The sequence below is a fragment of the Equus caballus genome, chromosome 7 (genome assembly GCF_041296265.1).
Source record: "Equus caballus isolate H_3958 breed thoroughbred chromosome 7, TB-T2T, whole genome shotgun sequence".
NCBI lineage: Eukaryota > Metazoa > Chordata > Mammalia > Perissodactyla > Equidae > Equus > Equus caballus.
Genome location: NC_091690.1, coordinates 38,117,427 through 38,694,142, shown reverse-complemented (window position 1 = coordinate 38,694,142; position 576,716 = coordinate 38,117,427). Strand labels below are relative to the sequence as shown.

General features: G+C 39.1%; 2 protein-coding genes across 10 annotated transcripts; one reads left to right on the top strand and one right to left on the bottom strand.

The window, feature by feature from the left end:
* Nucleotides 1–45,836: 45,836 nt before the first annotated feature.
* Nucleotides 45,837–114,979, bottom strand: BARX2 (BARX homeobox 2). The gene is made up of 4 exons (XM_001502635.6): nt 114,311–114,979; nt 61,226–61,529; nt 56,496–56,580; nt 45,837–47,926 (listed from the first exon to the last, which is right to left on the bottom strand). Exons 1-4 carry the CDS (start codon nt 114,495–114,497, stop codon nt 47,663–47,665), a joined length of 840 nt encoding a protein of 279 aa, XP_001502685.2. The 5' UTR covers nt 114,498–114,979; the 3' UTR covers nt 45,837–47,662.
* Nucleotides 114,980–223,348: 108,369 nt separating this feature from the next.
* ARHGAP32 (Rho GTPase activating protein 32) lies at nt 223,349–543,472 on the top strand. Of its 9 annotated transcripts, none has more exons than XM_070272951.1 (23): nt 223,384–223,502; nt 337,791–337,899; nt 366,586–366,677; nt 367,222–367,263; nt 367,634–367,718; nt 422,754–422,840; nt 439,623–439,760; nt 442,052–442,144; nt 442,990–443,112; nt 444,725–444,802; nt 476,480–476,561; nt 506,265–506,414; nt 516,694–516,796; nt 518,156–518,300; nt 518,737–518,819; nt 525,840–525,947; nt 526,482–526,627; nt 527,108–527,303; nt 529,133–529,278; nt 531,741–531,812; nt 533,687–534,565; nt 535,249–536,228; nt 537,525–543,472. In XM_070272951.1, the coding sequence occupies exons 2-23, from the start codon at nt 337,795–337,797 to the stop codon at nt 539,781–539,783; spliced, it is 6,192 nt and encodes a 2,063-aa protein (XP_070129052.1). In that variant the 5' UTR covers nt 223,384–223,502; nt 337,791–337,794; the 3' UTR covers nt 539,784–543,472. The 9 variants fall into 9 exon arrangements, with proteins under 9 accessions (XP_070129054.1, XP_070129052.1, XP_023500894.1 ...); XM_023645126.2 differs by lacking the exon at nt 223,384–223,502 and adding an exon at nt 223,732–223,857; XM_023645124.2 differs by lacking the exon at nt 223,384–223,502 and adding an exon at nt 320,983–321,267.
* Nucleotides 543,473–576,716: the final 33,244 nt, after the last annotated feature.

Below are 576,716 nucleotides of genomic sequence, written 5' to 3'. Positions count from 1 at the left end.
TATCGTGTTAAATGGGATTGAATTTCTCTTCGATAAAGTTGAATTTGTTATCAAAAGCTTTCCCACAAGAAACACTCCAGGTCTAGATAGTTTCACAAGAGAATCTGATCAAACATTTAAGAAAGTTTAGTATTCAAAAGTCAATCAATGCAATTCACCACAATTACATGATAAAGGAGAAAAACCATTTGAAAATTTCCATTGTTGCAGAAAAAGTATTTGACAAAATTCAATACCCATTTTTCTTTTTCTTTTTTGAGGAAGATTAGCCTTGAGCCAACCTCCACCACCAATCTTCCTCTTTTTGCCAACAAAGATTGGCCCTGAGCTAACATCCGTGCCCATCTTCCTCTCCTCTATATGTGCAACGCCTGCCACAGCATGGCCTGATAAGTGTGCACAGGTCCGCATCTGAGATCCCAACCAGTGAACCCCCAGCTGCCAAAGCAGAGGGTGTGAACTTAACCGCTACACCACTGGGCCGGCCCCTCAATACCCATTCTGATAAAACCTCTCAGTAATTTAGGAATAGATGGTAACTTCCTCAATCTGACAAAAAGCACCTACGAAAAACCTACCACTCATATCGTCCTCTATGGTCAAATATTGAACACTTTGCCCTTAAGATCAAACAAGGTGAGGATGTCCACTCTCAGCACTTCTATTCAACATTGTACTGGAAATCCTGTCCAATGTAATCAGGCAAGAAAAGAAACAGGCAAAAAGAACAGAAAATAAGAAACAGAATGGTCTTCATTTGCAAATGATTATTGTTTACATAGAAAATCTTAAGGAATCTACCAAAAAAACCTACTAGAACTAAATAGCGAATTTCCTAAGTTCACAAGACACATGGGAAATATACAAAAAGCAGCTGTGTTTTTACATATTACTAGCCAAAAGTGGAAAATGATTTTTTTGAAATACCATTTATAATAATGTAAAAAATATAAATATTTAGGAATAAATTTAGCAAAGGGCATTCAAGACCTATACAATAAAAACTACATGACATTCTTAAGAGAAACTTTAAAAAATGACCTATATAAATGGAGAGGTACATGATCTTCACAAACTGGAGGACTCACTGTTGTTAAGGCAGCGATTCTCTCTAAGTTGATCTGTAGAGTCAATGCAATCTCATTCAAAACCTATGCAGAGCTTTTGTATAAACTGACAAGCTGCTTCTAAAATTAATGTGATAATGCAACAGACCCAGAATATCCAAACCAATCATACAAAAGAGTAACGCCAGCAAAAGGAAAATGTGTTTACCCTAAAAGCCTTACATGAATGTTCACAGCAGCTCTATTTGTAATTGCCAACAAAATGGAAACAACCCAAATGTTCTTCAGTGAGTGAACGGATATACAACTGCAGTACATCTGTAAGACGGAGTGTTTCCCAACAAACAAAGGAATGATATCTAGATGTGTAACAACCTGGGTGACTCTAAAAAAAAGATATTTTACTGACGGAAAGAAGCCAGGCTCAAGAGTTTACATACTGGATGATTCCATTTATATAATATTTTTGAAAAGACAAAGCTCTCATGACAAAGAACAGATGCATGGTTGCCAGGGTTAGGAGCAGGGAAAGGCTGCACGGTTCTGACTGCGGTGTTGGTTACATAAATCCGTATATGTGTTAAACTTGGTAGAACTGTATAATAAAAAAAAAGTTGCTTTTACTATATGTTAACTTAAAAAATCAAATTTAAGGAAGAGGAACAACATTGAAAGTCTAACTATGTGACTTGAGGACTTCTTATAAATCTATAATAATCAGGACTGTGTGCTATTGGCATAAGAATAAACAGAAGGATCAATAAAACAACACAGAAAGCCCTTGTATAGACTTACATTTATGTGATAACTTGGTTTTCAAAAAGATGCGAAACCAACATAATGCAAAAGGAAAGTCTTTTCAACAAATGCTGTTGGAACAAGAGTACATCTACATGGAAAACAGTGAACTCCTATGCATGTCATACACAATAATTAATTCAAAATGGATCGTAGACCTAAATGTAAATAGCTAAAACTATAAAGTTTGTAGGAGAATATCTTTGTGACCAAAAGATAGGTAAAGATTTCTTCACCAAGACTTAGAAACCAATAACCATAAAAGAAATATTTGATAAATTAGACTTCGTCAAAATTTAAAACTTCTAGGGGCTGGCCCCATGGCATAGTGGTGGAGTTTGCACGCTCTGCTCTGGAGGCCCAGGTCAGTAGGTTCAGATCCTGGGCACCGACCTACACTACTTGTCAAGCCATCTTGTGGCAGCATCCCACGTATAAAGTGGAGGAAGATTGGCAGCAGATGTTAGGTCAGGGCTAATCTTCCTCAGCAAAAAAAATATAAAAAATTTTAAAACTCCTATCTAACAAGAGACATCATTTAGAAAATGAATAAGTAAGCCACAGGCTAGGAAAAAAGGCTTGCAAGACATCTATATCTGACTAAAGAATTCTATCCAGGATCTCTCTTTGATGGTGGAGGGATTTGCAGAGCCTCGGTGGATGTCTGCTCTCCCTGTAAGCCCAATTTGTATAGATGGCTTGAAAAACTGTGTCTACGGAACCCAGAACATACTCTGGAAGCTCCTTATTGCCTAAACCCCACTGTGCATTTGTTTTCTGAGGGTTTTTCTCTTTTTTTCCCTTACTGCGGAAGCCATAAAACTAGTTCCTCTGAGAGGCCTGTTTAAAATGCATACTGGAGGGTTTGTTGTGTCAGTCAGGGTTTGTTTGCAAACAACAGGATCCACCCTGGCTAGTTTGTACAACAAAAGGAATGTTAGGAACTATTAAAAGATATTAGATAGGTCATTGAATTTCCAGGAGAGCCAAGAGGCAGAATCTGAGGCTGGGCAGCAACCACACGCAGGGGCTTCTCTAGTAAAAACATCTCTATAGATGCTGCTTGGCGCTTACAACGGCTGGAAGCAGAGGCCAGAAATTCTGCCAGTGCCCCCTGTGAAGAATCAGCTACCTTCAGCAAGCATGCTGTCAGACAGTCGTTCCCCCACGTGTGGCCGCCTCCTCATGTGTCTTACTTCTGAATTCAAGTCCTGGCAGAGTGGATCTCATTGGTAGAATCTAGATCACATTCCTGCACCTCAGTTGGCCTCTCCCTTAGAATAGTAGGTCTTAAAATATAGGAAATTAGCAAAATATTGGGAGGATATTAAAAAATCTTGGCTGCTAACATAATCTCTCCTCTACACAAACCAAACAGATGAGTTAAATGGGTACATGATAGGAGTCACTATGCCTGCATTTTTTGTCTCTTTTTTAAAGTCTAGTCACAAATCTCTGTGATTTCCTGGGGCTGTGGAATTGCTTCTGTTTCAAACTGTGAGAAGTGGGAATTTGGTAAGGGCCCATGATACTCTATTGTAGTTGCTAAAGACACACCTCTGTTCATCAGACCTAGGATTTTTCCCTCTTCTAGAGTTCACATAGGTCATTAATGGACTGATCATCTATTTTAGTCCTTGAGAATCTATGATCAATTAGCTGCTGCTAATGATCATTCTAGTTACCACCCTAAGCCTGCTAAATCATACGACTTATTATGGTGGCTATCCATTTCACTCTCCTTCTTGTACAACAGAGGCTGAAAAATTAAAAATAACATTTCTCAGACACCTTTGCAGGTACAACTCTGGATGTAATTTGGGTTTCACCAATCCAACACTCTTGCGTAAGGTGAGGAAAGCAACACTGAGGCAGAAGCCATGCTTTGCTGCTTCTGTTGATTCTCCTAGCAAGCATCATCGTGGTCATATGGGGTTTTTCTTTGTCAGGGTTGGAAGGATTCCCTGTATCCAATCCTTAACTTCAAGTCTGTAAAGAGGAAGGCTTGGGCGAGCATGTATGTTTTGCTAGTATGGGTCTAGCGGTCATCAGTTGATTCTGGAGTTAGCTGTTGCATATGGTAGCTCACTGTTCTGTGGATGGTGGATAAGGTGGTATATTTCTAGAGCTATCATTTATAGTGCTTGATTCCTGATTCCCTATCTTCCTGGTTCATGAAAAGGTAAAAGCTCAACTGACTGGCAAGTCTTGTTTTATTGTTCTAAAGGTCAATCCTTTAGGCCTTTCAAGGATTTTTGTAAACACCCAATCTCTGTATTTAAATCCCTTTCTGCTAGATTGGTTTCTATTATTTGCCATTGAACCTTTCCTTTTATGACTTTGGGGTTGTTTTTTGTTCTTTTAGATTCCACATACAAGTGAGATCATACAGTATTTGTCCTTCTCAGTCTGACCTATTTCACTTAGCCTAATGTCTTCCAGGTTCACCCATGTTTTCATAAATGGCAGGATTTCCTTCTTTTTATGGCTGAATAATATTCCATTTTGTATACATACACCACATTTTCTTTATCCATTCATCCATCGAGGGACATTTAGGTTGCTTCCATATCTTGGCTATTGTGAATAATACTGCAATGAACATGGGCTTAGTGTTTTCATTTTCTTCAAATAAATACCCAGTAAAACTGCCAAATTATATAGTAGTTCTATTTTTAACTTTTTGAGGAAGCTCCATACTGTATTCCATGGTGGCTGCACCAATTTACATTCCCATAAAAAATGTGTGTGTTCTCTTTTCTCCAAATCCTCACCAACACTTATTTCTCTTTTTGATAATAAATAAGTACTATAAATTTCCCTCTAAGTACTGCTTTAGCTGCATCCCACAAATTTTGATATATTTTTATTGAGTTCAAACTACTGTCTAACTTCTCTTGTAATTTCTTCTTTAATCCGTAAGTTGTTTAGATGTGTGTTATTTAGTTTCCAACTATTTGGAGATTTTCCTAGTATCTTTTTGTTAGTGATTTATAATTTAATTCCACTCTGTAGAGAGAGAACAAACTTTGATTTGAATCCTTTTAAATTTATTGAGACTTGTTTATGGCCTAAAATATGCTTTATCTTAGTAAATGTTCTGTATACCCTTGAAAATAATGTGTAATCTGTTGCTGTTGTTCTATAAATGCTAATATGTCAGGTTGCTAGATAATGTTCAAGTGTTCTATATTCTTATTGATTTTCTGTCTACTTGTTCTATCAATTATTGGAAGAGGCATGTTCAAATCCCCAACTATAATTGAGGATTTGTCTATTTATCCTTTCAATTCTATCAGTTTTTGCTTCATATATTTTACAGCTATGTTGCTAGCTGAATGAACATTGAGGATTGTCATGTCTTCTAATGAATTGACCCCTTTATCTATGAGTATACCCTCTTTTTTATCCCTGTTAATATTCTTTGCTCTGAAATCTACTTTGTCTGATATTAAACTAGCTTTCTTTTATTTGGTATTTGCATGGTATGCCTTTACCCATCCTTTTACTTTTAATCCAGTGTGTCATATTTGAAGTGAGTTTCTTATAGGCACCTTTTAGTTGCTTTTTTATCCAACCTTACAATCTCTGCCTTTTACTTGGAGTGTTGGAATCACTTACATATAATCGAATCTTTCATCTGCTATTTATTTTCTATTTGTTCCACCTATTCTTAGATTCATTTTTCCTCTTTTGATGCCTCTTTTAGATTGAGTATTTTTATGATTCCATTTGAGAGTCACCTTATAATGATAAAAGGTTCAATTCATCAGAGAACAAATTCCACACATTTATTTGCCTAGGGACATAGCTGATATTCTCTCTCTGTCTCTCTCCAGATAGATAGATATTTTATATATATATATATATATATATATAACATATATATGATTTACTTATTTATATGAAGTATTTACATAATTAAATATATGTTATATAATTAAATATATAATTTATTAACTATTTTAGAGGTTGCTTTAAGGTTCATCATATATATCTTTAATTTTTCACAGTCTAACTTCAAACAATATTATACTACTTCACAGATAGTATAAGAACCTTACTACAATATGCTTGCATTTCTCTCCTTTTGGCCTTCGTGCTATTTTGTCATACATTTTTCTTCTACATATGTGGTAAATTCCACAATGCATTGTTATTATTTCTGCTTGGATAGCCAGTTATTTTTAAAAGGCTTTAAAAATATGAAAATAATGTCTTTTATATTTGTCCACATAGTTACCATTTCCAGTTCTCTTTAATCACTTGTATAAATACAAATTTTTATCTGATATCCATACTTTTTTTTTTTTTGCTGAGGAAGATTAGCCCTGAGCTAACATCTGTGCCAATCTTCCTCTTTTTTCACTGAGGAAGATTTTCTCTGAGCTAACATCTGTGCCAATCTTCCTCCTTTATATGTGGGTCACCACAACAGCATGGCTGATGAGTGGTATAGGTGTATGCCTGGGATTTGAATCCATGAACCTGGTCTGCTGAAGTGCAATGCACCAGACCTAACCGCTACACCACAGGGTTGGCCCCTGATATCCATACTTTTATTTATACATGTTATAAACTCCATAATACATTGTTATTATTTTTGTTTGCACTGTCAATAATCTTTTAAAGAGATTCAAAAAATAACAAAAAATAATTTTGATATTGATCCATGTAGTTTCATTCTTTGGTGGAGATCCTGATTTCCATCAGGTTTCATTTTCCTTCCTAAAGGACTTTCTTTAAAATTTATCATAGGATAGGTCTACTGGTGATAAATTCCTTCAGCTTTTGGATGTCTGAAAAAGTCTATTTCACCTTTATTTTTGTAAGATACTTTGCCAGGGTCAAAATTCTAGGTTGAAAGTTTTTTGCTTTCTTTCAGTATTTCAATAGTGTTGCTCCACTGTCTTTGACTTGCAATGTTTACAATAAGAAATTTGCAGTCATTCTTACCTTTGTTCTTCTATACATAATGATTTACTTTTCCTAGTTACCTTTTGGATTTTTCTCTTTATCACATGTTTTAAGGAATTAAACTATAATATGCCTTGGTGTAATTTTTTTCATGTCTCTTGTGTTGCTGCTTTGTTGACCTGGCTGGATTTGTGGACTTAAAGTTTTCATCAAATTTGGAAAATTTCCAACCATTATTTCCTCAAATCTTTTATCTGCCGCTCACCCCTTCTTTCCATCTGGGGCTAATTCCATGCATTTTGTGTTGCTTGAAATTTTCCTACAGTTCACTGATTATTTGTGGAGTTTTTTTCAGTCTTTTCCTCTAAATGTTTCATTTTGGATAGTTTCTATTGCCATGTCTAAAATTGTACTAATCTTTTCTTCTGCAATATCTAATCTGCTGTTAATTTGATCCAATGAATTTTTCATCTTAGACATTACAACTGTTTTAATAACTTTATCTTCTAATTGCATCATCTGTATCATTTCTGCATCAATTTCATTTAATTAATTTCTGTCTTCCTCATTCCAGATCATATTTTCCTGCTTCTTTGTGTGTCTAGTAAGTTTTGATTTGATGCCATACATTATATATTTTTACTATGTTTGGTGCTGAATATTTTATATTCCTATAAATATTCTGTAGTTTTGTTTTGGAATGTAATTAAATTACTTGGAAATAGACTGATGCTCTCAAGTCTTGTTTTTATGTTTAGTTTGATGATAGAGCTGCATTTAGGACTAAATCTTCCCCACCACTCAAGAAAAACCTTTGTAAATACTCTGTGTGATGTCCCATGAATTATGAAGTTTTCCACTCTGATAGGTGAGAACAGGAACTATTCTCAGCCCTATGCGAACTCCAAATATTCTTCACTCTAACACTTTAATGTGATTCTTTCTCATCTTTCTTAAATGTGGTAACTTACTCACATACGTTCACTAATATTTACTCTGGTTTAGACTCAAGGGGGATCCTCTGTAGATCTGCAGAGTTCTTTCTTTCTACGCAAGTCTTTCCTTTTGGTACTTTGCTCTGCAAACTCTAAGCATCTTGTTCTTCTTACTCTCCCAGCTGTCTCCTCAACTCAAAGACATCACCAAATTCTGCCTGGGTTCTCCCTCCCTGCACCAGGTTCCCCAGCAACTCTCTCCAGGCTATAAATTGGCAGCATCATAGGGGTCCACTTATTTGTTTCTCATTTCTCAGGGACAACTTTCCTTTATTACCTGATTTTCACTTTTTTAAGGTATTATTTATTTTTTTTTCTCATTTTTTAACTATTTCAGGTGGGAAAGTAAATGTGGTCCCTATTCTTTCATCTTGACCCAGAGCCAAAGTCCTCGTTATCTGCCGTTGAACCTTGACTGACATGTATGCCAACATTCCTTGCCTCTTGTTGGTTAAATTCTGCTACTTGACCTCAGCTACTGTGGCACCCCCATCATCATCAGAGCTCAGTCAGAGAGATGATTTCAATGGTAACACCTTCCAGAAGTATCCCTAGCCCACAGAAAACAGTGGCTACAATGTAACATCAATCCATTGGTGCTCCTTTCAGTAATGTTATGTCTCAGGGCCTTAGAGAATGGAATGTCTTCTGAACTCTTTCAAGGATATAGTTAAGGGTTTGTGCATGGGTCACATATGACAAATCCACTCTGACATTCCTTTTCTTCCTGAAGTCTTGGGATTTCTTTCTCTCTACATTTTCCCTAACAATGCTTAGCATCTCAACTTCCATTTGGCATAGATACCTGCTGACACTAAATCTTAACCAGCCAAATGAGAAACCATTAAAATTACTCCCAACTATTTGAGCTGGCACATTCAATTGAAAATCTCCACTAAGTAATCCATATTAATGAATTTGGCCCAATCCAAAATTCTATTTCTACCCCCACCCTTTTTCAGTCACTTTCATCCATTATCATGCATATTTCCCAGTTTTTTACTACATAAACTAGCAAAATCTTATCATTATTTTTGTCATGTAAGACTTCACTTCTCCAGATTGACTTTGTAATTGATGCCCTGGCAAATCCTGGGCTCTGGCTTTAGTTACAGGTCTGAAGGCAATAAGAGGTGGTTAGCACAGTGCATGAGGACAAAGTTTTACCTTTATGGTAATATCTTTGAACAATGTCATTACAGGTATTTAGTCAAGGCTGGAACAGCCTCAATAAAGAAGAGGGAAAGGGCTTCTTTTGCTGAGGTTTTAGGAATTGAGATGTTCTCAAATATCCTCATATTGGTTCTCCATGTCTCACTTTCCCAGTCAGTGTCCTAATTTCCCCATAAGAATCCTCTTAAAACTATTACTTCAACATATTTGATAATTCAGCATCCCACTGTGAGCTTGACTTTTAGCTACAACAGCCCTGTGACTGCAAGAGATAGCATAGGAGTTACCTAATTGTAGGATAGTTTCATGAGCTAAAAATAACTTTTGATTTATCATTTTCTTTCTTTAAAACCTCCAACAGAGTTAGAAGCAGCAAGCTCATCCCGCAGTACTTGCATTTTTTCAGGCCCTCCATCATGTAAGCCACCAAAGCCTTGAGTAGGTGGGTCAGGTGATAATTCAAGTAATTGTTACATCGCTGTCCATCAGGGGCTGCCAGAGTCCCATCTTCTCATACTAACTGAATAATCGTTGCCTTGCCTTCAATCAAACTACTTCAGATAACCAACCACAAAGTCCCCGTTTCCTTGAGGCTCTATTGCTGGTAACCATTCCAAGTACCAATCACTGCACCTGTCAGGGTCTTTAGATGCAAACAGCAGAAGCTATTCTGGCACTTCAAGCTAAACAAATTGGCTTAAGAATATTAGGTAACTCACTGAATCTCCTGGAGGCCAAGTAAGCTGGACCATGAAGGTAAGCAGCCAGAAACAATGTCAAACTGCTTGTTCTTGTAATAGGTTATAGCCAGAAACTCCACCACTGCCACTCCCAAAGATCTGGAGACTTCTGCTACCACGCCTGTTTGAAGACTGATCACTCGTGTGGCTGTCCTCATATTTCTTACTTCTGAATTCAAGTCTCATGAGGATGTGTCTGATTGTGAAAACCCAGATTATATGACTGCAGTATAGCTGAGTGAGGTCTACAGTTGGGAATTTTCTGACTTCTACCTTGGTAAGAGAGGATTCATAATACAGTAAGTTACCAAAATGTAAGGAGGAGGTGAAAGTTATAGGATGACCACGAACAATTAATATCCACTATGCTATATCATTATTGACTTTATATATCCATTTATAACCACCATTACCCACAGTGCACACTTGGGAGTTAATAAACATGGACACACAATTTAACTTGCCCAAAGATCTCTGAGCTTTGGGGAGCAGTAAAGACCTCAGTTTAGATTTTATGTCCTTATAGTACTTTCCTCCACAAATGGAAGTGCAGGTGATATAGAAAGTAGCCAGATTAGCCCACAGTGCAGTCTTGTCTGAGACAGGAAGGCTAGATCTGGTGCCAAGAATGCCCCTCCCTGCTAGAAATTCTTTCTCTCCTTTACCATGCAATATACTTCAGTGATCCTTGCTGCAATCTTGCCTACTCGTTCCTCTATTTATAAAGCAGAATTTCTGGGTAGAAGAGCCTTTGGTGAATATCAGGCATAGCCTGCCTCTGTGCCAAGATAGGATTAGCATTCTCTGCATCCTAATCACGCCAATTGCTCCCAGAAGAGACAGAGGCAGGCTGTGGCTAAAATTACAGTGTCCAGCCCCACCTGACCCCCAGTAGCCAGCCCATCATGCCTACTTTTGGAATAGCTAATGTTCCCTGCCCCTTCTGAGGATCAGGTGGCTGGAGACCGCAGCCAGAGCTCTTCTGTATGGTGATGTGGACTCCAGGGTTTGAAACGGAAGCAATATCACCTGGGATTAAAGGATTGCCGCCTCTTTAAATCTGATCTCTCTCAGAGTGATTAATAAGCTGTTCTCTGGCCCATTTTTCTACCATCATTCATTGAAGACTAATTTGATCCAGGGAAATAGATCTCTGGGTTCAGGGGAATCTTTTAAAGCCAGAAAGGCTATATGGCAAGATCATCATCTGAAAGACACATTCATCAAATACCTTATTACTAGCTGCTCTGCCAGGACTCTGCACAAAGAGAAGCAGGAGGCACATCCCCTGTCTTGGGGGTATATAACTCAGTGTAGACATGAGGGCTTGGACAGGTCTGTAAAGAACAGACATGTGACGAAGAAGAGCAGAGAGCAGCTGACTCATAGCCAGACCACAAAATATGGTGCTGACATCAAACCCAGTGCTGTTCACCTCCGTGCAGGTCCACGTGATCTCATCCTGCAGCTAAGTGAGTAGCCCCTTCACTGGTGTCTCTGCCTTCAGCAGTTCCCTTCCTCGGTCCTCCCTGAGCGCCCATTACTCTTCTGCTCAAAACCGCCCAGAGTTGCCTTTTCATTTTTGATTGTTTCTTTGGCTGGGTAGAAGCTTTTAAGTTTGATGTAGTCCCATTTATTGACTTTTTCTTTTGTTGTTTGTGCTTTTGGTGTCATATCCAAAAATCATTGTCAAGACCAACGTCAAGGAGCTTCTTCCCTATGTTTTTTCCCAGAAGTTTTGTGGTACCAGGTCTTATGTTTAAGTCTTTGACCTATTTTGAGTTAATTTATTTTTTTTGAGGAAGATTAGCCCTGAGCACTCTGCTGCCAATCCTCCTCTTTTTGTTGGGGAAGACTGGCCCTGAGCTAACATCCATGCCTATCTTCCTGTACTTTTATATGTGGGACGCCTACCACAGCATGGCTTAACAAGCCGTACCATGTCCACACCCGGCATCCGAACCAGTGAACCACAGGCCGCCGAAGCGGAAGATGCAAACTTAACCTCTGCGACACTGGGCTGGCCCCTCGAGTTAATTTTTGTGAGGGCTGTAAGATAGGGGTCCAATTTCATTGTTCTGCTTGTGTTCATCCAGTTTTCCCAACACCGTTTATTGAAGAGAGTATCATTTCCCCATTGCGTGTCCTTGGCTCCCTTGTCAAATATTAAGTGATCGTATATGTGGGAGTTTAATTCTGGGCTCTCTATTTTGTTCCATTGGTCCATGTGTCTGTTTTATGCCAGTACCATACTGTCTTTTTTCCTGTAGCTTTGTAGTATAGTTTGAAATCAGAAAATATGATACCTCTAGGTTTGTTCTTTTTCCTCAGGATTTCTTTAGGTATTCGTAGAGATATCTGCATGCCCATATTCATAGCAGCATTATGCACAATAGCCAAGATATGGAAATAACCTAAGTGCCCATCAGCAAATGAATGGATAAGGAAGATGTGATGTGTATATATATACACACACACCATGGACTATAACTCAGCCCAAGAAAGAAGGACATTCTAACATTTGTGACAACACGGATGGGCCTTGAGCATATTATGCTAAGTGAGATGAGTCAGACAGAGAAAGACAAGTACTGTATGGTCTCACTTGTATGTGGCAATCTAAAAAAGCCAAACATAAAGCTGGAGAGTAAAATGGTGGTTACCAGGGGATGGGGGATGGGGGAACAGAACAGATGTTGTTTAAGGGTACAAACTTGCAATAAGTACTAAATAAGTCCTAGAGGTCTAACGCACAGTATAACGAATATAGACAACAATATTGTATTATAATCATCAAACTTGCTAAGAGACTAGTACTTAATTGTTCCAACCACCAAAAAGAAAGGATACTTATGTAATGCGGTAGAGGTGTTAATTGTCACTGCAGTGACAATCATATTACAATGTATAAATATATCAAACTAACATGTTGTACACCTTACATTTACACAATGTTATATGTCAAATATATTTCAATAAAAAAATAAATAAAAGAATGATACAGCCAAAAAACCCAAGCAAACCTGCAGGGGCTTCCTCTATTTCCACAAGCCCTTCTCAATCTTTTGGTTAAAACAATTCATAACCTCCCACATCATGGAAATTGTACTCTATGATCTGCTAAAAATAACCGAAAGCTACTTATAATTACAGTAAAATATATACCGTTATATTTTATTAATCTGGAAAATAGCTACATTCATTTGAAATAATATATATGTAAGTGGTACATTATTTGTTCTGCCAATCAAGACAATGATTGTTGCATATTAGGATTTCAGTAATTCTCCTTTTCTTGCCCCATCCTCCCTTGGAGGTTCTACGATTCTCAGTATAAGGTTCAAGTTTGTTACAATTTAACTACTACCTTCCTTTCCCACCAGAACCCCTGCTACTCCCCTTTATGGGCCACTTTTCTCATTTGGTCCACCTGCCATTCCAAAAGCTTCTTCTCTGCTTCCTCACGTTTACTCACACTTTTCTTGCCCTGATGGCCTCTTCGTGCCGCTACCTCCCTCCACTGTCATCTGCCCAAACTCTTCCAGTTGTTTGAGGCATAATTTAAGTGCCGCCCACTACCCAAATAATCTTCAGGTCTTCTTCAAAAACGCAGATTCCTGGGCCCTCATTTTTCCAGTTCCTTAGTTTTGGGAGAGGCCCAGGAATCTATTTTTTATTTTTCCAAATGATTCGCTTGTCCACAGATTTAGGAACCACCCACTAGAGCTATGGACCCTAGAATTTTGGATTTCACAGACAAACAAGATTTACACACATGCATGTGCATGTACACACACAGACTGAGGGACTCAATGTATACTGCCATATATTTTGCTCAGTCAGGATGTTATAAAACATAAGAAGAAAGGATGTTCTTTTTCTCTGCCCTTTATGTCTCCTGGATAAAACCATCACCCCATAAGCATTCCTTGGTGGAGCTCTGAGCTTGGCTCAGCCGTGGCCCAGGTGCTGGGGGGTTGGGGACACCGTAAGATGGTCCCTGTCTGAGAGGCCTACAGCCTGGGAGGGGTGGGAGAGATTCTTACCTGTAAGAAAATCAATTCAAGTCCATTTCAATCAGTGCTAGGGAAGGTCAGAGCAGGAGGTTGCTCTGCAAGGCCAGGACCACAGGGAAGGACTTCACAGACAAGGTGGAATCCTGGCTGAGTCCCACGAATAGGAGTCCAAGGGCGCAGAGGAGAGGGAGCTGATGTGATGGTGAGGAGGCAGCCTGGATAAGCATTATCAGCCCCAAAGAGCCTTGTCTCCTCAAGAGAGAACTTAACTAGGCTTGTCCCGAAAGAGAACTTAACCCAATGAGGAGGGAACTAAAGGCAGGAATCAGCATTATCAGCTGAGCTCTAAAATTAGGCTCTGTAACTCTGCTGTGTGTCATAATTCAGCAGCCCATGTAGTTTGTTTAAGTGTAGAAGAGCAGAAAGGGCAGGGGGCCTGGATTCAACTCCCAACTCTGCTTGTACAAGTCATGTGACTTTACTGAGCCTCAGTTTCTTCATCTGAACGATGAGAATAATATCTGCCTCCCAGGGATGTTGTCAGAATTAGATAAGATGAATGACTCAGCTCAACCATTGTCGTTTCTTTTTTATTTTTAAAATTTCTTATGTGGTAATTGGTTTATAACACTATATCAATTTCAAGTGCACAGCATTACATTTTGATTTCTCTGTAGATTACATCATGTTCACCACCCAAAGACTAATTGCCATCCATCCCCACACACATGTGCCTAATCACCCCTTTTGCCCTCCTCCCTCATCTTTTCGCCTCCAGAAACCACGAATCCAATATCTTCCTATGTGATTGTTTGTTGTTGTTTTTATCTTCTATTAATGGGTGATATCATAGGTTATTTGACTTTCTCCCTCTGACTTATTTCACTCAGCGTAACACCCTCAAGTTCCATCCATGTTGTCACAAATGGCTGGATTTCATCATCTCTTACGGCTGAGTAGTATTCCATTGTGTATAAATACCACATCTTCTTTATCCATTTGTCCCTTGATGGGCACCTAGTTTGCTTCCAAGTCTTGGCTATTGTGAATAATGCTGCAGTGAACATAGGGGTGCATGTATCTCTATGCATTCGTGTTTTCATGTTCTTTGGATAAATATCCAGCAGCAGAATAGCTGGATCACATGGTAGTTCTATTTTTAATTTTTTGAGGAATCTCCATACTGCTTTCCATAGAGGCTGCACCACTTTGCACTCCCACCAGCAGTGTATGAGAATTCCCTTCTCTCCACATCCTCTCCAACACTTGTTATTTCCTGTCTTGTTAATTATAGCCATTCTGATGGGAGTGACGTGATATCTCATTGTAGTTTTGATTTGCATTTCCCTGATAGCTGATGATGTTGAGCAACTTTTTATGTGCCTGTTGGCCATCTGTATATCTTCTTTGGAGAAATATCTGTTTAGATCTTTTGCCCATTTTTAAATTGGGTTGTTAGTTTTTTTGTTCTTGAGATGTATGAGTTCTTTATATATTTTGAATATTAACCCCTGATCAGAAATGTGGTTTGCAAATATCTTCTCCCAATTGTTAGGCTGCCTTTTTTTTTTCTTGATTGTTTCCTTTGCTGTGCAGAAGCTTTTTAGTTTGACGTAGTCCCATTTGTTTATTTTTTCTATTGTTTCCCTTACACAGTCAGACATGGTACTTGAAAATATGCTGAAAAGACCAATGTTGAAGAGTGCACTGCCTATGTTTTCTTCTAGAAGTTTCGTGGTTTCAGGTCTTACATTCAAGTCTTTAATCTATTTTGAGTAAATTTTTGTATGGTATAAGATAATGGTCTACTTTCATTCTTTTACATCTGGCTGTCCAGTTTTCGAAACACCATTTATGGAAGAGACTTTCCTTTCTCCATTGTATATTCTTGGTTCCCTTGTGGAAAATTAGCTGTCCATAGACGTGTGGGTTTATTTCTGGGCTCTCGATTCTGTTGCATTGATCTGTGTGTCTGTTTTTGTGCCAGTACCATGCTGTTTTGGTTACTGTGGCTTTGTAGTATATTTTGAAGTCAGGGAGTGTGGTATCTCCAGTTTTGCTCTTTTTTTCTCAGGAATACTTTGGCTATTTGGAGTCTTTTGTTGTTCCATATAAATTTTGGGATTCTTTCTTTTATTTCTGTGAAAAATGTTGTTGGAACTTTGATAGGGATTGCATTGAATCTGTAGATTGCTTTAGGAAGTTTGGACATTTTAACTATGTTAATTCTTCCATTTTTTTGTGTTGTCTTCAATCTCTTTCAACAATGTTTTATGGTTTTCAGTGTACAGATCTTTCACCTCTTTGGTTAAATTTATTCCTAGGTATTTTATTCTTTTTGCTCCAATTGTAAACGGGATTGTATTCTTAATATCTCCTTCTGCTACTTCATTGTCAGTGTATAGAAATGCAACTGATTTTCATATGTTGATTTTGTATCCCGCAACTTTACTGTATTCATTTATTATTTCTAAAATTTTTTGTTGGATTCTGTAAGATTTTCTCTATATAAAATCATGTCAACTGCAAATAGTGACCGTCTCACTTCTTCTTTTCCAATTTGGATCCCTTTTATTTCTTTTCCTTGACTACTCTAAGACTTCCAATACTATGTTAAATAAGAGTGATGACAGTGGGCATCCTTGTCTGGTTCCTGTTCTTAGAAGGATAGCTTTCAGTTTTTCTCCATTGAGAATGATATTAGCTGTGGGTTTGTCATGTATGGCCTTTATTATGTTAAGATACTTTCCTTCTTTTATTCAGAGTTTTTATCATAAATGGATACTGTATCCTGTCAAATGCTTTCTCTGCATCTATTGATATGATCAGATGACTTTTATTCTTCATTTTGTTAATGTAGTGTATCACGTTGATTGATTTGTGGATGTTGAATCATCACTGCATCCCTGGAATAAATCCCACTTGATCATGTTGAATAATCTTTTAAATTTGTTGTTGTATTCAACTTGCTAGTATTTTGTTGAGGACTTTTCATTGATGTTCGGCAGTGATATTGGCCTGTCTTTCTTTTTTTGTGTTGTCCTTGTCTGGTTTTGGTATCAGGGTAATGTTGGCTTTGTAGAATGAGTTAGGAAGCTTCCCCTCCTCTTCAATTTTTTGGAAGAATTTGTGAAGGAAAAGTATTAAGTCTTCTTAGAGTGTTTGGTATAATTCACCAGGGAAGCCGTCTGGTCCTGGACTTTTATTTTTTGGGAGGTTTTTGATTACTCTTTCAAACTCCTTACTGGTGATTGTTCTATTCCACTTCTCTATTTCCTCTTGATTCAGTTTTGGAAGATTGTTTGATTCTAAGAATTTATCCATTTCTTCTAGATTATCCAATTTGTTGGTGTATAGCTTTTCATAGTATTCTCTTATAATCTTTTGTATTTCAGAGGTGTCCCGTGTAATTTCTCCTCTTTCACTTTTTACTCATTTGTTTATTTGGGACATCTATTTTTCTTGGTGAGTCTAGCTAAAGGTTTGTCAATTTTGTTTATCTTTTCAATGACCCAGTTCTTAGTTTCACTGATTTTTTTCTAATGTTTTTTAAGTCTCTATTTCATTTATTTCTGCTCTGATTTGTATTATGTCCTTCCTTCTATTGATTTTGGCCTTTGTTTGCTCTTCTTTTTCCAGTTCCTTTAGGTGCACTGTTAGATTGTTTGGGATTTTTCTTGTTTGTTGAAGTAGGCCTGAATTGCTTTAAACTTCCCCCTAGAACCACTTTTCTGTATTGCACAAATTTTGGCATGTCATATTTTCATTTTCATTTGTCTCCAGGAATCTTTTATTCCTCCTTTGATTTCTTCATTGACCCAGTCATTGTTCAGTAGCATTTTGTTTAATCTCCATATATTTGTGGCTTTTCTGATTTTCTTCCTGTAGTTGATTTCTAGTTTCATACTTTTGTGGTCAGAAAAGATGCTTGGTATTATTTCAATCCCCTTAAATTTATAGAGACTTGTTTTGTGGTCTAATATGTGATCAATCCTGGAGAATGTTCCATGTGCATTTGAAAAGAATGAGTTTGCTACAGTTTTTGGATGGAATGTTCTGTGTATACCTACTAAGTCCTTCTGGTCTAATGTGTTGTTTAAGGCCAATGTTTCCTTATTGATCTTCTGTTTCAATGATCTATCAATCAGCATAGGTGGAGTGTTAAAGTCTCCTACTATTATTGTGTTGCTGTCTCTTTCTCCTTTTATGTCTGTTAATAATTGCTTTATATATTTAGGTGCTTTTATGTTGGGTGCATAGATATTTACAAGCATTATATCCTCTTGTTGGATTGTTCCCTTTATCATTATGTAGTGCCCTTCTTTGTCTCTTGTTGCAGTTTTTGTTTTAAAGTATATTTTGTCTGATATAAGTATTGCTATTCCAGCTTTCTTTTCCTCTCCATTTGCATAGAGTATCTTTTTCCATCCTTTCACTTTCAGTTTGTGAGTATCTTTAGGTCTGAAGTGTGTCTCTAGTATGCAGCATATATGTGCATCTTATATTTTTATCCAATTGGCCACCCTATGCCTTTTGATTGGAGCATTTAGCCCATTGACATTTAAAGTAGCTATTGATAAGTATGTAGTTATTGCCATTTTGTGACTTTTTTCTGGGTGTTTCAGTAGTTCTTCTCTGTTCCTTTCTTCTTCTCTTGCTCTCTTCCCTTGTGGTTTGATGGCTTTCTTTAGTATTATGTCTGGGTTCATTTCTCTTAATTATTTGTGTATTTATTATACATTTCCAGTTTGTGATCGGCATGAGGTGCATATATAATGACCTACATACAGAACAATCTATCTTAAGTTGATGGTCTCTTTAGTTTGATCTCTTTCTAAAGGCTCTAGTCTTTTACTTCCCTCCTCCCACATTTTATGTTTTTGATGTCATATCTCACCTCTTTTTTTCTGAGTCTGTGTATTTGTTGCCATCTGATCGTGGGTATAGATAATTTAGTACTTTTATCTTTTTCTTTAAAGATTGGCACCTGAACTAACATCTGTTGCCAATCATTTTTCTTCTTCTTCTCCCCAAAGCCCCCCAGTACGTAGTTGTGTATTTTAGTTGTAGGTCCTCTGTGTGGTATGTGGGACACTGCCTCAGCATGGCTTGATGAGCAGTGCCACGTCCACACCCAGGATCTGAACCAGCGAAACTCTGGGCCACCAAAGCAGAGCACACGAACCAGCCACTTGGCCATGGGGCTGACTCCAGTAGTACTTTTATCTTTTGAACTTCATCTTATCTTCGTAGGTGGTAGATCTGGTACCTTTACTGTCTTTTTGCCTTTATCAGTGATTTTATTGCTTTTTTTGATGATGATTTTCTTCTTCCTTTCTGTGGCCTTCTCTTTCCCACTTAAATAAGTCCCTTTAGCATTTCTTGCAAGACTGGTTTGTTGGTAATAAATTCCCTTAACTTTTGTTTCTCTGGGAAACTCTTTATCTCTCCTTCCATTCTGAATTATAACCTTTCCAGGTAGAGTATTCCTGGCTGTAGGTTTTTTCCTTTCAGCACTTTAAATATATCATGTCACTCCCTGCTAACCTGTAATGTTTTGCTGAGAAGTCAGCTGACAGCCTTATGGAGTTTCCTTTGTACTTAACTTGTTGCCTTTCTTTTGCGGCTTTTAGGATTCTCTCTTTATCTTTAATTCTTGACATTTTAATTGTAATGTGTGTTGGTGTGGCCCTCTTGGGGTTTATCTTGTTTGGTCCTTTCTGTGCTTCCTGTACCTGAATGTCTGTTTTCTTCCTTAGGTTAGAAAAGTTTTCAGCTATTATTCCTTCAAGTGGATTCTCTGCCCTTTGTCTCTCTCTTCTCCTTCTGGAACACCCATAATACAAATGTTAGTGTGCTTGATGTTGTCCCAGAGGTCCCTTACACTATCTTTGTTCTTTTTAGTTCTTTTTTCTTTTATCTTCTCAGCTTGGGTGATTTCCTCTAGTCTTTCATCCAGCTTACTGATTTGTTCTTCTGTATCATCTACTCTGCTATTGAGTCCCTATAGTGAATTTTTCATTTCCAGTATCATATTCTTCATTTCTGATTGGTTCTTTTTCATATTTCCCTCTTCTTTGTTGCAGTTCTCACTGAGTTCATCCCTTCTTCTCCCAAGATCAGTGAGCATCCTTATGACTTTTTGTTTGAACTCTTGTCAGGTAGATTATTTATCTCTGTTTAGTTTAGTTCTTTTTCTGAGGTTTTGTCCTGTTCCCTTACTTGGAACATATTCCTTTGCCTCCTCATTTTGCCTCTTTCTCTGTGCTTATATCTGTGTATTATGTGTATCAGCTATGTCTTCTGATCTTAGAGATGTGGCCTTATGTAAGAGATATCTTATGAGGCCCAGCAGTCTGCTTCCCTTTTGTCACCAGTTCCAAATATTCCAGGAGAGTCCCCTCTGTGGGCTACACGTGTCCTTCTGTTGTGGCAGGGTTGCTTTTGCTGCAGGTGCCCAGGGAGGTTAGGCCATCCCCCTAGGCAGCTGGTTGTAATGCTCAGCTGAGTGTAGTTGCTCTGGACCCTTCAGATTCTTTATTGGGTTTGAGAAGCCCCAGCACAGTTGGCTGTGAGGTCTAATAGCACATTCCTGTTGAAGCTTTTCTGTTAAGTGAATAGGCCTGCAGCATGGCTGGTTGCTAGGCCCAGGGGCTTACAATTGCTGTTGGCCTCTTGCCTGCAAGGCTGTCATCAGCTCTTTCAGGATTGCAGCTGAGTGGGGCTGGCCCCTGGCATGGAGGTACCCAATTGTTTCAGGCTTTGGAAGGTGGGGCCAAATCCCTATGTGGCTGTTTGTGAAGCACAAGTCTGCTGCAGCTGACAAACCCTACCACCCACAAGGCCACATACGCTGTCAACACAGTCCTGTTCCATGCATGTTCCCTGACCCACTGAAGAGGACTCAGTTGCCCCACTGCGGAGGCCCCACACACTCCACCATCAAAGTCCCATGCCTCACCCACACCCTGCCCTGCAGAGGCAGACCCATTGGCCCAGCTTCAGAAGTTCCAGACACCTCACCTATGTGGGTCCACAAGTTTCCTGAGGGCTTGCTGTTGCATGTCGTACTGTTCCTAGGCAGGCTGCCTGCCCTGGCTGAGCTGGAATAAATCAGTGCTCTAGTGGGTGGGGCAGACCCTGGGCTAACAGACCAGGTGAAGAAATCCAATGGAGTCTACCAGCATCTGTGTCAGCATGCCTGCACTAGGTCACAATAATGGCTGCCACCAATGTCTCAGCCCTGGGGAGGACTCACCTCTCACCAAGATGCACTCAGAGCCTATCAAGTGAGTCTCTTTTCACCAAAGGACTGTACACCTTTCTCTCTGGTGATATTAGGTTGCTTTCCAAAATGGGTGAATTTGTGCCTGGGGCATTTCAAAGCAGGCTTTTTTTCTCCTTATGTTCAATAGCTTTTCTGGGGGTATTTCTCATTGTCCCTTTTTTTCTTTTTGAGGAAGATTAGCCCTGAGCTAACATTTGCTGCCAATCTTCCTCTTTTTTGCTGAGGAAGACTGGCCCTGAGCTAACATCTGTGCCCATCTTACTCTACTTTATATGTGGGATGCCTGCCACAGCATGGCTTGCCAAGTGGCGCATAGGTCTGCACCTGGGATCCAAACCAGCAAACCCCAGGCTGCCAAAGTGGAACACGCGAGCTTCACCACTGAGGCACCAGGTCAGCCCTTCTCATTGTTCTTAATAGCCAGCAAAACCAGGTATTATGACACTTGTCTCAGTTGTGCTGAGTTCAAAAACTGCTTATTGTGGTAATGCTCCCCAACTCAGGTCCCCCACTGCTCCAGGGAAGGCTTCATACCTTAGGATTGCTCATGGCCAGCCGTGAAGTACCGCAGCTTGGGGGTGGCTTTTTTCTCTCCAGAAAGGAAATTCTGCCTCTTCCACCTCAGCCAGCCCCGTCCCTTGTTGTGAGGGCACTTTTTACCTGGTTTTCAGTTCTCTCTCAGGAGTAACTGTTCCAAGAGTAGTTGTAAATTTGTCGCGCCCATGGGAGGAGGTGAGTTCAGAGTCCACCTATGCTGCCATCTTGACACTGTCCACTATCATGACTTTAATACTGTATTACACAGAAATCCCACTCAAGAGACAGAGAGAGAGAGAGGGAGACAGAGGGAGAGAGGAAGGGGGAGGAAAGAGATTGGAAAGGATAAAACAGAACTGTCATTGCTCACCAAGGATACAGTCGTCTCTCTAAAATACCTGAGAGTGTCTACAACCCTGATATTAGTACTAATAAGAGAATTTTAGCAAAGTTGTATATAAAATCAATATATAAAAATCATCAGTGTTCTTATAAACCAATAATTAAAAAATGGGAAATATAATTTTTAAAAGAGATACCACTTGCATCATCAACAAAAACTATAAAGTACCTAGGAATAATTCTAACAACAATGTACAAGACATTTGTGGAGAAAATTATTTAAACAATTACTGAAAAGAATTTAGATAAATTTAAAGAACTTTTATATAAAGACTATATATCCCCCAAATTAATGTACAAAATCAATAAATTACCAATAGATTTTTTCTCACATGATTTTTCGTCTAATTCTAAATTTAATATTTAAAAATGTCTAAAACACTTTTGTAGATAAAGAGATTATAAAGAATTAATCTTACCAGATAGACTCACTAGAAAGTCAGATGATTAAATGAGCATGATATTGTCACAAGGATAGACAATAGACAAATGAAGAGACAGAGAGCCCAGCCACAGATCTACACATATAGAGAAGCTTGGTATATGATGGAGGCATCGTTACAATCAGTGAAAAACGGCTACTCAATGAATGATGCCTATCCAGAGGGGAGGAAAACTGTATCCCTGCCTTATATGAGGCACAAAAAAGTACCATCCAGAGATGTTAATGTTTTGAAAAGAAACATTTAAAACCTGTAGAAGAAAGTATAGAGAACATTAAAAACACAAAGTGAAAGGAAAAGCCAAAAAATGGGAAAAGATTTTTACAACACATTATAACTAAAAAAAGATTAATATCCATAACACATAAAGAACTATTTAAGTTGGTAAGAAAGACGAACAAAGGATATTTACAAACAATTCACAGAGAAATAAATCTGAACAATAAATATGTGAAAATATGCCCCACCTCACTAATAAACAAAAAAATGCAAATTAAAATGACAGTTAAATACCAGTTCACAGCAATTAGATTGCAAAACATTAAGGCTGATAAGACTCTCATTCATTGCTGTCAATTGGTACACTATGGAGAGCAGACTGGCAATGTCTATTAAGTGAAAGATATGGATACGAGCAGACACTAGCAGCTCTGGGTGTCTGCTCTAGAGATACTCGCAAACATGCTCCAGGAGACATATATACAAGCATCTTTTCTAGATTCTCAGTGTCTAAACTTTCATGACAATTGCCTTTATATGGGTCTTTTTTCATTCATGTGCTAGGTCTATAGTAGACTTTCTTAATCTAGAAATTAACGTCCTTAATTCTTGGAACTATTCTCATATTATCTCTTTGATAAATTCCTTTACTCCAAAGACTTACAAATATACATTCGTCAGTAACAAGGCCAGGTCCATGCCTGAAAACCCTACAATACATAAAGTCCACCAGCTGATAATCTTACCCACAGTTTCCAATCAACTACCTAGTGCATCATTTATATAGAAAGGCAAGGATTATGGATATTTGAGGAAAGTCTCCAACATGAAAAATAGAGACAAACCAAACAAAGAAAAGAAGGCAGAAGAAAAGAGACAATGCAGGAGGAAAAAATAAGCTCTTCCCCTGGCAGCCAGTGAACTGGGAGCTGTGCATGGGACTTGGGGTCTGTATTACTCAGGGTTCTCCAGAGAAATGGAACCAATAAGTTATATCTATACATCTCCCATATACATATATACTGGTTCATCCAAGTGTGGGGCTGGCAAGTCCTAAATCTGTAAGGTAGGCTGGCAGGCTGGAATTCCAGCAGGAGTTGATATTGCAGTCTTGAATCTGAAGGCAATCTGGAGGCAGAATTTCTTCCTTTGTGGGGACCTCAGCTTTTTTCTTAAAGCTTGCAACTGATTGGATGAGGTCTACCCAAATTATGGAGGATGATCTGTTTTCCTCAAAGTCTACTGATCGTAAATGCTAATCACATCTAAATGATACCTTCACAGCAACATCATGACTGGTGTTTGACCCAACAACAGGGCACCAGAGCTTAGCTAAGTAGACACATAAAATTAATCATCACGGGGTCTCACTGTTGTTTATGTTCCACATCTCAAACACTTATACAGCACTTAGTCTGCATTAGGCACTTTTCTAAGCACTTTATAAATCCTCCTAGCAAATCATGGAGATATTTACTATCATTAGCCCACTTTTTAGATGACAAAACTGAAGCACAGAGTGTTAAGATTATACAGCCGGAGTTGCCAAAGGTCCAGAGTGCATATTCTTAACTTTCAGACCATGATTTCTCTACTGGTGTCAGTCGGCAATTTTTTTTCTCTAAAGGGCCAGGTAATATATATTTTAGACTTTGTAGGCCATGTACAGTCCCTGTTGCATATTTTTCTCCTTCTTCTTCTTCTCCATCTTCTTTACAATCCCTTAAAAATTTGAAGCCACTCTAAGCTTGTGGTCTGTGCAAAAAACATGCCCAGGGCTCACCCTGTGAATATTTTAACCTAGAAGGTGTGGGTACCTGGCTGTTACCCGTGTTTTTAACGTGCTCTGCAGTGATTCTGGAGCATGCCAAAAGTTGCATGGCAGCAGGCAGTCCTTCTTTCCTTCAGTCATTCCACAAATATATTCTGAGCTTCTGTTTGGGACACACAAAAGTGAACAAGGCAGACGTGATCCCTGCCTTGCAGAGCTTTCAGCCTATCAGAGAGACAGATAAACCAGTGCTTTAAGTATTCAGCAAACTGGAGGGCCTTTGTTGGTGAATAGACCTGGAGCTTCAGGGAAACACCTTCAGAAAAGTAATCAGGCGAGAGGGAGGCTTAGCCCAAGCAAGTTGCATTTCTAAGGTGCGAGGGTCATCTCCAGGCTGAGGGGATTTCCCATCTCCCAGTTGTCTACACATGGACTCTTCCAGCTTTCTGCTGGTCTCCTGTGGGCTTCATATAGTGATTTAAAGCTATTATTTTAATACATGGGGTTCTCAATTTTTCCTTTCAGCTTTGCTGTTCAACTTGATCTCCATTTCAAATCTGCCTTAAGCCCAGAAGTATCATGGTATAATGTGAAAAGAATTCACTACGGGGGGAAGTAGTGAAATGGCTGTCTCAGTAAATTCATAGAAAATGTAGAATTTAAATTAGAAATACTTCATTTCTCCTCCTGTAACTTAACTTCCATGCCTCTTTGAAAGTCCTTATATTCTTATCCCTTTTCTTTTGGTTCTGAACAAACCAGGTAAAATGACCCATCACAAAGCTGCGTGAGGGTCTTGTGAAGTTGGTGTCTAAGCAGAGGAAAGCTGATCTGCTTTCCAAGTATCTGGTTACATGTTTCTAAACCCCCTGCTTTCCCCAAGCTACCCTGACACTGGGGTCTCTAGAGGCAAGCTTTGAAAGTGACCAGCTGCTCTTTTCTACTGTTACGTGTTAATTAGAGTCACCTCTTAGTCTCATCCAACAATAGAACAGAAAGCAGACATGGAAAATTATTTCATTTGACGTCATTTTAACAGATGTGGAAAGTGAGGCCCAGAGACAAAAGTGACCTCACTTTCCTGGATATATTTCCTAAAGAGCTGTGTGCAAATCAACTTTTTCTCAACTAAGTATTATTTTTCCCTTGACTTCAGAGTGTTGAGCTTACCTTATTCTTTTACATTACTGTAAAAACTATGAGTGGTAATGACATTTATCATGGCCCAGCTGCATCATAGAACCTGGCTCCATTTGGTTATCCCTGTGACCTGACCATTTATTCTTTCATCTGTAGTGTTCTCTTGGCCATTAGTCAGAAAGAACAACCCCAGGGAAGGTAGCCAGTGGCAAATGCAGGACACACTACATCTATTGCATGTTACTTACTTAACATACCAGCTATGAAGGAGCCTCCTTTTTGTTCTCCTCTTCAGCCTTGCTGCTTCCGTAGTAAACACCACCAAGGAAGTCTTTGTTCCATCTCACCAATTAGACTTTCAAGACTGTTGGCTTTTCTTCCATATGATCTCCTCATTCTCACCTTTTCTCCATCTTTTACTGTGACTACTATTGCCTGCTTTTCTCAAAATCTCAAAGTTCTTTACAGGTCTACTCTTAAAGCCATCTTTTCTCAGTTCAAACCATGCCTTTCTCTTGCCTCAACAGCCTTTGCTTTCTGCAAGAAAAAAAATAAACTTTATCAATGCGTGTATGTCTCCTCCCCTTCCTCTCCCTTCCAATTTCTTCACCTTTCTAAACTGTTCATACCGGAGCCTCATTTGTTCCTTTCATTTTTCTGATCCCCAGTTACAGAAAAACAGACAGACTCTTAGAGCTGGAAGGGAACTAAGAGATTAGCTGGTTCAATCCCCTTATTTTACAAATGAGGAATCTGAGGCCCCAAAATAGTTCATGACAAGCACAATTTTAGGAAGGTAATTGGTGGAAGCAGGACCGAAATTCCAGTGTGTGTCCTGACTGCTACTCTGTCCCATCAGTGACTGTATTTAGAAGGGTAGGATGCACTGGGTAAGTGTGGGATGCTCTCTCCAGATGCTCTTCCCACACCCCTGCTCAGAATCATTGACCATCTCTAATTTATGTCAATACTGCTTTTCTCTTTAGTAGAAGGGGTCACTGTCACCTTTTCCCATTCATTCATTCATTCAACAAACATTTCCAGGTACCAGGACAGGCTGTTGGTAAATAAAGATGAATGTGAAAAATGGCTCCTACTCATAAACAGTTTACAGTCTTGGTGAAGGTTAGGAGGAGGACATAGACATGTAAACAAATAATTAGGAAACACAGTGGAGCCCAGCAGGTATGTAAGGCAAGCCAAGTATCTTAAGAACCAGAAATTGAGAAACAACTTAGGCCTGAAACTACAGGGAGTGTTCCAGGAACTGCAAGTAGTTTTGTGTGGCTGCAGAATGGGCTTCCTGAGGAGTGGACGGGGTGGGAGCAGATGTAAACCTGGGAACGGGAAGAGGACAGATTACAAAGGCCTTGTGGATCATGCATAGGAATCTAGACATTATCTTGCAGGATATCAGGAGCCTTAAAGGTATTTAAGCTCTGGAATTACACGTCCAGATATGTATTTTACAAAGATTACTTTGGGGGCAGAGTAAAGAATGAAAGGGAAGGAAGTGAGACAGGAGGCCAGGAAATAGATTAACAGGCTACTGCAATAGTGAAAGATGATAAGGGCCTGGATCAGGGTGGATGTGACAACCAGCAACTGAAGATATATTTAAGAACAACTGAAGAACTTGGTACGAATTTGGATGTGGAAGCATAATAGGGAGAGAGGAGTTTGGATAGCTCCCAGGATTTTGATGGGTGGATGAGTGGATTTTGGTCTTAATCACCAGAAAGCACAGAAGGGAGGACAGATTCAGGAGTAGGAATGAGGAAGGAAAAAAATTGACCTCAAGCTTGAGACACCTGTGGGACATACAGGTGATGATATGCCATTGATATCAGAGAGTCTCTCAAGAGAGTGATCCTGACTGAAGACGCTGATTTGGGAACCTTGTAACAAAGACGATAACTTAAGCCATGGAGAATGAGACTATCCAGTAGAGAGAGGACTGAGGCTGAATCCTAGAGAATGTCAATATTTAATGTGCTGATAGCAGGAGAGAATTTAAGGAGGAGACTAAGAAGCTGTTGCTAGAGAGTGAAGAGAAGAACTAGGACAGAACGGGTCATGGAGGCCACAAAGAAGAAGTTTCAGGAAAGAGGAGGTAGTCATGATGTTGTGCACAGCTGAGAGGCCAAAGAAGAAGAATAAAGTCACTCAGAACCTCAGAGAGAACTCTGACACTGAGGTGTTGGGAGCAGAAGACCAAATGCAGTAGATTTTGGAGGGGTGAGAAATGAAGATAGAGAGTCTAGACAAGTCAAGGAACTCAGCCATTAAAAGGAGAAATAAGAACACTAGCCAGAGGAGTGTACAGGCTGCGTTAACAAGTATCTCTTAAAGCAAACCCATGCTCTGTCCCAGAAAAATTGCCCTAAGATCTGCATTTCCCCAAATCACAGACACTTAACTAATGATAAAGACAATTGTGGCTCCCATCATCAAATGTAATGGAACGTCACAGGTCTCTGAAAGGCTAGTAGTATCCCTTAAAAACTTCCCAACAGACAATGTTTGAAATTCCCATTTAAAATTTGATCTTTACCTTCTTTTAAAAAGAAATTACTCTAGTTTGATCTACGGATCCAAAGAACTCCCAGTCAAAATCCCAGCAAGTTATTTTGTAGATATCAACAAACTGATTCTAAAGTTTATATGGATAGTCAAAAGACCCAGAATGGCTAACACAATATTGAAAGAGAAGAACAAACTCAGAGGACTGATACCTAATGATTTGAAGACTTACTATAAAGCTACAGTAATCGAGACAATATGGTATTAGCAAAAGAATAGACAAATAGATCAATGGAACCAAATAGAGAGCCTAGAAATAGACCCACGCAAATATATTCAATCAATTTTTGACAAAGGAGTGAAGGCAATACAATGAAGAAAAGACAGTCCTTTTCAACAAGTGGTGCTGGAACAACTGGATACCCACATGCAAAAAAAAAATGAATCGAGACACAGACATTACTCTTCCAAAAATTTAGCTCAACATGGATGAGAAAACTAAAGTGCAAAACTATAAAACTCTTAGAAGATAACATAAGTGAAAATCTAGGTGACCTTGGGTTTGGCGATGCATTTTTAGATACAAAACCAAAGGCATGATTCATAAAAACAATAATTGATAAGCTGGACTTCATTACGTTTAAAAACTTCTGCTCTATGAAAGATATTGCCAAGAGAACGAGAAGACAAGCCACGGATCACGAGAAAATATTTGCAAAACATCTCTCACAAAAGACTGTTATTCAAAATATACAACGAACTCTTAAAATTCAACAAAAAAGAAAATAAACAACTCGATTAAAAATGGGCAAAAGATCTGAACAGACACCTCACCAAAGAAGACTTGCAGATGGCAAATAGACATATGAGAAGATGCTCAATATCATATGTCATTAAAGAATTGCAAATTAAAACAAGATTGAGATACCACTATCTCATTAGATATTACAATGGCCAAAATCCAAAATACTTATGACGTGATATGCTGGCAAGGATGTGGGGCAACAGAAACTCTCATTCATTACTGGTGGAAATGCAAAATGGTACAGCCACCTAGGAAGACAGTTTGGCAGTTTCCAACAAAACTAAATACACTCTTATCGTACTGTCAGCAATCACACTCCTTGATATTTACCCATAGGAGCTGAAAACTTGTCTACACAAAAACTTGCATGTGAATGTTTATAGCAGCTTTTTCATAATTGCCAAAACTTGGAAGCAACCAAGATGTCCTTCAGTAGGTGAATGGATAAATAAACTGTGGTACATCCATATAATGGAATATTATTCAGCAATAAAAAGAAATGAGCTATCAAGCCATGAAAAAACATGAAGGAGCCTTTAACGCATACTACTAAGTGGAAGAAGCCAATTTGAAAAAGCTACATACTGTATGATTCCAGCTATATGACGTTCTGGAAAAGGCAAAGCTATGGAGACAGTAAAAACATCAGTGGTTCCCAGGGGTTGGGGACGGGGGGAGGGATAAATAGGGTGGAGCAGAGAGGACCTTTATGACAGTGAAAATACTCTGTATGATACTGTAACGGTGGATGCATGTCATTAGACATTTGCCAAAACCATAGGCTGTGCAGCATCAAGAGTAGACGTGAACCTTAATGTAAACTATGGGCTTTGGGTGATAACGACGTGTCAACGTTGATTCACCAATTGTAACAAACGACGTGTCAACGTTGATTCACCAATTGTAACAAATATAGCACTCTGGCGAGAGTGGGGGAGGCTGTGTGTGTGTGAGGGGCAGGCAGTGCATGGGGACTCTCTGTAGTTTCCACTCAATTTTGCTGTGAACCTAAAACTGCTCTAAAAAATGAAGTCAATTTTTTACAAAGGTAAACAAAAATTTGAGAATAAGTCAATATTAAAAGCAATTACCTGAGCCAGCCCTGATGGCCTAGTGGTTAAAGTTCGGGGCTCACTGCTTCAACAGCCCGGGGTTCACTTTCTGGTCATGGAACCACACCACCTCTCTGTCAGTAGCCACGCTGCGGTGGCAGCTTACACAGAAGAACTAGAAGGACTTACAACTAGGATATACAACCATCACTGGGGCTTGGGGGAAGAAAGAACAAAAAAGCAGTTATCAAGGGAGTAGACAAAATGGTAGAGTTATTTTGTCCTAAGTGGTTGAGTTAATATTGATTTTCCAACTTCTCTATTTTCCTGTTTTTTTTTTATTGAGGTACAATTGACAAATAACATTATATTAGTTTCAGGTGTACAACACATGATTTGATATTTGTATATATTGCAAAGTGATCATCACAATAAGTCTAGTTAACATTCATCCCCATACATAGTTAAAAAAATTTTTTTCTTGTGAGGAGGACTTTTAAGATCTCCTGTCTTAGCAACTTTCACATTTATAAGACAATATTATTAACTATAGTTACCATGCTGTACCTTACATCCCCATGACTTATTTTATGGCTGGAAGCTTATGCCTTTTGACACCCTTGACTCATTATGCCCACTCCCCGTCCCACCAACCTGCTATTCTCTTTATCTATGAGCTTGTTTTTTGTTTTTTTTCTTTGATTCCATATATAAGTTAGATCATACGGTATTTGTCTTTCTCTGTCTGACTTATTTCATTTAGCATAGTGCCCCCAAGGTCCATCCATGTTGTTGCAAATGGCAAGACTTCATCCTTTTTTACACCTGAATAATATTCCATTGTGTGTGTGTATGGTATAAATATAAATATATATACACACACATATATAGACATATATATCTCTCTCTCACACACAGCTTCTTTATCCATTCAGCCATTGATGGACACTTAGGTTATTTCTTGTTATATTATATTCAAACCACATGAAAACAAACATCCTCTGGGAGAGATAGCAAAATTAGTCTCTTCAGTTATGCATCAATACAAATTAGCTAATGGGACCATTCCTGGGGAATCAGGTTTGCTTTGGAATAGGAGATCAATAGCAGAGTGACCTGCCAGAGATTACATGTTTTATTTGTTCCTCTTTTTTGGCCAGAAAAGCTCCCATGAAACATCTGGGACCCTCTGATGTTAGCTTTTCCTGGAGGAGGGTGGAGCACCTGAAATAACCAACATTCACTACACACAGAATAATGGATACACAGGAAATGGCCCCATTTTTCGGGGGGAAAAGGTGTGGTGGGACCTCCCTGTCCCCCTTAAAAAGGCAAAAGCCTCATGGAGTGGCTGAAGGGACCTCAGATGGGTGGGTGAAGGAAGACTGGTCTCATTATCCGAGGAAAGCAGAAGGAGACCCTTCTTATTTCAAGAGCTTAAAGAAAAAAGATGTCTTTGCTCAGAGGGAAGACTGGGGAAGTCCAGGTTTGAGTCTCTGAAGTAAGTGCTTTATGCTCCAGCACAGCATTTCAGAGCCCAAATCAATAGCTGGAATTGAGGACTCAGACCCATGGTCTCGCTCTGGGACTGCCTCTCCCGATGTCTTCTAGGCCACCAGTGTACTCCTACCCAGGCTACTCCTGAGACAAAACATCCTCACACCTTCCCTCTTGTGCAGGTCTGATGCCTGACCCATCTTGGGGCAGCAGACATGACTAGTCCTGGTTAGTCTCTGCTGCAGGAGACAACCTGCTCGAAACAACTAGAAACCCTGGTGAGCCCCACAGAAGCGTTCCTCAGATACATTTTCTGGAGAAACTGACTCTCGAATACTTTTTATCAACTTTATTGAGATATAATTTAGATATCATTTTTAAGTCAATCACACTGAGATGCAAGTTAGATACGATTATAGTAACATAGTTTTCATTCTGTGCTTTTGTTTAGATGATTTTCATTTTGATGATCGCCTGGGTGTAGCTTGTGAATGGATACCGCTGCATGATCCCAGTGGTCACGCTGTGTTTGTGTTCACTTTTGGAAATCTCCATGGTGCCTAATTAATTGCCTCTCATCGCCCATCAGTTAAAATCAATTTTGGAAACTAGACAAAGGGACCAGATTGGGATTCAAATACAATGCTTGCTTTAAGCAGAATGAATAAGTCTCAGAAGCCCTGTCTTGGGCCCGGTAATGGGGAGGAGGCTGGTTTCGTACTTCCTGGTATTACTGATAGATGGGTGGGAGGCCTGAGCACCCACGCTCTGAGAACAGATGTGGCACTTTATTTCTACTCTGAACTGTTGTTACACTTGGGGACACTCTTCGGGATCTTTTTAACTTGGGAAACTTTGTGCAATGCAAAACTTTTTTTCACCATCGTCATAGTAAACTCCATCTCTAAACTGGAACTAGGGCTATCATTACTATTTGGCTCTCATCATTAAAGATAGGCCCTAAACTCTTAGTCATTCATGCATTCATTCATTCGTTCATTCATTCAATAAAACATTATTAAGAGCCCAGTATGTGTCAGGGACCATTCTGGGTTTTGAGGATACAATGGTAAGCAAAACCAGGCAGGATTTCTTACAGTCTGATGGGAGACAGAGATTAAGCAAATACACAAATGAAAATATAATTGCAAACCACATTAAGCACTTTGAAGGCAAGAAAAAGAGCAGTTAAGAAGGGGACATGATCTTGTTCAGGGAGTCTGCGCTGGTTTCCCTGGACTAGTAAAGTCTGAGCTGAGATATGAAACAAGAGTAGAATTTAACAGGGAAGGCGAAGGAGGGAAACAGCATCCCTGGCAGAGGGAGCAGCACGCACAGGGCCCAGTGAGGGAGCCTGATGCTTTCAAGGTGCTGAGAGAAGGCCAGTATCGTGGGAGTTCAGGGCGAAAGGGGGAGCTGGGAGAAGTGGGAACTGGAAAGGGAGGCCAAGCCAATACCTCCAGACTTTGTAGTCCATGTTAAGGAATGTCCTCTCCTAAGAGCAACTGGAAACCACTGAAGGGTTTTAAGCAAGAGAGTAATGTGATCACCCGGGTTGCAGTTTGGAGAGTAGATTGCAAAAGGGAAAAAAAAAAAATAGGTATAATAAGCCCGGTTACAGAGCTACACAGAAATGCCGCAAAGAGAAATGGAGTTTGAAAGAACGTGTGAGACAGAGGTCATGTATGGGATAAGGAGCCGTAGGGTGTAGAAGGGTTGAGAATGCTTTCTGGGAGTCTGACCTGTGTAACTAGATGGACAATAATGCCATTCGCAGGTCAAAGCATAATCTACATTTATTATCTTTTTTTCAAGAAGGAAAGAAGACCAAGTTTGGGAGAAAATTGTGAGTTTAATTTTAATATGTTGATTTTATGATACTTTTTTTTTCAGTAACTAAGTGTAGATATTGAGTAGACAAGTGGATTATATTTGAAGTTATGGATTTTTATGAGATGGATCAGGGAGTCAATATAGATTATAGAGAAAATAGAGAGTGTATGTAGAACCTAGAGAGATGCAAGAATTTAATGGTCTTGGTAGATGAGGATAAGTCTGCAAAGGCACCCAGGAATAAGATGACACAGAGGGAGAGTGGGAGAGTGTGGTGTCATCAAATCCAAAGAGAGAGGACTCAGGAATGAGAGAATGGTCAAATACGTGGAAAGGTCAGGTAAGATGAGGACTGAGAGTTGTCCACAGGCTTTAGAGACATAAAAGTCATTGCCAGCCTTAATGAAAACTGCTTCAATCAAGTGGTGGAGTAGAAGCCAGATTGGAGTTAACTGAGCAATGAGTGGGAAGGAAGGTAATGGAAGCTGTGAATACAGACCACTCTTCCAGGAAATATGGCTGGGGAAGGAAAATGGTCAACAGCTGAAGATAAAGGTCTATTCAGAAAGGCTGCTGGTTTCTTAAAATGAGAGAATTGATATTTAAATACTTATGAGATAGGTTTCTGTCTCCGCCCAAGATGGAGTAACTGACCAAATTTACTCTCCCGCCTGAAACAACAACAAAATGTATGACAAAAATATAAGGGAAAATATATAACAACAAAATATAGGAAACAAGGACAGAGAGCCCTGAGAGATGGGAAACAAATGAGGTGAGCCATATGACTGCTCCAGTTTATGGCCTGGAGAGAGTTTCCAGGCCGTGGTTCAGGGATGGGGAATTCAGGCACCATCAGGTGGACTCCCTAAGTTGAAGAGACAAAGCAGAGATTCAGGAGAAACAAGGCAGCTAGAGCTGGCATGACAGAGTACTAAAAAAGAGAATGCTGTCTGGAGGGAGAACTTCAGGAAGCTGCAGTCTTCCCCCTTGGGTGTTCAGTAGAATACTGATTATTTACAACAGTATCAAAATTATGAACTATTTAGGGATAAATCTGACCAACAATATGAAAGACTTGGACGCTAAAAATTATAAAATATTGCTGAAATAAGTTAAAGAAGACCTAAATAAATGGCGAGATATACCTTACTCATGGGTGGGGAGACTCAATATTGTTAAGATGTCATTTCTACCTAAATTGCTCTATAGATTAAATGCATTTCCAATAAAATCTCAGCAGATTTTTCTTTTGAAATTAACAAAGTGATTTTAAGATTCATATGGAATTGCAAAGGACTCAAAATAGCAATAAGATTTTGCAAAAGAAGAAAAAAGTTGGGGAGCAAATGCTCTCTGATTTCAAGACTCATTATAAAGCTGCAGTAATTAAAACAGTTTGATATTGGCATAAAGATAGAAAATGGATCAATGAAACAGAGTAATGAGTGTAGATATTCATCTGGATATATATGGACAACTGATTTTTGACAAAAAATGTAAAGGCACTTCAGTGGAATAAGGAAAATGTTTTCAATAAATGGCTATAAAATAATTGGATATCCATATGTAAAAAAGAGAGAGAGAAAAAGAAAGATTAAAGAAACGACAAAGAACTTTGATCCATTCTTCACACTTTATACAAAAATTAACTCAAAAATGGCTCATAGACCTAAATGTAAAATCTTAAACTACAAAATTTCTAGAAGAAAACATAGGAGAAAATCTTTGTGACCTTAGATTGGGCAAAATTTTCTTAGATATGACACAAAAAGCACAATCTATAAAAGAACAAATTGATAAATTTGACACTGTCAAAATTAAAAGCTTCTGCTTATTAAAAGACACTGTTAGAGAATGAAAGGACAAGGCACAGAGTGGGTAAAAACATTTGCAAAGAATATATCCGATAATGGTCTTGTTTGTAGAATATGAAAAGAACTAAAAAAAAAAAAAAACCCCAATAATAAGAAAACAAACAACCCAATTCAAAATGGGCAAAAGGTTTGAACGGACATTCCACAAAAGAAGATATACAGATACCAAATAAGCACACGAAAAGATGCTCAGCATCATTAGTCACTAGGGAAATGCATATTAAAACCACAGTGAGAAACCACAACACACGTATTAGAATGACTAAAAGCGAAAAGAGTGACCATCGCAAGTGTTGGTGAGGATGTGGAGGAACTGGAACTCTCACACTGCTTGTGGAAATATAAAATGTTACAGCCACTTTGGAAAACAGTTTAGTGGTTTCCTGAAAAATTAAACATAAGCTTACCCTATGATCCAGCCTTTCCAAGCTATTCACTCATGAGAAAAGAAAGCAGAAGGCCACACAAAGATACATTAATATTCTTACCACCTTTATTTGTAATAGCCAAAAACTCAAAACAACCCAAATTGGTTGTCCACCAATTGGTGAATAGATAAACAAATTTTGGGTTTTACACACATTAGAATACTGCTCAGCAATAAAAGAGAATGTATACGCAACATGGATGAATCTCAAAATAATAATGCTGAGTGAAAGCCAGACAAAAGCAGAGTGCATACTGTATGGTACCATCTATATAATCTTTAGAAAACACAAACTAATCTCCAGGGACAGAAGGCAGGACAGCGGTTGCCTGGGGGAGAGGGGCAGGGGGGGCTGGAGGACAGGATTAGAAAGGGGTGTGAGGAAACCTTTTGGGGTGATGGACATGTTTACCATCTTGATTGTGGTAATGGTTTTATATGTATATACGCATGTCAAAACTTGTCAAATTATGCACTTTAAATATATGAAGTTTATTCTATGTCAATTATGCCTCAATGAAGCTATTTAAAATAATATGTGACAGATGCAGAGATTGCAGAGGAGGGAAAGAGAAGGTATAATCTATATGATAAGTATCTGAAAGCTGGAGGCGGGGTGTCCAAAACACAGGTCCAGGAAGCAATTTTGCACCGGGGTGGGGATCCTTCTTCAGTAACAGGAGGAAAAAACGAGGCTGGGGACATAGATGTGTACGTTTGGTAGCAGGGCGTTGGGGGTGTCCCATCTGATGGCTTCTTTTTTAATGGAAAGTTGGAGGCAAAATCATCTTCTGAGAGTGGGGTGGAGATGGTTCTAAATAGTCACTGTAGATGAAAACAATGTGTCTAGGAAAAGGAAGAGTGGTTTCCAGAAAGTGTTGGGGACATCGCTATGGTCACTCAGCATAAATGAATAGTGGTACCCCTCTGACCTTCCATGGGATTTTCTCCAGCAGCAATCTGATGCCCTCATGCAGAAATGGAGGAAGTAAATAGTTAATAAGTTCACACAGGGCTAGAGATTTTGCTAGACAGCAATGGCAGAAAGATAAATAGGGAGGAAGTTCAGGGTAATGGAGCATGAAATCTAAGGTGAATAAAGAGTGAAAGGAAGAAAGGAGAAAGCTAATATTTTCTGAGAAAATAAACCTATGGAATGGAGGTTCTGATGGCATCTGAGAATAGTTGTAGGGGACATAGTTGAATTAAGAGTGTGAAGAGTTTAAAGCTGTGATCAGAAGGCCAGAAAGTAAAATTCTTGAATTAGTCATTTTCAAGGTAGGTATGTTTTGGACAGTGACAAGGTTCATGGTGTGACTGTTGAGGCAGGACACTGAGGGTGACTTGGGGTGGAAGTTAAGAAAAGTCCACCTGGTGTGTTACTGGGAAGATTGTCTGGATTTTGCTGTTTGCATCGCTGGAGCATCATTTAACGTGTTCTCTGTCTCTTTATTTCCTGTACATTGATAACCTGATGTAGAACCTTGATTGGATTCTGGTTTGATTTCTTTTTTCTTTTGCAAGACTCTTTCATAGGTAGGGATGTGTATTTTATCAAGACATATATGATATCTGACTGTGTCTCTTTCTGTGATACTGGCATATATTGGTGATCTTCACCCAGATCCATTAATTCGATGATGTTCTGAATGGTGACATTCTAATCAATTGATTTGTTGTGTATTTACTATCTTCTACAAAGAGAAACATCCCTCATCAATTATTCAGTTACCTGGAGCACAGTTCATATAAGATAAATGTTTGATGTTTTCTCTTGATCAGTTTTTTAAATTGTGAGTTAGTTTTCCAGCAACTCTCCAAAGGTGATGGATTAGTTATATTTTTAAAATTCTGAACACACGGATTTATACATATTTGACGTGCTTTGATCCAGTGCAATTATTATTCTTCCTGTCATTCACATTGTCCCATTTTATTCAGTGGAAGCCCCTTCACGTCAGCTCCTATGTCCCCTACGTTCTTTGACACGATCTTGTGGTATTTGATAGTTTCACTGCCTTCTGGCTCGACAAGACAATCCAAGCCAAACTTAGGCAGCTCCTGCCCCAGACCAGGAACGAGCCATTTCCAAAGTGTCCTGGTTCCTTTTAGTGGGAAAGAGAATTTAGAGACCATCATCTAGGTGCCCACAGTTTTCTTTGCCGTAGGGTTAACCATTGTTTCTTGGTCTTTTCCAAACGCAAAGCTAGGAAACACGTTTTTTTTTTTTTTAAGGTAGAATACATCATGAATTCATACTGATGCCAATCGCTTTAACATTCAGGAAATAATATGTCAATTTACAAATAAATTGCAAGTGAGAAAAGAGATGGAAGGTAAACCTCTAGATAAAAAGAGACTTAGTGGTTTTACCAGTTTTTAAGCTCAGACTTAATGCCTTGGTTTCAGCCAAAAAACAGCAACACTTCCCTACCTGGTCTTCCAGAACCGAGATGGCTGCTTCTTAAAGTCGAGAAGGTCAATACAAGAAATTAAGAATCAAAATATACTTACCAAACCTACTAAATTTCACTCCTTAATTTTATTGACACAAATATGATACAGAAAATATTGAGAATCACAAGTGAGACTGGTTTGAAGAACACCGGAGAGATTTAACTGGATGAGGAAGGCCAACGCTGAACCTGGCAAGCGGAAGACCGAAGAGAGGTGTAAATTTATCAAGCATGGCTTCGGAGACATGGACACCCAAAACTCCACCTTGGAAATAAAAAGAAAAGATTTCACCCTGATCTAGAATTTAAAAAAATAGAATGTGGAATGGAGACTCAGTTTTCACTTTGGTTCATTAAATCTAAAAGGCTATGAAATTATTAGATAGTATGAAAAGCTTCCACGTTTCCATTTACGTGTACGGTGGAAGGAACTACTGCTCTACTGTCAATCCTCTGCCTACTGTTTCAGCAGCAGTAATTTAGTGTGATGTACTCGAAATCAAGTTTTCCATTGCTGAGCCTTCACTGTTCTCTTGAGAACTAAATTGTTTTCTCCATGGTTTTGCACTTGACTTGCTGAAAGTAACTGACACGTGCCGGGGTAATGATGGATTGGAAATTACCCAAATTCCAAGGATAATTATTAAATCTTGCTTAAACGCTAAAAAGGTTAAAAGCTGGGCATTTCTCTTCATGTGTTCCCATTCACCGAAAGAGAGTCAGATTCTTTTAGCTATGAGAATGTGACCGCAAATAACTTTAAATTGGTGCTGTTTATTTCAGCTTATGTAAAATAATATGTAAAAATTTGAAAGATCCATTTTGAGCACATATTTGCAAATCTTGAAAAAAGTCAAAAATAAGATAAATTGAACATTGGAAACTCACTTGAACTCACAAAAATTTTCTTATGCTATTTCTATAAATACATTTGTTTCACCTTTCTGAATAAAACTATCTGCCTTTGGAGCACACTTTGTATCAGCTGGTGTTTTAAACAGTTAGAACCCGACACTCAGTCTAAAATAGGCTGGATTCTGGAAAGTAAGTCTTGTATAGCTGTCTCTGTGCAGAAGCCTTTTCTAGAAATATGCACTCATTGCATTCTTTGATTGCCATGACCACACAAAGGTGTTCTGGAGTCCAGAAGGGCATAGCAGCCTTGATAACCAAAGTAAATGTTTGCCATCCTTAGAAAGCAATACAAAGCAACCAGCTTCAACACATCTCAAGCTTTGGTATGTGTGAATGAATACTCCTTGCTTCATAGCTGCATGCTGAACATCTGTTTTGATTGTACATTGTATCTGTGCTCTGATTCACAGTGACTTTCTCATATTATGGAATTTATTTGCATTGAACACAAACTGTAAATAAAAAGAAATAAATGGCTGGAAGAGAAACCAAGGGGAAGACGAGGAGGGAGAAGAGCGGGAAAAGGAAGACTAGCTCTGGGGTCTCTGAGGGGCGCCAGTAAGATGTTCTGGATGCCAAGCCAGCGCTCCAAGGCTGGCTTAGACTTCAGAGGTCACTCTGAGAACTGCTGAAAAACAGCAGCATCCATGTTCAGGGCTAGATCAGAGGACTCCGCCTTCCAGGCAGCTTCGACCAGGGGTCAACCAACTTTGCTTTGTGCCCCTCTCACTCTGGGGTGGAAGCCAGTGTCCCCTAGCACTGCTTGCCACTCCATAGTGAGGATGTTGTCCTGTAACTGTGCTTCAGACATGAGCCTCCCTCTGAGTCTCCTCCAGATGCTAGCACCCCTTTCCGAGGTCACTGCACATGATAATAGTCTCCCACACCGCCGACTATTCCCGAGCATCTGGACACACAATAGAAAAGGTGGGAGGGGGACTGGAACTTGTTGCTGGCATGAGTGGGTAGATGGAGGGCTTGAAAATTCACACTCGAGGGGTACACTGAGGTCTATCATCTGCACCCCACACTGTGAGGGCATGCTGTGAAAGATACCCCAGTTTCAGCTGTGTGGGAGCAGGGGCAAGGGCATCTGCACGGAATTTGAGGGACCCAGGGGCCTGCCTACCTTCAGATCAGGCTAAGTCAACTCAGCCTTCTTCTAAGTAAGCACAGGCCCAGTTTGGGGAGGAGATGTATTCCCAGCCATGTTAGTTAACTGAGTTACTTCACCACATTCTCTCAGCTTCCCCATCTCTGCAGTGGAGATGGTAATAGTGCCTACTTCCTAGAACTGCTGGGATGATTAAATATGGTGATGTAAATAGTCTTTATTACAAGGCCTGGTGTATGGTCAGAGTGCATAAAAAGACACCGAACTAGGTCTTGCTGCCTTCAGCAGAGCGATGTGTGTGTTTAAGGAGCCGGGTGCTTAGGAAGAAATGCCACCTGAAGAAGGGAAGCCCTGGCAGAACCAGGATGGTTCAGATCAAGGATGCTAAGCGAGGATCCCAAAGGGGCAAGGACTCAGCAGCCCGACATGCCTTGAAGTTCTTGGCAACCATTTTGAGCAGGTGCACGGCCGCCTCTCAGCCTGCCCCAAGCGGTATGCTGTCAGCAACTGAGACAAAGCAATGAACTCTAGACCCCACGGTCCTGCAGGAGAGATGACACAAGTCTTGACGAACACAGTGAATTCAAGGCAACTCTGAAGGCCCTTGTTACATTCTTGAGCTGTGGGAGAGGCCGCTGCTTGGGTTTCGGTTGTTCTTGGCCTCCTCACTGACCTGGGGCACTATTTCCTCCTCCTCTCCTCTCCCCAATTCCTCCTTACCTTCTTTTTAAAAAATGTTTAAAGGGTTTTGTCAGTGAATGATCTTATTCATAAAGCAGGCGTGATGACAGTTCGCAGAGCTAAACGGGCACTTAACTGTGTGTCTAATAAATCTGCAACAAAAATAAACAGAAGGGAAGAGGGTTCGGGAAAGAATGGAGGTCAGGTATGAAAGGAGCCTGTCACGGTGATTTACCACGGCCCCCTCAGCAGGCAGAGTCTGCCCCCTCTCCTTCTGGTCGCTGCCGACCTGGAGATACCAGAGGCAACAGCAGAGCAGCCAGGTAGCAGTGGCTCCGGGGCACAGCTGGATGGGCTTAGGCGGGTCGGGGGAGAGGAGGCAGGGAAGGCCACCACATCCACTGCCCATCCCTGAAGCACGGAGGTAGAAACAGGCTGGAGCCGCTGCCCTTCAGGATCCACACCCAGATTACGAATGGTATGACCAGGATCTTTCTGCCCTCCCCAAACCACCCTCCACCCAGGATTTGGGTGACAATCTGGGATTAGAGGCATATTCAGGTGAATCTAGCAAACACCTGTTGTCCCAGTGCTAATCTCCCTTCCAGGGGCACAAGGGGCCTACCTAAGACATTAACCCTGTCTTAGCAGCCGAGCCTGGTGGGGACAGGCTTAGGGATGTATCTGCCATGACTCACCTTCCTTGCCCTGAAAGAACGCCATCTCACAAGGCAAGGGCAAGCGTAAGGACTAGAGAAACCTAGCTCCCAAACTCGCTGAAGTGTCAGTTTCTTCAACAAGATTTTGTGAGGGTGGGGACATATTACTCCCCGCCACCCCTCCCCCAGCACTAGCACAGTGCTAGTCACAGACAGATGTTGGGGAAATAACGTGTTGACTTGAACTGTGGCTAACACTGCTCATGGTGGTAGAAGTCCCAAGGACTCTGCTTTCCAAGGGCAGAGGACTGCACTGGCTTCTGACCCTGCCTGGCTTGGGGCCCTCTCTCAAGTCACTGTCATCTTTCCCAGTGTGCCACTCTGCAAGTGGGAAGGATGTCTTTGGCTACTGCCCATCCCAAGGTTTTAGATTTGCCTTCCACCCACAAAGCTGAGCCCCCAGGTATGACTATGACCTTCCCACCATTGCCCTCCCAGCCATTCATCCCAGCCATGAAGGGATGAACTCATCTCCCTTCAGCCACCTCCTAACATCACCTCAGGAACCAGGCCAAACAGCCTCATCAGCACACCACTAGCCACCAAATAAGATTTTGGCTTGGATAGGATTTTAGTTTTTGTTTTAGACAAATGCCTCAGTAGGAATGGTCTTCCTCCCAGGCTGCCCATTGCAACATTGCCTGTGATGTCCTTGAGGGAAAATCTTCTGAGGACATCTTCTTCGGAGCCCTGTTAATACCTTTTCCCAAAAGGAATTAGCAAAATGGGGGAAAATTGACCCTTGGCCACCAGAGCCTTCAAGTATGGGCTCCCCATCACCCTTTGCTCTCCTTGTCCCTGGGGAAACGGGCCCAGCAGTGCTTCCCTCGGGTGTTGGGAACGTTTCCACAGATGACAAAGCTATTTTGCTCTGCCTTCCCTCTTGCCTCTGAAAAGTGCTGGCAACCCTAAGCCCAGTAGCCAAGGAGTGTGGTTCTAACAAAGGTCAACGACCAGGAGAGTTGCTTCATGATTTCGGGCCTCAAGGCTTCATGACAGTAAGCTGTACCCGCCACACTTCTGAGAACTCAAAACCTCTGGACGCCTAAGAAAGATGCCAGCAGGAGACCAGGAGCATCCCTCTAATTGCCCGTCTACAGACCTTTGGAGCTATGAGCACAGAAAAAGGAGCTCAGAACATATAAACTGAAAAACAGCCTCAAGAAATCTACACTCTAACAGGGAAACAAAATAAATCCACGTCCTCTCTGGAAACACAGCAGGACCACGGTGATCATGACAAAAGGTGCATGAAGAGGAGGAGGTGAGAGGAGTTAAGAGGCTGGCCCAGAGAAGAGGGGAGGTAATTGAGGAACGGGCACAGGTGGCGGCAAGCTCTTATGCCGAGAAGGGTAAAGGATGGGGAGCCAAGGCAGGTCGCAAAGGGACGTTGTCTCCTGGACACAGAGCAGGCTGGGTGCAGGCTCGCAGAGTGGGACTGGAAGAACCAAGAGAGGAGGGAGAAGCCTCTGCGGCTGCAACAGAGGTGACACTTGGCAAGGCAACCGTGCAGACAGTGGGGAGCAGTTCTGCAGGGGCTTAGTTACCCCGAGGAAGAGCAACAGGTGCTCCTCAGCCTTCAGGCAAACACAGGCAACTCAGCGCACAGAAATCCTGAGAAGCAAGTTGTGTGTGTGTACAGCACAGTGCAGCTCTCTAACCCCAACGCTCCCGCGCATCAAAGGCTCCTTCAGATTGGGTGAGGACAAGACCTAGGCGGCATCCACACAAAACTGCCAGAGGACTAGGCAGTCACCTAGCGGCTGACCCAGGCAGGAGACCCCAGGGAGAACCCCTGGGGACTGTCTGTAACCCAGTCCTGCGAAGTCCCTGCTCCTTTTCTGCTGAGCGACAACACGCGACCAGGCAGCAAAGCACACTCAGCGGAGGAAAGAGCTTCCTAGCTTCCAGCGCAGCTCCAGCCCAGCCCGGCCGGCCCTGGGTGTGAGGAAGCCTGGGTGGAACAAAGGTGAAAGGTCGTGAGAGGGGCAGGGGAACTCTAAACACCTGTGGAGGGGAAGGGGGGTCACAGACGTCCCCACACCCCCTCTCTGAGACAGTTCTAGAACTGACCAGTCTCTGAGAAAAACTTGCAACCAGCCTAACTCAGGCTGGTTCCCGATAGAGCTGCTCAGGCTCATTTGAGGGCTACGGGCTCGCAGCATGAGATCCATTAGGTGACCGAGTCAAGCTAGGTCTGAGTGTGTGTCTCAGGAAACATTTGGAGACTATGTAGAAGCAAGTCAGAGGGCACAGTGACCCAGAACACGAGCCCATTGTTAGGCAGGCACACCTGGACATTTCCTGAGTGAGCAGTCCAGGGCCTGCTCCAGAGATCCTTCACCTTCTAACACAAAGGACGCAAGTGGTAGGAGCAGACACAGCTGCTCCTGGCGGCCTCACTTTGTGTCCGCAGGGAAGCCCTCGCCCCCCCCGACATCCCTGCAGGAGGACAGAGCTGACGTGCAGGGAGCAGATTGCTGCTGAAAGATTTTCCACCACCAGTGACCACCCCCCTGAAAGACGCAGACTTGTTTCCAGGGCAGGAGAGAAGGCAAGCTAATGAGAAAGGCCCTCCGCAGGGCACCCAGCCCCTGGGCCTGGCTCTCAGTGTGGCTCCTGACCAGCTTCGTGATCCAGGGAAAGACACTTAACCTCTCTCTGATTAATGGGCTTCCTGTAAAACTGGAAGAAACAGCTCATTTCATAGCCTGAGGGGGCGGCATCAGCTAAAAGTGCTCCAATCCTCACAGAGGAGAGATGTTGCAAAAGAGAGGAGTGCCAGAGCCTCCGTGTGGTCAGCTTCATTATGTGGTCAGTCGGCCTCGGCCCTCTCCCTTCTTCTGGAAAACTTCAAGCAGCAGCAGGTGAGCAGATCCTAAAATAAGACCCTGACTGCTCAAGGGTCACCATCCTGAATGTCAGAGAATGCTTTTGTTTAGCAAGGCCCACAAAGGTGGATGGCCACAGGTGAAGGACAGTCCCAAGGCCTCCAAGAAAGAGGCTAAGTGAGTGAGGAAACAGCGCGCCATGGAGAGAAACCCTGGGCGTCGGATCACTGGGGAACAGAGCGACCTCCTAGTCACCACAATCCACAGAAAACGTGCAGAGGCGGTTTCTGGATGCCTGTCCTGAGTCTCCAGAACTAGAGGGAAAGGAAAAGATGGAGGTGGAGGGAGAGCAGGTCTTGGCTCTGATTAACGCCCACTGCATGCAAAAGGCCCAGCCCTGACCCTTCTGTAAGTCTCAGGGCAAAGCTACACAGAGCTGAGGCCGGAGGACAGGCCCAGGGCATGTAAGCGGAGGTGACCTTGGGCTTGGGGCTTTCAAAACCAGGGAAAAGATTATTCAAGGTCTTAAATCCTCCACTGAAATACCTTCAACTCCTAGAAACAATGCCAAAGATGACAGACCAAAACCTCAGGGCTGGTCAGGGCTGGGAGTCAGAGACGGCCTGGAACCCGGGCTCAGGAAATCCACACGTGCATGTGCATGTGTATGTGCGCACGCATGCGGGCACATGTATCTTCGAGATGATAGTCACCATCAGACACCTCAGAAAAAGACAATATTCTTGAGAGCCCAGGGCAAGAGATGGAAATCCATCACAGGAAAGCAGCATCCGAATGAAAGGCCTTTCTAGGGCAGATGAACAGGACAGAAGGGTTCCTCAGGAGTGAAACTAAATTGGCACAGAAACACCTGCTTACTTTGGCCACTTCGTACACTCTTTGGCTCATTGTGACGCCACCTGGCAGGCAGGTCATAAAACTGTACGTGGGGCGGGCTACAGGTGAAGGAGACAGCTTTCTACATTTGCTCAGGAAATCTCCACAGACGGCTGGGTGTGGTCTGCACAAACTGGTTCTTGGAGGCGAGTCCTTGCCTCCTTTGTTCACAAGGTTAACAAAAAGACTGCATTCTCAGTGCGGATCTCAAAGGCAAAAGGAACAAAGACACTGCCTTGGCAAAGTCAAAGCTGCAGTCACTTTGACTGTCTGTGTTAACGAAGGGGAAACAGGCAGCCGCATTATTAAAACCACGCAGGCCATTCCTGTTTAACTTTGAAAAGAATTGTATGATTTGTTTTTACAGACCTAGTAACAGGTTCTACTTCCTAGCTGAGGCCATTGTAAGAGTCAGTTTATATCACACTAGCCCACAACTGGGCAGAGTGACTGGACTTGATCATTGACAGTCCACAGGCACCAGAGGGGCCTCTGCCCTGGAGGACGCCTCAAGCAAACGTGCGAGGGAAATGTGACGAAGACTAGCCGTAGGAGGAGGCCTCGGGGCCAGTCCACAAGACCATCAGACAAGAAACCGGGGCCCAGTTCTCACTTTAGGAACTCGGGTGCCCACCTCTTTCCTGGTCTTATTAAAAGTGGGACAGCATTTTAAATTTAAAATCACAGAGCACATTTAGCCAAGTAGTTCTCAAATTTTCTTTTATTAAAAGTTACAGAGCCCATCATCCAAATGGCTACTTAATAAAAAACAAACAAAACCAGTAACAATGGTTACCTATAGGGATGGGAGTTTGGAGGGGGTCCCAGGGGTGGGGGCAAGACTTCTTTCTATATAGTTTGAGTTTTCAAACATATAAATTCATTCTCTCTTCAAAAAAGTGAAAAGATTTTTAAAGCTGGAAGCCCACAGTGTACAAAGGCTGACAGTGGAGCTGTGGGGGGAGAAGGCGGCGGGAGTGGTGATGGGCAGAACCCAGCTACGCCGCTCCTCCCTCACCCTAAACCTTCTCAGTGCTGCTTCCTTTGGCTCTCCGCATTTGGACACCAACGGCTTGGCCCCATCTTTCATTTTAACAAATAGAAATGGCCAGCAATAGGATATATTGGAGTATATGAGGAAGCCATTTGGTGTAAACCTAATTCGGCCTGATTTTGTTTTTCCCAAAAGGGCCTGACCCTGGCCATTGAGCACGCATTGCATATCTGCTTTAAACATTTCCTATGGTCAGAACAAAGGCCCTTAAGATAAAGGTGCAACTTTCCCCCACATTGGCATTTCCTTAAGGATAAGCATCTTTCCTTAGACTAAGAACTGACTGCTGTGCTCACCTGTGACCACCCAGCTCACCTGTGACCACCCAGCTCAAGAGAGCAGACCTGCCACCCTGCTGTGTTCACCATGAGAGCAGACCTACCTGCTGTTTCCATCAATCACTGTGCCGACAGAGCAGTCTTGTGATATTGTGAAAAGGACATTTCAATCATATGTGAAACACCCTCTTTGGGCGTATATAACCACTCTGTATACCCTACTTCTTTGGTGCCCTTCCTTCCTTCGGGAAGAAAGGCCCCGGGCCATGGTCCTCACATTTTAGCTCAGAATAAACTCACTCAAATTTTCATTTATAGATTAGTTATGGATTATTTTCGTTGACAATTTTCTAGCTGGGGAAATTAAAGTGCAGGGAGCCCGGCTCTCTCTCCATAGGACATATTCAGGAAGAGCTTAATACCCTCCCCAGATGAATTAATACACCAAATCCTTTTGAAAGATTTATTTTTAATTAAAAAATAAAAGTTATCTTAACATATCTGCATGGCAGCTTCAGGGATGGCAACTTAATGAAGCAAGAAAAACGAGGCTTATCAGTTCTTGGGTCACCTGACCATCTTATAATGGGGACAAAGGCACACGTCTTCAAACAAACCAACCTTATTCAGAAACAATTCTAATCACTCAGAACTCCCTTCTCCCAACTCCTTTTTGCCCACCCTCACCCCCCCCCCCAACAAAACAACAACCAAAAACATTAAATTCTCTTTTAAAACTATAGAAATAAGTGCTGAGTCAGCAAGGAACCTGGGCGTGCTGCCCAAGCTGCTCTGCCTCTCTCTGCTTTGAGGACTGGTGGCCCAGAGGCTGGCAGGGAGAGAGCCAGAGTGATCCTCCACCGCGCCACGGTGGGCCTTGTGACATGGACGGGCTTCTTGTACCCAGCCCCGCAGCCATCACCCCAGCTGGGGCAGGCAATTCCAAGGCACTGTCTCCCTTCCTCGAGGGCATCCCGTGGCTAAAGCAGCCTTTCAGGAAGAGAAAGGCCTAAGGCAGGCAAGTCTTCCTCAAATGCTTGTGAGGAAAAGGCCAGTGAGACCTGTGGGAGGCAGGGGAGCGGCGGATCTCTTCTCTCCCAGTTGAGCAGGCTTTGGGAAGCTTCTCTCTCCCTATTCTCCCTGCCTTCTCTCTTTCCCTCCTTCCCAGTCTCCCCCTTCCCCCAAAAGAGTTGTATTTTAGCTTGATGGCGGGGGTTCCGTAGAGGCTACTGGCAACTCCTGGGGCTGGCCTGGGGGCTCTGCTGCCTCTAAGGGGACGTGGCATGCTTTTGGTTCCTGTGTGTCACAGAGCTCCTCTCCCTGGAAGGGCTCCAGGTGCTCCTGCCTCTGGGCCTGGCTGTTCATCTTCTCTTCAGCTTCAATCTCTTCCGATGTGGGGATGGAGTTCTTCTTGGGACGACCTTTGGGTTTTGTGGGCGCTTCCTGTCCACCTTTAAGAACCTATGTGGGGAAAAAAACGGTCATTAAATCTAGGAAATAACTCCCTCCCTCCACTTTGCTGCTCACACAGCATATAAGCCATTCTTTCCCAACAGCGAAGTCACGAGTTTTGGCGAAAAGTATTCCCGACCAGTCAGCTCCAGTCGACCAAGACGCTCTCATTCTTTGAAGGCTCAAAGCACTTTTAGTCCATATCACACACACTGTCAATAAATAAAATGATCATAAACACATAGAAAATCCAACTTCAACAATAAGGAAAGAAATGAAAATTCAAATATGAATGCGATATCCAGTTGACAAGTTAAAAGAAAAAGACAGTATTTGTAGCAAGCTGGAAAATAAGCACTCAGACTCTAGTGAGAAAACATAATTGGCAAAACCTTTTCAAAAGACAATCTGAGAATTCAAATCAAAAAGTCTTAAAATGTACATACTCTTCGACACAGAAATTCTACATAATTTAGCCTAAGGAAGTCATCATAGACTGAGACCATGGCTGATCTGCAAATGTGTTCGTCACAAAACTGGTTAAAACAGCAAACACTGGGGAAAAACACCCTAAAGTTTCTGCCATATGATTGGGTAGATAATTATCACATATGCCAAAGAGAAAATACTTGATAACCATTGCAATTACTATAGAGGAGAATGTTTAATGACATAGGAACTATTATTAATGTGTTTTTGTGAAAAACAGGTTATAAACCAGCTTAATTCCATCTGGAGTCTAGACGACTAAACACAGCCCTGTTTGCAGTATCAGGATCTCGGATAAGTTCTAAGCATTTTTCCTTATGTTTTTTCTGTATTTTCTAATTTTTCAACAGTGATCATGTATGAGTATTTCTGTAATCAGAAAAAAAGATGTTACAAAACATATAGTCTTGTATTGTTCGAAGAAGCCGTAGAGCATAGGAGAAAGTGTTGCAGCTCGGAAAGCAGAGTAACTAGATTAAACCCTAACTCTGCTACCTATCAGCTTTGTCTTTGGGAGAGTCCTATAAAGACTCTGAGCCTCAGTTTCCTAATCTGTAAAATGGGGATAATAATACCTTAGCTCACCAACAGCTAATTTATATGAAAATTTATATGAAAGGGCCAGAACTGTTCCTGAATGGCAGATTTCTTCTACCCAGAACAAGCCTCCCAGCCCTCTCACCTGGTTACGTCAGCTTGGACAGTGCTTCTCCCGGGAGCCTCCCCTGGTCGCCCAAGTCTAAGTTAATTGCCCTCCACACGTGCCCTGTGAGCACACTATCCTCTCTCCATCAGAGCACTTTTCATGGAAGGTCGTCACTGCACGTTTACATGCCTGTCCCTCCCACTCAGTCCCTGCACAGACCAGGCATTCACCAACCGTGAGCAAGCGACGTAACCTTTCTCAACATGCCTTTCCACAGAATTGAAGAAAGATATACAGCAAGCAAAATAATAGGACCCCAAGTGGCCTTTGCTGATTTCAAGGGCATTGCACATTTATTGTCCCACTTTGTGACTTAGACAAGAATCCCATGAGGTAGGCAGGGATAATTTTTAAAATATTTACACGTTGCTTTGCAATATAACAGACACTCCTCCATTGGCTCTGAACCCTGGCTTGGTGTACTTGTTGGTTTTCTGGGCAGCTGGTGAGAAGGGCTTCAGGACGACTCAGATTAGCACAGATAATTAAGAGTGGGATATATTTTTGCTGCTTACATACCTAGCTTAATATTATTTTCCCCATTTGAACACAAGCTCCTTGAAGGTAAATCCTGCATCTATCCCTTGCTTTTTTGCTCCAGTCATTTAACTTCCAACTAACTTTATATGCAGTTGCTAAACATTTATTGACTCCATCTCTTTCCTTTAAGAGCAACAGAGAACCTCCAGGAGCTAAACTGTAAGAATGAATGAAATAATTCAATAAACCATAAGTTCTTTATTTAAACAACTTTATCAAGATAGAATTCACATACCATACATTTCATCCATTTATAGTGCACAATTTAGTGATTTTTAGTTATAGTCAGAGAATTGTGTAACTGTACCAGGATGCAATTTTTTTTTTAAAGATTTTATTTTTTCCTTTTTCTCCCCAAAATCCCCTGGTACATAGCTGTATATTTTCAGTTGTGGGTTCTTCTAGCTGTGGTATGTTGGAATGCAATTTTAGAAGATTTTCATCACCCCCAAAAAGAACCCTCATATCCATTAGCAGCTACTCCCCATTTCTCTCCTGCCCCCCAACTCTAGGCAGCCATTAATCTGCTTTCTGTCTCTACAGATTTGCCTATTCTGGACATGTCACATGAATGGAATCATACAATATGTCGTCTTTTGTGACTGGCTTCTTTCACTTAGCAGTGTTTTCAAGCTTCATCCATATTGTAGCATGTATCACTACTTCATTCCTTTTTATGGCCAAAATATCCATCATATGGATACGCCACATTCTTTTTATCCATTCATCACCTGATGGAGACTTAGGTTGCTTGTACCTTTTGGCTATTGTGAATAATGCTGCTATGAACATGGGTATGCAAATATTTGTTCAAGTCCCCGCTTCACTTCTTTAGGGTATATGCCCAGAAGTGGAATTGCTGGGTCATATGGTAACTCCATGTTCAACATTTTGAGGAACTTCCAGACTGTTTGTTTGGGTTTTTTTGCTTGAGGAGGATCAGCTCTAAGCTAACATCTGTGCCAATCTTCCTCCACTGTATACGTGGGTCATTCCCTCAGCATGGCTGACGAGTGGTGTAGGTCTACTCCCGGGATCTGAACCTGCAAACCTCGGCTGTTGAAGCAGAGGGCACCAGACCTAACCCATATGCCATGGGGCTGGCCCCTCAGACTGTTTTTCAAAGCAGCTGCACCACGTTACATTGCAATCAGCAGTATATGAAGGTTCCAGTTCTTCACATCCTCACCAACACTTCTTATTATATCTTTTTGATTACAGCCATCCTAGTGGGTGTGAAGTGGTATCCCAATGTGTCTTTGATTTGTCCTTCCTGATGACTAATGAAGTTGAGCATCTTTTCATGCGCTTAGTAACCAGTTGTATATCTTCTTGGGGATATGTCTATTCAAATCCTTTGTACATTTTTAAATGTGGTTGTCTTTTTATTATTGAGTTGTAAGAGTTCTTTATAAATTCTGGATACAAGTCCCTTATCAAATATAAGATTTGCAAATATGTTCTCCATTCTGTGTGTTCTCTGTTCACTTTCTTTCATTCTTTCTTTCAGTTTTTGCTGAGGAAGATTTGCCCTGAGCTAATGTCTGTACCAATCTTCTTCTATTTTGTATGTGGGTCACTGCCACAGCATGGCTGCCAATGAGTGGTGTAGGTCTGCACCCAGGAACTGAACCTAGGCCACCAAAGCAGGGCACACTGAACTTCACCACTAGGCTATGGAGCCAGGCCCTTCTTTTCACTTTCTTGATGGTGTCCTTCACAGCACAAAAGTTTTTAATTTTGAGGAAGTCTAATTTATTTTTCCTTTTGTTGCTTGTGCTTTTGGTGTCATATCTAATGTTTTTGCCTAATCCGAGATCATGAATATTACTCTTACATTTTCTTCTATGAGTTTTATACTTTTAGCTTTTACATTAAGGTCTATGATTCATATTAATTTTTGTGTATGGTGTGAGGAAACCCTAAGTTTTCAATAAACACCTCCTTTTAGCTGGGAATCTGCTCAGCCACTGTGGTTTCAATTCAAAAGCTGACAACAGACATGAAGGGGACCTCAAACAAGGTATGGATGCTGACAGAATCTAGCTCTGGGGAGAAGACGTCCCTGTATTCCTTTTCACATAAATCAGTATATCTGATTTTGATTTCAGTCAAATTTTGAAATTTTGATTTCACTCAGGCTGTTGAAAGCACCCAAATGTGCCAAGATGGAATTTATATGTTGAAAGCAGCTCCACTCGGTATGAAAGAGGTTATACAAACTGAGTTGCCCCATGTAGTAATCAAGTTAGAAAAGGGCAGGTATAAGGAAGCCGCCTAATTGGCAAAAGAAAGTCCAGCCCAGCAATTAGAGAACACCACCCACACAGCTTGGATAGACCCCACCTGGCTGTTTTCCTACAGCAGGAAAAAAACTCAAAACAATCAGACCATTTTCTAAATGGAATAAAACATTCCAGCCAAGCAATAATTAGGAGATAACTACACTCTTGGCTGCGTTCCGCACTCGACCCCTGGCCCCTGCCTTCCAGCACACCTGAGACATGCAATTATCTCACAGCTACCCCACACCAGGAGCTGCCCATTTGCATGCACCCTGTGGCCCTTCTCCCGGGACCCCTCCTCCTCAATTATTCCTAGGGCCAACTTAGTCCCCTTGGTCCTGGGAGGCCAGACAACCCATTGCATGCAAGGTCACATGCCTCTTGGAAAAACAGCCAGCACACCGTCGACTTTTATTAGCCATGCCTGCTGGCAGCCCTCTTCCAAACTCTCAAACTAGATACTCCAGTGTCCTACTGCTGAGGACGTCAGGACGAGGCCTCTGCTTCCTTCCCGAGCTGCTCAGGAGGACAGGCAGTTAGACTGGAGAGCCCGGCCCGTCAGCGCACAGAGGAACATTCTGCCTCCCCCATTTTTTCAGAGAGGAAAATGAGCAGGCAGAAGTGGTCCGTCCTGGTCATGAGCAAGCCAAGGGCAGAGCTGGGCTTTAACACAAAATCCCTGACCGTTCAAATCTAACACTTCCCAGCATGCCATTGTGCATCGTGTGCGAGGGGTTCGTAAAATGTGCTGCTTTATTTCTGATTCCAATATTTATCTGCAATTACCCAGTCTCCCAGCAAACCCTACGTCATAGACTCATTAACTGGAGTGTTTTTTACCCTTTTTCTCTATCTTTATCTGCCGCTCTGTGGAACAATGAGCGCCATGCCACTGACGGCCGCTTCCATGAAGCTGAGAAGCAAGTTTGGATTCGCCGGCATGAATCTCTTCCCAGCACACTGTTTGGCAGACTTTCTCCACCCGAAGATGGGATGTCCTTCTAGACCACAAGCCCAAATGCTAAGGCACTGACGGGGGAAGGCTGGCCAATGGGGAGCAAGGAGGGACAAACAGCCAGGACTGCTCTTAACCAGAGTCCCAAAAACCTGAAGAATTCATTTTCAGCTTCTCTCTCCTGGCCTCCGAAAGCCTGGATTCTCTAGAGACATGAATTTTGGGGATAGGTAAGTAATTAAAATAATAATAATAAGAAGAACAGCAGCTAGCATTGCTTGGCCCTATACCATGCGGCAGGCACTGTTCTAAGCTTTACAGGGATAAGCCCAGTTAATACCACAACCCTGTGAGGGATGTATCAGGCATGTATGATGTGGAAACAGGCACACTGAGGTTAAGTAACCTGCCCAAGGTTACACAGACTAGTAGCAATTTCACAGAATTGCTGATTATCTGGAGACTTTCAGTGTGAAAGACGATGGCGTGTGGTGTGTGACCCACCCAATTCTGTGACCTGGAGAGAAGGTGGTCTCCATGTGGACCCTCTCCCAGAACAGACCTGTATTTAGAGAGCTGAAAAAGACCTCTGGATAATGAGGCACTTTCAGCCCGCTGGACAATACTGTGGGTCCTACTGGAACGAAAGCCAAATAGAAATGGAATGGAGGGTGAGTGTCTCAACTAATGTGCAACATTAAATTTACCCAACCCGCTATAGGTTACAAATGCTGACAGGCAAAAACTAGTCAGAGATGCTATCTTGGTTTTGGCAGCGCTTTCCTTGGCAGCCGTGTGAATAACTCTGTGAATCAAGTGCTAATCTTTTTCCAGTTCCAATTAGGTTACTAGCCTTGAGACATCTTTATTACCCAATTATCTTTTTTTCTTCGTCCTCAGTACCTGAGGAGATAGCCTTCAAAGAGTAGTACCAGGGAAATACAGTGAAGCAATCAGGATCCCAGGAATGTCTTGCTGTGCTGGGGGAGGCAGAATTCAGATCCACAACTGAACAGCATGCTCACATTTTAGCTCCAGACATTCTGAAGCACTTCAAGCGCCCCAAGTACTTCTCTCCCTTCCTTCCACTGTGACATACTTCCCGTCTTCACTGGCACATTTCTACTCATCCACTGAAACCAGTTTAGACGGCACCTTTTCTGAGAATGGCTCCCTTCTCTATACTGATTCTGTGCCCTGTTGTTGCCCTGATCACTCTGTATAATGACTAGTTTAGAGGTCTGTCTCCCCCACTTGACTGAGTGCCTTTTTAAATTTTTATTTTTAATGGACAGGTTCATGTCTTGTCTTTGCATCTCCACCGCCCGGTGAAGGTAAGTGCCCAATCAATGACGGCTAACGTGAGCTGAAAGCCTGGCACTCTTGTTTCCTGAAGGGACCTGAATTTGGTTGGCTTGTGGAATGCTCTCTGAGGTTAAATCTGCTAAGTTACTTCTATTTTCTTTTATACGATGTTGATAACCATCAATAAGCAGTCCACCATTGTGCCAGCAGCACAGTGGCTGGTGAAAAACAAGTGACATCAGAGGCAAAGGCACACGCACCGCCCAGGCATTGGGCGGTGCTGACAGAGATGGCAGGCTGTCAATTCCTTAATCATCTGACTCACGAGAAGATTGCTGATAACCAATTTAAACAATGCCTCTGTCACTCAGGAGACATTGATCTCGATGATGATGACTGACGAGGAAGGAGGTGGGTGGTGGAACTTGCACAGAAAGCAATGAAGGGACTTGCCCAAAATCAGCCAGGGAGGGGCAAGCATGGGAATGTGGTCCAGCGTTTCTAACTCTCAAATCTGGTTCTTTTAGAGATCAACCCCCCAAAAGGTTTCCAGCGTAAGTTTCATGGGGGTCTTAGCATTCTAGAGGTTTTGGAGTGAGTATATGTGTAATTGAATCCCATCTACCCTTCAATTTCAACTACTCCCTGTAACCTTCCCTATTACGTCTCCCCTGAACTCTTATGGGGTTCCAAATCTATAAATCAATGATCAGGACTTAGTTATAATGTGCTCCCTACCTGCTTCCTGGGCCTTGATTCTCCAGCTAGATCATAAATTCCATGAAGGCAGGGTTCTATTTTATTTCATTACTTCCTACAGTGCCTAGGACAAGGCATAGCTCACAAGAGACACTAACTATATCCTGGTTGATTCATGCAGCATATGTGTGTTTGTATACGCAACTGGCATCTCCACCTCACTTCGAGGGCACTTCAGGAGCCAAGCCACCTCCACCTAAAAATCCTTCCATCTCAGGGTCAGATCACCCCAGAGGAAATGATGAGATTTGCCCACAAATTCCTTTCTGGGAATATAATAAATGCTGACTTGGGTTTTTTTCTAACTTTCCCACTAATATTCATCGGCAATTCACTTATTTATCTTTCTCACTGTTAGCAGGCAATAGCAAGAACTAAAGTTCTAAGAAAAAGATTATTGGACAAAAATACAAAATTGAGAAAATGTCTCAATATCTATTAAAAATTATCTACCAACTTTTTTTTTTTCTGAAAACTTAGTTCCATTTGGTAATTATGAAAAACTTCATATTCCAGCCCTTGAAATCACACCAAGAAATGTGGCTTGTGACCAGATGGGTTAGCAAATTAAAATGTCATCCAGGCAGGCCTGGCCCACCTGGTCCAAATGAGAGACGAGAGGATCAGGATGATTCAGTGGGGCTGTGCGAAGGGCCCACGTCAGAGGCTGTGGTGAGGCTGGTCTCTAAAGAACAGAGCAGGGCTCCCTCCCACCCTCATCCCGCCCCTCCTCTTTGTCTTTCTTGCCCCTTGTGGTTTACAAAACTGGAAATGAAACACTTAACTACTTTGGAAAATTTAGATTTAACAGTACTTTTTATAAAAAAGGGGGGTGAACTATTACGAAGCTGAGTTCCTCAAAATGTAGAGATGTTTATTCTGGTTCTTTTTTTTAGAGATATTTATTCTAATAAGTTCCTTTAAAAACCAAGGATGGAACGGTCATGAGCCAGGCCCTAGAGCAGCGTTAGGGAGACTGCAGTCATTATACTACGTGCCTCAGAGGGACCGGGGTGCTTGCTGACACACACGTTCCCAGCCCCGTCCTGTGACAGAGAATTGGAATCCCGGGAGGGGCCCAGAGTTCTGCATCTTACCTGCTAGCCAGATTACTCTGATGCGCACGCAGTTTGAGAATCACTGCATTAGCGGACACACAGCTACAAGAACAGATGCGCCCTACATGCCATTATAAACAGAGGACTGACTTCTATTCTTAGCTGTCGTGGGAGGGGGAAGGAAGTGCTTTGAAAAGGCTAGCAGGCGGGATTAAAGCTAGCAACTGAGAAGCTTGTGGGCTTTCTTTTTCTTTTATTTCTAAGGAAACTGAAAAAGAATATCCTTCTGGTCAGGAAATCCAGGTCAGGAGGAACGGCTTATCCTTCTGCTCAGCCTCCCTCCCAGCCAGCATCTTAAGAGGCCTTCCAGTCTCTGGAGCCCAAACCACCACACGGTCCTTCCTGCCTTCTTCCCAGCCCTGTAAGAATTCTTTTGCCATCATGATGGGCACGTGGATAGACTCACTCTCCTCTTTCTTACCATTTTCTTCCATTTCATCCTGCGGTTCTGATACCAAGTCTTCACCTGCAGTTGAGTGAGTCCCAGAGACTGGGCCAAGTCCAACCTAGAAGGCATGAGATACAGAGGAAGGATGAGGAGGAAGGGAAAGGGCAGGAGGGAGGGGTCCTGCTGACTAGCTCCAGGCACTGCTGCTACAGCTTGGGCCCCCCTCGTTAAACCAATTCTACCCCCAAGAGCTTTGCTTTCCTTCCAAGAATCCTATGGATGAAACTCTGGGAAGCTAAGAAACAGATGTGCACGCCCAAGGACTGTCTACATTGGACCTGTAAAGGATTTCTGAGCCTGCACTGCAAAATCCTTTTCCTGTCCTGACAGTCCTCACTCTGATCCTGTACAAAATGAAGACTCTGACCCAAAATCCAAGCTGAGAAGGACAAGCAAAGCCATATTTTGCTTACTGGAATCTCACTCATCACTCCAGATCCAGCTCAAGTCCCATTTCCTGCGGGTGAGCCTCTTGGGCTCCCCCAGCTCACAGAGATTGTCTCCTCACACCCTCCCACGGGTCAGCCATCACCCGGCTGGCTCCATGTTCTCAACTGGTCTCACTGCTTCACATGAGTTATTTATGCCTCCCTAACTCAAATGTAAGAGCAGAGTATGTCTTGTGCCTCTTTTATAATCACAAAAGTGCCTATCACGTTCTAAATCCAGAACGAGGACTAAAAAAACATTTTGATGGATTGACTCATTCACTGTCGCTGCCCTAAATTATTATAATGCTGGGTTCCAGAAGAAACATTAAATCTGGGGCCCCTCCTGCTTCCCATTCTACTGCTAACTATAGTTTTGCATTTCTCTGTAGCCTCTGAAAAGTCCTGAATGTCAAAGCCATTCCTGGCAAGTGTGCAGTTGGAGGTAATTCCAACAACACAGTAACCTTTTCCTGAGCAGCACAGCCTCCCAGGCTATGTGCTAGGTCCCTGATGGCTGCTCTCTTCTTTACGCCTTTCACAATGCTGTGAAGGAGGTGTAATTATTCCCATCTTACAGATGAGAGATCTGAAGGTCAGAGAAATTAGCTCTCTCAACAACCAAGGCCAAATCCTGTCTACTATGTGTTTTGGTAAATAAAGTTTTACCAAGACACACTCATTCGTTTACATACGTCCATGGTTGCTTTCATGCTACAACCTCAGAGTTGAGTAGTTGGGACCGAGAGCATACGGCCCACAAAGCATAAAAGGTTTACTGTCTGGCCCTGTGCAGAAAAACTTTGTTGACGCCTGGAGATGATCCTACAGTAAGAGGTGGAGCCAGGATTCAAATCCACTTACATCTGACTTGTTCGCCTCCCTCCTGTATAGGAGCTCACCTCCACCTACCACATTTTTGAACAAGTTAGATCTGTCCAAGGGAAGCTCCTGCTCAGGCTTTCATGGAGAAAATGCACGATGCTACACGACAAGGAGTAGCAAACAACCTGAGTGGAGCCTATGAAATGAGAAAGGGAACCAAGCTTCAACCTCAGTCTCAAGACTGTAAGTGTTAACCCATGTTGCCAAGAAGCCCAGGTCTACCTGAACACTAACTGAAGACCATCTCCTTGAGCCAACATCAGCTGCCTCCCTGTGGTTCCAACCCTGGGCACTGAAGCAGTGTGGACTTCTAAAGCAGCAACTTCGGACAAGCACCCTTGATACAGCTCGAGCAGTGACCACCACTGAAGGTCCCAGGTTTCCGAGGCTCGCAATCTGTGGATCTAAGGTCCAATATCTCACGCAAGCCTGCACAGTCACAAACCTGAGCCATGGGGACTCGCAGGTGCGAGTGCTCAGCTGCAACTTTCTCTACCTGACGAGAAACGAGCAACATCTCACCATCAGGAAGACCGATGGGTAGAGGCAATGAAGGTTCCAGGTGCAGCTGCCTAGCCCCCTGCTTTGATGAGAGTGCACAATTTAAATCTATAATCATAAAAATAGTCTTCCTTCAAGGGACTTCAGAACCTGTCTTAAATCTGCATTCACATATATCTGGTTGTCCAGTAAAAGGGCTACTGGGAGCTGACAGTTTTATTGAAAGTGATTCACAGACTGAAGCTAATAAATTCCCAGCGCCAATAGCACTTAGCTCTCCCCACTAACGAAGTACTTCTTCCCAAGCAGCCATTCATTAAGAACCAAGAACCCAGGGGGCTATCCCACAGACTTCTGGTCTCCCAGGTCTCCCTGGAGACAGGGCCTCCCCAGGGTCCCACTGTGCCTTCCAAGCCTGGTTCACCTGAGGCCATCAGGTGCATTAGTCAATGGAAGTTTCAGTTCACAGCTCTGCCACCGTGTTAGCAAACGGTGTGAGCTCACTTGGGAAAAATGCACCCTTGACTCACTCTGGCTACAGAAACACGCTTCACTGTCATCAGCTTTCTCTCATTACCTGCCACCGTTACAAATTCTCACTTCCCTGCATATTCGCTTAAATGGGGTCACCTAGGAAACTGGAGAAACAAACAAAGAGGAAAAGGGAGAGAGCTGTGGGAGGAGGGAGCGCTCATGGCCCTCGTCACGTACAGAGGTGAGGAACATCTGAGGAGGGCGGGTTAAGGTAGCAGCTTCATGCCAGCCAGATGGTGTCCTCCTCCCCAGCCAAGTGAATCAATCCTGTGTAGGTCACCTGAGAGGTGCCTGGGCAGGTAGCAGGAAGCACCAGGAGGTTTATTAGGAACTAGCATTTCTGTTAAAAAATTCTCTGACTTCTAGAAAATAAGCTTAAAATTTTGCCCATGCACGTTGAAGCTTTTTGATATATCACCACAAAATTCATAAATCATGCCCACTCCACCTGGTTGCCCAGGTACATGAGGTTCTCCATTACATGCTGAGGGCACCAAAATAGCCGTTTAATACCTAGAGATCTCATCTACTAATCCCCAATTCACAGACCTGTCTCCACTATCCACCCGAAGGCACCCCAAATGCTCAAAAAAGAACTCACTCTTTCCTCCCCAAACCCACTGCGTCCTCAGCCTTCCAACTTCAGTTAATGGCATCTTATTCACCTGGTGGCCCAATCCAGAACCACAGAATTCTCAGCTCTCTTCTCTCTTCCTCATGCCAATGTCAACTCTGTCCGTTCCATCTTCAAAACTGTTCTCCCATGAATTCTCTCCTCTCTATTCCCACTGTCACTATCTTAATTCAGGTCTTCAATGACTCCCGCTGGATTCTCTCCTAACTGGTTTTCCTGCTCCATTTCTTCCCTCTTTGATCAATCTTCTATGGTGCCACCAGGGCGAGGAAACTAAAATGTAAATTCTGGCCATGTTGCATCCAGCTCTTAATGGCTGCTGATGGGTGGCCTAAACAACAAAGTCCACATTCTTCAGCCAAGCATACAAGGCCCTTCCCACCTCTGCAGCCTCATCGCCCCCCACACTCCAATTCACGCCTGAAGCTGGAGGTGTCCTGACCACCTGCAGTTCCCTCCATATGCCCCGCGAGGATGCTTCTGTGCCTTTTGTATGCCATCCCCTCTGTGGAATGCCCTCTTCCTGCTGGAATCAAAGCTCTTCTTAAACACTTCCTCTTCTGAGAAACCTCCCCGTACCCCATCTGACACACTCAGCAATATCTTTGTGCTCCTACATCCCTCGGCAACACACCAGCCCAGTGCCCAGCTCCCTGCGCTGTCGCTATTGCAGTCGCCGCATTCCCCATGGTCTCCTGTAGAGCAGGACTCTTGTCTGTACTTTCCGGACCCATAATCCCTGCCACAGTGCCCGGCACGCAGAGCCCCTCAGCCAACAGCTGATGAGTGTTTAATTAATCAAATCAGCAAACAAATTCCCGTTTAGTCAGTGATTTGCAGGCTCCTCTCACTTAAATTTTTATCAAACAGCTAATAAAAAGTGGAAGAGATGTGTCTGAGTTTCCGTCCCTTCTTGTTTAATAGGGCCAGGGTCAAACCTGATGTAGACAAGGCAGTGAGCAAAAGAAGAGGAAAAGTACCTGCAAGACCCTCCTAATAAAGAGATCATACATTCCTCAGCCATCTCCAAAGCGAGTCTGAAGGAAGAAGGTAAGACACACGCTCTTGCATATTTTGCAGTTAAGATACTAAATTAAAGAAAGAGGGTCTTGAATTGAGGCCTGTGAGTAAAGCAGGGGTCACAGCCGCCCTCATCTGGATCTCAAAAGGGTTTAAAGAAGGGACTCTCATCCAGGTGCTCCTTGATCTCAGCCAAATGGTTCTGACTTGAGACCCATCAAATTCCCAGGACATCTGACAGCTCCTCAACCTGCTCAACCCAGCCCTTTCAGACTGAGCCGGCTGGGAGCTGGAGGGTGACGAGAAGACTGAGAAGATCGTGGGGCTCAACTCCAGACCTAGTCCCACTGCATCTGCTCCTAAGTGTAAGTGGCTTTAAAAACCAAACTCGTTTCCCAGCTGAGAGCCTGGGCAGCCATTTGCTGAACTTTACCTTGCTTGTTAGACTGGAGTAGTTAAATTAAATTAGGGAGAATCAGAGAGGAGTCTAAGCTCAGCAACAGGCAGGCTCCTGGAGCGCCATGCGATGAAGTGGTGAGGGCTGGGTTCTGTTACACCAAGGCTGAGATTACGTGGGCCAAGGGATAGATTCCTGCATCTCTCCCACTGTCCTGGTGGCTATACATCCCACAGCAAGAGCCAAAGGAATCTCTTCTGCCCAAGGGCCTCACCTGCGGACGGTTCCCTCCCCGTGTCCTCACCTGTCTGGGGTGGACAAGTACTTCTGCTTCTGGAACTTCTTCTCTAGGCCCATGAGCTGCAGCTCAGTGAAGATGGTGCGACTCCGGCGGGGTTTCTTCTGCCGGGGCGTGGGCTGCTCTGTCTCCGACTCGCTGCTGCCCGCAGCCTCGCCGCCCAGGGCCTCAGCAGAGGCAGCCTTGGTGGCCACTGGCTGACAGGACAATGCCTGGGCGATTCCCGGGGTGGCAGGGACCAGGTGGGAGATGACCGTGGGCTGTCGGGTGATCACTGAGAGGAGAGGATATGCCCGAAGGGAAGCGGGGCCTGGAAGACAAACAGGGAGGCGGGTCACACAAGGAGCAGGGGTGGAAGGAGGCTGGCGGCCCTCGGAGGACCTCTTTCTGAGACCTGTCTGACTGGCAGGGGCTCCTGATCTCAGGAGGTGCAACGCGAGGAAGGAGAATAAGAGGCAACTCAAGGCCTATAATGGCTGGGTGGGCAGGAAACAGGCAGACGTGCTCAGCCTGGTGTGGGAGAACATTCAAGTCCCCCACTGCCAAAGACAGGTTCCTGCAATTCCTCTGGCTGTAAGTGAATCTTTCCCCATCTCTCCCTTTTGAGCCCCTAAATTCTGGTTTCAGAGATATGGGTCAATGGGATTGATCAGATAAAAAAAGGTAGTCAGATAAAGCTAGTAACACATAAGAAATCCAAAATAGATTTGTAATATACAAAGTGCCTCAGAACCACCTATGATCTTCATAAAAATACATGGTTGCAACTATAAATTCTTCCTGAGAAGTCTATAGACCTTGAAATCATAACATTTTTCAGAACTGGAAGGATGCTTAAAGGTTATTTAATTCAGCACCCTCATGCCAGAGACAAGGAAACAGTCCCAGGACGGTTAAGGGACTTGCCTAAGATCACAGACTAGGAGCAAGCAGATTCAGGAGTCCGAGGAAGTTCTTCCGGCTTGAAGCCCAGGGCTCTTCTCACATCATGAGCCACATGAATACATCATGTAGAAGAGGGGGCAAAAAGATTTTAACCCACATGAAAACTCAGATCCAGTATGACTAGCTGCTCCAGCACTCTGTTAAAGAGGAATCTGAGGCTGGGCCAGAGCCTGGCTGAGGAAAGAGAGCTGTGGTAGATTAACAATGTCTGCCATGGCACGCAGAAGGGAAAGGGGTATGGTGGCATACACACTAGTTACGTGCCACTCCTGCTTGAAGAATTTCAAAGCAAGAGTACTTTTCTGTCTGAGAATCTGTTATGTCTTTAAAGTTCAAATAAAAGAGCTCTTCCCTTTCATTATTCAATAGTATCAGGTTTAAAATGTCATGATCATCATCTATGAAATCATTTTCTCTCTCTGGGCCTCAGTTTTGTCATTCATATAGTGAGTAAAATAGATAATTTTGAAGAATCCTTCAAACTCTAAAATACTGAGGCCACAAAAGTACCTCTCATCCCAAACCCATCTTGATATCGGATGGAAAGAGAGAAGACTCAAGGGCTGCCCTCTGGGACTCAGTCCAGCCCTGACAGCTCACTACAAGGGCGAGGCAACCAGCACTCACACCGGTTCTCGGTGAGAACCGACCAACATCAGAGAAGCCCCAGGTGCTACTTGTGTTCTAGCTCTCTCCTCTGGGTTGGCATTTCTCCTCTTATTCAGTCCCATACTTCTGTCATAGTTATTAATTAGAACAGGTAACTTCTCTCGTTCTTTGACTATACTTCTAGAAAAGCCCAGTAGAAACCACAAAGTTGCTAAATAATAAATCACCAAGTGCTATGACTTCCATGAACTCTCCAGCCAATGCTAATGCTTGAGGTTTTGTGTTGTGGATTCTTTTTATGAAAAAAAAAAAAAAAAAGATCTGGGAATGATATTTTATAGCAAGAAAACTTAGGACACCTGGGCCAGTGGTTCTGGCTCCCCCAGCAGACATTATGAAATGCTACTTCTTGAAAAAAAGTATCTGAAAGCTTCTCATACAGGCATAAGATATTTCTCATTTCACGTTGCTTTACTCCTTTAATTCTGCCATTTCTTTAAAAAAAAAAAGTCTTTCTTTAGTCAGCAGGCTAACTTATACTCTAGAAACCAAGACACTTATCAATATAGGAAGTGACCAGTTACCTACCCATAAGTAAGGCTTTTAATCACCAGAGTTTGAGCTTTCTCTTTTGAAAGAGAGTCAAATATTCTTTTGCCTAACATTGAATAATATTTTGGAAGTGTGGTAACATCTAGTGTTGGCAAGGAGATGAGGAAATGGGTACTCATATATCATTGGTGAGAGTGTAAGACAGCATAATCTTTTTGAAGGACAAACTAAGCAGTATCTATGAAATTATTGACCAGCAATTCCACAATTCGAGACCCATTTGCCTATGTGCACAAAGATATATGTATAAGCATATTCACTGCAGATTTGTTTATAATAATGAAAAACAGGAAATAATCCATATACCTATCATAGGAAAAGGGTTAAATAAACTGTGGTTCATCTATAGGATAGACTACAGTGTAACTGCTAGTGAGAACTCTCTACATAAACTAATAGACAAACGACATATAAATTAACATGAAAAATATCTAAAATGTATTACTGAGAGAAAATTAAGGTATAGAACAATTTGCACTATCATAAAAAAATATGTGTGTCTGCATTTATAAACGCATTTCAAAAAGAAGTCCAGGAAGTTAGTCACCAAGCTATTAAGTGATTACCTCTGGAGGAGTGGGCGTGAAAAGGAACCTACATGTATTAATCTAATCCTGTGTTCAACCTTGCTATAAATGTTTATTGAGCATCTACTATGGGCTGTACTCTGCTCCAGAAGCTGGGAATACAGGACTGAATAATATGAAGTCCCACCTTCATGGAGCTTACATTTCAGTCAGGGAGGCAGACAGCAAACAAATAAGCAAATAAATATATGATGTCAGGTAGCGCTAAATTCTATGAAGAGAAATATAGCAGATTGTGAAGACGGGGCAGGTAAGGAGGAGGGCAGGTATTCAGACAGGGGAGTCAAGGGAAGGCCTCTACAGAAAGGGCGATGCTTCAGCAGGGAAGTGACTCAATGGAGAGGAAAGCTTTGAGAGGAGAAAGGAAGAGCACCCCAGGCAGAGAACCAGCTCATGCAAAGCCCTAAAGTGGGAATGAGCTTGTGCTCAAAGAATAGCAAAGAGGCAGGGTGAGCAGGGGGGAGTCACACTCTGCTGCAGTCAGATCATAGGGGGTCTCGGAGGCCAAAGCAAATAACTTGGATTTTATTCAGAATGTGATAAAACCCCTGACCAGACTCGAGCTGGGGAAGGATATGATCTGACCTATGTCTTTAAAATCCCTATGGTGACTGTGTGGAGGGCAGACTGCAGGACGTGCATGGAAGCAGAGAAATAAGTCAGGAAGTAAGGCAATATTCTAGACCAGAGGCAACCATGGCACAGGGGCAGAGAGGCAGCAGCCGCAGGAGCGAGAGGTGGTCAGGGGTTGGGGCGGACTTTACACCTAGGGTTCAAAGAACTTGTAAAGGACTGGATGTCGGGTCTGAGAGAAAGAGAGCTGCCATGTGATGCCTGGATTTGGGGCCTTAGCAAGTAGAGGAATGACAATGTCATTTACTACAATGGGAAAGACTGGGCGCAGAGCAAGATTAGGTGGGAAAACCAAGATTTCTGTTCAGACATGGTGGATGTGTTGAAGAGGTATGGGATAGACCAGTCTGGAGTTCAAGATGAGGTTGGGTTGGAGACACAACCTTGACTCATGGAAGTACATGCGGCTTTAGACTACAGGATTGCAAGAGGTCACCCAGAGAGTGAGTGGAATAAAGAAAGAAACAGATCCAAGGACTGAGCCCTGGGGCACACTGACATCTACAGTCATAAAGAGGAGGGGAAGCCGAGAGGATGGGGAAGAGGGGATGGGATGGGGAAGGAGAGGAAACCACTCTCCCACGGCAGCCCAACACCTAGACAAAGCTTCCGTGGTACTTAACGTTTTACTACAAGCATGTATCATTTTTGTAATTTAAAAAGTAAGAGTTGGACTAAATAAGCTTTAAGTTTTGCTCTCATTCTAAAGTTTTAATATATGTTCAAATTTTCAGAAAAGAATTATGATTTATTGACCCTTGAACTCGTGAATAGTTAAAAATTCTTCTTAAAAAAACTGGGCAACCCAGAAATCCCAGCAATGCAATATCAAATATGTTTGGTTTTATGATGCTGCTAGTAAGACAAACACTGTGGGTGTTCTCCCGAGCAGAGGGGACTCTCTCTCAATCACCTCTGAACCAAAGGGTCTAAGGAATTTTCTCCCTTTGTGATAGAAGATGTTTGAGTGCTCATGCTAGATAGAATCATATTCTTTCTTTTAAAATAAAAACTGTTCAATGTGGAGAAAGGTAGCCTTTTTAATAAGTGGTGCTTGAACAACTGGCTGGCCATATGCCAAAAAAAAAAAGAGAGAAGAACCTGACCTATGCCTCATAAACTTATTTAAAAAATCAAGTCAAAATGGATCATAGATCCAAATGTAAACATAACCTATGAATTTTTAAAGAAAACACAGGAGAAAATCTTTGGGTTAGGCAGAGAATTCTTAGCTATGACACCAAAAGCATGACACATAAAAGAACGAGGTGAAAAACAGGTCTTCATCAAAATTAACAACTTTTGCTCTGCAAAAGATACTTTTAAGGGGCTGGCCCCATGGCCGAGTGGTAAAGGTCACGCACTCTGCTTCAGGGTTTCACCAGTTTGGATCCTGGGCGTGGACATGGCACCGCTCATTGTGCCATGCTGAGGCAGTGTCCCACATAGCACAGCCAGAGGGACCTACAACTAGACTATACAACTGTGTACTGGGGGGCTTTGGGGAGAAGAAGAAGGAGAAGAAGAAAGAAGACTGGCAACAGATGTTAGCTCAGGTGCCAATCTTTAAAAAAAAAGATACTTTTAAGAAAATGAAAAGATAAGCTACAGGATGGAAGAAAATATTTGCAAATTGCACACCAGACAAATGATTTGTATCCAGAATACATAAAGAACTCTCAATGTTCAACAATTAAAAAATAACAATAAAAAATGAGCAAGGGGGCTGGCCCCGTAGCTGAATGGTTAAGTTCGCGTGCTCTGCTTCAGCACGGACATGGCACCGCTCATCAAGCCATGCTGAGGAGGCATCCCACATGCCACAACTAGAAGGACCCACAACTAAAAATGCACAACTATGTACTGGGGGGCTTTCGGGAGAAAAAGGAAAAATAAAGTCTTTTAAAAAAAAAATTGAGCAAAAGTTCTGAACAGACACTTCACCAAAAAAGATATCACATGAAAAAGATGCTTAACATGATCAGTCATTAGAGAAATGTAAATTAAAACTACAATGAGATACACCACTACACATCCGTTAGAATGGTCTGAAATTTTTTATAAGCTGACAATACTGAGTGCTGACGAGGAGGCAGGGCAACTGGAACCCGCATACACTGCTGGTGGGCACGCGAAAGGGGACAGCCTCTGTGGAAAGCAGTTTGGCAGTTTCTGGTAAAGTTAAACATACAGATACCATATAACCCCACAATCTCCCTCCTCTAGGTATTAATCCAAGTGAAAAGAAAACATAGAAACCTATATGCAAATGTTTATAGTGGTACTATTAGTAATTACCAAAAACTGGAAACAATCCAAATATCCTTCAACTGGGGAAAGATAAGTAAACTGTGGTACATACACACAACGGAATACTATTCAGGAATAAAAAAGGAGCAAACTATTGATACATGCTACCTCATGGATGAGTCTTGAATGCATTATGGTAAGTCAAAGAAGCCAGACTCCAAAGGCCGTATAATTCCATTTATATGACATTCTGGAAAAGGCAAAACTAGGGATGGAGAGCAGATCAGTGGTGTCAGAGGTGAAGGGGAGGGGAAGAATTTGACTACAAAGGGCTGACACAAGGAAATCGGGGCAGTGATAATGGGACAGTTTTCTATCTTGACTGTGGTAGTGTTTTCACAACTTTATGCATTTGTCAAAACTCATAACCAAACACTACAATAGTGAATTTGTACTGAATATAAATTACAAATAAATTTTTTGTCAATAAAAATTTTAACTGCTATTTTGTTTTTATTACCAAAGTAACACAATTTCTTATAAAAGAAATTTAAAACAGTTCAGAAGTCCATAAAGTAGAGGTCTCCCCTCACAGCTTTCAACCCCAAATCTTAGAGACAAACTCCCACAATTATTCCTATGTCTATACAAACATACATATGTTCCAAATCTAGTAAGATGTGTGCTAATCTATTGATACATACACAGTTACAAAATGTTCATTTTGTAAAATATAAATATGTCTCTTTATTTTTTCTAAATGGATAGCCAAAAATCCCCAAACCATATATTGACTAGTCCAGTGACTTAAAATGCCAGCTTTAAGATACTTTAAGTTCCCAAAGAAGTGAAGTTGGGATTTGTTGTTCATTAGAATTCTGGGAGTTGGCTGGGCAATTTTGGTCACCAGTATTCTGAGAATCCCCTGCTCTCTAGAAAAGAAGCCAAGCAAAGAAGTGCCCCCCCGAGGGCCGCCCTCTGTGGAGGTGGTCACAAGTATGGAACAACAGTGCGCTGCTACGTGAAGGCAGTGGGTGTGCGGGGGGAGTAGGGGCTGAGAGTTGGGGAACCATGCCGATCAGGGAGAGGGCAGATTTTCAGAGGCTGCCATGAGCCTGCAACTTCGGGGAGAGTGAAGGCTCTTTAGAGAGGATTTCTGAAAAACATGTTAGGGGGTATACCATGTAAAATCCAAGAATAGACTTCTTTAAGAAAAACTAAAGATCTTCATGTTCAAGGTTTCTGTAGTCAGATTTTCTTTGTTGTCTTTGAATATAATTCTATACATACACTGAGCCATATGGAGCCCTAGAAATAGTTGGGTTATATTATGTATACCTGTGTCTGTTTCTGCACTCTGTTCTGTTCCACTGAACTAATATATGATCCTATTACAGGACCATTCCACTGTAATTATTGGGCTTTTTAGGGAGTTTATTATCTAGTAGAACAAATCTCTCTTTATTCTTTTTACAAAATTTTCTTGGCTAGTATCACTAATTTATTTTTCCAGTTGAATTTTAGAATCAACCTGTTAGTCTCTAAAAATCAAATCCCACTGAAAGTTTATTAGAATTATACGAACCTTATAGAGTAATTTAGGGAAAGATGAGATTTTTTTTTGATGATTCTGTCCTCTGGTAGGTTGAAAGCAATTGCTGTTATTTAAAAATGGCTGTTGGAGATTTATGCAACTTGGTTCCATAAAGCTTAAACCTAATGAAAACCTTCATTTAAAACAAAAACAAAAACAAAAAACTTCTGAAAAATGGTAGTGATTTAAGGCAGCATCCCAGTCACCGAAGTCTATAGTTCAGGAATCCTGCTCCAGTGTTCTGGTGACAAACTGCACTCTCCACTGCTGGCTGAGGGCACCTTCTTGTGTTGGAAGCTCACACGCAAGGCCACTGTGATGCTGATAAATGTTGGTGGGTGTCAGGAGGATCACCATGATAAATAAACATAATTTCAGCGAAGCACTGTGTTGAGTTTTTGGTATTTGATGCGTGTCTCTGGTTGGGAAGGAACAAGCACAGGTGGAATAGGAGCCAGGGCGGGTAATGTGTGTGCTGCAAAGGCAACACAACGGGGAGCAGAGAAGTGAGACAAAATATACTTTAGCCAGCTGCTTGCTGTCTTTTCTTGTTTTAATATATGACCTGATTTTCAACAAAATAACATTGGCCCAGAGCTTTAATTTCACAAAGCACTTGCACACAACCATTTCATAATTTCACAAAAGTAACGTGAGATAGTCTAGCCAAATATTTATATTTTGGCTAAAAATCAAATTAAGGTTTTAAAAATAGGGGAAAACATAAATTAGCACATACATTAGGGAGCACTTTGGTTACTGAGAAGGCAGATAATGTATAACACTATGTATTAAGTATGTCTTTCTCTTTTCCTGAGAATTATCACTATGTGAAAATGTTGACTGAAGACAGCTGGCCTGTACCCTGGATCATTTACATACACTTGTGAAATTCAAGCACATTATCTGCTACTGAGAGGGAGTAATGACTGCAATAAACCAAAGACATTGTTTAAACAAACAGACTTTAATTGATAAAAGAAGTATAAACATGACCATAATGAATGCATTTTCTAATAGTTGTTTCTCTTCAGCCTATCCCCCAAACCAATGTTTTGCTGTAGGATGGATATCACATAACTGTGCGTATTGTATACTTAGAAATAGTTCCCTGCCAAATGTTTGGCCACTTTGAGAATCTGTTTTTGAATTGGAAAATCTGAGTACATGAGGGGTAGGCTGATATGGAGGGACATCCCAGAGAGCTTGGGGAGATATGGAACATTTGCAGGCTAAACAGAGTATTTTTCCACCACACTGATTCTGAAAACTGTCTGTAGGCTCATGCATGTGAACATGCTTGGGCCAAGCACGGGCATGGTCCAGGGTTGCTGATTCCAGGCACATCTCTCAATGTAAGTCCTCCTTCATGGCAGAAGCCAGTCCCCTCCAGCTCCAGCTGTACCAGAAACTTAAGCGCAGAACCCTCAAAGGACAGTCTTTGCTCCTACACATCTGTGGGCTTCTCTTCCATTCCTCCAACATACCAGTCCCCAAATTGACTCTCCACAGCCACATTTCCGGTTGACACAAGCAAGGGCCAAAGGTCTGAGTGGATAAGAATCTCTAAGCTGCCTGCCTGACTGATTTACGTTCCAGGAATGTGTGACCCATATATCCGCAGAAAGCTTCAGAGGGACACGAGCACCACACACAAAGACATGAATACAGACGTGTCCAGCTAACCTGAAAGAGAGACTCAGTGGAACAACTGGGTAGCTCTGGCTGAATTTCCTGGGAAATATCATAAAACCACCCACACCGAATTATTCCCATAGGCTCACATTCCTACAAATTGGCTGGTAATTTTGGGTAGTGGAAAGAATAGGACCTTTACCGTTGACTTGTGGAGTGACCTTGAGCAGCTTACCACAACTTTCTTAATTTCAATTTCCTCTTCCATAAAGTCAGGCTAATAACAGTTCTCCCTTACAGATCATTGTGAGGATTAAATGTATTAACATACGTGAAGTGTCCAGTGGGCATTTAACTGCTATTAGTCCCCTTCCTTTCCTCCTTTCACTTTAGTTGCTTGATGCTCTTCTCTGTGAGTGAGCCAAATTAAAATGTGTGAATTTTCTTATCAAGAAAGCAGACCTACTTGTGAACTAGGCATGTATATCTTCTTACTATATGTGCGTTCATATGCAAAGCAAGGTTCAGTGAACCCAAAGTCTAACAGTTTCTGTGTGCCAAATGGAGGTTTTCAAATGCCTTCAGCTATGTACTGAGACTGACAGCAACAAGAGAGCTAAAGGAAATCAGTGAAACAGCTAAGCTGGCCAGACATCCCTCTAAAACTATCAAGACTCCAGAAATAACTACTTTGGATTTGCAGAACTGTATAAAAAATTCACAAAACAGCTTAAGAGTCCCGAAGCCTAGCCCTTTCCCAGGTCAGTCATAGGCAAAGAACAATGAAGCTGGCGAGACACAAGACAGGACCAAAGTCAACTTCTAAAACCGCAGGGAAAACAGACATGAGGTGGTTAAAATGACTTCACCCTGTGTTATGCTGAAAGTGGGCTAAGGAAGGACTGAGTTGAGGGCAGGTGGTAACCAGACATGAAAGTTCAGTAATCCTTTGTCTATATGGATAATCTGTAAGCATGCAAAAGAAGGGCACAGAGGGAGGAAAGGAACTAGAAAGAGGCTCTGAGCGGCCTTTTAACTTTGTGATACACTAAGTTTCTAGCCCAGCAAGAGTTAATGAAATAGATCCAACCTTTACAGCTTATTGCTCTGTATGGCTAAAGAAAAGAGAAAATGTTTTAAGAGGCCAACTCAAAGGCTGATACAATGTCTCAGCCATTAACTACCTTATTAAAAGGGGGAGGGGCATTTTGATGAGTTAAGTGTAAATGAATTAGAAACATATGGAATAAATTTATTCCAAAATCCATAAGAGCCTGCCATAATGTAGGCTCTGGAATAGGCATCTAGCTAAATAAAAAACTTAAGAAGTTTCATAGAGGTTGAAAAATAAAAATAAACAGATGGAGTGGGAAGAAAACAATTTGTGGATCTGGAAAAATGAAGAAAGTCTGGCAATAAGCAGGGGACATCAGAGCAAACCTAGTAGGCTGACTGCATCACACCATCTTTTCAGATTCTTGATTTTGCAAAGAGACAGGCTCAGTCTTATCACATTCATCCTGCAATGTCATCAGAACTGTAGACGCCCACAAAAGTGCTGGGCTATGCTGGGAGCTAAGTGAAATCAATTAAGCTATCCTGGCAGACAGGTTTATGGACCTTCCTATCCTGCCTAAAATGTCACACCACCCAGATGTGGTCACCATGCACCCTCCAGCCATCACCACTCCTTATCTCCTTCAGCCAAAGAACACACTGGAAATGGCAATGTCTTTCTCCTCCTGGCCATTCTATTTTCTACATACACCCACACCTGCTTTCATCCATACCTCATAATCACTCCCTGGTGGAAAGTTTCCCAGAGCAGCTGTTGTTTAGGACAAAGACCGAATTAATCACTCCTACCTTCATGCATCCCCAGCATTTTGTTTGTGTCCTTATTCATCTTACTTAATTCAAACCTTGCAGTAAGAGTTAATTTGTTTACCCATCTATTTCTCACTAGACTGCAAACTTCTTTAGGACAAAATCAAAAAGTGCATCTTCCTAGTGTTTAACTAACTACATGCCTTACCTTGAACTACTCTTAATCTAGAATCAGAAGATGAGGGCTGGAGAGGTGGTTCTGGCACCTTTGGGCTCTATGGCTTTGGTCAACCACACTTCTAAGCTTCCGTTTTCTCTTCTATAAAATAGCAATAATAATATTTCTCCGCAAACCTGTTGAAGGATAACATTGGATAATGAATATAAAAAATATTTTTAAACAATGAAGAACTATATCGAACATGGCAGTAATTTTTTCAAACAGCCAAAAAGCACTAATTTTCCATATTTTAGAGATGCCTCTCTTCACTAAGGAGTCATAATACTGCTTTCTTGTGCTAACCTAATCCATCCCTTTGCCTCGAAACCTTGTGTTTCACAGTATCTAGTTAAGGTCCTGGTGTCACAGGGACAGAGTCCACACAAGGCTGACCAGGAGGAATCCTCCAGTCCACTGTCACCATCAGCAGGGAACTCTACCAAACAGCTACTCAGCTCTGTGTGAACTGCTAGAGACACGAAGAGAAACTTCAATTCCTCATCTTTGGCCTCAAGAAGCTAATCATCTAATTGCAGAAATGAGACATTAAAATAAAAGGTAAGTAAGAAAACAAGGAAGCCTGTGGCAAACGCTGCGTGGCATAAGAATGGCAGGAATTCAGGACGTATTGCTGTCCTCTAGAGAATGCAGTGCCTTGTCGTGGAAAGAGGAGGGGCTGCGTTATGAGGTGACAGGAAGGAACAGATTCCAGATGCACCACCAAGGAAGAACCAACAGGATCTGGGAAACTACTGGATTGGGGCGAGAGAGGAAGGGCAGAAGGCGTAGGAAGACTCCAAGACTCTAGTGGTAACTGCTGGAATTGCAGCACCACCGGCAGAAATCTGATGTCTGCCATGTGAGAACGTTCTGGGAGAAAAGACAAGGCTATGTTATAGAGGCTTCCTTAGTCTGAGGTGGCAATCAGACACCCAAGTGATGACACCTTGATACCTAGTAGGCAGAGAGAGTCAAGAACTGGAGCTCCCCAGCAGGGTTCCGAGATGGATATGTAGATTTTACACAGAACTAGAGTTGAAGGATTGAAAGCAGAATTCGTCTCCCCAGAAAAAAAGACTTAAGAACAACAGAGGATGAAGCACCGGGCCTTGGAGTACATCCCTCTCAACAGGGCTGGAAAAGGACATGGAATCAACAAAGGAGATAGACGCTGCAGCCTAAGAAGCAGCAGCAAAGTGAAACAGTACGGGGTCAACGGAAATGCCCAAGAGAACGGCAACAGCGGTAAGCTTCAGCAAGCTTACTCACCGGCAAATCTTTTGACGTAAGCTTTGAAACATCCCCCCTTCTCTGACACTTCTGGACCTGTCTTCATGGTATAAGAATCTCTACCAGGCAGGCTGAGAAAATGTGCATAATGCCAGGGCGCTGGGCAAAATTTCTAGAAAAAGAAAGTGATTACCTTTCTGCAAGTGGCCCTGTGCGTCCACACACAAGCTCTTGATTGCCCAGGAGAGTCATCTGCCAAATTTAAAACATCTTATGCCAAGATATAATTTTCTAAATCCAATTTAATTTCCTTCTTCTCCCTAAGAATTCTAATCCTGGCTTAAATATCTTCTCTATAGCTTGCCATTAGTTGCAAAGAATTAGAAACAAAGTGGGATAAAAAGAGAATAAAATTCAATTCAATTTAACAAACTATGGAATACCTAATGTAGATACTTTCCAAGAACTGGGGATAAAACAGTACCTAAGACAGACTGGGTCCTCGCCCAGCTTACAGTCTGGCAAGGATGGCAGACAGGTAGGAAAGAAGCAGTTCACGGTGCAAGAGAGCATTCAGCAAACGCATGTAACCAGGTGGAGGTGGTCAGCCTCCCCCTTGAAAGAGTGTCAGTTAAACTGAGATTTGAAGGATGAGGTTAGCTGAGATTCCAATCGGAGACGAAGAGAGATTAAAAAGAACAGATAAAAGTATACAAATTTGCCAAATACTAACTGTAAAGAAAAAATTTTTCTTTCAGAGCAAAAGAAAAAACACAGGAGTAGAGAAAAACAGATGAAATGGCATTTGGGCCTTACTGAAGAATAAAGAACTTCTGATGTCGACACCGGTTCCGCTGAGTAGGGAAAGTGAGAACAGGAAGGCAAGTCATTAAACTGCAGCACTCTCAGACAAACCAGTGTCTGGTAAGGCCCCAAAATAAAGTCAGTGATCAGAATATTTCCCTTTGCTGTGACGACTGGCAGAATCAGGCATTTTCATCAGGATGTCTCAGCATCACACAGTTATAACATTTCTATGGTTAACTCTCCTCTTCCTGGTGTCCCCTTATTTTCTGGTAAAAGTGTACCCTTAAAGGTTATGCAGCTAATGCAGTCAGGGGACATAGAACTATGTTGCAAAAAGGACTCAAACTCTGGAGAAATCTGCCCCACTGAAGAGAGGAGGCAAGAGAAGCTCTGTACTTGGTGGAAGGATCTCGTTAGATGGAATGAAAGAGCTCCTCTGTCTTTCTCTTTTACTCAAGCTATTAGGACCCAACAGCAGCCAGTGTATCCCCAAACAGTAGTGAGGAAATTATATAGCAGACTTCAGTATTTACTCATGTTTGAGTCTTGCTCTTACAGGCAATAAAGGATAGCAGTAATAAGGGATAATAGTAGGAATCACAGCAATAAGATTCTGCAACACAATTAACGTGAACCACGTGGACCATGGATACCCACTTGGCCAACTAGAACCAAAGACAGTGGCTCCCAACAGCAAGAAGGCCTTCCCCTTCCCTGCACTGAGGCAAATGTGTCGCTCAAGATCCAGTTCTTCCCGCAACAATCCACTAAGCTTGCTTACCCTCCAGTCCACAGCGAGGTCTCTCTTTCTCTGAATTTTCCTCATCTGTAAATCAGGGAGTCAGATGGTTTGTAAGGTCCCTTTTTGGTACCAAGATGCAATAATTTTATGAGCAATATCACACTCAAAGACAGTGTGTCTCTGACATTTCTCAACTCGATTGTAGAGCCTTGGCCTCATACTTCTATCTCCCACAGTGCACTTCCCATACTTTGCACAGGACATCGACGGAACAAAGATTAGCTGAATTACACGAGTGTGCTAAGAACAAGAGTATTAATGCATGCACATAAACTTCTCCAGAACCACTAATCTTCTCGGCTCACAAGGAAGTAGAGTGATAAACGACTCATCTGAAATCCCCAGAAGTGATCCAGATCATAACTGCTAAAGGCAAAAGACTATCTTTGCATAAATCTCGCCATGCACAAGTAAGACTCTAGGTTATGTGATTTATAGTGAGTGGCACATGCAATAACAAAACACAGAGATTATTTTTTTTTTCTAACCCAGCCTTTGAGGGAGGAGGCAGATGATACTAAACAAAGTCACACAGGAAGTTGATGTCTGAACTAGGACCAGAGCTCAGATCTCCAGGGGTAAGGACAAATGTTCTGTTCAAGTCACTATATTGCCTTTCTAGGCAAGAGCCACCAAAATGGTGAGTACTGTCTGGCCTCAGACACTTATTTTCCTCCTTCATGTGTTTTTTTTTTTTTTTGGTTAACTCTTTTATTCTGCAATTGAGTTTTAAAAGTATCATGATTGTAATAATCTGAGAAGACATGGTAAATATGACCTTGAAAGCTTCTGAGCTTTTGCAATTTCTTTTTTTTTTCTCCAGCTTTATTGGAGCATGATTGACCAATAAAAATTGTATATACATAAGGTCTACAACATGATGATTTGATACACGTATACACTGTGAAATGATTATCACAATCAAGCTAATTAACATAACCATTACCTTAACATAATTGCCTTTGTGAGTGTGTGTGTGTGTGGTAAGAACATGTAAGATCTACTCTCTTAGCAAATTTCAAGTATACATGATATTGTTATTAACTATAGTCACCATCCTGACCACTAGGTCTCCAGAACATATTCATCCTATAACTGAAAGTTTGTGCCTTCGACCAACATCTCTCCATTTCCTCCACCCATCAGCACCCTGTCATCATTGTTCTACTCTCTGTTTGATGAGTTCAACTGTTTTAGACTGCACATATAAGTGAGTGCATGCAGTATTCCTCTTTCTGTGTTTGACTTATTTCACTTAACATATGTGAGTTCATCCATGTCATCACAAATGGCAGGATTTACTTCTTTTTTAAGGCTGAATAATATTCCATTGTATATGGAATATACAGTCATGTGTCACTTAACAACGGGGATATATTCTTAAAAATGTGTCACTAAGCGATTTTGTCATTGTGTGGACATGATAGAATGTACTTACACAAATCTAGATGGTATAGCCTACTACACACCTAGGCTATATGGTACTAATCTTACGGGACCATGATCATATATGGCATCCGTCAATGACCAAAATGTCATTATGTGATGCATGACTGTATATGTATATCCCATATACAAGGGAATATTGTATATACATATATATATATATATAATATCACGTTTTCGCTATCCATTCATCTGTGAATGGACACTTCTGTTGTTTCCATGTCTTGGCTATTGGCAATAATGTTGAAGTGAGCATGAGAGTGCAGCTCTCTCTTTGAGATGGTGATTTAATTCCTTTAGATAGGTACCCAGAAGTTGAGCTGCTGGATCATATGGTAGTTCTATTTTTAACTTTTTGAGGAACTTCCATACTGTTTTCTGTAACATCTATAGTCATGTGGTCCATTTTTTAGGAAACTTGAGTATATTAGAGATTAATGGCTAACAATCTCATATATTAGCAGACAATTTGAAAGACTTCTGCTTGGAAATTTCTCCTAATTCAGGCTAATACATGCTTAGGAAGAGAGGAGGAAAGTAAGGGTAGATCTCTGATTATATTATAACTCGATGGCCAGGAACATTGGCATTAATTTGTTCATTAAAAAAAATAATAACTCACCCTGTGGTAAGGGCCCTAGAAAGGGTCCCTCTCTCCAAAAGAAGAGAAGTTTGACAAGCCACTAAATCAATCTCATATCTCTTAAATTCCACCCATAATTTCAAGGCAATGGACAGACAGAGGGACAAAGGAAGGAAACTTATTGAGAATTACCACTGTCTAGACTTTGCACATACACATCTCTTTTACTCCTCACAAAAATTATCCAATGACTAGGGCAGGTATCTGGAATCTGAACAGCAATCTGTTTGATTCATGGCCATGCTCTTTAAATTATATCATGCTACCTTCCAAAATTCTAAAATACAATTTACCAGACACTTCCTTTCTGATATTCTAGTGTTCCAGATAGTCAGTGCACATTCATATGTAGATAAAACCTTCTGCTTCTTCCAGGTTATGCTCATGAGTTATGCACTGGGTTGGCTCATATTGCCTAAGAATAGTTAATACTTATCTCAAGGCCCCTTAATTTTCATGACACAGTGCCCAATTCTCAAAAGAAAAAGGCAGGCAAAGGATATATTTTTGTTTCTTCTTAAACGATCTTAATTTTTTCCCAGTAGAAAGCAATATGTTTCAATGTAGAAAATTTAAATCTACAGATATATAGAAAGCAAAAACAGTTGTGTATATTCCCACATACAGAAAAAAGAGCAAAGTTCAAAGATTTCTGAAAGATCAAGGAGGTCTTATTTGGAGAGGCTCTGCTCTGCCTGGAAGAAAGATGGCACCATGGTTTCAGTCTAGGCAAGAAAAAGAGGATAAATAGTTGTGTTTCCTGGGGAACAGCTTGAGTTGAAACAACATATAACATTCTGAAATCCATCTAACACAGAAATAATGACCCTATTACCAAGACCAAAGAGCTGAGCCAAGCCATACACACAAAAGCAAAGAACTCAGATTTGTAGCCAGATGCCCAGGTATTTTCTCATTTTCCATGAGCCATTTCCCCACTGACCATGTGAGAAGTAGAGAGGCATTTTTATAGAACTTGCAACCATTATTCCTAGAGATACATCAACATTGCTTTGGGTTTCCCTTAATTAGTGAAATTTATTTCCCCAGCTGGCAACAAGTTAGCAAATGCTGTAGAAAAGTAAGCACAGAAACAAATAAACACTGCCTCTCCTCACTTGATTCTGAGCTCAGGATTACAGCGTCAAAAACTGTCATTCTATCAAAAGAAAAAAATATAAGGTCAATAAATTGCAGTGTAGAATTTTACCAAGACTGCTTTCAAAGGACAGATTTTTAAAGTAAGTATATTTTTAAAATTTAGGATCTCTTCTGCCTACTTAATAAGATGGATATCAGAACAAGGTTTTGAAATTTAATCAGAAAATGGAAAATTAGGAAAATAATGTAATAATCAATATATTTCACTTTATATGTACTATTATAAACTGAAAAGGGCAACAACTGTAGGCTGTTATGATCATCTGACATGGGATCTCTGGGCTAGCCCAGTGCTTCCCAGAACCTCTTCCTTCTCGCTGTCCACCTTACAGAACCCAATTCCCACACCAAGTATAACAGAGACTCAATGTGATTCTGCAATAGGCCCACATCCCTCCAACAACTGTAATGTGTATTCATCTCTGCTGTTCAGACTAAGCACAGAAGAGAGTATTTTTGACAAAAGCAACTCAGGCCCCAAAAGAGAACAGCTTAAACATGCTGTTTGCCCTGTAGGCACATGCCCCTTTAATTGGGCCATGGCTCTCTTCTAGTGGCCCAATCCAGCAGGCTCTCCATCCACCTCCCCACTCTTGTCCTTTCAGGCCAGATCCTGCCTTCCCTTTCTCACCACACATCTAAGAGCATGAGACGAGAGCCACTCCAACAGAAGTGTCTTCCCTGTCCTGGAGAATGGAGCTGAGAGTAAGTCCGAGCACAGCAGTGTCCCTCTCTGATCTGGCTGTGTCCACATTATTACCCCACAACTCAGCCAAGGACTGGCAGAAGGCAGGAGTGTTGTAATGTCTTTTACAGTAAAATAAAGAAATTGGATAGATATACTTCTAAGATACTCCAAAATCCTCCAAAAGTAGCCTCAGACAGCAGCCATATTATACCATACCAAAATCTCAGTGGAAACCATCCATTCACAGAGGAGAGGAAGAACCATAGTTGGTCTTTTACATTTTTAGGCCTACAATGAAGTTACAAGAGTAAAGTTCAAGGTGTTACCTTTCTAAGGTGGCAATTAAATATAAACCAGTGGTGACAACTTGTTAACCTACTCACTTACTGATCAGGGCTTCTGCCTGGTCAGAGTTTGAGGGGGAAATAATCAACCCCAACATATCAACTCCAAGTACAGTTGATAGAGTCTACACTTTCCTATTATTCTTAGTTTCAAAATTCTTTGGGCACTATAGCCAAAGATAATCAATCAGCAGCACTGAGCCAACTTATTTCTCTTGAGTAATTTCTGAGAAAGTTTCTGTAGAAAGAGGCTGTCCTGCCAAATTTCTCCACATCCCAGCACTAGTCCTCCCACTTGTCGACACACTAACATTTGCTAGTCTTTCTTAAGCAACATTCCCACCTCCACCCCAACCACACCCTATTCTCCCCACAGCCACCACTGAGCGTCACCCATCTGTCAAGGCTGGGAAGACAACCCAGGACCCAGACACAGGCATGATTCCCAAACACTGAGAGGTGAAGTGGCAGAACTCACAGACTCACAGCATGAAGACTTAAATACTACATTCAGCCTTATCCTCCGTACCAGGCCCTGGCCCTGAAGCCACCTGCAGACCAAATGGGAGGCCTCACATTTCAAGCGCCCACATAGAGAACAGCCAATCCAATCCTTCCCTTAAAAGACAAAGATAAAACAAGGGAGGGCCAACCCCAGTGGCCTACATGTGAAGTTCGGCCTGCTCTGCTTTGGCAGCTCAGGTTTGGTTTCTGGGCATCGACCTACACCACTCGGTCTGTCAGTGGCCACACTGTGGCAGTGGCTCACATATAAAAAGAGGAAGATTGGCAGTGGATGTTAGCTCAGGGTGAATCTTCCTCAGCAAAAAAACCCCAAAAAACAAGAGATGGGGACTTCTGAAAAATCCGCATCTCTGACACTGAATTAGTCTTTTTGGGCATGGACCCTGAGAAGCCTATGACAGGTGCTTAAGACCAGATCCCATAATAAGAAGTCTCGAGGAACAGCATCACTGGAAGATTCAGGGAAATTAGTGGGTCTTAAGCCACCCATTTATTTCAAAAACATCTAGGGTCATCTATGGCTTCAGACAGGACTTAAGATGGTGTGTTGGCATCTTTTCTTCAGGGGGAAAGAGGAGAAGAATTTATTAAACCAAGTCTTGACAAATATCTCATCTAAATATATCTCGCACAATGAAGGATACGTTCATTCCTCAGCTTACGACTCTGAACAATTTAGTCATAAGGGGCCAAAAGGTTCCAGAACCCAATGCTCTGTGATCTGGGAAATGGTTTTCAAGCATCTGGTCTTTCTTGGGGAGAAGGAAGAGATGCTAATTGTGACAGGAGACGCATTTAATATACAGGTTTTAACAAATGGGCTCAGTAGAGCAACAATATGCTTCCCTGAAATCTCTGGACAGCTGTAGGAAGAAAAGCTTGCTGCCTGGAATAGTTCTGGGGGAGCATTTCCCATGACATCCTTCAGGCTTTGCTAATAAGACAAGGTGAAAGGCTTTTCTGATGCTTCTAGGTCTAAAAGGGGAAAAGGCCATGAGGAGAACAAGTGGCCAGGCTGGCCCCACGCAATGCAGTCACAGAAAGCATCCAAGAGTCTCACTTCTTAGGCAATGCTAGCACACCTAAAACTTGTCATTATCATCATTAACACCATCAAAACATTTATTAAGAACCTAATTATGGGGCCTATCATAGGGAGTGAACTGAGCAAGTTACAAAGCACCAGAAACACACTTGCTCATAAGGTTTATAATGGGGCAGGGAGGCAATCATCTAATTTTAAATTAAGATAAAAGATGTAATATTAAATTAAAAGTAAAATAAATTAAAATTAAAATAGCAGTATTAAATAAAGGTATAAATGAACAACGTTTTCCTACTTATCATGACTTAAAATGAAATGCTTAATGCCCTAGAGCCAAAAAGAACAATGAGCCCATTCATTAATTGCTCTCATTATTTGGGAACTTTGTTGACAGCTCTGTTGTTCACCCTAATTATTTTTGGCCTAAACTCTTTAGTCATCATGAAAATCATTAGTAATAAAGTATTTGAATTTCTCACCCTAGGTCAGGTAGCATCTTCACATACCTAGGATGCTCATCATCAAGGCACAGGGTCTTTCTTAAGCTAGCACAGGACAACCACCTCAACAGAGCGACAAGCAGGCTCTGATTCATCCCCGCTCCTCCCTACCGCGGTCATTCCCAGGGAGCGCTAACACATGACTTGAGACACAGGTGTCAAGGCAGCATTATGGAAGCCCAGGAAAAGGATATGTGGAAGTTTCCCGTCCAAGACTTGGAGAAGGTCTCCTTCAGAAGGGAGAGACCTCAGGTTGTTAAAGAAGATCTGTCCCCAACCTTGTAGCTGTAATGAACACTGAAGAAAAGAGAGCAGGAGAACGAGAAAGAAGGTTTATTGGCATGCTGAGAAATATTACCAGGGCCCTACGGTAGGATCAAAGATTGCACTTATGTAATTCCTTTATCTCAGCAGCTCTTAGATAAGCCACATAAAACAGCTTAGTCACAGGGCCTAAATTAAATAATATCCCGAACTGAACTGAATTGAAGGTCATGCAATCCTGACAAGCCTAGAACTAATTTAGATAGAACTTAATTTCATAAAAATCGCCATTTGCCTTTTTCTTAAAAGGATATACATACATTCTCAACTCCCCACCCAACTGTAATGTAAGGAAATTCAAACTAATATCAAACCTAAATAACTCCTGAGGTATTTATTGTCCACGCTCACATGCCCTGCTATCTCTGGACATAAAGAACAGTCTTTCTTCTCAAAGGGTCCTCCACCTTTCCCACCCTTTCCTGTTCTACCATCACTGACCTTGTTCAGGCCCTTCAGCCTGGATGGCTGAGATCTTTTTAACTGGTCTCCATGTCTTCCTGACAAATACTTGTCATCACTGCACTTCCTGCTTCAAAAACCCCCAAGGACTCCCCAGTGTTCAGAAGTTAGATTCCATGAGATGGCAATCAAAACTCCTGATAAACTGAACCAGGCCCCAACTCACCTTTCCAATCAAATATCTACTCAGCCTAACCTGCTACTTCCCCAATGTACAAGACACACGCTTAGCCCGCTCCGGCCTCCCTCTCCTGCTCACACTGCTCCTACAGATGCTGGTTACAAGCCCAGCTCAAGAGCCATACAGCCTGGTTTTGAGTTTAACTCCACCACTTAATAACTTGTGTGACCTTTGACAAATTTCTTCAACCACAACAAGCCTTGGTTTTTCTACGTGCAAAAAAGAGATAATAATAACCCAGAGCTCGTAAGCATACTGAGAATTAAATGAGATAATCCATGCAAAGTGCTCAGCATGGTGCCTGGGAAGAAGTAGGTCCCCACTGTTTAGCTTTTAAATTATAAAATTAAATTAATTCTTTGCTATTCTTTAAGGCAAAACTCAAATTCCACCTGCAACTAGAAGCTTTTTTCAAATATATCCAAGGACACCTCTTCAAACTTAGTGCACGTAAATTTGCCATCATAATTTAGCAGAAAATAACTGCTGTTTTCAAGCTCGTCATTTGTGTTTTCCTCTGTCTAAAACAGAAGTTTCCTGGGTGTTAGTCTCCTCGTATCTCCTTCAGAACTGATTTCATGACTGGGCGCACAACTGTCACTCAGTTAGGTGTCCCTAATATCCCAAGCACAGAAACATCCCCTATTCCACGCTTGTCAACATGTATTTTCTAAACTGCTTATCTGGCACACCTTATACTACCACTTAAGTTTTCAGCATTGAATTTCAAGCTTCAATCAAGCCGTTTAAGGACAGGACTCCTATCGTACATCTGATTATCTTCAACAGAGACTCCATGCCTATGAGTCTCAATGCCAGTTGCAAGTTACAATGACCTTGAGAGCTTTTAAAAAACATCAATTCCCAGGCCCCGCCCCCAAAGGTTCTAACTTAACTGACCTGTGGTGGAGAAGTAACTCATCACCAAGTGCAAACTACAAGCCAACAAATTCTTGTTGATTTACTGATTGACATGCTTGTGGACTATAATAAAGCCTCCCGCTCTGCCTGTCTCTAAGCCAATAAACCCATTTTCTCTGAACTTTGCCTTACATGAGCCACATTCCAATTCTTAGAGTTCTCCAGCCCACTGGCCCACAATTCAGTTACAGAATTTCCATGTAAGCACAGCTCCCCAAAGACTTAAAGGGCTATTGGCTGAGCATAACTTCATAGTGCCTATATTATTGTCATTTATGTCCACTCTCTCTATTCTTTGCAGACTCTCAGCTCAACATGGAGGGCACCAGAGCACAACCAGAGAGCCTGTGAAAGCTGCTCTATTAAAGGCCTATCCAAAAACGTACCTGGAAAGAATCTTGTTATAATTCAGGCTGGTCTATAACGTGGCCACCACTGTGGATTCTGGAGAGTGAATCAGACTCCCCTTTGGTTAGCCTGAGGGCAACAAAGGTCACCGCCCATCTCTTAGGGTTCATGTTGAACTACATTCAATAGGTGTGCACATAGAAACCTTCTCATTGAATAGCACCTAAATATTTACTAAGCACCTATAGTAGACAAAATAGACATGGTCTCTCCTCTCAGAGAGCTTATAATCTAGAAAGAGTGTAAATAAACAAATAATATAAACAAACAAATATATAGTCACAATTTGTGATAACTACTATGAAAGAAATAAACAGGGTGAGTGACAGATAATATCTAGGTGAGGTCTGGTGGGTGGGGAGGCTGAGAGAGAGAGAGAGTCTCTAAAGAGGAGAACTTTTAGAAGAAATCTGAAGGTTGAGAAAAACCACTCGTAAAAAGAGTGTTTCAGGTGGCAGCACAGCATACGCAAAAGACCAGCAACAAGGAAAACCTTAGCATGTTCCAGGAACAGCAAAGAGCATGTGGATGAGGCACAACAGGAGTCTGCAGAGACAGGCGGGGGCCAGGCCGGGCAGGGTGGAGCAGGCTTCGTGAGACCACGCACGCACTGCTTGCTGACTGTCCTGGTTCAGTGTCGTTTAATGGCTCCCTTCCAGGGCACGTTAGGGGCCTCAGTCTCTGTTTTATTATTCTTCTTACAACATTTTCATCCAAAATTTGTCTACAAATGGAAAATGTATTCTTACCAAATCCTCTCATGTCACAGAAAAGTAATATGTTGCAGGACATAATCAGGATTTTTAAAGCTTGGAATGGGCTAAAATCAACAGATATGAATATATCCTTCGACAGCTTTCAGGACATAATCCAACGTCTTTCACACGGCATGCAAAGCCCTGCCCACCTCTCCAGCTTCCTCACTCATCATGGAACCAATCATCCAAGTCAGTCCTCCAAATACCCCCAGCCTGTCCACCCCCCAACCCCCCACAAATGTTGTTTCCTGTGCCGGGTTCCCCTTCTTCACCTGGTCATCTTTTATTTGTGCTCCAAGCTTTGACAGTGGTACCAGATCCTCCAGGAACCCTTCTCTCGCCCTCCCCCCAGCTCGAATTCCAAGAGAGGGTTAAACGCCCCCTTTGTGATCCGACAGCATCTTGTGTACATTTCTATCACAGCACTTAGCACACTATATCAGTAACTTCTGTTTATTTATGTCTTTCCTACTAGGCTGAGCTTCATTCCAAAACTGCATCTTAGTCCAGAACTGTATCTTAGAAACAGTATCTAGTAGAGTGCTGAATATTTAGTAAATAACCAAGGTTTATTAAATGAGTAAACAAATTAAATAAAGATAACATGGAAAACACCTGATTTAACAGCTGTTTGTGGAGGGGGATGGGTGAAAGGCGGGACCTGAGTTGATCACTGTTCAAAAAGAGCCAAGCCAAGGCTTCCTTAACACAAGTGCAGAACACGGACTGTGCGTAAGTGGGTCCAATTGTTGAAAGCTGCTGTGACTCCAGGAGAGAGTGAGGAGCAGAGGGTAATTAGAAACAATGTTGCCTGGGGGATTTCTAACAGAACTAGGCTGTGACCTCCTGGAGGGGAAACCTCTGTCTGATTCATCTTTGTATCCATCCCAGTACCATTATACACAAAACTGGTGCTCCATTTAGGTTCCCCGACTGTGTTAAATGAAGAGATGAGATGTTTGGTCCAATGTGACTTTGCCAGGGTATGAGAAGCAGTCTTCAAATACCTGAGGGCCCTCACCTGGAGAGCTAGATGTAGCCTGTGCAGGCCCAGAGTGTGACATGAAGACTGAGGAGGCGGCCAGGACTTCCTGAGCACCCACAAAGGAACCGGCTGCTGGGCAGAGCAGCGAGCGCCCTCCCCCACGGGACGTGGTAGCAGAGGCTGCGACCACTGACCACCACTCGGATTCTGGGGAGGAAGGCCCTACAGCGTGTGGGAGGTTAAGCCAAGTGGCTTCTCAGGTCCCATCCAACAAGATTGAGCACTTGGAGAGTCTATACTTGAACAGCAGAAAGAACAGAGGTGTGGGGTGCCCAGGAAAATCCTAGAATATCATTTTGGTACACCGCTGTCAGTTTTTCTCGTTAGATGCCCTCTCACTGCTTCCTTAGGTTTTCTCCACAGCTTAGATACTTGAAAACAACAGAAACACACAGCTGCATTTTTTTTTACCTGATTTTTAGAAAGTTCTCATAGACATTAGTACATCTTCAGCCTCTCCAATAGTCTCTCTGCCTCTCTCTCTCTCTCATCATCTATTTTATGTATTTTACAGACTTACCTATCACCTCTGAAGACATACAAATCCAAGAACTTAGGTAAATGCCGTGTTTACCATGAAGGGCAGGCTAACCTGAAGTAAGACCTTAAGAAGGAACAGCTGTAGATTCCATCTCTGCTGAGGCTGGTTCACCAGGCACACAGCGCAGCCGGGCGTCCATTCTCTCCGCAGTCCCTCTCAGACACAGCCCAGATGTCCCTGTGGGGTGCCCTTGCCAGGGCCCCTCCTCCGTGCCCCCACCTGCTTTCACAACAGGCCCCTCCTCCAGGAGCTATCTCACGGCAATGCAGCCGTGGATATACGTCCCCCGCTCAGCCTGAGAGCCCCTGGGAAGCTGGACCTGTGCTTCTTCACCCTGCGTCTCCAGACAGGACACCTGAGGGACAAGACAGCCCAGGAACACCAACGCCTATTTTGGAGCAGACCTGTACTGAATTATTTAATTTCTTTGTGCCCCATTTTTCTAAACTGTGAAACAAGGACAAAAGTAATAATTATGCCATAGGATTATTGTGAGAATTAAATGACATTTTTTGCAATTTTTCTTAATGAAGAGCTCCTTAAACATTTGTTTAAAATAATGGGCACAAAGACAGAGAAAGACAAATACTGCATGGTATCACTTATATGTGGAATCTTTAAAAAAAAAGCTGAACTCATAGAAGCAGAGAGCAGAAAAGTGGTTGCCAGGGCCTGGGGGGTACGGGAAATAGGGAGAGGCTGGTAAAGGGTACAAACTCCCGGTCATAAGATGAATAAGGTTGAACAGTTAGTGTATAATATGGTGACTATAGTTGATAATACTGTATTGTATAATTGAAATTTGTTAAGAAAGTAGAAAATGTTCTCACCAGAAAAATAGAAGTAAACATGCAAGGAGGGGATGTGCTAATTAAGTTGATGGGGGAACCCTCGCACAACGTGTACGTACATGAAGTCATCACGTTGTACACTTTAAATCTCTTGCAATTTTATTTGTCAACTGTACCTCAATAAAGCCGGGGAAAATAGTGGGCAAGCGGCTATTAGATGGATGCACGCACCGTTATCATGGTTTAGTACCACCCACTTGTTTTCTCAAAGATTCACTCAGGAGTTACCATATGCAAGGCACTATGCTACACTCTGTAGGTTACAAATATGTTTAAGCAAAAAAACCTCTTTTGTCCAAGAATTCATAATCTATAAGTAGATAGATAAGTAATATACATAGGTGTCTATAAAGGAAAGCATTCAATTAAATGTGGAATAAAGAATATAAGGGTTCTAGAAATTCAGTAGAGAGAGTGAAAACTGCCTGGAATGTTCAGGGAAGGAGATGGCAATGAGCTACACCATGAACAACAGAGAGGATTTCCATCTGCAGCAGGAATGCAGGCATTCTAGGCAGCGGAAGATCATAACAAACGTATAAAGGCCAACACATGCAAGGCAGGTTAGGGAGAAAAAGTCATGGAACATAACTAGAGGCTAGCAGTAGAATGTGTAACAGAGCTTCTAATCTTTTAACCTCTATTGGCTTTTGAAAGTCATTGTTTCATCTATCTTCTTCCAAGAGCCTAAAGGGTATATCTGAGCTTTCCATTTTATCACACGCATTACCAAAATGATTTTATTTACCATCTTTAAATGTAAACTTATATTATCAATTAGGAAACTCTTAAAATAGTCCTGGTGTTAATGGCCTAAACTCAGAGTGTCAGTGAAGAGACAGACACAGAAGAAAAACTACACAGTTTATGGAGACCGATCAGAGTGGGCATTAAAGGCGACAAATCGAGGGTGCTCCAGAGCTCCATGCCTGTGAGCAGGCAAATGGTGACCCCATTAACAAATGACAGATGTCAGAGACCTCCTTGGGAGGGAGGGGCACAGGAAAGAAGATGAATTTGGTTTCAGACTTGCAGACTCTATCGACCAAGTGTAAATTTATCACCTCTACTAGACAATCAACTCAAGCTACCTGCCCTCCAGAGTGTGAGGGGCCGCGTCTTGGCATATGAAGGAGGGATGTTTTACTACACTTGCGATTATTATAGTTGGAATGTCTCAGAACCGCTCCATGTAGAAGGGAAAGAAATGCTTCTGCCCAAATGCTCTGAGGCCTTAAACCCCTTGGAGCATTAAGGGAGTGGATATCACTGCATCCACTGGAAATCTCACTCAGATCAAGCGATGGTCACAAGGATGCAAAACATGGATCAAGAGGATATATGCATGAACGTATATATAACCCACATATTTTTTGCATACTTCCAAATTGCATTGTTTATGCAGCTGTTCACAAACTCAGCTTCTCTGTTTATTTTTGTCCTTAGAGGAAACAGAGAAGAGAGCTCTGCCTATTAGGCAAAGGGAGATCAAAGAGTCCCCTTCCCGGCCTGAGAGGGTATTCTGCTAAAGCCTCCATGTGAGCAAAGATCAAAACAAGCCTGGTGCCCTCCGATGGCTCCTCCACCAGAAAGCTTACAATGGCACCTGTTGGAATCCTCCTTTCACTGCTCACACCAAATGGACAGGCTTTGTGTTTTCCTGGGACTGAAACATGAAATAACAGCTAGGCTCTCCCAAGAACAAAGCATTTCCCACCAGATTTATTAAGACAACACTACTCTCACAGAGCAGGTAGCAACATTGTTGTTTTATAAACCAAGGGGGAGAAGAGGCAGAAAGGTCAACTGGCAGACTTAAGTTATCCAGCAGTTTATAAGTAGACTTGGGAAGCAGGCAGATGCCAGACTTGCTTTCTCTCTTGGGCCAAGGGGAAAAAACTGACACCCTCTCTGTTATCTTTCCTTGTCTCTACTATGTGTCACCCTCTTAATTGGTTCTAATCACCTGAAGCAAGACTACAGAGTGACATCTATTCCCAGCACCATTTTAGTTAGCACATGAGATGGGCCCGCCCCTGTAACCTGTGAATGGGGCATTGTTCACCACGTCAGCCTGTGGCCTCCCATGCTGTCCTCTCCAATCTCACTGGGGTTTTTACTTCAGGATGTGGCAAGAGCAGTCAGAACTGTAACAAAAATGGCTGTGTGTCAGCATGTGTGGCGATGGTTCTCAATAGTTCCCCTGGGAAATTTCAGGGTGAAATGGATACTAGATTGTCTCATGGAAGCTTTCATCATATCATTATTTAGAATGGGTTCCTGGTTCAGCACCTTAACTTTGTGCTGGTGTTATCCTTACCCTACTGACCTTTGTGTGCCTTCAGAAAAGTACAAGTTGCCTTTTGATCCAAAACCCACTTGCAGTGGAAGCAATCAAAGACTACCTCAGCGAGAAAAAGGGTGGGGACTAAGTTGCTGCTTTCATGTCCAGGCACCTACAGTTCCACATCAAATCTACAGCAGGACACGCTGCTCAGTTATATGGTAAACATAACATGGACAGTCGTGTGTGGTAGCAGGGATATACCCTGCAAAACCAGCACCAGCTTGGAAAACACTTCTGTTGAGTGAGCATTGTGGCCATTGGCAGTAGGGCATGTTAGGAAACGGTGGTCCAAGAATGGAGGCTGCCATTGGAAGGCGGAAGGTTGAGAAACCAGCAGCAGCCTTATGGATGAACTGGGAACATCCAGAGGCAGATCCAGATTTCACACAGCCTTTAAATATAGCTCCTTCCGAGAAGACAATGCAGAAATCACCCAATGTCCATGATAAAAAATAAGTTTGCAACACTGCCCTGCTATATCCACTTCTATTTCTTCCACCACCTCCTCTGTAGGCAAGAAGTAGTAGAAAGGAAGAAGCAATCTACAAGTAAACGACTGACAGTGACTACCATGCCAAACAGCTAACTCCTAAGAAGCCTAAAGAGGCTGAGAAAGCCACTGGAGCTCAGAGCTCCATAAAGCAGCGGAGCTGCAGGCGAGCCCACTTAACTCAGGGATGGCAACAACTTTTCCCAAGGACACCTTTAGCAGTCCACCACTGGTCTTGGTATATGCCAATTTCTCCAAATGTTGTGCATTTGCATAAAGAAGTGATTTACAAAATGCTATCCTCCTCCTCTGAACAATTTCTTTGCTGCACACCATTTGAGCTCCCCTCTTGGCCCAAATCACGTCCTTCCTGGAATGTCTTATCTTTTGATAGACTTTAAGCTCCTCATGGATTTTTGGTGGTGGTGTTTGCTTGTTTGGGATCTCCCTCAGTGTCTACAATGTTATCTTCCATACTTTAGACATTCAATTAGCAGTTGTTGACTGACTCACTAAACGATTTATTTTCTCCTTTAGAGGATCTACTAGGAAACTGTTACAAAAGGAGTTAACTAACCAGTTAATTATCTGACCACTAAAATTTCAGTATTTACAACACTATGAAATGTTTCCTTCAACTTCTGAAACATTAAATTTCATACAAGTGTTTCATAAATAGCTCATTTTTCTCTTTATAAAATCCTATAAATGAGAGGTCACTATTATTAGCCCTTTTTTGCAGATGGGGAAATTGCAACATTCCAATATTAAACGGCCTGCCTAGTCATGCACTGATTTTTATACTAACTCACTTAATCATTCATTCAGACAGTTGTTGAGTGCTTATCATGTCTGTACTAGTATGAGACAGCCAAGGCTTTACATACACACTTTCTCATTTTGTCTCCATAACGATCCTGTGTAGTGGTATTAATATGCCTGTTTTAGAGATGAGGAAACAAATGCTCAGAGCGTCTAAATAATATGCCCAAATTTACACACTTAATGGAGGGGATCTCAGAATTAAAGTCTCCTTTGTGCCTTAAAAAGCTGTAGACTATTGTGAATACACAATGATGCCTCTCAAAGACACCTTGAAACATAGAGCTTGAACTGAAGGCGAAGCCTCGTGACTCCAGGGCACCAATCCCTTCACTTCGTCCCACACTACAGCAACTTGCATGTGCCCACGCTCTTCTATGTAAGGATATTAATGTCTTCTGCATATTTGTCTTCTCTTCGTTCACCTTCCCTACCATAAACTTCAATCCTTCTACTTTCCTTTAAGCCAAAACTCAGGTGCTCGAGTCTCTGCCATGCTAAAAATGTGTTTTCTTGACTTACGTCTGTGCCTAACAATTTCTCTCTTTACACTGTTGGCCAAGTTGCTTGCAAGACTATATTATCTCCACTTTCTCATTTCACATTAACTCCCAGATTTGCTGCAATGTTGATTCTGTCCCGACCATTCCAATGAACATGATAGGTCAAGGTCATCAACAACCATTTCCACACCCAGACTGGGTCTCTGAAGTGGAGAACATGGATGTGCATTCCTAACAAGCTCCCTGTGTTGCTGGTGTTGCTGGTGCTGGTGGCCCACGCGCCACACTTTGAGTAGTGCTGCTGTGGACACTTCAGTCTTTAGTCAGTTGGATCCCTCAGCTGCATTTAACATTGCTGGTCTCTTATTCCTTTTGAAATTCTCTTCTTCACGCTCTTTTATCTTTTCTTTTACCTCTTTTTTTCTTTCATCTCTCTCACTGGGGTTTTGCTTAGGTTCCTGATTCTTTCCTGTCCTTTAATCCTGGGACTCCCAAGGCTCCATCCTTGGCCGACTCCTCCCATTGCCCTGTTTCATCATCTTTTTCCTGGATGATGGCAAGAGCCTCCTAACTGGTTCTCCTCCCTTCGGTCTTGTCCCTGTCAAAAATCATCCTCCAAATGATTCTCCCCGAGCCCAAATCCAACTGTTATTCCCTTGCTTAGACCCAAGCAGTGATTCTCCAGAGCCTACAGAATAAAACCTCCACGGCATGGGTCCCCTTCCTTTCCAACCTCACTGCTCAGCACTTTCTCTTTATACTTCACATTCTACTACTATCGACCTGCCCGCAGTTCCCAGGCATGTCCTTTGCTGTCTCAAGCCACTTGATCTTTGGCCTTATTTTCCCCTCTTCCAAGAATGCCCCAGCCTCACTCCCAGGGGCCTCATTCTCCTGGCTAATTCTTATTCGTCCTTTCACATTCAGCTCAGCTCAGGTTTTCTCAACCATAAAACCTTTCCCAGCCTTTTCCTGCTGCCTCCTACACGGACTGAGCTAAATCCCTTCGTCTGTGCTCCTGCAGTGCCTCCACGCTCACCTTTCCAGTGCTCCCCACAGTGTTTAAGTTGACTTAATATGTTTGCAGCCCTTTACTATTCCGTGAGTTCTTTGAGGGGATAATTCACCCTTGTAGCTGCTCCCTCAACCTGGCAAAGAGCAGGCACTCAAGGAAAGTTTTCTGAACCAACTTCAACCTCTATTTCTCCTCTGCCAAATGAAGGTGCTTACTAGATGAGCAGCCACCAGTACCCTTCACCTCTAAAGCCTGATGGTTCTAATCAAAGAACCAGCTCTCTAGATTCAAGAGAAGCAGCAGCTGCCTGAAAGTTGAACTTGCTCTCTTGGCTCTCCAGAACCACTTGTCCTCCCATTTTGCCCTCTGAGTCAATCAGAAAGTCTTCCCATGAGAAGAGTAATCCAAACGATAAGCTGCCTACTTAACTACACTCCAGGAGAGCCTACAGTGCTCTATGTGTCCCAAATGCAATAATGTTGGGCTAATCTACTGGGAGGCAGAGCCGACCCGGGGCCCGTCGTCTACATACATCGCCTATCATAGAGGTAGTCTCTCATGATGTTCCTTAAACAGCTATTGACAAAAGTGCTTATGCTTTTTCTCTTCCTGAAAATATCCCTGCAGTTGAACTACCAAAATGGCAGGTTAAGTAGGTAGAGTAGTCTAGCATGATTTCTCTGAGCCACTCTCTTATGAAGGAACAAAACAGAGTTATCCCAAGCCTCCTGAGGACAAGAAAACTCACAACTACATAGGCCTCTTCTCTCACAAACCCTACCACAATCACCTGGCTCTCTTGAGGTGTCATAAGCCAAGTATCAGAACTGAAATCAAACTCAGATTTTGCCAATGGTGCTGAACTGTGTCCTGTACGAGTGAACTAACACATTTCCTGAGTTCTCATGCAGATTCTCATGAACGCAGTTAACCAAATGATGAATGAACCAGAATCAAAAATACTCACACACGAAGCTCTGAAACTGCAATAGGAGCAGCAATGATATATTTTTTTATACTTACCTGTTGTAACTAGAATTCTAACACTTTACAGTGAACTGTGAATGGTTAAATTCTCAATTAAATTTACTTCAGCAAACATATATTGAGCATCTGCTCAATGTGTACACAATCATATTTTGTGTTTTCCCAAGTTTCCTATCTAATATTTAAGAATCTCCAAGCACTTCACCAATGAGCATGATCTCTCCTGAAAAAGAGTTCAAAAGAAGTGAAATAACTTACTCATGTCACTCAAGGGGCTCATTACAAAATTAAAAGTAAACTCAGTATATCAAATGAGCCTCCACTCCTGGTAAAACACAAAGCCCTAATTTCATCAAGAGACATGGATGATATCCTGACCCTCCAAGGTAGCAATGATGAAAAGGGGGGAAAATAATGGATTCATGAAGCGACAATAAGTTATGATTCAAAAACGCCCAATTCACCCTAATGGTGTACATTGTCCTTCTACTATACAAGTATTAGGTTGCGTTTACACAGGTTTATTTTTAAAACACAACTTCTAAGGATGCCTTTCAGATAGTACTATCATTAATATTCTAAGATTTTATACAACGATATTTATAACACCATATGAATACTGGTGATAAAAATTATTAACCTGATGGTCATGAGATCTTCAACCATCAAGAAAATATTCAATTATATTCATTATAGCATTTACGTTCTGCCTCTGCTAGAGCTTCCTCTCGGCCTGCCTGTTCATCCTGCGGGTCTCAGCATAGAGGCTGCCTTCCAGGTCCTTCCCTCACTGCTACCCCACGTCCCAGGTCTAGGTGAGGTGCTCCTCAGCACACTGAGCTTCCCCCATCATGGAATTTGCCATACGATGTTGTACTGGTGACTTAGTATTACTTATCTGCATCTCCCACAAGAATGAGGGCAGGAACTTTGACACTTTGTCATCATCATATCTCATTCCTAGCACAACACCTGGGAGACAAATGGTCAATAATTTTTTTTGGGTGGGGGTGAGGAAGATTAGCCTTGAGCTAACACCTGTGCCAATCTTCTTCTATTTTATATGTGGGATGCCGCCACAGCGTGGCTTGATGAATGGTGTGTAGGTCCACACTCAAGATCTGAACCCATGAACTCCAGGCCCCTGAAGTGGAGCATGCAAACTTAACCACTACACCACTGGACCAGCCCCTCAATACATTTTTTATTAACAAACTAGTTGAAACAGTAAGGGCTGTTATTTTCCTTGGTTTTAATCAGAAAGTTTAGTGTGGATCACTCCATCATTTCAGGGTTAAATTTAATGAATAAGGTTTTTAATGTAGACATTGTAAATTCTGATAAACTTGTTTAGAATCTGATTTTGTATAAAATCCAAAAAGTCACAGTCATCTATACAATTTCCTGTGCACCAAAAGAGGTAAGTGAGTTTCTTAACAATTTTATTTCCAAATAGGTCAACACTCTTAAATGAGGCTATAATCATTTTTAGGGCAGTTTCCAGTATCTGCTAGCATAGGCCAGATTCTTTCATGAAAACATATTTAATACCCGTTATATGCATTAGGTGACTTAATTCTTTCAGTTTCTTAGGAATTCTTATGTCCAAAAAGTCTAAAAGGTTTTGCAATTATTTTGATCATCAACGTTATGGGACATGAAGGTGGCAAGAACTATATGTCTCTATTCTCCAGAAGTTTGAGGAAAATCGGGAGGAATGGATGGCGTGTGATAGAGTGTGAAGCTTGCTGCTAGCTCCCCCAGCCTTCCTTCTGGGGCATTGCTGGCTAAGGGTTCAGGGGCTCTGGTCGCCGGAGGCAGAGTCATTGTCTACAACTGCAAGTTCAAACCCCATGTCCTCTAGCACTCAGTGTCCTCATCAAATTCCAGCATATTCTATTACTTCCAGTCCTTTTTCATGTTTAAGCCGTTGTGAGGAGTTGCTATGTACTGTTTAACAGCTGCCATTTAACTCCTGTCCTCCACCCAAATAGGTTACACTTTAATCTTGCAGATTAACTTGAAATGAACCATTATCCCTCATGGTGAAGTACAATTATATGAACTTAGAGAATTAAAAAACAGCAGACACTTTAATATAGATAAGTAAGGCCTCAAATGTAAGGGTCTGCACGCTGGAGCAGACCATTCCAGATAAGAAAGTCTGTTAGCCAAGTGTGACAAGCTGCATATTATAAATTCTTAGACAAAAAAAGTGGGGCAAGGGAGGGACAGGAGCAGCAACATCTGAAAACTGCAGGATAGACAGGAGAAAGCTCAATTGTGTGGAGAAAGCAGGGGGAAGTTGAGCAAGAGAATACTATACTGCCTCCCGTGAGAAAGTCACCGTAAAGAAATACCGGGCAGAGACAAATCTCAACAGTTTAGTAAAGTCAAAATCACACTGTTGGGGCCGGCCCTGTGGCTGAGTGGTGAAGTTCACGCGCTCTGCTTCGGCGGCCCAGGGTTTCGCTGGTTTGAATCCTGGGCGCATTCATGGCACCACTCATTAAGCCATGCTGAGGCGGCATCCCACATGCCACGACTAGAAGGGCCTACAACTAAAAATACACAACTATGTACCAGGGGGCTTTGGGGAGAAAAAGGAAAAAAAAATAATAAAAATTAAAAAAATTTTAAAACGACACTGTTTTTAGTACCCACTATGTACAAATGATATGCTGGATACTAGGGACACAAAGATGAATAAGGCACAATTCTTGCCTCATGGAAGCTCAGAGTCCCACAGGGGAGACAGTCAAATAAACGAGAAACTTCAGTACAGTATATCGACTAAGCTGGTGCTGCTGGGGCACAGGGGAAGCGGGCAGCTGGTGTGTGACAGTGGTGGGGCATGCTACAAGTCCAGCAGTCACTATTACCTCTGCTTCTGCGGCTGTGTTCCCTGGCTTTCTGATGAAGAAACATAAGAAACATGTTGAAGATAGATAGATAGATAGATAGATAGATAGATTAATCTCCGAGGTGAAATCCTTTGTCCATGTAAGATTCAGGAGATTTAGCTCATGCAGTATCTACAGCAAACCCAGGAGCACTGGTATTATTATACTTATTTCCCAGTGGAGGAAAGAGGCGGAGAAACGCAGAGCATCTTGCCCAAAGTCACCACGCCAGCAGCAGAGCCGGAAACTCGACATTTGTGGTGTGGCTCCAAGTGCTGGTGTGTTCCTATCACCTTCTCAAAACCGATTTTAAGCTTTTAGAGGTTCTGCTTAAGAAGAAAGTCAAAACCCACCCCCCCTGGCAAATGCAGAGCTCACCAGCTCATGAGGATTAGAGGAGTAAATTTCTTCCATGCTGAACCATGGCTATTTCAGGATGGGGCAGAGGGACAGGGCTGCAGGGGTGTGACAGGAGGGCCGGGAGATTCCAAGAACATTAAAAGCCTCACACCCAACCCTAAATGCATGGAACTCACTGCCCACTAACCCAGTCTAATCCAAATGACCTCATTAAGATCTCTCTTGCAAAGCTGCCGCGTCCTTAGGAGGGAAAGCCCCAGGACAGTTTGTGGACGAGCTGTGGAAGAGAGGCCTGTGCCATTGTTTGTTGACATTACCGCAGGATCCTTCAAGCTTAGTGCCTGTCTTCGAACACCGCAATGGAAATATTATCAATGCCAGAAACCAGGCTATGGGGACGAAATAAAATCTCTCTAGGGCCAGCCCAGTCGACAGGTGGAGAAAAGCAGTTTTAATAATCAAACCTCAAACTGTCATGATAGATTTCATTAATGATTTTATTTTTTAAATGACACTAAATAATTTAAGATGCACTGAAGTAAAAAATATTATTACGAAAAGAAGCTTGTGGCTTCTAATCCAGAAATGGAACTAGAGATTCTTACAGCTGTTTCAGAGAAGCTGTATTTAAAAGGCATACAGGCCTCGCTGTGACCTCTCTCAAGTCATGTAATTATTCTGGGCTTTGGTTTTCTTTCCAGGAAAAAAATCAGAGTGGACTATAGATTCTTACCTGCTTTAACCCTCTGTGCCTTTGCCTGGCTCTACAAATTACTTCAAAAAGTTTTTAACGTCTACTTTTTAAGTTGAAAAATAGTAAAAATAAAAATTTCTTTTCTAGTCTACAAATAAACAAGAGTGGGGCAAAGACCATCTTACCTATATAACCAATATTTTTTGTTTTTTGCTCTGGATGACAAAAGCTTATTTAATGTTTAATTTAGAGATGAAAATATTTTATATTCTAATTTAAATTATTTAGCATTTTCAAACTTATTTAATTAAAATACTTATAAAACTTTTACTGTAAATTGGGCAGACTTATTTTCCAGTGATTTTTTTACAATAAATGTTTTGATTTGTTTAGAAAATAAAATACACAAATCATAGTCAACTCTGGAAAAAATTAACCCCAAAAGCAATTAAAAATAAACCTATTTAATATGTAGTACATGTTCCAAAATAAAAACTACCATTTATCTGTGCAAGGAATAGATATATTTTCATTAAACTGTAAGACCATCCTTTTCATAGAAAAACTATTTAAATGAGTCCTTCTAATGACTGGTTTTTAAAAAAGGAATTTAACAAGAATGTTCAAAGCAGCAATATCTATAATAAAAATTGGAAACATCCAGAAAGTCTATCAACAGAAAGTGTAATATATTGTGTTATATTTATACACTGGATACTATACAGCAATGAAACACTGAGTGAACCACAGCTACCCAGAACATAGATGGATCTTGGAAATGCAATACTACGTGAAAACACAAGTCACAAAAAGTGCATGCAGGGTGAGTACATTTATATAGAGTTCAAAAATGAGCACAGCTAAATATATGATTTAGGGATGCAAACACATGGTAAAGCTAGAGAGAAGCAGGGTACAGAGAACTGAGATCCTGGGCTACCTCTAATGGGGGAGAAGAAGTGGGCAGAGTCAGGGAGGGGCAGTGGGCATCTCTGAAGAAATGTTCTTTTTCTTAAACTGAGTGGTGGGTGCACAGGTGTTCACTGTATTGCGATTCTTTGTATCCTACATATATTTTATAAATATTTTTAGCTACCAACATTTAATCTTTAAAATATTAACAATATGATAAAGTTTATTTAAACCCTACCCATTCTGGAACAGTACCTAAGGCAGTAAAGCATAATGGACAAAATATTGAACTGCATCCATCATTAACTCACTTCACAAATTTGCACACTAACACATTCTAGGGACTTCAGCTATGGAAGCACTTCACTGCTCCTTGGGAAAAAATATGTCCTAATCATTCAAGGGGTAGTTTTACAGCCTAGAAATACAGAACTAGGTAAGGAAAATCAAATGAGTCATAATAAAAGAAAATCAGAAAAAATTTTTAAATATTGCCAGAGATCTACTCTGTACCCAGGACCACAGGTTTAAAAACAAGAAATTCTCAGGAATCTCAGCCCCAAATTAGGCAACAGAGTTGCCTCTGTGTGACAAGGTCTGGATTTCTCCTCTGCTCCTCCACCCATATGTTTTGAGGAGGCTTTTTTGTTTCTATGTTACCATCGTCGAAATCAGAGATTATTCTTTAATGTAGTTAATCTCTATACGACCTAGAATGTTATTTCCGTCTCCTCTCCTCTTCCGTACCATCCCCCCCAGGGGGCCTCTCTCCTCTCCCATCTGCTTCCTCGTCTGTTGAATGAGAAGAATAATAGCATCTCACATGACTGAGGAATTAGATAAGTTAATTCACCTAAGCAATTCAGAGCAGTGCCTGGTATGCAGTAAGTATTACATAAGTGTTTGCGATTATATTTATTTTTGTTTTTATATTTATTTTACTATTCTTGGCATTTTGTGAACTTCATCTCCGATTAAGAAAATCAGATGTAGCATGTACCACATACACTTCTCTTTGAGGTAGAATTTTATCTAGCAACATCAGTAATTTCTTCCTCTGAAGTTAATCTCCCTTCCACTTGGGCACACGCCTCTCCAAGTCCATTTTAGTGTGAAGGGCTAAACCCAAAGGGTTCTCAGCCTAGTGGCAAACCCAACAATGGATAGAAGTTATAGCCAATGAACTCGACCTCTCCCACTTCCTAATGCCTTCATAAGCTCAAAGGCTGCCTGGGACACTTGAAGCCTCACCCTAATAACCCAAGCACCTAAATGAAAAAAAGAGAGCAACTGAGGCACCGAGTGAACGATGCTTCATCCTTCCTGAAAGGTCTGGTAGCCCGACCCTGAATAGCTGAAAATTCCAGCAGGTACATATAGATGTGCATTTCCACAGCAGAATGTATGACTGCAATTAAGTCCTTTACCCTCTATGCAAACCCTTCTGGGTGGGGCTGTGTAATGTGACTAACTTTTATTTTTATTACTACTATTTCAAGGGATGGGCAACAAATTAAAGTCAAGTAAGAAGCATATAAAATGTCACCCAAACCTCAAACTGAAAAATGTCAGTAATTTTGATACTCCCAGCCTTTCATAAATTGTCATCCTTGGATTTCCTCTGGGAAAACCAATGAGGGTTGGAACAGCAAAGTAAAGCCCCCAAAATTCAGTTGAATCCCAATCATGTTATTATAAACATATATCAGGTTATTATAAATATATATATATTGGTGAGGAAGATCGTCTGTGCCAATCTTCCTCTACTTCGTATGTGGGACGCCACCAAAGCATGGCTTGATGAACAGTGTGTACATCCATGCCCGGGATCTGAAACCATGAACTTTGGGTTGCCGACGTGGAGTGCATGAACTTAAAACCAAAACACCACCTGGCCGGCCCCCTATTGTAAATATTTTTGATCCTTCTCTTAGTGCAGAAAAATCTTGTGTTAATTCTAGACAGGTTTAGAAATTTATCCAAGAGCCTGATCCCAATTTAAGAGCGTCCTTGCAAAATTCCCCACTAACCCCCCACTTTCAGGCCTTTCACACATCACACGATGACAGCAGAACCCTGGTCTGTGATGAATCAAAGGTGGTATTTTTGCGGCCTAGAATGACATCATATGTTGTGGATCAGTAATAACCTTATTTCACAACCTGCTTCCAAGAGTCTAGTTCAAGGGTTTGCACACTTTTCCTATAAATGGCCAGAGAGTAAGTATTTTAGGTTTTGTGGGCCACACTGCCTCTGTTGAAACTAGTCACCTCTGCTGTTGAAGCACGAAAGTCACCAAAGACAGCATGTAATCAAACAGCATGGCTGCGCTCCAATAAACCTAAGGACACCAGTAGCTGGACTGCATATAATTTTCACATGTCAAGAAATATTATTCTTCTTTTGATTTCTTTTCTCCCATTTACAAGTGTAAAAACCATTCTTAGCTCACGGCAGTAGAAAAACAGGTGGTAGGCCCAATTTGGCCTGCCTCTGGTCTAGCTGTCTAGAAAAACACAGCAATATATGTAATTCCCCTGATACGACACAGATTCCCTCACATTGTCTTTGCATGTTCACCCTATTTTATCTTTTCAAAGCATTAAATTAATATTCCTTGAGCAATCACTCTTCCCCAACACACTGGGGAGGTAGGTCTGTTTTCTCAATAGCAGAAACTGAGGCACTGAAATGTCACAGAACGAGTCAGTGGAGGGCCCAAGAGAGAGGTTTTCTGACAGGATTTCCAATTTGAACTCTGCCTCCTGACATCAAGCGCAGGCAAGGTCCTGCAGGCACTGCATGAATACCATCACTGTGCTTTAACAATAATGATCTCTTGCGACCCAACATGATGAAATTCTTTAATGCGTCATTAATACATATGATAATTAGGCAACTGGGCAGGCCATTGCCCAATCAGAAGTTATCGACTGCTGTCAGTTATGAGGAACGCCTCTGATTATAAGCACGTACTCACAGGGCAATTTCCAAAATGAAACATTCCATTCTCATTTTTAAATTTGCTTTCTTAATGGGACAACAAATGCCGAACAAGCATGTAAGGACCCACACTTCAGTCGAATAACTTGTGTCCTTACCCTGACTCTTCTTCCCCAACTCGCCAGCGCTCCTGCCCCCTCGCCACGTCCCCCTCATTCCTGCCTACTCCCCCTCCTACAGGAATATAACATGTGCACCTTGCTTCTCTCAATTCGTTGGTTGGTCAGAATATTCTCAAAAAGCTGCCAAAGATCCATATCTTCAACTGAGTCCTACTTCAACAATAGTTCTGAGGAACCCAGGCGACCAAGTCAATCCTCTCTACACCAATCAGCACAGCTCCACAGCAGCCACGATGACCCAACCACACGCCCTGCCCCACCTGCTTCTGCCTGGCCCTCACCCACCGAACTCGGATAACATCACTAGAGATTGCTAGCAAGAACCTTCATTACCAATGGTGGGACAGAGGTACCACCCTGTTCACTGGGGCTTCCTGCTCACCAGGGAAGGGGATGACTCATCAAGAGAATTTTCCTCACACTGTGGAGGGGATTCCCCAATTAAAGTATTTCATCAGCAGATAGTTGACTTCCTAAGACACCAGTGACTGCTGAAACACAATTCCAGGAAACATTCATGCAGAACTCCTGTCCACGCAGCCCCTTCTTCACGATGGGCATCAGCACCACTGAGAACACAACTGTGAATGAGCCCCACCAGCAATCTAAAAGCTGTTAAACGGGCTTCATCTGCAACTCCCTCTGAATCACAGACCCAATAATATCCTAGGACGATGATTGTCCCCCAAACAAATAATTGTCCCACACTCCCAACAAGAAAAGGTTTCCATTGAATTATTTTTCTCTCTCAGTACTCTGAAATAAGAGAATAAGAATATTCTCTTTCTTAAAAAAAGGTTATTCTTAACTCTACTCTTCAAAGAAGAAAAGAAATTAAACTTGTTGAGAAATTCTACCACTTTTCTAAAACAGTTCCTGAGATACACAGCTGCATGATGAGACATTTCCTAGGGGTAATTAATCCTGTGCAACTCTTGTAAAAAATAAATAAACAAAGCACATTTTGTGATGCTGTAGCACTGACCTGTTTGTGTCACTCATTTATAAATTTACAAAATTCTGAATTCACATTAAAAAACAGAAAGGTGGGGGCAATGAAACACACCAATTCATGAAGACTTGAACTTAAACAGCTCCCAGACCACCCAGGTTGCAAGAGGCCTTACGAGGCAGCTAGTCCAATGACATAACCCATGGCACGCCCCAGAGAGAAGTGGTTTTTTAAAGTTACTTAATTTTTCTTGAGTTTAATTCACCAAGAATAATGATCTTTCTCTAAAGAGCTGTGCTTCAGTCAACCCAGATGAGGTTATTATTATAAGATAATTATTTTTAATAGAAGCTATCAATTACTGAGCACTTACGTGCCAGGAACCATGCTAAGAGCTTTATAAACATTATCTCATTTAACCTCCATGACTAACCCTAATAGGTAGTCATTATTATCTTCCTTTTATAGATGAGGAAATTGAGTGTTACAGAGGTTAAACGACTTGCCTAAGGTCACACAGACAATAGAATGCAAATAAACCCAGGATTATCTGACTCAAAATCCATACACTAGGATCTCTCCACTAAATGGCTCCATATATTTGTCATAGGGCGTAAATTACATCAATCTCGTATTTAAGCTATCTACACTTTAGTGGTTCCCAAACTTGACTTCTCATTATAATCATTATAATTGCTTTTTAAACACAGAGATTCTCAGAACCCAGCCCAGCCCGACTAGATATAATGTGAAAAAATTACTCTCTTATTCTTTCGTTTAAGTGATGCCAAACAAATGGCTAAATTTTTTTCACTAAACTTAATAATATTTCATGAAAAATATTCCAAGTTTTAACTCTCACGGCAATTGACTGACACTGAGTTATTAAGCATTTTCTCTCCGGTTCACAATAATAAATGAATGAATGAATGAATGGGAATTCCATCCTTGACTCCCACAGAAAAGCTTTATTCTGAGAACCACAGCTCATGGAACTACCTGACCAAAGAAGCCTTGGGAATGTCACACAGTTAAGGACCCTGACATCCAGAGGCAATGAGACGAATTCAGCATCGCACAGCTAGAGGCAGCAGGTCCACAGTTTCCCAGCTACCTCACTTCCTCCAAAGACAGCACTGCCCCTTAGGATTGGTCTGGAATCATTCAGAAACCCAAACAGCACAGGAAACGACAGACGGACCGGCACACATTAAATCATTATAAATATGTGTAAAGGAGGAATAGGTTCAGAATAAATTCCTACTGAGCTGGCATATTCACTGGACCTTGCTTTAGATACAGCATGGAGCCTGCATGGAAAGGGACAGATTCGACTTCTCATCTACATACTTTCATATGACTATATATAGTACGGATCTTCATGTTGAAAGAGACAGACCTGAGTTCCAGTCTCAACTCTGCCACTTATTCATATGATTTTGTTGCTATTTCTTAACCTCCCTGAGTTTCACTTTCCTCACCTGAAAAGCAGTGATAATAATAAGTATTTCATATAGGGTCTCCATTTAGTTTAAATGCCTTAATGCAGACAAGTATCTTGTGCCTGGCACAGTTACCATTTATAAGTATTGTTATTTCTATTTTGCAGCTCTTGAAAAAGTGAAACACATTGTTTATGCAGCTAATTGTTCTAACTGCCAAGGCTCAATGTCCCAGTAAAAAAAACAAACACCAACAATCAGCACTCCAATAGGACGTTTCCCTATGCTGTGCTCTAAACTGCGGATTGAAACATGCTTCCAAGATACACAGCTGTCTAACGTGGTAAGAGCAATAATGAGTTGCCATGATATCCAGGGATAACAAAATTAACAACATCCTCCCAAAAAATCTCCCCTCGGGTGATTTACCAAATACTTCAGTAAAATTTTCAGTCCTGAAAAAGAAAGGACTTGAATGGGAACTTCATTAAAATATATTCCCCTCTCTCCCTCAGTGAAACTTGCTAAAAGTTACCATAAATATCCTAAACCCTCACTTGTCTTTTCCCAAAGATCCAACGGGGATCCGTCAGATTTGTTGCCAGTGAACAGACTGTCACAGGTCGCAGGAGCAAGTCCTTCTGCGTTTTATCTTACTTATACAGTCGCACAACAGCTCTTCAGAACGTCTTTCTTGATGATGTTTCCTCCATTCACAGCCTCGAGCATAGCTGGTCCATTTTATGAGGAGTCAGATTTCACCGAAGAGATCCAGGAGGTCGACACAGTAAGACACAAGCGAAAGTTTCCGCCCGTGTGATTCACCCCAGCCAGCTCGTGCATCTCTCTGGGAAGATAAGACGCAGAAGGAGTTGCTCCTGCAACCCGTGACAGTGTGCTCACTGGCAACAAATCTGATAAAGCCACCGTCCTTTCAGTCATGTCCACTTGGCCACAATCCTCTAGATGTGGTCATTAATTCCTGCTGACTGTGGCTGCACTGCCAAGCACCAAAGAAGTACAACACTCGCTCTAGATGGTCTGGGTGGGCGTGGGCCCTAGGCGGCTCTGATGTATTCCCTTCTCTGCTCGTGTACGCATTCAGGCAGACAGGTGTGCTCTAGGAGGGGAAAGGCTCCAGCAAACTTGACGGTACAAACTAAGGAGCACTTTCTTTCCGAAGGGACACAGAAAGACAGAGCTCCCAGAGGGCTACATTTTTGTCAAAATGTCTTAAAGCAATATTTCTAAATCGGAACTATGTTGCAAAGAAAAAAAAAGTCTTGGCTGTAAAGAGAGGCTGAACAAAGCATCTGCCACCCCAGTTGTCATTGTAGAATCACGTGGTCCAGGTTAACTGCTCCAAACCACAGGATGACCATTTATTATCCCACACAGACAGCTCTCTGTGCGGTCACTATGGTAACGGTTCCATCCCTCCCTAACGATCCTGATAACACACACCCAATAAAGTTTAAAATCAAATCATGGTTACAGAATATAAAGAGAACTCAGCCAGCTTAGATGCCAATATCAACATTCTTCTTCCCTGCGAAGAAGCTACATTTTAACATTTTTAGATTCTTTGGTATTCACAGCTGCTCCTAGACAATTTTTTTAAGTTAAATTGTCAATAACAATGGATCACTGGTCAAAGGCCACGGGTGATACAGCACCTCAGCAAATGCAGATGAAAGCAAGATGCAATCAAGGGCAATTTATTGTGATGCTAAAATTCGTTAAGAAGGGAAAAAAACCTAATGACTCTTGCTTGTATGATTATTGACGTATATTTGGAAAAACAAACAAACACACACTTCACCAGCAATTCCTTCTAGCTCAGACACTGTTTACTCATGCGCCAAAGCATTACTTGGGAGAAGAGCAGTCATCTTGGTGATAAATAATATCCCCACCCAGCCAGGGAGGGATGTGTGGGCCAAGAGCCAATCTCAGAAGGCACAGTATTGTTTTAGTGTGAGTTGTACACATGTCTAATTATAAAGTGTTCTTACTTCCCCACTGTGAGACTGTGTACAAGCAGCTCTGTATTTAAAAGCTTCTGTTTTGGATAGGAAAGCTATTAAGAAAGCCATCAAAAGTTCCACAAGATTAAGAGTTTAATAGATATGTGGGGTCTCCCATACTATCATTTCTCAATGTTTATATTACAAAAAATTTCAAACATACAGAAAAGTACAAAGAATAATGTAACGAACAACTGTGAACCCATGACCAAGCTTTGTCAACTCTTAATGCTTGGCCATATTTACATCAGGATTTTTCTTTTCCTTAATAAATGAATTATTACACAGGAAAATAAACACCTGTGGGTAGCCGTCCCCATCCCATGCCCTTTCCTCCTTAAACAATATATAGTATTAGTTTGCATGTTTTCAAGCATTTACATAAATGGTATCAGACTATAAGTATCAATCTACAACTTGATACTTATATTTCTAAAACTTTTTATAGTTTTAAAACTATATTTCTAAAAACCATATCAATACAAGTAGATTTGGCTCATTTCTTTTCATCACCACATCGAATTTCATTGCATGAATATAGCACATATGATTTTATCTTTTTTCCTTCTGAAAGGCAGTTAGATTGTTTTAGATCTTTCGCTATCATAACACAGAAATGAGCATTCTTATACGTGTCCTTTTTGCACATATAAAATGACTTCTCAAGGCACAAACACAGAGCTGGAAGCACTGAGGTGCAGGGTACGTGCGTATCTGCAGCTTGACTGGTGTTGCCACACGGCTCTCCAAGGTAACTGCGCCAAATACTCCTCCCACCATCAGTGTGTGAGAATGTCTGTTGCTCCACATCCTTGTCATCAATCAACCCTCCTCTGCCATTCTTTCACTTTTGTCTATCTGATGGGTGTGAAATGGTTATCTCATTTTAATTTGCATTTTCCCGATTACCAGTGAGGCAGGACATCCCTTCAGGTTTAGTGGCCATCTAGATCTTCATTTCTATGAACTGCCAGTTTTTCTACTTGCCTTTTTCCTCATTGCTTTGTAAGAGATCTTTATATATTCTGTGACTTTGGGAGAGTTACTTAACTTCTCAGCTTCCCATCAGTAAAGCGGAGCTAATAATACCTCTCTCTTTAGGGATGATTCAAAGCTGATCATAAAGACTTAGACCAGAGCCTATTACACGGTAGGCACTCAAAAAAATAGTCACTCTTTCTATTATTGTTAGGTATAAGAATAAGAAATTTCAGGGTGTAAAGTATTTCTAGCATTTCTGAAAAATTTGTAGCTCCCTTTGGGATAAGCATGCAGGTTTCAGGTTGAGGAGTCTCAGCAACTCTCCTTGGCCAGGCTATTTCCCCACAATACAGAGACATAATATTCAGACTCCGTTGTTTTAAGCTACCATGAGGAAAAGTGGAAAACTGATTCCCCTAGATATTGCTTAAACTAAACATTGAAGATGCACTTCCTTCAATCCACAGGTGGCTGTCACCTCGTCTGTGAAATGACCAAGATCCTGAATTTCAACAATGGTTAAGTTACAGAGTGAAAAGAACTGCAGGGAGCGGGAGGTGGATGGTGGAGATGGCAGGTGCGTCAGCATTAGGGCGCTGGTGGGCGTTCCTGCGAGGGAAGCAGAGCCATGACTTTGCGAGATTCCACCAGGCCCAAGACCATTCCATTTCCCCACATGTCATAAGCGATCCTTGAGTAAGAAAAGCAAAATGACAATCATCAAACCACTTTTCACACACAGAAGTTGTTTTTCTTAATAATGGCCAAAAGTCCACTGATACCACCCAAGTGAAGCCAATCCTATTTCATGTACACTGTGAAAATACTTATCTACCCCCAATATCCAGAAGAACACACTCCCAAGGACATGTTGGTAAGCTAGAGAGATGCAACAAAAAGGAACCGCATAAGCTTCTCTACTTGGACCCTTAACATATTTGGTCTGGTGTTGAGATCCTCTCAGATTGGCTTCTATTCAGTTGCATCCTAACCTTTTCTTGGAGAAAGCCCATGGTCATCTTTATGAACTCTGCCAGTGGAGTCAGAAAACATATATAGCTGTCCCCCAGGCCTATCAAGTAGTCCTGCCTCAGCTTCAACTGGTGACTGGCAGGGTCCCTTTTCAGATGTACTTGTATATCATCTAACATTCAGAATTATCTCCCTCCATATTTAATTTCAACTGGCACAAAAGAAACCAGAGATTAGCCTTAGCAACTAAAGAAAGACGCCCTCTATCCTCCTGACTTCTTCAGAGCAATAATGTATAAGAGTCGACTCCAGCCCAAATACAATTAAACCATCTTCTGATGTGTATCGGGGTGCACAGCATTCTTCCCTAAATGTGTGCCAAGTTTCCACTTTCAAGAAGTTAAACTGCCATATAAAAATGCCGCGGTGATGATGAGTAATTAGACGCTGTAATGGAAAATTAACTGTGTTTTTATTTAGAGCATTAATTTTAACAAGACATTTCTTTTTCTAACTGTTATTAAACTGCAATAAAAATAAATGGAATCCTGAGGGTTTGCAAAGTTTTCTGGGTAAAAAACAAACAAACAAACAACAACCCTGTCTTCCTGGAACCATTGTATTTATTTTGTTAATACCACCAACTTTGCACAAGGTCCTGATCTGAACCCCACTATTAATACGTTCTAATGCCAATTCTAATCTTGTCGTCCATGCTGTGGAGGAGGAAACAACCTTTCCACCCTCACAGGCAGCTAAAACAGAAGCAGGTCCCGGCCAGGCAGGACAGAGGGGCTTCACCACACATGGAGAGTTTTCCCCTGAATATCCTCAGTCTTCTCTTCTTGTTTTCTCTTTGTCCTGCTGCTTCCAAGAGAAGTGTGCCGCTGGCAGCAGGGCTGCTCGTGACAGTTCTGTGAGCGCCCGTGGGCTCCAGGAAGCTCTCAGTTAGAAGAAGGCCAACCCGGCCGTGGGTGTGGGGTTCACCTCTGGTGCCACACGAAAAACACCAGCTCCACGAGACAGGAAGGTAAAGAAGTATTCCCCAAAAGAGAACGTAAAACAAGGCTTGACTCTAAACATCTCATCCAAATCCTCGCAGCCCTCTAACCGTATTCCAGGTAAGAGTTTGTCAACAGACTTAGCTACAGGGCCCAATTTAACGTCACTCTGGAGCAGGACAAGGCGCGGGTATGGCGGGGCAGGCGCCACAACCCACACAAGTTCACAGGCTTCATACAAACGGGGAGCCTGGGACCATGTGACCCACCTAGCATTCATCTCTGTGCCTCTTCCTCCCTGAGCTCAAAAGAAAGTGTGAATAACAGCTAAAAATGCTTCTGGCTTACATTTATTCAGTCCTCCACAGTGAACGCTAAGTGCTGGGCAGGGCCAGGCTCTGGGTCTCTTCCCTTAAGGGGCCCCAGCATGTGTCCAAGTAAAAGCAGCGTTTTCACTCTCCGTGCCCTGACCGCAGACGTTCAGAAGGCACCTTTGTTCTGCCCACAGCCACGCTGAGGGCCACCGGGCTACGTACAAGCTGAATCGAGCGGCTTTGAGAGTTTCAAAGAAACCCACTCTTTTTCTTTTTCCCTATTCCTTCCTTCTTTTCATTTTAATCTCTCTTTACAATTTAAACAACACGTTACAGTCCTTGCTGCTTTTCATACGGATTCCTGGGATATATTAAACTCAACCATCTTTTCACTTAGATTCCTGAGGTGTGTTAAAATGAGCAACTTCATACCATCCACGCTTGTATCGCAAATTCAGTTTTCAATCCACAGGTACAAGCGACAAGGACACTAGCATATCTGTAGGAAACTGGCTTCATAAAAGAGTTCCTATATATACAATTTCATTTGAGTTGTACTTAGGGAGGTGAACATGACAATTTTGCTGGTTTTACACCCTTTGTGTGGATTTTGAAGAGAAAACTCCATATGGTGAGCAAAAGTATCAAGTTGTCACCGTGTTCCGCATCCCAATTCCAAAGTGCCTGTCGTGGGCTCCAGCGAACGACAAAGACAGGCTTGTGAGTGGTTCTACAAACAGTTTAGAGAAATTTTTTAAATATCCCAACTGTTAGTCAAGATTCAGAATAAACTTAAAAATAATAGACACAATAACAGTGCCATCACCAAGCAAGTGTAAATATTTGTTGAATGAAATTATTGAATGAAATGATGCTGAAGATTATAGACACTTGGAGAGGCACTTTAACTTGTGAACTAAATTTCTAGTCATTTTCTCATTTACTGTTAGAAAAATCAGAGCCAGAGAAGAAACTACTAATGAACTATTCACTCGTTAAAACTGACTCCTAGGGAATCCCTCAGCCTCTCTATTTACCAAAGGAGTTATACAATTTAAGAGGCGATGAGACAACAGCTGGGGATCCCAAAAGAGCTCAGCTCCAAACATATTTTAATCCTAGCTGAGTCCCGTATCCTGTGCATCCCTCGATGTATTTACCCTTCGAATGGGAACAGAAGCTGTTATGAGTAATTGTAACAAAAGCCTATTTGCCTCTGGCAGAAATACAAATGCTTGTTGATAACGATCATTTTCCCAAACCCCAGTTTACATTTGTCCTTCAACATTCCAGGCCCAACTCCGAGGTTCCTAAGATCCTACAGGTTTCAGGCTCCCACAAAAGACCTTGCGAGCCGAGATTTGGGAACTTCCTGGAGCCCACTCCATGCAGCAGCAGCCGGCTCCCTGACTCCCAAAGAAGCCACTATATAGGTCCACACCTCGTTCCATTTGTCACTGGGAGGATGCCCAATCTTTGTGATAAAAATGAACCCAAGGACACCACCCCAAAGAACTAGTTTCTTGTGGACCCACCAAAGGATAAAATGTTCTCAATGCCACCTCCTAAGATAAACATCCTTCTCCAAATGCCCCTTTTAATTGCCTGGTTGATTATCCCTTGGGTGTGACTATACACTTGTCTCCCAGGTGTGCAACCCAGTTGGAAAAGTCCTCCTGAGTTCTGAGCACCCTCACAAGAAGGGCAGTGGTGTAGAGCATGGACTGAAACTATGTTCAGGCACTGACGTGACTCGAGCACTTAGCAAAAAAGGTATCTTCTACTTGGGGAGAGTCGTCTATAATCTCCGTGCTCCCTTCCAGCTCTATATCTCAACAGTCAGCTCTGGAAGACTGGCCACCGAAGGTCACCAAGAGATTCGGCAGAGCCACTCTGCCAGAGAAGGGGAGAGGAACCAGACTACAGGTTTTAGTGGAGTAAATAAAAGGCGAGTGCTGGCCACAGGCTGTAAAATGTCCAAATATCTACAATCGCCTTCCCTACGTGCATGTGCAAGGCCAGGGTGATTCCAGGTTGTAATTAATTACCCGAGGTTAGGTAAATTGTTACATCCTTGTTTTTGTGAAGCAAGTTACTCATTTTTTCCAAATACCTCTCAAATTTAGAAACTGCCTGTTTCTAAAGATCAAACTGAAAGAAAGATCCTTCAAAAATGACCGTGCCGATACATCTGCAATTTATTCTGTCCTGAGAAGCCAGGTTTTTCAAGTGACTCTTCTACCAAGAAACATTAATCGCAACCAGAAAAATAAAACAATGCACTTGAGAGGCAAATGGTATTTACGATACCATAAACTGTGCTGTATTTCTGGCCCTCAATCACTGTCAATGTTCCAGTGTTTATGAGAGATTGTTACCGATTTCTAAATGGCAATATATTTCCATTCTGAATGAGGATTACTGTTCTCAGATTTTTAAAAAAGACCAACATGTTATTACTAAATTAATTCTAAGCATATTCCACATCTCATTAATGGTCTGAATAACAAAACTGTTTTCAAATGGAGGCTCTCTTCAGGGTTAGTTTTTCAAATTTTATTTTAAATTTAATGGCAAACATTCCTTTAGTTTGGCTTAAAAGGAAAGGATTCCCGTTCTCAATGTCTGTTACATGATGTAGGAGATTTATTGAGAAACAAATAAATTTAGAGACAGCTTTGTAGATTAAAAGTACTGCATTTATAATAAGAAAGGGCCTGTCAACATGAGCAATTGTTTTGAAGATGAGAATTCCATCAAGGTTAGAGTGTCTAATAATAAATTACTGCTCAGGTGATTATTTGCCTGATGAAAAACGTTTCCATTTCTCAGTTTACTTGAATACATGCTCTCCTGCCTGAGGAGATTTGGTATCACACATTGACACTGAGACTGCTAAATCTAAGCAACATGGAAACTTTAATTATGTAGAGGCTTTTTAAACGCCCTAGCTTTCTTTCCACCCCAATTTTACATACTTACTGTGCAGCGTGGTAACTTTTATCTTAGTTTTCATTATTTTACCTGACAAAGTTCACTTCTATTAGTTATTTAAATCTTAAAACTGCAAACCAAAGGACGAGAAAGCTCAGGAATTTTAGTTTCAATTTATGCCTTTCACTTGATTGGAACTTTTTATGCACTGGTTCCACTAAAAGTGCTAAATATTTATCTCTACCAGGCAAAAAATATCTATGTAGTTTCATTATGGATGCCAGCAACTTCTTGCTGGTTTTTAATTAATAAAAAAAATACTACGTTCACCCAATCCAAGATTTTTTGTCTTGAACATAACTGTTAAAAACAACAAAAATGCTTTGAAAGTATGGTATTTGCAAAACCCTTGAGGAGTCACTAATGGGATTCCCATGATCTGATACGTGTAAGGCTCGAACTGTAACCGTAAACCCACTGAAGGCTTATGATCCGAAAGCAGCGACTATTGTAGCCAGTTTTTACGGGTTTAATTCCACTGGCAAATCCCACTTTCTATGTTTTAAATCTCAACTAGAGCAAAATCACAACACATTTGCAAAAAAACAATCTCAAGAAAGCAAGCACTGGAACGATGGGGCAAGAAAACCATCGCCAAGAACCACGCCCTCCCACAACCCATCGATGAATTTCAAAAGCTCAAGATCGAGCAAGACTTCTAGTTTGTGACATATGTGCAATTCACCGTTAACACTCACACAACTACATATGAATGATGTTATTTTCCTCTGATTTATTTCCCACACAAGGTTCAATTAAACACTGAACTTACTCAGCCTCGACTGATGACTGGATCACTGTTTTCTGAGGCTATTTATTACTCTTTTTCCAGTATGTTTTCTTCTATGATCCAATTCTATGACTGCTCAAAGCCAGGAGAAGCGGCCTCAAATCAGTCAAAGCAGGGCAAAAGGCACTAGAACTTCTGCCAGCACTCCTCTGCACCTGTGCGTTCAGGAGAAGTTGTTCTCTTCTGTCCAGGGAACCTCCAAGTAGGCAATGTCTGAGCAGGGTGCATTGAGATTTGTGATTAAAGGGGATCTTCTCTTTTTCCTCAAAGGGATTCGAATTATTGTAGCAAATACTTACTTACGCTCAAAACAAGATTCAGCCTGCCTCCCCTTTCCAATATAAACGCAGACTACTCATCCAAGGTCTACACATAGCAGACGCAACTAAACGTAAAATATCAATGTTAAGGATATCGATCTTGTTTCTAAAACTTCTTGTTTGTTTCTTGTTTTGTATATTTCTTGGTTTTTAAAATTCAGTATTACGAGTCTTGTTACGAGCGAGCAGGCCTAATTCCACCTTACAGACAAAACTTATTTTACAAAGGTGCAACTGAATACAGTATTTTTATAACCAAATACATGTAGAAACATCTTGGTTTTTTAAAAGAACTTTACTGTATGTGTTTACATACATATTCACTGATTGTCCTATAGGGACTATCAACAGAACCAACAGAAAATACAGGATTCCAAGCATCGTGCACGTGCACTAGAAGCTTTTGGCCTGAATGTTCCAAAAATGTCTTTCAAAGATACTGCCTAGCATCTATACAGAAACTGAAATATAGTGATGTACACCTGAAATTTACACAATGTTGTAAGCCAATATGACCTCAATAAAAGATTTAAAAAAAAACACTGTTAGTTCTTCACTTTATTTTTTCAATGTAAGTATAATTAAATTAATTTACTTCATGCCACCCATGCAACAAACATAACCTCAAAGGTTCTTTTGGTTTGGAAATACTAAATGTCTCCTTTAGTTGAAAGCATAGTCAATAACTTTTTTGATAAAAATTGCCTCAACTTCTATTTTTGCTATACCTACATTTTGATAAATCCTTAGAATGCCAGGGCACTTTGAAATTTGTAACTTCTCTTAATATAGTCAACGTTTAAAAAATACCTTTGGATTTATTTTCTGCATAAACCTAGGGTTTTTTCAATATATTTATTAAGTGCACTTTATCTTTATTATCGGCCTCATCTCTTGTGGATAAAGGAAACCAGATTTGAGGAATGTTTTTATCTCTGTTGTATTTTAGTCACTTAAAAAAAAAAACGGGGGTTGACCTCCTCAGCTTGCACCACAAGGCGACGTATTCCAGAACTACTTCTCCAGAGGGAGAGCCTTCTAAGTAAAGTTCAGTGAATTCAGGAGTTTGTTGAGAGCTTTAGGATACTGATTTACTTATAAAATTCCCCGTGGAGCCCGGAGGAGGTCGGACAAGTTAACTCAAGGTGAGAAGCAACGCTACTTCCTGAAACAATGATTTAGGCGCTGGCCCTGGTCGTGTTTGAACTTTTGGACTGAACCACTTCGGCGCTGGGAAGGAGGAAGCGGTCTCCGGCGAGCAGGATCAGCAGGCGTTGCACCAGCGGCCCACTCTTAGGGGCTCGCCGCCTTCACTTCATTTCCACCCTTGCCTTGGACACCAAGCCTGGCCCTTCCCAGGTTGCAAACGCCTTTGCAATCCCGCTGCTGACGAATCTAGTCCCTTTGCATGGGCACAGGAAAAGAATCCCCGGGCCCCTTCCTCTCGCCCTCGGGTGCGAGGACAGAGGCGGTGAAACGCCCGAAACGGACGGGAAAGCCACCGCACCTCACTAATCCCCCGGTACAGGAATGCAGGGCGTCTTACCGGTACAGGAATGCAGGGGCTTGGGTCGCACGACCAGCGACGGGCACACGGAGTAGAGGGAAAGTTTCTCAAAGTAGTCACAGGTCTCCTTGGAGAGAATCTCGTCGATCATGAAAGTCTTGTAGCGCCGCCTGGCTGCTTTGAGCTGGCCGGGCGAGCTCAGCCTCAGCTCCGCGTGGCAGTGCATGGTGAGCCGGGGCGAGCGCCCGCCGGCCCGAGCGCGGCTGCGAGTGCCCGGCCGGCCGGGGCCGCAGGGGCTGGCGCCCGCGGGAGCTTCAGCCCGGCTCCTGGGCAGCCGGGGAGGCAGCGGGGCTCGGGAGGCGCGCGGAGGGGAGCGGGCACCGGGCGTGCCGGCCGCGCGTCTAGACCCACCCGCAGATCAGCATCTTCGCGGAGCCTTTTTGGGACAGCGCAGCTGTCAATCAGCGCGCGCTTCCTGCAGGGCCCTGTGCGGAGTCGCGCCGAGGGCCGGCCGCCGAGGGGCGTCGGCGCCCACCCCGCCCTGCCCGCCTGTGCAACCGGGGCGCGGACCTGCGCGCCTCGTGCCCGCCGCTCTCGCTCGCCTCGTCCCGCCTCTCAGTGTCTCGCGCTCCTCTGCCTGCCTCTCTATTTTAAGACACTCGCTTTGGCTTTCCTCCCCGCCCCCCTCCTGGGACAAGCTCCAGGTGTGTGTGCAGAGTGTGCGCGCTCCTGTGTGCGCGCGGTGCGGGGAGCGCGCACCGCCCCCGCCTGCGGGCCAGGTCCTGGCGGACAGCTGCTCCGGGCCGCGTCCCAAGCGCACCTCCTTCATGCGGGTGTTGCCACTGCCGCGCCTCACTCCCGCCGCCGGCAACCTGGCAGGCGGGCACGTCCAGGTCTCCTACTAGAGAGAAGTCGAGTCCTCGCCGAGGCCCCCAAGACTGCGAACCACAGAGCCGGCGCCCTCCCAGGACAGTGTGCCTTTCTCCTTCCCCGCGTGGACCCCCAAGGGCCGTCTCCCGAGCCCCACGGCCTCCCGTCTCGTCCCCTGCGAGCCGAGCCCGCGCGCTCCGAGCATGGGGCGTTTGCGCCGAGCTTGCAAACTTGACTGCAGCACGGAGATCCCAAACCGTAAATGACCCTTTCCTTGTCCGTTATCCCAATAATAAACTGGTTTTTTTTTTTGAAAAAAGTAATCAACAAAAGTGTGCGTTCTTTTTTATCTTTAAACTCTGTTCATAAACTTTTTCGTCGCCAGAAGGGCCAGCGCAGCGCAATCCAAGGTGCCAGTGGGCCCTCGGGCAGTCGGTCCCCTTCGCGGCTGCTCCCAGCGCCGGAGACTCCCGGCAGCGCGGCTTTCGTTCTCCGAGTCCTTCCCGACGCGTAGGATTTGGGGAACCACGAAGACACGTGTTTATTAGGTGATTTGCCTTCCTCCTTCTGGGCTCCTAACCTCCGAGCCTATTCCACTCAATATCTGCACCAACTTTTGTTTTCAACTGGAATTGGTGGACGAGGGGTACCCCCAGCCAGCCTCTGCTCCCGGGGCGGCTCGCGGTGCCTGCGTCCTGCCACAGCGCCCCGCGGTCGGCAGAAATCGCCCCGTGGCGCCGGTTTCCCACGATTTTGTCTCCGAATTCGTGTGCATGGGGCCGGAAGGAAAATGCACGATAGGGAGGTTGAGAACTATAGACGCGGATTTCTCCGAGACCGATTTTGGGGCTGGCGACATCTCGCTCAAAACCTGGAAGCCTCCTGGAGTCGCGGCGGGATTGCTGCGGAGCCGCTTGCCCAGGAGCCTGAGTGGCGCGGAAGCAAGTCGACGCGTGCGCCTGGGCCGGGGGTTCAGCTCAGAGGGAAGGGGCACACCTGGAGAACTAATAATTAGGCACTTAGAGAAAATAGGCAGTAATAACCGAATCTGAGCCCAGTATTAGACATGGCCCCCAATGCATCTTGGAGGATCTTCATTACCGAAGTGTTTGTGTGTGCTCTGGCTCCCCTCTCCTCCCGTCCTCTCCTTTTAGAATTGTTTTCATTTATTCTCCTTCTCCATGCAGTGGCAGCTCGGGGGCCCGCGAGAACTGCGGCTGGGTGACCCTGGCGCGCCCCCGCCTCTGGTGAACGGCCCCGGCAGCCTGTCCGCTGTCCCGCGCGGGGCGGAGGACCGCGCCCGTCTCGGCCGCAGCACCGCCGCCCGGCGCCTCGACCCAGGGCTTCTCCCGGGCGCGGGCGACGAGCCTGTTCCGCGCAGCAAGCCGGGGACGGGTCCCAGGGGCGCAGTGTTCGCGCCAAGGACAATCTTGGGTGGGGAGTCATATTTTTCCCCTGGCAAGTGCGGAGCTATTGGTAGCCGCCGAGAAACGGAGTGTTTGGCGGCATTCGAGAATGGCGCGATGTGGGCGCGACTCCACGGGCAGCGCGGACTTCGAGGCGTTCTCGAGCGCTTGTGGCCCAGAGCCTGAGCGACAGCCTCTCCGTTACACCGGGCGACCCTGAGTGTTACCCTTTTGGACTCTGTCAGGCCTTGCCGTGCGCTCACAAAATGCGCGCGCTCTCGGTCACTATTCGGGGCCCTGTCTTTGCTCTGCCCTCCTTTTCCTCAACCTCTTTTCTCCCCCTCCAGTCTTATTTTCCCCTCTCAGGCTTCCCAGTCCTTTCCCCGCCACTAACTCCTTTCCTCTTCTCCCTCCCATCTCTCCCTTCCCCCCACTGTTCCCGGCCCTTTCGGCCTCCTCTCCTCTGTCTAACTTCCCCCCTTCTCTTTTTTCTCTCTTCTGTCCTCCCTTTTCTTCTCCCCATATTCCATCCGAGTTTCTCTTTTTCTTTCTTCCCTTCTCTTTCTTTCCTTCTTTCTCCTCCTTCCCTCTCTACAGACCCGATCTGGAGCCGCGCTCTTGTGCCCCCGTGTCGCGGCGCTGCCACACAGAAAGCTGCAGGCAGCTCACAGGCGGGGACAGCGCCAAAGCCCCAGCCGCCCGGCCGGAATCGGCCTCGCCTCTGCGCGCAGCGCCCTGCAGCCCCCTCACTCCTCACTCCTGCCGGCTTTCATTCGACCACATACAAAATTCGCTCAGACTCTCCTGCAGACTGTCGTTTGATTTGAAGTCTGCAGTGTTTTAAATAGCTAAAGAAGTAAAAAAACAGTTCGATTAAACTCCTTGGATTTTCCATCTTTACTATTTTCTACCACAGAGGCAGGAAGTCTCAGAGAGGGTCTGAGGGCCGGAGTCCCCAGGTGTAGTGAAGAGAGAGATTCCGGATCTTGGAGTCTGGGGCCTTGAGTTCTCTGTTGCTTATAAACAAAGCTGAGCCTCGGGTTTTTCATTTGTAAATAGTCATCAGAATACCAACTTCACAAGGTTGGCCTTTCATAATCCATGCCTTTACACAAGCTGTTCCCTTTGTGGGAATGCCCTCCACACCCTGTCCCCTCCCTCCTTCTCTGCCTGAAAAACTAGTTCAAGACCCACCTCAAATGTCACCTCCTCTCTGCAGTTTCCCCACTCCCCAAGGCTGTCCTCCGCGGCTCTTCTACCTGGATCTTAGGGGTTCCTTTACTGTGCTGTTGTCTTTTGCATGTCTATTTCACCCACTGGACAATGAACTGATGGCCCTGTGTGTTATTATTCAGCTAGTGTCACCAATACCAGTATATTAGTAGGTTCTGAGTAAATGCGTCATGAATAAATGAATGCGTGACAGTTGGGATAATTATATAATCTGTGTGACAGATGCAAGCCCATGGTGGGACTTCAACTCTTAACTATTCGTACTGAATTTGTCTTTCTCCTTGAATGAGTCAGTCTCTTCCTCTCTCCTTCCTCCATGCTTTATTTTTTAGCAGTGACATTAGCCCACTTCCCATTTTGCTTGTCGTCCTCTTTTCACTCTCTTTCTCTTGCTCTCAGGCTGTTAAGGGCTTCTGTGGGAGGAAGCACACCCCAGCTGTCAATCAAGAAGTAAGACTTTGGTCAGGAGTAGTCAGGGGTTTAGTTTCCAATATTAATGAAGTGCCTGGAACAGCAAACATCTGCCAAAGAGACTCAAACCTTTTCCAGCTGCTGGAGACCCACACACACTTGCCAGCCTCCTGTGACTGTAGCCAGGCAGTGTCTGCCTTTTCCTGGGAGGAACACTCCCCGAGAGGGACAAACTCATCTGCACTGAGCTGCCTTAGGAGGGCATGGAAAGGGAGAAAAATTCACACCCTCCAGGAAGCCTCAGGAGATCAGTGCACCTCCCCACGTGTCACACCCCCTCCCCCCCCCAACTAGGACCTCATTCCTGGGGATAGGGCCTGGCCAGAAAGACAGGGACAAGAACACTTTTGCAAAGTTAGGAGGCTCTGACAACCAGAAGCCAAAGAATCCCTCTTTCCTTTTTCAGCTCACGTCCAGTGTCTCCACTCAACCAGAACTCATGACATTTAATAGAACAAAATGGTTTTTAAAAAATCCTAGGGTGACATTCAAATTGCACCTAAGATCAAACCCTAGATGAACTCAGCTTGATTTTTAGTTTAACTCTCCTTTTATGATCTTGGGCTTTGTGTCGATGTAGATATACAGAAGAAGTCAGGACAGAAGTCTTGTAAGTCCCTTCATTCATTCCCGAACATCTTTTCCACCAAGAGAGGAGGGGGGAAGAAAAGCCCTTCCTACATTCTAGTAAAGTGTATTTAATAACTTGCATTTCAGTCGCTAAGTTTTGAAATAGTTTCAGACATGTAAAAGCAAAGTATGGAAAGCCTTGTAAGTTAATATTCCCCTGGGCCCCAGGGCCATGCCAAAACTGCTGTCTGTGGAGCCCAGCATGGCAGCCTCACGTCACAAGAAGTTGTGCAGGGAGGTCAACTTATTTTTAATGATGATATTAATTTACAAAAACTGCTCTCATACGTTGTAAAGCATCTTTTTAAAAGAGGGCACAAATGCAACCCACTTGACAAATAGGCTTGGAAAGGTCTGAATAGGTCCTTCCATCCTTTCTCAAAACATCTTTCTGGAGGAAAAGTTTAAACTGCAAAGAAATTAGACAATGGCTGTATCGACAGAGCGCCGGACATTTACATGAGGAGTGAAACTGCAGTAAATCATCCAAATGTTTCCAAATTTTCAGAAGCTTGGTATACAGATTAAAACCGTTTATTTTATTGATTGCATCCCTCTTCTAAAGGTGCTGCCCTGACGTCAAACAGCTCTTTTCTGCCAAGAGCTTGTGTGGCTCAGTTATCCCGACTGACATAGCCAGGAAAATAAAATTTAATCAGTTCTAGCTTTGTCAAAATGTTGTGAAAATAGATATGGAAGTTTGGAGCGTCATTGGTTTTGAGATTCTTTTTTCTGTATGATATCCCACCATGAATGAGAAAGCTGCAATAAGAGAAAAGAATCACTTGCAAATACACAGTGGAGCGGTGCCCTGGCTGTCAGGGGTAACTGGAAAGAACCTTGAATCAGGCAAACCTGGGTTCCATTCCCAGCCCACTCAGTCAGTAATTTCGCTGACCGCTGGTCTTTAACCATAACATGTGGGCGGTGATGGCCAACTCAGAGGTGTGCTGGAGGATTCCATGGAGCATTGCGTGCACGGCACCAACCCATGAAATGCCAGTCTTCCCACCGCCTTTGCTTTGACTTCAATAAAATAAGCAATTCACTCTCAAAAATCATCACAAAATAAAACTGCATTTTAAAAAGCACCAGAGCTTCTTCCGTTTTATGTGTGTTTGGAGTTGGTTTTTGCTCAATGTTCACAGCCCAGGATCAACGAAGAACTAAGGAGTGGGAGGAGCAGGCGTAGAAGCGCTGGGCTGTCGTTAACTAAAGGAAATGGCCCTGGCCACCAAGAGTCCCTAAGTGCTACTTAACATCTGGCACCTAGAGCCACAGACTCAGCACATCTGCAGGTGTCAATCATTCTAACCAGCACTTCCAAAGAGACTAGCTCATTTATAGTTGTTATGTTTTTTTGTCTGCAAAAAAAAAAAAACCCACCATGATCCTGCACCCACTGGGTGACTTCTCATCCAAATCATCACATTGAATATTTTTATTCTCTCCTTTGCCTCAGGCAGCCCTTGGTTAGGTTTCATGTGAATTCTCTGCAATCTTCCCTAATACAGGGCCAGTCAGCAACCCAGTAAGGCAGGATTTCAAAGAGAACAAGCGGTCAGTCGGTCATTCGCATCGGCTGTTATCAAGGACAAGCAGGTTCCTGTGTCAGCCAGCGCAGGGAAAGACTTGTGGAGCCAGTCTGCCTTCTGAACACATGAAGGAAAAACAACACTCGCAGAGAACTTTGAATGATTAAAGAAATGTGCTGGCGTAATTGTTGGTATGCTAATACAGAGTAATATTTACCAAGAGCACTGGGTACAGTATGCCAATCAGAGAGCATACTGGACTCTGCTCTCCAGGTTCTTAAGAAAAAGGAAGTTTGCACAAACTCCAGGACACAGGCATTAATCACCTACTTTGGTCTAAGTGTAGAGGGTGTGTGTGTGTGTTTTTGTGCGTGTGCACATGTGCGCCTGGGCCCACGCTCTGTAAACTCTTTTTTTTTTTTAGGGGAGTGAAGAGGTGGTAGGAAAAGGGAATGGAAAAAAAGGTAAAGGGGAGGCATGTGAAAATCTTCCTTACTAGACAAATTCAAGAGAAATCCTGAATCTTAGAGGGGAAAAGAAAACGGAGCTAAGTGAGTCATCCAGCCCAGGGTCTCACGTTTGTACCATCTTTCCATCCCATGCTCAGCTGAGGGCAGCAGGCTGTCATGCATGGAAAGAAATGTAGACTGTTTCCTTTTCTAAGAAATAAACCACAATTTGAAGTATTTCTCATGGTGATAGGCTTTTAAGAGAAACTTGACTTCTGTGAGCTATTTATAATGAATATTTTTATCATCAAGAGAGATTACAACACAGCAAATGTGCTCAGAGCGAAATGGAGAATCAAAAGATAACATGGAAAATCCTGGTATTAAGCATTCTTATATGAAATACTCAAAAACTTAGGAAAAATGGCAAATAAAATTTCTGGATAAAGAGTCAAATGAAATTTTGCTTAAATTTTTTCATCTGGGGATTTTTACGCAGAAAAATCTTTCATTTCACTTTGAGCAGACAGCCTCAAGCACAATTTTTATAGACTCTAATGCCGGAGCTTTTCCTTGCTTACTTTCAAAAGTTGCAGGGATACTCAGATCTAAATAGGCTATACGTTACCAAAGTAAATGAATGAGACGGTGCCAATCTCTACGCATTTCAATTACACAAGCAGCCCGCCCTTTTAAATGGGATTTGAAGTCATCACAGAACAGAGAATCCCTAATTCTACTGCCAGTCCACATCCTGATACGTCTACTTAAGTCAATTATTGAGTCTCTTAGATTATGTCTACATAAGCTGCCAAAACATCTGGTCATTTCAATCAGTTCAATAAAACATACTGCCAAGCCAGGGGGGAAAATTAGTCAAATTAGTCATTTAAATAGGCAGAACAGTCGGTTGTTTTCTCAGAGTAGACAGTAAGTAGATATAGCTCAAAAGGTTTTAGTTTTCTCTTTTGAAATCAGAATACAGTTCATAGTTCTGAAGGAGGCTGTGATTTTTATCAGTTAATGTTTGGGAGGTGTTCTGACAGATCTTCAGTCAAAAATGTCATGGGTATGAAGATGACTTAGCCACGTCTCTGAGACAATTCTGTGCTCATTTGAATTCTATGTTCTCAAGGTTGGGACCAAGCCAGAATTAAGCCAGACGGGTGTTTGCTAAACATCGAAAAATAAAAGTAGCAGTACTGGAAATCACAGAGCGCGTTTATTTCCCCAGAACTTAATGGCATTCCTGTGTGCATGTGTCCTCCCTGTAAGGAAGCCTGACACATGGTTTGAATTACCAAATATAGGTGAATACAGCTTTTCATCTGAACTGTTCTTGCGCAAAATGCTTGTCTATAAAGTCAAAACAATATAATCCTTTTATTTCTCCTGTCTCTTATATGGTGGCTTCAATGGATATTTGCAATTTCAAATCGTTATCTATATGGATCACGTAGAGACAGCCCCAAGGAGAAACAAATGCTCAGAAAAGGGGAGGGAGGGTTTCAGGATCCCAGTCCAACATTCTACTCATATTACCCCATTTTCCTTTCACATTAATGTTCTCACTCTTGGACTAAAAATCCTTTGCTCTGAAACATTCTATAAAACGCTTTGGTTCAGAAACCTGTATTGGAATGCAAGCTCTTACTTGAATAAATGCACTGGAAGAGGAAAACATTTTTATAGTCATTTGAGGCAACATTGGTACAGGTAACCTACACACGTCTAATTTTATAAGGCTTTGTTCTCTGTGCATAGATTTGAAGTTTTTTTTTTTTAAAGCCTTAGATAGTAAGACATATTGTTGCAACTGAATAATATAAACTTTCTATTAAGGTCTGAGATGATGACTCACCCTCCTACTGAATAATTCCAGAGTACGTGATCTCTTAGGCCGATGTCTGTGTGTAACTTGTTAAACGTCTATAGCTTAATTGTTAAGGGTTAATTGTTAACGAATTAGTAAAAAAGTCTGTCTCCTTTAGATGGGAAAATAGCTGTTTACTTCAAGGATGGAGAAATTAAAAGAAATCCAGTTTTCTAGGGAGGAGGAAGATAATTGTTGAAAGAGAGTTTTGTTTAAAACTTCAGTATGAGGAGACTCTTGCTTTTTTTTTTTTTTTTAAATTTTATTTTTTTCCTTTTTCTCCCCAAAGGCCCCCGGTACATAGCTGCATATTCTTCGCTGTGGGTCCTTCCAGCTGTGACACGTGGGACGCCGCCCCAGTGTGGTTTGATGAGCAGTGCCATGTCCGCGCCCAGGACTCAAACCAACGAAACACCGGGCCGCCTGCAGCGGAGCGCACGAACCCAACCACTCGGCCACGGGGCCAGCCCCAGGAGACTCTTGCTTTATGAAAAACTAGAAATTATAACTAATAGCTCAACCAGGCTAAGGGTAAAATCTGGGATACAGTAAAGGAATAATGTTCACATGGCCAAGAGGGAGGGTTTTAGTTTTGACACGGGAGATTGGAAGCTGGGAGGACCAAGACTTTCTGGAGAATTAGGCAGAAGGACTCTGGACTGAGAATAGCATAAACAAGGCAATCAGATAGGGAGGTGGAGGGTAAATCATAGTTGACTTCTGGTAGAAAGAACTACAATCTGTTTTCCATCTGTAAGGACTAGTTATGCAGAATCTATACCTTCATTTATCCAGAGTAATTTTAGAAAAGTATGTTTTTCAGCCCTGAAGACAATGGTTTGGAGACCAGAAAGGGGGGGGGGGGTGTGGGGAGGGTGTTGAAGAGACGAAAAAGAGGGGGTATCATTGAACAGAACAAGCAGATAGGTTCCTGAGAACCTCAAAATGATAACATGCTTGAAGAAAAGTGCTCAACCTTAAATTCAAACTTTAAAATACACATACACATACATGCACATGCACACACAAACACACACAAGCTAAATATCCTGCTAGTAAGTTACTGTCCTGATGACAAACGAAGGAGTGATTTACAAGGTAATATTTTGGAATACAGAGAGACCCAAACAAAGAGCCTAAATCAGTCACACACTGTTTGTGGGAATATAACAGTAGGATGTTTCTGGAGGGCAGTTTGGCACCACGTCTCAGATGCAAAGTCGATCCATCAATCCCAATCTAGGAATTCAAACTAAGGTTATGGTTCTCAGACATGACTGTGTACATAATCTCCTGGAAGAGCTTGTCTAAAACTCCCAATTCCTACGTCTCTTCCCCTAGAGATTAGTAGGTGTGAGAACTGACCTTTTTAAACGAGCAGCCCTCTTGATTTTGCTACTGTTTAACAAACAGCTGCTAAAGAGAGAATAGTAAAGTGGAAAAAGCTGTAAGCAGAAGGAAATATGTTAGTTGTAAGATTCCTTAAAATTTCAGAAAATTGGAAAATCTGTTATTTCACCTCTCTGAACCTCAGTTCTCTTATTTTTACATTAAAAGTGCATGCCCATGCCATTGTTGTGAGATTAAACTAGGATTCACCTAAACGGCCTAGACAATGCCTGACACATTGTTAAAGGGTAATTACCAGTGAGCTATGATTACTGCAGCGTTGGGGGGGGGGGGGGGGGAGGTAGGGAGAAGCATTTAAATGACAGAACGAACAATGTAATTCAATTTTTGAAACATTGTTTATATACATATGTATATATGTGCATGCAGAGAAGTTGGAAAGCATGTTCAAATATTAACAATGATCGTTTCTTGATAGTGGAATTTGGAGGGACTGACTGACCTTTTCACAGTTTTGAGTATTGTTTGGATGTTTTACAATTAACAATTATCATTTTTTCCAAAAAATATTGTGTGTAAGTTAAAAAATATAAAGTATACTTCAGTAATATCGTACATTTGCGTGACAGTTCCATTTACAGAAAATTTCCAGATACCTTTCTTCATGTGAGCCTCACACAGTCCGTGAATGAAATGTGAGATGTCTTATCGTTCCTGTTTCATGGATGAGGACACTGAGGATACGTGATTTACTTGAGGACACCGCACACAGCTAAAGTTGCAAATCCTAGTGTCAAACCTGGGTCTTTGGAGTCTAAGTTCACCATACCTTCTACTGGACAATGTTTCCTCCCTTATGCCAGTTATATATATGTATTTTTGGTGGGATTCCTATTTTATGAATGTCTATTTTTCACTTATTCTCCCCATTAAAAAAATAGTAAGCCCTTGATAAAACTGAGATAAATTGAATATTAAGAAGTCTGATATGAAAACATTAAAATCAGGAAATATGACAATTCCGTCTCTGATAAAAACCCTAGCCATCTCATGTATCCCGCAGCTTTGGTTACTAGGCAATCCTCTAAATATAGACAGTCTCAATCACCTGTTAAAAGTTAACAGAAATTTCATGAGCAAAGAAAATGAGTTGATAATTGTGCAGAATGTGACTGTCAACGGAGCTTTCTCTGAGTCCTCACAAGTTTTTCACCTCCCAGCAATCAAGCCCGGGCGTCTGACGAGCTTTAGGGCCAAGCGGGTTTGGCTTTCGCCCCTGCCCGGAATCAGGAGGGCTTATAATGGAGCAGCCGCGTCTCAGGGTTGCGGTGTGGCCGTCGCTGCCCTCTCCCGGAGGCAAAGCAAGCACAGCGTGTGTGCCGCGGAGCCAGGTCGCCCTCTGTTGGCAGGAAAAATGACGTCCTCGAAGACCGGCTGCGGCGAGACGCTGAGCGGGCGCTCCTGGCTGTCCGCGGTCTCAGTATTTTTTAGGCACAGACAAGCTCACGTGGTCTTCGGTAGATATCATTCGATTGGTATTCAACGCAGACATTTCGTGATTCCACCAATGGCTAACAGGTTCTGCTCTTCACTCTGAGAGCTCCTTAACCTCCATTCTGTCAGAAGTGTCACTAGACGCTATTCTTTCCTAAAATAGTGCGGCAGATCAAGGAATGCCTCTGTCTTTTCTGACCATAATCTCTAGTTTTACTCCTAATATTCTCACTATCGAGGATTTGAATTCTCCATTTAAGATAATTTTATACAACTTAATTCTTCTACTTAGTTTAATGTGGGAGGACCTGAGAGCAGCACATAACACAAGTCGGAAGTCTACGACACGCAAACAAGATCCAGGACTGTGACCCCAAAACACGGTTTAAGAGAGAATGCAGCCCTAGTCCAGCCCAGGTTTGTGGATCTCACACAGAAGTAAAAGGCCCACTTTCCGAGTCAGTTTGTCTCAGAGATCTGATTAGCTTACGTGGGTAGACCTCTCATACACTCAGCAATGTGTGCATACTTTTAGATTTTAGTTACACATGTTTCTCTACGTTAGACTATATTTTAATACAACCAACTTTTATGGATTGGGTACATGTGTAGCACTCTGGATTTATCCGTGACACTTGGTCTACTTTAACTGTGGTTGTAAACCCTCTTGAAAAACAAAAGTTGAGAGTCTGACTGAAAAAGGAACATTTTGAAGGGAAAATGTTAATAACATGATGAACAGAAAAGAAGAGAACTAGAAAGAACTCAATTTTTCCTACCAGGAAAGAAAGCCCTGATCCTATAAATTCTAAATTCAAAACTGCCAGTGACTTGGCTATTTTCTCATTAAAGACCTATTTCCTTATGCACTGTCTTCTTCCAGTGGATCATCCAGAGTAAATCAGTCTTGCCAGTATGAAAAACAAGTTAGAACATAACTACAGCAACCCCCTCCAAAGAAATTTTCAAAACAAAACTTCAATCCACATGACTTGCTGAAACTACCATGAAACTATGGACACTGATTAAGAAGCTGACTGAGGTGCTGCATTCCTGATGACTGCTTAGCCATCAGATAACTGAGTTTGGGGACAGGATATTGTTATATTTCAGGGTATTAAATACTATGTTCTTAACTGGCAGCATTTTCTTTTTTGTGTTGCCTTGTATTGCCTTCATTGTGGTAGTGCATTGCAATTTTGTGATGGAGGTAAATATATACAAATTAAACACATTTCCCCCACTATACAAAAGTAGAGTGTTCCTCACTTCCTAACACATTTTACAAGGCCAACATCACCCTGATCCCAAAGCCAGAGAAGGACAACACAAAGAAGGAAAATTAAAGGCCAATATTGCTGATGAACATGGATGCAAAAATTCTCAAGAAAATATTGGAAAATCAAATTCATTACCTTAAAAAGATCATACACCATGATCGAATGGGATTTATACCAGGGACACAGGAATGGTTCACAATGCGCAAGTCAATCAATGCGATACACCACATTAACAAAATAAGGAATAAAAACCACATGATCACATCAATAGACTCAGAGAAAGCATTTGACAAGACCAAACACACATTTATGGTAAAAACTCTCAATAAAATGGGTATAGAAGAAAAGTACCTCAAAATAATAAAGGCCAGATATGACAAACCAACAGCCAACATACTCAACGAGGAAAAACTGAAAGCCATCCCTGTGAGAACAGAATCAGGACATAGGTGCCCACTCTTGCCACTCCTATTCAACATAGTACTGGAAGTTTGGGCCAGAGCAATTAGGCAAGAAAAAGGAATAAAATGGATCCAAACTGGAAAGGAAGAAATGAAACTCTCACTGTTTGCAGACAACACGGTTTTATATATGGAAACCCCTAAAGAATCCATCAGAAAACTATTAGAAATAATCAACAACTACAGCAAAGTTGCAAGGTACAAAATCCACTCACAAAAATCACTTGCATTTCTATACTCTAGTAACTAACAGAAAGAGAACTCAAGAATACAATTCCATTTACAATCTCAACAAAAAGAATAAAATATCTAGGACTAAATTTAACAAAGGAGGTGAAAGACCTATACAATGAAAACTACATGACATTATTGAAAGAAATCGATGATGACATAAAGAAATGGAAAGATAGTCCATGTATTTGGATTGGAAGAATAAATATAGTTAAAATGTCCACACTGCCTAAAGCAATCTACAGATTCAATGCCATCACAATCAGAATCCCAATGACATTCTTCATGGAAATAGAACAAAGAATCCTAAAATTCTTGTGGGACAAGAAAAGACCCCAAATAGCTAAAGCAATCCTGAGAAAAAAGAACAAAGCTGGAGGCCTCACAACCCATGATTTCAAGATATACTACAAAGGTATAGTAATCAAAACCGCATGCTACTAGTACAAAAACAGATACACAAATCAATGGAACAGAAATGAAAGCCCAGAAATAAAACCACACATCTACAGGCAGCTAATCTTCAATAAAGGACCTCAGAACATACAATGGAGAAAGGAAAGTCTCTTTGATAAATGGTGTTGGGAAAACTGGACAGCTATATGCAAAAAAATGAAAGTAGACCATTATCTTTTGCCGTACACAAAAATTAACTCAAAATGGATCAAACACTTGAAGGTAGGACCTGAAACCATAAAACTCCCAGAAGAAAATATAGGCAATACACACTTTGACTTTGTTCTTAGAAGGATCTTTTTGAATACCCTGTCTACTCTGACAAGAGAAACAAAAGGAAAAAATAAACAAGTGGGACTTCAACAGACTAAAGACCTTCTGCAAGGCAAAGGCAACCAGGAACAAAACAATAAGACAACCCATCAACTGGGAGAAAATATTTGCAAATCATATATCTGACAAGGGGTTAATCTCCAAAATATATAAAGGAGTCACACAACTCAACACCACCAAAAAACAAGCAACCTGATCAAAAAATGGGCAGAGGATATGAACAGACATTTTTTCTAAAGAAGATATATAGATGGCCAATAGGCACATGAAAAGATGTTCAACATCACTAATCAGGGAAGTGCAAATCAAAACTACACTAAGATATCACCTTACACCTGTTAGAATGGCTGTGATCACCAAGACAAAAAAATAATAAATGTTGGAGAGGATGTGGAGAAAAGAGAACCCTCATACACTGCTGGTATGAATGCAAATTGGTGCAGCCAATATAGAAAACAGCATGGAAATTTCTCAAAAAGTTAAAAATAAAAATATTATACAGCCCAGCTATCCCACTACTGGGTATTTTTCCAAAGAACTTGAAACCAACAATTCAGAGACTTATGCACCCCTATGTTTATTGCAGCATTATTCACTATAGCCAAGAAGTGGAAGCAACCCAAGTGCCCAACTGATGAATAGATAAAAAAGATGTGGTATATATATACAATGGAATGCTACTCAGAAATAAAAAAGACAAAGTCATCCCATTCACAACAACACGGATGGACCTTGAGGGTATCATGTTAGCCAAAATAAGCCAGACAGAGAAAGACAAACACCATACGATTTCACTCATATGTGGAAGATTAGCTAACATACAGACAAAGAAATCAGATTAGTGGTTACCAGAGGGCAAAGGGGTGGAGGGTTGGGCACAAGAGTTGAAAGGGCATTCTTATATGGTGACTGACAAATAATAATGTACAACTGAAATTTCACAGTATTATAAACTACTATGACCTCAATAAAATCTTTTAAAAAATAAAAACATTAAAAAGTAGAGTATTCCTATAAAACCTTTCATAAGCCAAAATGACATAAAGCAAAGAAGGAATTATTATTAATTTATATGGGAAAAATTTTGGAATGTTCCTATCCCCAAAAATTCACTTACCAAATCATACCAAATCCATAAAACCTAAAATAACAGTAATGTATAGTAAGAGCAGGAATGATATGATAAATACACAGCCTGTATAGAATAGAAATAATATATATACAGTGTGGTTTCACTCACCAGAATTGGGAAGACAGTGAGCACACTGGAAGGCTGAGAGGTAGCAGTAGTGATGATGGTGTTAGGCTGAGTCATAGGAGGTTGGGGCAGTGGGAGGTATAGGAGACTGGGATGGAAGAGAGAGAGGAAGAGGGTCGTCTATTAACATCTCATTTTCATCTGAATCCATCAAGGTAGGCAGGTCACTGGCATCTCCACCTTCTTCTATGTCCGCCTGCCTTGATGTCCAAGGCCAAGGTTCATCGTCTGCTGTGGCTGATGTGAATGATGCGGAAGGCTTGAACTATGACATTATGCTTGACTGCTTAGTCTCTACAACAGCTTGATGCAAAACAAACACTGAACACTATTTTTGCTTTTCACCTTTTTTCGTAAAAGTGAAAATCCTCTTCAGGTTTCTTTCGGTTAGCGAAAACAAGTACTAACGTAGGTATTTCGTAAAAGCAAAGTGACATAAAGTGAACTTTCAGATAGTGGGGAAACCTATACAGGGATCATTTATCCTACAAATATTTATTGAGCACCTGCTTTTCCCCATGCACTGTGATGGTTCAAAGAAATATAGTGGTGCACAATACACACTGTCTGTCCTCCAAGTAATAGTTTAGTAGTGGAGACAGACTGGTCAACAGGCAGTGATACCCAAGATTATATACTGGGAACTACGGGAGCACAAAAGAGGGGCAGTCCTGAGAGGGATCAGGGAAGGATTTCAAGAGGGACTGCCATCTAAGCTAAGCTCTGAAGGAAGAGTATGAGTTAGCAAGGGATAAAAGAATAGGAAGAGCATTCAAGGCCTAGAACCAGGTGAAAGTGTGTTGTATGCTAGAATGCACAGTAGTTGAGTGTGACTGAAATATAGATTTGGAGGGGAAAGTGTTAAGAGAGAGAGAGAGAGAGAAAGGTAGGGCCAGATCGTCAAGGATCTTTTAAGCTATGTTATTGATTTACATTTTATTTCAAAAACAATAGAAACACTGAATGGTTTATAGCAGGAGAATGATGTAATCAAATTTGTGCTCCTGAAAACCCTGGCCACAATGTTTATAGAGTACAGATCAGAACAGAGCGGGAATGAAGGCAGGAAAAACAGGTAAGAAGTTACTACATTAATCCAACTGAGAGGTAGTGGTCTTCCAAAAGAAGTAATGGGGATAAAAAAAAATAGGATAGACTGAAATTGTTTTAAGAAAATAGGATCCTTGAGATTTAAGGATTATTTTAATCTGGGAAAATAAAGAAGTTAAAGTAAATATATCCGGAATAAAAAGAACTCCAACAACAAAAAGATAAATGACCCAATTAAAAAGTGGGCTATAGTCTTGAGTAGCTATTTCTCCAAACAAGATATACAAATGGCTAATAAGCACATGAAAAGATGCCCAACAATATTAGTCATTAGGAAAATGCCAATTTAAACCACAATGAGACACCACTTCACACCTACTAGGATGGCTATAATAAAAGAAAATGGAAAATAAATGTTGGCAAGGATGTGGAGAAATTGGAACACTTGTACATTACTGGTGAGAATGTAAAATGATACCACTGTTGCGGAAAGCAGTTCTTTGAAAAGCTAAACACAGAGTTGCCTTATGGCCCAGCAGTTCAGCTCCTAGGTAGATACCCAAAATAATTCAAAATAGGGATTCAAACAGATATGTATATGCAAATGTTCATTGTGGCCTTATTTACAATAGCCAAAAGATGGAAGAAACTCAAATGTTCAACAGAAAATTGGATAAACAAAATGTGGTGTATATATATATATATATATAATTCAAATATTACTTAGCCATAAACATGAATGAAGTTCTGATACATGCTACAACATGGATGAATTTTGAAAATGTTATGTTAAGTGAAAAAGCCAGACACAAAAGGACAAATGTTGTATGATTCCACTTATATGAAATACCTAGAATAGGTAAATTCATAGAGACAGAAAGTAAGTTAGAGATTACCAAGGGCTGGTGGGGCAGGAGGAATACAGAGTTATTGTTTAATGGTTACAGAATTTCCATTTGGGGTGATTAAAAGTTTTGGAAATAGCGGTGATGGTTGCACAACATTGTGAATGTAGTTAATGGCACTGAATTGTATGCTTAAAATGGTTTAAATGGCAAATTTTTATTACGTATATTTTACTATAATTTTTAAAAATAAATAATGTAATATACAAAAAAATTGAATTGTACACCTTAAATATGTGAATTGCATGGAATGTGAATTATACCTCAACAAAGCTGTTAAAACAAACAAAAAAAGAATGAGACCCAGATTTCTAACTTGGGCAAGTGAGTTGATGGAGCTGCTATTCATTAAGATCAGAGGGGAAAGTAAGCAGTTTGCGTGCGAAATAGTAAGCTCAATTTTGAATATGCTGAATTTGAGATGTCCACCAGACATACAAATGAAATGTATGGTATACAGTTGAATATATGGTTCTGAAATTTGCAAAAGGAATCTGAATTAGAGGTACAATTCAGAAGCCATCAGCATATATTGGTAATTAAATCCCTGAGGATAAAATCTAGGAAATATGAAAATGAAGAGATAAAAGAATCAAGGAAAGAATCCCAAGGTTTATTGATATTTAAGGAGTGGGCAGGCAGAGACATCCGCAAAGAAGCATGAGGGCTAAGATAGGAAGCAAAGCAGTTTAAAGAAAGGACACATTGTAAGGGTGAAAGTGTGACCTTTTTCACATCTGCTACCACTGTAGATAACCATTTCCTTTATATTTAAAGAAAGAAAACTAACTACAGAGAAGATTTAAGTAAAAAGAAAGTTTATTCTTGCCTCTTGTCTTCATACCTAAAGTCCAAATTATTTCAAATTAGAATAAGGGAAACCTTGGGTGTGAAGCCTTCAGAAAAACTCTGCTATATGTATCCAAAAAACCTAACCAGTTTGCAGAAAGGGAGAGAGACAGAAGGACAAGTGGACAGGTCAGTATTAGTTGCAACTTAAAGGAAAAGGGGAAAAATGCTCTTTAATCTAAAAATCTCTCCCTTTTCTTCTCCTTGATGCTTGAAATCCCTGGAACAAAGGATAAAGTATCTTTTAGAGTTAGAATTAAGGCTTTAAAAGCAAATATTCAAGTCAAGGGACACATTATATGAAAAAATACTGGCTAATAATTTTCCAAAACTGATGAAATACATGATACCACAGATTCAAGAAGCTCTGTGAACTCCAAGGAAGATAAAACAAAGAACCACAAGTAGGCACACCATAGTAAACACTATGATAACACTAAAGATAAAGAGAAATGTTAAAAGCAGTCAGATAAAAAAAGACACATTACTTTAAAATAACCAATAATAGGAGAGAAAACAAACTTCCAAATAAGAAGAGACGAGGCTGACTTTTCACTAGAAACAATGGAAGGCCAAAGGTTCTGGAATGACATCTTTAATGTGCTGGAAGAAAACAAATATTAACCTAGAATTTATCCTACAAAAATAGTCTTCAAAAAATGAAAGAAACATAAGGACGTTTTCTGTAAAACAAAGCCAACAGGATTCACTGTCAACACACTGTACTGAAACGAGTATTAAAGCCAGTTCTTCAGGGAGGAGGAGAATGATCAAAGGAGAAAGACAGAAACTCAAAAAGATGCAATAGTACTGGAAATATATTTATACTGTTAGCTTAAATAAATTTGAAGCAATTAAATCGATAATAGTAATGTGTTGTAGGTTGAAAATACAGGCAGAAGTAAAAATAATATAGGACAATAGAACATAAGGAAGAAAAGGAAAGATGGAGTTAAAAGTTATAAAATTCATATATCAATTGGGAAAAATGTGTGACAGAAACTATTCATGGCCTGCTAGGTGTAAAATATTTACTATTTGGTCCTTTACAGAAATAGTTTTCCAAACTCTATTCCACCTAGTCAACTAGATCAAGATATTTAGGTTTTAGTTGTATTGTTCAAATTTTCTATAGCCTTATCATTTTTTCTGTTTTCTTATTCTAGTATTGAGAGAAGTACATTAGAATATTTTTTATTGAAGTATAAGAATATTTTTTATTGAAGTATAGTTGACATACAATATTTTATAAAATATTTAAATTTGATTGTAGAACTCAACAACAAAAAGGCAACTTTATTTTTTAAAAGGGCAAAGGATTTGAGTATTCATTTATTCAAAGAAAAATACAAGCTGGTGTCAAGATGGTGGCATAGGCAGACTCAGAACTCACCTCCTCCATGAGCACAACACATTTACAACAAATCTTGAAGAATTATCCTGAGAGAGAACTGAAAACTGGATAAAAAGTACCCCCGCAACAAGGGACACTGCTGACTGAGGTGGAAGAGGAAGACATTCCTTTCTGGAGAGAAAAACAGCTGCCTTCATGAGCCGCAATGTCTCGTGGCTGGCAGGGAGCAATCTTAAGATACGAAGCCTTCCCTAGAGGAGTGGGGAATCTGAGCAGGAGAGCATTACCACAATAAGCAGCTTTCGGACTCAGCACAACCAAGACAAGGGTCATAATATCCAGCTTTGCTGGCTCCTAACAACAATGGGGAATACCTCCGAAAAAGCTATTGGACATAAGGGGAAAAACTCCAACTCTTAAAGGGCCCACACACAAATTCAGCCATTTCAGAAAGCAACTTAAAATCACCAGAGAGAAAGGTGCACAGTTCGTTGGTGAAAAAGACTCACTTGATAGGCTCTGGGCGCATCTCAGTGAGACATGAGACTTCTCCAGGGACTGAGACACTGGCAGCAGCCATTAGTGTGACCTAGTGCAGGCGTGCTGACACAGATGCTGGTGGAAGCCATTGGAGTTCTTTCCTCAGCCTATTAACACAGGGCTCTGCCCCATCCACTAGAGCACTGATTTAATCCAGTTCATCCAGGGCAGGCAGCCCACCCTAGGGACTGGCCCCACCAAAAAGCAAGCCTTCAGGAAACTTGTGGGCCCACATAGGTGGGTTGCCTAGAGCCTCTGCAGTCAGGTGAATGGGTCTGCCATTGTGGGGCAGGGCATGCACAAGGGGTGGGCCTGCATTGGTGGAGTGTGTGGGGCCTCTGAAATGGGGCAGCTAAGTCTGCTTCAGTGGGCTGGGGTGCATGCATGGGGCAGGACTGTGTTGACAGGATGTGTGGCTCTGCAGGTGGGGGGGGGGGTTGTCAGCTGCAGCAGATTTGTGCTTCTCAAACAGCCACAAAGGGGATCAGCCCCACCTTGCAAAGCCTGAAACAATTGGGTGCTCCAATGCCTAGAGCCAGCACTACTCAGCTGCAATCCTGAGAGAGTTGACAACAGCCTTGCAGGACAGAGGCCAACAGCAATTGTAAGCCCCTGAGCCTAACAACCATCCACGCTGGGGGCCAACTCACTTAACAGAAAAACTGCAAGAGGAATGTGCAGCCAGCTGTGCTGGGGCTCCCCAATCCCAATAAAGTGTCTGAAGTGTCCATAGCAGCCACACACAGCTGACCATTACAGCCAGCCAGTTAGGGGGACAGCCTAGTCTCCCTGGGTGCCTGCAGCAAGAGCAACCCAGCCACAACAGAAGGACACATGTAGCCCACTCAGGGAACACTCCTGGAACATTTGGAACTGGTGACAAGAGGTAACTAGACTGCTGGGCCTCATAAGGCATTTACTTAAGGCCAGCTCTCCAAGATCAGGAGATGTAGCTGACCTATGTAATACATAGATATAACCGCAAAGAAAGAGACAAAATGAGGAGACAAAGGAATAGGTTCCAAACAAGGGAACAGGACAAAACTCCAGAAAAAGAACTAAACAAAACAGAAATAAACAATCTACCTGACAAAGAGTTAAAAAAAAATCATAAAGATGCTCACTGATCTTGAAAGAAGAATGGACAAGCTCAGTGAGAACAAAGAACTGGAAAATATAAAAAAGAACCAATCAGAAATGAAGAATGCAATACTGGAAATGAAAAATTCACTAGAGGGAATCAATAGCAGAGTAAATGATACAGAAGCATGGATTAGTGAGCAGGATGAAAGACAAGAGGAAATCACCCAAGGAGAACAGATAAAAGAAAAAAGAATTTAAAAAGAATGAAGACAGTCTAAGGGACCTCTGAAATAACATCAAGCGCACTAACAACTTTATTATAGGTGTCCCAGAAGAAGAAGAGAGAGACAAAGGGGCAGAGAATCTATTTGAAGAAATAATAGCTGAAAACGTTCCTAACCTAAGGAAAGAAACAGACATCCAGTTATGGGAAGCACAGAGAGCACCAACCAAGATAAACCCAAAGAGGCCCAGACTAAGACACATTATAATTAAAATGGCCAAAATGCAAGATAAAGAGAGAATCCTAAAAGCCGCAAGAGAAAGGCAACAAGTGACATACAAGGGAAACTCCATAAGGCTATCAGCTGACTTCTCAGCAGAAACCATACAGGCTAACAGGGAGTGACACAATATATTTAAAATGCTAAAAGGAAAAAACCTACAGCCAAGATACTCTACCTGGCAAGGTTATCATTCAGAATGGAAGGAGAGATAAATAGTTTCCAAGAGAAGCAAAAACTAATGGAGTTTATCATCAAGAAAGGAGCCTTACAAGAATTGCAAAATGGACTTATTTAAGTGGGAAAGAGAAGACCACAAATAGGAATAAGAAAATTATCATCAGTAAAAGCAATAAAATCACTCATAAAGGCAAATATTCAGTAAATGTAGCAGGTCAACCACCCATGAAGATATGCAGGTCAAAAGACAAAAGTATTAAAATTATCTATTTCCATGATAAGAGGGTAACAGATACACAGGCACAAAAAACGAGGTTAGGGCCATCCCCATGGCCAAGTGGTTAAGTTCAACGTGCTCCACTTCGGCGGCCCAGGGTTTCACTGATTTGGATCCTGGGTGTGGACATGGTACTGCTCATCAGGCCATGTTGAGGCAGCATGCCAAATACCACAACTAGAAGGACCCACAACTAAAATATACAACTATGCACTGGGGAGACTTGGGGAGAAAAAGCAGGAAAAAAAGAAGATTGGGAACAGTTGTTAGCTCAGGTACCAATCTTAAAAATTTTTTTTAATTTAAAAAGATGTTAGATATGATATCAAAAACATAAAATGTGGAAGGAGGAAAATAAAAGAGTAGAGCTTTTAGTAATACGTCAAACTAAAGAGACCATAAACTTAATATAGATGGCTATACCTATATATATGGTTATTATATATGAACCTCATGGCAATCACAAACCAGAAATCTATAATAAATACACAAAAAATTAAGAGAAAGGAACCCAAACATAATACTACAGAAAGCCATCAAACCACAGGGGAAGAGAGCAAGAGAATAAGAAAGGAACAGAGTAGAACTACTAAAACACCCAGAAAAAAGTAACAAAATGGCAATAAGTACATATTTATCAATAGCTACTTTAAATGTCAATGGGCTAAATGCTCCAATCAAAAGGCATAGTATCACCAATTAGGTAAAAAAGCAAGACCCATATATATGTTGCATTCAAGAGAAACACTTCAGATCTAAGGACACTCACAAACTGAAATTTGAAGTGATGGAAAAGATACTCCATGCAAATGGCAAGGAAAATAAATCTGGGGTAGCAATACTTATATCAGACAAAACAGACTTTAAGAGAAAACTGTAACAAGACACAAAGAAGGGCACTACATAATGATAAAGGGAAGAATCCTACAAGAGGATATAACACTTGTAACTATCTATGCACCCAACACAGAAGCACCCAAATATATAAAGCAATTACTAACAGACATAAAAGGAGAAATAGATAGTAACACAATAATAGTAGAGGACTTTAACACTCCACTTACACGAATGTGTAGATCATCCAAACAGAAGATCAATAAGGAAACATTGGCCTTAAATGACACACTAGACCAGATGGACTTAGTAGATATATAAAACATTCCATGCAAAAACCACAGAATATACATTCTTTTCAAATGCACATGGAACATTCTCCAGGATAGATCATATATTAGGGCACAAAATAAGTCTCAATAAGTTTAAGAAGATTGAAATACTCCCAACCATCTTTTCTGACCACAACAGTGGGAAACAAGAAATCAACTACAGGAAGAAAATCCGAAAGCCAAAAATATGTTGAGATTAAACAAAATGCTACTGAACAACAATTTGGTCAATGAAGAAATCAAACCAGAAATCAAAAAGTCCCTGGAGACAAATGAAAATGAAACTAGAACATGCCAAAATTTACGGGATACAGCAAAAGTATCCCACAAGTGGGAAGCTTATAGCACTACAGGCCCACCTCAACAAACAAGGAAAATCCCAAATAAACAATCAATGATGCACCAAAAGGAACTGGAAAAAGAAGAGTAAAGAAAGACCAAAATCAGATGAAGGAAGCACATAATAAAAATCAGAGCAAAAATAAAAGAAATACTAAAAAAGAAAAAAACAGAAAAAGTCAATGAAATCAAGAGCTTGTTCCTGGAAAAGATAAACAAAATTTTCAAACCCTTAGCTAGACTCACCAAGAAAAAAGAGAGAAGCCTTAAATAAATAAAATCAGAAATGAAAGAGGAGAAATTACAATGGGCACTTCAGAAATACAAAAGATTATAAAAGAATACTATGAAAAGCTATACATCAACAAATTGGATGATTTGGAATAAATGGATAAATTCTTAGACTCATACGACCTTCTAAAACTGGATTAAGAAGAAATGGAGAATTTTAATAGAGCAATCACCAATAAGGAGATTGGAGTAATCAAAACCTCCCAAAAAATAAAAGCCCCGGACCAGACAGTTTCCCTCGAGAATTCTACCAAACATTCAAAGAAGACTTAATACCTATTCTTCTTCAACTCCTCCAAAAAATTGAAGAGGAGGGGAAGCTTCCTAACTCATTCTCTGAAGCCAATATTACCCTGATACCAAAACAAGAGAAGGACAAGGCAAAAAAAGAAATTACAGGCCAATATAACCGATGAATTTTAATTCAAAATCCTCAGCAAAATACCATCAAATTGAATACAGCGATACATTAAAAAGATCATATACCATGATCAAGTGGGATTTATTTCAGGGATGTAGGCATGGTTCAACATCCGCAAATCGATAACCTGATGCACCACATTAACAAAATGAAAAATAAAAATCACATGATCATCTCAATAGACACAAAGCGTTTGACAAGATACAGCAATCATTTATGATAAAAACTGTGAATAAAATGGGTATAGAAGGAAAATACCTCAACATAATAAAGGCCAAGTATGAAAAACCTACAGCTAATATCATTCTCAATGGAGAAAAAGTGAAAGCTAGAATAGGAACCAGACAAGGATGCCCACTTTCACCACTCTTATTTAACACAGTACTGGAAGTCTTAGCCAGAGCGATTAGGCAAGAAAAGGTTATAAAAGGAATCCAAATTGAAAGGAAGAAGTGAAATTGTCACTATTTACAGATGACATGACTTTGTATATCAAAACCCCTAAAGAATCCACTAAGAAACTTTTAGAACTAATAAATGAATATGGTAAAGTTGCAGGATACAAAATCAACATACGAAAATCAGTTGCATTTCTATACATCAAAAATGAAGTAGCAGAAAGAGAAATTAAGAATACAATCCCATTTACAATTGCAACAAAAAGAATAAAATACCTAGGAATAAACTTAACCAGAGAAGTGAAAGATCCGTACGTTGAAAACTATAAAATATTGTTGAAAGAAATTGAAGAAGACACAAAGATATTGAAAGATATTCCATGATCTTAGATTGGAAGAATTAACATAGTTTAAATTTCCATAATTCCTAAAGATGTATACAGATTCAGTGCAATCCTTACCAAAGTTCCAACAACATTTTTCACAGATATAGAACAAAGAATCCTAAAATTTATGTGGAATAACAAAATATCCCAAATAGCCAAAGGAATCCTGAGAAAATAGAACAAAGATGGAGGTATCACACTCCCTGATTCAAAATATACCACAAAGCTATAGTAACCAAAATAGCATGGTACTGGCATGAGAACAGACACACAAATCAGTGGAACAGAATCAAGAGCCCCAAAATAAACCCACACATCTATGGACAGCTAATTTTTGACAAGGGAGCCTAGAACATACAATGGAGAACAGAAAATGTCTTCAATAAATGGTGTTGTGAAAACTGGACAGCCAGATGCAAAAGAATGAAAGTAGACCGTTATCTTACACTATGCACAAAAATTGACTCAAAATGGATTAAAAACTTCAATGTAAGACCTAAACCATGAAACTTCTAGGGGAAAACATAGGCAGAACACTCTTTGACACCGATCTTAGCAGCATATTTTCCAATACCACGTCTGATTGGGCAAGGGAAAGAAAAGAAAAAATAAACAAATGGTACTACATCAAACTAAAAAGCCTCTGCACGGCAAAAGAAACCATCAACAAAACGAAAAGACAACCTAACAATTGGGGGAAGATATTTGCAAACCATTTATCGGATAAGTGGTTAATATCCAAATTATAAAAATAACTCATACATTTCAACAACAAAAAAACTGACAATCCAATTAAAAAATGGACAAAAGATTTGAACAGAGATTTCTCCAAAGAAGATATTCAGGTGGCCAACAGGCACATGAAAAGATGCTCAACATGATTAACTATCAAGGGAAATGCAAATCAAAACTACAATGAGATATCACCTCACTCTGGTCAGAATGGCTAAAATTAACAAGACAGGGAACAGGTGTTGGAGAGGATGTGGAGAGAAGGGCACTCTCTTACTCTTTTGGTGGGAGTGCAGAGTGGTGTAGCCACTATGGAAAACAGTATAGAGATTTCTCAAAAAATTAACAATACATCTACCATATGATCCAGCTACTCCACTGCTGGGTATTTATCCAAAGAACGTGAAAACATGAATGCATAAAGATACATGCACCCCTATCTTCATCACAGCACTTTTCACAATAGCCAAGACTTGGAGGCAACCTAGGTGCCCATCAAGAGACAAATGTATAAAGAAGATGTGGTATTTATACACAATGGACTACTACTTAGCCATAAGAAATGATGACATTCAGCCATTTGTGACAACATGGATGAACCCTGAGTGTATTATGCTAAGTGAGATAAGTCAGAGGGAGAAAGTGAAATACTGTATGATCCCACTCATAAGTAGAAGATAAAAACAATGACAAACAAACACAATAGCAACAGAGAATAGATTGGTGGTTACCAGAGGGGAAGGGAGGAGGGAGGAGAGAGAAAGGGGTGACTAGGCACATGTGTGTGGTGACAGATTTTAATTAGTCTTTATGTGGTGAACACGATGTGATCTAAACAGAAATCCAAATATAACCACGTACACTCAAAATTATCTATAATGTTACAATCCAATTTTACCTCAATAAAAATTAATTAATTAATTCTAAGAATAAGAATAATAAAGGGGTTGGCCTGGTGGTGCAGCAGTTAAGTTTACAGGTTCTGCTTTGGTGGCCCCAAGTTTGCCAGTTTGGATTCCGGGTGTGGAGGAATGCACCGCTTGTCAAGGAATGCTGTGGCAGGCATCTCAAGTATAAAGTAGAGGAAGATGGGCACAGATGTTAGCTCAGGGTCAGCCTTCCTCAGCAAAAAGAGGAGGATAGGTGGCAGATGATAGCTCAGGGCTAACCTTCCTCAAAAAAAAAAAGAACAAATAACTCTAAGAAATACATCTAAAAAATTTAGAACTAATAAATGAGTTCAGCAAGACTTTAGTATTCAAAGTACATATACAAAAATCAATTATATTTATAAACATTTGCAATGAATAATCTGAAAATTAAATTAAGAAAACAGTTCCATTTATAATAATATTTAAAATAATAAAATACTTAGGAATACATTTAACAAATGAAACACAAAACCTATACTCTGAAAACTACAAAACATTTCTGAAATAAAGTAAAGATCTAAATAATTGAACAAACGTCCCATTTTCATAGATCTGAAAACTTGGAATGTTGTTAAAACAGCAATATGCCCAAATTGATCTTCCATTCAATGCAATCTCCCATAGAATTCCAGCTAATTTCTTTGCATCAATTGACAAGCAATTCTAAAATTCATACGAAATTGCAAGAAACTCAGAATAGCCAAAATCCTGAAAAAGAGAAAAGCACGAGATCCTAGACTTCCTAATTTCATAACTTACTATGAGGTAACAATAATCAAGACAGTGTGATACTGGCACAAGTATAAACATATAGATAAATGGAATACAACTGAGAATACAGAAATAAATTCACATGTCTGTGATCTGCTGATTTTCAACAAAGGTGCCAGCACCATCCAATGGCAAAAGAATTATCTTTTCAAAAAATGGTGTTGAGTGGGGAAAATGATGCTGGGACAACTGGATATTTATATTATATCACACTATATATAAAAATTAACTCAAAATAGATCAAAGTCTTAAATTTTAGAGCTAAAACCACAGATTTCTTAGAAGAAAACAGAGGAATAAATCTTCATGACCTTGAATTTGGCAAAAGATTCTTAGCCAGGACACCAATAACACAGCAACAAAAGGAAAATAAATAAAGTGAATTTCATCAAAATTTAAAACTTTTGTGCTTCAAAAGACACCATCAAGAAAATGAGACAATCCAAAGAATGGAATCAAATATTTTCAAATCATATAAGGGACTTGTATTAGAATATATAAAGAACTCTTAAAACTCAATAATAATAAGACAAAGAACTCAAAACATAGCGTCGACGAAAATAATCCATAACCAATCTATAAATGAAAAGTTGGGTGAGTTTATTCTGAGCTTAAATCTGAGGATTATAACCCAGGAGAGTCTTTCCACAGAGGAACAGAGCACTCCAAAGAAGTGGGGGTATACAGGGTGGTTATATACCCTCAAAGAGTATGTTTCACATATGATTGAAATGTCCCTTTTACAATAGTCACGAGGCTGCTCTGTCAGCACAGCGATTGATGGAAACGGCAGATAGGCCTGCTGTCTCAGTGAACCCCGCAGGGTGGCAGGTCCGTTGCCTCGAGCTGGGAGGTCACAGTTGAGCGCTGCAATCAGTTCCCAGCCTAAAGAAAGATGCTTAATCTTTAAGGAGATGCCAACATTGGGAGGGGGAGGGAAGTTGCACCTTTATCTCAAAATGTCTAAGCAGATATACAATGCATGCTCAATGGCCACAGTCAGGCCCTTTTGGAAAAACAAAGTCAGGCCGAATTAGGTTTATACCAAATGGCTTCCTCGTATACTCTAATATATCCTATTGCTTGCCATTTTTATTTGTCAACAGGCAAAATGTCCAGTCCAACTTCATGACACAGGAGGCACCTGAATTTACCTCCTCCCACAGACATACAAAATTTACTGCTACACATGGAGCAATTCCACCTGAAGGAAATCCAGAAACTCTCTTAATAACCCTTACACACTGGGTGAACAAGAAAATACTCACATCAATATGGCAAGGAAGGGCTAAAGACATACTCTAGCCATAAACCCGATCCCCAGCACAGCAACGTACAATACATACTCTCAATTCCCAGATTCTACTTGAGGAGCAAAGGGTTTGGGCCAAGGGTCCAGTTCCCCAACTTTTAAGACTTCCATCTGAGGTACAGACCCCTGAAACACCAAGCTCTGAAAGTCAATGGGGCTTGTGTCCACAAGAATCACAAGATTATAGAAAATGAAGAAACAATTCTTAATGGGTTTATGAGGACTAATATGACTGTCCCCACAGGGCTCAGCATAGAGGAGGCAGACCAAAACACCCATCTCTCAGTCTTTCCCTAAACGAGGCCTATTTACATACTTTAAAAGCTGCTGCCTGAGAATCAGGCTTCTAATTTAGGACACATCTAGAAGTTGTCTGTGATCTTCCCTGAGGACTGTGCACCATCACTGCATTCTTCCTCTGTCCTGCTCCAGCATGCTGGTGTCTCCCTGGAAGGAACTTGTGCACATATCTGGTGTCCCAGCTTTTGGGCTCCTGCCCAGGGGATGCACTGCTTGATCACTTGGCTCTTGTGGCCATCAGGGCTTGTATTCAGAGCCCCACAGGACTTTAGCAGACAAAGAAACAGTTCTTAACTGGATACTCAGTACAGGGCTCCAGGGCTCAGCACAGAAGAAGCAGACGTAAATGCCCATCTCTCAGTCTTTCTCTGAAAGAGGTCTATTTGCAGACTTTAAAAGCTGCTGCCTGAGGGTCCAGCTTCAATCAGCCTGCATCTGGGTGCTGACTGAGATCCTCCCTTTGGCACACTGAAAGGTCGTGGCATACCCTCAACTACTGGAAGCCACTAAGAACAAAGAGGGCCGCTTGGACAATCACAAAGGTTGAGAGACAACAAAGAGCTTGGGCCAACCTGAATGACAAAGTGTATCTCCTACATGAGACCACTCCATCAAGACTGAGAAAAGTGACTGTATTATCTGATGCACAGAAACCAACACAGAGAGTCAAGGAAAATTAAGAAACAAAGGGATATGTTTCAATATAAGAATAAAATAAAGCATCAGAAAAAAACCTTAATAAAACAAAGATAAGTGATTTACCTGAAAAAAATTCCAAAATATGGTCATTAGGTGCACACAGATCTCAGAAGAACAATGCATGAATAAAGTCAGAATTTCCACAAAGAGATAGAAAAATATAAGAAAGTACCATACAGAAATCATAGGGCTGAAAAATACAATAACTGAACAGAAAAATTCAATAGAGGAGCTCAACAGCAGACTGGATGAAGCAGAAGAAAGGAGTAGTGAACTCAAAGACAAGGCAATGGAATTCACACCATCAGAGGAGCAAAAAGAAAAAAAAAACCAAAAAAGAGTAAAGATAGGTTAAGAGATTTATGGGGCACTATAAAGAAGACCAATATTTGCATTATATGGCCCCAGAAGGAGAAGATAAACGGGAGCAGAAAGATTATTTGAAGAAAGAATGGCTGAAAACTTCCCTAACCTGGGGAAAGAAACAGACATCCATATCCAGAGACCCAGAGAATTCCAAATAACATGAATCTAAAAAACTCCACATTGATACACATTATAATTAAACTGTCAAAATTTAAAGACAAGAAGAGAATCTTAAATGCAGCAAGAGAAAAACTACTTATTATAAACAAGGGACCCCTCCCCCCATAAAACTATCAGCAGATTTTTCAGCAAAAACTTTTCAGGCCTGAAGGGAGTGACACGATATATTGAAAGCACTGAAAGAAAAAAACTTCCAACCAAGAATGCTCTACCTAGCAAAGTTGTCCTTCAAAATTGAAAAAGAGATCAAGAGTTTTTAGACAAGCAAAAGCTGAAGGAGTTCAGTACCACTGGGCCAGCATTACAAGAAATGTTAAAGAGACTTTACCAGGTTGAAACAAAAGGAAGCTAATTCATAGCAGGAAAACATCTGCAAGTATAAAGCTCACTGGTAAAGGTAAATATATAATTAAATCCACAATGCTGTAATGTTGTAATGGTGTTGGGTAAATCACTTATCAATCTAGAATGAAGGTTAAAAGACAAAAGTATTAAAAATAACTATAATTACAATAATTTGTTAACAGATGTGGGGTAAAAAGATGCATACTGTGACATCAAAAACATAAAATGGAGGGGGGAGTAAAAATGTAGAGTTTTACTATGTGTTCAAAGTTAAGTTGTTTTCAGTTTAAAATAGACTGTTATAAAATAAGATGTTTTATGTAAGCCTTATGGTAACAACAAAGTACAAACCCTCAGCAGAAACACACAAGTTAGAGAGACAGGAATCTAAGCATGCCACTACAGAAATCATCAAATCACAAAGGAAGAGAGCAAGAGAAGAAGAAAACAACAAAGGAATTACACAACAGCCAGAAAAAAATTTTAAAAATGGCAATAGTACATCCATACTCATCAATAATTACTTTAAACGTAAGTGGACTAAATTTCCCAATCAAAAGGCATAGACTGGCTGAATGGATAAAAAAAAAAAAAAAAGAAGACCATCTATATGTTGCCTACAAGAGACTCACCTCAGCTTTAAGGGCACACACAGACTAAAAGTGAAGGAATGGAAAAAGATATTCCATGCAATTGGAAACCAAAAGAAAGCAGGGGTAGCTATGTTTATATCAGACGAAATAGACTTTAAAACAAAAGACTGTATTAAGAAACAAAGGCCATTATATATGATAAAGGGGTCAACCCAACAAGAGAATACAACATTTGCAAATATTAATGTACCAAAAATAGGAGGATGGAAATATATAAAGCAAATATTAACAGACCTGAAGGGAGAAATAGACAGCAATGCAGCAATAGTTGGGGACTTCAATACACCAGTTTCAAGAATGGATAGATAATCCACATGGTAAATCAGTAAGGAAACAGTGGACTTCACATGTCAGACCAGATGGACTTAACAGATACTTACAGAATATTCCACGAAAGAGCAGCAGAATGTGTATTCTTCCCAAGCACACATGGAACATTCTCCAGGATAGATCATATGTTAGACCACAAAACAGGTCTTAATAAATTTAAGAAGACTGAAATCATGTCAAGCATATTTTCTGACCACAGTGACATGAAACTAGAAATCAATTACAAGAAGAAAACTAGGAAATTCACAAATATGTGGAGATTAAACGGCTTGCTACTAAACAACCAATGGGTTGTTCAAAGAAGGGTTCAAAGAAGAAATCAAAACTATCTTGAGACAAATGAAATTGGAAATACAGCATACCCAAACTTATGTGATGCAGGAAAAGTAGTTCTAAGAGGGAAATTTATAGCAATAAATGCCTACATTAAGAAAAACAAAGATCTCAAATAAATATCTTAACTTTACACCTCAATGGAATAAAAAAAAACAACTAATCCCAAAGGTAGTAGAGGGAAGGAAATAAACATCAGAATGGAAAGAAATTAAATAGAGACTGAAAAGACGATAGAAAAGATCAATGAAATTAAGAACTGGTTCTTTGAAAAGATAAACAGAACAGACAAACCTTGAGTTAGACTCACCAAGAGAAAAAAAAGAGAGGATTCAAATAAATAATATTAGAAATGAAAGAGGAGACATTGTAACTGGTACCACATAAATACAAAGGATCATAAAAGACTACAGCCACAAACTGGACAACCTAAAAGAAATGGATACATTCTTTATTAATTAATTTTTTTTGCAGTAACATTGGATTATAACTTTCAGGTGTACATCATAATATATTTTGAATTCTGTTTGGATTACATCATGTTCACCACCCAAAGACTAATTACAATCCATCACCACACACATGTACCTAATCACCCCTTTCACCCTCCTCCCTCCCCTGTTCCCCTCTGGTAACCACCAATCCAATCTCTGTTTCTACGGTGTTTGTTTGTCATTGTTTTTATCTTCTACTTATGAGTGAGATCATATGGTATTTGACTTTCTCCCTCTGACTTATTTCACTTAGTATATCACCCTCAAGTTCCATCCATGTTGTCACAAATGGCTGGATGTCATAGTTTCTTATGGCTGAGTAGTATTCCATTGTGTATATATATCACACCTTCTTCACCCTAGGTTGCTTCCAAGTCTTGGCTATTGCAAATAAGGCTGTGATGAACATAGGGGTGCATATATCTTTATGCATTTGTGTTTCAAGTTCTTTGGATAAATACCGAGCAGTGGAATAGCTAGATCATATGGTAGATCTATTCTTAATTTTCTGAGGACTCTCCATACTGCTTTCCACAGTGGCTGCACCAGTTTGCACTCCCACCAGCAGTGCATGAGGGTTCCCTTCTGTCTGCATCCTCTCCTACACTTGTTGTTTACTGTCTTGTGAATTATACCCATTCTGACCAGAGTGAGGTGATACCTCATTGTGGTTTTGATTTGCGTTTCCCTGATAGCTAATGATGTTGAGCATCTTTTCATGTGCCTGTTGGCCATCTACATATCTTCTTTGGAGAAATGTCTGTTCAGATCTTTTGCCCATTTTTTAATTGGGTTGTAGGCTTTTTGTTGCTGAGCTGTAGGAGTTCTTTGTATATTTGTATATTAATCTCTTATCTGATATATGGTTTGCAAATATCTTCTCCCAATTGTTAGATTGTCTTTTTGTTTTGTTGATGCTTTCCTTTGCTGTGCAAAAGACTTTTAGTTTGATGTAGTCCCATTTGTTTATTTTTTCTATTGTTTCCCTTGCCCGGTCAGGCATGGTACTTGAAAATATGCTGCTAATACCCATGTTGAAGAACATACTGCTTACGTTTTCTTCTAGCAGTTTCATGGTTTCAGGTCTCACATTGAAGTCTTTAATCCATTTTTAGTTGATTTTTGTGCATGGTGTAAGATAATGGTCTGCTTTCATTCTTTTGCATCTGGCTGTCCAGTTTTCCCAATACCATTTATTGAAGAGACTCTCCTTTCTCCATTGTATGCTCTTGGCTCACTTGTCGAATATTAGCTGTTCATATATGTATGGGTTTGTTTCTGGGCTCTCAATTCTGTTCCATTGATCTGTGCGTCTGTTTTTGTGCCAGTGCCATGCTGTTTTGGTTACTACAGCTTTGTAGTATATTTTGAAATCAGGGAGAGTGATACCTCCAGCTTCGCTCTTTTTCCTCAGGATTCCTTTGGCTATTCAGGGTCTTTTGTTGTTCCATATAAATTTTAGGATTCTTTGTTCTATTTCTGGGAAAAGTGTTGTTGGAGCTTTGATAGGGATTGCATTGAATCTATGTATTGCTCTAAGAATTATGGAAATTTAAACTATGTTAATTCTTCTAATCCAAGAGCATGGAATATCTTTCCATTTCTTTGTGTCTTCTTTAATTTATTTCAACAACGTTTTACAGTTTTTGGTGTACAGATCTTTCAGTGCTTTGGTTAAGTTTATTCCTAGGTATTTTATTCTTTTTGTTGCAATTGTAAATGGGATTGTATTCTTAATTTATATTTCTGCTACTTCGTTGTTAGTGTATAGAAATGCAACTGATATATGTATGTTGATTTTGTATCCTGTGACTTGACTATATTCAATTGTTAGTTCTAAAAGTTTTTAGTGGATTCTTTAGGGTTTTCTGTATATTAAATCATGTCATCTGCAAACAGTGACAGTTTCACTTCTTGTTTTCCAATTTGGATCCCACTTATTTCCTTTTCCTGCCTGATTGCTCTGGCTAGGACTTCCAATACTATGTTAAACAAGAATGGTGAAAGTGGGCATCCTTGTCTGGTTCCTGTTAATAGAGGAATAGCTTTCAATTTTTCTCCACTGAGAATAATATTAGCTGTGGGTTTGTCATATATGGCTTTTATTATGTTGAGGTATTTTTCTTCTATACCCATTTTATTTAGAGTTTTTATCATAAATGGATGCTGTATCTTGTCAAATGCTTTCTCTGCATCTACTGAGATGATCATGTGATTTTGATTCTTCATTTTGTTAATGTGGTGCATCACATTGATTGATTTGTGGATGTTGAACCATCCCTGCATCCCTGGATTGAAACCCACTTGATCATGATGTATGATCTTTTTAATGTATTGTTGTATTCAATTTGCTAGTATTTTGTTGAGGATTTTTGCATTGATGTTCATCAGTGATATTGGGTTGTAATTTTCTTTTTTTGTGTTGTCCTTGTCTGGTTTTGGTATCAGGATAATGTTGGCTTCATAGAATGAGTTGGGAAGCCTCTCTTCCTCTTTAATATTTTGGAAGAGTTTGAGAAACATAGATATTAAGTCTTCTTTTAATGTTTAGTAGAATTCACCAGGGAAGCCATCTGGTCCTGGAGTTTTTTGGGGGGGGAGGTTTTTGATTACTGTTTCGATCTTACTGGTGATTGGTTTATTCAAATCCTCTACTTCTTCTTGGTCCAGTTTTGGAAGGTTGTATGATTCTAAAAATGTATCCATTTCTTTTAAATTAAATTAATAAATGAATACATTCTTAGAAACATACAATCTAACACGACTGAATCATGAAGAAATAGAAAGTCTGAACAGATCAATTACTAGTAAGGAGATTGAATCTGTAATCAAAAGCCTCCTGACAAACAAGAGTCCAAGGCCAGATGGTTTTACTGGTAAATTTTAGCAAACATTTAAAGAAGAATTAATGTCAATCTTTCTGAAATTATTCCAAGAAATAAGAGAGGAGGGAACACTTCCAAACTCATGTTACAAGTTCAGCATTACCCTGATAGCAAAATCAGACAAGAATACTACAAGAAAAGAAAATTAAAGGCCAATATCGCTAGCGAACATAGATGCAAAATCCTCAACAAAATATTAACAACTGATTACAACAGCACATTAAAAGGATTATATACCATGATCAAATGGAATTTATTTCAGGGATGCAAGAATAGTTTAACATCTGCAAATCAATCCATGTGACACATCACATTTCAAAAATGAAGGATAGAAATGATTGAGGGTGGTCTCAATAATTAAGAAAAAATATTTGACAAAATTCAACATACAGTCATACTAAAAAACTCTCAACAAACTGGGTATAGAGGGAACATACCTCAACATAGTAAAGGCCAAATCTGACAAGCCTGGAGCTAACATCATATTGAATGGTGAAAAGCTGAAAGCACTTTCTCTAAGGTCAGGAACAAGACAAGGAGGTCCACACTTGCACTTTTATTCAAAATAGTAGTGGAAGTCCAAGCAAGAGCAATTAGGCAAGAAAAAGAAATTAAGGCATCCATATCCAAAAGAATAAAGTAAATTTATCTTTGTTTGCAGATGACATGATCTTATATATAGAAAACCCTAAGAACTCCACCAGACAAACTGTTAGAACTAAAAAACAAATACGGTAAAGTTTCAGGATACAAAATCAACATATAAAAATTAGTTGCATTTCTATATACTAAAATCAACTATCGGAAAGAGAAATTAAAATAACAGTCCCTTTTACAATTACATCAAAAAGTATAAGATACCTAGGAATAAATTTAACAGAGTTTAAAGATCTTTACATTGAAAACTATAAGACATCCATGAAAGAAATTGAAGAAGACACAAATAAATGGAAATATAGTCTGTGCTCATGGATCAGAAGAATTAATATTCTTAAAATACCCATCACTAAAATTTTCTAAGGGGATATTTATACTTTTATAAGTTTTTAGGTATCCATATTTTATCAGCTTACAGCTTAATGCCTGTTTCCCCCGAAAACATCAAATTAAATTGCATATTTATGAAAAGAAAATGCCTATACTACCCAAAGCAATCTACAGGGTCAATGCAATCTCTATCTAAATTCCAATGGCATTTATTACAGAAATAGAAAATAATCCTAAAATTTGGTTAGAACCACAAAAGACCCCAAAGAGATAAAGCAATCTTGAGGAAGAACAAAGCTGGAGACATCACAATTCCTGATTTCAAAGTTATAGTGATCAAAACAGTATGGTATTGGTATGAAAATAGACACACAGATAAATGGAACAGAATAGAGAGCCCAAAAATAAACCCACACATATATGGTCAATTAATTTATGACACAGGAGCCAAGAGTACACAATGGGGAAAGGATAATATCTTCAATAAATGATGTTGGGAAAACTGGACAGCCTCATGCAAAAGAATGAAACTAGACCCCTATCTTACACTATACACAAAAATCAACTCAAAATGGATTGAAGACTTGAACATAAGATCCCAAACCATAAAACTCCTAGAAGAAAACGTAGGTTGTAAGCTCCTCGACATCAGTTTTGTCAATGATGTTTGGAGTTGACAGTGAAAGCAAAAATAAACAAATGGGACTACGTCAACAAAAAGGCTCTGCACAGCAAAGAAACCATCAACAAAATGAAAAGGCAACCCATGGAATGGTAGAAAATTTTTGCAAATCATACATCTGATAAGGGGTTAATATGCAAAATATATAAAAACACACACAATTCAATAGCAAAAATACAAACAATTCTATTTAAAAACGGGTGGAGGAACTGGACATTTTACCAGAGAAGACATACAAGTGGCCAATGAAAAGGTTCTCAACGTCAATAACCATAAAGGAAATGCAAATCAAAACCACAATGAGATTTCACTTCACATCTTTTAGAACGGCTATCATCAAAAAGACAAGCATAACAAGTGTTGACGGGATGTGGAGAAAAAGAAACTCTTGTACACTGTTGGTGGGAGTGTAAATTGGTGCAGCCACTATAGAGAACAGTATGGAGGTTCCCCAAAATATTAAAAATAGAACTACCAAGGCAAGCCTGGTGGTGCAGTGGTTAAGTTCGTGTGTTCCACTTTGGTGGCCCAGGGTTTGTGCGTTTGGGTCCTGGGCACAGACCTATGCACATTAAGTCCTGCTGTGGTGGTGTCCCACAGACAAAAATACAGGAGAATTCCTCACCAAAAAAAAGAACTACCATATGATCAAGCAATTCTACTTCTTGGTATATATACAAAGCAAATGAAAACAGGATATTGAAGAGATATTTGCAGTCCCATGTTCATTGCAGCATCATTCATAATAGCCAAGACATGGAAACATCCTTAGTGTCCATCAATGGAGGAATGGATAAAGAAGATATTATATACATATGTAGATGTACGTAATATATATATACACACAATGGAATTTTATTCAGCCAGGAGAAAGCAGGAAATCCTGTTGTTTGTGACAATATATATGGACCTTGAGGGCATTGTACTAAGTGAAATAAGCCAGACAGAGAAAGACAAATTCTGCATGGTATCATTCATATGTGGAATCTAAAAATAAATGTCAAATTTATAGAAACAGAGAGTAAAAGGTGGTTGCCAGGGCCTGGGAGGTTGGGGAAATTGGGAGAGGTTGGTCAAAGCGTACAAACTTTCAGCTATCGGATGAATAAGTCCTGAGGATCTAATGTATGACATGATGAGTATAATTGTTAACACTATATTGTATAACTGAAACTTTCTAGGAGAGTAGAACCTAAATGTTCTCATCAAAAATATATAGACAGATAGATATGTGAGGTGATGGATGTGTTAATTAGCTAGATAGGGAAAAATCTCTTCACAGTATGTACAAATATTAAATCACCATGGTGTACTCTTTAAATATCTTACAGCTTTACGGGTCAGTTACACCTCCAATGAAGCTGAAGTAAAAATAGAAAATAAAAAGCCTTGGCAAAGGATCTGACTGGACATTTCTCCAAGGAAGATACACAAACGACAAAAGCACAGGAAGAGGTGCTCCACTTCAGTGGTCATCAGGGAAGCGGAAGTTGAACCATGATGAGATGCCACTTCACAGCCTCCAGGGTGGCAGCCCTGCTCTACGAGGCCTCCCCTACGCGAAGGGCTTCTGAGATTCTGACGGCTTGCTCAAGTGCTCACAAATAAACTGGTCACTCTAATGCTCTCCACAGAGCTGGGCAGGCGATAAATCCAAGTGACGGGCAGCCTAGAAATAATTTCTCCGCTCATGAGGGTGAGTGGGATTTTCTTGTGGGGTCAAGAACATTGTGGTTGTTTTCTTCTTTCTCAGGATGATTTCCCTCCCAGGAAACCCCTTATAACTCCCCTGCATGCTACCCCTGGAGTACTGAAGTTCTGTTTGGCCTTAAAACCAGTTTACCAGATGCTCAGCACATTTGAACCCCAGCACTAGCCATAGCTCTGGTTCCCTCCCACGACTTTCCTATATCCACATACAAATCATTTTCTGGCTTTCCTGATGTGTTCAGTCAAACAGGTTTCAATCCCATTTAGATACAAACTAAAATCCCCCTACTCATATTACTTTTATTTGCATAATTGATTATCTAATTTTATTCCTGTTTTTTCCAGGCTGTATTACGATTGTCATGGGTCTTAGGCAGTTTCACCTTTGTGGACTTCTTCCTCCTTAAAAATACTAAAAATTACATTTTAAAGATTTCAAAATTATGTTAAAAATTTACATTGGTATAAAGATGAATATGTTAGTTTTAGAATAAAACATCTTTTCCACCTAAAAGTTCATTTTTTTCTTATGATTTTAAGAGAAATTAAAACAGTTTCATGGGCCCCTGAAACTATCGTGGACTCCTAGCCCTGGGCCTTCTGCACCCTGTGATTACGTTGGCCCTGGTCTCTCCATTTTTGTATCCCTAACCCACAGCATGAGCACAACCAATACTCAAACTTTCATTGAATGAGGTTAATATTCTAGACTAGCCTACCCCCAAAAGTTGCTCAAGAGTCAAATGAGATAGTGGTTTCAGAAGTAATTTATAAACTGTCAGTTCTACGCAAATAAAAAAATCGGGGGGATGGAGAAAGACATTAATTTGGTGAATGGAAGTCAAGATTTCATCCAGCGGAGGGGGAATGCCAGGCTGCTGGCATCATTGAAAAGCAAAGCAGGAGGAAATCAAAGACAATTTCTACTTCCTGCGGTATTTTGCAAAGACCTGGGCCTGCGTGATTCTCGTCCCTGAATTTGGACAGCTGTCAGGAAAATCAGCAGGAAGCGGGAACAAACATATGTCAAGACACAGGCACCATCAGACTGTGAAAGTGGAGCCGCAGGCCCCGCTCCACCAGATGGCAGTATGTCAACGGGGAGTCGGAAGGCGTGTTTCTAAGAAGCCCAAATTAAATGACCTTGTGCTGGTGCCAGAACTGGGGCACTGTTTGTTTGGATTATTGTTAATAATTTGTCTTCTCACTATCTAACAAGGATTTTTTTTTATCAACAGTAAAGAATACCAAAATGAGTCCTTTATTATAGTCCTTGTCCACAATAAGACTACCATCAAGATAGTTAAGACGTTCAAATTAACCAGTAATATTTATTGATAGTCACTGTATACAAATTAAATTATCATCATCATTATCAATTACAAAATTAGATTCATATCAACTTTTCATTGAGCTGACTTGGTGAAACTTCTTCTGAGTCTTGTGGATGGAAATGAATTCCTTGGGTGAGGTGGTAAGTTGTGTAGGCATGGCCCGGGATAATATTCGTTCCGAGGGTAGTCCAGGGCCGGAGAAGCGCCCTGGTGTCAGAGGCCTCGCCCTGTGCCAAGCGCAGGCCTAGGCCTTCCCTCCGCAGCTGCGGACCTGCAGAGAACGCCTGCCTGGCGTCACAGCCGCAGCTACTGACCTGCTGCAGTTGGGACACCTGTATTATTTCGCCAGGGCTGCTGCCAGAACCTACCACAGGCTGGATGACTCAAGCAACAGAAACTTATTTTCTCACAACTCTGGAGGCTGGAAGTCCAAGACCAAGGTGTCAGCATGTTGATTTCTTCTGAGACCTCTCTACTTGGCTTAGAGATGTCCATCTTCCCCCTATGTCTTCACGTGGTCTTCCTTCTGTAGGTGTCCATGTCTAATCTCCTCTTCATGTAAAGACGTCAGTCAGATTGGACTAGGGCCCACCCTGATGACCTCATTTTAAATTTATTACCTCTTTAACGACCCTATCTTCAAATATGGCCACATTCTGAGGTACTGGGGGCTAGGACTTCAATATACGAATTTTGGGGATATACAGCTCAGACTATAATAACACCCAAATTCTCATTCTGGCCCTCCCAACAAACTAGGCACTGCAGTAACCCTAAGCAAGTCACTCTCTGGGCCTCAGGCCTATTGGCTATAAAATGAGCTTGTTGGATTATGTTATGTCTGTGGTCCAGAAGCCTAGGATCACTATAGTCAATTCAAGTTTGGATTTTGCAAGACCAGGAGCAGGATGATTTCCAAACCAGCCACAAAAGACAATTGTCTGTGCATGGAAATCAACAAGTGTATGCACATAGGCGTTTCTATATACTCTGGTATATATAAAACCAGCTTCATCAACTTATAGAGGCCACTTTCCACATATACACATGCACTCAGTGCTTTCAGGACAATATCAGAACAAAACACAACAAGAATATATTTTCTCCATGTAAGTTGGTAATTTCTTCCTTTATTGCATCTTTGAAAGAAAAAAATGTGTTTAAGGAGCCTACAAATAATCAGTCTACTGTTGGTTTTCCATTCACCCCATCCTCTCTCAAGAGTCCTTGTCCATGCATGTGATACTCTCTCTGCACGGGTTACACTCTCCCACACCCACTCCTGTCCTATTACTGCCTGGCAAACAACTAGATCAAGGCTCAACTCAAATGTCACCTCCTCCACAAAATCTTCCCAGCCTCCCCAGAGAGAGTCATCTGCTCTTTCCTCTGTGCCTATATAGCACGTGATGTACTTGTCTGTAATAATAATAATAGTCGCCAACACATACTGTTGAACTTAAACAAATAGACAGCTATTTCTCTAGAAAAAAAGGGGTTTATTAGAGATCAACAAAGAACTGCAATTCAGGGTCTGCAATCACAGTGAGCCACATTCAAGTCCCCGTCAACAAGGAGAGAAGAAACTCACAGAAGGGAAAGCATGTTGGGAGGGCTGTTCTGAACAAAGAGTCCGTCGGCGGGACTGAGAGTTGGAAGTATAGTGACTTTTCACTGGCCGAGTTGTGACGGTTTCTCGTCGGCTAGGCTGTTGTTGGCAGGAAGAGGAAGTCTCCCCTCATCCTGTTGGGCTCTAGAATCATCGTAGGGAATGAGACCTCCCCTTCCAGCCTCCCAACTCCATTTAAAATGAAGTTTTTAATTTATTAATTTTCACATTTTCTCTTTTTCACCAAGCTCTTTCTCTGAAAGCATCACTGATTAAGAGTCAGGTTTTTCTGGTTTCATTGGCCTTTTGTCCCTTGAGGCCAGGAAGGACCTTTCCTGGGTGTTGTGTCCCACATTGAAGGGAAAGTGAACAGACTGGAAATCTATTGAGGTCACATTTGAGTAACAAGGAAGGGTAGAAGGGAGAACTCTCAGGCATTTCTCTTTTCTAAGGTTCATACGTTATCAAGATCATAAGCATTCAAGATCATCTGGAGTGTTACGGCATCATCACAGGTTGAGCAGACAAAATTCCAACAGGCCTGGCCTGAACATCTTGGAAAAGCTGTCTCATCAGATGTCGTCTGTTTTAATTCCAGGAAATGTTTACTTTCAGGTCACCAGATGATGTGCAGGTCCAGTCAGGGTTTAATGTTGTCTTCAAGTATATCGCCTGAATCCACCAGTCCCTTCCCCGGAGTGTGGTGGCACAAGGGTTAGTTAACAGCACCTCACAGGGGCCTTCCCAGCAAGGCTGAACAGAGTCCTTCTGGAGGTGTCCTTTCCAGCAGATGAAATCTCCAGGTCGCAAAGTGTGATGCTTAAGGTCTTCGTCTTCCTGGAGCACACTGTGGAAGACTGCTCTACCAAAATATGAGTGTTTTTAATAAAAGCAAATAGGCCTTTACAATATTGGAGTATATCTCCTTGTATCAGTTTCAGGTCAAAAAAAAAAAAAAAAAAGCAGGAGCTGGGGCTCACCCCATGGCCAAGTGGTTAAGTTCGCACACTCCGCTTCGGTGGCCTAGGGTTTCACTGGTTTGGATCACGGGTGCTAGTACCTGACCTAGTACTACTCATCAAGCCATGCTGAGGCAGCGTCCCACATGGCAGAGCCAGAAGGACCTACAGCTAGAATATACAACCATGTACTGGAGGGGCTTTGGGGAGAAGAAGAAAAAAAAGAAGATTGGTAATAGATGTTAGCTTAGCTCAGGTGCCGATTTTTAAAATAAAATAAAATGCTAAACTGATTTTTTAAAAAAAAGATAGGAGCCAAGGGTATTGGGTGTCCTGTGACTATCTCAAAGGTGAGAGTTTATGAGTTCCAAAGGGGGTGGATCTGAGATTTAGAAGGACCAGTGGCAATGCTTTTGGCCAAGGTGTTTGTAGGGTATCTACAAATTTTGCCAATTGAGTCTTAATAATGTCAGTAGTGCATTTGACTATACCAGAGGATTGAGGGGGGTAAGCGCAGGGAAAGCGTTGTAAAACCAGCCCAAGAATGCAGTTGTCCAAGTGCCTGACCAGTAGAACGGGTTCCTCAATCACTATGAAGTTTGAAAGGAGTTCCCCGGGTGGGATAATCCTTTCCAAAAAGACTTTAGTCACAGAAGAGGCAGCAACCTGTCTGCAAGGGAAGGCTTCAGTGCAGTGAGAAAACATTCAGACCACAACTAAAACATATTTACATCCATGAGATGGGGGAAGTTTTATGAAACCCACTTGCCAAAACTTGAATGGTCCAGTAGGCAGTTTAACATGGCCGGGAGCAGTAAGAACAGGATCCCCTGGATTGTATCTTGGACAAGTGTGACAAGTGAGGTAGGCATTTTTTGCAGCCTTGTTAATATTTCCCCACCAATATTGATTCATAAATGCATCACTTTGTCAGTAGACCAATGGTTAAATGTGTATATAGTGGTTTGGAGTGGGAATTTTAGAGTCTCTGGCAGGATGGGATTGTTATTCGGTGCAAACTAGAGCTTTCTCTTTTTGTCAAACCAACAATTGTTGAATTTCCACTCTTGCTTTGCTTTTTCGTAGGCCAACTGTTTGGCTTTTCTTGCCAGTTTTTCTAAGTTATCATTTAGGGAAATATCCCTTTGGACCATGACAGAGATTTAGCTGCTGTTGGTTCCTGTCAGGGTAGTATTCCTTGCAGAAGTGTCAGCAAGGTGATTTCCCTCTGCTTCCAGAAAGTCAAGTTTAGAATGCTCTGGGATCTTAATAATAGCTAAAGTAGCAGGTAAAAGTATAGCATCCAATAATTTCTGAACATAGGGGCCATTTTTAATTTTATTTCCACTGGAAGTAAGGAAGCCACATTGCTTAAACAACATTCCAAAATCATGAGCTACTCTGAAGGCAGATCTACTATCAGGATAAATGTTGGCAGTTTTTCCCTTGGCTAAAGTACAACCCCATGTAAGAGCATATGGGGCCAAAGTAGCCAGAAGTGAAAGTTGGGCTGAAGTAGCCATGAGTAAAGGTGCTGCCTCAACAATATCAAAAGGAACTGCAATAGCATACCCTGCAAAATAATTGCCATGGTCACCTTTTAAATAAGAAGCATCAGTGAACCATGAGCAGACAGCATTACCCAGAGGGGTTTCATGTAGGTCATCATGAGGAGTCGGGAGGTCATCCACCAGCATGAAGCAGTCATGAGGGGCTTTATCAGTAATGGAGGGGGAAAGAGTGGCAGGGTTAAGGTCATTACAATGTAAACAAATTATATGAGGAGTAGTGGACCAAAGGATTTCATAAGAGGTGAGGCAGCTGGCTGAAACACGATGAGTGTCATGAGAATTCAGGAGGGATTCTACTGCATAAGGTATAAAAATGGCTAAAGAGGACCCCACAATGCTTTTCTCAGTGGCCTTAACCAAAAGGGCAGTGTCAGTAATGGCTCTAAGACAAGAGGGGTATTCCTGTGCTACAGGGTCCAGATGTTGGTTATAATACCCTATAGGTGGATGGTGGTTCCCATGTTTTGGGGTGAGTACCCCAAGGGCATTTCTTTCCTTTTTATATACAAATGGCGAAAGGGAATCTGTTAATTGAGATGTCCAAGGGCAGGTGGGCTCATCTAACTTTCCCTTAAGATCTTAAAGGCTATGTCATTCAGTTCTTCCCATAAAATCAGGTTGGGGTTGTTGTTCTTTAATAAAACATACAGAGGTTTGGCCATAATAGAAATTTGCAATCCTTGTAAGCAACAAGTTCAAGAAAAGTCTGCAATTGACACTTAGTTTTGGGTTTTGGGAAACTTAGGACACCATGAAGCCCATCTGGGTCTTGCTGTAGCCCTTGTTCTGATATTGGATGCCCTAAATACTGAACTTGAGTTTGGGCAAACTGCAGTTTCTCCTCAGTGACTTTATGTCCCTTTACAGTTAAAAGCTTTAGCAAGTGGTTGCCGTCTTCCTCTGGGGAGACAGGAGAAGGAGGAAAGAAGCAAATCTTCCACATATGGCAACAAAATAGAAGCCCTAGGGAGCTTTATATCAGCCAGATCAGCCTTGAGGATTTGTGAGAAATAAGGAGGGCTCTCAGTAAAACCCTGAGGCATTACTTTCCAGGTGAATTTTTTTCCTTCCCAAGTGAGGGCAAAAAGGTATTGACGAGCTTCATCCACTCGAATGCTAAAGGAGGCGCTATGTAAAATCAATTACCATAAAGAATTTGCTTCCAGTGGGGATGGACGTTAGTAGCATATGAAGGTTAGGAACAACAGGGTGTCCAGGGATAACAATGTTGTTTACTACTCAGAGGTCCTGGAGAAACCTCCTCCCTCGGCCCTTGGGATTTCTCACAGGCAAAATAAGAGTATTACAGGGACTAGTACAAGAGATAACGAGGCGTTGAGGCTTGTAGTCTTCTGTCCTGGGCCTTATACCTTGAAGAGCTTCTTTACTTGTAGGGTATTGATTAACTCTGGACAGGGGTTTTGAGGGATTTATTTGAATCTTGATGGGAGGTGCACTGTGAATTTTACCAATATCATTTGGAGATTTTGCCCATAAAGAGGGTGGTAGCTGATTCAAGAGGGACAAATGATCAGTGCTTCCAGAATCAGAACCGGCAGAGAAGGAGTAAATAAAAGACGGCAAAGGGTCATTTAATTCACCTGCTTGGCCATTTTGATGCCTACTGTCAAATCCTAGAATCATTTCCCCCTTTTGGGAGAAAGAAATTCCAGCATGATACTTTTCTGTTTTGTTTTGTTTTTTTTTTTAAATATTGGCACCTGAGCTAACAGCTGTTGCCAATCTTCCTTTTTTCTCTTTTTTTTGTCCCCAAATCCCCCCAGTACATGGTTGTATACTCTAGTTGTAGGTCCTTCTGGTTCTGCTATGTGGGATGCCACCTCAGCATGGCTTGATGAGATCTGTGCCCAGGATCTGAACAAGCAAAACCCTGGGCTGCCAAAGTAGAGTGCACGAACCTAACCACTCAGCCACAGGGCTGACCCCTGGCATGATACTTTTCTAAGAGGCTTTGGCTTAATAAAGGGATAGGGGCAGAGGAACTAAGAAAAAAAGTGTATGTAGCTCTCAAAGGGTCCAAATAAAAGGGAATAGGTTCAGAGACATGAACCTGTTGGGGGTTATTAGTGATCCCCACCAGTTAAACTGTTTTAGTTCTCTGGGGCAGAGGTTGCCTTATAGTAGTGGTGTTGAGCACTGAGAGTATGGCTCTGGTGTCAATTAGGACAGAAGGAGATTCGTCTCCAATTTGGAGAAATGTTTCTCCAAGCTGATTAAGAGGGAGGATTGAGAAGAGCCCCTGTAGTTCCTCAGTTTGTCATCGGGAGTTTGTAGGACACCGGAAAGCTAGTTAGAGGGCTGAAGGTGCCTGAAGTGCTTAAATTTGTAGTAATTTATTTTCCAATGCCCTGGCTCTACGCAATAATAGCAGAGACTAGGAGAATTTTGGTTTTGTTTAGGGGCCTTCACCTGCTGGAGATGAAGACTGTTAGGAATTTTAGTCATTTTTTCTTTTAGGTGATTCATCTAGTGTACGAGAGAGCTGGTTAGCTAGACTGACTAAATCTGATGTGGTCATAGCCTCCCATTCCATCCTGGCCTTTTTCACTAGAAAGGAAAAGTCCTGGTTCAGGCCATTAATAAACAGAGTTAAAAGCTACGTGGGTGGAGCCAATATCTGAAAGAAGACCAGAATTTTCTTTAAAAACAATCTAAAGTCTATTATAATAGTCATGAACAGGTTCATCAGGTTTTTGCACAGAAGGCTGAATTTTGTTCCAATCAACAGGCTTTGGGAAAGTCCTAGGAATTGCCCAATGACGTTATGTAGAGATTGCCTGAGCCTGATTGTACAGCAGGTCAGCGGGTTGATCTCCTGGTTGTAATTCTAGAGACCTTTGAGGATTTTCCCAGTTAGCAGTTTTCATCCAGTGCTGGCCTGGCCTTCACCAACAAGCATATGAACCAGCTGATAAGTCAGGTTGATAAATTTGAATGACTATATTAAGTTCTTCAGCAAATCTGTGAGGATCTTTGGTTATTTGAGGAAAATCTTTGAAAATGGATGACAATTCAGCTTTAGTCCAGGGAGTATAAGAAATTAAGAGTTTAGCCTTTGGATCCTCAGAAGCTTTAATTTTAAAGGGATGGTTCTGGTAGGTTCATAAAAAGAAGGATTGGGGAGAAGTTCAGGGAAAAGGGGAAGTTCAGGCAAGAAAGTTAGTATGGGGAAACTGAGGGCATGGATGGCATAGAGGGGAAGTAGGAAGATGACATCTGAGGTGAGACTTGAGCACAAGGAGCCAGAGAAGAGAAACATGATGGCCTTGTAGGTGGATCCTGGGACAAAGAAGAGGGAAGAGGGACATGAGGTTTCGGAAGCCATTTTATCTTCTTTAATCATTTGTTTGCCTCAGTTAATCTTAAGATCTTATTCTGAAAAGAGGTAATTTTAGACTCCTGATAACGTTTGGAAGCCTCAAGATACAAATCCAAATGGGCGATCCACTCAGCCTTGGAAATTCCAGAGCTACGATTGTCCAATTTGGTTTTAAGATAGTCAGTTTGGGGAGTTTGAAAGTTCCCCATAATGGCCATTAATATTCTAAAGCACTTTTGGTCAATTCAGTCCATTTAGTTAGAAATGTACATGAGGAATGACTGTGGTTTTTAAACATAAAATCGACTGGGGTGCCTATAGGGAGAGCATCCCCAAAATATTTAGATAATTGTGATCCCATTTCTCAGAGATTTTTCTCTAGAGTAAAAGAACAATTTTCAAACAGCCTAACCATCTCAAACAACTTAAACAGCTTTCAGCTCAAAGAGCCTGAACAGCTCAAACAGCCTGTAGGTCTAATACCAGCATAGACCAGCCCAATCCCAAAGGAGTTAGGCCAAAGGCTAAACAGTGAAGTTCCAATAGAACAGCCCAGTTCCAAAGGAATCAAGTTAAAGGCAAAAAACCACAATTCTAATGAAATAGCCCAAGAGTTCAAACAAAGGCTAACACACTTCCGGTAGAAACAGTCTAGTTCCAAAAGGAATCAGACCAAAGGTGAGCACAGTTCCAAAGGAGCAGCTTGATTCAAAAGAATCTGCAGGGAGGGGGCAGCCCCATAGCCTAGTGGTTAAGTTCAGCACACTCTGCTTCAGTGGCTTCGGCTCAGTTCCTGGGTGCAGACCTATACCACTCATTGGTGGCCATGCTGAGGCAGTGACTCACATACAAAATAGAGGAAGATTGGCACAGATGTTAGCTCAGGGCAAATGTTCCTCAAGCAAAAAAGAGGAAGATTGGCAACAAATGTTAACTCAGAGTGAATTTTCCTCAGCAAAAAGAAAATAAATTTTTAAAAAATTCAGGGGGGTGACATCAGCATCATGGCTGAGTGAGTTGTTCCTTTTGTCTCTGCTCTCTAAGTTACAACTAAACAGACATCCATTAGCTAACAGAGCATTCCCTACGCAGCACAACAGGATGCCTGAAAGACCCATGCAGCTATACATCTGAAGGTGGGTGGACTGGAGCCTAAGGGAATGGTGGAACTAGGGGACTGGTCCCTTCCCCCTACCCAGTGGCAGCAATCTAGTTTATGGATCCTCACACAGCAGCCAGCAGGAATGTGAGTGGAGGTGGGGGCAGTGAGGCCTGGGTGGAAAGTCTTGAGGAGTGGTGGAAGCCTAGTCCACAGCAATGTCCACCATGCCATTGTGGCCCCACAATTTGAACACTCCCTGCATAGTGGTGGCAGCTCAGCACACGTGAAGGCATCCTACCCAACAAGTGCGACCTGCTTGCCAAGTTCAGCAGCCCAGGCCACGTGAAGGTGCCCCACCAGGTGGCAACACCACCCACACGAGTGCAATCCACCTTCTGAGCATGCCAGCCTGGCCCATGTGAAGGTGCCCTGCTGAGCAGCTGTGCCCAGCCCACACAAATGCAGGGCAGCCAACCAGCACAACTAGGAGCTGAAGGGGCAAGAAAGGAAAAACAGCCCCTGCTACCCTCCAACAGTGGTAGGTGGAATCTGTTACCAGAAACAACAGGAACCACAGCAGACCTGGTGACTGAGCCCCCACTGGCAGTGACCCCGACACCAGCTCCACAAGCAGCAGGGGCTATATACAAGTCACAGGGTCCCTAGGCCCCTGCCAGTGACAGTGACACTTGTGAACCCAGCAGCACTGGGAGCAGTGCAACCAAAACTCCAAGACAATTCAGGAACAGCAGTGCAGGTGGTATACGGGACAGCAGCATCTGAGCCCACAGTGAGCCAACGGAGAAACATGAGACCCAGGTGACTAAAACCAAAGTACACAAAGCTGTGCCAAATAAGAAAGGTAATTAGCACTACAAACATGCCAGCAGAAGATCAATTCATCAAACACCATGAAGAACTACAGTTACGCTGCAGAAGAGAAGGAAAATGACAACTCTCCAGAAACCAAACTTGAAGTCACAGAAGACTGCAATCTAACTGGCAGAGAATTCAAAATACCTATTATAAATAAACTCAGTGAGTTACAAGAAAACTCAGAAAGACAGTTAAATGAGCTCAGGAATAAAATTAATGAACAGAAGGAATACTTCACCAAAGAGATTAAGCTTTAAAAAAAAATCAGAAATTCTGGATATGAAGAACACAATTAATAAAATAAAAATAATGTAGACAGCAGAAAAAAATAGAGTGGACCTTATGGAGGAGAGAATTAGTGGACTAGAAGATACAAACCTAGAAATGCTTCAGGTGGAGGAGGAGAGAGAACTGAGATTTTTTTTTAAATGAAGAAATTCTTTGAGAAATAGCTGACTCAATTAGGAAGAGTAACATAAGATTATATGTATTCCAGAGAGAGAAGAGAGGAAGAAAGGAGCAGAGAGCTTGTTCAAAGAAATAATAGCTGAGAACTTCCACAACTTGGAGAAGGAACTGGATATACAAGTACATGAAGCCAATAGACTTCTTAATTACATCAATGTAAAAAGGCATACAATATTAAAACTGTCAAAAGTAAATGACAAAGGAAAAACATTAAGGGCAGCAAGAAAGAATGAAATAACCTACAAAGGAACAACCATCAGGCTATCAGTGAATTCCTCAACAGAAACCTTACTGGCTAGGAGAGAATAGAATGATATATTCAAAATACTGAAAGACAAAAACTATCAGCCAAGAATACTGAATCCAGAGAAATTATCCTTCAGATAGTATGGAGAAATAAAAGCTTTCCCAGACAAATGAAAGCTGAGGGAGTTCATTGCCACTAAACCTGCCTTATAAGAAAAGATGGAGGGAGCCCTCCCACCTGAAACAAAAAGGTAAAGGTTTACAAGCTTTGAACAAAGGAATAAAGAGACAAACAAAATGATAAAGTTTCAGCTCTCCATCAGAACAGGTTAGCAAACAACTACAACATAAAAGATAAAGAAAAAGAAAGCATCAAAAGTTACTACAAACACTTCAATTTACTAAAAAACTCACAATACATAAAAGAATAATTTGCGACAACATAGAAGGGGAAAAGGAAGAGCATGGAACCTGCTTAGACTAATGGAGATAAGAGGCCATCAGAAAATGGACTATCTCATCTATGAGATTGCTTATACAAACCTCATGGTAATCACAGTATGAAAGATTAGAGCAGGATCACAAATAATAAATAAAGAGAAAATAGAGAAAACCATGACAGAAACTCACCAAACTGAAATGGCAGTCAGAAATACAAGGGAAAAGAAACAATGGAAATATAAAACAACTGGATAAGAGAGAATATTGCAGTATTAAACTGTCATATATCAATAATCACTCTAAATGCAAATGGATTGAATTCACTAATCAAAAGATACAGAGTGGCTGAATGGATTAAAAAACAAGACCCAGCAATATGCTGCCTCCAGGAAACACATCTCAGCTCTAAAGGTAAACATAAGCTCAGAGTGAAGGGATGGAAGACGGTACTTCAAGTAAAAGAAAGTGGGTATAGCCATATTTCTATCAGACAAAGATGACTTCAAGAGAAAAAAGAAAATGAGAGACAAATATGGACATTATATAATGATAAAAGGGACATTTCACCAAGACATAACACTCATTTATATATATATGTATGTATATATAAATGTATATGAATATATATTGTATATAAATATATGTGTATCACTAACAAAAAAGCACCAAAGTATGTAAAGTAACTATTAACAGACCTAAAGGAAGAGATTGACAATGACACAGTAATGGTAGGGAACCTCAACCCCACATTTACATCAATAGATAGATCGTCCAGACAGAATGTCTGGTAGATTTAAATGAAACACTAGAGCAGATGGACTTAATAGATATATATAGGAAATCCCATCCCAAAACAGCAGAATATATTCTTCTCAAGTGCACATGGAACATTCTCAAAGATAGACCATATGTTAGGAAAAAAGGCAAGCATCAATAAATTTAGGAAAATTGAAATCATATCAAGCATCTTTTCTGACCACAATGCCATGAAAGCAGAAATAAGCTACAAGAAAAAAGCTAGGACAGTCACAAATACATGGAGACTAAACAACATGCTACTGAAACTTTGGATCAAGGAAGAAATCAAAGGAGAAATTTTTTTAAAAATTACCTGGAGACAAATGAAAATGAAAGCACAACATACCAACTCTTATGGGATGCAACAAAAGTGGTAAAGAGGGAAATTTATGGCAATACAGACTTACTGCAACAAACAAGAAAAATCCCAAGTAAGTAATCTTAAACCACACTGAAAAGAACTAGAAAAAGAGGAAAAAACAAAGCCTAAAGTCAGTAGAAGGAGGGAAATAATAAAAATCAGAGCAGAAAATAAATGAAAACGAGACAAAAAATAAAAAATAAAAACGATCCATGAAACTAAGAGTTGGTCTTTGAGAAGATAAACAAAATTGACAAGCCCTTAGCCAGAATCACTTAAGAAAAAATGAGAAGATTCAAATAAATAAAATAATAAATGAAAGAAAAGAAAGCACAATGGGTACTACAGAGATACAAAGGATTATAAGAGAATACTATGAAAAGCTATATGCCAACAAATTTAATAACATAGAAGAAATAGATAAATTCTTAGAATCATACAACATCCCAAAACTGAATCAAGAAGAAATGGAGAATCTGAATAGACCAATAACAAGTAAAGAGATTGAAATAGTAACCAAAATCCTCCCAAAACCCAAAAGTCCAGGACCAGATGGCTTTCTGGTGAATTCTACCAAATAGTCAAATGAGACTTAATACTTATAAGGAGATTTAATACTTATCTTTGTCAAACTGCTCAAAAAAATCGAAGAAGACAGGATGCTTCCTAACACATTCTACAAGGAAAAAATTGCCCTGATACAAAGAACAGACAAGGACAATACAAAAGGAAAATTATAGGCCAATATTGATGATAAGCATACATACAAAAATCCTCAACAAAATATTAGCAAATCAAATACAACAACACATTACAAGAATTATACAGCATCATCAGGTGGGATTTATTCCAGGGAGGCATGGATGGCTCAACATCCACAAATCAATCAATGTGATACATCACATTAAGAAAATGAGGAATCAAAGTCACATGATCATCTTAATAGACACAGAGAAAGCAACTGACAAGACCCAATACCCATTTATGGTAAAACTCAATAAAATGGATATAGAAGGAAAGTACCTCTACATAATAAAGCCCATATATGACAAATCCACAGCCAACATGATACTCAACAGCAAAAAACTGAAGGCCATTCCTCTGAGAAAATGAACGAGACAAGGCTACACACTCTCAACCCTCTTTTCAACATAGTACTGGAAATTTTGGCCAGAGCAATTAGCCAAGAAAAAGAAATAAAAGGTATCCAAATTGGAAAGAAAAAAGTGAAACTCTCACTGTTTGCAGACAACATGGTTTTATATATAGAAACCCTAAAGAATCCATCAGAAAACCATTAGAAATAATCTACAACTACACCAAATTTGTAGGGTACAAAATCAACATACAAAAATCAGTAGCATTTCTATACGCTAATAACAAGCTGGTAGAAAGAGAAGTCAAGAATAAAATCCCATTTACAATTGCAATGAAAAGAATCAAATATCTAGGAATAAATTTAACAAAGGAGGTGAAAGGCCTGTACACTGAAAATTGTAAGACATTATTGAAAGAAACTAAAGAATAAATAAAGAAATTGAAAGACATTCCATGGTCATGGATTGGTAGAATAAACATAGTTAAAATGTCCATATTACCCTAAAGCAATCTGCAGATTCAATGCAATCCCAATCAGAAACCCAATGACATTCTTCATTGAAATAGAACAAAGAATCCTAAAATGTATATGGAAGAACAAAAGACACCAAAGAGCCAAAGCAATCATGAGAAAAAAAAGAACAAAGCTGGAGGCATCACAATCGCTGATTTCAAAATATACTACACAGCTATAGTTATCAAAACAGCATGGTACTGGCGCAAAAACAGACACAAAGATCAATGGAACAGAATTGAGAGCCCAGAAATAGAACCACACATTTATGGACAGCTAAGTTTTGACAAAGGAGCCAAGAACATACAATGGAGAAAGGAAATTCTCTTCAATAAATGGTGTTGGAAAAATTGGACAGCCACGTGCAAAAGAATGAAAGTATCTTATGCCATACACAAAAATTAACTCAAAATGGATTAAAGACTTGAATGTTAGACTCAAAACCATAAGACTCCTAGAAGAAAATATAGGTAGTACACTTTTTAACATCAGTCTTAGAAGGATCTTTTTGAATACCATGTCTACTCAGACAAGGGAAATAGAGGAAATTAAAAAATAGGACTACATCAGACTAAAAAGCTTCTGCATGGCAAAGGAAACCATCAACAAAACAAAAAGACAACCCACCAACTGATAGAAAACATTTCAAAATAATGTATCTGACAAGGGGTTAATCTCCAAAATACATAAAGAACTCATGCAACTCAACAAGAAAAAAAATGAAAAACCAACCAAAAAGGGTGGAGGATATGAACAGACATTTTTCCATGGGAAGATATACAGATGGCCAACAGGCACATGAAAAGATATGCAATATCACTAATATTAGGGAAATGCAAATCAAAACTAAAATGGTTTATCACTTTACACCTGTCAGAACAGCTATAATTAACAAAACAACAAATAACAAATGTTGGAAAGGATGTGGAGAAAAGGGAACCCTCATACACTGCTGGTAGGAATGCAAACTGGTTCAGCCACTATGGAAAACAGTATGGAGATTTCTTGAACAATTAAAAATTGAAAAACCATGTGATACAGCTGTTTCACTACTGGATATTTATTCAAAGAACATGAAATCAATAACTCAAAGAGATTTATGCACCCTTATGTTCATTGCAGCATTATTCACAATAGCCAAGACTTGGATGCAACCTAAGTGCCCATTAATGGATGAGTGGGTAAGGAAGATGTGGTATATATATACAACGGAATACTACCCAGCCATAAAAAAAAGACAAAATTGTGCCATTTGTGACAATGTGGGAGGACCTTGAGGATATTATGCTAAGCAAAGTAAGTTAGATGGAGAAAGACCAACACCATATGATTTCATATAAACAAACACATGGATCAGGAGAACAGATTAGTGGTTATCAGAGGGGAAGTGGGTAGAGGGAGGGTAAAAGGGGTAAAGGGCACATATGCACTGGTGGTGAGCACAATGCAGTCTATACTGAAGCAGTTGTATAATAATTTATACCTGAAGTTTACACAATGTTATAAGCCAATATGACCTCAATAAAATAATATTTAGATAAAGGAATCAGGCCAAAATGCCAACCAAGTACTCACAGATGAAACAAGGCTTTGACCAGAAAAGGATGAAGCCTTAAAATATATCTCAAATAAAGCCTGGAGAGCAGCAAATCCAAAGCGGTCAGAAGCTTGGATCCAGGAGAAAAACTTCCCCTCAACCCCAGAGTGGGTGTGTAAAGCAGCAAGCTCAATGGGCTCTTTTACAGATACTGCACTTGGTCGCTCACTAGCCTGAGAATCATCAGGGGTCTTCTCTAGACCCTTGTATGGGCCACCAAAATTTTGACTTTAAACAGATGGACAACCAGTTATTTCTCCAGCAAAAATGAGTTTACTCAGCATTGGCAAAGACTTACAATTCAGGGTTGCAACCATCTTGAGCCACATGCAAGTCTCCAACAGCAAGGGGAGGAGAAACTCTTTTACAGAGGGGGAAGAGGAAGTTGGGATCACTGTTGTAAGCAAAGGGTCTATTGCAAAAGACTAGGAGTTTATGGGTAGTGGCTTTTCACTGGGTAAGTGGTGTCAGTCACTCATTGGCTGAGCTTCACATCAGTCAAGAAGAGGAAGTCTTTCTTCTTCTTGTTTGGCTCTGCTACTGGTGTAGGGCATCAGAGCTCTCCCTTCTGGCCTTCTGACTCCATTTTAAATAAGAGTTTTCTTTATTAATTTTCACAATATTGGTTTACATTTCTGTCTCTTACTGGAAAATAAGCTTTTTGGTGACAAGGACCATTTCTTCTTCATCTTATTTCTTGCAGCCTAGCACAGGACCTGGCCCATGGTAGGTAGTTTAATAGTGAATAAATGTATTTGTCATTCAATCACTTTATTGTTTATTGAACATGTAGTCCCTGGCATCTTCCCTTCTCACTGTCCCCCCATTCCCATTCTTCCCTTCACCATTATATGCACTGTTGCATCCTTTCTCCAGTCTATGGTATTCAAGTCCAAACAAACTACCAAAGGTATCTGTCTACCATTGGTGTTGTCTATGGGATCTGCATGGGATAAGAGATTAGTCCAGATAACTTCTAATAATTACAGCAAGCAACATGCATATCTCAGGTTCAAGTTTAGAAGTGCTTCCCTCCTTATCCTATTCTCTTTGGTCCTCAATCCACTCAGTTTCACAGAACAGAGGAGTAGAAGAGATAAATAAGTGGGATACTTATCCAAGAGGCCATTCACTCATAAAGAACCCCACATAGGAGAGTGATGTCAGCATCATGGCAGTGTGAGACACACCCTTTATCTCTTCCCTTCAATCTACAATCAGTAATACATCCATAACTTAACAAAGATTCTTCTGCCAAACACATGAGGATGCTGGAGAGACCCACACATCTGTACATCTGAAAGTGATGGGTCTGGAACACAATGAAGAGGCATAACCAAAGGAACATCAGAGGTGTTACCAGTAATCCTGACCCCTGGCCACAGTGGCTGAGACCAAAGCCCCAGGTAACCTGATAGCAGCAGCAGAGGTAGCACACATGACTCCAGTCTTCCAGTTGCAGCCACACCTGTGGCCACAGGGAAGTTGGCAGCAGTGGCAGTGGGACTCATAACTCTGGTCCCTCCAGCTGTGGTGCAACCCATGACTGCGATTGCCCTTTGCCTATAGTGGCAGTGCCCACTAACCTGACAACCCCAGATACAGTGGAAGTGCTTGCAATCCTGTCCCCACCACTACCCTTCTCCTTCCTCTGCCACAGTGGCAAAGCCTTCAACCAAGGTGACCACTGACATGGCAGAGGTGCCCACCATTCCAGTGCCCCGGCAGTGACACCAGAAACTGCAGTGACACTGACAGCAGCAAGGCACCAGAGAACCTGGAGACACAAGCAGCGAGGAGGGCATCAGTGACAGCTCTGGCAGAGTCAGTGAAGGGTGGAAAGTGCCAATTTTCATATATATCCAGAGGCAGCTCAGGAAAGAGAAACCAAACATTTGTGTTATAGTGCTACCCACTGAAAAACAAAAGAAGGGCATCTAATTACCAATCTGTTAAATTGTTAGAATCAAAGTAAACAAAGTTTTACCTAAATAAGAAAAGTGTTTGCTATTTCAAATGTGCCAGCAGAAGAACAATTTAGCAAGCACCATGAAAAACCACAGTAACATGGTATCACAAAAAGACAATGACATTTCTCCAGAAACCAAACTTAATGCCATGGAAGATGTGATCTATTGATAGAGAATTCAAAATAGCTCTCATGAAGAAACTCAATGAGCTACAAGAAAATTCAGAAAGGTAGTTCAATGAGGTCAGGAACAAAATTAATGACCAGAATGAGTACTTTACCAAAGAGATTGAAACTCTAAAAAAGAACCAAACAGAAATTCTGGAGCTGAAGAACGCAACAAATGAGATGAAGAATGCATTAGAAAGCAGTGAAAATAGAACAGACCATATCAAAGAGATAATTAGCAAGCTCAAAGATAGAAATTTAGAAATGATTCAGGCAAAAGAGGAGAAAGAACTAAGTTTTTTAATGAAAATACTGTACCAGAATTACTCGACTCCATTAGAAAAGGTAAGATAAGGATAAGGGGTATCCCAGAAAGAGAAGAGAGGGAGAATGAAGCAGAGAGAATATTTAAAGAAATAATAGATGAGAACTTCCCAAACCTGGGGAAAGAACTGGATAGAGAAGTGAATGAAGCTAGTAGAATACCTAATTATCTCAATGCAAAAAGACCTTATCCAAGACACATTATATTAAAATTGTCAAAAGTCAATGATAAAGGAAAAACTTACAGTCAGCAAGGGGAAAAAAATTACAAAGGCACCCCCATGAGACTATCAGCAGATTTCTCAGCATAAATTTTACAGGCCAGGATAGAGTGGAATGTAATACTCAGTATATTGAAAGATAAAAACTGTCAGGTAAGAATTCTCTATCCAGCAACATTTTCCTTCAGATATCAAAAAGAAATAAAGGCTTTCCCAGACAAAAAAGAACCAAGGAAGTTCATCATCACTAGACCTCCTTACAAGAAATGTTGAAAGGAGCTCATCTACGTGAGATAATAAGGCAAAAGTACACAAAACTTTGAGTAAGGTGATAAATAGGCAGACAGAATCAGAAAATTGCATCTCTACATCAGAAAATATTGGTAAATACTTAATTATAGCAAAAAGTTAAAGGGAAAAGAAGAATTAAAAATAACTGTAGCTACTTTAATTTGGTAAGAAACTCATAACATAAAAAGGGATAATTTGTGGATGCAAAAATATAAAAGGGGAAAAGGACAGAACCTGTATAGGCAAATGAAGATAAGATGCTCTCAGTATAAAAAAGACTATTTTATCTCCAAGACATTTTATACAAACCTCATAGTAAGCGCAAAACAAACATGTGGAGCAGAGACATGAAACATAAAAAAAGAGGAAACTGAGAAAAACATCATAGAAAACTACCAAATTAAAATGGCAGACAGAAACACAAGGGAAAAGAAACAATGGAGATATAGAGAAACCAGAAAACAAAAGATTAAAGTGGCAGTACTAAGCTCTCATAGATCAATAATCACACTAATTGTAAATGGAGTGAATTCAGCAATCAAAAGACACAGAGTGGCTGGATGGATTAAAAACCGAGACCCAATTATTTGCTGGCTCCAGGGACTCATTTCAGCACCTTGATAGGATCAAAGTGAAAGGATAGAAGGTGATACTCAAAGCCAATAGCAGCCAAAAGAATGCACTATAGCCATACTCATATCTGGCAAAATAGACATCAAGCCAAAAAAGTTAACAAGAGACATAGAAGGATATTACATCATGATAAAGGGGACAACCCATCAAGAGGACATAATATTTATTAATATTTAGGCACCTAAAATAGGAGCACAAAATGTATAAAGTAATTATTAATAGATCTAAAGGGAGAAATTGACAGCAACACAATAATAGGGGACTTTAACACCCCACTGACATCAACGGATAAATCATCCACAGAGAAGGTCAACAAGGAAACATGAACCCTAAATGAAACATTAGACCAGATGGACTTAATAGATTCAAAGAACCTTTCATCCAAAAGCAGCAGAATTCATATTCTATTCAAGTGCACATGGAACATTCTCAAGGATAGACCAGATGTTGGAACACAAAACAAGTCTTAATAAATTTAAGAAGATTCAAATCACAACAAGCACCTTTTCCAGCCACAATGATGTGAAGATAGAAACCAACTACAAGAAGAAAGCTTGAGAGGTGACATCAGAAATGTGGTGGAGTGAGCTGTTCCCTTTATCTCTCCCCCTCTGAATTACAACTAAACAGACATTCATTGACCAATGGAGGATCCCCACACAATGCAACAGGATGCCTAAGAGACCCATGTGGCTATACATCTGAGGTGGATGGACCGAGTCCCTGGGAAGCAGTGGAGATAGGTGAGCATCCCCCTACCCCTTCCCAGTAGCAGTAAGTCAGGTCATAGCTCTTCACAAAGCAGCTGGGGCTTCTCTAAGAGGAGGTGGGGACAGCTCAGACTGAGGGCAAATGCTATCCTGGCCAGCAGGGGCGCCCACCATGCTGCCACAGCCCTAATGAGTGGCCCTGGGTCAGTCCCCACAAAGAAGCTCTGCCGACCAAGCACAATGGCCAGCATGACTGTAAGTGGAGGCAGCAGAAATCTGGCATGCATGTGAGCACTTTCCCAGCCTACAGGAGCACCCACCATACCCACACAACTTCCAGAAGACAGGGTAGGATCAGAAACACAGCCCCTGCTTCCCCATAGCTGTAGCAGGTGGAATCTGCAACCTAATACGACCACAGCTGTGCTAGGAAAGCATTAGTTCATCAAACACCATGAAATACTACAGTAACACAATTCAGAGCAGAAGGAAAATGAGAAGTCTCCAGAAACCAATCCAGAAGTCACAGAAATTTACAATCTAAATGACAGAGAATTGAAAACAGTTGTTGTAAAGAAACTCAATGAGTTACAAGAAAACTCAGAAGTGAGGTCAGGAATAAAATTAATGAGCAGGGGGACTATTTCACCAAAGAGATAGATACTATTTTAAAAATAAATAAACTGAAATTCTGGATATGAAGAACACAATCAATGAGACCAAAAAAATCCAGGATCTTTAAAAAGAATAGAGCTGACATTATTGAGGACAGAAGTAGTGATTTGGAGGATAGAAATATTGAAATGCTTTAGGTAGAGGAGGAGAGAATACTAAGATATTTTTTAAATGAAGGCATTCTTTTGAAAAATAATAGATTCAATTAAGAAAAGCAACATAAGGATTATAGGTGTTCAAGAGGGAGAAGGAGGGAGAAAGGAGCAGAGAGCTTCTTCAAAGAAATAGTAGCTGAGATCTTCCCAAACCTGGATAAGGAACTGGACTTACAAGTACATTAAGCTGATAGAACTCCTAATTACATCCATGCAAAAAACACCTTCTCCAAGGCACATAATAAAAAACAGGCAAAAGTCAACAACAAAGAAACAAATATTAAGGGCAGCAAGGCAGAAGAAAATAACCTACAAAGGAACCCCTATGTGGATTTCTCAGCAGAAATCTTACAGGCTAGGAGAGAACGGAATGATATATTCAAAAGACTGAAAGGAAAAAGCTTTGCTAAAAATACTCCATCAAGCAAAACTATCCTTCAGATATGATGGAGAAATAAAAGCTTTCCCAAATATATAAAAGCTGAGGGAGTTCATCACTACTAGACCTCCCTTACAAGAAATGATAAAGGAAGCTCTCATACCTGAAACAAAAAGGCAAAGGCATACAAAGTTTTGAGCAAGCAAATATAGACAGACAAAATCAGAAAACTGCAGCTCTCTATCAGGACACAGTAGTAAATATTTAACTATAACTTAAAAGATAAAGGGAAGGAAAGCATCAAAAGTAAGTATAAACACTTCAATTTAGTCATAAATTCACAACACAAAACAGAATAATTTGTGACAACAATAACTCAGAAGGGGAAGAAGAAAGGGGTGGACTCTGCTTAGGCTAATGGAGATAAGAGGCTATCAGAAAATGGACCATCTCATCAATGAGATCTTTTATACAAACCTTATGGTAACAATTAAACAAAAAATCAGAGCAGAGCCGCAATTCATAAATAAAGAAAAAACTGAGAAAAGCACCACAGAAAACCACCAAACTGAAATGGCAGTCAGAAAGACAATGGAAGAGAAAGAGTGGAAAAATAGAACCAGAAAACAAATGATAAAATGGAAGTATTAAGCCCTCATATATCAATAATCACTCCAAATGTAAGAATCCAATAATCTAATCCAAAGACACAGAGTAGGAGCTGGCCCCGTGGCCAAGTGGTTAAGTTGGCGTGCTCTGCTTCAGCAGCCCAGGGTTCACCAGTTTGGATCCTGGGTGCAGACCTACACAACACTCATCAAGTCATGCTGTGGTGGCATCCCACATAGAAGACCTAGAGTTACTTACAACTAAGATATAAAACTATGTACTGGGGTTTGGGGAGAAAAAAAAGAAAAGAGGAAGATTGACAACAGATGTTAGCTCAGGGCCAATCCTCCTCCTCAAAAAAGCATACAAAAAAATGGTACAGAGTAGCTGGATGTAATCAAAAACAAGACCCAAAAATATGCTGCCTCCAGGAAACACATCTCAGCTCTAAAGACAAACATAGGCTCAGAGTGAAAGGATGGAAGACAATACTCCAAGAAAAGGGCAAACAAAACAAAGCAGGTGTTGCCATACTTATATCAGACAAAGCTGACTTCAAGATAAAAAAGTCATTGAGAGACAAAGAGCGGCAGTATATAATGATAAAAGGAAGATTCCACCAAGAGGACATAACATGTATGAATATATATGCACCTAACACACAAGCACCAACGTATATAAAGTAATATTAACAGACCTAAAGGGAGAAATTAACAGTAACACAATAATGGTAGGGGACCTCAACACCCACCTACATCAATGGCTAGATCTTCCAGACAGAAAGTCAACAAGGAAATAGTGGATTTACAGGTAACACTTGAGCAGATGGACTTAGTAGATATAAATAGAAAATTCCATTCCCAAACAGCAGAATGCACATTCTTCTTAAGTGCACATGGAACACTCTTAAAGATAGACCACATGTTGGGAAACAAGGCAAGCTTCAATGAACTTAAGAATATTGAAATCATATCAAGCATCTTTTCCAACCACAATGTTATAAAACCAGAAATCAACTACAAGAAAAAAACTAGAAAAAGTCATAAGTATGTGGAGACTAAATAACATGCTACTGAACAACCACAGGATCAATGAAGAAATCAAAGGGGAAATTTAAAAATACCTGGAGAAAAATGAAAATGAAAACACAAATACCAACTCTAACAGGATGCAGCAAAAGTGGTGCTAAGAGAGAAATTCACAACAATACAGGCCCATCTCAACAAACAAGAAAAATCTCAAATAAATAATCTTAAATTCACCTAACAGAACTGGAAAAAGAAGAATAGACAAAGCCCAAAGTCAGCAGAAGGAGGGAAATAATAAAAATTAGAGCAGAAATCAATGAAATAGAGACCAAAAAAACCCCAAACCAAACAAGACAGTAGAAAGGATCAATGAAACTAAGAGCTGATTCTTTGAGAAGATAAATAAAACTGACAAACCCTTAGCCAGACTCATTGAGAAAAAAAGAGAGAAGCCTCATATAAATAAAATTAGAAATGAAAGAGGAGAAATTAAAATGGGTACCACAGATATACAAAGGATTACAAGAGAATGCTATGAAAAGCTATATGCCAACAAATTAGGTAACCTAGAAGAAATGGATAAATTCTTAGAATCATACAACTTCCCACACTGAATCAAGAAGAAATAGAGAACCTGAATAGACCAATCACAAGGAAAGAGATTGAAACAGTAATCAAAAATTTCCCAAAAAGAAAAGTCCAGGACACTTCACTGGTGAATTCTACCAAACATTCAAAGAAGATTTAATATCTATGCTTCCCTTCCCTTACAAAAAACTGGAGAGGAGGGAATGCTTCTGAACTCATTTTATGAGGCCAACATCACCCTGATATGAAAACCAGACAAGGACAACACAAAAAAGGAAAATTACAGGCCAGTACCACTAATGAACATGGATGCAAAAATCCTCAACAAAATATTAGCAAACCAAATACAATACATTAAAAGGATCATACAACATGACCAAGTGGCACTCATTCCAGGGATGCAAGGATGGTTCAACACCCACAAATTAATCAACATGATACATCACATTAACAAAATGATGGATAAAATCATATGATCATCTCAATAGATGCAGAAAAAGCATTTAACACGATTCAATATCCATTTATGATAATTAAGAAAACTCAATAAAATGGGTATAGAAGGAACATTCCTCCACATAATAAAGCCCATATATGATAAATCCATAGTTAATATTATACTCAATGGTCAAATACTGAAAACTGTCACTTTAAGATTAGGAACAAGACAGGGATGTCCACTCTTGCCACTCTTATTCAGCATAGTATTGGAAGTCCTAGCTAGGGCAATTAGGCAAGACAAAGAAATGATAGGCATCTAAATTGGAAAACAAGAAGTAAAATTGTCACTAGTACAAATGACACAATTTTATACACAGAAAACCCTAGACTCCACCAGAAAACTATTAGAAATAATAAATGAATGCAGTAAAGTTGCAGAGTAAAAGTCAATATACAAAAATCTTTGTGTTTCTACACATTAACAACAACCTAGCAGAAAGAGAAATTAAGAAACAATCCCATTTACAATTCCATCAAAAAGAATTAGTGATGGAATTAATAGAATAAATATCTAGGAAGATATTTAACCAAGGAGGTGAAGGGAAACTATAAGACCTTGTTGAAAGAAATTGAAGAAGACGCAAAGAAATGGAAAGATATTCTGTGTTCATGGATTGAAATAATTAAGATAGTTAAAATGTCCATATTACCTAAAGCAATCTACAGATTCAATGCAATTCCTATCAAAATCCCAATGACATTTTTCACAGAATAGAACAAGAAAATCCTAAAATTTGTATGGAGCCATAAGACTCCAAATAGCCAAAATAATCCTAAGAAAAAAGAACAAAGCTAGAGGAATCACATTCCCTGATTTCACATTATACTATAAAACTATAGTAATCAAAACAGCATGGGGGGCCCGGTCCCGTGGCCAAGTGGTTAAGTTCACATGCTCCTCTGCAGTGGCCCAGAGTTTCATCGGTTTGGATCCTGGGCGCGGACATGGCACCACTCATCGAGCCATGCTGGGGCAGTGTCCCGCATGCCACAACTAGAAGGACCCACAACTAAAAATACACGACTATGTAACAGGGGGCCTTGGGAAGAAAAAGGAAAAATAAAATCTTTAAAAAAAAAAAAAAGATCTCCAACTTAGAAATATGCAAAAAAAAAAAAAACAAAAAAACAAAAAAAAACAACCCAGCATGGTACTGGCACAAGAACAGACACACAGATCAATGGAACAGAATTGAGAGCCCACAGGTAAACTCATACATATATGGTTAGCTAATTTATGACAAAGGAGCTAAGAACATACAAGGGAGAAAGGAAAGTCTTTTCAATATGTGGTATTGGGAAAACTGGCCAGCCACATGCAAAAGAATGAAAGCAGACCATTATCTTATACCATACACACAAATTAACTCAAAATAGAATAAAGACTTGAACACTGGGGGTGGTCCAGTGGTGCAGCAGTTAAGTGCGCATGTTCCACTTCGGCAGGCCAGGGGTTCGCCGGTTCAGATCCTGGGTGCGGACATGCCACTGCTTGGCAAGACACACTGTGGTAGGCATCCCACACGTAAAGTAGAGGAAGATGGACACGGATGTTAGCTCAAGGCCAGTCTTCCTTGGAAAAAAGAGGAGGATTGGCAGCAGTTAGCTCAGGGCTAGTCTTCCTCAAAAAAAAAAAAAAAAAGACTTGACCATAAGACCTGAAACCATAAAACTCCTAGAAGAAAACACAGGCAGTACACTCTTTGACACTGGTCTTAGCAGCATCTTTTTGAATATGATGTCTCCTCAGGAAAGGGAACAAAAACAAAAATAAACAAGTGGGGCTACATCAAACTGAAAAGCTTCTGCTTAGCAATTAAGAAAATGAAAAGACAATCTACCAAATGGGAGAAAATATTTGCAAATCATACATCCAATAAGGGGTTAGTATCCATATATTTAGTATCCAAATATATAAAGAACTCATACAACTCAACAACAAAAAAACGACAACCTGATTAAAAAATGGGTAGAGAATCTGAACAGACATTTTTCTAAAGAAGACATACAGATGGCCAACGGGCACATGAAAAGATGTTCAACATCACTAGTTATTAGGGAAATGCAAATCAGAACCACAATGAGATAGCACCTCACACCCATTAGAAGGGCTATTATCAAAAAGATAGGAAATAGTAATTGTTGGAGAGGATGTGGAGAAAAGGGAAAGCTCGTACACTATTGGTGGGAACGTAAATTGATGCAGCCACTGTGGAAGACAGTGTGGAGATTCCTCAAAAATTCACAATAGAAGTACCACATGATTCAGCCAACCCACTTTTGGGTAATTATCCACAGAATGAGAAAACACAAAAAGATATATGCACCACTAGGTTCACTGCAGCATTATTTATAATCGCCAAGATATGGAAACAACCTAAGTAACCATCGATGGATGACTACATATAGAAGATGTGGAATACTACTCAGCCACAAAAAAGGTGAAATCTTGTCATTTGCAACAACTTGGATGGACCTCGAGTGTATTATGCTAAGTGAGATAAGTCAGAGAAAGACAAATATCATATGGTTTCGCTCATATGTAGACAATAAAATAAATAAATAAACAAACAAATAAAACAAAAAGCAACACAAAGATACAGAGGACAGCTTGGTGTTACCAGAGGGGTAGGAGGGGCAGAGGGAGGGTGAAATGGTAAAGGGGATCAAGTGCGTGGTGACAGATGGAAACTAGATTTTGGTGGTAAGCACGCTGTAGTTTATACAGAAGTTGAATTATAATATTGTACACATGAAACTTATATAATGTTATAAACCAATGTTAGCTCAAAAAAACAAAAACAAGGAGAATCCCACACAAATGCAACGTCTTGTCCCATAGCCTTAAAAATACACATTTGAAATGTGTAGTTTTGTTTAAAAAAATTAAATGCTCTAAGCTGTAAACACAGAGAATAAATATAGACATGGTTTTGAAAATACATATTCTGTCTCTCTTAATATTAGTAAGTGACAACCATTAACTAATGTCCAACCACTGTATTAAGGCCTTTACAAGCATTATCTTCTCTAATTTTCACAAAAACTAATGAGGTGGGTTCTCTTTTCATCTTCATTTTACTAATGAGAAACCACAAGCTCAGAGAGTTCAAATACTGTAATTTGCTCAGGATTCCACAGCTAGTAAAGGTCAAAACCAGGATTTGAACCTCAGTTCAGAGTCAGAGTGCTAAACACTCCTCTCCACATGGGAGGAAAAAGATGAAAGAAAATGGGTCCTGAAATCGGCTACTGTTGCACCCCATGCTTGTAATAAAGTTCAATGTCAAGTATAAAAGCATTGGGCAAGTATTTTTCCATTTGTTTAAAGAACAAAATTCTGTGAAATGCACCCGTGAGGCTGTGTCCCAGATGAGCCAACGACTGTCCATCCAGACATATCCTGTGGGCAGGTGAAAGGCCCCAGTCTTTCCGAGTACCAGAGAGAGATACCAGCCAGCAAAGTCGGCTCAATTGTTCTTCCTAAATCTCCTGTAGTCACTCACTTAGCAAGACCCTGCAGCCGCTATACTAGGCCTCAGAATGTTTAGGTCGGCACAAGGTATCCAGTCAGGACCTGGCCTCAATAACAAAGAACTGTAAATTATCACTCAGGGCTACATGCTTCCATTCTGTCTCGGAGGCTAGCCTTGTTTTATTTCAGAATGTGCCAAGGAGGTCACGTTAAAGGTAGGGCAATACTCCCAAATGTGTTCCAGAGAACAGCGGTGCGTTGGTAGACGGGACCAGCACTACATTCATTAACAGTCATCCGGGGGACCAAATTAAAAACACAGCGGTCTCGTTCCACCCTCTCCCCTCTCTCCCCTCTCCCTCTCCCTATGTGTCCATCAGACAGAGGTATCTAGAGTATAACCAGAGACGCAAAGCACACCCAGTTGCAAACCAGCTACTCTATACTCCTATTATATGTTTCTCTTAAGCATCCTCCACACCAATATTCCCCACTTGATTTGAATGATGTGTTAGACATAGGCCCTAAAGCCAGTTCTGCGTGGTCTTCACAGTCCTCGTGGGAAAGGCAGAGCTGCTATTCCTTCAAAGTGTGTACCTTTGTTATAATCAGGGTAGGCAACAGTGGAGCTCTGGAGGAGAGATGAAGGGCTGTGAGTTCTGGCGCAAAAGACAAATTATCCAAACTTAAATGCTGAAAGTCCAAGAAATGGCAGTAGAACATTCTCTAAAGGATTAACAGTTGGCCAGCAACTAGCTGTGTGACTGCAAGCTAATCAGCAATCTCTCTGGTTCTTTCATCTGCAATAAAACAAGGGTTGAATCCGTGATCTCCAAGATAGGCATCGAGCTACGGAGGCCTGATTCTGCTAACCTGTCCCAGGGAGGTTTTCCTGAAGAAAGGGAAATTTTCAAGAGAAAGGAGAGGAAAGAGTGTTAGGTAGGGAATTGCAGCCTAACTGCTTTCTCTTGATGAAAAGAGACCAAATTCACAGCAACTTATCTTACCAGCTGACTAGGAAAAGAAATGTAGAAGTGAAAACAGTTATTTCAGCTTTTTACTAGTGAAAATACTCGTCTATTTTAATTAAATTGAAGACTGCATTTGCTTAACTACTGAATTTGCTTAATAGGCTGGCATTAGAATAAAAGATCTAACATGTATCTCTATAATTTATCATTTTTTCTTCTGAATTTAATCATACATTTTGTATAAGTGCAAATGTAAAACATTTTGATGCAAAATTCATAGGACAGAAGCATATTAAAATGAAATTAAAATGGAATTATTTTTCTGGACAGCTTGGTTCACTAACTTCAGTCTTAGACTGAGCTCAGAAGCTGCCATTTCAAAGCCTCCTGGAGCACTGGCCGGCGGGCCACTGAGGGAGAGCGGCGAGGCGGGATGGTTATCTTTTGTACCTCGCTTGCCTGCCCCGCCCACGTCTCCCTCTCAACCACGTCTCTTTAAGGACCTCGCCAGGGCCCCGCTCTCATTTTTCCCTAGGCTTTTCAGGATCCGTTCCCTTTCTCCATGTCTCCACCTGTAACTCCCCACTTGGTTTTGCCTTTCCCCCAAACCTCCAATTCCCCGGATATTTTCCATCCTATTCTCATCAAAATTAAGCTCCCCTGTGCCCCATTTCCCGAGGGCTGCATTCCTGAGCCTCTACAGTCTGCTGTGGTGGCCTCCTGAAATCCACGGGCTCTGCTGGGGCATCAGCGGGACAGAGAGCAAGTGGCAGAGGAGGAGACTGCACCGGGCTGCCCTGTCCTGGCGAGACCGATCTGAAACTGGAGGGTAATGCCTGGAGCTCGCCTTACACAACTTATTAATGAACAGGAGAGGTTTCAGGGAAAGTACTCTGACATGTGCTCATTAATATAAACAAATATTTAAGGAGAGTCACCAGGGCAATGAGCATTAAGAAAAGTTATCATCTAAGAGAAAATTCAAAGAATTAGAAAAGTCTAACATGGAAAAGAAGAGACAGGAAAACAAGTATCACACAGGCAAAGCTATGTGACTTGTGGTTTTGACCTTAGAGGATGAAGTAGGAAGAATATTTGACAGCTAGAGAAAGGCAGATTTCAACTTCATGTAAGAGAAATCTCCTAAAAAGTTCGAAGTGTCTCTTAGTAGAATGGGCTAGTCTGTGAAGTCAGGAGCTTGCCCTTTGCTGAAGATTGTCAAGAAGCTAACCAGTCATACTGAGGAGTTATTTTTAGAGGGAAATTTGTTCAAAAATCATGCATTGAGCACTTTCTATTGTCAAGCACTGGGCTAGGTTCTGGGGACCTAAAGCTGAATGAGTTATGGTCTTAGTGGGAGAAGAAAACGATATTAAGTAACACCACTACAAGTTACTGGTATATCACTGGCCTCACCAGCCAATGACAACAGAATAAGACTCCACTTACTTTTTATATACTAAAATTATTTTAGCACCAATCCCCACCTGCCTAAATTCCAGAAATTACCCTCCTTCACAAAAATGTCTCTCCACTTATTTCTCAATCTCCTACGACAAAGCCTTCTCATCCGGCAAACAAGAGAAAGGGGGGCCTTAAGGACAGAAAACGATAGCCATCCGGACAGAACAAACTAGAAAATTACAGTCACAGCTGGAGGGGCAAGCCTGTTTTGGAATTTGGTGTGGCATTGGAAGCTATTGGGAAAGGCAATCAGGAGGTTTAGAGGGTAGAAAAACAGGCCCAGAATTTTGTGGTTGAGTAGATGAAGTTTTGACCCGGAACTGGACATGCTACCTAAATCCCAACATTAAAGGACCTGGTTTGCTCAGAAAACTGGACCAAGAATGTAGGGGAGACGTTTGGAAGTGAGAAAGGCACGTGTACGTGAGAAGCTATGTATAGCAGAGTCTTTCCAAACCAAGGTCATTGATCTGTCTGTTCAACCCTCAAATCTCTCCTTCTCTTACGTACTTCTTAACAGCAACCGAGCAGAAATGTGCTGATGACGCCATTCTGCTATGGACAGTTAAAGGGGACCACGAAGAGAACAGATCGCATCTGAAGGTCCAAGGACATGAAGACCAAACGCTGGCCGAGGCAGAACTGACCAGAGACCAAGTCAGGAAGTCAGCCATTTGTGGTTACTTCTGGCTGCTCAGTCACATGAGTTAACAACCAAATTTTCAGGAGAATCTCTGGAGGCCTTTCTTTATGCTCTGGAGTGACTTGACAAGACTTAGAGAAGTGGAACCAGGCTATGCTATCCATTCTAAGTTCATGAAACTCAATGGTTAACACAATCTCATTACCTCTGGCTCTCTCTGCATTGTTCTTACTGGCATTTACTCGTGTTCACAACTCAAACATGAGCCTAAAAGGTCAACATCACCTCTGCCAGTCCAATTTCCCTTTCCAGTCCCAATATGTCTCCTGGGTCAAGAAGTCGACCCAGGACAGATGGGATTCCTTCAGCAGAAGTGACTCTGAGGCTCCTTAGTGATCCTGAGGGGGAATTTTATTTTATGTTTGCAGTGCCAGCAGGATGCCACATACTTCAAGCACAACAAATAATAAACCTCACGGAAATGCCGAGAAGTCCTTGAGGGGGAAAAATACCGTTGATTCTGAAGAAGAGGAAAAATTGTAATAATGATACAACCCCAAAGAAACCACTTAGAGAAGTCGGATGATTTCCCAGCACAGAAAGACTAAAGTAAAATATCACGAACTAGAATGAATGCCAAAAGGAGGTCCCCTGAAATAGTCAATATTGCAACATTAATATCCAGATGGCTCTCTCTAGGGCAAGCAAACTCTACTGGAGAAGGAAGTGGGTAGGAGGGAGGGTGAGAGAGGCAACATTCACACCAGGCAAGCAGAGGGAAATGTGCATTTAATTCTAAACTGTCCTCCTGGGCTCCCCGCTGCCTGTGGCCACCAGAGAACAGAGGAAAGGAAAATAGTAACATTGTGCAGCGTGTGTGTGTGTGTTCTGTCTCTCCAGCACTGTTTATACAGTTCGGCTGTGTACCTCAGGGCAGTGTATTCCAAAGGGGATCCTACCGAACACCAGCCCTTCTTTGAGATGCTAATCTGTGTGATTGCTGGGGGATGAGGGGGAGGGGTGTCTTGTATTCAAACTATTTCGGAAATACTGAATTTATCAAAATTTTAAATGTTTGTTTGCTGCAGGGTTTCTAGACTGCTTTAACCTGCTAATGTATATTGTGATTTTCCAAACAGAGAAATACGTGACATTTCTCACATTTAGATGAATACATCTCATGGAGTGCTTTCTGGACCTACTGTTCTAGAAAATGCTGCCTTCGAGATACTTTTTACCCTGTGTCTAATAGATGAATACATCTCATGGAGTGCTTTCTGGACCTACTGTTCTAGAAAATGCTGCCTTCGAGATACTTTTTACCCTGTGTCTAATCTGTCATTCAGTCTTGAGATCTGTCTCAGATCTGTCTTTCCTTCCCTTGCCGTGCCCGCTGCCCTGATCCCAGCAGCAGCCTCCCAGGTGGGCTGCCCAGGTCAGGTTCTTCCATCTGAATTCTGTTCTACACACCACTGACCACCTTATTCTTACCAAGCTAGACTAACTCCTCTATTTGCCTTTGAAATTCTACAAAATCTGCACCAATATACCTGTATTCTCACCCAAAATAAGAATGAATATTTCTTGAGTGCTAGTTTCTTGCATAGAACTGTTTTAAGCACTTTACTTAAATTAGCTCATTCAATCTTCCCCATGGCCTCATGAAGTAGGTTCATTCTTTTAAAATTTGACAAGTGGGAAAACTGAGATATAGAGAAGTTCAGTAACTAGCCCACCCCCATATGGCTCATAAGTGGCAGAGCCCCATATGAACTCCCGCAGTCCAGCTGCAGAAGCACAACTCCGCAGCCACCACCCTGTGTGCCTCCGCAATCCTCCTGCCTCGTTCTACTTTCTCAGGAAGCCTTCCCAGCCTGGAATGCCCTCCCTCCCCTGGCTCATTCCTCTGCAAGTGGGGAATGAGCTTGACCAGACCTGGGAGGCTCTAGGAAGCCCTGCTAAGGAATTCAGACTTTGTCCTGGGGGCAATAGGGAGCCAGTAGTGGATTTAGGAAGGTGCCTGATGGGATTAGATTTGTGCCGTTGATAGCTCTTTCCACAGAAAGAGTGAAAAATAGATTGGGTTAAGTTTGACAAAATCAGAGAAGGATAGAGAATAAGGCTAACACAGCACGTAAATGAATACATTAATTGCGTTCTCACAACCCTATAAGGTCAGTACATTGCTCTCATCATCTCTACTTAATAAATGAGGAAATTCATTTAAGGCACAGAGAGATCAAGGAATTTGCCCAATCTTACCTAGTTAGAAAGTGGTAGGACCAAGATTGGAGCTTAAACCGTTTATTCCTAAAGTAATATTTCCAAAGTGAGCCTTACTGCTTCTCCTGAGCATTTCTATGCTATGCTCTAAACTTTTCTCTGTGCTCACAATATTCCATAATTGTTTTTAAATGGACCAGAAGGGGGCAGATTAAATGCAGAGAACCTGTGAGGAGGCTGATGCAGGTGAGCTCCTAGGGGAGCCCTCGGGGTGTCCTGAACTGAGGCGGAGGCAGGGAAGGTGCAGACAAGTGGACAGATTTGAGGATGATCCAGGAAGGAGACTCCACAGGAACTGGTGCTGGATGAGGTGTGAGGAATAAGGGAGAAAGAAGAACCAAGAATCAATGCCAGCGCTCAGGCTCAAAAACCACATGCCACTCTCAGCTGTCGTCGCCTCATATAGGCATTAGCACAGCAGCCTCCTGGCCCGGCTGCCTCGCTCCCAGTGTCTCAACCTAAACCCTGTTCTGCACACAACTGACAGCTTTGTCTTTACCAAATGAAGAGTCAACTAGGAATATTTACAAAGCATCCTATTATTTTTCTTTTTAACAGAAACCTAAGTTACTAGGAGGCATGTGTCATGTGCTAGGCATAGTGCTAGGAATTAGACACCTGGATGGAGGGATGAATAAAGGTGCATCAAAAGACACATCTCAAAAAAAATCTGCTCCACTGACAGCCTGGAAGGTCAGCGGGAGACATGGCTGCCTACTGATGATTCGAAGGGGAAAGGAGTTCCCTTTGCCCCCAAACATCCCTGTTGATGCCTGAAATCCACCTCTGAGAGTCCACAGCCCTCCATAGCCCATAGTCCATAGCCCAACGGGAGATCCTGGATCTCATGTAAGCAGACATTCTAAGTTTTCATTTGAGGAAACTGGATCCAGGGAGATTATGTGATTTGTCCAGCATCACACAGCTTGTTACTGGACCCAGATGTAGAGTCCCACAATTCCCCTGATGTCTCTCTCTCTCTCTCGAATCTTCTTTGATAATGGAACTACTGGAGGGAAGGAGAGGCAATACTTTGACATTCCCAGGACCTTGGAGTGAATTCCTGAGAGGGTTTCCTCTGTTCCTAAAAGAGAGATTACACAGGAAGCTTTGCTTAAGAGGCCACTGATATTTCACCGTGAAAATTCCTTTCTCCACAGCAAGCAGCAGGGATTGTGCTCCTGGTTCTTCTCCAGGTTGCAAATGGACATCGTCCTCAGGGACATCATTGATGCTTCTGCTCAACCGTTTGGGGAACAGTCTGTAGACTCTTTTAAACATCCAGGGGTCCAACTATGCCTTTGGTCAAGCAGATGGGCCCCAAGTCATTGAATCATAAATCTTTAGCAAGAGGGATCTCTATCTAGTCGGGCTCCCTGCCTAGAGATAAGATTTTATTATCCCTAACTTTACAGATAAGGGCCTGAATCCCAGCGAGGTTAACCGACTTGCCCAAGGTCATATTGCTGGTAATTAGAACAGTCACTTAAGGCTATTACCTACTTAGAATCCTAGTGGTATAGAATGTCAGTGCTGAAAGTGATCTTATAAATACAGTGACCATATTTTCAGAATCCAAAACTAGGACATTTAGCCTGACAAACCCAAGTGCACTTATAGGGACAGAAAATGGATTATTTGAATTGGTGCTGCCCCAGAAAAAGAGATTTATGGCTGTGGTTCTTAGAGATCATCCAATCCAATCTCCCTTACTTCGTCATTGAGGCAACCGAAGGCCAGCGAGGCTAAATGCCTTGCCGGAGGTCGTAGGCAGAAATGTTTTCTGTTTTCTCAACTCTGAAGGTTGAGTCAACAGGGTGTGGGTGGGGGAGGACAAGAAGGGGCCATTGTTCCAGCCTGCTTTTCCTCAAGCGGACTGACCTAACCCCACAGTGCCTGCTTTAATCCAGATTGGGTGCGATTGTCCCCCAAACCCCAGAGAAGTCACGTTTGAAGCCGGATAAAGCTCAGGGTCTTGAGGTCTTGCTGGCCTGGGCAGCGAGGCAAAAGGACTCAGGGGGACTCAGAGCACTGCTCCAATAGGAGGGTCGCATTCTGTGGAAAGTAGATGTTATTTTCTAGGGTTTTCTTTTTCTTCCCTCTCCCAGAAACAGGACATTAAAAATGACAAGATATTAGCTAATGACCCCTCTGGCTTTCTAAATTCTAGTATAAATTAAGGAAACAAGTCGAACTGACAAGTACTTAATAAGGATCTACGTAAGCCTTGCAATGAGCTAGTCACTATAAATATTTATTACTCAATCTTCGATTTGCCCCTAACCCTTGCTTCATGTACTGTTTGACCTCATTTTATACTTAGTAAGAGAAAAGAAGAGAGATGAAAGAATCAGGTCAAGGGCTCAGGTGAGTCCACTTCCAGCCACGTCCTTTGGCCTGGAGGCCTCCAGTCTCTGGATCAACACTCCTTCCTGTATTAAAAAGTGCATTTCATCGTGTCCTGTCAACACTGCAGCTTTCCAGATCAGGACTCTAAGCAGCAGATGGATTCCTTCCGACTGTCAGCCCAACCTCTCCTCTATGCAAATGCAGACCCACTCTGCTGACAGAGAAATTGCTTCCCGGAAAACCAATTTCCTTCTTATTGTCCTACAGGCTGCTGTGAGACACTCTGCTGTGTGGGGTGGGCTCCCACCCTGCTTATTCCACCAAGAGAGTGAAATTGCAGAGGACGTGTTGCTGAGATGGCGATTTAGAATAAACGTTCGAATGGGAGTTGTGTTCCCACGTCCCTGGTTTAGAAATTGTGTGCCTGGTGCTTATTTTCCATTGGTCTGGTTGCTCTGCACCCTTTAAGGGCCCGGAGCTAGTGTTCTCGAAGCCTTCCTGCCCACTATTGTTGGAATTCAACAAGTATTTCATTCATTACCTCGTTCATTCATTTCCTCTAAATTCGTTTCCAAAGAACCGTAACCTGCCATTCAAGCCCACCCTCTATTCCGCTGGCAGGGAATCAAGACGCAACGTGAATGGCCAGACTCCACAATGTGCTCCCCAATGCTCTGTCCAAACTAGGGCATTTTCTATATCCACCCTTCACCCCAACCTTCAATCCAGCCTTGGACAAAAGTAAATGACAGCGAACTTGAGAAGAGCTAATAAAAACCTGATCTCCCCGATAGCATCTTCTTTAATTATTTAAAGAAAGGCACAGCCTGTTTAAAAACCCTTCCTGTTCCAGTTCTTTTGTTAAAACTCTTAGAGTCAGTGACATGTCATTGAGCTGAGAGTAGGAAGGGGCTGGCACTGCTGAGGGGGTACAGCTTTCTGGATGTAAAAAGAAGGGTGATGCAAAAGACCGTTCATTTACAAGAAAGTTATGCACACATTTTCTTTGCCAATCAAAAATGTCAAATGTCAGAAAAGACACCTATACATTTTAAAGAGCAGATTTGAGAAGGCCAAGAGAACAATCAAGTGTAACGTCTATAGGAACTTGCTGGTGCCTATGGATATGGTCTAGTGAGCGTGAGCTTGGAAGGCAGCTGTAAGGACTGTCTCTATCACTTACTGGTTGTGTGACCTGGGATGAGTTATTTAACTTTTCTAACCTTCAGTTTCCTCATCTGTAAAGTAGACGTCATAATAGTTACCATCTAGAGGTGATCTGAGGCTGCAATGGGAATGGGGGAAGCATGTAAGAATTTAGAGAGCACCTGATACCTTGTAAATACACAATAAATGTTATCTTAAAAATGAATAGGGCACTCAATGAGTTGAGAAGAAAGTCAATAGAGTGACTAACTGGACTGTTCTAACATTGTTTCTGGTGGCTTTATTTCCTTGCCGGACTTTATACTCTGGAACATGCATTTGAATTTCTCAGACAAATTTAATAAATATGTACTTAATTAGGATTAGACACTACATTTAGTGGAAGCTCCGGGTCTTTTAATTAGAGATCACAAAACGGTAATTCACATGGAAGCTGGACCCTGGGAGAGAGAAACGCAAAGTGCAGGCAGAGCTGTGGTGTCTGCTCACACACTTCCTTAGCGACTCTGAGGAGTTTTGGAATCAGTTGCTGTTCCTTTCTTGAAAGAGGAAGTACCGAGCAGAGAGCATAGAGGGGAGGGATGATGGAGATGGGTGCAGATTGTGGCATCAGTAACAGAAGAATAAACTCAGAGAGAACAAAACAGAAACAAGCCTGCTCTACCCAGCAGCCGCCTCTGTGAGTGTCCTGCCTGTCTCTTTCCTGAGCCTCTGTGTGCAGTAGACTAAGGTCAGCAACGTTTACAAAAGCACCTGCCTGGGCAAGGCAACGTCCAGGTATTGTGGAAAATGACAGCAAGGTTAATTTTATTTAATAACACCTGGACAGAGCTTACCATGTTCTAACCACCTTTCTAAGAACGTTATAAATATGAACTTGGCTAATCTTTAGAACAACTCAGTTAGATGGGTATTTATTATCCCTATTTTACAGCTGAGGAAACTTAAGCCTGATCATAATAGCTACTTTTTATTGTCTGTACGATGTGGCAGGGTTTTGATGTATCTTAAACATAGTCCCCAGAGCCCTGTAAAGTAGTTATTATTATTTGTCCTTACATATGAGGAAACTGAAGTTCATGGCACTTGGATGACTAACTCAGTCACGCAGATGCTAAGTGGTCTCATTCCACTGTCGCACAGCCTCCTGGCTCTCCAAGATGCGCTCTCTATGCTCAGGAGGCTTAGATGACATGAGGGACAACCGTGCCTTGAAAGTGCAGCAAGAATTTTGTCCGTCCTATCCTTCCTTCCCTCTCCCATCTTCACCACGTCATAGGATGGAAGCTCCGGTCTTGCTGTGGGTGGGATGGAAATAATCAACCTTCAGAAAAACTTGAAGTGAGACCCTGTCTCCCCCCCAGAAAAGTGCCCTCCATCCTGGAGGTTTAATGACAAACTTTGACATTCCATTCTGATGCTGCCCTTAACTCCCCACCCCTCCAGCTTTCTCTGCCCTTGCTCTTCCTTTATCTCTGAGTCCATATGATTAAAAATAATCATCACTGGGAAGGAAGGGAATCTCAATGAGGCCAGAGAGGCTGGTGGAGAGGGATGGCCGGGGAGGGTGAGAAGGGTGAGGAGCCAGGGCCCGGGTGCTGGGGCTCAGGGACCTTGGTCCCTGGAAGTCCCACCTCGTGGAGTGAGGCCACAGCCCAGCTCTCTGAGCTAGCTGCAGCGTGGTTTCCAGAGACCGTGCCTCGGACTCGGACCAGCAGGTCCTCTCTTCAGGGTCAGGAAACTCTGCAATTGCAGAGCAGGCAGGGCAAAAGGATGGCAAGAGCCTGTGAGCTGGGCAGTGGAACCGCCTCGCCCACTCTCTTCCTCTCTGCAGTAACCAGCAGTGCCAGTCTTTCGCTGCTTTGAAGCCTTGCCCTTTGTGTTCAGAAGGGGCTGAGGCAAACCTGGCAGAGCAGGTTAGTGCTGGGCGGAGCCCTGAGACTGCCCTGAGCCCGGGCACTTGTTACCTGGACAGGCCAGAGAGAGCAGCTATGGATCACATCTGACCTGCTGTCTACACTCCCCTCCCCCAGCAGAGGGGCTCGGGTTATTCGGGTGGGGCTGGGAGAGGGATACTCTTAGCCAATGCTTGGGGAGGGTGAATTCAGATGGTGGGAAAGAAGACAGCACACAGCAGCAGGTGGGGAGTGAGCAGGGAGTAACCAGTCTGGGACAATTGCCTGGAATAAACACTATTGTCTGCCACAGGCTTCTCTGTGCCAGCCTGGGCCTGCTGGGCTGACCGCCTTTAAAGGGCCAGTGGCTGTGCTGACAGAGGCAAGCTGAGATCAGTCCTGGAGCAGCAGATCACAGCAATGAACCTGAGGTTCGTCACAGGATAGGAAGGCAGGAGCTTGTGGGAGGAGGAGCAGGTCAGGACACGGGAAGTAAGTCAGAAGGTAGAGAATGGTCCAGGATGAAGGCTGGGAATAAGACTAGGTGACAGTTCTTCTGCCCAAGGCTGGCTGCCTGGCGCCATCTCCGATTGTTCAGTTTAAAAGAACAAGGCCTGACCAGAACCCAGAGCCCCTCTCCAGATATTGGGGGCTGAATTCGCTGTACACCTGCTGCTCTCTCAGACCCTGGAATTCAGGTGGTCCCAGCAGCCACCCGGGCTCACTTTGTCCCTGTGATTCCGTCCATTTTTTTACCCACCTCCCAAGTGTTCTTCTCTTTCACAGGAAGCTCCTACTATTATTATCATCATTCCTCTGAAACCAAAATCATGAAGATAGAAAGACTTATACATATTAAAATGCACACCTTACCCTCACTTTACCCATAGTGATGTAATCCATCTCCTGTTTTCTAGGGGAAGATTTACGGCCTCCTTTTTCTCCCTTTAGACGCTAGGTGTTGGGAAGGTATTACCTGGATTAAAGGCCCATCCACAAGGTGCTATGGTTACCTAGAAACAGACCTGTAGGAAATGTGCCATCCAGATCCAAATAGGACGGTCAGGTCTCCTGGGAAACAGGCCCCACCCATCCTGGCCCCTGAGGATCTCCTCTAGCAAAGCCTTTTTCTTGGCCACCATCGGAATTAGGTGGCAATCCATCTGGAGGAAAGAGGGGTGTTCTCTAAGGGGGAACCAAGGAGGTGGATTTGTATTGAAAGAAAGAGAGAGACAGAGAAAGAAAGAAAAAGAGAGGAAGAGAAAGAAAGAAAGAGCAAAAGGGGAAAGAAAGGAGACATGGGGAAGAAGGAGTAAGAAAGCAGTAGTAGCAGCAGTGCCACATGATTCTCACCTGTCTACCTGTTTTCAAGCTGCCGCTTCCACCTGAGAGTTAGTGTAGATGAAAAGGAACTAAGTAGGGCAGAAGAAAAGCTCGGGGGAGGAGGGGAACATGGTGGGAGCAGAGGGGTTATACTCCCTTTTACGTATTTCCCAGCCAAAGACCAATCGGTAAAACCCCTTCTGATTCCTTTTTATATATTGGAAAACGTGTATGACTTGCTCTGCTGTCCTAGCATTTCAGCTTCTTCTTTCCATTTACTCATGTGACATCAAGCCATCATGCGAAAGGCAGCCTGAATGTATATTTGTATTTTCTTTGAAGGCAGGGGCCCACCTGCCCGGCCTAATAGCATTGCATGCAAGCAATTAATAAGCATCTCTAACTTGAAGACTTGCCCTGCTCCCTGGGCTCCTGTACTTTGGTTTCACAGTAGCCTCTGTTATGACACTCCCTGGCTGAGGTTCAAAATCACCGTTACCATGTCTAATCTGGAAGCTAGTGACAGAAGGAGCAGCAAGTTTCCTCATTAAATCTTTTTGCAGTTTTCCACCTCCCAATGTAGGGGACCACCAGTACAGGGGCCGGCACTAAGACACTCAGGGAAAAGCAACTTCAGAGTTTTGCCAGAATTTCTAGCAGAAGCCGCCTCCTAAAGGACCTACATGCGAACCATTGCACTGAAGTATTGCACTAAAAGGGGAAGCTAAATATGGTGTCTGATGCCTGAAAAGCCTTTTGGAAAAGATTTGTTGCCAGAAATGGGACTTTCCTTGAGGATAGACTCAGCCAGTCAGAGAGTTTTCTAATGATGTAATGCTCTGCAAACAAGTTTTATTGGTGGGAAAGCTCTTAGGTGTTGTGAGGGTGTAGAGTTTCCAGTGCGGCTCAGGGAAAATCGTCTGTGGCTTCGTTTAAGGTTCTACTGGATTCCATTGTGCTTATATTTCCAACCAAGCTGAGCTTATATTTGGCACTTGTTAAAAGTTGGGAAATCAAGAAACTTTCTTTTCCTCTGATGTCAAAAACTGCTGATTCCTCAATGGCTGCTGTTTTCCTGTACATTTCTTCCGCAGAGGCCTTAGGAAGGTGACCAGCACAGCATCAGTACACGACAGGCAGTAGGAAATGATGCCACCACAGGTCAGGGTGTAGAAAGGAATCTTCTGGGTGGAAAGGCCGTTAGAGAGCAGTGCATACATATATTGCCATCTGATGAATTCACAGGCACACGTGTGCCTTAAGTCCGTGCTGCAGAGAGATGTGGCACTAAAAATAGCTCAGAGCTTATTTCCCTCCTTCTGAATGTGTCGTCCCCAGCTCTCGTGCCTTTCCTCCCCCAGACAGAGCCCCTGCTGTCTGCCAGTCTGGCTGGAATTAGCACACCGATGTCTGTGCAACTCAGTGTCACCGCCACAGGAGGCTGATGGGGATGCAGTTTAGCTCCGGCTGCAGGTGAGTCCCTTGGTTACCTGCATCCAGGAGGCTGGTAGCACCCACCCTTAACCTCATATTAAAAGGATGTCACTGACTGACTCATTCCCTCTGTTATTTCAGACAGCAGGCTGTTCCTGCCCCCATCACCTCTCCACCACACCACAGCCTTTCCCTCTGGATAATCGGCTCCACCCTCACCTCATCCAGGAAGCCTCAGAGGAGCTCCACCTTGCTTCGATCTATCAAACCCTTCAGTCAGTTCCTGTCTCCCAGCTTTTATCTTTGCCACCCCTCTTCCTAAATATGTGACACTTAATTATGACTGTCTCAAACTGTGTGAGTGACTCATGAAAATGTTTATGTATTTCTAGCTTCTATGTACTTACTGTATTTACTTCCCCCGCCCGTAACATAGTAGATTCAGCACTGGGCTTGGACTTGAATGCCCCGGGAATAAAAATCGGGATAATAATAATTATATTGCAGGGCTTTTTAAAAATGAGCTGATATGTAAGTGGCACAGAGTGGGAGCTTGGTAAATATTAGTTGAATCTGAATCCTAGAATGTAAATTCTTCAGACATTCTCTTTCTCCGATATATATTTTCCCATTTCTCCCAGCGCCTAGTCCCTTTGAGGATAGGGACATTTAATAAATGCCATCTGACACGTCTTGTCTTGATTTTTAGGATATCTTTTGGATCAGGAAAATGGGTAATTTGGGGCATCCACAAATTACAATGACAATGAGATAACACCATTTGACAATTAAGCACAGGCCTCCTATTGTCCCCATAGGTTGGAAGTGGGAGAGTAAACTACTTTCAGCGGCATATTCAGGACCAATGTAAGCAAATCTGCAAAGAGTACATTGTGATGCTCGTAACTGTCACTGCAAAGAACCTTTCTCCAACTATTTCCTCTTACTCTTCTGACCTGTTCTTAATGTCAGCTGACATCCAGCTAATTAATTCCTATAGAGGTGTTAACAGATACGGCATGACTGATAAGGCATTAGCTGATAAAGGCTTAAGGACCCAGCCTGACTTGCTTTGCCAGCCCTCCTATCACATCGGCAAAGCGGCTTCCAAAACACAGAAACCCTTTGCAGTCCCAAGGGAAATATTTCACTTGGGATCATAGAGGACGTGAGGCAGTGAGGAGTGCCGATCATCCCTACGGCCAGTGATGGTGTGGAAGCTCAGATGCGGAGGGAGTTTTCTTGGTCAAGAACGTAGGCTGAACCTGACCCCTCGGGTCCTTACTGGCATCTCTTAATCTGCTGCCAGGGGGCCAAACCACACGGACTCAGTCTACTGGGCTTCTCTCAGCCTCTCAAAAACTGTATTCTCAGCAGCTTCTGGAAGGGTTACTTTCAAAAATCTGACCATTCCAGAAGATCCCCGCCTACGCCTCTTATTCCCTGACTACCAGGCAGGGGCACTTCTTCTGAAAGGCTCCCCGGTCTTGCTGTACATAGTTCTTATTCCAGCCAGCAGGGCACTTGTATGACCCTGAGAGTGAGCACCCCTTTAAATTTTACACCCTAGGCACCTCATCTGTGTCACCCTAATCCAAGCTTGCAAAGTTGCTAGATGGGTAGATACGCACACACTCCTCATTTTTCAATTACCTTGAGACATTTAAAACACATCCCTTCTCACTGGTTTATTTGGTCCTCCGTAGAACCATATTAGAATCCAGGGTCTTGAAGTCCTAATTCTCTGCACCATGCTGTCCCCGAACACTCAAACCCAAGCATCCACGCTCCAGAAATGTACTTAGCTAAAAGGATAAAAAGTTCAAACTTTTATTTAAAATGTTCTCTCTGTTTTAAAATATCTTTCAAGGAGACAAAACATGGGATTTGGGGTTTTCACCCACAGTGCTCTAAACCGATAACAATAGCTTGATAATTAATGATAATGTGGTCAGTCTAGGTGTTTTCTCCCATCCTACTTCTCTGTGTCAGTAACTGCTGATACCTACCCACCTGGACATTGCTACGGCCCGTAGGAAAGGGTGGGTGGAAGAGCCACGTAGCTCTTTACAAGGCTATCTTGGAAAAGCCTTTCTGGACTGATGTCCAAGTTCTGTTAGGAGATCTGAGTCCGGCCTCACCAAAACTGCATCAGGCACTGATGCCTTCTGTCCGTAGGCTCAACTCTATTCCATTCCCAAGCCAATGCAGACCAAGTTGGGCAAGAGAGAAACTGCCTCACTTGTCGATCTTTCTGTCCTAGTTCTGGTATTCACTCTACCAGAGGTGAGGCCCCGTAACCATATGCCCGCAAAGCTGTAATCTCTCTTCCTCCTTTATCCTTGCCCACCATGACTATTTTCCTCGTTTTTCTCATTTGTATTCCAGTTCTCCTTCTGGAGTGACACCTGTTGTGAAGCCCTGTCCCTTAGTAGGACCCCAGTCACAGTATCTCTTGCCAGAACCTTTTGAGGAACTGAACTCAGCTCTCACTATACCCAGCTACTTGCTGGGGTCCTGATCCAACCATTCAGATCACTTGGAATAACTGCTGCCTTCCTGATGTCAACCATCCGTCTCCACTATGTCTCCGCAGCTTGCCTGATTCTATGTCTGGAATGAAGCCAGGTTCAGCCTTAAGTTTTCCTCAAAACTCTTCTCCCTAATTGAGACTGCAGGCTCTCCTTGTGGGCAATGGTACTGCTGAGTTGGTTTCTGTTGTCTGTCTTGCCCATGGCCATTTAAATCAAACTGACTACACATCACAGCCAGCAGTTTCTTGAGAGAAAGACTCAAATGATAGCACACATTTGAAGCAACTTGCTCAAATCTCACTTTCATCTCCACCCCACCTTCCTGGCTTTCTACTCTGACTTAAATCCTGCCTTTGGCACTGCCCAAATATGGCAGTCTTCCTAACTTTTTCCATCCTATTTGGACCTGGCTCTCCTCCCCAGCTTCTGGCCAGCTCATCCTTCTGCCTGGTATTCCCACTGTCTCAGGGGAGAAGTCCATGTTGTATGTCTTTTCCTCATTCCTTTTTCTGTCCAGTCCTTTCATGTCTCAGTCTTGTCTTCCCTCTCTCCGCTCCAACTATGATTGAGGCTTACCTTTATGCACTGAAGAGCTAGGAGGGAGAAGAGAACACCTTTCATCTCAGCCTTATCCTTTCCCAATTTCCTCTCCCTTCCTCACAGACATGTCCATTGTTGACCACTTTAAAAACTGTAGCAAGCTTGCAACCATATATTCTGTCATGTGTGTATTTTTAAAAATCAGTCCTAAAGTCAGTTATTTACTTGTCATACTATAAATTTTGATTCTTGCATGAGAAAAATAATCATCACATATGTATGTGGCAGACAGTGCAGTGGTCACCAGATATCGCATATACTCCCCCTGACTTCCTGGCCTTAGAGTTAGGTGAGGGCTACGTGTGGGTTCTGATCAATACACTGTTCACGAAAGTGTCTTCTCCATGCCTCTTTTCCCCAGCAGTGACCGTGACAGGCACATGTTGAGAGGAATCCCAGAGCCATTCGATGGAGAGGTGTTCCTGCTGACTCATGTTGGATTTTACGTGACTAAGAAATACACCTTTGGTGTGTGAAGTCACTGAGATTTTCGAGTTGTTTGTCATCACAGCACAGCTTAACATGACTCTGACTAATGCACTATAGAAACCTTAACCACATGTGGGAATTTATTCTGGCTTCTGCCACCACCCAAGAAGTGCTTTTTAAATAACTTGAAATTTATGCAAATCACATGTGTTTATTATGGAAAATTATAAAATTCAAATAACAAAAGAGAAGAAAGTAAAAATCATCTATAATCCTGTTAGCCAGAGATAAGCACTGTTAGCATTTTCGTGTCTATACTTCATGTATTTTTCGAAGTACAGAATTATATATTTACATATTGTTCTGGAATCTACCTTGTGTGTGTGTGAGTGAGGAGCTTTGCACAGAGCTAACATCCAGGACAAACTTCTTCTCCTTTGTATGTGGGATGAGTGAAGTGGGTCCACACCCGGGATCTGGACTCACAAACCAAGGCCGCCAAAGTGGAGCGTGTGGAACTTTAACCACTATGCCACCTGGCTGGCCCCAGAATCTACTTTCTTATTTGAAAAAATACCCTGTTCAATTCCCCAAAGCAATAAATATTATTGTAGAGCACAGTCTTTAATCATTGCATAGCATTGCATTATGACTGTATTATAATTTACACGCTGTTGGGAGAGTCTATCTTCTTCTACTGAAACGGCTTCAGTAACATTTCTGCTCCTTTTTTACATATTTTATCCTTTACTTCCCCCCACTCACAGGTTGACTCTTAATCATCTACATTCATAGAATGTAAATGAGACTATCCCAAAATAATTAAAGCAGGGCCAGCCCTGTGGCTGACTGGTTAGGTTTGTGTTCTCTGTTTCGGTGGCCCGGGGTTTGCCAGTTTGGATCGTGGGCGTGGACCCAGCACCGCTCATCAGGCCATGCTGAGGCAGCGTCCCACATAGCACAACCAGGAGGACCTACAACTAGAATATACAACTATGTACTGGGGGTTTGGGGAAGGAAAAAAATAAAAGAGGAAGATTGGCAACAGATGTTAGCTCAGGTCCAATCTTCCCTTCCCCCCCGACAAATTAAAGTGGCCATGAAATTCCCGAGGTGATATTTTTGGATGGGAAAGAAAGAAGTAAAATGTATTCATCCTCCTAATTATTATCATTGTAATTATTATTCTCATTTGCTTGGGAAATCTTAGTTTTTATTCTCTGAGTAGTAATAACTGAATTGGAGGGGGCAGAGGGGATGTCAGGATGGGTACAAGAAGAAGCTGTCTGAGTTAGGATTAGGTGTGGCTGGAAGAAACGAAAACAAGCTCAAACTAACAGAAGCTTAAACAAGCAGCAGTTTATTTCACTCTCATATGAAAGTCTGGAGATGGGTATTCCCATATGGTACTCCATGAAGTGTCAGAAGCCCAGATTTTTTCTACTTGTTGCCCTGAGCATTTTTTCCAATCCCAAGCTCATCTCACAAGGTCCAAACGGCTGCTTTAACTCTAGCAATCACATCTACATTCCATCCAGATGAGAGGATATAATGAAGGAGAAGAAAATATCACTCTTTTAAAATGCTTTTTTAGAGAAATTGAACATACCATATCTGCTTAGTCACTTGCCCACTTACTGATGCAAGGGAGGCTGGGAAATGTAGTCTTTATCTTCAGCGTGCATGTGCCTAGATAAAAATCAAGGATGCTATTGCTACAGAAGAAGCAGAGAATGGATATTGAGGGACCACCAGATATCTCAGTCATAAGAACCACCAGGTGACTAATAAATGTCAAAATTTTTCAAAAGTAAATAATCCAATCCCAGGCAGTTTAATTGAATGTAAGTATAAAACTCCCTCAGGCCCTCATGGAGGAGGATCCATCGATCACATCAATAATCAGATGCAATCAAACTCTCGTAATGAACAGATGGGCTAAGTAAACACGCATTCTATGCTTTAATCCCTGCTGGACTTCTGAAATTAGCCACTCCTTTGGAATGAGCATGTGCCAGGGGAGAGAGCAGCAGACAGTCCCCTGAGCATCTTAATTAGCACCTGATTTCATCAGAATGGTGCGATATAATACATCAGGAGTTGAAAGCTGCAGATTCTGTGGCACACATAGGTTGAATTCCTAAATCTCTCAGATGAAGGAAGTGAGAAGAGTAGGTTATATATAGGAGGAGAAAGCCAGTCACCTTCACACTCCTGTGTCTTTGCTTTGTCACTTCAACTGTGTAGAATCCCTCATCCCTTCTCTACATGAAGAAATTCTGTTCTTCTTTCTTGTTCTTTAAGGTGCAATTGAAAAATTTGCTTCTCGGGATGCCTGTTCCTTGACTCTTCAGTTTTGTGGTCCATTTATTCACTCATTTGGCAAATACTGAGAGTGTCTATCATTCTCAGTACGTGTGGCAGGCGCTGTACCAGGCACGGAGCGGGAGGCCTCACTGGTGAATTAGACAAGTCCGTGCCCTCAAACCACACCAAACATTAACTAGATTGACTAGTGCTGCACTTCCCGCAGGTGCTGGGCTGTCTGTCTAAACAAACAATGGAGAGTTCTAGAGAGCAGAATCCTAGTATTTTAATTAACAAATACTTAACAGAGCCCTTACTATGGCCAGGCACTGTTCTGTCCTACGTGCATTAAGTATATTGACGCTTTTGAGTTTTATGACAATCCCATGTTATATTCTCTTATTACCTGATTTTACAGATAATAAAACTGAAGCATAGAGAGGTTAAGTGACTTGCCCAAGGTCACATGGCCAGTAAGTAGTGAAACTAAAATGGGATTCAGGGAGTCTGGCTCTAGTGTGCGTTCTTAACTAATACGCCATACTTTGTTATTATACACCCTATCTGTATTCCTAGTATTCAATAGGATGCCTGGAATGTAATGGGTATTCAATAAACATGTATTGAATAGAAATGAGCTGGCTGCTCAACATTGGGCAAGTTTCTACAGAGATATAATTTCTACAAAGATAAAGAGAAGACATTGGGCTGGAAGATCTCTAAGATCTCTTACAACCCTAAATTTGTTTCCTGTTCAGTCAGTAAACAATCTTTTAACTTAGATCTGGAGAGATTTTTGAGAGATCATCTAGTGCAGTCCTGAACTTTAGTCAGACTTCATCTATAGTAGATAAGTGAGAATTCTTTTAGTTTATCTGATCCTTTAAGATTCCCCACCTTTTTGAGGCTAAGGAGTAGATGATTCACAAATTTTATGAGTAATGTACTGTAGAGGATAGATAAGATATTTAAAAAGTTCCTTTATAGGGTGGAAAGATAAAGTACTTTCCTCTTGCATGGACAGTAGTTTTGCAGTAAACAATATTTTGGTCACATTTCACTTCAATTTTAAGAGGCCTTGGATTATGTTCTGAACTGTTTGTGTACTTGTAATAGAGAGAACACTATAATGCTTCTCAGACCTCTAATCTTTGTAAACTTGGGTACAAACAATACCTCACCCCCAACAGACTGCCCTAAATTACTTTTTCAGATTGTACTATGGCAAGACATTGTTTCCTAAAGACCTAAGAGTACAGTGCCAGACCTTTGACCAAAGGCCAGCAAAATCTCCATCATCTGACCAAACGCCAGTTTAGTCATTATACTTTGGCCAGTCTCCTCCTCCCTGCGGTGTTAGTTGGCTACATCAGCCTTCACTACCCGGCTCATGCTGCCTGGTAATCACTGAATTGGCAGGACTGCCTCCTCTTGTGAGCAATAGTCAGAAAGGGGCACTGAGTTGGGCTAAAACTACTGTACGGGAGAGTATTGGTGGAGATGAGTTTCCCTAAGCCTAAATCAACAGCTGTATTATTTTCCCTCTAGAGTCTAAGTCAACAGGAAGCGGGACTGTATACCTTTGCATTTGAGGCTTTAGCATACTCTACACGGCTTTGACTATTTGCTTGACTCTGAAAGTCTATGATGTAATGATTTATCATTTCACTTAGGCAGGTATTGAACACAAGCACCATGAGATTGGTATAAAATTCACAGTGCCCCTCGTCAGCTAGTGAGCCTAGTCAACCAACTAACGTCTGGGCGTGGTTCCATTTGCACATCTAATATATGATCTCCTTTAATTTTCTTGACAACGCTGTGAGATTCTTTTTATCCCAGTTTTACATATGACAGAATTACATATTCTAGTGCTATTCACACACTTAAAAATATCTGGAGGTCTAAGAATGTGTCCTTTCCCTCTAGGTTTGTTTTGCAGGGAGAAGAGCTGGGGGCAAACCATAGGTAGAGAGGTGATTTCATAGGGCATGCCGTGATCATCAGTGTATGAAGGCTCCTCTCTTCATTGATGAATCAATTTCTTCCCTTTCTCCTCAATCTCTACTTTCATTCTCTTTCTCCATGAGTTCTTGTGAATGCTATAGTGTTCCATATATATGTATTTCTGTGTGTGTGCGTGAGGAACATTGGCCCTGAGCTAAAATTTGTTGCCAATCTTCCTCTTTTTGCTTGAGGAAGATTGTCCCTGAGCTAACATCCGTGGCAATCTTCCTCTATTTTGTATGTGGGACACCACCATGGCATGGCTTGATGAGCAGTGTGTAGGTCCACACCCGGGATCCCAATCTGCAAACCCAGGACTGCTGAAGCAGAGCTCACTAACTTAACTGCTATGCCACAGGGCAGCCCCCTTATGTATGCATTTTTAATTTACTTAAGTGGTACTGTGCTTCCATCTCATTCTTTTCCTTACTTTTTATTTATTTATTTTTTGGTGAGGAAGATTGGCCCTGAGCTAACGTCTGTTGCCAATCTTCCTTTTTTTTGCTTGAGGAAGGTTGTCCCTGAGCTAACATTGGTGGCAGTCTTCCTTTATTTTGTATGTGGGACGCTGCCACAGCATGGCTTGATGAGTGGTGTGTAGGTCTGCACTGGGATCCAAAACTGCAAACCCTGGGCTGCCGAAGCAGAGTGCATGAACTTAACCACCACACCACTGTGCGAGCCTCATCTTCCTTACTTTTTAAACTCAAAACTATGTTTTTAATATCCATACATGTCATTAAACACATATCTAGTTCAATGCTTCAAACTGCAGCATATAATTCCATAGTACATATTCTTAGCATTTTACTTATCTGTTCCCCTAGTTATGGACACTAGGGTGATTTTATATATGTGTGTTATATATATCATATCTATATATGTGGAGTTGCTGTGTCATAGCGCATATGTCAACTCACTTTGTTAAGTACTGCCAGATGGCTTTCCAAGTGCTGGTACCTGTTTATACTCCCACTGATATTATTCACCAGTTTTCTTTGAATTAATTTTCTGATTTTCTTCTGATGTTTTTGTATGATTGGACAACTAATTGGAAGTATTAACAAAAAGAAGGTGAGGATTTGTGTGAGTTATGGCCCTCCTGGTCCCCTCACCCAATGATTTACCTCTCCCATTCTCTTATCCTCCCTTATGTTTCTTATTACTTTCAGATTGTTCCAGAACCTGCTGGAGAAAAATATCCCTCTGAACTTTCTCCCTGAACAGCTTCTTTCCTTTTGATCAGAGTTTTCACTGCCCCTCAACAGAGTGTTCTCCCTGTTCTCTGCTCTAAGCATCCAAATCCTTCCCATTTTGTGAGGTCCAATTAAAGACCTAGTTCCTCCATGAAGCCCTCTCTAATTATTCTAGCTTACGTCTCTCTTCTCACTTTGACTATATATCTCTCATTTTGGGGACTTGTGTATATTCAGTTTAACTCTCTGTTACATTCTATGTTGTTTCCAAAAAGAGAGATCAGGCAAATGAAATGTGTAGTGTTTGGTCAGCCTCATCCTTCCAGGAGGTCACTAATTTCGGACCACAGCCTTCATTTGACTTACACTCTTCCAGCACCTGTGGGAAAATCAGATACTCCTAGGCAGTCTTACCTACCACCTCAAGTCAATCTTCTATAGGATTACGAAAGATCCCACCAACAGAAGAAATACATAACAAGCAATACAGCTGCAAAGTATGAATCCAGGTAGTCTTGCAAAATCCCTCTCTCCTGGTTATACATATCTTTACTGAGTTTGTTGAGTTAAAAAGTATCAGGCAGATCCCGAGTGCATCTATGGTACTCTCTGCTGAGTGTTAGTTTGTTCCCAGTGGGTGCTGTCATCATTGATCTTTCAACAACCACCTGCTCATTCCCTGGACAACCAGGCCTCCTAGCAGAAAATGACCTTTTCCTATCTCTTTCCCATAATCCATCCACCAAAATTAAATGAATTGGGAGAAATACTCTTTCCCACCACTGCTACACTATACTATGTTCCATTCTTGGTTTTCACATAAGAACCCCACATTATAACAAAAATTACTAGTTGCTTAGCCAAAATTCACTTTCTTCTTCTTTCTTACAATCAGAACTTTGACATTATTCAGGATGGCATTGATCTAGCTATAAATCTACATTTCCCAATCTGTTTGGCAGCTGGAATTTCGTGTGGCAATTATTGCCATTAAAATGAAAGCCAAAATTACCATGTAAGACTTTCAGCAATGTTCTTTAAAGAGAAATAACTCAGCTGGCACCCACCATTGCCCCTTGTGCTTTCTTCTTCCTGCCTAGAATGTAGTCCTGATGCCTGGGGGTAGGAGTGGAATAGGTACCATTTTGATATTGTGAAGATGGAGACAACAAACTCTAAGGATGGCTGAATGGAAAAATAAAAGGAGTCTCGGTCTCTGATGCCATCATGGAGCTACCACACCCACCCTGAACTATCTTCCTCTAGGCGCTTTGTAATGTAAGAAAAAAATAAAACCTCTAATTTGTTCAACTATTGTTTTTCCGTGTTATTTATCACAGGCAGTCAAACTCAAATCCTGCTTGTCATTCATTTGTCTTTAACAAACCTCTTCTCCTTATGAATCTTGCCCTGGTTCAAAGCCAGCCAGGTTGGAAAAAATCTGATTATTCTTGAGACGAGCCCAACGGTCTTCCAGGTCAGACCTCTAGTGTCCCCACACCAAGCTTGGGCATTCTGCTCCTCTCTCTCATCTCATGAACTTTCTGTAGGTGATTTGGGATACCACTCAATGGTTCAGAGGGTTGTGGCGGATTCTTTCTTCCTTGCTGGTGGAGAGAATTCCTACAACGATAAAGACTCAAAATGCCACATTACTTGCTTTCCTAAGTCTTGCTTACAGCAAGGGTATGGGTTTGTGGCCTATTACTGTCCAAAGAGATCTGGAGGGGAAAGCAACTGGGAAGATTGTCTATTAAAAAGGGACACATGGAAACAAATGTCTCTTCTTTTTCACTGGAAATGTTGCCTAGAAATGCTGAGTCATCTCGGAATCAGTGACATGGTGAGGATGGCAAAGACAACGAAGGGAAGCACTTGGGTCCTTGACACAGCTCCAAGTCACACCACCAATCCTGGACACTAACTGCTTTTGAACATCTGGCTATTGTTTACTCTAATTTTGAGTATATTCTGTCACGGGTACTTGAAAAAACTCTAAGTGACCCAGTGGTGTCAGAATAGGGCTGGCTGCCCTCTTCAGAGTTTCTAGATCTCTTTCATTAAATCAAGCTCCTCTATTCCATCATCATGTAGATCTCTGGACAGCCTGTGCTGCTGGTCGTCACACGTGCCCAGACGGGTCTGAATCTGTAGGAGCACAGTTCAGGCTTTACGCTGGGACTCTGCTTTACGTGCTCAGTGTAATCCCCATTTCGAATTCTTGCATTTTTAGTGTTGAAAACTTTAGTACCATAGCCAAGGTATGGTATGCCATTATTTTTTTAAATAGTAAAACAATTAGGATGCTTGATAAAAAGTATTTATAAGGGAATCAAGATTGTTATAAAAAATCAGAATTATATAAAAACATTCATAAACATGAATTAAAATATGTAGAGTCAAACATAGTCCTAAACTTTTATCACCTAATTGAAATACTTGAAAATAATTTGCAGGTCTTTAGGAACAATTAATAACATTCAAGCAAGATGCCAAAGGATAAATATTTTATTTGCTACAAATAAGTATTATCTTATTTCCATTGGCACATTCTAATGTATCTCCAGATGAGATGCTTGCTCCGAGTTAATCTGGGGGTATTAATTCATGTTCTAAGTCAGGCAGGGACTACCGGATAGATAGGCTAAATATCGCATATTTCCATCCAAACCTTCAAGATACATATAAGTTTTCAATTGTTCTTTGATCTCTTTTCACACAGCTGCAGGAGTGTTGCCTACATGGTCAATTCTAAACTGAACCAATTCCAGCTCTATCCACTTGCACAAAACACTTGAATGAAAAGTGAAAATTTCACTCAATCGTCGGAACCTCTTCAGACTCACAGGCAAAGCATTGCAATGATTGAACTTTTACTTCTCACAGACATTTGGGCAAGGTAGAGATACAGCCTTTGTTTTTTTTCCTGAAGAAGATACCGAATGACCAAGAGGAAAGATCTGACGCGCTATAATTGCAGAAAACAAGCCTGTGTCTCTATCTATTACAACCACACATTGTTACCAAGAATGTTAAACTTCCTGAATGTTGAAGTGGTATTCCAAGAGGAAAGACTGCTAAATAGAGATTTGGGAATTATCGTTTAGAAGAGATTAACTAATTTAGCAAGGAAATAATGGATTAAACTAGGATTCTGCATCAGTCAGAAACCAACCCGGGTCTAAATAAGAATTGGATAAATTCTTTGTGTAGCTATTACTAGAGAGTTTTGACCTCCATTCAGACCACTCGGTGATTTTTATTCTATTAGCAAGAACCCTAGGGAGGGGCTGAGTGACTGGTATCCCTAACCTAACCGCCAACAGTGACACGGCCAGCATTAAGCAAGTTCAAGAGGTAAAGGAGGGAGAAGAGCGTCTGAGAGTCGCGCACGACATGCCTTCCTTTGAACATGCAGACCAGAGGAGAGCCTGTGCCTGGAGAACAGTAGTCATAGAAGCGGAGCAGAAGGGAATCTGAAGAGTTGAATCATCTTAATTTTCACAAATAAGAAAACTCATCCAGGGTTTTATCCAGGTCGAAGTCTCAGCTCTCTGACTTCATTTAGTTCACATTCTTCCAGGACACCATTTGACCAAAAGGCTGTTAAGAGAGCAAAGAAGAAAAAAAAACCAAGGAGATGCTACCACTTTGTGTATCAGTGATGTGTATGAATTTACTCCTCAGCACACAGGAAAATGGAAAGGAATTTGCTACAGGTCTCAAAATGTAAGAAAAGGCTTCAGCAAGAATGTCAAAATACCTCCCCCAAATAACAGTCTTCCTTGGGTGTGAAGGATGTAGTACAAACACCATGACAACTGTAGGAAATGTCATTCACTCCTCCTCTCCTTCAGGATCAGGCCAGTAGTGGATAAAGACAAAGAGCGGGGCTGAAGCGTGAGAATGATCAGGGCTTTAGCGACAGCCAGATTGGAAACGGCGGGACTGGATGTGGGGAGGGCAGAGCGGACAGCCAGGCTTTTTGAGGGCAGCAGTTCTGACAGAGATGCACGAGCAAGCAGGCATGGCCCAAGTTCCAAAGCAGAGCTAAGTGGTGAAATGGATGTCAGACCCCCAGGAATCTCACCAAGGGAAGGCTCCCTCTTCCTCTTTATTATAGACCTTATTTTAACAGGTAAGGCAAATTGCCCTTCCCTTGTTTTTGTTTTGTTTTGTTTTGTTTTTCAAAAATTACCTCATTCCTCTCAGGTTTATGCTTTCAATGACCTTCAGAATTTTCAGAAAAATCATCCGAATCCTGGAAATAAGGCAAGGTGAGCAGCATATTCTTTTAATGTCATATCACCTTAGGGTTATAGGGAAATGTACTTAGTTCATTGTTTACTATTGATTAAATGTCCCAGATTTAGATTTTTGTATGGTAGAGGTGCAAATAATTTCTCCTCGTAAAACAGATCATCCCTAAGATTTATGGCCTTTTTGGAATTGTCAGCTAAAAAAAAAGATCAGAGGCTGGCCGGTGATGTGGTAGTTAAGTTTGTGAGCTCTGCTTTGGTGGCCTGGGGTTTACGGGTTTGGATGCCAGGCATGGACCTACACACCGTGGCTCATCAGGCCATGCTGTGGAGGCATCTCACATACAAAATACAGGAATATTGACATAGACGTTAGCTCAGGGCCAACCTTGCTCAAGCAAAAAGAGGAAGATTGGCAGTGGATGTTAGCTCAGGGCCAATCTCCCTCACAAAAAAAAAAAGGTCAAACTTGACAATCTTATCCTAACATTTCTTTGTTAAATTGCTTATATATACAGAATTTTTCAAATGTTCCCTGAATCAATCATAACATCTTCCTAGTTTCCTCATTAGGATCTTTGACGTGTTCATTTTATACTTGCTGAATAGTTATGATGTTACCTTTTTTGTAAATTATCCTTTAACAGAATCATTTTTTCCTAGTTTCCGTCTAAAAACATCTTGAGATTTTGATTGGAATTCATTCCATTTCTAGATTTGTTGGGGAAAATTGACGTCCTTACAGTACTGAGATTTGCTACCCAAGAACTAGTCTTTTTTGTAATTTCCCTTAAGAGTTTTATAGTTTCCTCCATTTAGATACTACACATTTTGTGTTCAGTTTATCCTTGGGTAATTTATCATTTTTTTGTTATTGGGAATTGTTTCCATTTTTATTTTCTAACTGGTTATTTTTTGGAATGTAAGAAAGTTTCTTCGTGTGTATATTTGTCCTATAACCTCCTACCTTACTGAATTCTTATATTATTTCTAATAGTTTTTTGAGATATACAATAATATAATCAAATAATGATATTTTTGCTGCCCCTTGCCAGTATTTGTAGTTCTTGTTTTATTCTCATGAAGCACGTTTAGAGCAGTGTTGAATAACAGACGAAGCAGTGGGCACCTTTGTTTTGCATAACATCATCTTACTTAGTTTGAGATGTAATTTTCAAAGAGCACTAGAGAAAAAAGCCTATTTTTAATAAATTGACACAAAGGAAGGTATCTTTAGATACTCCATCTCTATTTTCACCCAGTTCCCTTCTCCTGTTAATACACCTCAAACTTTGACTCCTTGTGTATGGGAGACAGGTAGGAAGCTCTACTTGATAGTCACATGCTAACGTACCAGCTTTATTATTGTTGTGTTAATCAACTCCGTGTAATGGTCTCTAAATTTACCTGGCATCTCAAAAAAATAAAAAAAATGCTGCTTTGAGAGGTAAAAGAAGGTACCTTTTAAAGTTGGAAGTGCATTTAGAGGAAGTGGTTGGAACAGGATGCACCTTTTCCTGCTGCTCTTTCTCCCAGGGTGCCCTGTCCAGATGAAGGGAGGGGCCGAGCAAACAGCGCTCCCATCTCTGCCACATGGCCCTGGTCACTGTGTTGGCTCTGCCGAGGGCAGGGCCCCCACTATACACTCTGCGGAGCTGAAAGCTGAATACAGAATACTTTCTGTGCCTCTTGCCTGTGGAGCAGGCTTGTCTGGCCCAGATCACACTTGAATAGATGAAAAGAATCCGGTTTTCCCTTGGCCCGAGGCCTGCAGTGGAGGCCACAAAGGCTCTTAACAGACACACTGGAGTGGAAGGGCAGCACAGAAAGGGGAGAGAGACTTAGGAAATTTTAGGAAGAAATAAACAAATCCTCAAGAACATTTCAAGCTGATGTAGATTATGAGTTATTCAAATTTGAGGCCCCTTTGCTCTCATTTGGAGAAATGAAAATTGCAATGAAACTAGTTTACAGCCTCCTGTGGTTTCACTGGAATCCTGTCTCCCAACCCCTTTAAGGAAATCTAGCTGAAAAGAAAGTTATCAGCCCTGCAAGTCTGACCCTGAGATGAGAAAACACATCATGAGTAAGATGGATGGATTTCCACCCCCAAGCTTGATTCAGGAATTCAAGAGTTTGACCAAAGTAAGAGAAATGCCACTTCATGCATGATAGTGACGTTGGGGAAACCTAGCAGTGATTTTTATCAGTGTACTTTGCTTGGTGGGTAATTGTGAGAACTAGTCCCTTTGTTTAAAATGGTCTTTAGAATAGCTGGAAAGGTAAGTCCTTACTCTCTTTCCATTCTGGTTAGAACCAATGAAATGAGATTCTCTCCTCAGAGAAATGACCACGCCTAATGCTCCTGCCCTGAGAGCTTTGTGGAACACAGTTCCCGGATGTTTATGGGAGATCTGTCTGTAGCCCTGGCCTGGGGTGGAACAAGGAAGTGGGGTCTGCAGGATCTAAGCTCCTAGGGAAGCTTGATCCTTCTAGTTATCAGATCAGTTACTCTTGGCTATTTCCAAACAACAGCAAACACACGTTTTGGGAGAAAAATAAGTGGACTATCAGGACTATCATAAACTATCAAGTAAAACCTCTTCTGGATTTTTTCCTATAATTTATTTCCCCCCTTGTTTCCAACATACTTGGCTTGTTTCTGGCCTTTCCTGACATGTAGGGTAGTGTTTTGGTATGTCTGGCATGGGGACCTGAGCTGCTGCTGTATCAACACCACCTGGGATGCGTGTGAAAATGCAGATTCCCAGGCCCCACCCCAGAACTATTGAATCAGAATATCTGACAGGGAAGAGGAATGTGCATACTTAATTACCTCAAGTTTGAGAAGTCCCGGAGTTCTGAAAGCACAAACACCCAACTTCAAACTACGGTGTTGCCAGTTACTATGTGTTCTTAGGCAAATTATTTAACCTCTGTCTCAGTTCTCTGAGTTGCAAAGCAGGGATAATTATACCTACTTGACGTTGTTGTTGCAAATATTAAGTACCGTATTTTAAATTAATGTTCAAAGCTTAGCATGGAGCAAAGTAAGCATTCCGTATATGCTAGTGATTATATTCCCTTTCATCTGGATAAAACTTGTCGAAGGTCAGAGCCTCCTGAGTGGCTGCTGATGAACCGGTTTATACCTTACAGGTTTGTCGCTCCTTTGCCTTCACTAGCCAGTCCTGCCACACACTCTCACTTCGTAAGCAAAGAACCAGCGGATGTAAGCCCTTTTCCCAAGTATTTGCCTAGGACAGCTTTCCCTGTAGCTCTTGACCCCACTGATGTTGGTCTTGTTGTCTCACTGCCCCCTGGCTCTGTTCTCTGGCTTCCATATTTGCTGCTTTGCTCAACTTGGCCTCTGCAGGTTCCCTGCACTGCCTCATGATCCTTGCCACTCTTTAATCGGCATCCTGTCTTTATTTTGGCGTTATTCACAATTCTCTGTAAAAGACTCCCTCACCCATTCTCTTTCCTGAATCTCCCAGTGGTGTGACGTGGTCTTCAATCCCTGTCAGAGGAAGGGGATCCAAACAAACCCCCCTTTGATCCCAAATTCTCTGTCAATAGACACATACAGAGCAGTAGAAGACAATTGGAGTATATGCTTAAAAATACTGGTCTCCTGGAGTCGGAGCTTTTGGTCCTTACTTCATTTTATGAAAGGCTTTGTGTTTTCTTTTAAACTCCATTCCACTCTTTTGCTTTTCAAAACTGAAAAGTGGGTTTGTGCTGAGTCTTTTCAGGAAGGAAGGTGTGCTCAGTAGAGTACTGAGAACAATTAAAACAGCATTGTGAGCATGACAGCTTCCAGCTCAAGGGGTTGGTTATTAACTGCTCAAAGCTTGAAATGCCAAATACGTGTGAGTGGGTGGTTATGATTTCTCTCTCTCTCTCTCCCACTTTCTTGTTTCTCATACTTGTTAAGCTTCGGCAGTTGGGTACTCTTCCTAAGAGAGCGGTATGGAAAAGAAAGATCTCCATCACAGCTGCCCTTCTTTAATGGCTGAGTGAAATACAAGCAATATAAAAAGTAGCATGAAGTGATAATGTTCCCAGAGAATCTCAAAACACTGATTGCAAACTAAGTCATTCTTATACCTTTATAACAGAAGGAGTTGAAAAATATTATTGTCCTTGGTGTTCAGGTGTGAGGCTGGAGGAATGGAACCATTCAATCATTTCCCCGAGGTCACTCCGTGAGTCTCTGGTGGACACAGAACTTCAGTAACAGTGGCAATTATACTTCTTAAGTACTTGGCCACCTTTGACATTGCCGACTCTCAGTTTCTGGAGACCGACACTACGTCTCATGAGAAATAACTCTCTCTGTCTCTCTGTCTCTGTCTCGCTCTCTCTCTCTCTGTCTCTCTCTCTCTCTGTCTCTCTCTCTCTCTCACACACACACGGTTGTGAAGAAACAGAAACGTTCACTTCTCCTTAGGCTCTGCCTTTTGCAGAGTTATGAGTATATTTTGATAACCCACCTCAGAGCCACACTTATTGGGATGGAGAAAGTCCTGGACATGTAAATAGGAAGAACTATACCACCTCTAGGGGGATGAGAGTGCACCAGACCTGAATTCTGGAGACCACCCATCACAGTTATATTACTTGGAAGTGAAATAAAAATTGAGATCTCAGTAAGGTTAATGCAGCAATGAAGACAGACTATGAGGTAAACAGATTTATATTTACAGAAAACCAAGCAAATATGAAATATAAGAAACATGAGAATAAAATTCATGAGTATCTGGATCAGGTATTGAGGGAATAAGCTAAGACTGAGCGTGTTTCCTATAATAAACTAAATTTAGGCAGCAATTAGTACCAGACAGCAAATAACTGTGTTTCAACAGTTAATGCTCAAGGACTTTAGTCAACTATGAAAGTACACATAACAGTTTTACTATAACACGAGTGACTTTGGAGCTTTTCTGGTTTGTCAGCCAAGGCCCAGTGCCAGGGCCTGGGCATAGAACCAGCCTTTAAGACCTTCTTTGGGACTTCTAAAGGAAAAATGGGAACTAAGTGTTAGATAGGGTTTAAGGAACACCTCTCTTGGGGTTCTCATTTTCTAGGTGAACAAAATGCTTAAGCCAAAAGGGCAGAGGCACTGAGCGTGGATTTCTAGGTACCAGCTCGTAGGTGAGGGAAGACTTCTGACTTTCACAGGTCCAGGATGTACACACACATTTAGCAAGGATGACCCACCAGCCATCATTAATAGAGCAAAAAATCACAACACTAGAAATGTCCAACAATAGGAGAATATTAAAGGAAGTATGGTATGGACATTGGACCATCTAAAAATGATGTAGATAAATATTTATTGACACAAAAAGTGAAAAAAGTTGTTAAGGAAAAAAGCAGATTACACACATTATTTTCAACATGATCCTGCTTCTGTTAAAATTTTCATATATATACATGATTATTAAGATACGTAGAAGATATGTACCAAATATTAATAGTGATTATCTCTGAATTGTATGATTATGGATTTTTCCATTTAATGCCATGTCTAATTTTTTAACAATGAGTTTGTATTGTTTTGTCTTTTAAAAAATCTTTATTTTTTCAAATATACAGCACTACACATTATGTTTTTGAATAAAAATGACATTTTTATTTGAAATAAGCACAAAGGCCATACTTCCTTTCACCTCCTAAAGTAAGGAGAGATTCATGAGCAGCTCAGTAATTCATCAATCATTCATGTCTCCCATCATCCAGGTGTTGAGTATAGGAATCCAGGCTAAATAAAGCTGTGCTGCATCCCGAGCTCCTTCATAGAGAAGACAGGAAATTTCCGTGGTCCAGGCTACGAGACACAGCTCCTAATGGCGGTAGGCTACTGTAGTTCCTTTTATTTCTCCCTGGACAGATGTAGAATAGCAAGATAGTCATTGAGGCAGGACAGTTCTTTGGATCTCTCAGGTCACCTCATTGGGTTCCTATGTTGCTGGCCACTGGGGTGGTCTCTCACACTTTAAAATTAGTTACTGACACCGATTCCTAAAAGCATATAGTCTGGTATATTAAAGTAATTTCTGAGAAATAAAGTCACTTCAGCCTGAAGTGCCAGTTTAGAGGTTGTGCACCAGCAGACAACAGTTTACGTAACAGTTGGTCTTTGTTCCTCCAGCCATATGGGACCTTTCCACTCTTTCCTGCTGACACCATCCCCAACAGAAAAATGCAATCTGTTTAGCCTAACGTACCTCCTTCCCTCCTGAGCCTTAGCGCAGAATAATAACAGCAGCTGCATGACTTTTACTTAATGTAAATACTTTATTTACTTTTGTATTTAATTTATGCATCTGTCCGATGTTTGCACAGCTGTTTGATGTCTGTGTACCCATAGATGAGCCTTTGCTGGTTTGATCTATCTTAACTCTAAGCATTGAGAAATGGAAGGGGCTCCTCATTTGCTTTTCTTTGCTCAGCCTCCAGCATGGTACCATACGGATGAGAACTTAATAAGAAGGATGTTTCTGAGTGAGGTTTAGTCATCTCATTGAAGATATCTTTCTCCCTTGGTAAAAAAGAAGGGCCTGGGGCCAGCCCTGTGGCTGAGTGGTTGGGTTGGCGCGCTCCACTTTGGCGGCCCAGGGTTTCACAGGTTCGGATCCTGGGCGTGGACATGGCACCGCTCGTCCACAACTAGAAGGACCCATAGCTAAAATATACAACTATGTACTGGTGGGGTGGGGGGATAAAAAGCAGAAAAAAAAAAAGGGCCAAAATCTCCTGATCTGCTCAGGGAAAATATGATGATTGACTTTTCTTCCCCATTGTAGAATCAAGGTGATGTTGAGAAAGTTTTATCTCTCCCAAAAAACTGCACCAGAAGACGTGGTGAGGTGTAGGATGTGAGAGCCAGCCAGAAGCAGGGCTAGAAATCATGGAATGGGTTGGGATGGAAAAATTGCTCCCTTATTGAGGCTTACTTGCCTAACAAAAAACAGAGAAAGGACTGGTCATGCCAAATGCCAATGGTTTGTCTAATCAATATACAGAGCTTGCCTTGAGTCACAGGACCTGAATGTGGATTTATTTTGCTGCTATCTTCTTGAGGGCGTGGGAAGCGTCATGGCCAATTGCACAAGGTACTGTTACTGGAAATGCGAATGCAAGGACCCCTACTCTTCTCCTCTCCAGCAGGAGACCGGCGAGGACAGTGGGAAGGGGTTTTTCTGTTTGGATGGGCTTTCTCCTGCAATGTACAGATAACAAGGTTCTTAAATAACATTCTCATCCAGTTTTGTGTGACCTGGCCATCAACATATATTTATTAAGAAAAAAACAGGAGAGAGATAATAAAGATCAAATATAGGTTGAATTTTAGTGAGAATTTGAATCTCTCTGAGCCTCAGTTTCTCTCAGTGTTAATAGTGCCTCCTACTTGATAAAGCGTTAGGTCTCCTATTGAAAGGGGCTCCACAAAGCATAGAAAACTATGAATTACCTAAATTATAATTTTCTCAGCTGCTTGACCATTTCTATCACTATTGTAGGACTCTTTAACAAAGTTTTCTGTTGTCGTGAGTAAGACGGTTGCTGTCGCTTTTTGTTAAAATCAATCAAGAACTAAAGAGAAATACTTTTTAAATTACATCATGATTCGGGAAAGAACGAGTGAACTAGTAAGTTTGAGTCTGTTATCAGCTCTGTTTGAGACTGGCCTTTTATATCACTCTGAGGAGTAATGTTGTTTGTTTTCAGGATGAAATATGTAAGAGAAAAAATTGAGTGGGGAACAGGAGAATAACATTTTAATAGGGTAGTTTGATTGTTTTGTCTGATATATTATGACCCCTAACCCCTAGTATATCCAGGGACCATCCATACTTAAAGTTAAATACAAAATAACTTCCAAAGCCAAGTGCAAGTGATTTAAAAAAAATAATAGAATGGCATATTGGATTATCTCCTACAGTTCTCAAGTTGCCCAGGAAACCCAGCATCTACTGTGTTAAGTTTCAGAAACATAGGTAAATTCTCAGCCAACATGTATTCTGAATACAGCAGGAAAACACAGATGTTTTAGACCTTCTGAGATGCATTAAGTTCTGGAAACTGGAAGCCATAAAAGACAAAATCGTGGGAGGGGAATTGCAGGGAGCACCCTGGGAAAGCAGCAGCCCCGGAGCTGAATGACCTCTCTTTGATCTCTAGCTTTCCCAAGTCACTTTCTCATGCACTTCCTCAACACTGGTTTCAGTTCTTTAGATCTAATCAAAGGCTTTGGGGTTGGGAGCATCACCAAGCAGCTGAGCAGAGTGCTGATTCAGGCAGAGCTCTGAGGGAGGACAGCACGCGGTGTGTTTACAGTGAAATGTTGTGTGGCTGTGAGTGTGTGTTTTCTCAGGAGGAGTAGCAACATCTCCCCACTCTCGCCACCGTCATAGCCACCAATGGGAGAGTTAGCTTCCTCTGGGTCATCTCAGTTAAACATACATTTTATTTTATTTTTTTGATTTTTTATTCTTTTTTTTATTGTGGTAACAGTGGTCTAGAACATTATACAAATTTCAGGTGTGCATCGTAATATATTTCAAATTCTGTGTACATTACAACATGTGCACCACCCAAAGACTAATTACAATCCATCACCACACACCTGTGCCCAATTACTGCTTTTAGCCTCCTCTCTCCCCCGTGCTCCTCTGGTGACCACCAACCCACTCTCTGTTTCCATGTGATTGTTTGTCGTTGTTTTTCTCTTCTACTTATGAGTAAAATCATACGGTGTTTGACTTTCTCCCTCTGACTTATTTCACTTAGCATAATGCCTTCAAGGTCCATCCATATCGTTACAAATGGCTGCATTTCATAGTTTCTTATGGCTGAGTAGTATTCCATTGTGTATATATACCACATCTTCTTTATCCATTCGTCCCTTGATGGGCACCTAGCTTGCTTCCGAGTCTTGGCTATTGTGAATAATGCTGTGATGAACACAGGGGTGCATGCATCTCTACACATTCGTGTTTTCATGTTCTTTGGATAAATACCCAGCAGTGGAATAGCTGGATCATATAGTAGATCTATTCTTAATTTTTTGAGGAATCTCCATACTGTTTTCCATAGTGGCTGCACCAGTTTGCACTCCCACCAGCAATGTATGACAGTTCCCCTCTCCCCACATCCTCTCTAACACTTATTGTTTCCTGTCTTGTTAATTATAGCCATTCTGACATGTAGTTTTGATTTGCATTTCCCTGATAGTTAGTGATATTGAACATCTTTTCATGTGCCTGTTGGCCATCTGTATATCTTCTTTGGAGAAATGTCTGTTCAGATCTTTTGCCCATTTTTAAATTGGATTGTTAGTTTTTTTGTTGTTGAGATGTATGAGTTATTTACTTATTTTGGATATTAACCCCTTATCAGATATACGGTTTGCAAATATCTTCTCCCAGTTGTTAGGTTGTCTTTTCATTTTCTTGATGGTTTCCTTTGCTGTGCAGAAGCTTTTTAGTTTGATGTAGTCCCATTGTTTTTCTATTATTTCTCTTGCCCATACTTGGTATTGAAAATATGCTGCTAAGATTGATATCAGAGAGTGTACTGCCTATGTTTTCTTCTAGAAGTTTCATGGTTTCAGATCTTACATTCAAGCCTTTAATCCATTTTGAGTTAATTTTCATGTATGGTGTAAGACAATGGTCTATATTCATTCTTTTGCATCTGGCTGTCCAGTTTTCCCAACGCCATTTATTGAAGAGACTTTCCTTTCTCCATTGTATGTTCTTGGCTCCCTTGTCAAAAATTGCCTATGCATAAATGTGTGGGTTTATTTCTGGGCTCTCACTTCTGTTCCACTGATCTGTGTGTCTGTTTTTGTGCCAGTACCATGCTGTTTTGGTTACCACGGCTTTGTAGTATATTTTGAAATCAGGGAGTGTGATACCTCCAGTTTTGTTCTTTTTTCTTAGGATTCTTTTGGCTATTCAGGGTCTTTGGTTGTTCCACGTAAATTTTAGGATTCTTTGTTCTATTTCTGTGAAAAATGTTGTTGGAAATTCGATAGGGATTGCATTGAATCTGTAGATTGCTTTAGGAAGTATGGACCTTTTAACTAGAAACATGCATTTAAAGCATCATGTTTGCTGTGGAAACACAGCTTCCAACATCCCCTGGGAGGGAAGAGTCCCCTACACCCGGTTCTCCTTCCAAACATTGTGCTGCTCTCAGGATTTCATATGTAGAAACGTTATAGTTGCCTCTTTGTTAATTCTTTCTTGGGCCTCCACATAATTTTGCTTGCTAAGAAGTGGAATTACTACTGTATACAAAAGCTTACATTTCAGTGTGATGCCTTTCATTTCCTGGCCTAAGTTCACATCTGACTAAAACGGATTCTGTGTTGCTCATGATGATTCTAAGCGCAGAGCTCAGACAGCGGGTGATAAACTCGAGCAACTGTACAGGTTGCTTTCCTACCTCAGAACATTTTTTTCTGATCATTTTAAATATGCAGACTGATTTTCATAAGTTTTTAACTGTATTTCAAAAACATATTCCTTTCTTATTTTAAAATATAGACAAAGAAATTTGGGAGCATAATAATCACTGCTAATTTCCAAATTTCCTTCCTTCCAAAGCTTTTTCATAATAATTAAATTATTTTACTTTTATGGCACCCAACTGAAGAAGAAAGCGAGCAGGCCCATTTTACAGATGGAAACACGGAGACGTTAATTGACTTATTCAAGGTCAGCCATCGCGGGCAAGATAAAAGTTGAAAGGAAGAACTAGCATCTCCTAAAATTTACCACATTCCTTTCCAACATGGTGATTATTTCAGTTGGGAATGAGAAGGCATTTCATATAATTTAGCCTTAATTTTTTTGTGCCTTTAACCTCTACACATCAAAACCTAATTGCAAGGTTAGATATGATTTTGCCTTACAGGCATTAAATTACTATTAATTTGTAGCTTTCTCTGCTGAATCTTGATATTTTCTTAGATTTTCAGTATAATTTGTTTTGATTTGCAGTGTATTACAAATTATATAATTTTATAATTTGCAGTTGTCCCCATCTGTAATAGGTATAAAGATACATCCATAGCCATAAGCAACAGCAGAAAATAAGTAAGCATATAGATTCTGTATTGTGACAGCATCATTTATTCATTTATTTGGCAATGTGGATACAATGGTGAATAAACAAATTCCCTGCCCTCATGGAGTGTTCATTTTAGTAAGAGAGGCAAATAACAAATAGTCAATTACAAAACACAATTGTGTAGTGATAAGGTCCATAAAAAAAATAAAAGCAGAGTAAGGGGACAGAGAAGACTGAACTATTTTAGATAGCAGTTGAGAAGGTTAATTCAAAGCCAGAAGAATTGGGGGCTGTCTCCGTGGCCGAGTGGTTAAGTTCACGGGTTCTGCTTCGGTGGCCCAGGGATTCACCAGTTCGGATCCTGGGCGTGGACATGGCACTGCTTGTCAGGCTACGTTGAGGTGGCGTCCCACATGCCACAACTAGAAGGATCCACAACTGAAATATACATCTCTGTACTGGGGAGATTTGGGGAGAAAAAGCAGCAGCAAAAAAAAAAGATTGGCAACAGTTGTTAGCTCAGGTGCCAATCTTAAAAAAAAAGAAAAAGAAGCCAGAATTGGCCTTGGCTGCTTTAAGGAAGAGCTGAAGGCTGGCCTCCTAGCTGCAGCAGAGTGAATGTTGAGAGGTCAAGACTGGAGAGGTAAATAGAGGCTGAAGGGACTTGCAAGGCTGGGGAAAGGACTTTGGATTTTATTGTGGCATGATTAGAAGCCTAGAGCAGTGGAGAGTTCTGAGGAAGAAGAATCACATTATCTTATGTTTTAAAAGAAATTCTCTGATGGCTGATTTGAGAGTAAAAGAATGGAAGCAAGACCAGTTAGCCACCCCGAGACAGATTATGGGGGGCAGACATGAACGTTAGTAGTTAAGAGGGAGGAAGGCAATTGGATTCAGTGTCTGTTTTGAAGGTAGAACTGCAAGGATTTGCTGTTAAAATGAATGTGGTCCTTGAAAGAAAGAGAAGCTTTTGTCCTGAGATGGGGAAGACTCGAAGGAGGCAATTTTGGGTTTTGTTTTTAATATGGAAAATCTAGAGTTCTGTTTTGGACAAGTTACGTTTGAAATATCCAAGTGGAGATTTCATGGAGGCAGCAGAATATATGAGGCTGGAGTGCTGGGGAGAGGTCAGGGTTAAAGATACACACACATCAGTGAATGGAAGCTATTTAACGCCAAGGGCTGGAGGAGACTGCCCTGAAAGGGAGTGTAGAAAGAGAATAGGAAAGGCCTAGGGTCAGAGCCCTGGGGCAGTCAACATTTAGAATTCTGGAAGAGGAGAAAGACCCAATGGAGGGGACAGCAACGGAATTACTATCTGGCTGAACAATTCAAAAGCAGACATGTAGATATGTATAGCTGGTGTTCAGGTTTAAAGACTGAAAAAAAATCTTTGTGGGAGAACAATCAAAAGTTCTAAATTATTGTGATACAGGCTAATGAACCAAAATGTGATCAGGAGAGGAGAGAACATGGAAAGTTTACGATTTCAATGAATGCCCTGAGGACTTGTCACATCCCAGGGATCAGGACTACTGACCACTTCCTAAAATGTTGCCCAATAGTAGTTTTTTTTGTAGTAAAGTGCTCAATGTTTAGAGAAGCTACTCCATGGGCACCTATATTAGCTAAGAGAATGCTACACACAGACAACACATCTTTTCTAAAAATCTATTTTGTTGTCCTGTTTTATGGGGAGACAATATGGAGCTGGCCCTTTGGCCAGGAAAAAAATAAATAAACAAGGCAATGTCAAATGTCACTTTGGGAAAATTCTCTATTAAGCTTGGCCCACTTTCAGCAATTCATTTTTCTCAAGCCAGCTGTCGAACATTCAATTTGGGGCTGAAAATAAGCTTCCTCTCTTGTGCTCGCTCAATTCCCAGGCTCTCTCTAAAACGCAAGGTTAGGTAAGTGTCGCAGTTCTCGCGTGGCTGCCCTCCCCACCGGCTTTACTTGACTGCACCGTGATGCTGCTTCAGTGTCTGGAGAGGACTGCAGTACAACAGATCCGAGACGCCAGGAGTGAGCCCAGATGCAATGCCTGCAAGATGACAGTGCCAAGGCCAAGAAAGGAGGCTGGGCTAAGGCCTCCAACAGCTTCGGACAGAGGGGGAATTTGCCTTTTTCCCCCCTCCTCCCCGTCACTTTGGGAATATCAAATCAAACCATAACAAGTGCAGTTATTTAACACTATTTTACAGCTTTTTAAGGAAATGTTGCATTTATTGGGATAGTGATGTATCGCTAAGGGTATTATTAGGACAGTAACACCAAGTTCAGATGGCTGCAGAGTTGCCCAGAAATCACAACCTTCAGTTTATCTGCAGGTTTAGCAATAACAACTACTGATGCATAGGATATTTGGATTCTTCCTTCCAAGGAGAGGGATAAGAGGAAGGAACATCAGCACCCTTGACCTTGCTCAAATATCTCTGACATTTGTAATACACAGATGGAATCCATTTGTTTTTTCTCTGAACTAGATATAATACAAATAGGAGGAAAGTTAGCAAAATGTTTTGAGACTCTGAAGTAAAATATCTGTGTCATCCATTCACCTCCTCTACCAGCTGAGAACAAAGCTCTTAACATTCGGCCACGGCAGCTGAATTTCGGGGTCTGATGGCAAAACTCTGGGATGTGAAAGCTTTCCAAAAAGAATACAAAATGTCATTACCTTAGTTGAGAATAGCCAAGGGACTAGCAGCCTTGGGCAAAACTTGCTTCCCATGGTGCCTTGGTTTAATGTCCCATGCTGACTTCCTCTTGATATCACAGGAAGTTTAATGTTTAATGCTCACCAACCTCGGGGACAACACAAGCCTTTGAATCTCTCTCTGCATGCTTGCCTCTCTCTGCATACTTGTCACTCTCTGGCAGAAACATCCCTCTGTGGCCAAAAGGTGAACCCATGGAACTGTTGCAGTTTGGAGAAAGAGTAATTTTTAAACTATGGGTTTGTATTGAAGCTGAGGGTCTCTAGCTCTCCTGATTTACCTTGCTGTTTCTCCAGCACTTAGGAAGTAACCATTAACACCGTTATGGATCCTAAGTGCACCTGTTTCCAGTAGATGCCTTCCATACTAGGATACATTTATTTAAAGTAGGCTGCTTTAAATTTTCCCATCTCAGTTTGTGCCTCTATGCAAATCTTCTCATTCCATCCCTTCCCTCCTTCTCTGCTAGAAAACATCTAAAATCTTGGTCTTTAAAGAAACTTTGGTTGTACTGAAGCTGCCAAGAGTGGGATTATTGTGCATGTTTACTCCCTAATTTCTCTCCAGGATGTGGTGAAATCCTGCTTCATGTACATGCCCTTGAAATTCCGCTCAGTGTGGTCAAGGCCACGTTTTATATTCAATGACTCCCATTGAAATGACTAAATGCTGAGTGGACCCAAATCACTGCAGTGACATTAAATGATGCAGCATTGGGCACTGGTAGGTTTGAGGACTAAGAGTTAAATTATGAAGACACCTCTCCCTCAACATTTAGATACCAAATGAGTCAGAAGGAGTGAAAGGTACATATATAAAAGAAAAAAATGAAAATAGAAAACGGTAGAACGTCAAGATACATTCTGTTACACAGATGGTTGTTGCAGGTGGAGGTGCTGCACGGCCTTTACAGCTGAACAAAAGGAACAGGGAAGAACCCAGAGCAGTGTCATCCACAGGCAGGAGGTTCCCTGTGAGCTCCTTCACTTGTCTCCAAAATCTCTTTTCAAGCTAGCCACGCACCTTCCGGTTTGCTACTCCTTCACCTTTTCTTGTCCTTTCTCTCCCCTGCCATGTCACTTCCAATCTTCTGGTCCATAACTCTGAAGGAGGCAGCCTACTGAAGGAACTTTTAGGCCCCCCCGTTTCCAAACAATAACCGACGCGAGCTGACTTTGGACCAAAATGCGCAAGGGAAGGAGAGTCGAGATCTTCCTGATTTGCGGCAACGCCCCCTTTCCTCACCAGCGCGGCGACAGTATTCAGGGGTCAGCTGGGAGTGGTGAGGAGCCTCTGCCGTAGTCTCAGAGGATGTCTCTTCCTGGCGTTACTGCTGCTGCGGCAGGTTTTTTATTTTTGCACCGCAGCACAATGCAGAAGCCGAGGGAACAGACTACGCCCGAACCCCTACGACAGCATCTCACCCCCTTTCGCGCCCCGCCTGCCCCCGCGCCCCCCAGGAGCCCCCGCCGCGCGTCCCTTGCTGCCCCCCCGCAGTGCACGTGCGCTCCCGGGACAACGGCAGGCGAGGCCTGGGCGCGCCCCCGCCGCCCTCGGCCGCGCGCGCGCTCCGCCCGCCCTCCTCGCGCGTGCTCGTGCCCGCGGCGGCGGCGGCGCGCCTCTTCTCCCAGCTGCGGTCGTCGCGGGTGCAGGAGGAGGCGGAGCGAGAAGGCGGGCTCCGGCGGGCGCGCGCCGGCGAGCGGGGCGGGGGCGCTGCGGGGGCGGCCCGAAGGCAGCTGGTGAGGGGCTCTGCCGCTGCAGACCCGCGTCCGCGGGGCCGACTCCGCGGGGGGCGGGCGAGCGTGGTGCGTGTCGGAGGTGGGGACTTGAGGCCGTGGCCCGGAGCCCGGCGTCCCCGCCCCCGAGCTGCCGGGGCGGCGAGGCGGGATGAGGCGCTGGCGCGGGGGGCGCCCGGCCGAGCCCCCGCGGCTGCCCTCGGCGGCCAGGCGCTAGGCTCGGCGGCGCGGGCGGTGCTCGGCGGCGGCGAGGAGGAGGAGGAGGAGGGCGTCGGGCCCGGCGCCCGCGGAGGGCAGACACGGAGCGGCGAGCGGGGCGCAGCGACGCCGCGGCGGCGCGGCGGGGCCGCGGGGCTCGGTAAGGCGGGGGCCGCGGGAGGGCCGGGGGCGCCGGTGACGTGGGCAGGCGCCGCAGGCGAGGCTGCGGGGGCCTGCTTTCCTTTTGAGGAGAAATTGTTTTTAAAGTAAAGGTTCCAGATCGAATGTTCTTAGAGGACCATCTCGGATTTCCCCCAGACCCCCCCGGACTCGTTTGCCCAGCCTCCCGGGGTGGACCGCGCTCGCCTCTCCGGTTTGCCCGCGGCCTCGGCGGACGCGGGGTTCGGACGGATTCTGGCCTGCTGCAGTGCTCTCCCCCGCCCGAGGCTCACGTCAAGCCAGAGCCGCGACTCCCGGGGAATGGGGACTCTGGGGACACGGGCTCTCCCCGGGGAGCGCTGCGCGAGCGTTTCCCTCCGCTGCCCACGGGCGACCCTGCGGTGCCGCCTCCCGGTGTGCAGGGCAGGTCGGGCAGAGGTCTGCCCGCAGGGACTCCCGTGGAGTTTTCTCTCTAGTCTTTTTAATTGAGTGAGTTGCCGCTACATATTGGACTATACTGGTGACTTAGTGCCCTTTCCCCCCTTCAAGTCCCCCTCCATCCCCGTATCATGCCTTTCTAATTTGATGGCTTTAGTAAATATTTATGTTAAAGATTTTTGTAAACAGATCGCAAGAAAGGTAGGGAGAGGAAGTCAAACCTGATTTCTTAGCTTTAGTTTGCCTCTGGACCCTTTATAATTTCACCTTCTGTTGCTGAAGCTTGAAGGTGGAGGGGAGGAGACCCACAGCAGGATGCTTGGGATGCGGTTTCATAGTTATCTTTTAGGAAATAGAATTTGGATAATTATAATTTTGAGCTGCATGCAGAATTGCAGTCTGCTTTTAAAGTGCTTGGGGCACTGCGTGATGCTACATGGATAGTTGGCAGCTCGGCCACATTGCATTGTTGTCAGCATCTCTTTTATTTTCCATTCTTTCAGAGTTTTATTTGGCACAGCTTTAGACCTTTTAAGTTAGTCTGAATGGGAATAACTTCTGATACATTGGTTGCTTTTTTAAACGTTGTTTATATTCGTAGTTGTGTTGGAAGAAGAAAAAGCACATGGTGCTAGAGTACGGTGGCTCTGAGAGTCCAGAAAATGTGCTAGTTTGATTCATAATCGAATTTGTTGTTGCAATATTTTTGGGTAGGGATCGTTGTGATTCATTAATATATTTTTCCTTATTGGGTAAATTGAAGTCTAACTCGGAATCTTGACCTTTGCTCCTTGGACTAGAGAGTGAAGGAGATAGAAGCTTTAATTGCTGCTGCAGCATGACCCCAAAGTTTTCCAGGTACTCATTGGGATGAATTCGTTTTAATAGGGCTTTTTGTGAAGATGGGGTATTATGATGTTGTGATTTCCATTTGCAGGAATATCTGGAGTCTGCTTCATTCCTAATGTTAGATATGGTGTTGCTTTATAGAGCAGGTCTCTAGAATCGTATGAGGTTGGAACTGTGCTCAAACCAGTTATCTTCATACCGTGGTCCCCATAGCAGTCCCTGGAATAAAGCAGCACTTTGGACAGAGGCTTGTCCAGCCACAGCTGGGGTGGAAACCCAGTTTACTGTATGGTGGTACACGTTGAGGTGGGTGATAGGGCGGAAGTGGGCCAGAGAGGAAATGTTAGTTGGAAGAACCTTCTTCAGTTATATAACTGTTGTGTTTTCCAGGGAGAGTCTAAGAAGCAGCTAGGCAGGCTCAACTGTCATTAAAGGCTTTGATGTTGGTTTGAATTCCAGGAGTTATGTTCCTTTTCTTTTCTTTTCCCAGCCCCCACATAATTTTCCAATCACCAGAAGCTGTTCTGCAGTTGGGCTAAGACTTTAATGGCAACACGTTCATCTCTACTTCTCCCTCTCTTCTTCTCTCTTTACACGACTTACTCAGCAGTGTTTTCCCTTCCAAAGCTGGCCTGGGTGTACGTGTCTGCACGGTGTACATAGATTTGCTGTTGACTGCAAATGCATTTAACAAATGTCAAGGACTAGCACCTATTTTCTTCAGAAGACTGTGGTAGCAGAAGGAAAATGGAATGAAATGAACTAAACATTGTTCATTGTATTTTAAAGATTATGTTGTTATGTTGCATTTTAGAGATTATGACTGACGTTCTTGAGAATTTTTAGCATTTATTTTTAGCATCATGAATGTGAACTCTGATGTCCATCGAAGTAGTTAAGAGGCACAAGGACTTGAAACCAGGTCGTGGTTGTAGTTCTGCCACTGACTAGCTGTGTGGCATGGTACTTTCTTTGGGCAAATTATTTACATTTCTGAGCTTGTTTTCCTTGTGTATAAAATAGAGATGAGAAGGCTTGCACTGTCTTCCTTAAGGAGTTGTGAAGGATCAGATGAGAGAAAGGATGTGAAAATGCTTTGCAAAACTTTTTATACGTGTTAAGATGTTACTGTTATTACATGTAAACTTAGTGTTTAACTGTTTTAAATATTTTAACATCAATTTTAAAAATGCACATAAGGAGTGAGAATGTGTAAACTCTCTCCCAGTTCCAAAATTTTGTAATTCTATCTCATTCTTAGGAAATCTATATGTAAGACCTACAGTTTTGGACTCTTTGGAATTTCCACTTATTCTGGACAGGTGTCAAGTTTATTGAGACTTTGAACTTCTTTAAAGTATCCTTTCTAAATATTAAAGGAGGTTGTAAGTTAGGATTGTAAGAAGAGCTGTTTAGTTAACAATTATTTTATATTTGTCTGTATTATTTATCACAGAAGTTGGCAAAATTCAGTCTGTAGACCAAATTTGGCCCACAGCTTTTTTGTATAGGCTGTGAGCTAAGAATGATTTAACAATTTTTAAATGGTTGAAAAAAATCAAAAGAAGAAGATTTCATGACGTGTGTCAGTTATGTGAAATTCGCAGATTAGTGTCCATAAATAAGGTTTCATTGGAACACAGTCACACTCATTTGTTTGCGTGTTGTTTGTGGCTGTGTTGGCAGTACAACAGGAGAGTCGAGTTCTTGTGACAGAGACAATATGGCCTACAAAACCTAAAATATTTTTCTAGCCCTTTACAGAAAAAGTTTGCCAACCCCTGACTTAGGACTTAAAATCTTTTGCTTTACTTAGCACAAGCATTATTTCCTGTCCTAGCATTTATAGGAGTTAAGACCCCGGAAAGGGACTAATGATTGCTTTGGAGCCAGATAGACTTGTGTTCGAATGCCGGCTGTGATATAAACACTGGTTCTGAAGAGACTAACGCTGGTGCCTCAGGCACCTCTTTTGTAATCAGAGGATAACAATAAAATCTATTTTAGAAGGTTGTAGTGATGGTTAAGTGAAATGATACATGTCAAGGCTTAATATGATATAAGCATAGAGTAAGCACTCACTAAGTCATAATGATGGGGATTATAAATTCTAGTCTGAACAATATGCTAAAATATATGTCACCTTTGTTCCACCAGATTATAGAGTTGTTCTCCTGAGTGGTATGCTACTTGTTACCGAATTTTCTCCTTTACTGAAACCATTACTTTAGTTAATAGTTGATAATTGGAATAACTTGAGAAATTTCCCATATGTTATACTGTATTGTTATTAATCACTTGCTTATTTAGATGATTAAGAATGGGTAGAAACTTTTAGATCTAAACCTCAGAACCTGTGCCCTTCTGGAGGCTGGGATTGTGTCATAGCCATGTGTGTAATAAAATAATAATTGCTAAAAAAAAAAAAAGGGAATGAGTGGAAAGCTAATTCTGCCCTATTTTTCCCAGATCCTGGTACTATTCTGTTTGTAAAAGGAATTTAAATATCACTTTTATTTTGGTACTGGTTTTTTTTTGAGAAGGATATGTGAGAAAAGCCTGTTTTAATTTGGCCAGGGTTAGATAACTTTCCTTACGTGTCTGGTACACTCTTAAGCCTTCCTTATGATTTGCATTATCATCTCTCTAACATCCCCTTCAGAGTTGAAATAATAAAACTTAATTTTTTTTCTAAAGATAGACCTAGTTTACTGTCTAGAGACTTTGATATTAAGTTGCTTTTTGAAGTATTTGGTTTAAATTATCTTACAATTGAGAAATTAGATGTGCTTCTCAACTTCAAGTGCTCGTTTATTTAGCATTATTTTCAAACTAAGAGTGAGCAAATAAACAGAGACCATTGTTCTGACTGAGTTAAAGAAAACAGAATTGGGGTCATTGTGGCTCTTGCAGTCCTACAAATTGTGCAGTTTCGTGCCTTGGGTGATTCTTAAAAGCTGTGGGGTGATTCCGGGGAGATATGGGAGGGCACTAATGTTCTCCTACTGTCCTTGGTGGAACTGTGGGATGGAGGCAGAGGGGTCTGTCCATGAGACCATAGAGCAGCACCACTGGACACTAAACTACAGGGTTCTAATTGGAGCATGTCAAAAAAGGTAGAGTCCTAAAGAAGACCCACTGTCATCAGGAGACAGTATTTTCTTTCGAGGTTAAAACAAATAATGAAAAAAAAAAAACAATCAGAGATTTCCTGTCTGGAGAGATGAAGATTGAGAGGAAATATTCTCCAAGGTAGTAAAATGTGAAGATTTAATCAAATAGATGTTTACGGTTTCACAGTATACCCAGACAAGGGGACCTTCCTTGGTATTTAAAGGAGATTGTTTTAGGACAAGTAAAAGGAAGTGAGAAATGAGATGTTTGGTTTAATTTCTCATAACAAATATGTGAACTAGAATGAAAGTAGAATTCTGGTTTTCAAAGAGATCCTATAATTTGGCTTATAGTAATATATCCATTTCCTCCCTTGTTTTATACCATGGATTATAATGTACATTAATATTGAAGGTTGTGGAGATGGAAAAAAGCATTGAGAGGAAAAGCGTGTGCGACCCATACATTATGAAAGTGTTATGTTTACATTGTCTCTACTAGAAAAGCTAGGCATCATACTCTGGGAAAGAATTTGAAAGTAAATATTCCATTCTTTTGCCCTTAAAATAGTAAAATCTTTATTATCCGGGGTGTAGCGTTGTGATCTTGGGCAGGCCATTTGACTGCATTGTTTTTATTCCCTTGTGTGTATGATGGAAACAATAATTCCTGTTCCTCTTTTCGTTGAAGGGATATGTGGTAAAAGGACTCTTAAGATGAGTAGCATTTTCAACGACTTTGAAGAACATATGTGAAGTTCAGTAATTTGCTAGTATATTAAGCACAGACAAATAAATGAAGTAACCTTTAACAAAGAAAGGAGATTTGAACTTGAAGTCAGAGGACCTATGCTGTAAATAGTTGGTGACTTTGGGCAGGTAATTCCTCTCTCAGAACCTCATTTTCCTATCTAAAAAGAGGAGTGAGACTAGAGCTCTCTAAGATCCAGTGTTGTTCCACAATTCTGTGTCTGATTTTTTTTAAAAAGTAGATACCATCCTCTTGCACTTGCCCAGTTTCCATTGACCTTCTACCCAAAGAAAACCTGACAGTCCTTGTTAGTTATTTTATATTCAGAGGTCTTCCAGATACAAAAGCAGTCATGGCTCCAGTAGGATGAGGGAAACCGAATCTCTTTTATCAGTGAACTGAAAAGTATCCACTTGAGTACATATTATGTATTTTGTACCAATCTAGATGCTGTGGAAAACAGATATGAAAGAAGGTGACCTTGAGTCTCTGCCCTCAGGAAGTGTTCATTTCATTGGGAAGATAAACTATATGATGAAAAAGAATATTATAAAAGAGTAGGCAAGGGGACAGTGGGATGATGCCTGATCTGGCAGTTCGAGGACTTGGCATCTACTGTTGGAGAAGATACTTTGTGGCCTTGTACATTTGCAAAGTGAGCTTTGTAGACTCCCTCCAGCTCTGAAATTTGGTTATGTTCTATTTGACAAAGAAGCAGCAGCTCTAAGTCAGCCTATCAGGAGACAACCCACATGAGAACTGCTAATTCTAGGGCAGATTTTTACACTTATTCTGTGTAATTGCTTGATTTACTAGATGGAAGGAAAGAGTTTAATTAGCTAGAAATGCATTCACGAAATGCAAATACCAACTTTTTTTCTGAAAAGTCGAGCATGTGAGAAGTGACTAGAGACCGAAGTGTCCCTGTTTCTGAGGCAATAAATTTGTGCGCTGGATCTCATTCATTTTTGCCTTCTTAAGGCCTTGAGTCTTGCACGTACTTTGCTTCCTGAATTATCACTCTCTCCTTACTGCATCGTCTCCTCCAGTGTTGCGTCCACGTGGTATATTACTTGCAGCAGCGATTCCTTGTTCACCAGATGTTGTTTTCTGCGGCTTCCTTTCAGTAATAGGACCCTCAAGTTTTATCTGGACAAATGGCTACCCAACTAGACTACGTTTCCCACCCTCTCTTATAGCTAGATGTGGCCGTCTGACTTTGGCTAAATGGATGTGACCAGAAGTAATGTGTGCGATTTCTGGGTCACGGCCTTTGAAAGGAAGCTAGTTGCCTCTACTATCTCTTTCTCCCTTTTGGTGGAGGAGAGTGTAGTGCTGGTGCACGTTATTCAACCTTGCAGGTGAGAGCAACGCTTTACTGGGATATGGATCAATAAGATGGATCCTTGGATGATCTCATGGAGCAGAGACACCTACTCTGGTAGGTGCTCTGTAGGTGCTAGGTTCACCTACATGCACCTAGCAGTTCATGAGCCGTGGACTGCTCATTTATCTCTCGATGGTTAAGTGCGAGAGGAATAAAATTATATTTTGTGTGAGCCACTAATCCTTTAACTGAATAAATCACCTCTCTGAAACCATGCTCTCCTCCACCTTCTGATTCCCTTCAGCTGTTGCCCAATTTCTTTGTCCCCTTTTGCAGTAAGAGTTGTTTATATTTGCTCTGCTTCCTTACCACTTATTCTCTCTTTAGCCTGATCCATTTGAGCTCTCACCACTCCCCTGAAATTGTTCTTTTTTTTTTTTCTGCTTTATCTCCCCAAATCCCCCCGGCACATAGTTGTATATCTTAGTTGTGGGTCCTTCCTGTTGTGGCCTGTAGGATGCCGCCTCAGCGTGGCCTGATGAGCAGTGCCATGTCCGTGCCCAGAATCTGAACCGGCGAAACCCTGGGCTGTCTTGGCGGAGCGAGCGCGAACTTAACCACTCGGCCATGGGGCCGGCCCCCCTGATTGTTCTTAATCAAGGCTTTAATGATCTGTATCTTGCCAAAGCCAGTGATCAGTTCAGTGTTTCTATCTTATTGACCTCCCACCAGCATTTCACATTGGCTGACTACTTCCTCTGACCTCTTAGCTGCTCATTTTCTGTCTTTTTGCCAGCTTATCTGACTCCCGTCCCTAAAATTTGCAGGTGATTTTATCCATTTTCATGGTTTCAAATACCATTTGTATGCTGATGAGGCCCAAATTCCTATCTCTCGTCCTGATTTTTTTCCACTTGAGCTCTAGACTCATCTAACTCCATTCCTCCACTTGGATGTGGAGACACCTCAAATGTAGCGTGAACAAAGCAGAACTGTGAATTACTCTTTCTTTCATTTGCTACTCCCTCTACCTCTCCTGAATCTTCACTGCCTCAGTAAGTGGTACCACCACCTGCTCAGTTGTGCAGGCCAAAACCTTTGGAGTCATCCTCCATTTTTTTCTGTCTCATCTCAGTGTGAAGGCCTGTCAGCTCCACCTTCAGGATATAAACTGGACCTGACTACATCTCATTTTTCTCACTGTTAAAAACCTAGGCCAGTAGCCTTTCTCCTCCGGAAAACTGCCGAGAGGCTTCCCTGCCTCTGCTTTTGTCTTCATCCTCCTCACCTGCCTCATACACAGGAGCAAAACAATAATGTTAAATGTTAATCAGATCATATCATCTGCCTACTGGCTTTCCAGTACACTTAACACTAAAATGAAACTTAAAATTTTATCATGGAAACAAAGCCTCCATTTTGGCCACTTATGAGGCCCTATATCAGTGGTCCTCAGCTGGGGAAGATTTTCCCCTTGGGGGACATTTGGCAGTGTGTGGAGACATTTTTGTTTCTCAGGACTAAGGATGGCAGGGTGGGGGGAGTGTGCTGCTGGCATCTAGTGCTTAGAGGCCAGGATGCTGCTAAACATCCTACAATGCACAAGACAGCCCCCAACAACAAAGAATGATAATAGTCCAGAATGTCTGTAGTGCATGATTTGGCCCCTAGCTTCCTTTCCAACCTCATCTTCCTCTGTTCTCTCTTTTGTTCACTGGGCTGCAGTCACAGTGATGTTCTTTCTTTTTTTCTTAATAGACTTTATTTTTTAGAGCAGTTTTAGATTCACAGCAAAATTGAGTGGAAGCTACAGAGATTTCCCATATACTGCCTGCCCTCACACAGGCACGGCCTCCATTATTATCAGCATTCCCCCACCAGAGTGGTGCATTTGTTACAGTGGATGAACCTACATCGACACATGATTATTGCCCAAAGCCTGTAGTTTATATTACCGTTGACTCTTGGTGTTGTACATTCTATGAGTTTGAACACATTTAAATGATGTATATCCCCCATTATAGTATCATACAGAGTAGATTCACTGACCTAAAAATCCTCTGCTCTCCTAGTCATCTCTCACCTCTTCCCCAAACCCTGACTAGCAGTGATCTGTTTAATGAATCGATAGTTTTGCCTTTTGCAGAAAGATAGTTGGAATCATACAGTATGTAGTTTTTTTCAGATTGGCTTCTTTCACCTACTAATATGTATTTAAGTTTCCTCCATGTCTTTTCATGGCTTGATAGCTCATTTCTTTTTAGCACTGAATAATATTCCATTGTCTGGATGTACCACAATTTATTTATCCGTTCCCTACTGAAGGACGTGTTGGTTGCTTCCAGGTGTTAGTGATTATGAGTAAAATTGCTATAAACATCCATGTGCAGATTTTTTGTGGACATAAGTTTTCACTTCCTTTGGGTAAATTCCAAGGAGTGCGGTTGCTGGGTTGTATGGTAAGAGTATGTTTAGTTTTATATGAAACTGCCAAACTGTTTTCCAAAGTGGCTGTACAATTTTGCATTCCCACCAGCAGTGAATGAGAGAGTTCCTGTGGCTCCACGTCATTGCTAGCACTTGGTGTTGTCAGTGGTCTGGATCTGGCCCTTCTGATAGATGTGCAGTGGATGATGTTCTTCTTTATCCCTTGAACAAGCTAAGCACATACCTTCTCAGGGATTTGCAATTGATGTTTCTTTTGCTTAGAACGTATGTCCTCCCGATCTTTCACGACTGCCTTCTGCTCCTTCTCCAGAGAGGCCTTTGTGATTACCTCTGTACGTGCAGCTCCCCAAGCTCTCTCTTCCACATTATCCCGTTTTGTCTTCTTCATATTAGTTTATTATTTATTTGCTTAAGTGTTTCATTTCTAATCCCCTTCTCCACAAGCTGTTTGAGGGGCAGGGGCTTTGTCAAGATATGTGCTGTATCCCAGCCTTCCTGTTTGATAACTGTTTGTCAATGGCTGAGAGGTGCCTGAGTCCATCATGGGAATGGAAGACACTGTTTTCAGTGATAATGATAAATCAAAGGATCCAACTGGGAGCAGTAGGGAACGTTATGATTTTCTGGAGGATGGGAAAAAAAATCCCTTGAGACAAGGCTGCTTCAACCTTTATTTAGTAATTCATTTTGTAGAATGGAGGAATTCACCTCCGTTTTTGTGAGGCGGCAAATGACAAGAGTAAGCTGATAGACAGCAGGAACTTTTTAAGAAATGGAGGTTACTCCAGGGTTTAACTTTCGTTTTGCCTTGGGTCTTATACCACTTGTCTCTGCATATAGAGCTGCATGTTGATAATATTATTGAGTACTGCAGTTCCACAGGCCTCTATGGAGTGTGTGGTCTTACCTTTCCCCAATATCAGAATTCCTCCCACATTATCTTTGGAAGATAATCATCTACCCTCTGCTTCTGTGTGTTCAGGGTCTGAAAACTCAGTTACTCATAACTGACAGCCCAACTCTTTTTGAAAGAGTTCTTGTTTAAAAATTCCTCATTATATTAAAATGGAGTGTACCACCCCACATTTCCAACACCAAACAGACCTGCTTTATTTTTCAAGTGATAATTCTTTAGCTGTCATGTGAAAAATGGCTAGTTCTTTTATCTTCCCACCAGCCTTTTCTCTTTCCAGGCTAAATGTACTCATTTTCTTCAATTATTCCTCATGTGACAAAGTTTTTAGACTGTTTTTTAGGCCCATCCCTAAGATTTTTGGGAGTCAGGGCAAGAATACAGATGGAAGTCCATATGCTATATGTCTAAAAATTTACAAGTTATAAATCAAGTTAATTGGTAAAGATGTTCCATTCCCTACCTTAACAAGTAAAACTTCATAATAACCTAAATTAGAGTCAAACAGAGAATTCTCAGACACCTCTGAGTTCTGCTCCGGAACATGGTCAAGTGCAGAGAAGCAGCTTCCAACCAGAGATCCCTTTCTCACTCCAGGCTTCTTGCATGAGGAAGTTTGCATGTGCACGTGTGTAGACTCTCCAGCCCACACATCCCCACACACCTTTCAGGCAGCAGCTCTTTGACCATCCCTGGGCCCTGGGTATAAATACTCATGGTGGGTTGTCTGCCCCAGGAGAGGCAACTCAGGGAAGAGGCCTGAGCAGACCCTGGAAGTTGGCAGGAAATTCTGGGGTCCTCGGCAAGATGAGGGCTGCGGTGTGTAGGCCGTAGGTGGGCACACCGTTTAGACCCTGAGAACAACTGGCCCCATGGTCAAGGTTGTGGCCACAGGGAGGCCAGTGTACGGCCCTCCAAAGCTCCAGGCCCAGGATAGGGTTCCCTGTTGCTTAGGAGTAAGGTAGTACTGTTCTAACAGAGTCAAACTCTAGTCTTGATTCTGTTTGCCAGAGCAGGTTATTGTGGAAAATGTTAAATTCCCTCTTCCAGTGCTCCAAATTAGACACCATATTTTAATTAGAGCTTCCTAACCCGTCTGCCAGGCAGTGCTCCGAATGCCTTACAGATGGGCCAGAAATACTAATTTCCTTAGTTCTCAGAGAGGATTGTCAGTGACAGTGACAAGAGCTTCTAGGCTGACCACTACTGGCTACCAGCAGCATGGCTTATTTAGTCCAGTGTTCCTGCACCCATACGGTCACTTGTTGTATGTGTCATAAGTGAAAAAGATTGGGAAACTCTGCTCTAGACTGATGTATGGTGACTGTGCGGATCTTGTAGTGTAAAATGTTTTACATGCAGAATTTAAGAGCATTTTTTATCAACATCATTATTTGTTCCACCTGACAGTATTGGAGGCGTCAAGGTAGGTGTGTGCCCTTCTTATTAATGAGGATATCGATCCAGGTTAAATGGCTTAATGTAGCTACATATTCTCACTCAAGTAGGGCAGTTGAAACTAGAACTCCATTCTTCTGACTCTTATTTTGGTATATTCTCTCTATTAACCCAAATTGGTTTTCTTGTATCTTTTTTTTGGATAGCCTATCACTTCTGACTCATTTAGGGCATGCAGGTGGTTACATATTTTAGAGTTTTTCTATCTCAACTTCTGTTATGTTGTCTCCCTTTATTGTTACTTTTTAACTTAAAGACATCTTTACATTTAATCTCTATTAAATGGTGTTATTTTTGTGTGATTCAAACAACTGATCGAGTGTCTTGAAACTTGATTCTGCGTTATCCATTTTGATAGCTCTCCTCTCTGGATTAGTGTCCTATTTATTTATTACAGTGATGTTTGTCTGAAATGTTCACTGAGTCCTTTATAGAAGATTAGATTACATTAAGGCAGGAAGATGCGAAATACAAACCAGTTATAATAAAAAAGTTCTTAAAATGTAAATTCACTTCCTTTTTTGTTTAGTGTCCACTTTGTATTGATGTTTATAAATGTTATTTTATTTAAACCTCAGGAAAGTGTTGTCACTTGCTCATGTTCACTAAGTGGTGTATTGTCAGAACTCTAATCTAGGTCTGTTTGACCTCAAAGCCCTTGTCCTTTCCTCAGTACTACTCCATAAATAATGTGAAATGATTTCTAAACATTTAACTGGGGCTAGGAAAGGGATATTTCCCAGATTTGTATTCTTACATTTGGAGTACATAATTCTCTGTTAACTCATGCATAGGACAGGCCCCATCCCTTCCTGCCCCCCAAGAATTATCTGGTCTAAATGTCTGTAGTGCCGGGATTGAGACTAAAGGTTTTAAGTAGTCAAGACTTTACGTTGAATCTTTGAATGTGTGTATCTTTAGCTGACTCTATTGTGGTGATAGGTATTAGAATGTATGAGAGAGATGGAACTCCTGTGCCTCCATAGTTTATGTTCTTAATTTCTCTCCCTACTTGTAAGCAGGTTGTCAGTGAGAGTAGAACATGACGTTTATCTGTTTAAATTCTGTATTGCTTCTAGAGAATCTGGGATTTAATGCTGAAGGCTTTCTGAATGGTGCAAGGTAGGCTTTTTATGTTTTAATGCTTGTTTTTATTGGAACTTTTGATGGGAAAAAAAACCTTGTGAAACGAGGCTAGCTTTTTTGTATTGACTTGCTAACTAGCATGCAAGTTCTTTCTCTTTTCTCTTGTTTTTGAGTTCCAAGGCATGACCAGAACTTCATTGTAGCACTTTTCTCAATTTCTTCTCACTTACTTTCCCAGACTTATTTTTGTGTTGCTTTGATCTAGATTGTCATACCTACCTTCTTAAACTTAAGTTTCATTGTGTCACTCTGAGTAATCAAGAACCATCAGAGGTTCCCTGGTCCTACGGTAATTATTAAACTCTCTTGCTCGATTTTCAAGGAAAGCTTTTTTATAATCCTCAATTCAGGATTCAGTTTCACTCAATGGTAAAATCTGTCTTGCTGATCTTATCGGTAGCTACTTATGTTATTGCTGACATTATTTAATTATTATTGATATGTCAGGAACTATTCTAAGCCCCTTACAAGTATTATCTGGTTTAATCAGCACAGTTGCCTCTTGACGTAGTTACTCATACTAATTTTTTTTATTGTGGTAAAATTTACATAACAAAGTTTACCATCTTAACCATTTTTAAGTGTGCAGCTCAGTAGTTTTAAGTATATTCACATTGTTGTGAAACAGATCTCCAGAACTTTTTCATCTTGGAAGACTAACACTCTATGCCCATTAACAACAACTCATTTCTCCCTCCCGACAGCACCTGGTAACCATCATTCTACTTTCTGTTTCTGTGAATTTGACTAGTGTAGATACCTCATATAAGTGGCATCGTACGGTATTTGTCTTTTTGTAACTGACTGACTTCACTTAGTATAATGTCCTCAAGATTCATCTGTGTTGTAGTGTGTGACAAGATTTCCTTCCTTTTTAAGGCGGGGTAATATCTATTGTATGTATATGTCACATTTTGTTTTATCCATTAATCCATGATGGACGGTTGGGTTGTTTCCACTTCTTGCCTATTGTGAATAGTGTTACTGTGAACATGGGTGTGCAAATATATCTTTGAGATCCTGCTTTCAATTCTTTTGGATATATACCCAAAAGTAGAATGGCTGGACTATATGGTAAACTCTATTTTTAATTTTTTAAGGAACTGCCATACTGTTTTCTACAATAGCTGTACCATTTTACATTTGCACCAACAGTGCACAAGGGTTCCAATTTCTCCACATTCTTGTTAATGCTTGTTCTTTTTTTTTTTGTTAATAGCCATACTAATGGATGTGAGGTGATAGCTCATTGTGGTTTTGATCAGCATTTGCTTAATGATGGTGATATTGAGCATTTTTTCATATGCTTATTGGCCACTTGTGTATCACCTTTGGAGAAATGTCTATTCAAGTCCTTTGTCCATATTTTAAATCAGGTTGTTTGTTGTTTGAGGTGTTAGAGTTCTTTATATATTCTGGATAGCAATCTCCTACCAGATATATGATTTCAAATATTTTCTCCCGTTTCATGGGTTGCCTTTTCACTCTGTTGATAGTGTCATGTGATGCACAAAAGTTTTTAGTTTTGATGAAGTCCGAATTATCTCTTTTGTCTTGTATTGCCTGTACTTTTGGTTTCATATCCAAGAAATTATTGCCAAATTGAATGTTGTGAAGTTTTTCTCCTATATTTTCTTCTACGAGTTTTATAGTTTTAGCTCTTTTGTTTGGATCTTTGATCCAGTTTGAGTTAATTTTCTGTATAGTGTAAGTATGAGTCCAGTTTCATTTTTTTGCATGTGGATGTTCAGTTTTCCCAATACCATTGTTGAAAAGATTGTCCTTTCCCAATTGAGTGGTCTTGGCACCCTTGCTCAAAATCATTTATCCATATATGCTAGTACTCATACCGATTTTATAGATAGGGTGATTGACATTGAGGTGTGACTGATAGACAATATTAACACATTTTTAAGAAAACTTAGTTAACTTCAAAGTAATCTATTTATTTGGTACAGTAAGATGAAGAAGGTTTTTAGGATTATGAGGTCTTTTTTGTGTGGTAGTCTTCTACCAGGAGAATAAATATCAGTAATTTTGCACCCCAGTTCTGGAGGTTGCCAACTCCATGAACTAAGCCAGTGATTTTGAAACTCTTTTAGCAACAAAACTCTTTTTTTCCTCTAACAAAATCTTAGATGAACTTCCAGTGTTTCTACAGATAACTAGTATTTTGTTAGTATATATAATCATCTAAAAAACCAGTGTATAATATTCACCTATTTTTGCTAATTGATGATAACACAGGTTCATGCATTTGTGGTTTCCAGTGTGTTGAAAATATGTGCATGCACTATGTTTTTAAAAATTTGTACCTATTAAAGTTTTAAAAATAGGCAATGACGTGTGGGAACACCTTCAAATCAAATGTTTGCGGCACGCCTGAAGCTCTGCCGTGGATGTCAGTGTGAAAAACAGTAGCTTTTTTAGGTATCTTTGAGATTCACCTTGTGATTATAGAGAACCGTGTTTCTCTATGCAAAGTTAACTAGAGTGTTAAATATGAGAAGGTCTTGACTTCTTTAGTGCTGAGATGTGACGCTAATTGAATAGCATAATTCTAGCCCACACCAACTTTTTTTCATTTCTCTGCTAAGGATAAGTGTCAAAAGACATTTCGTTTTTCTATATACCCTAAAGTAGTTTAAACTTAAGCCCAATGCACATCTTGTATTTTCTGATACTGAAGTTGATAAAGATATCAGAATTTTTGTACTTAGTTGTAAGAATTTTATTCTTTGAGATTTATTTTTAATTTAACTATGTCAGCAGCATTTGTTAACTTTGTGATGGAAGATAGTAATTTTGGGTTTCAGCATTCTTAGATAAAGTAAGGTCTTCAAGAAACAAATCGTTCTTTTTTAAAAAAGTTCTTTTTCCTAGTGGAGTGTCTCCCATGAATTTACCATATTTATAATGAAATGTACTGTTTTTTAAAGCTATAATCATTACCTAATTACTGTGTAATGGCATTAAGTAATTTTGCAGAGTCCAAGATGCTTGAAAATTGGTGTAGCTGGGTGACATTTTTTTGTTTTAAAGATTTTATTTTTTTCCTTCTTCTCCCCAAAGCCCCCCAGTACATAGTTGTATATTCTTCGTTGTGGGTCCTTCTAGTTGCAGCATTGGGTGACATTTTAAATTTGGCAACAGTAACGAATACTGACTCCTGTTTAGGATGTATAATACAAGTGTTGGAAAAAGATTTTTTTTTTTTTTTTTGGTTTGGTTTGATTTCTTTTATGCTCTTTTTTTAAAGCATTTTTGTTCTGCCTTTTCGAGATATAACTGATATATAATATATGTAAGTTTAAGGTGTACAGTTTGATTATTTGATATTGTGAAATGGTAACCACAATAAGATTAGTGAATATCTCCATCCTCTCACATAGTTACCATTTTTTTTTTTTGGTGTGGTGATAACATTTAGGATCTACTCTCTTAACATGTTCAATGTAGTCAACATGCTGTATGTTAGATTCCCAGAACATACTCATTTTATAGCTGGAAGTTCATATCCTTTGACCAACATCTCCCCATTTCCCTCAACCTAGCCCCTGGCAAACACTATTCTACTCTCTATTTCTGTGAATTTGACTTTTTTATATTCCATGTATAAGTGAGAACATACAGTATTTGTCAAGATCCATCCATGTTGCAAAAGACAGGATTTCCTTTTTATGGCTGAATAATATTCCATTGTATATATACACCAGATTTTCTTTATCCATTCATCTGTCTTATGTTCTTTCTATGTCTTAGCTATTGTGAATAATGATAAAATGAACAGGGGGGTGCAGAAACTTCTTTGAGATAGTGATTTCATTTCCTTTTGATTTATACCCAGAAATGGGATTGCTGGATCATATGGTAGTTCTATTTTTAATTTTTTGAGAAATCTCCATATTGTTTTCCATAATGGCTGCACCAAATGGCGTTCCCACCAACGGTGCACAAAGGTTCTGTTTTTTTCAGAAATACCTGTCTTTTTGATAATAGTCATTCTAACAGGTGTGAGGGATAGCTCATTGTGGTTTTGATTGTATTTCCCCGATGATTAGTGATGTTGAACATCTTTTCACTTACCTGTTGGCCATTTGTATATCCTTTTTGGAAAAATATCTATTCATGTCCTCTGCCCATATTTTCTCTCCGCTTTTTTTTTTTTTTTTTTGAGGAACATTAGCCCTGAGCTAACGGCTGCCAATCCTCCTCTTTTTTGCTGAGGAAGACTGGCCCTGAGCTAACATCCGTGCCCATCTTCCCTACTTTATATGTGGGACGCCTACCACAGCATGGCTTCCAAGTGGTGCCGTATCCGCCCCCAGGATCCTAACCAGCGAACCGCAGGCCGCAGAAGCGGAACATGTGCACTTAACTGCTGTGCCACTGGGCTGGCCCCCTCCCCATTTTTTAATCAGACTGTAAAAAATCTCTTTTTCTTTTTTGACTTTGTTGTTGGCTCATTTGGGAAAACAAACACATTCCCATATGCGTGTTCAACTGTACTCTGTTTTGGGGATACATTCTGACTTGACATTTTAAACACTTCCCAAAGTGTATAAAACTGTGTTTTGAAACGGTTTTATTTTTATTTATTTATTTATTTTGATTAAAAAAATTTCTTATTGCAGTAATATTGGTTTATAACATTATGTAATGTTCAGGTGTACATTGTAATATATTTCGAATTCTGTGTAGATTACGTCACGTTCACAACCCAAAGACTAATTACAATCCATCACCACACACATGTGCCTAATCATTCCTTTCGCCCTGCTCACTCCCCCCTACCCCTCTGGTAACCACCAATCCAATCTCTGTTTTTGTTGTGTGTGTTTGTCATTGTTTTTATCTTCTACTTATGAGTGAGACATGGTATTTGACTTTCTCCCTCTGACTTATTTCACTTAGCATAATGCCTTGAAGGTCCATCCATGTTGTCACAAATGGCCGGATGTCATAGTTTCTTATGGCTGAGTATTATTCTATTGTGTATATATACCACATCTTTATCCATTCCTCCTTTGCTGGGCACCTAGGTTGCTTCCAAGTCTTGGCTATTGTGAATAAGGCTGCGATGATCACAGGGGTGCATGTATCTTTATGCATTTGTGTTTTCAAGTTCTTTGGCTATTACCTGGCAGTGGAATAGCTGGACCATATGGTAGATCTATTTTTAATTTTCTGAGGAAACAACATACTGTTTTCCATAATGGCTTCGCCAGTTTGCATGTCCACCAGCAGTGTATGAGGGTTCCCTTCTCTCCACATCCTCTCCAACACTTGTTGTTTCCTGTCTTGTTAATTACAGCCATTCTGATGGGACTGAGGTGATATCTCATTGTAGTTTTGATTTGCATTTCCCTGATAGTTAATGATGTTGAACATCTTTTCATGTGCCTGTTGGTCATCTGAATATCTTCTTTGGAGAAATGTCTATTCAGATCTTTTACCCACTTTTTAATTGGGTGGTTAGTTTTTTTGTAGTTGAGATGTATGAGTTCTTTGTATATTTTGGATATTAACTCCTTATCTGATAAATGGCTTGTAAATATCTTCTCCCAATTGTTAGGTTGTCTTTTCACTTTGTTGATGGTTTCCTTTGCTGTGCAGGAGCTTTTTAGTTTGATGTAGTCCTATTTGTTTATTTTTTCTATTGTTTCCCTTGCCTGGTCAGACGTGGTATTTGAAAAAATGCTGCTAAGACCGATGTCAAAGAGCGTACTGCCTGTGTTTTCTTCTAGAAGTTTCATGGTTTCAGATCTTACATTCAAGTCTAATCCATTTTGAGTTGATTTTTGTGCATGGTGTAAGATAGCGGTCTACTTTCATTCTTTTGCATGGTTGCTGTCCAGTTTTCCCAACACCATTTATTGAAGAGACTCCTTTTCCATTGTATGCTCTTGGCTCCCTTGTTGAAAATTAGCTGTCCATAGATGTGTGGGTTTATTTCTGGGCTCTCGATTCTGTTCCATTGATCGGTGTGTCTGTTTTTGTGCCAGTACCATGCTGTTTCGGTTACTATAGCTTTGTAGTATATTTTGAAATCAGGGAGTGTGATACCTCCAGCTTTGTTCTTTTTTCTCAGGATTCCATTGGCTGTTCGGGGTCCTTGGTTATTTCATATAAATTTTAGGATTCTTTATATTATTTCTGTGGAAAATGTTGTTGGAACTTTGATAGGGATTGCGTTGAATCTATAGATTGCTCTAGGAAGTATGGACATTATAACTATATTAATTCTTCTAATCCAAGAGCACAGAATCCCTTTCCATTTCTTTGTGTCTTCTTCTGTTTCTTTCAACAATGGTTTATACTTTTCAGCGTACAGATCTTTCACCTCTTTGGTTAAGTTTATTCCTAGATATTTTTTGTTGCAATCGTAGATGGGACTGTATTCTTAATTTCTATTTCTGCTACTTTGTTGTTAGTATATAGAAACATAACTGATTTTTGTATGTTGATTTTGTATCCTGCAACTTGACTGTATTCATTTATTATGTCTAAAAGTTTTTTTAGTGGATTCTTCAGGGTTTTCTCTATATAAGATCATGTTGTCTGCAAATAGTGACAGTTTCACTTCTTGTTTTCCAATTTGGATCCGTTTTCATTCTGTATCTTGGCTGATTTCTCTGGCTAGGACTTCCAATACTATGTTAAATAAGAGTGGTGAAAGTGGGCATCCTTGTCTGGTTCCTGTTCTTAGAGGGATATCTTTCAGTTTTTGTCCATTGAGAATGATATTAGCTGTGGGTTTGTTGTATATGGCCTTTATGATCATGTGATTTTTATTCTTCATTTTGTTAATGTGGTGTATCACATTGATTGATTTGCAGATGTTGAACCATCCTTGCATCCCTGGAATAAATCCCACTTGATCATGGTGCATGATCTTTTTAATCTATTGTTGTATTCAATTTGCTAATATTTTGTTGAGGACTTTTGCATTGATGTGAAACGGTTTTAAAATAGTAGCATTAGCCAGATTTTATAGGTCTTTATTTGTAAGTTGGGTTAAACTAATATCTCAGTATTAATTCAGTAGATATTTACTACCTACTTATTGGAAGTGCATTTGTAGGGGATACAAAGTAGAGGCTTTCTTTACGTGAGAGCTAGAATAATTTTAAATTTACTATAAACGTTTTTAGAAGTTGAGGAAACATTCAAAGCTCAAGAGGTATATTTTAATTCTATTTTAGTTTATGTTTGGCATGCCTGATTTATTCTTTCATAGGTAAATATTGTTTGTGAACATTTTGTCAGATTTCCAAGTTTTCTCTTAATTTGTTTGTGAAGAGCAGACATCATTTACCTGGATGTGTAAAGCTCCATCTTGATTTACTATATAGTGATATGGTAATGACTAAATATAAAGTACTATAATTTAGTTATAAAAACCTTCATAATTTCAAGATTTTCCTTCCAGTAATAGTACAAGAGATTTGTATATATCATTGCTAGGAGCATAGTAATTCCTGCTAAATAAGATTGTAATATATTTAGTTTGCCTTTTTTTTTATTAGGCCATTAATATTCTGGAAATCATTTAGTGAGATGTTTAAAGTCTAAATTACTTTGATTAACAGAACAAATTGCTTTATAAACTCTTTGCTCCTGATAGGAAGCAGTTTTCATATGTTTATTTGCTTCACAGTTTGTCCTGAAAACTGGTGAGTTCTTCAACACCTGCTTGCTTAGCGTCGGAGAGAGGTGTAAACACAAAAAGTGCTTGGTTTCTCCTGGCGTTATTTCGTTTAGATTACTGCTCAATCAAAACAGCATGTGGAGAGCTGAGTTCCTGCAGCTGAGCTCTCTGTTCCAGGCCCGCCTCTTGAAAGGTCGGTGGAAGGGAAGGTCTGAAACGGGAGAAAAGGTTTAGAAAGTCCTTGAGTTTAGTCTTAGCTAGATTAGTGGCAAGGAAGATGTTATGTTATTCTTAGAGTTTCAGGGTAATGGACTTTAGTAGAAGTAGAAATAAAGAAACTCTTGGTTAAATGAGCCTATAACGAAACGAGTGGGTTAGAAATATTTCTGAGTTGCTGAATTTTATGTAACCAAATCTGGAATCACTTGTAGACCTTTTTTTCTTCCAGCTGTGTGCAAAACTACCTTATACTTAATTACAACAATATTTCTGTATTACTATGGTCTTTGCTATGTGATTTGTCCTTTTTCCTTCTTTTAGCTGTATTCCCCTCAACTGCGTGCTCATTAAAATTAAGAAAAAAATGAGATTGCACCCGTTTTCTCTAAGGAGTATGGTGTTTAGCACTCTGTTGGCGGCTCAGTAACTTTTAAGCAGTATTTTCAGCCTTCTGAAGCATATGCCTTAGTTAGGAACAGTTATGGGAAGTTTCTGTGCAGAGGAAGCCATCTCTGTCGTGGCATAGTCCTTTCAGCATCGTGCTTCAGTTGATTTGTGTAGTTCTCAGCTGTGCTGCTAAAAAAATTTATTTCAAAGATGCCTATGTAATCCCTTTTTTGGTTACTTATTGGTTAAGTTTTGGGGATAATTATTTTTTGATTATGCAGCTATGATAGTATTTTATTATACTAGAATAGATTTTGGAGGTTGCTATTAGCACATGAAAATAGTAGGAATTTATTTAAAAATTGGTGATTTAAATGGACAGTTTTAACAGTTAAATGTTTGACTTTATGCTTAAAGAGTTATTAATTGTATAAATAGAGGTAAAACTACTTGTATTCTAAATTATTATGCAGTATATTATTTATCCAAATATATATTCTTTAGGCTCTTTTCTATTTTAAAATAAATTTTATAACTTTGAGATTTCTTATTTAGGTATATTTATTGTCACATTTTAAGAAAGAACTCTTAGATTTATCACTGTGTATAAAATTCCATAATAAATTTCTTCACTTTTTATCATGTGAGTATGATTTAAAATAAAGACAACAAGGATGAGCAAAACTCTGGAAAACAAAGTCAACAAAAGCTTCACAAAATAATATTATAAGAAGTATGATAATTATGACAAGACATCCTGAGACCATTACTGCCACTGATGGTCTTTGTGTTTGGCTAGAATCAACATTCATTTATGCCCAGGTAAATAAGTTATTTTATTTCACAACAGAAATTTAATAATTTATAGTTGAAGCATAAATGAAATACCATGGCCCTTGAGTTAAGTAATGCACATGCAGGCTTCAGATGTAAAAGTTCAGTCAGTGTAGCTGTTGCAGCCCATGTCATTGAAGGAATGGGGACAGAAGTTTGTTTGTAACTACCATGCAACTGAGTACAAAGACGCGAGTGACCTTTGCACTTCTGTGGCTGTGCATCTGAACAAGGAATTGTTTGACGATGGGAAAAGCTGCCAGTAGACTTGGGATATGCCTTCGCCTTGCTTTCTGTGAAATTGTTGAATGACCCTACTCTAGAAAAACAAAGAACCAAAACCCAAAAAAACCGTATAGCTTAATTGGAAGAAATTCATATTAGTCTCAGAAGCATCTTGTGTCCACACAGCTAAATCTAATTAGATATTCATATCCCAAAGTGATAATCTCTTTAAAAATATTGTCTCCACTTAAAAAATGGCAGTGTTAATTACTGCTGTTTTGTGCATTGACAAGGCTGGTAGATGCTTGTGCCTGTAGAGCATTCCCCTGCAGTTCTGGTTATTTTCTTTTTAAGAGCTCCAGCTCTGCTGGTGGAAAAATCCTTATGCATCTGGGTCACACTAATTCCTTTGCTTTCTTTTACATTGTTTAAAGGTTGGGCATTATTCAGAGAGAGAACCCATAAATATTTGTGAAATGAATGAGTGAAGTAAGAAATCCATAGGAAAAGTGTTGTTTTCTGTGTGAGAAAGTAGGAATAATGGCATTTACAGTACTTTTTTTTTCTTTCTCCCAAGGTGGTTAATAAAAGTCTAATATCATCTTTCAATATGAGAATACCATAAATACAGTATCTCTTGCAGATAAAGAGTAGCTCAGCCTTTGAGTATACTTCTCTTGGTTGCTCTAGTCAGTGTTGAGAGTGGGCTCAGATAACAAGGTTTTATTTCACATCTGTTGTTCTTTTCACACTGTTGTTGTTGATTTCAGTACTGCCGCCACCGTTTTGGAGAAGAGCTGCCTCTGGCTTGTATTGTTGTGCATCTCTCATCCGTGATTAATAGAGCAAGGTGTTCGTATCTGAAGGTGCTGTCATCAATTCACCATGAGAAAGTGCCTGTTCTTCGGGGTGGTTCCCCCTTGCTGTCAATAATCACTTGTGCATTTCTTTTCCTATACTTTTAGGTAGTTCTTTTTTGGATCAGTGGTCAACACCATATTTGGTTTATAGGTTATGGTATGTTGCAGAGATCTGTGATCGTATTGCTTAACTGGAGCTATTTATCTTTGTGAGTGATAAGGGGAAGGTGGGAAAAATTAGTATGATAGTTATGATAAGAAAAATGATTGACTTTTTAGTAACTTTTCCAAATGTGTTTATGTGTATGGTAAAATACTGATTTACCGGAAGTTTAGCTTGATTCTTAGCGGATTGATACTTGGAGAATTTTATTCATCATACTCAGATGAAAAATTACTTAGGAAGTTTAGCCTTCAGTGTTGATTTATCAGCTACTCTTATGAAATAGAACAATTGACTGGCAGAAGTTCTTCGGATTCTTTGTAGGCTTGTTTAAAGCGCCTGAGATGAGTAGGGCCTCCAGGTGTCTGTTATTCTGGAGGCCAGCTCCTTTGGAGGTAGAGATGTAGAATGCAGGGCACTGTAGCTGTGAAGGGAAACGTTTGGCTGTCAGGGAAGATGGTTGAAAGAAATTGGGAGCTAGGAGCTGGATAGGGTTAGAGAGGGACAATGGAAGGTACAGATAGCTGCAGATGAGCAGCCTTGCTGATCCCAATCTAAAGGAAATAAGAGAATGGGATCAGAACTAGCCACTGCAGGCCTCAGGTGATCTCTGTCTGGTAGAGGAGACAGTCGCTAAATGTTGCAAAGATTAAAGAAAATTAAATTCCATTTTCTTGGGTTAATCAGTGTATCTTTTACTCAGTTTAGCTTTGGTTTATTTAAGTATTTTCTGTGAAATGTATTGAACGTAGTTTAGACTTTAATGTGATAGCTGTTTAAGAGAGAACAAGCAAACTTTTGCACAAAATAGAGAATATATTTGACAAAATGCTGTAAAATTGCCATGTAACATTTAGTGAGTTGAATATTCCCTTTTTAAAATCTTCCATGAAATGTGTTAAGTTACAATTTTAGACAAAACTAAGAATTTTTTTGAACAGTCCACTCCATTTTATTAAAATGGATGGCTTATGCAGAGAAAAGATAAAGAGAGAGGACTGAAGAGTATGGGAAGTACCGGCTAAATATAGCGTTATTCACACCTGTTATGTCGAGAGCAAAGTTTGTGATGCTGTGACTCTATTTCAGCAGAGAAGAGTCACCTCACTTGATTTTATGAGATGGCAAATGCTAGCAAAGTTAATTTGGATGAATGATGAATAATGCTTTAGGTCAGAAGAGGGCAGACTGAGAATTCATTGTTCATTCTGAAAAAATTTGTCAGGAAATAAATACTCTTTTCAGAATTTAAGAAGTTCTCTTGGTTTTTTGATTCATCATTAACTCACTACATCAAAGAACTGAACATTTTAGAAAGCTTTATTCAGCTTTTTTGTAATTTTCTTTTTGACACATTCAAAATGAAATGCGAAAGGACAGCAGTCTGCACATTGATGTATAGCTATTAGCTGAAGAAATGGTGGCTGTGCCCTGCTTTTTAATGTAATAGTGCCTGAACTTTTACATTTCTTCTTGTGGCAAATGATATGACGAATGCTTTGGAAAAAGTTGCCAGAATTCTACCACAGAAAATTGCTTCTAGCGCCATGAGCCAAAAACTTGCAAAGTGCTAGGTTAAAAAAATACATTCAATATTAGTAAACACAATGAGTGCTCATCATAGCTGTGGCAGAGATTCCTACTTGCCCACCTAGTATCTGTTTCCCCCCTTTTCTTTTCTGATAGAACGTGAGTTTTGTTAGAAGGAGAAATGTGCCTAGCTAAAAAAAAAAACTATCCATTTCCTAGCCTGTCTTCTGGCTGGAGTGACCATGTGACATAGTTTTGGTCAGTGAGATGTAGGCAGAAATTTCTGGAGGGAGTTTTTGGGAAAGCCATTTTTCCCGTTTCTTTTTCCTCTTGCCTAGAAGTTAGGTATGATGACTGGAGCTGGACCAGTATTCTAGAGACCTTTAGAGAACAGCCACGAGAGTTACAGAGATCTTAATCCACGTGTTCTTGAGCTGGCAGACCAACGTCAGCAAGTGCCTCTCTCTGAACTTCCATTTCATGAGGAGAGTAAACTCATATCTTAAGTCACTGTAATTTAGACTTCCTCTTATGTGCCTCAGAACATTATCCCTAACTGATCTAATAATTTATGTGCCCATTATAACATGCTTTCAGATTTGGAATCTTCTGATTATAATTCAACAGAGGTTTTATCTAACTTGAAATCTAGAAGACCCTGTGATTTTTGGAATTATTTCTGTTTTTATACTTGATTGGACCAGCTGGATGGATATTGGTTGTTGCTGGAGGTTTGAAGGAAATGCAAGGAAGAATTAATAAACAGTCTAGCATTTCCCACTGTCATTTCATCCTCTGTTTCATTTCAAGTCCCTGGCTTCATCTGGCTACATAATCTATGTGGAAGTTGTTAGAAGTCTCTCTGAATGGATGGGATTTCAGTTAGTTGTGGCACAGTTAGGGTCATCTGCATTGCTTAGGGATAGGAATCTTTTTTTTTTTTTTTTTTTTGCTGAGAAAGATTGGCCCTGAGTGAACATCCATTGCTAATCTTCCTCTTTTTGCTTGAGGAAGATTGTCACTGAACTAACTTCTGTGTCAGTCTTCCTCCTCTATTTTGTATGCGGGATGCTGCCACAGCATGGCTTAATGAGCAATGTGTATGTCCGTGCCTGGGATCTGAACCTGCAACCCCAGCTGCTGAAGTGGAGCCAGGGAACTTAACCACTATGCCACCCTGGCTGGCCCCAGGGATATGAATATGACTGATGACCTGATCTCCCTCCATACCAAGGTTAACTGTGGAGATTCTTTTTTTTTTTTTTTTTTAACTTATTCATGTGTAATATACATACAGGGAATGTACACAGATCATGCAGGTACAGCCCTATGACTTTCTTTCTTTCTTTTTTTTGTTTTAAAGATTGTCCCTGAGCTAACATCTGTTGCCAATCTCTTTTTTTTTTCTCTCTTCTTCCCAAAGACCCCCAGTACCTAGTTGTATAATCTGGTTGTGCTATGTGGGACGTCGCCTCAGCATGGCTTGATGAGCGCTGCTGTGTCCGCGGCCAGGATCCTAACTGGTGAAACCCTCGGCTGCTGAAGCAGAGCACACGAACTCAACCACTTGGCCACAGGGCTGGCCCCTGACTTTTCACAAACTGAAGAGATAAGTGTAACCAGCATCTGATCGAGAAACAGAGAAGTGTGTTTGCCCTTGTGGATTATTAGTATCCAGACTTCTAACAGCATAGATTAGTTTTTGCCTGCACTTGTATTTTATATGCATGGAATCATACAGAATAAACTCTTTTGTTTCTGGCTTCTTTTGCTTATTCTCTGTGAGATTTATCCATTTGATTATATATAATTATAGATCATTCATTCTCCTTGCTGTGTAGCATTCCATTGTGTGACTGACTGTATCCCAATTTAGCTACTTTTGGTGGATTGTTTCCAGTTTTGACTATTAGGAATACTGCAGCTAAGCACATTCTAGTGCACATCTTTTGGTAAACACATGTAAGTATTCTGTCGAGTGTGTATCTTGGAGGGGGACTGCAGATCGTAGGGTGTCAGTGGGTGAGAGTTTACCTCCTCTGCATTCTCACCAGCAGTTGGTGTTGCCGTTGTTTTTAACTTAGTCGTTTTGGTGGGTGTGTGTTTTGTGAAGCACTGTTCAAGTCTTTTGCCTATTTTTCTATTGAGTTGTATGCCTTTTCTTATTGTTTGTGGGAGTCCTTTTTGTATTCTGTATATTAATCCTTTGTCAGCTATTTGTATTGTGAATATCTTTTCCTATTCTCTGAGTTACTCTTTCACTCTTTAAGTGTCTTTTGAGGAATCGATCTTAATATAATCCAATTTATCAGCTTTTCCTTTATGGTTAGTGCTTTTTGGATGCTGTTAAAAAATATCAGGGCCGGCCCAGTGGCGCAGCAGTTAAGTTCGCACGTTCCGCTTCTCGGCGGCCTGGGGTTCGCCAGATCGGATCCTGGGTGCGGACATGGCACCGCTTGGCAAAAGCTATGCTGTGGTAGGCGTCCCACATATAAAATAGAGGAAGATAGGCATGGATGTTAGCTCAGGGCCAGTCTTCCTCAGCAAAAAGAGGAGGATTGGCAGTAGTTAGCTCAGGGCTAATCTTCCTCAAAAAAAAGAAAAAAGTCTTTGCCTACTCCAGTGTCACAAAGATGATGATCTATGTTTTTTTCTATAAAAGCTTTATTGTTTTACCTTTTATATTTAGGTCTACCCTCCATCTAGAGTTGATTTTTGTATAGGATGTGAGGGGGGTCATGATACGTTTTTTCCATATGGATATTTAGTTGAGTCAGCACCATTTATTAAAAGATTATCTTTTCTGTGCTACACTGCAGTGTCAGCCCTGCCATAAATCAGGTAACCAAATATGTGTGGGTTGTTTCTGGACTCTATTCTGTTCTGTTAGTCAATTTTTCTACCCTTTTGCAAATACCATACTATCTTATTTACTTTAGCTTTAAAGCAGATTTGTTAACTGTTAGTGTTAAGTTCTCCAGCTCTGTTAAGATGGCCTTAACTAACTTTGTGATTGTCAGCTGATTAGGTGGAGTTAATATTCGTTTTGTATGCCTTCTAACTTCTACCATGCACACCCCTCAGTCAGCTGACTGAGATACTGGCTTACTCCACTTAGCTATCAAGTGAGCCCAGTTAGGACCTCTAGCCTCTTAATGGATTTTCAGATTTATGAGTAAACAGAAAATAATTTCTTGGTGCATATATAAAACATCACATTTAACATCACTGCTCACTTTTAGCATAAATCACTGCATTGTGCAGTAATCAAATATTTAGTTGAAATGTGTGTATTTAATTGTACTGATGCTTAATTTTCTCATTTGTAAGAATCAGCTGTTTTGCTTATTATGACCAACTCTGTAGATGACATGTTTGGGAATTAGTTTGCTTCAAAAAGATGAAACAGGAATAGTGAAATAAAAATAGGACACATCCATCTGGAAGAATGAATCATCTGTGCATGACATTTAAAGGCAATGATCTTTGTTAGTAATAAAGTGAAATTGTCTGTTGGAAGAAATTTCTCCTTAATATCCTGCTTTCTTTTCCCCTTCCATTTCTTATTGATTCAACTGGGGGAAATCATAAGGTTTTAAAGTAAAATAATTATTTTTCTTCAAAATTGATCATAACTTTACTTATTTTCTTTGGGGTATGGGAATAGGAAGGAGGAAGGGAAGTAAGGAACCTTCTAGATACAGTGACTGTGTTCCAAATTCCCATATGACACATGTCAGCATATATGATACATTATTTAAAATTGAGACTATCTTGGGAAATTGAAAGTAGAGGATCACTACAATAATTTTGGGGAACTATTTTTCTGGTTTTTAAAATAGGGGGCCAAGTGATCAGAGATCTACATGCATGTGGGCTGTATGAATTTTTTTTCCCGTTTTGGTTAATAAATGGTGAGTTACAAGGGTTCATGTTTGAATCACAAATTGGAACTGAATGTGAGTTAGGCATGTAAGGCTCTAATCACACCTATTTCCTTTCCTTTTTTTTTTTTTTTTTGCTGGGGAAGATTTGCCCTGAGCTAACATCTGTTGCAAATCTTCCTCTCTTTCTCTTTTTTTTCCTCCCCAAAGCCCCAGTACATTGTTGCATATTCTAGTTGTACATCATTCTAGTTCTTCTGTGTGAGCTGCTGCCACAGCATGGCAACTGATAGACGAGTGGTGCGGTTCCATGACTGGGAACCTAACCCTGGCTGCTGAAGTGGAGTGTGCGGAACTTTAACCACTAGGCCGTCAGGGCTGGCTCTGTTTGCTTTTAATTACAAAAAAGGAAAACACCATTTCATTTATAATGTAATTTTAGTGGAATTAAACTTGAACAATTAAAAGTTGCATAATTATGTCCTGTTTGAGGTAGAATAACTAGCCAGCCCAGGTTTGCTCTGACACCTGACAGCAGGCTGTTTATATGGCCAGATGGTGGGCAGAAGTTCTTCTGTATTAGCTGGTCAGGTACATGTTTTTGCCTAAAGATCTCAGTGGAAACATTTAGTGAACAGGTATTTATTGAGTACTTATTGATTTTCAAATACTTTATAAGCACTGGGAAAATAAAGATGAGCAAAACAGATGTAATTCCTGTCATCACAGAACTTCCCAGCTAGTGTTGTATGCCACAGGCTTATAACTGGGTGTGTTTGCATACTGGTAACAATAAATCATTTTTTCCCAGCTTTACTGAGATATAATTGACATAATATTGTATAAATTTAAGGGGTATAACGTGATGATTTGGTACCCATATATATTGGGAAATATTTACCATATAAAGTTAGTTAACACATCCATCACCTCTCATAATTACGATTTTTTGCTGTCATTATAGAGAGAATATTTAAGATCTCCTCTCTTAGCAGCTTTCAAGTATGCGGTACAGTACTGTTATCTACAGTCACCATGCTGTGCTACATCTCCAGAACTTACTCATCTGGGAACTGGAAGTTTGTACTGTTTGACCAGCATCTCCCCATTTCCCCCACCCCCCAGCCCCTGGCAACCACCAGTCTGCTCTCTGTTTCTGTGAGTGAGTAATTTTTCATTGCCCTGTGAGGATTCAGGCTTTCTACTCCAATTAAGTATCAAGTTTCTAGTACAGTGTGTTAGTATCAGATTTTCAATATTGTGGGCTGTTTTTCCTCGGTGTATAATTAGTTAGTAGTGTATAACCTAGCTGGATTTAGCCTTTTGCACTCTCTATTAGGAACATATTCTGTGTGAAAGAATTATGACTTTTTATGAGTGCTTGCGGAAATGAGCATCCAAAAGGACCGTGCACTGCATCTTCCATATATATCACATTTCCTCCTCTACTCCTGTTTTCGCTTGGACTGGAAAATAATGAAATTTGTACACTTACCTATGCATAAACCGTGGCCATATTTGGTAACGGAGTGTGTCCTTCTTTATAGATATGATCTGTGTGCTTATGTCACGGGGTTCTTGTTTAGGAACAAAGCAAGGCAGTGGACAGGGAGGGGGTGGCTCTTCCTCTCACAAAATTCAGGTGCTTACTCCCAGGCGTCTAGGAGTAGAAGGGCCAGATGGGGACCACTCTTAGTCCAAGTTAGGTAGGTTTGGTGTCCCTTCCCTCCCTTGTTCTCTTTCTGTTTCCCTCTCTGCTGACTCTCCTCCTGCCTTCTTAACCTACTCCCCGGCTCTCCAGGCCCTTCCCCCAGAGCACAGCTGAGCTTGTTTTATCTACATAGTTCTACTTTTACATCTTTAAACCAATGTCAGATTTTCCTGCTCTCTCCGTCTCCACTGCTACTACCCTGGTTCTGATAGGTATTCTCTCTCTTCAGTTATGACAGCAGCTTCCCTATTGCTCTCTCTCAATTTGCCATTCCAGTCCATTCTTCCCCAATTTTGAAGCCAGAATAGTTTTACTGAGATGCCCATGTGGGGATCCACGGGGCTTCCCTAGGTGATATTCCCTGCCTTGGTTTAGAGTTGGTCTAGAGAGAGGCCAGAGCATGCCCAGTGAAGGGAAGAGCATCGACAAAGGCTTTCATGTTTTCGGCTGTGGCCGCATCATTCCATCAAGGAGTCGTTTACCTCTGGCATGCTGGCAAAGTCAGTCATAGTACTTCCTGGTAATACATTGCTTTAATTCAAGTACAAATGCACTTGAACCTTGCTTTTCTTACACAATTGAATTTGGAAGACCTGTTCTACCATTTATGTCTAACAGCTTGTTCCCATTAACACTTTCCCGAAGTATTTGATTCACTGTACTGTGTTTGTTTGGTTAATAGAAATAACTAATTTGTAATTGTGATCAATATTTTGCCCAGTTCAGCAAATATCTGGGATGAGTTGGCATCCTCTATCGAAGACAGAAGTTGCTAGTTAAACTGTTAACTGAAGGCAGTATATTAGCAGAAGCAGCATCCTGAAAGCAGCACAGTTAGCACAGGTACCATGTGCTAATTAGCTAACTGACCATTATTGCCTCTTAACCAGTTTTTTTACAGTAGAACCTAGTGGCGTTTGTTCTTTTCTTCCATTGATAATCCAGAGATTAAGTATGAGTATAGCTGAGAGTAAGCTGTTAAGCTGTAAATAGACCAATTAGTGTAAGTGATGGTAAAGGTGTTAAAGATGATAAGATTATACTGTAGATGTCAAGTTAATGTTCGTTCAGAATTGGTTCTAAACTATAAATTGTCTCCTTTTTCTGTGGTGACAATACCAGGGTGAGGCGTGTAGTCACACTGGATGTTTGTGGTAAAAGTTCTTTGTTGTCTTTCAACCTTCACTATTTTCTGCTCTATTTCTTCGATAATGTTTTAGTTACAAATATGTGTAATTCATGTATTGTGTTTCAGTAAAATTACTAGACGGATTTCTGTCAGATATATAATTTTAAAGTTAGTTACGTTTAATTACTGAGCTTAAGCAAATTAGATGTCTTTTCTGTGTTTTCATGAATACATTTTCATGTATTCATATAGTCCACTTATTTTTAAAAGTTTACTGTTTTCTGCCATGTGTTTTTTACGTTCAGAGGCACATTTTCTTCTTAGTGAAACTGTTCCAAGATTTTGTGTTGTGGGCTGGTGGAAAAATGGTCCATTTAACAGAATTGTATTCTATAATCAGGGTTATTGGAGCACATTGTATTTCATTAAGGGAGAGATGCTTGAGAAAAGGGGAGACTGTAAACCAGATCAAAGTGACAGTGTCTTTGCTAAGTTTATCTTGTCACCATCACTGTTGGGGTTACCTAGTGGTGCCTCGTCAGGATAGGGTCAGTTTACTTTCTTGTCTGATGTTTTAGAATTCTCTTAACCAACATCTAAGAAATCACAATTTTTGGTTTAAATTATAAGGTGTTTTCTGGATTTAAGCCAAATTCGACGTTGGAGTTTAGCATTCAATATAACTTTTTAAACATCTGTTTCTTGAATAAATAGCTCTTTAAAAGGCAAAAGTAATGTACTACATACACTGCTGTGCGTGTGTTTTATGGTGTGGTTTTTCTGAGGGGCAATTTAGGAATATGTCTTGAAGTGTTACTTTTGACCTAGTAATACCACTTTTAGGATCTTGTCCTCAGAAAGTAATGTAGAATGTAGAAAAAGGTTTAACCAGGTACTCATTGTACTATTATATCTAATGGTGAAAATTTGGTAAATCTTAATGTCCAAGCAAAAATAGTTAATTATGATTTATCCATACAGAGGAATGTTATTTAGCAATTATTAAGTTTATTTCTGAAGGCTGTTTAATAACAAGGGAAAATCATGATATAAAAGTGAAAAAGGTGTGAAGAACTCTGTAAGCAGTTGAGCTCTATCGAATAATATCTAGCAATTAAAAACATGAGTCAGACCTGTATATACAGAACTGGGAAGATCACAAGCCACACTAAATGCAAAAAACCAAGGTGTAGAATAATACACACATACACACACACACAGAAAAAGTAAGATAGTTATAAAAATACAGTAAAAAACTATATTTATGTTCATACACAGGCATAGAAAAAAGTCTATTTAGTCAAGCTGTTAATAGCAGTGACTGGAATTGGAGACAGGAAAAGGTGAACTTTGACTCCTACTTGAATTTTAATAATGAGAGTGTGTTTATATATTAATTTGTAATTTAAAATAAAAAATAAAAAAACCCCTGAAACTTAAGATTCTATTTTGAGGGACCGGCCCAGTGGCGCAGCGGTTAAGTGTGCACGTTCTGCTTCTCAGCACCTTGGGGTTTGCCGGTTCGGATCCTGGGTGTAGACGTGGCACCACTTGGAAGCCGTGCTGTGGCAGGCGTCCCACATATAAAGTAGAGGAAGATGGGCACGGATGTTAGCTCAGGGCCAGTCTTCCTCAGCAAAAAGAGGAGGATTGGCTGCAGATGTTAGCTCAGGGCTAATCTTCCAAAAAAAAAAAATAAAGATTCTATTTTGAAAAAAAAAAAACATTCCCTAAGATATAAGTAAGCAGTGATTTTCTCTGGCAAGTAGGAGTTCAGATAGTTTTTACTTTTCTTTGTATTTTTCTGTGTTTGCCAGAATTTTGGGAATGAATGGGTGTTATTTTTGTAATCAGAGAAAGCGGTATGATTTTTTAAACAGCCAAGATCACAGGCAGTAGCAGCATAGACTGGAGTAAAGATTACTTTAATTCAGATCCTGGCTCTTCCATCAACCAGCCATGTGATTTGAGGGAGGGAGGGTTGCCTGCTTTTCTTTTCTCACAGGATGTTTTTGAACATTAAATGAGATATGACATATGTAGGCTGGTTTTTATGGTGTCTGGCACATTTGGTGCTCAATATATGTTAATTTCCTTCTTATTTTTCTCTTTAATGACATAATAGTTAAAACTCTTCAAAACACATGGAAAATTCCATAAACCTATTAACAAAAACACAAGTATTCAAGAATTAGACAGTCAAAAAGCTGATGACATGATGTATCAGAGAGAGATGGGGTTTCGTTTCTGAGGGTAGGAAGAGCTGGTATGGAGCCTCACTGTTCTGTGTGAACCAATCGTTAGTCAGCAATAAAAGTAAAAAACTGTCTAAACTCCTCCTTTCCAGGTTCCCCAAAATTCTGGCAAACACAGAAAAATACAAAGAAAAGTAAAAACTATGTGAACTCCTACTTTCCAGGTTTTCTAATTACAGTTTAAAAAATTCCCCACATGTTCAGCCTGATTAATTTTTTTAAAGCTGTGTTGTAGATAAATTACTGTTTTTATTCATCATAGCAATCAATATTAAGAAATAAAAGTATTCAAGATTTCAGGATAATAAAAGTCTTATAGTAGTAATTCAGTATGTAAAATGAGATATCTTCATTAATTTCAGAGGTTAGATTTCAGTGGCGTAAGATAATTAGGGAAAATAGACACCAAGATAAAATTCTCAGAGCAGTTAATGGTTATATTTTTCTTACACATGTTTATTAGAAGTACAGTAGAAAACACAGACATTTGTTTTTTCCCTTTTGCCGAGGAGGGATCACAGGCTTCAAGAGGACGATTAATTGCTAGCAAACAGCTCGTGAAGTGGCGAAGTAGGAATCTAATCCTGGGTACGTTGGACTTCAGAAGCCCCACATTGCTTTCTCTAGTATTGTTGCCTCTAGATGTTTTCATAAAAAGAAATGATTTTTTTTTAAAGAACTGGGAGGTTTGATGGATATCAAGTGTTTCTATTATTTCGCTTGTTTCTTTACTTAATCATATTTCTCAAATGAATAAATTTGATATCATTTATTGTTACATTTCTTCTTCTTACAGTCTTTCTCTTGGGTTGCAGTCCTTCAGAATGCCACATACTGGAAAGCAGTTTGGGGTAGATTTTCATGTGGTGGAAAATGAGTCTACTTGGGGAAACCACTTCGCTTCTGTGACTGAGTCAGCAGCAGGGTCTCAGCTAGAAGTCTGCGGTCGTGACCTGGCATGAGCGCCTCTTTTCTTGAGTATCTACTAGTAAGAAAAATCTCAATGTTAATGCCAGTTCAGTGCTTTTCATAACTTATGTGAAATCCTTAGAATCCATACCTCTGAGTTCATTTCTACTCTGGTATATATATATTTTCCTTTAATTTCATATGATTTTTTTTTCTAAAAAGCTAAAAATCTTGTGGAAATTACTGTTCTTTCAGTGAAACCATATCCCCCTTTCCTTGTAGATTGGTGGTCAGTGTTTTTTTGTGTCTTAGTAGTGTCTTTATATTTTTAACTTGCCCTATAGTTGCTTGAGTCATAGCTGCTTGAGTCATAGTTGCTTGGCTTGACTTGCCATATAGTTGCTGTTTTTAATGAGTTCTAGAATGGTTTTCTTTTGACTATGCTCCTTATCTTAGGGAAACCTATTAATCTCCTTCTCTGATGCAGTATATTATTGTTATCCTTGTACTACATCTTTTGCTCTAGGAGCTAATCTGAGTGGCTTTGTGTCCTCCTTTTCTTTTGGTTTGCGAAATGACCATGTGAGAGAAGTGGACTCTAAACTCCAGGAGGGCAGAGGCCATGTCAGCTGTACTCACTATATGCTGTGTCTTGCACAGCACCTGGTACACAGTAGGCACACAGTACAACTGAGTACATGAAGATGTGGCTAAGCACAGATGGAGCAGAAGAAACCGTATGGTCGTAGTTCACTGCAGCCTGAGTCATCAGTGTATTGTTGAGGGGTGGGGCACAAGAAAAGGAGGAGAGAAAGATTCAGCCAGGTTTCTGGAAGTATGTGGAGAAACGAGTAATAGTGGTAACAATATTTTTGAAGACATATTCCAGGCACTGTGGTATGAGCTTTATATATAGTGTCTTATTTAATCTGTAGAGAGGACAAACAACAACAGCACAACGAAAGAAATAACCACAGGCGGGAAACTGTTCTGGTTAGCTAGGTAGAAGGATGCTAGGGGTGATTTAGGTGTAGAGAACCACTTAGAAAGGTGTTTTGTACAGTTGTTGAGGTGTTTCTGGAACATAGTAGAATGATTTTCAATTAGATTTTGGTTAGAAGTAAATTTTAAAAATTTCAAATAATACTGTAATCAAAATAATGAGAGCCAAGACATAAATGAAAACACTCTTTGGATCTCTTCCCTAGAAGTCACTCTTGATATAAAATACTGTGAGGTGGGTAATTTGGAATGTTAGGCTTAACAGACTCTAGGAGAAAATAGGTCTCCCTAGTTCATTAGATAGGCTGGCTGAGATAAGCTTGCAAAGTTTCCTTTCAGTTGGATTCTATGACTTAATCAGATTGAATGTAAGTAATTTTGAAGGAGGATGTTTGATTTCTTTATTTGCCTTTTTTTTTTTTTGAGGAAGATTAGCCCTGAGCTAACATCTGCAGCCAATCTTCCTCTTTTTGCTGAGGAAGACTGGCCCTGAGCTAATATCTGTGCCCATCTTCCTCTACTTTATATGTGGGTTGCCTACCACAGCGTGACTTGCCAGGCAGTGCCATGTCCGCAACCGGGATCCGAACCGGCAAACCCTGGGCCGCCAAAGTGGAATGTGCGCACTTAACCACTGAGCAACCCAGCCGGCCCATTTATTTGCCTTTCATTAAACAAATTTAGGGTTAATTTAAAGTGAAGGCAGGGTAAGTGATTAAAAGGAAAATTTCCCTTGACTCAGTTTAATTTTAGGAGCTATAGAGGAACCAGTCCTTTGTATTCCCCTCCCACAAATACTTTGAGTTTTCGAAGTTATTTGTAGGTAATAGTTTGAAAACATGTAATTCTTTTCCTCTTTTGCTGTTGCAAGAGTTTTTATGTTCTAGAAAGCATGTTTTTGTTTTGTTTTGTTTTTGGTGAGGAAGATTGGCCCTGAGCTAACATCTATTGCGAATCTTCCTCTTTTTGCTTGAGGAAGATGGTCTCTGAGCTAACATCTATGCCAGTCTTCCCCTATTTTGTATGTGGGACACTTCCACAGCATGGCTTGATGAGTGGCGTGTAGGTCCACGCCTGGGATCTGAACCCACAAACCCTGGGCTGCCGAAGTGGAGCATGCAAACCCCATCACTATGCTGCTGGGCCGGCTGCCTGAAAGCATTTTTACTAGAATGCAAAGATTGTGCTTATAAATTTTGTAGTGTTTTAATGTGTTAAAAATGATCTTCAAAAGATGGATGGAAAATTGCTGTATCATACCTTTTATATCTTGTAAAAGAAAGTCTTTTTCTTCCTGTAGTATCAAATTGGAAGATGAAATGAAATGATTTTTTTAGATAAATTTCTTTGAAAGCAGATTAATAAAATTTTTTTTCTGGAGGAAATATTATCAGAATAGTTGTTGTTTCCTCCTCCTTTGATGTACGTTGTTTGAGAGGTCTCTAGAAGCCTTTAAAAAGTCTCATTGGTTACTTTGAAGTCATCAAATCGGAAGTGTGAATGCATGAGAAGATAAGCCTATGAATGAGTGTAATTAATCAGTTTAAAATCTCATGACTGCTGGCAGCTTGCCTCATATCTAGCTTTGAATGATGAATAGAAGCAGGTCTGCCCATCATTTACATTTTTAACGTACAAACACCCTTGGTCTTTAACCATGGGTTGTGTTTACATGGGAGTATGATAATTTTCTGCTCACTTCTGAGAACTGTGGAATCAGCATTTCATTGCTGTTTTTAATCTACATTATTAACCATTTGCTGGATTCAAATCACTTCTGGGCCTGTAGGGGAATGAATGAGAATCAACCCTAGCATACCAGTTTATTTACAGAGCATGTGGAAGGGAGGTCTGGGTGAGGAAAAAAAGGGGGCCACTGAGTAGGGGAAATGCTCCCTTTGAGCTGAAAATGAAGTTGACCACCATCAAATTCCAGATTGAAACACTGATGTTACGATATACGTCTTCTCTTAAAAGACCCATTTTAGTAGCAAGATCACTGGTAGAGATGAGATTGAGAGGCGCAGCACAGGCTGAAGGATAGGCCCCTTTAAAGTCTCATCCCAGTGTTGATTGATCACCCTAGAAAATTAGTTTGAAATACCTACAGATCCACACAGTTGAATTAGAAATTGCTAGAATATTTGATTGCCACTAGTGACCTACAGTTAAACATAGTTCTACTGCTACGGGAGAGCATGATTTTCATCTCTGATGGTGCCTTAGAGGTTAAGTATTGCCCCGTTTCTTTGAGCACTGATTTGCAGCTTTGTCTCGATTTTGGATTTGTCTTCTACTTTTATTTGTTGCATTTTCAGGTATTAGTTTTCATAATTTTATTTCATACTATTGGAAATAGAACTTATATCTTTTTCTTCTTTATCATATTCATCATCAAAGGGTTCTACCAATTTGATAGTTTTGGATTTGGTGAACTCAAGTCTGTATACCATTCATGCTAGATTGTTTTGTCCTGGCCATCAGCTATTCTTACTCAGTACTTTTATTTTCAGATTCCTTTTATTTGATGATACTTTAATTGAATGTTTTTTTGATCCTTCGTTAGTTCTGCCCCATTTGGGTGTGTCTCCGTGTGAAATTTAAACACTTTCAGTTGGAATCTGTTCTGAAACTGACTTGAGAGGGACCCCTCTTTAAGTAAGTTTCTAATCCATGAACCAACTCACCCAAGATCAAGTATACTCTGATATTTAAAAGACTGCAATCTCTTTGAAGGCAAGCATTGTGTTTTATTGATTTATGCCCAGGTACTAGTATAGTACCTGATCCTGTGGGCTGTCAATAAAAGTTTGTTGAATAAATGAGTGCATGGAATATTCTGAAAGGTTTAATGAATATCTGAGTAGATTAAGTGCTTGATTTCCTTTTGTTTGTGTAAATACTCTTAAGTACTCCCAATAAAATTATTCAGGCGTAGTATCTCTTAAAACATCATGTATGACAATAGTAATAACTACCCCAAAACACTGGTTATGGACCTTAAGAGTACTGTTATTTAAGATCAAGAATTATGCATATCATCTTTTGCCTACTTGAATTAAGAGAATGGGAAAATAATAGTAATACACTAGGCTGACAAGGAGGCAGTAAAATTGTTATCCTCATACATTGTTGGTGGCTTTATAAAATGGTTAATCTGTTTAGAAAATATTTTAAAAGTAAGTGTGAGAACCATCAAATATCTATACTATTTGACTCAGTGTTACAGTTTTTAGAGTCTAACAAAGTAGTCCTAGATAAAGAACTAGCTATATATAGAAAGATGTCAATTGCAGAATTATTTATACAACTGAACATTATAGTGTTAAACCTTCAGTAAGTTAATTATCTCTCTGCCTCCTGTTTTCTTATCCTTAAAATGGAGATGATAATACTTTCCTCATGTTGTGAGGAATAAGTGAAATTTTGTGTATATATATGGCTTAGAGTATCTAGCATATATAAAGCACTCAAATTTGGCTGCTATTGCTGTTGTGTTTTATTATTATTGATGCATAGATCTCCTATTTCTTGGAGACTTTTATGTAATTGTGCCAGGCATTATGTTAGGTACAGTGGGAAATAAGTAAATAAAAGTTGTGTTTTTTGTTTATAAGGAACTTAAAATTCATTTGGTGGTGAATACTATATATATCTATATATTTATATATAGATAGATATATTTTTTTTTTGGTGAGGAAGATTCACCCTGAGCTAACATCCATGGCCTATCTTCCTCTTTTTTTTTGCTTGAGGAAGATTAGCCCTGAGCTAACATCTGTGCCAGTATTCCTCTGCTTTTTGCATGTGGGATGCCTCCACAGTATGGCTGATGAGTGGAATAGGTCCACACCCAGAATCTGAACCTGTGAACCTGGGCTACTGAAGTGGAGTGCTCCGAACTTCAACCACTTGGCCATGGCCCAGTCCCCAATATATTTATTATTTTAATCACAGATTAATATGTGGTAAGTGACACAAGCAAGTAACAAAACGCTGTGAGAGCTCTAATACAGGAAATATTGCAGGTTATTTTGGGTTTATGGAGGTGGAGAAGTGACATTATCACTGAGCTTTGAAGGATGGATAGAATTTTGAGAGGTAAAACTATGGGAGATGACATTTCATGAGGCACATGAGCAAAGACACAGAGGTTGGCAAATAGAGCATGTATATAGTGGAATAGAATTATGGGAGATAAGGTGGAGGAGAGGGCAAGAGTCCCCATGTTGGAATGGTTTGAATGCCAAGCTGAGGAGTTTTTATTTTATTCACATGATATTGGTAAGTGATAGCTTTTGTGACCTGATAAGAGCTATGTTTTAGGAAGACTGAATAACTGCAAAGTGATGTGGTGGAGGTGGGAGAGATGGGAAATAGGAAGCCGAGGTTTTTGTTTTCATTCGTTCATTCACGAAACATTTGTTGCTTGCCTCTTCTGTGCCATGTTTTATGCTTTGTGTTGAGAATAGTAAACTGTTTCATATTTACTTGATCTGTGATTGCTAGTGGTGTTTTACAACATAGATAATGAAGACTGAAACTAGTGGGGTGTTGGTAGGAATAAAAGGTAGGTTAGATGTCAAGTGCATTACAGAGATGGGATAACAGCTTGATAATTTTGTATATGGGCTAGGGGAGAGGTAGAAGTTAAAGACAACTTTTAGGTTTTAAGTCTGAGTGACTTGGGGACTTACTGCACTATTATTTCCTAATACACTTTGGGAAATAAAGAGGATGATTTAGTGTATGTGGACAAGCGGTATTTTGTATTTGATTTATTTTGTTTATGTTGCCAGTGAAACATTCAGTTGGTGCTCTCTCGGAGGCGGTTGGCAATGGGGAATTGGAACTTGGAGGAGTAGGGACTAGGGGTGGCTAGAGATGTAAGAATATAGATTTGTAAATCGTATCCATAGGAGTGGTAGATGAAGCTTGAAGTGAATGAAGTTGTCAGGGGAGAATGTGTGGGTGTATGTGCTGTTAGTAGGGTAGGTGGGGAGCTGAACATTTTTATTTTAAAAGATTCTTTATATTCCTTTAAAAAATTGTATATGCCCATTATAAAAAAAATCTGGTGGGACAGAGGGTATATGCAAAATCTCACTACCCAGAGAAGTCTTACTACCCAGAAATAACTATCATTAATATTCAAGAAGATCATTCTAGATTTCTTTTTATACATATTTGTAGATAGAAATAATTTTAGAAATCTATTATATATTGAACAATGTATTTTATTTCATACCATGACTAACTATAACAGCCTAGATCCCTCAGTTGTTTGTTTACGATATTTGAGTTCCTAAAACACTAGACCTAAAGAGGGCTAGGAGGAGGTACTCTCGCAAGGTGGGGCAAGCATATGTGCAAGTGCTTGATCATTGCATTTGGGGCAGTTGATCAAGGGAGGTTGACAAGAATGTGATACCTGATGGAATCAGTTGGCTTCAAGGCTCCAAGTGGAACTCTGGTGTTGTAGATTAAAGATGACTGCCGTTCTTTGCTACTCTTGAAAGGAGTCATTACGTTATACTAAGAAAGATTTTCTTCTGTCATAGCATTAAAAAAGTTACTTCTGATAGCACTTAGTGAATTCAAGTGGTATCTTAAGATTAGATTGTATTATAAGATTATAAAAATTATTCACTATTTTAAAAAGCTGGATTGCTATCATTGTAATTCTTTAAACTTTTATAGCTATATTTTTAAGACTGTATTCTTCATACATACAATTAGATCTGTGAAGAAATATTTTGTGAATTTAAGTTGTCCAATTATTTCCACTTGTATGACGCCGGCATACTTTGTTCTGATAGGGAAGAGTTTGATTTTGTCGGCTAGCCATTGTTAGCTGTAAATGAGGGGAATGTGCTTACAGTTGAGGAATTAAATAATTTGATTTACGTATTGTGATAATTTCAAATTCATAACTAATCAAATTAAATAATTTGATTTAGTTATGTGAAAGTGAGATTTTAAGACAGGAATCATTGCTCAAGAAGTATAATTGGCAAATGGGACCCACATCTTTCAAAACTTAAGTTTTATGCCCAGATTTAGTTTTACAAACATGTTATGTGTAGGTAATATGTAGGAAATGAAGATTATAAAAAACAGTCCAGCCACTGGAATTTGTAGTTTGAGAGGTGAGAGAAGAATTTATGCAAACAAGGTAGAATGACAGTTGCTTGAGAAACTACAAATGCTATGGGATCTCCAAGTGGGAACGTCCATTTTGTAAAAAATTGTGTGTGTATGTCTTATAGGTTTTTGGAAAAAAAATTCGTGAAGAGTGACATTTGAGTTAGATTTGAGAGAGAGAGCTTGGTTTCAGCAAATTGAGGATGTTTTGATGGATTAATGTGAGAATAGACACAAGTGCAATAGTATGGAACATATTTGGCAAATAGACAGTAGTCCATGTTGGTAATAATGTGGAATGAGGAGGATTAATTGGAGATAATGTTAGGGCTAACATACTGAGGAGTCTGAACGCTATTTTGTAGGTCTTTGAAAACATTTAGAGGTATTTTATTTGAGCAGGAACTGATATCCAACTTGTATTTTAGTCAGTTTATCGTAGGTGGACTAAGAGGTGGTTAGTGTAATGATAGGAGGATGAGCTCTGGAGCCTTGAGTCCTGGGACAACCTCTGGCTCTGTCAGTCTTGGTCATTTGATCAATCATGAGTTTACTCATCTGGAAAATGGGAGTAATAATAGTACATATACAGCTGTTGTGATGAATAAATGAGATTATGCAGTGGAGTGCTAACTATATGTCTTAACACTGAGTAAGTGGTCACAAAATAATGTTAGCTGTAGAAGAATGTCATTCCGGAAAAGAGCAAAGAGTAGAAGTAGAAAGACCACACAGGAAATAGGGAAGTGAATCTGTACTACTTAATAAGGTGTATATTGGGGCTTTTTTTTTTTATTGTGGAGATAACATTATAAGAAAAATCTTAATTGTGTTTGTTAGGTATATTTGTGTGTTTAAAATAAGTTCTGTGAAAAGGCACTTCGTTATTTTAAATCTCATCAGTGTGTGTATCAGGGTATATCAAATGCCTGTGAAAGCACATTGATGACGCTTGTAGATATGCGGTGATGGTGGCGGGATCTAGTAAACCCAGCTGCCTGGGAAATCATTGATTGAAGAAGGGCCATCGCTGGATTTTTCACTCATTGCTTCCTCACTGGATCATGAGGAATGAGAAAAGGGTGAAAAAGAAAGGGCATGGAAGGGCACAGGCCCCATTTGCTTGGGTTGGTTGTTAGGAATTATTCCTGAGAGACTATAAAAGTCAGAAGGAAGAATCCTTTACCGTGAAGGTGCTCTGTGTCCTTCAAGTTTGCAGGGACGATAAATAAATTCTGTGATTGTTTGGCCTCTAAGATGGGAGATTTAGGGTGAATTGATTTTACCCAAACTTATGGGAAAAGTTAGAATTAGAGCTATAATTGAGAAAATTGAGAATTACCTTGTCATCAAAAACCTTGGGGTCACCTGTGGCTCTCCTTGTTCTCCAGCTCATGCCCGTAGCTACGTCAGCCAACTCCGTGGTCCCTACCTTCAGAATACGTCTTGGATGGGGCAGTTCTCACTTCCTCCTTGCTACACTCTGCCATCACCTCCTTAACTAGATCAAGGTCACAGTCCTAAACTGTCTCCTAGTTTGTGCCCTACTGTGGACTAGTTTTTGTAGAACAGCCAGATTTTTAATGTAAACAAGGTCATGTTCCTCTTTTACAAAAACCTCTCAGTAGCTCTCTATTTTCAGGGGTTTATCACAGCTTGAAAAACCTACGTGGTCTGGCCGTATTTTTGGAGCCTTTTATCCCGTCACTCACCCTATTGTGCCACACTAGCCAGCAAGCTGTTTTTGCCTCAGGGTCTTTGCCCTTGTGGGTCCCCCTGCCTACATGGGCTTTCCACAGGTATCCACATAATTCACTCCCTTTATTCTGGTCTCTGTTCACAGGTCACCTCCTCGCAGAGCCCTCTCTGATTACTGTCGGTAAAGCAGGAGTCCTAAGTGTTCTTTCTCCCCTTCACCAGGCGTAATGCTCTTAGCACTACCCAACAGATAGATCTTTTAAGAACGTTTGTCTTCCCCCCTAGAATATAAACTCCAAGAGAGCAGGCATTTTGTTTTCTGAAGTGTTCCCACCAGCTAGGACATCATAAATGGCCAGTAAATATTGGTTAAAGGATGAATGATTTGTAAACAAAAGGACGTTTCTACTTCTTTAACTCTGAGCGTTAGTCTTCTCATCAGTGTTTGTTTTCATCCACGTACTAGAGCGGGCAAAATGAAAACATGAAATACTGAAGAGAAGAACGACTCGGGTAGGCAACTGAGGGGTTCTAATTCGATATCCCAGCAGCTTTTGCTGAAGATAGTACTTGGGTGGTTTAGAGACTATGTTCTTTAGAAGTTTCTTTCCCTCTAGCCATAAATTATCTTTCTTATGACATTGTCTTTGCTAAACTTGAGAGCTGGCAAAAATTGTCTGATTCTTCCATATTTATTTAGTAGTTGACTGATTTTGTAACTCTGGTTAACACTTGGTCTTAATCTTGTGTGTTCCTCTTAAAAATTCTAGTTTTTAGATCTTACAGTATCTATTTGGAAGTTTTCAATCTTAAAGCAAGTTTTAGCTTTAGAACAAGTTTTGACAAAGGTTCAAAATCTTAGTTCCAAATATCAGAGAATTACATTGAATTTAAATGGCTAAGTGAACAACAAACATAGAAAATATTGTAGTTATCTTTGGGGTTATTAGAAAACCTGGCATGCCTTAGTGCATGAAACAAGGGTCTTAGATTTGTCATACTTAAATTTGAATTCTTTCTTACTATTATTGTGATTTTTGGACAAGTTATTTAACCACTCCTGAGTCTGTATTTCTGATGAGTAAATGGCTATAATATTACCTAGCTACCATACAGGGTAGATGTATAAATTAAGAAAGAAGATATTTGTATCATATAGTTGGTACATAATAAATGGTAAATAATATTATATCATAACTTTATATACATGGACTGCTGAGTGCATATGTTTTTATATGTTGATAGTTGTGAGATATTATTTCTAATTTTCTACAGGTGTTTGACAATATTAGCTGACATGTTTTAAAACCATCCAATTGTCATGAAATCAAATCAGTTTGTTTTGCATTTATTATTTTAAAAAGTAGATATATTTTGAATTAATGTTATTTAAAACAGTGTTAGAAGTTAACATGAGAAAGTGACGTAATTTCTGCTTTTAAAGATTAAATTTTTTTTTTGGTGAGGAAGATTGGCCCAGAGCTAACATCTGTTGCCAATCCTCCTCTTTTTGCTTGAGGAAGATTGTTGTGAACTAATGTCTGTGCCAATCTCCCTCTGTTTTATGTGGGGTACTGCCAAAGCATGGCTTGACGAACAGTGCTGGGTCCACGCTAGGGATCCGAACCTGTGAACCCTGGGCCGCCGAAGCTGAGCACACAAACGTAACCACTGTACCACTGGTGGGCCCCTAAAGATTAAAACACTTTTAAGATCTGTATTTTTGAAGCTCTGTAACTGCATTTAAAAATTATTACTATGGATGTGCTTGGTCATCTCATTGATGTTAGTGTAAGCCAAATACACAGTATGGCTCAGTAGAATAAAATTACATATTGAAGTTTTTGAGATGCAGATATCAACTTTATTGGATAATCTTTTTACGCTTCTACAGGCTCTTTGTGGTTAGCGTTTTGTGGTGTAGTTTTACTCCGTAGGTGTTTTTATAGTCTTGCATCTCTCAGGTGAGATAACTAGCTTCAATCTGTGAAACATAGATTTTAATGAACCAAGAGGCAACAATAAGAAAAGCATTATTTCTCCCGAGTCCTCTGAATGTGAATTAAGAAGGCAATAAGATATACATAATGGACTTATAAAAACAACGCTGCAATAATGACTGATAAAAAAATTTCCAGTTGTTTGCAACTTATTTGATATTGCACTTTAAAGCACTATTCTGGTCATTACCTATAGAAAATACTTTACTTAGAAACTTCCTTTGATTCTTTCTTGATATCCTAACCTTCTCGCCTCTCTACTTGTGTAGAGAGATGTAAAAATGTATGGTTAAGCTGAGTCAGTAGGTGAGAAAATGGAACAGACATTCAGGAAATAACTTAAGGGGCTGTTAACTTGAAAGTTGCCTTAGATAATCTGAATGTGCTGTGTAGGAATTTTGCAAATTGTCATTAAGATTTGTGCATATGTAAATGCAAATACTGGGTCATCCTGATAGTTTGCTCTTTCAAGTACTATACACGGGGTATGCTCTTGGAGGCTACTGCAGCAGAAGTACAATTTGAGATACAGTATTGTACAAAAATATAGAGTACTGGAAAATAGAAGCAGGGAAAGCATTCTGGCAGGTAGCAACCAGTGTGTGCTTAGAGGAAGTCATTTGATAAAACTTGACTAAAAGAAATAAGGGTTGCAGTGCAGCCTACTTGCAGAATGTGTGCTTTATCTGCACGAAAATGATTTATCATTCTTTTATTTGTATTCTGTATATAGTCATGTGCTGTGTAATGACATTTCAGTTAACGATGGACTGCGTATGCAATGATGGTCTCATGAGATTAGTACCATCAGCCTCGGTGTGTATAGGCTCTACCATCTAGGTTTGTGTAAGTACATTCTATGATTTCACGCAATGACAAAATAGCCTAATGATGCATTTCTCAAAACATATCCCCGTTGTTAAGTGACACATGACTGTATGCAAATATAAAGCTGGCTGATCACCAGTACTGTTTTAAGGCATAAAGAATAGGGACCTTCTGTTCCTTTTCTACATAGCAGGTTATGCGCAGTGTGTAAATGTGCTTACACTGAAGAGGTTATCAGCAGTTGTTAAAGTGGTGGCAGAGTATAAAGGCCTGACTCAAAAGTATCATCTTTAAAGGAAAACTTATCCATCGTAGCAAAATAGTAAAAGGTTTTATTTTTTCAGTTTTTGCTTTAATACTCTGCTGCATATTACACATACTTTACTCTCATGTAAGTTAATAGGTCATCTCCGTTTAGTGGTAGTCCAAACATCAAGGACCTAACGAGAAGAACTGATAACCAAAATCAGGAGTATTTTGGAATACACTAGGCCACACAGTTTATCTGTTATCTTAACTGCTTTCAAATTAGAAGCAAATCTCTGAAAAAAAAAATTAGGGACCTTGTAAGTAAAATCTTGTTTTCTTATTTATGTATGTTTTTACTAAGCTAGAATAAAACCAGCTGATGGTAGGTTGCAAGTCACAAATTTTCTAAAGATGTGAGTTAAGTAGCTCGAAATTTCATATTTATCTTAAAAATCCACATGACTTTTGCAATGCACACACCATAATATATTCAAATTTTTATAAATATAACAATGTTTAAAATTGACTCCCCAGGAAGACATGCCATTTTAACTTTTTGTATTCTTTGGCACTAGCTGGTCCTTTCGTTTTGAGAAGTAATGTGAAGATGGTCAGTTTTGATTTAATTGTCTAGTTTAAAATTTAATAGTTTGAAATGCCCCACACTAAGAAGCACAACCAGCCCCTCACTTCTGAAATATGTGGTTGGGTGCACGAAGACAATTACAGGTCATTTTAGATATAAATACTTAGTTATCTAGCACTAAGGAGTAAACCTCCACAATTCTTATCAAAAAGCAAATAAGACCACTTTTTTTTTTTCTTCCAGTTAAAAGGATGAACTATCTTACTAGTGATTTAAAAGATGGACCTAAATTGATACTAGTTGTTATACTGGTAATAATAGATATAAATCTTTTTCAAACGGAAAGAAAAGCTAATAAGAAGAGAAGTAAACCAATCTAATTTATATATAGGTAAGAAATACAGCATCCAAAATGTGAAAAGAGTTAAACTCACTTGATGAAATGAAATTTAAAGTTCTTGAAAAGCTTCAGATAAGATCTATCAGAACCACTGAACAGTGCCGCCTTTCTCTGTGGACCATATTTTCGTCATCTAGATTGTCAGTGTACAAAATTAAGATGATAAAAATAGCTACCTTGGAGTAATTTCTCTTTGAAAAAATACCACTGCTCTTTAGAATATATTTGTTTTTCATAATAATTTTTTATTATTTTAAAATTTAGAATTTACTTTTTGAATAATAAGTATACTCCAGCATTCAAAATTCAAAAGGAATAGAAGAGTTTACAGTATTTACTCCTTGTATATCCTAGATGTATTTTAAGTATTTGCAAGTATGAATCTAGTTATATACATATTTCTTTTTCCTCCCTTAAACAGAAATTGTAGCATACTATATGTATTGTTCTGTACCTTGAGAAAGTTTTTTTACATAATATGTAATTCTGTATCATTACGTAAAGTATCTCCTTCATCGTTCTTATTTTAGGACTGCCTGGTAGCCCCTTGAATGGCTGTATCCCAGTTTTTTAAACCAAAAATGTCTGACGTGATACTTTTGGCTTATTGCATTGTTGTCTTGACTCCATAAATATTTTAGTGTTGAAAATCATGTTTCTTACTTTCAGGCAGAAATATTGCAGAGTTATGAGAATAACAAAGAAGAAGTTTGGGAGAGGAAGGGAATTCTTTAGTCAGTTTTTGATTGTTGGTGGTAAAGAGTTCATTTAAGGATTTTCTTCTATTTAAAATCAATTTCTTAATCTGCTGTCATACATATCTGCACACAAATGATTGCATTCTATAGAAAGGGCTTTAAAAAAACCTGAACAGTGCTGGACAGCATTCAGGCATCTACTGGGAGAACTTGTGTCGTGGAGCCAGAGAGCTGGGTTTGTATTCCCCTTGAACTGGGAATGTGGGCAAGCCTGAAATCCTCAACTGACTATCTTCTTACTTTGCTCTCTTTATGTTGTTTTTGTAATTAAAAAAAACAGAGTTGTAAACAGTTTATAGACAGTGGTTCTTGTGTTCATTATTCTCTTGCTTTCCTTTTAATATAGTTTTATTGCATCTGTAAATTCCTAAAAATATTGTATCTTTTAGAAAACCAGTTGTTTTAAATTTTATAAAAAGATTATGATGCTCTATCTAAGCTTTGGAATTTCTTCCACTTAATACTACATTGCTAGAATTCATCAATATTGTTAGTTGTCACTGAAATTTATTTGTCTTATAATTAATGTATGTTTGTTTCATTCTATAGTGTAACCAGAATTTATTTATCTGGTCTTCTGTTTATGGACATTTAGGTTGTTTCTCAGTTTTTGTTATTGTGAACAGTATGAGAATATTCTTATACTTGTCTTCTATTGTACACATGCAGGAGATTGTCTTAGGTATACACATAAGAAATGAGTTGTTAGGTTATAGCATATATGAATGTTCCCCTTCAGGAAATAATGCCAAACTGTTTCCCAAAGTGCTTGTACTGCAACAAACAAGTTCCTGCTTCTTCTGTGTTGTGAATTACACATGGCTTCCGGTTCTCATGGGAAGTACATTCTAGTTAAATAAATACAACAAGATAATTTCAGAATTATTGCAGTGTTATGCAAAAAATAGATAGAAGTGTTGGGAGCTGAGTGATGAAGGTCTTTAGCCAGTTTCTAAATGTTAGAGGCAAAGAGTGATGTCAAGTGACTAGGAGAGGTTGTTTCAGTTAGTATGATCGTTGAAGGGACATTTGAGGTGAGACCTAGATGAAGAGACAGCTGGGTCAAAATCTGGGATTCCAGGAGTAGTGAGTACAGAGTCACTGGGAAAGGAATGAACAGGGTCTGTAATAGGAACAAAAAAGCCACTGTGGTTGGAAAGCAGTGGACAAGAGGAAAGTGAGAAGTCGTCAGGGCAGAAGCATGACAGTGCAATGAAAAGCAATGATAAAGCAACAGGATTTGCTGATAAATTAGTTTTGGATTTTTAGGGAGATATAAGCTTTTAATTTCTGAAACATGCTCTTTAATGTTAAAAAAAAAGATGCTATTAATTTAGAAGTTTGTGTCTGATTTAAATAATTTGCTCAATGATTTTAGTAGTGTTATCTGATTTTCACTTACCCATTTGAATCTGTTTTCTGGGATACTGCAGTAAAATGTGATAGCTGGTTCCTGGGCCTAGCTCCAGTCCTTTCCTGTATACTTTCTTCCACTGCTGCTTGCTCTGTGGCCATAAACTGGTTTTACCACTGTCTTTCTTCTTGCAGTCTCTTTTCTGGCCTCCATCTGGGGACATCTGCCCTTGTTCCACCAGCCACTTCTCGTTCTTTGTTCTGCATTTCCCTTTACAGGGATGTGCGGAAGCTGCATCAGTAGGATTGGAGCCATGCCATCTGAACCTGAAGCCATGGATGTAGGTTGGGTCAGAACAGCCTAAGACCTTGGAGATTTGGGTTAAGGAAAGTAGCTGAGTCTCAATTATCAGAATTTCTGCATAATCCAATTATTTGTGTCTCTATGTGATTAGAATTGGTAAGATACAACTGATCATACGTTGACGTTAGGTTTAAACACATCTTTTAATGTGGCCTTCACATTTTAACTGTATTAGTTTTTTGTAAATCACATCATGTTGTATTTATTCTCAAAAGTCTATAATTGCTTGTTACCAGAGACTCTGTACTCTAATAATAGCACTTACTTCTGGTTCTCTTTTTTTATTGCTACCACCCAGGGGCAGAATTTGGTTTTTTCTTATTTGGAGACCAAGCTTGATGGTACTCTCTGCTTATCCACACACCTATAATTGTTTCCATGGTGCCCTGTCCCTTTACCAGTTCTTGAATTCCAGCAAATGACGGCAAAAAGGATACAAACTCACTTTTACTACAAATGATGAAAGCTTCAGAGTAGATGATACATATTTACACATCCAGCATCTAAGGGTAGAGGCTCCTTCAAGAGTGAGGGAAGAGCACAGAAAAGGTGGGCTGAAATTTTAGAGCAGGTAAAGTCATGGGGGGTGCTGTGTTAGGGAGCTAGTTGAATTGCAGAGGAATGTTTCAGAAGGTGAGATTGTATTAGTCTCTTGTGGCTGCTGTAACAAATAACCACAAACTTGGTGCCTTAAAACTGCAAAAATTTATGCTCTCACAGTTCTGGAGGGCAGAAGTCTGAAATCAGGGTGTCAGCAGGGCCACACTCCCTCCAAGGGTTCTAGGATTGTTTGGCACTCCCTAGTTCATGGCTGCATAACTCTCATCACTGCCTCTGTCGTTACGTGGACTTCTCCTTTGTATCCTACTCATCTTCCCTTCTGCCTCATGAGGACACTTGTTATTGGATTGAGGGCCTACCTGAAATCCACGGTGATTTCATCTCAAGATCCTTAACTAACATCTGCAAAGATGGTTTTTCTAAATGATGTAACATTCACTGGTCTGGGTATTAGGACATGGACATATCTTTTTTGGGGCCACCATTCAACCCACTATAGTGATCAACACTTGTGAAGTCCTACTTCAAAACCTGGCAAACTAAGGGAATGATGAAATGGGGAATTAAAGATATGAACAACTCTCTTTGTTTTTTTCTTTTCCCCCTAGAACCCAGTTATTCTGCCTGGCTCCCTTTAAAGGAGCATAAATTTCATATGCTGAGTGGTTCTCCCCACTCTGCCCTGGAGAGGTGGTTTTGTTTGTATAAAAGTTGCCAGATTCATTCAGGATGCAGATTAAAAATAAGTAAACGTTTTCTGTTTTGAACAACTAGTAAGGAGATTTTGGGAAGAATTTCCTAAAAACAGTATTTTTTTAAACTATTCTTTCTGCAGATATTTTAATTATATTTATTTTTCTTCATTTTCTAAAAGGTTTCAAAACGCACAGAAAAGTACAGAGAATCATAGCACTTGTGCTTATCACCTAAACTTAATAAAATTTCACATTTTGCCACACTTAGTTAGAATATATCTATATTTAAGAATAATGTAGATACAGTAGGGTATTCTATGAAATATACATTTCACATATGTATTTTTATAATCCTAAAATTATTTGGCACAGTACTTTGACCGCGTTCTTGGGTTTAGTTATTCATAATTCATATTTTTGTGGTATGTATTACTGGTGTCAGCAGGACTTTCTCTCAAATCAATATTTAACTGTGGGTATTTTGAAATGAAATGGTTTATAGTTCTGAAATAGCATGGATCATCTAGGTAACATTTGAAATTGATTAAATTGATACTTAAAAGAAAATGTTATTTAAAAATTTTAAAGTTAGGTAACTTGTCAGTTATCAAGTAGTAATCTCTCTCTTGAACTATTATAGTAGCCTTACTTTTTTGTTTAAAAATTTGAACCATTTCAAACAAACAGGGAAGTATAGAGAGGAGCATAAACCGACATACGAGCTCGATTAATTCCTTATATTTTACCATCTTGCTTCAGATACTTTTTCAGAAAATGAAAATGTTACATATATAGTTGAACCCCAGATGTTATTTTTCTTTCTTCCTACCTAAAGTAACCATTATCTTGAATTTGGTATCTTATATTCATTCATGATGCCCTTTCTATTAAGTATAGCTCTAACCATAAATAATATATAGCATTAGTATATATTAAAACTTTATATAACAAGTGTCGAATTTGTCACACTGCAGCTTTTTTTCTCATTTTTTGATATTCATCCATGTTAATATATGAAGATGTATTTCATTTTAACTGTTGTGTATATCTTCATTGTATGAATATTCCGCAGTTACTTTATCCATTATCTCGTTCAAAGACATATAGATTCTTGCAAGTTTTCTGCTGACTGTACTGCATTGGACAGTCTTGTATGTTTCCTTGAACACATGTGAGTGCTTTAGGGTGTACTGAAGGTGAGTTGCTGGGTTGAAGAGTATGTGCAGCTTCAGTGTTAGTAGATTCAGGTGAATTCATCTCTGATGGGGTTGTACTAATTTGTACTTGAACCAATTATGTATCAGAGTTCTTTTTCTGTATTTGTCTACTGCCAAAAGTTGATTAGGTTAAATATCTTTTTATTAGGGACATTTTCAAATGTATACAAAAGTAGAGAATAGGCTATAATGAATTCCCATGTACCCCTCAGTTGGCTTCAGTAGTCTTTATTATATCACCGATTTTGTTTTATTCAAAGCCACTTCACCACTCAGGATTATTTTGAAGCAAATATCCACCGTCATCTCATTTCATCAGTAATTATTTCACTGCATAATGCGTATCTCCAGAAGATAAGGACAGTGTTTTAGTAGCATTGATACTTGTTTAGCATAGACTTTTTTGAAGTATAACTTGCATATAATAAAATGCGAGTCTTAAGTGTACAGTCTGATGAGTTTTGACAAGTGTATATATCTGAGTAATCCATACCCCAGTCAAGGACAGACCCGTCCCTCCAGCTGGGAGAGATCTGTGCAGATCTGACTCTGAGGAGGGCGAAGCAAAATGCTGCAGCTGGCCCCCCATGATTCCTGTGCCCAACACTAATCTAGGTACTGTCGTGAAGAGATTTTTGCCGATGTAATTCAAGCCCCAAGTCAGTTGACCTTCAGATTTGGAGATTGTGTGAGTGGACCCAATCTCATGACACAGGCTTTTTACAAGAGAGTTTTCTCAGCCTGGTGGCAGAAGGGGAAGTCAGAGAGACTGGAATCATGAGAAGGATTAGATGTGCCACTGCTGGCTCCGAGATGTAAGGGGGCCTGTGATGAGGGATGTGAATGTCCTCCAGAGGCTAGACGTGGCCTTGGCTGACTGCCAGCAAGGAAACGGGAACCTCAGTCCTCCAGCTGCAAGGGACAGAGTTTGGCCAATGACCTGAATGAATGAGCTTGAAAGGAAATTCTTCCCAGAGCCGACAGATGAGAGTGAACCCTGGCTGACGTCTTGATTTTGGCCTCATGAGATCATTACTAATATCATCACTCTTCTCATCAGAAAAGCTGTCAAGCTCATGGTGTCAGATACAAACTTTTAAAAAATCTAACTTCACTTGAAAGTTTAAATTTTATCATTTGCCACAAATACCAACAATTATTTTCCTTGTAATAGACTCATTTTTGAGAAAATATCTGCCACATATCTTAGTTTGATTAACCATAATTTGTCTTCCGTTCTTTCAGGTAAAGATGGTGTTCAGTGACAAGTGAGGCTAGTTCATCTTGTATCTTAATCACTCAAGCGATTTCCTCAAGACAACCGTCTGTTGTATGTTGGAGCTAAAGTGCTTTACGCACATGTCCCATTTTATCACAAAGAATGTTAAGGAGATACGTGGATTCAAGGGTCAAGATTGAAGAAAATTAATAATTTTTACTGTTTCTTTAAGTATTTTAAGTGGAAATAGATTTCGTTTTTTGAAATTGTGAGTGTATGTTGGTGAAAACTATGACTTACTGTTACAGTTTATTGCACTGCCCTCGTTCATGGTTGCACCAATATTTTTACCCATCTGCATTTACACCATCATGGCAACATAGTAAGAAGGTAATAAGTTATTATGAAAATAGTTTTACCTTGGCAGACCCCTGAAAGGTTCATGGGGATCCTCAACTGTACTTCTTCTTCTTTTTTTTTTTTTTTGGTGAGGAAGATTGTCCCTGAGCTAACATCTGTTGCCAATCTTCCTCTTTTTGCTTGTGCCAGTCTTCCTCTGTGTTGTATGTGGGATGCAACCACAGCATGGTTTGATGAGTGGTGTGTAGATCTGCACCTGGGACCTGAAGCCACAAACCCCGGGCCACTGAAGCAGAGTGCACAAACTTAAGCACTACGCCACTGGGCTGGCCCTGCTCAACCGTACTTTGAGAACTGCTGCCCCACATTTTTACCAGCATTTGTGCTGTCAGTTCTAAAATTTTAACCATCTAGTGGGTGTACAGTTTTGTCTCATTGTGGATTTAATTTTCGTTTCCTTAATGGCTGATGTGAATTGAGCACCTTTATATATACTAAATGTCCTCTTGGGTCTCTTTTCAGTAAAGGGCCTGTTCTTTCGAAGTACCTCCTTTGGACTGCATGATGGAAGTAGACAGCCTTGGAAGGCCTGGTTTTAGACCCAGTACACTTAACATATTTACTGGGCACCTGTAAGTCAATTAGGAAAAAATATCATTTACTACATAACTGGTAATTTTCTTTGTTTTTAAGACTTTTTATTAAAGTATAATGTCAGTTCTTCAAGGTGCTTTTCACTTTTATTAACCTTTTAAAAAAAATTTACTGATTTTTTGTTTTCTAGTTAATTTATCTTTGCTTATCTTTATTGTTTCTTTATTTCTAGTTTTTGAGTTTAATTTGCTTGTCCTTATTCCAGGTTATGGGTAGAAATTTAGATGACTGATTTCAGATCATTTTCTTTTTTTAATTTAAGCATTTAAAGCTGTAAATTTCCCTCTAAGCACTATTTTAACTGCGTACTACAAATTTTGATGTAGTGTATTTTTTTCAGTAATTTTTTAATTGAGTTCATAATAGTTTACATCATTGTGAAATTTCAGATGTACATTATTTCTTACCTGTCACCACATAAGTGCTCCCCTTCAGCCCCTGTGCCCACCCCCTTCCCCTGGTACCAGCTGAACTGTTTTCTTTGTCCATGTGTTTATTTATATTCCACATATGAGTGAAATCATATGGTGTTTGTCTTTTTCAGTCTGGCTTATTTCACTAAGCATAATTCCCTCCTGGTCCTTCCACGTTGTTGCAAATGGGATGAATTTGTCTTTTTTTCTGGCAGCGTAGTATTCCATTATATATGTGTGTGTGTGTATATATATATATATATATATATGTACACACACACACACACACACACACACACACACCCCTCACATCTTCTTTATCCAATCATCAGTTGGTGGGCACTTGGATTGTTTCCATGTCTTGGGTTTTGTGAATAGTGCTGCCGTGAACATAGGGGTGCATATGTTACTTTGGATTGTTGATTTCAAGTTGTGTAGATACCCAGTAGTGGGATGCCTGGGTCATATGGTAGTTCTATTTTTAGTTTTTTGAGGAATCTCCATACTGTTTTCCATGGTGGCTGCACCAGTTTGCATTCCCACCAGCAGTGTGTGAGGGTTCTCTTTTCTCCAGACCCTCTCCAACATTTATTTTTAGTCTTAGTGATTATAGCCATTTTAACAGGCATAAGGTGGTATCTTAGTGTAGTTTTGATTTGCGTTTCTCTGATGACTAGTGATGTTGAACAACTTTTCATGTGTTTGTTGGCCATCTGTATGTCTTCTTTGGAACAATATCTGTTCATATCCTCTGCCCATTTTTTGATTGGGCTGTTTGTTTTTTTGTTGTTCAGTTGTGTGAGTCCTTATATATTATGGAGATTAACCCCTTGTCAGATATATGATTTGCAAATATTTTCTCCCAATTGGTGAGTTGTCTTTTTTGTTTCGATCCTAGTTTCTTTGCCTTGCAGAAGCTCTTTAGTCTGGTGAAGTCCAACTTGTTTATTTTTTCTTTTGTTTCTCTTGTCTGATAAGACATGGTATTCGAAAAGATCCTTTTAAGGTCAGTGTCAAAGTGTGTACTACCTGTATTATCTTCCGGGAGTTTTATGATTTCAGGATTTATCTTCAAGTCTTTGATCCATTTTGACTTTATTTTTGGGTGTGGTGTGAGATAGTGGTCTACTTTCATTCTTTTGCACGTGGCTGTCCAGTTTCCCAACACCATTTATTGAAGAGACTATCTTTTCTCCATTGTATCTTCTTGGCACCTTTGTTGAAGATTAGCTGTCCATAGATGTGTGGTTTTATTTCTCGGCTTTCAATTCTGTTCCATTGATCTGTGTGCATGTTTTTGTACTGGTACCATGCTGTTTTGATTACTGTAGCTTTGTAGTACTTTTTGAAGTCAGGGGTTGTGATGCCTCCAGCTTTGTTCTTTTTTCTCAGGATTGCTTTAGCAATTTGGGGTCTTTAGTTGCCTCATATGAATTTTAGGATTCTTTGTTCTATTTCCATGAAAAATGTCATTGGGATTCTGATTGGGATTGCATTGAATCTGTAGATTGCTTTGGATAGTATGGACATTTTAACTGTGTTTATTCTTCCAGCCCATGTGCATGGAATCTCTTTCCATCTCTTTATGTCATCATCTATTGCTTTGAATAATGTCTTATAGTTTCCATTGTATAAGTCCTTCACCTCCTTGGTTAAATTTATTACCAGGTACTTTATTCTGTTTGTTGCGATTGTAAATGGAATTGTATTCTTGAGTTCTCTTTCTGTAAGTTTGTTGTTAGAATATAGAAAAGCAACTGATTTTTGTAATTTGATTTTGTACCTGAAACTTTGCTGTAGTTGTTAATTATTTCTAATAGTTTTCTCATGGATTCTTTAAGGTTTTCTATATGATCATGTCGTCTGCAAACAGTGACAGTTTCACTTCTTCACTCCCTATTTGGTTCCTTTTATTCCCTTCTCTTGCCTAATTCCTCTGGCCAAAACCTCCAGTATTATGTTGAATAAGAGTGGTGATAGTGGGCATCCTTGTTTGATCCTGTTCTCAGAGGGATGGCATTCAGTTTTTCCCCATTAAGTGTGATGTTGGCAGTGGGTTTGTCGTCTATGGCCTTTAGTATGTTGAGGTAATTTCCTTCTATCCCCATTTTGTTAGAATTTTTATCAAAAGTGACTGTTGGATCTCGTCAAATGCTTTCTCTGCATGTATTAATATGATTATATGATTTTTATTCCTCATTTTGTTAATGCGATGTATCACATTGATTGATTTGTGGATGTTGAACCATCTCTGTGTCCCTGGTATAAATCCCACTTAATCATGATGTTTGATCTTTTTGATGTCTTGCTGTATTTGGGTTGCCAGTATTTTGTTGAAGATTTTTGTGTCTACGTTCATAGCCATACTGGCCTGTAGCTTTCCTTTTTTGTGTTGTCCTTGTCAGGCTTTGATATCAGAGTGATGCTGGCCTCATAGAATGTGTTCGGAAGCATTCCATCTTCCCTAATTTTCTGAAGTACTTTGAGAAGGATAGGTATTAAATCCTCTCTGAAAGTTTGATAGAATTCTCCAGGGAGCCATCTGGTCCTGGGCTTTTGTTTTTTGGGATGCATTTGATTACTGTTTCGGTCTCTTTACTTGTGATTGATCTATTCAGATTATCTATTTCTTCTTGATTCAGCTTTGGGAGGTTTAAGAGTCTTAGAATTTATCCATTTCCTCTAGATTGTCCCTTATGTTGGCGTATCACTTTTCGTAGTATTCTCTTATAATACTTTATATTTCTGTTGTATCCATTGATATTTCTCTTCTTTCATTTCTAATTTTATTTATCTGAATAAATAAATTTTATTTATCTGAATAAATAAAATTTTCTTGTTTTCTTTGTAAGTCTGGCTAGGGGTTTGTTGATTTTGTTTATCTTCTCAAAGAACGAGCTCTTTGTATCATTGATCATTTCTGCTGCCTTTTTTGTTTCAATAGCATTTATTTCTGCTCTGATTTTTATTATTTCTCTCCTTTTGCTGACTTTCGGCTTTGTTCTTTTTCTAATTCTGTTAGGTGTAGTTTGAGATTGTATATTTGGGATTTTTTTTGTCTGTTAAGGTGTGCCTGTATTGTGATGAATTTCCGCTTAATATGGCTTTTGCTGCATCCCATGTGAGTTGGTATGGTATATTTTCATTTCCATTTGTCTCCAGATATTTTTTGATTTCTCCTTTAATTTCTTCAGTGATCCATTGCTCGTTCAATAGCATGTTGTTTAGTCTCCACATGTTTGTCCCTTTCTCAGCTTTTTTCTTTTAATTAATTTCTTGCTTCATAGCGTTGTGATTGGAAGAGATGCTTGTTATTATCTCGATCTTCTTAAATTTATTAAGGCTTGCTTTCTTTCCCAACATATGGTCTATCCTTGGGAATGTTCCATGCGCACTTAAGAAGAATGTGTACTCTGCTGTTTTTAGATGGAGTGTTCTGTATATATCTGTCAAGTCCAACTGGTTTAGCTTTTCATTTAATTACACTGTTTCCTTGTTGATTTTCTGTCTGGATGATCTATTCATTGATGTGAGTCGAGTGTTGAGGTCCCCTTCTATTATTGTGTTATTATTAATGTCTTCTTTGAGGCCTGTTAATAGTTGCTGTGTGTACTTTGCTGCTCCTGTGTTGAGTGCATAGATATTTATACGTGTATTTCTTCTTGGTTGAGTGTCCCTTTGATCATTGTATACTGCCCCTCTATGTCTCTCTTTACCCGTCTTATCTTGAAGTCTGCTTTGTCTGATATAAGTATTGTGACACCTGCTTTATTTTGTTTGCCATTAGTTTGGAGTATTGTCTTCCACCCCTTCACTCTGAGCCTGTGTTTGTCATTGGAGCTGAGGTGTGTTTCCTGGAGGCAGCATATTGTTAGGTCTTGTATGTTAATCCATCTCACCACTCTGTGTCTTTTTTATTGGAGAATTCAATCCGTTTACGTTTAGGGTGATTATCAATATATGAGGGCTTAATGCTCCCGTTTTATCACTTGTTTTATGGTTCTCCTACATTTCCTTTGTTTCTCGTTCCTGTGTGGTTTGGTTTACCTATTGAGTTATGTAGTTTTTTATGTTGTGTTTCTTTGTTTTCTCCTTATTTATTATTTGTGTCTCTGTTCTGCTTTTTTTTTAGTGGTTACCATGAGGTTTGTATTCAAAATCTTGTAGATAAGATAGTCCGTTTTCTGATGGCCTCTTATTTCTTTAGACTAAACCGATTCAGTTCCTTTCCTCTTCCCTTCCTAGGTTGTTTTTCTCACATCTTCTTCCATTTTGTGTTGTGAGTTTGTGGTTAAAATGACAAGGTTATCTTTGTTTTTGGTGTTTTCCTTCCCTTTATCTTTAATGCTTTCCTTGAGTATTTGCTAACCTTTTCTCATGTATCACTACAATTTTCTGATTTTGTCTACCTGTTTATCTCCTTACTCTGTGCTTTCTAACCCCTTTTTTCCCCAAGTATGAGGCCCTTCTTGAGAATTTCTTGTAGGGGGGATCTCGTGGCCGTGAACTCCCTTAGCTTTTGTTTATCTGGGAAAGCTTTTATTTCTCCATCATATCTGAAGTGTATTTTCACTGCATAGAATATCCTTGACTGAAAGTTTTTGTCCTTCAAAGATTTGAATATGTCATTCCACTCTTCCTAGCCTTTAAGTTTTCTGCAGTGAAAACTGCTGAAGGCCTGATAGGGGTTCCCTTGTAGATTATTTTCTTCTGCCTGGCTGCCCTTAGTATTTTTTCTTTCATTCACTTTTGCCAGTTTCACTACTATATGCCTTGCAGTAGGTCTTTTTACATTGACATATTTAGGAGATCTGAAAGCTTCTTCCACACAGATTTCCCTCTCTTTCCCCTGGTTTTAGAAGTTCTCTTTTATTATTTCTTTGCACATGTTTTCTGCTCCATTTTCCTTCTCTTCTACCTCTGGAATACCTATAATTCTTATGTTGCATTTCCTCATTGGGTCAGATATTTCTTGGCAACTTTCTTAATTTCTTTTTAGTCTTCTTTCTCTCTCCTCCTCTGTCTGGAGCATTTCAACATGTCTATCCTCGATTATGCTGATTCGCTCCTCTGTGATATCTGCTCGAGCATTCAGGGAATCCATATTTTGTTTTATCTCTTCCATTGTGTCTTTCATCTCTAGTAATTCTTTTCTTTTCTTTTCTTTTTTCCATCTGTAGTATTTCTGATTGGTTTTTCCTTATAGTTTCAATCTTTTGTGAGGTAGCTCCTGACCTTGTTGAATTGTTTCTCTACATTCTCTTTTAACTTGTTGAGTTTTTTGATAGCTATTTTGAATTCTTTGTCATTTAGATTATGTATTTCTGTGTCCTCAGGACTGATTTTTGAGTATTTGTCATTTCCTCCCTTGTGTGGAGATGTAATATAATTTTGATACTGCTAGAGGGCGTAGCTCTGTTCTTGCATATCATAGTATTATTTGCATGCAGTTACTGCCTGTTGCCACTGGATGGGGATCAAGAGCCACATATTCTGAGCCCTCTGAGTTCTGCTAGGTTTCCAGGCACTGGAGCCGTCACTGGCCTGGTGAGGAGGAGGAGTGCTTTATCTTGCGTGCTCTCAGGGTTTTCTCACTCTGCCCTCGGTATCTGCTCTCCTGGGGTGTTGGCTTGATGAAGTCACCCCTAAATTAGCTTTTACCTCGATAGAGGCTTTCCACTAGGCTGCAAGGGCCCTCAGGGATCTTTGATGTTCCTGTGAACGAACATCCCCTCCCCTGTTCCTTCTCTCTCAGAGGCTGCTTGTGGTCCCAGATCCCAGTCTTTTGGGGAGGGAGCGAAGTTTTCTCTTAACACTGTTACTCCTCCTCTGATGGCGGCTCTGACCTCACTGCCCTCCTTAGTATGGCTGTGTGGGTCTCTCAGATATCTTTTGTGTTGTGTTTTGATGTCCTCTGTTGGAGTGTGAATGTCTTTTTCATTGTATGTTGGACAGGAGAGATTGCTGGGAAAGCTCACTCTGGCATGATGCTGACGTCACTCCTGATGTAGAGTATTTTTAGTATCGTTTATTACAAAATATTTTCTAATTTCCTTTTAATTTCTTCTTTGACCCATTGCTTATTTATAGTTGCTAAATTTCCAGATATTTTAGTCTTTTCTGGATATCTTATTGTTACTGATTTCTAATTTAATTATCAGAAATTTTACTCTGTAAAATGTCAGTCTTTTGACATTTGAGCCCTGGTTTATAGCATAGCATATGCTCTATCTCATTGTACATTCTGGTGTACATTTGAAAAGAATGTGTATTCTGCAGTTGGTTGTAGTGTCCTATCAATATTATTTAAAGCAAGTTGATTTAATATGCAGTTTTTCTGTATCTGTAATGTTTTTTTTTCCAGGATTTTCTAGTGTGAGGAAGAGGAGTGTTAAATTTTCTAATTATGATATGGATGTCTATTTTCTCCATTATTTCTATTGGTATTTACTTCATGTATCTTTTTGGGGGGGGGGGTTGAGGAAGATTGTTGCTATGCTAATATCTGTGCACGTGTTCCTGTATTTTGTATGTGGGATGCCACCGTAGCATGGCTTAATGACTGGTGTGTAGGTCTGCTTGTGGGATCTGAACCCTTGAACCCTGGGCCACTGAAGCACAGTGTGCAAACTTAACCACTACACCACTGGGCTGGCTCCTACTTCATGTATTTTGAAGTTATATTATTGGGAGCATGTACATTTATGATTCTTATGTTTTCCTGATGAATTGACTGTTATTATTTGCAAATGTCTCTTTTACCTCTGGTAATATTTTTTTTCTCAGAGTCTATCTACTTTGTCTTAGAGTGACTATATTGATACAGTCAAGCCAGCTTTTCTTTGGCTTACTATGTTGATTATCTTTTTCTGTGCTTTTACTCCAAACCTGTCTTGTCTTTATTTTTAAGGTGTATTGCTTGTCAACAGCACATAGTTGGGTCTTGCTTTTTTATCCAGCCTGGCAATCTCTGCATTTTAGTTAGAATGTTTAGTCTGTTTACATTTAAACTACGTAATTCCAGTATCTGGGTCATTGCATGGTTTTGTTTCTGTCGACAGCTTTTTCTCTTTACTATGACCTAGTAGTTTTTTGCTGTATACTAATCATTATGGATGATGCATTGTAGAGAGCTTGTCTTCTGCTGTTTGTCTCTGAGTATTAATTTTGGTTCTGGAAGGCAGTTAATTTATTGGCTAATCACATCGAACATTTGGTACCTTGGTTTTATACTAGGTCAGAGTGGGCTGGTTTTGTCTAGTCCAAGGGGACTCCTTTGATCTTGGGCCATAGTCTTTACTGTCAAGGCCTGAGGTGTTTACCCAGCAGTGTTAACTTGGTTTGGCTCCAATAGCTGTTTCCCCTCCAGTGGGTAGGAGCGGAGATACTTGTTCAGCCTCTTTCAGCCTTCTACCTGTTGCTTTCCACTGGGCTCCCTGGAGTCTTTCTAGCACATGAGTTAAGCAGTCATCCAAGGCTTTGAAGTGAGCTTATTTTTAGAATATGGGTTTCCTCTGTAGCCCTTTCCTTTATGGGATTTCCACCCTCAAATTTACACTCACTTTGGTGACCCCAAACTCTGTTATTGGATACCTCTGATAAGTAAAACTGGCTTTCTGCTTGAACTCTAGGCACTCCTACACCATAGGAATTGGGACTTGCTCTTGGAAAAAGCTTAGCTATGTGGATCTCACCTGTGAGTGTGGTTGTTTTTTAGAAGGTTGAATCTCTGCTAGTTTTGCTGGCGTTTGGTTGCTGTCGCATGTTGGGTTCCTTTGGGAAGCAAACTCTATGGGACAGAGATTAATGTGAAGGAAGTTTATTAAGATATTATTGGTATCAACACCTGTGGAAGGGAAAGGAAGAGAAGAGAAGGGAAGGAAGAAATGGGTAGAGGGAGAGGTTGGGCTGTGGTGCAGTCTTAAGAAACGCCTTAGCTGACTTTGTAGGGGGTTCCAAAATGGGATGGCCCTTCACTTTCTCTAGTTGGAGTGACTGGGCCAAACCTTTATATCCCTTGTTAGATGTACTTCTTCTGTAGTTGCTCTTCAATCTTTTCAAGTACTTGTCTTATATTTTGTCCACAGTTCATAGTTCTTAACCTGTTGGAGATATATAACTTGGTGGAGAAATACAAGTTACTCCACCGTTACTGGAACCAGGACTTCCCTAGGTTTTTAAAATTGAAATTTACATATATTTGGTTTGCTGGTAGTACATCATGCTTATATTTGACAATGTGAAGACATTCCAGGTATTTTGCATTTCCTTTGAACTGCTTACTTGTTAGTTTATTTAATTTAACAAAAAAGTGCTTTTCTACTGAGGTTTCATCTCTAACCAGAAAACATAATTGTTAGCTACATATTTAATAGCTGTCAAAAGTAGGGGATGATATCTTAACATAAAACAACAACATCAAGACAACAGAGTAAATATTTGTTCAAGAACCTTAAAGTATTTGTGTTATAAACTATGAAAAATTACTTTGTTTTATAGTGTTGAATACTATATTAAGTTTTAGACTCTTATTTGATAGATTTTTATATTTTACAAGTTAGCCAACTATTGAATTGATTTGATAAGTAGTACTTGATAAAGTTTCTATTGAAATTATTTAGTCCAAAGATATTTTAATCTTATTTTCAAAACCGTTTTACTCTCAGGCACACACTTGTGAAATGTTACTCAGAAATATTATTTTAAAAGTATTTTCTAGTTTTATTTGATGTCACAGATTTAGCTTGGAGAAAATAAAAAATACCTAAATTAAATAGTTGTTTGCTTTTCTGTTGTATCCCAACAAAAATGCTTTCTCTTAAGATGTTTTGTACCCAAATTAAAAAAAAGTAAATGGAACAAACTAGTAAATATGTTATGGAGTGTGTTTGCATCATTCCTTATATGTTTTACTTACCTCCTCCCAGTAAACTCCAATGAGCGAGATTAGGGGGAGTGAAGATGAAAACTCTCTGACTTTTATCCAGCTCCTAAAACAGTTACTTTTTCAGTAGCATGTGAAGCATTTCCTCAAAGACATGGATTGTGGATCTAGAAAAAAATTAAGTAGTTTCTTTTCAAGTATGTTTTGTAAAATAATCTGAATAGGCCGAGCAGTATAATGTTAAATTTTAAGTTCATGTTCTCAGCCTGTGTGTAATATAATTACCTCTTTTACAAGAGTGCCACCTCATGGTCCAGTTCGTCAGTAGCAACCAGCTGCATGTTGCATTTAGCAGCTTAAAAATAGTTTTGTTGCTTGTTATTTGGCTGTGTTAAGGTTACACATACATATCTCCTAATAGGAAGACTGTTCTAGTCAAGGTGATAAAAATTAAAATCTTTAAGTAACTTAATTGTTAAAAAAAATTTACTTATTTTAAGGGATTCAGATATGTGATTCTTTTTTCGTGGCCCCAAACCTTGCTGGTAGTTTCTGCACTGCTCTGCGTTTTGTGCCCGTGCTGTGTCTGCAGACTGCCACCCCTCAGTCCGCAGTTAATGCTGCAGTCAGTGGGGTTGCTTTGTGGGGGTGGTGGTGGGTGTCGATTTTATCACAGCACAGTGTAAAAACAGCATTAATGAGCTCTTGAGTAATTCAGAGTGTTTGAGAACAGAGGCAAGAGTATAAAATTAAGTGGGAAAAAAGTTTTCTTAAAAGATTTACAGATTAAATTACTATAGACATGATTTCAGGAAAATTATTTAAAGTAAAAGTAATATGTTTTCCAAATACCCATTTACATATGGCTGATGCCTTACTTACCAGTAATTTGCATCTGTCCATTTGTATGGATTCTGTACGTCCTTTTATCAGTACACACTTTTCCTAAGTATGAGAAGTTAGTTAATGGAGACTGTTTTGCAGTAATGCCCAATTTAAGCCAAAGAAATGTTGTAATTAAAAGCCTATATTTGACAAAAGTAAGAAGTTGATACAATTGTATTCTTTAAAAAATACTTTAGATTTTAGATTTTCATAAATCCAAAAACTGGTCCAGGCGATGCAGCATTATGTAAAGAACATCTGGCTTAAATTTTGATTTAACTTCTTCCTGGTTCTTTGTCCTGGGGTAAATGATGTAATGACTCACAACCTTACTTTACTTTTGTGTGAATTGGATGTACCCAAATATACCCTCATAGGTGGTTGTGACTGTTGAATAAAATTACATGTATTGTTTAACAGTTTATGGCCAGTAGTAGCGTAAGTTTTGTCAATTTTATTGATCTTTTTAAAGGACTAACTTTTGGTTTTGTTGATTTTTCTCTTTTGTTTTTCTGTTCTCTATTTCATTTCTTCCTGTTTTGGTATCTTTACTATTTCTGTCTGCTTGTTTTGGGTTTAGTTTTTTTTTTTTTTACTAGTTTTTTAAGGTAAGAAGTTAGGCTATTGATTTGAGATTGTTCTACTTTTTAAAATACAGGCATTTACAGCTGTAAATTTCCTCTAATCACTGCTTTCACTACATCCCATCAGTTTTGGTTGTTGTGTTTTTGTTTTTATTTATCCCCAAATATTTTCTAATTTCCCTTGTGAATTCTTCTTTGATCTGTTTGTTATGTAGATTTGTGTTAATTTCCACTTATATGTGAATTTCTCATGGTTCTTTCTGGTACTAATTTCATTCCATTGTGTTTAGAGAGCGTACTTTCATACCTTTTAAATTAATCAAAACTTGTTTCATGGCCTGACATACGTTTTATCCTGGAGAGTGTTCTGTGTGTACTTGAGAAGAGTTTGTATTCTGCTGTCATTGGGGAAATATCCTACAGATGTCTGTTAGATCAGGTTGGTTTATTCTGTTGTTCAAGTCATCTTTTCCTTGTTGATCTTCTGTTGTTTTAGCAATTATTCCACGTGAGGTATTGAAGTCTCCAACTATTATTGTTGCATTCCCTGTTTCTCCTGTCAGTTCTGTCAGTTTTTGCTTCATGTATTTTGGGACTGTTGTTGGGTTGCATGTATCTTTTTATTTTTTAAAGATTGGCACCGTGAGCTAACAACTGTTGCCAATCTTCTTTCTTTTTTTCTTCTTTTTTTCTTTCTGCTTTTTCTCCCCAAGTCCCCCCAGTACATAGTTGTATATTTTAGTTGTGGGTCCTTCTAGTTGTTGCATGTATCTTATAATTATTTCATCTTGTTGACAGATTGACCCTTTTATCATTTATCAAAATGTTCTTTGTCTCGAGTAACAATTTTTCTTTCTTAAAAGTCTTATTTTGTTGGTATTGTATAGCCAGTCTAGCTCTGTTTTTGGTAGTTTGCATGAAATATCTTTTTCTGTCCTTTTGCTTTATATTTAAAGTGTGTCTTTTGTAGAGAGCATATAGTTGGACCATGTTTTTTAAAAAAAACATTCTGCCAGTGTAAAGTTTAGTTAAAGTGTTTAATTCATGTGCATTTAACATAATTACTGATGATAGAGTTTATGTCTGCCATTTTCTTAATTATTTTCTGTGTCTTATATTTTTTCTGTTCATCTGTTTCTCCATTATGACACTCTTTTTTGTTAGATATTTCCTAGTGCACTATTTTAATTTCCATGTCTTTTATGTTACTATATTTTTTGAGTTATTTTGTTAGTGGTTACCCTGGGGATTGTAATTAACAATGTTTTAATTTATAACAATCCAGTTTGAATTAATACCAACTTAATTTCAATTATATATAAAAACCTTCCTCCCATATTGCTTCTTTCTCTACCCCTCCTTTGTGCTGTTACTTCATACAAACTACTCTATACATTGTGTACCCATCAACACAGATTTATAATTACTTTATGCAATTACTTTATCAGCACAGATTGATAATTATTATAGATAGGAAAAAAAAAGAATTACAAACAAAAGTACGTTTATACTGTTTTCATGCTCACCTGTGCAGCTGGCCTTACTGGTGCTCTTTATTTCTTGATCTGTGTTTAAGTTACAGTCTGGTGTCCCTGGTATCCTGAGGGACTTATGAGTATTTCTCATAGGACAGGTTTGCTAGCAATGAATTCTCTTAGTTTCTTTTTAACTGAGAATGTTTGATTGTTTTTTTATTTTTGGAGGGTAGTTTTGGTGGATATAGGAGTCTTGGTTGTCAGTGTTGGTTTGATAGTTTTTTTCTTTCAGCACTTTGAATATATTATATCACTGGTTTTAATCAGAAATTAGCTGTTAATCTTACGGAGGATCCCTTATATGTGATGAGTCCTTTCTCTTTTGCTACTTTGTCTTTGGGCGGTTTGGTTCTTACATGTCTAGGTGTGGATCTTTTTGAGTTTACCCTTCGTGGAGTTGGAGCTTCTTGAATGTGTAGATTAATACTTTTCATCAAATTTGTAAAGTTTTGTGCCATTATTCCTTCAAATATTCTTTCTGCGCCTTTGTTTCCTCTCTTAATACTATTGTGTCCTTAACCTTATGTGTATGCTTGTCCACATAATGGCCTCCCACAGTTCTCTAGGTTTCGTTCGTTTTTCTTTATTTCCTATCTGTTCCCCGCACATTCTCAATTGATCTATCTTCAAGTTTGCTGGTTCTTTCTTCTGTCTTCTCAAATTTGCCGGAAAAGTCCTTCTAGTGAAATTTTCATTTCAGTTATTATACTTTTCAATCCAGAATCTCTATTTGATTCTTTTTTAAAAAAGAATTCCTATCTCTTTATTGATATTCTCTGTTTGGTGAGACAGCATTTTCTCTTACAGTTCTTTAGACATTGTTTCCTTTTGTTGTTTCAACATATTTAAAGTGGCTGATTTTAAGTTTTTGTTTGGTAGGTCCAACATCTGACCTTCCTCAGGGACAGTTTCTATTGACTGCTTTTTCTGCTGTGTATGGGCTATACTTTGTTGTTTCTTTCCATATCTTGTATTTTTTTTGTTGTTGCTGTTGAAAACTGGACATTTTATATAACATGATATGGTGGCAACTCTGGAAATCAGATTCTGCCTCCTTCCCAGGGTCTGTCTGCTGTTGGTTCTGTTCGTTGTTCTTTGTTTTTTTTTAGGGAACAGTATGCCCTGAGCTAACATCTGTTGCCAGTCTTCCTTTTGTTTTTTTTCTCCTGAAAACCCCTCGTGCATGGTTGTATATCCTAGTTGTAAGTCTTTCTAGTTCTGTGTGAGCTGCTGCCACAGCATGGCAACTGACAGATGAGTGGTGTGGTTCTGTGGCTGGGAAATGAGCCCAGGCCCCCAAAGTGGAGTGTGCTGAACTTTAACCACTAGGCCATCGGGGCTGGCTCTGTTGTTCTTGTTTCTTCATTCAGTGACTTTTCTGTAGTAAGTCTATAAAGTCTGCATCCTTTTTTGTGTGTGACCACGAAGTCTCTGCTCAGATAACTTACTGGTCATCTACTGATTGTACAGAGATTTTATTAAGCTTCTGGAACCAATTGCTCTCCAAGTTTTTGCCAGGAGACTCTGTGTGTGTGTCGGTACCTGCCTTTTGACTCTCTTCCAGGCCGTTTACATCTGTTCCTTAACCTTTACTTCCTCCTTGCGCATGTTCTCAAAAAAGCCTTCTCAGATCTTTTCTGAGCATGCAGATAGCCCTGTGCATGTGAGCAGCCTTTTTGGTTTCCAGGAATATGTCTGAGCTTTCAAAACCCCTGTGGCATCTCATTCCCAGTTCTTTCTTGTAAGTTTTTTGGTTAGTCTGTTATTTGTCCCAGATGCTGTCCACTATCCGAGGTAGCCATGAAGTTAAACAATTGCCCTTAAATGTTTTTGACACATAACCCAGGGAAAAGGTTTTTTGTTCTGGCTGCTCTGAATCAGGCCAAATAAAGACAACTGTACAAGTGGGGTGTTTTCGGGAGTCATCAGGTGGGTCAATCGAATGAGAATTCTTTAGGAACGAGGCTTTGGAGGAGCTCCAAACGGTCTGCCAGGCTGCTGGTTTTCAAGGCTGCTGTGGAACTGAAGGGCAGGGGGCGGGAATAGGGCAAGTTAAAACACCACAAAACTTACTCTTCTTACTGAGATTCAGTCATTTTTCTTGGGAGAAAGAAGCTCCCTGGATTGCTGCAAGATTTTGGTTAACTCCTAGAATTTTGAAAAGTTGAGAGAATTTTCACAGGTTCTTATTTCACCATTTTGCTGATATAACTCTTGTTGGTACTTTCACCTCAATAAATGTGGTTCCTTTCTTTGACTCTCATTGGTTTGAATTACTAAGTTTTTAATACATAGCCATTCTGTTGTAGACCTTATCATCTGAAGTCAGGGACTAGAGCCTTTTACACTTGTGAATCTTTTGATATATATTCTGGTATAATTGTGAGAATTCTGCAGTGATGGCAGAGTATTAGTGATGTAGTACATAGTGCATTGGCACCGACATATGTTGTCTGTACTATTCTGTCTGAATGTAAAATCTCAATTAGTGTAGAATAGTGCAGTTGATCACCTGTTTTCTTGGTTTGCACTTCATTACTTCACCATTACCATGGAGCCTGTCAGCTCTTCACCAGTATTGAAAATGAAAGCTAATAAATGAGTTGGTATCTTTCAATTTCTATGCTGAAATTTCTGGTATTGTCCCTTTATGCTTCAAGACAGTGCCAAAATCGGATTTGGTTTCAGTGGGATATATGGGCACATGTCTAGTAGGATTCTTTCCTGGCCTGAAACTTTGTTTCTGGTGAGCATGGTAGACCTTATTTCACTTAGTTGCTTAATTTTCTTTGGTTCTTTGTGGAATCCTGGCATATAGACACCTGTTTGTATATCTTTAACAGGAGAGTTGAATTTACTTTTCATTTTGTTCTAGATCAGCTGTCTTTTACTCCTTTCACTGTTTTTTAAATGACTGATATTTGAATTGATATTTAAACCAAATCTTTATTTTAGATTTTTAAAAATGTCAGTAAAAAAAGTCTGAATTCATAAAAGGAAGCAGGTCTCTTTTCCATTTTGCTTCCTAAATTATGCCAAGATTTTATCTTAAAAATAGAATCACTCTCACTTTTCCCACTAGCCTTCTTGGCATTACGCAGCCTTCCACCTCCTCTTTCCCTACAGAGTGAATATTTGGTTAATTATTATGTCTTTCCTGTGCTTCAGCACTCAGTCATGGATTTTCTGGCAGTCTGGATAAAAGGAAAATGTAAAAAACAAACAAAACCCAAATATCTTCTATTCCCTTGATACCACAGATTAATAATGGCTAAGCTTTATATAGTTGGCTAATGAGAAATTTTGAGCATTCAAACATTGTAAGCTAGCTAGAGGTACAGAGTAGCTAAAATTCAGTAATATACTAGGCCCATTCTGTTTAAAAAGTAGCCACTAGCCATATGTGGTTTTTGAGGCCTTGAGATGTGCCTGTTCTGAATTGAGATGTGTGCTCTAAGTGGAAGATTCATATACCATTTCAAAGACTTAGTATGAAAAAGAAACATAAAACATATCATTATTAATTTTTTAATATTGAATACGTGTTGAGCTGGTAATGGTTTGTGTATATTAAATAAAATATATTATGAAAATTAATTTTACCTGTTTTTAAATGTTTTGTTCCTACAGCTACCAAGAAATTTAAAATAATATATGTCACTTGCATTATTTCTACAGGACACACACCATTGCACTAGACCCTTGCTAATCCAAGGGATACGTTAGTATCCCCTTGGTTTTTGTTAGAAATACAGAATCTCCCCACTCCAGCCACACTGAATCAGAAGCTGCATTTTAGTAAGATCCCCTGGTGGTTTGTTTGCACATTAAACTTTGCACAGCAGAAGCACTACACTACTGGATTGTTAAAGGATGAACATGTTTGCAGATACAATAATGTTTTACATAGAATCAGTTGCCAAAAAATGGCATTCCAAAAATACTAAAAAGTAGGTTGTAAATAGGCACAATGGCAACATATTTTCCCATGGATGTTTCTATTTAAATTTAAGAAAATTAGAAACTTCTTCCCTCTTTTGATATACCCTTTCTAGACTCTTCAGAAATCTATTGGAAATATTTTTACATTTAATGTCGTACAATTTAGGGTCTGTTTCTGCTTAAAATTGGATGATATTTCCTGTGTCTTTCAGTGCAGCAGGGCATAGCATTTGGAGTTAAAAGACCAAAGTTTAACATCTGGCTGTTTCACTCAGCAGCAGTATGTCTTGGGAATGTTTCTTAACCGGTCTGAACCTACCTATTGAAGAAAAGACTACAATGTCAGCTTTCATGTACTTGCTGATAAGACTTGCTTCTGTTTGAATGACCAAGTTAATTACCACATTATATAATGTGTCCTTTTAGGATTTTATAGCTCTTAGTTCACTTCTGTTTCTTCTTGATAGTAGCATGAGGGACTGTCATGACGGTAGCATGAGTAGCAAAAATCCACAAAAAAGAGACCACTGCTACTTAAAATATTTGATCAGCACTGAAGGTGGATGAGTGCTTCAAATGGTATTATTTCTTCAGCCTACCACTCAGTCAACTCCAGCAGTAGCTATAGTTGTCAAAGGTTCCAGAAGAAATTGGTCCCACAAATGCCCATGAACAAGATGCTTTGGGCCCTGAACCTACTACATATTCATGATGTCCCATGGTGAAGAGGGCCAGTGATTCACTGGGGTCATGGGAAGAAAGAGAAGACACTGGTGCCTGTAGTAACACACGGTGGGCACATCTGGAAGGAGTAGAACGAGGTATCATTGGAGCACAGAGTCCCGTTGCCCGCTGCAGGTATCAGCTTGAGGCTGAGCCTCTGCTACTTGTACTTCCCTTATTCTGCATCTTTCCAGAATTCGCAACTGTGGGATGAGTGCAGAGAGTCGCCCAGCTTCTGGGGCTCAGCTCGGGGCTTGGGTTTGTTCTCCTCGTTTCTGCTGTCTGTGAGCATTATCTTAAAAAAAACGCACACAGTAAAGACAATCACAACTTAATTATTTTGGTTTTAGTGGGGGTTTTAGGAGGGAGAAAAGTTAAAATGTGTATGTCTTCTAAATTTGTTCTTGTTTGTTAATACATGGGAGCTTATTATGTATTGTTGACATTAAAAATCATGCTCTCTTCAATTAAAAATTTATATGATGATTTTCTCTGGAAAACCTTTTAGAAAGTGTTTTAAACTGGCTACTTGTGACTCCTTAAAATGAGACTTCATAGTTTTGCATAGACTGTTTTTGGTAAGCAATGTGATTTTTAAATTTTATTTATATGAGAGCCAAGCCTGGTAGCCTAGAGGTTAAAGTTTGGTGCGCTCCACTTCGGTGGCCCCGGTTTCGTTCCCAGATATGGAACCACACCACTTGTCTATCAGTAGCCATGGCCCACATAGAAGAACCAGAACTTACAACTTTACACAACTGTGTACTGGGGCTTTGGTGAGGAAAAAGGAAGAAAAAAGGAGAAAGATTGGCAACAGATGTTAGCTTAGGGTGACTCTTCTGCTGTGAAAAAAAATTTATGTGATACTGGGAAACATAAGTGTCTGAAACATTAGTGTCCTCAGTTTCTAGAAGTTAATTTTTTCATTTTTATTTTCTATACACCTTTTTTCCCCTAATTAGATGTATAGCATCATTTGAGACAGTGGTTTTTAAACATGTCCTCACAACAGAATCACCTGTTAAGCTTTTAATAAATACTAATACTCTCACTGTATTCTTAGAGAATCTGATTTAGTTGGTGGGTATCAGGCTTTGGTATGTATTAAATGCTCCTCAGATAATTCTAATGCGTAGTTAGGCTTGAGAACTATTATGCCATTGGTTCAGTTTTCTGTGTTAAATAGTTGTAGAAATGCATAAATGTAACTTGGAGGCAATATACTACCATTACAGATTCTACACAAAAACAAGATCAGATTTTAACCTGTAAAGGAATCACCTAGAAGCTGATGCCAATGCAGATTTTTGAGGCTCACTCAATTTAATGGTTGTAGGGTTGATCCTAGAAATTTACATCTTCTCATGTTGAGAAGACTTGACTCTAGCAAGGGAAACATTTAAATTTATATTTCCTCTTGCCTTCTCAGTCATTGGGACAGGCTTTTGCTCTACATTGCTCTAGAGATTTCTGTATATATTGTTTATAAAAGAAATATGCAGCTGTTGGAGAAATTTATAATAATTGTACCCTTTGCATTAAAAACAAAATAGTCAGGTATGAACGTCTTTGGCGGGGTTAATTATTGGCCACCATTCACAGTTTCATTTTAATTGAGTATGTGTAGTAGGCTTGTTCGGACCAGGGAGTAACTTCACTGGAGCTTGTACCTGATGCCTACTTCTGTCCTTCTGAGCTGCTTTTGAAAATGACCCCCAGCATTCTGCCCTCACATTCAGTTTAAACCCTTTCTTGAGCATAACATACATTTCTCTGCTCTTAAGCAAAAAGTACTAAGAGTAACATCGGGCTTCCCTCTTCAGCAGGCTGTGCACATTTTTGAGTTAATAACCTCTTGATAAAAGTGGCATTTTTTTCTTTGTCCAGAAATGAAAGGTGACCTTTGTTTTCTGTTGTACTGTTCCACCAAAGTTAAAATACCTTTTTCCTTTCCCTCTTGCTCCCAAAGCTTATTCGCATATCTTTATTGTTAGTCTCAATCACAGTTCTCTTTTACTCCTAATCCCAGGCCATTTATAGACCTTTCTTTTGCCTTAAAATTCAACTCCATTGTTTTGATGTTTTCTTTGTTTTGTCCAGTTTTACTCTCCTGGATATTCCAGATGGTGAATAAACATAGGGACTTAAGCCACATTATCTCAGTTAATGATACTCTAGTTTTAAAAAACTTAGTTCATTCTAGAGAATGTTCCAGTTAAAGGAAAAGACAATCATTGTTAAATGATTTGCTCTGCCTGGTCTGATTTTCTTAAGCAGTTTATGCAAGTGCTGTAGTTTCAAAAACCTTATTTGTCCACAGTATAATTTCTTTTCAGTGTTTGTCCATGAGCTTTAGGATAAAGAGATATGTTTGGAAATGGGATTGCCAAGGTTTGTTTTTTTGTGACAAAGTGATTTTGGATCCCTGTATTTGAGGCAGACTAAATTAATATGGGATTGAGGATGAACATTGTGTGTGTGTGAATGGGTAGTTAATATGAATATTAATAATCTCTGGATTTTAGGTACATTGTATTTGGAAGAAGGAGCACGTATCTTCCTTTTTCACTCTGGGAGACAAAATTAATTGTGTGGCGGAAAAATAAAGTTGTGGTTTGACCTCAGAAAGTTTGAGCCAAGTCTTAGTAATTATCTTTACAAATAAAAATTTAATATTATTGAAATTATCAAAATATTAGAAAAGCTTGAAAATTACTGGAGAAATCACATTTTTGGGCCAGAATAATAGAGATTTTGACCATCTAGTCTGAAAGATTGCCTATGATTGTGATCTCTGCTGGTATGTGACACTTTAATTCTCTACTCTTTTGTGCTTCTTTAACCCATAGATTGCATAACAGACCTCAGAAACATTTAGCTGAAAAATAGATTTAAACTTTATCATTTAGAGGACTAGAATACTAGAAAAGTTATAAGAAAGACCTCAGTCTGAGCTCAATAAGACAGTAAGAACAGGAGGAAAAGATATGCTTTGTTTGTAAATCTTTAACCATTTGTTTTAATTTGATAATTCATTGCAACTACCTAAAGATTGTGAATAAAGTATGAGAACACAATTTTTGTATATATATTCCTATGTACATATAACTGCAATTTGCATTTATTTATGGTAGGGAAAAAGTCCAGCTTTCAAAATAAAGCTATTTCTATTTGAAATATTGCCCCAAAAGGTGAAAAGAATTTAAAAAATTCAGCTATCAAGTTCTCAAGAGAATAATCTGAGTTTGAAATCCATAGTCTTTGTGAATTCAGCACCCTTTCCTGGTGTGGCCCAAAGACTTGTTGATTTAGGGTACAAAGGGCTGTCCCTCCTGCCTCTGCTTAATTCTGAAGGGCCACATCAGTGTCAACCAAGGGGTTGCCTGTGGCTGTTACTGGGTCTGCAATGAAGTTCGACTTTTTGCTTTGCTTAATTCGAGTTCCTTCTCCTCCTTACTTCAGATGTTGATCCCACTGGTACTTCTCAGTACACATTCTACAATGCCAGATGTGTCTGAGTCTGCCTCCTGGAGAGTCCAACCTGCAGTGCCCACCTTGTGTTGTTATTAGATCTTAGATTTTCATCGACTAGGAATTGTAATCCTGAATAGTTTTTCTTATTTGGCATTAGTTGAGGGTTCCTCTTGTGCTTCAGATGCATGCCTTCAAAAATTATTTTCCTCAGACCCTTTCTCTGCCAGTCTGTCTCTCCTTTGGTGTACATTTTTCCTTCCCTTTTTAAATCTCATTTCTCTTGCCTCCTTCTATAGTTCTGATATGACCATTTCTATTCATATACATTTATATCTGAGGAAGTCAGGGAAGGCTTCTTGAAGGAGATGACACTTGGGTTAATTTAGAAGGACAAATAGAATTTTTTCCAGGTGTGTAGGGTTGTGGGTGTGTGCTTGTGCAGTTGTGACGGAGGATGGAATGCATTCAAGGTATAGGGAACCACCTCTGTAAAGAATTCGAAACAGCATGATCAGGGTGGAGAACTAACAATTGTTATGGCTGATTGACAGATGTGATGCTGGACAGATATGCAAAGGCCAGGTCGTGTGTATCATATAAGGAATTTTACATTCCACTCTTTAGCAATGAGATACCGTGGGTAAGTTTTTCTGTTTTTCAGTTACCAGCTTTGTGATAAGTAGATATTATTTAACATATTTGATTCTTTACAGTGTGTTTTAAGTCACGTAATGACATTATTCAGATTTTGAGTTAACATGACGTTAAATGCCTCTTAAATGTCAGCAGACTTTAAAAAGTAGTCAGAGTTGGTCTTGGTATTTTACCTGAGAGTCTGCACAATAACAACAGTTTGTGGACTTAATATGTAGTAGGTGCTTGGCCAAGTCCCTTGTGTGCAGTGTCACATTTTATTCTCCCACTGTCTTTCTCAGGTAGGTGGTGTTAATCCAACTTTGCATATAAGGACCTTGATGCTTAAGTTGAATAGCTTGCCTGGGTCCCATGGTAATCAGCTGCACTGGGATTTGAATTCAGGTTCAGGTTTGACTCCCAAGCTAGTGCTTTTAACCTGCAAAGCTGATGCCAGTGATAAGTATATGCCTGTTTCTCTGACTGGAGTATTTATTTAAAAAGTCAGAATAATCCTCAAGGACTATACAATATTTGTTTTTTTCTTTTTAATTAAAATTATTCAGAAATCAGAAAAGGAAAATAGATAGTACTGAAATTTCTGCCCTTTTCTTTGTTTTTTTTTGCATATGTATTTCCAGTGAAGATAGAAAGACATCTCAGAAGCAATTGTTAACGTAATTCATGATATATAACTTGCGGAGCCTATGTGTGCATGGTTATAAAAGAAGACAGCATTAGGAAATGCTCATAGAAGGGAAGTGTCTTTTATACTGAACTTTAAAAACATTAGTGGTACTCAGGATTTAACAGTTTCTTACCTTTTATGCAATGTTAGATTTTGGCAAGGCGTAACTCTTGGTATGACGTGTCTCTAAGGGTGACCTGTGTTGTACCACTGCTTTTCATAAGTGTCTTCATTTTATATACGGTTAATGTTACTTTCTCATGGCAGCTTTGTTTTCAGAGCATAGAAGAAGATTGTCTGGATTATTTGAAGCAATAGCTAGCAAGAAAGGAGGAGTATAGGTTTGATATCAGACAGAGTTGAATTCAGGCAAGAAAGGATCAGAAACAAAGAAAATTTACAGTGACTAAGGGTACACATTATTTATGCTTCAAATAACAGCATTAACAAAGTCAAAACTATAGGAAATAAGGAAAAATAGAAACATTAGTGATAGCAGTGAATGAAAAAAGATTTAGAAAAACTCAACATAAGGTAAATCTAATTGAAATAGATTGAACTTTATACTCTAAAAGCCCAACATACTTTCTTTTGAAGTTGTCTTGAAATGATACAGAAACTACTCACATATTGGGGCATTAAAAACACTCAAGAAATCCCCCAAAGTAGAAATAGTTAAGCAGTGTTCTCTGATCACATTGCAGTAAAAGTAGAAATTAATGATTAAAAAAAATACAGAACAGAAACACTACGACCTGGAAATTAAAATTCTTTAGTTTTTAGATCAAAGAGGGAATTTAAAAAATGTAGAAAATGATGAGGAAAACAAGATATATTAGAACTGCTGGAATCTAGGTAAAACTATATAGAAAGATTGTCTTAAAATGTACATGTTAAGCAAGAAAGAATTAGAATAAATGAATTATCCATCTAACTTCAGGAGACAGAAAATACCAAAATATATCCCGAGAGAGTGAAGAGAGAAATTAATGAAGACTGGTAGGCTGAATCATGGCCTCTCACATATGTTCCTATCCAAATTCTGGAACCTGTGAATATGTTCCTTTACGTGATGTATGAGTTTACTGTGGCTGCTGCAACAAATTACCACAAACTTGGTAGCTAAAAGAACAGAAATTGGTTCTCTCTCAGTTTTAGAGGCCTGAAGCCTGAAATCCAGGTGTTGGCAGAGCCATGTGCCTTCCAGAAGCTCTGCATGAGAATTGTTCCCTCACCTTTTCTTGCTTCTGGTGGCTGCTGGCATTCCTCTGCTTTTGGCTGCTTCACTCCAAGCTTTGGGTCTGTCTTTACATTGCTTTTTCCTCTTCTGTGAGCCTAGTCTCCCTTTGCCTCTCTCTTATGAGGATACTTGTGAGGGCATTTAGGGACCACCTAGATAGATAATCCAGGGTTGTTTCCTTTTGTCAACATCCTTAATCATATCTGCAAAGATCCTTTTTCCAAGTAAGGTAGCATTCACAAATTCTAGAAATCAGGCCAGGAGCTTGTCTTTGGGACCCATATCAGCTGACCACACATGGCGAAAGGGACTTTGCTGATGTGATTAAGTTCGGGATATTAACAGGGGAAGATTATCCTGGATATCTGGGTGAGCTCGAGGTAATCACACGGGTCCTTATAAGAGAGAAGCCAGAAGAGTAAGAGTGAGTAGTAGATGTGATGACAGAAGCAGGAGGTTGGAGTCATATGTGGAAGGGGCCATGAGCCAGGGCATACAAATGGCCTCTCGAAGCTGTAAAAGGCAAGAAACAGATTTTCTCCTCCCCTCAAGCCCTGCTGACACCCTGACTTCAGCCCAGTGAGACTGATTTTGGACTTCTGACCTCCAAAACAATAAAGTAAAATTTGTGTTGTGTTAAACCACTAAGTTTGGGGTGATTTGTTACAGCAGCAATTGGAAACTCATTCAGAGATCAAAGGAGAAATTAATACATATGGAATGCATTGAGTACTAGGATGTGTTCTAAACACTTGACATATATAAGCGCATTTAGTTCTCACAGTAACCTTATAAAATAGGAACTGTTATTGCTAAACTAAGGCACTGAAAAATTTAGTAGCATTTTCAGTAAGGTGACCTAATTAGAGAAATGAAAGAACTGTTCTTTTAGAAAACAATGAAATAACTAATCTGTTAAGAAGTTTCATTTGGAAATGAGCATAGAGACAGAAAAAAATTAATTCAAAGAACTGTAAGATTTGCTCATCTTTGATGAAACAAATTTGAGAAACTGAATGAACTGGATGATTTTGCTAGGAAAGTTATAACCGCCAAGCTGACCCTAGAAGAGAGAGAAAATTGAAGCAGAGCAATTATGATAGAACAAATAGAAAAACTTGTTAAAGAGCAGCCCTCCTTCTTCCCAGCCTAATCCACAAGACTTGGATGATATTGGAGGGGAAATTTACCGTACCTTTATGAAAGGGATAATACTTGGCCATTTAAACTGATGCAGAGAATAGAAAAAAAAGCAACAGTTTTAACATTTTTAAAAGATGCTATCAAAACTTGGCATAGATTGCAGAAAGGAAACTTGATCAGTCTCACAAGTGCGTATCAGTGTAAAAATCCTATAAATATTAGCAGAATCCAAAGCTCATTAAAGAGTAATACACTGTGGTCAGATGTGATTATTCCTCTCCCAGAAATGCAAAGATAGTTTCTTTTGTAAATCATCATATGAATAAATCAAGTGAAAAATCTCATTTAATCACTTCTGTAGATTTGGAAAAAACATTTGTTAAAATTCAACATCCATTCTTGACAAAAAGAATAAATGGCTGTTTGCTTTAACATGATAAAATCTGTGTGTGTATGTATCTATTTCCAAAAGCCAGCATCATGATTACTGAGTAAACACTGGAAACATTATCATTAACCAGAATAAAACAGTGATAATCAGTGGGAAGAAGGACTTCAGAGAGGAAGTGTTGCTTAAGTTGAGTCTTGAAGTCTTTGTTGTTGTTTACCAAGCAAACGAGTAAAAGGCTGTTATATTCAAAGGAGAGGGGCTAGACAGTACAATCAAAGTTGTAGTGATGCAAAAAGAATTGGTGAGTTCAGGGAAGTAATTTTTAGATATGATTTGAGTGGAGGTCATAAAGGGAAGTAGTTTTTTAAAAGCATTTCATATTAACTTCTAAAATCAATATATAGTCTTGATGAGATGATCTGTTATCTAATTGACTGAACTTAAGCAAGCTTACAGTTGTCCTTATAAGCTTTGAGAATAGATTCTTTGGAGAGTTTATGGTTGCTCACTTCAATATCCATGACCTGTACTTAATCCATGGCTTAGTTCTGAGGTCAGTGGACAAGGTAAAAGTATTGCCTAGTTAAAAGAATCCTTGAAGACTTTTAAAATTTACTTAACAGAATAAAAGCATACTATCTTTGCTAAATTTCTCAGTTTTTTCCCAGCAATGAAGCACATTTGCTGTTTTTTCATTTGAGTACCAGGTGAAATACACTGAGTTAGATTTTTTAGAAGCTCTGTTTTATTAAAAATGCCTGTCTTTAAACTACTTGGAATCATGCCCAGTGCTGAGTAGATATTGTTTAGTTTGCATAAGTTAATCACATATGAAGCTATACCACTCTGTAGCTATAGTACATAGAAGTTGTAGTAGTACGTGTTTTCCTTTCTCTTTCTCCCTCTCTCTTTTTTGCAAAGGCCCCTGATTTCTGTTTGGGAATCCTTTCTTACCCCAGGCTTGGTTCCTTAGGGACCAAGTAGGTGCTTCTCCATCCTTTGCAAGGATGAAGTCCATGGCTCAAGCCCGTATCAGGCAGCACAGTACACTCATTTGAACACAGTGAGTGCTTCAGAAGTAGGCAAGAAATCTAGGCTGGCCCAATTCAAGAGAGTCTGTGGTGGCTACCAGAGGAGGAGAAGGTGCGGGACTGTGGCCACCTGTGTTAGGAGGGCTGCAGCTTGTGAGCTGTGAAGTGGTGGAAGCGGGCTGATTAGAAATCAGATGGAAAGTCATAACACCATATGTGGATGGGGTGGCTCATTGTCCTGGTGAGGTGTGTGCGTTCTGTGTATTCCTAAGTGGCTGGGTTCAACTGGGTGCAGTTTTCTGCATTCACTTAGTGCCTGGTTGACAAACTAATGCCCTCCTTGTTTTCATAAATAAAGTTTTATTTGAAAACATCCATGTCCATTCATTTCCTGTTGTCTGTGGCTGCTTTCCTTCTACAAAGGCAGAGTTGAATAACTGTGACAGAGACTGTATGGTCCAAGAAACCTAAAATATTTATTATCTGGCCCTTTACAGAGAAAGTATGATGACTCCTAACCTCATAGTGTCTTCATGTAAGATTTGTCATTTTGGCTGTTACAGAGCGCTGTATCTATTTGAAATAAATCTGTTTTTAAGTAGCTTATGTAGCATTATGAACATGTGTACTATTAAAAATTTTATCTGCAGCATAAAAATTTAAGACAAGGGAACCAGTCTTGTTTTCAGAGTTTTAGTTTAATTTTAATATTTCATTAATGCAGAATTCATTTAATGCACCTGAGATAGGGCACACTATTTTTGACATGTCCTGCAATATGTTATTTAATAATGGTTACAAGGGGGCTGTGATGATATCTTGGACTCGTGTATCATTCGCTTTTCTCCATTACTGTTACAGCACCTGCTGCCAATTACAGAAAATTTCAGTACGTTATTACATGCTGTCATTTGCCTTTGGCAAGTAGTTCTGAAAAATAGAAGATTAAAATTTAGCTGCTATAGATGGTAAACCACATCCTTTGTGTCAGATAAAATACCTCCTGGGGTATTTTTTGGTTTAACTGAAGCAGTGATTTTGTCCGTTTTCAGTGAAATGTGCGTTTCATTGAGCATAGTAGCACGTTGGTGCCTTGGGGATGTCTCTTGATTACCCTATATCTCCATTTACATCATTTTAAATTTCAGATAGCAGAACTACCAAGTGAGTCAAAATATTTGAGGCTTAGACAAATAAAAACTCGTAGATTATTTAAGTATACTACATTTTATTTTTAATGTAGTATTATGAAATATAAGTCTTTGATGGGGTTTGGAAAATGAAATTAAGAAATCATATATATTTTTGGGGACAACTAGGTTAAGCCCAGATAAAAATATAATTTGAGATCTAAATTAATCATGTTAGGTGCCCCACATAAGTTTTGCTTCTTTCTGTGTAAAATGAGCAGTTTTTTAGCCCCCAAATTAAAATTTTGTTGTCTTCTTGTAAGTATTCTGGATCACAGATATTTCAAGACATATATATAAGTACATGGCATGCCATGAAGTTTCCTGGAGTATTTTGTACAAGCATACCTTCTCTAATTGCCATCTAGAATGTTTGCAGTTGTACTATGTTATGTACTGGAGTAGCTGTAAACATTCTACCAGTGGAGGTAGATTCGTACTAGCATTTAAATAAGAAATGTAGATGGAGAAGTAAGTTTAAATTATGTTGAGGTATATTAAACAGTGTGGTTAGTAATAGTGCAAATGGTATTGGTATAGCCTTAATGAGAATAATTTTCCCCAGTAGACCCAAGAATTCCAAAATTAAGAAGTCAAAAGAAGATGGTGACTTTCCTTGTTACGGATTGCCAGAACTCTCTGCCAAGAAAATGAAACTCCCTACATGTGCATATATTACAAACACCATGATTTTGCTTCATTTCCCACATTGAGGGCCTTATTTGTATATCAGGCAACTAGTTAGAGGGCTTAGTTGGTCGTTATGTTACTGTTTCTACTCATTCAGGCCTCTTATGAGTCGTATATAGCTAGTGAACAGTCCTTCCATATTTGAATTGATCAATTCTGAATTAAAGGATTAACGAAATGACCATTTACTGTTTATGACAAACCCACAGCCAACAATATACTCAACGGGAAAAACTGAATGCTATCCCTCTGAGAACAGGAACAAGACAAGGGTGCCCACTCTTGCCAGTCTTATTCAACATAGTACTGGAGGTTTGGGCCAGAGCAATTAGGCAAGAAGAAGAAATAAAATATCCAAATTGGCAAGGAAGAAGTGAAACTCCTGCTGTTTGCAGACAACGTCATTTTTTATATGTAGGAAACACTAAAGAATCCATCAGAAAACTATTAGAAATAATCAACACCTACAGCAAAGTTGCAGGGTACAAAATCAACTTACAAAAATCAGTTGCTTTTCTATACTCTAATAGTGAACTAATGGAAAGTGAACTCAAGAATACAATTCTATTTACAATCGCAACAAAAAGAATAAAATATCTGGGAATAAATTTAACCAAGGAGGTGAAAGACCTATACAATGAAAACTGTAGGACATTATTGAAAGAAATCGGTGATGACATGCAGAAATGGAAAGATGTTCCATGCATATGGATTGGAAGAATAAACATAGTTAAAATGTCCATATTACGTAAAGCAATCTACAGAGTCAATGCAATCTCAATCAGAATCCCAATGACATTCTTCACAGAAATAGAACAAAGAATCCTAAAATTCTTAGGGGCAACCAAAGACCCCAAATAGCTAAAGCAATCCTGAGAAAAAAGAACCAAGCTGGTGGCTTCACAATCCCTGACTTCAAAATGTAATACAAAGGTAGAATAATCAAAACAGCATGATACTGCTGCAAAAAACAGACACACAGATCAATGGAACAGAATTGAAAGCCCAGAAATAAAACTACACCTCTGTGGACAGCTAATCTTTGATGAAGGTGCCAAGAACATATAATGGAGAAAGGAACATCTCTTCAATAAATGGTGTTGGGAAAAGTGGACAGCCACATGCAAAAGAATGAAACTTGACCATCATCTTTTGCCATACGCAAAAATTAGCTCAAAATACATTAAAGACTTGAAAGTAAGATGTGAAACCATAAAACTCCTAGAAGAAAATATAGGCAGCACACTCTTTGACATAGGTCTTAGAAGGATCTTTTCGAACATCATGTCTGCTCCTGCAAGGGAAGCAAAAGAAAAAATAAACAAGTGGGACTGCATCAGATTAAAGAGTTTCTGCCAGGCAAAGGAAACCAGGAAAAAATGAAAAGACAACTCTCAAACTAGAAGAAGATATTTGCAAATCATATATCTGACAAGGGGTTAATTTCCAAAATATATAAAGAACTCATACAACTCAACAACGAAAAAACAAATCACCTGATCAAAAAATCGGCAGAGGATATGGACAGACATTTTGCTAAGGAAGATATACAGATGGCCAACAGATGCATGAAAAGATGTTTAACATCATTAATCATGAGGGAGATGAAATTAAAACTACAACATCACCTTATACCTGTTAGAATGGCTATAATTACCAAGACAGAAAGCAACAAATGTTGGAAAGGATGTGGAGAAAAGGGAACCCTCCTCGTATACTGCTGTTGGGAATGTGATCTGGTGTAGTCACTATGGAAAACTGTATGGAGATTTCTCAAAAACTTAAAAATAGAAATACCGTATGACCCAGCTATCTCACTACTGGGTATTTATCCAAAGAACTTGAAATAACAGTTCAAAGAGACTTATGCACCCCTATGTTCATTGCAGCATTATTCACAACAGCCAAGAAGTGGAAGCAACCCAAGTGCTCATTGACTGATGAATGGACAAAATCGTCTCATTTTGCAACAATATGGATGGACCTTGAGGGTACTATGTTAAGTGAAAGAAGCCAGATAGAGAAATACAAACACTGTCTGATTTCACTCATATGTGGAAGATAAATACACGAACAAAGAGAACGGATTAGTGGTTACCAGAGGGGAAGGGGGTTGTGGGGTTGTCAAAAGGGGCAAAGAGCCACATATATATATGGTGACTGACAAATAATAATGTACAACTGAAATTTCACAATGTTATAAACTATTATGACCAATAACATTAAACAATGGCCATTTATACAATTTTAATACTCTTCTTTAAGGAATGCTATTTATTTCACTTGAATTATTGATCATTTCAGAAAGTAAAAGCATATTTTTGTGGCTTAATTTTTGTGCTTGTTTCTTTCTTACATAAGTACTTGATCATTATACAACTAGGCTGTTGGATAAATAGAATCAACTGAAGAACTTCAAATGCAGATTCTAGGATCTGGTTTCTGGAAATCTAGTACATCTGTGTGGGGGTGGGGGAACTCGTATTTTTTTTAAGCTTCTCAAGTGATTGTGTTGCCCAGTCAAGTTTAGGAGCCAGTCCTAGCATGTTTTTTCAGTTCTCTGTACATACATTCTGAGGAACTCCTGGCTTTTGGTTTACACAGAAAGGTACTGAGATGAGAGGGAATTAAGAGCTGTTCTCTTGTGTTATGTGCCCAGGATTTTTGATGGTAGCAATTTTATTCTGTAGTAAGACTTGGAAGATCTGATTGGCCATAAAGGAGTACATAGTAAATATTGATACTGGTTTTAAAACATCATTTTTTCTACATTTATTTCTGCTATGATGTGATATATGTATTTCTGAAAAATCTTGTGGTTTTACAAATCATGCACTAAAAATAAAAGATCTGGTAAAGATGGGTTCCACAAATCACTCAAAATGTATGCAGCTTTGTATCCAGAGCACTGGTAAAAGCAGTAACAGTCCTAATAATAGCACAGTTCAAAAGATATGTCAAATTGTTAGTAGGTAAACAAATATTGCAGTAAATAGAGGACTCTATCTTTAAGAAAAGGTGTTGGTTGCTTGATAGCAAGGAGTGTGATGAAAGGTTGAGACTGCTAAATTATAGAGACAAGGGTAAAGTGTACAAAAATGAGGAAGTGCCGTGGGAAAAGCCCTACCAAGGCTTAGTATGGGACCTAATCGAACTAGCAACAAAGTGGCATGAGTGGGCATCATGCACAGTACAGTGATCCCCTGCACTTTACTACATTTCTCTTATAGTAGTGAACTTTGTGTTAAACTGGTTGTATCTGGCCAAAAGCATTAATGTGTGGGAAAAATTGTTATATATAATCTGAGTCATATTGACATATTCTCCTATTTACCAACCTCATAAATTCGTGTTACAGTAATGTATTATAGCAGAAGAGATCATACTTAGTGGCCATTTTGGGGCAATAAGTTAGTGGTTAAGTGCATAATCTCTGGAGTCAGACTCCCAGTTCCACCCTCGTGTCCTTGGGCAAGTCAGTTAACCTCTTTATGCCTGTTTCTCTTGTATTTTTGAAAGTATTTTGAAAGTGTTTTTGAAAGTGTTATGTAGGAAAGCAGAAAGGAGAATGCTTTGGACTGGAGAATAATTCGAAAATTTCTTAGTGGAGGAGACATTTTAGCTGTTCCTTCGCAGATAACCTAAGAGGTAATTACACTTATAAATTGTGTGACCTTGGGCTAGCCTCAGTCTCCCTATCTGTAATACAGGGACAGTGTTGTTTTCTTTATCACACCACTAACTTTTTGTTGGTATCAGAATTAAAATGAGATACTGTGTGAAAATTTACCTTATAATCATAAGATAGTAAAAGGAAACATGAATTTCTAGACTTTAGTTTACCAGCTGATTCAGAATAGATGGTCTTCAAGATTTCTTCTAACTTTGAAAGTATTCGAATATCTGAAATTTCCATAAGTGCTAATAGTTCTTTCATGTTGTTTGTGTTCTCTAACCAGATATTTCTCTAGCCCTTCATTCTTTTCAGCAGTAAGTAGCTATTGGCCAAATTCTTCTTTGTTATCATAGACGTCTGCGCCAGATATTCAGTAAGGCAGATGTTTTAGTTTCAGAGATGGTAGTCTAACAAAAATGTTAATAACAGCATAAGAATTACCCCCATATTGATTCACCACCAAGGTCCATGCAGTTGAGCATTCTGTCACCTTGGTTTTGTTTCCAGAATGTTATGGGGAAGGATATTGGTACCCTTACTGATATTCCCAGATGTTCTGGTTAATGATTTATGTCTGTTTCATCAGTGAATCAAGGTATTATACAAAGTTTACTTTTTGCCTGCCTCCTTTTGTCCTCGTATTGCCTTTTGCTGACCAGAGACTTCATTTTATTCAGCTTTTCCTCCCTCCCCAACCCTCTTTAAAACTAACTTCTTTTGTGCTGCTGATTTCAACTAAATTAAATTCTAATTAAAAGAATTTTCACTTTAAGTTTTGAATGCCCAACAGGCTTGACACTCTCAAAGATAATTCAGCTTTTAAACTGCTGTTAATCAAAATAAATCTCTAACTAGGTTATAAGTCATTGTTGCTAATGAGTGTGTGCGTATCCTTGAACTATTTTGGGGCAGAAAAAAGGATTGAGAATCTGTTTTAAAACCACACTTGAAGCAACAGCCCTAGTGTTTTCCTTGGAAAACAATGCTGTAAATGACCATACTTTCTTGTTGTATACCGTTTCCTGAAATGTCTATCACCTGTTTTTATTATTAAGCTTTTTAATGTTAGACTATGTTGTTTATTGAAATATTAAAGTGAATTCAATTCTCAGTGCTTTTTCTGCTTTTAAAAGTTTTGTTCCCTAAAATCTGTATTTTAGAGGTAAAATTCATATCCTTTCCTTGGTTTAATTTCTCTTTGTCGCTTGTCATTTGCTTTGAAATATCTCAGAGTTCCTTGAAAATAGTAAATTGCTGTGCTAGTCTAAGTTGATATTTTTATTGTGCTGGTATCTATTTTGTATTTTATATTTGAAAATGACGTAATGGATGGTAATCCCTGGCTAGTTGTTTGATGCTAGCAGAAAAACCAGAGCATGATGAATTGTCTTTTCCATTTGTTCACTTAAGAACTTGTTAGCTTGTGGATATAGTTGATATTTGTAGAATCTTTTACTGTTTTAACTATTCTTTGACTTAGAGATTCTGACACTGACGAAATAGTAAGAGCATTTTTTTGGGGAACTGGGAGGAGATTGTCAAATTCTCCTTGGTAAATCTGTGTTACCTGGTACTAACTTGTTGGATTTCCAAGCTCATGAAGGTTTATTAGTGTATCCCTCTGTGTTACATTATGCCATGAATCTGTTTTCTTAGATAGGCAGCCTGTTACAAGTAAATCTTTGACCTCGTGATTCCTGCTAATCATTTATTTTCAAATGTTTAAGAGTTGGTGAACTAAGTTTAGTATACTAGAATGGGATATTCCTGCATTTCAGTTGTTTTCACTGAATTGATAATTTATTCCAAGATATTGATTGTTCCTTCTTTCTGCCCAAATAGGAGTGGTTATGTTTCTGTCGTCTACTTTAAGAATATTCCATAGTTCATGCAGCTTTTATGTTGTCCTTCTAAAATGGTAGGAGCTAATTAGTGGCAAACTGCCTGGGTAGAGTCTTAGTATTAGTCATAGATTGTTCAGGTGTGTGCAGGTATTGCCATTGTTCTTAGTAGATTATGTAGGAGGACGTAGAAATGGCATAGATGGCAGTAGTGGATGCAAGAGCCCATTTAGGTCAGAAGTCAAACAATACTTGGAACCTCTTAATGTGCTGTACTTTAGATAGCTGCCCCCATTATACCTGGTTAAAATCATTGCAAGAATATATTGTCTATGGCCCTTTTGTTACTTTTGTCTTTGTGTTTTCTACCATCTTACCATTTTGCTGTTCCTTTGATTAATATTTGTTTGGGAAGGCTGGTAGATAAGGCAGAAAACATCAAACTAAAGCATTCAATAAAACTTTTAAGAACTAATGCCTGTAAAAAAGCTATGAGAGACAGAGAAACTTATAGAACAATACTGTTGGGATGTAATCAGCAAGATCCAGAATGTTAGAAATTATATAGGACTTGGTTTCTTTAACAAATCTTTGACCAAAAAAGGGAGGAGAAGGAATCCTTAAATCATGAGACTTAAGAGACCTGTTAACTAAGATATCATGTGTGGACTTTCTCATTCAAACAAACCAACTGTTAAAAAAATGTTCGTGACATTTGGAAAACTTTGTACACTGACTGGATAATTGTGATATTAAAGAATTATGTATTAATTCATCTCTTTAGGTGAGATAATGATAATTCAGTAATTTGAAAAACAGTCCTTATAAGAATTTTGATTCCTCTTCTAAAGGAGTTTAACATTTTTTAGTAACTCCAAAACCTAGATTCATGAAAAATCTTTCTTTTATTATACTTTCCATTTTTTAGCACCTATTATTTACTAATGTTGTGTTATGTAGGTACTTAATATACTGTTTAATCTAATCACTTTGATTGAGGAATGATTGGGCATGGTTATTCTGTTCAGATGAGGAGATTGAACTTCAGAAATCTTAAGTAAATTACTTGAGTTCACATAAGTAATAAGTGCGTGGAAGGAATATGAATCATATTCTGAGCTTCAGTAAGTGAAAAAAGAAGTCCAACCTTACTTCTAAAATGGAAACCATGGATCCACAAAAGTAGTAGTGTTGTTTTCAATTGTTGTGGATTTTTAACTGGAATTCTGTTTATAATAGTGAAACAGTAGCTTAATGAATTGCATGTCAGTAAGTAACAAGTTAGTTCAGTTTCTAAACATGCCTATCTTACCACAAGGAAATAGTAATGATTCCGAATTGACTTTTAAAAAACAGTTTCATTGTTTTGCAAGAACTATTTGAGAGATCATAAAATGTGCATTGCATTCATTGTATCTTTTGAAAACATCAGATATAAAGCACCGCAGATAATAGTATTAACATGAGGTTCCAGCAAAATCAGAAACAGGCAGATATTCAATTCTTAATTTACCATTCAAATTTAAATATGAACCTGTGTATCCTTTAAAGAGCTACCTATATTAAGTTCTTTTTACCTATTACATTTTACTCTTCAAAAGATTCATTTTGTTATTATTTTTGTAATCAATAAAATTTACCAGAACAGATTTCTGTAACAAAGGGTAATGGGAAAAATGCCTGTTAACTGATATGTATTTATTTATTTATTTTTTGCTGAGGAAGATTCTTCCCGAGCTAACATCTGCTGCCAGTCTTCCTCCTTTCGTATGTGAGCTGCCACCACAGCATGGCCACTGACAGATGAGTGGTGTAGGTCTGTGCCCGGGAACCAAACCTGGGTTACCAGAGTGGAATGCGCCGAACTTAACCACTAGGCCACTGGGGCTGGCCTGTGAAATAAATTTAAATAAGCAGGTAGCAACTTAATTCTCCTTTCTAGGAAAATAAAATTGAAGAATTACTGATACTGAGAGTTGAAGTCTACTTCTTTTAAATTAGAGTAATACATCTCAGATTGACGTTCAGTCGTATGGGTTTAGCTTCTATTGTTTGAGGATAGAATGATTGTGATTTGAGAAAAATACTTGTGATTTTATAAGTAGTGAAATGTTCTCTAATACTTTAACTAGTTATTGTTCACTCCCACTTTTACTCTTGCCATCCTTTCCTGGGTAATAGCGGGGGAACAGACAGGATAAGCTAAGTAGCAGGCAGCTAAAATCACTTCAGTTTCAAACAACATACAGTAGAGTGACCTCCCCAGGGAAGGACACCAGTAGGTAAAACAGTAGATTGAAGACACTTGATTTATTGGCATTTTTTCAGTTAGTTTGGTGAGAGAAGCTTTAATAAGTTTATGCAATACCCTGGGCCTAGTACTTAGTACCTTTTTTTTTCTTTTGCACAGCTCTAATTTTTCCCCCTAGTGATTTCATCCTAGTCGCCCCCAGACCTCCCCAGGCCTTCCGTGAGTCAGAGTCTAGTTAGATCATGAGCTGTCTCCCCTGATTATTATTTATTAAGTTTACACTTAGCACTTTTCTTTGCAGGACCATTAGCGTTAGGAAGAGGTCCCGTTCTCAGTGGTAAGCAGAAGTACTGCGTGGCTGCTCAGTTTCTCTCAAGACCACACTTCTCTTGGGCCTTACGTTTGTAGGAGTAGTGCAGGCTTCTTGCTCACTGACTACGGCGTGTTCAGTCCGAATTCCACTGCAGGAAATATTTCCTTTAATTCAATATCATATGGAAGGATGCTCCACCTTCATTATCTTTACAAGACCTTTTACTCAATCAGTTGTGGCGTAATTAATTCTTAATTTTCAACGCCATACTTTTCTGTTCACTAACTGTAGTCCGCTTCCTTCCTGCAGTCTTATAGGTTCCCTCAGATATGAAGACTGTTTTACTATCAAGTGGTCATTTAAAAAGATGATTGATTTTATTAAGTTTTATTTGTTACTTTTTACTCGTTTTCATTTAACCACTACATGTAGATAGTGTATTTTAGCGGCCTTTAACTTGTTGCTAGAAGAGTTATAACTTGTTTCAGACTTTACCTTTATTTGTCAAGGATTATATAGTTTATTTTATCTGTAGATTGAAAGCAAAAATGAGTAGTCCCTAGACTAATGAAGTGGTTGCTTAGCCAGTGAGGATTTCCTGAGATCTCTAGATTCTGATTTGTTTTGTTATTTATTGAGTCAGCAAATGGGGTGCTGAAGTTAATACAGCTCGCTCGTTCTGTGTGTCCAGGGCAGCCTCTAACTCATTTCATTTGGTGAAATATATTGATGTTGATTCCATGGCTTTTGTTTTTTTCCTTGCACAAGAGCACCTTGAGTTCTTGAGTGTTGGAACAGAGTATCCCTGGGTTGGATGTTGTGAGTGTTTGAAAAGGGGAACAGTGAAGCCAAGTGATGTGGTTTATGAATCTGACAGGCAGTAGATGCGGTCTTTGCACTTACGGACAGCGTATGGGCATTAATTTCTTTACTAATGGGCGGCAGATACGGTGGATTTTGGTTCTTCATAGGTTGGGATGGGAAATACATAGAGTTGGGATTAAATGCATATTAACTCGTGATATATAAGTTTATTTCATGATTCTGAGATCCTGATATATAAAGAATCTCTGTTTAGGTTTTTTTAGTTCTGTAGTCGGGATGCTTATTTTTGCTTTTCTCATTTGCTGTTTTTCTTGTTTTTATTCTTCATTTTAGATTGACTTCGTCTGTATAGCAGTGTTGCCTTTATTTATTTTTGAACTTATAGTCCTGATGCTTGGGACCTAAATTTATCATTAATTCACTCATGTATTTATTCAGTAAACATTTATCACTGATTTCTATGGTATATGAGATAGTAAAATTTAGCATTCAGCTATTCAAGAGAAGAAGGTGTGGAGTGGATCTTTTAACTCATGCAGTTAATTTCTTTGAAACTAAAAAATGAAACAGCTAATACATTTTTATGTTAAAAATATGGGTAAATTTAAAGATGGAAATAAAAATTATCTACAGTATTTTTATTTAGTTTTCCAAGCTTTTTTCTATGTGTGTATATTGAAAAATACTATTTTTCTTATAGTAATGGAATCATACTCTATTAGTGTTTTAAAATTTTTTTGCAGTTACTGATATCACAGTGGTTGGATGCTGTCGAGGGAGTCCAGTGAGGTAGACTGTCATAGAGTTTTTCTTCAACCACTATTTACATGAGATGATGATTCTAGAATGTGTAACACTTGACGGTAGGTAGTGATCCAGTGAAAGCATAGCCTGAGATTATGTATTTCCTGAAAGCGGTTTTATACATTTATAATAGACAGTACACATTTTTAAAACTTGAATACCAGAAAGTATGCTTTTAGTCTTTGCTTATTTCACTAAAGATACAAAATTTAATTTAAAAGCAGTAAACCATTTCAGTTGAATTTGGGGGGAGCTTATTCATATACTTGTGAAATTTCCACTAAATATCGCTTACGAAGAAGATTGGAAATGTCATGCTGAATTATCTTATGATCTAATTTTATATGCACGCACTTTGTAATCCTTTTTAATGTGATGAGGGGAGAATATGAGCTTTCTATTCTAATTTTTGATTACCATCCTTCACATTCATGAAAGGGATTTAAATAATTAGAAAACCACCCCCTAACTTGGTTGAGACCTGTTTCCTTTTATTTATTAGATTACTACTATTTTATTTCTCAATTTTTATGTAATCACAGCAATAAAAATCTTTTGTGGCTTCAGTGATGATGAGGATGATGGCTGTCATTTACAGAGGCTCTTACCTATATTCTGCAATATGATTGTTTCATTACATGCATTATTTCTCATCCATACATTGACGTTACAAGGTTATTATTCCTCTTTTGGGGATTACTAAATTGAAACTCAATTTAAAAATTGTTACTTGCCCCAGACCACACTATTTATAAATGTCATCATCAAAATTTGAGCCCATGTGCGTTTGATATCAAAACACTTCTGTTTCTATTGAAAACTGTTTTTGTTCCTGGCTTTATGCATAGCTTTTTGAAATGAAACATATATATTTTTAATGCATTTATTCTTGTTATAGGGATTTTGTTAAGATAGCCATTTTTTAAAAATTTCATTTAGCTTCTTTGGACAGTTCAATGTTAGATCTCCCGTTGAATATGCTTTTAATGAAGCACAATCTAATCTAACATGAAATGTTCCATTTTCTAGCCAAGTAGACCTCTTCTGTTGTGTTTAAAGGTTTAAGTAAAATAAATTGATTTTACTTAAATTTTAATGAAATAAAGTGTGCATAATTGTTTACCCTTTAGATATATTTGTGAACTGAAGCAAATATCTATATTTGATGATCCAGAATACATGAGTATTCTGTAATAAGGAAGGAAATAGTTGTTCTTTTGAAGTTAATCATTTCATTGTAGGAAATGCCTATAAAGATGGTGGTTAGAAAAACAATTTAAAGATATAAATCACCTAACATTTAGAATGAATGCATAGGTAGTATAAGAATGGTTAATGATGGATGATATTTGTACATTGTATATATTTTGCTTTTTACATTTGGAGGAAAATCTTCAGTCATTGGAAATATTTTAGAAGCATTCTTGCTTAATTTTTCTTTCTAATACAATTATTTGATACACATATATATATTACGCTTAGACATATGCTATTCATGTTTAGAATATGTAATTTTCTGACGAGTCTAGTATATCTATATTTAGAGTCATACTTGTGAAGCATTCTGTGGACAAAGTTTGGTGCCCAATTCAGGAAATATTTATTGACCTCTTGGCTATGTGCCATGAGCTATTTTGAACAGATTTGATGAAAACACTTCTGACATTATGTTGTGGGAAAAGGAGCGCTGAAATGAGAGAATGGAGACCTGCTTTGCTGCTATTTTGCTGTGTGATCTGCCTGCACCCCTCCTTGGTAGTCAACCCAAATATGTGGGGGATGGTGTACAGAAAAGAGTGTAGGCCAGCAGTATCACTGCCCTTCCCCCGAAAAAGAAAAAAGCGATAAAACAAAACAGATCAGAGAGGGCCAGGCTAATGAGCTGAATGTGGACCAAAATGAAAACCACATTCTTCCCATAGAAATAGCGTTTTAGATGGTGGTTAGATTTTAGGTTGATTTTTAAAAAGTATCTAATGCAATCTTGTGAGCTCAGTAACCCTGGACAAGTTATTATGCTAAGCCTCAGTTCACCTGTAACGTGAGGATCATAATAGCTCCTGCCTCATAAGATGGTTGTGAGAATTATGTAATTAATTATAATTAATTATGTTAGGGCTGTAGCACAATGCTTGACACATGAAGTAAGTGCTCAGAATCTATTATTTGATATTATTATTACTAATTTACTACTGCTACTAGAAAAATAAGCCACTTTTAAAATATTTCTCTTGAAAAGGAAATACGTTCTGATTTGGGATTTTAACTGCTTCTAAGAATGCTTCTTCCCTTGCTGCAGTGGGATTAGGAACTTCCCTTTCCCTCAGCCTCCTCGCCTGTTGGTCAGTAGAAGATGAGGAATCAACTAGTTCTAAACCACTGACGGTGGTGACTCCTGCGGTTCAGGTCCGCGACTTGGGCTCTATGAAAGCTTGTTGGGGCAGTGACGCCTGGTCAGGAGTGAGGCAGTCATGGGGTCTTCAGGAATATGGAGTCGCGCTCCATCTCTGGGAGCCTTGCGGATTGACTCTGCTTGCTCCTTTCCCGCCTCCCTGCTTTTCGTTACCTTTTATTTCTGCTATATCTTCATTAGCTCCTGAAGAAGGGAACAGAAAACAGAACACATGTTGATTTTGAAGTTAAAGACTTTTTTTTTTAAGAAAGATTGGCACCTGAGCTAGCATCTGTTTCCAATTTTCTTTTTCTTCTTCTTTCCCCAAAACCCCCCAGTACATAATTGTATATTCTAGTTGTAGGTCCTTCTGGCTGTGGCATGTGGGATGCCACCTCAGCATGGCCTGATGAGCGGTGCCATGTCCGTGCCCAGGATCCGAACCAGTGAAACCCCGGGCCGCCGAAGTGGAGCAGGGGAACTTAACCACTCAACCATAAGGCCAGCCATAAAGATGTTTTTTAAAACTTGTGATGGCACAGTCAAAACTGTGAGGATGAGTCTTGAAAGAGCCGCGTGGTGTGTGGGTCGGGTTGGTAGGATGGCAGGCTCTCACTGCAGCCGGGTGTCAGTGAGGGAGCATTCGCAAGTGGCGCAGGACTGGAAAAGGAGAGCTCCTGAGTGATCTGATATTAGTCAGGCTGCTCACAGTATTCTGTGTAAAAATACTGCTTACAGTGCACTTTTTCATGTTTGAAAGGGCTTGAGGAAGTAAATCAACCAGGAGAATGAAAGAGCAAAAGAGGTGATTAAAAGGAAGTAAACAGGATTCATGAAAACACAGGAAAGCAGTTGGAATTGTTTAGAAGAAAAAGAAGAGCTAGCTACTTAAAATAATATTTAAAAGTCCAATCGTTTACTGAGGGATACAAAAATTATATTTAAAATTAGTTATTTTTTCTGTGAGGGTTATGTGCACATGTTATAGTGAAAACTTGTTTCCCCATCATTCCTCTTCTCCAGCTACTCTTCCCCTTGGAGACAACGGCTGGCACTGGTGCTGTCCTCCAGTAGCTATTCTGCACATTTGTAGTCACATGTTTCTTCTTCCCCTTCTTTGAAAACGTGAATGGCAGCATATCATGTGTACTGTTACACACCTCTACCTCTTTCTTCTTTGCCTTAACAGTGTGCCTTACAGTTTGTTCCAAATCATGACCAATAGGGCATACTTGTGTTTCTCATTAGCATTCCATTCTCTGGATATCCCATAATTTAATCATCTAGTTTTCTGTTAATGAGCAAGTTAGGATGTTTTTGCTATTCTATTTTGATATTATAAAGTTTACTACAATGAATATTCCTGTTCATCTCTTATTTCCATGCGTGAAAATAAGATAATTTCCTAGAAGGGGAATTGCTTGGCTAGAAAGATGTGCATTTTGAATTTTGGTAGATTTTACCAAATTGCCTTGCACAGAGATTATAGCAATTTATACTCCCACCAACAGTGTGTGTTTATTTTCCCACATCTTCTAAATGGTTTGTTAAAAACTTTTTAAATCTTTGCCTGGTAGATTAAAAAAGGCATCTTATTGTGGTTTTTTACATTTCTGAGTGAAATTAAATACTTTCTTATTGTGTTTTAAGATTCTTTTGTATTTTTCTATTACTATTCTGTTTATGATCTCTGTCTATTTATCTTTTGGGTTGTTAGGTCTTAAAGATTTGTGGGAGCTCTTTATATACTGAGGAAATTAATCCATTGTGATATGTTCTAAATATTTTTTCTCAATTATTTACGTTTGATTTTGCTCATAATTAAAAAAAAATTTTTGGTTAGGGAAGATTTTAAAATTTGTATGTAGTAAAATGTATCAGTCTTTTATGGTTATAGGGCTTCTTAAACTTAGACTTAGAAAGAACTTTTCCCCTGTGAGATGATAAAGCTTTCCTGTGATTTTCTTTTATGGTTGTATTTTTATGTTTAAATCTTTGATCCATTGGGAATATATTTTAATGGATGGAGTGAGGAAGGGATTAAATTTAGTTTCATCTCTTCAGAGTCTTTGGAAGATGATAGGCGATTTATGGCATAGGGAGATCTCAATAATCCTTTAGTTTTTTTGTGATTATCCTGGCCACACTTTGCTATGGATTTGTCTTGAGTGGAAATTATTAGACTAGTTTGAAAGATCTCTCTGTGTAAATTGTTCAGGAGTTTTTCCAGATTAGCGCTATCAAGCACAGTTTATTTTCTAAGTTTATTCCCAGGCTTGACAAATTTTGGTTTCTAGCAGGAATACATTTAATGACTACAGTCAGTACATTAAAATTTTATACATTTTTGAAGCAGCAAAATTAAAACAGTAGCACATTGTGTCAGTTGTAGTTTTATAGAAAGGAAAAAGGCATTGAATGAACAAAGTAGTCTACAGGGCTCATTTTCCTTATTTTCAAATATGAAAATGCAAGGGTATCCCACTGGATGCCTTTAAAAATTTTTTCTGCTCAGATGTAATAGAAAATCAAGGCTCGGCAGTTTCTTACTACTCAGTAGAAGGCAGATACCCATGAGTATCTGCTGGTTGGTACCAACGCGGCTGTTTTCTAGATAACAGTTGTGTTGTTGCCGGTGTTAGAGATGCTGTACTTTTCACTCATTCCCCGCAAGTTGTTTGATGGGTGCTACGGGCGTCTGCAGTTTAAATAATGTGTAAAACTGTTGCTCGCTTTTATTTGATGTAATTGTGAGCATCTTTTAACTTAGATACTTACTTTTTTTCTTTAAGAAGCCATGTGATGTCCCACTTTGGATACCCGAGCAAAGGTGTATATGGCAGTTATTACTGAGGGGAAGGAAAGGTGGGTGTGGTGTTAGGAGGCATGAAGTTGGGCGGGTCCCTAGACCATGCTTATCTTCTCTGTAAACTGTGATCCTTCTTAACTAGTTGTGCGATCTGTAACTGTGCCTCTCATTGTGCTTGGCCCGGGAGACCTTGACGTATGTTGTATCCTTTCCAGTTTTCTGTTTACCTTTCTTAAGTCTGAGATAGCAAAAGAATATAAATAAGAAAAGCCTGCATTTTGAAAACATCTACTTTCAACTTATTAACTGGAAACTTTGTGAAGAGAAAAATAGTTATCCAATAAATGATAATTAGTGAAAAATCACCTTCATTTGGGTTCTGTTTTTGTTATGTAGGTCACAGATCCTGTGGCAGTGGGAGGGTTCCAGGTGTCACAGGTGTAGCAGCCTGACGCAGTGCGTATGCTGTATGCGATTTCCTGTCTTCACTCTGACTGTAATTAAACGAGCACGGAATAGACTGTGGCCCAGCATGATCACACATCATTGTGCGTCAGCCACACACCTGAGTGCTCTTAAATAGAGCTGAACAACCTGAAGATTGGTGTTCTTTATTCCATGCCTTGAGGTTTACATTTTTTGAGCACAAGATGGAGACTGAAAGTGAGAGTAGCACTTCGGAGGATGACAGTGTGTTTTGGTTGGATTCTGAAGTTATAACCCAGGTGATTGACAGTGAAGAGGGAGAAAGTGAAGAAAATTTCAGGTAATTATGGAATTTGCAGTTCTCTTTCCCTCACCTTTGTCCCACTGTCCACCCCCTCCACCTGCGCCCCACCTGCCTCCCATCCTCTGTGTTTTAGTCTCTTTTCCAGTAAGACTTTCTTTTCTCTGGGGAAAGATTTGGAGCTGAAGAGGACAGATTTCTAGTTGTATATAGCATTCTTCATTCCACAACTTGCCCTGAGCTTGTAAATGCATTTTAAATGACTTGTTAAAATGCCAGGAAGAGAAGGTGTTCGACAGGTTTTGTAGTAGCATTTCAGGAATTTCAAGTAGAGACTCATATGAACTACTACCATTTACTGTATCTGATTTATAGCTAGTAGATTTGATCTGAATTTGAATATAATAGGTTTTTTTTCATCTTTTTCGTGGAATATGTTTGTGTTTGTGTGTGTGTGTGTGTATGGCTGCTTTTATTGCCTTATTCATGTGTCTGAAACATTTTGATTAAGTACAAATGAATAATTTCATGGCTTTGATCTTTACTCTTGTCTCTGACCTGTCTCACTCCCCTTGCCCATGTTTCTTGGGTTTCAATCCCTAGTTTTAACTTTATAATTGAAGCTTTTAGAGAATGCCTCCTGCTTCAGCAGCTCTCAGAGTTGAGTGGCATCGGTGGAGAAGGAGGGCTTACCCAGCTTTGTGGGAACTGCCATTTGTTTAGTAATTCTCTTGTATTGTTACAGATCTTAGGAGGCTTTATTCTGGCTTTTTTTCCCAAACAGGGTTAGCAAATTAATTCTTTAGGAGGCATTAAAAAAATCTCTTGAAGACATTTTTGTACTACATATTATCACTGCCACCCACATGGGCAATTAAACATCTTTTCTAATTTTACCTATGAGTACTTGGGTAGGTGAACGTACCATTATTTTCATCAGATCCTGTCTTTATGTTTAATTTTCAAAAAGAATATCTCTCTTTCTTAAGTTAAAGGATTCCTTTATCCACAGATTTTATTTTTAAAGTCTAGGTTAAGTGACAGAAGAGATTGAATATTAGGAACTCTTGATAACCCACACTAAATTTGCTAATCAGTGGTTAGAATGAATAAGAAATATGTTTTAAATTTTAAAGAATAATTTAATGTTCAAAGTATGAAAATGAGCTGTTAGCATATGAAATTTAACTCTCATTCTCTCTGTAATTTTACTTAGCTTTTCTTATTTGAGTAACCCGCTTTTCTCCCACAGTATGCTGATATTACATGTATTCCCTAGTTTTTAATATTGTCAGTGTCTCATGAACAATTAGTAGGAATAAAGTATTTATTTTGTTTGTTAAAACTGTTTGACCTGGTATTAAAATTCTGGAAGTTATTTTGGGGTATTTGTTAAAGGAAGAAACAACCTAGACTTTGTTGTAATAGATTTGGTACTATGATCCTTGATTTTCATGTTAGGCACCAGGAACCTGTCTGGGATTTTCTTTTTCTTTTCTTTTTTTTTTTGGTGAGGAAGGTTCACCCTGAGCTAACGTCCATGGCTAGTCTTCCTCTTTTTTTTTGCTGGAGGAAGATTAGCCCTGAGCTCACATCTGTGTTAGTCTTCCTCTGCTTTGTGTGTGGGATGCCTCCACAGCATGCCTGATGAGTGGAGTTAGGTCCGCATCAGAGATCTGAACCTGCAGACCTGGGCCGCCAAAGTAGAGCATGTGGAACTTTAACCGCTCAGGCCATGGGAATGGCTCCTGGGTTTCTTTTGACAGTTAAATTTAAAAGTAAATCTGTGGGGGGTAAAAAACAACAACAAACACACACGTAGATACAGAGAATAGATTGGTGGTTACCAGAGGGGACGGGGCCTGGAGGGGGGATGAAAGAGGTAAAGGGGCACATGTGTACAGTGACAGATAGAAACTGGACTTTTGGTGGTGAGCACAATATAGTCTATACAGATGTCGAAATATGATGTGTATCTGAAATTTATATAATATTATAAACTAGTGTGACTTCAATAAAAAAGTAAATTAAAAAAAATAAAAGCAAATCTGTGTAAGATTGAGCTTTTCTTTTCCTCAGGACTCTGACAGCATTTTCATCCTGAGAAACTGAACTAGTGTACGCGTTGTTTTAGGGAACCATGAGACCATAGGGCATTTGTCCTGTTTACAGTGTCATTTCATATCTGAATATCATCATGGCTCGCCCAAACCAAATATGTCTTTGAGATTTGACCTTATTTTATTTATAAGTTCCCCAAGAGATCAGGGTAAGGCCACATTTTATGTGGTGTTTCTCAGCTCTTCAGCAGTGAGACATGAGGAAATGTGGCAGCAGCGTGCTTTCCCAACACTCAGGCTGTGTTCCAGCGGAAATGCCCAGCAGAAAAATGTGTGTGTGGGTGTCGAAGGTGAAGGGTAGATAGTAGGAGTTGCAGCTGTAACCTTGGGAGAAGCAAATAGTAGATTCAGTGTTGCATATGAGGGTGGTTTTTGTAAAATCAACTTAATTAAAAAATATTCAGAAAAGCCTTCATGTGTTACTTTACAGTCTATGCTAATATGCTTTAAACCAAGCTGTCGTTATTGGTTACATTCTAGTTAATTTCCATTCATAAACACATACATACACACACTGTATACACACAAGGAGGGCAAAAGATTCTGTGCTTTCCTTTTTCTCTGAATAGCTTCTAAGCTAGGTTTTAAATTCAATCTTACAAGAATAACGTTGTGTTGTCTGAGGCACAGTGGCTGCGAGGGGTAGAGTCATACAGCACCTGGAGTGTAGGTTCTGGTGCTTCCAGCTGTCGTCTGCTTTAAGAGGAAGTACTCACACGGGCATTATGTTTGTCCAGTAGCTTTTGGAAGAGCATTTATTTTTGGACTTGGTTGGAGGAAACGATGCTTTTTCTTACGTTCTAGCACTGTGGAAAGTTGCCCAATCTCCTTCATGGTAATAGTTCAGACTTGTCTACCACTGACTCACAAATCTGTCATTTTCTGATTTCTGATTTGTAGGGTGAAGTTAATGTCTATCATATCACTATGGTAAAATATGTGGGGATCCTTAGAGTCCTTAGTGATCATTAGAAGAACCCATCAGAATATAAGAAGGGGAATATAAGACAGAAAAGGAAAAACAAGAATTTTAATTCTTTTAAGAAAGAAAAGTTTTATATAGGAGTTATATGTAGTGTACTAAGCCAAATATGTTATTTCAAGTATACAGGTTATCTGTATATCAATCCTATATAGTAGGCATTATTTTTACTATTTTCCAGATAAGGAAATTATGCCTTAGAAAGTCACATAGACCACGTTGTCAGTGTGTAGTAGAACAAAATTTTGATGTTCAAAGTGAAAGACTTTAGTTTTATATAAGATTTTTGGTATATCTGCTGCTAAATGTTATTCTCTGGTAAGTAATAAATTTTTTTTTGCTGAGGAAGATTGTCACCGAGCTAACATCTGTGCCAGTCTTCCTCTGTTTTGTATGTGGACGCTGCCACCGCATGCCTTGATGGGCAGTGTGTAGGTCTGTCCCCAGGATCCAAACCAGCAAACCCCAGACTGCCGAAGCAGAGTGTATGAACTTAACCACTATGCCACTGGGCTGGCCCCACTAATACCCTTTAAGAGCCTACAGATGACATCTCACTTCTGAAATTCCTTCTTTGAGGAGTTTTTGAGCACCAGTGTTGTATAGATTATGCACCCAACATACAAGTGAAGTAATGCATACAGTAATGTGACCTGTTAAAGATATGACCTCTGGAACACCTACGAATTATTACTCACTCCATCATGAAAGATTCTAGTTCTTTGGCATTTCAGGGTAGAAATGTTTATCATATGATCTTGTTTAGTCTTCTCTAATACCACGTTATTGGCAGATACTTAGCCTGGCAAGTATGACATAGAGTTTGAGACACTTACAGAGATGATATAGTACATAATTGAAGCACATTTTTAGAACTTGTGTACCTTTAAAATCAGAGTCTGTGGACGCCTAGATCTCTCCATCAGATCTTCACTTGTATCTCCATCGTAAGACGTTTGATTTTAAGTGAGAAGAGAAACTTCCAACTTTACACTAGAGGATTTGGTGAACAGATTTGAGTGTTTTTTGGAATGTCTTTTTGGTTTATAGAATCATAGGACTAATAATAATTGATGCACTTGGTTGGTTGGCTGCTTTATTCCTTCTCTGCCTTATTTGAAATGATATCATGACGTAGAAGATACAGCAGCAGTTGAAACAGGTGACAAGGGCTTGGAATATAGTGTTATATTTCTTCTAGGTTCTTACTCTTCTTTCAGACCTAGAATGATTGACTTTAATGACTAAATTCCTCTGGATGCTTATAAAGCTATTTCACCATTTCCTGCTTTTAATAACACGACTATTCTTTTGTCTTCTGTAGAAATTCTTGATTTTGAAATTCCCAATCAGTTTTTATGAGCCTGAAAGGATAGAGGGGGTATCATTGACAGTTAACCATTGACATATATACCAATATCACACCTAGGCCTATTTTTTACTCTGCGACTTTTCATAGGCATCTGACCCTTAGTAATCTATTATGTATGATACCAAAAAAGATGTGTACTTTGTAAAAACAGATAATATTTATATTACTCTGTAACCTGATGTATGACCTGGAGTATAGTCTAGCCCCTAAAATATTCTTTCAACATTAAATAGAACTTTTACCCAACATACTCTTATCAGTGTCACAAAAATAAATTTAATTCTAATCAGCAATGTCTGAGGTGAACATTGCTTAATCTCAGAAAATTTTATGCAGTATTGGAGTCTAGCCATTAGACTGTATAATCTGTGAAATGAATCTGTCTTGACCATGAGGCATGCTAGTACAAGACTTCCTTGGTATTTCAGTAATTAAACTCTTTGGGATGAAATCCAAGGTGAGCCTTTCTTAATCTGTGTGAGTTTTTTGATGTTGAAAAAGGGCCTTAGAATGCAGAAATTATATAAAACTCTATAAAAGTTCCTGGTTACCAAGCTATTTATTTAAAATTAAACATTTAAAAACCTGTTTTTCCTTAATCTTTGCATTCAACTGAAACATTAAACTCCTGTAAACAGTCAGTTGCATGTTCCAACTTAGTAAATGAAATCCCTGAAACATTTAAAGCTCTACTTATAAATATAATATAGTCAGTTTCCTCTTTAAAAAAATACATCGTGACTAGCCTAGGAAGATTATAGTCAGAACAAGCAAATCTTTTCTAGATATTTAACTTCAGAAGTTCTGCTGTACTTTTACTTTCCATTAATAATTAGCTTCCCTTTCTATGCTTTCATATTCAGATATATATTTTCTCTATTATTATTTGAAAATCAAATAATTTCTTCCACTCAAGTGTGCTGTTTTTTCCTACTGTGGCTCTCTCTTTTCTTCTCTACTTCCCTTCTTCTTAAAATAAGATCTTTAGAATACTTTTACTTCCTCTTTGTCTTAATCCCTTTCTTCCTGGATGAGATTTTTGGTGTCTTTTATTTATCACCATTCTACCCCACCTTCCGTTCGTTTTTTGCTGAGATGGTTTAATATTTTTTGTCATTCACTTAGATTTAATTATACGTATCATTGCTCAGTGCTTACTGCTGTTTCTTCTTTTTTATCATATCTCATTTCAATATGTCTGTTCTGGTTCATTTGTTATTTGATTGATATTTTCTTGATTATTCAGGTAAGTTCTATGAGTGATGTAATCTGATTTCCTGCATATACTCAAATGCCAGTTTTTTTCTCTTTGTACATAACTTGTTCTTTCTGTTTGAATGCTTGTAAGATTTTCTTTTTATCCTTAGCTACATATATTTGGCATCAATTCTTTAGCTTAGAGCTCAGTGATTTTCCTTTTTTTGTGGTGGGAAAGATTTGCTTTGAACTAACATCTGTTGACAATCTTGCTCTCTTTCTTTTTTTTTTCCTCTCCAAAGCCCCAATGCATAGTTGTATATTTTAGTTGTCTTTCTAGTTCTTCTGTGTGAGCTGCCACCACAGCATGGCTACTGACGGACTGGGAACTGGACATGGGCTGCTGAAGTGGGGTGCGCCTAACTTTAACTACTAGGCCATCAGGGCTGGCTCTCCTTTTTTTTCAAGGATATGGAATATATTTTATTATTTTAGCAGTTGGCATCAAGATTCCTCTTAAAAGGGAACATCTTTTTTTTTTTTTTGAGGAAGATTATCCCTGAGCTAACATCTTTGGCCAATCCTCCTCTTTTTGCTGAGGAAGACTGGCCCTGAGCTAACATCCGTGTCCATCTTCCTCTACTTTATACGTGGGACGCCTACCACAGCATGGCTTGCCAAGTGGTGCCATGTCCACACCCAGGATCCAAACCAGCGAACTCTAGGCCACCGAAGCAGAATGTGCGAACTTAACTGCTGTGCTACTGGGCCGGCCCCCAAGAAATCTGGTTTTTAAATTGAAGTATAATTGACATGCAATATCCTGTTGGTTTTAGATGTACATCATAGTGATTTGATATTTATATACATTATGAAATGATCACCATGATCAGTCTAGTTACCATTTGTCACCAAAGTTATTACAATGTTATTGACCATATTCCCTATGCTGTACATTACATCCCCAAACTTTATAACTGGAAGTTTGTACTTAATCTCCTTCACTTATTTGCCTACCCCCAACCCTTCCTTACTCTAGTAACTGCCAGGTAGTTTCTGGTATCTATGAGTTTGTTTCTGTTTTGTTTTGCTTTTTTCATTTGTTTTGGTTATTAGATCCCACATATAAGTGAAATCATACCATATCTGTCTTTCTCTGTCTGACTTATTTCACTTAGCATAATAGTCTCTAGGTCCCTCCATGTTGTCACAAATGGCAAGATTTCATCCTTTTTTATGGCTGAATAATACTCCGTTGTATACATATACAACATCTTCTTTATCCATTCTTCTTTTGATAGACACTTAGATTGCTTCCATATCTTGTCTATTGTAAATAATGCTTCAGTGAACATAGGGGTGCATATATATATCTCTTTGAATAAGTGTTTTTGTTTTCTTTCTATAAATACCCAGAAATGGAATGCTGGATTGTATGGTAGTTCTATTTTTATTTTTTTGAGAATCCTCCATACTGTTTTCCATAGCAGCTGCACCAATTTACATTCCCACCAACAATGTATGAGGATTCCCTTTTCTCCACATCCTCACGAACATTTATTTTTTGTCATTTTGATAATAGCCATTCTGACAAGTGGGAGGTGGTATCTCACTGTGGTTTTGATTTGTGTTTCCCTAATTAGTGATGTTGAACATCTTTTCATGTACCTATTGGCCATCTGTGTGTCTTCTTTGGAAAAATGTCTATTCAGATCCTCTGCCTAATTTTTAATCAGCTTTTTTGATTTTTTGATATTAAGTTGTGTTAAGTTCTCTGTATATTTTGGATATTAACCCCTTATTGGATGTATGATTTGCAATATCTTCTCCCACTTAGTAGGTTGCCTTTTCATTTTGTTGATGGTTTCCTTTGCTGTGCAGAGCTTTTTAGTTTGATGTGGTCCCACTTGTTCATTTTTACTTTTGTTGCCCTTGTTTGAGGAGACGGGTCCAAGGAGCTCAGTGCCTTTCAATCTGCAGATTCAAGTCTTTGTGTTAGGGAAGAGTTTTTATTGTTATCTATTATTAGTTATTACCTCTCTATGTGTAATAATTTTCTCCTTGTGGAACCTATTTATTGCATATTAGGTCTCCTTAATCTGTCCTTTTTTTCATGATGTATTTCTTTTTACATTCTTATTTTTTGATTTGAAGTATTTCTTGTACTTGTTCTTTAGACCATTACTTTCTTCTTTTCTTTAATCTTACAGATTCAATTGAAGTAGAGAAATAATTTTTAAGGGTTCTTCTTCATATATAGATATAATATGTACTCTGGCTTATTTATATATATATTAATAGATTTAGGTTATTGTCTTTCTTCTTCAGCTTTCCAGCTTTATTTATTCAATGTACTTGCTGTGTTTGTGCTAACTGAACAGAATTAATGTTTTAACTGCTGAGCTGAATGCTTGCCCTTCTTTGCCTCCTCCCCCTGCTGTGTTTTCTTCAGTAGTCCCCGGATCAGATAGCTTCTGCCTTGCTTCTCTTAGGTGCAGACGCCCACGTTAGGAGCCCTAGTCCTTCTGATTGACTGTTAAATTTCTTTACAGAGTAATTTTCCAGTTTTTATTAATTCCTTGGGGGCAAATATCTCTTTTGTTGTGGAGAGCAGTGGGAGAGCAGCCTCCTTGAACTTCTGTTTTTCTCTTGGTTTCCAGTCAGTACGATCCCACCTGCTTTTTGTCTTCCACGAGTTTATCAAGCTCTCTCTCTGGCCTGCTGATTCCACCCATACCATTCTGTTAAGGTTTATTTCCTTTTATTTAGCTTGCTTATTTTTCAGAGACTTGGGGAAGGAGAAATCTGTGTCTCAACATGTATGCAGTCTTGAATTGGAAGTCCACTGGTAGTTTTTTCCATGGCTTTTAAGAGGAAGCTTCTGAAGGGAGCATTTAGTGAAGGCAGAATCTTGGTGTCTGTTACCCAGTCTAGTGGGTCACTAGAGATGTGAATGACTTGTTTCAGTGTCTTCTTCAGGCTGAAAAGTGGGATCTTCCAGGAGAAGAGAGTCTACCACGTCCGGAGTGACTGTGATGAGTTAATGCGTTTGTTTTCCTGTCTGCAAAACAGGGCTAATAATAATGTATCAAACAGTCCTAGTTAGAAGATATAGTGGAAGAAAAAGTGCCATTTTTAAGAGCCACCACCCAAATGATAAAATACTCAGGAATAATCTTAAGGAACTCTAAGACCTATATGAGGAAAATTTAAAACATTACTGAAGGACGTAAACGAAGTTTGGAACAGATAAAAAGATATACCTTGGGGCCTGGCCCAGTGGCACAGCGGTTAAGTGTATATGTTCCGCTTCAGCAGCCCAGGGTTCGCTGGTTCGGATCCCGGTTGTGGACATGGCACCACTTGGCAAGCCATGCTGTGGTGGGCATCCCACATATAAAGTAGAGGAAGATGGGCACGGATGTTAGCTCAGGGCCAGTCTTCCTCAGCAAAAAGAGGAGGATTGGCGGCAGATGTTAGCTCAGGGCTGATCTTCCTCAAAAAAAAAAAAAACAAAAATGATATACCTTATTCATATTTGGGAATATTCAACATCATAAAGATGTCAGTTTATTATAAATTTAATGGGATAATAAGAATGCTTTTTAAAAACCTAGGTAAATTGATCTTAATATAAATTGATCTTGGCTAAATCATGTAGCCAAGGAACCTTCTGGGGAAAAGAAAAACAGCAAGAATGGTGGATAGAGGACTAGTGCAACCAGATCTCATACTATAAAGTCTCAATAATTAAAACCTTGTGGCACTGGTACATGAATAGAAGGCATAGTGGGGTGGAATGGGAAGTCTAGAAATATTGCCAAATATACAGGAAGAGTTAGATATGGTAAAGATGGCTTCTTAAAAACCAGTGGGGATAAATGTATTATTCATGAATACTGTGGGGGAAACTGGGTAGACAACTGTGGAAAATAAAGAAAATTGGAATCCTACCTCATACCAAGGGTAAATTCCAAATGATCAAAGATATGTGTATAAAATGAATCCATAAAAATTTTAAAAGATAAGATGGGAAAATTAAAATTTTTTTGGATCATGGAAGGCATTTTGAACTATGACTTAAAAGGCAAAACCCGTAAAAGAAAGGGTTGTGAAATTCAGGTACATAAAATATAAAACACCTGCATTATACAAAAACAAAGTAAGTGAGGACAAATGACTACCTAAGAAAAATACTTGGAACTCATATTGCAAGTGAAGGATTAGTGTCTTTAATATATATAAAACTAAAAAAAGAAAAAGACAACCACCGAGTAGAAAAATGGGCTAATAGACACAAAGAGGTTTTTTCACTGTTGAGAATTTGTTTTTCAGATATACTTGTACATTTGTAGAAATGATATATTTAGAGACTTATTGTAGCGTTGTTTATATTAACAAAAGACTGAAATAATTCAAGAATCCATCAGTAGGGGGCTAGTTAAATAAACTATGGAATATCTACACAGTGGAATATTATACACTTGTAAAAATAACAAAGAAGCTTTTTAGATACTGATATGAAAAGTTCTCCAGGAAATATTAGAAAACTATACAACAGTAGATAAACATAGTACTTTTTATGTAGAAAGTGTGGTGGTAATGGAGGAATAAAACTCTTCTTTCATTTTTTTACACAAAGAGTAGCATATGTACACATTGCTTTTATAGTTTGTGTGGATATATTTTTTAATATATATGGAAAAAATGGATATATATATAAAGAAAGTCTAGAAGAATATATAAGGGTGGGGAGGTTAGTGGTTAGGGATTGGGCAGATTGGAGACAGGGAGGGGAGGAAGGGTTTCTACTACATTCCTTTTTATACCTTTGTGATTTTTGCATGATAAAACTATAATACCTGTTAAGAATTATATAATATAACAGGCATTTTCTGTTGGAAGTGACCATAACTCAGTTCTGCTGGCTTCAGCAAACCTCTGTTCTGTTTTGACCACCAATACAGTTGACCCCATTAGTGTTACAAGTTCAGTTTCTTTATTTTATGGAAATTTTAGATTTATGTAAGCACTTAATAGTGTATATAAACCAACCAGAACAGAGCTCCTATATTTTAAGGGGCTTTATAATGAAGGTATAAAGGTATATAAGGTAGGAAGGTAGGAAAACATATTACTCCCTATGAGGATAGGTGATGACTTCTGTCGGTTACAGACACACACAGACACCTTGTGGCTTCAGTTGTACAACTTCAGCCATGGGTAAAATTAACAGAGAACACTAAACTCACAGCTTTAGATATATCTCAAAGAGCTGTTCTCTGCAGTGGAAATGAGACATGGTCTTTCACAAACAGACAGATGTAAATTGACTAACAAACCAAATTCTCTGTGTCTCTGACAGAATGTATGCCTGCCTATATCTGTCAAATACCACCACATGGTCAGACCATAAAAAAAGACTACCCAGTCGTTCCCCCTGCCAAACTTAGCATTTATGAGATTCATCCACTTGTTGCAAGTGGCAGCAGTAATTCTTTTTCACTTCTGTGTAGTATTCTATACGTGGAAAATTGTACGAATTATTTAATGGTTGTGTTTTTGATGGGCCTTTTTTTGCCTTAATAAATAAATTTATGATTCTGGTATATATAAATACATTTGATTTTTGCATTTGACTTTATATCCTGTAATCTTGCTAAATTATTTTATGAATTCTAATTGGTTTTAGAGTCTTTTAGGTTGTGTACACATTGTGTCATCTTTAAATGATGAGAATTTTACTTTTCCTTTTCTAATTTCTATACCTTTTACTTTTTCTTGCCTTTTTTAAAAAAACTAAGACCTCAAGTACAATGTTGAATAGAAGACACTCTTGTCTTGTTCATGACCTTGTTGACCTTGCTGACCTTGCTTATCAGTGGGAAAGCATCAGTATTTCAGCTTTAAGCATGATATTAGCTGTGTCTGTGTGTGTGTTTTAATAACCTTCATGTCTCTCTCAATATGTGTTTAAAATATCATGAATAGGTATTAAATTTTACCTATTGAAATGATATATGTTTTTATTCCTTTATTTTAATGATGTGGTCAGTTATAGGGATTAGTTTTAGAATGTTAAAACAATTTGCATTTTGGACTAAAGCTCACTTGGTCACTATATATGTGTTTTGTATACCAATGGGTTTGATTTCCTAATATTTTGTTTAGGAGTTCTGCAGCTGTGTTCATAGTATTGACCTATAATTTTCTTTTCTAGTAATATTTTTATCAGCTTTTGTTATGAAGTCTGTCCTGGCCTCATGGAACAGGTTGTGTGTTGGGGGGAGGCGGTCTTTTATTTTTGTACTCTGGAAGAATATATGTAAGATTGTTATAATTTATTCCTTGATTATTTGAAAGAATTCACCAATGAATCCTTTTGGGCCTGGTGTTTTCATATAGATTCAGTTTCTTTAATAGCTCTAAGACTGTTTAAATTTTTTGGTTTCTTGTTTCAGTTTTGGTAAGTTATGTTCTTCAGGGAATTTGCCGTTTCAACTAAATTCTCAAATATATTGGAATAAAGTTGTTTGTAATGTCCTCAGAATCTTTTTAATGTCTGTAGGCTTTCTAGTTACAGCTCCCTTTTCATTCTTTATATTGTGTGTTCTCTGTTTTTTCTCAATGAATCTTCCTAGAGGTTGTCCATTTTATTAATCTTTCAAAGAATCAACTTTTGGTTTTGCTTTTCTCTGTTATACACCTGCTTTCTACTACATTTATTTCTTCTTTAAAAAAAGCTTTTCTTCCTATTTTTCTTGGATTTTTTTCACCTTGTTCATATTTTCAGTAATAGGCATTTAGAGGTTATGATGTTTGCTCTGTTTTAGTTGTATCCCACACATTTTAACCTATCGTATTTTCCTTATCATTCGGATCAAAATGTTTTGTAATTTCCATTGTGATTTTGTGTATTTGACAAGAGTTATGCAGAATTGTGTTTCATAATTTCTAAACATTTGGGAGAATTTCTAGTTATCTTTCAGTAACTGAATTTTAGTGTAATTCTGTAGTGGTCACAAAACACTTTCTTCATGATTTAAATTCTTTGTATTTGTTGAGACTTGCTTCATCGTCTAGTATTTGGTCTCTTAGTAAATGTTTTACATACACTTGAAAAAAATATATATTTTGTAGTTTGGGTTTAATGTTTTATATTAGTTTAGGTTGAAGAAATGGATTGTTCCAATGTGCTATATACTTACGATGTTTTTGGTCTGCTTATTCTGTCAGTTACTGAGAAAAGTTTGTTAAAATCTGCAACTGGATTTATCTATTTTCCTTTTAGTTCATTCAGATTTTACTGTATGTATTTTGAAGTTGTGTTATTTGTTGCATACAGATTTTATTTATTATATCACACTGTTGATTTGATGCTTTTATCATTATGGAATATTTCCCTTTATCTATTTTAGTTGGAATTTTTAGTCTATTACTTTTTTATTGAGATGTAATTCACATACTGTGAAATTCACTCTTAATTAATCTAATCAAGTGGTTTTTAGCTTGTTCACAAAGTTGCACAACCATTATCGCTATCTGATTCTTGAACATTTCATAAAGAAATCTCTTAGTAGTAGTAACTCTTCATGTCCTCTTCCCCCTAGTCCCTGGCAACTACCAGTATACTTTCTGTCTCTATGAATTTGACTGTTATGAACATTTTTTATATGTGGATTCATACAACATGTCTTTTGTATCTGGCCTTTTTCATTTAGCATGATATTTTCACTTTTCAGCCTTGTGTAGCATGAATCAGCACTTCCTTTTTTTTCACGGCTGAATAATATTTTATTGTATGGATCTGTAACATTTTGTTTATCCATTCTTCAGTTGATGGATATTTTGGTTATTTTCCATTTTTTGGCTATTTTGAATAATATTGGTATGAGTATTCATGTACAAATTCTTGGTGGACATAGGTTTTTATTTCTCTTGGTTAAATATCTAGGAGTGGAATTTACTTGATCATACGGTATTTCTGTGTTTAACATTTTGAGAAATTGCCGAACAGTGTTTTACAGTGGCTGCACTGTTTAAAATCCTACCAGCAATGAATGAGGGTTCCAGTTTCTCCATGTGTTTGCTGACTAGTCCAGTCACTTTACAAATTGTTAATAATATGCTTGGATTGAAGTTTAACATTTTGTTACTTATTTTTTTTCATTTGCCTTCTTTATTCTTTGTGCCTTTATTCTGTCTTTCCTGCTTTCTTTTGGATTAATCAAGTATGTTTTGTTTTGCAAAATTTTCTCCTCTGTCAGCTTTTTAGTTTGTATACATTTATTCATTATTTTTTTAGTGGTTACCGTAAAGATTGCAATGTGTATCTTTGACCTATTTCATTCTTCTCTAAAATAGGACTTATTTCATTTCCAAACTGATAGAAGACTCCTAGCCTGTTTGACTACATGTACCTCTCTTATCCTTTGTGCTTTTTTATGGCTGTTATATACCTTATAGGATATTATTTTTGTTTTTACATCAATTTTTAAATTAATATTTACGTATATTTTCCCACTTTTTACCCTTTATTATGCTCTTCATTCATTTCTGTAGTTTTGGGATCAGTTTGCCTCAGTTGGAAGAACTCTACTGTTCCTTTTATTGCAAGTCTTTTGGTGGTAAATTCTTTCTGCTTTTGTTAATGGATGATTTTGTGATGTAGAGGATTCTAGGTTGGCAATATTTTTTCCTTTTATTATGCTGAAGATTCACTCCATTTCAGTAGATCTCATTTCCATTGAAATGTCCTCCACATTGTTATTACTGCTCCTTGAAAGTCAGCGTGTCTTTTATTTTCTGGCTGCTTTTAAGATTTTCTCTTAGTGTTTGGTTTTTTATCAGTTTGAGTATAATATACTTAGTTTTTTTTTAAATCCTGCTTGAGCTTTATAGAACTCTTGAATCTGTAGTTTGATGACTTTCATCAGTTTTGAGAACTTTTCAGCCATTATTTTTCAAAAACTGCTTTTGTCCCTTTCTTTTATCATCTCTCTTATCTCTGAGTTGACAATTTAGACAAATCTGAGATTTTTTTTTACCAAGTCTTGTGTTTTATGCTGTTTTGTATATTTTTGTCCTTTTTTTCTCTATATTCTTCAATGTGGATATTTTCTGCTGAATTGTCTTTCAGTTCACTAATCCTCTTTTTAACCATATCCATTGTTCTATTAAACCCATCCAGTGAGTTCTTAATTTCAGATATTTTATTTTTCAGTTTTAGGATGAATATTTGATTGTTTTTCATAGATTTCAATTCTCTGTTGAAATTCTTCATCTTTTCATCTGTTTTCCTCTTTCATTTTATGGAACGTATTAGTCATAAATGTTTTTAGCAATTTGATAAAAATTTAACTTAATTCTTCTTACCAGCTTGTCTCACTCTTTTCCCCCTTCTTTGCCCTCGGTGAGAAATTGCTTGTGATCCAGCTCATCCAGCTCATCTTGGAGATTCCTGTCTTTCTGTAGAGTTTAGGCTAGTTGGTTGCCTGGAGACCTCAGTTTTCTGATGGATTCAAGAAAAGTTATGATTTCCTATATGATCTGTCTTTTTTTCTTGTTAGACGGAGAGTGATGCTCTCTACAGCTTTCTACATCATAAGCAGAAGCCAGAAATCCATCCTGGCTATTTTAAAGTCCCTTTCTGATCATTCTAAAATCTGAATCAAATGTGAGTCTCATTGTACTTTGAATATTTTTTCTCCAATTTTATTCATTGTTCCTTTTTTTTTTTTTAAGCATGCCTTGTAATGTTTGTTGGATACCAGAGGAAGTGGATGAAAAATTCACAGAAGGTCTTTAGAATGTTGCTTTACTCTGAAGATAGTTTTCCTTCTGGCAATTCTGATTTTGTTAAGGCTTGCTTTTAGGCTTTGTTAGAGCTTGTCTGTTGCTATTTTGTTCTTAGTCCTAAGGCATGGCTTTCCTGGAGTCTCATTTGAGAGCCCAGGGATTTTTTTTCAGTGCTCCTCTATCTTAGTGGTGCTTGCTTGCTAACCTTCATCTCCTTGGTATTGCTGGGCTGCTGAAATATCTGCTTGGCTCTTTAGTTGCCCATTCACTGTTTTTTGATAGTTTCTTGGCATCTTGTCCTACATACTTGTAAGCTTAGTAATAAGTTAACAGTTTGAGAGGAATCTCCATGTAGAGTTTTGGACTTCTTCTCTACAGGTCTTTTGAAGGGGCATTTTTCACCCTGAAGCCCCATCTGCTTTGGCAACCCCAACTTCCACCCTCTTCCTCTTCAGCTCAGTTAGACTACAATATTTTGCTTAGGCTCTATTTCCCATCATTGATTTAGAAAATTTCTTATACAAAAAGATTGATTATATGTGGAATTTGCTTCATGGGTTTTCCTTCTCCCAAAGAATTTAGCCCCAGAAGTGCTACCTGTATTGCTTGCTTTCCTGTGCCTTCAGATAAGTAGTTTTATGTTTTGTCCAGCATTCACAGTTGTTCTCCTCAGGAGTGCTAGTTCAATCCACTATGCTTCATAAATTGGAACCAGAAGTACCATCTCTCTCCTTTCATCCTGGAAATTTACTAATGCTTAGCACTGTTCTGTAAATATTGATGGTTGTTGGAAATTTTCTCAAGGCTCCAACTGTGTTGAACAGATAAAATCAGTCCTTTTATAATAATTACCACAGACCATAAAGGATAATTAGTTATAAACTTCACTTTTATCTCCTGGAATAAAAGCAGGTGTTTGGCACGTCAGGAAAGATCTCTGAAAGCTAGAGTAGACATGCAGGATCAATAGTAGCCATGAAGCTCTTTGAACTGCAAATCTGATGTGATTTTCTGTTCTTTTGAATTATGATTATTTGAAAGCTTTCATGGAAATAGGAATTCTTATCACAGTCTCTCATGTTTTGGTCTCTAGGAAGATGAAGTCCTCCATTCATTCTGAAGAGGATGATTTTGTTCCAGAACTACACAGAAACGTTCACCCTCGAGAGCGGCCTGATTGGGAAGAAACACTTAGTGCAATGGTAAATCAGTTTTATGCATATGTGTATATGTATGTCTTACTTACATAAGGAAAAGGAACTGAGGAAGCATTAGTCACACCAAAAAACTTTTTGTTGTTGCTTAGTTTATTTATTCAGGAAATGTCTATTGAGCAAATACTCTATTCCAGGCACTGTTTTAGACTCTCTGGGCCTGAAAAAAATACACATATTTCCTGCCTTCATGGAGCTTATATTTTCACAGGGTAGGAGGAGAAGCAAATAACTAAATATATAATATGTCAAGTGGTGGTATGTGCTGTTGTAGAAAATTCATGAAGAGTGGTGCGGTTACAGAGTGGTAGAATAGAGTGTGAAAGGATACTTACTTGTAATATGGGGTAGTCACAGATGGCCTTTTGGAGAAGGTGAGATTTGAGCAAATACCTGAAGGATGTGAGGGAGTGAGGATGTGTTTATCTGGGAACAGATCATTTTAGGCAATGGAAGAACAAAGACTGTGCCATAGGATTAAAAAGCAAGCTGCAGGAAACACAAGTAGGACATGTGGTTGAAGTTGAGCCGGGGAAAAGTAGAAGGAGTTAAGGTCAGAGAAGTAGTTTGGGTGGCTGGAGAGCAGATCATATAGTTTCTTGTGGTCCATTATAAGGACTTTGTTTTTTTTTTTTTTGCTGAGTGAGATGGGAAACCATTGGATGATTTTTGGCCAAGAAGTGACATGATCTGGCGTAGAATTTTAAAGGAAGTCTCTGGTTGTTGTGAATAGGCTAAAGGGAGAGGCAAAAGAAGAAATAGGCAGACCAGTTAGAAGGTTGTTATAGTGGCTGAACAGTGATGGCAGCTTGAACAGAGTGGTAGATGTGGTGAAAAATGGTTAGATTCTGGATATAGTTTTATAGATAAAGCCAACTGTTTTTAGTAATGATGGGGGATATAGAGAATGAGATAAAGAGAAGCGAAGAATGACTTCAGGTTTTTTGGCGTCATCAACCTGAAGAATGGAGTTTACATTCACTGAGATGCTGGAAAAGCATTGTTGGGGATTAGGTGGAAACATCCTGTGCAGTGTGGTTTTCCACATGACAAATTTGAGATACCTGTGTAATCTGTTACAATGTGTTGTAATTCAGGTCTGTTAATAAGAAAATGAAACTCTTTTTTCATTGAGAATAACATTTTACTTAATTGTAGTTAAAAGTTAGTATTTCTCATCATCAGAATTGAATGCAAGTGTTCATCTGTCAATGCTGATCTATAATAAGATTTTACATATTTCATTTTTGAAAGTGCTTTTTTGCTCGGATAGGTACTGCCAAATACATCAGTTTATGATCATATGATGTTAATTGAGCATATTCATTGCTGAGAAGGCATTTATAGAATTCTGTTAGATTCTTCTGTTGATATTTGCCTTTTAGCATAACATTACATCGCAAACTTCTAAATGAAGATTAGGTGGAAGCTCCTCAAAATGGATTTTGCGGTGTGGAAATATACTTTGCATTTGTATTGTGGTCTCAAAAACCCTGCTGGAACTGTAGTTTGAGCTCGGGAAATGTATTCACTGCAAATTTTGTGTGGTAATGGACGTCTCCCTTCTTGTTTTAACCTTTGATAGCTTGAGAAGTATGTATAGCAGCTTGTGATTACTTGCAATTTTAACATTTAACATTTTAACATTTAGCATTTAACATTAATTTTAAGTATTATCACTGGGGTAAGTTTCTCATATAAGCTATATTTTGTGTTGTAATTTTAGGTTAAAATCATTAAGAAGTAGTGTCAAATCTGCAGCAAAAACTAATTATGAAAGCCATTTAGTGTTCAATAGCAGAGGTTGAAAGTGTGTCCAATTAAGCCTTTTTCTACTCCACACATATTTTTTACCAAAATATGTTATAATGGATCTTAATAGATTTCACTTCAGGTTGTACCGAATTAATGTTTGCTGAATTTATTTGAGAATATTGTCACCTGTGGTTGTCCCATGAGGACTGTTCATAGGGGCTCATTTTTCAGGTCCTTTAAACTCAGCATTGAGTCTTCAACAACTGAGCAATGTTGGTTATATTTGTTGACTCATCAAGAATCAAGGAAGACCACTTGAAATCGTTCCCCTTGTCTTTTAATTGACTATTGATTTTGCTCCAAATGACCTCAACTCTTGAAGTAACTGTTCTCATCAAAAGGCTTAAACAGTTTGTTTTCCCTGGACACATTTCTTTGGCTACTGTAGTCAAACGTGATTTACTTGCCTCACAGCTGGTGAATGGCTTTCCTTGCTTGGCTCACAAATGAGCTACCTGGAAATTTACTTTGGATGCAATCTTGTTTTAATTTTTGTGAAGAAATTCTGTGTGATGATATACTCTATTTTAGAATTTTCGAATTTTTCAGATGGTTACTTTCCTCTGAGTTGAAGATACTGTGATGAGTGCATTGTTTGGTAACGTTGGTGTATATTCTCTTCTTTTAACACAGCTGTGAATGTCACTGCATAATACACACCATGTTTTGCCATATAATTTGATAACAAAACCCACAGTCTTCTGGCCTTAAAAGCATGACATTCAAAATCCACTTATCTCTTCTTTGCTTCTTTTTACATAATGTGTATGAATTGGTAATTTAAAAAATATAGTTTGGCAATACATGTGGAACTTGAATGCTGTTGAGTTATAACTCAATACTGTGTTTTATGTTGTGCTGAGCAGCAGTGTGAACTGATGAGAATGCCACGTAAGGTCTCATTCTCAGCTACTTAGTTCTGTCATTGTAACGTGAAAGCAGCCGTAGATAACCCATAAATGAGTATGGCTGTGTTTCAATAAAACCTTTTTTATGGACACTGATATTTGAATTTCAAGTGATTTTCACATGTCATTAGATATGTCTTTCACATGTCTTCTTTTGATTTTTTCCCCAAACATTTAAAAATGTAAAAATTAGTTTTAGCTTGTGGGCTGTACAAAAACAGGCAGCGGGCTGGGTTGGTTCTAGTTTCTTGACCCCTGCCTTATCATGTAACTGTAAATTAACATGTAAGGCTCCAGAGAGAAAATGGCTTTATTTTTCTTATGTATGTTGTTTATATTGCTATCATAATATTTAATCTCATTCTAGCTGGTTATGAATTTTTCTCTCTCTCTTACTATATTGTGAGCTCTTTGATGAAGGATAGAGATCATCTTATATCAATTTTATTGAAGAATACAGTTTAAAAGAGGATGTAATCATGACTCTCATACAACTATAAAATGAGCACATGCCAAAGATATTTAACTCATTAATTAATGAAGGAATCAGTCCAGTGTGGTTCAAAGGAGAGTTCAGAGTGCCTTACTGTTATATATCAGTCATGCTAAATGGATGCAAATGGATGCAAAATTGGCAAGACTGTTCACTTCCACTGGACACAATTTGTATTTCTATGGACAGGAATTATTGGTGCTATCAGTTTTCTACAAGTTAACTTCTACTCTTTGGAGATGTAAAATAGCCTAATCAGAGACCATCAAGTCCCACACCCCTATTGAGTCAAGGAATCCCTGGAGGTGCCTTCTGTTGAAAGGATGGTCGCTAAAATCTTTTGCCCATTTTTGCCTACAATTTGTATAGCCTCCAAAAAATGTACGTTGAATTTATTGAATGGGAAGAAACATGATCTTTTTTGTTATGTGGTGATTTGTTTACCCTCTATTAAAATGTCATATGCTGTATGCATAGAAAGATACTGAATTTTCTTCTCTGGAGTCCACATTTATTTGTCTATGGAAATTACCATTTATATCATATGTTATTAGAGTAGCATATTGTTATATTGGTACTCTGATTTTTTCCTGTGTAACCTTCTTGAGGGCAGGTGGTATAATCCTCTTTCTTTTGTTTTTTTTGCTGAGGAAGGCTAGCCCTGAGCTAACATCTGTGCCAGTCTTCCTCCACTTTGTATATGGGCCGCTGCTACAGCATGGCTGATGAGTGGTGTAGGTCCATGCCCAGGATCTGAACCTGTGAAGCCAGGCTCCCGAAGCGGAGCATGCTGAACTTAATAACTCTGCCATAGGGCCAGCCCTATAATCCTCTTTTTTTAAAAAAAAAATCATCACACTCAATAAATAGTATATTTCTAGGTTGTAAAAACTGAACAGTGAATGATGAAAAAGATATAAATGAGATTACAGCTACTATTTTACTACACTGTTTAGAAAATCATATTGATTTTAATGAGGAAGTAAGAGTAAAGAAAATTTGGGACCTTTCTCTCTTTCAATAATAATCTAAGTGAAATACGACTTCGGGAATGAAGTTTATTGTTAAGAGAAACCCTTATAAAATGTTTGTCCAAAACAATTCCATTAGTTAAGTTTTGAGTTCTTTAGAAATAAAAGGCTTAAATGTTGAACTTTTATTGATTTGTGTGTTATGGCCAGAATATTAGTTTTTTAAATACACGTTTAAAAGAAAGCCAGGGGCTGGCCTCGTGGTGCAGCAGTTAAGTTTGCACCTTCTGCTTCTCGGCAGCCCGGGGTTCACTGATTCGGATCCCAGGTGCGGACATGACACTGCTTGGCAAAAAGCCATGCTGTGGTAGGCATCCCACGTATAAAGTAGAGGAAGATGGGCATGGATGTTAGCTAAGGGCCAGTCTTCCTCAGCAAAAAGAGGAGGATTGGCAGTAGTTAGCTCAGGGCTAATCTTCCTCAAAAAAAAAAAAAATAAAACAATAAATAAAAGAAAGCCAGAAATTCCTGAGTGAAGAATTTAAAAAGTTTTATAATAGTCATTTTTTTAATTGAGATATAATTGACCTATAACATTAGTTTCAGGAGTATAACATAATGATTCAATATTTGTGTGTATTGCTAAGTGATCACCATATTAAGTGTAGTTAACATATCACCACAGATAGTTACAAATTATTTTTCTTGTGGTGAGAACTTTTAAGATCTAATCTCTTAGCAACTTTCAAATATAGTATTATCAACTGTAGTCACCATGCTGTACATTACATCCCCAGGATCTATTTATTTAAAAACTGGAAATTTGTACCTTTTGACCACCTTCACTCATTTTGCCCATCCCCCTCTCCCCACTTCTAGAAATCAACAATCTGTTCTTTGAGGTTTTTTTTTTTAAGATTCCACATAAAAGTGAGATCGTAATGGTATTTGTCTTTCTCTGTCTGACTTTTTTCACTTAGCATAATGCCCTCAAGATCCATTCACATTGTCACAAGTAGCAAGATTTCCTTCTTTTTTATGGCTGAATAATATTCCATTTGTGTGTGTGTGTGTGTGTGTGTGTGTGCGCGTGCGCACACTATATCTTCTTTATCCATTCACCCATCAATGGACACTTAGGTTGCTTTCGTGTCTTGGCTGTTGTAAACAGTGCGGCACTGAACATGGAGTTGCAGCTCTCTTTTAAAATTAGTGTTTTCATTTTCTTCAGATGAATACCCAGAAGTGAAATTGCTGGAGCTTATGGTAGTTCTGTTTTTATTTTTTTTGAGGAAACTCCATACTGCTCTCCATAGTGGCTTTACCAATTTACATTCCCATCAACAGTGCACAAGCATTCCCTTTTCTCCACATCCTCACTAACACTAGTTATTTCTTGGTATTTCTTGTCTTTTTGATAATGGCCATTCTAATAGGTGTGAGGTGATATCTCATTGTGATTTTGATTTGCGTTTCCCTGTTGATTAGTGATGCTGAGCACCTTTTCATGTACCTGTTGGCCGTCTGTATGTCTTCTGTGGAAAAATGTCTGTTCAGATCCTCTGTCCACTTTTTAATCAGATTGTTTGTTTTTTTGCTATTGAGCTGTATGAGTTCTTTATATATTTTGAATGTTAATCCCCTACCAGATACTTGCTTTGCAGATATTTTTTCCCATTCAGTAGTTTGCCTTTTCATTTTGTTGGTGGTTTACTTTGATGTGCAGAAGATTTTTAGTTTGATGTAGTCCCACTTATATATTTGTGCTTTTGCTGCCTTTGCTTTTGGTGTCAAATCCAGAAAATCATTGCCGGAACTGATTAAGGAGCTTACCACCTGTGTTCTCATCCAGAAGTTTTATGGTTTCAGGTCTTATGTTCAAGTCTTTAATCCATTTGGAGTTAATTTTTTGTGTATGGCATAAGATAGTGGTCCAGTTTTATTCTTTTGCATGTGTCTGTCCAGTTTCTCCAACACCATTTATTGAAGAGACTGTTCTTTCCCCATTATATCTTCTTGGCTCCTTTGTCGTAAATTAACTGACCATATATGTGTGGGTTTATTTCTGGGCTCTGTATTCTGTTCCATCAATCCGTGTGTCTGTTTTTATGCCAAAATCACACTGTTTTCGTTATTATAGCTTTGATATATAGTTTGAAATCAGGAAGTGTGATGCCTCCAGCTATGCTCTTCTTTCTCAAGATTGCTTTGGCTGTTTAGTATCTTTTGTGGTTTCATACAAATTTTAGGATTTTTTGTTTTGTTTCTGTAAAAAATACCGTTGGAATTTTGAATCTGTGGATTGCTTTGAGTATCATGGAAATTTTATCAGTATTAATTCTTCTGATCCATGGACACAGAATATCTTTTTATTTGTTTGTATCTTCCATTTCTTTCATCAATGTCTTACAGTTTTGTTTTTCTTTTTTCTTTTTTAAATATTGGCACCTGAGCTAACAATTGTTGCCAATCTTTTTCTTTTTCCTTCTTTTTTCTCCCCAAATCCCCCCAGCACATAGTTGTATATTTTAGTTGTGGGTCTCTGTAGTTGTGGCATGTGGGACGCCGCCTCATCATGGCCTAATGAGCAGTGCCATGTCCGTGCTCAGGATCTGAACCCTGGGCCGCCGAAGTGGAGCATGCGAGCTTAACCACTCGGCCATAGGGGCTGGCCCCCGTCTTTTTTTCTTTTTTATTATTATTTTCTTTTGAGGAAGATTAGCCCTGAGCTAACATCTGCTGCGAATCCTCCTCTTTTTCCTGAGGAAGACTGGCCCTGAACTAACATCCGTGCCCATCTTCCTCTACTTTATATGTGGGATGCCTACCACAGCATGGCTTGACAAGTGGTGCCATGTCCGCACCTGGAATCCTAACAGGCGATCACCAGGCTGCCGAAGTGGAACGTGCTAACTTAACCGCTGGCCACCAGGCCGGCCTCGAATGACTTACAATTCTCAGTGTTTAGGTCATTCACCTCCTTGGTTAAGTTTACTCCTAGGTATTTTATTCTTTTTGATGCAGTTGTAAATGAGATTCTTTTCTTCTTCTTTTTTTTGTTTTTTTTTGAGGAAGATTAGCCCTGAGTTAACATCCGCTGCCAATCTTCCTCTTTTTGCTGAGGAAGACTGGCCCTGAGCTAACATTGGTGCCCATCTTCCTCTACTTTATATGTGGGATGCCTGCCACAGCATGGCTTGACAAGTGGTATGGAGGTCTGTACCCAGGGTCTGAACTGGTGAACCCCAGGCCACTGAAGCATAATGTGCAAACTTAACTGCTGTGCTGGTAGGCTGGCCCTGAGATTATTTTCTTAATTTCTCTTTCTGATAGTTTATTATTAGTGTAGAGAAACGCAACAGATTTTTGTATATTGATTTGTATCCTGCAGCTTTACTGAATTTATTAGTTCTAACAGTTTTTGGTGGAGTCCTGAGAGTTTTCTATATATAATATTGTATCATCTGCACATAATGACAAGTTTTACTTATTCCTTTCTGATTTGAATGTCTTTATTTCTTTTTCTTGCCTAATTACTCTGGCTAGGACTTCTAGTACTACATTGAATAGACGTGGTGAGAGTGGGCGTCCTTGTCTTGTTTCTAATCTTAGAGGAAAAGCTTTCAGCTTTTCACTGTTGAGTATGATATTAGCTATGGGCTTGTCATATATGGCCTTTATTATGTTGATTTGTGAGACAATAATATGAATTTTCCTTTTTCTTTTCTGTTTCCTCTTTCCTCTTTTTTATTTTTTCTTTTCTTTTTTTTCTTATTTATTTTCTTTCTTTTTTTTAAGACAAAAGTGAGACCATTGGTACATTTTTCTTAGACTCCTCGAAAGTACCCTTGGTATTTGGACCATTTCCTGCTCTATTGACTGCTTTCTAAAGAGGAACGAGGATTGATAGAAGAGCTAGATTATTTCTTCTTGAATAATCTTGGGGAAGAGGTAATTTTGGAAGAAGTGTGTATTTGGCTTATTGCTTCTTAGACTGATAGGTGTTCACTCTGTATGGTACTTAGACTGGTTCCTTTTACCCATCAAGCTATAAAACATTTGCAGTTTGCATAAAAGAAAAGTCTTTTCAGATGCTCCTTAAATGAATATCTTTAGCTCTTTTATTACTGTCTGATGTTTAACTGTTTATTTTTAACTGATGAGTGAATTTTACTTATAATTCAGAGAAACTGATGGTGTTTATCATTTCAGTCTTTAAAAGCCAAATGTTTTGTTTAGTGTTGCTTCGTGAACAATCACAAAGGCAGCCATTGATTAATATGCAAAGCCCAGGTTTTGAATTTCTGCCCGTGTATTCAGAGCTCTTCAATAAACAGCTCCAAGCCCACCCCATTCCCTGGCGCATCCTGTTCTGGCTGGACATTGTGGGGATTCTCTGGCGTGAATTGATGGTGTTAATTAGTGAAGATAATTGATGCACTCCTAAGAGCTCTGGGATGTATATTAGGTCGAATTGCATGAAATTGTTAATTTTATGGGTTAAAAGTGTTGAAAATTGGCATTTTATAAAAGTTAAGCCTAAAATCTTTTAAACTAATCTTAAACCCAGCATTTTATTGTTAATTATTAAACTGAAAATTATGTTGCAATTATGGTGCTATTTAAGGCTTTATGTGATCTGGATGTTACTTTTTCTGAGAGAATTTGTTATATAGCTTTTCAAAAAAAATTTGAACTTATGAAATATTCAAGGAGAAAAGTACTTAAAACGTGCAGTTAGAGGAATAATGATTCTTATAGATCTCAACTGGAGTGTCATGGATAGTGTAGAATTTTGCTCTTTCTTCTTTTAGTAGAAATTTTCGTATTAAATGTCTCCCTCATTTGTGTTTCTTTCTTCCCTTCTACCCTTCTTCTATTTGTACCCTGCCTTATTCCAAAAAGAATTTATATTTTATATTTTTATCATATATATTTAATATTACATGCAAATTTCTAGTAGTAGATCTGGTATACAAAATTCAAGTGTAGAAACAAACCTGTATCATTTTCTAGCAGCACTGAAGACTAGCAATAATTTACCTGAATAAAGTACCTATAAAGGTAGTAGTATACTCTTTTTAGATTTTCCTAGGTACCTTTATATAAAACATCTGGTAAAATTATATACAGCATAGGAACCCTGTATTGTCAGTAAATTAAATACCTGTTGAATAAGTAGGATTATCTCTAATGATCAGGGCAAATGGGAGTGAGTTGAAGGAAAAGTTGAATCTCCATTATAGAAAAGTATGAATTTCAGAATATTTAAAAATTTTGCTAATATGTCAATGTGTTAATGTTTAGATTGATTAACCAGCTGTTGCCCAGTAGTGAATTTGTGATTATTGTACTAATGGTACTTGCTATTAATTTTTTCTAAGTTATTTTAAACCTTGCCCCTGAGTAATGTTTTTCCCAGCTATTAATTGGTTCTCTCTGAGAAGATATTATTTTCTAGTAGAGGTGAACTTTAAGGCAATTCCTTTGCTGCAGAAGAACTAGTTATAATCCGTTTCAGGTTTTTTTCTTTGGTGATCCCACCCTGTTGTTTCCACTTAAAGTAGAAAATTAAATACGTATAACAGTACAGCTTACTCCTGGCGCTTAATTGATGGTGTGTGTGTGCTGCCTGAATTATCCACATACTTGAATCTACCTGCCTCCTCCTTTTTCTTCCTATTTCTGTTTTTAGCTCCTGCATTTTGGGAGTTCTAGATAACATATTGGAGGAAATAAGTGAAGAGAATTGTTTCATAATCTGTTCTTAACATTAAAGGTATTTTGTGTCAAAATTCTTTGGAAAATATTCACACAGATAACTCTGTTAATTGAATTTCTTTGTGATATACTAATTCTTTAAGAATCATTTTAGTGATACTGTTGTTCACCATAATATACTATAGATTTAATAAATTTAGCTTTTCTGTGGTATTGGGATTATTAGGTTTTTCCCCATTTTCTCTTTTTCCTTTGTAAGGAAGGGAAAAATACTTAGACTAAATAAAGATTTAAAAGCTTCTATAAACATATTTCAGAGGTTTGTTGCATGTATTACCTATGGTTACGTGTGGTTGAGGATGGAAACTGGCAGTCCTGTTTGCCTTTCTTGACAGACCAATTTTGGGTCTCATGAAGCTGAAATCAAGGCGTTGGCTGGGTTGGGCTCTCATCTGAAGACTGAAGAATCTGCTTCCCAGCTCACTCAGGCTGTGAGCCGAATCTAGTTCCTTGTGGTTCTTTCTCGTTCCCAGGTCTGAGGCCCCTGTTTCCTTGCTGGCTGTCAGCTGCATGGGGGTAGGAGCGCTGTTTTCTTATCCCAGAAGCTCCCTGAATTCCTCCTCACTTGGCCACCTTGGTCTTCAAAGCCAGCAGCGGCACCTTGAGTGCTCATTCTTTAAATCTTTTCTGACTTTCCCTTTGGCTACCACCTGGAGAAGACTCTGCTTTTGAAATTCTTAATGTGATGACATTAGGCCCACCCAGGTATTTTTTGTATTTTAAGATCAGCTGACCTGGGACTTGAATTACATCTGCAGCATCTCTTCCCAGTGTTACCTGGGTCAGTGTTTGATTAAATGACCAGGAGGGAGAAATCTTGACGGAGTTGCAGGGGGCACAGCTCTTGAGAATTTTGCTTATGAGAGAGTTATATAGTTTTTCTCTGTTGTTTGTGGTTCATAATATATTTAACATATATGACAACATTAGTTGATGGAAATTACTGATATTCCAGAAATTTTAAAACCACTAATACTCTGTAAAACTGATTGCCTGGGAGAAGTTTATGTATATACTCTGTTGTAATTGGTGTTAAATGACAACTCTTAATAAACGAGTTTAAACCCTATAATATAGAATGTGTTATTGATATTTCATTATTATTAGGACCTTGAGTTTGTTTTATATATTTCGCTTTGATGAATATCTTTGTGATGAATTTGCCTTTTCTTTTTACTGTTATCTTATGGGGGATTACTTATCTGAAGAGTGTGAAGATCCTCACACTCTTGTCAGAAGGATTTTGTGAATTCATATTCTAAGCAGTAATGTTTGGTGTCTTTCGTACCATATCTTTTCAATCTTAAAAATTTTTAGTCTTTTATATTTTGATAGGAGAAAAGCTGTTTCTCATCGTTGTAATTTTTCTTTTAAAAAATTCGACTGTCTTTGAACTTTTTTCTTCCATATGCCTATATTAGATGTAGTAAGTTTTGTGATAAAAATTCAATTTAAAATAAATACTGTGACTAATGCAGTATGGCAAGTTGCTTCTTCTTTCTTGGTCTCAGTTTCCTCTTTGGAGTGGAATGGCTGATTGAAATTTCTTTCAGCTCTGTGATTGTATATTAAACACCTTCCCTTACCCTATTTTTTAGTTAAAACCTGTAATACTCATTAGCATTCTGCTGGTACCTGTTACAATGGACTTTACAGTCTTTTAGAGAAGATAATCACACACATAGATAATACAGAAGACGTGGGCTTAGTGGTGGGCTGCCTGTGGAAGTGGCCCACTTATGTTTCTTTATCAGAACATGGTGTGTTACACTACACTACTGTTAAATCACTTTACAGTTATTCAGTCAACGTTAGAGATTTACTTGGGTTTGGGATCAAGAGTATAGCAGTTTGAAAGATTCTTTAAAGATGTGTTATTATTTGCAGGAGTGGTAGACTATTTTTCTGGGTTAGGGAGTCCTGAAGCAGACAGGAAGAAACACTGCCAATTCCTATTTTTGCAAGTTTTCGATATCAAATTATGTTTTCCTGAAATGGATGAACTGTTCCCTATGTGGTTTAACTGGTTCAGATTGTGGAGAAACAAATACTTTCCTTGTTATAGATGCCCCATTTTTTCAGACTGTATTAACTTTTTACCAGTAAGGATATATTTTTGCCTTATATTTAGCTTGTGGTAAACTATAGGCCTTAGACCTTGTTACTTTTTCTTGTCAGAAAAAGTGTGCTCCTCCCATACTTAAGTAATTGAGTTTTGAGCATAAATTCAGGGCTTTAATTTTTATTCGTGATGAACTTTAATCATTTTGGTTTGTCTTTGTAGCCTATTAAAATAAAATCTCTTTGAATTCTGTCTTTCAGAGTATTAATATCCCTTTGTTTCCTTCTGCCTATAAATTTGGAAACTATGTCATATATATTTTTAATTGTCCTTTATAAAATTTTGAGAAATTTAGAAATGAGCCTCCTTCCTGTTGCACAGTAACTTGCCATATACTTGACAGTCACTTAACATTCTTGTGTGTTTAATCAGCTTCAAGTTTGTCTAAGGGTATTAATGTTGAATTCCCATTTTAAAGTCCTATCCGTGGTGTAGCACAAAGACTCAGCTCTGTGCTTTGCTGTGGTTGTGTCACTGTGCCTTCTGTGTGTCTGTTCTGTCATTCTAGCAGCCGCACGTAAACATCCCTCCCCAAAAACAAAGTGCGTAAGAGTTTCTATTTAATTTCTTTGATTTATACTTGTATCTCATGCTGAAAAGCTTAGTTTTTAATTACATTAACAATAACTTGTTTGCTTTAATCTTCTATTTTTGATAGTTTCAAAATAACATTACAAATATTACTGAAAACAGTTTTTTCTGTTTTATCTCTAGGATATATTCTATGTGGGATCTGTTACTTTGTGTTACTGTCATTCGAAGTAATTCCTGTCTGTGTGCTTAAGCCTCCAATTTAAAATGATTAGGTTCGATTGTTTTATTTGGCTTTTGATTTTCAGGGATTGCCTTTTTTGCCATTTGAATTTAGTTTAGTTTTACAAATATTTAAAACATTTATACGGCCCCCAAGTCTGAACTACAAAACAAGGCATTTGGAAAAATTTAGCTTTGAGTATCTCTATCTTTGTTTCTCCCATGTGTAGACATTTTAATTGTTTTTTGGTTTATTCTCTCTCTCTTTCTTTTGGTGAGGAAGATTGGCCCTGAGCGAACATTCATGCCAGTCTTCCTCTATTTTGTATGTGGGATGGCTGCCACAGCATGGCTTGATGAACGGTATGTAGGTCCATGCTCGGGATTGGAACCCATGAACCCCAGGCCACCGAAGCAGAGCGTGCGAACTTAACCACTACACCACTGGGCTGGCCCCTCTTCTCTCACTTTTTAAAAATAAGAAAATACACATATTTTTATAATTGCCCTCTTTTTAGTTAAAGGATAGACTATTCTTATACCATGCTTTCTTTTTTTTCCCACTTAGTATATGCAGAAGATTACTTTATAGCAACAGATTGAAATCTTCCTCATTCCTTTTAAGCTGTGACTATTCCATTGTATGGATGCAACACAGTTTATTTGATCATTCTGTTATTGATGGACATCTAGGTTCTTTTCCCTCTTGAGGTACTAGGGATGTCTTGCAAAGGATAACCTTATACATATGGCACTTTGTACTTTTGCCACTACACGAAGAAAATGGGGAAAAAAATTCTCTATTATTTTGGTAAGATTTGAAGACAGCAGAGGTGAATATGTCTTCAGTTTACAATTCTCAACTAGAAGGCTTGCTTGTCATTATGAATGGGTTTTATCAGATAATTTTTCTGCATCTATTGTAACAATCTAATCTTTTTCTCCATTAAGTTTAATTATAATTAAGATTAAATTATAATAATAGATTTTCTATTGTTACATCATCCTTGCCTTCCTGGGATAAATTCAATTTGGTTATGATATATATTTTTAGATTAATACAATGATGGGTTTGGTTTGCTATTTAAGATATTTTTATGCGTCTCTGTTAACAACTGAGGTTGGCCTATAATTTTCTGTTCTCAAGCTGTTGTCTGCTTTTTCCCATTTAATTTTTTCCTGTACTTTTTCATTGAGATATAACTTATATACAGAGAAGTCGCAAATATTGTATGTAGAGTTTGGTGAATTTTTGCTTATGTTTTTCTCATGTGACTACCACCCAGATTTAAGCATAGAATTTTTCCTGAAATTCAGAAAGCTCCCTTGAGTGTCTCCCAGTTAATACTTTTTCCACCAAAGGTAATCATTGTTCCTATGCATGAAATCCTACAATATGTACTCCTTGTGCCTGGAGTCTGTTGTGTATATAATAGAATCCCATTGTGGTTTTTATTTGTATTTCTATGGTAATGATTTATGTTTAGGACCATTTCAATTGCTTATTGGCCATTGAAATGTCTTCTGTGTTGTGTTTATTCAAGTCTTGCATTTTTCTTCTCTTGAGTTGCCTATCTTTTTTAAAATTGAATTTTAGATGTTCTTTATAAATTATGGATACTACTCCTTTATCAGTTTTAGGTATTTCCAGTTTCTTCTTCCAGACTCCAGCTTGCCTTTTCACGTACTTAGTGGTATCATTTGGTAAACAGAAATTCTTAGCTTTAGTGAAGTCCCATTTATTAAATTTTTTTGATTATAATTATTCTTTGTGTATTTTAAAGATATCTTTGCTCACCTCAATGTTATAAAGGTATTTTCTAGAAGAACTTGTTCACCTTTTATATTTGGGTCTATGAGCTATTTAAAATGGATATTTGTGTGTGATATGAGATAGGGATCAACATTAATTTTTATCAATATAGAAACCGATTGACCTAGTATATTTATTAAAATGACTGTCTTTTTTCCTGACTTAATTATAGTGGTGCCTTTGTCATGAATCAGATGACCATGTTATTGGCTACTGAGTGAATTCTCTGATTTGTTCCATTGTCCCATTTATCTATTCTTGGGCAAGTACCACACTGTGTTAGTTATAATTTTATAGTAAATCTTGATAACTGGTAGAATAAATCTTCCAGCTTTGCTTTTCTTTTCATCTTTATGTCTTGCATTTCCATATAAATCTTTAGAATTAACTTGGCAGTTTACACAGATAAATCTGTAGATAATTTTGGGGAGAAATGAAACCCTGACAGTATTTTATCTTTGAGTCTATGTGCAAATGAGGTGTGTATAATATTTGTGTATAATATATGTTAATTTACAGTTTCTTAAATTTTGAAAAATGTAGTTTTTAGTGTAGAAGTCTTTCATATATTTTATTAGACATGCTCCTGGATATTTGATGTTTTCTTCTTCAATGTTATTGCAATTCGTATTGTTTTAAAATTTTATTTTCTACTTGTTTATTTCTAGTATGTAGAAATGTAATTAATTTTTGTGTATTTACTTTATGCCCAGAGACCTTGATAAATTCTTTGGTTAATTCTAAGAGTTTGTAAATTCTTTTGGATTTTATATGTGTACCATCTTTTATTTCTTTTGCTTTCTATATTGCACTGGCTAGGCACTCTAGAATGATGTGGAATAGATATGGTAATTGCTACTTCCTTGTTTTGTTCCTGATGTAAGGGGGAAACTTTAACTATTTCATCATTCAGTATGTTTTTTTTAGTTTCTTTCTGGATACTTTTTATTGCATTAGATTGTTCTCTTACATTTTTAATTTACTGACTTTTATTTTTATATGAGTAAGGTTTGGAATTTTTTCAAATGCATTTACTGCCTCACAGATGATCACATGACTATCCTCTCTTTTTTGTTAATGTGATGAACTACACTGATTTTTTTTCAGGTGTTAAACCAATCTTGCATTCCTGGGATAATCGACCTAGTCATGATGTTTTGTTGTTTTATCTGTTGTTGATTTCATTTTTCTAACTTTCTGTATTCTACTTAAAGTTACTACTTTATACCTCAAGTGGACTGTAGAAACCTTGCCACAATGTGTAGGTCCCTTTATCTTCCCTCTTTATCTTGTAGTTTTTATAAGCATTACATCTACATTCATCAGTGTTATAGTTTTTGCTTTCCACTGGCATATATATTTTCAGGAACTTAAGAGGAGATTAATGATCTATTACATTTACCTAATTATTTACCATTTCTGTGCTCTTCCTTCATACTAGAAGGTCCAAGTTCTACGTTGTTTACCTTCTACGTGAAGAACTTTCTTTAGTATTTCTTTTAAAGCCAATCTGCTGGTGATAAATTCTCTAAATTTTCTTTCATCTGAATATGTCCTTATTTTTACTTCATTTCTGAAGGATATTTTCACTTGATCTAGTTTTCTGGGTTGAGAGTTCTTTCAACATTTTGTAAATATTGTTCTACTGTCATCTTGTTCCTAATGAGAAATCCATTCATTTAAATCCTTATTACCCTATGTGTAATATGTCTTTTTTTCTCTGGCTGCTCTCAAGATATTTCTTTTATTTATTATTTATTTATTAAAATTTTTTTTATTGAGGTCATATTGGCTTGTAACATTCTGTAAATTTCATGTGTACATTATTATATTTCACTTTCTGCGTAGACTGCATTGTGTTCACCACCAATAGTCTGGTTTTTATCCATCACTATACATATGTGCTCCTTTAGCCCTATCCCATCCCCTTTCACTTTGGTAACCACCAACCTGTTCTCCTTATCTATGTGTTTGTTTGTCTATCTTCCACATATGAGTGAAATCATACAGTGTTTGTCTTTGTCTGATGAACTTTGCCTAGCACAATACCCTCAAGGTCTATCCATGTTGTTGCAAATGGCACAATTTTGTCTTTTTTATGGCTGAGTAGTATTCCATTGTGTATATATGTATGTATATATACCACATCTTCTTTATCCATTCATTTGTTGATGGGCACTTGGGTTGCTTCCACATCTTGGGTATTGTGAATAATGCTGCAATGAACATAGGGGTGCGTATATCTTTTTGAATTATTCATTTTATGTTCTTTGGATAAATACCCAGTAGTGAAATAGCTGGATCCATATGGTATTTCTCTTTTTAATTTTTTGAGACATATCCATACTGTTTTCCATAGTGGCTGCACCAGTTTGCATTCCCACCAACAGTGTATTAGTGTTCCCTTTTCTCCACATCCTCTCCAACACTTGTTATTTCTTGTCTTGTTAATTATAGCCATTCTGATAGGTATAAGGTGATAGCTCATTGTACTTTTTATTTGCATTTCCCAATTAATTAGTGATATTGAACATCTTTTCATGTGCCTGTTGGCGATCTGTATATCTTCTTTGGAAAAATGTCTGTTCATATCTTCTGCCCATTTTCTGATCAGGTTATTCATTTTTGGTTGTTGTTGAGTTGTATGAGTTCTTTATATATTTTGGAAATTAACCACTTGTTGGATGTATGATTTGCAAATATTTTCTCCCAGTTGGGGGGTTATGTTTTTGTTTTGTTGATGGTTTCTTTTGCTGTGCTGAAACTTTTTAGTCTGTTGAAGTCCCATTTGTTTACTTTTTCTTTTGTTTCCATTTCCTGGGTTGACATGGTATTCAAAATACACTGCTAAGACCAATATCAAAGAGTGTACTGCCTATGTTTTCTTCTAGGAGTTTTAGGGTTTCAGGTCTTATATTTAAGTCCTTAATCCATTTTGAGGTAATTTTTGTGTATGGTGAAAGATAATGTTCTAGTATCATTCCTTTGCATCTGGCTGTCCAATCTTCCCAACGTCATTTATTGAAGAGACTTTCCTTTTTCTATTTTATGTTCTTGGCTCCTTTGTTGAAGATTAGCTGTCTGCAGATGTATAGTGTTATTTCTGGGCTCTCAGTTCTGTTCCATTGATCTGTGCGGTCTGTTTTTCTGCCAGTACCATGCTGTTTTGATTATTGTAGTTTTATAGTATATTTTGAATTCAGGGAGTGTGCTACCTTCAAGTCTGTTCTTATTTTGCAGGATTGCTTTGGCTGTTTGGTGTCTTTTGTCATTCTATGTAAATTTTAGGAGTCTTTGTTCTGTTTCTATGAAGAATGTCATTGGGGTTTAGATTGGAAATGTGTTAAATATGTAGATTGCTTTTTAACTTGTGAAATGGAATTTTTAACTATGTTTATCTTCCAATCCACAAGCACAGCATATCTTTCCATTTCTTTATTTCTTCTTCGATTACTTTCAGTAATGTCTTATAATTTTCATTGTATAGGTCTTTCACCTCCTTGGTTAAATTTATCCCTAGGTATTTTATTCTTTTTGTTGTGATTGTAAATGGGATTATATTCTTGAGCTCTCTTTCTGCTAGTTTGTTATTAGTGTGTAGAAATACAACTGATTTTTATATGTTGATTTTGTACCCTGCAACTTGACTGTATTCATTAATTATTCCTAATAGCTTTTTGGTGGATTCTTTAGGGTTTTCCATATGCAGACTTGTGTCATCCACAAATAGAGTTTTACGTCTTCCTTTCCAGTTTGGTTCCCTGTATTTCTTTTTCTTGCCTAATTGCTCTGGCTAAAACTTCCAATACTATGTTGAATAAGAGTGGTGAGAGTGGGCATCCTTGTCTAGTTACTCTTCTTAGAGGAATAGCTTTCAGGTTTTCACTGCTGAGAATGATGTTGGCAGTGGGTTTGTCATATATGGCGTTTGTTATGTTGAGGTACTTTCCTTCTATACACATTTTATTCAAAGTTTTTCTCATAAGTAGATGTTGCATCTTATCAAATGCTTTCTGTGTCTATGGAGATGATCATGTGATTGTTTTTCTTTATTTTGTTAATATGGTGTATTACATTGATTGGTTTGCAGATGTAGAGCCATCCCTGCATCCCTGGAATAAACCCCACTTGATTGTGGTATATGGTCCTTTTAATGTATTGTTGTATTTGATTTGCTAAGATTTTGTTGAGGACTTTTGCATCTGTGTTTATCAGTGATATTGGCCTGTAATTTTCCTTTATTTGTGTTGTCCTTGTCTGGTTTTGATATCAGAGTGATGTTCGCTTCCTAAAATGAGTTAGGAAGCATCCTGTCCTCTTCAGTTTTTTGGAAGAGTTTGAGAAGGATGGGTATTAAATCTTCTTTGAATGTTTGGTAGATTTCACTAGAGGAGCTAGTCTTGGACTTTTGTTTTCTGGGAGGATTTTGATTACCGTTTTAATCTCTTTGCTTGTGATTGGTCTGTTCAGATTCTCTATTTCTTCTTGATTCAGTTTTGTGAGGTTCTATGATTCTAAAAATTTATGTATTTCTTTTAGGTTATCCAATTTTTTCATGTATAGCTTTTCATATATTCTCTTTTAATCCCTTTATTTCTCTGGTGTCTTGTAATTTTTCTTCTTTCATTTCTGGTTTTGTTTATTTGCATCTTCTCTCTTTTTTTGTTAGTGAGTCTGGCTAAGGGTTTGTCAATTTTGTTTACTTTTCAAAGAACCATCTCTTAGTTTCATTGGTCCTTTCTATTGGTTTTTAGTCTGTATTTTGTTTATCTACTCTGATTTTTATTATTTCTTTCCTTCTACTGACTTTGGGCCTTGTCTGTTCTTCTTTTTCTAGTCCTTTTATGTGTAGTGTAAGATTATTTATTTGAGGTTTTTTTTTGTTTCTTAAAGTAAGCCTGTACTGCTTTAAACTTTCCTCTCAGTAACCTATAAGTTTTGGTATGTTTGTTTGCATTTTCATTTGTCTCCAAGTATCAAGATAATTCTTTTATATTTGGATTTCAGCAGCTTTATTATGATATTTTGGTTTGTGATTGTCTTTGATTTTATTCATTGAATCTGTAAATGTATCTCTTTCAACAAATTTGTGATGTTTTCGGGAATTATTTCATAAAATAGTTTTTTCTTTTTTTGTATGCCAATATGTTTCTTCTCTGTGGGTATCTATGAGTCTTTTCATATTTTTCAGTCTTTTCAAAAAATTTTACATATTAGTTCTTCAAATTAGACAATTTCTTTTGTCTGTTGTCAGGTTCACTGACTCAGTCATCTCCATTCTGCTATTGAGACAAGCCAGTATTTTTTATTTTAGATTGTACATTTTTCAGTTTTAAAATTTTCATTTGGTCTTTTTATATAGTTTACGTTTTTAATCAAAGAATTTGTGTCTTTCCATTGGTCTCAATGTCTCATGAAGCGTGTTTATAATATGTATACATATTGTGTTGAAGTCTTTGAAGTTCAACATCTGTTTCATCTCGTAATTGGCATTTCTTGATTGTCGTTTCCTTTGGGAATTGCTTATATTTTACTGGTTTTTGGTTTATCTAGTAATTTTGGATTTTGTCATGGACATTATGTGAGGCTAACTCCTATTGAAATCCTCTGGAGAATGTTTCCTTTTTTGTCTTATCAGGCATCAGTGTGGTGGGTTCAGATTTAAGTTTCTATCTGGACTTCTTTAGGTGGTGGTTTCAGTTCATTTTCATAACTTTTGCTATCCTCTTGTCTTTGTTGGGGTTTTGTACACACTCTCTGCTCTCAAACGGTGCTTTTCCTGGTTTCTCTGGCCTGAAGGCTGGAGTTCTCCAAGAGTTTTAGCCTCTCGTGCTGCATGCAGTTTTTCCTGAGTGGAACTGCTGTCAAGTCTAAGTAGTGAGAGAAAAAAAGAGAGAAAAAGGTAACTAGGATTATCCCCGCAGTCTTTACACAGCAGAGTCCTCTTTTGTTTTTTCTCTGTTCAGAAGAATGGACTTTCACCTGGGGTCTTAAGGGCCTTGCTGTAGCTGAAGTGTTGCTCTCAGGTCTGTCTTTGGCTGAGTTAGAAGAGAAAAAAGAGGGAAAAGAAAACTTCTTAGCTTTTTCCCCCACACTCAAGGGGCATTTTTCAAATCCTCTGGCCAGAAAGTTGGACTTCTCTAAGAGGTTTGCTGTACATGCCTATTATTCCTGTCCTGATTGAGCCTTTCCTTGGGTCACTTCCAGGAGGTGACAGAAGGGGCAAAAAACCAGGAAGCAGACTGCCATTGTATTAGTCATCCTTCGAGTTTCGACAAAGCTCCCCAGTTCACCTCCTCTGAGTACAATTTTTAGAGTTCTCCAGTAGTTGTGTGTTTTTATTTTCTTTCGTTTCCTATAGTTTTTATTGTAAACAGTGGAAGAGACTGGAAGTCTCACATTCTTTTTTTGAAATAAATTCCACTGGATATAAAATTCTATGTTGATAGTTTTCAGACACAATTGAAAGAACTCAATCCAAGTATTCTGACTTTCTCATATTTCTTCCCATCAATGGAATGTGTATTTTTTCCCCCTGTCTACTATTCAGATTTTCTCTTTATCAGTTGTTTTTAGCTGTCTGATTATGATATGCCTGGTGTGATTTTCTAAGGGAGGAGGTAGGGCATTTTCTTCTCTTTTTTTGCCTACAGTTATACTTATATGAAGTGGCATAATGTTGTCCCAGATGTCTCTGATAATTTTTTCCTATCTTTTTCTTGCAAGCACACCCACACACAACCTAAAAACCAAAATAAATTTGGGGGGTAGTTTTTTTGCTATTTCTTCTAGTTCACTGATCTTTTCTTTTGCCATGTCTAGTATGCTTATTAGGTATTTTTTTGTTACAGATGTAGTTTTCAGCAGTTATAGTCCCATTGATCTTTTTTAGTTTTCATTTCTTTCTTCATTATCTTTTCTTTTCCATCTTTTAGCATACTAAGCATATTTACAAAGTGTTGTTACATTTTTTTTTTCTGCTAGTTCCATTACTTGTGTTGTGTCCAAGTCTGTTTCTACTTAGTGATTTTTCTCCTGGTTACACTGCTTTCACTAGATTGGTTAGGCTTCTCTCATATATGTGGAGATTAGGAATTATTAGGAGTTATTTCAGGTTAATTTATGTATAAATATTTCCCTTCATTTCTAGTAGTTTCCTCCTTTCTTGGAGTTTGATTTTAAGGCCCAGTCATATGGCAGCTTTGAAATGTGGCATCTGTTTCTCCTTCCCAGCAATACTGCTGCTCTCTGTTTGGACTGTAGTCTTCCTTGCTGTGTTTTGGAAATGCTTTCAGGTCAAAAGTTTGGCTGAATATGGAGTTCACCCTATGTAATTCATTTCTCTCAATGATCATAGCCTGTCATGTCTTTTCTGTGTGGTTGAACTTCTATGCTTCAAACAGTGGTTTATACGTTTTATCCAGCTTTTCTGATTGTTTTGGTCTAGTCCTAGATTTTAGTCTCTCCTGGCTGGTGTCAGAATTCTCTTGGGTGTGGCTGGCCTGGTTGTGTAGTGGTTAAATTCATGAACTCTGCTTCGGCGGCACTGGGTTCACAGGTTCAGATCCCAGGCTGGGAAAAAAAAGTCTCTTGAGTGGTTTTTATGTCTGTGTTAACTGGTATCATAAAATAAGTTAGAAAAACAGTCTTCTTTTTCTGTTCTTTGGAATACTGTTCTTTCTCGTTCCTCATTGTTTTCACAATTATCTTAACTAGTCCAGATAAATGTAGAAGCAGCTTAAGTTCCATAAAAATTTCTCTTGACATTTTTTTGTAAATTTTTAATTGAAGTTTAATATACATACATACACTTCTTTTACGTAGTGTAGTGATGGCTGGATTTATTCATGTCGTTTAATGTGTTAATAAATACCTTTTTTCAAGCACAGCATTTCATTGCATAAATATACCGTAATATATTCACCTATTCCCCTGTTCATGCATATTTTTGTTGTTTACATTTTCTGTTGATTATAAATAAAGCTCCTATGAATGTTTATGGACTTATGTTTTGGTATACATCTGGAATAGTTTTTTTGGATCTATATTTGGGAGTGTATTTGTAGGATCATAGGATAGTTGTATGTTTAGTAGGAATTAGCAAACAATTTTCCAAAGTGGTTGTACTGTTTTACACTCCGACCCACAATATATGAGAGTTTCAGTGTTCTGCATTTTTGCCAACATTGGTATTTTAATTTTTAAAAGTTTTTGGCTCTTTGGAGAGTGTGCAGTGTTATCGCATTATGGCTTTATTTTGCATTTCCTGATGAGAATGGCTTGAGCATCTACAATTATTGGCCATTTGGTATCCTCTTTTGTGAATTACTTGTTCAGATTTTTTTGCCATTTATAAAATTAACTTATCAGTTTTTATTGTAAGGAGTTCTGTATATATGCTGGGTATAACTTCTTTGTTTTAAATTTTGATGCAATTGAATTTATTAATTTTTTTCTCTTATGGGTAGCACTTTTTTGTTTTCTATTTAAGGCATCTTTATTTGCCTTAGATTTATTCTTCTGTGTTTATTTTTAGAAGCTTTATAAATTTTCACATTTAGTGAATTTCCACATTGAATGACTTTTTGTGTATTGTTTAAGAGAATGCTCAAGGTTTATTCCTATTTTGTGTTTAAAAAACCTGCGCCAATCTACTTTATTGATAGTACTCTTCTTTTGAATTGCATTGATATCTTTGTCATAAGTCAAGTTTTGCTGTATATTTTTGGGCTTTTTCTAGACTTTCTCTTATATTTCATTAATTTGCTTGTTCATCCTTACTCTGTCTGTCTAAGATAGCCACACTATCTTAAATTACTCTTGCTCTATAGTAAGTCTTTGAAATCAGGAGGTGTAAGGCCTGAAACTTCCAGGTTTATAATTTTTATGGCAAGCTATTAAGTATCTTGATATATTATATGTCAAACAAATATTACTAGCTTTAACCTAAAAAGTGGTCTTTTCTCTGAAAAATCTAAAAATATAGAATGTAAGAATAAAGTATATAAAATAATATAGATGCCCACTAAAGGTGTGAAATTTTAACTCTTTTATCTGTTTAATTATTAAAAAATTGAAGAGTAATCCTATCAGATTGATGAAGATAAAGATTGAAAATATTCATTGTTTGTGAGGTTGTATGAAAACAGGCAGTTGTATACATGGTTGGTGGCAGTGTAAATTGGATCACCCTTTCTGGAGGATTATTAAGCAGTGGGCATCAAAATAGTAAGAGTAAAGTACTTTTAGTCGTAAAAATAGAGCTTCATTTTAATGATGAATTTCATTTGGTAACTATAGACTTTCATAGATATTTTTTAGCTAGGAGTATTAAAAAAATGAGAGGTAAAAGTCTTGATTTGCTTTTCTAGGGTAATTAACAATGCCGAGTTTCTTTGAGCCTTTTCCTTGAATGGTACTAAATTTTAGTGCTGTAATGGGAGTTGGGGATGTCAGGTATCAATAAAATATGTACATATATCATTCCATTGGGTCTTGCTCAAGGAAGTTATCCTCTTGATGAATGGAAAAGACTTTGATTAGAGGATGAGACGAAACGATTTGCAGTAAAATATGGATAAAAATGTAATAAAATGCTCCAACTTGCTGTTTAGAGGATGAGTGCTGTGGAATATCAATAAAAGAAAATATCAGCATTTGGCTGAGTTATTGGGACAGGCTTAAGTGGAGTTGGTAGATTCGAATTGCATTTTGAAGATAGGGCTATATGTGTGTGTGTATATATATATATATATATATATATATATATATATATATATATGGGTAATGAGCATATTAAATTACACAGTAAAAGCAAGAGGTGTAAATTGAATGTAGGGAAGAATAGGCATAGTTAATAATGTATTAATTCCCTTAAACTCTTTGTGCCTGAGGTTTGTGATTCAAAGATAACCTCTTAGGAAGTTAGTTTATTGTCAGAGGTATATAGATAGAGAATTTAAATGTAAATGTGTGCACTTTTATGAAAGTATGTATCTGACATTGGCTTCTGTTGTCTCTTTAATTTTCTTTTGATGAATAGTCTTGTTTCTGTAAAGTTGATATAAATTCTATTTTGGAAGCATAATTAAGTGATGATTATAACATGAATTGGGAAAATTGTGTATTTTCTGTGAATGAATGTCAATTAATTAATATTTTCTAAAAAAGAACTTTCTTAATTTTTGAATTGGAGCAACAGAATAAAAACAACTCAAGCTACTTGCTTTCAGTAGAAATTTAAGAAAATTTACTTTATTTAAAAGAATATATAGGTGAAAATGTTAGTTTATCAGCCAGTAGAGTAAAGGTAGTATATTTTCCTTTTAATTCTATTTTCTGAGTCTTAAAAGAATAAATGATACCACTTTTTATGTCAAAGTGTATTGTGTTTATTCATTCACAAAAATATACTGAGTGGCCAGGATGTGCTTTGGACTTTCTGGACTATGGGAAAATATTGCTGGATAAAAATGTTTTCTTGAATCCCCTAAGGCTTCTTGGACCATTGCTTGGTGCTCTGCCTAATTATTGCCCTTTTGTCTTTTTAAGCAGAGGCTTTTCTGTCAGGCCCTTTTGAATAGCCTGTGAGTTTGCCTTTGGATGTTGTTTCGAGCTCCAGTCCAGTCAGTTGCAGTTGCAGAGTTGTGGTCCATCATGTGTCTCTCTCACATGGACTAGAGGCTAGGCAGATTTCCTCATTTCTCCTTACGTACGTGTTAGGGACCAAGGCCTATCTAGCACAGGGAGCTTGTTTTCAAAAGACAGTATTTTAATTTTCAGTCTACCAAATAAAGTCATCACCATTTACCAACTGGGTCCAGTGTACCCTTTTTTATTCTTTTATATATTTAAGTCAATTTATGAATAATTTACAGAATAAATAGTGGAAAACCACTTTATTAGAAATTTTAATAAGAATTTAAGCACAGGAAACCTCCAAAACTCTTTATGTCATGTAAATTTTGGTACCCAAACATCATAAAAGGTGAAGGAATATTGTCACACCTTAATTTTAGCAAAACAAGGTGATCCAGGTTGTTGTTGCAAAGTATTGTGTGATAAAGCCCTTTTGGTTTAATGACTAAATGGAGGAAAATACCATATTTTTTTTTCTTAGAAATATATTGTTCACTCATAATTCTTAAGTTATACAGTATTCATTTAGGATGTTATCATCAATCTGAGATGTCATTTACTAAAGCAATTTCACCACCATTATTAGAGTCTAGAGTCATGCTGTGTCTTTGCATTGCAACATCCTTTGATTGTAAAATATCTTTCTCTGTCAGTTTTCTCCTATTGTGGATGAAAAATGAAAAGTCTGAAATTCTCAAATATATTTAATGAAAGAGAAATGCCGACTACAAAGATTGTGTCTACAAACTTTTTAAGTACCTTCTTGAAAGGTGATGCACAGTCTGGGCAACACAACATGAAAACTGGTTGATGATTTATTTCACTATTCCATCAACATTGTGGGTCAGAGGTTGACAAAACTTCAGCTTACTGGCTGCTTGTTTTTGCACATAAAGTATTGTTGGAACATAGCCATGTTCAGTCATTTATGTATGGCTGCTTTTGTGCTATAATAATCACAGAGTTGAGTTGTAGCAGAGACAGTGTGGTCCACAAGCCTAAAATATTTACCATCTGTCCCTTTAAGGAAAAGTTTGCCAACCCCTGTTCTAGGTGTTCCCTCATCCTCCTTTTTTGGGGGTGGGGGGTGAGGAAGATTGGCCCTGAGCCAACATCTGTGGCAGTCTTTCCTGTATTTTGTATGTGGGACGCTGCCACAACATGGCTTGATGAGCAGTGTGCAGGTTTGCACCTGGGATCTGAACCTGTGAACCCTGGGCCGCTGAAGCGGAGTGTGCGAACTTAACCACTATGTCACTGGGCTAGCCCAATCCTCATTTTCCTTTTTAAAAAAAATCTTGTTTTTTATTTTAGTCTTTTTTCTAGCATGGTAGGGAAGAATTGATGAATGATGATGAATAGTGATGAAATAATACCTAGGATTATGAAATAACTGTGTGTTAAGATGGAGGAAAAATAAGACCAAAATTCTGTCTTAGATTTGTGAAAAGGTCCAGTGGATCCGTATGGTAATTGCAAGATAGAATGAGTCCTCTTTCATTACTAAAGAATATAATAAGGGGCTGGCTCTGTGGCCGAGAGGTTAAGTTCGCATACTTGGCTTCGGCAGCCTGGGGCTTGCCAGTTTGGATCCTGGGCACAGACCTAGCACTGCTCATAAAGCCATGCTGAGGTGGTGTCCCATTTAGAAGAACTAGCACGACTTACAGCTAGGATATACAACTGTGTACTGGGGGGCCTTCGGGAGAAGAAGAATTAAAAAAGGAAGATTGACAATAGATATTAGCTCAGGGCCAATCTTGCCCCTCCCCCCGAAAAAAGGAAAATTTTTCTTTTTACTTTGGAAGATTTCTAAAAACGAATAAAAAGACTTCTAAGAATGATTGGTTGTGAAATATCTACCCTATAAGTAAACTTGCTAAGTTTATTATTAACTTTAGTAAGTTTATTAAGTTTAACCATACTAAGGACAAAAACCTCAAAAAAAAATTTGGTCCGGTGGACTCTAATGATACGTATAAAGGGTTAATTCTTATACGTTCATACATTTTTACCTCATATCTTTGAAAGTTATGGCTTTTAATATTTATCCAGACTCTCTTGGCTACTTTTTTTAATAAGAAAACATTTTTAAAAGTTCAGTTCATACTGTGAATCTCTTCTTTTTTTAAAATTTTTTTTTCATTGATGCATAATTGACGTACAATGCTATATTAGTTTCAGGTGTACAGTATCATGATTTCAATATTTGTATACATTGTGAAATGATCACCACAAAGTGTAGTTAACATCCGTCGCCATACATGGTTATATAACTTCTTTTCCTTGTGATGAGAACTTTAAGATCTACTCTTAGCAACTTTCAAATATGCTATACAGTATTATTAACTATAGTTGCCATGCTATATATTACATCCCCATGACTTGTTTATTTTATAGCTGGAAGTTTGTACTTTTTTACCTCCTTCACCCGTTTACCCGCCCCCCCACCATGCAACCACCAATCTGTTCTCTATTATCTATGGGATTGTTTTTTTGATTCCACATATAAGTGAGATTATACAGTATTTGTCTTTCTCTGTTGGCTTATTTCCCTTAGTATAATGTCCTGAAGGTCCATCCGTGTTGTCATAAATGGCAAGATTTCATTCTTTTTTATGGCTGAATAGTATTCCATTGTATATATATGTACCACGGTTTCTTTGTGAATCTCCTAACTCGATTTAACTGCTCATCCCGTATGATTCTTCCCTATTATGTCATGTGGCATTGGCATTAATAATTAAAAGTTTTCTGTGACAATTTGTAGATAATATAGCATAAATTTGTTTTTTAAGGTGGATATTTGGATTTACTGTTTATTTTGTCTGGAGTGTAAAGAACCTTTTGATTTTCCAGTTTTTGTTTTTAAAATGGTGCAGCTGAATTTGTCACTGAAGTTAAAAAATCACCATTTTGAAAACTCTGGCAGACTAAGGACTTAGATGTCACTTTCAAATTTTGGTGTGAGAAGTGCTTGTTGTGATCTCTGAATTATGTTCATATTACCGTTTTAACTATTAATCACTGTGACCAAGGTTGTTTTATTCTAGCAACTCCGTGGGGAGATTTTAGTTTTGTGCTGAGACACATATTATAATAGCTGATTTTGAAATTTGATTATAAGAGCATGAAAAGTCTTATTTTCACAGGAAATTTTTCCTAATACAGTAAAGTTAAATATTTAAATTAGGTGAATTTTTTCCCTTATTTTTAATAATTAAAACAAGTTAGTTACAATTTTAAGAGATCATTAAATCAATATGTATTGCTGTTGGTACGGAGTCAGCAGAACTGTTAAAATTAACTATAATCTGCTTTTAAAAACATATTCACGCTAAAGGAGTAGTCATAATTCTTTTATCTTTATTTTTTTTAAGGCAAGAGGAGCAGACGTTCCAGAGATTTCTGGAGACCTTAGTCTTAAGACATGTGGCAGTACAGCCAGTATGAAGGTTAAACATGTGAAAAAGTAAGTATACTTTTACAGTGGGTTTTAAATGAATTCCTATAAATGGAAATTAGTTCTTTAATGTTCTTAAAAGTTTTGTTTAGGTTTCTGAGTAAAGAGGCTCTTACTCTTCATACATTAAATTGTACTATTAAGCCTTAAATTATGACTCAACAGTTAGTGGAATAGATCTGAAGATAGTCCACTTGTCTAAAAATACACTTCAATTTTGTTCTTGCAACAACTTTATGTCATTGTCTGTTAGGTTGCATTTGTTCAACAGGAACCATTCAAGTGTGTCTTTCTTGGTCCTTTTAATATGTGCTCCCGTGCATTTAGAAAAATCAGCTTTGTTGCTGGAGTTATAAGATTGGCATATCTCAGCTTTGCTTTGAGAAAGCCTGAATGCATGTCAGCAGTTGACTCTTAGGTGAGCTATCGGAAGGTGTTTGTTTCAGTTTTAAAAAGAAAAACCATCCTTTTACTTGCTAGAAGGTTAGATAGCTATGTTTTCATTTTAAGTATAGAAAAGACAAGGTTAAAAATGTTCATTCTGCACATCCAGACCCACCAATCCCGGACTGATGGGCTGCGACAACATTCACAGGTAAAATCTGGTTTTGTATTTTGTGGTGGGAATGCTGCTTCTCGTTAGAAGCTGGCCATTCACAGTTTCCATAACATTCACTGAAAATTTAGTTTTTCTATGATCATTGACTTGGTTCAAGATTAGGAGAGTCTAGTAATGCTTTTTAATTTTTTTTTTTTGGTTTTGGCCTGTGCGCTAGCTCTAGTTTTCATTTGATTCAGTGTATTTCTGAAAAGGTTTGTGTGGATATATGTGTGCTCATGCGCATGTGCTTATTAAATAGTTTTGCTTGCATGAGCTCTTAAACACATTTTATTTTCTCCTTAGGTGTAGTAATTTTGACAATTCCAGTGTCTTGTATCTCACTTATGTATTTCATGTGCTTCAGGTTACCCTTCACTAAAGGTCACTTTCCGAAGATGGCTGAATGTGCACATTTCCATTATGAGAACGTTGAGTTTGGCAGCATACAGGTATATTTGAAATATTTCCTACATACTAAATTAATATATATCTATATCTATATATCTGACAGGTGACACTTTGAAGTAGTTTTTTCTATCAGTGTCTTATCGGTTGATGTGAAGACTTTTATTCTCTTCTGTTGGCTAATACTTGATGCCTGATGACTTCTGATTCATGGGGAAACAGTATAATAGAGTCAATGTAAATCTCAGAATTTCTATTAGATTTCTGAACAGAGTTTGCCACTGTTTTATAGCATGAACTATTCTAGTTGTTACCTGGCTCTTGTGTTGGGTGGTAGCAGTGATTGATAAATCGCAGTTGGGGTGAAGTGAAGCAGGGGCGGGGGGAGAAGTGCTAATGGAATTTCTTTCAATGTTTTTTTCTTATTGTGAAGTGTATAGTGTGTATGTGCATATATATGTATTCAAAGCATATTCATGTATACATATACATTACATAACTATATATGTACATTTTGAAGCCCAGGTTAAGAAGCAGATTTCCTCTGTGTCCCTCCTGTGTTGCACATGCCTTCCCTACCCTAGAGGTGACTTACACCATGACTTGTATATTCATTACCTTACATTTTTTTATTGTTTTACTATCTGTATGCGTCCCTAATCAATACGGTGTTTAGGTTTGCCTGCTTTAAACTTTATGTAATTGGAATTATTCTAATTCACTCAGCAAATATTTATTGAGCAAGTACTATGTGCCAGGCACTATTTTTAGGTGCTTTGGTTATATTAGTGAGCAGCACTAAAATCAGAGACCCATTCTTGAAGAGCATAAAGGATTGCCAAGAGAATAAGAGCTATGGCAAAAAGTAGAACAGGATAAGGAGGCTCAGGGATGCTGGCGTAGGTTGAAATATGCTACCAAGGAGGGCTTCATTATCGCATGTGTTCTTTCTGGCTTCTTTGATTTCACATGGTGATGTTTATCCCTGTAGACGTGAGCAGTTATAGTTGGTTCAGTTTGTTTACTACAGTATATTAATTCATAGCATGCATATATCACAAATAATTTATCCATTATTTTGTTTCTTTGAAATTTGAGTTGTTAGTTTTTGGCTAACCAGCATCTCTCTGAACCTGGTGCAATTCTGCAGGAGTTTCTCATGGTATATACCTGGGAGTGGAATTTTAGGGTTATAGTGTGCCCACAAGTCCAGCTTTATAAGTAGAGCCAAACTACTTTTTAAAGTCATTTACTAATTTATGCTCGTATAAGTAGTAAATGAGAGTTGTTCACATCCTTGCCAACTCTTGGTTGTTTGATACTTTTTAATTTTTACTAATCTGATGGAGATGTAATTCTCTCTCATTAAATTTTAATTGGCAGTCTCCTAATTTCTAATGCAGTTGAACATCTTTTCAAATATTTATTGGGCATTTTAGATTCCTAGTTTTTAAAACTCTAGATGAAGTCATTTGCTTATTTTGTTTTATAGATTTGCTTATATTTTTCTTATTCATTCATGGGAATGCTTTACATATTTTGGATCTTAGTCCTTTTATGTTCCATCTGGTCCTTTATTGTTTTTGTATGTGAGCTAAGAACAGCTTCTCCTATGTTGTGGCATATTTTTTCACTCTATGCTGCTTTCATTGTACAGGCGTTGTTTATTTTATGTATTTTATGTAGTATGTATGTACAAACCTTCTGACTTGTAGTTTTTCAGTCATGTTTAAGATGTTCTTCTCTGCTCTGAAGTTATTAAGATATTGTCTTATATTTTTTCCTAAAAACTTTATAATTTTGACTTTAAGATTCAAGTTACTTGGAATTGATCTTTATGTATAGTGTGAAAAGGAGTGATGTGAAAAATTTTGAACCCCTGGTGTGTTGACCAGTCAGAATGAATATTAACCATGGCACTGGAGCTGAGTCCTGCTGGCCTTCTCCTGTGCAAAGCATTGCCTCTCTAGTTGTGTAGATCATTGGTGGTCCAGTATTTCAACATTTTAACACTGTAGTACCCACCAGTCTTTTTTGCAAGGAGTCCAATTTTATTATTTTAAAATATGACTAACTGTAGTAGTCAGAGTTCTCCAGTAAAACAGAACCAGTTGTGTGTGTGTGTAGAGAGAGAGAGAAAGAGAGTGGGGGGGGGGGGGGGGGAGAGAGAGAGAGAGAGAGAAAGAGATTTATTTTAAGGAATCGGCTCACGTGATTGTGGAGACTTGGTAAGTCTAAAATCTCCAGAGTTGGCTGAAGACCAAGGGAAGAGTTGATCTTGCAGTTTGAGTCCAAGGGCGTCTGTCTGCTAGCAGAGTTCCCTCTTCAGAGGAGTCAGTCTATTTTTCTATTAAGACCTTCATCTGTCGGACAAGGCCCACTCACATTGTGAAAGGTGATCTGCTTTACTCAGAGTCTACTGACTTAAATGCTAATCTTATCTAAAAAGTGACTTCACAGAAACATTTGAAATAAAGTTTCAGCTAAAGGTGACATAAAATTAACTATCACAGTCTGCCCTTTGTCATCTTGGCACTCCTTAAACCATACTTAATCTCCAAATAAAGACAATAACAAGGTCATACTTCTGCCTAACATGATTAACTATTTTTTTATACAACCAGAAGCACAAGGATTCAAAGTCCTTGGGTAATGTTTACTCTTCTTGATATCCTATAACTTAAATACTATGATGTAAAGTTAAAAATACTTAAATACCATGATATAAATCTTATGTTACATAAGGCAGTAAGAGAGGGAAGAAAACAAAGATAGATGCCATGCACACACACACACACACACAAACATGTTCATAACAAAAATAAGGAGGAAATGCTCATGGTAATTACAGTCCTTGTTTCTACAACTGGTCATTTGGTTGTAGCTGGTATTGTAATTGCCTTCTTCCACAACTCATTCCATATTCCCTTTGCCTTCAGCAAGAAGTTCAGCTAGTTGTTGTGGTTCTTTACCTGGTGTGCTGACCCAAATCTTCATTCTGAGTCTGGCCATTAATAGTCCTATGTGAATTGGATTCTTATAATTTTCCACTGAGTTTAATGACAGGGCATAATAATACTAGATACTAAGAGATGCTGTAAGAGCTCTCTCATGTTCCAGACATGCTCTTCCATTGTGGAGTAGCAGTCCAGTTTCCCCTGGGTAGTCAGGATCAGTCACCTCAGCCAACGTCTTAACTCCCTTCTTTGTCTGTTGATTTAGAGGCATAACGAACTCTAAGTGGCTGGGCGGCAGTCTTAACTTTCAGTTCAGTGGAATCATTGTGTATCTTCTGGTGGAAACATTCCTCCCTTTGGAACTAAGGTCTCTAGGTCAGCAGAGGATGCAGTTGTGGGGACAGGAAGCAAAAATTTTGCTAGTGAGTCACTGTGAGTAATATTGAGTCATGCCACTCCCATTTCCCACCTTCGATTCTCCAATGTGATTAGATCAAAGGGACTAATACGTCTATTTCCAATAGTAAAGGGAGCACGGATAGTCCATGGCATGATGGGTTAATAGAGATATGCAAAATATCACCATGGGATACTTGCAATCAAACACTTCTAAGAGACAAAGTTCTGGGTGACCATATATATGATATCTTTGAACATTTTTGTCAAACTAATGAGATTTTCATTTCCCTAATGATTAATGATATTGAGCATCTTTTCATGTGCTTATTGTCCATTTGTGTATCTTCTTTGGAGAAATTTCTATTCAAGTCCTTTGCCCATTTTTAAATTGGGTTGTTTGTTTTTTTTGTTGTTGAGTGTTAGGAATTCTCTATATGAACTATTTGTGTATTTTGATCTAAAGTCAGTCTTCTAGATAGCATATAGTTGGAGCATGTTTTTTAAATCCATTCTGCCCATCTCTGTCTTCTGATTGGAGAGTTTAATCCAGTACATTTAAAGTAATTACAGGTAAGTAATTACTGTCATTTGGTTATTTGTTTTCCATGTTCATTATAGATTTCTTCTTCCTAATTTTCTGCATTAGTGTCATCTTTTGCTTTTAGTTTATTTTTTTTAGTGAAAGGTTTAACTTATTTTCTCATTTCCTTTTGTGTATATTCTATAGCTATTTTCTTTGTGGTTACCATGGGAATTACGTTTAACATCTTAAATTTATGAGTCTAATTTGAATTTATATCAACTTAACTTCAATAACATACAAAAACTCTCCTCCTTTACAGCTTGGTCCCCACCCCTTTCGGTTGTTGATGTCATACAATTACATCTTCAAACATTGTGTGCCCCAAAACATAAGTTAATAATTCTTTTAAATGCATTAGTCTCTTAAATTATGTAGAAAACAAAATATGGAGTTACAAACTGAAGTTAAAATACTAGCTTTTAGACTTATAATTTTTAAAAAAGGTGTTAATCTCTTAAATCATGGAGAAAACAAAAAGTGGAGTTACAGACCGTTGTTACAATAATACTAGCTTTTCTAATTTTCCATGTATTTACCTTTACTGAGGTCTTTGTTTTTTCATATGGCTTCTGGTTACTGTCAAGTGTCCTTTCATTTCAGCTTGCAGGATCCCTTTTACATTTCTTGCAGAGTAGGTATAATGATACTGAACTTGCTCAGCTTTTGTTTATCAGGGAATGTCTTAATTTATCTCTCACTTTTGAAGGATAATGTTGCTGGATGTAATATTCTTAGGTGGCAATTTTATTCTTTTAGTAATTTGAATATATTAGCCCACTATCTTCTGGCCTCCAAAGTTTCTGATAAGAAATCTCCTGATAATCTTATTCAGGATCCTTTGTATGTGACTAGTTGCTTCTTTCTTGCTGCTTTTAAGATTCTCTCATTGTTTTAGACTTCTGAAAGTTTGATTATAATGTGCCTTGGTATGGGTCTTTTTGAATTCCTCTTACCTGGAATTTGTTGAGCTTCTTTGATGCTTATGTTCATGTCTTTAATCAAATTTGGGAAGTTTTCTGTTATTATTTCTTCAAATATTCTCTCTGTCCTTTTGTCTCAGTTCTTGTTTTAAGACTCCCACAATGCCTATGGAATTGAGTCCCATAGGTCTCTTAGACTCTCTTCACTTTTCTTCACTCTTTTTTCTTTCTGTTCCTCACACTCAATAATTAATTTACATTGTCACATCTTCAGGTTCTCTGAGTCTTTCTTCTTTCTTCTAAGTCCCTCTTGTGATGTTTTCATTGTAGTTATTGTACTTTCAGGCACAGAATTTCTTTTTAGATTTTCTATCTCTTTGTTGATATTTCCATTTTGTTCATACATCATTTTCTTGACTTTCTCCGCATCTTCCTTTGGTTTTTTTGGGCATCTTTAAGACAGTTGTCCTAAAGTCTTTTTTGAGTAGATCCACCGTCACTTCTTTTTTAGGGAGAGTTTCTATTGATTTATTTTTTTCTTCAAATGGGCCATACTTTTCTGTTTCTTTGTATGCCTTGTGGTTTTTTGTTGATTCAATTTGGACATTTGAATGTAATAAAGCGTTACCTCTGGAAATCAGATTCTCCCCCTTCCCCAGGGTTTGCTGTTTTTTGTTTTTGTTTTTGTTTTTTTTTAATTGTTTTAGGCTCACTCTGTGCCACTGATTAGCCTGAGGTGTAAACTTAAGGTCTTCTCAGATGTGTTCTGAGCCTGAGCTTTTCCTTGGGCTTATGTGGTCACTTTCTAATATTCCACATATTTACAGTTGCTTTTGAATGTTCTAGTCTATAATGTCAGCTCCTCAAAGGGGAAAAAGAGAAAAATTAAGGGGGGAAAAAGAGCATTTGCCTTTTAAATTCCGTGGAAATGACTTCAGCTGGTGGGGACGGGGCTTGCAACAGTATGGGGAGGTGCAGCAACAATGGCCATGCCTCTTTGTTTGCACCTCTGGAGTCAGAAGCAACAATCAGTGATCAGAGCACAGATCCTTGATATTTTTAGGACAGGGTCTTTTTTGCCCACCCTGACTCCTGCAAGGTACATGCAAGCTGCTCCTCAAATGCATGCATGGTTGCCTCGAATGCTGAGGGGTTGAGGATGTGTTGCTGCTACTGTACTAAGAGCTGAAACTGACCAAAATTAACCGCAATTTACCATCCAAGCCTTCCCCTAGAAATCGCAAGCCTTCAATAGGCTGCAGAGTTAGAAAATAATTACGTCAGACAGGTTCTGCCAGTGCAGTTATTGTCTAGGCGGGACATTCCTGGTGCTTCCTACTCCTGTCTTCCCAGAATCCTCCTTCCCAGAATACTTAACTCATTTTTAACGTAAGATTGACTGTGGTCTGAGGAGAAAAAGGTAGGAGAACTTAGTAAAATATGTTTGGAATTGGTATCAGCCTTATTGTTGGCAGCTCTCTTATATCCCAGTAGGATGTTCATACTGTCAGATTACTGATTCACTTGTTGCCTTCGAATATGTGCCAGTTGTGGGACGTTCTGTGGTTATGTACCTTCTTCTTTTCACTCTGATCTTAGGAATTTCTCTTGGACTTACAGGTTTCTCGTGTTCAGATTAATAGCTCTTTCTACACTTCCGATATTGAAAATTTATAGTTGCAATAAGCCATTTTGTCCTAGAATATGTCACTGTCCACTAGATTTTTTAAATCAGGACAAAATTATTATTAACTTTAAGGCTTTCAGTTCTAAAATGAAAATTATTATTCTTAATCCTATATATCTTTAATCCTATAATTCTATATTTATACATAAATTCTGATTCTCAGTTTTTTAGAGTGAAAGACATAGTTGCTTATAAAATAATTTAGGTATAAGAGTTAATTTGGACCAGTAATATCACTACTATGTAACATACAAAAGAAATTTTTTTTTATTCTTAAGAGCTTTGCTGTTCTTTACTCACGTGTCACCCTAAAAAGTCACGTGGAGTGTTTTTTCAGTGGATTGTTGCTATACACAGAGGCAGTGTTTCTTTTTTTTTTATTATTATTTTTATTGAGTTATTGATAGGTTACAATCTTGTGAAATTTCAATTGTACATTAATGTTTGTCAGTCATGTTGTAGGTGCACCACTTCACCCTTTGTGCCCACCCCCCACCCCACCTTTCCCCTGGTATCCACTAAACTGTTCTTGGTCCATAGTTTTAAATTCCTCATATGAGTGGAGTCATACACAGATTGTCTTTCTCTCGCTGGCTTATTTCACTTAACATAATTCTCTCAAGGTCCATCCATGTTATTGCAAATGGAATGATTTTGTTCTGTTTTGCAGCTGAGTAGTATTCCATTGTATATATGTACCACATCTTCTTTATCCATTCGTCTGTTGATGGGCACTTAGGTTGCTTCCACGTCTTGGCTATTGTAAACAGTGCTGCAATAAACATTGGGGTGCACAGGACTTTTGGGATTGCTGACTTCAGGCTCTTTGGATAAATACCCAGTAGTGGGATGGCTGGATCGTATGGTAGTTCAATTTTTAGTTTTTTGAGGAATCTCCATACTGTTTTCCATAGTGGCTGCACCAGTTTGCATTCCCACCAGCAGTGTATGAGGGTTCCTTTTTCTCCACAACCTCTCCAACATTTGTTGCTATTAGTTTTAGATATTTTTGTCATTCTAACGGGTGTAAGGTGATATCTTAATGTAGTTTTGATTTGCATTTCCCTGATGATCAGCGATGATGAGCATCTTTTCATGTGCCTATTGGCCATCAGTATATCTTTTTTGGAGAAATGTCTGTTCATGTCTCCAGCCCATGTTTTGATTGGGTTGTTTGATGTTTTGTGGTTGAGTTGCGAGAGTTCTTTATATATTAAGGATATTAAGCCTTTGTCAGATGTATGACTTGCAAATATTTTTTCCCAGTTAGTGGGTTGTTTTTTTGTTTCAATCCTGTTTTCATTTTCCTTGAAGAAGCTCTTTAATCTGATGAAGTCCCATTTGTTTATTCTTTCTATTGTTTCCCTTCTCTGAGAAGGCATGGTGTCCGAAAAGATCCTTTTAATACTGATGTCAAAGAGTGTACTGCCTACGTTTTCTTCCAGAAGCCTTATGGTTTCAGGTCTCACCTTTAGGTCTTTGATCCATTTTGAGTTTATTTTGGTGAATGGTGAAAAAGAATGGTCAATTTTCATTCTTTTACATGTGGCTTTCCAGTTTTCCCAGCACCATTTGTTGAAAAGACTTTCTTTTCTCCATTGTATGCCCTCAGCTCCTTTGTCAAAGATAAGCTGTCCATAGATGTGTGGTTTTATTTCTGGGCTTTCAATTCTGTTCCATTGATCTGTGCACCTGTTTTTGTACCAGTACCATGCTGTTTTGATTACTGTAGCTTTGTAGTATGTTTTGAAGTCAGGGATTGTGATGCCTCCCGTTTTGTTCTTTTTTCTCAGGATTGCTTTAGCAATTCGGGGTCTTTTGTTGCCCCATATGAATTTTAGGATTCTTTGTTCTAATTCTGTAAAGAATGTCATTGGGATTCTGATTGGGATGGCGTTGAATCTGTAGATTGCTTTAGGTAGAATGGACATTTTAGCTATGTTTATTCTTCCAATCCATGTACATGGAATGTCTTTCCATCTCCTTATGTCGTCATCCAATTCTCTCAGAAAGGCCTTGTAATTTTCATTATATAGGTCCTTCACTTCCTTAGTTAAATTTACCCCAAGGTATTTTCTTCTTTTTGTTGCGATTGTGAATGGTATTGTATTCTTGAGTTCTTTTTCTGTTGGTTCATTACTGGAGTATAGAAATGCTACTGATTTATGCAAATTGATTTTATACCTTGCAACTTTGCTGTAGTTGTTGATTACTTCTAACAGTTTTCCAATGGATTCTTTGGGGTTTTCTACATATAAGATCATGTCATCTGCAAACAGCAAGAGTTTCACTTCTTCCCTCCCTATTTGAATTCCTTTTATTCCTTTTTCTTGCCTGATTGCTCTGGCCAGGACCTCCAGTACTATGTTAAATAAGAGTGGTGATAGAGGGCATCCTTGTCTCGTTCCTGTTTTCAGGGGGATGGGGTTCAGTTTTTGCCCATTGAGTATGATGTTGGCTATGGGTTTGTCGTATATGGCCTTTATTATGTTGAGGTAGTTTCCTTCTATGCCCATTTTGTTCAGAGTTTTTATCATAAATGGCTGTTGGATCTTGTCAAATGCCTTCTCTGCATCTATTGAGATGATCATGTGGTTTTTATTCCTCAGTTTGTTGATGTGGTGTATCACGTTGATTGATTTGCGGATGTTGAACCATCCCTATGTCCCTGGTATGAATCCCACCTGATCCTGATGTATGATTCTTTTGATGAATTGCTGAATTCTGGTTGCCAAAATTTTGTTTAGAATTTTTGCATCTATGTTCATCAGTGATATTGGCCTGTAGTTCTCTTTTTTCGTGGTGTCCTTGTCAGGTTTTGGTATCAGCATGATGTTGGCCTCATAGAATGTGTTAGGAAGTGTTCCATCTTCCCTAATTTTTTGGAATAGCTTGAAAAGGATAGGTATTAAATCCTCTCTGAAAGTTTGGTAGAATTCCCCAGGAAAGCCATCTGGTCCTGGGGTTTTATTCTTTGGGATGTTTTTGATTGCTGTTTCAATCTCTTTCCTTGTGATTGGTCTGTTCAAATTGTCTGCCTCTTCTTGAGTGAGCTTTGGGAGATTGTAGGAGTCCAAGAATTTATCCATTTCCTCTAGGTTATCCATTCTGTTGGCATATAGTTTTTTGTAGTATTCTCGTATAATCTGTTGTATTTCTGCAGAGTCTGTTGTTATTTCTCCTCGCTCATTTCTGATTTTGTTTATTTGAGCTTTCTCCCTTTTTTTCTTTGTAAGTCTGGCTAGTGGTTTGTCAATTTTATTTATCTTCTCAAAAAACCAGCTCTTTGTCTCATTGATCCTTTGTACTGCCTTTTTCGTTTCAATAGTATTTATTTCTGCTCTGATTTTTATTATTTCTCTCCTTCTGCTGACTTTGGGCTTCATTTTTTCTTTTTTCTCTAGTTCAGTTAGGTGTGCTTTAAGGTTGCTTATTTGGGATTTTTCTTGTTTGTTAAGATGTGCCTGTATTGCGATGAATTTTCCTCTTAATACAGCTTTTGCTGTATCCCATATGAGTTGGTATGGCATGCTATCATTTTCATTTGTTTCCAGGTATTTTTTAATTTCTTCTTTAATTTCTTCAATGATCCATTGCTTGTTCAGTAGTGTGTTGTTTAGTCTCCACATCTTTGTGCCTTTCTCAGCTTTTTTCTTGTAATTAATTTCTAGCCTTATAGCACTATGATCTGAGAAGATGCTTGTTATTATTTCAATTTTTTTAAATTTGTAGAGGCTTGCCTTGTTTCCCAACATATGGTCTATCGTAGAGAATGTTCCATGTGCACTTGAGAAGAATGTGTATTCAGCTCCTTCAGGGTGGAGAGATCTATATATGTCTATTAAGTCCAATTGTTTTAGTTTTTCATTCAGCTCCACTATTTCCTTGTTGATTTTCTGTCTGGATGATCTGTCCATTGATGTGAGTGGGGTGTTGAGGTCCCCTACTATTATTGTGTTGTTTTTAACATCTTCCTTTAGGTCTGTTAATAGTTGCTTTATGAATCTTGGTGCTCCTGTGTTGGGTGCATAGATATTTATAAGCGTTATTTCTTCTTGATGAAGTGTCCCTTTAATCATTATATATTGTCCCCCTGTGTCTCTCTTTATCTGTCTTATTTTGAAATCCACTTGGTCTGATATGAGAATTGCAACACCTGCCTTTTTTTCCTTGCTATTTGCTTGAAGTATTGTCCTCCACCCCTTCACCCTGAGTCTGTGTTTGTCCTTGGGGCTGAGGTGTGTTTCCTGGAGGCACCAAATTGTTGGATCTTGTTCTTTAATCCATTTTGCCACTCTGTGTCTTTTTATTGGAGAGTTCAATCCGTTCACATTGAGAGTGATTATTGATGCATGTGGACTTAATGCTGTCAATCTGTCGCTCATTATCTTGTTTTCCCGTGTTTCTTTTCCTGTGTGCTTTAGACTACCCATTTAATACTGCAATTTCTTATGCTGGGTTTCTTAGATTTTTCCTTATCTATGATTTGTGACTCTGTTCTGTACTTTATTTTAGTGTCTACCTTGAAGTTTGTATTTAGAATCTCGTGTATAATATAGTCTATTCTCTGGTGGTCTCTTACTTACTTGACCAATACTGATTTAGACCACAAAGGAAATTTTGATGATGTCTCTTGAATTCCGGCCTTGTGATCTAGCTGGCCTGTCTGCACCCTCACTTGGATGACTGATGGGTGCCTCAGATTAGCATGCGTAGAGCAGTCTCCTCTCAGACTTGTTCCTCTTGCTGTCTTCTCCATCTTGGTAAATGGCAGCTTTGTCTTTCCAGTTCCAGAGACCAGCCAAAACCTTGGAGTCATCTTGGACCTCTCTCTTTCTGTTACTCTTCACATCCAGTCCATCAGCGAAATTTTTGGCTCTATCTTTAAAATAAATCCAGGATCTGACCACACCTGCCTGTTTCTCTGCTGTCACCTTAGGCTAGCTATTGTCGTTTTAGGGGGATTATTTCAATAGCCTTATATAGTTGGCAGGACAGCAAGAATGATTCTTTCCAAATGTAAATCAGATCATGTCCCTTTCTCAAAACCCTTCAGTTACTTCTCACTTTCTTCTGAGTGAAAGCCACATTCCTTAAAATTTCTTACAAGGATTTACAGGCTCCATCCTTAACCTCTCTGACCTACCTGCTACTTCTCCCCTAAGAGGTAGTGTTCTGGGTGCAGTTGCCCCTGCCGTTCCTCCAGTATACGGGCCTCTGGACTTTCTGTTTCCTCTACCTAGAAAGCTCTTTTCTCCGGATATCTGTATAACTTGCTAACTTCCCTTTTTTAAATAGTTGCTCAAAAGGTTATCTTCTCAGAGAGAGTATGCTTTCCCTACATAAGCTTGCAACCCCTGGTCACCAACATTCCTCATCTCTCTCCCATAATTTATTTTTCTCCATAACAATTACTAACCTCTGGCATACTGGATATTTTATTATTATTTATTCTACTTTTTTTCACCTCAGCATCTGAAACAGTGCCAGATACATACAAATTACTCAATGAATAGATAAATGAATTTATATTTGAAGAAGAGATCAAATTTGCTTTAAAAAAGCTTTTTAAATTTTTTTACCATTTAAATTTTGCTCTTATGTGATAAGAATGTATATTCCTTATGAGTATATATATATTTATTATAAAACATCAAAGAGAGTGAATGACAAAAAGTACAAATTCAAGTGAAAATTCTGTATATGCTCTCTCCTGTTAACTTTTTATTATATATCTGTTTAGAATTTTTTTTGTATATTTATTAAATATATAGCTCTACTTATAACTATCTAATTATATATAACCTCTTAAAAATATAGATAGAATTCCATTATACATACTACCTTGAAAATTGCTTTTTTACTTGAAAGTATGTTTTGGATATATTTTTTTATTTCAGTAATTTGATTTACCTCATTCTTTTTCACAGCTTCATAGTATTTCATTTTATTATTATACCATAATTTATTTAATCAGTTCCCTATTGATGGATAGTCCATGTTTTCTTGATGTGAATATATCCATTAAATAAAATCCTGCAAGAGGATTTGCTGGATCAAAGAGTATGTATATTTAAATGTTGACAGTTGTTTCTAAGTTTATTTTTGAAATATGCTAGTTTACGCAGTGGTTAATGATAGTATCTTTCCTCACAATGATGAGCATTGTTAATGTTTTTATTTTTTGCCCATACAGTAGGTGAAATATGGTATTTTCTTATTGTAATTTGTGTTTTTTAGTTATGAGTGAAGTACGTTATTTTATGCTTGTAGATCATTTGTATTTCTCTTTCTGTGAATTACTTGCTGTATCCTTTTTCTGTTTTTTTAAAAAAAATTATTATTCTACTGAATTTCTCTATCTTCTTAATTGTATTCTGGCAAAGGACTAGACAGACCAACAGACTGATGACTTATAAGGACCTTATGAGTTAGTTTCTTTAACTGCAGCTTAGAGATGGATATTTGAGAGATGAGATGACTTGCCAAGGATCACACAGATAGTAAATGGTAGAGTAGGACTTGAAACTAGGTAGTCTCTTTCTAAAGTACCCACCATTAAGTATTGCAGTTTCTGGTGATATTATTCTCCCGGTCACCTTTAGGTACCTGTGCGTTGTGTATCACACCTAATTGACTGTATAGTTCTTTCAAATCCATCCTTCTTTTCTATTCCTATCCCTTAGTTTAAGTCTTCGTTAACTCTGGTTTTGGCTCTGCCATAGTTTTTGAACATGCCTCTGTTTCAATAATTAGGCCTAGTACTGTTTCAGTAATTTCAACCTCTGTGCAAAACCTTTCTTGGCCTTCTACTATCTGGTAAAGCTTTCTCATTCAAGATCTTCCGTATATGCTTCCAATACACCTTTCCTGCCTTTTATTCGCTATTCTCTGTCACTTCTATCAAGTTGAACTATTAATTTACTAAACAAGTCATGATCTTTTCTGTTTTAACCTTTCTTCCTATCATATATCAAGAATTTTGCATACTTTTCAAGACATGTATCAGATCTAACCAACTTCTTAACAGCTTTCCTGATCTACTTCTCTTTCTACCTCCAATCTCCAGCAGATGAGTTGGTTTCTGAATCATAACACATTATATTTTTTATATTGATATAATTCACATAACAAAAATTTCGCATAACATAAAATTTATCTTTTTTTATTGAGGTAAATTCACATAACATAGAATTCACCATCTTAACCATTTAAAGTGTACAATTTAGTGGCTTTTAGCATAATCAAAATGTGCCACCGTCACCACTGTTGAATTCCAGAACGTTTTCATCACCCCCAAAAGAAACCTCATACCTCTTTAGCAGTTATTCTGTTACCCTTCTACCTAGTCTTTGATTTGCTTTCTGTCTCTGTAGATTTGCCTATTCTGGACGTTTTATATAATCATACATTATATTGTCTTTTGTGTTGGCTTCTTTTACTTATCTTAATATTTTCAAGGTTTCTCCCTGTTGTAGCATTTAGCAGTACTTAATTCCTTTTTATGGCTGAATAGTATTCCATCATTTGGGTATATCACATATAGTTAACCATTCTTCAGTTCATGGTCATTTGAATTGTTTCCACTTTTTAGCTGTTATGAATAATGCATAGGCATACCTCGCAGATATAGGCGGTATAGGCATAATACCTCAGAGATATTGTGGGTTCAGTTTCAGACCACCACAATAAAGTAAATGTTGTAATGAAGTGAGTCACATGAATTTTTTAGTTTCCTAGTGCGTATAAAAGTTATGTTTATACTGTACTGTGGTCTGTTGAGTGTGCAATAACACTGTGTCTAAAACACAGTGTATATACCTTAAATAAAAAATACTTTGTCGCTAAAAAATGCTAACCATCATCTGAGCCTTCAACGAGTCATAGTCTTTTTGCTGGTAGAGGGTCTTGCTTTGATGTTGATGACTGCTGACTGGTCAGGGTGGAGGTTGCTGAAGGCTGGAGTGGCTGTGAAAATATTTCTTAAAAGAAGACAACAGTGAAGTTTGCCACATCGATTGACTCTTCCTTTCATGGATGGTTTCTCTGTAGCGTGTGATGCTGTTTGATAGGATTTTATTTACAGTACTTCTTTCAAAATTGGACTTAATTCTCTCAAACCCTACCACTGCTTTATCAAGTAAGTTTATGTAATATTCTAACTCCTTTGTTGTCATTTCAACAATCTTCACAGCATCTTCACCAGGAGTAGATTCCATCTCAAGAAACCACTCTTTGTTCATCCATAAGAAGCAGCTCCTCATGTGTTAAACTTTAATCATGAGGTTGCCCCAATTCAGTCACATCTTCAGGCTCCACTTCTACTTCTTGTTTTTCTGCTTTTTCTGTCACATCTGCGGTTCCTTCCTCTTCTGAAGTCTTGAACCCTCAAAGTCATCCATGAGGGCTGAATTCAGCTTCTTCCAAACTTCTGTTAATGTTGATGTTTCGACCTCTTCCCATGAATCACGAATGTTCTTAATGGCATCTAGAATGGTGAATACTTTCCAGAAGGTTTTCAATTTACTTTGTCCGGATCCATCAGAGGAATCACAATCTACAGCAAGTATAGCCTTACAAAATGTATTTCTTAATTAATAAGACTTGAAAGTCAAAATTAGTCCTTGTTCTGTGGGCCACAGAATGGATGTTGTGTTAGCTGGCCTGAAAACATTAGTCTTGTTCACATCTCTCTCAGAGCTCTTGGGTGACCAGGCGCATTGTCAGTGAGCAGTAATATTTTGAAAGGAGTCTTTTTCTGAGCATTAGATCTCAACAGTGGGCTTAAAATATTCAGTAAACCATGTTGTAAACAGATATGCTGACATCTAGGCTTTGTTCCATTTGTAGCCCACAGGCAGAGTAGATTTAGCATAATTCTTAAGGGCCCTAGGATTTTTGGAACAGTAAATGAGCATCAGCTTCAACTTAAAGTCACCAGCTGCATTAGCCCCTCACAAGAGAGTCAGCCTGTCCTGTGAAGCTTTGAAACCAGATGTTGACTTCTCTCTAGCCATGAAAGTCCTAGATGGCATCTTCTTCCAAAATAAGGCTGTTCCATCTACACTGAGAATCTGTTGTTTAGTGGAGCCACCTTCATCGATTATCTTAGCTAGATCTTCTGGATAACTTGCTGCAGCTTCCACATCTGCACTTGCTGCTTCCCCTTGCATTTCTATGTTAGGGAGACGGCCTCTTTCCTTAAACGTCGTGAACCAACCTCTGCTGGCTTCAGACTTTTCTTCTGCAGCTTCCTCACCTCTCTCAGCCTTCGCAGAACTGAAGAGAGTTAGGGCCTTGCTCTGGATTAGGCTTTGGCTGGTTTGATCTTCCATCCAGACCACTAAAACTTGCTCCACATCAGCAATAAGGCTGTTTTGCTTTCTTATCATTTGTGTGTTCACTGGAGTAGCACTTTTAATTTCCTTCAAGAACTTTTTCTTTGTGTTCACAACTTGGCTTTTTGGCACAAGAGACCTAGCTTTGGCTTTCGATATGCCTTCCTCACTAAGCTTAATCATATCTAGCTTGCTTTTTTTTTGGTGAGGAAGACTGGCCCTGAGCTAACGTCTGTGGCAATCTTCCTCTAATTCTTCTATGTGGGACACTGTCACAGCATGGCTTGGTGAGTGGTGTGTAAGTGTAAGTCCAGACCCGGGATCCAAACCTGCAAACCCCAGGATGCCAAAGTACGGTGCACGAACTTAACTACTATTCCACTGGGCTGGCCTCCAGTCATTTCTAGCTTTTGATTTAAAGTGCGAGACACGTGGCTTTTGTTTTCACTTGAACACTTAGAGGCCCTTTTAGGGTTATTAAGTGGCCTAATATCAATATTGTTGTGTCTCAGGGTATGGAGAGGCCCAAGAAGAGGGAGAGAGATGGGGAATGGCTTGTGGGTGGAGCAGTCAGAACACATAGAACATTTATTGATTGTTTGCTGTCTTATGGGTGCTGTTCACAGTGTCCCAAAATAATTACAATGGTAATGTCAAAGATCACTGATCACAGATCACCATAACAAATATAATAATAGTGAAAAAGTTGGAAATATTAAGAATTACATGGGGCCCGCCCCGTGGCCAAGTGGTTAAGTTTGTGCGTTCTGCTTTGGCAGCCCAGGGTTTTGCCGGTTCGGATCCTGGGCATGGACATGGCATCACTCGTCAGGCCATGCTGAGGCGGCGTCCCACATGCCACAACTAGAAGGACCCACAACTAAAATATACAACTATGTACTGGGGGGATTTGGGGAGAAAAAGCAGAAAAAAAAGGAAGATTGATAACAGTTGTTAGCTCAGGTGCCAATCTTTAAGGAATAAAAAAGGAAAGAATTACTGGGGCTGGCCCCGCAGTGTAGTGGTTAGGTCTGTGCATTCCGCTTTGGCAGCCCACGGTTCGTGGGTTTGGATCCTGGGCGCAGACCTACACACTGCTCATCAAGCCATGCTGTGGCAGCGTCCCACAAAGAAAGTAGAGGAGGATTGGCACAGATGTTAGCTCGGGGATAATCTTCTTCAAGCAAAAAAGAGGAAGATGGGCAACAGATGTTAGCTCAGGGCCAGTTTTCGTCACTAAAAAAAAAAGGAATTACCAAAATGTGACACAGAGACACAGAGCGAGCAAATGCCATTGGAAAAATGCTGCTAATAGACTTGCTCGAAGCAGAGTTGCCACAAACCTTCAATTTGTAAAAAAACCCAATATCTGTGAAGCACAATAAAGTGAAGCACAGTACAGCGAGGTATGCCTGGAAAGCAGTCACCTGTTTGTGTGAACATGTGTTTTTGATTCTCTTGGATATATATGCCTTTTTGAATATAGCCACCTTGTGGGTATGACTAGATGGCCGTGCTTATTGTACATTTATACATCTTCTTTGGAAAAATATCTTTCAAGTTCATATTTTAATCAGGTTGTTTGTCTTTCTGTTGTTGAGTTGTAAGAGTTCTTTATATTATTCTGAATACTGGACCCTTGCCAGATACGTTATTTGCAAATATTTTCTCACATTCTGTAAGTTGTCTTTTCATATTCTTTATAGTGTGCTTTGAAGCACAAATGTTTGTAATTTTGGTGAAGTCGAATTTATCTATTTTTTTCTGTGGTTGCATATGCTTTTGGTGTCACATCTAAGAAACCATTACCTAACCCGAGACCACTAAGATTTATTCCCACGGTTTCTTTTAAGAGTTTTGTGGTTTTAATACTTACAGTTATGTCTTTGATCCATTTTGAGTTAATTTTTGTATATGGTGTGATGTAAGGGGTCCAAATTCATTCTGGTGAGTGTGGATATCCAGTTTTTGCAGCACCATTGGTTGGAAAGACTACCCTTTCCCCCTTGAATGGTTCTGACACTCTTGTTGAAGATCTGTCCCCATAGATGTATGAGTTTGTTTCTGGACTCTCAATTCTGTTCCTTTCATTTATATGTGTTCTATGCCAGCACTGCTGTATTTTGATTACTGTAACTTTGGAATGTGTTTTGAAATTGAGAATTGTGAGTCTTCCAACTTTATTCTTCTTTTTTGAGATTATTTTAGCTATTTTGGGCCCCTTGCAGTTCCTTGTGAAGTTTAGGATCAACTTGTCTATTTCTGGAAACAAAAGAGTTGAATTTTTTGTAGGAATTATGTTGATTCTGTAGTTCAATTTGCAGATTATTGTTTTTTTTTTTTTTTTTTTGGTGAGGAAGATTGGCCCTGAGCTAACATCTGTTGCCAGTCTTCCTCTTTTTGCTTTAGAAAGATTGTCACTGGACTAACATCTGTGCCAGTCTTCCTCTATTTTGTGTGTGCGACACCACCACAGCATGGCTTGATGAGTGGTGTGTAGATCCATGCCTGGAATCTGAACCTGCAAACCCTGGGCCACTGAAGCAGCATGCATGAACTTAGCCACTACGCCACCAGGGTGGCCCCAGAATATTGCCATTTTAATAATACTAAGTCCTTATCTAACATGGGATGTCTGTCTGTATTCCTTAAGTTTTTCACCAGTGTTTTATGATTTTCGGTACACAAGTGTTGTACCTTTTTTGGATAAATTTATTCCTAAGTATTTTATTCCTTTTGATGTTATTGTGAACATATATATTTTTATATCATTTACCATTTTCCACTTTGATATACTGTTATTTATTCTTTGGTATTCCTAAGCAATTAATAAACTCTTTGTGTGGTTGTGTCTCACTTTTTACATCTCTGGAACTCAGCACAATCTTTCAAAAGTAGTGCTTAGTATTCCTCGGATGAAAGGTACCTCATGATATTCCCTGTTAGATGTGTCGGGGAGTCATTCATTCAACAAGCACTCATTGGCTATTGGATATGTTTCAGGTGGCATACTATATGTTGTAAATATACAAAAAGTAAGACAACATTCCTTCCCTTGAGATGTTCATACTTAATTGAGGAGACTAAACTATGAGAGGATAATTATAGCATAACATTCTACATGTTAGAATCAAGGTACGTTAGTTGAGGTTAATTCCATGTCTTCATTTATTTATCCATACATATATATTCAATAAATATGGAGAAATTAACTCTGTTTTGAAGGATCAGAAAATGCTACATAGAGGAGGTGACATTTGATTGGTATTTTAAAGGAGAGTGGGAGTTCCCTGAGTAGAGACTGGGACATCACGAGCAAAGGCCAAGTCTCAAAAGGCCATGTGTTCATCATATCATTATCCATAGAAAAAAGTTAGAAGTAATGCACATCTTCAAATGTAGGAATGGGTTATGTAAATTATGGACTATTCATACAGGGAAATCCTGTGCAGTCACTAAAAATCATGTAGAATATTTGCTGGAGTGGAAACAATGTTCATGTTTTATTGATAAATTTAAAAAACCTCCAAGAGAGCAAGATACTGTTTCTGTAAAACAAAAATTTATATGTAGGTATAAAAATTGTTGGAAGAACTTGTAGGAACAAGGTAATAGTTACAATTTTGGAGGGAATGCTTTGATAATAGATAGGCAGAAAAATGACTTCCCTGTTTAAGGATTAGAGCAAAGAGATGTGAAAGTTTTTCATATACGATTTTGTAAAACAGAACTTTTCTCTGTCATTCTGAAGGGCAGAGTAATTCTTAAATCATGTGTTCCACTTTTTGAGAGAAAAATAGGCCCTGAGAATCCTCGTGCATTCCTTTAATTCTAATTTAATTTGTATCTGATAAAATAATTCCCAAGCCCGTGTATGTTTTTTTCTGGTGGATTGGCAACACCAATGCTTCAGATTGCATGGATGTGTTCAAATCTTGCATGTGCTACTTTGTAGCAGAACATCGCCAAATTCTCTGACTTTCCTGTTTCAATCTTAGTTCAGTATCGTCAGTTGTAACATGTGGTGTACGATGGCATTGTCATGTTGAGGAGAATTGATACTGGTGTGGTGTAGAATGAGTGGTGTGGAATACAGCTGGTAGTGTGTTCTCATTGTGCCATACTCTCCTGACCACTAGGGAGAGTGTCAGTGCGTCCTGGTCTTGTTTTCCTTCTTCATACTAAAAAGGAAGTGCAGTTCCTGGATACCCTGGAATACTGGAGGGCAGCTAGTGTCCTTCCAGCTAAGGAAGTTGTAGATGATTGGACCGGGGATTGGATAGGTGAAGAGGAAAAAAGATGATAACACTGAGGCACAAGAGGCTGTACCATGTCATTTTCTTATTTTAGCCCACTTTTGTAGAGCATGAATAAGCTATCTTTAAAAATTAGTACAAAGAATTACTCTGGTCATAGAAATAGATTGTTGAATCATCTATATTTTCCTGGAACACATTCTACTGGGTTAAATATTTTAAAAATAAATTCCTTTTCACTCTATTAAGATTTTATGATTTTTGTGTCTGTATTCATTAATGATGTTGACCTATAGATTGTACTTTCCCACTAGCCCGAGTATGGGGAACTTCACTGCTCCACCCCCTTTTTTAAAATGTATGCCCTGTAACAGAGTGTGGAAATAGAAATTACCTGTTCTTTGGAGGCTTAGTAGAAGTTTCCTGTTAAAACCTTTTGGGCCTGGTTTCCATTTGAGGGCTTAATCTTTAATTACCATTTCAAGTTATGATTTTATTTTAGTCTAGTCAGGTTCTTTTGTATCTCCTTAGGTCAGTTTTTATCATTTATATTTTCTTAGAAAATTGCCCATTTAATGTAGGTTTTCAGATTTATGAGTGTAAGTTGTACATAAGATATTCTTAAATTTGGTTTTATCAAGAAATCAGCTTGTGGTTTTTATTGATCAACTTAATATTCCCTTCCCTCCCGTACCCCAGTCCCTCCCTCCCCTCCTCTCCTCCTCCCCTCCCCACTGCATCCCTTCTGCTGTTCCCTCATACTATTAGTTCCTAAACATACTTTTTTCTTTCCACATTTTTTGTTATTTTGTCGTTTTTTTGTTTCTTGAATTCAAAGTTTAATTCTCTTGTTTATTCGTTTTTTCCTGGAAAAGAGTTGTAACAAACATGTATTTTCTACTTGCCGGTCAATAACTAGCTTTATCATAGATCAACTTTGTCAAATATTGATATTATTCTACGTATGCTTATCTTTTCTTTAGAGAAATAAAATTCTGTAGGTACTGTTGTCATTCGTTTTCAATAAGTGCATTTAAGTTTGGACGTTCTTCCCCTGAGTTGTACTTTGAACAAACTCTGCAGGTTTCGATATATAAGTGTTATATTTGTTTCATTTAGAGAAATTGAAATCTCAAAAAAAAAGAGATAAAGATAATTTCTAGAAAGGGCTTCTTGTTTTAGGTAAAACCACATGTAGTTTCAAATTCTGTAAACTTATTATCTTTATTGCACTTCTCCCTGTTGTGTAACCTCTGTTGTCCAGAAACAAAGATTTATTCACATTCCGCAAAATATTTTTCACTAAAAAGGAAAAAAATGTCTTGCAACATTCAAAGATTTTATTAGTTTATTCTTTATCCATTTGAGGCATCAATCTCTTCCTGTTGTGCTTTATGCGGCACCGCCATCTAGTGTCTAGGATACTGAAATGGATTTGTGGTCTACATTTTCTTTTATCATTTGCTTATCTGAAGCTGTGAATTAATATGTTTCTTTTTATCTGATTTCATATAAAGCCTTAAGTTAAATTAACCTGAATGCAGGAGCTCAGGTTTTGACTGAAATAAGGCATAGGAAAAATGTGAATTTCATACCTGTTTCTTGAGCTTTCTCTCCTGAAACCGCCCTGCAAGGGGCTCAGCAGTGATGCTGTGGCTTTCTCTCGTCAGATGCACTGCTGCCTTCAAACAGAGAAATGTGGACAGAGCTAGTAAAGTTGACCTGAGTGTAAAAATGTTTGAGAGTAATAATATAAAATAAAAACTCCTGGATTTTCATTTTAAATGAAGTAATCAGAATTATAATAAAAATATAAGCCACTGTTTATTTTTTAAGCCAATATTTATTGAATGCTTTCTGTGAGCCAGATATCATACTAAATACTATTTGTATGTTATCTCATTTACTCTTCACAACAGTTTCAGATGAGGAAATTGAGGTAAAAAGAGTTTAAGAACTTACCTAAGGTCACAGCTGGTAAGTGGTGGGGCCTGTGTTTGAATCAAGGCCATAGAGCCATTCTGCATGTTCCTGTCTAGTGCTAGAAAAGAGTAAACTGACAAAACTACTGTTTTAACAGAAGGAATAAACCATAGTTTTGAAATGTCCTACATCTTTAATATAGTTAAAGGTAAAAAAAGAGTGAAGCGTAATAGTGCAGTGTAACCTGTGTGATCTTAAGTAAATTCCTTAACTTTTGTGGTCCTCAGTTTCCTCATTCATAAAATAAGAATAATTATATATCTATTCCAAGTATATCACAGAATACTGTGAGAATTAAGTGAGGTGATAATTAAAAAACAAACCAGATTGCTCAATAAATTTTAAAGAACTTTAAAGAAAGGGAAATAGGGAACTTTAGTGAAGTCAGACCATAATATGTAAAATGTGGAAAGTAATACTTTCCTGATGACTTGGGGTATTGTCAGGATCGAGGCAGTGGATAAAGAAATTCTTTACAAATAGGAAGCTTTATAGCCATAAGGAACAGTCTCTCCTCTCAAGAGAGACTGTATTGCTAATATTCTTGATGATCTAGTAATCAATTTATTTAGATGTAATACTCCTTTTTGTTTTTGTTTTTTTTTTTTTGAGGAAGATCAGCCCTGAGCTAACATCTGCTGCCAATCCTCCTCTTATTCCTGAGGAAGACTGGCCCTGAGCTAACATCCGTGCCCATCTTCCTCTACTTTACATGTGGGACACCTGCCACAGCATGGCTTCCAAGCAGTGCCATCTCCATACCCGGGATCCAAACCGGCGAACCCCGGGCCGCTGAAGCAGAACGTGCGCATTTACCCGCTGTGCCCCCTGGCCGGCCCCTAATACTCCTTTTAACGTGGAAACTAACCTTATATAAAATTGTGAAATGGAGAAGGTAAATTAAAATAACAAATGCTTTTTCTGTAATTATAATTTAAACATTTAGCACCAGTTTCAGATAGAATTAAACCTGTGCCTTAGATACTGAAATTGTAGTGTATTTACAAGGTTTGAGATTTAAAAATAAAGCATAAGAGAAACTATAAAAAACACATCATTGTGTTTTCTCCCTTTGAATAGCAACATTGAAAATCTTTTGTCAACAGGTAAGATTATACATAGAGATTCCATATTTTCAGTTTCAGTATTTCAAATACCTGGTAAATTATTTACCAGTTCAATTGACTATTGACTATATATGGTTTCCTTTGGAAACAGGATGGGTTTTCTTCCTGATTAAGAGTTCATCTAAATGTAGGCATTAAGGTTTAAGGAGATATGTATCAGCAACAAGTTTTAGTATCTATTGGTGAGACTTTGTCATTAACAAAAATGAATTAAACCAATGAAAAGGTTGTTTCCCCCATTTTGTTAATACTGCTTGCAATTTCAAGATTAACTTATAGATATTTCCAGTTAAAAATATTTTATATAGGGGCCAGCTCATTGGTACAGCAGTTAAGTTCACATGTTCCGCTTTGGCAGCCCGGGGTTTGCCAGTTTGAATCCTGGGTGCGGATGTGGCACAGCTTGGCACAATAAGCCATTCTGTGGTAGGCGTCCCACATATAAAGTAGAGGAAGATGGGCATGGATGTTAGCTCAGGGCCAGTCTTCCTCAGAAAAAAAAGGAGGATTGGCAGCAGTTAGCTCAGGGCTAATCTTCCTCAAAAAAAATTTATATAAAAGTATATATTATTATGTGTGTAACCATTTGAAACAAAAGCTGTGATAATTTTACTATTCCCACTCTTAACAAAAAATTTAGTTTTCGTCAGATGCAAACAAAAATTTGAACCTACTTTTCTACACATTCTGTACTAATACTTCCTCTTAGGCTGGGAAATCATTGTGTTTTGAGGGGAGGATTTAAAATGAAAAGTTCCCATAGTGAGTTATCACTGCTACTCTCATCCAAGTACTGGATTTTAACTGTGTCTCATTTGAGGTTATCCAGTCCAAGAGTTAGGTGTGTAAAATTGGTTGAAAACCAACGATGAGAACCAGCGATGAAAAAATAGATCATTGGAGTCACATTAAACATGCAGTTTACTTCTAGGATTCGACTTAATATGCTTGGAAAAATAGTATTGCTGTGCCTGAAACTGTGAAGGGTCTAAGATGTTACTCTACTTATAATCCAACAAGTCAGTTTGCCACAGTTATAGACACCCCCCCACACACACACCCTAACAGAAACATGAGGTCTCTGGATCAGAGGTCAGACCTTTTATTTACTCGTGGAGTAACTTGTGTTGGTTCCTTATGCCCCAGTTCTCCATGAGGTAAGGCAGTGAGAACCAGATACACCTATGTATATAGTAGGGTTTTTGCCACAAGAGACAAACTCTGAAATTATGAAACTTGAGGCTTGTATAGGATAGCTAGCACTTCTGTCCATTTGCCTTTATGGGGATGGAGAGAGGGACTTAAGCTCTGGAATGTAAACAGGTCCTCTCTGGGAAAAAGAAGGAAAGATCTCTTTCATAAATACCCTGAAATGTAAACATATGGCTATGGGGAGAGAGAAAACTTTATCTCTCTCTGGAGGGCTCTGTCTTTAGGATGCTATTCAGTCATCCTTTCACCCAAGTGCCAAAGCTGTTTGCTCTGAAAGTCCTGACCATACAGAAATGTGAAAATTTTCATGAAGCATTGCTTCCTGACAAGTGTATTAAGTTCTAGAGGAAGCATCTGTAGGATGGGAGATGTAATTCTGCTGTTTTGTCATTTAATCTCATTTCCCATGTATTCTTCATGCTGTGGGGCATCTCATTGAGCTGAGGGTGATTCTAGTGTTTACAGATGAGCAAACCACTTACTTCCTCTGGTACTCAACTGAGGAAACAGTGCTCAATTCCAATTCTGGAAGGAAAACTGTTAGGTTTATTAAGATGCATGTACGTCTCTAGCTTTTTCCTAAGAAATTTGAAGTACAGTTTTGTCAGTCATTGATACTTGCTTTATGTGCTGAAATTAAAAACTTATTTCCCTTATTACCTTCTTAAGATTTAACTCTCATATAGAGTTATTCTTCCATTTGGCATTCTCAACTCAGTAATTTTGAAGTATCTTCAGTGTTGAATATTAGGATGTTGACGGTAGGGGTGAGTGGACCACATAATATTGTGCAACATAAGTTATCTTTCATGTTTCCACAGCTACTACAGGCTATAGAGTTGAGTTGAAGGAAACTGTTTACAAACTACATGGGTATGTCATAGTGAAATTGCAACCATAATAGAACTATAAAAGATGAATAAGAGAAGAGAACTCCTTCTGTGTCCTATTTGCAGTCTGTTGATTAGGCTTTGATGAATGTTTCTTTTTTTATGTGGGTGGGATATATTTTTACCCTTCTTTACGCTAATGATTTCCATTCTTGATGCAGCGAAAGGACTTTTCTGAACGTTTGAAGGATTGCTGAATAGAGTTGTATTTTTAAAGATCCCGACAGCACTAATTACAGATTGGTTCCCATGGTGATAGAGAAGTGAATTCAATATAGGAAAAATAACTCCAAAAATAGATTTGTAAGGAATCCAGAAGTATGGGACTTGGAAATTCTGTTTTCCATTTCTTGTAGACAAAGGATTGAAGATATTGTTAAGTGGAAGGAGGTAAAAATAATTTAAATTATTACATTCATGTCCTAAGTTTCTATAGGCAAAGGTAGCCTAGTCTTTCATAGTGTATACATTGTGGTACATGTGGTTCAGGTACTGTCTAAAACATATGGATGTTCAGACTCATGTACAGGATGTCTTAAAACCCACAAAAAAACTCATTCTGAATGGTGGTTATTGAATACCTTGTATGTGCTAGGTACTTATGTAAGTGTCATTGGCAAAAGAGATGAGATTCTTTCCTCAGGGAAAACAAGCAATATACCGATAAACGTGGTAAGATAAGAAAAATCTAATACATGTTGTAAGAGTGCTTATAGGAATTCAAAGGCAGGAGAGGTTATTGCCTGTGGCATTCAAGAAAGGCATTAGGGAAAACGTGGTTTAGAAGGTATTTGGAGAAATGCCTTCAGTCTTTCAAGGCTCATCGAAGGTATTTGGGCTTCACATTTAAATTACATTCTTAGTAGGAACTGAAAAGAATCGAGGGGTTTTGAGAAGAAAGTACCATTGTCATTGTGTAATGGGAAATGGAGACAGACCAAGTAGAAGACGACTATAATGATCCAGTTGCAATAGGCTAAACCAGATGCTGAGGTCTGGAACCAGGGAGGTAGCAGCAGAGAACGGGAAAAAAGGGACAGGTGTGAGAGACCAGTTTTGGGAGATAGGAATGATTAATGAATCAAAGATGAGATCAGATCTTGACCCTGGCAAAATGAAAAGAAAGGATGTGTGGAGAGGAGTAGTAGAGGAATCGAGGATGATTAGGTTGGTCAGGTAAGTGAATGTTTATGCTGTTTATTTACTTTGGAAGTTCAGGAGGAAGAACAGAATATGTGAGGAAAGATAATATATTCAGTTTTGAAAATGAGTACTATATTCCAGTGAGACAATGTTTGTTCAGTAGTTCATCAAATAATTCGTGATTCCCACCAAATTCTAGATACTTTGCAAGATGTTGAGATAGGCACACAACTATCTCATTTTTTTTGATTATATATTATGGTTAAAAATCTGTCAAACGTATATTACAAATAGTTTTATCCCAGTTTGTGACTCATCTTTTCACTTGGTTTATGGTGTCCCTTTTGTGAAAACTTAAAAAATTTTGATGTAGTCAGTTTTATCAGTCTTGTTTTGCCCTTTTCATGTTTTAGCTAAGAAATTTTCCCCTTCCCTGTGGGCATAAAGATATTTTCCTATGTCTCCTTTACTATTATTATTATTATTTTACATTTTAAAGTTTTGATTTTCACACTTAAGTGTTTAATTCACCTGGAGTTATTCTTTGGATATGATGTAAGGTGTGAATCTATTTTTTTCTCCTAGTTATCTTAAACCATTGACTAAGTAATATTTCTTTTTCCTAATGGTTTATAAGGCCCAATTGGCCATATATTGATGTCCAAATATGTGTGTCAGTTATCTGGCTGTGTTTTCTGATGCATTGGTCCATGGTTGTCCCATTGCCAGGATCACACTATCTTAATTAATAGGTTCCTGTTATATCTTGTATTATAGCAAATACCTGAAAACTTAGTGACTTAGCATGACAACCATTTGATTGTATTTCATGATTCCTTGAATTAACTCAGATGGGCAGCTCTCTGTGGGTCTCCCTTGGCTTCTGTCATGCAATTGCGGTCATGTGGAGAGAGTAATTGGGGCTGGATGTGTGGGGCTCAGTGATCCTCCATGTGATCTTTCATCCTTCAGGGCCTTTCTGTGTACTCTTTCTCCAGGAATGCACTACGAACCTTTGGCATGGTGACTTAGGGATCTAAGAGTAAGAAAGCAAAAGCTGTTCGGAACTTTTAATCACTAGTTTTGGAAGTCCCAGAACATTGCTTTCTCCACATTTATTGGTTCAAACAGTTATAAGGGTAGCATAATTCAGAAAGAGGGGGGAGAAACTCTACTTCTTGTTGGGAGGAATAGTAAGTTCATACAGAGAGGCACTGAATTGTAGCTTTATAATAAGTCCTGATAGGTAGGGCAAATCTCCTGACTTCATCAAAATTATCGTAGTTATTTTGGCTCATTGTTTTTCCATATACATTTTAGATTCTTTTTGACAAATCCTTTGGAGAAAGAAAGAAGCTATTGAAATTTTGATAAGAATTACACTTAATCTATAGGTTAATTGAGGGATAATTACTGTACTTACCATACTGAATTTTCAAACCTATTTGGATTTATTTATATCTTCCTTCACATCTTTCAATAACATTTGGTAATTTCCTCTGATATTCTGCACCTTTTATTTGGTTTATTTTTACATAACTAGTTTTTATTGCTAATGTGAATGGAATATTTTTTTCAATTTCATTTTGTATCTATTATCAGTCATTCCCTTTCTCTCCCAAACCTGTGCCCACCTCTCACCGCCAGAGCTCTGGTAATTGCTGATCTGCTTTCTGTCTGTCTGCATTCGCCTATTCTGGATATTTCATATAAATGGAGCCATGCAATATGTGATCTTTTGTGAGTAGGTTTTTTGACTTAGCATAGTGTTTTCAAAGTTCATCTAAGATACAGCATGTGTCAGTACCTCACTGTATTTATTAAATAATGTTCCATCATATGGCTACATGCTACATTTTATACATTTTTAATTTTGCATCTTAAGTTTAGTACTTCTGAGAGACTTAACTTTTGGAAAGATGGGGTAGACAGTTGTGAGTTTCATGTTTGTTTTTTAAAACTGTTTTAACCATTTTATATGTACAGTTCAGTGCCATTAAATACGTTCACATTGTTGTGAAAAAATCACCGTTATCCATCTCCAGAATTTTTCATTAACATAAACTGAAGAATACAAGGATGATTCAACATATGTAAATCAGTCCATGTAATACACCACATTAGCTGCATAAATGAAAAAAATCACATGTTCTCTGTTGATGCAGAAAAAGTTCTTTTTTTAATTAAGATTATGATATTTAACAACCTTGTGAAATTTCAGTTGTACATTATTGTTAGTCATGTTGTAGGTACACCACTTCACCCTTTGTGCCCTCCCCCCACCCCCCCTTTCCCCTGGTAACCACCGATCAGTTCTCTTTGTCTATATGTTAACTACCACCTATGAGTGGAGTCATACAGAGTTCGTCTTTCTCTGTCTGGCTTATTTCACTCAACATAATACCCTCAAGTTCCATCCATGTTGTTGTAAATGGGACGACTTTGTCCTTTTTATGGCTGAGTAGTATTCCATTGTATATATATACCATATCTTCTTTATCCAGTCATCAGTTGCTGGGCACTTAGGTTGGTTCCAGGTCTTGGCTATTGTGAATAATGCTGCAATGAACATAGGGGTGCATGGGACTTTTGGAATTGCTGATTTCAGGCTCTTAGGATAGATACCCAGTAGGGGGATGGCTGGGTCATAAGGTATTTCTATTTTTAACTTTTTGAGAAGTCTCCGTACTGTTTTCCATAGTGCCTGCACCAGTTTGCATTCCCACCAGCAGTGTATGAGGGTTCCTTTTTCTCCACATCCTCTCCAACATTTGTCACTCTTGGTTTTGGATATTTTTGCCATTCTAACAGGTGGAAGGCGATATCTTAGTGTAGTTTTGATTTGCATTTCCCTGATGATTAGTGATGATGAGCATCTTTTCATGTGTCTATTGGCCATCTGTATATCTCCTTTGGAGAAATGTCTGTTCATGTCCCCTGCCCAGCTTTTGATTGGGTTGTTTGATTTTTTGTTGTTGAGCTATGTGAGTTCTTTATGTATTATGGAAATTAACCCTTTGTCAGATAAGTAACTTGTAAATATTTTTTCCCAATTAGTGGGCTGTTTTTTTGTTTCAGTCCTGTTTTCCCTTGCCTTGAAGAAGCTCTTTACCCTGATGAAGTCCCATTTGTTTATTCTTTCTATTGTTTCCCTCATCTGAGGGGTTATGGTGTCTGAAAAGATTCTTTTGAAACTGATGTCAAAGAGTGTACTGCCTGTATTCTCTTCTGGAAGACTTATTGTTTCAGGCCTAATCTTTAGGTCTTTGATCCGTTTTGAGTTTATCTTTGTGAATGGTGAAAAAGAATGGTTAATTTTCATTCTTTTACATGTGGCTGTCCAGTTTTCCCAGCACCATGTGTTGAAGAGACTTTCTTTCCTTCATTGTAGGCCCTCAGCTCCTTTGTCGAAGATTAGCTGTCCATAGATGTGTGGTTTTATTTCTGGACTTTCAATTCTGTTCCATTGATCTGTGCACCTGTTTTTGTACCAGTACCATGCTGTTTTGATTACTGTAGCTTTGTAGTATGCTTTGAAGTTAGGGATTGTGATGCCTCCTCTGCCTTTGTTCTTCTTTCTCAGGATTGCTTTAGCAATTCAGGGTCTTTTGTTGCCCCATATGAATTTTAGGAATCTTTGTTCAATTTCTGTAAAGAATGTCATTGGGATTCTGATTGGGATAGCGTTGAATCTGTAGATTGCTTTAGGTAGTATGGACATTTTAACTATGTTTATTCTTCCAATCCATGTGCATGGAATGTCTTTCCATCTCTTTATGTCGTCATCAATTTCTTTCAAGAAAGTCTTGTAGTTTTCATTGTATAGATCTTTCACTTCCTTGCTTAAATTTATCCCAAGGTATCTTATTCTCTTTGTTGCGATCGTGAATGGGATTGAGTTCTTGAGTTCTTTTTCTGTTAGTTCATTGTTAGAGTATAGAAATGCTACTGATTTATGTATGTTGATTTTATATCCTGCAGCTTTGCTGTAGCTGTTGATTGTTTCTAATAGTTTTCCAATGGATTCTTTGGGGTTTTCTTTATATAAGATCATGTTGTCTGCAAACAGCGAGAGTTTTACTTCTTCATTGCCTATATGGATTCCTTTTATTTCTTTTTCCTGCCGAATTGCTCTGGCCAACACCTCCACTACTATGTTGAATAACAGTGGTGAAAGTGGGCACACTTGTCTTGTTCCTCTTCTCAGAGGGATGGGTTTCAGTTTTTGTCTGTTGAGTATGATGTTGGCTGTGAGTTTGTCATCTATGGCCTTTATTATGTCGAGGTACTTTCCTTCTATACCCATTTTATTGAGGGTTTTTATCATAACTGGATGTTGGATCTTGTCGAATGCTTTCTCTGCATCTATTGAGATGATCATGTGGTTTTTGTTTCTCATTTTGTTAATGTAGTGAATCACGTTGATTGACTTGCGGATGTTGAACCATCCCTGTGTCCCTGGTATAAATCCCACTTGATCATGGTGTATAATCTTTTTGATATATTGCTGTATTCGGTTTGCCAAAATTTTGTTGAGGATTTTTACGTCTATGTTCATCAGTGATAACTGGCCTGTAGTTTTCCATCTTCGTGTTGTCCTTGTCAGGTTTGGGGATCAGGGTGATGTTGGCTTCATAGAGTGTGTTAGGGAGTGCTCCATCTTCCTCAATTTTCTGGAATAGTTTGAGAACGATAGGTATTAACTCTTCTTTGCATGTTTGGTAGAATTCTCCAAAGAAGCCGTCTGGTCCTGGACTCTTAGTTTTGGGGTGATTTTTGATTACTGTTTCTATTTCTTTACTTGTGATTGGTCTATTCAGATTCTCTATTTCTTCCTGCTTCAGTTTTGGGAGGTTGTATGAGTCTAGGAATTTATCCATTTCTTCTAGGTTGTTCAATTTGTTGGCATATAGTTTTTCATAGTATTCTCTTATGATCCTTTGTATTCTTCGGTATCTGTTGTGATTTCTCCTCTCTCATTTCTAATTTTATTTATTTGAGACTTCTTTCTTTTTTTTTAGTGAGTGTGGCTAAGGATTTATTGATTTTGTTAATTTTTTCAAAGAATCAACTCTTTGTTTCATTGACCCTTTCTACTGTCTTTTTTGTTTCAATATCGTTTATTTCTACTCTAACTTTTATTATTTCCCTCCTACTGACTTAGGGCTTTGTTTGTTCTTCTTTTTCTAATTCTGTTAGGTGTTGTTTGAGGTTGTTTATGTGAGATTTTTCTTGCTTATTGAGGTGAGCCTCTATTGCAATGAATTTCCCTCTTAGGACTGCTTTTGCTCTGTGTCCCAAATGAGTTGGTATGGCATGTTTTCATTTTCATTTGTCTCCAGATAATATTTGATTTCTTCTTTCATTTCTTCAGTAATCCATTGTTTGTTCAGTACCATGTTGTTTAGTCTCCACATTTTTGCCCCTTTCCCAGCTTTATTCTTGTAGTTGATTTCTAGTTTCATAGCATTATGATCTGAAAAGATGCTTGGTATTATTTCAGCCCTCTTGAATTTAGTGATACTTGCTTTGTTTCCCAAGATACGGTCTATCATTGAGAATGTTCCATGCGTACTTGAGAAGAATGTGTAACCTGCTGTTTTTGGATGAAGTGTTCTATATATACCTATTAAGTCCATCTGGTCTAATTTTTCATTTAATTTTATAATTTCCTTGTTGATTTTCTGTCTGGATGATCTATCCATTGGTGTTAATGGGGTGTTGAGGTCCCCTAGTATTATTGTATTGTTGTTGATGTCTCCTTTTAGTTTTGTTAATAGTTGCTTTACAAATTTTGGTGCTCCTGTGTTGGGTGCATATATGTTTATAAGTGTTATGTCATCTTGGTGGAGTGTCCCTTTTATCGTTATATACTGCCCCTCTTTGTCTTTCTTTATCTGTGTTGCTTTAAAGTCTACTTTGTCTGATATAAGAATGGCAACACCTGCTTTCTTTTGTTCATTATTAGCTTGGAGTATTGTCTTCCATCCCTTCACTCTGAGTCTGTGTTTGTCTTTAGGGGCTGAGCTGTGTTTCCTGGAGGCAGCATATTGTTGGATCTTGTTCTGTGATCCATCCTGCCACTCTGTGTCTTTTTATTGGAGAGTTCAGTCCATTTACATTTAGAGTGATTATTGAAACGTGGGGGCCTACCGCTGCCATTTTATCACTTGTTTTCTGGTTCTCTTGCATTTCCTTTGTTTCTTGTCCCATGATTTTTGGATTCCTACTTCAGGTAGGTAAATTTCTGTATTGGCTTTCTTACTTGTAATTTGTGTCTTTATTCTTGTTATTTGTTTAGTGGTTACTAGGTGGCTTGTAAAACTCATCTCATAGATGAGATAGTCCTTTTTATGATAGCCTCTTATTTCCTTAAATTAAAACGTTTCATCCCTTTTCTCTTCCCCTTCTAGGTTGTTATTGTCAGATTTTTTTTTCCCTCTTCCTTCTTGTGTTGTGAGTTCGTGGTTAAAATGACAGGATTATATTTATTCTTGGTGTTTCCCTTCCATTTATCTTTAATGTTTTATTTAACTTTTGCTAACCTGTTCTGATGGAGAGCTGCTACTTTCTGTTATTGTCCTTTTACTTATCTCCTTTGTTCTGGGTTTTGTATCCTCTTTCCCTTTTTTGATTTTTCAGGTATGAGGGTCTTCCTGAGCATTTCTAAAGAGGAGGTCTTTTGGCAATGAACTCCCTTAACTTTTGTTTATCTGGGAAAATTTTTATTTCTCCATCGTATTTGAAGGATATTTTCGCTGGATAGAGTATTCTTGGCTGCAGGTTTTTGTCCTTCAGAGTTTTGAATATAACATTCCATTCTCTTCTAGCCTGTAAGGTAGCTGCTGAGGAATCTGAGGATAGCCTTATGGGGGTTCCTTTCTAGGTTATTTTCTTCTGCCTGGCTGCCCTTAGTATTTTGTCTTTGTCGTTGACTTTTGCTGGCTTCACTACTATATGCCTTGGGGTTGGTTTTGTTACATTGATAAAGTTTGGAGATCTATTGGCTTCTGTCACATGAAGTTCCATCTCTCTCCCCAGGTTTCTAAAGTTCTCAGCCATTATTTCTTTAAACAGGCTTTCTGCCCCCTTCTCCTTCTCTTCTCCCTCTGGTGTACCTATAATCCTTATGTTGCATCTCCTAATTGAGTTGGATAATTCTCGGAGAGTTTCTTCATTTCTTTTTAGTCTTACTTCTCTCTCCTCCTCTGTCTGCAGCATTTCTATATTCCTATCCTCCAAATTGCTAATTCTGTCCTCCATATTATTGACCCTACTGTTTAGAGAGTCCAGATTTTTCTTAATCTCCTCCATTGTGTTCTTCATCTCCAATATTTCTGATTGGTTCTTCTTTATGGTATCAAGCTCTTTTGTGACATAGCTCCTGAACTAGGTGAGTTGTCTATCTGAATTCTATTTTAACTCATTGAGTTTTTTAGTAATGGCTGTTTTGAATTCCTTGTCATTTAGGTTATAGATTTCATTGTCTTTGGGATTGTTTTCTGGGTACTTGTCATTTTCCTTCTGTTCTGGAGATTTAATATATTTTTCCATACTGTTTGATGGCGTGGATTTGTGCCTCTGCAAAGAGATAGAGTTTAGTTACTGCTTCCACTTGTTTCAACTAGTGTGTGTGTTGGAGCAGCTGTTTAGCCTGCACTGACCAGGGACCCTGTCAGCTGTTACTGACTGGACCTGGCCCCTCCTCATAGTCACAGTAGTCCTGTGGGGTCCCTTGTCAGCTGTGGGGACAATCGCAAGGGTGCCTCAGGCTGCTGGTGCCTACTGTTGCAGACCTCCTAGATGTGCTCCCTCCTTGGGGTCTGCAGTGGTGTTATGGGCTTTCCCAGAGGCTGGGAGCAGGATCACCTATATTTGCAGCTCTGTCACTGTCAGAGCCCACAAGATCTCACTTGTCCACTATAGGTCCCAGCAGAGCTATGGGTATCTTCTTCAGTCTGTGGTTAGCTCACCTAGTTATGCTATTTTGCCCTAGGGCCTTCCAGCCTTGTGATTGCTGGTCGGGACCTCTCCACTAGTGCTGTGCAGAAGCTTTCGCTGAGGGTGCTATGGGAACCTGGAGTTTCCCCCTGGGCTGCGGAGCTGGGCTGCAGGAGCTCTACCCAGCCCCAGGCCATCCCACAGAATCTCTGGGAGCCCCTTGCACCCTCTGGGGCACAGCCAGAGTCCATTAGTCCGGCGGTGGCTGGCGAGCTGCTGCCTTGCCCAGGATCCTGCTCTTTGGGAGCCTCCTGTCGTTCTGAATCCTGGGCGGGGCCTCTCAGCTAATGGCGAGCAGAGGCTTTCCCTGTCGCCAGTGCAGGACCCTGGAGTTTCCCCCTGGGTTTAGATGTAATCATGGGGGGCTTAGGTAGGGCTGTGGTCACCTGTTTCCACCGTTGCTCCGTCGGTGAGTGCACTCTCGTGCCCTTGGTTTGTGGTGATGCTATGGGGCAGTCTGCTGGAAGAGAGCTGCTTGCGGGTACTAGGCTGTCTGGGGATCGGGGGTCGGAGAGTTTTCACCTATCTCCACCTCCTCCCGGGGGAAGTCCGTCCTCCTTCCGAAGTATAGCAGCACGGGTCTCTCAGTCATCCTGAGATGCTATATGGATATCCTTTGTTAACCGTTGAATGATCAATTAGTTGTAGGTTCGAAGGGGGGCAGACAAAGAAGACTACTTACTCCGCCTTCTTGGTCCCACTTCGGGACTGAGATGTAGAAAAAGTTCTTAAGAAATTTAGCACCCTTTCATGATAAAAACATTCAACAAACTGGGAGACCAAATATGAAAAAACCACAGCTAACATCATATGAGTGGTGAAAAAGTGAAAGCATTTCCCCTAACATCAGGAACAAGATAAGAATGCCTGCTTTCACCACTTCTGTTCAACATGGTATTGGAAGTCCTAGCCAGGGCAATTATGCACGAAAAAGAAATGAAGGCATCCAGATTGGAAATAAAGAAGTAAAATTATCTCTCTTCACAAAAGACATGATCTTATATGTAGAAAACCATAAAGATTCCACAAGAAAACTCTTAGAAATAGTAAATGAGTTCAACAGAGTTGCAGAATATAAAGTCAATAATCACATATCACTTGTGTTTCGATATACTAACAATGAATAATTTGAAAAAGGAAATTAAGAAAATAATTCCACTTGCTAGAGCACAGATTTAATCCAGTTCAGCCAGGTCAGGCAACCTGCTCTAGGGACTGGCCCCAGCAAGCAAGCCCTCAGGCTACTTTTCAGCCTGCGTTGACTAAGTGCCTTGATCCTCTACAGGCAGGCAAGGGTGTCTGCCTCTGTGGGGCAGGGCCTGTGTGAGGACCAGGTGAACTGTGGGGGGCAGTGATGGAGAGGTTGGGGCCTCTGCAGTGCAGTGTTGGGGTACACTCCCAGGGGTTGAGAAGTTTGCATGGACCAGGACTGTGTTGATGTAGTGTGTGGTTCTGTGGGGGGTAAGGCTCATCGGCAGTAGAAGTCCTGTGCTTTACAAATCAGCCCCACCTTCCAGAGCCTGAAACAATTGAGTACTCCCTGCCTAGGGCTAGCCCCACCCAGCTGCACTCCTAAGAGAACTGACAACAGCCTTGTAGGCCTGAGGCCTGACACAACTGTAAGCCCCTGAGCCTAGCAACCAGCTACACTGGGTATCAACCCAATTAAGAGGAAAATTGCAATAGGAGTGTGCTGATACACTTTGTAGCCAACAGTGCTGAGGCTCCTCAAACTGGATTTACAAACAGCTGGCCAGGGAAGGAAAGATTAGACTCCCTGGGTAGCTGCAGTGGGAGCAACCCTGCCACAGCAGAAGGACACAAGTAGCCCACAAAGGGGTCACTCCTGGATCTTGTGGACTGGTGACGAGGGGGAAGCACACTGCTGGGCCTCATAAGGCATCTCATACATAAGCCCACTTCTCCAAGATCGGAAGACATAGCTGACTCACTTAATACATAGAAATAAGCACAGAGAAAGAGGCATAATGACGAGACAAAGGCATAGTTTCCAAGAAAGGGAACAGGACAAAACCCCAGAAAAAGGACTAAATGAAACAGAAACAAGCGACCTACTTGACAAAGAGTTAAAACAAAATATCATGAAGAGGTTCACAGATATTGGGAGAGGAGTGGGTGAACACAGTGAGCTCATCAGCAAAGAACTGGAAGATTTTAAAAAAAATCAGAAATGAAGAATACAATACTGGAAATGAAACAGAGTAGAGGATGCAACAGAACGGATCAGCGAGCTGGACGAAAGACTAGAGGAAATCACCCAAGCAGAACAGAAAAAAGAAAAAAGAATTAGAATGCAAACAGTCTAAGGAAACTTGGGGACAATATCAAGTGTGCTAACATTCGAAATATAGGTGGCCCAGAAGGAGAAGAGAGAAACAAAGGGACAGAAAATTTATTTGAAGAAATAATAGATGAAAATTTTTGTAATCTGAGGAAGGAAACATACATCCAAGTTCAGGAAGCACAGAGAGCTCCAAACAAGATAAGCCCAAAGAGGCCCGAACCAAGACATATTATAATTAAAATGTCCAAAATTAAAGATAGAGAATCCTAAAAGCAGCAAGACAAAGTCCACAAGTGACATACAAAGGGATGCCCATCAGGCTATCAGTGGACTTCTCAGCCATGACCCTACAGGCGAGAAGAGAATGGCACGATGTATTTAAAGTGCTAAAAGGAAAAAACCTACAGCCAGGAATACTCTATCCATCAAGGTTGTCATTCAGAATGAAAGGAGAGATAAAGAGCTTCACAGACAAGCAAAAATTAAAGGAGTTTATCACCAAGAAACCAGTTCTACAAGAAATGCTGAAGGGACTTACTTAAGTGGGAAAGCAATGACCACAAATAGAGATAAAAAAAAATTATCAAAAAAACAACAAAAAACCTGGCAATAAAATCACTTGTAAAGGAAAAAATATAGTAAAAGTAGCAGATCAACTACTTGTGAAGATAATATGAAGGTTAAAAGACAAATGTACTAAAATCACCTATTTCAATGATAAGAGGGTAATGGATAGACACACACTAAACAAGAAACTATATATGATTTAAGAAACATAATGTGGAAGGAGGGGAGTGAAAAAGTAGAACTTTTAGAAAGATGTCAAGCTAAAGAGTCTATCAACTCAATATAGACTGTTATATACATAGAATATTAAATAGAATCCTCATGGTAATCTCAAATCAAAAACCTATAATAAGCAAGAAAAAAAGTAACACAAAAGAAGTCAAACATATTACTAAAGATAGCCATCAAACCACAAGGGAAGAGAGCAAGAGAAAAAGACAGGAACGGAGAAGAACTACTAAAACACTCAGGAAAAAAAAGTAACAAAATGGCAATAAATACATATTTATCAATAGCTACTTTAAACGTCAATAGACTAAATGCTCTAATCAAATGCCACAGGGTGGCCAATTTGATAAAAAAAACCAAGACCCATGTATATGCTGTATACAAGAGACACACTTCAGACCTAAAGACACTCACAAACTGAAAGTGAAAAGGTGGAAAAAGATATTCCATGCCAATGTCAAAGAAAAGAAAGTGGGGGTAGCAATACTTATATTAGACAAAATAGATTTTAAAACAAAAACTAACAAGAGACAAAGACAGGCACTATATAACGATAAAGGGAACAATCCAACAAGAAAATATAACACTTGTAAATATGTATGCACCCAACATAGGAGCACCTAAATATATAAAGCAATTATTAACAGACATCAAAGGAGAAATAGACAGTAACACAATAATAGTAGGGGACTTTAACTCTCCACTTACACCAATGGGTAGATCATCCAAACAGAAGATCAATAAGGAAACACTGGCCATAAAGGACACATTCGACCAGATGGACTTAGTAGATATGTAGAGAACATTCCATCCAAAAACCACAGAATACACATTATTTTCAAATGCCTGTGGAACGTTCTCCAGGATTGATCACATATTAGGCCACAAAACAAATCTCAATAAATTTACGAAGATGAAAATAATACCATGCATCTTCTCTGACGACAAAGGTATGAAACTGGAAATCAACTACAGGAAGAAAACCAGAAAAGCCCCAAAAATGTGGAGATTCAACAAAATGCTACTGAACAACGATTGGGTCAATAAAGAAATCAAAGGAGAAATAAAAAAATTCCTGGAGACACATGAAAATGAAAATACGATGTGCCAAAATTTGTGGGATACAGCAAAAGCGGTTCTAAGAGGGAAGTTTATAGCAATTCAGGCCTACCTCAACAAAGAAGAAAAATCCCAAATAGACAATCTAAAAGTGCACCTAAAGGTACTGGAAAAAGAACAACAATCAAAGCTCATAATCAGTAAAAGGAAGGAAATAATAAAAATCAGAGCAGAAATAAATACTATAGAGACTAATAAAACAGTAGAAAAATTAATGAAACCAAGAGTTGGTCCTTTGAAAAGGTAAGCAAGATTAACAAACCCTTAGCTAGACTCACCAAGAAAAAAAGAGAGAAGGCTCAAATAAATAAAATCAGAAATGAAAGAGGAGAGATTACAACGGACAGTTCAGAAATAGAAAAGATAATAAGAAAATACTATGAAAAGCTATATGCCAACAAATTGGATAATCTAGAAGAAATGGATAAGTTCTTAGAAACATACAACCTTCCAAAACTGGACCAAGAAGAAGTGGAAAATTTGAATAGACCGATCACCAGTAAGGAGATCGAAACAGCAATCAAAAACCTCCCCAAAAATGAAAGTCCAGGATCAGATGGCTTCCCGGGTGAATTCTACCAAACATTCAAAGAAGACTTAATACCTGTCCTTCTCAAATTCTTCCAAAGAATTGAAGAGGAAGGGAGGCTTCCTAACTGATTGTATGAAGCCAACATCATCCTGATACTAAAACCAGACAAGGACAACACAAAAAAAGAAAATTGCAGGCCAATATCACTGATGAACATTGATGTAAAAGTCCTCAACAAAATACTAGCAAATCGAATACAGCAATACATTAAAAAGATCATACGTCATGATCACGTGGCCTTCATTCCAGGGATGCAGGGGTGTTTCAGCTTCCCCAAATCTATAAACATGATACACCACATTAACAAAATGAAGAATAAAAATCACATGATCATCTCAATAGATGCAGAGAAAGCATTTGACAAGGTACAGCATCCATTTATGATAAAACTCTAATTAAAACGGGTATAGAAGGAAAATGCCTCAACATGATAAAGGCTGTATGCGACAAACCCACAGCAAATATAATTCTCAACAGAGAAGAACTGAAAGCTCTCCCTCTAAGAACAGGAACCAGACAAGGATGCCCACTGTCACCACTCTTATTTAACATAGTATTGGGAGTCCTAGGCAGAGCAATCATGCAAGAAAAAGAAATAAAAGGGATCCACATTGGAACAGAAGAAGTGAAATTGTCACTCTTGGCAAACGACATGATTTTCTATCTAGAAAACCCTAAAGAATCCACTAAAAAACTTTTAGAAACCATAAAGGAATACAGTCAAGTCGTGTGATACAAAATCAACGTACAACAATTGGTTGCATTTCTGTACACTAACAACAAAGTAGCAGAAAGAGAATTTAAGAATACAATCCCACTTACAATTGCAACAAAAAGAATAAAACATCTAGGAATAAAACTTAACCAAAGAGGTGAAATACCGTACACCAAAAACTATAAAACGTTGAAAGAAATCGAAGAAGACACAAAGAAATGGAAAGATATTCCGTGCTCTTGGATTGGAAGAATTAACATTGTTAAAATGTCCATGCTTCCTAAAGCAATCTATAGATTCAACGCAATCCCTAGCAAAGTTCCAACAACATTTTTCTCAGAAATAGAACAAAGAATCCTAAAATTTATGTGGAGTAACACAAGACCCCGAATAGTCAAAGGATTCCTGAGAAAAAAGAACAAAGCTGGAGGTATCACACTCCCTGATTTCAAAATATACTACAAAGCCATAGTAACCAAAACAGCATGGTACTGACACAAAAACAGACACACAGATCAGTGGGACAGAATCGAAAGCCCAGAAGTAAACCCACACATTTATGGACAGCTAATATTCGACAAGGGAGCCAAGAGCATACAATTGGGGAAGGATAGTCTCTTCAATAAATCGTGTTGGGAAAACTGAATAGCCACATGCAAAAGAATGAAAATAGACCATTCCCTTACATAATGCACAAAACTCAACTCAAAATGGATTAAAGACTTGAATGGAAGACCCGAAACCATGAGACTTCTAGAAGAAAACATAGGCAGTACGCTCTTTGACATCAGTCTTAGCAGCATATTTTCAAGTCCCATGTCTTGATTGGGCAAGGGAAGCAAAAGAAAAAATGAACAAATGGGACTACATCAAACTAAAAAGCTTCTGCACAGTAAAGGAAACCATCAACAAAATGAAAAGACAACCTAACAACTGGGAGAAGATATTTGCAAACCATATATCAGATAAGGTGTTAATATCCAAAATATACAAAGAACTCATACAGCTCAACAACAAAAAAACCAACCATCCAGTTAAAAATGGGCAAAGGATCTGAACAGAGATTTCTCCAGAGAAGATATACAGATGGCCAACAGGTGCATGAAAAGATGCTCAACATCATTAGCTATCAGGGAAATGCAAATCAAAACTTCAATGAGGTATCACCTCCCTCCAGTCAGAATGGCTATGATTAACAAGACAACAAACAACAAATGTTGGAGAGGATGTGGAGAGAAGGGAACCCTTGTACACTGCTGGTGGGAGTGCAAACTGATGCAGCCTGTATGGAAAGCAGTATGGAGTATCCTCAAAAAATTAAGAATAGAGCTACCATATGATTCAACTATCCCACTGCTGGGTATTTATCCTAAGAACTTGAAAACGCAAATGCATAAAGATACTTGTACCCCTATGTTCATCGCAGCATTATACACAATAGCCAAGACTTGGAAGCAGCCTAGGTACCCATCAAGGGACGAATGGATAAAGAAGATGTGGTATTTATACACAATGGAATACTGCTCAGCCATAGGAAATGACGAAATCCGGCCATTTGTGACAACATGGATGGACCTTGAGGGTATTATGCTGAGTGAAATAAGTCAGAGGGAGAAAGTCAAATACCATATGATCTCACTCATAAGTAGAAGATAGAAACAACGACCAGAAAAACACATAGCATTGGAGATTGGACTGGTGGTTACCATTGGGGAAGGGGGGAGGGGGGAGGGCAAAAGGGGTGATTAGGCTCACATGTGAGGGGATGGACTATAATTAGTGTTCGGGTGGTGAACACGATGTAATGTACAGAGAATTCGAAATATGTACATCTGAAAAAAGTAAAAATAAATAAAAATAAGAAAAATAAAATAAAATTTAAAAAAAGATCACTGTCAAAGAGTATACTACCTATATTTTCTTCCAGAAGTTTTACAGTTTCAGGTCTTACCTTCAAGTCTGTGATCCATTTTGAGTTTGTTTTTTTTGTGTGGCATAGGAAAATGGTCTACTTTCATTCTTCTGCATTTGGCTGTCTGGTTTTCCCAACACCATTTATTGAAGAGACTATCTTTTCTCCATTGTATGTTCTTAGCACCTTTGCCAAAGAATAGCTGTCTGTACATGTGTGGTTTTATTTCTGGGCTTTCAATTCTGTTCCATTGATCTGTCTGTATGTTTCTGTACCAGTACCATGCTGTTTTTATTATGATAGCTTTGTATTACATTTTGAAATCAGAGATTGTGAACCCTCCAGCTTTGTTCTTTTTTCTCAAGATTGCTATATCTATTCGGAGTGTTTTTTTGCCCCATATGAATTTTAGGATTCTTTGTTCTATTTCTGTGAGGAATGTCACTGAGATTCTGATTGGAATTGCGTTGAATCTGTTGATTGCTTTGGGTAGTGTGGACATTTTAACTATGTTTATTCTTCCAATCCATGTGCATAGAGTATCTTTCCATTTCTTTATGTCATCATTGGTTTCTTTCAATAATGTCTTATAGTTTTCATTGTATAGGTCTTTCATCTCCTTGGTTAAATTTATTCCTAGATGTTTTCTTCTTTTTGTTGCGATTGTAAATGGGATTGTATTTTTGAGTTCACTTTCCTTTAGTTTGTTATTAGGGTATAGAAATGCAACTGATTTTTGTAAGTTGATTTTGTAGTCTACAACTTTGCTGTAGTTGTTGATTCTTTCTGGTAGTTTTCTGATGGATTCTTTAGGGTTTTCTATATATGATCTCATGTCATCTGCAAACAGCGAGAATTTCACTTCTTCATTTCCTATTTGGATTACTTTTATTCCTTTTTCCTTCCTAATGGCTCTGGCAACAACCTCCAGTACAATATTGAATAAGAGTGGTGATAGTGAGCACCTTATCTTGTTCCTGTTCTCAGAGGGAAAGCATTCAGTTTTTCCCCATGAGTTTGATGTTGACTTTGGGTTTATGACCTTTATTATGTTGTGGTAATTTCCTTCTATTCTCATTTTGTTAAAGAGTTTTTATCTTAAATGGCTGTTGGATCTTCTCAAATGCTTTCTTTGCATCTATTGAGATGATCATGTGTTTTTCTTCCTCATTTTTTTAATGTGGTGTATGACATTGGTTGATTTGTGGATGGGCAACCATCCCTGTATCCCTGGTAGAAATACTACTTGGTCATGGTGTATGATGTTTTTGATGTATTGCTATATTCAAGTCGCCCATATGTTGTTGAGGAATTTTGCATCTGTGTTCATCAGTGATATTGGCCTGTAGTTTTCCATTTTTGTGTTGTCCTTATCAGGCTTTGGTATCAGGGTGATGTTGGCCTCGTAGAATGTGTTAGGAAGTGTTCCATCTTCCCTAATTTTTGCAGTAGTTTAGAAGGATAGGTATGTAATCAGCTTTGAATGTTTGGTGGAATTCACCAGGGAAACCATCTGGTCCTGGACTTGTGGGGACTTTTTGATTACTGTTTCAATCTCTTTACTTGTGATTGGCCTATTCAGATTATCTATTTCTTCTTGATTCACATTTGGGAGGTTGTAAGAGTCTAAGAACTTTTCCATCTCTTCTAGAATCTCCACTTTGTTGGCATATAGCTTTTCATAGTATTGTCTTACATTTGTTTGTATTTCTGTGGTATCTGTTGTAATTTCTTCTCTTTCATTTGTAATTTTATTTATGTGAGCTTTCTCTATTTCTTTCTTTGCAAGTCTACCTAGGGGTTTTTCAGTTTTGGTTGTCTTCTCAAAGAACCAGCTCTTTGTTTCATTAATCCATTCCAGCATCTTTTTTGTTTCAGTTGCATTTTTTTTCTGTTCTGCTTTTTATTTTTTCCCTCCTTCTGCTGACTTTGGGCTTTGTTTGTTGTTCATTTTCTAATTCAGTTAGGTCAACTTTGAGATTGCTCATTTGGGATTTTTCTTGTTTGTTAAGGTGAATGTATATTGTGATGAATTTCCCTCTTAGTACCACTTTTGCTCCATCCCACATGAGTTGGTATGGTATATTTTCATTTGTCTCCAGATATTTTTTGATTTCTCCTTTAATTTCTTCAATGATCCATTGGTTGGTCAGTAGCATGTTGTTTAGTCTCCACATCTTTGTCCCTTCCTCAGTTTTTTTCTTGTAGCTAATTTCTATTTTCACACCTTTTTGGTTAGAATAGATGCTTGTTATTATTTTAATCTTACTAAATTTATTGAGGCTTGCCTTGTTTCCCAAGATATGGTCTATCCTTGAGAGTGTTCCATGAGAGCTTGAGAAGAATGTGTATTCTGCTGTTTTTGGTTGGAGTGTTCTATATATATCTACTTAGTTCATCTGGTTTAGTTTTGCATTTAATTGCACTGTTTCCTTGCTGACTTTCTGGCTGGATTGTCTGTCTGTTGATGTGAATGAAGTATTGAGGTTCCTTACTATTACTGTGTTGTTGTTCATGTCTCCTTTTAGATTGGTTAATAGTTTCTTTGTGTATTTGGTGCTCCTGTGTTGGGTGCATAGATAAGTGTTAGGTCTTCTTGGTGGAGTGTCCCTTTAATTATTATATACTGCCCCTCTTTGTCTCTCCTTACCTCTCTTATCTTGAAGTCTACTTTCTCTGATATAAGTATTTCGACACCTGCTTTATTTTGTTTGCAATTAGCTTGGAGTATCATGTTCCATCCCTTCACTCTGAGGCTGTTTGTCATTGGAGCTCGGATATGTTTCCTGAAGGCAGCTGTTGGGTCTTGCTCTTTAATCCATCTCACCACTCTCTATCTTTTGATTGGAGAATTCAATCCATTTACCTTTAGAGGATTATTGATATATGAGGGCTTAATGCTGCCATCTTATTGCTCATTTTCTGGTTCTCCTGCATTTCCTTTGTTTCTCGTCCCATGTGGTTTGGACTACCAGTTTGGTCACCTAGTTTTTTATGCTAGATTTCTTAGTTTTCTCCTTATTTATTATTTGTGTCTCTGTTCTACGTATTTTTTTAGTGGTTACATGATGTTTGTATGCAAAATCTCATGGATGAGATAGTACATCTTCTGGTGACCTCTTATTTCCTTACACTGAGTGATTCAGTCCCTCTCCTCTTCCCCTCCTAAGTTATTTTTGTCACATCTTATTCCATCTTGTGTTGTGAGTTTGTGGTTAAAATGACAGGATTATCTTTGTTTTTGTTATTTTCCCTCCTTTTATCTTTAATGTTTTGCCTGAGTATTTGCTAACCTGTTCTGATGTACAGCTTCAATTTTCTGTTTTTTTCCTACCTATATACCTCCTTACTCAGGGCTTTGTAACCCCTTTGTTTTTTTTTTTTTTCACATATGAAGGCCTTCTTGAGGATTTCTTGTAGTGGGGGTCTTGTGAGGATGAACTCCCTTAGGTTTTGTTTATCTGGGAAAGTTTTTATTTCTCCATAATATCTAAAGATATTTTCACTTGATAGAGTATTCTTGGCTAAAAGTTTTTGTCTTTCGGAGATTTGAATATATCATTCCACTCTTCTCCTAGCCTGTAAGATTTCTTCTGAGAAATAGGCTGAAAGCCTGATAGGGGTTCCTTTGTAAGTTATTTTCTTTTGCCTTGCTGCCCTTAATATTTTTTCTTTGTCATTGACTTTTGCCAGCTTGACTACTATATGCCTTGCAGTAGGTCATTATACATTGACATACTTAGGAGATCTGGTGGCTTCTTTCACATGGATTTCCATGTCCTTCCTAAGGTTTGGGAAGTTCTCTGCTATTATTTCTTTGAACAAGCTTTCTGCTCCATTCTCCTTCTCTTTTCCCTCTGGAATATATAATCCTTATGTTACATTTCCTAATTGAGTTGGATATTTCTCAGAGAATTTCTTCATTTCTTTGTAGTCTTAGTTCTCTCTCCTCCTCTATCTGAAGCATTTCTATATTCCTGACCTCACTGTTGCTGATTAATTCCTGCTTGATCTCAGCTCTTTTGTTCAGGGAATCCAAAGTCTGCTTTATCTCATCCATTGTTTTTCATCTCCAATATTTCTGTTGGGTTCTTCTTTATAGTTTGAATCTCTGTTGTGAAGTAGCTCCTGAACTCATTAAATTGTCTATCTGCATTCTCTTTTAACTCATTGAGGCTTTTAATAATAACTGTTTAATTCTCTGTCATTTAGGTTACAGATTTCTGTGTTTTCAGGTTTGGTTTCTCAGTCCTTGTCATTTTCCTTCTGGTCTGGAGAGTCAATATAGTTTTCCATACTGTTAGACAGCATGGATTTGTGCTTCTGCATTGTGGTAGTATTTGATTGCCGCTTCCACCTGTTGCCACTGGGTAGGGGTCAAGAGCTGCATATTCTGAGCCTGCTGCAATCACAGGGACAGCTCCCAGGTGCTGGGCTGGAGCGCTGTGCAGGGGGGAGGGGCACTTTCTTTCTGCTGTGCAATCTTGGCGCCTTCTCACTTTGCCCTTGCTATCTGCTCTCCTGGGGTGTTTTCTTGGTGAAGACACCTCCGTGATAGCTAGCCACTTCTGTCAGGGACTTTTCCCCATCCTGTGTTGGACCTCAGAGATCTCTGGTGTTCCTTTGGAGGGCCACAGCTCCCTCCTCACTTTCCTCCTGGAGGCCACACAGAATCTCAGGGTCATTGTCCTTCAGGGAGGAAAAGCATTCTCTTACCTTGTTCCACTTCCTTGGACATCAGAGGGGGTGCTCCAGCACCTCTGCTTTCCGACGTATGGCTGCCTGAGTCTCTCAGGCATCCTTTTTGTGATTTGGATGTCCTGTGTTGGCATATGAATGTCCTTTTATTGTATCTTTGAGGGGAGAGTTTACAGGGAGAGCTCACTCTGCTGTGATGCTAACATCACTTGTTAGCCACTCTGTTTTTTGACTGAGGAATTTAATCCATTTACATTTAAAGTAATTATTGGTAAGTCAGTACTTACTATTGCCATTTTTGTTAATTATTTCGATTTGATTTGTCATTCGTTTGTTTTCTTCTTCTTCTTTTACTTTCTTCTTTCGTGATTTGGTAACTATTATTAGCCTTATCCTTTGATTCCTTTCATTTTTCTTTGTGTGTCTACTACAAGTTTTTCTTTTGTCATTACCAGGAGATTTATAAAATGTTCTTAGAACATCCTATTTTACACTGTCAACTTAAGTTTTATCACATAGAAAACCCATACTTCTTTCCTCCCTCTCACTTAGGTTATTGATGTTACCATTTACATATTTTTATATTGTGTATCCATTTAAAAATTATTTTAGTTATAGTAATGTTTGTTTTTTAACTTTTGTAGTAGAGCTAAAAGTGATTTACCTACCTCCATTACAATATTAGAGAATTCTGGATTTGAGTATATTTACCTTTACTGATGAGTTTTATACGTTTATATGTTTTTACTTTGTTGTTTAGTACCTTTTTATTTCAACTTGAAGAACTCCCTTTAGAATTTCTTATAATGTATATCTAGTGATGAACTCTCTCAGCTATTATTAGTTTAGGAGTCTTTATCTCACCTTTATTTCTGATGGCAGCTTTGCGAGGTATTGTGTATTCTTATTTGGCAGTTTTTTTCTTTCAGTGCTTTGAACATATCACCTCACTGTCTCCTGGCCTGCAAAGTTTCTGCTGCTAAATATGCTGATAGCCTTAAGGGAGTTCCCTTGTATGTGAAGAGTCCCTTTTCTCTTCCTGCTTTCAAAGTTCTCTCTTTGTTTGATTATAATGCGTCATGGTGAAGTCCTCTTTGGGTTGAGTATGTTTGGGGACATTTGGGCTTCAGGTACCTGAATATCTGTATCTTTTCTCAAATTTGGGAAGTTTTCATCTGTTGTTTCTTTGAATAGACTTTCTGCCCCTTCTTCTCTCTCTACTCCTCCTGGAACTCCAATAATGCATGTGCTGTCTCATTTATTGGTATCTTATAAGTTCTGTAGTCTTTCTTCATTCCTTTTTATTCAATTTTCTTTTTGTTCTTATGACTGGGTAATTTTGAATGACCTGTCTTCTTCATTGATTCTTTCTTTTACTTGTTTGAGTCTGCTGTCACAACTCTCTGTTGAATTCTTCAGTGCAGTCATTATATTCTTTAGCTCTATGATTTCTGTTTTTTGTTATGGTCTCTTTTTCTTTGTTAAACTTCTCATTTTGTTCATGTATTGTTTTCCTAATTTGGTTTAGTTATCTATCTGTGCTTTCTTGCATTTTACTGAACTTTTTAAAGATAACTGTTCTGAATTCTTTGTCATTCAGCTCATATATCTCCATTTTTTAGGATCAGTTGTTGGATTTTTCTTAATTACCTTTGGTGGTATTGTGTTTCCCTGATTCATCATTATCCTTGTGTCCTTGCATTGGTATCTGTGCATTGAGGAAGTGGTCACCTCTTTCAGTCTTTACAGGTTCATTTTGGCAGGGAAAGACTTTTACTGCTTAGCCCAGCCTGTGATTTTGAATGGATCAGCTGGTAGCATCCTTGGGAAGATTGGGCTACTGCTGGAGTCTTTGGTGGGCAAGGCTGCTGTTCACCATCTGAGGTCAGGTCGGATTGCTGGCTGGACTCCACAGTTAGGCAGGACCACTTGCTGGCCTCCCTGCTGACATAAAGCTAAACACTTGTTGTGCTCTGTGATTTGGCAGTGCTGCGGGCTAGGCTTTATAATCATCCTTGGTCATTTGTGGCTACAGGCTGTACTCCCTGATCAGTTGTTGACACTGACTGGAGTTGGTGTTTATGCGGGACTGCAGGCTGCACTCTGTGATTAGGTGAGGCCAAAGGCTGTTCTGTGCATTTTCTGGGGTCACAAGCTGACCTCTGTGATGGTGGTGGGGCAGGCACACATCTTGCTCTGCATTTGTTGGGTAACTGGCTGGATTCCCCATTTGGGCAGGACTGCTGGCTGTACTTGGTGAGAAGTGATCACTGACTGGCTTCCCAGGCTGGGCAGGGCCACAAACTGTGCCTTGCAGTTGGACATGGCTGTAGGCTGGGCTCCACCATTGGGGAGAGTCACTGACTGTGCTCTGTGGTTGGCTGATCTGTTGATTGGGGACCTCAGCCGAGTGAACTGATGACTGCACTCCCTAACCTTATGGGGCTGCCGTTTGGGTTCTCTGATCAGGTGGAGCTGCTGGCTGGGCTCTGTGGCAAGGTCGCTGGCAGATACATGGTGCCACCTCCAAGATCCATTGGCTGCTTGCTCTTTGTCTTGTCCCCCTTCTTTGTTACTAGATGACCCCAGGTGTTCTACTCCTGCCAGTTTTCCCAGCGTTCCCTATAAGGCGAGACAGAGATGGGCCTCCTGAGGTTTGCCCCTGAACACTGGGAAAGTAGATAGCCATTTTGGGTTCTTTTTTACCCACTGGAGAAACTATAGTCCCAGGGATTCTCTTTCAGTGTGGTTCTCTATTGGTTTAGGAGAGGGGCAACATGGTCAAAATGAAACCATTCCTCTTACCCTTCTAATGCCACTTTTCTCTCTCTTTTTTTTTTTTTGCTCTAACACTTTGCTTTGGCTTCACCCCCTAGGTTCTGAGATTTTCACTAAGGCATTCTTGTGTATGGATGGTTGCTAATTACTATTTTTGTGAAGGGATTAGAGTCTGGGTTCTCCTATTCCTCCATCATTCCTCAAATAAGCTCTTTATGTCAGTCCCTCTCTTTTTCCTTCTGGGATTCCCATAATGCACGTTTTGGTCCTCCTGATGGTATCCTAGAGGTCCCTGTGGCACGTTCTACATTTTTGATTCCTTTTTCTTTCTGTGTATTTTTTTTGCCCTTTTTTTAAATAAGCTGATTCTTCTTCCTGCCCAAATCTGCTTTTGATCCCTTTTAGTGAAATTTTCATTTTAGCTAGTGGTTTGTTGTCTCCCAAATTTATGTTTTGTTCCTTTTTCCTTTCTTTTCATTGATATTATTTGTTCATACATTGTTCGCCTACTTTCCTTTAGTTCTTTCTGGTTTCTTTGATCCCTTTGAGTATATTTTATATAGTTAAATTAAAATCTACTAAGTCTTATATCTGGAATTCTCAGGGATAGTTTCTGGGTTTTTTCCTTGTGAAAGACCCATGCCATCCTGTTTTTTGGGGTATACCTTGTGGTTTTTTTTGTTGCATACTGGACATTTGAATATTATAATATGGTAACCATGGAAATCAAATTCCACCTCTTTCCACAGGTTTTCTGTTTTTGTTTGTGAAAGACTGAAGTTGTTTGTTTGTTTAGTGACCTTTCCAGAGTTTTTGCAGAGAATGTGTTCCTTGTCTTGGATACTCCCTGAAGTCTCTCTTCTTTTAGCTGGTGTTCAGGTAGTGTTGTGTCAGGGAATTCTTTGAATGCCAGGAGCTAAAAATAAAAAATAAACAAAAAGCCAGTTTCTCCAGTCCTTGCACATTTCCGTTGTGTTGGGGCCCTCCTTCAACACTTAGCCAGGCTGCTCATGGCTGTGTGTTGGCCTGAAGATTAGTTAGAGGTTAGCGCCTAGGATCCTAGGTTTTTCTGTGCATGTGTCCCACCCTGGACATGTTCCTGGGGTTCTGAATGCCCCAGTATACACAGGCACTTTTGAGTGCTTTAATTTCCTGAAGAACCTGTCTTCTCAGCTTTTCCTCCTGGGCTTTAAGCTGTCCATTTTTTATCTTGAGTATAATCTTTTGCTCCAGGTGACTGCAGATTTTTGTTCACTTTACAGTAGTTTTGAACAGTGCTTCTGCTGTGTGTCCCTGCGAGTTTGTTTCTCCTTCCTTCCTCTCCTCCGCCCCCTAGTTCTGCTGGGGAAGATTGCTTTTACTTCTAGTCCTTATTTCTGTTGCAGTTATTGACATGTTATAATTTTATCCCCCTCCTTATGATTTGGAAGCTGCATATTGTTTTGCTATTCTTTTAGTGGCTACCATTAAAATTATAACTGAATAACTAATTTTCAGTCTAAAGTTTACCAGTGTCTCCCTTCTTTCTCCCAGGCAAACCAGTACTGAGAATGTTTTAACTGGGATCACTCTTTCTTGTCTTCTGTGCTAGTGTTGTCCAGGGTTACAGTTCTATCCTTTTATCTCCTATAATTAATCATTATTTTTGTTAAATAGTTAAAATTTGTTGAGATGCAGTACTTATTTGCTGAATTCTTTGCTCAGTATTTCTGCTTTACATCTTAGCTCTTTCCCCTGGAATCATTTTTTTTCTTTCTTAAGTACCTATTTTAGAAGTCCTTTTAGTGAGGATTTGTTGGTGGAAACTCAAGTTTTTATTCACCAGAAAATGTTTTTTTTAAGTCTTTTTTTGTCTTTATAGTTTAGATATGAATAAAATCTAGGTTAATTTGTTTTCTTTTCTCAGAACTATTACAATATTCTCAAACTTGTGCCATCTGTTATTTCTGAGAGTTTAGGTGTTTTATGTTTACTTAAATATTTACCCTATCTGGTATTGTTTATTCCTTTCTGTAGTCCTGGGCTTCTACCTAGTACCATTTCCATTCAACCTGAAGAAATTGTTTTAGCTTTTCTTGTTGCACTGGTCTGTTGGAGACAAATTCTCCCAGCTTTTGTCATTTGTATGTGTTTGCATTTCTTAAATTTCCAAAGGTTGTTTTCATGGGATATAGAATTGACAGTCTTTTCTTTCAGCACTTTAAAGGTGTTTCTCTTTGACTTCTGTCATCTCTTGTTTCTAGTGAGAATTCAGCTGTCATTTATATTTTTCCCCTTTATGTAATATGCTTTTTTTCTTTGCCTGCTTTAAAGATTTTTGTCTTTAATTTTGTTGTTCAAAAGTGTCATTATGATGTGCCTGGTAGTGATTTTGTAAATTTATTCTATTTGGGGATCTATGAGTTTCTTGCACTTGTTGGTTGATATCTCACCAGTTTTGGAAAGTTCTCATCTGATGTCATCAAATATTTTTCTGCCTCCTTCCCTCTCTCATTTCCTTCTGCTACTCCAGTTGTACGTGTAGTTGTCTGTTTGGTATTCTCTCACAGATGTCAAATGTACTGTTATTTTTGGTCTTTTTTTTTTTTTTCTTTTTATTTCTTTTTTTTAATTTATTTTATTTATTATTTATTTATTATTCTTTTTTTTTCTTTTTATTTCAGCTTGGATAGTTTCTATGGACCTGTTATCTTTTTTTGAGGAAGATTAGCCCTGAGCTAACATCTGCTGCCAATCCTCCTCTTTTTGCTGAGGAAGATTGGCCCTGAGCTAACGTCTGTGCCCATCTTCCTCTACTTTATATGTGGGACGCCTGGCACAGCATGGCTTGCCAAGTGGTGCCATCTTTGCATCCGGGATCCGAACCAGTGAACTCCGGGCTAGCAAAGCAGAACGTGCAAACGTAACTGCTATGCCACCGGCCGGCCCCTCTATGGACCTGTTTTCTAGTTCACTGGTCCTTTCATCTACTGGGTCCAGTGTTCTGTTAATATCTGATACCATCTTTTTTATTTCTAGCATTTTATTTCGAATATGTTTATAGTTTCAATCTCTGCTGGAGTTTCCCATGTGTTCTTATATATATCTTTTCAACTAAATTTTAGAATATCTATTATAGTGAATTTACCTTATTTTTATTATTTCAATATCTGGACTGTTTCTGGGTCTGATTTATTTTGTTGTTTCCTCTCTTCACCATGGATTGCAATTTCTTGCTTCTATGCGTGTTCTGTATTTTTTTATGCCAAATATGTTATATAAAAGACGATAGAGGCTAAAGTAAATAATATTTATCTCCAGGATGGACTTATTCCTTCTTCTTCCAGTCTATTAAATTGTTGTTAGATTATGTTAGTCATGTTTGATTAGGGGGCTGAGTTAAGCTGATCTGTAGCTGATATATATCTGGCCTTTGTGGAAGCTTTAGTTTATCATTACTTTTGAATATTTTTACTGTAAGTTCAGGAGTTTTTTTTTCAGCAAGGAAAACTGAAAATTGGTGAGATGTCTGAAGACCTCTTTGTGCTTTAATGCTAAACCACTTATTTTCTAAACTGAGGGGAGCATGCAGACTTTTTTTTATCTCTTCTTTACCACGTGGTTGCTAGTTCTTTGTTCTGTAGTCCTTTCTCCAGTTTTTTGTGTCAAAGGAGACCTATCTTCCCTCTATGCTACCCCAGATCTTGGTGTGTAGCTGCCTTAAATTCTGTGAAGTCCTGGGTTGCCTCTTTGGGGTTTCTCTCAGCTTTTCTGTGCCACCTCCAGCCTTCAGTTGTTGAATGTCTTGAGTGCCTCAGATATCTCTCAGTTCTTCTGCCCTCTCTGGTCTTTCTTGCCCTGTTCCCCATCTCCAATGATGAGATGCCTCGTGCTTGGGGAGATTCCACACACTTGCTGGGTTCATCTCTCTCAGTTCAGCTGCTCTTCCCCAGCGTTTGGTGGACTGACCCAATACACTTGGGGAATCCTTGTGGAATCAGTTGGTGGGTGAGTGTTGACTATCTGCTACCAGGTGCTCCTTGCAGTTTCAGTTATCGCTCCAGTCCACAGTCAGTCATTCAGGCTTTGGCTGTTTCTCCTCACTCTGTATGGCAGATTCTTTACCCTGCTGCATCTCTGTCAGGCCTCTGAGCACATCCACGAGTCTCTGCTGCCTCATGAAAGTCCTATCACTTTTTGCAACTTAGTTCATTTAGGTGTCTTTTCACCGTTAATTCTTCCACTTTTTTTGAAAACTATGATTTTGTAGTTAACCTGGCTTATTTTGGCCACTGTAAGAATGATCGTTATCCTGTGAACTTCTCATACTTAATACCAGGAGGGTTTTTTCCCCCTAATATTTCCAGTGACACTGGTTTCAAAAATGGAGACTATATCTTCACTAACCTTTTATTTCTTATAATATTAACTGTAATGATAGGTAACATTTATTAAGTACTTACTGAGTGCCAGACACCTTGGTGAACACTTTAAATGCATTATCTCATTTACTTCTCACAAAGTTGAAATAGGTATTATATCATCCTCATTTTCCAGATGAGAAATTAAGTAGGTAGGTCAATATTACACAGCCAGTCAGTGACACTTTTGAACTCAAGATTGTCTGTCTCTGGTGCAGAGTTTTCAAATTCACATTCCTGTATGGGGCAGGACTGTAAGATAAATGAGAGAAGTGATTAGGCTACAAAAAAAATAACAAGGGCTGGCCCCGTGGCCGAGTGGTTAAGTTTGTGCACTCCGCTTTGGCAGGCTACGGTGTGCCAGTTCGGATCCTGGGGACAGATCTATGTAATGCTCATCAAGCCACACTGTGGTGGCATCCCACTTAGAAGAACTAGAACAACTTACAACTAGGATATACAACTGTGTACTGGGGCTTTGGGAGGAAAAAAAAAGAAAGGAAGATTGGCAACAGATGTTAGCTCAGGGCCAGTCTTCCTCACCAGAAAGAAAAAATTACAAATCAAGCAGCATGATGAATGATAGTTAACATTCAGCCTAGATACTTCATGAAAATATAATCAGTTCTGTGGCAAAGTCTCTTGGAGACTACGTGCCTGACACAAGGGTTTTGGTCTCTTCTCAGCTTCAGCCTGTTGTTGCCCATGTGAAAATGTGGTTCCATTTTCTGATTTTTTCAAAAGAAGGCAGAAATCTGTATTTTTCATATGAAATGACTCAGTTCCTAAGTGTTAGCTGCTGATTCAAATAAAAAGAAAATAAAATTCAGTGTGAATTCACTGTGAATTCATGGTGAGAGTGAAATAAAACGTGTCTATAGGCCCAACCTGTCTTCTGGGCAGCCAGTTAATAGAGCCTGAGCTCTTTTAAACCACCTGTCACACTGTCTCTCAGTGCCCACCTTAATGCCTTCCTTTCACATATGTGCTACATAAGTTATGGAAGTGGTGACCTGCTCATGAATGATTGTATTTTATTTACTGTGGTAATGTAATCTAAATTAAGACATAAGCTACAAAGACAATTCTTGGAAACATTTTTTTTTTTTAAATTCTGAATTCTTTATTTGCCTTAAGCACTAGAGTTCTATTAAAGACATGTCTTAACATTAAGTTGATATGAAGGTCCAAGTATTACTGAATGCTTAGTTTATTCTTGTTCATTAGTCATGACTTTCCTTCTCTTCTGTGCTTGCTTCTTTGATATAGCTTTCACTTTCAGAAGAACAGAATGAAGTAATGAAAAATGGCTGTGAATCTAAAGAGCTGGTCTACCTCGTGCACATTGCTTGTCAGGTAATTTTGTGGATGTACTCTTCATTTCACGTAAAATTTAATAAGAATTACTTTGAGTGATTATTAAATTTCTTTCTGTAATGAATTTCTCACATTGCCTGGTAGAATCCGCAGAAAGATACTTGTACAATATTGAAGTGAAATTGGAATATGAATGACTATTGTTAAGAAAATAGGCGGCTCGCCCAGTGGCACAGTGGTTAAGTTTGTGCGCTCTGCTGCAGCAGCCCAGGGATTGCGGGTTTCGATCCCAGGTGTGGATCAAGCCACGCTGTGGCAGCATCCTACATACAAAATAGAGGAAGATTAGCACAGATGTTAGCTCAGTGACGATCTTCCTCACCAAAAAAAGGGAAAGAAAAGGACGGTGTCCTTCAAAAAAGAGAAATATGTTCTTAAAATACTATATGGAATGCACACTTTGGTTGCAACTTGCATGTTTTTCTCTCTGCATTTTGAGAAAGATTTTAAGGCTTTTAGACACTTTTGAATGAATAAAAGTGATTATGGTAACACACAGATGCTTTGTTTTATTCTTTCTCCCAGTCATATTGACATTTCTGCATGTACTCGCAGTTGAAAAATCAATTTAGTAGAATCAGTTTTATAGACTTTAATTTACAAATTTAAAGAAAATTTCCCCTGTAAGAGTAAAGGAAATATATTATTTATTGATGATAAGATTAAATGAGTCAGCTACTGGTCACATACTACAATAAAAGATCCTTGGTGACCTTAAGGAAAACCTTTCAAAATTATGTGCTTTTATTTATAGGCGTCACAATATGAGATTGGAAATTGAATTTAGCTTGTATATAAATTAGATGTCCAAAGTTATGTATTGTTCATACGTTTTATTGTATGTCATCTCGATTCCTTTGAGGAAGTGAGCAGCTCTGAGTCACTAAGTCTCAGACTTTATAAAATGCTTCTATTTGGCGAGTTAATTTTTAAGTGAAAACATCAAGTGCTTTTTTGATGAACCGTTATTAATGGGTGAATATAAAACATATCTTCTTTATCTGGAGTACATGGTTGGCACGCCAGTAATGTATTTGTTAATCCCTCTACAACATAATACTTTTTAGCATCTTTTTTTCGTACCGTTAATTTCTATATTTTCCAACAATGAAAATGTTTTTATTCTCATAAGCAAAACACAGTATCAGAAATACTTGATGCTGTTTTTAAAAATGGTCTTCAAAAGGTAAGCGTGGTATTTTGGTACCATACGGTAGAATGTGTAATTGTTATTTGACTATGCTTCTGTGAATTAGTGACCTAGACAGGCTGTTTTCTGGCTGTAAATATGTTGTCAAGCTGCTTAAAAAATTTCAGACTATTTGGTATAGTATTTATTATATCAAAGTAGTTATTTCCTGCATTGTAATAATGTCGTAAGACTTCTGTGCCTCGCTGTAAGTAATCATTGATGCATTCCTGTGGCTTACCTTCTGTATTCTTGCTGTATATGTGAGCCATAAACCATATTAAACTAGAATCATATTTTTTTTGTAACTATAATCAAAGCCTCTAATTTTGCAAAAGAGGAAATTGAAGCCCAAATTACTGAAGTGGCTGTATGAAACCTTAGCAAGGGCAACTAAGAACTTTTGTTTCTTGATTGCTAGCTTTTCCTACATCTCCTTGCAATTCACAGTTTAGAATGGATTTGAGAAATTTCTTAGTCTTCGGATAAGATCACCATTACACATTGATGTAATCTTTCCATTTTAGAAGTTATTTATTCATATATTTCATATCTTTGCTGATTTCTATTTTTTAATAATGTACTCTTGAAATTTTTTTTATTTAACCAAAATTCTTGGTTCTTCATCTTAACCTGCTCTCTTCTCTGGTTCTTTTGTCTCAGAAAGTGGCCAGTTAAACAACTGTGATCTTTTTCCTTTCCGTAAGTTAAGTGATACTGATTCCTTACGTCCTATCTTTGAACCTTTTAATTGTGTCTTTGCCTCTGATCTTTAAAGTTTTTATTTCTTTTTAAATTGTGAACCCAGAAATGTAAATCATGTCTTCCATACAGAATAGATCCAAATTCAGTAGGCATTTTTTGGTCACGTATGTATCTAATACACAGATATTATGACATGCAGTACATCATTTAGTTCTTACAATGCTCTTTGAGGCAAATAGTTTGCTTTCCTTTTTACAGGTGATGAATCTAAGACTCAAGAATATTCATAACTTCTCCAAGATCATAAAATCAAAAAGAAATACCAGGATTTGAACCTCAGTCTGGTGTTTTTTCTGTTCTTCACCATTTTCTAATTTGATTTATACTTGGTTGGTTGGCTACTCTGAAATCTGAAAGCATATCCCAAATGTTAATAAAGAATTATAGAAATGCACTGAAATTGACAATCTAGTTTCTTTGCTAATAGACTTTGGTGGACAGGGCCTAGATAGCACACACACACACACACACACACACACACACACACACATATATATATATATATATATATATATATATATGTATGTATATGACTTTAAGTGGAAGCTTCAAATCAAGAGCGTCTGAGAGAGAGAGTCTAAGCTGACTGGGTACAATCCTAGGCCAATAGACAGAGGCCCCAAAGCAATTGAAACAGATTTCTGTCATACAGATTTCATTTAGCCATGTTGGTGTGTCTCAGCTTAATATGAACTGTGAAGAAAGCAACTCTCTTGGCTGCTTTGAAGAATAGATCTTTAATGCCATCTGAGCCCTCACCTCCCTCCCTAATCATTATTTAGAATGAGTTATTTTAACCAGTATAGGCATGTTGATGCCTCAGATGTTCCCTCTCTTATATTTTTATTCTATTCTCTAAGTAAACAAACTGAAAAAGTAGTATTATGTAAAAGAAACACATAAGCTAGTGTGGATGAAAAAACACTCTTTCCAAGTTGTTTCATGATATTGATTTAAGTGGGAATACTTTTTCTTTTCTGAGTATCATACGATTTTTCCTCTGCATATTCCCTCCTTTTTAAGAAACATGTATTTAGTTTGAAATCAATGAAAATTAATAAAAATCCTTGGAAATTCAGGAATATGTCAAGGTAGATATGGGAAAAATCTTTACTGTCTCAAGTGTTGAACATTCAAGAATTTAAAAAGATCAAAATTAAGCAAACCCTGACACTAATTATATTGAACCTCACTACATAGAATAAAGCATTTATAAGTGTAGAGTTAGTAATAGTGAGTCTTAAAAGCATCCTATATTCTATTGTATTGTTCTTTAGCAAATAAGCAAACATCAGTTTTTAAGTGTTAATTTTAAAATGGCAAATTTAAACCTAGCTGTTGCAAGAATTTATTCTAATATATGCCCTAATGAAAATCCTGTTCTGGTCTTTCCTTTCTGTAAGTGTAGTTTTGTTAGCATAAGAATAATTGTTGCTTAATAAAATACTTAGTATTTTATTATAAAATGCTTAGTATTTTTATAATAAATTTTATAAAATTTTTATTAAAATTTATAGTATTTTATTATCCTGTGGTGAGCTTTACAGTAGTTGGAATTAATGGTCCTTATTGAAGTTGGATTGTATTAACTTTGTATTTTAACCAGAATTCGTCAATATATAGTAGTTTATTTTTTCTGAAGATCAAGTTTTTCATAAATATTTGCAGAAATATGAAGACTCCTTGATGTCCCCCCTAAAAACAGTTGGTTTTAGGGGAATGCTTTCCTGCCTCAAAATATCTCCTGTACTCTGATACTTGAAATTCCACCATTAGAAATGCATTCCTTGGTATTAAATATGTCCTCCACTCAATCCATTTAGAAAATGCTGTTACTAAGGGAGTGGAGTTGAATATTAACATTTGTAAAGCATCTGTGTATGAGCGAAATATACAGGCAGACTGCAAACGTTCTTTCTAAACCTCATAACTCTTCTGTAAAATATAGGTATTACTATTCCCATTTTGCAGATGAGTCAACTGCTGCTCATAGGTATAAGTAACTTATGTAAAGTCCTATATTTAGGATAAGGCCAGGCTCAGATTTGAATCAAGTCTCTCTTTTTTAACTGAACTTCATCACGCAGTTAAAGAGAGAATTCATAGCATTAATTCTTTTGCGGATAACTTTCCCATAATAAAGGGATTTCGAAGGAGGAGGTGAAGACTGCTCGTCTCAGAAAGAACAGTAAACGGATCTAGAATTTGTCTTTCTCTTTCCCTTTCTATTATTAACAAGTTATCCCAAGCTGCTGTCTCTTGTTGGGCTATTGTGGTAGCATCTGTGTTTGCACCCTGTAATCAGTTATAACGATTTAAACTGTCAGAATGATGTAAGATGTAAATTGAAACATGTTACTCTCATGGTCAAAACTCTTCAGTAGATTTCCACTGTATGTAGAACTAAACCCAAACTACTTACCAAGGCCAGTGAGGACCCTGCATGATCTGGAGCTTGCCAGCCCCTTCCATCATGTCATGACAGTCTTCTCACTCCCATGCGCTGGTCACACTAGCTTGCAGTCAGTTGCTGAAAGACCTGAAGTTCTTTCCTGCAACAAGGCATTGAACTCTGTTCAGCCCATAACTGTTCACACTGTGCACTTGCTGTGTCTGGCACCTTCTCAGTTTTCAGGACGCAGTTTTGATATCACCTCCTCAGAAGGGCTTTTCCTGACTGCCCTAACTGAAGTAGGTTCTTGCTTATTTTTCCATAGTACAAAACTATCATTATTTTATTTATTTACTTTAAAAAGTATTTGTTTTCCTCATTAGAAATAAAGTCTAAGAAGTCAGAGTTTGGTGGTCCTTCCTCTGTGACATCTCTAATGCTTATTCCACTGCTTGGTTCTTTGTAGGTGCACAGCACATGTCTGGTGAATGAATGCGAGGAAGAAGAACAAATTTTTGTCTTAGAAATTTAATCCTATATACACTGGGATATTTCTTTCTCAGACTTGTCAAGAATTGTTGATTTTTATTACCCTTGGATAGCAGTAATTACTTGATAGTAGTAATTATTAAGGTTAGAAATTAGCAACAAATTAAAATTTAGCAGATGTATGTAGTGAGTTTTTTGTTTTGTTCTGTGCAACATAATTGAACTTCTGAAATGCTTTGATCATTTACTTTTATTCAGTCTGTTTGGAAATTGGATGATTAAGGCTATTTCTTTACGTGTGAAATTTAAAGTTCTTTCATGTCTGCTGAAAATGTGAGGTATTTGACTATTTTTACAATTTTACTCAGTGAATTTAACTCAGTCTTAGATGATTTACAAATTGTGTTCAGGTACTAATTTCTTGAATAAAAATCTGTATAAAAGAACAGACTTTTTGCTGGCACAAGATGATTTTTAGAAAGTTGAAAGAAATCAGTTCACTGATAAATGAAGAAGTGAATTTTGAAATCCAATTCCCGGTATTTACTTTCTGAGGCTATGAAAACCTTTTGCATTTATATGGTTGGTTGTTGATATTTATTTCTTTGAGCAAGACCACTTAGATGGAAGAGAACATAATTACTTTTTTTTTAATTAATAAACTTTATTTTTTAGAGCAGTTTTAGGTTCACTGCAAAACTGAGTTGAAAATACAAGCTTCCTGTGTACTCCTGTCCCCACACATACACAACCTCCTCCACTATGGACATCGCCAACATCGTGATACATTTGTTACAATTGATGAGCTTGCTTTAACATACCATTGTTATCAAGGGTTCACTCATGGTGGTGTACATTCTGTGGGTTAGGATTAATTTATAATAATATGTATCCACCATTATAGGATTGCAGAGAATAGTTTCACTGCCCTAAAAATCCTCTTTTATCCCTCACTTCCCCTAATCCCTGGCAACCACTGATCTTTTTACTATCTCCATTGTTTTGCTTTTCCAGAATGTTTTATAGTTCGAATCATACAGTATGTAGCCTTTGCAAGTTGGCTTCTTTCACTTAGTAATATGCATTTTACTTTTCTCCATGTCTTTTCATGGCTTGATAGCTTGTTTCTTTTTGGTGCTGAATATTATTCCATTGTCTGGATGTACCACAGTTTGTTTATTCATTCACCAGCTGAAGGACGTCTTGGTTGCTTCAAGTTTTGGCAGTTATGAATAAACCTACTGTAAACATTCATGTGCAGGTTTTTGTGTGGGTAAGTACCAAGGAATGTAATTGCTGGATCCTGTGGTAAAAGTATGTTTAGTTTTGTAAGAAACTTCAAAGTGTCTGTACCATTTTGTATTCCTACCAGCAGTAAAGGAAACTTCCTGTTGCTCTCCGTCCTTGTCAGCATTTGGTGTTATCAGTGTTCTGGATTTTTGCAATTCTAGTAGGTGTATAGTGGTATCTCATTTTTTAAGTTTGCATTTCCCTGATGACATATGATGCAGAGTATCTTTTCATATGCTTATTTGTCATCTGTATATCTTCTTGTTGAGGCATCTGTTAAGGTCCTTGGCCCATTTTTAAATCAGTTCTTTTCTTATTGTTGATTTTTAAGAGTTCTTTGATATATTGGATAACAGTCCCTTACCAAATATGTCTTTTGCCAGTATTTCCTCCAAGTCTGTGGCTTGTCTTTTCTTTCTCTTGACAGTGTTTTTTGACAGAACATAAAAATTTAATTTCAGTGAAGTCAAGTTTACCAATTCTTTCTTTCATGGATCCTGCCTCCAGTGTTATATCTAAAAAAAGTCATCACCAAACCCAAGGTCACCTATATTTTTCTCTTATGTTATCTTCTAGGAGTTTTATCATTTTGCATTTTACATTAAGGTTTGTGATCAGTTTTGAGTTAGGTGTAAGGTCTATGTCTAAATTCAATTTTTTCATCTTTTGCTTCTCCATATAAACTTTAGAATCATCTTGTTGATATCCACAAAAATAGCTTGCTGGGATTGTGATTGGGATAGCATTGTAAATCTGTCAAGTTGGGAAGAGTTGACATTTTAGCAATAGTGAGTCTTCGTCTCCGTGAACATGGTATATCTCCATTTATTTAGTTCTTTGATCTCTTTCATCAAGAGTTTTATAGTATTTTTTGTGTGGACCTTGCACATATTTTGTTAGATTTATACCTAAGTATTTCATTTTTTGGAGGTGTTAATGTAAATAGTATTGTGTTTTTAATTTCAAATTCCATATATTCATTGCCGGTACATAGGAAAGTAATGGACTTTTGTATATTAATCTTGTATCCTGCTTTTTTGCTATAATCACTTGTTAGTTCCAGGAGTTTTTTTATTCTTTTGCATTTTCTAGGTAGACAATCATGTCATCTGTATAAAAGTCAGTTTTGTTTCTTCCTTCTCAATCTGTTTATCATTTATTTCCCTTTCTTGTCTTATTGCATTAGCTAGGAATTCCACTACAGTGTTGAAAAGCAGTGGTGAGAGGGGAAATCTTTGCCTTGTTTCTGATCTTACTTGGAAAGCTTTGAGTTTCTCACCATTAACAATGATATTAGCTGTAGATTTTTTAAAATATATATTCTTTATCAAGTTGAGGAAGTTCCCCTCTATTCCTAGTTTACAGAGGGTTTTTATCATGAATCAGTGTTGGATTTTGTCAAATAATTTTCTGCATCTATTAATATGGTCATGTGGTTTTTCTTCTTTAGCCTGTTGATGTGATATATTGCCTTAATTGATTTTAGAATGTTGAACCAGCCTTGCATACCCAAGATAGATTCCACTTTATTGTGGTTTATAATTCATTTTATATATTGTTGGATTTGATTAGCTAATATTTTGTTGAGAATTTTTGCGTTGATAGTCACAAGAGATATTCATCTGTGGTTTTCCTTTCTTGTAATTTCTTTGTCTTGTTTTGGTATTAGGGTAATTTTAACCTCACAGAATGAGTTAGGAAGCATTCCCTCTGCTTCAGTCTTCTGAAGGAGGTTGTAGAGAATTGGTATAATTTCTTCCTTAAATGTTAGGTATAATTCACCAGTGAACCCATCTGGGGCTGGTGCTTTGTTTTCAGAAGTTTATTAATTGATTCGATTCCTTTAATAGATATAGGCCTATTCAGACTATTTCTTCTTGTGTGAGTTTTGGGAGATTGTATCTTTCAAGGAATTGGTCCATTTCATCTAAGGTATCAAGTTTGGGGGCATAAAGTTGTTTATAGTATTCCTTTATTATCCTTTTAATGTTCATAGGATCTGTTGTGATGTTCCTTTTTTTTTTTAACTAAGCCTGACTAGAGATTTATCAGTGTTATTGATCTTTTCAAAGAACCAGCTTTTAGTTTCGTTGATTTTCTCTATTAATTTTCTATTTCAAGTTCATTGATTACTGCTATAATTTTTATTGTTTCTTTTCTTCTCTCTATTTTGGTGTTTTCCTAAGGGGGAATTTTAGATGATTGAGTTTTGAGTTTAGATCTTCCTTCTTTTCTAATATATGCCTTCAATACTATCAATATCCTTCTAAACATTGCTTTTGCTGCATCCCACAGATTTTGATAACATTGTTTTAATTTTTATTTATTTAAATATAATTTTAAATTTCTCATAAGATTTCTTCTTTGATCCATGTGTGTTATTTAGAAGTGTGTTGTTTTAATCTTCAAGTATTTGAGGACTGTCTTGCTATCTTTTTGTTGCTGATTTCTAGTTTAATTCCATTGTGGTCTGAGAGCAGACATTGTGTTTTAAATTTTAAATTTGTTAAGGTTTGTTTTATGGCTCATGTTGTCTGTTTTGGTGAATGGTCTGTGTGAGCTTAAGAAGAATGTTGTTGGATGAAGTAATCTTTAGATATCCACTACATACAGTTGATTGATTGTGTTGGTGAGTTCAAATATGTCCTTACTGATTTTCTACCTACTGGATCTGTCCATTTCTGATAGAGGGATGTTGAAGTCTCCAGTTTGTAATGGTGGATTCATCTATTTCTCCTCAAAGTTCTATCAGTTTTTGCCTCACGTGTTTTGACACTCTGTTGTAGGCATATACCCATTAAGGATTGCTATGTCTTTTTGGAGAACTGACTCCTTTATTATTATGTAATACCCTTCTTCCTTGACAGCTTTCCTTGGCCTGAAGTTGACTCTCTGTGAAATTAGTGTAACTACTCCCACTTTCTTTTGATTAGTGTTAGAATTGTATATTTTTATCCATCCATTTACTTTAATTCTGTATGTATGTGTTCTAAAAGCACCAGCCACTGACAAATGCAGTATTACTTTTTCTTTATATTGACCACTTCCTTAATCATTTGGCTCAGAAGGAGTAATAGACATGACTACTCTTCCTTTCTTTATGTAGGTTTAGGTTTCTGACCTATGTCATTTTCTTTCTTTCTGAAGAACTTTCTTTTAACATTTCTTGCAAGACAGGTCTGTGGCTACAAATTTTCTCAATTTTTGTTCACCGGGAAAAGTCTTTATTTCTCCTTTACTTTTGAAGGATAATTTTACAGGGTATAGAATTCTAGTTTAGTGATTTTTTTCTCTCAACACTAAATATTTCACCCTACTCTCTTCTTCTTCTGTGGTTTTTGAGGAGAGGTTGGATGTAATTCCTATCTTTGCTCCTCTATAGGTAAAGTGTTTTTTTCCTGTGGCTTCTTTCAGGATATTTTCTTTATCTTTGATTTTTCTGAAGTTTGAATATGATATGCCTAGGTGTAGTTATTTTGGCATTTATCCTGCTTGGTTTCTATAAGCTTCCTGGGTCTGTGGTTTGGTGTCTGGCGTTGATTTGGAGAAATTTTCATTCATTATTGCTTCTGTTCCTTTTCCTTCTGGTAGGCTCATTATGTGTGTGTTACAGCTTTTCTGGTTGTTCCTCTTTTTCTGGATATTCTGTGGGGTTTTTTTTCTCTTTGCTTTTTTAGTTTTGGAAGCTTTTATTGTCATATGCTCAAGCTTGGAGATTCTTTCCTCAGTTGCGTTCAGTCTGCTAATAAGCCTGTCAAAGGCATTCTTCATTTTTGTTACAGTGTTTTTGGTCTCTAGGATTTCTTTTCAATTCTTTCTTAGAATTTCCATTTCTCTGTTTACGTTTCTATTGGTTCTTGCATATTCTCTACTATTTCCATTTAAGCCGTTAGCATATTCCTCATTGTTTTATTGGTTTGATAATTCCAACATTCCTGCCATATATGACTTTCTTCTGATGATTGTCCAGTCTCTCAAATTGTGTTTTTTGTCTTTTAGTATGATTTGTAATTTCTTGTTGAAAGGTGGACATGATGTATTAGGTAAAAGCAACAGATCCTATGACTAGGTCTCAGTCTTAATGAGGCTCTGTCCCTGGGCTTGGAATTCATAGGTGCTTCACAGCCCTCACTCCCCTGCCTTAAGTGAGACAGGAGGGCTGGAGTCAGCTGGAGCTGGGTATTTCTCTTCCCAAGGTGACTTAGGCCCTGGTAAAACCCTGGTAGGTGAGGCTTTGGTTAGTTTCTCCTGAGGGGAGACTTTGTTGAGAACAGAGTGTTCTCGTGTATTTCGAAATAATTACTTTTCTCCTCCCCTGGCCACAAGCATGAGGGGATTTTTCTCTCATTTTTGCTGTGAAAACCTGGTTGAACTTCTGGAGGTAAAACTCACAAAAGTGTGGGGCCCCTCCTGACTGTGCCCCATGGAGTTTTTGACTGTCAGACTCATCCACACTGAGCCTCCTGCAATTCGTCAGTTGCTGTTCTAGATTTTCTCCTGAGCTCTGGTTCCCACAGATTTTTGTCTAAGTTGTGATTCTCTGTATACACCTCTCAGTCTCTCCTGTTTGGGGACAGCTGTTTGCCCTGTGTTTTCATTTCTCTGATAGATCTAAGAAGAGTTGTTGATTTTTCAGTTTGTTCACCTTTCTACTTGTTAGGACAGAGTGGTGACTTCTAAGCTCCTTGCATACCAAACAGGAAATTAGAAGTCTGATGATTACTTTTTAACCTGACAGACAAGATCAGTTCTGAAACGTGGCTGAATCAACAATGTGTTTTCATAGAGCTTCTCATTTTCATGTGGTACTTTATAAGACAAAGCCAGATGAACTAAAAGTTGAACTGGCAGAACAAATAGAAAGCAGAGAACAGTATATTTTAATCCCTTTTAAAAATATTTTTTAAATACTTCTTTGGGAAGAATATCCTGAGCAAGGAGGACCAACCAACTTCTTTTTGACTTCTTTTAAGCAAAAAAAAATCAATATCTCAGTATCATAAGTCATTTAATATATCACTTCAGTATGTATTCAAGGAATTTTGTTGAGTGTAACAAACTGTCTGACTAAAAATGTTATAGCTCTCAGAAGGCTAATAGTTCCATCAAAGAGTTTGATTAGATATGCAGTCTACTAGGTTTTGGTAAATGATATGATAGGAGTATATGATATATTCTAGTAGAAAAATTGGCAAAGATATAAATAGATAATTCATAAAAGGATAGACAATACCATTTTCACCTACTGGAAAAATTTTTTTTGCTTTTGAGGAATAGTAGCCCTGAGCTAACTACTGCCAATCCTCCTCTTTTTGCTGAGGAAGACTGGCCCTGAGCTAACATCCATGCACATCTTCCTCTACTTTATATGTGGGACACCTACCCCAGCATGGCTTTTGCGAAGCAGTGCCATCTCCACACCCGGGATCCGAACCCGTGAATCCCGGGCCGCCGAGAAGTGGAACATGCACACTTAACCGCTGCACCACCAGGCCGGCCCCACCTACTGGAAAATTTTTAAGTGATTTTTTTCAGTGTTAGGAAGGATGCAGTGAAGTAGGCCCAAGCAGTGAAAATTCCACTTTTAGGAATTGTGTATGTATGTATTTTAACTTTTTATTTAAAAATAAGTTTAGACCTATAGAAAATTTGCTAAAATAGCGTACAGAGATCCATATGCCCTTCACTTAGCTTCCATTCATATCACATTTTTTAGGAATTCATTCTAAAGAAGTATAAGACATTAGAACATAAACTTAAGTACAAATGTTATTACACTCTTGTTATCAATTATTGTATTCTAATCTTAGAACTTCCCAAGTCTATCAGTTTGGAAGTTTTAACTGCTTTTCCAAAATTGATCTAAGTTAGTGAGGGTATCATTGTAGTTTCAGTGCATGTTAACAATTTCAACCAAACTAATATTTGCCTCTTACACTCCATGAATGACAGCTACATGACTAATATAGCATGCAAAAGGTATTTTTGTGCCAGACAGCTGTAACAGTGAGAAGACTATCATTAATGATAGTGAATACTTAATGAATGATAGCCAGGATGTGTGCTCAGTGACTGACATGGATTTTTTTATTTAATCTTCCAACAACCCCAGGACTGTTAACCTCCCCATTTTATAGATGAGTAAACTGAGGTTTAGAAGACTTATCTAAGGTCACATACTAGCAAGTAGCCCAGGACAGTCTAACTTGAAAGCCTGCATTCCTGATTACCGCTTTCCTCATTCATTTTTTTCTTTCATTTCTCTTCTTTCCCTGTTTCACAGTCATGTAGGTCTAGAAATCTGCTTTGTATGCCAAGGGGAAAGTGATATTCCAAGTATCAAATGTTACCTTATGTCTTAGTTTGAGCTGCTGTACCAAAATACCACAGACTGGATGCTTTATAAAGAACAGAAGTTTATTTCTCACAGTTCTGGAAGCTGGAAGTCTGAGGTCAAGAAGTCAGAACGGTAAAGTTCTGGTGGGAGCCCTCTTCCAGGTTGCAGATTGCTGACTTCTCATTGTAACCTCACATTGCAGAGAGCAGAGAAGGGGAAGCAAGCTCTCTGGTGACTGTTATAAGGGTATTAATCCCCTTCAGGAGGGCTCCGCCCTCATGACGTCATCTAATCCCAAGGCCTTCCCAAAGACTCCACTTCCTAATGCCATCGCATTGGAGGTTTGGGTTTCTGCATATGAATTTTGAGGAGACACAAGCATTCAGTCCATAACATATTACAATTATGTGAGAATATTCTCCATTTTGTAAGGAATGCTTACTGAAAAGGATTCGAAACAGAGCCAATTTCTGTTCTAAAAGCACCAGGCACAAGCAGATGCAGTATTACATTTTTTTTATATCAACCACTTCCATAGTCAGTTGGCTCAAATGGAGTAATAGATGTGAATGTACTAAGTCGTCAGGTCATTTCTGTCTTTTCCTCTAATAAAATGGAATGAGTATACGTGTGTTTAGAGTTGATCTTGATTGATTGCTCTGCTTTTGTACTAGGGACTTAAAATCCTAATGTTACATTTTCTTCTGAAAGGGAACATGAAAACAAAACAAACGAAAGTCACTAGAGCATGTAAATTATTTTAAAATAATGATAACTGAATTTAAGATTTTACTCTCCAAAACTGATAATCTGATAATTCAGCCAATGTGCAAAACAACTTTTGACCTATAAAGATATATTCACTCTGCCCTGGTTGAAACCCTGATGTACTTAAAAGGAATTGATAAAAACGTTCTTTTATCTTTTCAGTTGCTGAGCTTTTGGTGACCAGTCGTTTATTCCGCTAAGTGTCATGGGGTTTTGTCTGGAAACATTGTTCCCTAGTTCTTACATGTTCAGCCTAGAACAAGTTCTCTAAATTAATAAAGAACAGTAATACCTAGCATGTATTGAGCAATTTCTATTACCTGGTACTCTACTTCTCGTACGCATTTTATATTAATTTACTTTGTTCAATTCTTAAACAATAGAATTTACAATTGGGACATTCTGATCCTAGAGTCAAGGTTTTAGCTGTTTATTTCAAGAGTTGGTTAATCTATATATCTTCAGGATCTGGGCAGTTAATATAAATAAGGAAAATGGCTGGGTATGGTAATTACTTTGGCAAATTAGACCTTGCTGTGCTGTATCTAAAGGTATTCAAATACAGTTTTAAAAAGCACTATAGCCAAACCACAATCAGATGAAGGTATGGATAAATTTAAAATACTATGGGTGATGGCAGTAAGACCTTGTCCAGATGGAAATTTAACTTATTATATTGGACACTTATTTTAATCCATATTCTTTCACATACCTATGTGAGATTTTGAGGAAATTATTTAATCTGTGATTACATCCATAGATAAGGAAATAAAATCTTATGTTACTTCTTTTTGACAATATGCTGTGAATCGAGGGGCAAGTCCCAAACTCGGAGCAGATGTTTGCAATACATGTCAATGATAAAAGATGATTTTTCCAACACATTAGCAAGTACGCAAACAAAAAACTTCTGTAAATCAAGAAGAAAAAGTTATTTTAATGGAGAAAATGAACAGATTTCTGGTAGGAATAGGTAATTCACACAAAATTGGTATTATCACTTTGGAGACCAGTTTGGCAAATGTGAAATAAAGTTAACGATGGCCATACATTATGATCTAGCACTTCCACTTCCAAGTAGGTCCTGTGGAGAATCTCTCACAAAAGGGCGGGACAAGACATGAATGTGTTCATTGCAGCACTGCATGCAGTAATACCAAGTGTGAAATACCTACTTCTCTTCCACAGGGGAATGGAAAAATAGACTGGATTTTATTCCTATAGTAGATTATACTTCAGCATTCATCTAATAATAGTGCTATGTATATCAGCATGGATAAATCTCGACATGAGGTTGAGTGGAAACTCTGAGTTCCAAAAGGATGTGAATTATATAATACAATTTATATACAAATTCAAAACAATAATATATATTCTTTATGGATACATGCATATAAAGGAAAGGTATAAAACATGCATTTATGCATGATAACAATGCACATCAACTTCAGTCCTTACCTTTAGAAGGGTGAACGTGAGGGAGAATGGGGCTTTATGTCTGTGGTAATTGGTTCTTTAGAAAAACATCCAGAGCTTTAGGGGGATAAAAGTTTAATTTCTGTGATAGAGACCATAGGTATGTGTTAAATTATTTTTTGTACTTCTCTGGTATTTGAAGTGTTTTAAAATATATTTTAAACGTGAAGTAAAAAATAATTGCAACTATGTGATAATTTTTTCTTTTTTTTTTTCCCCTGACTTTGTTGTTTATTTTTTATTTTTGCCATCCCAAAGGAACAAGTATTTAGCCCCCTGTGATCTCTCAGGGAATCTTTGGGTAAAAGGCAGTAGTAGAACTGAGAAAACAAAGGAGCTTACTTGAGCAAAGAGTAAAAGAATGACTTTCCATAGGAGAAGGAACAGCACTTAAAAATCATGGAGGCAAGAAAAGGAACATACATCTCATAAACTGAATAAATGCAAGTAATTGAGTATAACTGGAAGCAAAGAAAGGGCATGGAGGAGTAGTGAGTGCGATCAGACTGTAAATTTAGACAGGGCCCAGATGATGAAAATCATGATGTGTGCACATATGTTTGGATTTAATTCTGTGGATCAGTGGTTCCCAATTCAGGTTGATCAACAGAATTAACTGGATCCGATTCCAGACTTACTGAACTAGCGTTTCTTAGAATAGAGATCAGGCCACTCTTCTTTAAAAGTCTCTGCCACATCTATTCTCTTATTTCATTCTAACAACCCTGCTCCCCATCTGTGTAGTGGAGAATTGCAGTCCAAAGTAGAATTAGGCAAGTTTATCAGGTAGTTTCTGACATACCTGTGTTCAGAATTCAGCTCCTCTCCCATGAAGTCATGCTGTCTGCTCTGCCCCGTCTGGCTGAGGCAAATGAAAAAGAGCCACAGGAAAAATATTTTCTTTAATTCTGAGATGGTTGCTCTGGAGGCTTTTTCTCCCAGTCCCTCTGGATTTTTATGAGATGAAAGCCTCTGTTATAAAATTAAGTTAAATTTCAAAAGTAAATGATTTGCAATTGGGACCTGCTCATCATTGACAACCATAGGAGCTCTGGAAGGAGTTTTGGCAGTGTGACCTGATAAGCTTTGTATTTTGTATAGTGGAGGAGGGAGCAGGGGCAAAGAGTGGTAGCAATATTCCAGGTAAGAAATGATGTCGGGGGGCCAACCCAGTGGCACAGCAATTAAGTTCACACATTCTGCTTTGGTGGCCCAGGGTTTGCCAGTTCAGATCCTGGGTGCAGACCTATGCACCGCTTGTCAAGCCATGCTATGGCAGGCATCCTATATATAAAGTAGAGGAAGATGGGCACAGCTGTTAGCTCAGGGCCAGTCTTCCTCAGCAAAAAGAGGAGGATTGGCACAGATGTTAGCTCAGGGCTAATCTTCCTAAAGAAAAAGAAATGATGTCAGTCCTTACTAAAGCTCAGGCTATAGGAAGTGATAGACTTAAGAGAAAATTAGAAGGCAGTATGTAAGAAGTATGTCTGTGAATGGATTTTCATTTTTAATGAGCTTGTAGATTGGTCAAGGAAAGGAAGAAAGCCTGAGAAGTGGGAGAGAGATGAATTCTACATGATACATGCATATTGAATCTTTATAGATGAAGACTTCAGTAGTTTTGATTGTCAGTATATTTCTAGTCTCAGTCACAGAAAATGTTTGTGATAACTAATCAATAACCTGATTTTATTTTTCTTTAATTTTTGGTAATATTCTCCCACCCAAATTATTTTATGGTTCTTTCTGTGGGTTTAAGGTCACATGCTGTCTTACCATCTAGCAGTTTTTGTTTTCAAAGAGAGCCAGTGGACTCTGACCAGCACTAGGAAAAGAGTTAGTGGAGAGTTCTATCTTATGTTCCATTATTGACCTTTTGATGTGCTATAACTTAGTAGACTGTTTTGGAGTTAACTGTTTGCTATCAAGTTAATAGAAGCTTTTCCCTAGAAAATATAAACTCTCATGAATAGAATACCATTATAGAATAAGGCCTGATTCATAAGCATTTCCTAATAGAGATGAATCATAGGAGTCTTGTTTTCCTACCCATAGGGCAAAAGTTGGATTGTTAAAAGAAGCTATGAAGATTTTCGGGTACTTGATAAACATCTTCATCTATGTATTTATGACCGACGATTCTCCCAGCTTGCAGAGCTTCCCCGTTCTGATGTCCTGAAGGACAGTCCAGAGGTGAGCATTTAATATTTTTCAGAAATAACCACTATATATAAATTGGCTGAAATTTTTGGCTGGATACTAAATAAAAGCTTATATTGAACACTCAGGATGATTCCTGGGATTATTATTTCATAACTAAAAAATTAGTAATATTGTGTAGGATGTTTGGAATTAAAGTAGATTGAGTATATAATTTTGTAAGAAGAGCTCGTATAATTTATAAATGGGCAATATATATGAGCAGACCATTCCTCAAAGAGAATATAAAATATGGAAGCAAAAATATGGAAAACAATTGATGTCAGTAGTAATCAAAGAAATGCGTGTAAAAACAATGCTGTTTGCTTAGTTTATGATGGCAGGCTGTGTCAATGCACATACCTCCACTCCTGCCAAAAATGTCTGCTAAAAATATAAAAGATTTTAAGAAATTTTAAAAGGGAAGAGATTCTTTATAACATCAGAAAATAAAAAGAACCACTGGGGAATCAAAAATCATGAGAAATCTTTGAAAGGAGATAGGATAAGATTTATGGGGGTGATTGAAAATACAGTATAAAAAACACGTGTAAGAGGACTGCAAAAGATAGATAAACTGGCAATCTCAAATGTAAAAACTAAATAAACAAGCGGCTGGCCCCATGGTGTAGCGGTTAAGTTTTGTGCACTTCGCTTCAGCAGCCCGGGAGTGCAGGTTTGGATCCTGGGCACAGACCTACATGCTGTGGTGGCGACCTACATATAAAGTGGAGGAAGACTGGCACAGATGTCAGCTCAGGGCTAATCTTCCTCACCAAAAACAACAACAACAACAACAACAACAAAAAGCTGAATAAACAAAATAACTGAGAAGAGCAAGCAGGGGGCTTTCAGAAGCATGATCGCTATTGTCAGAGAGAAAGTGAAGCAGTCACATTCATGGAATGAGAGCAGATTTTTATAAAAATAAATAGAGATCTGAGCAATGAACAAATGATCATTTAAATTAATTTTAATAATGGGAAACCTGAATAGATGGACTATATACAAAATAGACACAGATAAAGAGACAGTAGTAAGCTGGAAGAGCAAGCTTTATAAGAATACAGCCCCCAAAGGGATAACAGGTTAAAATGTTGTAAGGGAACAGTTGAATATCACAGAGAATAGATCCAAAAATTCCTTCTTCCCTCTCATAGGAGTTATAGGAGAGAGAGTTGATGGAAATAACTAAAAGTTAATATAAGAAAATTCCTTAAAGCTAAAGAAAGGCATGTTTTCAGATTAAATGGACCCTTTAAGTGCTAAATATAATGAATAAAAAGACACATCTAGAAAGATTGTAGTAAAATTTGAAAATGCTGAAATAGAAAGAAGACCCAAAAAGCTTACAGAGAGCAAAAAACAGATTTCTCAAACGAGCAAGAATTGTAATGGCCTTAGACTCCCTGGCAGCCACAATGGATGCTTGAAAACAGTGCAAAATATCTTCCGAGTCTTGAGGGGAAGCCATTTCAAATCTATAATTAATTCCAAGGCAATTAAGTAGGTGTGGCAAAGTAGAGACATCATCAGTCACGCAAGCACTGACAGTGCAGCAGGGTCTCAGGAATGTCTTAAACCACAGATTCTTACAGATTCTTTTGTATCATAGAAAATCTAGATGTCTCTCTGTCTCCCTTTCCCATCTCTGCCTATCCGTTACATTTCTCTTTCTCATATTGTCTCAGAACATGGCCACCACCAACAGGTCCCAGGTTTTTATCTCTTTTTAAGACAGCAGCCAGTTTGAGCTGAAATTTTGTATCACAATTCCTAATTCCTGCAGTAACCTTTGTTAGGCCAGTCACTGTTTGGTCCCATTCCTGGATCAATGATGTAGGATCATGAATGAGCAGGGCTGTCCCGCCACAGCTGAGTGCATGGAAGGTTGTAGCAGGTCTTGGAGAAGGAGTTTCAGAAAAGCAAGGGGAAGCTGGGCAGAAAAGCCAAGTATGTCTCTGCTATAATTATCTTTTTTACATGTTTAGTGCAGAAGTGGAAAGGGAAAGCAGTAAAATTAGAAGCTATAAAATAGTATAACCCCTGATGATGAGAGGCTAAAAGTTAAAGTTCTGCACAAGACAGGGAATTACTATGTAAGTGCCCATAGTTGCAGTTTGTGGAACTGCTAAGCCTCTGTGAAGAATCCTTTTATAACTATTAAAATGCCAACAAATCTGCAGGGTTTTTTTGCCAGAGAAAACCAATTTACACCAGTTCCTCTGACAGAGTGTAGTATCTTTACTGTGCGTTACCACTGAATTCTTTCTCTTTAACTCTAGTCGGTCACTCAGATGCTTATGGCTTACCTGTCCCGCCTTTCAGCTATTGCTGGCAACAAGATCAATTGTGGACCTGCCCTTACTTGGATGGAGGTATTATCTAATTCACCTCTTATTAAAGTTTATTTTTAAATTTTCTGCTTAAGACTTTAATAGTGATTTAATTTTGATAGCTATTGAGTTTCAGGAATCGAAGAAATGGAGTTTGTTCTCATCTTCTGGAAGGATAGATATGTGATACGTTAAACATTTTTCATCTCAAATATATCTTCCTTTGATAATCCAGGAAACTGCTTTTAATATATTTTATGAATGATGGTGACATCTGTAATTTTGATGTTTAATGTATTAAGGTATACATTTAGCAAGGTGTTGACTTAGTAATTGAAAATATTTTTCAGGTATTGATGATCAAGAGACAATTGACCTTTTACAGGGTCTGATCTAAGACTAAATCTTGAGTGATACAGTATTCAGTAAATGTGTTAGGTATTTCTCCTTAATTTGCATGTGTAGAGTTATATTACTCTATTCGCCCAGTGGAAATTGGGAAGAGAGAGTGGAAAGGACAAAGAATATAGAATGTAGAGCTAGGCCAACTTGCACTGAGATCTCGACTCTTCCATTATTGGCTGTGTGATCTTGGACAAATTATTTAATCTGTCATCAATTACATAGCCTCTTTCAGCTTTAGCATCTTCGTCCTTAAATGATAATAACTGTCTTTTAGAGTTATGAGAATTAAATTATAGCATATATGTTATATGCACAGCACAATGACTGTCATATATTAAGTACTGAATAAATGGTAGGTTGTGTTTTTGTAAAGATTCTTTGGGTTATAGTTTCTCTAAATCAGATTATATTATAGATAGTCAAAGAAACTTTTGCAAGTCCCATGTCTTTAGCCATCTCATAGTATGTTTTCTTTGTTACAGATTGATAATAAGGGAAATCACCTTCTAGTTCATGAGGAATCATCCATTAACACTCCTGCGGTCGGTGCTGCTCATGTTATCAAGAGGTACACTGCTCGGGCCCCTGATGAATTGACCTTAGAGGTAAATGACTAAATATGCTATGTGTAAACACAGTCCCTGCTACTTTTCCAACCTCATCTTTAATTTTTTTTTTTTTTTGCAGTCATATGAAAAAATGTTTGACTTTCTTTTTTTTTTTTTTTTCATCTTTAATTTTTTAAAATCATTTCCTTAATTAAAAGCACTGGGTTTTTCCATACCCCATTATTTTTCAGCCTTAGAATGCCATCTATTTTTATTTAAATGACTGTACTCATCCTTGAAAACTCAGCTTAAATGTCTCCTGTTTCTTCTGGGACGTCATCCTTGATCGTCTTCCCCCTCCTCCAGGCAGATGTATACCATAAAAAACCCTGGACTGATGTCATTCTGAAGTGTTCTCATGGCATATCTTTGTCATATCACTTATTACATTCAATTATAATTGTTTTCCTGTTTGTGAGCTTTTTTGTAAGTCAGGGCTCAGTCTTCTGTCATTGTGTTTTTAGTACCTGAAAATGATACCCAATGATGCTTTCTTCCTGTTGTGTGTTCAAAGATTGAGTTAAAAGTGAAAAGTGAAATGAGCATTTCTTGCTATCTAATGTTAAAGTAGGGGAATTATTTCTTCCTTTAATATTGGCTAATGACCGACAAAAAAAAATACTGACAGTAATTCAATTTAAGAAAAAACAATATCAATTTTTACTGTATAGTATTTGAACTATTCTCAAACTAAATTTTTAGGTTCTACACACAAAAGAATGTAGCTCTTGAAAGATGCCATGTCTGTTAGCAAACATAGCTTTGTGAAGATGATTCTTTTGTGACTTGAAAAATTAGTTGTGAATATACAAAGAAAAATTCTTAAAGCAATATTGTGTACATTACTGACATTGCTCTGAAATACTTAGCTGTGTTTTACCACAGAGATCATCACTTACTTTGATTGAAGAATATAACTTCCATTAAATATATTACTAAAAACTATTGTGATTTTTATATGTGTGATTTTGTAAAAGTTTGTGTAAACTTCTCTCTTTTAGAGTGAAGAAAAGTAAGCTATTTAGTGGAAATGTTATATTGTACCATCTATTGAAAGAAGTATAGTTGTCATCAAATTTTACATTTTCTAAGAATAACCCAGCAACGGTAGACATCTTAGGCCTTTCCTATATGACTAAATAAGGTATGTCAAGTGCTCAACACAGTGCCTGGCGCAGGGTAAGTGCCCACTAAGTGTGGGATGAATAGAAGCTGTTGCTGTTCTAAATATGAGTATTTAAAACTGTCTTTTATAAGTGAATCTGATCACTTTTAGTAATAGCAGTAACAGTGTTCTAACAGAAGCAACGGTGATGGTATGATGCCCAGCATTCACCAATCTTATGCTATAAACCCGGCTTCCTGAAGTCACTCCACGTGTTAGTTGCATCAGTCTTTGTGCTGCTCAACTTTTGTAGACCTCTCCTTAACAAGTGGTTAAGATTGTTAAATTCTTTACGGAAGGAAGTGTTATGTCTTCCCAGAAATAATTAGCCAGAGAATAAGATAGTATTTACTTTTTTGTTATAGTTCAGATTTATATTCTAGACAGTAAAAATTGGTTTAAAATTTGGCTAAAAACATTTCACTTAACATTTTTTTCTCCTAGGTGGGAGACATTGTTTCTGTTATTGACATGCCCCCCAAAGTGTTAAGCACATGGTGGAGAGGCAAGCACGGATTTCAGGTAGGCCACAGGGAAGGAGGTGAGAAAAGTGCAAAGAACAGTTTTGCTTTATTCCTCAGGAATATCTCTGTCTACAGCATGTACTGGCAATAGACTTTGTCATCAGAAATTTTGTCTGCAGTGATAGAAAAACGTAGATAATATTATACTTCGATTTCCTTTTCTAGTTACTACTGTGGTGGTTTTTATCTTCTTCTCTAAACAGTGACATAGCCAAAGTATGAGGAGAATCGCAGGCCTGATGACCACTTTTAGATTATGAGGCCTGGAATTCTGCTTTGTTTTTAATACTGATGTAAAAATCGTGATTCACATATGTTTTCTCTCTAGAATTGTCAGTTTGATCAGCATTTTTCTTTAAAAATGTGTTGTAACTGTTAATGTAAACAGTGTATTAATTACAGAACAACAACAGAATCTAAAGTCTCAGTTCTTTTTCCAGATATGGCTGAATAATTTGAGACCTGGTAGTGGCATTTTTTAGATAGTGCTTCTGATTTCCATAGGATAGATAGCTTTTCTTTTATCTTTTCAAACTACCAAAAGAAGAGCATCTGAAAATGAAAATGCCTTTAAATTGTGTCCTTAATATATAACCTGTGGTTTTTTGTGGTCTGTTTATGAAAATGTTCTTAAAATGTTATATAAGTAAAATGCTCATGCTATATAGTTAGAAATATTAATAACTATCATGTAAATATCTCGAGCTTTTAACTACATATTAAGCTAAAAACTAATTATTAGGTTTTTATGAAATGTATTTTATTTGAAAAAAAGAATCATGCAGTTTACATCAGTATGCATGGTGGTTAAGAGCATGGGCTCTGGTGCCAGGTTGCCTGGGTTGTAGAACTGTGTTATGAGCAAGTTATTTCACTTCTTTGTGCCTCAGTTTCCCCTATTGTAAAATGAGAATTGTAGGTCTATTCTTTACCTCATAAGATTATCATGAAGATTAAGTGTATGAGGATAAAATATATACTTAGACTATGCCTGATGCATATTTTTCAAACAGTAAATGTTGATTTTTATATTTCAATAATTATTTTTATTTAACAAATTTAATTTGATCTATTCCTTTATTTATTATAAAAGTATCTACAGCAATTTAACTTGATGATTAAAAGCAGAAAAGTCACATCCACATTACCCCACAAATCTTCTTTTTGTAAAGCTGGGGGTCTTCCTTTGTCTGTGCTCTGATTTTCTTAATTGCTATCAATAATTGGTGCTTTGATTAAATATAAAAGTAAATAGAAGACTGAGGTTATCTTTTTTCCTCTTAAGGGGTCTGTTCGTCGTGTTCATGGAAATGAGCTATAAACTTTAGAGCCTGAAAGATCATCAGAAATAAATGTGGCTTTAAAATGACAGTTATTTTTTGGTTTTCATACTACCTTTCTTAGCATCTTAGACAAGTCACTTGCTTCCGTCGCACTTTAGTTTCTTAATTGGAGAGTTCCACCTAAAATCCCTCTAGTCCTTCTCAACTTTTTATTTATTTATTTATTGAGGTCATATTGGTTTATAACATTGTATAAATTTCAGGTGCACATCATTATATTTCGACTTCTGTATATACGTTGTGTTCCCCACCAGCAGTCTAATTGCCATTTGTCACCATACAAATGTCTGCCTTTCACTCTGCCCCAACCCCTTCTCATCTGGGAAGCACCAGTCTGTTCTTTGTATCTGTTTGTTGCTGTTGTTTTATCTTCCACATATGAGTGAAATCATATGGAATTTGTCTTTCTCCATCTGACTTATTTTGTTGAGCATAATACCCTCCAGGAACATCCATGTTGTTGCAAACGGCAAGATTTCATCTTTTTTTATGGTTGCTTAGTAGTCCACTGTGTGTGTGTGTTTGTGAAATGTTCTTTATCCATTCATCTTTCAGTGGGGAATTTAGGTTGTTACCAAGTCTTGGCTGTTGTGAATAATGCTGCAGTGAACATAGGGGTACATGTTTCTTTTTGAATTAGTATTTTCATGTTCTTTGGATAAATACTCAAAAGTGAAATATCTGGATCATATGGTAGTTCTGTTTTTAATTTTTTGAGGAATCTCCATACTGTTTTCAGTAGATGCTGTATCAATCTGTGTTCCCACCAGCAGTGTATGAGGGTTCTCTTTTCTCCACATCCTCTCCAACTCTTGTTATTTCTTGTCTTTTTGGTAATAGCCATTTTGATAGGCATGAGCTGATTGATATCTCCTGGTGGTTTTGATTTGCATTTCCCTTATAATTTGTGATGTTGAACATCTTTTCACATGCATGTTGGCCATCTGTATGTCTTCTTTGGAACAATGTCTGTTCAGATCCTCTGCCCATTTTTTGATCAGATTGTTTTTGTTTGTTTGTTTGTTTGGGTGTATGAGTTCTTTATATGTTTTGGCTATTAAACTCGTATCAGATATATGATTTGCAAATATCTTGTCTCAGTTGTTAGGTTGTGTCTTTGTTTTGTTGATGATTTTCTTTGCTGTGCATGAGCTTCTTAGTTTGATGTAGTCTCATTTGTTTATTTTTTCTTTTGTTTCCCTTGCCTGAGGAAACATGCTATTCAAAAAGATCCTGCTAATTCTGATGTCAAAGAGTATACTGATGCCTGTATTTTCTACTAGGAATTTTATGATTCAGGTCTTATAGTCAAGTCTTTAATCCATTTTGCATTAATTTTTGTGTATGGTATAAGATAATGGTCTACTTTCATTTTGCATTTGGCTATCCGGTTTTCCAAACACCATTTACTGAGGAGATTTTCCTTTCTCCATTGTATTTTCCTTACTCCTTTGTCAAAAATTAGCTGTCCATGAATGTGTAGATTTATTTCTGGGCTTTCAGTTCTGTTCCATTGATCTGTATGTCTGTTTTTCTGCCAGTATCATGCTGCTTTGATTACTACAGCTTTGTAGAATACTTTGAAATGAGGGAGTGTGATTCCTCCAGCTTTGTTCTTTTTTCTCAGGATTGCTTTGGCTATTTGGGGACTTGTGTTGCTCCATATAAATTTTAGGATTCTTTTTTTCTATTTTCATGAAAAATGTTGTTGGGTCATTGATAGTGATTGCATTGAATCTGTAGATTGCTTTAAGTAGTATGGACATTTTGACTATGCTAATTCTTCCAATCCATGAGCACAGAATATCTTACCGTTTTTTTGTGTCTGCTTCAATTTCTTTCAACAATGTTTTATCATTTTTAGCGTACAGATCTTTCACTTCCTTGATTAAATTTATTACTAGGCATTTTATTCTTTTCCTTGTGATTCTAAATAGGCTTGTGTTTTGTTTTGTTTTGTTTTTTTGAGGCAGCTTAGCCCTGAGCTAACATCTGCCACCAGTCCTTCTCTACTTTATATGTGGGACACCTGCCACAGCATGGCTTGACAAGTGGTGCATAAGTCCGCACCCGGGATCTGAACTGGTGAACCCCAGGCTGCCAAAGCAGAACATGTGAACTTAACCACTGCACCACTGGGCCAGCCCAGGATTGTGTTTTTGATATCTCTTTCTGCTATTTTGTTGTTAATGCATAGAAACACAACTGATTTGTATATGTTGATTTTGTACCCTGCAACTTTACTGTATTGGTTTACTATTTCTAATAGTTTCTTGGTGGATTCTTTAGGGTTTTCTATATATAAAATTGTGTCATCTGCAAATTTTACTTCTTCCTTTCCAACTTGGTTACCTTCTACTTCATTTTCTTGCTTAATTGCTCTGGCTAAAACTTCCAATACTGTGTTGAATAGGAGTGGCAAAAGTGGGCATCCTTGTCTTCTTCCTGTTCTTAGAGGGATAGCTTTCAGTTTTTCACCATTGAGTATGATGTTAGCTGTGGTTTTGTCATATATGGCCTTTGTTATGTTGAAGTACACTCCTTCTATACCTATTTTATTCAGAGTTTTTATCATAAATGGATGCTGAATCTTGAATACTTTCTCTGCATCAGTTGAATTGATCATGTGATTTTTCGTCTTCATTTTGTTTATGTGGTGTATCACATTGATTTGCAGATGTTGAAGCATCCTTGCATTCCTGGAATAATTCACACTTGATTGAGGTGTATGATCCATAATATATTGTTGTATTTGATTTGCTGATGTTTTGTTGATGATTTTTCCATCTATGTTATCAGTGATATTGGCCTTTAATTTTCTTTTTTTTGTTGTCTTTGTTTGGTTTTGGTATCAGAGTAATGTTAGTCTTGTAAAATGAGTTAGGAAGAGTCCCCTCCTCTTCAGTGTTTTGGAAGAATTTCAGAAGGATAGGTGTTAAATCTCTTTAAATGTTTGGTAGAAATCACTAAGGGAGCTGTCTGGTCCTCGCCTTTTGTTTTTTGGGAGGTTTTTGATTACTACTTCAGTCTCTTTACTAGTGATCAGTCTATTCAGATTCTCTATTTCTTCTTGATTCAGTTTTGGAGAGTTGTATAATTCTAGGAATTTATCTATTTCTTCTAGATTATTCAATTTGTTGACGTATAGCTTTTCATAGTATTCTCTTAGAACCCTTTGTATTTCTGTGGTATCCATTGTAATTTCTCCTCTTTTATTTCTGGTTTTATTTATTTTAGTTTTCTCTATTTTTTTCTTGGTGAGTCAAGCTAAAGGTTTGTCAATTTTGTTTATCTTTTCACAGAACCAGCTTTTAGTTTCATTGATCTTTTCTATTGTCTTTTTACTATCTATTTAATTTCTTTCTGCTCTGATTTCTATTATTTCCTTCCTTCTACTGAGTTTTGGTTGCATTTGTTCTTCTTTTTCCAGTTCCTTTTGGTGTAATGTTAGATTGTTTATTTGAGATCTTTCTTGTTTTGGGGGTAGGCCTGTATTGCTATAAACTTCCCTCTTCAGCACCATTTTTACTGCATCCCATAGATTTTGGTATGTCTTATTTTCATTTTCATTTGTCTCCAGGTATTTTTTTTTTCTCTCCTTTGATTTCTTCATTGGCACAGTAGTTGTCTGGTAGCATTTTGTTTAATCTCCACATATTTGTGACTTTTCGAGTTTTCTTCTTGTAGTTGATTTCCAGTTTCATACCATTGTGGTTGGAACAGACTCTTGATATTATTTCAGTCTTCTTAAATTTATTGAGACCTATTTTGTGGCCTAACACGTGGTCTGTCTTGGAGAGTGTTCCATGTGTGTTTGAAAAGGATGAGTATACTGCTGATTTTGAATGATATGGTCTGTGTATATATATATATTAAATCCATCTGGTCTAATGTGTTGTTTAAGGTCAGTGTTTCCTTATTGATCTTCTGTCTGGATGATCTATCCATTGATGTAAGTGGGGTGTTAAGGTCTCCTACTATTATTGTGTTACTGTCAATTTCTCCTCTTATGTCTGTTGAAACTTGCTTTATGTATTTAGGTGCATAGGTAGTATTTGAGTACATACATGTTTATAAGTGTTAAATCCTTTTGTTGAATTATTCCCTTTGTCATTAGATAATGCTCTTCTTTGCCTTTGTTACATCTTTGTTTTAAAGTCTATTTTGTCTGATATAAGTATTGTTACCTCAGCTTTTTTTTCATTTCCATTTGCATGGAATATCTTTTTCTGTCCCTTCACTTTCAGTTAGTGAGTGTCTTTAGGTCTGACGTTTGTCTCTTGTATACAACATAGATGGCTCTTGGTTTTTATCCATTTAGCCACCCTATGTCTTTTGTTAGGAGCATTGAATCCATGTGCTTTTAAAGTAATTATTGATAAGTATGTACTTATTGCTATTTGTTACGTTTTTCTGGATGTTTTCATAGTTCTACTCTATTTCTTTCTTTTTCTCTTGTTCTCTTGTGATCTGATGACAATTTGTGTATCTCTTAACATCATATTGTAGATATAGATGATTTTAGTAATTTTGTCTTTTTACTTTTATACTAACTTTATAGATGGTTGATCCACTACTTTTACTATATATTTACCTTTACCAGTGATATTTGTTTTTGATAATTTTATTATTTCTATTAGTGTTCTTTTGTACTTAAAGAAGTTCTTTGAAAATTTCTTGTAACATCTGTTCGGTATTGATGAATTCCTTTAGTTTTATCTTGTCTGGAAAACTCTTTATCTCTCCTTCCGTTGTGAATGGTAAGTTTGCCAAGTAGAGTGTTCTTGGTTGTAGATTTTTTTCTTTTCAGCACTTTTAAGTATATCGTGCCTCTCCCTTCAAGCCTGTAAGTCATCAGCTGAGAGCCTTACAGGGTTTCCCTTGTTGCTTTTCTCTTGAAACTTTTAAAATTCTCTTTTTATCTTTATTTCTTGACATTTTAGCTGTAATGTGTCTTGGTGTGGGCCTCTTTGGGTTCATTTTGTTTGGTACTCTTTATGCCTCCTGTACCTGGGTGTTTATTTCCTTCCCCAGGTTAGGGAAGTTTTCAGCTATTATTTCTTCAAATAAATTCTCTGCCCCTTTGTCTCTTGTTTTCCTTTTGGGACACCTATAATGTCAATATAGTATGCTTGATGTTTTCTCAGAGGTCCCTTAAATTGTCCCCATTTTCCACTCAGTTTGGGTGATTTTTCTCTACTCTGTCGTTTGGGTCGCTGATCCATTCTTCTGTGTCATCTGCTCTGCTGTTGATTCCCTCTAGTGAATCTTTTCATTTCAGTTGTTAGATTCTTCAGTTCTTATTGATTCTTTTTTATATTTTCTAGTTCTTTGTTGAAGTTCTCACTGTGTTAATCAGTTCTTGTCCCGAGTTCAGCGAGCGTTCTTATGACTGTTACTTTGTATTCTTGATTAGTTAGATTATTTATCTCTGTTTGATTCAGTTCTTTTTCTGGGGATTTGTCCTGTTCTTTTATTTGGAGCCTATTCCTCTGTTTCCTCATTTTTTCTACCAATCTGTACTTATCTCTATGTATTAGGTACATCAGCTACATTTCCCAATCTTGGAAATGTGGCCTTATATGGAAGATATCTTATGGGGCCCAGAAGCATGCTCCACTCTCATTGCTTGTGCCAAATGCTCCATGGCTGTCCCCTGTGTGTGCTGCTATTGCCGCGAGGGTAGGTAGAGTAGGCTCCTAATGTTTCTGGATATGGAGTCTAGAGGCACACAACTGCTGTGAGCTCACTGGTGGGTGGGGCAGGACCCCAGTGTGGCTGGTTGCTAGGCCTTGGGGCACACAACTGCTGCAGGCCCCTGGTATGGCTGGCTGTGTGGCTTGCTGCTGCTGCTAGCTCATTGGTGGGTGGGCCAGGCCCCTGGTGCAGCTAGCTACAAAGCCTGCAACTTCTGCTAGCTCACCAGTGAGCAGACCAGATCCCCAATGCACCTGGGTGTGTGCCTGGTGTTCCAGCTGCTGCTAGCTCACTCTTGAGCAGGGTGAGCCTTTGGTGTGGCCTGTCTATGTAACCCAGCATTATGTAACTGCCTTGGGCATACTGGTGGGCGGGGCAGGCCCCTGGTGCAGAATGGCTATGCTTCCTGGCAGCATGCAACTGCCACAGGTGTGCTGGTGGGCAGGGAAGGTCTCCAGCACAGCAGCATACCACCATTTCAGGCATGTTGGTGGTCAGGGCAGATCCCTGTGTGGCTGGTTGCAAGGCCCTGCAGTACAAGTTTGCTGTGGGCTCACTGGTGATGGGGCTGGTCCCTGAGACTGGTTGCCTGTGCTGCCTGACTGGGCTCCTTTGCCTGGGTGGTGTAGTGTGCCGGGCAACCCCCTATGTTAACAGGCCTGAGGAAGGATTATAAAATGTGCTGGCCAGCGTCTGTGTTGGCACGGCTAAGCTAGGTCATAAAAATGGCTACTGGCAACATCTCAGTCCCTCAGGGGGAGTGGGCCCAGCTGCCTCTTGCTTCTCCAGGATGGGCTTTGAGTTTAATAATTGAGTCTCTTTCACCAGTGGACTATTCACTTTTCTATCTGGTGTTTTTATGCTGGTTTCTGGGTCGAGTTGGTTTGTGCATGGTCCCTTTAAGACCAGGTTTTCCTTTCTCTGAAGGTGTGTCGTTTTCCTGGGAATATTCTCCTTGATTTTCAAATCCAGGTGTTTTGGAGTCTCATCTCTCTTGTTCTGGATCTGAGCACTGTGATGCCTAATGTGCAGTTTGAATCCCTGGCCTCTCCAGGTGGAGCTCCGAATCTTTGAGATCCTTCCCGACCGTGAGGTGCCGCAGCTACGACATGTTTTTTGCCTCAGCAGGACCGTATCTCTGCCTCTTCCACCCCCCTGTGTTGTCCCTTGTTGTGGAGGTTCTTCTCATTTGATTTGCAGATCTCCCTCAGAGGAAACTGTTCCACGGTAGTTGTAGGTTTATTGTGTCCGTGGGAGGAGGCGAGTTCAGGATCCTCCTACACAACCATCTTCCAAAACCTCTCCTCAGCATTTTACTTCTGTGATGTAAAAATGGTAGCAGGTTTTCCTTTCTTTCATGTAACAAGTATTTATTGAATGTTGATTCTGTACAAGGTATGGATTTATCTTCATAACTGTTTTATTTAGTGTTATACAAATTACTTATTGCCTAAACAAACTAATTCTTTTAAAAGTTAGTATAAATTAACTAGTTAAAAACTAATTTATTGCCAAAACAGATTATTTAAAATGAAAACAGGTTTTTAAACTTCAAGGATTGATTTGTAGTTGATAATGAAGGTTTCTCCTATAGGAATGCCATTTTTCATCCTGATGGGTCTTGCAAAGGCAATCTTGTGTGTTTAGATAATGTTAGAGTATGCTTGTGAGAAGACAAGTTAATTTGGGAGTATGGGGGTGCCCATAGCACCAGGAGCAGGTCATTAAATGTCACTATCAAAAATTCATTTAAAAAGGAATCAGTACTTTAAGGAGAGAATCTGCTCGGTTCACTTTTCCTTGTTCCTGGACACTAGTACGGAACACCTCATGGTTTATCACAGGGCAAGGTGTGAATGGGAAGGCGTATTTAGCACCTGTTATGTGCCAAGTGTTGCTTGGCATCTTATACACGATGTTTTCTTTAATTTTCAGGAAGCTTGAAGGTAGTTATTAGTCCTCATTTTAGGGAGAGGAAACAGTTTTGAGAGGGTTAATAAACACCCAAGACGCCAAATCAGTAAGTGGTGGAATAGGGACTCAAGTTGAAGTCTGCTCCATCACATTGTCTGCAGAGCGTGATTTCTACATTTACTCTCATATTACATTTCTCCACGTCAGCTTTCTGCCCGATAGAAAGAAACATCTTTCTTTCCCAGCAAGAAATGTTGTAAAGATTAACCAGCTGTGGACTCCAAAGCATACAGATTTACTGGTGGAAACATTGCTGTCGCCGTGTGTTATGTTTTTATGTGATGTTTTATAGATCGTATCTGGGGAAAAACTCCTCTTCAGACTCTTTGTGATGTTCTCTGCCCTTGTTAGGCATTTTAAAATTGTGAGCATATTCCCCTGCTTTCCCAAATACTCTGTTGAGAGAGAAAGATAATCATAATTTATTCCATGCATATAACAACTGTAGATCAGATCCCTTTAATATCCAGATTTTTAAGTTGGAAATAACTGGAATAATGGCTTAGTCCATTGGTTTTCATAATTTTTTAAAACCCAGTGGAATTGTTAATCAAACAGGATCTTACACAGAATCTCAATCTGAGAAAAGGTAACAGTGGAGCTGCCCTAGTTAGTTTAAATTGGGCCCCCTGGGCCATGTGCTCCCAGAAAGCATGCTTAGTCGATCTCCCTTAGGCCTCTTGCAGCATCTCTGATGGTCCTTACTATAGCTGTGTATAAGCAGCACCACTAGAAAACCGCTAGTTTAGGTTACTAGTAAACCTTACTTTATGTAGTGGATATGTTACAGCATAGGCCATTTTATAATTTTATTTATTTGTTTGTTTATTTTGATGAGGAAGATTTGCCCTGAGCTAGTATCCATTACTAATCTTCCTGTTCTTTTGCTTGAGGAAGATTAGTCCTGAGCTAAATTCTGTGCCAGTTTTCCTTTGTTTTGCGTGTGGGATGCCTCCACAGCATGGCTGATGAGTAGAGTAGGGCCGTGCCCGGGATATGAACCCATGAACCTGGGCTGCCAAAGCAGAGCATGCTGAACTTTAACCACTCGGCCATGGGGCTGGAACCCTGTAATTTTAATTTTTAAAAACCAGTTACTCTAAAAGTATTAGAGAAACTTGTTCTTATGAGAACTTTTTTTTTCCTTTTTTTTGTTTTGAGGCAGATTAGCCCTGAGCTAACATCTGCCACCAATCTTCCTCTTTTTGCTGAGGAAGACTGGCCCTGAGCTAACACCCATGCCCATCTTCCTCTACTTTATTTGTGGGATGCCTGCCACAGCATGGTTTGACAAGCAGTGTGTAGGTCCGGGCCCAGCGAACCCCGGGCCATGGAAGTGGAGTTGCAAACTTAACCGGTGCTCCACCAGGCTGGCCCCAACAACATTTTTTTTTTTACAGAAATTAGTTTATTGACCTGTTGTCAGTTTTTGATAAGGCATAATTCCTGATTGCTTTCCCCAGAGTATTTCAAACCTGAGTTACCAATTCCCTGACTGCTACTTTTTTTTTAATTGAGTTAATGATAGGTTACAATCTTGTGAAATTTCAGTTGTACATTATTGTCTGTCAGTCCTGTTGTAGGTGTACCCCTTCACCCTTTGTGCCCACCCTCCACCCCACCTTTCCCCTGGTAGCCACTAATCTGTTCTCTTTGTCCACATGTTTAAATTCCTCGTGTGAGTGGAGTCGTACAGAGATTGTCCTTCTCTATCTGGCTTATTTCACTTAACATAATTCCCTCAAGGTCCATCCATGTTGTTGCAAATGGGACGATTTTGTTCTTTTTTTATGGCTGAGGAGTATTCCATTGTATATATATATACCACATCTTCTTTATCCAATCATCTGTTGATGGGCACTTAGGTTGCTTCCACGTCTTGGCTATTGTAAATAATGCTGCAATGAACATAGAGGTGCATGGGATTTTTGGAATTGCTGATTTCAGGTTCTTTGGATAGATACCCAGTAGTGGGATAGCTGGATTGTATGGTAGTTCTATTTTTAATTTTTTGAGGAGTCTCCATACTGTTTTCTATAGTGGCTGCACCAGTTTGCATTCCCACCAGCAGTGTATGAGGGTTCCTTTTTCTCCACAACCTCTCCAACATTTGTTACGATTTGTTTTAGTTATTTTTGTCATTCTAATGGGTGTAAGGTAATATCTTAGTGTAGTTCTGATTTGCGTTTCCCTGATGCACAACGATGATGAACATCTTTTCATGTGCCTATTGGCCAACTGTATATCTTCTTTGGAGAAATGTCTGTTCATGTCTCCTGCCCATTTTTTGATTGGGTTGTTTGATTTTTTTTGTTGCTGAGTTATGTGAGTTCTTTATATATTATGGATATTAAGCCTTTGTCAGATGTATTACTCCCAACAACATTTTTTATGTGACTCCTTTTAGAAGGATGATATTCAGATAACTTTATTTTTCTAATGTAATTATGTCTGAATTCCTGGTACTTCGTATATTCTGGTCTAGATAAGTGATAGAAATTCAGAATGTGAATAATAATCGTGTATATATATTTTTGTGAGATCTTCTTCTGTTATCGAGTATTGCTGTTTCCGAGGTTCATCTTTTCTTTCATTTGTCTATTAGGTGCTGTTTTAGTTTGCTAGGGCTGCCATAACGAAATACTAAAGATTGGATAAGTTAAAACAACAGAAACTTACTTTCTCACCATTCTGGAGGCTGGAAGTCCAAGATCAAGGTGTTGCCAGGATTGGTTTCTTCCAAGGCCTCTACTTGGCTTGTGGATGGCTGCCTTCCCAATGTGTCCTCACATGCTCTTTCCTCTGTGTGAACACATCCCGGGTATCTCTGTCCCTGCGTCCTGATCTCCTCTTCTTATAAGAGCACCAGTCAGACTAGAATAGGCACAGCTGTATGACATCTTTTAATCCTAATTACCTCTTTAAAGCACTTATCTCCAAATACAGTCACATTCTGAAATACGGGGGGTTAGGGCTTCAACGGATGAATTTTGGGGAGATAGAATTCAGCACATAACAGGTAACAAACAGTCCTGGATGTTTAGGTGGATGGGACCACCTTTAGGGCTGCCTAGAAGGCCCTTCAGGGACTCTCTCACACAGACTTGATGAGGAGCAAGGCCCTACCTGAGCCAAGCTGGCCCCTAGGCCAAGGACAGGCAGAGCTTAGGGGCGTTAGCTATGATTGCTTACAGCTTGAGGGCCTTCAGAAGCAGGAGCCCTGGGAATGACTGCTCTGTAGTGTCCTGTGCCCTCTTGCTGTCCCCAGGCAGTGAGGAGGCTGGGCAGCATCTGAGAATGGGCCCATCCCATGCTCATAGGCTAGTATCAGGCCTTCATTTCATTCATGGCAGAAGGCCCTCTGGGCATTGAGCACCATGCCCAGGGGTAGGACAAGGAGGACAAGTAGGCCTCAGTGTTCTCCTCAGGGCCTCTCAGGTGAGTGCGAGGTTCATAGCCCAGCAGTATTCCATAGGAGGTCTAGGCGGGATTCCTGGAGGAGGTGACTTTGGAATGCAGAGTTTTGTGAGTCTTTTGAGGAGAGGATGTCCAGATGACCTGGGCACACTGGCCAGATATGGGATAATGTGCACCTTGGTTAGCCAGTTTGGTCCTGGTCACACAGATGGACTCTATAAACTGAGCTTTATCAGTGGACCATGAAGGAAGAAGGATAGAGGCGGGAAGCCTATCTTCCCTAAAAGTATAGGAAGAGATGAGGGCCTGGCTTATCCGTGGAGTAGCTTGGACAGTGGTCTTCCTGGGGATCAAGACCATTTAGAGCTGACCACTCTCAGGAGAGAGCATGGAGGAGGAGCAAGGATGTGAGTCACTGCTTCCCACCTCTGAGGTGTCATGCTCTGAGCACTTCTGGAAAGCTTTCTGGAAACGTAATCTTGGTATGTGGGCCCCGTGTGTGTCTCCACTTGCAGGTCTGCTCAACTGGATGTGATTAGGACATGTTGCACAGACTCCACTTTTTCTTTTGTCACAGTCACATGTGTGTTTGTTGTCTCCTTTCCAGCCAACTGTCAGGCTATGACCAAGGTATAGGTTTCAGTGTGGGAGCCTTTCCTTTATATTACTGTGAACAGATGGTGTGCAGTCGCTGGTTGTGATTTTGCTTTATTTAAAAAAATAATTAGTAGACATTATTTTTTAGTACAAATTTACAGAATGATTGAGCAGATAGTACATCGTGTTTCATATAATCCCCCCGATGCATACACACTTTCTCCTATTATTTACATCTTGCTTTATAATTCATTGACTAGAATTGGCACAATACTGATCTTAATTAACCACTAGCTGATTCACAGAGTTTACCTACAGAGTAAGCACAGTTTCTAGAAGAGTGGTCTGAGGAACACCTGGCCAGAATCATGTGAATAAAAGGACTGTGTCAGTTTCACATCCTACTCCACGACTGCAGTAATTTTTGGACTTGCTTTTTTTTATAGTTAATGAACCAGTATTCATACATTGTTATTAACTATAGTCCCTTGTTTACATTAAAGTTCTCTCTTTGTGATGTGTAATTCTGTGGATTTTAACAAATGCATAATGACATGTATCCACCATCATAGCTTTATACAGAATAGTTTCACTGCCCGAAAAATCCCCGTGCTCCATCTGTTCATCCCTGTCTCCCTGTAACCCCTGGCAACCGCTGATCATTTACTGCCTCCATAGTTTTGCCTTTTCCAAAACATCATCATATAGTTAGAATCATACAGTGTGTAGCCTTTTCAAACTAGCTTTTTTCACTTAGCAGACTTAAGGTTCCTCCATGTCTTTTCATGGTTTGATAGTTCTTTTATCGCTATCTAATATTCATTGTTATGGATGTGCCACAGTTTACATATTAAAGGACATCTTGGTTGCTCCTGGATTTTGGCAATTATGAATAAAGCTGCTAATAAACATCCACGTGCAGGTTTTTCTGTTGATAGAAGTTTTCAGCTCCTTTAGGTGAATGCCAAGGAGCACAATTGCTGGATCATATGGTAAGCCTATGTTTAGGCTCATCAGAACCACCAAACTGCCTTTCAAAGTGATTGTACCATTTTGCATTCCCACCAGCAGTGATGCTGCTCTGCGTTCTCACCAGCATTTGATACTTCTCAGGTGTTTCTGATTTAGCTGTTCTTTTTAGTGTGTAGTGGTATTGCACTGTTGTCTTCATTTGCAAAGAAAGTCAGTCCAAGGAAGAGCACTTACTAATATACGTAAGGGTGCTGCACTGCTCTCTTCATTCTTCTGTTATCAATAATCCTGTCTACTCTCCCTTCACCACTGATTCTCAAACTTCAGTGTATTTAAGACTCACCAGGGGAACATGTTAAAATATAAAATCTCAGGACCTAAGCCTAAAAATTCTGTCTCTGTTGCTGTGAGATGGGATGTAAGGCTATCTTTTTATCCACACGATTCTGGCCCAGGTGTTCCTCAGACCACTCTTCTAGAAACAGTGCTTACTCTGTGCTGGAGGTAAACCCTGCCAATCAGCTGGTGGTTGAGGAAGATCAGCATTTTGCCAAGTTCTAGTCTATGTGTTGTTTTAGCCTAGACCATAATTTAGGTGTGGGAACAGAAGGATTAGTTCATCCGTGTGTTTAAATTATACCATGACTCTGTTTCTTTTCTTAAACTTCGAGGAGTAGGAAGTGTGAAATTATATTAACTATAGTAATTTGAAATTCTGAAATCTGTGTTTTATTTGTCTTCTAAAGAGTGTATTGAATCTTTTACCTTTGTTTTTTGAGGTGTTTTATCATATAATGTACTTTAGCAAAAAAAAAAAAACCTTAGTGTTTTTTTTCCTACTTTTTAAAACTAAATGGCATTAGCTTTTGCGCCTGTCTTTTAGACCATTGTTGGAGATGTGTGATGAAGTGTCTGGAAAGCCTTTTTTGCTTAGGTAAAAGGCATAACACAAATATAAAATGTTAATATCTTTGAGGATTATTTCTTAGTGCAATATTTCTCAATTTCATCTGGGAGCGACTAGCATCAGAATGACTAGAAAAACATGTGAAAACTAGGTATTACTAATCAGAGTCTCAGGGGATGGGGACAGGAATCTGAATTTTGTCAAGTTCCTCAGATGATTGTTAAGCACAAAATGCAGCACCACTGATCCGGCCCACATTGTGTGTCCTGTGCACAGATAAAGGAAGAAATGAAACACAGTTTAGCAGATGTTCTCTTCCACCCCCACCCCCCACCCCTTCCCCGAAAATCTTCCTTAAAACACATTTGAGATACAGTTAATCTAATGGACCAAATACCATATAGAGATTGACAGAACTTTACACAGCTCATGGTCTCTTGGTTCTCCACAAGATGATCAAGGATCTGCTGTTTTATTTTTCATAGTTATGCCAGAATGTCCATGTGAGTGGTTTTGTGCACAAATGTCAGAGAAGCAATTCTTGGACAATAAAAATTTCCTTACCTCAGGAGTTTAGTGTGGATCCAAATAACTTATTTTCACAAAAGTATTCTTTATCCAAAAGGGAAGCTGTTCGGAAGCCTTGTCCCTTGTAGTGCTTTAATCAAGGAAGGCAGTCTACCTGCTTATTTATATAAAGACAGTCACATTTATGTATGGAATCCGAAGATGCACCTTTTCATTACTTAGAATTAAATAGAGCAAAATATTTCCTCTCCAGTTAAGTAATGGGAAATCATATACTATAATTTTTCATTTGGAATGGTACATAATTTCAAGGGAAGAGGGAGTATGTGACAACTACAAATAAAAGTAATTGTAATACGTCTTGAGGGCTTCTCGTGTGTGCTAGTCTGAGTGCTGTCCATTAACCTTTGATTCTGACAACTCTGTGAAGAAGGTGTTGTTACTATCCCTGTGTTACTGATGAGGGAGCTGAAGCACAGAGGGGTTACACAAGTAGCCTGTTGTTATTCCACTGGATTCTGCTCGATAGTGTCCGAGTTTAGAGTGAAACCTAGGCATTCTGGACAAAGAACAGATCGTAGTAGTAGTTTAATGTGAACCAGTAGTGGGTTCCACGTGTCTACTTGTATGAATCATAGATTTCTATCTAGAAAAGATGATAGTGGATCATCTGGTCCTAAACTTTCATTTTAAAATTATAGAAATCTGGAGGCAAAGGAATTTAGATAAATTGTTCTGATTCACAAAGACGTTAAGTAATGGTATAGCCAGAACCAGAACACACGCTTGGTGAGTTCCAATTTTGTATGTTTTCCCCCTTGGATCACAAAAATGTGTAAATTATCTTAAATTATTTTCTGTATTTCTTGTTCCTGTTTTTATTTGTCTTATTAGTGCCATTGGCAACTTCCGTTGATGTTTAGAGATAAGTTTGTTCCTTGATAGCCTTTTGTTAATTTATAACATCAGAATAAGTCCTACCAAATGATGCTTAAACATTCAGTTTCATGGTAATTATTGACAAAATGGTTTAGAGGAGTAGTTCTTAACCTCCTCAAACCCTATACCCATAAATATAAATTATTATAAATATTTCCTAAAATCCTTCCTTATGGTTCTGAAATGAAATTTATAAATGATGTAATTACATACAAACATGTGCAATTTCAAAGTCAATTTAAGTTTTTGCATATAATATAAAGGAGAAATAAAAGTAATTTGTGTATTTAAAATACACAATATATATTTAAAATATAAAGGCTTAGGGCAACTGTATGAAAATCTTGTTACTCTAAATGTAGTCCACAGTCTAGGAGCATTAACATCAGTCATAAAACATAATAAAACTCATATACAATAGCATCAAAAATATGAAATACTTAGGGATATATCTGAAAAAAGATATGAAAGATCTGTGTACTGAAAACTACAAAGCATTTCTGAGAGAAATTAAAGAAGATCCAAAAAAGTGAGAGATATACCCTGTGTATGGGTTGGAAGTCTTTATACTGCTAATATGTCATTTCTTCCTAAATTGATTCCAGTTAAAATATTAGCACAGCTTTTTGTAGAAATTGATAAGCAGATGAAACAATTCATATGGAAATGCAGTGGACCTAGCATAGAACAGCTGAAACATATTTGAAAAAGAAGAACAAAGTTGAGGAACTAAGAGTAATTGATTTGAAAACTACTTATAAAGCTACAATATCAAGAGAGTGTAGTATTAGTGGAAAGATAGACAAGTAGATCAGTGAACAGAATAGAGTCCAGAAATAGACCCATAAATACATGGACAACTGATTTTCAACAGATGTTCAAAGTCAATTCAGTAAAGAAGACATGGTCTCTTTTACAAATGGTACTGGAACAATTGGATAGCCATATGCTGGCAAAAAAACCTTTGATTTATTTCTTGTACCATCTGCAAAACTTAAAACAGATCTACCCAAGCATAAAACTTAAACTATAAAGCTTCTAGAAGAAAGCATAGAAACTTTTGTGACTTTGGGTTAGATAAAGATTTCTTACATACAACATCAAAAGAGCAGCAGTTCATAAAATAATGAATTGAATTTCATTGAAATTTAAAACTTCTGTTCTTTCAAAGACATTACTCATAAGAGAATAAAAAGAGAAGCCACAGACTGGGAAAAAATATTTGTAATGCTTTTGTATCTGATAAAGGACTTGTATTCAGTACATAAAAAGAACTCTCAAAACTCAAGTAAGAAAACAGAACTCTGTTTAGGAAATAGCAGAGAGAGCAGAACAGATACTCCACCAAAAAGGTATATGGCAAATAAACACGTCAAGAGATGTGTCAATAGTCAATAGAGAAATGCAAATTAAAATGACAATGAGGTGTTGCTACATACTTACCAGAATGTGAAGGCTGTGGAGGAATGGGAACTCTCACACAGCGCTAGTGGGAATGTAAGATGCAACAACCAGTTTGGAAAACAGTTTGTCAGTTTCTTAAGTTAAACATACCTGCTACATGACTAGCCATTCCACTTCTAGGTGTTTATCAAGAGAAATAAAGCCTATGTCCATACGAAAAGTCATACATGAATGTTCATTCCAGCCAAACTGGAAACAACCCAGATATCTAATCAACAAAAGATTAGTAGATAGGGGCTGGCCCCGTGGCCGAGTGGTTAAGTTCGCGCGCTCCACTGCAGGTGGTCCAGTGTTTCGTTGGTTCGAATCCTGGGCCTGGACATGGCACTGCTCATCAAACCACGCTGAGGCAGCGTCCCACATACCACAACTAGAAGGACCCACAACGAAGAATATACAACTATGTACCAGGGGGCTTTGGGGAGAAAAAGGAAAAAAATAAAATCTTTAAAAAAAAAAAAAAAAAGATTAGTGGATAAACAAATCGTGGTAGCCATGCAATGGAATGTTGCTCAGGAGTAAAAAGGAATAAATTGATACATACAGCAACGTGAATGATCCTGAGAAAAATTCTGCCAAATGAAAGGAAACACATAACAAAAGAGTACATTCTGCATGACTCCATTCATATAAAATTGTAGGAAATGCAAAGTAATGTACAGTGATAGGAAGTAGATTGGTGGTTGCCTGGTGAGCAGGGATGGGGGCGGGTAGGGAGAGGGAGAGATTACAAAGGGATATAAGGAAATTTTGGGATGGATGAATATATTCAGAATCTTGATTGTGCTTATAGTTTCACGGGTGTCAGAACTTATCAAAATGTACATTTTAAATATGCACAGTTTATTATTTGTCAATTATACCTCAATAAAAGTGAGCGGAAAAACCTGCAGAAGCATTCTTCACTTAATTTTCATGTGTCTAATCCAGTTGATGGTTTCTGCCTGTTCTACCTCTGTGTCTCTTACAGTTACATACTCTTCATACTTTGTGCCATTTTCATACTATAGGTTTTTATTATCTCTTTCTTAGTCTGTGTTTGTAAATTCCTAAAGTGGTCTTCTGCTTCTCTTCTTCCTCCCTTTCTTCTACCCTGAAAAGTTCACACACCACTACTAGAATTTTCTTATTAAAACACATCTGTTCATGTCCTTCTTCTGCTCAGGATTTGTCACTCTCATTTTCTACAGAAGAAACTTCAGACTCCTTGTGATATGCAATACTAACCATGATCTCTGACCCCATTCTACTTTTCCAGTCTTACTGTACTTCCACTACTCTATTTCATGAACTCAATGTTCCAGCCGAATTTAGCTATCATTTTCCCCCATTGCAGAAGTTGCTCCTTTCATCTGTTTGTCCTTCTACTTATAGTGCCTTCTCTAACCTCTTACTTCTTCCACGGAGGAAAGGTGAAGCAAAGCATTTAAAATTTTAAAGCAACTGTATTTTTATCCTTTTTGATATTTTGTTGAGCTAACTGGGAATAGAAATTCAATCTTGTTTGTTAGTTACAGGCTATACAGTAAGCAGTTATGCTCAATTCTCAGTATTATGCTCAATATTATCATTCCACTGGCCCTTCCAGTTTCTGCCATCACACACTTCCTGCCTTGATTTGCCTTCCTATCCAGTTTGGATTCTAGGGCCATCATTACATTCACCTACCACAAACATGTCCTTTATTCCCCCAGTAATTTTATTGAGATAATTATGGTTTATAACAGTTTGTAATTTCAGGTGTACATTATTATCTATCAATTTCTTAATAGACTTCATTGTACTCACCACCAGTACTCTAATTTTTGTCCATCACTGTACATATACACCTTTACCCCTTTCCCAAACCTGCCAACCCCCTTCCCCTCTGGTAACCACTAATGTATTCTCTTTATCCATGTATTTGTTATCTTCCACGTATGAGTGAAATCATGCAGCATTTGTCTTTCTCTGTCTGGCTTGTTTCGCTTAACATCATACCCTCAAGATCCATCAGTCTTGCTGAAAATGGGAAGATTTTTGTCTTTCTTTATGGCTGAGTAGTATTCCATCATATACATACACCACATCTTCTTTATCCATTCAGCTGTAGAAGGGCATTTGGGTTGCTTCCACATCTTGGCTATTGTGAATAATGCTGCAGTGAACATAGTGGTGCATAAATCTCTTTGGATCATTGATTTCAAGTTCTTTGGATAAATACAGAGTAGTGGAATAGCTGGATCTTATGGTATTTCTATTTTTAATATTTTGAGACTCTCCATACTGTTTTCCGTAGTGGCTGCACCAGTTTGCATTCTCACCAGCAGTGTATGAGGGTTCCTTTTCTCCACATCCTTTCCAACAGTTGTTGTTTTTTGTCTTGGTAATAAAAGCTATTCTGACCAGTGTAAGGTGATATCTGTAGTTTTAATTTGCATTTCCCTAATAATTAGTGACATTGAACATCGTTTCATGTACCTCTTGGCCATCTGTATATCTTCTTTGGAAAAATGTTCATAGCCTCTGCCCATATTTTGATACGGTTGTTTTTTTGTTGTTGAATTGTATGAGTTCTTTACATATTTTGGAGATTAACCCCTTGCTGGATATATGATTTGCAAAAATTTTCTCCCAGATGGTGGGTTGCCTTTTCGTTTTATTCCTGGTTTCCTTTGCCTGGCAGAAGCTCTTTAGTCTGATTAAGTCCCTTTTGTTTATTTTTTCTTTTGTTTCCCTTGCCCAAGTAGACATGATATTTGAAAAGATCCTTCTAAGACCGATGTCAAAGAGAGTACCGCCCATGTTTTCTTCTAGGTGTTTTATGGTTTCAGGTCTTACCTTCAAGATTTTAATCCATTTGAGTTAATTTTTGTGTATGGTGCAGGATAATGGTCTATTTTTATTCTTTTGCATGTGGCTATCCACTTTGCCCAACACCATTTATTGAAGAGATTTTCCTGTCTCCATTGTATGTTCTTAGCTCCTTTGTCAAACATTAACTGTCCATAGATGTATGGTTTTATTTCAGGGCTTTCAGTTCTGTTCCATTGATCTGTGTGTCTGTTTTTGTGCCAGTACAATGCTATTTTGATTATTATAGCTTTGTAGTATGTTTTGAAGTCAGGGATTCTGATGCTTCCAGCTTTGTTCTTTTTTCTCAGGATTACTTTACCAATTCGGGGTCTTTGGTTGCCTCATATAAATTTTAGGATTCTTTGTTCTATTTCTGTGAAGAATGTCATTGGGATTCTGATTGGGATAGCAATGAATCTGTAGATTGCTTTAGGTAATACAGACATTTTACCTATGTTGATTCTTCCGACCCATGAGTACAGGATATTTTTCCACTACTTTATGTCTTCTTCAATTTCTTTCAATAATGTCTTAGAGTTTTCAGTATATAGGTCTTTCACCTCTTTGGTCAAGTTTATTCCTAGATATTTTATTCTTTTTGCTACAGTTGGAAATGGGGTTATATTTTTGATTTCTCTTTCTGCTAGTTTGTTGTTAGTGTATAGAAATGCAACTGATGTTTGTATGTTGATTTTGTACCCTGCAACTTTGCTGTCATTGTTGATTATTTCTAATAGCTTTCTGATGGATTCTTTGGGCTTTTCTATGTATAGAGTCATGTGCAAACAGTGAGAGTTTCACTTCCTTCTTTCCAACATGGATTCCACTTATTTCTTTTTCTTGCCTAATTACTCTGGCCAAAACCTCCCATACTATGTTGAATAAGAGTGGTGAGAGTGGGCACCCTTGTCTTGTTCATCTTCTCAGAGGGATGACTTTCAGTTTTTCACCATTAAGTATGATGTTGGCTGTGGGTTTGTCATATATGGCCTTTATTGTGTTGAGGTACTTTCCTTCTACACTCATTTTATTGAGTGTTTTTATCACAAATGGATGTTGGATCTTGTCAAATGCTTTCTCTGCATCTACTGAGATTATCATGTGATTCTTATTACTGATTTTGTTAATATGGTGTATCACATTGATTGATTTACAGATGTTGAACCATCCCTGTGTCACCAGTATAAATCCCACTTGATCGTGGTGTATGATCCTTTTAATGTATTGCTGTATTCGGTTTGCCAATGTTTTGTTGAGGGTTTCTGAATCTATGTTCATCAGCAATATTGCCCTGTAATTTTCCTTCTTTGTGTTGTCTTTGTCTGGTTTTGGTATCAGGGTAATTTTGGCCTCATAGAATGTGTTAGGAAGTGTTCCATCTTCTTCAATGTTTTGGAATAGTTTGAGAAGGATAGGTATTAAATCTTTGAATACTTGATAGAATTCTCCAGAGAAGCCAACTGATCCTGGACTTTTGTTTTTTGGGGAGGTTTTTGATTACTGTTTCAATCTCTTTACTTGTGATTGGTCTATTCAGGTTATCTATTTCTTCGTTTTGGGATGTTGTGTGAGTCTAAGAATTTATCCATTTCTTCTAGGTTATCCAATTTGTGGGCAAATAGTTTTTCAGACTATTCTCTTATAATCCTTCGTATTTCTGCAGTACTTGTTGTAATTTCTTCTCTTTCATTTCTAATTTTATTTATTCGAGGCTTCTCTCTTTTTTTCGTGGTGAGTCTGGCTAAGAGTTTGTCAATTTTATTTATCTTCTCAAAGAACCAGCTCTTAGTTTCACTCATCCTTTCTATTGTTCTTGTAGTCTCTATTTATTTATTTCTGCTCTGATTTTTATTATTTCCCTCCTTCTACTGACTTTTGACTTTGTTCTTCTTTTTCTAGTTCTGTTAGGTGCATTTTAATATTACTTACTTGAGATTTTTCTTGTTTGTTGAAGTGCGCCTGTATTTCTATGAATTTCCCTCTTAGAATCACTTTTGTTGCATCCCCGAAGAGTTCATGTGTTGTATTTTCATTTTCGTTTGTGTCCCAGTATTTTTTTATTTCTTCTTTGATTTCTTCATCAAACTAATGGTTGTTCCATAGCATATTGTTTGGCCTCCACATATTTCTGATTTTCCCAGTTTTTTTCATGTAGTTGATTTCTAATTTCATAGCATTGTGGTTGGAAAAGATGCTTGAGATGATTTTACTTTCTGAAATTTATTGAGGCTTCCCTTGTTTCCAAGTGTATGGTCTGTCTTTGAGAGTGATCCATGTGCACATGAGAAGAATGTGCATTCCGCCGTTTTTGGATGGAACGCTGTGTATATATCTATATTAAGTCCATCTCATCAAATGTTTCGTTTAAATCTATTATTTCCTTGTTGACTTTCTGTCTTCATGATCTGTCCATTGATATAAGTGGGGTGTTGAGGTCCCCTACTATTAGCGTGTTGCTGTTAATTTCTCCCTTTAGGTCTGTTAATAGTTGCTTATGTACTTTGGTGCCCCTGTGTTAGGTACATATATATTAATAAGTGTTATGTCCTCTAGGTGGAATGTCCCTTTTATCATTTATACTGCCCCTTTTTTTCTCTCATTATCTTTTTTAACTCGGTCTGCTTTGTCTCATGTAAGTATGGTCACACCTGCTTTCTTTGTTTGTTGTTAGCTTGGAGTATCATCTTCCCTCCCTTCACTCTGAGCCTGTGTTTGTCTTCAGAGCTGAGATGTGTTTCCTGGAGGCAGCATTTTGTTGAGTCTTGTTTTTTAATCCATGCAGTTACTCTGTGTCTTTTGATTGGAGAATTCAATCCATTTACATTTAGAGTGATTATTGGTATATGAGGGCTCAGTGCTGCCATTTTAGCTCTTGTTTTCTGGTTGTTTTATGTTTCCATTGTTTCTCTTCCTTTGTATTTCTGACTACCATTTCTTTTGGGGGGTTTTCTGGGGAGGTTTTCTCACTTTTCTCTCTTTTTGTGAATTGTGGCTGTGCTCTGCTTTTTTATTTAGTGGTTACCATGAGGTTTGTATAAAAGATTTCGTGGATGAAATAGTCCATTTTCTCACAGCTTTTTGTCTCCATTAACTTAAGCAGGTTGCATCCCTTTCCTCTTCCCCTTGTGAGTTATTGTTGTTACAAATTATTCTGTTTTTAATGTTGTGAGTTTGTGACTAAGTTGAAGTGTTTATAGTTACTTTTGATGCTTTCCTTCCCTTTATCTTTTAGGTTATAATTGAGTTTTTGCTTCCCTGTTCTGATAGAGAGCTGCAGGTTTCTGATCATGTCTGTCTATTTATCTCCTTGCTCAAAATTTGGTAGACCTTTGCCTTGTTGTTTCTGGTGTGAGGGCATCCTTGATCATTTCTTGTAAGGGAGTTCTAGTGGTGATGAACTCCCTCAGCTTTTGTTTATCTGGGAAGCCTTGTATTTCTCCATCATATCTGAAGAATGGTTTCACTAGAATGGAGTATTTTTGGCTGAAAGTTTTTGTCTTTCAGTATTTTGAACATATCATTCCATTCTCTCCTAGCCTGTAGGGTTTCTGCCAAGAAATCCACTGAAAGCCTGATAGAGATTCCTATGTAGGTTATTTTCTTCTGCCTTGCTGCTCTTAATATTTTTTCTTTGTCATTGACTCTTGCCAGTTTTACTATTATATGCTTTGGAGAAGGTCTTTTAGCACTGATGTAATTGGGTGTTCTATTAGCTTCATGTATTTGTAAATCCAGTTAATTCTCCAGGTTTGGGAAAATCTCAGCTACTATTTGTTGGAACAAGCTCTCTGCTCCTTTCTCCTGCTCTTCTCCCTCTGGAATACCTATAGTCCTTATGTTGCTTTTCTTAATTGAGTCATATATTTCTTGAAGAATTCCTTCATTTTTTAAAAATCTTAGTTCTGTCTCCTTCTCCAACTGTAGCATTTCTATTATTTTCATCCTCTAAATCACTAATTCTTTCCTCCAAAACGTCGGCTCTATTTCTTAAGGATTCTAGATTATTTTTTATTTCATTAATTATTTTTCATATCTAGAATTTCTGCTTGATTGTTTTGTTTTGCTTTGAGGAAGATTAGCCCTCAGCTAACATCTGCTGCCAATCCTCATCTTTTTATTGAGGAAAACTGGCCCTGAACTAACATCTGTGCCTATCTTCCTCTACGTTATATGTGGGATGCTTGCCACAGCATGACTTGACAACTGGTGCATAGGTCTGCACCCAGGATCCAAACTGGAGAACCCCTGCTTGCTGAAATGGAATGTGCAAATTTACCCACTGTGCCACCACCCTGGCCCCTCTGCTTGATTGTTTTTCGTAATTTCAGTCTCTTTGGTGAAGTATTCCTTCTTCTCTTCAATTTTATTCCTGAGCTCATTGAACTGTCTGTGTTCTCTTGTAGCTTGTTGAGTGTGTTTATGATAGCTATTTTGAATTCTCTGTCATTTAGATTGTAAATTTCTGTGCCCCCAGGGTTGATTTCTGGTGAATTGTCCTTTTCCTTCTGGTCTGAATTGTTGCTGTAGTTTCTCATGGTGTTTGATAAAATAACATTATTTTGTTGGTGCATTTGTTGTAGTATTAGGTTGCAGGTTTCACCTGCTACCACTAGGGGGAAGCAGGGGCTGAGTTTCTGGTACCACAATGTCTGCTGAAAGTTGTAGGGGTACTATCGGCACTTGCAATGGCCTGGAGAGCATCCAGGTGCACGTGTCAACTGTTTGGTGGGTGTGACTTCCTCACCGTGACTGAGCCAGGGCCACTCCTTGGGGCTGCAGGGACACAGTGGGCTCCCCTCCGCCCCCACTGGGAAAGTGGTTACTAGGGGGCTAAGGGCTGCCTCCGCCTCTTCCTGCAGTCGCGCCAGGGCATGTTCCCACTTTTGGGGTTTGGCAGTACTCTTGGCGCTTGCATGGGCCTGGGAGTGCCTTCGCCTCAGTGTGTAGATCTACCGCTGCCCATGCTTGAGGTCTCACTGGCCACTGTGCTTGGTGGACAGGGGTTCCTCATGGGGACCAAGCCAGGGCCACTCCTTGGGGCCACAGAGGCATGGTGGGCTCCTCCCTACCCCCTGCTGGGAAAGTGATCATGAGTGGGCTAAGGGTTACCACAGCCTCTTCCTACAGTTTCCCTGGAGCATGTCCCACTTTTGGGACACTCCTGCCAGGCTGGAAAGTGTTCACGTCCATGCACAGGGCTGCGTGGGGAGGTCAGAGAGTGCTCATCCATCTCCACCACTTCCCTGAGGGCCAGTCAATCCACCCTCAGATGTATAGCTGCATGTGTCTCTCAGGTGTCCTGTTGTGCTGTGTGAGCTTCGTTCATTGGTCGATGTGTATCCATTTAGTTGTAGTTCAAATGGGGAGAGACATAGGGAACAGCTCACTCCCCCATGTTGCTGATGTTACTCCGCAAATATATACTTAAACCCTTTATTCCTGTTTGTGGCTCTTGTATCACAAGATGTGTCTGTTTGGCTTAATGCAAAAATGGATATTTCATTGCTTCTCTTACTTAAACTTTCATCACTATTTGATTTCTCTTTTCCCAACACTTTCTTCTCTTGATAGATGTGACACAACACTGTGAAGAGTTCCCTCACCTTCTCAGTCTTCTTTTACAGTGCATCCTCCTCTACTATACTTCTGAAAGTCTGTGGTTGGACTACCTTCTCATTCTATGATTTTGTCCTAGACTATCTTATTCACTCTTTCAGCTTTGTACCATATATATGTTCAGCTCCCAAATTGATATCCTGATCCCTGACCTTATTTCTGAGTCTTAAACCTGTATATTCTACTGCAAGAGTAATATTTTTAAAGGTGGAAATTAGGGAGCTGACATTTAAGGTTTAGAACCTTAACTAATAAGGCAGAGAAACCAGAAGCAATATGGTGTTTTGTGGGGAGCTAAAGAGGAGATTCATAATGCCTGGCGCTGTGGCCGGCTGGTTAAAGTTCCACACTCTCAGCTTTGGCTGCCTGTCTTTGCTGGTTCAGATTCTGGGCACGGACCTACTCCACTCATCAGCCATGCTGTGGAGGTGTGTCCCACATACAAAAAAATCAAGGAGGATTGGCACAGATGTTAGCTCAGGGCTAATCTTCCTCAATGAAAAAAAAAGGAGGGATGGCAATGAGTGTTAGCTTGGGGTGAATCTTCCTCAGCAGAAAAAATAAATAACAAAATAAAAATAAAGGATAGTATGGAGAAGGGGAGACATAAATAGGAATATCTTAGAGAATCCAATGCAGGAATTATTAGGCCACATATGAATGGAGGCAAGAACTGGGAACTAAGAAATTGAAGGAATTTGCTTCCAGTTTTTGTTTCTTTCAGTGCAGAAGCAGCTACTGCTTCTTTGTTTTATCCTCCTCTTTTTTTTGAAAAATAATATTTCCTAGTTCTAGCAACTCAATAGCGATAATCAAAGATTCTAACCTAGTTCCAAAGTCTTAGGAGATAGAATAATTGACTCATTAACTTGTGGTCTGATCAGCTGTGCTGGGGTGGTGTTGGCAGGGGCATGGAGGTCGAACTGGACAGAGCCCCAAAGAGAAGTGCATTCTCTGAGAAAGTCTGGGGAGTAGGGAAACAATAATTGGCATTTCTAGGTGGGAAACTCTGGATTTGTCTTGGTTTGAATCTCCTCAGTGATGTGCTTTTCCTCCAGCAGTACGAAGGCATGCAAGTAGAGAAGTATATTGACTTAGTTGGGGGTTTCCTGGATTAGTTTGGCAGAAGGTTACTATTGCAAGGAAATTAAGGGTACTGATCATTTTAAAAGTTTCAGTAATCCATCACAGGGTTCATACTGGGTATCATAAAAAGAGATTGGAAGGGGGATAGGTACCCTGGGGGGAAATAAAGAAAGGAAGGGGATGCAATGACTCTGAATTTGAAATTCACTTGTCGTGAAATATCAACACTAGAGATCTGGAAGGATGGGAAATTGTAGTCAGAAAATGAAAAATTGGAAACTCTCTAAGGCCAAATAATTCCAGTTAATGAAAAAATCTCTCTCTGTTGGAGTGAGAACAGTACTTTACTAAGCTGAATAAAAAGATACTTCGTTGTGCTGATAGCCCTGGAGTTTCACTAGCCATAAATGAAATAAATAAACTGTTAGAATAGGAACTTTTTAAAAAACTCAGTGAGGAGCACCTTATTGTTATGTCGAAACTCCTTTTTAGATTTTGATTGGTTGTCTCAGAGAAACCATAGCTAGGACTGGGCTCCCTTGTTAAGCAGTGATTTCTTCCCTTTCCCACTGTTACCGAAGCACCAGGCTTGTTTTCCTGCAGTGGTTTCTTATCTAACATTCCCTCTAAGTTGTACCAAAATATTTCTCAGTACAGTCACTTTTGTAGCCAAACCTATTTTCTTTATAGTTTGCGTGTATCCTCAAGGTAGAAGATCAGAAGGATCAGACTGCAGTCTGTTCCCTTTAGATCTCTCCTGTTTCTCTTACAGGCAGAGAGAGAGCCATATGCTTGTCAAACTGCTGGAAGCTTATTCCCAGGAGCCATTAGAGGTAGGACAGGCACAGGACACAGTGCATAGATATAGATGAGTGGTGAGCTGGAGCCAGTTGTGAAATTTCATGGTACAGTTGTTACACACAGCCATTATTAAAAATTAAAGTATATAAATTCACAATTGAGTGAATTGAATTAAAATCAAAGATAATAAACACTTAGAACTTTTTAAATAATTATTTTACCGTTATCTATGCTTATGTACTGTGTTGTATAAATATTACGTGACAGGCGACTCACCATCTCTTTTCAACTCTCTATTGAGTTGTGTCATGTTGGTGCCTGGAAACCAGTGATGGTGGACCTATTTACACCATGGACACTGGCAAACATAAATCAAGGCCTTTCCCCTGAAGAGCCAGTTGTTACACATTACCCAACACATTGTGGGATGTAATAGCATCTTTGGCTTTTTCTCAGTTTATCTCAAAGACTTGTGGGAAGAGTACCAAATTGAAGATTCTCTCTTCCTGTAAGCCCATCCCTAAGTGTTCCAGCCTTATCTTTACATTGTTCTTTTCCTTCTGTTACTATGTTTTTATTACCTACTCCTTTACCCCTGAGGGCCCTAGATGCTGGTCTTTTCTCTGTCTTCCATCTTCTTCCTAGAGTTGAATGTCATTTTGACCCCTGCCAATATACCCAATTCCCCTCACCCTTCCCAGCCATATAAATTAAAACGTTAGAAATTGCTGCCACTGCAGAAAAAAATAATATATGAATCAGGACGATATAGTTCATAGATCATATTGAGAGTTCCAGTAACTTTTAATTGACATTTTGAGTTTATCAGGATTGTTTATATTTGGTAAATATTACATTAAGTATGCATCAGAAAAGTATAAATATGCATTAACTATATTTTTACAGTTAGTTACATTTTGTGTATATTTTCAACAAAACACAGGTTCATTTTTTTGTGGAAATTGTATAATCAAGAAATAGAATCTGTTTGCCTTTCACAAATTTATGGAATCAACTCTTAAATAAAAGACCCCTTAACAGTTAGGAGTACTTTTGCCTTCAAGAAACAGAAAAGTGGACAGAGAAGGTTACTGCTTGCTACTGTTGAGTCTGTGGCTTAATGATGTCAGGCAGAAGTCTCTAAGATTCTCCTTGCCTTTCTTTTGAGGTTGAATATGGCTACTGCAGATCAATCTTGATAACTGGCGTTCACAGCAGACAGAAGAGACTGAGTGGTAGCAGTAGAGCTGCATTTCCGTGTGCTGTGGCCACACCTGGATGCTAGGAGTCGGGGAAACTGAATATTTAGTGTAGCTAACATTTAGTAGTATTACACTTTATAATAAAGGGAGACAAGTGAGCAGGAATTGGAGTTAGGCATTAGATGAACCTACTATAGACCTTGCCGTAGTACGCAAGAGCATTTCTCCCATCTACCTAAACCTAATGTATTGAGACAAATTTAAAAGGTGAAAATGTAACTAATATGTATGATATAGTTCCCCAAAGAGGTTCGTTAAGCTTTGTTCAGTCTTTGTGAAGAAGTGACGGAAAACTGGTTCTTATCTGCTGAAAGATATTCAAGTTTGGAAATTAGGCTGGCTGCTTTCACACGAAGTATTGAAATTGCTAATGTTATCCCCATTTTTACAATTTAAGAAACTGAGACAGATGTTAAGCAATTTTGTCTAGATCATAAAGCCTAGTAAATGGGTGAGCCAAGTTTAGAACCTGGTCTTTTTTTCTATAGCAAATTGCAGAAAATGTTTAAATTGAGATGAATTAGAACTTTATGGAAAGAATGATATTTGATAGTGAGGAAACTTAAGTATACACGTGCAAAAGATGCTAAGTAGTAGGCATCATATCCATGTAATGGAGGAGCTGGAGCCCTCTAGGTCTCTAGCAGCCAACATACTGGGATAATAATAGGTAACATTTTACGGTGCTTATCATAAGCATTTTGCTTATATTGATCCATTTAATTCTCATAAGAACCTTTATGAGCTAGGTAGTATTATTTTGTTTAGAAGAAGAAATGGAAACAGAGAGGCTAGGTTACAAACCTCATCTAGGATGTGGCAGACCTAGGATTGAACCCAGGCGCTCTACTCTTGAGGCCACACTGTTAACCAATACACCATATACCCTCTCATAAGAACTGATTTGTGTAAGAGAGAATGAGCAGGACTTTTCAAGTTGATTCTTACCTGGCTCTAACCAATCTTAGAAGAATTTCTATTTGTTCAGTAAAATAGGACGTTGAGTAAAATATGGCATGGAATTTCACCCATAAAACAAATACTTAAAGTATCATTTTGCAAAGCAGTGCATATGGACTTTAAGAATCCCAAATTCAGATCTTCCAAACAAAACTGATAATTTTTAATAACCCCTTTTCAGCTCATGATAACTGGTTACATCTTCATACTTTTGAGAAATACCATAGAATATCGATCCAGAAATTGAAATAAGAATGCAGCAAATGAGTATGTGAAAATAATCCCACACAGATGGAATTGTGCAGCTCAGAACTTCAAGATGAATCACACTCTTGGAAGACCATTCCATTCTTCCCCAGAGTCTGTCAACAGAGGGATGTACAAAGTGATGTAGTTTTCATGTTTCTGCTTTAACATCTGCTACATGGCAGCTCGATTATATTCCTATCTAAGAAAACATCTATAAATATTGGTAAAGATTTCCTTTTTACTTTTGTTTCCAAGCTGTTTATCTCTGTATTTATTCCATTAGCTACACAGTATCTCTGGGTGATCTGGAGTTCAGAATTTTCCAGCACATCTTCTTAGGATTCTTCCTAATGCCACGAGCAATTCTGCTACCAGGTCACAGTGGTGTGTTTTTCAAAGCTAGAGTCTGTCACCACTGCTGAGATTGGCTGTTTTCTTCTTTCTTGCTTTCCTACTTATCCACACGCTACTAGCTCTTTAACAACAGTAAATATGAGGATTTTAAATGAGCAGTTGTTTCACCAATTTCTTTTAGTTTTGTTATTTTTCACGAAACCTGTGGGAAAATGAAGAGAAAATTCACAAAAAATTTGCATGTGGCTTAGTGTTGATTTTTAAAAAATCATAGAGAAGATAATAAATATAAAAATTGGCAGTGGGGATGTCAACACAACTAGATTGAAATTCAGCAAAGTAAGTTAAGTGATAAAAATTATATCTACTGCATGCATAGCTTGGTATCAGACTAAATATTTTAATTGGTGTAAAAAGTTTGGGAAATTAAAAGCTAAAACTCAAAAAGCAAGCTTAGATATTTGGACAAATAAAACACATAACTCTATACACCATAGCAACAGATTGTCTTATTATTTGTTTGTGTAATTGGCATCATCTGTTATTTAGAGTCTTGGAATAACAGAATCATTTGGGAGGGACTATAGAGCACATTACTGGAATTGAATTGGCAGTGTTCACACGCTGGTCTGTTCTTGGTGTAGAATCCTCTCTTTGCTGCTTTTCTTCCTCAGGTGGGGCTCTTCCCTGGACACTGTGTTGAGTTAATTAATCAGAAAATTCCCCAGTCAGTGACCAACTCAGTGCCAAAACCAGGTGAGTACAGTTTTTCATTGGTGTGGTTATTTTATCAACTGCTTAAAGATACAAGTTTTCTTTTCAGTCGAACACATAGTTTGTTTTGCTCTTCTTTGCATTTATTGACATAGTTATGCATTCTTAATTTTATGTGGTTTTGATTTTTAATATATTCTTATTTCTCTGCTGATCATTTCACAAAGATTTGCATGCATTCAAAATTTTAGGCAATTTTAAAGAACTACTTGCTCCATTAAGTTTTGTCATTATTTGTTTTTACAATTAAATAGTAGGAATATAGCTTATTAATGGATAAAATGATAAATGAATATAACAGATTTAAAGAAGTGACCTGGAGATAGTATGATTAGTTGAAAATTAATAGATGATGGGAATGTGTATTTTATCAGTGCCTCTGAGCATCAAAACTATTTTAAACAGCATTTCTTATTACTTATATAGTATATTTGCAGTGCTGTGTAAATGTGTGGAGTATTTTACAAATAAGTAAAACAGTGTTACAGGGGTTAAGAATCTAGCAAATGGAAATTTTTGTTTTATTGGGGTCATTTAATCTGGACAAATTCTACAGAATACCTCGTCTGGAACTTTTTAATGTGATATAAATTTTTAAAAAGAAACTAAAAACAAAGACTAAACGATTTTGGAGGGAAGAGGAAGTAATTAAATTTATTTATCCTAGTTTGTATTACATCCCCTCCGCCCTTCCCTCTAATCCCCCAATAAAAGAAAAAGAAAACATTTCTGGGCCTCAGAATTTATTTGGGCTGTTTTCTTTAAAGTATTTTCTAACCTTAGGACTTCTGTGTAAGAATTAGGGAAAAAAAGTGTATTCTTTCTTTGTTTAGTATTTTCCCACCTCTGCCCCAAAGCATACATCAAACCATCTTTGCTTACAGTTTTTAGGTAAAAGTAAAGGGTAATAGTCCCTTTCAAAGCTTATTTCTTCATAGAGGGTTAGAGAGTCAGTGTTCCAGTTTTTCTCGTAGGAATTTTTAAATTTCAGACAGACTGCTTTTATTGTTGAGTAGAGAAAAATACTTCAGAACAGTGTTCTCTGCAGTTCTGCTTAAGCCGGGATTCTCAGTCTCTTTTCAAGGAATTTTTTTTTTTTTTAAAGATTTTATTTTTTCCTTTTTCTCCCCAAAGGTCCCCGGTACATAGTTGCATATTCTTTGTTGTGGGTCCTTCTAGTTGTGGCATGTGGGACGCCGCCCCAGCGTGGTTTGATGAGCAGTGCCATGTCCGCGCCCAGGATTCGAACTAACGAAACACCGGGCCGCCTGCAGTGGAGCGCGCGAACTTAACTACTCGGCCACGGGGCCAGCCCCTCTTTTCAAGGAATTTTTATCCTCTGTTAAATCCCCCTTCTTTGGGTACACTTACTAAAAAAGACTAATCAGTGGGTACTTGCTCAGTAAACGTTCTTTAGTGGTTGTGATGACTGTAGGATTGTTACCTTTTTTAAAATATGGCATCAGTAACTTAAAATCCCATACCCATTAGCAGACCCTGCTCCAACCCTTCTAGGCCCCCCAGCCCTGAGCAACTACTAATCTACTTTTCCATCTCTCTAGATTTCCCTATTCTGGACATTTCACATAAAGCATACAATATGTCATCTTTTGTGATTGGCTTGTTTCACTTAGCATAATATTTTCAAGGTTCATCCATGCATCAGTACTTCATTTTTTTTACAGCTAAATAATATTTCGCTATATGGATATACCTTATTTATCCACTCATTTTGGTTTGTTTCCATTTTTGGCTATTATGAATAATGCTGCTGTGAACATTCATGTACAAGTTTTTGTGGATATGTGTTTTCATCTCTTCAGTATGTATCTAGGAGTAGAATTATTGAGTCAAATAGCAACTCTCTGTTTAACCTTTTGAGGAACTACCAGACGGCTTACAAAGTAGCTGCACCATTTTACAATACCACCAGCAGTAGGTGAGAGGGCCAATTGCTCCAGATCCTTGTTTCTGCTTTTTTGATTATTAACATCTTAGTGGGTATGAAGTGGTATATCTTTGTGATTTTGATTTGCGTTTCCCTGATGACCAATGATATTGAGCATCTTTTTTATGTACTTATTACCTGTTTGTCTATCTTTGGAGAAATGTCTATTCAGATCTTTTTTTAATTAGGTTGTCTTTTTATTACCAAGCTGTAGGTGTTCTTTATGTATTCTAGGTGCAAGTTCTTTTTCAGGTAATATGATTTGCAAATATTTTCTCACATTCTGTGGGTTGTCTTTCTCTTTCTTAATAGTGTCCATTGAAGCAATAAAAATTTTTAATTTTGATGAAGTTCACTTTATTCTTTTCTTTTGTTGCTTATGCTTTTTGTGTCTTATCTAAGAAGGCTTTGCCTAACGCAAGGTCAAAGCTTTACTCTTTTATTTTCTTCTAAGAAGTTTATAGTTTTATATCTTGTATTTTAGTTTATGATCCATTTTGAGTTAAATTTTTGTGTATAGTATGAAGTTTAACTCCATTGGATATCTAGTTGTCCCAGCACTATTTGTGAAAAGATTAATCCTTCCCCATTGAATTATCTTGACTTCCTTATAGACAATCACTTGACCTTAGACATGACTATATTTCTGGACTTTCAGTTCTATTCCATTGATTTTTATGTCTGTTTTTATGCCAGTGCCACCCTGTGTTGATCACCACTGCTTTGTGGTAAATTTTGCAGTTGGGAAGCCTCCTACTTCTTTTTCAGGATTGATTTGGCTTTTCTGGGTCCTTTGCAATTCCATATGAATTTTAGAATCAGCTTGTCAGTTTCTGCAGAGAAGTTAGCTGAGATTCTAAAAGAGGCTGTATTGAATCTATATATCAATTTGGGAAGTATTACCATCTTACTAATATTTATTAAGTCTTCCAATCCATGAAAATAGCATGTTTTTCCATTTATTTATACCTTCTTTAATTTCATTCAGCATTCTGTAGTTTTCAGAGTATAAGTTTTGCATTTCTTTTAAATTTATTCTTTTCTTTTTGATACTCTTGTAAATGGAGTTGTTTTCTTAAATTCTTTTTCTTGTTGTTCATTGCATTGCATAGAAATACAATTAACTTTTGTATGTTAATGTTGCATCCTGAAACCTTGATGAAATGTTTATTAGTTTCAGTGGGTTTTTAGTGGATTCGTTGGGAAATTCTGTATACAAGATCATGTCATCTGTTAACAGATATTTTTACTTCTCCTTTCCAATCTGGATTTTTTTTTTCCTTGCCCAATTGCCCTGGCAAGAACCTCTAATACAATGCCGAATAGAAGTTTCCAGAAGAGACATCCTTGTCTTGTTCCTGATCTTAGGAGAAAGCATCTAGTAATTCACCATTAAGCAAGATGTTAGCTGTGGGGTTTTCATAGGTGCCTTTTATCAGATTGAGGCAGTACCTTCAATTCTTAGTTTGTTGAATGATTTTATTGCTAAAGGGTGTTGGATTTTGTCAAATACTTTTTATCCATCTATTGAGATGATCATGAGTTTTTGTAGTCACTATTTTGAAGTTATTAAAATTCAATATAAAAAACTTAGTGTGATTTCTTGTGCATTACTTTTATGTATTTCTGTTATATGAGCTTAACTTTTATTAGTTATTAAGCCTCATCTTTGATAATTTTGCCTCAGATATTCTGTAAACTGAGTTTTAAAAAATTAGCTTAATATTGGTATTAAACTGTATCAAACAAATACTTTCTCACATTTTGAATGTGAAAGTGACATTTCTAATAGTGATAACCTCCAGAAACTTTTAAAACTTGAGAAAGTTAATCAGTTATTGATAGTTCTGGAAAATAGATTTCTATAAAGAGACCTCTATGGCATTGTTAATTCTAAAGCAGTAATGGCGTAGAATGACAGCACACCTTCAAAAGTTAAAATGTTATCTTTTGGGAGCTGCATTGCAGAGTTGGCGTATTAGAATGTGTATTCTTAATACATTTTGAAAAGGATGATGAGAATTCTTTCCGCCTCAGGTTTGTTTCACACTTTAAAATTGTCTTTGCCTACAGTATAAACAACTTGAATGTTCTATTTATTTTTAACATTGCCATCTGTCACTGTTAGATGCCAAATCGGAAAGATGCAGCTATAGTTTGAGACTGAAATTTAAAGCTCCCTATGGTGTTACACAACAAGAGCAATAGGAAAAATTTTCCCTTTGGAACTCTTCTTAATGTTCTCACTGTGTTGAATTATTTGTGTATATGAAAATAAAATTAATGAGTCACTATGTCCTGACCAAGATAGCAGGTATCCATGGTGCCTTACGGAAAAGAAGAGGTGTCTGTGTGTGTGTGTGCGTGTGAGAGAGAGAGAAAGAGAGAGAAAAGAAGAGGAAGAAAGGTAGAAACTTGTCCATAAGAAATTGGTGTTTAGTTCAATCACCACAGATTATGGTTTGATGGGAGAAGATGAGATTGAGGTGGGAGGAAGAGGAAGGGAAAGCACATGTGGTTTTCTTTGTGTTTATTCTGCTTGGAGTTTATTAAGCAGCTGGATCTGTTTATTGCTGTCTTTCTTCAAGTTTGTTAAATGTTCTCTGCTATTATCTCTCCAAATATTTCTCTTATGCAGTTCTCTCTCCCTCCTTTCCTTTACACCTCAGTTATACTCTTTGATATTGTCTTACACGTCCTCTCCTTTCAGTTTGGATACTTTCTATTGGCCTATCTTAAAGTTCACTGGTCCTTCCCTCTGGATAGGCCTCTCTTATGTCCTTCTAATAAATTCTTCAGTTCTCAAATCATTTATTTCATTTCTACGATCAACATTTGGTCTTTTTTATAATTTCCATGATGGAATTCCCCATCTTCCCGAGTTATCCATCTTTTCCTGAAGAAGGAAAGAAAGGGGTGGGGGGAGGAAGGGAGAGGGAGGCATGAACTTATAAAAATGAGGGACTAAGGAATTTAAATACCTTCCCCCTGAGAACAAATTAGAAAATTTGGACAGAAGTATAAAAATATATCTTTAGAGCACTGAAGAGTTAATAAGGCAGTAAATAGTGACAGCTAAGATTGAGCAGAAGAAGGAAATCCAGAAAAGTGACCTCGGTATATGGAGACGTTATTCCTCTAGGGGATCTGCTGGTGGAGTAGAGAAAGTCACAGTGCCAGGGGAACAGCAGTTGCAGTTCAGAACCTGATAGGGCAGAGTTGCTGATAAATGCCCCAAGCTTTGAATTGGGATTTTTATGGAAATTTGCAACTGATTATAAAATTTGTATGGAAATGCAGAGCCAGAAATACCCAAGACAATTTTGAAGGACAAATAAAATAGGAAACTTAGTATATAGATACCAAGATTTATTGTTAAAGCTTCACTAATTAAGATACTGGTATTGATGCAAGGATAGACAAATCAGTGAAACAGAATAGAGTCCAGAAACAATCTGTTTATATAGATACTTGATTTATGACAAAGGTGGCACTGAAGAGCATTGTCAAAAGGACAGTCATTTAAAGAAATGCTCCTAGGTGACCTGGAAAAATACATATATGTATATCTCATCCTTGTTTAACACCATACACAAAATCCTTTCCAGGAAAATTATAGATCCGTATGTGAAAGATAAAACAGTAAAAACTTGTAGAAGAATGCAACCACCCCAATAAAATAGATATTTTGTGGCAAGAGATTTAATGCAGATATTTTATTTGATTTATATACCTGTGTGAAAAGCAGCACAGTTAAAGAAATGAGAGCATTCACTTCAGCCTTGGGTTTTAATCCGTATGCCTTATTTACTGTCTGTGCACATCATTTGGCTTCTCTGATTTTTCATTTCCTTATCTAAAAAGTAAGGCAAGATTCTCTTGAAGATTAGGCATAAGGCATTTAAAGCCCCTGGATTCCTAATAAATGTCAGCTGTTATTATTTATTGATTTATGTTTATCTACTATGTTATGTCATTTACATTCAAGGGTGTCAGAGATTACATCTATTCAGTTTAGGTAGATACTTATTTAATACGTTATTTGTTAGTACAAATCTGTGTGTCAGTATGTCACAGTATACCACTGAAACAAATCAATTACAGGACTTTTCATGGGACCGTGGTGGGGGAGCCTCTTTGGATGGTCACTGGAGTAGAGTTTGTGTCATAAATTTTTGTCTTCTTTTTGATGGTAGATGACTTTTGGTTAACAGACATAGAAGTAGCTGAGGCTTTCATTTTGCAGGAAGACTTAGTAATTAGATGTAACGTTGATGAAATCCTTATATTAACTTAAGAAGTAGTTTATAAGGTAACAGATTAGCCTGAATTTGTACCATACTTTTGAAATAAAAAAATTCTTTGTAGTGTTCTTTTAGGAAGCTGATCCTCTAGTATCTTGCTTTTTTTGTTGTTTTTCTTGCAATTTGGCCTAATTTTAGGTTTTTATCATTTATTTTCATTTATTTGCTTCTGGATTGTTTCTGTTTTCTTTTTTTGAGTTTCCAGCACTTTGCTCTTCTGTAACTGTCCTTCTTTCTTTCTTTTTCCTTTTTTTAAAGATTGGCACATGAGCTAACAACTGTTGCCAATCTTCTTTTTTTTTCCCTTGCTTTTTTCTCCCCAAATCCTCTCCATACATAGTTGTATATTTTTAGTTGTGGGTCCTTCTAGTTGAGGCGTGTGGGATGCCACCTCAGTGTGGCCTGATGGGTGGTGCCATGTCCGCGCCCAGGATCCGAACCCTGGGCTGCTGAAGCAGAGTGTGAGAACTTAACCACAGGGCCAGCCCCTGTAACTGTCTTTCTTTACATGTCACTTTGGTATGAAGTGACCAGACATTCTGTAGCAAATAAAATAGTTCCAGGTTTTTACTTATCCTGTGTGGAATGTTGTATTGAATATTCTTCCCATTGAACATATGTTTGCTTATATTCTGGAGGCTGATACTTTAAGAATTAGATGTTAAAATCAGTGCCTTAGAAATCATTGATATAAGATTCAAAGGAATACTAAAATACTAGAATGCCTAGAGAAGTTTTCTCTCTGAATACATCACAAGGGGTAGATCAAGACAATATTTTCTCACTCTGAATCAAGGCAAAACAGTTAGAATACGTACTTGTAATGTGCTTTAGGAATTCTTGTATTTCCATTATTTAAGTTGGAGTTTGGCTCTCAATAGAACCCTGTGAGGTATTGGGGATAGGGACTGTATTTCTGTCCCCTGACAACACCCCTTTTGTAACAAATGGAGCACCTGAGACTCAGAAATGTTAAACGACTTGCCTGAGGTTTCACAACTTGGAATTCTAGAAATCTTCTGATGTCTAAGAGTACTCATAGCCAACAGTTATGTGGTCCTTACTGTGTGTCAGGCAGTGTACCAAGTACTTTACATAGATTAACTCATTTGTGATTAATTAACTCAAGACCCAGAATTCTTCCCACCAAGGAACAGTGAATAAAGTTTATTGTTCTCTCTCTCAAAACAAATATTTATTTAATGTCTTTTACTTTTATTATAACAGGAGTAAATAAAAGTGTGTTTGGATTTCCACAAGGCCTATGTAAACAGAACAGAAGGGAGGGCGAAAGATGGGTTAAACAGCAAGTGATGAGACGTGCTTATGGGAACCTGCTAAATTTGCAAATTGTGTTTCAGCTGGCATCCTCTCTAATGTCTCTAATTAATTCAAGAAGTATCTTTCAATCTTTCCTCATTGTGTATAAAACATGACTGCAGACTCTGTTTTATTATGGCATTTCCAGCATCCTCCTTTTCCATTCTCCTGGTTTTTCTCCTTGTGCTCTCTACTGGGCTCTCCTTCTCTCTTCTCTGAACACATCATGTGGTTTCGTAGCTTTCCCTCTGCTTCTCCTGTTCCTACAGGCTGAAGTGCCCTCCTCTCTGTTTTGTCCAGGGGCACCTCCTTGTATTTCAGGACTCAGGCTGTCATCTGCTTCGTCTGTGAAAGCCTCCCTGACCGTCTCTCTCTAGCCCTCTCCTCTTTACCCCTGTCAGATCTAGTCGCAGCTGTTTCACTTGCTCACGTAAATCAGTCTCCTCACAAGTGATGAGTATGTATCATTCATCTTTATCTGCCCCACAGGATATATGTACAGTGGATGCACAATTAATACATGTTTGCTGTATCCTAATACTTACTACTAAAATAAATTTTCAGAATACAACTTTTGTTTAACTTCGGTGATTTCCCTCTGTGCCAGAATTATATACAAAATCTTTAGCCTAGAATTGAAGGTGCTCCATAAATACTGGAACTAACTTATCTTTGTAACTTATTTTTTGCTTTTTCGTATCTATATTCAGCGTCGGTAAAACGTTTCCTTCGTTTGCTCTCACTATACGTTGGGTTTCCCCACTTCCCTTGCCTGTGATCTTTCTCCTGCTGGAAGTGGCTTACTGTGTCCTTTACAAAGACTCCTTAGGCCACTGCAAACTTGAATGTGCATTCAGTTGGCCTAATCTCATTAAAAACTATAGATCAGGATTCAGTAGGCCTAGGGTGGGGCCTGATGGTCTGCTTTTCTAATAAACCCCCCGATAATTGCACCATACTGGTCCTAAGACTGTGAATAACAGGACTGCATTTCAGCCTAGTAGCTATTGTTTGTGTCACTCGTTTGGAAATAGTGTATGGCAGTGAGTTATCTTATTTTGAATTTGATACTTCATTTTTGTGTGTGTCTTTTTTCCTCACATAGATTGTTTTGCTTGTGGGCAGATATTCTATTTTATACTAATTTGCATCCTTTATACGTAACGTTTGCCCTAAAACAGTTGATTGATAATTATAAACGTGAATAATTTCCACTATAGTTATCAAAAATATTTCCTAAATTCTCATATGCCCTGTAGCCAGTACTACAGGTAGGCCCCTAATCAGTCTTCTCCTTGCCCTAAGTAAAGCAACTTTTCCATTTTTGGTCACTTTCAGTGTTCATTGATCAGAAATTAATTTAGTGTTGGACCTGTCCCAGTGGCGCAATGGTTAAGTTCACACGTTCCGCTTCTCAGCAGCCCGGGGTTTGCTGGTTCAGATCCCCAGTACGGACATGGCACCTCTTGGCAAGCCATGCTGTGGTAGGCATCCCACATATAAAGCAGAGGAAGATGGGCACAATGTTAGCTCAGGGCCAGTCTTCCTCAGCAAAAAGCTCAGGGCTAATCTTCCTCAAAAAAAAAAAGAGAAGAAAAGAAAAGAAATTAATTGAGTGCATACTAACTACTAGGGCTAGAACAGTGAACACAACAGACAGAAATATTGTCGTTTTGCTGTTTGTATTCAAGTGTGATGAGAGGGAGGTAAAAAAGGTAAACAAATGTAGAAGGTATAGTATGATAAGTGCTTTTGAGACAAAAAAACCTAGAAGCAGGGTACAGGCCTTAGGAAGTGTTGGGATGTCCTTCTTGTTGGATTGTAATTTCAAAAGAGGGTAGAGTGGTCAGGGAAGGGCTCATCAGAAGGTTACTTTTGAGCAGAGACCTGAAGGAGATGAGGAGGGGAGATAGGTACATCCCTGGGGGGAGAGCTTTCCAGAGAGGGAACTACAAGTATAAGGAACTGAGCTGAATATCTCTGTGGCTCATGAAAGGATCAGCAGGAAGGCCAGTTTGGCTAGAGCATGAATGAAGACATGAGATGAGGTCTAGAGGTGAAAGGGGATCAGATTCTCTGGGAACTGGGTGCCGCTGTGCGGATTTTGGCTTTCATTTAAAATGAATGGGAAGCATTAGAAGGTTTTGGGTAGAGTTGTTTGATCTGCAGGATCACTTTGGTTGCTGTTTTAAGGCTAGGAGAGGACATGGTGGAAGAAGAGAGACTGGCAGTGGCTTTTGGAATGGGCCTGGCAAGAGATGATGGTGGCCTGGACCAGGATAGTTGCTGGAAAAGTGGTGAGAGGTGATCTGACTCGGGATATATTTTTGGCCATGAAGCTGGCAGAATTTGGAGACATACTGTGTGAAGGGTTTGAATAGTTAGGTAGTTTTTATAATAGAACGACTGGAATGTAGCCATTGCCTTTCCAGTGAATTCTCTTGTTGCTCCTACCACTCGTACAAATACATCTCAGTCCTTCACAGGACAGCCTCCAAACATTTTGTGAAATACAAGAGAAAAATGACCTCTCCTGTGCCATAAGCAGTCAGAAGACAAAGCATAATGCTTTTCTGTCAGCCATGTTTTTTTAACTTTTTATTTTGAAATAATTGTAATCTCTTAGTCTAATCTCAGTTGAGACTATTCCTATCCGTGCTTAAATGTTAAGTAATGTGAGGGGCTTATGAGTTGTACTAACTGTTCCCAGAATAGCTTTTTCTACAGCATGGACTTCTCCCCCCCCCGCTTCTTTCTCTTGTTCTTTCCTCTCTCTTCCCTTTGTCCTCCCTTGCTGTGTTTAGTACTAACCAGGGAAAGGGTGGGAGGAGGGGTGTTTTTAGTTTAAATTTAAAAAAAAGAAAGGTAGCTTTGCCTTCTTCATTAGAAATAAACTTTAAGAGCCTCATTTCCTATTCAGCAAAATCCATAAATCCACAGCTATTCTTCCACTGGTAGAAATTAACATGTTTTGTTCCTGCCACAGATTGGGGTTCTCTATGGTCTTTCATATTTTGAAATCACATCAGTTCATTGTTTTTCTTATTGTGGCTTACTATTTATCAACGATTTTATATTCAGAGCCAAGTTCAGAGAGGACAGAAAGAATAAAGTTAATCAGTAGCAGATTTTTTTTATGATAAATACTCCTTGGTATCTTGAATCCGACAGTTCCTACTTGTGTGACCTTGACAACTGCTTCACCCCTCTGACTTGGTTTCCTCATCTCTAAGATGGGATAATTTAGAATCAAGAATCAACTTCATAGGATTATAATGAAGAATATCTGCAAAGTACTTAGAATCATGGCTGGCACACAGTAACTTTTTAATCTCTTCCAATTAATTTATTTCTTCAAATAATTCTGATTGGATTAACACAGTGCGGTACTGTTTTTTAGTATAAATATTGAATCTCTTTAATATTCATGTAAATAGAGTTCATATCTAACCCTTGGACAGTGTGTAAAGGAGGAGGTCATACTCAGGGGAAATTGTTTAATTCTGGATTTTCAATTCTGAAAAAATTTAAAAGAATTTTTTTCCTCTCATAGATGCTTACTAGATTATTGTCTCAGAGTTTTTCACATAGATGCAGTATAAATTGATACTTTTTTATTTTTACATGTTGGTAGAGTAACAATCACAGCTCAGTATCAGCAAAGATATTAAAAGGTATGTTTTCTTAGCCTGTTGCTGCTAGCTTAATGATTCAGCCTTTACTGGCAATACTTCCTGCTTGATCAGTTACTTTTCTTATTTTATTTGGGCCTTAAGTCCCATCTTTTCATTGGATACACTGCCTCCCATCTAGATAGCAAATATTAACAACCGAATAGTAAGTAACTTTTTAAAAGATTAAAGACATAATTAAATGCTAATTTCGTACTGGTGTTTTCTGAGCAGGAAATGCTCACCTGTGAAGTTGGTGGGTGGAGCTATGCTGGTGAAGCCTGTTCTGCAAGTGTGGGTTTGGCTGGGGCGTGTTTGTGGTGCTGCAGAGTGGGACTGCCGAGAGAGCAGGATTAAGCTCCTGAAGGCGAGAGCTTTCAGAGCTCCTGCATGCACACAGAAACCGGCTCAGCTTGATTTTGGGACCAAAAACCGGCCACAAAACCTCGGCTGAAAGAGGGGCCTGAAGCAGAGCTGGGACCCAAGAGTGTGGCGAGGTTTGACTTGAAGTTCCCCGGTGGTGGGCGAGGCCTGAGCCTGTGTGACGGGGACTCTTTCTGTGCGCTTCCGTGTGGAATGCAGAGCTGTTGTCTCCTGTTGAATCTACTGCTAAATATAGACATTTGGAATAATTTTAAGTATTGATTTTAAAACCTGTGCCACAGCAAGAGGTAAGGAAATCTCAATCAATTATTCAAATGTTTGACTCCAACAACATTCAGAATATTTCACTGAGACTATTTTTACGTTATATTTAGGCACGTTTCCTTGGTTGCTTTTAGCTGAATGGTTAATTATTTAATATCCGGAAATTGAATAATTGAGCTTTCATATTTCTCATATTTGTAGAGAGAGGATCATCTTTTGAAGTAGATTGTACCACATAGGTATTACTTTCTTGTCAGTTTTAGGAAATACCTAATTGTCTATTTCAAATCAGTTTATTTCTTTATGTTTTCTAGACCTTAAAGTACAAAAGTTTTCATGATTAAAAGAACATACCTTTCTTTCATAAGCAACCAGTTCATATCATATTTTTAAAATTTTTTCCTAGTGGGTTAATAATATTTCAATTATTGGCTAGTGGAAAATAGGCAGCGTTGATTTATGAAAAACAATTTGGTAGACTGTATCAAGAGGCCATTCAAATGAGCATAAGGAGGTAACTCTTCTGCCCTTTACCTTCAAGTATTCTGTGTTGTTTTACTCATTGGCATTAGAGTAACCATCTCCATAAAATATTTATATTAACTGCTTTTCCTTTTTCAGAGATTTTTTACCACTAGGGTATATTTCTATGGTGCTTCTTTAAGACCTTGGTGATAAATGCTTTTCATTAAGATAACATGGAGACCAGAATTTTCTCTGAAACATAGATCAGCCCTGTTAAGAAGTTGAATGTTTTTCTTTTCAGGAATGTTCTACTACTGTTTAATCGATATCAATATTTTGATTTTCAAAACCATTTATAAATGAGGAATTTCAGAATTTAGAGCTCTTTTTCATTGTCAATTTTTTAGAAAACATCTGTTGCTCATATGATAATAGTTTGAGACCATAACTTCTCTTTTTTAAAGTATTGTGTAGTACTGTATGGTATTCAGTAGAAGAGAGCAGAGTTCTGAAGTTTCTTACATTAAGTTTACGTTTAAGACACTCAGAGGAGGAAGAAGTAGAAAGGGATCCCATGTTTGTGTGCACCCTTCCTGAGCGATCTCAGCCCTGAGTTTAGGAGATACAAACAGATTCGCTTAACCCTAGTTTGGAAAGCTGACTCAGGTTCTAGTTAGCCCTGGACCGTTGATGATTCTGAAAGTTTTCAGACATAAGGTAAAGAGAAATTACAGTAGTAAAAATAGCTCCTGTTTATGGACAATAACTGAGTTAAGTGCTTGGCATATGTAATGTCATGTAAGCATCATAGTAAACCTGAGAGACAGGTGTTATTATTGTTACTCTCCTTGTGTGTTTGAGGGAATTGAGACCTAAATAGGTAATTTGCTCAAGATTTTGCAAACAGAGAAGTGATTAGAGAGTGGATTCAAACCCTCAGGTCTATCCGATTCCATGTTCTTACTCCCTGTGCTAAAGGTCGGGTCTTTTTGTAGGGTAGGCTTCTAAGACTTTTCCCTTTAAATAGAGTCCTCATCAGTGCTGTGCTCTCCAAATATAGAACCTTTGCCCTGTAGGTCCTGCAAAGAAAGGAAAAGAAAAAAAAAACCAACCCACAAAAACCACCTATAACACCTATATCACTGTTCCACACCAAACTTCATAGCTTAATAAAGTGAAGAAGATTATATGACATCAAAGTGAATAAGATTACATTTTAAACTAATCAAAAACGAAAAAATAATTCCAGGAAGATAGAGTTTTTACACTATTAAGCTTTAAGGGTCTAAATATTTAGATTTCTATAACTGTATGAAGTATTTTTGATAGTCTTCTTACCTTTGATGTTACTGAATTCCTAAGAATATGTAGTTATTATACTTTAATTTTTATGAGAGAATATGTAAGTAAATGTCCTTCTGAAATAGTACTAGTTTTTAAGCTTCATATCAAATAGCACTGGTTCATCCTGGAAAAGTAGAGCCCATATTGTTTTAAAATCCTATGCAGCCATGCTTCTTTGGCCCATATACTGTGTCCCATCCTAGTGTCAGAATCCTTTACTGTCAGAAATTTAAATCCAGCTCATGTTTCTGCCTACTCTCCTCTGCTAAAATGCAAATCTTTTTGTTCTGTATTTAGAAATGAAATTAGTCACATTCTTTTATATAATAACTGAGATGGTAAAGTCACGAAGTTAAAAACATTCTTTTTACTTTTTTTGTACAGAGTTGAGGAACAAAACCGGTTAATCACATTTATTGTTTTAATTTGTAATTTAAGTTTTTAAATAAAAATCAGTATCAATTTTAGCAAGAAAATTGTATGGCTTATTTATATCACCTTAAAATCACATAAGCTAAATTTGAACCTTCTTTGATGTTTATTACTGAAATTTGTAGCTCCTGGAAGAGTAAATGTATAATGTAATGTATAATGTAAATAATAAATGTGTTGTTTTAACCTGATGACCATTTTCCCACAGGAGCTTTGATTTTTAGAGATGTAATACTTCATGCCCTTTCTCTGCTGCAACTGGAAGAGCACTAGCATGATGTTGCTTTGGTTTCATTCTTAACCCTGAAAAAGAGATACCTTTTTAGTTAAATAGCCAAATATTTTAGTTAACCACAGGCATGCCATTCCACATAAGGGTTGTGCTGGATATTCTGAAGAAGCAGTTTATGGTCTGTTTTCTACTTCTCTTTTTCCAAGGGAATTGTTCTCTCTTCTGTGTCTGAAAGGTTCTTCTCTAAAACTTACTACAGATTTATTTTCTAGATCCCTAGTGTCATCCATTTGCGTTTCAGTCAGTAATGCCCTTTGAAATGCCTCCTCTTCTCTCTCATAAGTAAGTGAAAACCTATTTGACTTATGTAACTGTTAGTAGCTTTTCAGTTTTTCAATCAAGAGCCATTACTGTCAGTGCTGTTTTTAATTTAGCATTGCATGTACATGACATTTCTCAAATACCTGGTTTCCTCCCTTTGAGGTTGGAATGTACAAATATCAAAACTGTTACACTCGTCTGCATTCCAGAACGTCATCCCTGGGCTAGTCCCAGATATTTTCTCTGTGGTAGTCCCTTGCAGCTGTTACATACATCAGTTAGAGAACTATGTTTTTTTTCTCACTTCCAAAATGTTTATGCTATATTGATCAAAATGCTTCTGTTTCTTGTTCCACAGTAGCTTCAACAGTTAGTAAGATTTAATACTCAAATTTATCTAAAAATTTTCTTGGGCATCTGCTTTGGAGGAAAGGGGAATGAGATCCAAGCCTGACACTGGTGTATTCCTGCTTGAAAAATTAGAAGTAAACTCAGTAGTTCCTAGAGAGACAGTGAGGATTTTGCGTTTTGAGTATCAACCTGGTAGAGTATAAGTTTTCAGAAGTTCAGAACCTGTAGACAATATTTACCTTCTTTTCTCTTATTACAGTGAGTTCCTGAAACATAGTTCAAAAATTAATCTTTCTAATGCTACTCAGCCATAAAAAAGGATAAAATTGTCCCATTCACAACAACATCGATGGACCTTGAGGGAATTACGTTAAGTGAAATAAGCCAGATAGAGAAAGACAATCTCTGTGTGACTCCACTCATATGTGGAAGTTAAACATGAGGACAAAGAGAACAGATTAGTGGCTACTAGGGGAAGGGTGGGGTGGGGGTGGGCACAAAGGGTGAAGGGGTGCACCTACAATATGACTGACAGACAATAATGTACAACTGAAATTTCACAAGGTTGTAAACTGTCATAATCTCAATAAAAAGTTAAAAACATTAATCTTTCCAAAGTATATGGCATTTTGTAGTAAAAACAGTATTATAAATGGCCATTGTACTGTTCACCAAGGACTTGTTAGCAAATAAATCAAAGAAATAAACAAGAGTATATCATATGGCATGATCAACAACTGTGAATGTCTTTAACAATTAAAGACAGTACAGTTATGCATCAACTCTTGGCAATATTTATAAGCAGGTTGTGTAAGTTAGTTATATAAGTATTCCTTATTACTAGTCTATATTTTCATGGAGAAAAATAAATAAAATGATTAATTTAATTGCAATTAATTTACCTTAAAAAGTGCTAAGGCTAATATACTGTACATAAAATGATAACTTGAACAATGGTCTTTCTATCTTAAATTTTTATACCAGCCTTTTCTGAGATCATTTAGAAAGCCTAATTTATTTTTTTAACACGGCTTTCCAGTGAAGTTTTATATGATGTCCTTTTTTCCTCCTGATAACTTTTCCTAAAGCAAAGACATTTTTCACAGACTTTAGAGCTTTGTATGCTGTTCCAACTCTGTCCTTCCTTAGAGTATTTCATGATTTCTCAGGTATTTTCACTGAAATCTAAAATTCATAAATGGCATGATTAAACTTCTCATTTTTCATATTATTAAGCCAAGATTTAAACTGGTTAATTACCTTGTCTAAAATCTTAAAGCAAGTTATTGGCAGCATCAGGACTGAAGCCGTTATCTCCACATCCTTGGTCCAGTCTGTTTTCACTTGCTCGTGCCTGGTCAGTAATAAGCATGATTGGATGGATGACCTTCTTTGGACTGTTTTATTATTGGAAAGGCATACAAGCTTTCAATTACCAGCCATTGGTTCAAGTGGTATTTCTAAATCTTCAAATAGAATTGCTGACATTTTATGCTTACTGAATATTTTTACTGCATTCAAAAACTATATATTTAGATATTATAGGATAGCAGCAAATAAACTAAAGAAAAGGAATTGAAATGTGTTAGGTCTTGATAATTAGAGCTGGATACATAGAAGAGAGGAAGGTATAAAATGTCATTATTCTGATAGCTCTTATTACATGTAAAAGTCATTACATAACGTAATGAGAAATGAGTTAGATTTTATTTAATATACTTGTTCTTCTGACATAGACTGTTAAGGAGAAAATTCTAGTCATCAGATACCGGCTTATATTGTGAGTTGAAGTCATGTAGAGTATGATGCTGACACAGACCGAGTTTCAGCTGCTAGCACATGTGAAGCCCTGACCCACATAAGCCCTCAGTAATGCTAGCTGTGCGCTAATTATTGTTAGGAGAGTACTGTGGTTTCTAGATTTTCCATCACTTTTTGTTGGATAACTGGTTTAGGATTCAATTTTTCTTTTTCTTCCTAATACCTTTGTAGGATTGGGAACAGGCCAGTGGGCGGAACCAGAGAGAGGGCAGATCTAACAGAAGATTTACAGAGATAAAAATATAGTCAGTAAAGAATTTCTTAGGCATGTCCTTACTCCTTCAAATAAAAACTTTGAGTTTGGTTTGCAAGAAACTTCTTCACTCTGATTTGGATTTTTTGTAAGACCAAAAAGCATATTATCAAAATTATTCATGTGTATTTTCAGATATTGACTTAAAGAACTTCCTTTACGTCGTTATTCATCCTAAAGTGGTATTTATAGCAAAGCTCTTTTATACTATGAAAAAGGAAAAGTTGCAGAGGTTCTATATTTGAGTTACTAGAAAAAATGTTTTTAGTTCAGTTTAATTAATGTTTTAGTCTCCTATTAGAATCTTGCTCAACTATCTAGAAAATTTTCTTTAAAATGTTGTAGAGTTATTACTCTAGTGAATCACAGCTTAATTTCTGAGTCCATTTATTTTCAAATAAAAGCTTTACTGGTTTAGTTTAATTGATATTCTCAAAGCTAGAAACTAAATAAGAATTACATCACATTTTCCCCAGCATCAGTGCTGACTAAACTTGTTCAAAAGCTTTATTTCTCTGTTGCCGAAAGATCCTTTCAGGAAATATGACAATGCTTGCTAAAAAGAAGTTATAATTTTTGCATCTCTTGTCAATATACCTCTTAATAAACTTGAAAATACTTAGTAACACAGTTCACTTTGGCTATTTACTTAAGACTGTAAATGTACATCTATGTCATATTTCTTTGCTGCTATTGAAGGCATCAGCAACCTATTACAGTTTTTCTGTCCTTAGAATTCTTTGTCTACACTGGCACTCTTAGGGAGTTCTTTTATATTTGTGTTCCTTTACTGAAAATCACTTCTAATATGTCTACAGTATTCCTCTGTTTATTACACTTTCAAAGAGGGAACTTCACCATGGCTTGAGGCTTTAGTTCTTTTAAATTGCTGCTTGCCCAAGTCTCTAGCACTCATTTACATCCTTGCAAAGGATACAGGGGAAGTAGGCGCAAAAGGGACTCATCATATAGAAGCAAGACTTTTAAAAGTGGCTATAAATTTAGTTTGCCACATTCAAAGTTTAAAAATTAAACAAGGCAGACTAAATGATCATCTTAAAAGACGTAGAGAAATCATTTGTTCATTTGATATATCTTAGCAATTAGGAATAGGGAATTTAATCTATTTAAGGTTTCTGTGTAAAAACCTCAAGAAAATTTTATTCTTAATGGTGAGACATAAGAAACAATCTGTTTAAGGTCAGGAACAAGATAATCATTTATTGGAGGGTCACTGAAATTAGACAAAGAGAAGTAAAAGGATTATAAAGGAAGGATAAAATCTGTATTCTTTGCACACTTATTTAATACAACAATCCTGTTAGGTGGTTACTATTTTTAACTTCTTCACAGATGAGGAAAATGAAGTACTGAGAGTTGGGTGCCTTGTCCAGACTTATCAGCTAGAAGTCGCAGAGGCGTGATTGGAATCCTGGCCATCGGACACAGCATACTAATTAATTCCATTTCTATATGCCAGTGTTAATGATTGGAAAATGTAATTTATAAAGTAGTACTATTTACAATAGCAACAAAAGTTATAAAGTTCCTAAGAATAACAAAAGTATACAAGACCTTTATGGAAAAAGATTAGAAAAATTTATTGAAGGACGTAAAAGAATCTTAACTACGTGGAGAGATATACTGTGCTCATGGACGGGAAGAGTCAATATCATAAAGAAGTCAGTTCTCTGAAAGAATCCAAAATAATCTATAATTCAATGCAGCTTCAGTCAGATTCCCAAAAGTGTTTTTTCCTCCTCTAATTTGACAGGCTGATTCTAAAATTCATATGAAAGAGTAAAGGGCTGAAAATAGAAAGACAGTTTTGAAGAATAAGTGGAGGGACTCATGTTTCTAGATATTAAGACTTATAAAGTGCTAGAAATGAAGAAAGTGAGGTGTTGATGGAGAGACAGACTGACAGAATTGAGACAACTCAGAAACAGACCCCTCACACACTATTAGAATCAATCTTACAAACCAGTAGAGAAAGGATTATTCAGTAAAAGATGACGAAATAATTGATTATGCGTAGACAAAGAAGTAATATGATTATATCTCTACCTCACCCCAAATACACACGAAAGTTCAAAGCGAACTAAAAAGTGAAGAAATTTTAGGAAAAATAAGATTTAGAAGAAACAGGACAATCTGTTTATGACTTAGGGTAAGGAAAGATTATGTTTTTAAAACTGTATTGAGGTCATAATAGCTTATAACATTATGAAATTTCACTTGTACATTATTATTTGTCAGTCACCATGGATATGTGCCCCTTTACCCCTTGTGCCCACCCAAGCCCCTTCCCCTCTTGTAACCACTAATCTATTCTCTTTGTCCGTGTGTTGATTTTTCTTCCACATATGAGTGAAGTCATACAGTGTTGGTCTTTCTCTGTCTGACATTTCACTTAACATAATACTCTCAAGTTCCATACATGTTGTTGCAAAAGGGATGATTTTGTCTTTTTTATGGCTGAGTAGTATTCCATCGTGTGTGTGTGTGTGTGTGTGTGTGTGTGTGTGTGTGTGTGTGTATACACTGTTTCCCATAGTAGCTGCGCCAGTTTACATTCCCACCAGCAGTGTATGAGGGTTACCTTTTCTCCACAACCTCTCCAGCATTTCTTGTTTTTTCATAATGATGATTATAGCCATTCTAACAGGTTAAGGTGATATCTCATTGTAGTTTTGATTTACATTTCTCTAATAATTAGTGATTTTGAACATCTTTTCATGTGCTTGTTGGCCATCTGTATATCTTCTTTGGAAAAATGTCTGTTCATATCCTCTGCCCATTTTTTGATGAGGTTGTTTGGTTTTTTGTTGTTGAGATGTATAAGTTCTTTATATATTTTGGAGATTAACCCCTTGTTGGATATATGATTTGCAAATATTTTTTCCCAGTTGGTGGGTTGTCTTTTCATTTTGTTCCTGGTTTCCTTTGCTTGGCAGAAGCTCTTTAGTCTGATGAAGTCCCATTTGTTTATTTTTTCTTTTGTTTCCCTTGCCTGAAAAGACATGGTATTCAACAAGATCCTTCTACGGTCAGTGTCAAAGAGTGTACTGCCTATATTTTCTTCTAGAAATTTTATGTTTTCATATCTTACTTTCAAGTCTTTAGTCCATTTTGAGTTAATTTTTGTATATTGCCAAAGATAATGGTCTACTTTCATTCTTTTGCACGTGGCTGTCCAGTTTTCCCAACATCATTTATTGAACAGACTTTCTTTTCTCTGTTGTATGTTCTTAACTCCTTTGTCAAAGATTAGCTGTCCATGGATGTGTGATTTTATTTCTGGGCTTGCTGTTCTGTTCCATTGATCTGTGTGTCTGTTTCTGTACCAGTACCATGCTGTTTTGATTACTATAGCTTTGTAGTCTACTTTGAAGACAGGGATTGTGATGCCTCTAGGTTTGTTCTTTTTCCTCAGGATTGCTTTAGCTATTCAGAGTCTTTTGTTACCCCATAAGAATTTTAGGATTCCTTGTTCTATTTCTGTGAAAAATGTCACCAAGATTCTGATTGAGATTGCATTGAATCTCTGGATAGCTTTAGGTAGTATGGACATTTTAACTATGTTTATTCTTTCAATCCACATGCACGGAATATCTTTCCATTTTGTTATATCATAATCAATTTCTTTCAATAATGTCTTATAGTTTTCATTGTATAGGTCTTTCACCTCCTTAATTACATTGATTCCTGGATATTTTATTCTTTTTGTTGTGATTTTAAGTGGAATTGTATTCTGAAGTTCTCTTTCCGTTAGTTCATTATTAGAGTGTAGAAATACAACTGATTTTTGTAAGTTGATTTTGTACCCTGCAACTTTGCTGTAGTTGTTAATTATTTCTAATAGTTTTCTGATGGATTCTTTAGGGTTTTCTATATATGAAATCATGATATCTACAAACAGCGAGTTTCACTTCTTCCTTACCATTTTGGATACCTTTTCTTTCTTTTTCTTGTGTAATTGCTCTGGCCCAAATCTCCAGTACCATGTTAAATATAAGTGGGGAGAGTGGTCACCCTTGTCTTATTCCTGGTCTCAGAGGGATGGCTTTCAGTTTTACCCCATTTAGTATTTTGGCTTTGGATTTGTCATATATGGCCTTTATTATGTTGAGATACTTTCCTGCTATGCCTATTTTATTGAGAGTTTTTATCATAAATCAGTGTTGGATCTTGTCAAATGCCTTCTCTGCGTCTGTTGAGATGATCGTGTGGTTTTTATTCCTTGTTGTTTTAATGTGGTGTACCACATTGATTGATTTGTGGATGTTGAACCATCCCTGTGTCCTTGGAATAAATCCCACTTGACCATGGTGTATGATCCTTTTAATGTATTGCTGTATTCTGTTTGCCAATATTTTGTTGAGGATTTTTGCATCTATGTTCATCAGCTATATTGGCCTGTAATTTTCCTTCTTTGTGTTGTCCTTATCTGGCTTTGGGATCAGGGTGATGTTGGCCTCGTAGAATGTGTTAGGAAGTCTTCCATGCTCTTCAGTTTTTTTGAATAGTTTGAGAAAGATAGGTACTAAATCTTCTTTGCATGTTTGGTAGAATTCTCCACAGAAGACATCTGGTCCTGGACTTTTATTTTTCGGGGGGTTTTTGATTACTGTTTCAATCTCTTTGCTTGTGATTGGTCTATTCAGATTCTCTATTTCTTCTTGATTCCGTTTTGGGAGGTTGTATGAGTCTATGAAATTATCTATTTCTTCCAGATTGTCCAATTTGTTAACATATTGTTGTTTTTGTATTTCTGTGGCATCCATTGTAATTTCTCCGCTAGGAAAGATACCTTAAAGCATGGAAACCATACATAAAGACATTTAAAAATTTGTACAATAAAAGATCAGCCAAAGACTAGGAGAAGATGTTTGTAACATATATACATGACAAAAGGATTCATTTCCAGATCATATAAAGAATTCTTGCCCATCAGTAAGAAAAATACAACGAATAGTAAAATGGACAAAAGTTATGAACAGTTACTCACTGAAAATGAAAACTAAATGGCCAATCAACACAGGACACAATTCCTAATCTAATGAGTAAACACTGAAATGCACATTAAAGTGGAATAAAATTGCATACTAATCAGATCGGCAAAAATGAAGAAATCTGACAGAACTAAATAGAGCAAAGAAATGAAGAATGGGAACCTAAAAATACACTCTATGGTAGTGTGTATTGGTAAATCCTTTTAGAGAATGTTTTAGCAAAGTTGAAATGTGATCAAAAAGTAGCATATTCTACAACTCAAGTCCTAACACCTAAGCACTAGTGCCAGAGAGGTTCTCTCGCTTGTCCCAGGGAGACACTTAGGAGATTTCTCAGTGCAGTATGGACCATAATTACAAGAACCTGGAAACTCTCTACATGACGGGCAACGGGAGAATGGAAATATAAGTTGTGGTATATACTTATAAGGGAATGCTGTAATGTAGTTAAAATGCATGTACTGAGCCAGAAGTGCCACAGATAAATCTCAAAATATAATTTTGAAGAAGGTTTGATACAGTATCATTCCATTTCTATAAACTTTTAAAACATGCAAAATGATAATACATGTTGTTTATGGCTACATACACGTGGTTATAGTATAAAAACATGCATCAAAATGATAAGTACTAAGTTCAGGATAAAGGTTCTCTCTATAGGAGAATAGGATTGGGGGAGATGCACAGGGGTTCACCTATATCTTACTGCTTTATTTTTTTTAGTTGAAAAAAAGAGAAAATAAAGTGGCAAAATGTTAAGATGTGAAAAAACTAGATGATGGGTACATGGATGTTTGCATATTATTCTCTTAAACTTTTCTGTATAATCGAAGTTTTGAGTAATGTTTTACGGTGAGTATGCCTACATAGGGTTCCAGTACTTCTATTGGTTCCTTAGCTCTGATTTCCCAGGGCAGTCATGATGCCACGCCTATCTCTCTGGTCTTGTTTTCCAATTAGTTTGTCCTGAAAACAGTCTCTGAAGACTTAGATTAGTACAAAGCTAAGCAAGCTTTAGGCCAATAGCCTTTTAATTAGTAATCAGGTTAAACCTAAGCTTAATACAATAGGCTTTTTGTCTCAGCAATTTTTTTCTTTTCTTAAAATTCACTTTTTAGATATTCTTTTGAAGAGCAGAATTTTTTAGAGCATTGTATTTAGGACAACTTTTTAGTCCATGTATATAATAACAAAGTAAGAAAAGAGTCAATTTGATAGTGCTTAGAGAAAAATCCTTTCTTTGTATTTATTGATATGAATAGATGTGTTCTTATGCCTTAAATAAAAGCAAATTTATGGCATTTCATATTAAAATTCATATCTTTTCATATTTATTTAACATAAAATATTTCAAAGTATACAACAGAGACTTAGAATTTGGGAGGTTGTAAGAGACCCTTAAATATCATATAGTTCAGTTGCCTATATTTCTATTCCCCTCTGTTAAATTTCTACCAAACCGGCATCGAATCTGTGTTTGAAAACTGCGTGAAAGACAGGATGTTGTGTACAGTTTTGAAAAGCCATTGGCCATGCTAAGCATTGCACTCTTACTTTATTCTCCCTTAGGTTTAATCAGGATAGTCTCCTCATGTGCATGCATCCCTCTCCTACCCTCTCGTTTTGTCTGCTTGACTTCTGAATTTATTATAGATCTTAAAACTTGATGCATAAAGTCATCTTTCTTTACACCCTGAAAATTAATCCAAACCCAGACTTCTCTCACATCAGTCTAGAAGCTTTCTGAGAACCAATTTAGAGAACTCTAGTTTAAGTGAAGTATGGGAACGTAATAATTCTTTGGTTTTTCTGGAGAAATGTTATACTTATGTAACTAGAAATAGTGCCCCACCTCTCCATGTCAAGGTTCACTATAGCTTACTGAACTGTATGTTTTTAGTGTGTCGCTGTAAACTGGTTATTAGTATCATAAAGATTTACCTTGGAGATAGTAAGTTGTTTGTCGTACTGCCAAAGCTTTTAACTACTGGAAAGACTGGTCTGGTTGGGTTTGTCTCAGGTTTGAAAAAAGATTGCAGATACAAAATCTATCATGTCTAATATGGAAGAAGTTAGCATCGTGGCGCATATTGCATTTTAACTCTAGAATAGGGAATTTGTATACAGAATAGTATGATTTGCTTTTGTCTAAGTATTGTTTTGTGTTTATTTTTGATGTATTTTATCTGTAAAAATGCCATTGTTATCATTTTTGTTTCACTTGTCCAGCGTGTTTGGTGGACCTTAACCCTAAACTAACACCCTTACCCCTGCATTCCGGTGTTCCTCCGTTGAAATGTGTTTATAAGCACTTAACTATCTAAAACCAAACCCCAACTCTACCTTCCTCAGTGGAAGTCTTCTGATGTAATTGACAGGATTCCATACTTCTATTCCTCAAAAGATAGTTTTACTAACTAGTTTACTAGATTGTTATAATGAACAGGAAGGCAACGAGTGGGAAACAGTGTGTGTCCTAAATAAGCTCCAAGCTCTTGACCATTTTATCGTCTGAGAAATGGGAAGAAAATATGAAGTGAAAAAATATGAAGAGACATTTATATTTGGAAGTATTGTTAGATCTTCAAATTTAAATATAACTACATTGAATGTTTTTATTTAAATATCTAATGCAATGAGATTTCTCTATCTTGATAGATATTGATTAATTATGGATGCCAGAGCTTTTCATCACAACTATCTATACCACAGTGGATTAGAATGCCAATTATAATAACAGCAATAACAGCAACACTAAAACTGTGTAGAATATAGTTTAATCTTCCTTTGAAGACTTAGAAATTATTTGAGACTGTGTGCTAGGCACAGTTATGAATATTAGTTACTTCAGTGTCTCAGATTCGAATATAGATTGGCAGGAAGACCACTCTCACCCCTCCCACTCCCATTACAAGTTTAGGTTTAAAGTTCCCAGTTTATTTAGGAATATTTTTTGGGAAGATAACAGAAGCAAGGTGGCCACACAGAGTAGAAGTCAGGTTGCACATATATCAGCACTGTCCCAGAACCCTTAAGGGCCAAATGGGGGCACAGAGTTGCTACTGATACTCTTCCCTGGTCTTAATTTTGTCTTAGATTGCAGCCCTTATTAATTCAATCTTATGTCGTTATTTAGGAAAAATAAACATGAACAGGCTTTACTCTCATAGGAAAAGATAGCCACGTTTCCTTGTTCTCGAGCCAAACTTAGCACACGAAAAGCAGAGTCAAAGCTGCCTAGTGTCCTGGAAAGTCCAGTTCTACAAGGCTGCCCTCTGACTAATGTAATTTTATTATGTGTGAGAGTTTGGTTGCAGGATGGTGATTATAAATCTATTTCCATAGTTATCATTGAATTGTGAACATGTGTATTTCCTGGTTAATATATAATTAATTCCAATTAATAATTCCAGATATGATATTGCTAATTGATGTGAAAGAAAGAAACATATTTCTTTGTCTTGAGGTGGGGAGCCCAGTTCAATATGGCAAGCTACTCAAGCAGTTTTTTAAGTGTTCTAGCTCCATTTGTGCTGCAAATTGTTACTCCCTTCCTTCCTTTCTTATGGGGAGTGTTGCTGTGGACTCATGGATTTTTACTTACTTGATATTTTACAATAAGTTGTAGTCATTCTTTATGATGTTCGCATCTTTTTGATGTCCCAGAGCTGGCCAGTGGGAGTCCATTCCACTCAATCCTTTTGACATCTCCTAATGGTGGTTTGCTATCTGTCACAACTAAATTTCCCACATTCACCTTGTACTTTCCCTACTATCAACTGGCAAACAGGCGTTTCTCCAAGGAGTCCTGGTGTATCATGTTGGGAATGATATTTAGAAACCCAGCTCTGAGACCAAAGATGTTCATTGCAACTGGAATGTCATTGTTTCTAAGCGTTTTCATTGGCTAGAGCTTAGGGAAAAGGTGTATGTATTTTAATTTCGAGTTTGTGTTCACATTTCCAACTCAAAGTTAACATTACAGGGATTTTTTTTTTTCTTAACTTGATTTTATTATTGCATCTCTTTTCTCTCACACTTAAAATCTTTGTTCCTAATAAATTAATATGTTTATTTCTTTTGTCCCACAATATGTATCAAATTGTTTCAGAATTGCATTACCAATATTATTACCAATGATAAAGCAGTTGAATGAAATTAAATATTAGTTTTTCCTCTCTAGAATATATCTCATTAAGCATGTACAGTCAGTTTAATGTTTACAAGTAATTTAAAATAATTTCTCTCTGTTGACAGTGTTATCGATTTGATATATTACTAGATACATTTTTTTTCAGGTTATTTTCATTATTAGGAGTTTGTTTTTTTAGCTGTGTAATGGTCTCTGGAACTTGGCCCTTGGGTACTTCTTCAACCTCATTTTGTACCACTGTCTTCCTTTCTCACTATACTCACTTCTTCCAACTCAGACCTTCCCTGGTAGTTTCTCTCCCGTCATCACTCTTACTTCGCTCTGCTTATTTTTCTCACTAGCAGCTGAAAGCAATCTGAAGTTACCTTGTTGTCTTAATTTAGGCAGTATCATATAGTGGCTAAGAGTTTGGCTTTTGAGCCAGACCACCTGATTTTGGATCCTGGTTATGTGATCTTAGACATGTTACTTAGCACTCTGTGCCTGAATTTCTTCATCTAAAAATGGGTAATGCTAGTAGTATTTTCCTTATAGGGTTCTGTGAGAAATGAACGGTTAATAAACCATTGTGCAATTGCTGGTACTTACTAAGCATAAAATAAATGCTGGCTATATTGGTATTATCATTTAATTGTTCATTGTCTTTCTCCCCTCAGTGAGCTCTGTGACTGCGAGCTTGTCTCACTTGTTCCCTGCTGTAATCTCAGGGCTTAGAACAGTTCCTGAGATGTAATAGGCACTTACTTAGATGTTGCTGAACCAATAATAGTTAAAATTCAATTCCCATCCATTTGAAACGTTCTTGGAAATTTGAGACTAAAAGAATGCTTTCTCATATACATCATATACAGTTGTCAAATTTAACTGATATTTTCATCAAATTTGGCCTCAAAATATTAATGCCCACTGTTAACACGTGTCTTGGAAATTCTGACCAATTATTAAAATCAGAAACAGAAATCAGAAATTATCCCTATCAGAAAAAAGAATTATCATATTTGCTTTGAAATAATTATATATCCATGAAATCCAAAAGGATCAACTAAAATCTTCCTAAAATTGTTGAGTGTTTAGTAAATGATCAGATTTAAGCTATACATAAAGAAATCATTTTCTAGCATACCAGTAATTACCAGTTAAGACCATAATTGAAGAAAAGTATTAGTCTACAAGAGCAGCAAAAAAATGTAAAATACCTGGTAGTATCCATAACAGGAAATATGTGGAATGCGTCCTTTCATAAAGAAAATTAGGAAACTTTACTGAAAGATATAAAAGGTCTAGAAAAATGATGTCATGCCCTGTTTCCAGGGGGAAATATTGAATATTCTAGAAATTAAAATTCTTCCAAATATATAATGTCAATATATATAAATACGTATATAAATATGTTATAAATATATTGTTAAATTATAGCAGACCAAACTCATTTGTGTTTTTTTGTAAATCTTGTCAAAATTATTTTAAAGTTCATGTAGAAAATGTTTGAAAATGCACAAAAATGGTTTGATGGCCACTCTTAACAAAGATTCATAACATGCAATCTACTAGCAAGGAGGGGAGAATAAAACTCATACAAGTCCCATAACTTGTAATATACTAATATTATAATATGTGACATACTTCTGAAGTTACCCAAGTGTGCTATGAATGTCTCATTAGCAGATAAGAGAGCGTGTCATTTAGTTTTACATCAAGAAATCTCAGATACAAGAGAGGTTGTAATTTACCCAGAGTTTCAGAGCATGTCGGAGATAGCATCACAATTTTACTGACGATTCTAAGTAAACTTTAAATAATTGATATAGAAAAAATAAATTTCCCCTTAATCTGTGTGCAGTCTAGCATAACTACCTTGTCCCAGTTTGCCCAGACTTTCCTGATTTTAGCACTGAAAGTCTCGTGTCCCAGGAAACCTCTCAGTTACGGGCAAAGACAGTTACAGTTGATCACCCGCCACAGTTCATAGAAAAGATGCCTAAGTCTGTAAATAGTGTTTCCCATAAAATGAAAAGAAATGGATGGCAAATGTCTGATCTGGTCTGGAGTAACCCAGTTAGTGGTCTGTTTGGCCCCAAATTACTCTCTGCACACACAATTCCTATAAGAGGCTTCATCAGTTCAGAAGATTTAAGATTTGGGTTCACTGAAGAATCCATAGTAGGATTCAGTAAGACTCCCAGTAATCATCTGCAAACTGAGTAGGAGGATTGAGGCCATGTGGCTTAGTCTTCTCTCCTGCAGCTAAGCTCTGAGCTTAGGATATTTGTTGTATGTTGCCTTTTTGAGTAATTTTCCTGTAGGCTGCACTTCTCAGCTAAAGTCATTTTTCTAGGGGTTGGTTTGCTTTCAATTCTTTCACTATTGTCTTTCTAACAGATCAATCAGTAGAAATATTTTACTATATATTAATTTACTTATCTCTTGCCTTGATTTACAAAGGATTTAAGGTGATTTATTTAGTATACTATAGACTAATGTTAATAGAAGATCTAATGCTTTATTTTTTTATGTGTGTGTGTTTTGTATTTATATAGCCATTAGCTTGACAAGTGTGTTTTATATCATAATGAGATTGTCTTCATTATAAAATGAGAAAGAGGAAGTTTTGTCTTTTTTCAGTTTTACTTTCCAGATTACAAATGCTTTGAAAATTTCTGACCGCCAAGTAAGATACAGTTGTCCCTTGCTATCTGCAGGGGACTGGTTCCAGGACCCCCGAGTATACTAAAATCCGAGGATGTTTATTGCATACAACTTATGCACATCTTCCTATATACTTTAAATCATCTCTAGCTTACTTATAATACCTAATACAATGTAAATTCTATGTAAATAGTTGTTAAACTGTTTCATTTAGAGAATAATGACAAGGAAAAATGTCTATACATGGTCAATACAGATGCAACCATTGTAGGCCTTTGAATCTGCAGTTAGTTGAATCTGCAGATGCAGAACTCATGGAGAGCTTACTGTATTTTAGAAATTGGCTAGAAATGCAAACCAAATTTACAACATTTTAAGTCTTACTTATTATGAAGATCTCCAAAGCACTGTATTAGAGTAAAACTCAGGTCCCAGTCTCAATCCTGTAGCGTTCTCAGATTTGCAGTGGGAAGACGGCTAGTTTGCCAAACTTGATTTAAGGGTCCCAGATTACAATACTTAAATTTGCTTACAATCCCATCAAGTAAGATCATAGGCTGGTGAGAAGAAAGTGAAAAATTATCATGTTATTTATAAAGCAACTTTCTAAACTTCTGTTGAAAATTTCCTACAGAATATAAAGTGTACCTGTATAAATTATTTTGCTGTAAGCCTGTTGAAATATCCATTTCTTTTCACACCAAGTAAAATGTAACCTCTTGACACAACTAAGATATTTTCTCTTTATTATTATTTTTCAGTGTCTAAAAAGCACGGCAAGCTCATTACTTTCTTACGTACATTCATGAAGTCTCGTCCAACAAAACAGAAGCTGAAACAACGGGGGATCTTGAAAGAGAGGGTATTTGGTTGTGACCTGGGGGAGCACCTTCTGAATTCTGGTTTTGAAGGTAAAACTAAAATTTGTAAGCTGGTAATTTCAGTTTCTGACCTCTCCATATTGATTTTCTTTAATCAGTTACAAGGTAGGTTAGGCAAGCAATATCTGTTCCATTTGTGTTGAGCAGCATGCATTGGACTTTCTCAGGTACTCATCTTAGTTCCGGGGATAGCTGAGAATAAACACAGGGTGAGAAGGCACTTTGCACCAGAGATGCTTAGAATCTGTTTAAGAAGACTCAGACATTCACACAAAGGGTATAGTAGCCCTGTTGTTTGCATTATTTTTATATCTGTCCAGATAACTTCTTCAGCCAGTTTTCCCTTTCATATTTTATCCTAAAATATTTATTTAATTTCTCTTGAAAAACACAATCATAGTTTTGAGACTATAAGATACCAAGACCAGTCTCTCAACTTTTATAGCTAAAAATTTAAATTCCTTTCTCTATAAATTAAATTCTGACTCAAGAATTCAGTAGTTGCATGAGTAGAGGAGAATATGAATGGAAAGGAAGAAAGGAAAAGTGGAGTTTTACTATTTAAAATAGTACTTTTCTCTACAATCTCCTTTAGAGAAGCTAGAATATTAAGAAGTATCTATCTATATTGCTGATAAGTACCAGAAATAGATGATTTGTGAAATTCTGAATCTGGTGGGAAATACCCATTGTATTTTTTAAGAAGACCACTAATGAAGACTAGTGTAAATACCATTAGTAATATCGAGTTCAAATGAAGGCCTTACTCACTGCTTACAGAATACCACTATACTTAAAATATGAATTCAATGCAAACTTTACCATGTTTCTTAAGGGAGAAGACGAAATATTATTTTAAACAGATGTTATTCCCAAACTAATATCAACTTAATACACTTACTAAAAAATAAATAGACAAACCGAAACCCTGAGGATTATTTTTGCAGTTAGTCAAAATGCACATAGTAAAATAAGCCAATGAGACTATCAGAGAGCATTGTGGTAGAAAATGTCAGTGATAGGATAGGGGACATCTAGCTTTACCAGATGTTAAATCCAACTTCAATACTAGAATTTTGTTAGTGTGGAGAAAGAGATGGGAGTGAAATAGCTTGGAATGTTCAGAGTAGTCATTTCTATCAGTAAGACTCCATTATGATAAAGTATGGCTTTAAAACCAGGTCATGAGGAGGGACTCCTTGTTATATTGAGATAACAAAATAGCAATTTTGAAAAAAGCATTCTCATTTTATGACACTAAAATTCCAAATGTATAAAAGATTTAACTATTTTAAACTTCTAGAAATGCTAACGTGAAATGGTTTTGTTTTGAGATCAAAAAGGGATAGTAGCCTTCTCAGATTAAAAAAACATTATAAAGGAAGAAGTGGTTTCAAATAAATAATTCCTACAAAATGAAAATAACAAATGTAGAGGAAAAGTACCACAGACTGGGAAAATAACCCCTTTTTGGATATGATGAAATGCTGCTAATATAGTATATGAGAATATCAATCAGATTTTTGAGAAAATTAAGTCCCTGAGTAGAAGAATGGAGAAAAAATATAAACGTATAATTTTCATAGGGAGATAAGATTGTAAACAAAATACAGAAAAGTGTTTATGTTCATTTGTAGTCATGGAAATGTGTCCTAAGCAATTTTAAGATACCGTTTTACATTGGTAAACACTGTTAATATAACAAAGGTGTTTTTCTAAATTGTGATATCCAGTGCCATTAAAAATAGCAGTTATTTGTACAAAAAGGTAAAAATTTTTGGTTTCAAGTAGCTCTGTGAGTTATTATCCTTTTGAAAAACATTTTGGCACTTCACAGCAAGAGAGTTTGTGGTGTTCCTTTCATGGAGTGATCCTCCTTAGGGATTTGTCCTCGGCTTATATTTCAATAGAAGCACAAATGTTCATTATAACACTGTATGAGAGCCAAAAAAATTTAGGGAAATCCAACTTTTAGGGAAGTTGTTCTGTAGATTATGAAGCTATCGAAAATTGTAAATTTTAATGCAATGTAGAAATTTGAAAAATGTTATATATCAACAGTAGGTATACCTTTTTGAAAGTACAGATCTTAGGTGATACGTAAAATGAATATAATTATAGTAGAGTATTAGATGTAGAGAATATCTTTGTGATTTTCTTTCTTAGTTGTCTTGCATTAGAAATTAATTTAATAGTCTTGGAAGAGAAAACTCTGCTAAAGGTCTATCCAGAGGAGAAAGTCTATATTCAAATGATTAGCAAAACAAAAAAATTAACTTGTGACAGAGTGTAATTGTAATTTGAAATACCTGAAGAGGTAGAAACATTGAAGACTGAGGTCAGATACATTCTGGTACATTCTAGTTGGCATAGTAAAATAGTTTTCTGTTTGACTGGGGACGGTGAAAAATGAAGAATATTCATATGAAAGACATTCATTTGAATATTCAAATGAAGACTTTATTAACAGGAAAAAGGAAACCTTTGAAGTTTTGTTGACCTTAAACGAATAGCCAATTATTTCTCCAGCAAAAATGGATTTATTCGTGACCAGCAAAGAACTGTATTCCAGGGTCTGGAACCGTGGCAAGCCACATGCAAGTCCCCCAGCAGCAAGGGAGGAGAAACTCTTAGAGAGGAGAAGAGGAGCTTGGAAGGGCTATTCTAAGCAGAATTCCAGGTGTAGCAGCTTTCCATTGGCTGAGCTGTGACAGTCTCTCATTGGCTGAGCTTCTTGCTGGTAAAAAAAAAAAAAAAAAAAAAAAGTCTGTCTTTTTCCTGTTGGGCTCTGCTACTGATGTAGGGCCTAAGAGCTTCCCTGGTTGGCCTCCTGGCTCCAATTTAATGAGGTTTCTGTCTATTAATTTCCACGTTTTCCCCTTTTGATTGAGATCTTTCTTTGAAAGCATTGCTGATCAAGAGTAAGGGCTTTCTGGTTTCGGCAGCCTTTTATCCCTGAATGCCAGGAAGGACCTTTCCTGGGTGTTGTATCCCATGTTGGATGGAAAGTGCACGGTTTAGAACTCTGTCATGGCCACATTTGAGTAACAACAAAGGGTAGACAAAACTCAGGCATTTTTCTTTTCTAAAGTCCATTTGTTATCGAGATCATAGGCATTACAGATCATCTGGAGCATTTGTCATAGTCAAAAGTTTGGTAGACAAAATTCCAACAGGGCTGGTCCAGGCATCTTGGGAAAGCTGTCTCATCAGATGTCATCTGCTTCAATTTTGGGAAATCTTTACTTTCGGATCACCAGATGATGTGCAGGTTCAGTCAGGGATTGGTGCTTTCTTTAGGTGTACCACGTGAATCCAAGAGTCCATTCCTTGGAGTTTTGTGGCACAAGGATTACTTAACAGTACCGGACAGGGGAAGGAACAGAGAGATATGGCCCCAGAGGCAGGGCCCGAGCACGAGGAGCTGGGCAAGAGGAACATGAAGCTTCGGAAGCCATTTTATCTTTCTTTAATCTTTTGTTTGCCTCGGTTAATCTTAAAATTTTCTTTTGCAAAGAGGCAATTTTAGACTCCTCATAACGTTTGGGAGCCTCAAGATACCAATTGCAATGGGCAGTCCGTTCAGCTTTGGAAATTACAGATCTATGGTTGTCCAGTTCGGTTTTAAGAAAACTTTAAGATTGGGGAGTTCAAAAGTTTCCCATGATGGCCATTGGTATTCTAAATTACTTTTCATTAAGTTGGTCCATTTAGGTAGAAATGTGTATGAGGAGTGACTGTGGTTTTTAAACATAAAATTGACCAGCATCCGGTGGGGGGGGGCGGGGTACCCTCAAAATATTTAGATAACTGGGATCCAGTTTCTTAAGAGGTTTTTCTCTAGAGCAAAGGAATAATTCTCAAACATCCTAAACAGCTCAGGCAGCCTGCAGGCTTAATACCAGCCAGTTCCATTAGAACAGTCTGATTTCAGTAAGGTGGACCAAATGTTGAATCAACACAGTTCCAGAGGAAAAGTCTAGTTCCAAAGGGCATCGACCGAAGTTTTATCAATGTGCATCTAAGGAACAGTCTGCTGCCAAGGGAGTCAGGCGGAAGGCTGGACTAACACAGTTTTAAGGGAACAATCCAAAAGTTGGACCAAAGGCCAGCACATTTTCAGTATAAGCAGTCCAGTTCCAAAGGGAATCGGACCAAAGGCTAGCACAGTTCAAAGAGCCAGGGCAAAGTGCCACCTGAGTACTCACAGACAAACAAGGGCTTACTCAGAAAAGGATGAAGCCTTAAAATAGGTCTCATAAAGGCTGGGGAGCCTCAACTGCAAGAGAGTGGAAGCTGGGATCCAGGAGAAAGAATGACCCTCAGACTCCAGGGTCAACAAGAAAAGCGGTTAGCTCAGTGGGCTCTTTTGTGGGTACCACACCTGTTTGCTCACCGGCCTCAGAGTCCTTGGGAATCATCTCTGGACTTCCATCCGGGCCACCAAAATATTGACCTTAAACAAATAGCCATTTTTTTCTCCAGCAAAAATGGGTTTATTTGGGATCAGCAAAGAATTACAATTTGGGGTCTGCAACCATGGTGGGACATGTGCAAGTCGCCCTCAACAAGGAGTGGAGAAACTCTTATGGAGAGGAAGCGGAAGTTGGGAGGGCTATTGTAAACAGAGGCTGAGGTGTAGCAGCTTTTCATTTTCTGAGTGGTGGCAGTCTCTCGTTGGCAGTCAGAGAGAGGGTCTGTCTTCTTTCTGTTGGGCTGTTTTCAACATAAGGTGTGAGAGCTCCCCCCTTTGGCCACCTGACTTGAATTTAATGAAGTTTCTTGTTTATTAATTTCTGTAGTTGATTAACTAAAATTTTTTTTAGGAAAGAAAATGGTTTTTAATATTTAAATGATTTAGTAATTTGTCTTTGATTTGATAAATATGTGAGGAGTTAAAGCTTTTTAAGGTTTTGAGACTTCATATATACTGTATATAACCTATAAGTACAGTTACTCCATATGTGTATGTATGTGTGTATATATACAGAGAGAGAGGGAGACTATTTTAAAGTCTAAGTTAAGTAGAAATAAATGTATATTATGTATAATATTGAAAGTCTAAGTGAAAACAATCATGAGGAAGAATGATATATTTGTATAATATGTATAATTGTAAGGAGAGATGAGATATAAATATAGATAGCTAGATAGATATAATTCTAGAATGTGTATAATCTTCTTTCTCATGATTATTCTGTTTTAGTTTGGACTTTAAAATAGTGTCCTACTCTATATAAAATAGGTTTTCACCAGATTTTTCTAAGAAGGAGGCTCATATCAGAATAATGTTTTGCTAAGTGACTCATTCTCTAAATTATATTCCTAGTGAATAATCAACTATATAGAGAGATTATCCTGTTTCTGAACTTTTGAGTACTTCCCTGTTGGAGCAAGTGACAAACTTGACCTGTTTATTCTATACAAAATGTTGTAAGAAATCATGTAGCAGCCTGACAAGGCATTTTTTTTAAAAAAAGACTTTTATTTGTGATCCCTGCTGCCAGGATTCCCTCAGGATGATCTTACAGAGTTTCAGCTACCACAAACCACAATTGAGTTGATTAAAGATTATATCACAGTTATCTATATAGCTGATGTTTTAAAAATCTGCCCACATAGTGCTTTTTTTGTGAATAGGTCAGACTAATTTGTCTCTCTCTCTCCCCTGCCTCTCTCCCCCTCCCTCCATCCCTCCCTTTCTTCATTCCTTCCTTCCTTCCTTTCTGAGGAAGATTGACCCTGGGCTAACACCTGTTGCCAATCCTCCTCTTTTTGCTTGAGGAAGATTGGCCCTGATCTAATGTGCCCATCTTCCTCTATTTTGTATGTGGGATGCCACCACAGCATGACTTGATGAGTGGTGTAGGTCCACACCTGGGATCCGAAGCCAAGAACCCTGGGCCACTGAAGTGGAGCACGCTGAACGTAACCACTATGCCACTGGGCTGGCCCTTTAAAGTCAAAATTTTTTTATCTTAGTTTCTTTTTTCTTTTTATATCTCTTTTTCTTTTTGTGTTTTTTTATATCTCTTTTTGTTCAACCTTGCTTAGATGTGATCATTGCTATAAGGGGAGTGTTTTCCAGTTTGTTCTGCCATGCTCATTAGCTTCCAAACATCAATTCAGCAAGTTTTAGTTGTACTTAGAAGTTTTGGGTGTTTTCATTCTTAGTAAGTGAGGACAGATGCCAGTGTATCATTTCTTTCTGAAAAATGACAGGTTTGATAACTGCAGTGTTCATGTGTTCTCTAACTATAATAAAATCTATTCTCATGAAACAGAGAGTTTTCAGGTGTCATAGATTTTTTCATAGGATTTGTTTTATTTACTGCACATATTTGAAAACAAAGTTCCTTAACATGAGATTGCTTAAAAAAAAGAACTTTGTAGGAAAATAGGTAAAATTATATTTGGTACAAAATATAAAAAATGTTTTAAAACTCAAGGTGAGGAAACTATTGCCTCAATGTATTTCTGTGTTTGAGGGTATTTGACCCTTTCAGCAAGAGGTCTTTTTTTTCTGGGGGTGAGGAGGGAGGGGAAGGAAGATTGGCTCTGAGCTAACATCTGTTGCCCATCTTCCTGTTTTTTTTCCTTCTCCCCAAAGCCCCAGTACAAAGTTGTATATCCTAGTTATGAATCATTCTACTACTTCTATGTGGGATCCCGCCACAGCATGGCTTGATGAGTGGTGTGTAGGTCTGTGTCCAGGATCCGAACTGGCGAACCCCAGGCTGCCGAAGCAGAGTGCGTGAACCCAACCACTCAACCACAAGGCCGGCCCCAAGATACCTTTTTAAAATTTGGGTTTCTTCCAATAATATATTGGGTTTCTATATTGCTTTTTTATACGTTTGTGAAAAAGAAACCATATCTTTTCTCTTTTTATCTTCTGACACTATTCTTCAGTTTCTACTCTCTTTTCTTCAAAATGAAAATTTATGCTTTTCTGTTTCATTTTGCTACCTATTTTAATTAAATGTCTCATTTGTCTCTCTTAAAGTCGCAAGTAATAGCAGTATTCAGTTATGTAATTTTATTTATTAAGCCCTATCATTTGATTGTTTTGTGGACAGTCAGTCCTTTCACTAAGGGAACATAAAATGTAAAGAAACAATTCATATGTCTCCCCTGAAGTACTGTGTCTGCAGGAGCTTAGCTGTATTATCAGAGAAAGACTTCTAACTCGCAGTCATTTCAAAGTTTGCCTACTTGTTAGGAGAACATAAAAAGGTATGCATCTAATGTCACATGGTTGTTAAGACTTCCAAGAAAGTTAGCTATACGTTGTTTTTAATGGATGGTAGCCTATTTTTATGAAAACTCTGTAATGCGTACTAGGAGAATATGATAATACAGAAGCGAAATCCTGTGCTCTGAAGAGTTTTCTTCCGAGGCAAACCTTTTTTGTACCTGGGTGAGTTAGCATGCTAACTTGGAGTATACATAATGAGAAGCATCTTTTAAGAAAAAAAATACAGCTTTGTTTTTCTTTCTTTCTTTAAGTAATTATATTAATTGTCCGAATAATTTCTAAATATATTTCCTTTGAAGTAGGTGATATAAATTTTCCAACCCCAAATTTTATTATTCTACCTCCAGTTTGTAGGATAGAAACCAGAGACACTGAGGTTATCATTGATGGAACAATATTAGAAATAGGACTGGGGCTGGCCCTGTGGCCGAGTGGTTAAGTTCGCAAGCTCCACTTTGGTGGCCCAGGGTTCATTGGTTTGGATCCTGGGCACGGACATGGCACCACTCATCAGACCACGCTGAGGCGGTGTCAAACGTAGCACAACCAGAAGAACCTACAACTAGAGTACACAACTATGTACTCTGGAGCTTTGGGGAGAAGAAGAAAAAGCAAAAGAAGATTGGCAACAGATGTTAGCTCAGGTGCCAATCTAAAAAAAAAAAAAAAAGAAATAGGATTCCAGCTCATAAAGATACTTTTTGATATTTTGCATATCATTTTGACATAGGGATTGCTTTTTTTTTTTTTTAAGATTTTATTTTTTTTTTCCTTTTTCTCCCCAAAGCCCCCCGGTACATAGTTGTATATTCTTCATTGTGGGTCCTTCTAGTTGTGGCACGTGGGACGCTGCCTCAGTGTGGCTTGATGAGCAGTGCCATGTCCACACCCAGGAATCGAACCAATGAAACATTGGGCTACAGTGGAACGCGCGAACTTAATCACTCGGCCACGGGGCCAGCCCCAGGGATTGCTTTTAATATAAGTCAGATCACGAAAAGTACCAGACACCTCTGCCTGCCCTTCATCTCCACCACATAAACATATTCCCTTTCTTGTTACTAAAATTCTTGAATGTTTTTAGAGATATAAAGTATACATTTGAAAATGAATACAGGTCCATATGAAAACTAAGATCCTTACTCTGCTGACTTGGTCAGGTAACTTTGTCAGGCTCACGGGGTACCTGTAAATTAATTCATTTGCTCATTTTATACATTGTGTCAGGACAGTGCTCCTGGATTTTGAATATTCAAGGATGAATGGAGCATAATTTTTGCCCTTGAAGAGCCTGACTAAGAAGGAGTAATTGTTGTATAAACAAATAATTAATGAAAGTGACATAGTTCTATGGGTACCTAGAACATAGTGCTGCACCTAACTCTACTTGGGGACTTTCAAAGAAAGCTTGTTTGAGAGTGATAGTTCACTTGGGTTTTGCACAACAGCGAAGAGTTTTCTATATGGAGATGGCTGTAGAGGGAGAGTCCAGGTAGAGGAAATTGTTTTGTTGAGGGAATTATAGAGTGGTTGGTTTGTATGGCAAAAGATAAGACTTCATTGGCCTAGGGTTGTGAAATATGGAAGGTGATAACAATAAAATAAATGGAAATTGTGAAGGACCTTGGATTCCAGGCAGTGTATTGCCAAAGTGAAAAACTAGCTCTGTACTTGGACTCCTTGAGTTAGATCTCATTTCTGCCTTTTGTTTCTTCCTTGCCCTTGAGTAAAACCTCCTCTAAGACTTAGTTTCCTCTCTGTACAGTGGGGATAATGATAGCACTTTTCCCATAGGATTTCTGTGAAAATTCAGGGAAAGTATCCATTGGAAAGCACTTGGCTTGGCACATGTTACATGCTCAATAATGTAGCTGCTTTTTAAAAAAATAACTCAAAACTAAGGAGTTTAAGTTTTAAATGTAAGTTACAGGATCTGACAGAATTTAAAAGATAGAATGCGGGAAGGACAACAAAAGGCAGAAAAATCAAGGAGAAGTCTGTTGTAATAATAAAAGAATGATATATACTGTAAGTGAAATACATTAGCTAAAATTACCTTATTAAAATAGCTTAATTGTTTCATTCGCCACTCCGGATGTTTTATCCCTAGTTATAGTAGTCTTTTGCAGACCAAATAATATTCTTCCAAGCACCTCTTTTCAGGGATTTTAACTGTCAAATGAACATAGTTACTAAAGTCTGTAAATTTATCAGTCTGCATTGCGAAACAAAGTTCAAATTTCAGCTATTGTAAATTTTTGAATTTTTGTGAAATCTTTGTCATACGTTGGACGTTCTTTTCTAGACTGTTGGCCCAGGATAGTTTCCATTTGTGTCAGATATTCAGTGAGAGGTAACCAGAGAGAGTCCCCTTCTTTTCTTTCTACTTATTGTTACAGTGCCCTTGATGATGAGCTGATAATATGAAGTCAAAACATCAGTAATTTTAATGTAAACATAGGCAGGAAATTAAAAGATTACATCCATTGAAATTACTTTGGCCTTCTCATTATGTTGGTGTTTTGTTTACTGGCTAAAATGAGAATTAGAATTAACTGTGAAAGGATAAAAGAAACTTTTTTTAAAACAGTGAACAATTGCTGCACTTACAGGCAGTTACCATGTTGGGATAAGCATTTAACTTTGTGTATCCATTTGCTGTGTATGAAATTCAGCTGGAGAGCTGTATTTTTTCTCTTTAATCTGGTATGGTGTTAGGACTAAATAGTTTACCTTAATGTTGTGACATGATCTAAATGAGTCTACTGCAGAAGATCTCAGAGAGACTGTCCTAATAACCTGGGAACTCTGTCACCCACCTGAATGGAACAAGATAGAGCTAGTCTTGTTGTTCAGGAGCCAGTTATCTAGTTTAGAAATGAAATTAAGTAAATACGTCCTCCTCGGTTTTTGTAGTAGATTCTTCTCCTCCCCTTATGACTTTAATTTACAGATTTTATTTTGCTTATGAAAACTAAGACCTTCTCATTTTTTGCTGACTGTTTCCACCAAATACCCCCAATTTAATCCATGTCTGAAAATTCTCTTTAGTGCCCCAGGTTCTTCAAAGCTGTACAGCATTCATTGAGAGATATGGCATCGTGGATGGAATATATCGTCTCTCTGGAGTTGCCTCCAATATCCAGAGGCTACGGTAAAACCTTATATGGCATTTTCTTTTTCATTCCTATTGTAATTCGTTAAAATAAATTATTTGAAAATTGAGTCACTTAAATTGATAACAATGATTTTCAGCAAGATTGTTTAGATAAAGTAGAAATAATATCTGTGTTGTTCTCTGTATACATTTTTCTAAATGCCTTTTCTTCATTTGTGGTATCAGAAAAACATGTCCCCTTAACCTCTTGAATAATTGTATTTTGTCTCTACAGTACTTGAAGATTTTAGTAAATTGAGTTTGAAACTATGACAAACCATGAGAGATGAAAATTTAAATTATAATAGAATTATTCTTTAGTTCTTAATTAAAATTGATGAAGGTGAAACTTTTTCTACATCTCCTTTGACCCTGGTTCTCTTGGGTATGCTCAAGTATGCATGTGTTATGTATTCCACATCCTCTCCCATTATCTTCTCAGAAACAAAAATAGTGGTAGCCTTTACAGCAGCAAAAGAAGTTTTATATTTGCTTAATCTCTTAGATTCTAGTCTATTCTTAATATTTTATTATCCTTTATTTTTCACTGTGGCGCATGATAATTGCCATTATTCTGTAGGGATTTTAATATTCTAGTTGATCACAGAGCTCAGCTCTATTTTCAGGAATACGTGTTTGGAAAATATTGAAATCGTTCTTGTACTAAAGACAGTTTCAGTCTTTAGTTTCCAATACAGCAAATCTCATATTCAGATTTTCCATATATATTAATCCTCTAGGTTGATAAGTGGTCTCATGCTGGTAGATTAATGTTAACCTCCAGGAGAGTGAGCTTAATCTGCCTTAGTACTCTGAGCACAACTTTTATTTCACTCACTTTAATGCTACAGATTTTACTGTCTATTAAAATTTGATGTTAGCTGGGAATTGCCCTGTATTGTTCCTGGCTTCCTTACCCCTCTTCAGGAAAGCAGTCCTCAGCTGTACTCCTTCTATCTGAGGAATTTCTGTACGTGGCTGTTCATGGACCAGCTGCCACTCAACTCTGGTTTCCAGAATTGCCAAAATATTGGATATTCAATCCATTAGGAATTAGGAGTCCTGTTTTCAGATCTCTGTGTTAAGAGTTGTTCGTTCATATGCATTTCAGAGATTGTTATCCATTTTAGTATTAAAGCTGTGCTCTTAATTTCCATGTTAAAAACACACTTATCTTATGATCAGAGATCCAATTACTGTTGAAGTCCAAATATAACTTACATGGAAGAGAATCATTTGAAGAAAACCTTCCCTCACTGAGGTAGAGGTTGACACTTCGGACCTTTGCTTTCTATTTTAAAGTCATGTATTTGCTTTTCCTTCAGTGAAATAATTTTGTTTTCTCTTCTTTGTTAGCCATGAATTTGATTCTGAACATGTCCCCGACCTGACAAAAGAACCGTATGTTCAAGACATCCATTCTGTGGGCTCCCTCTGTAAGCTGTACTTCCGAGAGCTCCCAAACCCCCTGCTCACCTACCAGCTCTATGAGAAGTTTTCTGTGAGTACCAGGCACTTTGAATCAAGCTCTGATTGGAGTTTTGTTGTGATTTTGTTCAAAACTTGTAAAGATTGTTTTGGTCATGTAAGAAATAGTTCTGTGACTAAAATGCCTCCTTTAAAGAAAACAAAGAAGAGTTATTGCTAGCTAGTCTGTAGTCTGCTGTTTTTCCATTTTCATTCTTTTAGTTTCTGTCTTTGAGCCACTAATCTTATCACCCTTACCATAAAGTTTCTAAATTATCTTTTGGTAGATGTCAATGTCCACGTAGTATGGAAACAAAGTTTACTTCCTTGATACTATATTGTGTTTCCTTGTCGTTCAGCATCAAAGAGTAGAGAGAATTAATCTCAGAGTGAAAACTCAATTGTACAGGAAGAAGTTTCATTTTTACCAGCAAAGCCTACCAGTTTATTTTGCATTATGATTGTTACAGGATGCTGTTTCAGCAGCAACCGATGAAGAAAGGCTGATAAAAATCCACGATGTCATCCAGCAGCTCCCCCCACCACACTACAGGTAAACCACAGGCTGTAAAATACTGGCCAAAAGTAGAAGTCAGTTGATGTATAAAAGTGTTTTTTCTGTAGGTTTCTAACTATTTAAATTTCCTTGGGGTTGTGAGTATGTAAACTTCAATTTTTCCATACATTTGTATTTACTAGTCTTTGTATCCCCAGGGCCCAGCACAATAGTTAGCATCCAATAGACACTTAATAAGCGTTGAGTGAATGAATGAATGAATGAATGAACAAATGGATAGTTGACTAAACCTGCTTTTTGTTTGTTTTTTGAGCCACCGAGAAATACTGCTGAAGGTGCTTGGGTGTACGACCACAAGTGTGAATGCTTTACCTGTGAATTACTTGAATCCAAAACATGGATACAGCGCTGGGGGCCTTGTTTACTTGTTTCCTTTTTTCCAACCCTCTTTTCTTTTTCACAAGGTGTCCAAGCTACATAGAATCACAAAATCTAGCAAGTGTCTCAGAATGCCTTTTCATGAGACTCACATGATCTGTAAACCTGTGTTTTGTTTTAGGTTTTATTGTTGTTTATTGGTTTGTTAATGTTGCTACTTTTTAAAACTCAATTTAATTTATATGTTAGTTTGGACTCTCAGAAATATTTTGCTCGTATCCGAGAAAAATAATAAAATTGAGGATGACTGCCATTTAGTGAGAGAAAGAAAACAGCATAGATCATGGATTATAGTCTGTAAAAAAGCAAAAGGTAAAATTTTAAAATTTCAGTTATTGACAAGAAATTAAATTCAGTAAATGTTTTAGTAATACACGAATTAAGTAATTTACTGCTAATTTTTTCAAAATAGCATCATTCATATATATATATTTTAAAAGTCAGCACTAAATTTGGCACTAAATCAACACTAAAATTTTTAACCAACTTTAAAAATCAGCACTTTTTTAGTCGACACGATTAGCTATACATGCGTGAGACTCAAGAGCCAGAAGGTGACTCAGCATTGACACATTGTTCTCTTCATATAGCCTGTCTTGAGAGGAAAGAGGAAATTAAACAGGTCTTGAGAACCCATAGAAGAGTGGAAAAAAACCAACTCAAAAGAGTTTTTGTGAAGCAAGCTCAAGAAATTTAGGTATTTAGCCCTGAAAAAGAAGGCTGAGGAGACAAATCTGATCAATAAGCAGTTATTGAAGAATATCTTTAAGGGAGAAGAGAAATTTTTTTTAACTTAACCAGAAAAAGAAACCTAGTAAAGTTTAAGAATATTGGCTTTGATAGATAAACCTGACTTTGAATTTCCAGCTTCATCTCTTACTAGCTGTGTGACTTCTCTAAGCATCAATCTCCATATCTGTGGAAAGAATACCAATAATACCTCGAGGATTTTTTTAAATATTAAAATGAGATGAAATATGTGAATGAGTCTGGCTCTTACTATTTTTTTAATATAAAGCATAGCAAGACAGATTGATTAGATTTAAGCCAAGACTTCTTGACTTGGTGGTTTTACATGCATTACCATGTAAATCTATTGTTTTTCTCTAAATGAAAAGAAAGATCCATATAACATTTGTGCATAGTTTTAAAAAGTCAAGTGGTGTGCAGAGCTGACAGTGGCAAACAGTAGTCTCCTGCTGCACACCTCCCCCTTTCTAATTGCTCTTTCCCAGAAGTCATCATTCTCTCAACTCTTTCTTCTGGAGTTTACTTCATGTTTCTAAATAGCATGCTGATGATTTTATTTGTTGATTTTTCATTTTTAAATATTATTTTTTGCCCTTTTTTTGGTAGCTCCATAAAGAGCGTTTTATGCTGTCTTGTAACTTCACCATTTCCTATACCACACAAACACACACTTCCCCTTCTCATCTTCATAGTCTAGTATGTCAGCATTTGGAGTTAAATCAGTATTCATTGTCCACATTGTAATAACTATGTAACTGTTATTCCCAACTGTACCCTAACAGTATACTAGAATTATATTTCCTTTCTGGGATAACTTTGTGGAGTGATTCCCCATTTTTGGCTTGCTAAGTTTCTATTTATCACTAATTTATTCCTCAAACTCACTAACAGAATTATAAATGCTCTTTTGGTGTGTTCAGACATATCAAGTACCACCCCCAACCCCGGCCATGAAAACATCCCTCACTATTGATTGCTCTCTAGATCTACAACCCAGCTGTCAACCCTGTAGCCTCATCCTGGAAATCCCCTTCCTCACTCCTTCATGAGTTAGATCTTTTCTTTTCTGGATCTCTTGCTGTCATCTTCCTTGTTTTTACTCTGTGTTTGTAGTATATATCTTCAGTATCTTTCTGAGAAAAGGAAGCTTTTCTTTGATATGAAAATGTTCTTATTCTAGTCTTGCATTTGATTGATAGTTGGCTATAAAATTTTAGTCTTTAAATAATTTTTCCCACAATTTTGATGGTATTACATGATTGTCATCTAAGCAAAAATACTGCAGCAAAGTCTAGTACTAGTCTTCCACTTTTTTATATGACCTGTTTTGTTTTGTTTATATGCTTTTAAATTTAGAAGATACCCAGTGGTCACTTTTCACATTGACTCATTTTGGAATGGGTTCTTTTTCATTCTTTACTCTGGGCATTCAATGGGCCTTTTCCATCTGGAAACTTCTGAGAAATTCTCTTGTATTATATTCTTGGCAGCTCTCATTGCAACTTAAACCCCATCCCTTTTCTCTCTTGTCTTTATATAATGTTGTAACTCTTGAACTAACTCTTGCTTTCTCACCTTTTCTTTGTCAGTTTCCACATATGAATTTCCTCCAATCCATCAATTGATTTAAAAAAAATTTATTTCCAAGCACTAACTAACCAGCTGCCTGTGCACCTGCCTGTCTGCCTGCCGCCATCCTTCCTTCCTTCCCTCCGCTAGTCCTCCCTCCCTCTGTTTTTCGTTTCTGTGGATGTTCCTACCTTATAGTATCCTATTCTTGTTTCATGGATATAATCTCTTCTCTCTATGAGAATATTATTGGTAATTATAGGTTTTGTTTTGTTTTAAATTGTTCTGTGCTCATCACAGTATTTGTTTCTTCTTCATTTGGCAGCTCACTAATATCAAGACTTTGCAAAGTGTTCAACTGAGGTTTTATAGAAGCAAGAAACAAAAATTCTATTGTAAAAAAATCATATTTGATAAATGTTGATAGCATTTAACTTAATTATGAATTAAAATAACCTTACATAAACAGTTACAGAAACACTTGAAATTGGCTTTAAGTAAGCTTATAATTCAAATGATGTTAGTCAAAGTGTTCAGGGATACCACACAGAAACCTATTGGCCAAAAAATTTATTGTGCCTTGGACACCAGTCAGTACATTTTGCAGAGAATTTGAGAGTATCGGTTAATCTGTGGGTGAATTAAAAGAACATCAGTAAGAAGAGACTCTATCATATAGAGAGAGTATATGTGTGTGTATGTGTATATATATACACATATATATCATATAGAGAGAGAGATGTGTGTGTGTATATATATCATATAGAGTATATATGTGTGTATGTGTATATATATATACACATATATATCATATAGAGAGAGTATATGTGTGTATGTGTATATATATACACATATATATCATATAGAGAGAGATATGTGTGTGTATATATATCATATAGAGAGAGTATATATGTGTGTATGTGTATATATTTATACACATATATATCATATAGAGAGAGTATATGTGTGTGTGTATATATATATACACATATATATCATATAGAGAGAGTATATATGTGTGTATGTGTATATGTATATACACATATATATCATATAGAGAGAGTATGTGTGTGTGTATACATATACACATATATATCATAGAGAGAGTGTATATGTGTGTATGTGTATATATATACACATATAATATAGAGAGAGTATATATGTGTGTATATGATTATGTATACATATATGTGGACATACACTATATTCTCATACAGTGAGGTACATCTCCTGTATGTTTTATATTTTACAAAAATAAATCTCCTACCATATGTTTTATTTATATCTCTTATATTAATCCCTTGCTGTGTAGTATATTCATATCCGCTACTATATGTAATATCTATATGTTATAGACATTATAATGTAGGAACTTTGGAGCCAAACTGTCTGTATTAACTGTGTGACCTTGTGACCTTAAGCAAGTTCCTTTGCCTCTCTGGACTCAGTTTCATTGTTTGTAAAATAGAGATAATAATGCTTTTCTCACAGAGGAAGATGGGCACGGATGTTAACTCAGGGCCAATGTTCCTCAGCAAAAAAGAGGAGGATTGGTGGCAGATGTTAGCTCAGGGCTAATCTTCCTCAAAAAAAATAAATAAAATAATGCTTTTCTCGTAAGATTGTTATGAGTATTAAAGCAAAGCATTTAGAACAAGGCCTATTAAAAAATGCCATTTCTATGAGTTAATTACCATTATTATCATTGTTATTATCTGTTAAGTATATCCATGTATTAATGCTACTCTATTATGTGTTTTATCTATATACACACACAAACATAAGTGTGTGTGTGTATATATATATATACACTCACGCACATATATGTCTCCTACCATATTGATATGTAGCTTTTCTATTATGTTTATCTACTATACTATAATTATATTTCCCCTACCATAGTATATATTCTCCCTTATTACATAGATATAGATATTTGGCAATAATATATAGATATTTCCCCTCCTAATTACATATATAGCTTCCTTGTTGTCTATCTATTTAATCTTCCCTGTTGAACATTATATACCTTCCCTGCTATATGTTATATATTGTACATATATGCTACTATATGTTTTTTAATATACTAAATTGCGTATTTTATATACAGCCTCTCTAAAACACAAGCAATTGAGGTAATGAATTCTGCCTTGTCACTTTATTCTCAGAATAGACTCTTGCACATAGTAAATGTTCAGTGATACATATTGCATACACATTTTATATATTTTGTACACTATATATAGAGGACATACTGATGTGTATAAGTACATATAACACTTATGTATATCCTTTTATTACTCCATCTCCTAATTATATTACCTACCATGTATGCCCACGTTTTACATATATTGTTTACTATATACATATCTCCTGCTCTCTATTATATACAATTCCTTGTCATGTATCTTCTGCTATAGAATGAATTTTCGTATTCTAGCTACTTCTGTATAATTTGTGTGAATTTATATATATTTTTACTTTATATACCTCTTTTGATCCAGACTTTTAAAGCTTTTAACATTTATATTTCCTAATTCCTTAAATGTTCTTTAAAAACAAGATTTTTAATAGTGTTCTCTTGTGTGGATGGGCCATATGTTATTTAACCTTTTCCCGTATTTGCCTATTTAATCTATTTATGTGGTAGAGGTTTTTTTCCGATTTTGAACTTTACTATGAGGACTATTTACATGAATCTTTTGGGGAAATCTAGATTATTTTTTAGGATAAAGACCTGACAGTGGAATTCTTGGAAATCAAAAGATACTAACATTTTCTTCCCAATATACAGCAATTTCCAAATTGTATTCCATGAAGGTTTATGTAATTTGCACTCTGCTGAATATGAAAATGCTCATTTCATGGCACTCTGACTAAAATTCTCCATTAGCTTTTAACAACGTCTTTACAATTAGATATGTGAATAAAATGGTATCTTTGGTTTTTTTAATCTGCTTTCCTTGTAATACATTTTTGAAATACTTTAATCTTTCCCTTCTTTCGTCTGCCACCCCCAAATAATAAAATTTTGCGTTGTTTTCTAAACACATTTCTCAAGCTTCCCACCTCCACGTTGTCTCCAGGCCAGCCCGACTTCCCTCTATCTGTGGACCTTTCCTCACTGAACTGTGTGGGGGGAGAGAGAGTCACCATTTTCACGGTAGAGCAGCTCACTGAGCAGAGACTTTGGAGCCCAGCCGCCCTCGACTTGAACCACAGCACTGCTCGCCTGTGTGACATGGGCACACCTTGGCTTTCTCCTCCATGCGGTGGGGAGTGGTGATGCTGCTCGTTAGGACCTTTGCGAGAATTAGATGCGATTCCCTATAAAAGCATCTGGGACAATGCCGCTAGCTGGTGTCTTCCTTCGCTTCTCAAATTCATGTTAGGCTCATCTGAATCTTTGAAGCTTCTATGTTGACCACAATTTAACATTCATTAGTTTCAAATAATAGTCTTGAACTACTGTCTCCCGTTCATCCTCTTTAATGGTGTTAAGCCCTTATACACTTAGATAGGGACGCGTGAGAGATGTGGTAGCTGATAGGTAATGCCTCTGTGTGTTTATCTGATTTAACTTACATTTAAGTTGATCATGCTTTATTTCCAAAAATACTCTGCTCTGTTGTTATTAAATAACAACACGTATATAAATAAATGTATATAAATAAAATTGTTTCAATAAAGTAAACTTAGAATGTATAAGATAAGCCAATATATTAGGATTTGGCATAGGCTTTCTATTCCAAAAGCACAATGTTTGCTCAAATATTCTCTTCGTGGTGCCTGCTGGAATTTTTCTTTTAATTCTTTTTAGGCTTGTGAAACATTGTTGTTTGCTTGTATAGAAGAAAAGCTTAAATCCTTTCCTGCAAATAGGATAGCATAACTTCACAATACCATTTGTCTGGAAACTAGCTTCTGTGAAGGATTCACTTCACTGGTGTCCTTGAAACTAGATGTCTGACAGCAAGGGGCAAATATTCCTAAAGATTTTTTAAAAACTAAGGCTGTTTACTCAGAGCCAGTCCTGTCAGAAACTTTCATTTCTTATTGCATCTGCCTTAGACTTTTTTTCTTAGTATTCTGTAGATAAAATTCTGTATATAGAATTCATAATGTTCTTCTGACAGTTCTGTAGTAATAATAATACTCAAACCTAATAGCTCGCAAAAAAATTTGCTGAGGTTTTATGGCTGCTTTTCCCATTTTGCCATTGAAAACTTACAAATAAGTGGAGCTTTTATGCTCTCTACTGCTACATAATGTTTCTTTTTGTTGTACTTCATTTTCCAGAACACTGGAGTTCCTAATGAGACACTTGTCTCTTCTAGCTGACTATTGTTCCATCACAAATATGCATGCAAAAAACCTAGCAATTGTTTGGGCTCCAAACCTGCTGAGGTAAGTTGCATTTGACTTATGACTTTAAGTAGAGCCAATCAAATAAAAGTCTAATTCATCAGTGCTCCTAAGACAATTTTTTTTTTTTTTTTTTTTTTTTTGCTGAGGAAGATTCACCCTGAGCTAACATCTATTGCCAATCTTCTTCTTTTTTCTGAGGAAGATTCACCCTGAGCTAACATCTGTTGCCAATCCTCCTCTTTTTGTATGTGAGCCAACACCATAGCTTGGCTACTGACGAGTGTTGTAGGTCTGCACCTGGGAACCAAACCCTGGCCGCTGAGGCAGAGCACACCAAACTTAACCACTAGGCTGCTGGGGCTGGCCCCTCTAAGGACAATTTTTAAAAGTAAAACTGATCTGTTGTTTTTATGAGCATCTCCCTAAAACAGGTAATTGGGGCCTTGCCAGGGCACTGTAAAAGTCTGATTCCTTCCTCGGGTTTGTCTGTGATTTACACATAAAAAAAGAAAATAGTGCCCTTTAAGACTGCTATCCTTGGAACTCTCTGATGGTGATGTTATTTACCTACAGATCAAAACAGATAGAGTCTGCCTGCTTCAGTGGGACAGCAGCTTTCATGGAAGTGCGAATTCAGTCCGTGGTTGTTGAATTCATCCTCAACCACGTCGACGTCCTCTTCAGTGGGAAGATCAGCGCTGCCATTCAGGAAGGGGCAGGTATGGCTCAGACGGACTTTGTGTACTACTGGGAACATGCATCTAAACCTCTAAAGGAAGGGAAAACTGCATCCCTTATCTCACTTTAATGAACCTGTCTTTGGTAGAAGGCAGCTAATTTATGTCTGTTTCCCAAAATGCACAATTCCTTCCAAAACTAAAAATATCTGAGTAATACCAGGCCTTGCCTGGAATATTTTAAGAATGTGAAATAGTTAAATTACTTAGGGAATTTTAAAAATATGTACAATATGTCCCTATTAAGAACCTAATATATCACCTTCTATACCTCACTTAGGATAAAGCCCTATTATTTTTGCCGTTTAAGAAACTTAATGAAGAAAATTTAAAACAACACAGATAGGTACATAGATGGATAGACAGATAAACAGATTGATATCTACACACTCATACCTATTTATATTTTTTCCCCATGCTAAAACATTTGACTCTCTTTGTTGCTTTTCTTTCTGTCCAAAGCTTGTCTATCAAGACCCAAGTCCCTGCTGGTTTCCTCTCCATCCACCAAGCTGCTGACGTTGGAGGAAGCCCAGGCACGGACACAGGCGCAGGTCAATTCTCCAGTTGTGACTGAAAATAAATATATCGAAGTAGGAGAAGGACCTGCCGCACTTCAGGGGAGATTTCACACCATAATTGAGTTCCCACTTGAAAGGTAGAATTCATTAAATCCTCCTTAAAAATACGATTTTCATGGCTATGTGTTCTTTTCTTTTATTATTACTTTTACTTCGTATTTCAGTATAACTATATTGATTCTGGGCCAGTCCCAGGAAAACCTGTTCGTTTGACTGTGGATGATACCTCATAGGGAATGATACAAACGATTCTTGAAGAGCATTACAACATCGTGTCATTTTAAAGAAGAATAAAGGCAATTGTACAGGGAAAATTGTTAGAAAAAAATGATACACTTCCACTATATAGGGTGCAATTCTCTCTCTGAGATGTTTAGAAGTTTGTTTAGAAATAAACTGTGTTGGAATGGCTTATTCAGAAAGTAATGAGTGGATAGTAATGTGTTTGACGTTAGTTCCACATTAAGTCTGAAACAGACCTGTGCCTCTCCCTGTGTGGTCTCCCAGCAGCACCAGCAGCACCTGGAAGTTACTAGAAATGCTCATTCTCAGCCCCCCCCCCCCCCCCAGCCCCACTGAACCAGAAACTCTGGAAGTGTGGTCCAGCAGTCAATCTTTTATCAAACCTTCCAGGTGATTCTGATGTGTGCTAAAGTTTGAGAACCACTGCAATTCATTCTCTCAATGTCCTTTCCAGCTTTGAAACTCTCTGTTTCTCTAAAGAAATAATAATAACATGGTTTTTGCATCTTCTTTACTAAGTTATAGTAGGAAGACTAATATGTGTAAGTTAATTTTGATTTCTCTGTTATTCCTCGGGCTGTTACACGTGACTGTCAAGATTTCAATTCCCTGGATTGGGTGGTAGTAATAACACTTGAGAATTTATTTTTTCCATATTTTAGTATATCTCTCCAACTTCCCATGGCTAAAAATGTCCTTATAAAGTTAGAATGCTCTTTTACTTTGTCATTGTGAGTTTGTTTTCAGCTTTTTTGAATTCATGTTTTAGCTCCGTAGTTTTCTCAAAAATTTCTTTATAGAATAGTTATCAAGAGAGTACATACTGGGGTGCAGATAGACCTGAGTTCCAACCTGACTTCATCGTTTACTAGTTTCATAACATTAAGGAAATTACCTAAACTTCTTAGTGTTGTAATTTCCTCAGCTGTAAAGTGAAAATAATAGTGCCTACTTCCCACGGGTATATATGATTTACGAGATACTATAAGGCAGCGCACTGCGTGATATTCAATATATCTTAGTTATTATTCTTAATGCTTCTCTTCCTTTTTGGCGTAATTCTCTTTACTCACACCTAAAATCATTTTCTTTAACTCTGTTTTATTTTTGGAGTTTTAATATTTTCTATTCCTTAAATATGTCTTGTTCTCACTTATTTCACAGATTGTGAGGTTATATCTAAACAAAAATCTATATAAAAATTGTCTTTGTGAAACTAGTTACTAATATTAAAATACATACATTTAGCTTCCCTTTCGTGCTTTAGCTGCACAGTTTGGCTGCATTGTGTATAGTGTGTTATATGGAAGGTGGATGAATATGGAGCAGCACAAGAAAAATTCCTCCCCAAACTGAAAATATCTGAGGAATACCAGGCCTTGCTTGGAATCTTTAAGAAAGGGAAGTAGTTAAATTACTTAAGGAATTAAAAAAACAAAAAATATATGTATATATATGTCACTGTTAGCAATCTTGTATATCACCTTCTATTCCTCATTTAATATAAAGCCCTATTATTTTTGCCATTTAAAAAAGTTAATGAAGAAAATTTATTATTTATTTCAGCTGTACCTCTCCAGGCTGTTCTTTCCATCATTTGTTCATTTCCTTTAAGCAAAGATAGCCCCTTGGATACCTTAACACAGATTTTTCTCTCTCATAGGAGGAGGCCTCAAAATAAAATGAAAAAATCTCCTGTGGGCAGCTGGCGTTCCTTCTTCAACTTGGGGAAATCATCATCTGTTTCTAAACGAAAGCTGCAGCGTAATGAGAGTGAGCCCTCAGAGATGAAAGCCATGGCTCTGAAAGGTGAGCGCCCTCTCGCCTCCCGTGTGTTCTGCGGCTGGAGAGCCGTCTGCACGGCAGGTTCCCACTTCTCATCCTGTCCTGGTGGCGCTCTGCTTACTCTGGACACACACTCAATACATTCCGATAATCTGCTTCAATATAATCCGCCCACAGTTGTGTTGCTACGTGTGGATTGTCTTCTTTTACCAGGTCTTTATCTCCAAATATGTAAGTTATATATAAATATGTAGAAGTGCCCGATTTCTTATAGTGTGAGTGTGGTTAAAAATTCATAACATTTTGTAACATAGTGCATATATTGTTGGTAATAAAAAATAACTATGTGATGTTAAATTTGTTAATCTATATTTTTACAGGTTTAAAAAAAATGACAAAACCATGTTTCCACATGCCTTTCAAGTTTATAACTCTTATAACCAAAGAAGCTATCTTTTTATTAGATGACTCATTGATGAGTATTTTATTGGATCAAATAAATCTATTACTATTGTTGAAAATTCTACTCTTTTAAAAATAGTTTAAAACCTGTGTTCTGCTGATATTAACAGTTTCTGAATCTAGGAAAGATAGTAGTTCTCTCTTCTCAGAACATGTGTGAAATATAATATTCAGTTCATTTAACTGATCATTCATTCAGTTTGCAATCATGTGCTAAGCCTATGCTAGATATTTTGATAGCAGCCTCTGCAGATAGAAAATTAAGATGCTACCCTGCCTTCAGAGTCTTACTTGGGAAATTATATGTGTAAGGAAATAAATTTCATGCAAATGATAGTTACTGCAATAGAGGTTTGTGTAAGGTATTTTTGGTAGGAATTGTCAGTTCATGTGGGGAGAGGGGCTGGTGGTCAGAAAATAAAACCTTTGTCCTGGGCTTTGAAGGATAAGTAGAGATTCACCTGATCAGCCAGGGACTGAGAAAGGTATTTCAGGAATTGGAGCAAAGTGTGTCCCCGTGTGTGAAACAGGAACTCTGAGGAATTTGGCTGGGTAGTGTATACAAAAAGAGAGGCAGATCACAGGGGCCTCGTCTGCTTGCAGAGGGTTTTGGTTTTGTCCTGCATTCCTTGGGGGGTTATTGAATGGTTTCAGTATGTAACGTAATCAGGTTTGGGTTTACGAAAGATGACTTTGGCAGCAGCATGGGGAATATATGGGAAGAGAAAAAGACTGGAGGCTGGACAGTAAATTAGGAGGCAGTTATAGTTGTACAGGCAAGAAACAATGAGTGTCTGGCATAAGCAGTGGCAGTGGGAGTCGGAAATAGATTTGAGAGATATTTAGGAAGCAGAATCTGCAGGGCTGGGTAACCAAATGATTGTGAAGGATGAGAAAAAAAGAGGGGAAAAGATAATTTTCAGGTTTTGATTAAATGATAAGGGAGATGATAGTGCCATTATCCCTGTAGGGAGTAGCAGGTGGGAAGAAAAATAGTGTATTTATATTGGACATAACGAGTTGGACATGCCCAAGAAGTGATTAGTGGTATGGATCTGGAATTCAATAAAGGTGTGGAATATATCTAGAAATACAAATTTGAAAATCATCTGCAAAAAGGATGGGTGAAAACCCTAGAGATAGATTTTATGGCCCAGGGAGAGCCCATTGATTGAGACGCAGGTTGGGGGCTGAATCCTAGAGAAAAGCAGTGTTTAAAAAACTGGAAAAGACAGAGTTGTAGTGAACGGAGAATGAGAAGAAATGGCTAGAAAGCTAGGCAAAGAACAAGAGGTAAGTGCTGTCACCAGAAATAATGGAGGAGGGGTTTGAAAGAAAGTGTCAGGGGTGTGGCATGCTGCCAGGAGGTGAAAGAGGATGACGATATTTGTCAAATAACATCCAACATATTTAATTAAAGTACCTGGATTAGTTTCCTAGGGCTGCTGTAACAAATTGCCAAAAATTAGATGGCTTAAAACAAAATAAATTTATTTCCTCGCAGTTCTGGAGGCTAAAAGTCTGAAATCAAGGAGTAAGCAGGGCCATGTTCCCTCTAAAGGATCCAGGGAGCAATCCTTCCTTGTCTCTTCCAGCTTCTGGTAGCACCTGGCGTTCCTTGGCTCGTGGTGGCATCACTCCCGTCTCTGCCTCCATCTTCAGATGGCCTTCTCCTCTGTCTCTCTATGTCCTCTCTTCTTAAAAGGACAGCAGTCACTGGATTTAGGGCTCACATTAAATCCAGTGTGGTATTATTTGGAGGTATCATACTGGTCTTTAGGAAATATAAAAGGAAGAAGTTTTTAAATTCATCTCTGTTCTCAAGAAAAGAGATTTTTCACGTAAGAAACCATGTGAGAACAATACAACACATTATATAATATGATTCTAAATTGAATATGATTGTCAAAGTGTACAGCTAATCACTCTTGGAAGTTTAAATACGTGTAGAGAAAAACACTGTTCCCTTCCGCTGTGTATGTAATAGTGAATAAGTGTCACGCTCTCTGGTTTTGCTTCTTCAGGTGGCAGGGCAGAAGGAACCCTCCGTTCAGCTAAGAGTGAGGAGTCTCTTAGTTCCCTCCATGCAGTCGATGGTAAGACTAAAAGCATCAGCTGTTTTGTTCTATAAGATATTGCATAAAAGAACACAACAATTGAGTATATTTTATAAAAATATACTTAATAAATAGACTATAGACTGTCATTTCCTAAGAATACTAGTATCTATTTAGTATTATCCATTGATGTTTTAATATCAGTCTTTGATTTCTTCCCTTTTGACATGATTGCTATTCAATTTACTAAAAATAGTGAAATGTTTTACGTTAACCATTTATATTTGTTAGTGCCCAGTGTAAAGTGGTATTAGTATTTCTGTAGATATCACAATGAGAGCACAATGTTACAAAGTATAAAATTAAGCAGTTTTGATATTCAGACGGATAGTCTTTTGTCTTGCAAATAGCTTAACCTACCGTTCAGTTTCATAGATCAGATTGATAACAGGTGGTCCTCGTTATCTGAGGATAATTGTACCAAGAGAAGGCAACTTAAAGAGAATCTGCTTAAAATGGGGACCAAAGTTTTATGGTAAATAGTGCAAAAATGTTTGATTGCAACTTGAAAAACAAAACTAAAAAATTTGAAATTTGAAAATGTTTATTTTAGCTTCTATTTAACAAAAGTCAAGTTATAGTTGCAACTATGTACTAATTTTTAAAGTGAACAAAGGATTACTTCAATGTTGACTTGAAAGGAGATAGAACTTTTTTGACAAAACCACGTATTAGCAAATAGGACATCCTTCACTTCATGTTGGGCTTCTGCAGCAGGATTGTAAAAACGCTCTTTTTACAAAAAGTAATCAAGAGCTACATTGATTTCCCACAGGCTTTTCTTAATCCATTGATATTCAGTCATGCTCTTTTGAAGTATCTTGGAGTGTCATCATCCTGGTCAACGTATTAACTCTTCTAACTGCCAGATCCTCATTGATGAAAGGCTCGACTTGTGATTCAATAAATCCTCACAGATCACTTTAGTTGGATGTCCAGCATCTTATGAGTTTTCCGAGATTTTCCGTTTCACTGCAGTTAAGAGAATCGTTCACAAAAACAGTGCAGTGGGCTGGGTAGATGCTAGTGCTAAGCAGAAAATAATATTTGAGTAGGCATTAATATTATAATTGGTCAATAATTACTGTATGTATTTATGTTAGGACAATTTCTGCCTCTTTCTAGTACATTTTCATTATGGCAATTCTGATAATTTTAATAGAATGCTGAGATAGAGGACTTCTTTTACCAATTGGATGTTTAGCAATATCATAAAATTACTTAATGCTTCACCACTCTTGAGGACTCTTCCTGAGAAACGTAAAGCCTATTCTTATTAAAGAAAAAAAAAGAAATTATTTTTGTTTAAGTATCTGAGAGGAATTCTTTACTAAATATAAGTACATACTTTATGGGATTGTAGACATTTTTTAATTGAGAAGTTCAATTTTTTAGAAATTTGGGTGTTATGAAGATTTTTTTCCCCAGCAACAACAAAAACCTTTTGCTGTTATATCTCCAAATTACTATTTAACGTGATTAATTCTACCTCAAAAGTCATGTGTGAGGTCAGTGGTAAAAGAAGATAAAAAGAAATGAAAAACTTGCCTAAAGTCACAACAAGAGTCAGTGTTGGACTAGTAATAGAATCTAAGAGTTCCGAGTCCTTTTTCCTATTGAACCAGCAGATGCTGCATAGTCCCTCTGATTATATCAAGTGTATGTGTTATTTAGCATTTGGTTTGGGAGTTCCATCTATGTACCCCAAGAGACAATTACCAGAAAGAAAATGAGAAGGAACATTTTCTTACCCTGTGTAGCACATCATTATTGCTGTACTGAGTAAGTGACTTATTATGGTATTTGTGCATCCTGTGACATTCACACTTTGATATTGTTATCCATTTTACCAGGTGATTCCAAGCTGTTCCGACCCAGAAGACCCAGATCTAGCAGTGATGCACTGAGTGCCTCTTTTAATGGAGAAATGCTGGGCAACCGCTGTAATTCCTATGATAATCTGCCCCATGACAATGAAAGTGAGGAGGAAGTAGGGCTGCTTCATATTCCAGCTCTTCTGTCTCCTCATTCAGCTGAGGATGTTGATTTAAGCCCACCAGACATTGGAGTAGCCAGCCTGGATTTTGATCCAATGTCATTTCAATGCAGTCCTCCTAAGGCCGAATCAGAGTGTCTGGAGAGCGGTGCTTTCTTTTTAGATTCATTAGGAGACTCCAAGGATAAACCAAGTACCAATAAAAAAGATACAGAAGCAGGTGGTAGCCAGTCTCAGACTCCAGGGAGCACTGCAAGTTCTGAACCTGTCTCTCCTCTTCAGGAGAAACTGAGTCCATTCTTTACCCTGGACTTGAGCCCCACTGAAGAAAAATCATCTAAGCCATCCTCATTCACTGAAAAGGTCGTCTATGCTTTCTCTCCAAAGATTGGACGAAAATTAAGCAAATCACCTTCTATGAACATATCTGAGCCAATTTCAGTCACCCTTCCCACTCGGGTGTCAGAAGTCATTGGTGTCGTCTCAAATACAGCAGCTCAGAATGCATCTTCTCCAACCTGGAACAAAAGTGTTGAAGAAAGTGATGTCATAAATAGATCCCCCACCCAGCTAGTAAAGATGAAAACAAATGAGAGAGAGGCCCAAGAAGGATGTGAGTCGGAAGTCCAGCCCCTGGACCAGGTGGCTGCTGCAGAAGTAGAATCGCCAGGGAAGGAGGAGCAGTCTGTCTCAAGCAGTCAGAGTAAGGCTGTACCTTCTGGACAGACTCTGGCAGGTACCATTTGTTTTCCTCCGTTCTTTCTTTAAGCTAAGAGGGCTCTTCAATCCTGTGTGCCATCTGTGCCTTTTAAGAGAGAAATTTCCTCCACAGCTAGCCTTTAATCAAAGAGAATATTTTGCTGGGTGGTGCTGATGGCTCAAAGCTCTAAATTAAATTCAGTCAAACAAAAATCCCCTAAAGGGAGTGGTCCTGCTTCAGACCTTCTTAAAGTCCCTTATCTCTTTGGACAGTCAGAATTCGTGGATAATTTCTGCACAACTTCGTAGATCTTGATTCTCTTTTCTCTTCTAATAAAATACCTATATAATAGCCTTACAAGTTAACCAGCCAGCCTACGCCATCAAGTGTAAAACTATTCCTCATAACAATCTGCAAGCGCTTGAAGCTTGTTTTCTAAGCAATCTTTTCTGAGCCAGATGAGGGACCTGCTTTTCCCCCTCATCTCTGTAGCAATTCAGGAGGAGATTGCAATCTTTAAACACTCTTTGTTTTAGTTTTCCTTCTGAACCAGATGTGTTTTCTGCAGCATTTGCATGTGGGATAGAAGATCATGGATTGCCATTTTGAAATATGGAAGGCCTTATTTTATAGTGATCAAATGGGGAGTGTTTGGCTTTCCATATAGGATAACACAAGCTACCTTTTCACTCTCATTTTTTTTCCCAATTTCCCCCCAGGAGCAGTTACCCATGACCCCCCTCAGGATTCCGTTCCTGTCAGTTCAGTCACTCTTATCCCACCACCACCGCCTCCGAAAAATGTTGCCCGCCTGTTGGCGCTAGCGTTAGCTGAGTCTGCACAGCAAGCCTCAACTCAGTCCTTGAAGAGACCAGGGACTTCCCAGGCCGCTTATACAAATTATGGAGATGTGGCAGTGGCTGCACCTGAAGATAAACTGCCTCACTGCCACTCTAGTGTTACTCTAGATAAAGCCTATGTCCAAACTGAGAGGCCGGCAGAGCAGCTCTGCCTCCAGAACATTGCATCTGTGAACTGTGACCAGCCTATACCAGATCCAGCAGCTCTTGGCGGTCACACCCATTCCAATGCAACTGCAACTGGGGAGCAGCTCCAGCAGGCAGACTTTCCAGGGAATCAGCCCCATCGAACCTGTTTATCTGGGGACCCAGAAAAGGCCAGAATCACTTCAGTTCCCTTAGCAGACTCTAAGTCTGATGATCACGTAAGTTTCCCTGAAGACCAGTCTGCGAAGAACAGTATGCCAGCTGTCTCCTTTGTGGATCAGGAGCGGTCTCAACTTCATTTCTACGGTGGAAATCAGCCTCCTTCTTATCTTGGTACAAGTGTGGATAAGCCCCATCACCCTTCAGAACTTGCAGACAAATCTCCCACACCCTCTAATTTCCCTAGGGACAAAATCTGCCCTCCTTCTGGGTCCCCTGAAGAGAATACCAGCACAGCCACCATGGCTTATACCACAGCTGCTCCAGCAACAGCTGAAGTAAGCACCAGGGAAGCCAACTGGGATGTGATTGAACAACCCACCGCAGCTGATTTTGTGGCCGCCACCCTGCAGCGCACTCACAGAACTAATCGTCCCCTCCCGGCGCCTCCTTCCCAGAGATCAGCAGAGCAGCTACCAGTCGTGGGGCAGGTACAAGCAGCAACCAATGTAGGATTAAATAATTCCCACAAGGTAAGAAGGGGAGGAAGTCAGGGAGATGAAATATACTTTTTCCAAAGGTATGTCACTTTTCAGCAGGGTGTGTTGTTATATTGAGTCAGATGTGACATTTATTTTTAAATCCCGTGGCAGGTTTCAATGAAACGCTTCCCATTTGAGGCTGGCATCTGCCTTTACCTTGATGCTGGTTTTTCTCTGAGAAAGGAGCAGGCACTCAATGGCTAGAGTTTAACTATACCTGCTGCCTTTTCTTTGTAAAGCCTTCTAGGTAGTTTCTTCATAGTCATACTAAGAGATCCTGATCAAACGAGTCAGACTGGGCTTTAGGTGTCAGGGTTGCAGATTTGTTTGGGCTGTTTTCCAACTCCATCACTGACTCATTGTGACTTTGGGCAAGTCATTTAGCCACCCTCTGCCAGTTATTCACATGCACACAATAAAAGTGCTTTCTTCTCAAGACATTTGTAAGACTTTCTGTCTTGCAGACTTTTCAGAGTTGTGAGAGATTGTGGTGTCTTAGGACTTTTTGTTATTTTCTCAACATTAATCTGCAGATTGTTCTATGGTCAAACACCTGTTTTGAAGAAAAACTTGTATGCAGAATGCTAAGGTTTTTCCTAATTTTCTCATATTTTAAAAAAGTGCCCCAGGTGTTTTGTGGTCACCTTGAACTCAAAGGACTTCACTATCTAGTCGTTAGTGGAGGATGCTATTCTCGAGGGCAGCACGTTTGCGGTATCGCTGTGAAGATCATGTTTGGCCTCTGCTGCCACAGACCGGGGTGGAGTAGAAGGTAGGGGAGGGATAGCAACTGAGTGCCTTCAGTGCCACCTTAAACAAGTCACTTTATCACCCTTCCCTAGATTTGAGCCTTAAAACTTCTCACTGTGTAGAGCTGTGAGTCACTTCCAAAATCTCTCCAGATAGAATCACTTCTTTTTGTTTAACAAAATGTTCTCGGTGTTGAGACTGAGCTGGACAGATAGACTGGGTGTATATTTTTAAGTCTGTGACTTGACTAAACCTCTGTTTGATCTGTACATTAAGGTACTGTCATAGGGAACGTCATCTTACATTTAAAGCCTATCATAAATTAGAACAGTTCTCCAAAGATGGTGATGGCTGTTACACCACATAGCAACGTAGGCCATTTACTGGCAGTGGGGATAGGTGGCCAGTATGTCCACGTGGCTTGGGAAATTTCAAGCTGCTACCCAAGTAGCCTCAACTTGTGACTTACAAATTTAATAGTGTTTGCACAGAGGGAAGCATAAAAAACAAACTCATAATATTATCATCTTTCAATAGATTCAAGGAGTAGTTCCAGCTCCAGAGAGGCCACCTGAACCCAGAGCCATGGATGACCCTGCACCTGTCCTTGTCATTGACAACAGCGCAGCTGCTCAGTGTCCCATCTCTACTCCCGCTCTCCAACCAGGCCTTCCTGAAAAGGTGCGGGACGGTGCCAGGGCCCCACCGCTGCACCTGCGTGCTGAGCCTGTCCCTGTGCACTCCTCCTGTGGCTATACTGCACCGGTTCCTCCCACCAGGACAATGGAGAGTAAAATTGCTGCTGCCATACACTCCAGCAGTGTAGATGCTACCAGCAGCTCCAGCTATCATCCCTTTGTCACTGCTTCCTTAGCCTCCGTGGATGATATTTTGCCTTTACCACTTCCTGTCCCACAACCTAAGCATGCTTCTCAGAAAACTGCTTATGCCACCTTTGCTAGGCCTGATGTCATTGCTGAGCCCTTTGGTCCAGAAAACTGTTTGCACTTCGGTATGACTCCAAACTGCCAGTATCGTCCCCAGAGTGTACCTCCACATCACAATAAATTGGAACAGCACCAAGTGTATGGTTCCAGATCAGAGCCACCAGCGTCCATGGGTCCTCGTTATAACACGTACGTGGCCCCGGGAAGAAATGCATCTGGACACCACTCCAAGCCATGCAGCCGGGTTGAGTATGTATCTTCTTTGAGCTCCTCTATTAGGAGTAGTTGTTACCCTGAAGATATTCCACCGTACCCTACCATCCGGAGGGTACAGTCTCTCCATGCCCCTCCGTCTTCTATGATTCGCTCTGTTCCCATTTCACGGACAGAAGTTCCCCCAGATGATGAACCAGCCTACTGCCCAAGACCTCTGTACCAATATAAGCCATATCAGTCCTCCCAGGCCCGCTCAGATTATCATGTAACACAGCTGCAGCCTTACTTTGAGAATGGTCGGGTCCACTACCGGTATAGCCCATATTCCAGCTCTTCTAGTTCCTATTACAGTCCAGATGGAGCCCTGTGTGATGTGGATGCCTATAGCACAGTACAGTTGAGGCCCCTTCACCGCCTACCCAATCGCGATTTTGCTTTCTACAATCCTAGGCTACAAGGGAAGAACTTATACGGTTATGCTGGTTTGCCTCCACGTCCCCGGGCCAACGTGACTGGCTATTTCTCTGGTAATGACTACAATAATGTAGTCAACGTGGCTCCAACCGCTGATGTAAAGCACACATACACCTCATGGGATCTTGAGGACATGGAAAAATACCGTATGCAATCCATCCGGAGAGAGAGCCGCGCTCGGCAGAAGGTGAAAGGGCCTGTTATGTCCCAGTATGATAACATGACTCCAGCTGTTCAAGATGACTTGGGTGGGATCTATGTCATCCATCTACGTAGTAAATCAGATCCTGGGAAAACTGGACTTCTCTCAGTGGCAGAGGGAAAGGAGGGGCGACACCCAGTCAAGGCCATCAGTCCTGAAGGAGATGACCGCTTCTATAGGAAGCATCCAGAGCCAGAGTTCGATAGAGCCCACCACCATGGAGGATATGGCAATGGACAGTCGGAGAAACCATCCCTCCCTCAGAAGCAGAGTAGCCTCAGGAACAGGAAACTTCATGACATGGGTTGTAGTCTCCCTGAGCACAGGGCACATCAGGAAGTAAGCCATAGGCAATTATGTGAATCAAAAAATGGGCCACCTTACCCCCAGGGAGCTGGCCAGTTAGATTATGGGCCCAAAGGGATTCCAGACACTTCTGAGCCAGTCAGCTACCATAACTCTGGAGGGAAATACATTACTTCAGGGCAGGAGTCTTTAAGACTGAACCACAAAGAGGTGAGGCTCTCCAAAGAGTTGGAGAGGCCCCGGGCTAGGCAGCCTCCTGCCCCGGAGAAACACTCCAGAGACTGCTACAAGGAGGAGGAACACCTCACTCAGTCAATAGCCCCACCCCCTAAACCTGAGAGGAGTCACAGCCTGAAACTCCATCATACCCAGAACGTGGAGAGGGACCCCAGCGTGTTGTACCAATACCAAACCCATGGCAAGCGCCAGAGCAGTGTGACTGCTGTGTCCCAGTATGATAACCTGGAGGGCTACCACTCCCCGCCCCAGCACCAGCGCGGAGGCTTTGGAGGAGGAGCGATGGGGACATACATGCCCTCTGGCTTTCCCCACCCACAAAACAGGACATATGCTACAGCTTTGGGTCAGGGGGCCTTCCTGCCCGCAGAGTTGTCCTTGCAGCATCCTGAAACACAGATCCACGCAGAATGAGCCCTGGGAGCAATAGAGTTGAAGCAGCCTCTGCTGGACAGTGGACTGTTCTATTTTTTTCAGTAACCAAAAAGATTTAAAAAAGAAAAAAAGCTACAAAACCCCTGGCCACATTAAAAAAAATAATCAGAAAAGTAAATCACCATCTTTTTCCCCTTCCCTGCTTCATTACCACCTCTTCCATCTATAGACTATGTCGTTTTTGTCTTTAAAAGAGATCTGAATGGTTGTCAAGCACTATGTTGAAAACTCGGTAAAGAAATTTGTCACAGACCATACTTGCCATATAGGGCTAATTTGTCAGAGCCTGAGGACTGCCTTTAACTGAATTTGAGTTTAATTTTGTGCTTAGTGTCTGCCGTCTAGTTCAGAGCAGGGCACTCTGTCTCCTGGAGGGCCTCTGCGTTTCCTGTCAGTTCCTACTTTTCAGTAGCCATGCAGCTTGCCCAGATTGACACTGTTTTTCTCGCTTCATTCTCCCTGTCTTATAAGGGTCCCTGACCCTTCAGAAGAGTCTATCAGACATTTAGCAAATTATAACTAAAAAATACAGGAATGAGGACTTTAAGCATTTAATCAAGAGTCGTCATAAAATGTCAGACCACTGAGACCCAGCCTGAACCATGCTCTTCATATTCTTATTTTTCACAGTTGTTCCTCACAGTTCAGTGAACAGGCTCATGTTAGTGCAGAAGAAATTTTTAAAAGTTAGAATTAAAGAAACTTCTTAGGTGGAAGTCAGTGAACTTCATTAGCACCAGAAAACTATATCAATGCTTCTAGTGTGTTGCCTGCCTTCAGTTATTTTTTTTTCTCAATAATATTGGGTAAATTGTAATCTAGTAAAACACTTCGCACCATTTGTTCTCCTAAAGCAAATTTTTTTTTCATTAAAAAAACCCAGCATGGTTTGATGGATAAACATGATTTATCATGATTACAAATCTACATGTTAATTTCTGTTTCTAAACCAGAGTACAGGTTTCCTGAGAATTGTTAAAGTACATGTGTATTATCTGTTAGTAAACAGAAAGTTCCTACAGTTGCCGATCTGAGCAGTCCCCACGTCTGTCCTGAGGAGTTAGCGTGCTGTTTGTTCACTGTGTCTGTGTGCAGTCACAGTCTCACGGTAACCGCCATCTGCACCAGCATATCAGGGATAGCTCTTACACCTGTGTAGACATGTTAAACATGTTCACTACCCAAGACTTTCTTTTGAAAGTTGCATTTCTGATTAGAGTAGGAACAGACATCTCTCTAGCCCAACTCCATTCCATTTTCTCAACCACCCACCACCTCTACACCAGACTTGCAAGGCAGTCCTATATTTACAAAACAGTGTAGATTGTCATTTCATTCCATATTCTTAATAATATTTGATTTTTATACATTCACATGTTTTAAATGCTCAGTTTGTAGAACATATGAGAATTTCATTCCATTTACTGGATGGTTGCTGCTCTTGGCTTTTTAAAACTTGGAATTTTATTTAGAGCGAAGGAAGAAATCTTTTAAGAGGCTAAATTCATGCTGCTATAATTGCTGTGAAATTGTATAAAGAATAGGATTCGTGCCAGTCCTTTTTTTTATTTAAAAAAAAAGTATGATTGCATTTTAAGGGTTTATATTTAGAAAAAGAAATAAAATTTTAAAAACAACACATTTATTTACATGTGGAAATGCTCTATAAGGTTTTCTTTTGTTCTCCCAGAATTGATCAGAGAGATTCAATAAAGATCATGGTAGAAATCTTGAAATACTGGTATGTGCAAAGGTCTGTGGAAATTTAGGCCTCTATGTTAAAAGTGCAGACCAACTGCACTTTTATATAGTCACAATGTTAAGGAACCTGATAGGATGCTTCTGTTTAGCACACGAACACATCGGGTGCTTTATACAGGAGTTTGATCTTTGGTGAATATACAGCACTAATTTTTTTTTGCTTTAACCATCTTTTTGTCAAGTAGGCAAGCCATTGCCCCTTTGAGATAACACAGCCTTGTAAGTTCTCACCAGCAGCATGGAGACTAGAAAGAGGAGCTGGTGTGACAAAGAGATACAGATGGCTTTAGTGACTGAGAGCCCAGAAGGATGTGGCTGAAGAAGTCCTGTCCAATTGTAATATTTGAGGATTTGTCGTCACACACATTGTTTAATCCTGAAACTAAAGTCTATTTTATAAATACTAAGATTAATTCCTTAAAGCAATTACTTTATTAATGTCTTAGGAATATCAGGTAAATATTTTGAATACAGAGTAATGACTCAAATTACTGGTATAAGTGTGAAACACAAACTTTAGGTAAAATCTAGAGTAGTTTTATTTCATGTATGTGGATACAGCCTTAACTTTGGACTCAGTCATTTGAAGGACTTTGCCTGTATCTTTCCCTTTATAATATTGTAGGGTAGAAATTGGATGGCAAGTCACTGTGAGCCAGGTTACCTCAGCATCATTCACTTTGTGTGTGACTTCACAAATAGAGGAATTAAATGTTACTACTTTCAAATTTTTACATGGAGCATTATGATCAAGGAAATGGAGCTGCCTTATACATTAAACCCGTAATTTAATTCTATTGGTATTTTCATAGCCATGTCTCCAGATTTTATCTTTTTGGCAAAATTCTGATGCCGCTGTTTGGTTTGATTGAAATAAATAATCCCTGGATGTCTGGCCAGAGACTTAGCTAACAGCCCCAGAGGTGCCATTTTCTTATGAGTAAATTTCATCTGAGCCTTACTCCCAACTGTATTCAATTTCTTTTTAAACATGCAAGTCCCTGGGGTGATCCCAAGGATAGGGCCTGCACGTTTTTATAATGACAAAACATTTTTAAAAGGTTAGGATCAGGTTGAAGAATTTGAGGAAAAATTCTGTAAAGAAGAGGGACCATTAATGTGAGTGGGTAACCACATTTGCAGCAGCAATAGATGCATACAATGTAAATTTGAAATTTGCCCCTTTAGCTAAAAAAGGAGCCTGCAAAGTCCATATTTCTCTTCGCAGACCTGTCAATCACCCATTCGGTATGTTGGCGAAGTATTGCCTGAGCAGTCTATGTAAGGAAACGATAATGAAAGTAAAAGTATGTCAGAAAGTGACTTCAGTGGTTAGAGGCATGTGATTTTCAGTACTGTGTGTTAAGGAAATGTCAGGAATGGTATATTTTAACTGTATGCAAGGTAATGTCAGTGTGCACAGAGGATCTTTTCTCCTTTTCTAATTAGTACTGTTAGTGTTCAAAGAATAAAAATGGTTGTTTTACAGTTTAGATTCTAAGGTAGCAAAATCTGACTTTTCAACCATGATCTGCATGAGAGAAGCATCCTAGGAAGTCTTAGATCATACTTTTGAGTTCTTTAATTTATATAGTTTTTTTATGTTTTAATATTTTTGTGAACTGGTGTAAATTGTTAATGCATATAAGCTTGTGTATTTCTGTAAATAGTTTTGTCATTTATTTCTTGACCCATATGTAAATATTTAGAGTCTCATTTCTTCAAAACTTATTTGAAGCTGAGTTGTGGGTTTGGGGTTTTGTTTGTTTCTTTGATTGTTTTGGTTGGGGTGGGGGGAGAAGGGATTTTGTACTCCAGCAATCCAGATGGAGATCTCGTGTGGTTTAAAGCAAATGTCCCACTGAAAGCAATTCAAATATCAACACAGTTATTTCAGGTTAAACAGACTTCTTTGTGTATGTGTTTCCTTTTTAACCTAATATCAATTATAAGAAAATAGATGGGTAATTGGGGATCTTCAGATCAACAGGTTAGTGTTGGTATGACATAGGTTATTATGCCAAATGGAATGCTATTTGAGAGAAGGGGCATAATGTCTCCTGGTTGTATCTCTTTGCTGCACTATGCCACCGGGCCAAACTTTCCCCAGGTCCAGCGTCTCCAGAACTGCAGAGGCCTCTTACTCTGTACTGGAGAGTCTCTGCAGACTTGCTGCACCTGAGGCTTCCCTCAGGAACCCATGCACTGCTGCCACCTGGTTCCCAAGTTTGCAGTTCCCAGGAAACTGAATTGGCTTATCGCAGAATTCTCCAGAAGGAGATTCTGAAAGACAACCATATTTCTAACGATTCCACAAGGCATCTTGGACGTCTTGTTTACCTTTCAGTGTGAAATGACCAGAAAAGAATCATGTCCTACACTCAGTCATCTGTGGCAAGCTGGTTTGTGACAAACCCAGATAAAGAATTTCAATGAGACAAGTGCTGTAGGTAACCCAGCTGCCTGACAGGGGATCCACAGCGTATTCCTGTGCCAAAGTGCTTCTCACAAGAAATATTTCCATATCAACCAGGATTTTTTGAAGAAAAAAAAATTCATATTGTTGTTGAAACCCTAGCTTTCCTATTGGGAGTCATATATTACAAATCATTCTTCGTTCTAAAATATTAGGGCCTTTTCCTTTTTGCCAGTAATAGGGAAAGTGGCCTGTCAGATGACGTTGGTGAGCCAGCATCTTTTGTATACCCACATACCACACTCCAGACTGTAAGGAAAGATAGAAAATCTGCTTTCAATAAACACCCCCAGACTTCAACATGGTTCCCGTGGAAACTGCTCAGGTAGGATTAAAGAGAAGACATAGGACATTTCCACCGTCTGCTACTTAATTTTCTGGAACTCTCATTTCCATACCAACTATTTCATCACCAAATTTTCTTCACCACTGATGAAAATATACTACCTACCTCTTAAAATGTGTATTTATTTGTCATTCAGGAATTGGGGACAAACACATGGGTGGTGGTTGAGATTTTAGTCATTAATGGTTCTGTGGGGAAAGTCATATTGACTCCCATTATAGTGGAACCTGGGGCATCTGCAGCCAGCTGAGAGGAGACAGTTGTTTGGCCATATTTCTCACCTGAGAGTGTACCTCTTAAAAAAAATTGTGAGGTTTAATTTTTATTTTAAGTATTTTAACTAAAATATTTACAGAATATATTTCAAACCACGAACTATAAACCTTCCTCTTCCTCTAAATAACCATTCAAAATAAATAAGCTTGTCAAAATGGCGAATAAAGGAAGTCCTGAACCGAGGCCCTGAAAGACTGGAACCGCGTGCCATCTATTTTCCGTTACTCAGAGCCTCCTGTTGTTCTCTCCGAACAAAGCACTTGGATAGCCACGTTTCAGAAGGTGAGATATTAGTGTACAAAAAGCTTAGAAGGGAGAATGGAATAGAGACTATGAGTTCTCCCTGCCCTCGACATATGGTGTTTCTCATACTCAGTACGCTTAGACACATGGCTTTGTCCATGTTAATAACCGAAAGTATTTCTCCCCACAGGAGAATGCTAAATGTCTTCTACAGACATAAATCTAGAAGACATTTAGCATCCACAGTTAACTCTAGTGGGAAGAAAGAAAAGAGTGCCATGTACGCATACAGTTTCAGCTGTCATTGAGTCATTCAGTTAGTGTTCATATTTTAAAATGGGCAAGAAGTCCTTAAACTTTAGAATCCATATAAAGCACCTGGAGATCCAGTTAAACATAAGATTCCTGGAACAACCACCGGACATTCTGATTCAGTAAGTCTAGGACTGGACTTGGGAATCTGCGATTTTAGCAACCAGTCCATGTGATTCTGGTACAGATGGTTGAGAAGTGCTGGTCTAGACAACGTATTTCATAGGCTTTTCTCAAAGGCAAACTCTCTCTAGTTCATTTAGCTTTACACTTTTTCTCATTTCTAACTTGGTTCCCCATCACTTTAGTGATACTGGAACAGAAATTTATCATTAATTTCTCTGTCCCAGTGTTTAAATAGTAAGCCTAGATTCAATTATTTATAACAATGACAGATGGAAATTAGGACAAGTTGATCTGACAAACAGTATAGAAAACAATATTCTCTGAAACTGGTAAAAAGAAATACCGATGACTAGACTATTGGCTCCAGTTACGTACTTATATAAGTAGTAAGTCTTTGGGTGTGAGACATTTAGGCTTATTAGGAAGTATACATAGTTAATGCATATTAACTATTCAGGCGGTCAGCTGCTTGAAACTCTGTATTCATTTAAAACAAATAACTTAGAACAACGTGGTGTGCCCTCCTCTTTCATCAAAACTTTTATAAGAACCACTAGCCCATAATTAGCTTATTTGGTCTTTTAGTTTTATGCATTTTATCAATTGTGGGCCACAGTTTAGCAATGTTTTTAATAGCTGGAGGTAATTAACACTATGCTTACTATACTATAGTGCCAGTCACTGTTGTTGTAAGCATTTTATATCTATTAACTCATTTGTTCCTCATAACCCATCTGTCTATAGATGAAGCCAAGGTACACAAAGGCTGAACTCCGCCCACAGTCGTACAGCTAGTGATGATGGTGGAGCTGAAATTCAGACCCTGGCACTCTTTGACACGAGTTTATGTTCTAATAAAAGCAGACTTTAGGGTTGGATAGTTGAATGCTAACTGCTGTTTACCAATTCCAAAACCCTTACTGAGCTACTAAACCCTTCTAAAACAATTTCTAAAACTCTTACTAAGCCATGGCTTTCTCATCACTAAAGTGGGAATGACAGTAGTACCTACTGCTTACGATTACTATGGGGACGAAGTCAGATAATAGATGTTTCTAAACGGCTTAGCAGGAAAGCAAGTACCCATGAAAGTTATCCAGGATTTTTACTGTGAAATGGTGCAAGACCATGCAGCAGATAAAGAAAAGAGGGTTATATTATGCTTATACAATTGTATCATTAAGAATTTAATCAGTTGGCTGAGTCTTTCTGAAAAACAGAAAGGTTTAACATGGTTGACATATATCTTGCAGGAGAAGTCTTGACAAGGAGAGGTGAGAGACGTAATTTAGTGGTTAAAATAAAACTTCACAGTGAAACATGGAGCTTGAGGTGATAGTGGAGAAAGCCCTTGCTCTCTAAAAATACTTTGCAATTCAGTGAAAACCTTTATATAGACAGCGCTATGACTACGAAATAATGTTTACATTCTTTATTAGAGCTATGTTATCTATTTCATTCCATTCAATCTGGTAACTTTGCAGCTCAGGGACGTGATCTTGTGAACCTCTGTGAGCTGTGCCTTCTCTGCTAATGGGAGTTGCTTTCTGCGGGTTGCACTTTATTGTCTTGCCCCAACTGTAGGCTTTTTAATACGCACAGTGGCAGGGACAGAAGCAGCACCCATAACTGCAGCAGAAGAATGGTAGGGAAACAGGTATGGTGTGTTACAAAGGGTTGCTAAAGACAGATGGCTTTGACTGACTCTCCATTTCTGAATGGTAAAACTTGGTAAAAAATAAGTCTTTCTATTAGTCTTAAACACACATACATTTTTCCTGACTCAAGATCTGTTAGAGCGTTTGCTTATCCAGAGAAGAAAGCATAGCGATTGCACTGACAATACCTACTAGTTCTAATAATTTATTGATCAATTACCATGTACCAGGCTAAGTTTTTTACACATATTAATATTAATTCAGTTTTCCTGACAGTTATGTGAAGTAGCGTTATTACTTTTATTGCCACTTTACAGATAAAGAAATTGAAGCCCAGAAAGCTTAAGTACTGTGCTGAGTCCATATGTCTGAGATTAAGTGGGATTCAGGCCCAGGCTGTGTGACTCTGGAACCTGCAGTTCGTGTGTGTGTGTGTGTGTGAGAGAGAGAGAGAGGAAGATTGGCCCTGAGCTAACATCTGTGCCAATCTTCCTTTATTTTATGTGGGATGCCACCACAGCATGGCTTGAGGAGGGCTGCTGGGTCTGCGCCCAGGATCCAAACCTGCAAACCCTGGGCTGCCAAAGGGAGCACACAAGCTTAACCACTATGCCATGGGACCAGCCCCTGGAATCTCCAGTTTTAACACTTTGCTATTCTGCCTGCCTAACGTGGATCTTCAAAGATCATGAACACCCTAACACAGGAGTGGTGAAGACACTATTATTGGTGAAGGTGCTATTAATTTGCAGAGAAGTCAACCCCTCCCTACCAGGATAGGCTAGGTTTATGCTGTAGTATAACCTTATAAAATCGCAATACTTTAACAACAACAACAAAAAGATGTATTTCCTGTCAAGCAAATTCTGCTACAGGTCCAAGGCTACTCTCCTGGGTCCTCTGTGCAGCCACTCAGCCACATCTGGGTTGAGGGCGGCTCCCGCATCCTTCAGCTACATCATCTGAAACACATGTTCCTGGGATGGTGTGGCAAGGGAGGGTGTTGTGCAAGTGGTTAAAATCTGGCCCAGAAATAAGACAAGTAGTTCCTGCTCAAAGTTCATGAGCCAGAACTTGTCTCAAGGCCGTGCCCAACCACAGGGAAGGCGGCACCTTCAGTGTAGTCTGCCTGCCGTGTGTCTGGAAGGACAGCCAGACCGGGTAGCAGTGAGCAGCACTAATGTCTGTCACACCATTAGCTCTCTACTTGGAGTCTTTCATTTCCATTAATTACTGGCAACCGTATCCTAGTGTGGGAGAACAGTGCTAGTTTAAACCCTCCGAAGCAAGCTCAAGGAATAACAGTTCTTTGAACAAGAGAAATGGAGGGGCAGTGTAGGGCTGACAGGTTGACTGATGAGGTGTCACTTATGGGGGTCCCACAGTCGTAGCAAGAATTTGGCCCTGCACCCGCGGGTTTCTGATCGTAAATTGGAGAAAAGCTTCTGGAAGTAAAGAGAGAATGTGTCTTGCTCCCATCTCAAAAAAATGGAGGAAGACTTTCAAAGAGAGAAAGGTGCTCTGAGAATGCTGTTTGAGAGTCAAATACACCCACCTTCCTTCTGCCCTGCCTGTCTGGCCTCATTGACTTCCTCCTTCTGAAAACGTGGCAAGTCCACTGCCATCTCAGCCTTTGCCCTGACTCACACTCCTCCCCGAATAGTGCTCAGGTCCCAGATATTTTCATGGCTTGTTCCCTCACTTTAAGTCTTTGCCAAAATGTCACCACCTTAGAAAAGACTTCCCTTGACCACCCAAGTGAAAATAGCATCTTTTATTACTCTCAATCCACTTATTCTGCTTTCCTATGTTATTTATGTAATTTTTATATCTCCTCTAGAATGTGAACTCCAAGAGGACAAGAACTTTGTCTTGTTCACTGTTATATCCTATAATATAGCATAGTATTGTAGCATAATATGTGCATCAGTATTGAACAAATGAACTGATGGGTCTCTGTTATCCATGGTAATGCAACAGAAGGTGTGTGCTCAGAAACCCTTTGGGTACTGGAATGTAACAGGTTGTCTTTCTTCAGTACCCAGAATGAACCTAACATCATTTGTTTGGTGTACTTTCATATTGCAAGTACATTTGGACTACTGTGTTGGTTGATGGCCCCAAAAGGAAAGTAAGTAGGCTTAGATTATCTCAAACTCAACTGCCAGAGTGACTAGACGCTGCTAGAATTAGTCAGAAAATCTTTTTAAAGGAGGTGAGTTTTGAACATTGGAAAGTAGTGAATGGAAGTTACTTTCAGGAGAGGAATGAAGATGTCCCAAATGTCCAGGAAAAACTTTCTTCCCACACTCACATCCACCCTATGAAACATCTTAAGGTGTGGGTCTGAGAAGATGTAATGGTCCTTTTCTTCCAGACCATGGCAACTTTGGAAGAGAAGGAAAAATTAGGGCTTGGATAGTTTTCGAGAAACGTATGTAGTAACCTATGTAACAAGGGATGGTAGAATCTAGGGAAGTATAAATGAGTTAATCTCTGAATGATCCACATCTCTAAATTACATGAGTTTAAAGAGGAAAGCTAAAAGTGTAGGACACTGTCTCACTGATGTCACCTAGACCCTACAGAATAAAGCTGCTGGGACTCCAAGACCCCAGGAGCCTCAAGGATGCTCTGAAAGTAGTTGCTGTGGCTGAATTTCATTGTTGCCTAGCCCCTCCTGGTATCAAAGCTACCCTTTCCCTTGCTGGTCCTCTCGATGCCCCTTAGCAAGTGTTTTACATTGACTACGGTGGGAAATGGTTCTCCCCTTACCAGAGTTTATGATTATTAGAGTGCCAAAGGCTATGTAGACTCGACTTTTATGGCCTTCTCTTAAAACTAACTAAAACATGTAGGAGTAGCTTCTTTGGGACTAATCAAAAGCATCCAGTGTTGGACTCAAAAAGTATTTTGCTATACTAATGACAAATGAGTATTCCAGGACAGTGTACTAATACCATCACTCTCCTCCTTTAAGGTAATCTCCTTGGCTTTTGGGGATATTTCCAGCTTACAAAGATGGGCATCTTTTTTCCCGTATCTTAGAGAATGTGATGCTTGTCCGAAGACCTCCTTATTGTCCAGGAAAGTACCTGATCACCTACTCTGGGTCCTCTTGAGCTCCTCAGCAGCCTATTCAGCTAGCCTGTAACCCACATTGCAGTGAAAGAGAGGGGTCTTGGGAGGGAGGTGACAAGCCTAAGAGTCAGCCCGAGTATATGCAGAGCTCTCAGAAGAAAAGAACTTAGACTTGTTCTCATTGACCCTAAATGGTGGAAGTGATCAGAAATGGATAACCACTGAGCAAGGATGTTGTAGGAGAGGCCGGAATATCAGATGGGTAATTGGAGTCTTTGAAGTCTCTCCCAACCCTGAGGTTGTGTGATTTTTGTGAAATCCTAAGGATTGACGGCCTACGCCACCTGGAGGTGGTTTGGAGCTACTTGCTCTGCTGCCCTGCAAGTGTGCCGTTCTCTCCACCTGGAGCGCTCTGCATCTGCCCCCTCCAAAGACTTCCACTAGCACTGAAAATTAAATCCAAAGTATTCCATCCAGCCTATCTGATCTCGCTCTCTGACTTCTCTCTGATACCTCTCTCTCTGTGTCTCGCTCTTCCGTTACAAATAGACGCTTGCCTTTTTGTTTATTCCCATATCAAACATGTTCCTCTCCCAGGTTCCTGTACCAGCTGTTCTCTCTACCTGGAAAGCTCTCCTTTCGGGAGGCCACTGCTCTTCGCTGAGATCTCACTTCATCAGAGAGGCCTTCTTTGATGACCCAAGTTGAGGTAGCCACTTGCTCACGTCACCCTCTTGATTCTCTAAGTAGACTTATCACTCAGAAATTGTATTGATTGATTGATTTATCTGTTAATTGTCTCTGTCTCTTCACTAGTTGGTAAGCTCCATGAGCACTTGGTACATGGTATATACTCAAACGGGTTTGTTGAATGAATGAATAATGAATAAATAGTGTTTACAAAAGAAAGGGGTGATGGAAACAATAGCTTTAGAAAACATTATTATGTTGCCTAAGCTCAGCCCTAGAGGAGAGGATTGTCCTTTGTGACCACACGGAGTCTCTTCAAATGCTAAGGCTTGATGTGCCTACTGCGTAAGCTGGTATTTTGAATACGCCACCAGATGGTGCTGTTGGCACACTGTTTATTCACACGTGTTCCTGTGCATTGAGAAGTTTCACTGAGGCTCCCGGCATGATTCAGTAGGCCATGGCTATTGCTGTTGCTTCCTTCCTCATCTCCGTTCACCCCACTTTTGCAAGCGCAGTCTGAGGGCGTGGCCTGGCAGCAAACCCAGGGAGCGGAGAGGAGGAGCTGGGGGTTTGGAGCCAGCACTGAACAAAGCAGGGTGAGACTTGAGCCATGACTCCCAGGACTTGGGGAAAAACGGCATCCGTCTGAGGAACTCTAGTGTGGTGTTGCTTTTATTAGGAGCCTCCAGAGTTTCTAAGGAGGATTTCATGGTTTAAAATTCTCAAATATATTTTATTGCTATTTTTAGGAAATAGCATAAAACACAGCGCCTGGCTTCTCTATTTTCATATGCTAAGTCCAGGTGGGGCGTCTGAACCTCAGCAGTTTCCAAACCTGGACACACGTCGGAATCCCCTGCAGAGCTTTTTAAGATACAGACTTCTATGCGCCACTAAATAAGTTGTCTCTGTGATGGGCAGAGAACTTGTATTTTTACAAGGAACTCTCAGAAGATTCCATGTCATCCATGATTTAGAAGCCATTGTTCCTGGAGAAGAGCTACCCCTCCACTTTCTTCCTGCCACCGTCAGTTCTGCCCACCGCTGCTTCCTTGTCCGGCTTCACCTGACCCCAGAGCACTGTCACCCAAGTTTTGTTTCACGATCTTCATTGTTAATGGAAATCTCCCCAGCCCCCAGCCCCAAAGGATCACATGACCCCAAGGTTTGGAAAATAATGGATGAAACAGGTTTGTTTGGGTTGTTAACTGCAGAATTTCTTAGAGATCCACACGACACCATGTGCATTAAAGCCTCTAAGAAGAGTATTTAGTGCTGGATCGAAGATCGTTTTGTTCACAGAACACTGCTTCAGAGCACATTTTAGGAAATGTTGTCGAGTTGAACATGCTCTGGACGAGGTGTCAGGAATTTTTGGTTTTGGTCGCAACTTCTTTATTAAGAACAACATGACTTATTTATACCCACCTGATTCGACAATAAATTTGAGGACACTGGCCATGTGACTTTGCTAAATTACTCCATCTCTTGAAGCCTCCATTGCCTCATCTGTAAAATGGGGCTAGTGATTGCAGTCATGACTACCTCAGACCTGTTGAGGGGCGGGTGAAGGGAGATGTGAGAGCATGCTGTGAGAAGAGGGAACGGCCTTAAAGTGGAAGGTGGTGGTATGTCTGGTAGGATGTGAGACTTCGCCCAATAGCTCCATAGGGTTGACAGCTTTCAAGCTGGTATATGAATTTGTAACTATTATTAGAATAGCTGTCATCTGTAACACAACTTTCCTATAATGAAAATAATTCAAGTAATTACTTTGGAAAGTCAGATAGCATCACAAGCCTTATAATAAAACATCAATTCCCCTTGCCTTTCCAACTTCTAGTGCCCAGAGACAACCTCTTTCAATGCTTTTAGACATCTCTTCTGGTATTTACCCCCCAATTTCTAAATAATGTGCTATTTCTTCATTTTTCAACTGTAGACATCCTGTATTGACTTCCTGCTGAGCAGCACGAGGGTATCCTCTTTTGCTGGCACTGTGTCCAGTGCCTGCCCTGCCCCCTGCCCCACAACACACACATACACTCTCCCATCGACGTTCTCCTGTTCTAGTGACATGCAGAGTCCTTTCATCGATACGCAGTATTTTCTGTGTACCTATTAATTCGTCCTCAGCCTCTACTGTGAAACTGTAAAATTCCTCTCAAAAAACATCAGAAAATCTGTTTCTGTGTTTTCCTTTTTGGAGGCGGGGAATAGAGATTCTGCCCTGAAGCCCTTCCTCTGCCCGCTCAGATCTAGACTGGGGTTCTGCACGAATGTCACAGCTGTGCACACTGTGGGAGGACCTGGGACCGCCCACTGCGGAGAAGCCTCACTTCGTGGATCCCATCTCCTGTCTTAGTTTATTCCCTCCTTGTGATGGAAAAAGGTGCAAGGGAAATAATTTTTGTAACTTTGCATGTCTGAAAATCTCTTTTTTCCCACTGTTACACTTTTTGATGGTTTGGATTAATATAGAATTCTAGTCTGAAAATCAATCCCGCTTGGATGTTGGATGGTATGCTTTTTGTCTGTGGCAAATCTGGCTGTTGAGAAGTCTAATGCCATTCTGTTTCTTGGTCCTAATATGTGAACTGTTTTTCTCTTTGGAAACTTTCATGATCTCCTTCTTCCTGGTTTTATAAATTCTAATGATGTCGTGCGTTGGTGGGGTCTTTGCTCACTAATTGTGCTGGGCACTCTGTGGCCCTTTCAATTAGAAGATATATGGTTTTCAGTTCTGAGGATTTAAAACAACCGTTCTTTGACATTTTCTTCTCAGTTTTCTTTCCAAACACCTATTATTTGGATGTTAGAACTTCTGGATTGGTCTTCGGTTTCTTGTCTTTTCTCTCCTATTGTCTATTTCTGACATTTTGTTTTACTTTGTGGGACATTTACTCATTTAAAAATTAGTACTTATGTTGAATTTTTTTACTTCTATGTTTTTGATCTCCGAGAGTTCTTTCTTGTTCTTTGAGTGTTCTTCTCTTTTATATCTTTTTGATCCTATTTAATGGATGCAGGCAGGACCCATCTCTCTGAAATACTAGAAGAGTTTTTATTATTTTTCCTCTGTCCCCTGCATTCCTTTTCCCCCTTAGTTTCCTTTCATCTGTTTGTTTTTGATTCTGTCTTTTATGTTAGAAACTTTGCCCGCATTTCTGACAATCAGTGGCTCTCACTTCAAGTTTGAATGAACCGTACGCATGCACGTGTGCACCAGCACGCACGCTGACTGGAGGACGTGCTGGGTAGGCAGGCTAGCTGGCTAATGAAGCAATGTAGCTGGCAGAATAACGGCTCCCCAGAGACATCCATGTTCTAACCCCTGGAACTCGTGAATATGTTAGGTTACATGGCATAGGGGAATTAAGGTTTCAAATCAGCTGATCTGAAGATAGAGAGATTCTCAGTGGGTCCAGTGTAATCACAAGGATCCTTAAAGTGGACAAGAGAGGGAGAAGAGTCAGAGAAAGAGATCTGACAAAGGAAGCAAGTTTGGAGTGATGCAATGTGAGGACTCAACTCACCATGGCTGGGTCTGAAGAGGGAAGAAGGTGACCATGCGCCAAGGGATGCAGGTGGCCTCTAGAAGCTGAAAAAGGCAAGAAAATAGATTCTCCCCTACCACCTCCAGAAAGGAACACACCTGCTGACAACTCAGTTTTAGCCTATGTTAGACTTCTGACCTTTAGAACTGCAAGACAAGAAATATGTGGTTTTAGCGACTAAGTTTTCAGTCATTTGTTATAGCAGCTATCAAAAGCTAATCCAAAGACCCACCCATTGAATTGGGAGACTCGCAAATGTTACAGCTAAGGAAGCAGGGAGTCTAACAGCCAGGAAAATGTTCCCGAGACCTGAGATGGGAGGAGGAACGAGAGGTGTCTGGACTTCAGCTTGGTCCCTGGTTCCTGCGATGTCCCATGAAGAATTCCGCCGCCTTATCAGTAGCCCTGGAACTTGGAGAAGAACTTGGAGAAGAATCTGGGAATTCCTAGCCGAGTCCTAAACACACCTGACTTTTTCCACTAATTTTTTTCATGGCTTGCCTCGGGCCTAGCCTAGCTCTGAAGGAAGAGGCAGGGACCCGTTAGAATCCCCATATATTCAGTCTCCTTAACTGTTTCTATTAGTTTGGGTGGAGATGCAGCCACCTGACTGAGATACTGAACAGTGGCCCCGACCTAACCCACCAGACTTTCCTGTGCTTCTCACGGGTTTGGATTAGGGAACAAAGTTCACAGGCTTTCCCATCTTGAATTGAGCTTTTCGATTTACCCTGGGGCTGGAAACATGACGGTGGTCAGGTCTGCGCACAGGTGGTGCTAGCTTTTTCACAGGCTGGTCCAGCTAGATCAGGGCCAAGAACCAGGTCATGTGGCTCATCTTTTCACTCTCTTAATGATATCTTTTGAGGAGCAAAGTCTTAATTTCAATGTAGTTAGATTTATCAATTTTTTCATTTATGGTTGGTGAATTTTAAGTCCTGTTTAAAAAGTCATTCCCTAACATGAGGCCATGAATATAGAAGCTTTATTCTTTTACCTTTTATACTTTGATCCAAAATCTACTTGGAATTTGATTTGTCTATATAATGTGTGATGGGGTCAAGTTTAGTATTTTTTTCTATGTGGATATCTAAATGTATAACACCAATTATTGAAAAACATTTGTTTTCCTGAAGTTAATCGATGCCGTATTCTTATAAATCAAATATTCAGATATTCACTTAGATTTACTCATATTATTGCTCTTCATTTCCTACTGTATCTTTGAACTTCCATGTGGGATCATTTTTTTCTGCCTGAATAACATCTTTTAGTATTTTTTTTAGTATGGGTCTGCTATTAATTAATTCTCTTACTTTTTGTTTATATGAAAACGTTCATATTTTACTTCATCTTGAAGGACAATTTTCATTGGATATGGGCTGGTGATTATTTTCTTTCCATTGTCTTCTGACTTCCATTGTTTCTATGAAGAATTCAGCTTGAGGTCTAATTGTTACTGCTTTGAAGGTAATCTGTTTTTTCACCCCTCAGGCTGCATTTAAGATCTTCTCTTTGTCTTTCTTTTTTGTTTTGTTTTTAAAGTATTTTTACTATAGTGTGCTTAGATGTGGAGATGATTATATATATATACACACACACACAAATACAAAAAACATATTACGTATATTTTTTAAAGTATTTGGCTGAGGGGTATAGTACTTCTTAAATCTATGGCTTAATATTTTCAGCATTTTTGTAAAGTTCTTAGCTGTTACATCTCTAAATGTTGTCTCTGCCATTTCCCCCTCTCCTGGGAGTCCAAGTATATGTATGTTAGGCTCTTTCGCTATATCCTCTCTGTCCCTTAGTCTCCTTTTTTTCATTCTCTCTCTCTCCAGGAACAGCTTCTATAATCAACCCAAAATGTGCAGCAGCTCCCACCCCTCCACCCTCCACTCCCAACTTCACCCACAGCTCCACCCCCATCCCCACCCCCAGAAGAGGCACTCTCCAGCAGGGTCCAGCTCAGCTCGGGGACCTCAGCCTCCTGGAGATCCTGTTTTCCATTGTTTTGTCTCTCCATACTTCATTCTGGATATTTTCTTTTCAGCAGTTCATAAGTTCAATAATTATCTTTTCAAATTAATTTAATCTATTATTAAATACAACCTTTGACTTTTAAAAATGGACTTCTATATTTTTCAGTTGTGGAATATTCTTTTTTTAATACTCCTATTTCTCTGTCAAAATTCTCAGTATTGTCTTTTGTCCTCTTAAATACACATGCGTAGATATTTTAAAGTCTGTGTCCAATAACTCCTATTTCTGTAGACCCTGTAAATCTGTTTCTATCGCCTATTTCTCTTACTTTCTTTTCTTTTCTTCTTGTGTGCTGAACATTATTTTTGAAAAATTGTTTGCTGGAATAATTTGAGGACTAGAAGAACATCGCCTTTCTCCAGAAAGGACTTCCGCTTGCTTCTGCTGGCATGTAGGGATGCCCACACACGGAGTTACTTACTCCAGTCCCACACTCGGAGGGAGCGTGAAGCTGAACTGCAGTCTCCTTGAGGGAGAGCTACTTCTGTTCAGTTTGCCGCTAGGGGACAGCCTTTCAGTGATGCCAACCCAAAAGGAAGTGAGTTCATCGGGCCCCCTCTATACACTGGCTCACCGCTCTGTTGGTAAGCTCTATACTCCAAGCCGGGTGCACTGCAATGTGCCACTCAGCCTGTCAACTCCTCTAGAATCAACGCGTGCTCTCGGAGGAGAAGTGGCCCCAAGGGCTGTGCTTACCTCTCTATGCTCCTGGTCTCTCTCCTAGATCTTTTCCCAGGAATTCGTCATGATCTTGTTAGCTCACTAACAAAAGCTGGTGAAGCCTTCAAGAGCAGTGTTTTAAACATTTTATCTGCCGTTTATATTTGTTCTCAGCAGGAGGGCTGCTCTAAGTTCCTGAATTCCCCATTACCCGGAGGAGAAGTCCTCTTCGGACTTTCAGCAGAAGGGCTCTGGCCACCAGCATCTAATCTTAAACCTGTAGATCAGGCACTGTCCAGTAGGCAGGAGTTGTATCTGAGAATATGCCTGATGGAAAAAAAGAGAGAAGGGGAGCGTTCAGTATGCTGGCACAGAGTGTGGGGTAACTCTGGACCACCGTCAGCCTTCAGTTTCAGCCCTTTGGTTCAGAGATTGGCTTGGCAAGAAATTTTGTCCTTCTCTTTAAAAAAAGGGGGGTGTTCCTAATGCTATGAATTCCATAAGGTGCTTTCAAAATGAATCTATATCGATACATTTCTTTTAAAGTTATAAAAATGTATTTAAAATATCTTCTAAAAGAGAAATAAATATCAAGCCCTGAAACATACTTTAGATTTGGATTTCCCAACTCAGGTGATTTGGAAAATAACTGAAAATATTTTTGTGACTAAGAGAAGCTCTTCCGAGCTCTCCTTCGTTACCTGACTCATTCATTAAAAACATGTCATTGGCCTTTCACTGCTTTCCTAGGCTGGGGCTCCAAACCCTGGGCGTACAGACTTCTTAGCCTCAGAGAATTTATAATCTAGCAAAAGCCAGACAGTTGAAAACAATCTAAAGCGGTAAATATGCATAAGATCATGTAATGAAATGTACATATATTATTGAGCTTAACAACAAGAAAGAATATTTATGAGTTGTTCTGCTTCACAGATTATTTATATAAACCATCATGGTATTCATAGTCGTTGACTGCCTTTGGCTTCCTCTGAGAAATTCAAAAGTACCTGTGTCATCGAAACAGCTTCATTTGTTAATAGCCACAGGACCTATGAACTCAAAGTGGCATAAAATACTAGGCAAGGGAGCAGGAATCAGGCTGCCTGGGTGTGAAATCTTACTACTTGGGTGACCTTGGTTAAGTCATGTGACCTCCATATCCTTCTGTTTACTCTTCCGTAAAATAAGGGTAATAGCATCTCCTTCACAACATGCTTGTGCAGAGCAAATGGGCGGAGATCAATAAAGCACTTAGAACAAATTCTGGGGTGTGGTAAAGCACTGGATGCAAGTTCTTATTTTTTGTAAGGTGCAATCATGGTTAAACATTTACTTGGGAGAATTGAAGTATAAATGGGAAAATTCTTTGTAGATTATTAGCAACAACACACACATAAAGAAAGGGGAAAATCCATTTTGTTCCCAGCCAAGAGACATTTAAACAAACATTCTTGGGGCCGGCCCAGTGGTGCAGTGGTTAAATTCGCATGCTCCACTTCGCGACCCAAGGTTCCCCAGTTCGGATCCTGGGTGTGGACCTACGCACTGCTCATCAAGCTATGCTGTGGCAGGTGTTCCACTTAGAAAGTAGAGGAAGATGGGCACGGATATTAGCTCAGGGCCAGTCTTCTGCAGCAAAAAGAGGAGGATTGGCGGCAGATATTAGCTCAGGGCTAATCTTCCTCAAAAAAAAAAAAAAGAAATATTCTTTGTGTCCCCACTGAAGTGTAAGTTTCCACTTTGTCCTTCTGAAATATCTTTCTGATTTTTATTACACTCCCACCTAAAAGAATTGACCAGTGGCATTTCTTACTGAAGCCAGTTTTACTGGAAGAATTTTCACTTTCTCAATGTGTAGGGACTGGAGCCTCATGTAGAGGGTTCCCTGAGGTACACATCACCTAACTCTCACTGACAATACAACTGCTCTCGCACCCAGCTCAGTCCTCTCTCCTCCTGCCCCCAGCTGGAGCATGTGACTCTGGTTACTGCATTCATCTCATTTTGGTTATTGAGTAAATTTATTAAACAGCTTGGGCTGATACTTGAATGGAACTGTGTTTAGTAATCACTACCATCAAAACATTTTGTCTTGTTAAAATTTAAATTGATCTAAAATGGACACACAAAAATTACTTTCCCTAATAATAAGCCCCATTTATTAGGCAACTTCTCTCCTGTCTAGCCCTTTAATGTTGTTATTCCTAAAGATTTTGTCCTCAGGCTTTTTCTTCGCTCTCACATTCTTCCTGGGAAATGACATCCATGTCTGGGGTTTGCTTTTCCACCTATTTGTATCTTTTGCTGAGAACGTTCTCCTGAGCTCCAAACTTCAGTCCAACCTCCTCCTGGACAGCTCCCATCCAGCTATCCCACAGGCCCCTCAAACTCCGCATGTCTAAAGCAACTAATAATTTTCCTCCCTCCAATTACACTTCCTTTGAAATTCCCTAATTATCCTATTAACTCAGTCACTCAAGCCAGAAATTCTAGAGTTGACCTCTTCATGTTGTTCTGGCCCTTCTACCAGTGGCTCAGTTCAGATCCTCATCATTTCTCACCTGGAATATTATAACAATCACTTGTCTCGTCTCCAGTTTTTAAAAGTCATCCCATAAAGTGCAACCAAAGTGACCAATCTGATTAAGTTTCTTAGGTTTTTGAGTTAACCTCTTAAGCAATGGTGCCAGTGTTGTCAGCCTAATGTGTGCATAAGAATTACCCAGGCAACTTGTATATATGTGGGACTCTGGGCCCACCCACAGAGATTCTGATTCAGTAGGTCTGGGAATAGGACTCAAGAATTAACTTTTTTTTTTCTTTTTGGTGAGGAAGGTTAGCCCTGAGTTAACATCTGTGCCAATCTTCCTCTATTTTGTATGTGGGACACCACCACAGCGTGGCTTGATGAGCGGTGTGTAAGTCTGTGCCTGAGATCTGAACCTGTGAACCCCAGGCTGCCAAAGTGGAACTTGTGATTTAACCACTATGCCACCAGACTGGCCCCTCAAGAATTAACATTTTTAACAAACATGTCAGACTGCTCTGATACAGGTGGTCTTGGGATCACATTCTGGGAAGCACTACACTGCAGGACAATGCAATCCCCTTGGTATGGAACACATGCTCATTGTTTTCTAGTATGTACTTACCTCTCTAACCTCATCTATGTTGATTTTCCCATGCATGTCCTGAAATCCAGTATTCAGGGTCAAGGACCAGGATGGCATCAGGCCAGGAGCCCGGGAATGCTTGGATCTTGGCCTGCCATTCACTCATTTTCACTTTGAAGATCTAATTGAAGGACCTCTACCTCCAAGCTATAATAGGAGAAAGAAAGAAAAGTACCACATTATTAATAGCTTAGACTATGCCCAGTAGCCTTGAGTTCACAGTTTTCTTATAAAAACTGAAATGCTGAACAGGGCTTAGCAGAGGACAAACAGGAAGGAAGCAAGATGCCTCACCTGGATCAAGAGCGCCCAAGTCTACAAAGCCAGCCCTGAATTAATTTGCCCAACTGGTGAGCATGACTGGCCCACACCCAGGCAGGAGACCCAAGAATAAAGAAGGAGCCAAGTCCGTCCAGGGAGGCAAGCCTTATAACAGTGTGCTTACTGCATGGAAGCACAAAGTTTCAGACAAGTACTATGCATAGCTAACAGCCTTTAAACAACAGTAACTGCTCGCTAGTAATATGTGGCTAAGTAATGTCTCTTCCCTTACTTTATGGGGGGTCTTGGAAGGGAGTGCTGGGAGAAGGCTGGGAGCCTGGGAAGAGGGCACAATACTTGTTGCTTCCAGGATGCTGGAGGAATGATGGCATCAGAGCCACTCCTGAACGGAACTCCACGCTCCTCGCCATCTCAAACTCTTTGGAATACTAGAAAGAAAACATATTTGGGCAAAAACTATTCTTCACAAAATTATAACTTTTGATTAAGGAATGAGACAAGAAAATATGAATGACATCTTTCAGAGAATATAAACGAGTTTTTAAGAAGCAAATGGGCATGTTTCCCGGGGTAAGATGTTTTATCTGGTGTAATGAGGAGCCCAGGATGACGATTCAGTGTGTGCTCATCACGCTAGGTTTCCTTTCTCTACAAGAAAAACACAGCCACTGAGAAATTTCCCAGGTCCAGGACAAAAGAGCTCCATGTAAGCATTTTTCAAGGAATTTGGAGGTACGCAAAGGAATTGCATATCTGAAAGTTGGAAACGGAATAGAGGTAAAGATTAATGCTTTGCCTCCCAGTACATTCAAGCTGACCCCAAATGAGGATCAACACAAAAGGCGCCTGTCCCCACAGAAAGCTGACCTTTCGCCGTCCTTCCCAGCCTCATTTTAGCTGAGAGCTGAGTTCCATCTCTTGGTCGGGTCTGGGATTAGGACAAGATGAAATTAATGGGGAGCGCAAGGGACGAGTGCCAGCTCTGAGGAAGGCCAGAGTGTTTGAGGCAGAGCATGGGAAGTTTGGAAAATCAACCTGCAAACTAAACACATTAAAGGAAAGTTCCAGAGGCTGACTGGAAACCTGCCTTTCCTAGTCTCCATATACCTTCACGAACCCTAGGTTTTGAAGAGCCATCTTGTCCCTCAAGAGAGGCCTCCTGAAAGCTGAGGAAGAAGAGGGGAGAAACACTAAAATCACTTCCGGAGAAACTCCAGATTTCCGTTAACAGGTGAACACAGTCTGCACAGGAAAATCTGGCCCAGCTCGGGCTGGCTTCTGACCTCCTGGCAACAGTGAAGTTTGTCCCTGCTCACCACCCGTTGCCTCCCCTACTCCCCAGCACTGGTTATGAGTAGGGGACCGGCTTGCCCGAGCCAGCCCCACAGCTGTCAGCATGCCAGGGACAGGCAGGCCTCAGCTGTTCCCCGCAAGGGCCCACAGGCATCTCCAGGGAGAGCTCCAGAGCCTCTTAACTTGCTTGGGGAGGCGCTGAGCTCTGGGTTGCTTTCCTTGCTGGCCTTGGCACATTTAAAGGGGTCAGGTCAAACCTGTACACCTAGTCAGTTGAGGGACAATGTGTGGGAGACCATTTCCACAGGTCCTTCAAATTCTAGGAAGGAGAGGAGGGTAGAAAAGAAAGGAATAAACAAGCCCTGATGCTTTATGTGCTGTCTATGTCTATCTCTCTCTATCTCTCTCTATGCTATAGCCACCATTGCTGTACTCTTACTTCACACTAGCTTGTCAAGTCCTCACTACAATTATGGGAAGAAAGTATAATCATTGCCATCTGCAGACAAGGCCTAGAGAAGTTCAGTTCAATTACTCCATATCCACAGTTCTCAGACCTTTGCAGACTCGGATTCCCCTCAAGGGCTTGTGGTAACAGAGAACGCTGTTTCTGACTTAGGAAATCTGGGGTGAAGCCCGAGAATTTGCATTTCCAACCAGTTCCCAGGTGATATTGATGCTGCTGGTCCAGGGCCCACACTTTGAGATGAAGAGGTGCCCACGGTCTCATGGGGACACAGACAGTAGATGGCTACCCGATTTGTGAGAAGTGCCATGAGGGGCAGAGCACAGGCCCCTCCGAAGGCCTGGGAGAGAGGCAGGGCTCCTGGGGGATGCGAGCCCCTGCCCATTGCAGTCAGTGTACATGGTGCCTCTTCCTCCTCCCAGCTCTGCTTTTGGAGCAAAACAACCCCAAGAGTATCAGTTGGGGTTCCATGAGAGGCAGAAACTGCACACACTTTGTACAGGGAAAGTTTAAAGTAAAATACTATTAACTATTTACAGGAGGTTAGCTACTAAAAGGGAATGAAACAGAACTCGAAAGAACATCCTAAGGCTGAGGCGGAGTGTTGCAAGGTGGCCTCCTCCCCAAGCCTGGAATTCCGACTTCTCTGGAGAGGGTGTGATTGGAGCCCACTGGATGGTGAAGAAGCTCAGTGGGTTGCTCCAGACCACAGCTGGTCCACAGCTGGTCCACAGCTGGCAGACTGTGGCTGGAGAGCAAGGAAGCGCAGGTAAGGGCTGGCAAGGTGTAAGCTTCCCACTGGGTTAGCAGCAGATCACGGCGGGTGGGCAGGGAGTCATGGGCCAGGACTGGCGAGTTGTCCAGGGGTGCCAGTAGGCCAGGACCCAGGCTGGGACTGGCAATGACACCTGCTGGGGGGTGAGCACCACTGGTTATTCAGCCTGCATGCCCCTGGGAGCACTGGGCAAGCAGGAATAGAAGCACGGGCCAGAGAGAGAGGCCCCTTCCTCCCGCAGGGTCCTTTCAGTGCCGTCTACCACAAGCTTAACATCATGCCATTGGCAAAGGAGAAATGTTCACAGGGCCCAGTTTCATTATCATAGAGAAGGCGTTGAAGTGTGCATTTAGAGCTGAGAGGCAATAAATTAATGACTGTACACACCAGGAATCCACTTACTTAGTCTACAATGTGAATGGTCTTTTGGACTTGGGAAGCGTGGTGGCCGTGAGAGAGGCATTTGCCCCCTTTGGAAAGTGATTGGTGAAGTTTTCATTGAAATACTGTCTATTTTGGCTGGGGAACCCACGGAAACTGGCCAGAGGGAGGTCGCTGCGGGCACAAAGCAGAGTCTGTATGAAGGCACTAAGGAGGGAGAAGAAGACGATGAACTTTCCCGTTCCGGAGAGAGGACCGCAGATACTGAGCCTTTCATCTTCCCAAGGGTAAGTCCCCTCTCGGCAGAGAACTCACCTCCTTGGACCAAAGCTAAGAGGAGGCTGCTGCTTGTGTCTCCCTCACTCTTCTCGCCCTGCCCCACGGTGACCCTCTGCCTTCCACCCTCTTCCTGCCACTCCTTTCTCCCAGCTCCGCCCCTCACACTTGGTGAGTCCCAGTCCCTTCCCATTTCTCGCCAGTAGTTTGGGGAGTCTCCAGGATGTAATCCGGGGGCTTCACAGGAGGTGACTCTTTGCCCCCATTTCCCTCCTCTCTTGCTTTGGCTCGTTGTGGGTGAGCCTTCTGATGCTGCTGACGCCACAGCTGTCACAGCCAGCGACACCTCTCAGTGAGTGCCCACTGAGGGCTGTGCCAGGGCTCCCGATGTCTGCCGTCGAAGGCGCCAGTGGAAACATGCTGATGCGGCTGCCACCGTTGCCCTGGAAGGCGCTGGTGCAGTTGCTGATGCCCACCGACATCACGCACAGCCGCTTCTGCCTGAGACAGGTGCTAACGTCTACAGCGGAGGACGGGCCCAAAGCAGCTCGCTCCCCCTGGCCTTGGAGCAGGGACAGAAGAGAAGCTGGGCTGCTTCTGCTCTCTGACACCAACTTGGGGTCTTAAGCAAAACTTAGCCATTGTGCCCTCAAGGCGTGGATTCCCTCCCAGGAGGCTCCTGGGTTCATTGTGAGAATAGACAAGGGATGGTGAGGGGGTTTCATCTCGGATTTAGCCTCCAGATGCTTGCGGATGGCTGCCCAGGGCACGCACTGAGGATCCTCTGGGCAGGTCGGGAGCAGGAGGGAAGAGGCCATGACAAACTCGCACGTCAACCAGCAGCGTCGTCACCTCCGCAGTCCAGCTTGGACGGCCCACCGCCTCAGGCTGCGGGCGCTCTGAATCCCGTCACCAACTGCTGGGACCCGCCTGCTAGCACTTACCTCACTTTTCTGACGGGAAATGCGAGTAGAATAAAGCTCGTTTTGACATGAACACTAATTTTTGAGCCGAATGTGGGTGGGAAAGCCCACCCCTGCAGCCAGCTCGGCGTTGGAACAGCCCGGTTGTTCGGAAGCAGCCGCCAGCCTTCGTCGCGCTGGGGTGTCACGGCTCGGGAAGGGCCGCCTTGGTCCTCTGACCCCTCGTCCCTCTTGAGTGAAGAGCCTTGTGTCAGGACCTCTCAGAGGCCCAGGCAAGTCAGGCCGGGACAGCAGGTCCTCTGAGTTGAGTCTGGGTGCTGAGGAAGCGCGTCAGCCTGTGGTCCCGGAGGCAGGTCCCTGCACTCGCGTCTGCTGGCTGACGCCTGAAAAACACCAGGTGGAGAACCAGGCCAACTGAAGCAAACTCGGGGACATCTTGTTCCCAGGGGCTGGAAGACAGGGATGAGGCGCCAGCTCTAACTCTTAGCTCCCCGTTCGATCCTGCAGACCATGGTGGGCCGATCTGGGCCTTCGCTGTTGATCCAGGGAGGGCGGCAGCTGAGCCACCTCAGCAGGGAATGAGGGATGGATGGCAGGTGCCTATGTCCTGGGGTCAGCTCTTCAGAGGATGGATTTCTTATCGCTGCTGAGCTTTGGGAGCCCCAGGGCATAGGTACTCTTCAGGGCTGCAGTACGTCCCCAAAAACAGGTGGGAGAGGGAGCCTCATGGAAAGAACATGACCTTTGAGCTCAGTGCTGGCACTGAACCCCGGATCTCTCACATTTTCCTGATGTGAGGTGTATTAGTGAGGTGTCCCCAGACTGGCTGAACCAACAGGTTTGTCTGACTAGCGGTGGGCTGGGTGGGAAACCGGGATCTGCAGCTCTTTCGATGGAGGGGCGTGAGGCCACGGTTCTGCTTCGGGCCTGCTCTGTCCAGCCCTGGAGGGGCCTCTTCTCCCCGCCCTCTGTGTGGAGAGCAGCTGCCTCTGGGCGGCCTCTGGGGACGGAGCCTGAAACCCAGCCGGCAAGTGAGGTGGGCGGCATGGGCTCTGGCTGAGGAGGAGGCCCCTCCCGGGAGGCCTGGCCACCATGGGCTCTGTGGCAGAGAGAACGGGGAAAGGGGGCCAGGCAGCCCCCAAAGTGGGGAGGGCCCACAGGAGCCCAGGGGACGGGGACCATGGAAGACATGTGGGGGACCAGCTTCCCTGGACAGGGACGAAGGCCCAGGGGAGAGCAGAGGGGACAGAGCGAGGCCAGGGCAGCCCTGGGCAGAGGGAGCGGAAAGCAAGTGGTGGAGAGCTGGCTTCATGCCTCGCCCTTAACCCATCGGGGCCAGGACAGAGGTCAGGCTGTTGTCTGAGATGGAGGCCCCATGGGAAGCCGCGGCCAGCGCTATTCCCCCTCTCAGTGGCCGCTGGCCTGTGGGGGTGTTTTTGCCCTGTGTCAGGACGAGGGGTTATCAGGAAGCCTTTCTTACAGGCAATGACGTGGTGGTTTGGAGCTGTGCCCGCCTTTCCTCGTGGATGCTTCCCCTGCTCCACCGGGGGAACTCTCATGGTGGGCCGGCCTTCCATGGGGTTCCTAAAGAGGAACCCCCATCATTCCCATCTCCACCACCCAAGAGGGTCCAGGGGGCCAGACCCAGGGCTGGGGACCCCTCACGAGGGGCGTCTCGGGAGGCTGCCTGACCAGTGACCCCGGCGAGTGGGTCCCATCAGGGGAGCACTGACCTCCCGTGGCAGGGCGTTAGCACTGTGCCGAGTCTTCAGTCATCCCTCCAGACCTGCTCACCCTTCTCCCTGCTTGGCTCCCGAGTGCTGACCACGCGCCCTGCCTGGGGGGTCTGGCCAGTGGAAGGAGCTGCAGGTCAGAAGGCAGGAGGAGAAGAGGTGGTGGTATTGTCTGCAGAGCCGTCCTGCAGAGGCCCAGCTGCTGGCCGGTGGACTCCTCCATCCTGCTGTCTGCCCGGGTTCAGGTAACCTTTCCCTCACCTGGGCTCTGGAGGCCCAGAGACCGTGCCGTCCCTGTGGCTTCCCCTACATCCGGCCCCACATTTGCGAACGCCCCTTTCAGGCAACTCCCTCAGTCACCCTGAGTGAGGGATCATCTGTTTCCAGCTGGGACCAAGACTAATAACGGGGTGAACTTTCTCCAGGATTCTCAGGGACTTTTTGAGTCCAGTCCCTCTTATGAGTATGGCCTCAGAAGCCAGACTGTGGCATCAAATCACATCCTCATCCTCCCCAACTGTAACCCTGGGCACATCATGTCGCTTCGCTGACGCTTACTTTCCTCATGTGTGAAATGGGCACAATAACGGCACCGACTTGGCGGCTTGTTATAAGGATTAAACGAGGGGACGTAAGGGGAATGCTGGGACAGACCTGTCTCGGTGACCCTGAGCTGCAGCTCGGCTCTCCCTCCCACCTGCCACCTCTGCTCGGGGACCCCCACCGCCATCCCCTCCACAGTGAGGCGGAGCCGGCCTCTGCTGGCTTGAAGCTGGCCCTCGGTCTCCCGGCACATGTGCGGGAGCTCAGGTTCAGGCCGGCAGCTGGCAGCTCTGTGCCTGGGCCCTGATGGATAAATGAACGTTAATCATTAATATAACTTCTTTCCAGAGAATCGTAAGATTTTATAGCTGGCTGCAGCCATGGAGAGTCCTTAGAGCCCACGCTTTACAACCGTGGAACTGGGACGGGAGCCTTCCCCAAAGTCACGTGACGACTTCCTGACGGCTCCCCCCGCCCTGCACCCTTCCCAAACCCAGGACAAATGACCCGCAGAGTGCGTTTGAAAAGCACCTCCACGGGGTGTGAGTACAGCCCAGCCCCGCCACTTCACTTGGGTGGATGGACACGAGGAAAACTGAAATAGGAATAAACTGACCTAACAATAAAAATAATCATTATTACCCCAGTGTAGCCACCACCGCTTCTGTTTATACCCTGCACTTCTTTTTAACCCCTTAACCACAGGCCCTAACAGCAAATAAGGAGAAGCCAATTACCCCCACTTTCTACAGACAGGCTCTCCCCAGGGGTGAGCTCAGATACGCTCAAGTTTCATACCGTGGGATCTGGAAGGTAGGGCCAGGACTGGTGGGAGACCCGGAGCCCTGGGGAGATACCTCGGAAGGGACAGGGCCCCAGATGTCGCTGCCCAGCTGGAGAGAAGCCCAGCACAACTTGGGCCCTAATGAAGATCAGAGGAGACCGCGTGGACTTGTCTTTGACAGTCACCGCAGGAGGACTCTGTTCTCATGGAAGTCAGTGGGTCCCCGGGTTCTGTACCTGGATTCCCAGCCTCTGCATGACTCAGTGGCAGGACCCTCAAGGTTTGGGTGACCTGTTCCCAGCTCTGGGGACGGGGCAGGGCTGGGGATGTACAAGCCTGATAGCTCCAAGGGGATGGCCAGCCCTCCCCTCAATCCTGGGTGGCTGGGAGGCAGAAAGGTCTTTTCTTAAGAAACAGCTTGGAGGGCTGGCGCGGTGGCACAGTGGTTAAGTTCGCACGTTCTGCTTCTCAGCGGCTCGGGGTTCGCGCGTGGTTCGGATCCCAGGTGTGGACATGGCACCGCTTGGCACACCATGCTGTGGTAGGTGTCCCACATATAAAGTAGAGGAAGATGGCACGGATGTTAGCTCAGGGCCAGGCTTCCTCAGGAAAAAAGAAGAGGACTGGCAGTAGTTAGCTCAGGGCTAATCTTCCTCAAAAAAAAAAAGAAAGAAAGAAACAGCTTGGGCTTTTGCAAGGAAGGAAAAGTTCATGGCTGGGGTGTTGAGCAAGGAAGAGCAAGAGGAAGAAGCTATGCAGCAGACAGACACGGTGGGCAGGGGACAGAACATGGATCTGCATCCGTCCCTGAGCCCAGTCTCTGTCACAGTGCTTGACTTCCTGAACAGATGATGCCCCGAGCAGCAGTCCTGGACTCCAGGAAGTCTTTTTCCAAAGCTGATAATGAAGATGACGCACTTGGAAGCTTTGTGGCTCTGAGGAGGGGTAGGGCACATGGGGACATTCATCCATTTCCAAAACATATAGAGTGTCTCTTGTGTCCTGGGGTCCAGACACAGGGCGGGGGCTGAAGAGGCAGCAGGAGCCAGGTGCGCCCCTGCAAGCCTGGTCCCTGGGCTTGGGACTGCCCGGCGGCCCAGGCGCTGCCTGAAGGCACTGCTCCTCTCCCCACAACCCAAGGTCTGGGGGCCCTGCTTGCCAGGCTGATGGAGGCCGCGTATTGTGGTGACAAGAAGGGGAGGACGAGCACCCATTATTTGCTGTCTCTGTCTCCACTCTCCTTTGCTCTGATGACCTTGAAAAGCCTTTTGTTCCTCCTGTCCCAGTTTGGTTTCCATGGGAACTGGAGTGGCAGCGTCATCACTCTGCTGAGGTGAAACGCCCCAGGATGCCACGAATACCCAGGGGAGAATTATCAGAGAAGAATAAATCACCTAAGAAATTACCCTGCGGGCGCTTCCTCATGTTCTGCCTCCATTTTCTCTTACGTTTCAGATGTTTAGTTTTGTGTCCCTGGGTTCACTGAGGCCTCAGGGAGTAGGCACTCTCTTCCATTTCATCTGGATCTTTGACCCTTAGCAACTGCCCTGTGCCCAGCCCAGCCGGTGTGTGATCAGGACTTACTGGGTGAATTCATGGCGAGGGCGGTGAGCAAATGAAGAAATTTGATGTTCTCTCAATAAATCCAGGTAACAACATAGGGCTGTTTGAGTTCTGGCCTCTCTCCAAATTTGCCGTCTGACAGAGCAACTTCATGGCAGGTCATGAACTGCTGTAGATATATTTTATTTGAACTTCTCAAAAACGCTTCTGGTACATTTAAGAGTGGTCACTTACAGCCCTCTGACTGACAGCCATTGAACTTTCTGGAATGGGCTGTGGGCGGATGAGCAGTCTCCTAACTTTAGTTCTTACAGAGCTGTTGAGAGTGTGGGCTCTGGAGCCAGCGAGTCTGCCTGGGTTCCAGTCCTCGCTCTGCCACTCAGGAGCTGCTTGGACCTGGGCAGGGCTCTAGCCTCTCTGAGTCTCAGTGTCCGCATCCACAGAATGGGATGATACAAGCTTCTGTCTCACAGATTTGCTGAGTATCAAACAAATGAATACGTGGAAAGTGCTCAGAACAGTACTGCCCATAGTCAGTCCTAGACATCTTATTATTAACATTATTAGCCTATTTTATTCATTCTGAGATACATTTTTTTCTCATTTTGACATCTCTGAATTCTGGAGATTTTTTCTGTCTTTTTGGTATGTAAAATATGGTGTGCCTTACAATGGTTGTGTTTTAGATTCAAGTAAATTCATTATTACTGTTGTTGTTATTATCCCATCTCAAGCACAGCATCTGGTCAGTAACAAGGACTCCCTGTACTTTTGGAAAGACTCAATTCTCCCCCTCCCAGGCATCTCTCTGGGCCTTCCCTTCCTGGAGTCATGGTGATTAAAGGTATGCCTTTGTGACCATCAGTGTGGGCTCAGCGATGAGCAGAATGAAAGTGTGACCCAGCAGACACGCGGCCACTGCCCCTAGACATGTGATCCTCTCGATTCCTGCTCCTCAGCCATCAGGCCAGATGTTGCAGCTGGCTCTTCAGTGTTGGGTAGGTAGGTAGTTTGTCTCATTTTGCATCGTTCTGACAATCAGAGGGAGTTTTGTGTCTGTCTTAGTCAGAGTTCTCCAGAGAAACAGAGCCAACAGGACATGTATTATATACGTAAACATATATATAAAGATTTACTTTAAGGAACTGGCTCATGCAGTTATGTGTCTGGCACGTCCAAAATCTGCAGAGTAGGCTGGCAGGCTGGAGACCCAGGAAGGAGCTAATGTTGCAGTTCAAGTCTGAAGGGTGTTGGCACTGCTGCAGAATCCCCTCTTCCATGTGGGAGGTCAGTCTTTTGTTCTAGTCAGGCCTTCAGCTGATTAAATGAGGCCCACCCCCATTATGGAGGGCAATCTGCTTTACTCAAAGTCCACTGATTTAAATGTTAATTTCATCAAAAACACCCTCACAGAAGCATCCAGAATAATGTCTGACTAAATATCTGGGAAGCTTGGCCCAACCAGGCCGACACACAAATTCACCATCACAGTGACTCACGGGGAAGCTTCCTGGGATCAAGGTGTTGCATTTGTTGACGACCATCCTCACCTTGGGGAGCCCACTCCTCCTCCCGGGAAATGCTGCCGAGCTTGGCTAGACTTTACAAAGGTATCTTCTGTGTCCCCACAACAACCCACAGGATAGGCAGGAAGATCTTCATTTTTCAAATGAAGGAACAAAAATCAGAGTTTAAATGATTTATTAATAGACAACTCTGGGATGCATTATTCAAATCCAGGTTTATCTGTCTTTAGCTCTTGCTTGTCAAGGATAATAATTATTAGTGTTTCTTTCATTTCATTATTATATTTAACACTACTGCTTACCATATTTCAGGCACTGCTCAAAGCACTTTACATATATTCACTTTCCCGATTGACTCCGTATCGTAACCATCCTCGAGAATTCTGCAGACAGATGTGATAAGCAGTGATCGAAGGTGTGAAATGCCTGCAGTCGATGTTGCCTGGGCACTGACACCCCGGAGGGCTCTGTGCTGCCTGGGGCTTGTTATCTCTCTCCCACCTGCCAATCTTCTTCCCTGCTATTTTTACTGAGCAACTGACTAATGCCTGCTCAGGGCGTACATGCCTACTCCATGGTGTTCACACCTCATTAGTTCTTAGCACCTTCTAATGGCTTCTGCGATAAGCTCCTATCTTAGTTTGACACCTTTGATGAGGAAAGGAGAACATATACAGGAACCAGGGATGCTGTCAACACCCCGACTCTCCCAGGTCCACCATCCTGCGCTCCTGTTTGGCACCTTTCCCTAATTGCCAGTCCTGCCATCGTCCTGAGAAATGAGGATCTTGTTAGCAAGACCTCTGTCTGTCTCAGAGCATTCATTCAATGCTGATGTGCACAAGGAAGCTGTAAGGTCTTTCTCCATACCCTGACTTCTGTATAGAGATATTTTTGCAGTAAAACCCCATTTATCCTTCATGTCAGGCCAGAGCTTGGTGTTGAAGGAGTCACAGGGACAGAAGGGAAATGCTACCTTGATCGACAGGCCAGTTGGTAGATGAGATCTTCAGCACATCTAGAGGACTGGCGTCATTATCGGTGTCAGCGATGAGTGCTACAAAGACCACAGACATTCAGTGGGACAGGGAGCACCGAGGCTTGGGTTGGGGGAGAAGAAAAAAGGAGTGGTGACTTCATCTGGGCAATGAAGGATGAACAGGATTTTACAGGGGCAAAGAGAAGGGAAAAGGAAGACAATGGGGAAAACCAGGGAAGAGCAAAATATCCCAACCAGAGGGGCTCTCCACTGTGGTGTGGCCAGTGTTCATCTTATCCTCCCCCTCCCATTTTCTCTGGGGCATCTTCACTGTTGGGCATCTTCTGCTTTCTCCTCTGTAGCTGATATTCCCTAATAGCATCTAAACATGCTAAGTCTCTAGCATCTTAAACAGCAGCACACAATCAAAACTCTAACACCATCTTCCCCCACCTCATTTTTCTCCAGACAGCTGCTACCCTAGTTCTTTCCTCTGCTTCAGATCCAGGCTTCCAGAAGGAGTTGTATACCATTCATCTCCATTTTCTCACCTCACACACCCTCTTAGTGTTCTCCGTGCTCACACTCCCCTGAAACTGGTCTTGCTAAGAAACACTTACTAGTCCTCAGCACACTACCTCTTAGCAGCATATGACAACATTCACCACTCTCCGCTCCGGAAGTGTTCTTTCCTTTCTTCTCAATGACCCCAGACAGGTTCTGCTGGTGTGTCTCCTACTTTTCTGACTGTTCTATTCAGGCTCCTTTCCCAACTCACCGTTTCTCTTGGATATATCACAGGTGCTTCACATCTAACATGTGAAAAGTGAGACTTACTCTTTTTCTGAGCCTGATCATTCTCCAGTATTTTCTGTCTTAGTAAATGTCATCACTATTCATCCATGCTCAAGCCCCAAATGAGGGAGTCAACCATCTCTCATCCTACTCTGTCCACTTCTCTCATTCCTCACCAGGTCCTGTCAACTTTACCTCTTAAATATTGCCTGAAGCCACCCACTTCTTTTTATGTTGTGATGGTTAGTTTTATGTGTCAGCCTGATCGCCACACAGGGTGCTCAGATTAAACATTATTTCTGGGTGTGAATTAGCATTGGAATTAGTGGATTTAATAAAGTAGATGTCCTTCCCCAGTGTGGGTGGGCATCATCCAATCCATTGAAGGCCTGGATAGAATGAAAGGCGGGGGAAGGAGGAATTCGCCTGTTTTTCCTGCCTCACTGCTGAGCTGGGATGTCTCATGTCATCCACTCCTGCTTGGGGACCAGGGTTTATACCATCAGCTTCTCTGGTTCTCAAGCCTTGAGACTTGAACTGAAGTACACGACTGGCTTTCTTGGGTCTCCAGCTTACAGATGGCGGATGGTGAGACTTCTCAGCGATCATAATTGTGTGAGCCAATTCCTCATGATAAACAAATAAGTAAATAAATAAATACTCTGCTACTGGTTCTTTCTCTGGAGAACCCCGACTAATACGTACGTTAGTTCTGACTGTGGTTCTGGAGGAACAGAATTTTAAGGATAAGTTCTATAAATTGGTTCTGGGGTTTCTGGAATTGACTTTCCAATCTGATTAGATTTAAAGATGCTAATGACTCTATTTCCAGTAGTAATGAGTGTGCTGATAATCCATGACTTGAACCGTTTACAGAGATATGCAAAATATCTACATTGGATGCTCCTAACCAGCTACTTATAAGAAGCAAGCTGCTGGGTGACTGTGTGTATGATACTTTCGAACATTTTTGGAAAACTAACCAGTATAATGATGTTGATTGGTTGCTCCTAACGTCACTGGACAAAGTGATAAAAAAAAAAAGAATGAGCTCAGGGATTTGAATTCCTAGTTGAAGTGCCATGTAAATGACTTGAGAGCTTCTGTGTGTACTCTGATGAGATGCTCATCTGCTGTAGGTGCAGGGCTGAGAGGACTGAAAATCAAATGCAGGATCTCATCTTTTGAGGAGCTGACTTAGAATGCAAGTCTAATTCCCAGCCTTTTAGGGTGTCTACTGTTAAAGTGAGGGCACTGGTTGGAAAAGAATGGGATCCTATAAGCTGGAATGGGAAGGTGTGGGCGGACCCTGATGAAGCTGGGGCCACTAAGCCCCTAAATTCTGTAGAGTCTTCTTCACCGGTGACTCTGGTGAGACGCTGTAGAGTCTTCTTCACCCTACCCCCAGCAGAATTGACTTCCCCACCACCAGCAAAAGTGGCCTACCCAACCGCAGGGGCAGTGGCCTCCCTACACCCAGGGGCAGTGACATCCCCACCCAGAATGGTATCAGCCTTTCCACCGCCTTCTCAAGGGATTAACCCTGCATTGCCTGAGGAAACTGCACTGGTCTCCCTTGAGGCTGTTGCATGCAAGACAATGCTGATTCTCCTCAGGAGCCGCCCCCACCAACCCTCTTTGCTTCTAGACCTACAATTAGACTCTAGTCCCAGCGGGCCCCTAAAGGTGAGGTACAAAGTGTGACCCATGAGGAGGTGGGTTATACTCCAAAAGAGCTACTTCAGTTTTTAAATTTGTACAGACTGAAGCCCAGGGAACATGTGTGGGAGTGGATACTGAATGTGTGGAACAATGGTGGAAGTAACATAAAGTTAGATTAGGCCAAAATTATTGATATGGGCTCACTGAGGGGAGATTCTGCATTTAATGTTCTAGCTCAGGGGCTTAGAAAGGGCTCTAGCAGTTTTTTGGTTGGTTAGGTAAAACAGGGACCAAAAAGTGGCCCACCGTGAGGAAAACGGATATATCAGGCATGCCTTGGTTTAATGTACAAGAAGGGATACAAAGGCTCAGGGAGATTAGGATCTGAGAGGAGATTTGTCATTTAAGACCCGCTCACCCACCCTGAGAGGCTCCAGAAAACATGCCTTTCACCCTGACTGTGAGGAACAGACTTGTGAGGGAGCCCCCATCCTTGAAGAGCTCTGTGGCTGCTCTTCTCTGTAGGCCAGACCTCACAGGGGGGACTGCAGTCACTGACTGGGGGAAGCTAAATGCAACGGGAATAATTGGATCCCAGAGTGGCAGGGGCCAAGTGGAGGCAACTGCCAAAGGGAAGACGGCCTGGCCACCATAATGGACAGCAGAGTCAGAGCAGTGATCAGAACAGTCTGACCTGTGCAGGGCTGCAGCGCCGGCCAGCTAATCATGGTGTTCCTAGAAGTAAAACAAATAGGAAGCCTACTAAGTTCTTACTTGATCTGTTTAAGAAGAAACGTTCCAAATCAAGTGAATAAAAGCCGAACCCGATCATAAAAACAAAGAGTCATGGCCCCTCCATCAATTCCCAGACTTGAGCCAATTTACAAACCCAGAACCCCTTGAATGAAGGGGAGGTCAGATCCCCTTGAGGAAGGATTCTGGTACGTTACTGGGAATTTATACCGTTCATTTTCCTCCCAGGCTTCTCCAAACAGACTTACAGCCTTTTATCAGGGTAACTGTGCATTGGGAAAAGAAAATAGTCAGAACTTTCAGGGACTACTGAAAACTGGTTCTGAACTGACTTTAATTGCAGGAGACTCAAAACATCGCTATGGCCCACCAGTCAGAGAAGGGCTTATGGAGGTCAGGTGAGCAGTGGATTTTAGCTCAGGTCCATCTCACAGTGGGTCCAGTGAGTCCTGTCGTTATTTCCTCAGTTCCAGAAAGCATAATTGGAATAGACATACTCAGCAACTGACAGAATCCCCGTGTTGGTTCCCTGACCTGGGGAGTGAGGGTTATTATGGTAGGAATGGCCAAAAGGAAGCCATTAGAACTGCCTCTATTTAGGAAAATAATAAACCAAAAGTGATACCACATTCATGGAGAGACTGCAGAGATTAGTGCCACCACCAAGGACTCAAAAGATGCAGAGGTGCTGATTCCCACCATGTCCCCATTCAACTCTCCTATGTGGCCTATACATGCAGAAGACAGGTGGACCTTGGAGAATGACAATAGATTATATCATAAGCTTAATAAGGTAGTGCCTCCAATTGCAGCTGCTATGGTAGACATGGTTTTGTTGCTTGAGCAAATTTACATATCTCCTGGTACCTGGTATGCAGCTATTGATGCCGCAAATGCCTTTCTCCCCATACTTGCCTGTGAGGCCCACCAGAAGCAGTTTGCTTTTGACTGGCAAGACCAGCACGACACCTTCACTGTCCTACTTCAGGGGTAAGGCAACTCTCCAGTTCTATATCAGAATTTAGTTGCAGGGATCTCGATCACCTTTCCCTTCCATAAGATATCACGCTAGTCTGTTACATTGATCACATTATGCTGATTGGACCTAGTGAGCAAGAGTAGCAACTCCTCTAGACATATTGGTAAAATATTCGTGTTGCAGAGGGTAAGAAAAAATCCAACTAAAATTCAGGGGCCTTCTACCTCAGTGAAGTTTTTAGAGATCCACTGGTATGGAGATGGCAAGATACCCCTTCTAAGGTGAAGAATGAGCTATTGCATGTGACTCCTCCTACAGCCAAGAAAGGCACAATGCTTAGTGCCTATCTTTGGATTTGGAGGAAGATGTTCCTCATTTGGGTGTGTTACTCTGACCCATTTACCAAGTGACACAAAAAGCTGCTAGTTTTGAGTGGGGCCCCAAACAAGAGAAGGCTCTGCAATAGACCCAGGTTGCTGTGCAAGCAGCTCTGCCACTGTGGGCATATGATCCATCAGATCAATGGTACTTAAAGTTTCAGAGGCAGAGAGGGATGCTATTTGGAGTCTTTGGCAGTCTCCTATAGTTGAATCATGGTGGGACCCACTGGAACTTTGGAGCAAAGCCCTGCCATTCTCTGCAGATAACTACTCTCATTTTGAAAAACATCTCTTGTCCTGCTCCTGGTCTTAGTGGGGACAGAAATCTCAACCGTGGGTCACCAAGTTATCATGCGACCTGGCTGCTCATGAACAGGGTGTTATCTGAGCCACCAAGTCATAAAATTGGGCATG

What these genes read in the sequence shown, in the direction of transcription:
- BARX2 (XM_001502635.6), bottom strand. Translation starts at nt 114,497, where the DNA reads ATGCACTGCCACGCGGAGCTGAGGCTGAGCTCGCCCGGCCAGCTCAAA. An exon ending in TACTTGTCCACCCCAGACAG is followed by an intron (nt 56,581 to 61,225) that starts GTGAGGACACGG and finishes CATGCCTTCTAG; the next exon opens with GTTGGACTTGGCCCAGTCTC. An exon ending in GGATGAAATGGAAGAAAATG is followed by an intron (nt 47,927 to 56,495) that starts GTAAGAAAGAGG and finishes TTCCCCACATAG; the next exon opens with GTTCTTAAAGGTGGACAGGA.
- ARHGAP32 (XM_023645124.2), top strand. Translation starts at nt 321,152, where the DNA reads ATGGAGACTGAAAGTGAGAGTAGCACTTCGGAGGATGACAGTGTGTTT. An exon ending in TCTGAATTCTGGTTTTGAAG is followed by an intron (nt 506,415 to 516,693) that starts GTAAAACTAAAA and finishes AATTCTCTTTAG; the next exon opens with TGCCCCAGGTTCTTCAAAGC. An exon ending in TCCAATATCCAGAGGCTACG is followed by an intron (nt 516,797 to 518,155) that starts GTAAAACCTTAT and finishes CTTCTTTGTTAG; the next exon opens with CCATGAATTTGATTCTGAAC.